General features: G+C 37.6%; 3 protein-coding genes across 9 annotated transcripts; 1 reads left to right on the top strand and 2 right to left on the bottom strand.

Moving 5' to 3' along the window:
• Nucleotides 1–176,845: 176,845 nt before the first annotated feature.
• TMTC2 (transmembrane O-mannosyltransferase targeting cadherins 2) lies at nt 176,846–431,058 on the bottom strand. 2 transcript variants are annotated; one of them, XM_055712368.1, is made up of 12 exons: nt 430,596–431,058; nt 330,223–330,793; nt 287,116–287,944; nt 268,032–268,146; nt 255,503–255,588; nt 254,482–254,666; nt 252,702–252,780; nt 241,355–241,476; nt 224,314–224,395; nt 210,407–210,521; nt 203,156–203,219; nt 176,846–179,525 (listed from the first exon to the last, which is right to left on the bottom strand). In XM_055712368.1, exons 1-12 carry the CDS (start codon nt 430,676–430,678, stop codon nt 179,346–179,348), a joined length of 2,511 nt encoding a protein of 836 aa, XP_055568343.1. In that variant the 5' UTR covers nt 430,679–431,058; the 3' UTR covers nt 176,846–179,345. The 2 variants fall into 2 exon arrangements, with proteins under 2 accessions (XP_055568343.1, XP_055568344.1); XM_055712369.1 differs by lacking the exon at nt 330,223–330,793 and having other exon boundaries at nt 430,596–430,700.
• A 39,409-nt stretch (nt 431,059–470,467) lies between these two features.
• METTL25 (methyltransferase like 25) lies at nt 470,468–560,322 on the bottom strand. 6 transcript variants are annotated; one of them, XM_055710623.1, is made up of 12 exons: nt 560,064–560,322; nt 552,108–552,269; nt 547,236–547,336; nt 541,003–541,632; nt 537,965–538,109; nt 518,765–518,859; nt 516,227–516,256; nt 515,033–515,106; nt 512,484–512,577; nt 498,021–498,095; nt 497,335–497,406; nt 495,548–495,817 (listed from the first exon to the last, which is right to left on the bottom strand). In XM_055710623.1, the coding sequence occupies exons 1-12, from the start codon at nt 560,320–560,322 to the stop codon at nt 495,719–495,721; spliced, it is 1,836 nt and encodes a 611-aa protein (XP_055566598.1). In that variant the 3' UTR covers nt 495,548–495,718. The 6 variants fall into 6 exon arrangements, with proteins under 6 accessions (XP_055566601.1, XP_055566598.1, XP_055566600.1 ...); XM_055710625.1 differs by lacking the exon at nt 498,021–498,095; XM_055710624.1 differs by lacking the exon at nt 516,227–516,256.
• Nucleotides 560,323–560,461: 139 nt separating this feature from the next.
• On the top strand, nt 560,462–567,622 carry CCDC59 (coiled-coil domain containing 59). The gene is made up of 4 exons (XM_055710629.1): nt 560,462–560,596; nt 561,965–562,184; nt 564,638–564,737; nt 567,372–567,622. Exons 1-4 carry the CDS (start codon nt 560,467–560,469, stop codon nt 567,531–567,533), a joined length of 612 nt encoding a protein of 203 aa, XP_055566604.1. The 5' UTR covers nt 560,462–560,466; the 3' UTR covers nt 567,534–567,622.
• The last annotated feature ends 9,094 nt before the right edge of the window (nt 567,623–576,716 follow it).

Raw genomic sequence — 576,716 nt, 5'->3', positions numbered from 1 at the left:
TATAAATGGGGCCTGTTGAGTTTCGTAGTTAAGGTACACAGCTCCAGAAAGAACATTTGATCAGAAAACTACTGTAGCTTCAACATTCTTATCTTGGCTTTCTCATTATTTGTCTCATCTGCACACCTATGCAACTGTTTTCTAAGAACAGGCTGACTAACATCACATTGGTCTCGTCAGTCTCATTACCCATTGGTATTGAGAGACAATGGGAAACAACAACAATGTAAACTCACTGAAGAATGTTTTGAAATTTCAGAGGCAGGTAGAAAGTGCGTTGTGTTGGAAACAGACAGTGTGTATCTGCACAGTAAGCAGAGGGAATCCAAGTACTTAAGACAAAAAGAAAAAAACAAAGACACTGGAAGTACCCTATATATCAAGTTAAGCATCGCATAGGGCTTTGCAGCTTCAGTGCTTAGAACATGAATGAGCAGAAACACATACCAGGGCTTAGCCAAATAATCCAGTCCACCTAGAGAAAGAAAAGTGACTGTATTGATCTTGAACGTAATAAAAGCTTGATTTTCCTTAGTTCTTTGGAAAATTGGACTGATGATACTCTCTGTTCTCACTAATGAAAGCAGAATCAGCTGCTAATATATTGTTCTCATTAGAACAAATAGCTTCACATAATTTCCATTTGTGCTTTGCAATGAAAGCTGGAGTAGGATAAATTTTAGTCTTGTGAAATTTTACACTTAAATATCATAGTTAAGAAAATTACTTGTGTGCCATGTGTCTCTGAGATGAATGCAGCAGTAGCCTCATTTACTTTTGTTTTTCTAGACTCATGACAGGATCTAGTTTGCCTGACCCAGCCCATTGAAAAGGATTTCCCCTTTTATCTGGAGTTCCAGTTCACCTTATGATCAAGTATGTGCATCTATTTGCTACAAAAAGTAGTTATTTCAGCAAACAGATTTGCCTTTTAAGGCTCCTATTCTTTAGATCCTTTTGCAGTCTCATGACATGGCATATTGTATGTGCCATGTCATTCATCCGAGTTGATCACTCATTATGTATAGGTGCTCTTTTGTTTATTTCAAAAGTAAGTTGGACTTTCTCATATAAACTACTGATAGTATATTACTGTCACATATGTACAATTCTGTGTAGTTTGATGCATGTGACCCATTTTAGTTCAGATAGGTGAGATGAATCAGCCCCTAAAAATGCAAACCTGACTATCTTAAATGTAGATACTTACATGGTAGACAGTTCGGTTAAGCAAGCTAAAGCTTTCTCATGATGCTTAGACATATATTCAACCCACTATAAATGGCTCATATCTAAAACTAGGAAAGAAATAACTAGATACAAGACAGAGCTCTACTATCTTGTAAAAACCAGTCCATTCTCTGTCATCTGCATAAGAATTCATTAGCATAACACATAATTGAATGATTATATAATTAGCCGTTTAGCTGTCTCGCTGAATTATTTCCTTTTGTACTTTTCCTACAAACAGTAATAACATTTAAAATTGTTTATTATTTACAAATATTCACATATGTAATGACCCATCAAATGCAGTAAGAATATCAGATTGTCAACTGTTGCCTAAATCTTATGGGGCCTGCCAAGACATTGACAACTATTAATATGCAGGCAAGGAAAGTTAAAATAATTATATTCACACAATAGAAAAAAGAAATAAAATTCACAGTAGCTGTTAGACATGGGCAAAAATTGAAATACTCATGTGCAAGAATGATATAAATTTTTTAGTGTGAAAAAATAATTAATTCTAAGGAACTAGTTTCTTCCTGTATGTGTTTCTAAAAAGCTCTCCACCATAAAGTCTTTTTCCTTCTTAAATAAAGTTTTTTCTGTGTAGTTAGATAACCCTGGCAATGTAGAATGATGTGCTTCTATGCCAAACATGCACAAACACTAGCTTGAAGATAACTGTGAAATGATCCTATTCATCTCCATGGAGTGTTAAATGTGAGGCCTAATGAGCTAAATCTGCTCACCATTTTACTGCTGATCACCCTCTTTTAAACATGCAACTAAAGCTATCCATTTTGATTAAATGGCAGTGTTAAGCTTACAGTCAGAGGAGCTACTGACACCATAAAAACAAAAGCATGCAGGGTGCAGAAACTTTTGTTATCATCTTGGCCTTTGAATCTACTTCCTTTTTTTTTGTGAGCTTAATTCTTTTACTTAGTTGATTGTTGTTATTATTTCTTTTTCCATGGTACAACTATATCAAACTATGAATTACTTGGTAAATAATCTCAAATTTTTTTCAGACACTCAATCTGTGATCATACTGAGATTTAAGCTAGTGGTGGCTTCCATTGTTACATTTTTCAATATTCAATATATTTACCACAGTTAAGAAGTTGCTAATATATGGGGTTTTTTCAAAATGCTACTTACATAAACAGCATGGAAAGAAAACTGTGGAGTGAAAATGAAGGACAGACTCAGAATGTTCCAAAGAAAAAAATAAGGCAAGCATAAGTTTAAATCCTGAGGAAACAAACTACATATGTTCACCACATGAACAGGAGACTTGATTATGGTGGGTGTGAAAGCTATTCTGTATCCTTAATGTAGACTTTGTAAGCTTCCTTTGAGCATCTGCTAACATTTTAAATTTTGAAGTAGAAATTTTAGAGATACTGACCAGGTGGCAGCAATATCTCAAAAGCTGTGAAATGGAGATGAATTAATAGGGAAATGGAAACTGGAATAACAAGAGATCTGAGACACCTATGTGTGCATTACTCTTGTGAGCAGTAGGTGTCTGGCTCTAAAAATCAAGAAGTAGCCTTCATGACCTTCTTATTTCAGTATGATTTTCAGTGTGCTAATGATTATGGGCAATGGATAGGGAGCATGACACCTCAAAGACAGAAAGCCAGGATGAAAAAAAATCAAACTGTCAGTCAGTCAGTCTGTCTGCGTAAGAGGCAGACAAAAACCTGCTGCATCCGTGAACATGGATCATCTTGGACATGTTCTACTTCAGATCTGAATAACAGCTCTGGTAGCCAGGGCTTGAAGATATTCTGCTTTTGAAATCTAGATCTACACCTGTCATGGCCAGTCCAACTCTTGCTTACAATAGTTTTCGCAGATATGAGACAGGGCTAATGCTACTGATCTAATCCAGAAGTCTTGCAAAATGATTAACAGGGTTAAACACTGAGTTTTTTATTTATGAGCTTTCAGTTAGTAGAAAATGCATCAGTTAAATAGCTACCTGAACAGTAAATCTGAACAACCCCTTATTTGAACACACTCAGAAATAGTTAACACAATCTAAACCTCATTTATGGTTGTGTAAATTTGATCCAGTACTTAATGTTACTGAGCAACAGAACATAATAAGTTTATATATAGTGGATAAGAGATAATAAAATATTTTTAAAAGATAATTTGAAGAGCTAAATTAATTTGAAAGTGATAAAACTTCTAGTTTTCAAAACCTACCTTATGGAAAATGGAAAATGTTTGTTTACAGAGATAAGTAATTAAATTCTTCTGGTAAGTTTTTACCAAGCAAGGACACTCTGACTGGAGGTCAACTATAACTTTATAGTGATGCAGTTCTCATCATCATTACCATGAATGTTTTCTACAGTAACAAAAGTGTTTTAAGAGAATAGTAAATCACAACATTTAGAAGATACATTTTTTGATGAGGAATTCACTGAATACTTTCTGTATCAGTCACAGTGCAGTTCTCTTAGTAACTGTCTCTGGTTTCACGTAAGTGGAAGTCTCATGCTGATCAAATCGATTCCAGAATACAACATATCGGTAAAGCCAGTTTCAGTTATCCCTCCCTTCTGTTTGCCTTTCATTTACATAATAACCTTTCAATTGAGGTAATAGCTGAGTGCTCTGAGAGACAGAATGGGTGTACCTTTATACAATATTTAATCAGTGATTGCCCACTTTGATTTAGATGAAACATGACCCCAGGTCCTTCTGCTCTCACTGTTACCCATTTCCTGAAAACAATATTCTCTTGATTGTAGAGTGGGTTTACTGGCTAGCAATTTATTCAGATTCATAAATCCTTTCCCAGAGATGTGTAGTTGTTAAGCCTTCTTTTTGAGATGGAAGGGGAGTGGAGGTAGTCAGATAATCATCTTTACCACTTCCAAAATACAGAACATTTTATTTTTCTACTCTGAAAACAAATGCATTCACAACTAGGTAGAATTAGTGTTATGGTTTCTACTTTTACAAAGTTGCATGACTTGATTAACCTGTGCTATTATAATCAAAACTATGTATCAGCTAAGACTGTTCTGCTGCACAAGCTGTCTGCATCACAGGTCAAATATGAAATGGTATAGCCAAAGATCTTCAAGGATCTTTAAAAATTATGTATACGATGTCTTCCTTGAAGCCATGGGTAGCACAGGAGAACAGCAGAATATTTTGTTTATCAATAAAAAGCTACGTTGCCTCAGGAAATTATTGAGGTTTAATAACGATATTCAACATACTTAAACACTAAAATATTGTTGGGGGTTTCGAGAGTTTCTGTGAACTTAAGAGATAGAATGGGAATGCTGTGCTCTAGGGATTAAATTCTAAGTGTCTGTTTAGTCAAGGTAAAGAAGAAAGTAAGCCATGATACTTTAAATAATTATCTAGTATAAACCTTTAGCAGTAAATTTTTGGCAAGCACATCGAAGCACCATTCAAAAGGGGTTTTAACAACAGGTGATTTTTTAGTCACATCTGTTTCACTGTGGTAACTATGCTGCAACTGTTATAGGTAAGCATTCTTGCATATTAAGACTGCCTTTTAGTGGTTTTCAGCTTTTCTCTGGAGTTGTGCAGAAAAACAGAAGAGATCATGGTGGATATCACACAAGACTTTTTAGCAAACATGCAGCAGTGAACAGCTGTAGACTTACAGTCTGGATCGTTCTGCCTTTGCACATCTGGGCCCACAATTAGCAGAAGAACCCTATGCTCAAATACTTGCCTACAGCTACTGTCATTTTCACAACCTAAACTGAAAAATCACAAGTCTGACTTGGATTTTTTTCAGATAAATAGTGTGTTTTGAATGTCTTTTGGCTTCCATTTTAGGAGTTCCTAGGGATATTTTTTTTCCTCAAAAACAGTAAAGACAGTCGGATCTTAAAGACAAAACTAAATGTCTTTGGTATATGAAAGGCTTCTTTCTAAACCTTAGGCTCAATTTAGTCAGCAATACAAGCAATTAAGAACCATCAATGACAATGGGTACAGGGCATGTAAATATCTTCGGATTTGGACCCTACCTTCTATGTACCTCAGCTTCCCAGCTGAAAATGGAGATCACCAAACACTGTGAGAAAAAATAATAAATATGTTAATCATTTGTAACTACCATAAAAAGATGTATCAATACCTATACTACCAGAAAAAGATGTATCAATACGTAGGATAACAGAATCATGGGTGACGAAATTTACTGACTGAAATTCTTATGTATTCACAAGACTCCGGAAGCATAAGACCTTAAAAAAAGAAAACTCTACATCATATCCCAAGATTCATGAAAAACTAGTAATAGTAATAGTAGGTAACACAGGCATTGCAACACACAGCTCAACACTTATGTTGAAGAAGTATTGGATTAATTTATAGTAGTAACTCCAGCATAAGCAGATCTGGAACTATTCAGCACATTCCATTTTCTCTCTTATTACAAAAATAAAAACAAAAATTAAATTGCCAGCAACTGATCACAGAAAATACCAGTCTCATAGAGTTACCTTTGTACTTTTTAAGTGTGCATAATATTACAGTGTCACCATGGTTATAGAAATATTTCTTTGCACGGTTCATTTTAGATACACAAATAACATGCAGAGAAAAACAACAGCACAAAGGAAATTCAGCAATGGAATGCAAAAAGAAGACTGAGTGATACCAAAGATACAGGCATAATAACATGCAAGATCCAATTACCAACAGCTGGCCTGTATCCAGGCTGGGTTTGTGAAGGAGGTATGAACGATACAGCCAATACTTTATCACACAGCATTATTTATGAAAGCCACTAAAATTGTAACTTCACATTAAGAAATATTTGACATAAAAATCTAAAAAGAATTGCCTGGGTTTATATACATAGTTTTAAGATCATGCACAGAACTGCTGTATTATAAATGGGGTGTCTTTCAAATGGAGTTCACATCTATGCTAAAGCTTTCAGGTATGTTTTTAAGAAGGGAGATTACAGCGAGTGTATCCATATGTGATAGTTTCAAATTGTGTTTTGTCATTCTGATCTTCTTCTTAATTTAGGTGGCAATAACACAACTGCTGTACCTTTTTGTGTGGTTTCTCCTAAACAGAAAATGAACTTGCAACTAACAAGCTGTGCATATTTGTTCTGTTTCAGTTGCCCCATGATATATTGGTAATAATAATTCAAGTAAGAAGCATCTGCAGCCTTTGTAGGTTTCTTCCACTAGCAAGAGCTTCTGCACTTCATTTGCTTTCCAGTAAGTTGAAGAAACGGTCAAAAATGAAAAATGCTGACCATGGCACTCTCAGTCTTTCACAAGGACGTGAAATCACTCATGAAAATCTTTTCATATAATAGCAAAGGTAGGATCTACAAATTGCTTTCTTCTTTTTCTTTTTCTTCTTTTTTTTTTTTTTTCAAAAATGGTCTCGCTTTTCTTTTTCTGAAGTTACGTTCGTTCTTAATAACCTAAGGAAAGTATTGTAACAGCCTTTCCCTTTCCAATGAGCTGTTGCTACTATGAATGTACTATTGTTTTTGTTATGGTCTACATATGAAACTTGTTTTATTTACGGTCTGCATACGAAATTGAGCTGGCATGTTTCAGTGTAATATTACAGCTTTGAGGAATAAGTTCTGGCTGTTTGAAAACCCTGAAAGAAGGTGAAAGAGTATATGAGGAATAAGTATCAGACTGAAGACTCCAACATTTCTTATTCTGGATATTGGGTTCAGAAATTTAATCTTTTTTTCCATTGGTTATGTCCACTTTGAACTATCCTTTGGATCACAGATGGCTCCACAAGTTCTCTGGCAACCTGTTCCAGTGCTTTACCACCCTCAAGGAGAAAGATTTTTCTCCCTTGTTTCCCTGCACATGTAATAAGCTCTGTCTCCCTGATTGTTTTGGTGGCTTTTCAAATAGTTTGCTCCAGTATACCCATGTCTTTCTTGTACAGGAAACCCAGAACAGGACATTACTCCAGATGTGTCACAATCGATGTCAAGTAGAGAGGAAGGATCACTTTCCTGGACCTCCTGGCAGCAGTCCTGCTAACACATCCCAGGAGGTGGCTGGTCTTTTTTTGCAGTGAGGACAGATGACCTAATCATGTTCAAATTCTTAGGCAGTAGGACCCTCAGATCATTTTCTGTAAAATTGCTTTCCTTCAGTTTCCAGTACAGGTGCATGGCATTATTCCTTACTAGATGCAGACTTTACATTTGTCTTTGTTAAACGTTGTGTTGTCTCTGCTAAGCCATTTCTCCAGCCTGTCAAGGTTTCTCTGAATAACATCCCTATCCTCTACAGCACTGATCTCTCCTCAGTTTGCTGGAGACAGCAAACTTGCTGGTCCCACTCTATCCCATCATCCAGGTCACTAATAGAAGTGTTAAACATTATTGCCCTAGCAGCCATCACTGAAGGACACCAGCTGCAGCCAGCCACTGACTGGATCACAACCCTCTGAGCACAATGCTCCAGGCCAGTTTTCCATCCAACCTGCCACTTCTCACTCCATATCTCACTAATTTGCCTGTAACAATATTATGTCAAACAGTGCCAAAGTCCTTGCTAAATCAAGGTACACACAACAGTCAATGCTCTTTCTTTAGCCTTGCAGCCAGTCATCTCATCAGGCAAGACAATCGGGTTTGTAAGGCATAATTTACCCTCGATAAATGGATTCTGCCTGTCCCCAGTCAATCTCTCATACTTCATGTGACTGGAAAACGTAAAGGCTATTTTTGAAATCTGTGTAGGCTTTTCCTGATTGCTCCCAAGGCCTGGATGTGGAGATACAGAAAAGGCTTTGTTCATTGTCTGGGTGCTAGGCTGCAGAGTGATTATGCCTTAAAATGTAGTGAGGGTCTCCGAGCTCACCTGCAAAGCAATTCTGTGTACACCTGTCTGCAATGAGGGGAATGCCCAAAGCCTCCCACAGCTTAAACCCTGATCTGGGAAGAAGAGATCTCCTCCAATGAGCATGGAGGAATTAAACAGCTTGGTGGAGTGTGAACTGGCTGCAAAGGTATTTTGCTGCACGTAGGCGCATTCCAGGGCAGAACTTGGATGGATAAGCAATTGTATATAACTAACACTTACGTATGCAGTAAAGGAAAGGATGTCACTTGGGGTCTGTGCCTTCATATGCCACAAGAAAAGATTTTGGGAGTTCTCAGTGACCAGGGTGAGATTGTCCAGCCTGTAGTTCCCTGGATTCTCTTTCTCACCCTTCCTGAAGATGGCTGTGATATCCATGCTGCAAGCAGTCACTTCATGAGAATATGACTGTAGATGGGAACCTTCAGTAGAAATGGATGAACAACAACCATGTCCCAAACAACCTTTATTCAGTGTATGAGTTTGTTTCATGCAACATAAAGTTTAGTTACTATTTGAAAGGGACACAGAAGACACTAGCAGTACTTAAACTTCACAGTCTTGGACAAAAAGAGAAAAAAGAGGTTTCTTCCCACCAAATTGCAGGTCTTAGTAGCAGTTAGACTAAAATGTTCACAAAGTATACAGAAGGGTAGGATTCCAATCCCTAAACAGTCACATGAAGACTTCAGATGATGAGAACATCAATTTTAACATGTTGCTTTAAAACAGTGAGAATAAAGAAATTTGTTATTACTTCTTTACAAAGTTATCATGAGCTTACAATGCAGCATGTCCTCAGCTTCTAGGCCTCATGTCTTGCATGAGTTATACCCACACATTTCACAGTTTTTCAAGGTAGCGTTCACAATATTCTTTTAAATGCTAACTGTTAATAGGATTAAATATTAAAAGGTCCTTTTTTTTTTTTTTCTTTTCAGTAAATTTAGATTGAATACAGACAAGTTGCAGGTAAAATCAAACATTTAATTTGAAATACGTGCTTTGATAACATCCTACAATATGTAGCGGAGTATGTTTAATGTTAGTATATTATCCAAATCTAACATTGTAGTCATTTCCAGTATTCTTTCATGACCCTAGCTGAGCTGCTGTCATGCAAGAATTAGCACTTTACCTCCAGGTTTTCAACTTTATTCCACATGTTTATCTCTCATATTTTTTTTCAAATATATTTTGGACTAAGTAACTATCCAAGGGTACTTTATGTACAGCAAAGACATGTACTTCCTTCTCGGTGTGCTCACTGATTTCTTATTAGTGCTAATGGAAGATAAGTGCATGCATATTACTCAGAAAGCAGCCCCTGATGAGAGAACAGAATGGCTGGATAGAGCAGGTTTCACTGTTGATATCACAGTCATCATTTGAAAAAACAGAAAATTGAATAAAGAGAGAAATACAATTTCTCTACTTACTCCACACCTATCTTCACTACCCGTGGGAGTTACGCTGCAGTTTAAGTGCTGTCTGAGAGCACAGATTGTGCACACACACTTTAAAGGTGCACTTCGATCTAATAATTCTAACAGAATTCAAATAGACACATTGTCTCAATGATAAAAATTTTGACCATTGATAAAAATGTATTACTTTTGTATGTGCAGTCCAAAAAATTTTCAAGAGGTCTGAGGAGTACTGTTGCCTCTTTCAGCAGATTTTCTCTATGGTTTTGAACAAGTCACTGAAGGATAGATGTGTGCTGCAGCACTCAGTGTTCATGCAGCTGAGGATCCGTTAAAGATTCATAATCCTGAACCTTCTCATAAATTGTTGAGCCCAAGAGTTTTCTGTTTTCAAAACATGAAAACATGCAATAGTACCAAATGGGATAAACAGAGCACCCACGACTGCTGGGTTCAGATTTGAAGGAATCCACACCTACCTTCCAGGACAGTGCTCTATCAGTAAGTAACCTTGTGAGAGGTTTCCATCATTCCTCACAACTATTGTTTTTTAACTAGGCTAACTAATTAGGCTGTCGTCCTTACCATAAGCTTGTAGCAACAACTTTAGGCTTTTTGCCTGAAGCAGTACAATCTCAGGTTTCATTCTCTTCCCCAAAGAATTCTATGGTATGATGCAGTAAAGATTACTGCAGCAGTAGTCTGAACATAGACAGCCCATCTTTTGGAAGGAAGTCTTACATCCAGCTCCTTAGAATCATTTTAACATTCTTCCTTGTCTTTGGAGAAGATACTCAAGCACAGGTGTTTTCCCTGTTTATACCCTGAGTATTATATAAAAAACAACTTGAGGTATATTCCTCCACTGTACTGTTATTCAAGGAAAAACACAAAATGCTAATCAGTATACCACTGTGTCTGTGGTCTTATTTTTACTTTCCTAATAATGGATAGTTACCTTCTATGCTTCGTAAAAAACATGATTTGTTTGGTATGCAAGTGTGAAAGAGCAATGTTTAGTTGGTGAGTTCTTGGGAGACAAGTGAACTACATATCAATCTGCTCAGAGCTGTTGAACCTGAAACTCTACTGAGCACGTCTTAAACCAGAAAGCTGTATGTGTACTCCAGACTCCATTTGGGCTTAAATAGCAGCCAATGGGTACATTCGAGACTAAACTGTCTTCAGATTCCTCCATATGTCTTATTGTGGATGATCGAATGCAGCAGTCAGTGTATGTGCCTATACCTACATAACTTTTATTGGTTGTGGCCAAATGTGGACTTATATTTACCTATCACATGATGGGGGTGCAGTAGGTGTGTCCATACTGATTAAAGGGAGAGTCTGTAGACGATTCAGCACTCCCTCTCTCAATAATTCTTCTTCCTTTTTGGCTTATTCTGAACTGCAACCATAATGACAGCTACTATGAAGCAATTTGACAATCAGAAAATTTTCAGTTGAGCTCTACAGCTAGAGCTCTAAAGTAACCTCACAGTGTTGCCATTGTTCTTGTGTTTGCTTCAACTGCCCTTAATGAGGAATAAATTAAATAACATCAAGACAATACAGCAATGTGTCAGTGGCAGAGTTGACTAAATATCATACAGGTAGTTTAGATAGATGGGGGCAACTTAAGTGTTGTGACAGTATCCTTCCTGACTTGGATATGAAAAAATTCCCTTGACAGAAGACAACTTGCTAAATGAAAAAAAGCAGAGAAAACCAGTTCCTGCCTTGCCACTCCCTTGTATACAAAAGAACCATGAAGGAATGGAGACATTATCTTGGTAGCAGGAAGAAACAAGATAAAAATCTTGGTTTGCCCATGACAACTGCAGACACACCAACAAAATCATGAAGAAGCATCTGAGAGTGTTTTGCCTACCTTGAGAAAACTTGAGAAGATAGCTGATTTAATAACTGTTTCACCCACTCTTCTTGGATCCAGTGTTAATCCTGGACCTAGACAATCATATTTATGGCCTTGTTATGTCTCCTAGTGTTTGAATTCTGGAATCATGCCTTTGTGCCATTGGCAGCTAGCATTAACAACACATCAAAGGCTGTAAATGGTTCTTTGTAAATCCCTATGTCTCTGCTGTTCCCTGAAATGCACTTTATTTGTACCATGCACCTTCAGGATCTGGGCTATTATCTTCAGGGGAAAAAACTTCTGCATCATATAAAAATGTCATAAGAAAAAAATTAATGTATTTCCTAAGGTTTGTAGAAGGAACACCAGATGTGCACTGAATCACAGGTCTCCATTTAGGATCTTAGTGATCTTTAGAAATACTCTTTTCAACTAATATATTGACCACCTTCCTACAAAATCTGCATAGAAGACTTACAGCTTGTAAAATATGCAGAAAACATGATGTTGCTATGTTTCCCATGGTTTTCTGTAAGACATACTTCAGAAGCAAAAAATGTTCTCAGAGGGATATTTAACAGCCATGGTATAGCCACAGCTCATATCACAATGAGTTGCTAGAATACTTCAAATGTGATTTACTTTACAGACCAAAATGGCAAAGTGAGGCGTTCTGTGAGGGGTTCTACCTTTACTAACTTACACTGACTCTTTTAATGAGTTTAGTTTAAAAGAGACATTTTTTTTCTAATTGTCAGTCGTACTTATTAGCCTGTGGATACCTGAAAATACCCTTCTCACTATCTGGAAGCCAAATGATGCTTTCAGTTTTAGTTGTTTAGTCTCATTTTCTTCACTTTATGCCCTCAATTATACACAGGGAAATCTGTAAATGATCAGGGGTGGACTCCTATGTTTGATGGTTTAAATGTCAGCATTTCCATTTTACAAGAAGTCCTGTCTACATGCTCCCAAATTATACCTCAGTTGTACACAAATATGGCATTGATTTAATTGCTTTTTGCTTTTCTGTTTAATGGAATAAGGAAAGCTAAAGAAAGCATTTTCATGAACACACTTGTCATAAGTCAGTAGACAACTAATTTCTGTATGTTCACAGAGTTTTACAGTGGTTTAATTAGACCAACACACTGGAGTTAAAATGGAACGCCTAGCCTTCAAATGACTAAAATATTGTGGCTAAGATCCCTTCCAAAATAGGAATATAATCCTGTTTTAATTTGTTGTGCAAAAGAACTTTGATATATCTACTTATCTGATCTCCATAACTGTGGAAACTAGGAGGCTACCAGTAACACATTTACCCTCTCTGAAGTGGGGAAATACTGTGATTGCCATTTCAGTAATGGAAAGGTAAGAGAGATATAAATTAAGAGCTAGCCCCATAAAGGGATTTTGGCATGCAGCCACCAGAGAGGAACTCAAAGCTCCAACTCAACTTTCTATGCTGTACCTGGAGGAAATCATCCATTCAAGAAAAGGATTCATAGCAGTCAGCATCCTGAACCAGGGATATGCTTAAAAAGGAGAATAGGAAATGACGGAGGAGTACATAATTTGACTCTCACAGCTCTTTTTGACATTGATATATCATCTCTGTAGACTGCAACAGAGTATGGAAGTATATGATCTAGCTCTGTACTGGAAGTATCTCAGTGTGAAAAACAAGCCAATGCTTAGCTCCCTTTGATGATGGTATAGTGCTTAATCTGAATAACTTAGGTCTTTATAAACTTTACATTAGAGTACATTATTTTAGGCTGGAATTTGAAGTCCTGAACCTTTCCCCTGAAGTAAAAAACTGGCTGCTTCCCTGGGAGAAAAGAAGCTAATTTTCCTTTAAAACATGGCCAGTGGTAAAGCTGCATTTCATTTAGAGTGCTTAAACCCAGGGCCTTCCTCAGCATTGGAATATTAAGTCTGATTTTCTCTGTCTCCTAGATATATGTCCTAACCGTAAGCTTAAAGGGCAAGCATTCTGCACCAAAATACAGAAACAACCCTAGAAAAAGCAACTGAAAACCAAGACTCATATTTTCATGGGAGAGCTGTAATCACTAGGCTAGTGTAATAGATCTGTAATTTTTGCTTCGTAGTGGCACCACGTTAACATAATAGGTAGAGTTTTGAGGCCTCATTACTAAACTGCATCCTTTCCTGCATCTGGCAACGTGTTATTTCTATAGTACATGTATATAGAGGGAGAACTTGTTTTTTAGTGTTTTACAGACATGGAGCTCAAAGGAAAATCCTGGCATATATTCCTCATATCTCTCTCTAGGTTTGTGGTAAAGTACTTGGGGTAAGAAAACATCACCAAAAAAACCCCACCAAAAAACCAACCAAACAAACAAAATTATAAAAGCTACCTGTGTTCAGCTTCCTGTATTTGTGATAAACAATATACACGCACATGTACACACACATATACACAGACATATATATAAAAAAATGTATGTTTAAAAACATATGTAGTATGATAACTATATATTATAGCATTCTTCTGTGTTCACATTATACTGGAACTTTGTTTTCAAGAACATGGGTAAAAAAATAAATATTTACTCCTTTTAAACACCCAGTACATACTTGCTGGTCAACAACAGCAATACAGTGAGAGCAACTGGACATAACTCGGGTTTTTATATTTTTCAGGAAGATGCTAAAGTCTGATGGAAACATACAGACTCACTTGCAGGCTTAAGGAAGAGTACTATCATACAGAATCCATAATTCTATTCTTCATAATTCCTAACTGGTTTATGAACTGTTGAGATGAATGCATGTCATTCAGACCTTTAGGTATTAAATTAGATGTGTATTTCCATATGTTTTTATATGCGCATTTGTGTGCTGAAAATATTTGTATACTGCAGTAGAAAATATCTATATTTGCTTCATAACTCTGATTGATTCTTTTAAAATTACACCAGGCAGAAGACATAATTTTATGTATAGGCAAGTACACATGAAAGTGTACAAGGATGACTGCACATCCTTTTCTTTTTTCTGTGGTTAGGGCTTTGAAATTCCCTTGTAAAAGATACAATCCATTCTATTGGTTACAAACATAGGAATGAAAGCAATTACATTTCAAAGTCAAAGACAACTTACAAAAATACATATCTGAATTATCTGTCATAGCATAGTGTATATTATGAATTTGTTATTCTCTGCTATTACAACACAGCTCTTGTATCAGGGACATGGTTATTGTTGATACATCTGTAAAACTATTCGCACAGAGAAATTTTAACCGATGGATAGTACAAATGTGTTTACAGTTTGCTGTTTCCTAATGTTACTGGATTTTTCACCTAGCCATACACAAATAGAAGTAAATTAATGTTTTGATATTTCTTTTTTATTTACTGCATGTAGCTATAATTCAAGTTCTGTTCTCTACTCTAAGGAAGAGGTTTTGATTGACAAAGGGCTTTTTACTGAAGAATGGTGATATCTGGGCTCCCAAAACTGTTGTGTTTCTCAAAGACAGATGGTAAATCTGTCAACAGTAGCATTCTATACAACAGCAGCCCAGATGCTTTTAAGCTTTCTGTGTGACGCCTCTCCGCCCCTCTAGAGTACCAATGGGCCACTTGCCAAAGAAAGGTCCCCAAAGCAATTAGCTGCCTCTGAATTCAAGTCCAGCTGTCTGAGAAGTCAAATGAAGGCAGCTTGTTTGGTCATACACCATTTAATGTGAAGAGTCTGCTTCTTTATAATTAAAGCAACCTTCTATATATCAGTCCAGCTGTGATCTGAAAAAAAAAAAATAATTCTGTGACCTTGATTGTCCACAATAGGAACTTTTGGTTTACAGTATCTTTTATTTTTTATTTAATGAAAATTATAGTCCTAACAATTATTGGGTTTTAATTTTTCTGCATGTATATTTTTGCCATCCACAGGGTCCTGTAACCACAGTACTTGTGAGTCATTTAGTGCAAACCAAAGGACAAAGAACACTGTGAAACCTCTTTCACAGCATCCTTCACAGCTGAAGGCTTTGCACTTCGGCTTTACTAGATCCCTGGATCCATCTTTAGTATGATTAGAACACATTGTAAATTATTAAAAAGTAGAAATTGATGCTAGCAATTAGAAATTAGATAAAGATTGCATTTTTGGTGAACCTAATTGTCAGACATACCAGAGAAATTGAATTACAGGCTAGATCCCATCTTTTATATGCTATCAGTACAGAATTATTAGATCTTTGCTATGCACCATCTTAAAGTCAACAAAGGAATGTTTCCTTTCAGTGATTGCAGTTTTAGGTTTACATGGCAAGGTTTTGATAGCAGGGGAGCTGCAGTAGTGGTTTCTGTGAGAAAACACTGGGACCTGCCCCCATGTCGGACAGAGCCAGTTCCAGCCAGCTCCAAGGCAGACCCACTGCTGGCAGAAGCTAGGCCCATCAATGAAGTTGGTAGCAGCTCTGTAGTAATGTATTTAAGAAGGGGTAAAAACTGCTGCACAACAAAGGGCAGGAGAGAAGAGTGAGAAAATGTGAGAAAAAAAACCTTGCAGACACCAAGTCTGTGTAGAAGAAGGGGGAGGAGGTGTTACAGGTGCCAGATCAGAGATTCCCCTGCATCCCATGGTGAAGACCATGGTGACACTTGTCCCCCTGAAGCCATGGAGGTCCATGGTGGACCAGATATCCATGCTGCAGCCTGTGGAGTTCCCCACACTGGAGCAGGTGGATGTGCCCTGAAGAAAGCTGTAGCCCATGGAGAGCATCCACAGGAGCAGTCTCTTGGCAGGAAGTGTGGTCTGTGGAGAGGATCCTACATTGGAGAAGGTTTTACGTCAGGACCTGTGACCCCATAGGGGACCCATGCTGGAACAGTCCATTCCTGAAGGACTGCACCCCGTGGAAAGGACCCACGCTGGAGCAGTTTGTGAAGAACTGTAGCCCATGGGAAAGACCCATGCTGGTGAAGGTATTGAAGAACTGTATACCATGGAAGGGACCTTACGCTGGAGTAGGGGAAGAGCATGAGGAGGAAGGAATGGCAAAGGCAAAACATTATGAACTGATCACAACCCCTATTCTCCATCCCTCTACACAGCTCTAAGGGAGGACACAGAAGAGCTGAGATTGAAGTTGAGCCTGGAAAGAAGGGAGGGGTACAGGGTAGGTGTTTTTAGATATCTTCTTATTTCTCATTAACTTACTTTGATTAATTGTCAATAAATTAAATTAATTTCCCTAAGTCAAATCTGTTTTGCCATGATAGTAATTGGTAAGTGATCTCCCTGTCCGTATCTCGAGCCATGTTTTTTTTGTCATATTTTCTCACCTTGTCCTCCTGAGAAGGGGAAGTGATAGAGTGGCTTGGTGGGCACCTGGCAGTCAGACAAGGTCAGCCTACTACAGTTAATGATACAAATGACTATACCAATGTTGTCCTTGAAATATGAATACTTTTATAGAGATATACTGATTTTAACATGCATAGAATAATGCTAATACTTAGACAAGCACTGTGCAGAGTCTCCATACAGTAACATCCTGAAGACATTTCATTGTTTCAAAAGAAATTAATTTGTTCAACCGTTGAGCAGCAGCCATTACTCAAGAAGCATGCTCTTGACTTCAATGACTACTCAAAAACAACAAAAGAAATCATTAATTTCATTGTCTAGTCAGTAGAAAATTTAACATTTTTAATAAAGTTGATGAGTTTAACTTTTCTTTGGTTCCTAAGTAGTGGAAATCTTGTATTTTCCCTCTAACGTATGTGGTTCTACAGCTTCCAGAAGGTGTGATTTCTATGTGAAGACAAACACAATTCAAGGGAACATAAACAAACATGAAAAATATAGAAAGCCTCTGTGCAGGAAACATTGTGCAGAAGCAATGCAGTTCATAAGGACATTTTATATATACATCTGCATATCTGTATCTATCTACATATATATGTATGGTTATACAGATATACATACTGACAACACCAAAAATTAGGATATTTGAATCTATGGGTCAGATCAATTCATTAGTTTGCTGATATTAAGGTATATGTCATTGTATTAATAAAGTATCAGGCAATTTACTTGAATAAAGGGATCCTGTATGGACACTATCTGCCTTACAGCTGGTTAAAGGAATCCCTCATTATGAAAATGCATATCTATATGCAAAAGTTTGATGCTTATCTCTCCTGTTACAGTAATACAACTTCCTAAAAAGGACTAGTCAAAATACCAATTCCATTCAAATAATAGTTATATAGTTTTTTATTCACATGAAAGAAACTAAAAATGTTGTAGAAACTAAAAATACCAGTCCTCTGCTCTCCTCAAATCAGTCATATCCTGCCTTCTCTTTCAAACCACAATGACCTGTAATCAGTTCATGGAAGAGAGAAAATCCATTGCAAGATTATGGAACAAATCCTACTCACATCAAAAATAGTATTAAAACTCTCCTAGTTTTAGAGTAGGGTCAGTACTTGAAAATTTCATCCACAAAATGAGGAGGTTGCTATATGCACAAGTGTAGATGCTACATAAGATCTTCCAAGATACAAACAAGAAGTAGCTAAATTATGGAGGAAACAGGACAATAATTCAATATATAAATTCAATTTAATTCCTTCAAAAACAATAGGAATGCTTTGATTTGATACCAGATGTTTCCACTGCCCAAGATTTTACACAGCTTAATGTCCCCAGAAAAATGTGACCGTTAAGAGAAATGATATTGTAGTTATTTTAAGAGAGTAAGTATTAGTGTTACAGAGAGGAAGAGTTTAAGATGATGAAAATGGTAATGAAGACTGGAAAAAAATGGTAATGCCAAAATCAATGAGCCAGAAGATGTCAAAAAGATCACAGCTAAGAAATAGGGAAGATAAATTATGCAAATAGGGGGCATTCATGAGAATGAATTTTTGGCAGGAAATAACCAGATAAGTAAGTATTCCCTTTCTAGGAATGGAAGGGAGGAAAATAATTCTTAAGGCTTATGAGATAATGGAGTGGCATCAGTCATGCAACAGTGATGTTATCAGGAGCAGAAACAGAAAGCAGAGAACCCCACTGAGCTCGCAGGCGCCCTTCTTTTCCTCTGTTCCTGTTAGGATCAGTACAGCAAAGGCACCGTTAACATGAGTTAGCTTGGCTGCAACCTAACACTTGGTGTGGAGGTAGCACTGAAATTATGGCCTTACGATATAAAAGCCAGTGCCTGAGGCCTGTGCTTCAAACACAGTGCAAGATCAGTCTGAGAACTCTAAAACTAATTTAAAAGAGTGACCACAAAAGTGGCACAAAGAGTAATAAAATGTTACAAAAGGAGCAGCCGCATTTTCTGGAATGTCTAAATCAAATCAACACTGTCACTAGAATTTTCTCCTTTGATTTCAATAAACCTTTGATTATCTTCAGTCCTATCTTGAACTTGCATATTATTTCATTCATCCAGCTACTAGTAGGGTCTGCTGCCCTCGTAACAGGAGACAAAAACAACTAGAAAATCAACTCACAATCACAATTCAATGTGCACTGATCTCAATGAAATATTGATTTTGGAAGCACAAGAAATTTCTGGTCCACAGCAGTCTGGCAAGATATACACCACAAGAAAGTCGGAACCATGCTTTCCAAAGTATTTTATGAAGCATCTTCTCCTTTTTTATGCCTTGCATTATGTGCTTTTGCCGAAATGGATTAGTAACTCAGAACGGTGGACATCCACACATACAAATAGATAACAAGTGAAAGAAAAGATTTTTAAAAAAATAAATCTACCTTCTATCCCATCTGTGTAAAGCAGTCAAATCCCATGTACTTCTCCTATGTGTTGACACTAATTCTGCTTTGTTACTGTAAATACAATTCAAACATCTCATCTTTTGTAGAAGATAGAAGGAATACAATGTAAGAGACCCTTATCCCTGTGTTACTGATCAGCTACACTGCAGACATCCATAATGCACTGATTTAACTGAAATCCCTCACTGGTCATGTCAAGGCTGCATGCCCCAGTCATTAGAACTTCCTCAGATGAAAGCTGTAGATTTAAATACTTTAATGGATGGCCATTGGGCTAGTTTAGTCTGTGATGAAAAGATGGAACATAACAGTGTCTTAAAGAATGATGCAACACAAGTGTAACAACACATGTGCTGTTACATACATCCTTCCTCTAACGAAGAACCAGTGCTGTAAAACCGACTCTGCACTCAGCCTTTCAGCAGACCATCAGCATTTATTGCTGGTTATCAAAGCTTCCACTACAACAGAGGATTCATGTCTGTGAAAGAGATGGTGGTAAGTTTGTAGATTTCAGTAGGGAGCTAAATGTGAATCCATGTTGTCAAAGCTGCCTGAACATATAATAAAGCTGATTGATTGCCATCACTCCCCAAAGAAAATCACCTCAGCAAGTCTGTGCAAGTAAGGGGGGGAGGAGGAGAGGAGAAGGCATGCTTCTGGTCAGCTGGATACAAGACAGTGTAAATACTAAAGTCAGCATTCAGATATCAGCAACTGTCACCTAGAATGAATTCTCAGCGCATATCAATACTATGATTTAATCCTTTAAATAAGGGATATTCTTTACAGAATGAAAAATAGGAGCATATTAGCAACTGACCTTAGTTCAAGTTCCATCTCTAGTAATCCCCACCTTCAGTAGGATTTTGCAGAGTATAACTCAGCACAGGATATGATACAATACTTAAGAAACTTGTAAAGCTTGAAGTAAAACAAAAACAAAAAAAACCAACCTAAAACACACACAAATAAAACCCCAACAAAACAAACCATGAAGTCATTAGAAGTCATGTGCCTAATTTCTTCTTTTTTAAACTCACCGACTATCTGCATTTTTATCAAAGGCAAAACTCTTCTTTGAGAGGAATTTAATTTACATATTATGAAAATTAACCAAATGTAGTATTAAAAGTAACTTTACAACAGGACCTGAAAGTTGAAGCAAGCTTGCGGCAAAGTAGAGAAAACTAAGGATCAAGTGAGGCTGGTAATTCTGCTTTGTGCAGAATTTCAAAATAACAAAATTTGTTTTCATTATGAATTAGAACAAAGACAATATTTTTTCATTGTCCTTGAAACCAACATCTAACCAGAAAGGAATTTGAGAACAAAAACTTTGTACTTTCTGTCAAAATGTAAGCAACCAAATAGAAATTGAATGTAGCCAGCTGGCTGCCACGCTGACTGCTAGGGATTCGGATTCCTTTTGTTCACCAGCTCTTTCTAACTCTAGCCTACCAGCTTAGCTGTTAGAAATCAGCATGTTTTTCTCATGAAATACATTTCTAAGAATTAACAAACACCAAAAAGCTATTTATTTCATCAGTGATGCTATTCAAACTCTTGGGAGAATTTGGCACTTTTCAGTGCATACCCTTATGTCACTAGGTATTGGCTAATTGGTTGGAAAAGTGTATGGGTCTTTCTGGTGATTAAGATGTATTACAAAGAAAATAGATAATAATTGGAAAAATTGAATGTGAGGACAGTTTTATTAAAAACAAGATAAGGAAGAAACTGATTAGACCAGCTATCCTGTAGTCCAGCCATGTACAGGTTGTTCGTTATGGTATTTGGTCAAATTTTCTTTGAAGAAGTCAATAGACACACTATTTTTAAAGGTGTTTGCGACGAGCGAGGGAAAGCAAGCAGCCGACTCAATGTGAGTGATAGAGCAAGCTTCGATTTATTACGGCACGATTATGTCTTATATACAGTTCCAGTTAATTATGCCTACAAATCATCTGCTGATTGGCTAAGCTCTAAAGGGTTACACTTTCATACGTCCTCCTACTTGCGGTTTCTGCGGATAGCTAGCTACATTTTTTTTTTTTTTTCTCTCTTGTCTAGGCAAATTCCTCGAAGTTATTTACAACATTAGGCACAAGGTCAGCATGACCTTATCTCTCTTCCCTTTTTAGCAAGCCTGGTAATTTTCCATTTTTAGCAAGCCTGGTAATTTCCCACTGCGGCCTAGCTTGGTTCACTCCAGACTTATGTCAAAAGCTGTATCACACAGTCCTTCTATGGAACCGTGGCCGTTCTCTTTCATCCATTCTGCAACAATTCCCCCTTTTTCTTTTTGGACAAGGAAAACTGGTCCAGTTACACGCTCAAATAATTTTCGAATACAAGAGAGAGCACAGCTTAAACATATAAATCCAATGATAACAATTATTACTATAAGCAACACACTTTGCAACAGTCTTTTTAACCAGCCTCCTATGCCAAGCCAATTTGTTAAGCCTTCAAGGCCAAAAAATCCAACATCTTGTTGAATTTTTGAGAATGTTCCATCAGTTGTTTGATTTCTTTATGTACGGAGATTGAATTATCTTCAAGGTCCATACAACACGTGCCTTCAAAATCTTCACAGCCATGTCCATGTGCTAAGAGTAAAAAGTCAATGGCCATGCGGTTTTGCAAAACAGCATGTTGAACAAAAGTTAAACTATCAGCTAGGTCTGATAAAACTCTGCTGGCGAGGTTGGCTTGTTTAACCACCCAACAAGACAGCGTTTCTAAATTTTTGTGGGCCCGAGCAGCGGCGGCACCTGGGATAAATAACGAAGCAAAAAATACCTCCCATTTGTTCCAAAGTTGAACGTTATCATCACAGGTGTTACCAAGGATCTGGGAAGTGTCTCTTCTCCATCTCACTGGATTTGATTTGTTAGGATGAAAATGTGGTAAGGCTAAACTCAGATGACCGATGGTACATGGACCACCTACAGGCATTGAGGGTATTCCATTCCATGCTCTATTACCACAAATAAAAAACAAACCAGGGGGTAATTTCCTAGGATATAATACTCCAGATGCAGGATTAGACAGATTTCGACGGGTATGGTTACACCAAACACTCCAATTAAACTGATTCTTAATTGGATATACGGGAGTGATAGCAGTTGTACTACAAGGCATGTTAGAGGCTTCACCAGCACAAGGGTACCGGGAAGAATTCAAATATACACAATAAGAGGCATTTAGTGAATCGACTAGTTCGATTTCTTGAGGGCTAGGACCAATAGGGAGTTTGTCATCCCAGTTATCAAATTTTTCAAAAAAGCTGCTCATATTATTACCTCGAGCCAATATGGTAACTTTTGGCATCTGGTTAAGAGACTGGTTAAGGGTGATCCAATCTGAGTCATTTAACGGCACACCTACTAAACAAGTTAAAAAGGGTACGCTAGGGGTTGACAAACTTGCACAAAACGTGGTTGTGTTAACAGCTCTACTTAAAGTTACCCATACATTTTCTCGCAAATCAAACAATGATTTAGGCACAAAAGCTACAACTACGACAACAAAATTAATTAACACAACAATTCTCAACATTATGCTTAAAATATAGCTAAAACAATATTAATAAATCAATCACGAGTTGACATTGGTTACTGGAGCATCAGTCACTGCTGCTTTGGTCCGTTTTGCTGGGATCCACTGCGGCCCCGTGGGGGTAAGTACACACATATAACCTCTTCCAGCATACTTTACTTCTGCTGGCCCTTTCCACAAACCAGTTGAAGGATCCCTATACATAACAAACATTGGAACATCATCTTTACATGTTTTAAGATACCCATGTAACCGTGCAGGTGATTCTTGCTGTTCTGCAAATACACATAGATGATTCAACACAAAACGAACTTTAGCAAGTGTCTCTTGTACATCTGTAATCTTCTCAAACTTTTGTAAATATTGCTTTAATGTCTGATGTGTTCTTTCAATGATTGCTTGTCCCGTGGGAGAGTGAGAAATACCTGTAATATGTCGCACTCCCCATGCTTGACAAAAACGTCTCATTTTTTCACTGACATAAGCAGGGCCATTATCAGTCTTTATTGTCTGTGGCACTCCCATGACAGCAAAACAACTTGTTAAATGCCATATTACATGGAGTGCTCGTTCCCCTGTTTGTGCTGTAGCCCATACAAATTTACTATATGTATCAATTGTAACGTGTACATATTTTAATCTGCCAAATTCAGCAACGTGAGTGACATCCATTTGCCACAACTCTCTGGCTTTAAGTCCTCTGGGGTTCACTCCGATACCTAGTCCTGGTCCATGATGACTGCACGTAGGACAAGCTCATACAATTCCTCTAGCTTCTTCCATTGTAATGTCAAATTGTCGATGCAGTCCCCGCGCGTTTTGGTGAAATGTGTTGTGTGATTCTCGTGCTTTAACAAACTCGCTTAGTGGAGCTGCTACAGACACGAGCTGGTCAGCGTGCGCATTCCCTTCCCCCAAACCTTCAGACCATTTATGACTTCTAACATGTATAACGCAGTAGGGTTGCGTGCGCTGCTGTATTGCTGACAACAGTTGCCTAAGGAGTTCAAACAGCCGTTGACTTTGCACTTCTTTAGGGCGAGCATCTTCAATTCGGCTTACGATTCCTGCAACATACATCGAGTCCGTTACAATGTTTAACCTCGCATGTATCCATTGGGTACATACCCATACAACAGCAGCTAGCTCTAAAGTTTGTAACGAATCTCCTGCTTTCGCAGGAAGGATTTGGTGGTGCCATTGATTGTTCTCGTGCCATGTTGCTGCTGCTTTTCTTGAGCGTTTCCCTGCATCCGTATAAACTGTGATAGCATCCGCTAAGGGTCGCTCACTTCATTTTGGAAGCTTTAACCAGTCATAATTACTAATCCATTTTAATATAGGTGCTTTTAAAGGCTCAACTTTAATCTCCAGAGCTTCACTTAATAAACTTAATTGTAAAGCTGATGAATTCTGCAACCACCACTCCAAGTCTTCTCTGCGTATTGGTAGATACACGACATTTGGCTCCATTCCGGTAATTTGTAAAATTCGCGTTCTTCCTTTTCGAATGATTTCTGCCAAATTTTGTGTTTTTTCTTGGATGGTAGTCTTTGGTTGCATTTTGGTAAAGATCTACTCTAATACTGTCACAGTCTCCCCCTTTTTCTTTTTGCATTGTGTAAGTGCACCAATAAAGCGTGAGGGACCGTTTAACACAGTGAGGTCTACAGGAAGATTAGGGTCAATTCGATCTACTGCACGCTCTACAACCCGCTCACTGAGTTGTTGAATCATAACTTGTTGATCCTTAGAAACAATAACAGGATTAGATGGATCTGTTCCTTTTAATAAAGGTCGTAACACGTCTAGTTCATCATTGGTGATGCCTGCTACTGGGCGTAGCTATTGGAGGTCACCTAATAACTTTTGAGCATCATTGAGGGTATGCAGATCTTTACAAATGGTTAATTTTTGTGGACTCACTTGTGACTGAGTAATATTCCAGCCAAGATATTTCCATGCGAGTGAACGCTGGACCTTTTCAGTTGCTATGACGAGATTTTGCGTCTCTAACTGTCGTAAAAAGGTCTCCTGTTGTTTAGTGAAAGGCTGTTTTTGAGCAAATAGAATATCATCCATATAATGGTAAATAATAACATGAGGCCATGCTTTTCGAATAGGTTGGAGAGCAGCATCAACAAATAGCTGACACAGGGTAGGGCTATTTTTCGTGCCTTGAGGTAACACAGTCCATTCAAATCGCTGGTCAGGTCCCTCTCTGTTAACCGATGGCAATGTAAATGCAAATCGTTGAGTGTCATTGGGGTGTAGCTGAATTGTAAAAAAGCAGTCTTTTAAGTCAATTATTAATAAATGCCATTCGGTGGGCAACATAGCAGGATTAGGAAGACCTGGTTGTAAGGCTCCCATTGCTTGCATTTGTTGATTCACCGCCCGTACATCATGTAAAAGCCGATATTTTCCTGATTTTTTCTGGATTACAAATATCGGTGTATTCCAAGGACTGGTTGACGGTTTAAGATGACCTTGTGTTAACTGGTCTTGAACTAGCAAATGTGCTTGTCGCAGACTTTCCTTTTTCAACGGCCACTGTCGGATCCAAACAGGCTCTTCTGTTAGCCATTTCAAAGGAATCGGGAAAGTCCAATTGACAGTGACCATTCCTAAAAAGGTGAATTTGTGGTAAGTATTACTCCTAATTGATTCAACACATCTCTTCTGATGAGTGCCTTCACTCCACTAGGTAAGGGCATAACAGTAACATGTAGTATCACTGTTTTTCCATCTATGATGATTTGTATTCTTTGTTGACTGCGCTGAACAGGCGCTATTCCCCCTACTCCTTCAACTCCTCCAGGGACGTGTTACAGTGGCCAATAAGAAGGCCACTGACCACGCACAATGATTGTGATATCGGCACCAGTGTCCAAAAGTGCAGTCATGTGTTTTTTATCAGTCCCATGTACAAGAATAATTTGGGCGAGTGGTCGTTGATTCATAGGTACAGTCAACATCGCTAAGCCTCCTGTGGACCCAAAACCATCTGTCCCGTGATCGTGATTGGAGATTGCAGACATTTGGTGAGTTAAGTGTTGGAGTGGTATTAATTGAGCAATGAGACTACCTTTAGGAATATATATAGGCAGAAAACTTGTTTGAACAATTATAAAAATTTCTCCTTTATAGTCACAATCAATAAGTCCTGGTAAAACAAAGAGTCCCTTAAGGCCACTGGAAGAACGACCCAGCAGCAAAGCTCCATGAAGTTGTCCGTTTATCATTATAGGTCCTTTGATTCCTGTGGCAACTTTCTGTGGACGGTTATCAAGTAGAGTAATATCTATTGCTGTTGCCAGATCCAATCCGAGGCTCCCTCGGGTTGCTGGTCGTAAATTTGTGGCTGGTTGGAGGCGGGAGGTGTTGGTTGTTGGTTGGGGAGCTGGTTGGGGACAGTCATCGGCATGCAGGTTGCTGGAGCCGCTATTGGGGTCGGCGCGCCGCGACTCCTGGCGCTCCGCTTCCCGTTTCCCGAACGCCGGCAAGCTGCGGTATTATGATTATTCATTTGACAGTTTCGGCACCATACTTGGCGTTCTTGACACTGCCGGCGCGTATGACCCGAACGTCCACAACGAAAACATGTATAGTCCCTTCGATGGTGTATTCTGTCTCTATGTTCATCCGGAGGTTTCAGTGGAGCGGGGGCTGCAAATGCTTGCTGCTGAGCCTTAACTAAATTGTCCCCTACCTCTCTAAGCGCTTCAACTAACAGAGCTTGGGCTCCTACAGGAACTCTGCTCATTTGCTCTACAATGGTTTCAATAGAGGCATCTAGAGGAAGAGTAACTAAAATGCCTTTTGTATAAGAGTTACAATTTTCCAGCACACATTGTCTTAACAAAGGTCCTTTCATAAACTCAGCCATATCTGCACGATTAATAGCATCTGTAACCCTATCTACAAAAGAGGCAAAAGATTCATCCCTTCCTTGTTTGACTGACATATATGAGGGCGTAGCTGGTGTAGTTTTGACTTTTTGTAAGGCTTCTCGTGCTAGCCTCATAGACTCTAATAAGACATCTGGGCCAGATTGCATCTGCATTTCTACAGAAGCAAAGGGCCCGGTTCCCATCAATTGTTCTACTGTTAAACCCGCTAAACGATCATTCGGTGCGCGAGGCATATGTACAGATAGTTCACAAAGTTTCTGCCAATGGGCTTGCCATAACAACTGTTGCGATTGTTTCAAAATGAGTCTCATTATATTTTTAATGTCTTCTGGACAAAGCATTCCGCTACTCCAAATATAGTTTAACATTTGTCTTGCAGGTTCGCCATGTAAACCTGACTCATTAACTGTACTCCGTAACTGATTTAATATTTTCCAGTCTAAAGTATGATGTTCTCCTGTCATTACTCCTGCATTATCAACAGTATAAATTACTGGATAGGCTTGATGATTAATTTGAGCTACGACATCAAAGTCTTTTTGTTCCATCGCTTCTCGGACTATTTTGTCCCAACCGACTCGAATTAGTCGTGGCTGCGGGTGAAGGCAAGGCGGTTTAAAAGTTTTATTAGCTGAATCAGTTTTTAATTTCCCATCGTCTGCCCTCTCATTTTTGTCACTTGTCTCCTCCTCAGTTTCACTTTCTTGTGATTCTCCCTGCACCTCCTCTTGAGGTGGTGCCAAGGGACAAGCTTTTTCCTCCGGAGGAGGAGGGGGAGGAGGATGGTCCAAGGGTCGGCGAACAACAGGAACAGGGATTCCCGAGGCAGGGGGGGTAAAATAATCACCTCCTGCCGTAAGACGCCCAGCAGCCGGGTCAGACCGTTCGAGTCGGCTGGAAGCAGCTGCTGCCATTTGTTTTTCAACTTTATATCTTTTTAAACAATTAATAACTTCTCTCCAAGGTTTCATTAATTTCTTAGCAGCTTTATCATCATCAATTACTGAATCCCATAAACAATCCCCATAATTACGCCATTCTTCTACTTCAAACATATGCTCAGGATCTGCAAAATATCCTTTTGCTTTACCTAATGCAATTAACCCGGCCAGATCTTTTAAAGGGCCTACTCCTCGCTTTTCTAAAAAGCGTTGTAAAAGTGCTAGCGCTACCTCTTTTTCCATTGCGCACTCGTTAAAGTCCTCTTTGTTGCAGCCTTTTCCCTTGGGTAGCAGCTCACGGACGGCGAACCCCTTCTTTAATTATCCTGGGCTCAAGCATGGATCGGGTACGATGCCAGCATCAGCCGATCTTCTGCTCTCAGGTCGCTGCTACCAGTGCTTCTCCATCCTCGCCGTCCGGTGAAGAACAGGGATTGGGGGTTCCTGTTCGGGTGCCACTTGCGACGAGCGAGGGAAAGCAAGCAGCCGACTCAATGTGAGTGATAGAGCAAGCTTCGATTTATTACGGCGCGATTATGTCTTATATACAGTTCCAGTTAATTATGCCTACAAATCATCTGCTGATTGGCTAAGCTCTAAAGGGTTACACTTTCATACGTCCTCCTACTTGCGGTTTCTGCGGATAGCTAGCTACATATTATTTTTTTTTTCTCTCTTGTCTAGGCAAATTCCTCGAAGTTATTTACAACATTAGGCACAAGGTCAGCATGACCTTATCTCTCTTCCCTTTTTAGCAAGCCTGGTAATTTTCCATTTTTAGCAAGCCTGGTAATTTCCCACTGCGGCCTAGCTTGGTTCACTCCAGACTTATGTCAAAAGCTGTATCACACAGTCCTTCTATGGAACCGTGGCCGTTCTCTTTCATCCATTCTGCAACAGGTGTTTTGGGGGTTTTTTCAGCTAAAGATGGCAACAAAGAGTGGCATGCATTTCCATCAGAATGCTGACCTGATCTGTTCATAGAATATTTTAATGACTGATTTATACAAATTAAACACACACATTGGATTTCCCCCAGCTCATTTGATTAAATAACATCATACTGTGGCATAATCAGAATAGTTCCAAAGGTTTCCAATGTACTTTTAGTTAAAGACCACCAGTGTTAATATAACAGTTAAAGATTATAGATTGTTAATAAATAATGTTTCTGCCTTGCATTGCATGCAATGGCAATCTGGAAATTGCCCTGTCATTACAATTCAACTTGTTAGTGGATAAATTGAGATTCGCAAATGACACAACTGAAAGAAACACGTGGTCAAGATATGTGGCTAAACTGCAAAGCTACCTTTGGAAATGTTTTAAATCATCTGTATTGATTAATTGGCCAGACCTTAGGTGGGGTAAATCAAAATAATGCTAATGACTGCAATGCAGCCATGTCTTCTAATAGAAAGAGGAACTTTTCCTTGAAAAGTTATGAAATTTTCACCCATCCCTCAAGGGGGGTACTCAGCTCAAATGTTTCATCCAAAGCAAAGGTGCTTTCCAGACAGTCATCCACCAGCATACTTGGTGGATGGCGTTGTTCCTCCCCAGGTGCAAGACTTTGTACTTCCCTTTATTGAATTTCATGAGGTTCCTGTCAGACTGTCAAGGTCCCTTTGGATGGCAGCATGACCCCCTGGTGTATCAGCCACTCCTCCCAGTTTTGTGTCATCAGCAAACTTGTTGAGGGTACACTCTGGCCCATCATCCAGATCGTTAATAAAGACATTGAATGAGACTGGACCCAGTGTTGGCCCCTAGGTTACATCATTAGCTGCAAGCCTCCAGGTAGACCTTGTTCCACTGATCAACACCCTCTGGGCCCATCCATTAGGCCACTTTGCAATCCACACCACTGTCTGTGCATCCAGCCCCATACATCAACAGCTTGTCTATGAGGAAAAACAGTGTCAAAGGCCTTACTCAAGCCCAGGTAGACAATATCTACTGCTTTTCCTTCATCTACTAGGCCAGTCATTTGTTACTATTTACACAGTAGTTTGCACTGTGTATAGTTTGCTGGCCTGCTGAGTCAAAAGAAACTTCCAAAGTTGCAACCACTCTTCATAAACCAAGTATACTTCTCATCTTACAAAACCTCCAAAGTACATTCATTTTTTCCTACACATCCTGTTTTGGATCTGTGCACGAAGGGAATAATCTGTACTCCATTTAGTGGAGAAATGGCAACCACATCTAAGCTACGTGAAAAGCTGTTAGCTTGTATGAGAGACATTTCATGATTTCGCAGCAGAGCTCTATGGTCTTGTTTCCATTCCTTGTGACTCCACATGCTTTATGATGCTGGCTGATCTTTGGCTGACCTACAGCTACCACAGTGTGTCACTGACACCACTGAATCAGATGATATTCAACCTACTGATGAAATGCATCTGGCATACAGGGTCATAGAGTGGAGCCAGAGGCTACAGCATGGCAGTAAGCTGGGGGCTGTGTAACTTACTGGGGTCACTGCAAGGCGCAGTCCCTGACCTTGACCCCCACTGCCACCCAGCCCTGGCACACAGCTCATGGTGCTGCCTTCCCTCCCCTCACACCAACACCTTTGCAGGTTTTGGCTAAGCGCAGCTCCTTGAGGAATCGTACCACTGAGAAGGCAGACCTTCCAAAAGTGCACATTAATCAGAAATAATGTGCTTAACATTCTATGAGTATCAGTGTTCTTATTTGTGATATGGTAATACCTAGGAGCTTCCCAGTCATTAACTAGAACTCTGCCATGCAGCAGATGATGGCCTTATTCTGTGTGGGGAAAAAAAAAAATAAAAAAAAAGCAAAAAAGGGAAGAGAAATAGGGAAAACAAAGTAAAAAATAGAAAATTAAAAAAGGAAAAAGAAAGAGGAAAAGAAAAGAGAAAAGGAAAAGAAACATTTAAAAAAAGAAAAAATAAAAAAAAAATTAAGGGCAGATTTCATTTAAAATTATAACTTCCAAATCAAACAATGTATTTTTTTCTTAAAGGAAAAAGTGTTCAGATGCAACACAAAATCAAACACCTTCTGAATTTTCTTCTGCACTGTCTTTGTGATAGCTGCCTTTACCCTAACACCAAAAAGAAAACCTCCATCTCAGTAGCAGTTACACAATATATAGCAGAGAATTAATTCTGTTTTAGTAAGTACCAACCTGGCATTCAGCCTTTGTAAATTGAAGTCTTTATGTTACATGCAAGAAGAAAAGATGTTCGCTACAGAAAGTAATGCACAGAGAAGACAGTTATTACTACAAGAGTGCTAGCTACAATTTACCTGTAGTTGTAGTACTGAGAGGGTAAAGAATTGGTCAGAATCATTACATCAATACCAAGGAGGCAAATCTGGATTTATTTCTTTGACTTCTTTGCTGCAGCTGTTGTAATCTATTGATTAATACAACCAACAGAAGATTGTGTCACTGAAATTCCAATCTGCATCAGGGGGAAAAAAACCAACAGACTGAGACTTTCATTCTCTCTGGATTAAGAAAAGTAGTTTCAAAACAAATATTTCTGTTGATGTTCATATTACTGTCACTTAATTAAATTCCCTGCTGGCCAGGAAGGACATCACACTCAGAGTTATGAAAAATTAGACCTTTTAAAAAGATAACATTTCATCCATTAATGTTAATCTCTAAGCACTGGAATTTAGTCTAAATCCTTCACAGACCAGATTATACCATCCCTGCCTTTCAGATATTTTGTCATTGTCTCCGGCACAGAAAACAGATATGGATTATATGAGCCCAAGATCTCATTCAGGATTGCAAGCACTTCATAAATATTTAAGTCACAGATGTGTTTCTTTAAACAGGTATAAACAAATTATCTGTAAGAAAGTTGACTATTTTCCTCTGGTCCAACCCAGATATGTGAAAGCTCCATTGCAGCCGGAGACTAGAAGGACTGGGGAACACACTTAGTGCAATGAAAGTTACACAGTGAGGCAGATACATCAGTAAACTGAATTCAAAGCCAGGTAATTATTTTATTTCCTTCATAAATGACTGACTTATAAGAAAGCATTTCTTTCCTATAGCACACAAGATTTTCCTTCCTTTTTTAAACTTGCAACTGTTTTACCCAAACTGTGTTTCTGTGGCACAAAATTTACCACAATTTCCCTCAGTCACAGGGCAGGTTTCTTTAAAATGCAATCCTACCTTGAAAGTGATTATTTAATTCTCTGTTCATTGTGCCTCAGTAATTCCAGTATTAAAACTGCTAGCAATGAATATGGAAAAAAATAACTACCAGCCACACAGACTCAACCTGAAAGCCAACCTACTTCCTTCCTTTAATAAAGTAATAAAAATTCTTCAAACCAAATTATACTTCAATTACAAATGTATGCCTTCATTGTCTTCTGATTATGTTTTGTGGCACCCCATTGCCATCAATGTTTTTATTCATGTATAATCTTAGGTAACTAACGAATCTGCTTAATCTTTCCCTGCCTGTTGCTCTAGAAGAGATTGCATCATGTTCCTCTTTTTTAATATTTCCTCAAGGTTAGTGTAGAGGAAAATAATTTTAGAAATCCTACACCTATTGTAACTACCTTTTGTGCTGGTTTTGGTTGCAGAAGGGTTAATTTTCTTCATAGTAGGTACTATGGGGCTGTGTTTTGGATTTGTGCTGAAAAGTGATGATAATCCAGGAATGTTGTAGTTATTGCTGAACAGCACTTGCACAGAGTCAAGGCCTTTTCTGCCTCTCACCCCACTGCTCACCAGCGGGCTGGGGGTGCACAAAAATTTGGAAGGAGACACAGCTGGGACAGCTGACCACAACTGACCAAAGGGGTGTGCCATGCCATATGATGTCATGCTCAGCGTATAAAGCTGAGGGAAGAAGAAGAAATGGGGGGACATTTGGGGTTATGGCATTTGTCTTCCCAAGTAATGGTTACCCATGATGGAGGAGCCCTGCTTTCTTGGAGGCAGCTGAACGCCTGCCTGCTGATGGGAAGCAGTGAATGAATTCCTGTTTCTTTCAGATAAGTAATCTAAAATAACATGCTATATTCCTATCAACATTAATGACATGAGGAATAAATATGGTAGTTCTTTAAGAAGAGTGAGTGTATAAAATGCAATAAATTTTGAGGATAAACATTTATTTTGAAAACCACTGTTTCAAATACTGTATATTTTTACTGTTGCTGATCAAAATTTCTCATAAAAACTTTTTTCTAACAAAGCAGTGAAAACAAGTTTGAGGCATGGCATTTTTTAAGTTTATTTTCCTACTGAAACAAGAAAGTTGAAATCATTGTTATTTTCAACAGAACAGTAATTTTTATTTATTTGTGTAGTATTTGTGATGATGTCTGTTCCAGTACTGCTAAGTGTGTGGAACCAGAACAAGATAAAATCCAAATATGCTCCGAATACAGATCATGAAATTTTTCTCCATTGGTAAGACATCTGCTGCTACTCAGGAGGAGGAGAATGACCAGATTGAATTAACTAAAAAATGCTTATAGCTATCCTGAAGAGCTGAAGAAAGTTATAACCTGAAAACTTAATTTAAGAAAAAAAAAATGTGCAAAAATGTTTTTTTAGTATAGAAAAAAACATGCATGTGTCTGTATTAATTTAAGGCTAATTATTTTCGATTGGGTTCTAAATGGTTTCCTATAAATAATTGATAGTATAAAGCATGTGGGAAATAATCTTTTTAAAAAAAACTTGTTTGAGGGATGGTTGAGAAACCTTCAATTATAATAATCATGATATTAAGTTAAAGTTTACAGTCTTAAGCAATCAAATCTGTTCTTCAGATTTCTTTGGAATACCTTCACTGTTATCATGTATCATTCCTTCTGCCAGCCTCTCAAAAAAAAAATATTAGGTTTTCTGCTTCATTAGGTCTTGAACTCATCACTTTAAATATCCTATCAGCTCTAAAGCCCTCTGAAAGTCTAATTTTCTGTCCAGGAATCTTTTTTGTCTCATGCCATAAAATCATCTATATCTTATATAATGAAACCTGAAGTGTAGCTGAGGGCAGCTATAAATGTAATGCAGTATAATCAGAATGAAAAAAAACTTCATTTAGAAAACCACTTTATTAAACTTGGTTTATACAAACAAAACAAATATAAATCAGGAAGAAATTCACATACAGGTATTTTACCCCTCTAAAAGATGAGTTATTGCATACATACAATCTCAGATCAACTCTAGTCCAAGCATCCAATGAATAATCCCCTTTCAAATATCCTAATCTGCACAAAATATTGAAAAAAAAGTGCTGCTGGGATGGGAGGAATTTATGTTAATGAGACATCTGCCAAAGGTTGAACTTGTATGTATGTTGCATTACTACACTTAAACTACTATATCTACTCTTCGTTTACATTGCCATTTGCCAGCTTTAAATGGTTGTCTTGTTGACCTACACTGTCGTTATCGAAAAAAAACTCTCACAGCTTTTTTGCTGTGCACTAACTGTGAATGAAACTTGAATACTCATTGAATTTGATTAAAAAAACCAACATTTTAAATTCATGTATAATAGATATAGGCATAAACTTTCTGTCTTTTAACTCTATTAAATAGCCTTTCACTTGCTACTGTTAAACTTTTTTGTCAGTAAACAAATCAAGTACTACTTCCTAACAATTTCCTAGTTCAATCTCCAAAATAAAGTTATTCAGGTGATCTTATCTGGAATGAACTACTAAGAAAAAATGAAAAGCTGAAACTAGAAAAGTAATGGTAGACTTAGTTGTTAACTCATGTACTTTAGAAGATTTTACCTAAACTTTATATAAATAAAGTGTCCCAAAATAAAAGTGGTCATCATAAGAAACACGAATGCTATTTGAAGATACCTGAGGAAATTAATTTTCTCTTGCTCACTCACTTGCCTCCCTACCACTCCCACCCCCCCACCCCCACCCCCCACCATAAGAATTACAAGGTGTTAAAATGTTATAGTGCTTGAAAGAAAAAAATGTTCACAAAACCATCTTCAGCTTCTGAGCACAAAGAGAAACTCAATTAACTTGCTGCAGCACTCGAAACTCCAAATAAAACAGTGATTCTCAACATTATACAAATAAGATAGCAGCAGGATGCTGTGAGGTAAAGAAGTGCTCCAAAGAAAGAAAAAAAAATTAGAGGTTTTTATATGAAAAACAGGTAGAAGTAATTTTGGAAAGGACTGTAGAAATCCCATACACATAATAGAAGACAACAAATGAAATACAGCAACCATCTTGATCCCTGGAAAAGTTGAGACAGACATTCTTGGAGTTTTAATCAAAGATTTCTGGAAAGCTACCAACTGCGGTACAGCCAGTTGGATACCTCTACAGCTGCAAAGAGGTGTTCAAAAGAAAATTCACACTTATACATCACAACCGTGTATTTCAAATTTGAAAAAACTCATACTTCAGCTTTTCCTCACATGTTTGGACATAATATACAGTGAATAAATAGCCAGTGATCAGTGGAGAAAACTAAGTTTATCAAAGCTGTTAAATAAAAGAATGGAAGTCTATTTACACTTGCGTATTCTGGCTTCGTTGTCTGATTGCTTTTGTTTTATCCTTTCATAAAATGTACTGTTCAACTGTGTGTAATCCTCTCCATGCTTCTAACAAAAGAAAATAAACCACCAGGAACCATTGCAAACTACTAATTTATGTTTTTCAGTGTATCTTTTCCTAGATGTTGTAAAAAATGGCCTCACTGTAAATTTTTTAAATTGTGTTTGAAACATTCAGTATGGTCCCCATTAGAAATGTTACACTTCCAGAGGAAATGAAAGGAAACGTTTCTTCCTGACCCTAATTACTGAACAAGTTGTGTTCTGAAACTTGATTGATAGACCTTAAAATATTATCCTAGAACTACTAGGAGAATGCTTTTCTCATTTATGTGGTGCTGGAATATGCTTTTTAAATTTACTAGGCTGCATACCTAATTCCTATCTTGCATTAATGAGCTCCACACAGCAATTACCTGTGTAAACGTTTTCTTTCCTCTGCATTTTAAAATTAACTGGTTTAACATTGAAAATCCTCTTATGCTTTCTAATGTGGATGGAAGTAAATAGGTGCAATTGACTAACATTTCTCTGTTATGTATCCTTGCTTTGTATATAGCCCTGGAGTGATTTATATATGAAATATTAAGTCAATATGCCTACAGTTCTTGAATCTGAGAACTGAACTCAAAGGAAGTCTGAATACTCAAAAGTGCTTAGTCATTCCTGATCTCTTTTGAAATTGGTTAGGGTTTCACCATTGATTCCTTGGGAGCATACTGAGTATTATTAAAATCCCAGGAACGACACTGTCCAATGGCACTACAAGTCAACGATGAACGCTGACATCAGGTTCTCTACCATGGGCTGTAATAAATAAAATAATTAATTAAATAAAAGTATTTTGTTTGTAGGTTAATTTACAAATTATTTGTATTAATATTTATTATTATTACTTCATCTTTTATGAAGAAATTACTGCCTTTATTACTGATTTTCTAGAGCATTTCAGTATAAACGTTCTGACTTTTTCTTTATGACGCATTTGCAAGAGAAATCAACATGTTTGGACCAGCACACTCACATACTGTAGTCTTTTTTGGTTGTTGTTGCTCAGGAGCACAATAGCTGCATTGTATCTCCCAGCTCACCTGATGCTGTTCATCAAAACAATAATCAGAAATCTTTTGTCTTCTTTCATGTCCTATCTGCAAAGAGACAAGTCCTTCTGCTGTAGTGATGACCACAGACCCAGCTGCAGGAATAGGCAAACGGTATTTGACTCAGAATAAGTAGGCTGTGACAGCACTGCAAAAAGTTCTTTTATTGCCTTACAAACTGAATAAATGGTATCTAAAGATAAGTAGCTAGTTCAATTTCCTTGCTTTTCATTCTCTGGAAACTTTAATCAGATTGCCAGCACTGTTTCTACGTAAAGCTGATGCTAATGCTAATATTTAGTCTACACCTGGGTGCTAGACTGACACAACCAGACGGTGGTATGCTTAATTATCAGAATGATATCTTTTCAGTAAGTGTTACTTAGGGTTTTCCTGTTAAGTCAATTATCTGATGTTTGTAACATGCCTAAATTTCTTAGCAAGAAACTAATACAGGTACAGATACTACATATGGATGTAAAAATTATGTTTATGGATAAGTTTCCCTGACCATTGTTGACATCTTTTTTTGTAAGACTTGTTGTTTGTTTACACATTTAAAACTACTCCAGATATAAATCATCCAAGCTGAAATACTTTCTGTTACACAATGTTTCTTAAAAGTTCAACAAATCCATGCTGCAAAGCCAGAGTACGGTTTCAAATTTCAGCAAGTGGATCAAAATAAGCCCAGGAATACTCCTTTGCCATTCACTTGATAATCCATCCACTGCAGCCTGGACAACATACCAAGGTACAATCTTCTGACTGTCATTGTCACATACTCCACATACACCTAGTTAAGCATTTTGACTCAGTGCAATAATATTGTTTTGAAGCAAATCATCCACTCTTACTATAGGTTGCTCAAGTGCAGATTAGTTTTCATACTCTTGAGGTAGATTCCTGCCAGGGTAAAATCAACCAGAAGCTCCAACACAGATGCACACCAATTGTGCTCAAACCTCTGATAGGTACGTAAGGGTCCAAGCCAAAACCTGGTTCTTTGAAATGGCTTCAAACAGCACACATATAGGCATTCAGTGGATGGAGATATTCCGTTTGAGATCAAACCTTACCTCAGCCTGTGCTGGTTATCTTGCTGTAAAGTCAGTTTAAGCACTGCTGCTTGCATCAGATGATCCTCCCACACCAAATTAGTTCCTAATGATATACCTATATACATAGGTACAACCATAAAATGTCCTAGACTTTGGGAACATAGTTCTAGAAACTTCTGGCATCTGTCTTTCCTTTATGTCTCTTGCTTTCATGAATTTTCTGGTTCACCTTATTTATAACTTACATGCAGGTGGAATAAAGCACTTAGTGTGTCAAAATATTTTTCTTGGTTTTCTTGATTAGTCATTCAAATTCCTCTACTCAAAATTTTGGTTACTTTTTTTTCTAAAAAGCATCATCTCCATTCTAATAATTTACATGCATATTATGAGTTTGGAGGATAACTGTAGGGCTTGTGAACAGTTACTAAAGAATCAAACTAGTAAAAGACAAAAAAGTTTGAGAAGTAGGTGAAAAAGTGAACTTTGAATTTTTTAAAAGAAAACAAGACACAATAATAAAATTAATCTAAACATGGTCTCCCTCATTAACCATGAACTGACCATACTCAATGAATTCCCTTAGACTTAAATAACATTTATGACTTATTATATTGTCCAGTGATTAGTAACAGTTGTGAAGCTTCTTTTTTAGACATCCTACTTCCAAAGTTGATAATTCAGGCATAACCAGAAAACATTGTAAATAAGTTTTGGGGAGTATGAGCAGGAGAATATAGTCTCCAAGGAACACTAAAGAGTTTTAGCTGCAAAAGTACAAGAGGAAAAATAGAAAAAAAACTGTCACATTTTTAGAAAATTAGGGCAACCCGAACTGATTGATTTGCTATATGAAACAAACCATAATAATAAAATAACATAAAGCAAATTCAGTAGGTGTGAGCCTGCTTAGTAAGCTGCTGTCCAACTGCTACTTAGATTTCATTTCTAATTTACAATGACAATTTGGGCTGGCAAGTATCTGCAGTATAATTGTCATATTTTTAAAAGCATTAATAGACAAGAGCTACCACAGTTTCTTACAGTTATGTATTGCAGCAGTAACTTGTAAGAAAATTTTGGCAATGAGCTGCATTATTTTATTACACTGGTATACATTTCTTAGTTACCTGCATCTATGGGTTTGATAAACTTAGCAAGAAGTGTCAAATGACAGGTTTCCTGGCAATCTATTTCTTTGGCTTTGATATAAGTCAAGTCATTAACGTAGTATTTGTAGTATACTTATGAAATGGGCTGGTAATTTGTATTTTTCCTTAACCTTCAGATCTGAGCACTCCAGATTGGTATGGAATCCTTGACATATAAATTATGTAGGATGCATGCTTTCCAAATATTTTTTGCACTGTTTATATAAAAATATGCTTTGAGTTGAATAGCAAATTGGATTTTCACAGAGACTCTTTCAATCACCATGTAGGTAATTATCTATTGTAATTTAAAAAAAATTAAGCAGAACTTTGTATGTAAATTTCTGTAGAATAATATTACTTCCAGTAGCAAAACTATTTTAATACTTAAACTGTTTTACAATTACACATTGCATTTCTGTTTACTGATGTACACAGCTGAACTATTTAGTGATGTCTATTGCATTAGAGTCACATGACTCTTTGAAGGTCACCGAATGTTATTAAGTGACATGGCATATTTTTCCAGCATACATATTTCTGTTCATACACACTTAATTCATCAAGCTGTAATGATGAGTGGAAGTGATACCTCTAAGTATTCATGTCAGGTTATTTTTCAGTATTCCAAACAGGAGTGCAAGCCAATCATCCTGAAAACCATCTGAATAATGTGGACCCTCTAGAGCAAGTCCTGGTACAAGTGGGTGAGTGTCATGTTTGTAGTTCTCCAGGCTGGTCAAGTGCAGCCTCCCTCAGAGCATCCACTGGCTTTGGGGGAGCTTAGCCAGCAACACCTCTATGTGCTCCAGTTTTGGGGAAAGAGAACCGAGTGCTGCAAATATAATTCCCCCAAATAAGTAATTGCTAGAACTAATAATTTAATATGCAATTCCCTTAAAGTTTGGGATTAAAGATCAATCTTATCTGCATGTCACATTTACATATCTGCTATCTCACTTAAGTCTGAGGCTGTTTTTTCTGTTTCCTATCAAGTTACTGTTCTATACTTCTTCACATTACTACACCGTCTGCCTTAATATTTTCCCCTGATGCTAAACTATTGTTTCAGTTTATAGCTGTTGTGGATGTCTTGTTCTCTCTTCTCAGTCAGTGGGCCTGTGAGCCAATTTCAGAAGTGATATGTAAGGTGCTGTAAGACAAATCACATAATATTCACTTGAATTCCCTCAGTATTTCATACACTACTCTTTGTAACGTGAAAGGCAATGTAACACTATGTAATTCTCATACAAAGTAGTTGAAAGGAGTTGGGTAAGCTAAAGCATCTCCTTCCATAAATTATCTTTTCCCCCAGCTGTTTATTATGTGAGTTAACTTTGATTTAAGTACAGGAGGTCTGAGGGAGAAAGTAAGGTAGTAGACACAAGCCTAAGGTAATTCTCTGTTAGTTCTGAGTGCACTGGCAAGTTTATAGATAAACCATGCAAAAAAATAGGCTCTGTGTGGGCTAGTTCAGCTCAAAGGCAGTTTAGCTATGTTAATTACAGATATTCCTGGCTTCATATATTTATGGAGACGTTATGTTCCTAAGTCAGCATAATCAGGCCATCCAAAACCCATTTTTTGTGGGAAACACAAATGAGACACCCACTGCCTCATGCTGACTCAAAGAAGGGAGGTTATATTGAAAAACTGTCTAGATTGTTTCCGTTATTTTCAGTATCTCATCTTCTGAGTCAATAAAATGGAGTTGACTATAAAATATGCTGTCTGCATTATTCCTTGTGTTTACCTCACGTACCATTTCTGAATTCAACTCTACTTCAGTTGAACTATGCACATATGTGTGAGAAACAAAATTAGTTTTATGCCAGTCCTACTTATTAGGTAAAATAAAATATCTGCTGTTTCTCTGCTAATTTTACTTAAAAAAAAAAAAAAAAAAAAGTTGCTTGTTTTTTAGTTTTTTCTGAAAGAGAAAAAAGGGCTTATTTTTTGTGATGATCTAAGCAAACCAGTCCAAATTCTCAGGACACAGAAGAGACTCTTCTACAGAGCAGCTGGTGACAGACTGAGAATAAAACATGCATCAGAGTGTCCAGAAGCTCTGGACAAAATGCAGAAATAAAGAAAAGTAAATATATGGGGGAGGGGCAGTGGAAACAGGTTGTGAGCATGAAGGCTGAAGAAAAAAAATGAGGCAGGTAGTTCCTCTGAAATATATTGTTATTACCTCTAATGAGAAAAAAAGTTAAAGCTCAGAGAAAACTGCTAGGTACCTCCTGTTTAAAAAGTTATTGGGGGAAGTGGCAGGAAGAAGAAATCTAATTTCAAAAAAAGAGAACAGGTTTGCCAGAGTGAGTTTCTGCACTAGTTTCTGCACTCTCCCTGCTCTAGTGGCTCAATCCTGTCTGCCTGTTTCCCCCAGGTATTCATTGCCTTTCATGACATTTCAGTCTGACAACCCACGTTACATTGCAGAGTAGCTTACAGGAAATGAAGTATACATTAATAGGCTTTCCATATTCATTTTTCACTAAAGGTGAATGTGTTTCCAATAGATCCCATGCATTTAATCTTTTCTGTCACAAGAAGACTGAAAATTGTGTCTTTATAAATTCTAACCCTGTTGTGGAATTTTTAACAAAAATTTCAGCATTGCTGATATGACCATATTATTAAGGAACACATATCAAAGAAAGAAATGGTGCTCTAGATCCCACACAGATTCTCTGTATCTGAGAACTTTGTACCATACATATATATATATATATATAGTCATAGTAATTAATAACAGCAATGCTTTATCATTTGTCTTTAATATAAAGGTATTTGAATGTAAAAGTTATTTGTATCTAAATTAATCTCCATTTTCTGTGCTAGTCAGTTTTCACTCTAGCAGTGTCCATGATAGAGAGCTCCTGCAATACCTGCTTTGTGCAAGCATCCTGTGGACATTGCCTAACTTGGAATTATTGCTAAAGGAGTGGTGGTATATGAATTTAACATGCAGTCTCACTGTTAGAAAACACGATTTTTTTCAAATTTTAAACTTGGATTGAATATAAAAAGGGTGAATATTTGCATCCTACTCAACTTCAGTGCAAGCATCAACATTAAGAATAGTTTTCATGAAGCTTCAGTTTTATATACATTATAGAAAAATGGTATATAGAAATATTTTTATTGTTTTTAAAGGAAAAAAGGAATCATCCAAGTATTTGGGTTTGGTTTTTGTTTGTTTGTTTGTTTTATAAAAGGCTACACTATTTGTTACCTTTAATAATTCCCAAATAGCCTCTTGTCTGAGAGTAAAAACGTACGAAGTACTAATCTGGAAGCAACATCAGACTAATGAGAGCTGACATTTTGTGTATATTGCAGGTTTAGAACTTTATGGAGTCAAGATGGTGAGAAATTCGATCTCCTTCACTGAATTGATCATGTTGATGTGAAGATTCTACTATCCACATAAATACATGTTTGATTTTAATAGTCCTATCAATATCACTTTTCCCTTGCATGTATATAATCCTTATTCCATAACAAAAAATTAAAGACACTTAATATTTTATGGGATATCCATGGGTATTTGAGGTCTTTAATTCTAGAAGTCCCCTTTCTCCTATGCGGTATTCCCTTAGTGTACCCCAGATTGGGGATTGGAAAAGCCCCATTATATGTTCCAGTTCCTATTCAGTCAATTAGTATATACTTAGGAGTTATTCTTCTGTGACAGACCTACCCATAACTGAATTTATGTCAGATAGGATGTTGTACTTATACATCCACTGGGAGCAGAAATGAAGACATCAGCCATAAAGCACACCAAGATTTCCCTATAATCTCAGTGAAACAGCTTCTGTTTGTTTTCAGACTGTTGTGCAGATGCCTAAATAACCCAGGGACTGATTTAGCTGACTCTTCTTAGAATGCTCAGTCATTGCTCCAGCTGAAAATATATGAGGTCAGGCTATCCCACTGCATGAAGATGATAGCTGGTAATGTTTTGCCAACCTATACCATTATCATTGTTGTAAGAACCACCTATGTACTATTTCAGAAGTGACAAATGTTGGGGTAATTTACAATGGGTTTGGGGCATTGTTAGTGAATTTACACACTTTCAGACTTGAAACTTTAATTAGTATATCTGTATCGGTTTTTCATCTCAGGAGAACTGATATGTTTGCAAAATTACAAGTAATTTTCCAATTCTAAACTGAGGAATATACAGCAGGAAAACAACTTTTTTAATGGTATGGTGTCATTTCTTCTTCTGGATGTAAATATCATTGTGAATATATTCAAAGGGGAAAAAAATTATTATTAATAAGTTTTATGAGTGCAAGACAGCATCTAATTGCAACATGTTCCATCCACAGGCCTTCCATCTCTAGGCCATACAGAAAATGAGGTCACCTGGACAAGTTGACACTGATTCATCCACATGGATTCAGACCAACTCAAGATTCCCTTGTGTCAAGAGGATCATCGCTTGTTTTTTGCTTTGTTTCTTTGCAACCTCTTTATACAACCCTTGTAGTGCAAAAAGGCAATGAACAATATTAGAAGCTTGTCTTTGTTTGTAAGATGATGTGCAACTGAAAGTGAAAAAACTGAAAAACAATCAACTCAGATAAATTAAATTAAATTGTAAGAAAGCTTCCATATCATTATAACAGGACATTCAGTTACTACCTAAACAGGTAAATGATTAACAGTTCCATGTTGTGGGTCAATTTTCTTGCATAAAGACAAAACAATGGAAAATGGCTATGTGCCTTTAATATTTTCAATTTTGAAGAGTTAAAAACTTCCATATTCTGAAGGATTTATTCAATTATGAGAAAAAAACTCGTTAAAATAAATACAGCATTTTAGTTCACCCTGTGAGAAACTCCTATTAAGGACAAATGTTTGAGACAGAAAATGTCTTAAGCTTCAAAAATAAACCATATGACTAAAGGAGATTCTTCAAAATGCACACTGAAAGTGTTTGACTCCTCTTCTGTTTTTACAGATGTAAATTGCATTTCGTTTAAACTGGTAAAAGAAAGCAGAGAATTTGGGCCACGCTGTCTAACCACACAGTACTCCTGTATGAAATTTATAGTGCTTTAGTTTTATATTTTTTTTCACTCAACAGAGGTAGCATTTACAATAAGGCACAGCAGTTAGAATCATAAGAAAATACCCTATAGTCAGTGATTGATTGTCCCTTGATTAGATTCTGCTCCAGACTGCATTTGTTCACATCACTTGTTTCTATTTTCAGGATCCACTATTGCAATCAGATCTCAGACATAAACAAATAATCACTGTCTACTTTAGCTGAAAGGAGAGTTCTCTTCACACAGCAGGGAGTCCTACTGTCTTTTCCAAAGCATAGAGAAGGGTTTTTTGCCACACACATAAAGAGTCTGAACCCTTCTTTTTCTTTCTGACTGAGTGCCACAAAGTCTGTAGGGGTATGTTAGATCAAGTGCAGACTGTAATACCCTGCCTTTAATATTACTCAGGGGTGGTCTCTTGGTATCTGACTGATCTGAACTCAGTCTTAGGAAGTATAAACTGCCTTGCCTTATCTAACAATACTACCCAAACCAAACACTCTAAAAGCTATCATGAAAATGATTTTCTTAAAGGAATTGCCTTTCAATTTTTAGTATGCTTCAAATTGCTCTAGACTAATACTAGTCCAAAATAAAAATAAAGGTGCTGACTGATTGTAAATTCTACAAATCCTTTTCCTCTGGCTACAGTATAATCTTAGTGCCTTTGCTTATGGGTAAAATAAAGTGTATTTTAGGATGTGATCATTTTACTTAATCAACACATTTTATTTTCCACATGTTCTGCAGTAACTGTCAAAAGCTGAGACTACTCACTTGCTATGGGATTAATCATGATTAAACACTAAACCATAAGAACATAAAGTAACTTGTCAAACATTAACAATCTCTATAGATTTAGCAGGCATTACCACAGAATCAGTGCGTAGGCCATCTTTAATGGCCACATGTCATTATAAATGTATTCAAATTTCTATGCCCAATCTATGATTGATTCATTTTACAAATGTATTAAATCCACTAAAGTAGCTTGCACAGGAGATTGCCAGAAATTAGATAGCTGAAAAATGAGTTAAGAATTAACTTGTTCATTGAATGTGCTCAAATAAATATGAAGTTGTCATGCTCATAAAATCCATTAACTTTAGTACATAACATAGTTATTCATGGAACACTTCCAAGATTGCTCATTGTGTGGGCCCTGTCCACAGAAAGAAAAAAGACAGAACATCTCTTCTTTCATCCACAGGTTTTCAGACCATGCCCACATTCTGAGGATGATAGATACTTCAGTAGCATGTATAGCATAGCCTACCAGCAAACATTAAAAATGAACTTTAAGGAAATTGCGTTACTTACCTACAGAGTACTGTTACATTTCCCAGGATGCCAATCATCCTTTCTTGTCAAACATACACTACAAGTCAGATTTTTAGCCAAGCTGAAGGCTCCATTTACAGCAGATGCTGAAATTAAATATGTCACATTCTTTCAAGGCCAAAAAAAGGTATGTCAATAGCAACTTATTTGATGAAAGTATCTTGGACAATGATTCCTTTACGGAATAGGGACTATGTGGTGGAAAATACAGAATTTTAGATACAGAACCAAAAATGTGTAACTTCAATGAATAAATTAATTGGAAGAAGACTTCTAGAGCCATAGAGGCAGACCACAAACAGTTTGCTCCCACAGGGAGCAGGGGCAGCCAAGACAATTAGCCACTGTGTGAGGGTGAATACTGACAACGAAAGTGGAAAAAGGACTCCACAATGTGCAGAAGCAAGACATGAACTGAAAGACTCTGGAGATTCAGAGGACATGGATCAAACTGCAATGCAGTGAGAAAAAATATAAGCATACTTTGCCTAGGCCAGTTTACCTCTGCATCTGTTTATCTATGTATAATACTAAAGAAAAAACAATTGGAATCACCAGTGCAAACGTTATGATTAGTATTCAATATTTGCTTCTGAAGAGTTAACCCATACAAGCCAAAATTCAGAGTCAAGGGGTTCATAAACTCCAGAAAGTATTGACAGTCCCAGGTGCCAGTAGCTGGGTTATGGGTTGTCAGCTCTCAGGAAAGTTGCCTCCAAGGTCCCTGACAAAGGGCTGTAGATGCAGGAAAACTTGGTTTGAGAGCAATCACAGTAGCCTCAAAAGTGTCCTGCCATGGAGCACTTGGCTATGGTTCTTGGAGGGTCCTAATAACCCCAGGTACCTTAACACATCACACTCAAGGAAGAAAACAAAGGCAAAGGCTAAGCCTTATATTACAGTAAGAATACAAGATAGCCACAGAGATTATCACAGTGGTGCCCTTTTAAATGTCATTAAATCAAATCTCCACAAATCAATTCTCATTGAAATTACATCCATCTGGCCTTCTGTTCATCCTACTCTGAGCAATAATCCTATTTGCTGCTATCCTCAGTGACCCCTGGGATAATAACATTTCCTTTGCTTGCTCCACACATCTCATGATAGTAATAAGTTGCCCTGTGCATGTGTACTTTTAAACCCAGGTTAATAGGGCAATCACTTGTTTATGAGAGACAATCACATTTGCTCCTCTCACTTGACGTCTTAATGTGGCATATTGCAAGAGACAAATTTTATTTTCTGGGAGTAGGTGGAATTTCAGTACGTTCAAAAGCTCTGAATCACATATATATTTCCCAGTTTTTATTCAAGACCACAGAGAAGGGGCCAAGTAGTATTTATTTTGTTTCCCCAGATCCAGAAGGCTATCTGGTGAAGGTAGTACTTTTTGGGTTAGCAAACAGAAAACTTCATTAAGAGAGAGAGAGAAAACACAGATTGATATTTTATTGGACGTGACAGATAATTTCTTTGTACTGCTGGTTTGTGGATGTGAGACATAAACATTTACATTACAGGTCATATGCATGTTGAGGACAACACATTAGCATTTGATATCAACAACTGTTATGTTAAAACAGGTCTCCTGCCCCATGAATCTTAAAGCTAAAGGACTTTCTGTGCTGCTTTATAATTGTGCCAATTTATTTTAAACTTACCATTTGTTTTCTGAGTTCCCTTTGATAATGATAATTATTTCATAGTCTCCTAGCTTAAGTTGTCAGTCTTATAAAACAGCCTTAGAAAACAAGTAATCATTAATGCAGAGTTCTTTACCTCAGAGTAACCTGAGAAATCAGAAGAGACAATCAACCACTTCCACTGCATGAAAGTTAGTTCCTTTCCATGTAAGCCAGTTTCTATTAAAGAAGAGGACACAATAGTAATACTTACTTTTAATAAATCACTTTTACTGATGTTCTAGCTCAGTTCAACTGGAGACTGTATTAGATGTGCAGAAACAGTTCCCAACGTCCCTAATCTTTGTTCTGAAAGGTAGAAAAAACATGCAAAATGTTCTTTATCCTATATACTTGGATCACAGATTAGGGCAAGTCTTGCTCAGAAGAGGGTTTCTTTACTGTCTTGTGTGGAACAGTCCAGAATTCAGTCCTTATTAATAGCTATAAAGCACTATATTCATACCTACAAATAATTAAATATTCATATATTTACTGATTTAAGGAGTTTACGTAATAGCAAGAATGTTTCTAACAGAGTTTAAATGCTATCTTATTTAAAATTTATCTATATATTTAAATATATATAGGTAAATGCCTAGAATCCCTAACCTTAAATGTTGCAAGTGTGCTTACTGCTTTAGTGGAAATATTAAGTAATTGGCCAGAGAAAATAAAATATTTGTTCTAAAAACATTTTTTTCCTCTGACTCATTTAAATAGCAAAATTAATTTTTTTTAATATTACAGAAACATACTCCCACACATCTATAAAGTATGTAGCAAAATACAATATTTTCCTGTATTTCAGTGATTAAAGGTGATTTTATTATAAGACTAATAATTTTACCATTGCTAAATTCATAACTAGCACTTCCTCCTACTTTTCCTCTGAAAGACACCACAGAAGAACTGAAATGGTCTTTCTGCAATGGGAATGTTGAAGCTATTACTCAAGCAAAATTCCATCTGAGATCATTTGGAGTTTTCCCTAAAATAAAAATTTAAACATCACCTTAGCTGAAAATCCTGAAAAGAAAATTAACAGATACTTCAGAGTTTTTGGCTTGTGCATTACATCTGTTCATACAATAGAAAACACCATGGAAATTTAAGTCCAAATCTATGCCCTAATGTACAAAATAACCCCATTAGTTTTGTCCTTTTTTTCCTCTTTTCACTAACTCTTGTATGGAGGCCAGTTAGGTTTAAAGGTCCATCTTTAAGGTTGTACTTTTGTAAATTATCTTGCAGTACCAGAACTGACATTCTGGTAAAAGGTTTTTCCCAATGTGTAGCAGACAGCACTTGTATTTCTTTTCCAACCAAAATATCCATCAGTGACAAAATAAGAGATTATTACTGTGCAGAAAGGAGAAGACATATTTTTTTACACTGAAATTTTAGGTGCTTAGTAATTTTGGCAACAGTTCTTTTCTTTATATAAGACTCACATTTATATAATTCACAAAATTCAGCAAATGCAATAGCACAGGTCTCTAAACCTATACAACTAAACGGTGTCATTTACAAAATTTTCACAGAAAATATTTTTTACTAATTCCAGAAGAAGTTTCAACACAAAACTCTCTATTCAGGGTGAGAGCTCAGAGAATATTGTATTGCATGTGGATCGTAAGGGATCATATCCCAGCATTCATTAGTACAGCCTAAAATAAATTTGTATACTACCTAAAATATCCACCCAAAATCAATAGAATTCAAGCCTAAATAATCATACCTTTCTTTATTTTATAACATTTTGTCAGTATTAAATTTTATTTGACTGCATAGCAGAACACAAGCTATATTGGTAACCCATCATAAACACTGTGAACCAGTTTCTTACATTGGCTTTATATAAATAAATTGCTATGCTGTTACTATGTGTTTACTGCTGCTTGACAATAAAGACTTCAGCCCGGCAGAGATAGTTTTAATACCTGATTTGTCTACAAACATCCATCAATCATTGGAAATCTGACCATAAAGAACAATGAAATAAATGAGAGTGAAATATCACCCCAAGTCAAGCTCTGACCTTCTTCCTCAGTTTTCACTCCGCCTTCAATTAGGCAAGCTTCTTCTGAAGACAGTGGAATCCAAAATTAATCACAACCTACAGCTCATAACATGGCTTAGTCTCCAGTATCTACCGGACAGTTTGACTTGCATTGCTGTCCTCCTCGCATTGGAGAGTGGTCAGTAGGACTTACAAGATTATGCACCCAGGATGTTTTTTTCGAGTTTTCTGTATTAAATAATGTTACCCCTGCTCAAGAATGTTACACATTTTAGTCTGAGATCTATCACATTATCAGCAAATGCATTGGCCCCATTAATCTATTCTGAAAATGGCGAGTGTACGTAAATTACCCACAAGGCCACTGCAGCCTCAATCCTGTGATGCAGGAGGGTCAGTCTCAATACTTCCCATAGCTTATATCACAGGATTTGATCCTCTAGGTCTACTGCCAGAATTGGGACAGATGTCTGCTAATAACAGCGGGCCCAAGAGCTAATTGAATGTGTTACCCACCAAGGACGTGATGTAGGATCGCTCGTGGCTTGCACGGTGTCTGTATGGGGATTCAAGGCATCAACAGACCAGGCTTCTGGAAAAACACAGCCAAATGAAACAGGCAGCAGTTATTGAAATAATGGTGAATTATTTTCCAAATCAGCAGACATGGGTATATGCCTCCAAGAATACTCCAGTTAACCTGCCCAAGTGAAATGCAGGAGACACATGGAAACACCTGCTGACTGCTAGATACTGAATGCAGACTGATGTCTGTGAACATCCCTGAGCTGGAGGTGGCACCTGAATGCAGATCTTCTTCATCGCATCTTGTTGGATGTTCTCAGGTGGATCTTCATCCTGGAATTGTCCCAACATGCAGAAATTATTTCAGGTGTACTGCAAGAAGGATCTGAGTCTCAGATTCCAGCACCCTATGTTCACAGCTGTGACCTACAGATTCACTCCCTTTGACCTCAACATTATTTAATTACTTGTGCAGCTCTAAAACCAGAGTTTTTAGAGACAGAAAGGAGAAAAACGGAAGAAGTTGTGAGACTTTCATAAAAATATCTGACTTTGGTGATTTATCAATGTAGGACTGTAAAAAATAGGTATAAATAGGAAATAATAAGGTTTTAAACTAGAATTACCTACAAGCAAACAAGAGATCTATTTTATTGACTGTTACGATGTGGCTTGCTTTTCTGTATGCTGTTTCTCTCCTTTTTGTCAAAACACCTGAGTTTCATGCTTTTTCTCCTTTATTCTCATTATATCTAGTTTGTTTTCTTCACTGAATACCTTGTTCTTTTGAATTCTGTCTTGCATACCTAATACCACCTGTGCACTGTGCAGTGATGGAGATGACCTCATTTAAGACAGGGGCTCCTACTAGACAACAAAGAAACTAGAAATAATAATGGCTGAGCATTCAAGCTCTACCCAGTTAAGCATCTCTCTAACAATGGTGCATAAACCATTAACTGCTGTAAAATGTTTGTATCTTTGGCTCTTTCTGACATCAGTGAGGGGTGCAGGACTCAGCCCTGTGCTAGATAAGATGTTGAATTCCTATTTGTTCAGAAACTGTACTTAATTTCTTCAGTCACCTTTAAGGTATTTGGAAAGGTACACACATTCTAAAGGTCCAAGATGGAGACCAGATCTAACCTCAGTACACAGTAGCTGTGGCACAATGATGGTTGAAAATAAGTTTGTGGGGGGTTTAGCTTCATTGTAGCTTTTTTTTAAAAAAAAAAAAGAAAAAAGAAAAAAAAAGCTACCAGATAACAAAACATTTTATAAGTATTGCTTCCACTACATCTTTCTTATACTACAAAAACATCCAACACAACAATCTGCTAAAAGTCCAAGCTACACTGTACCCTTTTCTTCTTTATTTCTTTCTGTTATTGCTCTCACTACTTAACAGGTCAGTTACAGATTTCATCTCACTGAACCACCTGCAAGATTGTTGAAATCTATAAAGCACCACTTGGCTCCATTTCTGTCAAAACTGCTAAGTCACATTTGCCCAAGTTCTAAAAGAGATTATTCATAACAAATGTATTGATCTGTTCATAACTATTTTAGCTGAAAGACTGCTCCATAAAAGGAACCTCCACTGTCTGCAGATTTATAACCCCACAGTAATGAGATGTTTGAACTGCCTTAAAGACAGCCAATGTTTTTTTATGAACCCATTATTTGAAGCTACTGTACTTTAATGCGGTATCCAGAATGGAATGGAATGGTTTAATTTTATTTGTCTTACTTAAAACTTTCCACTTATCTGTGCAACTGGGAGATTCAAATCATGGATTTCCTTACACATCCCACAAAGCAAAGCCACTAGCATAGCCAGCATCTTCCCTCTTTAGTTGAAAAAGCATATATATCATGTCTGTATGTTGCAAAGTCTATTTTCAGCTAAAGTATTTCAGCAAAATTTCATGCCAAGTTCAGTATCTTTATATATTTCTGTATAACTTGAATACCATTTCTTGGAATAGTCAGATGTTATTTTTTTAAATGTTATGACATGCATTTTGAAAACCCTGCATAAGACAAAGTGGTCCAGTCAGAAATCTTCCATTCCCTCTATTACTTTTTCCAAAGAAGAGAAGTGACCACCTGAACAACATGGGCAGCCTCTACAAAGAGTATCTCTTCATTTGCTGAGAGGGCATAGTTAAAGCCCCACACACTTCTGCCTAGCCCCTACGGGAGGATGGGGTGAACAGGAATCCTGCTGTATTAGCAGTTTCACCTCCAACCCACAGCACTGTCAACACCATCTGGGGCAAGGCCTCAAAAGCAGATCAGGTCCCAGTGGTTTATGAGGTTAAGATATGTATAAATGCTTGCGCTGATGCTAAAGAGTAAGAATCTGTTCTGTGCCAGCAGAAATAGTGCCTGGAGATGGAGGGGGGAAGGGCAGTTTTCTTAGAGGAATAGATCTGGAAACATCCCCCACAACTGCAACAAAACTTTGCGTGCCCTGATCTCCACAGGCATTTTAGAGATGTGTGACCATTTGGGGCTTAGCAGTTGAAATCTTTACCCCAATAACTGAGATTTCAATATATTACAGAATTGAATAGCTTCTCCTCTATTTGATTATGGGATGCCAGACTCAATCTGTATTAAACCTTATATGTATTGGATTTGACCTAATATATTTTAGACTAAGCACTTTTAGAAGAGAAATCACAGGCTGCCAATAGAAGACACTGCATCCAGTTGCAATGAGAGAACAAATGTTGTCACTTTAATCACATGTAATCTGGCAACCTAACAGCTGAAACTCTGCTGTAAACTAGAACTATGATTTAAATAAAGAAAAGATAGTTAGCAATTTCTGATATGGGAAGCATCCACAGCTGTTTCAGAGAAGGAATGAAGCATGAAGGACAGAAGGAAAAGAGAGAGAGGTGGCATTCGGTGGGGAATGGTTACAGTGCAGTCCTTCCTTCTACATCTGCTTTCTATGTTTCCCAGCTTGATATCTCCCAAAATGATTCCTGACAACACGGGATGGCGGACAATTTCTTAGATGTCACTAGGCTCAGATTCTACTTTGTTTGCTATGAAGGATATTATTTGGAAGTTCTATGGTTTAGCACTACACAGTGCACACAATATATATTTTGTGGGTTTCTATGGCTCTTGTGATATTCCCTTGTTGAAAGGTTCCATTTGCCTGAAGATTATTCCTCTTCTGTCATCATTTAGTGAACAAAACAAGGCAGAAACCACCCTTGAGTTAAAGGGAAATTTTTAATAGCCCCAGGATAGGTGATAATTGATTTTAATGTATTTTGCTTCAGTTATATACCCAACATACACTCTGTGTATATATAATGAAAAAACAGAAAGACAAGGAAATAAAGAGGAGTTAAGAGAAGGGAAAAAACCAACATCAAAACCAAAAACCCCCAACAACAACAACAAAACCCAAAATCAAAAACCAAAACCACAAACCAACAGGAATGATCCAAGAGTGCAACCATTTAAAAGAGAAATATAATTTCTTACTAATTTCTTTTGTTTACTCTTCCTTTTTCTTCTTCATTCTGCTTTATTTCATTGACCCTTTACTGACTGATCTTTAACTAACAAGCAAGATCAGATCCATCCCCTCTCTTGCATATTAGCTTTGCTAAAACAATCGTCTGCAAAACTGAATAACTGTACCACATTCAAAAGGGCTATTAAAGGATAAATCACTACTTCACATGCATAAACCTATCAGGAATTAGGTTTTCACATTTTGGGTTTAATCTACTCTTAGCCTCCAGGCTCTGAGATCCCTGAAAGAGCAAGAGCATGAAGGTTTTCCCACTGACGCCAGGATTTCCATGTAGCACCTCACCATTCTGCAGCTCCTGAGACAGTTCCACCATCAAGTCTGCCAGACAGACTTGAAATTCTGAATACAGCACATATCTTGCCTGCCAGAAATCAAGATTATACTTTAATCACAGCTGCTAGGCTCCTTCACTTTCTCCATTCTCCCCTCTTCCATGATATATTTCTTCACTGAGTCACTTTAAACATCTGATTACCATTTGTGAGGGTTCTGGTGCTGCAAACAGTTTATTCCACCACAACCAATCACTACTGGCATAGTCAGAAGGGAAACTACGTTGTTGCAGTTGTGCGTTATTATGTGTTAGCTGAAATGACTGCACCTCTTCTCCTCTGGTTTTATGACCTTGTAGGCACAATAGCTAGAAAAATTGACGTACTCACTCTGGAAAGGTGGCAATAGGATTCAATAACTTAATACAAAGAGTTGTTTTATCCTAAAAGGCACATGAGTGTGAATACTTCCAAGATGGAGTGTTACCAGCAACTCCAGTGACTAGTGGACCAAATTCCCGACATATCAACATGTGGGGAGCTCTAATGCTGCACTGACAGCTCCACAGCTGTCTACCTGATAGTCTGTGACTTATTGGAATGCTCCCGTCTCCACAGCCCCATCATCAACCCAATGACCACAGCTTTTTTTCTTGTGAATTTGGACTGAAATGGAAAAGAAGGAGAAAAGCAGACAAAGGTTATTGGCAAGCGTAGTCGGTAAAAATATAAGAAGGTTGGAGGGCTTTGTTGAGTTTGGTATTTTTTCTCTTCTGAATTATAAAAAAGTCTCAGAAAAGTTCTATTATTGCCAATTTGGATACATTTGCTGAAATGTTTATGAGATTTATGAATTGAGCTTCTGGCCTTTGACATTCATTTTTCAAAACAAAATCAAGTGGTATTTCACAGAAAGTAAGTGCAAAAGTGAAAAGGGTTGTCTTGTAAGGATTTCTCTTCTTTTTTCTTCCCCTTTTTAGCCAAAGCCTAGTTATGCTCTGAAACGGGAAACCAAGAAGAATACAGAAATGAGTCAGAAGTGGCTTGGCAAAAGGGTTTCTTTTCTACCTTTGATATAGCACAAATATTTATCAGACCCTATCACTATCTCCTCCTCTACAGAAAAGGGAAGTAAGAACTCACTGCCTTCTCCAGGAAGTAGCAGCCAAACTGATACATCATGGCTCCTTCCCAAGCACTGGAGTCCTACCTTCTCGTGGAGATGATCCTCATCATTCTTGCTGGATGATAAAGGAATCGGTCAGTCTGAATCCAGCACATAAATAATTTTTCCATCTTCTCTCAGCCTCTCATGGATGGCTAGCACATAGCCTGGATCTCCATAACTTCTAGAACTACCTAAATGCTCAGAAAGAAATTAGCTGTGTGACACCACCAGCAGATTTCCTCTTGAGTACAATCAGGAGACAAGGGTAACCCTGAATGACAGAGGTTTTCCTGTAGATGCAGCTGGTTTCCTTAGATACTTGGATATCAATGCAAACTGCTTGCTTAGATTTAAGATGATACAGTTCTGTAACCCATTACAAAGATGTTGTCATTGCTAGCAACAGGCCACAGGCTTGTTTTAGCTGTGCCAGGCCTCAGGGCTAGTTAGGGCTTGTTTTAGCTTTGTAATTTAAATGCAACAAATTGGTGGAGAATGCAGTCAAACCTGCCTGCACTGTCTTACAGGGCAATTGTGTGGGACTTTTCTGGTAATGCTTTTTGGGGGTACCAGCCCACCACCATCACAGAAGGCCAGAACATGTTCTTACTGCACTATCAAAAATCTAGGCTGTTAAAATTTATTGTAACAAACTGGTGGAGAATGTAGGCATTATGGGCTCTAATTTGGGTACAACAAAGAAGACTGAGTGTCAGGTTCATTAGCTTTTCCGAAAACTCTGCAATATTCATTAGCTTTTCCCAAAACTCTGCAATATTCTTTGTCTGCTACAGTATTCACATAAACCCAGACCCCAGAGTCCCGATATACCCTCAGAATGTAAAAAAACCTCTACTAATCATAAACTTTCTGTAGGAAGGCCTGGTAGCTTTCAAGACGCGCTCTCAGCACAGAGAGGGCTGCTCCATAGATGAAGGCAACCTGGGAGCCAGGAGTGGCAGCCAGGCAAGGCACTGCCCTCCCTGGTACTCCCACCCTGCCCAAAACAGCAGAGCAGACTCAGTCTGGTGACAATGTCCAAGGCCGGCCACAGCCCAGCCAGCCATGCAGGTCTACAGTGAGAATGCAGGTCCCAGGTAAAGCCAGGGAGCCTGTTCAGGAAGGTTAGGTTGGGCTGTTACCAAAAATAGTAACCAGGAAAACTCTCCAGACCAAATGATAGTTTAAAAAGCTGACAGTGGTTTGTTGCAGCAGTGGGTGTGTGTGTGATCTTTCCTCCTAACATGTGCACCAAGTTACTCAAGGATATGTGTACACAGCATGGTACTTGCATATTCATAGTATGTTACACATTCATTTCTATTCACTAACAGCACAGGATTGCTTACAAGTTTCTCTCTACTAACGCAAATTAGTGCACCTCCTCAGGTAGCACTACTGAAAGTTTTTACCCACTATGCATGCTCCCAAAGCAGGAGTTTATGCTCGTGGCAGCGGGGGGTGGGGGTGGGGGGGGGGTGGGGGGGCATTTGAGTTGGAGGCCACGATCTCCCATTACCACAGCTATCTTTGTCCTGCTTGCTACTAATTTTCTGAGGATTGCAACACCTTATCAGCTTATCAGCTGGTCTCCTCTTGGGGCCAGAACTTTTCCACTTGGAGACTTCCTTCTGCATAGTTTACATAATGGTGTTCTTAGCATTATCTGTTCTTTGATCAAGATTGACTCCCTTGATCAAAAGTGCTTTCACTGATCAGTTTTGACTACTTCAGGTGGTGGGTATTTGAGAAGGCAAGTAATTTAACTACTTGAGAGGGTGGGTCAACTTGACCTAAATTTTGTGCACATTCTTGTTTAATAGAATCAGAGCTTGATAACTGGGGACTTTAGGTAAGAAGGTCATGGAGGCAAAAGGCACAGGTGCAGGCACCAGCTGTGACATAGCTCAGGCAGGGACCAAGGATGTAAATCACCATCCAAGCAAGGGGAGGCTCCCCTCAGTTCTTTTCACTACCTCTGTGTTTTCCTAGTGGTTGGATACAAGGTTAACAGGGCTGCACCATAGCAAACCTGGTCTTGAGCACCAGCAACCAAACTCTTAGGAGGGGAATTAACTTCAGACATTGAAAAGCACTTTTTGTCCTCAGTAAGGACATCCACAAAGATAATCCTTCCAGGAACATGATGATAGCAAACATGACTTTGTTTTCCCAAGCATTTCTTATTTCTTTCATTCCTGAGACTCTCCATCTACGTAGGTATAAAACAGATCATAAATGAAAATGTGCCATCAATTAGCACATCTCACCTGTCTATACAAATGGATATGGAAGTACTGATTTCAATCAACACCTTTGAGAGCAAAAGCTAAGTAAAACACCCTGGAAACTTTGGTGATGCTATCAGTAGATTGACCAACATCTGTTGTCACAGAAACTTCAGCAGTAACAACCTGTTGGCATCTTTCTTGTAAGAAGTAATGTTTCTCGCTATACAGCAGAACTAATAACTATGAATTATTCATCAAAAGTTTGGAAGGTCACCCTTAGCTTGATTAACCCCTAAAATATGAATGTTTATCACAAGCTGATACAAAGCTCCAGTGTCAGCAAAATTTGGCAGAAAAATGCACAGTACAATTCTAATTCTGGCTGTTTCTCAGAATTGCAGAAATATGCGAAAATTATAAATTGGACATGCTAGGCAAGAAAGAAATTCTACACTTCAGAATCTGAAAACATCTAGCTTTAGAATTTGTAGAAATGCTTATGTAAAAGAGTGTTTTCATTTAAACCAGTTTCATCAGACAAGGTGTGTTTAAGTATTTACATATATGAAACTAGAAAGTAAGATTCAGTGTGTGAATACAAAAATGGAGAGAAAGCACTGCAGAAGTAATCTCAGTTGTGTATATGTTGTTAATTAAATAAGAAAAACTAAAATTATATAAAAAAATTGTCCTCAACAGCAGTTCTCCTGCCAATTTCAAGGTTTTTTTCAGAACTGTATTTCTTCCTAAATGTCCCAAAGGCTCCATGCTGAGGGAAGACAGGAACTTTTGAAAACACCCATTCCTCTCCTTTGAAATCAGAATTGCATCTGAAGTCCTCAAGTACCATTGCAAAATACTGGTTCATCTTTCCCTTATATCTAATCTCCTTTTGCATTTATTTAATAAACAGTCACTTGATAACATACTGTAAAATCATCCACATAAAGTCGCAAACTTGCATGTCTGCTCAACAGCATAGTCTGCTGAAGGTATGAATACTGTCTGTGAAACACAAACTTGACACTTCTCATAGGGCCAAGGAAAGTTCAAGATGCCTCTTATCTTCAGCATTCAAGGATAACCTGGCTACCCACCCGATGCACAATGCTAGACAATAACTGCAATTTGCACTTTCATTCATCTGGCAAATCAGACCTTTCAAACACTAGGGGAAAGTCTCTCTGAACAGGAGGTTGCCCTTTACAGAGCACTGGTTCAAGTCTGTCACATGAAGAAATGAAGGATTCTTATATCTGAAAAATCACACACATCTGGAGTTACTGAATTTTATTAATTTGCCCCTCCTTAGGAAAATTTGGCAAAAATTACATTTAACTCTGTCTCTCAGGAATCTTTCAGGAGGTGATAATATTTAGCAAAAGTTGCAGAACAGCACATGTAAAAAAGATGAGAAAAAAGCAAAAAGAGAACACAAAAGGGAAAAAATTTAGAAATCATTTAGAATACCCCTCTCAGCAACCTAAAGGAAAATCAAAGCAGCAAGCACAAAATACCCGTCTTTCATATTATTTTTTAAATGATGTAAAGAAAAACTCATAGCACTCTAATTTAAACCCTGGGGAACAAGACACAACTTTAAAAATTATAAAATTGTTCAAGGGGGTTATGTCTTTTTCTATTTTAACCTGCTCCAGACAGAGTGAAAAATAATCTGAAGCAAATTAGAGTAAAGAGATGTCTCTGGAGAGCAGTTGTCTTTTCTGTGTCTTGTTCATCTCATGGCCAGTACAATGAACCTTTGATTGAAGTTCTTATATGCTTCAATAGTGATAATAGACTGAAAATGCAGAGAAAATTAAAGTGTCCAATGTCATGTCCTCAGATAAAATTTGCCAATAAATTCAAACTCATAATTTATAAAAGTATATAATATTTCTGTGCTGTTTTTATAGTACAAGTAATAGGTTTGGGGATTTTGGGACATTTTTATTGTCTCAAGGATTTCCTTCTCCAATACTTTTGAATCTGTATGTTTGCTGGTAGTTCTACTATTTTCCAGGAAAGCCGTGAATCTTATCTCATTTTATGTGATTCTGGATTTTCCTTTTTTGTCTCACTGCCTTCTGAAGCCACCATTATCCTCAGGTTTTGTCAGTATTCCTAGTCTTAATGTAAGGATAGGGCTCACCCTTAAGAGTTATGACTAGCGTCAAGGTGATGCAAAAACATTGCCCCATCCTCTGGCAAGACCCCAAAACTAAGCCTCCACTGCAACCATACACAATTAAATCCACGCTGTATTCTCAAATGTGTTACCCTTTTCTCCTTTTTGTTTTAGCAGCCATAACACTGAGGCATCATGCCTCCCCTTACTTTTTATGACCTAGGGGGAAAATGTTCTGGAAGCCTCGGATACTCAAATCATCAGGCTATTTCACCCAGCTTTCTACCCTTGAACTTGGCCTCCTGTTTCCATCCAATTGTCCTGGATTTATAGGCTTTGGGCAGTTCAACCAAATCAGTCCCCAGGCTGCTCTGAAACCAGCCAAGCTCCAGGAATTCCATCTACATATTTAAGGTTTCCTACAACAAAGGGGGAAAGGAGGGCAGAGGGGACCCAACAGGTTAGCAGGGCTTCCCTTTATGATTCCTCAGGGGAAGAAAAATAACACTCTAATGATTTAAACAGCCTGATGTCTGTTGTCAAGGGCTGTAAGTCAGCACCAAAGAGTTATACGCAATATACCCCACAGCAGCTAAAAAATGCATTTGCCCTAAAACAATACTGTGTTATTCATCTAATATGCTCCACAAATCCAGCCCAGACCCTTTAGTAGGTGACCAATTTAAATAAGGTAAAGCTCTGGAGATTGGTTATTACTATACACTGTACCTTGCAGAACAACTCTGTACTAATGATCTGCCTGAGAAAAAGCCCCTTTGCATGTACTCCTTTTCTCTGGTCTCAGAAACCTAATTTCCACAGTATCAAGGTATTTTAGAATGTAGCTAATTTTCACTGTAAGCAAAGTAAATACTTCTAATCTGAGGAATCTCCACAGTGTTGAACCTGCAATGAATTTGAATAAAATACTTACCTCAGAGAAAACCGGCAATCAAAATAACAATAGTATTGTGTTTATTAGAATTTAAAAGCAATACAATATATGCACATTGTATTAAGCTTTCTTATCATCAGGAACATCATTGATCTGTTAGTAGAGAGAATTTCAGTGTATCTCCATCCATCTGAAGCTAGCATTTCTGTTCTTTCTGATGCACAACACGTGTTAAGGAGAGAGGAATTTTATTCTTACCCCTTTTTCATGACCTGGCATAAACACATTCCCAAACCTGGGAGTGCAGGTTAGTGTTCTTAGTGTTGCCCAGCAACATGCATCCATGCCAGCCCACCACATATCAGCAAGCTGTGTCTATCCCTCACTGCTGCTGCCTGCAGAAGGCACCTACTATGTCAGTGTGATATTTGCTCCCTGGCCAGCGATGCCTGCCACCACCCAGCACCTCCGCTGGTGCATTCCTCCATCAATCAGGTACCTTTCCCTACCAAAGACCTAGGCTGCTCAGAGTTTGCTGTAAAGTCCCACTGAATTTGGCTCTGATTTGAATGGGACTGCTCTTCATCCTCAAGTGAAGTACCATGTCAGAAGAGGATGTGAGCCAAGGAAGGGTTTGTCCCTAAGCATTTCAGGCTTTCTGAAATCAAATGTGAGCTAGCAGCAGATGCACATCAGTAATAATGCTTTCCATGTAACCAATTATTATTCCTGTTGCTTAGCCAAGCAGAGAAGTTGAGGGTCAGTACATTTTAATACAGGCTCTCTTAACTTTCAGTGTTGTTAAGGCCTTGTGAGTCACTCAAGGTAATAATTCCAAATGGGGGGAAAAAGTAAGGTAGATAATGGAACCTGCAGGCATAGAAGAGATTTTATTATTCCTGGGAGACACTACTCAGAAATGTCAGACTGGACACCTACTGAAAATTGCTGGAACCAGTGTCTTTCTGAAAAAGTGAGTAATGCTCAAAATAAATTAATTAAACTAACATTTATTTTAATAAAAGCCAGGCAGTTTGGCGGGGTGTGTGTGTAGGGGGTGGGGGCGTGAGGGTGGGGGATTATGTGTGGAGATTCTTAGATCTGATATTTACTCTGTTTATTATTTTTCTGTAGATTGAGCTGAATGAAAAGTAATTATATATTGCTTTTACTTTTTGGATCCTAAATCACTATAAAAGTACTATTCATTTAAACTTAGGTATGATGAAGTGCAGCAGCCCTTCTGGTGGAAACAGGTAACTACCATGCTACAGAAGCTCCCACTACCACCAGTCAGAGCCAAGTTTTTTACCCTATTTTGCCTCCTTCCCTATGAAAGCTCTTCCTTACAGTATCAGTTTTGGTTTGGTTTGGTTTGTCTTGTAAATATTAACCAAATTCTAAGAGACGTCATGCAATTTAGGTATCCCCGCCTGGAAAGAAACTCAGTTTCCAGAAGTAGAAAGCAAACCCTATTCTGCCTGCTTTTGTAAGGCAGGAAGTAGTAGCTTAAAACCCCATTAGATTCCTCAGTTTCAAAGACAAAATGCTTAATTAATAAGATATAATCAATATTACTTTTAGTAACAAATCAAAAGTCAGAATCACAGTGCTGAGACATAAGTTGCAGCTTCTTTGAAAGTGTGAGTATATTTGCATGTCCAGCAGAAACTACAATTAAGGACATAATCAGAAACACACTTGCCAGCTCAAGAGGTAATTTGTTAAAATAAAGAAAAGTCTGTTAGAAGTCTGTTAGGTTTAACATTAGAAATTGGAGGTGATGTGTCATAGTCATGGGCAAAGGCCCCAGGATACTTCTGGTAATCATTTGGTCTTTAGTCTTTCCTAGTCAGTGTTCCCTCTAACTGTGATTTGCATGTTAATATTTAGAAAACCTATTAGAAAATACTTTTTTTTTGTCTTTTTTTTTTTTGGTCAGAAGTCCCTTTAATATGCACAGAATAGATAGGACAAGAATTTTTCTGGTTATGATCATCAAGTTGGTTTTCTTTTTTATTTCAGAGACATCTAATTTCCTGTCTTCTACTGATCTATCCAGGGGTGACCTGAAGTTCCAAGAAATCCCCACTTCATCACATTTCATTACAGGTCAGGTTTGTGTTTCTAAACTTTATAGGAGACAATATTAGTCACACAGGTCCTTGTGACTGATTACTTAATATATTCATACTTGAGGATTGTACTTGAGCCAGTCCTGAACAACTGCTGGCAGTTCACTGCACCATTATTTAAAGACATGAACTGTGTCTCCAAAGTCCTGTCTTTACATTTCACGTCCAGTTTACTTTTTATTTATATAAAAGTAGGTAATCTGGCAAGTAGGTTACCAGACTGCTTGTAAAGTTTTTTCTGGTTGGGTTTTTTGTTGTTTTTTTTTTTTTTCCTGAATGTTCTCTTCAGGTTTCTGCTTCTTTCTCAGTCAATTTGAGATACCATATTCATGTGCATTAATGTTATTTCAGTAGAAACTACATCTAGTTGATGAACACATGCAATTAGGGTTCGGATTGTTCAGCCTGGTTTAGAATATAAGGATTTTTTTGCCTTATACTCCAATGCAAATTGTTGACAACAAGCCACCAGCTTCAAAAGGCACTTATTTCATTTAATGATGCTTCTTTTTTTTTTTTTAGAATAGGAGACTGTCATTATATATTAATTCACATATCTTCACCAATTCATATATAGCCTTCTCCTATTACTATAGAGCTGGATATCAAAAGTAATGAGAAGACTGTAGGTTTTAGCACTGTTTTCTTCTGTCCCCTCTGAACTGTCTGGGTGCTAAATGATAAACTCCAGTTAATCTCTATCTGCTAATTAAAAAAGTTATCACTTCCTGCTGTTCCCTCCTCCTTCTGCAGGAGGTCACTGTCTCCACAGTAATACAGCTAAAAAAGCACAATGTCCACACAGCCATGTTTTAGGTGGGAAGAAAACATGACCCTGTGGCACCTGTTCACAGAGGGACTAAGAAGAAAGAAAGGAAACACAAGTTTTAATCACTATGGTGTGGATCCCCAGACAGCTCTGTGGTGGTTCACCAGGAGCATCCAGAGCAGCACCAAGCCGCTCACAGAGGTGATGGGCAGAAAGATGACCCCAGGACTCTTTTCTGCTGTTTTGCAGGATATTTGCAGTTCCTCATTATCCAGACTTGTTGTTCATTGCTTTAACTTCACCATTTATATATACAGTTCCCAACATCCAAATAGATATTTGGTTATGTTATTTCTGCAGGTAGATTTCTAAACATCCTTCTCCTCCTCACACTCCTTCCTTTGTTCAGACAGTTGTATAATGTTTCTCTGTTCATTATTGTTATTTTATTTTTCAGTTACAGATTCACTTCTGTATCAAGTAATATTTTGACAAAGTGGACATATATTTCCAAAGCATGATGAGGATTCCGGTTTGGATAGAAGGAACTTCTGGGGTTTATGTCTTATGAGAAGAAGAGATTGAAAGCAATCACTCCCTCAAAGCATGGAGCATTTCCTGAAGAACTCCTATCTTTGTAAGTAGGAACAACCTGGTATGTACCTGATATACACCAAAGCAAAAGGTATAAAATGAGTTTTAACCTGATTAGTCTGGAAACAGAAACACAATGAAAAGCTTGTTGTAGGTACATGAAAGAGGTATTGATGCGTTATGAATCTTTGTAGCCCTCTGTGTACCCACTGTTTTGGGCAGGAGAGAGCATCTCTTTTCAGTTATGAAAAGAATGCAAACCCCTGAATCTGCCTGCCTGTCTTCCCATTTGGCACATGGACTTATCACACAATTGATGGAATTCAGAAAAGGAAGCTCAAAATACTAGTTAACATTTTTATTATTTGTTTACTTGGGAAAGCTGCATCTAACCACAAAGAAGTCTATTTCGACTAGGAACACCCAAAACCTGTGTATCCGAGGAATTTGCTGTTTGTATGACAATTTGCTTTCTACCACAAGGGTGAGCTTGTGCCAGAAACTTGTTATGATTTCCCAACATTTTGTAGCATTTGAGGTAAAAATATGCCCCTTTTCAGAAATTACGGTAAATGCATGTGTTATCTGTATTTGTTTTCTTAAATATGCAAAGTAAGATTAAAACTATTTTCCTTCATATCGATCAAACCCAATAAAGTATAAATAAATACAGAAGTTTCTCAGATAATAAGCACCATAAATCTACAGTTTACTTTTCTTTAAAATGTTCTGTTTACATGTAGAAACCTTACTGAAGGAAATGGTAGGAAATGTGGTATCTTTTCCATAAAAACACAGACATTGCAAAAAGCCATAGTGTCCAAGCGGACCTGAGGGTCAAAGTCAGGGATCACTTACACCTAAACAATGAAGTTCCATTCAATTCCGACTTTATAGTCAATTACAGCTTTCACATTCTCCTGCCACACTACCTTCAGAAATTCTGTAGACTTAAGCAAGCAGAAAAACACTTATGGGAATTGTTAGCGTCAGTGCTTACTTTTTAGTGTTAATAACACCATGAAAATGTTTGATAAATTTTTTAATGAGTATTTTTTGATCTAGTTAAAGACTAGCAATGACTAATACACCAGTTCCTCTGTTACTTGTTTTTCTAATTGCAGCAATAACATTGTATCTTCATGGCCTCCATCTAGTTATGCATTTTTGTACTGACAAGGCCATATTACATCACAGATTTGTTACACAAAAACATCAGGCAGTAATCATACCTATCTGCTTATTCTTAAGGCAAAGATTAACATTAATAAGATTAGTAACTCCCATGACCATTGTTCACATGTATGAAAAATATTGGTTTAGATTGTTGCAGATTCTGAGAAAATAGAATTCCTTAAAATTTTCTGGTGTTTTAGAGGTTTGTATAACAAGGGGAATTGCTAGAACCACAATTTTATTGAATGAATGCTTAGAATTTTGGAACAAAATACGACAGAAGTGAATTTCATTAATCCACTGAGTGTAAAAAAGTAATAAAGCAGTATCAGTAATGGTAAAAAAACCAAAAAGTCTTGTTTCACAATGCACAGTCATGTTACATTTGGAACTGAAATACCTTCCGAGTCATTTTTACAAAGATGGAAATTAATTGACTTTGAGGAAACACACTAACATTACATATAATTTGAGGCCATCAGATCTTCCATGTAGTATTGGACCAAGTTATGTACAAGAAAATAAGCAAGGAACTCTGTCAGAAAAGTACAAATGAAGGTGCTGTTTCAGTCAGAGTGGAGAGCTGTACACAGCGGCAATTTCTATTCACCTCTAGGCTGAGTTGTAGTTAGTTCAGAAAAAGACCTGACACAGGAAGGATCTGAACATATCTACTCTCAGGTCAGAAAAACTCTGAAGGGTTTTAAGGCTGCTACATTCATTTTTTGCATCAGATGCTCAAAAAGACAAATATCACAACTTTTTCTAGGTATTACCTCTATCCTCAAAGATGTCTCTGCATTTGCATCTAACTCATATGGAGAATATATTGCTATTAATCAGAGTACTTCCAGTTACATTTTAGTCTGACTCAAGGGACATGAATAGAAGATATCACATACATTGAGAAATATTCTTTATCCATCCACAAACCACAGAAAAAAAATAAAAAAAAAGGACATCACAAATCTGCAAGGATGTGATTCAAACTAAAATGGGATTCATTTAATATATTTCATTTTGCATTTTGTATTAAGTTGGAAGAAGGCATTACTCTATAACCCAGAGAATACTAAGAGGAGACATTATTGTATAGGAATAAAAACTGAAAATAAGTTTATAAAAAAACCAGAACAAATCTTTGTTTTGTGATAGAAAGTTCAATAAACGGCATGAATATGTATTTTGTAAATAAACATTACCATTGATTTTACAATAAAACACAAACAAAATGCTGAGAAATACCCTGAAGTCTGTGGATAAACAAAGGGATTTTCAGAGGACTGAAATAATGCATAATTTGGAAACACTTCTGTTTTTTAAGTAAAAGCTTACAACTTTTTTAAAATTCCCCTTTTAATAACACCAGTGTACCAGAATAGCCTCCAAAGTTCAAGAGGATGAAGGGATGGCTCACACATTTTTATAGAGATCTTGCTGAACCTACCTCAAGAAGGTTTTGTTTTGTGTGGGGATGTGCTGAGAATATGCGCACAGAAAAAATGAAGATAAAATGATGAGGGAAACAGAGCATCATCTTGCATGTGGTGTTATGTGCATGCCTCAGTTTTGCTGCTGTATAATATTTTCTCTGAATGCATAAGCTCAAGTATAATAGAATGTATTAGGGGGGGCAAGTAGGAAACCAATAGCTAAATGAGAATATCAAGTTCCTGTTCCTCAGTGGTCTGACCTACATGTTTTCAGAAAGACTGCAGGTTAATTTTGCCAAGGCCAGAGAAAAAGATAGAACAAAATGAATCATTCAAGTGCCCTACCATGAGGAAAAAAATGGGGGAAAAATAGTGGCTTATCAGAAAAAGAGACAAGCAGAATTTCCTTAGGATGCTTCTGAGACAGCTGTGCTCATTTAAACTCTGAGCAGGTGACAAGCTGCAGGCAATTGATCTAATAGTTTGAACCTTTTTTTCTCTGACTGCTGTATGCAATTGCTGGGTGAATAGAAAATAGGTCTGTTTGTTCCAAACTTAATCACAGATGCTTGAAAGGTAGAACCTGACAAGCCTTAATTGCAATTTTGCTTCCATGTTGATATGGAGGGAAGAGGTAGGAAGTCTCATTTTAGTGTTTGGTCTAAGAAGCTAAAAGAGATTTCTCTGACAGATGGATACATTTAAAGGGCATATATTCAACTAGCGGCAAGTTGGGGCTGTGGAGAAGGAGAATAAAGGCCTCTCCTGGATTTCTAGCAGGGTGGTAGATACTGGAGGTTTGTGATCTTTGTGGGACTACCTAGGGAATGGAGACCAGTAGACCTTTAGCAGAGAGAAAGGCAAGCAACAGTCTATCACTGGGAAGAACATCTACAGTGAAACACAGGAGAGGGAAAAAAATCACATTCTGCAATTACTGAAGTTTCACTGTGCTCTAAGGAAAACACAAAGATTTCTCTAGGGAAATATTCCTAAGATATATTTTGCCATGTAGAAATTTTGTCAAAAGAGACATTCATCAGAGGACTATCTCCTCTATCAAAAAAGTTAATTTATCATGGTATAACTTTGACAAATTTAAAAGTATGACCTTTATGAACTTCTAGGACTCCTTTGCACATATAGAGCAGATAGTTTATCTTGTACTGCAAATACCTGAGCATATTTTGGTGTTGATGTGAATCATAATTAATTGCATATTCCTAACAGCTTGATGGCACTGTAAGCAGATATTATTTGCTATTACTTTTTTTAAAAAGAGGATGCATTTACATGATTGCAAAACATAACATTCTAACAGGCATAGGATAAAGTCAGCAGGAAGGAAGAGCTGAGGCACATCTCAGTATGGGATTGCTGAGTAACACCACATTACTGCCCTTGCTGTGAGCTAGTGACCAGTGTGTTTAGGTGATCTGTTTAGATGGACCTGGCAGTAACAGATTCCCACTGTGTCTGAGTCAAATAGGGTGAAGATAAACTGCTCTGAACGTTGTTCCATGAATGAAGTGTTTGGCAGTTTGTGGACAAAAGAGATTTTGCTATATTAATGTACTAGATTCATTCCTTTTAATGCTGCTGGTATTTCAGTCCTGTTATCAATTCAGCAAAGGAATTAGTAGTAAAAGTGGACTTGTTTTTTTTTCACTAAAACCAAGAAATCTGCAGAAAGTGGGCAGAAGGGAAGGAAGCCTGAAATGGACATTTTCGAGGTGTTGACAAAACAAATACAAAAATCACTGGAAGTTTCTTTTCAGGGTGTCCTTGAATTATTTAGAGCTCTTTAAACCTCTTGTCTTCTTTTCTGATTTACACATGTAAGTCTGAAATGCCTGATATATCAATAAAAATTAAAATACCAATATTTAAATTTTTGATTATAGCTTAAATGCTTCTATACCTCCAAAGTGAAATATTTTAATGTAATAAAATAAAAAATAAATGTTTTTTTTCTTTATAAAAACTTCTCTTCTACTGTATCTGCTGATTTAAAACAAGCATGCAAACACAGATACTGAATCGATGCCTGATTTCAGTGTCCAGTTACAGCATTTTCCACCAAATGAACTCACTGCCATATAAAATTTTTTCCACTCTAAATGCAAGAGTAATTTTGATTGTCTTTCATGCTTCACTCCCCCTCTCTGAGGCATATCAGTGTTCATGGTTGTCACTTCTAGCCTTGGCTTGTACTGTGTAATGATAAGAGGGGACTATGCTGCAGTGGAAACCTGAATAGGGCAGAAATGTAAATTGGAATGGCAGGTTTGCCACCTGAAGAGGTGCAAAGTGCAGTCTTTTCCTGCACAGTAGTGAGGTGGTGTTAGCTTTTGTAGCACCTTCAGTTTCTGTATGTAGAGATGGTATTAATTCTGAGCAATTATCCCAAATTCGTTGTGGCTGTCTCTGTGTATAGAAGACACACACGTGCAAAAAGATATCTAGCCCTTTCTTTTGCCCCAGAGAGATTCCAGAACAATCTAGCTACAATCTTTGCCCATACAATTTTTGGTAAATTTAGAATTATTCCTCCCCTTTCTCATTAATGTTTTCAACACAGTGACCATCATAACTGCTGTGAGCAGTGCCAGCACAAAAGACAAGTTCTTTACTTTTACTGAGCCAGTAACAGAGAGCACAGGATGTCCAAATCCAGTATGCTGCATGCGAATCCAAATGAGAGCCATCTGTAGACGTACAGCAGGATGCATGTTATCCTGTAAGCCCTAGAGCACATATGAAGTTAATTGTTTCTCAGCACAAAAATACCAGTTTTATAAATGCAGTATTATTTGTTTTGAAGAGAAATGAAAAGAAGAAAACAATAGGTTGTGCAGAACAAAACAATTTAATTAGGAAATAGGCATCAGAAGAGTGAGATATGTGCCATATTGCAAAGCTCATTTACCAACAGGGTATTTGAAAAATTGCAATGAGTATTTCTTTAGTACATATGAGTCTTGAAATAAACAATAGCATCCTGAGGCAGAGGGGAAAGGAGAAATGCTGCCCCCTTCATCGAGGGGTGCATGACTTAGCCAAACCAAATACTCAGAGTGCCAGTTCCTGTACCATGATGCCCTGCCAAGTTCTGGCTATGGACTGGCTTACCTCTGTGGCTGTCTGCCTGCCTCAGCGTTTGTAAAATAATTTATTGAACCAAATACCAAACTGTTTTTTTTAACTTGTTGTAAAACAATGGAGTATTAACAACGCTATTACTTCCTGTGTATACTATCAGTCTGAATAGCTTACTCTGTGCCCTCTCTTAGCCTTTCTACAAGCAATGAGAAGGAAGGGCTTTGCAGATGAAGGAAATGGGGCTCAGATCTTTCCTTAAGAAAACTCCTTAATATTCTTCAGCTATATTTTGTAGGCTGTTAGTTTCCATTTTTCTCTTGACTCAGCTTACAGAAAAATTTACACTGCTGTTTCTCCATCATTAGTAACATTCTGATTTTTTAAGTTTCTCTGCACTATCCAGATGTGGCTGGACTCATAAGTAACAAGAACACAATTAATATAGAAGAAATCAGAATCGTACCTTGGCAACTGTCGTGGTTTAACTGCAGCCAGTAACTAAGTGCCACACAGCCTCTTGTGCGCTCCCTACCACCCAAGGGATGGGGAGAAAAATCAGGAAGGAATGTAAAACCCGAGGGTTGAGATAAAAACAATTAATAATTGAAATAAAATACAAATCATAACAACAATAACAACAACAACTATAATGAAAAGGAGGGTGGAATAAAATCCAAAGGGAAGGGAGAAAAGAAAACAAACGATGCACAATGTAAATTGCTCACCACCCGCTGACTGATGCCCAGCCAGTTCCCAAGCAGCAATTGGCAGAACCCAGCCAACTCCCTTCAGTTCATATACTGAGCATGACACCCTATGGTGTGGAATATCCCCTTGGCTAGTTCAGGTCAGCTGTCCTAGCTGTGTCCCCTCCCAATTTCTTTTGCCACTCCAGCCTTCTTACTGGCAAGGACTGAGAAACTAAAAAGTCCTTGACTTAGTATAAACATTACCTAGCAGCAACTAAAAACATCTGTTATCAACATTATTCTCACACCAAATCCAAAACACAGCACTGCACCAGCTACTAAGAAGAAAATTAACTCTGTCCCAGCTGAAACCAGGACCGCAACTTGCATGAAAATTGGGAGGAAAGCAGAAGCACAGGCTGCAAGAGAAAAGGGCTTTCAGAAGGCAGTAGGAAGTCATGCAAATTTAATGCAAATAAAATTGCTCCCAATTACCCACAGGCATCAAAGCTGGAAGAGATGGATTTTTGCCTGGTGATTAAGACGACTCCTAACCACACTTCCAGCTGCTATTCGCTCCTAAGAAGTTATTTACTGAAGAGCTAGGAAGACAGCCTAGCCTGAGGAGAACTGAAATGCTGTAATGTGATCTAAATTTTACAGGAAATTTAGAGAGCAGAAAGAAGAAAGAATTTGGAGGAATCTGCAAGAAGTAATTCTGGCTTACTTTTTTATTTCATGTTAGCAGGAGATGCAGGACCTACAGAAACATCTTTAAAAATGTCATTATTCTTCATCTTTATATATATACTTACAAACACATGCATACATACATCTTGCAATTATGTTGTTACCTCACATGTGGTGTCAGAAATAAAATTTAAGGTACCTAAGTGTCTTTGGAAGACCAAACACAGCAAAAGGATGATGGCTATATCAATTTGTTAAAAATAGTCTGTGGCAAATGTGTGGCATAACACAAGAGGAAGTAAATTTTTTTCATACAAAACACAGGAATGTTTCTATATATACTTAAATAATATCCTTAATATTTTCAGGCCATGCATAGATCATACAGTTCATCTATCATGAGAGTGGATTCACAAGAGCTTTGTTTAGCTGATGACTTGCAGGAAGAAAAAGCTGTCTGTTCCACACAGGTTCTGTATACCAATGCCAGACAAGAAATTAAATTCCCCAGTATGTGCTTAGTGTGAAGAGGAGGGACACAGAAGAGCTGCTTCACTCAGGTTTGGTACTTCAGATTGCAGGATTTCAAGGCTTCCACTGACTTGTAACAGCAGAGCAGCATCAGCCCTTTCTACATTTTTGCTTTAACTGTCCCCATCCTTCATCTTCCTTGAGTAATCAAGAATAACAATCTAACAGCACTGTGGTCCCTGCAATGCTCCATCCACATAATTTGATACAGATCTGTTCTGATGGCTCTGCTGTTCTGGAAGAACTTTGGATATTTCTAAACTTCTGTTCAGGACTTCTACTAATGACATACATGTGCAATAGGTTCTGCACACCATGGATGCATGAACCTATTAAGACTCTGTATTGCGAGCCCTGTAGCAGCTCTCACAGTGCTGTGCTTTGTAATGGAAGCTAGAAACTTGGTGATAACACACCAGTGTTTTGGCTACTGCTGAGCAGTGCTGGCACAGCATCAAGGCTCTGTCCAACATCCCATCCACCCCCTGCCACCCTCCTCCACCATCACCAGTAGGCTGGGGATGGGCAAGATCTGAGATCTTGGGAGAAGACACAGCCAGAACAGCTGACCCAAAGTGACCAGTGGGATATTCCATACCATATGACACCTGCTCAGATATAAAACTTAGGAGAAAGAAGAAGCATTCATTATTTATGATTTTTGCCTTCCAGAGCAACCATTACATGTACTAAAGCCCTGCTTCCCAGGAAGTGGCCAAACATCACCTGCTGGTGGGAAGCAAAATAACATCTTTTGTTTTCCTCTACTTCTACATGTGCAACTTTTGGCATGGCTTCATTAAACTGGCTTTATCTTGACTCACAAGAGTTTTTTCATCTTATTTCCCACCCCACACCCCCTGTTCTGCTGCAGAGGGAAGTGATAGAGTGGCTTGGTGGGCACCTGGGGTCCAGCCAAGGTCAACTCACCACAGACTCGGCTCTAAGACCCAGAAGTGGATCATTCCAGGCTTTCTAGATACTATACAGCTTGGTGAAAGCAGAAAAGATGCCAAGAAATCATGGGTGAACACATGAAGTCTTACAATACCATCAGCACATGACTTACAGATGGGGAAGGAGGCTTTGTTCCAGGAATAATAGACGTATACAAGCCCTGTATATACTACAAAGACTGTAATCTTCTGCATAATTTGTAAAATTTCAATAAAAGATTAGTCCATTCTTTCTATTTATTACCATTTTATGATAAATATATACAAGAGTATAAAATATGGTCAGTTATTTTGGCATTCTATGGCTAAATGAGAATCTATTCTGCTCATGTAACCCTTAAAAAAAAAATAATGAAATTGCTTTCTGTCTGAACACACAGAAAAGCACCTTATTTTTGGTCCCAACTGTGGCAATAAAATAGGAGAAAAATGCAATTATTGCATAACTGCTTCAGCATCCTCAGATCTCCAATTAGGCATTCTACCAGGTGCTAATCCTGTCAAAGACAGCCATTAATTTCTGTATATGCCCAAATACTTGAGCTGCTGGGTAGGTATGAGGTCTACCCGGTTATTATCACTACAGCACATCTTGAGATCTAAAGTTAGCACAGTGATTTCAGGAAAATGAAAGAAGTCACATTCATCATGCTTCTAATTTCTTTCTGTGAATTGCACGAAAAATTTTCAAGTAGCCACCATAGATTTTGGGAAACTTGTTATACTGCTGAGACATTGACCTTCACATTCATTCTGGCTGCTGCTTTAAACTTGGTTTGCTTTGACAAACTAAAGCAGATTGAAAACAAACAAGGAGTTGATACTTCCAGGTAGACTCCAGCCCTGTATTATAATAAAACAGCATTGTGATAGTGGCAAACCAAGACAGTGGTCAAGGTAGAGTACATACTCTATATCATTATGGCTGAAAATGTTCTGCTCAGTTTATCTAGTGAGACCTGAGCTAAGCTGGTTGTCAAAAAAAAAAAATATAACCCACCAAAAAAAAAAAACCCACCCCCCAAAAAAAAACCAACCCCCCCCCAAAAAAAAAAAAAAACAACAAACAACCCAGACAGGAAAAACGTAGTGCTTATCCTCAAAACTTCCCAGAGTGTCGGAGCACTGTGATTCTGTAGTACAGTCCCAACCACTGAACTACAACTCCTCAGCTTCCAAGACAATTTAAATGCCTATGTAGAAGCATTTCAGGAACAAGTGCAAAAGCAAAGACTGAAAAAAAATACTCTCCAGAGAAACAAAGTCCACAAAGTTATCAAATCAAGTCACAGATGGTTCATTATATAGACTTTTTTCCTAATCTTAAAAATATTTACACTCAGTTTACGGTGATTTCTGCAACCTCATCAAGCTCCCTGAAAGCTTCTAATTAGAAGCTTTGACTTCAGTTAATTATGAGTTTGACTTGCGTAACTTTGCTGACCCCATTACACATTTCCTTTCAATAACCATTATTCAAAACAAGTTTATAGATTAAAGTGACTTTTCTTTTACCTTTCACCTGCTTTGAATAATGTATTACTGCATAGTAAGATTCAAGATATCTCTTCCTCCTTCATTTATCATATGCACTGATTGATTTAATTTCAAATTAGGCTGCAGGTTATTCTGGGCAAGTGTCCTTTCCAGCAGGGTATTTGCAGAGCAATAACTGCAAATGGGTCTGCTACAATTGGGTGTTAGCAGAGTACAATAACAGATGTTACTAACAACAACAGCAGCTTTAGGTTCAAAGATCAGGTGAGGTGCCGTCTAAAAAACAAATGAGACAATTTCATTCTGCTGGCTTGTGAATAGTGATCGTTTCACAAAATGAATTCAGTGTTTGCAGCTTCTGCTGAGAATACCTGATTGATGGGAGTCTTGGCTGGTGCTGCTTGTCAGAGCTGTCAGAGCATAACCTTGATATGTACGTTTCAGAGCTGCCTGCTTCTCTTTGTCACTTTCACTATGTGCCAAGCTCTAATTTGTTGACTACAAATTGATGGTCATTTTGGCATTACTGATTTTCTCCATTCTTGATGCTGCTTCTCCACCTCGCTCTTTGTATAAGCACAAGAGAGGTAAAACATAAAAGCTAAGAAACTGCATAAAGAAGCTTCAGATTAATCTGGCATACTTGCAGAATGGTAACTTGAATTAATCTAGGATATGTTTCTTTGTTTTGCGTGCTGATTTTACTTTTTTTTTTTGACTAAGCAGTTTTCTAAATTGAAATAAATTGTTACGAATTCAACACACAATACAATACAAGTAACAAGGCCATTTAAATTTTTAAAGTCTAGAATGGCAGCATATTATCATTTTAAGCCTAATTTATAGTGAACATTAATGAAGAGCTATTTGTGTGAAGATTTTAAAAACATCATGTAATGTGTATGAAATTGCTATCTATAATAGCAGAAGCATGACAACTTATCGCAAATTTACATATTAGTCAGCAAAATGGGCAGTGCAAAATTGCTGGAGAAATTCAAATAATATGATGGGCAAAGTGAGGCAAAACAGATGGGATTATCCAAATGAAATACAACTAGAATTAATATATAAATTTTGTAACATAGTACAATATTGAAAAAGTGAAAATATGCCTTGAAGGTAGAATTCTTAATGCACAGTAATTCTCAGGAACCATAAAGATCTTTAATTCTTCTGATAATAGTATAAACATTTCATATAATTCAAAGAAAAAACTCCTAGGTGAATGGCATAGAAAAGCAGTTTCATAGAAGAAAAATCATAGAAAAGGATGTCATATCATATGTTAATTTTTACAAGCTGTGCATGTAAAGTCCAGTGTGTAAAGCAGTGAAACTTCACATCTTCTGGGAAACTCAGAAAGGTAGACACCTGGAAAGTGTTTCAAATGCCTAACTGTAGGGAATTCATGCTATTTTTGACCCTAGAATAATTGCATGTGTCTAGCTTATATGACTTGACCCACAAGAGACACCTTTATTATCCTTTGAAGAAGCTGCTAAATATCAGGCATGAGACCCTTGCACATCTAAAATGGTACTAGATGACTAAATTTAAGCATGTGAATCCTGTGTTCACCCCTGCTTAGCTGTCTTGCTCAAGCAGCTGACAGACATTGCTGTGACTCATAGCCCTCTGTTCTTCTCAAGCAACTTGCTCTTCAAACAAGTTGAAAGCAAGGGTCCCTCCTCCCTTTAAAACAGGCCAGGAAGAAGGACCTAGGGAACTACGGACCAGTCAGCCTCACCTTGACCCCTGAAAAGGTGATGAAACTACTAATCCTGGAAACCATTTCTGTTCATACAAAGGACTAGATGGTGAGTGGGAGTAGTCAGCATGGATCCACAAAGCAGAGGTCATTCTTTACCAACTTGATAGCCTTCTGTGCTGAAATGAGTGGCTTGGTAGATGAGGGGAGATCAGTGGATGTTTTCTGCCTTCAGGAAGGGTTTCATACAATGTCTCACAAGATCCTCATAGACGAACTGTTGATGTATGGGCTGGATGTAGACAGTGAGATGGATTGAAAACTGGCCAGACGGCTGGGCCCAGAAAGTGGTGATCAGTGCACAAGATCTAGCTGAAGAATAGTAGCTGGCAGCATAATCCAGGGGTCAATACTGGGTCCAGTCCTGTGTAACACCATCATTGATGATCTGGATAACAGGGCAGACTGTACCCTCAGCAAGTTTGCTGATGATACAAAACCAGGAGGAGTGGCTGGTATCCCAGGGGATTTTGCTGTCATCCAGAGGGACCTCAACAGGCTGCAGAAAAGGGATGACAAGAACCTCAGGATGAAGTGCAAAGTCCTGCACCTGGGGAGGAACAGCCCTATGGACAAATATATGCTGGGGGCTACCCATCTGGAAAGCAGCCTTGCTGAAACGGACCTGGGGATCATGGTGTCCCCAAGCTGAGCATAAGCCAGTGATGTGCTGTTGTGGCAAAGGTGGCTAATGGTGTCCTCAGTTGCACTAGGAGGAATATTACCAGCAACTCAAGAGGGATGATTCTTTCCCTCAACTCAGTGGTGGTGAGACTACATCTGGACGTACCGTGCCCAGTTGTGGGTTCCTCCATGCAAAACAGACATTGGAGAGAGTCCAATGAAGGGGCACAAAGATGATTATGGGACTGTAACATCTCTCCTACAAGGAAAGGCTGAGAGAAATCAGCTCTTCAGCTTAGAAAAGAGAAAGCTTGGGGGGAATCTCATAAATGTGAACAAATATCTGAAGGGAAGGTATAAAGAAGACAGAGCCAGGCCATTTTCAGCAGTGCTCAGTGACAGGACAAGAGGCAATGGATGCAAACTGAAACACATATAGCTGCCTCTGAACATGAGAAAATACTTCTTTTACTGTGAGGGTAGCTAAGCATCAGCACAGGTTGCCCAGAGCAGTTGTGGAGTCTCCCACCTTGGAGATATTCCAAAGTTGTCTGACCATGCTTCTGGGCAACTGGCTCTAAGTGACTACTCAAGCAGGAGGTTGGACCAGATCACATCCAGAGGTCCCTTCCAACCTCAACTATCCTGAAGTGTCTTGAAGGGAAATTAAAAGACCTTTTGATACTCCATTCAACCCACATCCCTACACACCTAACAAAAAGCAACACCAATCAAGTTCACAGGTTATGAACATCCTAGTATATGAATTCAGGAGTCTTTAACTCTGAAGTTATTCTCAGCATAGAAGACTGTGTGTAATTTTAAATTATAGAAGAACAACTTTGTGTGACTCCTGAAAATGTTCTCACACACTTGGAGAAACTCATGCATTGCTACAGATATGTACCCATCTATGATTCAGGCATACCTACATAGCAGTACATATATCAAGGACACAATTGCATAAACATGCAAAATACTCACCTGCATGCAGAAAATCAGATTCTTAGGATACAACAGATAGAACTTCTGTTTTGACATGCTTCAAATTGCTTTATGTTTAGGGCTGCTTTCCAGTTTAATAGAGTTCAATGGCTAGGTCCACAAATATTGCTTCAATTACTGTGGGAAAAGTTCCAATATTTTGTTATATATATATGAAGCTGAAAGGAAATTTATAGTATAAAATTCTTTAAATTTAAAAGTTATTGAAGGAAATAGATAAATTATTTTGAAATTTTCTTCAAAAGATTTTTGTTATTGTAGAAACAATCAAGGAAATAAGGTAAAAAAGTTTACTTGATCTGTAATATTTGCAGAAAAATTATAAGCATTTCACACTTCTCCATCAAGAATTTCTAAGAAGTAAAGTCCATGTGACATACCTAAAATTTCTTATCATGCTTCTTGGACTATCCATAAGGCACTATGCTGTCTATATGTCATATAGCAACACACCAGAAAGTTTCTCATTCATTCACTAAGATACGCTTGGTGATGTCTGAAAGTTCTGCCAAATCACTTCATCTGTTCCTGTGGAGCACTTTTCCTCTTCTGTGAGCCTCTAAGAAAGTTATTTTGCAATTAGAAGTGGTAAAACAGTATGTAATCCTATCTTATTTACTTGTGTGTGTGTGACCAAGATGGATTATTTTGCATGTTTTTGAGAAAGTATTCTATGATCACATATTATACCAGTAGGTTTCAGAGATAACTTGTGCAGGCTTCATGTGCTGATTCCAGGTTGGTTGCTTATAAATAGCTCTTTTGTATTTCCATACTGTCTTTTTTACACAAATTTCTTGTGATTTGTAGCTGTATAGTCAAATATATCAGACAATATATGGTATGTAAGTAATAGATAAAGAGGACAGCATAACACAAGCCAGCAAAATTAATCAAGAAAAATAAATGACAGCTGCTCTTATCTCCTGCCAGTGACATACTTTTTTTTTTGTTTTTTTTTTTCCTTAACTGAACTGTGAAGGAAGAATTTAACAGTAATTTATATGGGTGACGTTTATCCACACCACCATGAACATCTGAAAACTGAAATGTAGTGGGCTTTTTACTAGAACACTTTGCATTACTTGCTGTGTAAGGTATAGGAAAAATAGGACAAAAAATGCATGCTAATCAACTATGTGTTTCATATAAGCAAAATCCTGAATCTTGCACAAATTTCAAGTAAGGACTTGATCTACAGTATGCTTTTGATTAATGACACCTATTTCTAGAGGCTTCAGTGGGCTTTGGATTAGGCCCTAGAAGGGCAGAGCAGGATCTGAGGAACAGAATCAAGCTGTTAAAGCAATACAGCAATAAATGATCCACCAAATACCTCCAGGTAAACCCAGCACTACTGTTTCCTCAGCATCTGTATACTTTCTTGTACAGGATAATGTTTTCAAGGTGGATCCAAATAAACCATTACATTGACATACATATGTTGGTAATAACATGGCCAGGCTCTTCTGTACACAACTTCCATCCCAGAAAAGATGATATATTCTTAGAGCAATGATGTGTTTCATTAGGCTGTGGTAAAATATTCCTGAAGGTATAATAGCATGGATGCTGTACTTGGCTAAGCCAACTCTCAAAAGAAACAGTAGTGATGACAACTTAATTCAAGCCTTCCAACTTTGATATTAGGACAGCTGTAGAGTGCTGCTAGGAACATCTTAAATTTTAAAAGTAGTCTTCAGTGAAGTGACCCACAAATATAGCCCTGGAAATATTGGTGACATTACAGCCACTTTCCTTAGGAAAGCTTCATTAGCTTCTTTCAGACCCATTAAGATATCTTCAGATCCAGCTACAAGGTTTGCCACAGAACAAAAGGTTTAGCACAGCGTACCTGCCACAGAGATCCTGCCACAGCCTATTTCCAAAAGGTTTATAATTTCTATTTTCACATGACAACAAAGATGTGCCTTCTGATACTTGTATTTAACAGTAATAGATGAAAAACCCTAAGAAAAAAATTGATGTATATGCTGCACTACCCAAGGAGAAAGCCAAAAATAGAGGAGCTTGGAATCTAGACTGTTACTCACAGAAACATACAGCTGCCAGTGGAGATGAATAATGCTTATTATTTTGAAATTAAACTTTTGCTTCAGACTGAAAAGTTTGATCTGAATAAAATCTTTCCAAATCTTTGGGGGTTTTTGTCTCCAAAGGATTGGACTGCTTCACCCACTCTTTCTCTGGGCAGTGGATTCAGCATTATGAATTCATACTGAATTCATAATTCATCAGCTCATTTGTGCTGCTTCATGATGCAGAGTTGCAGCTTGAATCAATTAGGGTTAAAAGTAGTGGTTTGCATTTATTGCTTTTTTTTTTTTTTTTTCCCTCCTCATGTTAGGCCTGTTCACATGGCAGGTGGTTTTTGTAGTACTTACACTAATTTTTTACCTTGCTGTTATGCATCATGGTCTTCAGTTAAGAATGTCTCATCTATAAAACAGGAAATTAATACCTGGCCTAAAGACACCTTTACTTTTCTAATCACTTAATGATACTCCATTTAGAACATGGCTTTCTCGTCTCTTTAAGTTGATGTAAGTCAGCATTAAGGTCAGAAAAACTGTAATTCTCACTCCTGCCCTCTGTGCGCTAGCACAAGCAACTTTCCTGAATGCTGAATTTTTATTCATCAAGATGATTTTAATTCGGGTTATTTCCCCAAATCTGGTCTGTTATGTAGCTTTGTAAATGCTTATACCAACAGAAGGGAGGGGATAGTGGCAGGTAAGTAGGAAGCTGTGCAAGCAGCAGAATAACAGTACTACTCCCTTACTCATCCTGAAGGTACTGTGACTACAGACTGCAGTATGCAGCTTTTCCTTGGATGCTTTACAAAGGTGGTGTAGAAAGTAAAAGCTGGCAGAATATGTAGTTTTCTCCAAAAGTCTGGATTCTGATACTGACTTTCACATGCATATGGTATGAAAAGGGAGCACTTTGGCTCTTGACTAGGGTTGTGGCTACTTATTACAACTATACGGCAGATTTTCAACTATGGAGTTCAATTTCTACATGAGTTGAAGACTTTGTATACAGATGTAAATCAAATGAAGGAATTTCAGAGAGTTCAAGGGAAAATTCAGGTGTCTGTGTACACTTAGCCTTGCTTAGCTCTGTTCATCTTGGATGAATAGTTAGATCAAGTCATAATCAATTTTGGTCAGAAAGCAATTGTGTGTTCTTACAACCAGATGTGAATCAAAGCACCTAAGTTGAATAGGGCATCCATTACTATGGAAACTCAGTAGAAATGCTCATAACAAAATAATAATATTTTAAGGAAAATGTTTTACTGGCAGCATGAGATTCAATAATGTTTTCTCACATTTTCCCAGTGCTCTACCTTAGGTTTACTAGGATTCAGGCGGTCTCCTTTACAAGTTTTTGGTAATATTTCTGTGAAGGTAATATGAATGTTCAACTGCATATTGAAATAGTTTTGAAATGTTTTGAAGTATAGAGTTTAAAATGGAATTGTAAATAATAAATTTCGTAAAGTTTTTTTGAAAGGCATTTACTACACCCAGACAGAAGAGCTTACCTGCTAGACCTCCTTCTTATCACATAAGCTTAAAGTCAAGAAATATCAAAAGCTAGTATGGTTCTGAGCCTATTTTAATAGCAATATCTCAGTATTATTCTTTTCATAGACTTCAAAGTTATTCTGAGGATCAGTACAGTACAGAGAATGTTTTATTTCAAATACTTGAATTATACTGTCTTCCTAATTGTCTACCTAATTTTTATACAATTATACCTAATTTTATATGAACCAGTTTTAACAGTATGGTGAGAATGAAGATATGCTGCAACACCTTTCGAAAATGAACATGAAATGAAAAAGAAAAATACTGATGTATTTGCCCATGCCACTGACATTTTCACCAAGCACAGAAAGGGCAGAAATCAGAGGGGGTTTTTTGGCAAAATGAGAAGTTACTGTTCTGTTACTGTTTGGGTACCAGAAGTTTTCAAATCCCTTCTCAAACAATGCCTTTAGATGTTTTTTATGCTTGAAATATAACAAAACGAAAGGAGATCTTCATATTTAAAGCACACTAAGTACCTGTTTCAAACATGTGGTTGCACTTAGAAATAATAACGTTCGTATCTTTCATTAGTGGACTCAGACATCATTCAATGGATTCCAGCTCTTACTAAAATTGTACAGCTCCTTTGACCTCCAAGACACCTAGAAAATACCAGATGCCTTTTTAGAGGTTCTAAAAAAACCGTAATTTTGGTGCATAACCACTTTGTCAAATATAGTAATTAGGAATTTTTGTTTGTTTGTTTTAATAACTACTTGCAATAACCTAGCACTTTCATATTAAATCACCACTAACCTGGAAGCATATTATATGCTGTACACATCACCCATTGCACAAACGATCTGGCTTTTCTTGGTAAGAAATGTTTCTCCATACATCCTACCTGTGTTTGACAGATGGCAAGCAAATGATTCAGCTACATGAAAAAATATGCAAAATTACATTCAGCTGCTAATAGAGGGGTTCATTTACAAGAATTAACTGGGAGATTTGGAAATGTATTCAAGTAATTAACTATACAAATTACAAATATATGAGGGAACAGAAAATAACTAAGCTTTTTCAAGACTGTGAAAAATGGTAGATTGGTGACCTAAGTATGCCATTGCCAGATTACTTCAGAGTGTAACAGATCCTTGGGTGAAAATTCCAATACATATGTAATGTATTTGTTTTTCTAAAAGATCCAATACATATGTAATGTATTTGTTTTTCTAGTGGTCATGTTTTTGATCCATGTGTAAAAGAAAAGGAAGGTATATTTTATGACTTGAGATGGCAGAAGACTTGGATAACCCTGGCGTGATCCACAAGAAATGGAAACCATTAAATATATAGTAGCCATACTATTTCCCTCTAAAGTGTTTAGGACTTCTGTATAAACCTTTGAAGGTCAAAAGAAAGAACTGAAAGAAAGAAACCTCAGGATAACAGTCTTCAAGATTTATGGCAGGACTGTGTGAGGTTTCTCACTTGTCATACTTATTTTTATTTCATGGGGTATGTCTGGCAGACAGAAAGGAAACACTTACTTCAAAGAGAACTTTGAGGAACACAATGAAAAGACCAAACAATAATCTTTATCTATCAAATCCATCTTAATTTTTAATAAACCCCTCTGTCATTTTCTTCTTTAAAACATCTACAGCTGACTCAAAAATTTCAGCAGCTACTGCCAAATGGTTTTGATATGTCATCAGATTTGTATCCTGATTAAATGTCAGGTTAACACCCACGAATGAAAAGTCATCAGTTTTATCCTTAGTTCTAATAATTTTCAGACTGATTTCCAGCAAATGACTCATCTATATTTGCTTGAATGTAAAGAGGTCAAAATTATACACTTGGGTCCACAGATTCTCCACTTCGGAACTACTCATAGTGCTCAAAGGTGAGGTTCATGCTTCACCAACCTTTAGCATTGTACCAGAAAGCACATCAAAAAACCATCATGCTCACTGCTTATCCTGAGGGACCATGAACCAAGAGAAAATGTGTCTGGATAGGAAACTTAATCACCCAAAAATGTTTTAGGACTGGTTTAGTAACAAACATCTGAGGCATTTCCCAATACTATGGGATCTAAATTTTGAAAGCTAAACATATTTAAGAAACTGAAATTTTGTGGCTGAGTCCATCAAGACCTGCTCCTGTCTTGGCTGGGCAACTCCGTATCTATCTCATAAGCCTTTTGGAGTTTTAGTAGTTAGGTGTTCTTGCATGTAAATGCCTTGAAGATCCTAAACCCTTTGATATATTTTGCATACCTCTCTCTCTCAAAAAAAAAATAGGAACAATACCAAGCAGAAAAACATTTATTCAAAAATGTGTTGATGTCTGTGACAATAGGTGACTGCATTAAGTTGTGGGTTGTCACCCCAAGGCTTATTCCTTCTTCAGGGAGGTGCTACCTCATTGAAGACTTTACTCCTTATACTAGCATGTAACAATACCTCCCTTCAGAGTAATTTCATTTCTTTTACAGGCAAAAACACCCCAAGTTACAGGCATTCAGAAAGTTAGCTTTCTTACATTTCTGAATTTATTTTATCCAATGAAATAAATCCATTACAGACCGATGATCACCAGAGTTCACTTTAACATGCAATTATATTTAAATATATCTTCTTTTTTTAATAAATTTCAGCAAAATAAAGGTTTAATTCTGATAACAGAAAAATAAGAAAGGGAATAGCTGAAAAGCAAATATATCACTAACATGTGATTCCAAATACTATTAAGAATAAAGTTCATCCTTTGACATTGAAGGAGTGGAATAATTCAGGAATCTGGCTTTGCCTTTCTGAGTTCTGTTAGTCTGTATTTTCTCTGTCACTGTGCTCAAACACAATCCTCCTGTCTCTCATTTGTACAACTTTTGAAAATTTATTCTATTGAAATCACAGTTTTTCTATTTATACTGCCTTAAGCTATGATGTCTCACAATTTATCCATCTCCTGCTTTGTGTAATATGTCACATATCAGATAAGAGCATGAGACAGCATCTGTGCCACCCATACCTCATCTAATTCATCATAGAAACTCTTTCTTCTTATTGTGGAGACCACATATGACATTTTAACAATACAGTGGAAGGAAAAGTTGACATTCTGAAAGCCATCCTCTTCGGTTTCAAAAGTTCCTGTCATCATAAACATCTATTGGGTAGTTAGAATACTTCATGAGATTTTGTTGGGATCTGTGGTATTTTTACCTACATCACCAGTCTTTGAAAAAAATATCTAAATCAACAGACTACACAAAAGGCTAAGTAGGGCATGACACTTTGCAGGTCTCTTGTTTAAGCTGAGATACTGTGCAGCAATGCATGGAAAATGTAGAGGGAGAAGTGCAGACAGAAAGAGAGCAAAAATTTCAAGCAGCTTGATTTAATAACCTACTTATGAATTCACTCAGAATCTAATTATCAAGCTCACAGGATAGAGATTCAAGAATATTAAAAATCAGCCATCCTAATTAAGAAAAATAAGTTTGATTATTTATAATTTATAGATACAATTATGGAAGAATAAGAAAACGTACAAAAATATTACATTGCTGAAGAACAAGTTTGCTGGATAAGATCACAAGTCCATATAGACCTGTGTCTGTCCTTTCAGAGTAACTATTCAGGGATATCATGGAAGGAGTTTAGGTTAGGATATACAGAAAAAAATACACCCTCTACATCTAAAGAAATCACTTCCTTTAACAGTCTGTTCTGGGAAGTGCCAATGTGCTGTCATAATCCTTCCCTTGTAAAGAAAAGTGGTGGTGTCACAAACTGTCTTAATCTCTGTGTGAGACTTATAAGGTTCAGCCCAGAAAGGAAGTTCCAGGTTTGCAACTTAAATTTTGTGTATGTTTCCCTTTGGTCTATGTTGAGACCCACAAAAGCAACTCCAACTGAAGCCTCATAGCTGAAACCACGTCAGCAGAAGTGCTACAATAATGCTCTCTGTACATGAATCTTTGTGGGAACGTTCCAGGCTGAATGTGAAGTAGTATTCTCGCTACTCCACCCCTGGGTGGTTCATGGAATATTTTATTTATGAGACTTTCTGTGTTTGCTTACTGTGCTTTCATTTTTATTATTCAACTGTTTTGATCTGTTGGGATATATTGTCTTTTTTAATTAAACTCTATTTATTTATTATTGTTCGGAACTCATAGTTCTATTGAGAGAGATACACATTAATAAAAATATCTAAATATTATTCTTTCTAATACTGCCTATTATGTTGGTACATTATATATACTGCCCAAACAGCTTTTCTTTAATAGAAGTATGACCTACCAGAAATGGGGGAAAAAAGGCTGCTCAGTAAAGAGAATAAAAAAAAAAAAAAAAAAAAAAGAAGAAGAAGGAAATGAAAGAAATAATTCAAAGACAAAAGTTGTAGTATCTGCTAGGAACATGAGAGACAAAGAGCAAACTCCACTGGCGGCATGAAATCAGGAAGAGATATCCTGCGAGTGAGGAAAGATTTGTATTTTCTTTGACCTCAATTCATTGACACAGACAAAGTATGAGGAACAGAAAAAACACTAAGCAAAATGTTTCCATAGATTAAAGAAAGTGGCTTTAATGACTCTAATATTTTTATGCAGAAAGTTGTAATGCATAGCTATTGTTCATAAAAATAGGGGACATTAATCCTAATAAACAACAGAACTTTATTTAGTAATGCACCTTTCATAAAAATTATATTTAAGGCACGTCATACTGTTAAATAATACAGCAACATATCTGAATAATAAATGATACAGCAACTGAGGAAGAGAGAAATTAGACAGTATCAGCAAGTGGTGTGTTGCCTTTTTTTTCCTAAGACATATACAAACTAAAAATAATAAAGAACATAGGCACAGATAGACTGTTTTCTATGACAGGAACTGGACTGAAAGCAATTCCACCTGTGGCCAAGCTGTGCTATGGATAATTGTGTTTGGTGAGTGTTGCATAAAAACATAACATGGTAATATGAAATAAAATACTGCAAATTTCAGAGAATGACTGGGGAGAAGAAAACAGAGTCTGGGGGTTGGGGGTTTTGTTTGTAGCTTGGTATTTTTTTATTTTTATTCTGATACCTGATAAGCCATGTCTTCAGATTAGAACCATGTTACATATGATTTTGGCTGTTAGAGATAAAAAATTCACTTAAGGAATCAATAGTTTGTCACTCAAATCCCCAGTTTAGAGGTCTATCATCATTTAAACATTCAGAACTGGAAAACACCCAAGCTGGTATGAAAAGAGAAAATGGTATTATTACTTCTAGCTCAGATGCCCAGATATACATAAGCGCTCAATGCAGATGGAGATGAAAAATAAAAACTCACATCAGTGCATCCTGCCATCCCTTCCCCGACCTGAGTCCATGTTGGAAGTTGAAGCCAGACTTCCTTTGAATGGAAAACACAACCATGAAGTAATTTGTCATGATATGGAAATATTTTTGTAAAGAATTTATTCAATAAAATTTGTAAGCTGGACAATAGAAGATCCCAGTCACCTAAATGGACAATCATCCTCAGTAACCACTCCTTTGGCTTGCTGTCAGCTGGACTGAAAGAAGTTCCTTTGTGCAGCACTTCAAGTGAATCTGAAGCCATGTTTTTATTATTTTCTGTTTAGAGACATCTCTGCTCTTCTCTGAGTTTAGCAAATAATATATATTTTACAATTGATTTACCATCACATAAAACCTCCAAAACTTTTATTTGCCTGCAAAATCAATCTGATTTTATTTGTTTAATCCTACCAAAAAATATAATTTTTCAGTATTTATATTTTACACTCTGTGGGATGCAAACAACATCCATATAACTTTCAGAAGTTATATCTGTGTAATTCCTCTGCAATCACTTTAAATGGAATCCCCTCTGATTATGATCACTGCTTGTTCACTGTGATGAAACTTAGGCTGGGAATGTACATTATTAATTAGAAGCTATTAGATCTTCTTAACATAAGGGTTTCCAACAGAATATCAAAATAGGTTGTTCTTAGCAGGGATTATGTTGTGAACTATCACTATTTCAATAGTGATTTTATAACAATGTTCAACACTGGTATACTCTATTTTTGTGACAACTACAATTCCTTACACCAAAATTAATGTACTAAAATTAAGTAGATTTGTAAACCTCTAGAATATGCTTGGTCCTCCCTTTTACTGAACTTAAGAATGTATCAGTGTTTTCTTTGGATAAATTTATTAATTTTTACTTTTCAGAACTGAAATTCTTTTTCATTGTAGTGGAAAACAGAGAAATACTCATATTAGAAATGCAGTCCTGCCACAGGCTGCTTTTTATTTAACACTATTTGTCTAGCACTCACTTTTCAGAAATAATTGAGATTGTTTTGCTAAGGTACTTTAAGAGGGTCTCAAATTTGACCAACTGTAATTTTTTTCTTAAGTAGTTAGCTTAATTTCCATCTATTCCCTAAACTTCTTATCCTATAAGGTACAATTGTGTTTTCACTTACCCAGAGGAAAAGAGATGGGAATTTGTATTTACAGAACTATAATATTTTTTAAAAATAATTTTAAATAAAAACAGTAAAATTGATTGCTTTCTTTTTTTTCATTATTTTTAATTTTTTAAGTAAATTAAGTAGGCTTTGTAATTTCCACAGGCAGACTGTCCTAACCAGCTGTTCTTTGAGTGGATTGTTTTAGCTACATTAACCATACATATATGACTATTGTATTTTCAGTTCCAAGTTTCACGTGACCCTTGTATCAAAAATATACTCAAATATTTCACTTTCTTGCCCTTTATTATTTTAGTAAATTCAACCACCCTTAACAGGGAAGCACACTGTGCTTTGTGATCTTCTCTATATCTATCTTAAAAGCAGCAAACAAAATGGGAAGTGGTATCATGGACTTGCTCTGTCTGGATGATAGGATCACTTCAGCTATATGAAGAAGTTTCAGTTTTCCACTAGGAAAAGGCTAAGCATGACAAAACTCAGTAGTCTAAAGGTAGAGCTTTTTAAATGCATGGATGGGAATGCCTGACATGGCTGTTGTTTGGGGCTGTGTTGAGGGAGAATGGTCTCCAGTCCTAAACCCCCATTATGTCAGAAGGAAGTCTTCCCTAAGGAAATCTCCCCTTTTCCACATCAGCAGCCCCAAATTTAATTTCTGTGATATTTCTTTTCTGTGAAGTTCCTTTTAATTTCTGTGATACTCTTTTAGGTTTGGAGCAACTTGCCTCCCTTCCCAGATCATTTTTCTGGGCTTAGCAAGTATATGAAGCCTTGTATCGTTTGCTGGTTTTCCCAGCCATCACTGATTTGACTTATTCCCTCTCCAAGCACACAAACTAGCATTATCAGAGTTCTTCTCTGCAGTCCCACAAAGTACGTATTCCCTCTGGGCTTAGCATGGTCTCAACTTACTGAAGTTATCTGTGATTGCTATAAGTGCAAAACTGAAACCCATGTTTGCATCATAGGGGTAAAAAAGGTAAAGAGCAATTCAAAATAATCATTCTGTTACTAACCAGTCTAGCCAGCTGTGCCACTATTGGGGAATAATTTTTTTCATAACTTACCACAAAACTGTGTTTGCCCTATGTAGTGTCTGACTTGTATATTTTCTCAGCTCATGCATCATCTGCATTTGATAACAAATATCTAATCACATGGATGAAACAGTCAAGCATAGGGAAGGAAAAAAAACACCCTAAAAGATCAAGGAAAAAAACTCAAAGATATTAGGGAATTGTTTAAATGTCAGAGAGATGTATATGTTAGCATATTAGTATGCTGACCCATTCTTAAACCTGGTTCAGATAAAATTCCCCAAATATAGAATGTCTAATCTAATATGCACCAGATGTAGAAGGACACAGCACTCCCCAGTACACACATATTGGTTAATACAGTTGCATCAACTCATAGTACCAGCATCGTATATTGAATAGATCATAATCCACAGTAGAACTCGATACAACAGCACCATGAAGAACATTAAGACCATTCCTTCTTTCTGTGAGTGTTACAGACCTAATCATACAGTCATACCCAGGTCAAAATTGAAGAAATATGTAAGGTTTGATATGGTTTCATTTGGATATAAGTACACTGATCAGGAAACCAGGAAAAAGGAATCCTTTAGGATGAAAATATTAGAAACTTGCTAATAGATTCTACTTTAGAAGAATTTTCCTCAAAATCCTCTTTGACTTTGGAGCCAAGAATTGCCTTCTGGAAGAACACTGTATTTCCCATTGACAACACAAGTAGTCCAGATCCCTAACACAGGGACTTTTATGAAGTTTAATTTGAAATTCACTAATAGGTAATTCAGAAATTTTTGAAATTCAGAAAATAGGTAATATTCAGTTAATGAATTTCTTACCCATTCTTGAGAGTAATTTGTAGTGAGAAATGAAACTTTCCATAATTTGGGTTGCTAGCGTTGCTTATGAATATCTCGTATTTCAAAACAGGTAAATCCTCACAGGAGCAGAGGGAGAGAAAGCAGAATATGACACCCCAGGACTTGCCTTGGTTTTGCAACATCTGCCCCCTGTGCAATACCACTCAGTGGCAGTGATCAAAAGCCATCAATCTGAAATAATTTAGTTTAAGAAGAAGCAGCACGTGCTAATACAGTTCTCTGGACTCTGGAGATCAGTTTGCCTAGTCTGATTTTGTGATGCAAGAAAGGACTGAAAAATTCAGACTCGATATGATATTTTTGGCAATGATGGCTGGATTCAAGGACAATAAAGCATACATTTTATTTATTATGTGATTTATAAGATCGAGTTGGTTAACATTATTTCAGGCCAAAAGCTGTTTGTTCTTATTTTGGATCATGGTTTTGTCAGATAATTGCTAAACAGAATTTTTGGATGATAGGAGATAATTTTTTTCATGAATTAGAAAAATGTAATTTAAAAAAAAATGTTCTATCATCTGACAAACTGCTTGTCTTAGATGGATTTTGTACTTAGATGAGTTTTAAAATGTGATGCATGGTTTCACCAACCACTGCACATTCTGACCATTACGTATAGCAGTTCTGATGCAAATACAGACAGTAACATCTTCCCCAGTAATGGTGAATGCTGTACTGAAATTAAGATGGGAAGCTATTTTTCCACAGCACTTTAGATCCACATAGCATATCTCATGGAAAAATATTTTACCTAAGAGAAGTTCTAATGAGGTAGTGATTTTGGGAAAGACTAAGGACAATGTTATGTTTTAAATTCAGTTTTGTTAGCATTCGAGTCATTTTAAGGTGAAGGACAGAGGTATAAGAACTCTAAACACATTGCATTGTCTAAAATATGCTCACATATCAAGCATGAAAAAAAATGGTAATGAAAAAAGTCTCCTACATTGAACTGGGCCCTGATCCTGCCACAAACTTTACCCACACAATGTACCATCAATGTTAAAGTATAAGTGCAGGAGTTCATTCTTGTGGACCAGGTTATAGGATAAGACATTCAATTGTCCAAGACTCACTTGCAGCCCAGAAACCAGAAAATCGGATGTTGCTGCACCTCATGATAAACTTATTTTTTTCTTTGAATTTTGCAAGTTAATTTCTTAATGGAGATACAATAAGCTTAAAACATATCATTAAACAGTCTCTGTCCTTTACCAGCTATTCACCTTCATCCTCTTTTTATCTACCTATGTATCTTCATTGTTGCTCCTGAGAGCTGCCTTTAGCCTGTTTCTGTGGTTGGACAGGAAGTTGAGCAGGAACCTCAAGATGCTTTGATTTTGTAAGCATAAAGAAGAATGGAAAGAAAAAAAAAAAAAAAAAAGGAAAAAAAACCTGCAGAATTTGTGGGTTTGGTATGACAGCTGATGACTTAAGTGAAAACTTCCACAGGGATTTCCAGACTACCTCTTATCATGAATTCTAAACTGTATTATAGTGAGGTAATACAACACTTGTAACCTAGCTTTAACGGTTGCCACCTAAACTATGTACTCTCTCTCACATGCACATAAAGCTTAGAACTTTTATCTCAGTCTCTCTACAAGAAAATCAGCATAGGTCCCATATTCTCATGAGTAAGAAATAGTTATTTAAACAGCTTGACAATTTAGGCTTAATAGTCAGGTAAAACAGATATCTGAAATGGTGTATAAATCTCTGTAGTGGAGAGTTTATAATTTAATTTCTCTGAAACTGCTAGATGACAGTTCACTTACAGATAGTTATATTTCAGTTTGCTAGTGTTGATCCATCATCTATGCATAATTTTTAAGCATTTTAAATTAAATTTTAATAAACTTATTTAAACTGTTTGCAAATTCAGGACACTGGATACAGGAAATTATCTATATAATTACTTGTGTGTGTAATTGTATATGTATATGTATTTGTATACATTCTGTGTGCGCAGGCTGACTATGGATGGATAGGTATATAAGTCTGTACACATTTGGTAGATACCCAATACCTATGGACAGACTGACAGACACATGGATAAATGGATGGATGGATGGATGAATGAATGAATGAATTTCTTCCCTAGTAGTTTCTCCCAAGTGCAGTGGGAGAGTGTGAAATGTTTCTTTTAAAAAGAGTCATTTAAGTGTCTGCAATCCCTGCAGAGAGAAACAGTCCCCAAAGATTGCATTCTAACCATGCTGGGAACAACCTTTACAATTCTCCATTAATCTTAATTTTGCTTATCATATTAACAAGGAAACATTGTGATAAAGTTACTAAGCAAAGAAAAAGTCCCCCCTGAAGTACCTTACTCTCATTACAGGCTTTCAGAGAAGGAAGTAGTTTCCACTTACCAATTTCATGCCTGTCAGAAGCCCTGGAAAGTGTTTCCTTTTTCTGTTTTGGTTTGGGTTTTGGTTTTGGTTGTTTTTCTCCCCCTTGCTCTGTTATTCTCAACATTATTGAAATGATTTTATTTCTTTCATTCTCCCTAGGGTTTCCTGAAGGTTTGCTGATCCCTAGTATGATAAGGAACTGCTCCCCCACTCCAGCTTCTTCATCCCAGGAGTCCAAGATATGAATTGGTTCTCTTCTTTAGGACTTTGGGTGCCTTTTCAAAGCATTTTCTGATAGTGTTTGCAAATATGCAAAGTGAAATTAAATTGTCAGAAAGAATAAAGAATGCCTTAGAATAGCAGAATAAAACAGGTACTGGAAAAAGGATATTTTTGATATTTCCACTCTTTTCCACTTCCCCTTAGACCCCCTGCGGTAATACAAGGCTCTTCCTGTGAATCCTTACAGCAAGACCAACATTGGCCTTTGTCATATCAAACCCCTATTAATCTGAGCACTAGACAACAGCCAAGAAGTGATTAATATCTGCCTGAATCTAAGAGGGAAAACCTGAGGCAGGCCTGGACACAGTCACAGCTGCAATGTCAGGGTCAAGCATGCAAGAGTGCAGGGTTCTCCACTGCTGGAGGAGGCAGAACTCTACCAGGCAACACTAATGGAAGCAGAGTGATTTTCTTCCTCCGAGTACCTGGAGAGAGTATCTGAAGGTTCCTACCTCCAAATAAACATAGATAACCCCTTGTCATTTAAAACTAAAAATACATGTAAAATGTAATGCAGAAGAGACTTGCTTTGGAATAATGTAATAGACAACTTTACTCAAGCACTGCAGATGTCTTCACATTAATGTCTTGCCAGTAACAGATTTTTTCCATGGTCGCTAACAGAACCATCTGGTTTAACAGTCTTACTCTGTCTGTTTAGACACAGTTTCTTTTCTAACCTTCTTGTGAACCTAAGGGAAAGACACAATTGGCTGGCTTTAATTTACATTCTAAACACATCACATGACAATTCAAGGAGGAAAAGTTATTTCAGACTTATAACTAATATAAATATCTGCAAAATGTATGCATGTGTCTAATTTTCCATGTGTTTGGCTTTGATTGATAAATACATACATGTACATAATTATGTATATACTGAACATAGGTTATATACAAGTTTTTAAATTATTTAATAATTAAAATATTCTTAGGCTAATCACAATAGAAAAATCTCGTATCAAGGCATTCGTATTTCTCCATGGGATATTTTTTCTGCATTGTACCATATCACTGAACCCTTAAGGAATTTTGTAATTAAATGGGGAAAAAAATTTTGATTGAGAATTTGTTTTTCTTATGATTTGTGTATGTTTTCTTTCTCTTTAGAACTTCTGTCCTTGATAGATGAGGGATTTGAACAATTCTTTTTAGAATTATGCCACAGATTCTGAGGTCAAAAGTTTCCAGAGCTTCTGGATAGAAATAGATATCACAGAACAGCAAACGCATGCAAAAATATATAGAAAGTTTAGTGACTATGTACAAGAAAAAATTGGGAGTGCATACCACTTAGCTGTGAGAGCTCACAGAAATATGACATTCTGCTAAAACAATTTCAAGTAATCCAATATTAGAATTATAGTGCCAAGTAAGTATGGAATTTTAAAGGAAGATAACAAGGTTTTCGACACCCCTGTCATAATGTGCTAGGGCAGTATGTGCTATTTTGTCATAGGGCTGATTTATAGTTTCTCCCTTTAAAATTAAGATCAGCACTCTGCCCCAACCAAACCTATTTGCACATGTAGAGTATTGATTAAGACTGCTCTTTTTCTATTAGCAATCAGTAGAAGCAAATGCTTGCTTGTGAAAAAGTCTGGAGGGTACCAATAACTAGCCTTGATCTTCAAGATAGTCTAAACAATTCACATTAGAACACATAGAATATAAAGACATTTTTTCCTCTGGCCATGTCAGTGTGTTCCTGCACCATTTTGCCAAATTATGTAATCCAGGTTCATTGAGATTCATCATTTTGCATCAAGTTTCAGCTACCCAAATTAAAAGCCCTGAAAATAAAAACAAAAACAGCAAGAAGAAAGGGAAACTATGCTCTCATCATGGTGTGGACACCCATCTGCAAAGAAAAACCATGAAGATTAAAACCAGTTGAAAAAAGCTGTCTTCCCTTTTTTTCACCTGATGATATGTATCTCAGCTATAACAGTGGTGGTTAATGGTGGTCCAGCTTTTTAACATCTTGCTTTTTTCCTGGGTAAGAGCAACAATACCTGGCAATCAGTTAATCTGAACCAGGAAGTCCAGGATCCATAAGGATCACTGACTTATCCAAGTTTCATAACACACACACAGAATGACCAGGTTCTTCACTATTCAAAGGAGGCTTGGATGATGTTCAATGGAGTGCATAACTGTACACTTCAGAAAGCATATAAATAAGAAATTCAGCTATAAGCAGTGTTTTCTCTGAGCAATGTAATAAGTTAGAAGGTAGCTACCATGATCAGTATTCAATATCAGTTTTACATCTGTAAAAATTACTAGTTTAAATGTGTGTAATTTTTAAATACTTCCAGAAATATCTCCACCATTAATATTTCTCACATCATCAGTTTATAGCACCTATCTTGCTTCTACTTTGTCTACTAAATCACCCTGAAAAGTAAATATGATTTTAAGGTTGTCCCTGGAAGAACACATGGCATCTGCATTCATTACACTCATCCTTGCAAGTATTAAAAAGAGCAGTGGCTACTTAGTGTTCCAAACTAAGTTCTTCAGCTCACTGTGAGAATAAAACCCTTCAGCTCTGGAGAAAAGAAATTTAAATAATGTGATTTTGCTAAAGTGTGGCCTAATTACACATAATGTTAAATGGCAATTACAGAAGATGAAAAACAAGCTTAAAATTATATTTATCTATGAAGAAGTCCTTCCTTTCTTCCCTCAACTGTCTTCAGCAAATCATGTAAATTAATGATTTCTGAATTTTGGAAATGCTTTCAAGAAAAAAGACCTAAACAGATAAAAACAAGATACCATCTGCCAACTGTGTAACCATAACAACTCTACATCCAGATGCAAAATGGCTTTTCCCCCAGCAAACTTATTAGAAAGAAAGCTATTAGCTGTTTTTAACTTGTAGGTCCGTGGGAAATGAGGTAAAAAAGATAATTAGTACAGATCTATTTTGTTTCAGGAAGTGTTCTTCCTATGTTAGCCAGAGTCTGGTACAAAGTCGAATGGCACTAAACCACATGTAATAGCTAGCAGGTAATACAGATTTATTTCAGAGCCCATGATCCAGTCCAACAGTATTTGCAGAGATCAGAGGGAAATGAAAAAAAGTATGTTACAAGACAGAGTCGATACTGTGTTGAGGAAAAGCTTCTTTGGAAATCTTAAGAGTCTGGGAAGAGATTGCAGCTACACCTAAGTGCCAAGTTCTCCACTTTGGTTACAATAACCCCATGCAACACTACAGGCTGGGAAGGAGTAGCTGGAAAGCTGCCTGGCAGTGAAGGATGTCCAGGTGTTAGGCCAATGGCTGGCTGAGCATGAGCCAGAGGTGTGCCCAGATGTCCAAGAAGGCCAACAGCATCCTGGCTTATATAAAAAATAGTGTGGCCAGCAGGACTAAGGCAGTGATTGTCCCCCTGTACTGGGCACTAGTGAGGCTGCACTTCAAATATTGTGTTCAGTTTGGGGCCTTTCACTACAAGCGGGATGTAGAGGTGCTAGAGTGTGTCCAGAGAAGGGCAACAAAGCTAGTGAAGGATCTGGAGAACAAATCTTATGAGGAGCAGCTGACGGAACTGGGGTTGTTTAGCCTGGAGAAAAGGAGTAGGTTCTAACGAGGTGGGCGTCTGTCTCTTTTCCCAAGTAACAAGTGACAGGACAAGAGGAAATGTCCTCAGGTTGTGCCAGGAGAGGTTTAGATTGGCTATCAGGAAAAATTTCTTCGCTGAAAGGGTTGTCAAGCATTGGAACAGGCTGTCCAGGGATGGGGTAGAATCACCATCCCTGGAGGTGTTTAAAAAACGCATTCATGTGGTACTTAGGGACATGGTTTAGTCTGGTTTAGTCTTGGCAGTCCTGGGTAAATGGTTGGACTTGATCTTAGGGGTCTTTTCCAACCTACATAATGCTATGAGTCTATGATTCTACATTATTCTAAGTCTATATTAACCACAATATTACATATACTACTTCTTTTGATGTCACTTTCTTCTTTATTTTGCCCTCTGGACTCTGGAAACAAGCAGAAATAAGGCAGGATAAGAAAACTGAATGTGGATGCCTAAACTAGACATTGTGTAACATTATTGTAAAAGCAGATGGTCTCTTAGAAATGAATTGGTCTCCTACTGAGAACAAGAACCTACTGATCATGAATTTAGGATAGACAGTTTGGACCCATATGGATCTCTGTGTGCACTGAAGGTCTTAGCCTCTCTTCAGCCCCTGTATGTCAGCTAAATGGATTCTCTTTGGACTGCACACAGGCTAAGTAAAAAGTTCAAATATCTTTTCTTTTTACAAATCTTGTTCGGCCCTGAGAGATATACATGCACTATGGGAAAAGAATTGAAAGCTAAGAAAATAAGAAAATATCTTTTAACGTTCTGAGAAAGACTTTCTAATTTTTATTTAACTTTTGTACAAAGTGTTATCTGAAACTTCAGTGGAAACTTCTTTGTTTTGAGAATGTCAGTGACTAGTAGATATTTGTGAGATTTTACATTGCTTTCATATAAAGTTAGTATAAAATATAAAGAGTATAAATCTGAATTGCCTAAATGGAATTTACCCATAGCTATTGCTAGCAGATACTTATTCTGTCAAGCACAGTCAAGATCTTTCAAAATGTTACTCCAAAATACAATTCCCCTGACTCATCTACTCCATGGGCATTTAAACACCTATAGATGCTGATAAAAAATCTTGTAGCTTTGCATAGGGGCATATGAGAAATGCCTTCAGTTCACTGTGGGAATAACATTCTTCAGTTCTGGAGAAACAAAACTTAAAAAATGTCATTTTACCTCTTCTCTTTAAATTCAGGGTAAACAACTGTCTCATCCTTGACATATCAATATTAAGGTAGGCAACTATTTTATATTGTCTAACGTGTCCATGTAGTGACACTCCTTAGAAGACTCGCTTACTCTAAGCCTCATTTTGTACTTTGAAGATTCTTGACAATATTCTGTTATCAGGTTTCATTTGAAATGGAAAATATATTAAAATATGGAAAAACATTTATATATACATATATATACACATCATGCCAAGAAGTGAAATCTTATTTGTTCTTTCTTTCTGTTTAACAAACGTGTCCCTGATCAGCATTTGACTATGCTGGCAAATATTCTGCCCAGTGAGAACGGAGTACTGACAGACCACAGCAAGGATGCTGATTGACTGCTTCAGTTCAGATCTAGGCTGATTTAATTACTGACAAAGGTTTGTGTCCAGGAATCATGGGCTTGCTTTTTTATATCATCAAACTCTAATTCTTATTCCATTATGTTTAGGAAAATCCAAAGAGAAAACTAATGCAACTAGCAATGAATATATCTGAGGATAAATTTGATTACAATTTACGTATACTATTTATAACAGATCTGTAACAGGTATAAATAATCAGTTTCATGGGTTTTGAGAGTGATGCCTATTTACACAAAGCCAAGATGCCAGGCATCTATGTTCTCATATATGTTTGTGACATATTTGGGATTAAATCACAATTTACTGTTTCTTTGCAGAGACATATTCTGGATAGTTGTAGTGTTTTGACTCAGTGAAATTAATCTGTAATGGATGAGAAAGAAATAAAGCCGAGGGCAGGGGAAAGATGGTTTAATATAAATACCCATCTGCTGATGAAAGCCATTAGCAAATCATGCCAAATGATGATCATATTACCCTAATGAGGAATTAGAAGTATGCCTAATAAGGCACAGAAAGTAACAAAAAAACATCTGGCAGGATTTAAATACTTTGCCCAACAATACCAAAGTTCCTTGAATGAAATGGCTAAGGCATGATCTGATTCATGTGAGCAAAGACAGTGGACATGACATTCTGGATTTTGAGGCCAATGTTCAGTGCACATAACTACTCCTTCAACAGTTCTTCCTCTGAAAACTTTGTCCCTACTGCTGTACAGAAGTTACTTTTATTTTAAGAAGACAGTTTTTGTCACAATTAGTGTGTCACAGTTATAAAAGGGAAGAAATCTACATAACTAAATGCAGATGAATCTCACGAGTATCAGCCATTGATTTACATTGTTCTACAGTCCCAGTGCTCCTATATGAAGCAAGACATTTATGGAATTCCACCTAGGGGTAAGTGAAGAAGTCAGGCATGGTGACGACCAAGAGAATTCAGATAATATAGAGTTAATCCCATTTCTTTTGTGTATTTTTCTTAGCTTTACAAATGTATCTGCAAATAATCCTAGCCTAATTATTATTTCTTTTATATCAGAATACTTAAGAAGGCAGCAATCTCAAATTTCATTAAAATATAAACTAACTCCTGTCTGGGATCTTATTTTTATTTTTTTAATGTCAAAGTCTATTTGACAGTAATTTCTAAAACAGAACTGTGTTTCTGTTTTGATTCTGTTGTACTCCAAATTCTGCTTTAAGGACAGATCTGCATATTGTCACCATAGGGAGCAGAATATCCCTGAATGACATGTCCATTAAAAGAGACAAATCAAAACACAGGGGAATTAAATATTTTCTACACACACGCTGGAATTAACAGTGATTGTGAATTACCTTATCTTAATGAGAACCATCATTAAGATGGATATGGATGTTCTTGACGTTTTTCCTTGTAGTTCAGAGACTCAAAATACTAAGATTAAAATTAGCAACATGAAGTGAATGATGATCACAATAAGCAAACTATATTATTTACCTATAACAGATGGTATATGGAGAACATCATATAATTTAACTTAGCTGTGATAGGTGAATTTCGTTGACTGTGAGGTTCCTTCTGTCCCAGCCCTGTAGATGTGAGACTGTTGCAGTTCCTTGTCCCCAGGCCCAAGCGACTGTTGCAGTTCCTTGTCCCCAGGCCCAGCAGCAGGGAGGCCAAACACACACACACGTTAAAACCGGGATTTATGAAGAATATTAAATTTATTGTGGTGGAGAAGCTCGGGACTCAGAGTCGCGTATGAACAGCCAGTACCTGCATATATGTGGCCATGCACTTCTACTATTTTTCTCTCTATTTTCCCACTTTTGTCCCGCCCCAGTCTTGCTTGATCACTCCTTTTCGCTGCCTTCAAACTGTCTCCCAAACACCCCATAGTAATCTCCCATTTGTCATTGACCCTCTAATCCCAGTCTTTGTATGATTTGCTTAATCTTCATTCAGATAATAATAATATCTGAATTTAGTTTACAAAACAGCATTTACAGCATTTATTTTCATTAACTGTTTCCAGCTAACATGCTGGAGATGATACCGTAACACAAAAATTAGCTAATGAAAATTTACCTGGAAGTTTGGTATACTCTGTTTGGTACTTCAGAGCTCCTTACCAAGACAGAAATTCATGGGATTTTTACTTCATTAAAAGATGTACTGCCTTTTAGGAAATAGTACAAGCCTCCATGAAAACCCTGTATTAGGTAAAGAATTAGCTTTTAGGTTTATATTTTTGAACATGAGAAATTAGGATGTATCTCCGTGTTTATTTATGAAAAGAAAGACTGACGTATTTTCATTTGAATGCTAGTTACCGGCCTATTTGAAGCAACAGTAATGTTAGGCATTTGCAGGACTATTTAAATGACTCTTCTTAAGAAAGAAATTATAGAATATATATATTAGAAATCATGAATGTAATTTAAAACATAACTGAAGGTCAAGCCTTATGCAAGACCTCTCAACCATTGCCCAAATAAAATTTTGCTGTCAGCAAAATTTTCTTTCCATCTATTCTTTCCTTTGATGGTGCCTTTCCAGCTCCATGCCATCCACAGCTCTGTCCTTTTTTCCTTTGATCTAACTCTAGCCTTAAATGAAGCCTGAGCTTTACACAAGGACTACTACTCTTGTTATTTAGTTTAGAACTTCTCACAGTGATGTTCCCCTGAATCCCACATTTTCTTTCGGTAGTCTCTTTTCAGTTCTACTCCAACTTCATCCTTAGGTGCCTTCTTTCTATCAGCCCTAACCTCAACCTAACAGAGGAGAACAATCTTTACCATGCAACTGTAATGAAAATAATGTGATTTCATTTAGGAAATGGAGAGTCTTTATTTTTAAAAAGGAGCCCTCATATTTTTTTCTCAACAAAATCACATAATCACATAACTAGTCCAAGCCCTCAACTAGAACAGGTTGCTTAGGACTTGGTCAGTTGAGTTTTGACTGACTTCACAAGCTGTCTGGACAATCTGACTCCTCTCACAGGAAGTAAGTTGTTTCTATGTTCAAGTGGAGCTTCTTGCCTGCCAGTTTGTGCCCATCGCCTCTTGTCCTGTCACTGGGCACTACTAAGAAAAGTCTGCCTCCCTCTTCTTCAGTCAATCAAGTATTTATAGAGTATTCATGAGATCCCCCTGAGCCTTCTCTTCTCCACGCAGAAGAGCCCCATCTCTCTCAGCACCACCTCATATGAAAGATGTTCCACTCACAGGACCACTCATGTATTTTTGTAAATAAAACTATACCAACACAGAGCTAAAGTAAATTGATGCAGTAGCAGCAAAAATACCAAATATTTGCAATGAGCTGTTCAAACAGTGAAAGATTTTCCCAACAGCAGAAACTGGGCACAGGTCTCACCTGGAAAAGTCTGAGAGAACTAATGTGAGTTCCTGGGAAATGCTAACACCAAAGATTCCCTAGTGGAGAACAACTCTTTCCCTGTAAGCAGTAAAGAACCAGAGAATGGTGTGTGAAAAAAACAAGGTCCACTTGAACTCTGTTAAACTGTGCCCATGCAAAGCCAAAACCAGTTTGTTCTGGCTTTAAATTCAAAGATATTAGAAACACTTTACTGATGTCATATGAATTCTGAAGGAAAAAGCTTTTCCTAGTTTTGTACATAAATAATACAAATACTTAGTGAGTGTGATGCTCTAGGAATTAAATTTACTTGAAAACCAATTTTCCATACATGTTTAACACTTGACATACATGGTATAGATCTGGCTCCACACAGTGAAAGGAAGAATGAGGACCAAACCTCAATCTGTAACCAAAAGATGCTATTTACCATGTCCTTATTTTTTACCTTAATATAGCTGCAAACATTATTTCAGAAAAAAAAAGGAGCTGGTTATGATTATTTTCCATGAGGCTCATAACATCTCAGAACTTTTTATAGTGTTTCAGACTGAATTACAGCCTGAAGTTTTATGAGATTTTAATTACAGGTTATTCATAAAGATTGCGTTTAAGAATATATTTTTTTTTTAAAGCACCTCTTTAAGACTCTTTAGCCCTTGTTTAATATTTTTTGATCCCCAGTTTTGTTAAGAACCACAGATGGGTTTGGTTCCAATCCCTAACACCGAGCTTTCTGTAGGAGAAAGAAACCTAGTATTTGAACTTTGATCTTTCAGTCACATCATCCAACTTCAAAATACAATTAGTTATAAAACTATGTTGTTTATTCTAATTTTTCAATTTATCAAAATATCCATACATTTATTATATTCATTTTTTTCTTTCCTTTTTTTTTTTATTTGTCAAAAATCTATTGTCTAATACAAGCTTTCAGAAAAATGACCTTGAAAGTGATTAACTCCATGCTGTCTTAAAGCTAAGAAAGTGTATCACAATTTTCAGAGGATTAAGAAAATACTAATTTAATCCTTGGAAATGTTCCACAGTGTGCCCTGGCAGCCAAGAGGGCAAATCGCATCCCGGGGTGCATCACACACAGTGTAACCAGCTGGTCAAAAGAAGTGATTATCCTGCTGTACTTAGTGCGGTTGTCCTCACCTTGAATGCTGTGTGCAGTTCTGGTCCTCACTTTAAGAAGGATGTGAAGGTCCTTAAATTCATTTAGAGGAAGGCAACAAAACTGGTGAAAAGGCTGGAAGGGATGTCCTATGAGGAGCAGCTGAGGACTTTGGCTTTGTCTGGTTTGGAGAAAATAAGGCTGAGGGAAGACCTCATTGCTCTCTACAGCTTCCCGAGGGAGGGAATTGGAGAGGGGGTGCCAATCTCTTGTCCCTAATACCTAGAGACAGGACACATAAGCATGGTTCAAAGGTGCACCAGGGGAGGTTTAGACTGGATATTAGAAAGTATTTCCTTACCGAGAGGGTAGTCAAACACTAGAATATACTTGGTAGAGAGGTTGTTGATGCCCCAAACCTGTCAATGCTTAAAAGGCATTTGGACAATGCCCTTAACAACGTGCTTTAATTTTTGGTCAGCCTGGAACGGGACAGGCAGTTGGACTAGATGATTGCCGCAGTTCCCTTCCAACTGGAATAGTCTATTCTATTATATTCTGTTTGATTCACCAGAAGTGTTATGCCAAAAGCACTGGCTTGTAGTTTTGCCTGGGCTTCAGGTTCTAAGGAATCAACTGGACAGTTGACTATTCAGTGCAATGGCACTGCATCAGTCCCAGTCTCTTATGATCCTGATGCTGAGCTTGTTCTTTTTTTGTTTGTTTGTTTGGGTTTTTTTACTTTTCATTTAACCTGCAATAAAACTGTAAAATATTAGCCTGTATCCTCTTTTTTTTTTTTTTTTCTCAGAAATTAATACTTACCAGACAAATGGAATAGGGAATTTCTGTATGACAATCTGAAGTAGAGGAAAGTTAAAAGAAGTTAAAAGTCATATCTGAGAAAAGAAAGTTTTCAACAGCTCACCTGAAAGCTTCCCATCAGCTTCACACAAAGTACAAAGCAGAGGCAACCAGTAATTTGGTTCTAGAGCAACCCAGCTAGAACACATCAGCCAACAAGTAAATTGACTCTCCTATTTTGCTGTTGTTATTTTAATATAAGTGTCTGCTTTCTAATTATAAGAAATTCAAGTAAAAGTTGTGTCCAAGAAGCAGAATAAATGTCAGGATTGTAAACTGGTTGTTCAATTATAGTAGCTGAGAAGCACACAGAGATGGAATCTAATCATGGGTCAAAGACATGTATGAGAATAAGGGGTTTGGCCTTAACAATAAGGAGGAAAAAAAATTATAATTATTGAGAATATAGCCAGTCAACTTCGGTTTTGTTTCAATAAAGCATTTTTGGCTAAGATTTTGGGGGGTAAAAAAAAAAAAGAAAAGGAAAAAGAAGTTACTTTTTAGCTAATCAGTTTCTTAAAGTACAACACAGAAGAATCAGGCCAGAAAAACTTCAGACCTGGTAAATTTCAGTCTTTCTTTTCAATTGTTGCCTGTTTTATTAAATACCTAATTTACTCTTGAAAATGTACTTTTCAAATACCAAACGTTGCACTGAATTTCATCTAAATCAATATAGTTTCCAAAACATCTCACACCTACATAAGCATCTGGAACTCCATATGCGTTCCTGGAAAGTGTGCAATAAAATGTAAGCCAGTGGTAAATCTCATTTCCAATAAGCTATCAAATTTTTATGGAACTTCATTCTGGTGTCACAACCCTGAAGAAACATCCTTACTTAGTCAGTTTCATAAGTACTTCCATTGCAGATAGCACGTTTGTAACGTATTTGCCTTTACATATTACAAGCAATACTTCAGAAATCAGATTCAATAATTATTTTTACATTACATTATATTGATTTTTAGTTTTCCAAACCATAATACAGATACTCAAAAATACTTCAAGTGTTTGTTCTACAATTGTGCATGAAAATGAACACAGGAATGACTAGCAGCTTATTTTGTATTTGATATTATAAAATCTCCCATAGTACAAAATTAGGGTAAAGCCTCAACAACCCAGGAAAACTTGTACTTAAGAAATTCTTGAATACAGTTCCATAGATTCCATATTTTTGTCTTGTATTTGCCTAAAGAAATAGATTCCTTAGTCTTTTACAATAGACAGCTCATGAATATATATTATAGTCAGCCTGTCCACTCGTTCTGTTTCTTCACAAGACTGGAACACTTTTCCACTCATCACTTAATTATTTATATATATTTTTTTCCTAGTGTGTGGTAAGTCTCCCTGGACCTTCAGAATAAGGATCAGGGCTGTAGAAAACTTCAGCACTTCCTTTAGCTGTCTGGAGTCCACAGCTTGCAACCTTCTCATACTTTCTTGGATTTTTTCAAAAGTTCTGGTAGTTACAGTCCTAAGTCTTCCCATGTTAAGAGTAGGAAACCCAGTTCCTTATTAATTTATTGCCTCTTATTAACTGGGATATGAAACAGTAATGGCAGAGGCGTAAGCCATTTCCAGCTGTTAGCAGATCTGAGAAAGATCTGAGTTTCTCACTCTGCCATATCTGTCAGGAAATGCCTGACTCAGATGTCATTACTGCTGTTAAGAATTATGAAAATACAAAAAAAAAAAAAAACCCACCAAAAAAACCCAAACAACCAATAAAACAACAACCAAACCAAAAAAAACCAACCACACAACTGAATGTCTTAAAGCATTCATAGTTGCATTTCATGATGCCATAGATATAATACTCTGTTTACAATGTTTTATAATGAAGTTTTTGCCTTAGCCCTTTAATGGCAGACCGGAAAACCTTAACTCAAGGTCTCTTATAGCTATTATGAATAGTGATGGTAAGAGTTAAGATTTGTTCTGAGAGAGATTACCAAACTGGTCTTTAACTTTTCAGCAAAAGGTAGTCCCTCATAATGTGCAATTCAAACTTCTAAACACATAATAAAATATTTTAATTTCCTTTACAAGGCTTTTACTTGGACCTTTAATTCTCTTTGTCACTCATGAGATGCCAGGAACTGTCCTTTCCAGAAGCACTTATAATTTAAAGAGTTCAGCCTCGCAGAGCTATTATTTAATCTTGCCAGAGCCAGCAGCTGATATATCTTCTATGCAATGACAGTCTTCAGTGTATAATGTGAAGCTGGTGGATTCAAGTTTTGAAAAACATCCTCATTTGTTTGGCTTAGAAGATTGATAACAGGATAATCCTTCACCTCTGTTAGTTCTGGTGTTTGACTGAGAACAAATTCACAGAGGCAAGAAACTTTGAGTATGTATCGCTGTTCTTGGAATATCCAATTCTGACAACTGAGTTTTTCAATAGCTTGGTTTCCAGCATGTCTTGAAACTCCAGCTACTCAAAGAACTCTCATGAAAGAGAACCAAAGTAAATATCACGAACATGATCTTTTCAGGTCAGAAAAAGATTAATTACTTTCCATGTGGGACACATTAGCAGTACTTTGCTTTCTATATAGAAGACATTTTCTGTCAGTCTTGAATCTTTTACAAGCATTTGGATAGACAGGTGATGGTATTATAGTGGTTTGAGAAATTATGACAATTTTTAGCTCTCCACAGTAATACAATAATTTACATAATGTTTTTACCAATGTTTAGGAAAAGGTAGCATCAATAATAACTCTTTTCTATTTGAATTTATACAGTTTAAATAATACAACAACATCTGGGGATTCGTTTCATGTCTTTAATGTTTTGTAATTTATATAATTTAAACTTAAGTAACCAAAGAATGTTTTATTTGTAATATAAGGAAGAAACACACTATCAATTTTAAAAGGTCTTGGAATAAAATTCCTATGAATGTATTTAAAAATCTGTTAAATACCCGTACCACAAATTCTGTTTGGCCTCTGGGAAGAAAAGAATAATATTTACTGTAATTCAGAGGATCAAATTCTCCCTTGATTTGGACATATTATTTAAGGGAAGTACAGAGCCAAGACAAGAGAAGTGTTAGAACTAGCAGATATTATGCGTCACGTTTTCAGACCCTGATGCATTCACATATGTACTCGTTATAGATATCCACGGGTTTTTAATTTCTCTTCCAGCTTTTTCAGTTTATCAGGATTCAAATGTAATATGCAGTTCTATTTCTGCATAGTTTTTAATCAATGAAGAATAGGTGTGCTACTGGAAATCATAGCTAAGCCTTTTTTGCCAACCTATATTGATGGTTTTCTGTATCTGATTATATTTTCTGCTGTAATTCTGATACATTACTAGTAGTACAAATAACATTAAACACTATAATATCATATCATAATTCAAAAAGCTGTCTATGTAGACAGATTAATTATGCATGAGACTGTAGAATATGTCTGATATAATTATATATACTTATTAGCAAGCAGATATGAAGCCCTTATCAAAAGTCTTTGCTTTTAAGAAAGGGAAGAATACTGATATTTCCTGTTAGGCAATATTTCACTGCTGCACCAAGACATAGCTAGCTACCCTTGAGTCCACTGAGCCATCCACAGAACCATGACTCCAACACAGCATGACTGCATGATTCCAGCTCATACTTTTTCACTGAGTGTCATGGAGAAGGGATTTGTATCTCACCAACTCTGGGATCAGGCTGGTTGTAACTTCTGCAGAGAAGCTGGATTACTACAGACTGATCCCAGGATCAAAAACTGTCTGAATGGCTCACAGTCAACTTTGAATGCTACAAATTGAAATGGAATGCATAAGCTATAGTGCCACACACTTCACCAGCCAGAGCCTAGAACTCAAGCTTATACTTCAAAGCACATTAAAAACTTGTTTGATTAATTCCTAGAGGTTTATGAGGTTGGAAAAGATGAGCCTCAATTTAGAGATGGAAAAATAGCAAATTTTGTTCTTGTGTAAGAAAAATGGGCTCCCACTGATTTTATATTAATATCAGTTTCCAAAGCTATCATAATTAGCAGGAAGATAATAGTATAAAAGGGCTAGTGACCCTTTTTCTTCAAGACTCAAGTTGATCTTTTATTGCTAAAAGCAGAGTTAGATCCATCCATACATCCTATCACCCCCTGAAGGATCAAGGGATTAGCTTATACTACAATTAACAAAAAGCAGCTCAATAGGAAGAAACCTGTCTATTGAAATATTTAATAGTGAGGTTTTAAAATATTTCGGGGATTTTACCTTGTAGGATTGGTCTGGTCCCATAACTGAATAAATTAGCTGCCGAAATACTGCACACCTGGAACACATCTTCCAGTGTCATGTCATCAAAAGGAAACCCAGTTCGTGTCCCCTAGTTTCCTCAGTAGGTGTGTGAGAACAATAGACAGATTTCACACTTAAAACACAGTCCTCACCTAGTGTACATCATAAAAGTAGATAAATTCTTAGGTAGCACAGTAGGGTTGAACAACAATAGAGTGGCAAAAACAAGTCTATGATAAGTCAATGATAGCTATGAGATTTTACATCCTTGAAAGAAAGCATAATTCTAAGATTTAGGAAGAAAATTACTACTTTTAGTTATTACTGCAGGCTAACAGTCTAATCCTTATGGGGAAAAAAAAAAAAAAAGGAAAAAAAGCCCTTCATTCTAAAACACTGCTTTCATAACCTGGAATTTTGGGAAGGTCAGAAAAAGGATTAAATCTAAATCTTATACTTCTAAATATAAGCAGCAATGGCATTTCCTATGTGGAGAGAATAGTGTATCCAGAAAGTTACCAGATAGTAATGACTGGCAACAACAGGAAGACCTGAGTATATCTTATTAGCTGAACTCAGCAGAAGTGGAATGGATAAATTGATTGCTGAAGCCCTTTCTGGCCAGGGTCAGTGTTAAGCAAGAAATTAATATGTGTCAGCTATCCGTTAATGAAAAACATGCAGTAATAGAAGGAACTTTGCTAGCTATATAACTGAGGCCACATCTACTACTGATACAAAAAGTAACCACCATGCTGAATTTGTTATACAGTATGAAATTTTGGCATATGGTTACTTTGCAAATATTGAAGTAACCTGAAGCAACTCCATGTAAATCAACACCTGGAGTATGACTGCACCCTGAAACCTGATGAAGTATTCCATGATGAGAATATACCTGGGAATTGCATTCCAAGGTGTGCAGCAGGGATAAAATAAAGGTATGAAGGATCATTTGGACACAGTTAAGCTGAGAGACTTGTAAATCTTTAGAGCTCAATCTCATGATTCAATAATAAAATCAAAATTATTTTTTTAAGCAAGGCTAGTTTTCATATTGAAATTAAATGACTACAGAAAAAACCTATGAAAACAGAACTGGCTCTCTCCTTTATAAATTATGTGAATTTTTATTAATCGCATTGCTGATACCGAGTGTATATTATTGGGATATTCCTTCAGCACTCTGCACACAGTGCAAGCAATTTCATGGGAAAAGAAGGACGGATGACTGGGTAAAAATCCTCAAAAATCTGTATAAAACAAAGTTTTGAGTATGCTGCAGTAAGTGCAACAAGTATCCTACAGTGTGTTAAGGGGAAATGATGTGGCAGAGTCTGTAAAGCTATTCAGTAGATAGTAGCTCATTGTGATACAATTGACATCAGAATTCAGCCCCAGATTCACAAAATATGCATGCTCAGATGGGAAAGCTATCCACCTCCTAACACCTCTCTTTGCCTTTTTTTCCAACAAAGATTTCCTTCTGAGTCACAAAGTATACTTTCTTCTTAGGTTTTTTAAAAATGGCATTTTCTGTTTGATGTTCTTTTACACTCCATTCGACACAAGCCTTTAAACACATTGAGATCACTTAAAGGAAACTTGTTGAATAAGTCACTGTAGATGAGTTATAAAAACTGTCTATTAATTACTGATCTACACATTAGTGTCATGTCAGCTACGCAGAACTAAGAGCCCATTAAAACCTATGGAGCTATGATATTTTCCACCAGGTGACAAAGAAGATTACACATGCATCTCCACTGATATCTGGCCACAAGCAGATATCCTTACTAATCTTTGAGTTTTCAGAGTTAGGTGACAAGTAGCAGAGCTTTGATTTAACTACAGAACAATAGAACGTGATCTGTCCCTTGCTGTTTTTAAGATACTGTGAATAAACAAAACAAAACAAAACAAAACAAAACAAAACCCCCTAACAAATAGGAATTCAGCTTTCTCAATATCCACTAGTCAAGTTAAAAATAAATCTATTCTACAGCAGATCATGTGGCAGCACTGTTAGACAAATGATAAATAAATTATTTTTTTTGCTATATATTCAAAGAAAAAAAAAACGTTGGTATAAATATCCTTATAATATGCAATTTCAAAGAAACAGAAATGCAAATGTATATTAAATATAATTTAGTTATAGAAAAGCTTAATAATTCTCTACTGCTGCTATTTTTATACAGGTTTGTAGGGCTAATCTCTCAAGGGAATTTTTGCAAGTAGTGCTAGAATTTCCATATTACAAAAAGGAAACACTTCAAACTTAGCTCACGTTCTTAGAACATAATTTTATACAACACAACATTAACATTTACTCCTAGATTTATTCATAATGAAGAATGAGAAAACTTTCAAAAAGAAGTAATATTCTACTTGTGTGTTTAAAATGTTAATTCCAAAATTATTAAAGTAGCTCTTTGTAGATCTGACTTCACAAAAACAAGAAAAGCTTTTCTTTAGGTCTGTGCCATACTTAATCATCACAGGGACACTGGGCATTGTCTTCTAAATCAAGGCTTTTATGCTTGCCTTTGCTAGGTATTCATTCCAGTTCTTAAAATATAGTGCTATGGCTTCCAGATTTACAAGCCTGAGAAATAATGAAAGCTGCAAACCTTTAGGGCAGGAATATGACTTAGATCAAATTCAAACACACTAGTCAACTCAATGTAAAGCAGCCCTATCAGCTTAACATAGAGTTGATATGGCCCTATCAGCCATATGAACTTTCAGCATAAATTTGATCACAGCTCACAATGATTCAGATGTTTAAATCAGATTATTTTCCTCTGGTTTATAATACCTCAGCTGTGTTATGGATGTCTTCTCCATTTCCAAAATCATGATATGCTCCATCAACATGGTAAGACTGCTGTCACTGCACATTATTTTGACTGTGATATATCATACTGACATCATCACCTCCTTTTGATTTACACTGACAGGACTTAAAATACATAAGTGGAATATTTGCCAAGGCATATAATCAATAGCATCTGCTGCATTTCTGGTATTTCCTTTGCCCTGTTTATACCATTACTGTCTCTGCTGAAGCTATATTGCTATAAATGTTTCCAGGAACATATGTTGGCATCAGCTTACAGCACTGTTTCTAACAATTTAAAACTTGTGAGGAATCTCAGAAGTATTGCTACTTTATTGTTTGGATACTAAAGTTATTGAGATAAATAAGATGGTGAAATATACACACTGAAATCCTCTGTAGCATATTCTTGTTTTGTGCAATACAAGAAATAATGGCAAAGCATTTTCAAGAATAATCAAAGAGTTTTACTAGCTTTGAAAAAATTGTAATTAGGCACCTTTTTACTAGAAAAAAATATAGTATTCATATATTAAAACCAGCTGAATGGGGAAAATGTTGGCATAAAAATAAATATTCTCAAGAACTATTTAGAATAATATGACTAACAAGTGAAAAAATGCTCCCATTTTTAAGGAAATTTATATATGCATTAATTCAATCATATTTTCTGATATTTGTATTCACATGTGATTCAACAGCACAGCTGAAAATGAAAGAGTTACGCTAAAGACTGGAGGGTAGAAAGCAAGCTGTAAAAAATTTTCTGATGAGCTACAAGTCTGTAGCTGAACACTGGAGAGGAAAATCTATGCATAATTTAAATTACACAGCATGGTTTGATTTAGTTTTAATAAATGTATCAAACAGTATTCTAAAATATATTGATTTTGGTAATGTGCTAAGCTTAGACACATGATTTATGAAAATATTTCTGAAAAATATAATCTGTTTAACTATGGGTTAAACTTACAATTGCTCAAAATTATTATATTTTTTTTTAGAAAACTAACATTTAATGTGTTCAAGTGAAGCAAGAGAATAGTCAATGCAACTACTTTAGGCAGGCAAAGAAATACTTTGCTGAATCAATCTAAAAGGTTCTTTCAAGGTCAAATTCTAAGAAAAATTATTACATCTATAAAAGAGATCAAATTAGGATCTTGCTGAACTTTATCATTGGAAGTGGTATCAAGAGCAGTAAGACATAATGAAGAACTGAAGAGTTATTTCTGATCATTTATCAGCTGTGTGCAACTTGTTCATGATAGTACTGAACACGCCATAATCTCAGCTGTACCGTACACTGAAGTGTGTATGTATGGGGCCTGTGAAAGTTCAACACATTAAACCTGTTTTCCTGATTAAAGTACATAATTTGTATTTCTTAAAAATCAACTGTTTTTATAAAAATCTTTATAAAAAGACTGAGGATTTCTTTAGACTAAAAATAAGCCGGTATTAAACTTACTTCATATTAAATTTCAGAAATTATTTAAAAGTCACTTAAATGACAATTTAAACTTATCTTTAAAAGAGGAAAGAGAAAAAATATCATGTTATCACTGTATTAAAAAAGCAAGGATATCAGTATTTTCAAGGTGACAGAACATATTTCTTGAGTAAGAAAGGAAAACGAGCAACTTTTGGATTCAGTGCCTGAATCTGGTCCCTTTTATTGAACTCTTTATTGAGATTATGCTGTCAGTTGTGTCAAAATCGTATTTCTTGGCTGGTTTTAAGTTAATTTCTATGTAGGTAAGAGGGAACGGGCAATGGTCATAAAACAGCGATGATTCTGAAATCTGACATTACATATTTTCTAGGCCTGGTCTCACCATCTAAATGTGATGGACACTTTTGCTGGAAAAAAGTAGGTGCTCTGTGGACAGAGAAACATGTCTCAGAATTGAAGATGCATGGTTAATCACCAGCAGGTTAACTTAAAGGCAGACCTCATGCCCCACGGATGCCCAGCAGTGTCAGGGGGGGCCTGGCTGAAGGTGTACCATACTGCAGACAAAAGCAGAGAGTAGATGAAGGATTCACAAGTAGATGTAGAAGAAGATTAAAAAAAATTTCAACCTTGTAGCCTAGAGCATTAAAGGCAATAAATAGTTTGCCTAAGAACTCTGAAACCTGTTCTCATGCTTTAACTTCTGGCTTTTGTGTTTTATACTAAAGAGAAAAGGAGCAAAAACCTAAAGAGAGTGCTCCTCTCCACAGCTGCTACCTCTTGCTAAGAATGCAGGGCCAGGCATGGCTCATCTTATACTGCATCTCCTTCCCAACAAGATACACACTTTACTGGCCCATTTTCAGTGGAAAAGATGAAGAATATTGTCATCACAGAATACACTGAATCCTAGTGGTTAGGATGATCTCCTTGATGGTAGATCATGACAGAAGAAATGTCCAAAAATATGCAGATGTCATGACTTGTGTTTGGATAGCAGTCCCTAAACACTAGGGTCTTACATAGTAACAGCATCACCAACTGCTATTGCTCCAAGAGAAAGCAGTGAAGAGCTTGTTTTCAGCAAGTTCCCTGAAAGTCTCCTGGACTGCATCTACTCAGAAATGTGAACAAAAGAATACACTGGGTCTTTTAGTCTTTTTCAGATCTCAAGCATCACAAACATGCGATGAAAACTAAAATATTTCAAGGCATGTGGGTGATATACTGCAACAGAGACAAAAAGAAAGTGTCTAGAAACTTTGAGATGTTAAGAAGTGCCAAATGATCTGGTTAGGGAGTTATGTTTTGTCCTTGGGCAATTAGGTGTCACAGAAGTACTTATTGGCTTAAGATACCATTGCAGTGGAGGTATCTACCAATGTTTGGTTGATTGATGGTAAAGAACTGTTTTATACATTCATTTTTGGCAAAGCAATAAGCTAAAATAATCTCCTTTATTAAATCAGTTAAATTATACTCTACCTCTGAGTCAGTTATGTGGAAAGTCTCTTATTTATACACAAGTGGATTTTTTCCTTTGCGTGTTTTAACGATGCAAAATTCCAGCTGTTAACACTTCATGTTAGCAAATTCTAGGTACATATATCAGGTACAATATTCAATATACAATACATAAAAATGGTCTGGGCTTTTTCAAGATTAATTTTGGAATAATGTTTTAAGTCAAAAATACAGTAATTGTTTGGCCTTATCATGAGCAAGATTAGCTTCTTGCTTCAAATACATCGCAGCTTTTTAGATACAATAATGGCTAGATCTAAAATTTTAAAAATCAGAGGACTTTTCATTCCTAGCTCAGTTACACCAGTGAATGATGCCACATTTAATGCATCAGTTACTACAGTTAAATGGAGGCTCCCGCCTGAAGAGAAGCAGTGATCAAAGTAACTCACTCTGAAGAACATGTACATTCAGAATAGAGCTACCCCCTATGTCACCTTCGTTCATAACAGTGGAAGTATTGGTTAAGAGTTGTTAGTCCTGTTCTTCCTTAGAATTAACATTAGAGATAATTCAGAGTACCGTTCAGACTATAAATATATTCTTAAAGCTTACCTCAGACAAATAACTAATTGTCAAAAGATGGGCCTGCCCCCAGGAGGTAGAGTGATACAGGGACAAATCTGAAAATGAGTGCATAAACTCTATAAAAGCCAGATACTAGCAGCTTCTATGGGGCATTTATCTGTATGTCAGACAGCAATAGAGGTGAACCCATCTTCTATTCATAATATAATTCAGCTTCAGATTTCCATCTTCAATTGCTAATTTTTCAAGTGTTTATTTCTAGGGTTTGGGGTATGACTTACTTTTAAAATATGGACTACTTGTTTAAAATTCCTCAAAAGATATCATTCTTACAAACCTCAATGCTTTCATGTCAAATGTACACTGAAATGTAATTCAAATGTACATTGAAATGTAATTCAAATGTGGGTGGGTGCTGTAACAGAGTAACAAGAACATTTGGTCTATATGTTCCCTAGAATTTTAAGGAAAATTAAAAATACAGTAACATAGTGCAAGAACAGTAGATAAAGATGACATTTCCATATTACAAGAATCATGATTTTCCTTTGGAGGGCACACACTTTTCCTTAACTTCTAGAAGAACACAGGGTATTTTTGAGGTATCTCATGAAGTCAGCTTCTGCCACCTACTTTCATTGGCTGTCTGGAAACTAAGCTTTCCAGGTTTCAGGCAAATTACCTGCATTCAAAACCCTCCTTTAAGAAAAGAAATGCAGTCAGGGATGAATGAATTATAAATGCATCACAGGATCCACTAAATAGCAGCCTTACAGTAAAAAAAAAATCTTCCCAGCACATTGACAGCCACAAAGGGAAGCACAGTAGGTGGAGTATCTACTTACAAGCATTTCCCATACTTTCCATGCATTTCCTTTCCTCATTGTTACGAAATTATGAAAATAGATACTAGCTTTAAAATCATATTTCAAATAGGGAAATGTAAATTATTTGTCTATGATTTTCCCTACTTTTCATGCTATCAAATCGGATTTCATTTTATATTGTGCAAACATCAAGTTAAAATTCCTACAGTGGCTTTGCTGGCAGCTATGCATATTTCTGTATCTTGATTGTCAGGTCTATACTTACAACAATTAAGTAAAATTATGTTTTAAAGTGGTTATTAAACTTGCCACATAACTTGTCTAGTGTTCTGCAGATTTTTTGACATTATTAATATTCAGAAAATGATTTCTTGATGGGGGAATATCTTTTGAGAACTACCTGAGCACAATTTCTGCAAAAAGTAGAAACAGAATACAGATTATATACTTGAGCTAATAACAAAGAGTATTGAGATTGGCAGTCAGCTATGCATTGGGCATTATAGTATTCATAATGCTTAGCTGGTTCACCCTGGGTCTAGGAGAGTTAACTTTCAGTCCAGAACAAAGACAAATGGCCAGGAACATCTTGTTTTGACAATAAAAATGCAAAGCTGCTTTGAAAGAACCAGGGGGAGACAGATTTCACACAGCTTTATTAGCCACTTAAAGATAGTTATAGCAAGCCTTTTAAATGATGAATCTGAGCATTTCTCCTACATATCAAGTTTTTTAGTGAAATCGGTTGTAAGCCTAAAAGGCATCTCCAGTGGTCTGGATTCTTCTGTATATATATGAGCAGATAAGACCATAGGCTGGTACTCAGTGTCTCATTATAGGTGCTTTAAGGACCAGACAGCCATGATAACGTCCTGGATTGTTTTCTTTGATTTAGGTGCCTTTGATCTACCTAAGTCTAATTTTAAACACTGAAGTAGAAGGCTTATGACCATACTTTATCTTCATATATGACATATGTTAGTGCATCTTGCTATATAAAAAAGAGTTGAAATACAGGTTAAAATGAAAACAAAGTATTCAGTAGGTCTGTATTATACATTCTGTACCATTTTGTATTGGTTTTCGGAATGTCAACTTTTAATTCTAGTTCTGGAAAGGAATGATTTTCAACCCTTCCATGTCACCTTCCCAGTTCCCAGAAGGACAAGAAATCCAGTTTTCATTCCCTCCACCACAAGAATTAATTCAGTCTGAGATACCATTTGCAACCTATATGTTATTTCCTGTGTTTTGTGGTATTATCTTATTTTATTTTTCCTTCTTCTTTAGGCATTTACAGTTATACCAATGTTGAAATACTTTATTCTATTTACCTTTCTTAGGTATTGCTGTTAAGATGTTCTCCTGTCTCTTGGAAAAGTTTCTTGTAGATCAAATATGCACATAAGAAACAAGAAAATATAGTTGCAGGTGAAAGTGGTATAAGTTTAAGTCCTCAGAAAAAGTATGTAGACCACTCCAGGTCTGATTAACATGCAACCTGCCACAATTTATTGTATAAAACAGAGCTCTAGAACAGTGCTGAATCAGACATAGGTGTATTTTAATGACAAGTCTGACTGTAGAACAGAATTTCTTTTTACAAATACAGTTTAACTTCACAAGTTATCTGCCAGTTTATTTTTTCTTGAATATTTAAATGTCTAAAAACAACTTTTCAAGAAATTAGGGCCTCCAGATGAAGCATTAAAGTACAAGTAAATCGATTTTGAATTGAAAATGAGGAAGTTTCTACTGAACATGCTTTAGGCTGCTGAGCCTGGAGAGAGATGTAAAAAATAAAACAGAAAGTCAGCTCACCAGGCAGTTCTCCTAATCTCACAAACTATAAATCATGTCTTTTTTAATGAAAAAATTCTATTAACTATCACATTTTAAATGATGTGCAATGACATTGAAACAAGCTTATTTTAATACTATTTAATCTTCAAAATTTTTAATGGAACAATTAGATTCAATACAACATGACTTATAACTCATCGGTGTACAGAGTCCAGGCTCAGTATTTGGGTGACTGGATGTAGATTTGCACACGTATTTGGGCAGTCAGGTTCTGCATTTCTTTTCATTCATAAAGTGACTGTTTCCTTCCACTACATCTCTATTAATCAAACAATATTCTTACAGTTAAAATATTTTTGTACACTGGGAACATGCTCTGCAAAAGAACTGAGATAAATAGCCAGCCTAGGTCATTTATGTCTCAGGTATCCAATCTTTCAGCAACTGAAATCAGTTCCTGAATGGTATCTAAACTGCTATATTTACATTGCAACCAAAAATACAATCTAAATCAGAGTCTGGTCTTGCCACGTTTTAAGTACTTCATTAAATTCTTGGATTCTAAGTCCTTAACGAAACCAAACATATTTAATATTAGCCACTTAAGGTAATTGTGCTATATTATAATTTGTATTCCCCATCTAAATGATGTGAAGCTCTCAATTTTATTCAGGAGACAGAAGGAGCCCTCTGCTCCTCGCTTCCACACAGGATTCAGAAGGACCCTGATGTCTGACATCCCGCATCAAATCAGTTCTGCTAGCAGATACTAACTAGTAATTTCTCCCATTGAAAAGTACTGAAAGCAAAAGTGCAGGTATTGCAAGAAAAGACGTTCCCTGCACCCCCTTCAACAACTGGATGTATATATAGCTGAGTTGCATGTAGCTGACTTAGCCGATTTACAAAAAACTTTATGTGGAAACTTTATGTCTCCTTCCTCTCCTCAATACTGTACACCATTCAAACATCATAAAGCTTTTGGCAAAGGAAACTAGTAGGAAAAGATACTATAGTCATGTTTTGTTTGAGTATATTTCCCAGTCATTCCTTGCAATGCCATTTCTCTCTTTTCCACACGTGCAGAAACAAATTCAATGAACAGACAGCCTGTGAGTTGTGGCTCCTGCTTAAACAGTAAGAAATGCTTTGTGGTTGTCTCACTGAGAATAATCACTAGAATGAAACTGAAAAATCTCATTCAATAAATGTGTTTTAGTGGCTTTATTTAAAAAAAAAAAAATACACATCTTGTATATAATGCACTTTTTGTTTCATTTTTTTGTTTATGCTAAGCTTTTGATTGAGACACTATGAGAAACTTATAGTGCCATCTCAAATTAACGTTTCCAGTTATGACTTTAACAAGGCTGTTATTGGGCACTACAATCAGTAAATACTAACTGATTGTTAAATACAAATTCAGACATGATTAGCTGTGTAATAGACACATATATAATATTACTATAAAACCTCAGTTTTATAGTGTTTTACTAACCAACTGCTATTTCAAGTGCTTATAAAAACTAACTACTTTATTAAACCTGGTTCTTTAGCCTGAATGTGATGGGTTATGTACTATTCAGTTACTATTTGTGATTGCTATATGTTGACCTGGATGTTGAGATCTTTAGCATATGCCTGTGTTTTGCTACTTCCAGTTAGATGGGCAGTGTCATTCCTGCTGTGCATCAGTGAACACACACTCTGGTAAATAAAACCAGTAACTGAAAACACAGTGCGCAACAGCCCCTTTAGTCCTCATCACCCAATAAAGGCAACCCTTAGTCTTCTGAAAAGGAGAATTCAATGCCTAACAATCGTAGAATCATATAATGGTTTGGGTTGGAAAAAAAACCTTAAAGATAATCTGGTTCCAACCCCCCTGCCATGGACATGTGTAAGACAACTCATACCACCAGATTTAAGGTAACTGAAATGTAGGGTTTGACTCATGGTTTCAGGGAATTGTTGAGGTTGTAACGGACCTCTAGTGATTGTGCAGTCCAACCACTCTGCTGAAAGCAGTGTCAGCAGATGATGCCTTCTCCTAATACCAGCTACATCAAGGAGCTTACTTGACCATGCAGGGCTGGTTCTTTGAGTAAGACAGCCAGAAGGACCCCCCTGTCATTATAAAGTTGTGCCAAAAGAGGCCATTTAAAAGATGCTTTTCAGTTGTATATAGCCACATGTTTTCAGCCCCACCTAAGCTGTTACATTCTGACAAAAAACAAAGCACAGTTCTCCCTTCATACCCTGCTTGAACTTCAAAACCCATAAATTTCATTAGGAAGACTACCAAATTTCTGTTTTAAAGAAAGTTATCTGGCACATGATTGCATTATTACAACTTTGGGATTTATTCTGCCTGAACTGAACAACACTGGCTAACTGTATAGCTCCAACACAGTGTCAAACGTCAAAAGAACTTCAGTAAAAGAGGTTTAAGTTAACATGTTATAGTTCAAGCTGGAATACATGCTCAGTTAGTAACAAATGCTCAATTGGTTCTCAGTAGTGTGTTCATATTTAGTTTTATGTCTGAGCCATAAGAGACAAAGAAAATCCAGCACCCATTGCCACTGGAAGAAGTGTCTAATGGAATCTATGCTAAAAAAAGTTACTGACCCTTCAAAATATACCACATCACCAAAACATGTCCAGAGTTTCCAGATGCTTTTTTCTTTTCAGACTCAAAATGGTGATGACTTGAGACCATCCATATAAATGCTTACACACAGTTAAAAGTGTGTCTAGGGTGAATGCCTGCATAACAACTTGCTAGACTTGAGCTGTGAGTGTGAGGAAAATGCATGAACAATAACTGAATCTCACACATTTCCATTTTTAGTCTGGAACTCCCCATCTCAGTCTATTCAGAAAGGTTTCAAATTTTATTGCCCTGGTAGTAAAAACAATGACCCAATAGCAAGTCCCCATCCAGCCAGTGAAAATTCCAAAACTTAAAAGTCTGATCCAGTAAGATATTTAAACCCATGTGATTCCTTAGCACAGGAGTAGTCCCATTGAAGTCAATTAGAACTACTTCTTTGCTTAAAATAACGCATGGGATAAGTATTCTGCCAAACTGGGACCTAAGAGAAAGTGTGTCATAGAAAAGGAAACAGTTATAATTCCTATTTTCTGTTGGGGACTATCAATTATTTTTTTTCCCTAGGTTTTCACATCTGGGCTCAGACTTGCTTACTTAAATAATTAACTGGCATTAAGAATATGTAGACTTTCCCTTTTTTAAGGAAGGCTAAATTGGAGCAGAAACAAAAAAAAAAAAACTTTGATAATAAAACAACACAGCTAAGGAGGACCAGCAAGGAAGTTTTCCCTAACATTCTGAGGCAATTCTCGAAATTATTTGTGTTCCAGTATCACCCATATGCAACAGATCACCACAGTTATGGATAAACAAATTCAAAGACCTGGTGAGCTCAGATTGTTCAAAATAAATTAAACCCAAATTATTTAGCATAGAATCTGGGGGAGGCTTTCCTTGATGGTCTAACACATTCCCTCACTATACCTTCAGTATACACTGCTGTTCAGAGATTTCATATGCTATTTCATATGCTCAGATGGCATCCTTTTCAAACCTCGGTCCATGATGCTAAACACTTTAGCAGAAAGTAAACAACATCTTTCTAGTATTTTCTGTGTTCTTTCTTCAATCAAAAGTCAATTCACAAAAACAAGTCAGCATATAGACTTGCATGCTCCTTGTAACAGAATATACTGGAAATTTACTATCACATTTTGTAGAGAATGAAGCTGAGTTAATTAACATTGATAATATACAGCTGTGGGCTGGCTTCAGGGGCAGTGGCTTGGCTGATGTAGATAAGGTGCAGCTGTGGCTGATGAAGTGGTTGAGAGACAATGAAGAGAGAGTGGACAAGGAAGAAGCAAGAGGAGAGAGAGTGTGCCCTGGGTGAGGTGAGGAGAAGGCAGCAGAGGGACTGCATGAAGAGTATGCTGGTGTGAGGTAGTAAAAGACCTTGTTGCAGCTTGATAGTTTGGAGAGTGCTGCAACAACGTTTTTGGTAATCTATTACACAATTAGGTGATGGGCTTTGCTTTTTGCCCTATTTATAGTCTTCTGACAAACAAAATAATGAATGTCTAATTAATATTACACATTTTCAGAGAAAGTTTTATTACTTATTAAGACCATTACATCATTTCTATTAGAAGACTCATCCTATATTACTTTGTCAGAAAATACTCATTTATATATCACCTACTGAAATTCAGTTACTTCAATCTGCTTTTAGTTTTAGCACAAACAGGGAAATGCATTTTGTTTTTACATCCCACCCCACTAGTCATACTGGTCTAATACAAAAATATCCGTAATACCCCTGTACACAGCCTAGCATAAATACAATATTTGGGAACAAACATTGTCCTTATGATGCTGCAATGTGTTTATAACAAATGGATTTTGAAGAGCCTTGACCCTGAGAAGGTAATTATATATTTTGACGGGGTCTGCAGTAGCTGTAATCTAATTGGAGAAATGTTCAAAACCATGAATCTGTCAATATCTTCCTTTTTACTCACGGTGTTTATTTTAGTATAGCTAGATTATACTTTTAAAAAGATCTATTACAGTAATGTCAATCTGATTGTAATGTGTAAGTTAAGTATTTGTGTCACTAATGTCTTCCTAATGTGTTTGGGTTTTTTTCTTCTTATATTTGTTTGTTTTGATTTATTTGCTTGGCTCTTTCAATTTTTTTGAGCCTGGAGTGATGAGGGAGAGATACTATAAATGTTTTACACTCAAATTGTTGAAATGAAAAGTGAAATTAGGTGGAGTGTTGAAGTGTTATGGCACACTTCTTCATGAGAGAAAAATATAGGCTGTTTTTGAGAACTATGAAAGTCATTCTATGGAATAGCTGATTTAAGACGCCTTGAAATATTTATTAAATAGCATTACTAAAGAACTGTTTGTTTGTTCCTATATTCAAAAATCTGAATATGAAGGAATTTAAAAGTCTTTTGACCTTCTGTTTTTTACAGATGCACCCACAGAGGTCAATTAATTAACTATTAGCTATAGAACTTATCATCTAAAGTAAATATTCTACTCTCTAGAACATCTAGAACATCGTCTAGAACATTCACCTTGCTGTGTAAAACTTCCTTTGCCTCAAAAAGGCATTATTACTGTATGCATATATCTCCTTCTCAATAGTGTGTAAAATTAAAAATTCTCTAACACTTTAAAGTAAAAAAAAATGTAGGTCAGTTTAGTGAAGAAATCTATACAGAAGTTACATCTTTAACTGAGTGTGAGAATAATAAAAAAGTCACAATTTTTTATTTTATAACCTCCATAATATTGCATATGCAGAAATTTATGTTTGCACATAAAAACTATGCTGCTTGTGCAAAGCACAACATTGAAATGTACGATCAGTATGTACAAATACAGTTTGTGTGTTATTTCCATATTTTTCCCAAGCAAAGCCTTGACTTTGAAGACATATTCATTAATTGATTAATGTAAAATTATCAAGGTGCAGTTTGACAGACACTACAGATGCAAATATGGCTCTAACCTAAAAGTCAGCAAAGAAGTTGCCACATAAAGTAAGTGGGGGTTTTGCAGAGTTTCTACTGTGAACCTAGATACCCTGTAAGACATGCTGAATTCCTGTCAGCTTCAGGAAAACATGCTGTCATTTTCTGCCTAGAAAGTCAAAGCCATAAGCAGTTTGATGGGGAGTAGTTATTTTGGATGCACAACTCTAGAAACACTGAGTTCCTAATAGATGTTGATAAGAACCTGAAGGAGCCATGCAGTATATCAAATACATTTTCTTCCTTTTCAAGTAAAACACATGATGCGGTCCTTCTTATGTATCTTCAAGATCCACCTTAAAATTATATAGGCATTTTTGGCTTCCACTTCTACATGGTAGTTGTTTCCTCCAAAGCTCACTCATCTGACAGTTAAAAATGTTTCTACTAATTTCTGCCCTAGACTTATTCATGACCACTTTGCTTACCTTTGATCACACAACAAACAGTGGTTTTCAGCAAAAATAGTCATATTTTTACTCCTTGGTGCTTAACTTCATTAACTTTTTACAGAAAGGAAAAATATTTTCTGATCTTTTATTTTACTACCGTAATTAAGAAAAGCTGTTCTAGCCTCCTTTCGTAAAACTAGCTCTCCAAATGAGTTATCAGTCAACAGCTTTTTTCTATACTTGCGAGAGTTTGAATTTCTTCTAGACTATGGGGGAGCAGAACTACATGTTACTCCTCCGAGCTGAACCCAATATCTAGCACTACTTTCTGTAGTGGAAAAGCCTCTCTCTGCAATTTCTACTATTTCTATTTGCAGAGCTGCATTATGTTAATAGCTCACAGCAAACATTTCATAAATTAAAATACACATATTCTTTACATGCATGAATATGCACCTTATTTTATGGAATGTCATATTGTTTAAATTATTCCAGTCCACTTGGTCATCCAGTTCTCCTTTATGGAACTGCATTTGATTATGCCTTTTATCTTTGTTTTATTGTCACTTTTCTACTTTTTGTGACAAAGCGTTTCGTGAAATTTTGAATCCAGTCAATCGAAAGAATAAACACTGCAAAGCTTTCCAAAGCAGTGTATGTATGCAGGCTTCTTTTCCAGTGCCTTCTCCCCATTACCTTGTTCATCATCTTCTACACAATTTTTCTGAAATACAGTTTAAGTAAAAAGTCTTCAAGTGAAATTTTTACCGGTAAATATATGACATCTCCTTTGCTTAGAAAAAAACTGGAAAAGCTGCCTATGCAAGTACAAATATATCGTATCATTTTCAGATACATTTATTTCAATTTGAAATGTCTTTGACAGACCTTATTGAAATAAATGGAAGGTGGTTTTGTAACAAATCTAACTTAGTCTTTGAAAAGTACCAGTTTGTAGCAATGGAGAGCCTAGCACTTTAAGTCACATGTCCAACTTTTAATTAATTGCTTCACTGGAAAAACCTCATATTGGTTTCAACAGAAAAAAAGGCAGAGGATTAGCTAGAAGTATATGTATTCTTTGCATAATACAAGAGGAGAGGAAGAAATCAAAGATGAGGTAAGAAGTGTTCCCTGAAAATTTTTAAAACATATGTTAGTAATTTTGGTGAATATGACCAAATGATTAATATGTATAACTTAAATTGCTGAAAAGGTATTAAAAATAATTCAGCAACTGTTATTTAAATGCTACTGAAATTTCCTTCTTTCCTTAATGATTGATTTCACCTGTAATGTTTTTTACAATAGAGTACATGAACAACATAGGAAACAGACTGATTTATACTTTGAAAAGTATGTGTAGTATGAAAAGATGAAGCAGTAGCTAATGAGTTACAGGAAACTGAGTGTTCAGGCAGTGAATATATTAAAACTGGGAATAAAAAGCATTTAACTTTTATTATTGATCTTATTACTATATTGTGATTTTTATTTATTAAAAAATACTATATGAATGTGTTTTACATTATTTTTAATAAAATATACTAACAATATTTTTTCATAGTATCTTATAAAAAAAGTTCAAAAGATACCTTATGTCAACGTCTCTGGCTTGTTTATAATAAAAAAAAAAGACATCTAAAACTTTCCCTCTGGTAATATCACCTGCTAATTAACCACAAAAATTCCAGTGGTATGTCTGACGATGAAACATTGTTTAACTCTGTGTGACTTTCAGAGGCTTGTTAAAAACTGAACATTTAAAAATAAACATGTTAAAGCCACATCCTTAGTTTAGGGGGTTGAATTTGTCTTTCAAGGATTTTGTTTTCTCTAATTTTATCCCCTTGAGGGGAGAAGGTCCTTCCCTGGTCCCAACAAGCTGCTCTTTCTCCTGGCCTGGAACCCTGCTGGTTCTGGTCCCCTACGGTGATCCTTGTCTGTCTCATTCACCCTCTTCCACCCCCACCTCCCCATCTCCATAGCTGTTCCTTTTCTTAATATGTATTAATAAAGTCCTTCTGTGCACCATATTTACGTGCAAGCTGGATACATATTTATGACTAGTTCTGACTCTTACCACACCATAGCAAGAAATCTAATACAATAATAATTAAATTCTATTAAAAAGAGTGGTATTTTATAACAAGGCACCAAGTGGGCAATGAGTTATTCACTGTCTTCCTGAGACAGCAAAGGCATACTGTTAAGCCAAGTTAAAAGTTGCTTGTTTATTCAAGGATACCCCACATAGCATCTTATCCACGTTCAAAATAGAACAGAACAGCTCAGTCATCAGAACTGAAGTGAAAAGCTATGCAGTATATGTCTTACTGCTCTTGAAATTGGATGCTGATTTTTTTTCAGATTTTTTCTAATACTGTTTCCAAGACTCTTTTCCAGTGCGACATTTCCTTTGAAGACTTACATAGCTTTCAAGTGCCAAACTACACGCTCTTGCAAGGTGTCAGTGGCCTGCTTGTAAAAGATAAGGCAGGAGAGGCTGACACAGTCAATGTATTTTGTTTACAGAAATTTTACCTCAGTGATCAATAACTGTACGTAACGGAAAGACGGTTTCATTCTCCCTTTGACATGATGCTAGCTACATTGCCTAAAGACTTTTTTCACTGTCAAACGTGTTTTATTCTAATATCTATAGCCAGTTTAGCAGTGACATAATGTTTTATAGTCAGAGGTGCCAGCTATGCTTTCACATTTGATTTGTATTTATTCCATCAAAATGTTTATATTTTAATACACTGCAGAGCCTAGCTTTAAATCACTGTCAGCAAAGTAAACCTAAGCAACAAGCTCAGCCCCACAGAGGAGATTTCAGGCAGTGCAGGGTTTTGTTTTCTAGAACCTGATCTTCACAACAGAACCTCAAACATTGTGTCAAAGGTTATTATTATCCTCAATGTATTTAGTAAATACAGCTGCTTGTGGAAGCTAGACGTAAGACAATAAAAGGTGCACATTCTTTCTATTCTCAGTTTAGATTAAAATAAGACAGTGTGAATGTGGTTGTAGGCATGGCATAAAAAAGCCCACACTTTTCTGACTGACAGGCAAATGAGCAATCCATTCACTAATCCATATGTGAGGAAAATCTATTTCAGATTTAAGACTTTTAAAATACTAGAGTGTATTTATTTTCCTTTTGTAAAAGCACTTTATTTTCTCTATTTTCATAACTTAAGTTTATGGACTCACAATTAAATATTACCCTCTTACCCTGACTCAATTATTTGCAAGCTAACAGCTGAGCTGACATAACTGACCGGTTACGCATGCTTCCATCCTGCCCTGTTTGTGAGAGAAAATGCATTAGCTCAGCACTGAGGCATGCTAAAAGTGTGATGGTAGATGGGTAAAACATTTCATTTGTTCAGTAGCTCTAATTCAGTTACGCTCAACAATATTTCTGTGCTTGCAGACTACCAGACGTGGAGGTGTAGTTTTGGTAGTAGTAAGTAAGTTCATGCATAAAAATCTAAGTAGGCAAGAGTTTTTATGTAGAAGAATAATTCTATAGAAACAATAAGTTGTTATACTGAAATGGACATGTAGATGAAAGCTAAATTTCATGATTTAGATTTAACGTGAAGGTCTGAGTTTAAATTTTGGTTCATTAGGACAAAAGTCTTAGAATCCAGTCTACTGATGTTTTTTTTAAGAAACCAGAGCTAAAAAAATCCCGTCAGAAATGGTAATTATGTCTATACAGACATGCCTTTAACCAAATTAGTTCAGATATTTTTTCACGTGGGATCAAGCAGCAAACAGCCCGTTTATTGCTGTCCAGATCCTGATGTTAAGTCCTTATTTTCTTTTCTGTTTCTTTCCCTATTGTAAATTAATGACACTTTTCTTTAAATACAAACTATGTAAAATATGTATAAAATTTTAAAATACGAAGCCATTAAGAAGGGAGGAATTGCAACACAGTTTTTTCTACTTTATTTCCAGTAGAGTAAAACTGTGCCATTTTGAAGCACAGAAACTTACTGCCTGGACAAAATAGACTTTGGGACGTAGGGACCAAAATTTGTATTTTTACCCACTGCGTGGGTCAGTGCTGGAGCAAGAGTGCAGAGAAGAGTATTATTTATACACACCTTAATTCAGTCCACTTTGTTAAACCACTGTGTTAGGGATGAACTGTTACCAAGCAGTAGGAAGAAATAGATCAATCCCCAGCCCAGAATCCGTGGAAGACTGAACTGCAGTGAAAATGGCCTTATCCTGTGATCTTTTTTTACTTCTTTTTTCAGTTTGTTTATTCAGGCCCTTCCACTTCTCTGGTCAAGAAGCCCACCATAAATGCAGTCCAAGTTTCAGCTTTAGTTACTTAAAAACAGCAAACTTTTGGAAAAGAGACAGGAATTTCAGATGACTTAAAATTTTACTCAGTTTTTAAGGTATGTGGGGATTTGGAGATGGGCAAAGAACATGAGTGTCACAGCCTCTCAGGTTTTGAGAGATATATTCTTTTTTTGGACAAGCAAAAATCTCTTGCTGATCTTTTTACAGCATCTGCAGTGGAGAAAGAGTTTCAGTTTTGGATATGACTCAGAAGGAATGTCAGAAACCTTGAGCTGGAATTTCTTGTTTACCAGAGCTTCAAAAAGGTAAGGCAGTGAGATGCATAAGAAGAAGCTAGTTTGTGGTTTTGTTTTTTTCCTTATGCAACATAACAGAAGGAAATGTCAGGGCCTGCAAAAGGAAGAAGTTGATAGCCAGGTGCTTAACAAAAATTAAATAAATAATTAGAAATTGGCTTAGCAATTATAGCGTTGAAAGTGCACGTATGTGCATGAGCACATGGTTCTTTCATAAATTGTTTGGCATGTTTAGTGATTATTAAAAGACACTCAAAGGCAATCAAAGGTTTAATACAAATGAACACAAAACCCGATAAGATTATTTAGCAACTATGCAGTGTGGTTTTCTTTTAAAACAAAGTTAACTTATCTCTTGAAAAAGTGATATTGCAGGGTGTTGCACCTTATCTGGTTTAATTTTTATTATCCTGTTGACAAGGTAATGTTAATATTATGCTTGATAATAACAAGGGGATGTTTTCCAGGAAAAGCAGATTTTTTTTAAAAAAAATGTTTCATAAAATAATGCCTGAAAGCCACATCAGCTTTATTTCTGCTTATAATTACTTAGAGCTTAACATTTTTTAGAGATCTTCAGGGAGTTAAAATAGTCTGCTCACATTTTCTCAACAACAGTTTAATTCTGGGGTTTTGTTTATGTTTAATTATTGGAAAATCATCTTCATGCACTAAGAATGAACAGAAGAAATTGTGGGGTTTTTCCAAAGATGCACACAGCTAGGTATTTCCCCTGAGTGGTATTGTGTATGTGAAGTGTATTCCCTAGAAGCTTCTGCAGTTTTGCTTTGGTGTATTCTCTAGGGTGCGCAGAAAAATGTGAAAAGGTTTGTGTATATCCTAAACGCTGAAACTTTTCACAAAGGTGTCCTGATCACAGCAGTAGCTTTAAACCATTTTGCTATTATTTTTGAATGAGACTATGCCATAGAAGCAGTCTAGCTAGTTTATGCTATCTGTTCAAAGTTTTTCATTATGAAACACAATTACAGAGGTGATATGCAGGTCACTGTGAATCATCAATCTAATATTTTTCTCATTCTGATATAGGAGCTGTAATCAGCATGATCACTTTTCTACTTAGCTAGGAAATTATTTGGTTTTTATTACAAGTATTGATATAAACTAATATTAAAGTTACATATTGAACTAGAAAAAGTCTGATGTAAAAAGTTAGGAAGTGAGAGTTAAGGGTCCCAACCTATACATATGAAGCAAAAATACTAGAAAACCCTGTCCAACACACCTAGCTGAAAAGACATGAGTGCTTGGCTGAAAGCAGGTTTGTGATGAAAAAAACACATAGCATTTTTACTGGGATGTGTGTACTTCTGAATACTCTGGAAAATACAGAAGAATTTTCCAATATCCAATAGCCTTTAAACTTCACAAAAACCTTCTTACCTTCCTCACTTTTGTTGGTTTACTTCTCATTCCTCACCCCAAATGTATCAAAGAACTAAAAGCAGTTGTTTAGAGGAAGGACTTAAGCTTACAGGTATAATTTTATTTTTGATAGTTCTTAACCTTTATATTTTACAGTTTTCATATCTTTTTATCAAAGACTTTTGTTTTCCCCTATGACTAGTTTGCTAGGTTGAGAGTGGGAATTTTGTTTTGCTTTCTTCTGCTACTACAAGTTACCTTGTGTAACTGCTGTGATTTAATGTGTGCAACAGAGGAATAACTCTCACCTTGTTCTGTCTCTTTAGCCATAGAAATAATCTCTTCAGGGGTGAAGCCAGGTGCCATTTCCTGAATAACAGAATGAAGTTGTCTGGGACCAAGAACATACTTCAACATTTAAATATCAGTTTGGCAATACCTAAAAATATGGAAGATGGAACTTATCAGTCGCTAACAGTCTTTCTACGTATTCATGTGAATATACAGCTGGTGCAATTTAGATAAGCACAATGCAATTAGCAGAGCTGGAATTTGGATAGAACAATGAAGCTATCCCTCTTCCTCTTCAAAACATCATCAAGAGACTATTTTTAATCACCACAAGTAATGGATATCTTAATTATACTCTTCCACCAAAAAAATTAAATTCCAGCATCACGGGTCATTATGCAGGAACATTAATTTAAGTAATATTGGCTCACAGTGAAGAATATCATCTACTAAAATGCCACCATCACTTGTTTTAGAATCTGGAAATATCCTATTTGATCTAAGTATGTTTTGTACCACTGATGCTCAAGGGCTATTCTGTGATGTGTTTTTTTATAGGCCTGTAGAAAATAGAAGCCTTTTGTTGAAGGATAATTTATGGTTTCTTCCCTAACACTCATAGTTAAAGAAAAAAGGAACAAAAAAATTACAAACCCACATAAAATAAGAAGTATGTAATATACACACCTAAATTCAGAGCAGGAATACTATCTTGCTGCTTCCTTAACCGATAAATTACTCTTTTCATCTACTGTTGATACACTTCATGCAAAGCAGAATAGTTTCCAAAACAAGTTGTTCCTTTCAAAGAAAAAAAATCACTTTAGACCTGCCTGATCACAAGAACACATCCTGTCAACAGCTTTGCAATAAGGTCCAGTGCGATGGATGGTGTCCAAAGAATACTAATCAGATTTCTGTATAAACAAAGTGCGTTCTACACTTCAGTTTCTGGAAGCTTATTGTCCAAACATTTTACTAAAGTACTAAGTGCTTTTAAAAAAGTCTTTCTGCACAACATCAAGAACTATCAAAGTACCTGTGGTAAAAGACAAGATTGCACTTTAACTTCCATGATGTGTTTTTGCGAGTACTAACTCTGTCAAAATGCTATCAAGCAATGGCTCAATTTATGCAGCTTCAGTGTTTCCCCATTCAGGGCCTCTGACTGGGATTCTGCCCTTCTAGTATTTTAGCAGTGGAGGTAGTATGTCCATGTGGGTGGTTGTGGGGCAGAGGGAGAATCACTTCTGTGGTCTGTGTGTTGGCATTTAAAAAGTCAAGGTGGAGTCCAATAAAAATATTAGCAATGAAGGGCTACACACTTAACTCTTGCTCATCTCATTTCTCTAAAGCATAGGACAAAGGTTGCTGAACACATTTACAGCACAGTCCGCTCGCTGAATTGCTGAATACCTAATCTCAATCCAGCACTAGCAAATGCAGTAAATTCCTCTGAGGCAGCACTTCAGTGTATAGATTCAGCAGCAGGAGGTCCAGCGAGTCCGTTCTGACCTCTGAGCCTTCAGAATCTAAGAGGCATGAAGTCTAAAGCATACAAATTATAGATCAAAGCAGAGCTGTGAAGTTTCAAGGTTTTTGTTGTTTAAATATTGACCTACAGAAACAGATGGATGTTGGAGGCTGTTTGGTTTGTATTTCATCTGATTACTTCTCAAGCTATAAATTAGAGCCTGCAAGAGGAACAAGTTTTCTGCAAAACAGTTTGAGGCTGCTGTGTTTCAGAAAGCAGAGGGAGGAACAGGAAAGGGCAATAGTCCCACTTTCTCATTCCACTCACAAACTAAATGCTGTATGGATTCCCAGTCAGGGAAGGTCAAGCCAGAAGACCTCCAAATCCCAGAACCCTCCTCCAGAAGTTCTTAGCCCTGAACTTTCTCTATCTCCCCACACTTAAAAATTCATTCTGGGTTTTGATCTTTCTAATTCCTTCTAGCAGTAGTCTACAGAAAAGACTGGTAGGGAAGGAGAGAGGGAACCTGAAAGTCTTTGAGAATTTCTTGTCATGAAAACATAGGGATTATTCTCTATTTCTTATCCCCCCTTTTTTTACCATGAGCACCCTCTCTCATCCACTGTTGTCTGTTTTCTCAGTTCTTACAAAAGATCCAAGACCCTGTTTCTTTTCTCCCAGTGGATGACTCCTTAACCCCTGAGTGGTTTAGAATAACTCTAGAAAATCTCCTCTGACATTGCTGTGTCTTCAAAGCACCACACCATTGGATCCCTGGCATAACAAAGATCACCGTACCCTGACCCCTCCAAACACCCTTCCTACCACTATTTCCAGGGCTGAAAATGCCTCACCCTGCCACGATTCCCCACTTTTCTCTATCAGCAGTCCATCAAATAATCCTTCACTACTTTCCCATTTCTTCTTGAAGTTTCTTATTCCAGACCTAGGATTATTCGCAGCCTTATATAAACCACCTAAATTTAAGTGCAGTCATGAGCCTTCTGTTTCAAAGAACATGCTCAAGCAGCCAGATGTAAATTCTTATCTGTTTCCTTCAAATTTGGTCTGTCACACCACCGAATCCCCTAAAGAAAGCTGTAAATGCCTAACTCATCTGTCACCCATCGAATTTTCCACTTGGTTCAAAATCCTCTAAAGCCTCCTGAACCATCCTTACAGAGATTATTGTTCACTAAACCCCTATTCTCATCCAACTATTCACCTAGAACTAAAGTTGCCAACCCTATTTCTCCCAGGGAATTAAAAAATCCAGATATAAATACCGAATAGGGCAGGACCCCTAAAAGGGAAGAGACTATAAAGAACACACTTGAAAAAAAAATCCAGAATGGTCCTATTTTGTCTGCTTAGTCACTAGGGAAGAAATCAGATAGAAGGATGCAAGGTACAGAGGCTCAGGGTGTAGGGGTTTCCCTTCTCTTCCTGTAACATGGGAAACAGGCTCCAGGCAATCACAGCTGTGAGAAGCCTCTCGCTTTGTCTCTGACCTATTAATTTTGTCTCCATCTCAGGTTGCCTGCTGCACTACCTGCAGCTGACAAATCGGGCAGCTTTTTCTTTTGCCCTCTTCAGTCTGCCAATTACTTGCACATGACCTGTGGACTCCATCAGGGAGAAAGGCCAGGAACTGCAGAGCCATGAAAAGCTGTGCTCCTCACTGTGCCAAGCTCTCTCAGTATCCAGTCTAATGCATAAACCCCAGCAGGACCTGGGGGGCGGGGACAGGTGATGGTGGGGTCTGAGTGAGGTCTGACCCGGTAAACTGTGTCAAACACTGGAACAAAGTGAAGCTGGTGGTTTTTCACAAAACCCTGAGTGATTTCAGGCCACAAATACTACGGACTTTAAATAACCCTGCACCTTCACAAGATCCAGGAACACTTGCCAGCTGCTTACCTCAGGGGAAAATGAAGTACCCACCATTTTTCCACACATACTCTAATTGCCGTGACAGGAGACCCCACGGTGGGGCTGGAAGTCTGCCCCAGCCCACTCCAGCCACATGTGCCAACACACCAGCCCAGGGACCACAGTGCATGGCACAGAGCACTGCCTCGGTAGCAGGAGGCACCAGGATCATCTCTAGCTCAGTTTGTCACCCTGTGCCGAGTAGCATTGGTTAGGTATGTACTGTGGAAATGTGTGGAACAAAATTTTGTGCCAGTGAGGTGAAATGAGGAAGTCGGGAGTCTTGAACTGATAGCAATTTCCTTGCAGGAAGGCTGCCACTATCGGAAGATTGTTGACCTTTCACTCACCACTTCTCACTCAGGCACAATTCAAAGAGGTCCCTTCATGCAACTATGGGTTAAAACCCTATTTTCTTACACATCTCAATAAGATCATTTGGACAAAAGCATTGATTTCAGAGTCTTTACAAGTAACTCGTTCAGAATAGCTATTGTGCTTTAAATCCATACCAGTCAAATCCACAGTAACTTCCATATGGAGAAGCCTCCTTTGGCCAAGGACCCTCTAAATCTATATTGTCTTGCAGTAATCATAGAAACCTTGAAATAAACATCTGTTGAAGAGTCCAGATACGTTGTACATGCGGTGATTTGCTGCTGCATATCATTAGGTCAATCTTACCTTTAAATGGAAAGTAGGTGGTATTGAAAATATTTTTATCTTGCTGTAAGCTTTGGTCCCATTGATTTAATACTTTTCTGGCAACATGTTACTGGTCCAGGGTTATGTGACCTTCTCACACAGGCCTATGCAGTACCACATGTATGGTAATGCCAAGGTGGTAGCACCTTGAATTAACAGAGACTTGACAGCTTCTTTGGGAAAAATCTTTGCTTTTTTAAGCTTTATCAGAATTGCAATGCAAATAAACCACTTATAATGTCATTGACTTTATTGCAGTATAACTGCTGACAACATGTCTATTTTTCTCAAGACTATCTCCACAGAATTGACAAGAAGTTTTTTTCCCATTAAAAGCTCCATCAAAACCACATCATAATGCTAGTAGAAAATAGTTTTAAAATTACTAAGATAATTTCACAAGAATATTCATTAATGTGACAAAATTTCTTTTAAAGTTGTCATAAAACTCCTTTGTTAGAAATTTAAAAATAATACCTGCCGAATACATGTCTTGCTACAGTAGAACACCACTGCTTAAGAAAATAGTCATGCACATACTTTTAGAAGATTCTGTAGGCATCAGCTGGGCATTCTTCAATTATTTTATAAGTGGTATTTTGAACAGACAAGAATAAGATGTGCTTCTGTGATCTCCTGAATTTGATTTTCAACATTTTAAAATAACGTTAATGAGTGAATGTGTTGGCCCAGTTAAAAATTTATTTGTATTAAGGAAAAGTGGTTTTTAAATGCAATAGTGATCTTTGAAATGCATTTCACTTTCAACGTAAATAACTTTGCAATGTGTTCTCACATGGAATTATAAAAAAATAGCTAATTCCTTCTGCTATCAAGCTCTGATGATATTTCACAGCTCCTATAAGATGCAGGAAGTATGATCACCTTTGCACAGAGGGCAAATTTGAAGAAAAATGCCAAGGGAAAATGAAGCCATTGACATGACTTGAACCAGACCTCCAGACGCTCTTACACAGACATTTGTGATCAGCTGTTCATTTCTCTCCCTTATAGGTATATAATCTTCTGCAAGTGCTGAAACAAACTACAAAATTGTGTGATTGAAATTAACAGATTTCCTATCTGTAGAAAATTGTCATATGGTTATATCAAAATTAATCCTACCAAATTTATTTATTGCTGATTTGTAACTAAAAAGGCGTTTATATTTTAAATAAGTGTTGATTATAAGTAGAAAATTCCACAAAGCATAAAGATTCTGATTTTGATAATCAACCCATCATATACATTCCTGAGACAACAAACCAATAACAACTGTTAACATACATAGCTACATACTTTTACTACTTTAAAAATTAATAATCATGCCATAATCATGCTGTAGCTTGATGTAATAGCTTTCTCCCTTAGATCAGTATTTCCTATCTCCTTTTTGTTAACGTTATCTACATAGAATGAGTAATTGTAAATTATTAAAAAGCGTATTGCAAATGTTTTCCACATAGCAGGCTGCAATGCTATGGTAAATAAATTAAACCACTTACACAACTACAGGTTAACTTAGGTCAAAGAATATTAGAATAAACTGAGAGATTTACCTTAAACAAATGACATTATTAGAACAAAACAAAATATTATTACATACGAATCTCCCACTAGGATTAACAATTTAAAATCCATTTTCATTTCATAACTGAACAAATTCTTCATCCAAAACTCAGAAAATTACCACAAGTTTCTTCAACCCCATTGGTATTAAGATTGTTCTTTTACTTTTCGTTCCAATTAAATATAGATGTGGGTGTCCTCTTTCTTCAGATGACAGTTATTCAGTGTACTTGAGCAAAAGCAACTTCACCAGAGGGGGCACTACAGCAATTTCACTGGCACCATGCAAAACTCCAGCTGCTAAATCTGAAATTCTTTAAAACAGTGAATAACAAATGCAATTTGCATAATAAAATCCTTTTGTGTTCATTGAGATTGCTCATATCATTAAATGATTTCATGGGTGAATGAGGAGTTGAAAATCTGGCCTTGAGAAAAGAAGCCTCATTAAGTTTATTTCTCCTTTCTGAAAAGAGAATGGATGTGAAAATATAATGAAGTATCTCTGTCAATTGTGGAGCCGCAGTACATACACACAAACAAACATTAGCTTCCCTGTCTGCACAAACTGCGAGACATTCACATGTACTGTGGGAATTAATCCTATGCAATTCTTTCCGCAAAGAACATGGAGAAGATGTTCACTCTTGGCTTGAAATTGTATTATTACATGAATGGCAAATAATATTAAAAGATGTGAATGGAGTCACTGATTATGTAATTATATCTTGTTTCCTTGGGGAACTGAGGGGTTGAAGGTACTCTTTGGCACCAGCTATTAGTGGTCTAACTTTTCACCTCTGAAGACATGAATTCAAGTCATGCCAAGAGTAGTTTTTGTCCCTGTGCCCAAGGACACAGTCTGGCATGCATATTTATAAAACTTGATTAGAGCAGGACAAGGAATGCAAGCCTTGCCCTGAGGAAATGAATGGCAGCTCTCCTTTTGGCTTCCACCAGCCAGGCTTTCCCCTAAGGCTGAGAATGTAAAAGTGTCACAAGAGATCTCCCTAAACTTTAGCTTCCTCTTTGGCACCAGCTCATCTTGGCAACGTCTCCATTTTTCTTGGCCAGCTTTCCAAATTTCCAGTAAAGAGAAGACAAAAAAAGAAAAACAAAAAAATTCTCGCCTCTTGACTATTTCAGGATGCTGTTTTTCCCTTAAGTTGCATCTCATTTGTCTATTCTTTTTTGCACCAGCCAGAATAGTCCCTTTAGGACATTCCCCTGGCTCAAAAGCCCAGAACATTTTGGGTTCCTTTCCCTTCTGACCTGGCAAGTCCTCTACACCAAAGGGCCAGCAGTAAGTGGCCTCCATCCAGTAATACCATTGTTATGCCACCCAGAGGCTTACGTAATTAGAAAGAACAATGGTACAGGAGCATAGAAATGGAACTACAAGAGATATGGTCCTGCTAACCAGGACCATACTATACCTCTCACAGTTGTTTTTACAGAGGACTGAAAAAGAATACATCAGAAAGATTGTCATTTAATCTCAGGATGCATTTTCCTCATTAGATCTCAACCTAGTTGTTGGCACTTAGCTGTTGTCTTCAAATGGAAGTAAAATAAAACATCTGCAGACTTTGTCATATCCCATTTATTTGCCTATTCTTTAAGGTGAATATTCCTTATCTTTTCATTTCTCTCCCCTCCCCACCCAGGACTATGCATATCTTTTCATGGCCTGTCCAAACTATGCTAAATTTACATGTTATGCAAAAGCCCTTGAGCTCAGGCTGTGTGGACGGGTACACTGAGGCAGCAGAGCCCAGCATCATGCTGAGATATTGAGTTACTTCTAGAAACAGTGTAATTGCACTGGTGACATGCTACATCTAAGCCAATAAGCCCCTCTTCTCAGCTTGGGCTGAACAGAGCACAGCCTTGACATGACTGCTGTTACAAGCTGTGATTCATGCTATTTATGTGTCTCCATAACTGGTTGTTATTTTTCTTTACAACATTGTAGCTACTTCTAAAGACTTTATTTGATTTACTTATACACGTGGGGCTTGTTTTTACTAAACTCCTCCTTTAACTGAAATCTCCTTTTCTAACATATTTTCTGTTTGTGTCACTTGCTGTCTTTTTAGGTGTTGGACTTTATTATGGTGTTCAGTTGCTGCTATGGCTTGAATGAGCTTTTTGGTCAGTTACTTCAGACTAAGCAAGAATAGCCTCTGTCTCCATTCTCTGCAACTATCTATTCTAAGCAGAAACCACTTAAAGTTTCAAGAATTTTTCACAAACACTGTACATTCATACATGATGCGAGTGGGTAGCTGAAGCTCCCTGTTACTAGTCTTGTTAGATTGTTGTGGCCTCTCTGATCACAGTGCTGAGCACTCAAATTCTTCCTCGCTAACCCCCCTGCTTTTTGATTATTTTTTTTTCCCCCAGTAGTGGCTAATGAAGCCTTACCTGACATACGGAATTAGACTCTATTAACTCGAAAGTTATAAAGTAGGTATGTTTATTGTGCGCAGATGCACGGGGGATCGCTCCTCCACAAGCGTGCATACCCGAAGTGACGAACCATCTCACATTTATACAATAAAACAAATGAATATTCAATTAACGCCTATACATATTTGTTACCTAAACCCCGCTTTGTATGTTAATTAGCTTATCAGTCCTTTGCCTGGAATGTGGTGGTCTTGCAGGTTTGTAGGTGATTCATGTCCTTGTGACCATCCGATCTTCTCCAGCAAGGGGACTTAGCACTCCCTCCCTCTAGATAGCATTGGAATATCTCTCATCCTTTTCTCATTCTTTTTTAAATAGCCCCTTTGTTAGAGGAAGAAGGGCAGGCGTCTCCTCAAAACTGTAGTCGTCTCCTCAAAGCTGTGTGCCTATGTGACCAGACACCGCACCCATGACCAGTCACCATACCCGCATTCCTTGAGCAGAGCAGACATATACAATCACAATCGATGTCCATTGTCCCCATTTCACACTATTTCTCCATATCATACCAACAGAGACTATTACAGCTTAGGATTTCTAGTCATATAGATAAAACTTTGATAAGATATGGGAAATAAAATGCAAAAAAGAAATATTGAGGAAAGACATTTACATGACTGAAACAAACTTAGCAGTGTAACTAGATCCATGCTGTCAGGAACAGTAGTGGAGCATCAGGTACCAAACAGGTAGCAGTTACAGCTGAGAAGACATTCATTTGTGCTCACTCAGGGCTTGGGAGCTTTTTGCAGTGGGACAGAGCCGGAGAGGACCAGACCACAGCAGAGAGATTTGGCAACATAAACTTGGTCAGGAACACTTAGTCTTACTCTTAGCCTTATGATGCTCCTATCCTGAAACAGATCCCACAGAAAGAGAGCAAGAACTGAAGAAGTTTTTTTAAAGAAGATAGTACATTTTTTTAAATAAAGAGGGAGGAAACATTTCTAAAGAGACTGTACAAAAGAGGTGACAGCAAACCATCAACTTGTGCAAATTTTAGGACAAATTTCAAATTAGTGAAGTATAAAAGCTAATTTTATGTCAGACCATACATGAAAGAGTAAACCAATCATGTATGTCAAAATTTTACTTAGATTTGATCTAAAAAAATCTAAAAATAATACAAATTGTTATAACTGATCAGCCTAGAGCGCAGGGTGTGGGAAAATGTATAAAGAAGCTGTACTTTCATGGGAGAGATTCTGTTCTTATTTATATATGGCTGATGCCATTTATCCAGGAAGAATTGTATTTAAGGCTTTTAGAAATAAATAGAATTATAAGTGGATATGTATGAAACTGTGGGAGTGACTGATCTACAGATGGCAGTGATTTTCCTCTGCTTGAAGAATTTAGCATGCCAAACCAAGTAACCATTCTGGAAAATTGAGAGTCTGTTTGTTATTTGCCTACTTCTACAAGCATTACTTCTATCCAACTTGTTTTTAAAGAGCTGTCCATGTTGTTACATTTTTCTTTTTTCATGGGAAACTACAAAGATTCCTCTTCAGATCTTCTCTTCCTCTCAAAAGCAGATTTGTATTGCCAGGCACACATCACGCTCTTCTGAACTTCATTTCACTCCCTGAAGGATTTGGTTCTCTGGCCTGCAAGAAGTACTAAAGACTGACTGAAGGGGAATTCTCTGCTGCTGGTAGATTCTCTGTCTCTACACAAAGCCGATAGTGTTTCTAGAGTCAATGAAAGGTGCAGTGTTGTGTGATCTCAATTCATCTTCATCACAGTATGCAGCCAGGGACAAGATAAAGATATACTCTCAAAAATGGAGCAGAATATCAGAGGGAAAACTCTACCCTTGTTGAGCATGTGATTTGTGTGATTTGTATTAAAGAACACAACAGTACTTTTTCTTTGCATAAATAATTTAAATGCAGCAACTACTGTAGCAGCCACACAGAATATAAATTGCTAATTCCAGAGAATAAATCCTCTGATTTCAATATCAAACCATTAAGAAGTTATATTTGTCAGACCACAGCCAGTGCTTGCATGGCAGAACTCAGAGAAACTAATAACCTTTCTGTATTCAAATGGTAATTACACGAAGCAGAAACCCAACCCACCTTAAATCTTTAGCTATAAATGTTCACTTTTCTCATAAACAAATAAAACATCACCATTCTTAAAAGAGCACTTTTGAAGTGCCTGTACAATTAGTTCTAACCATTTTGCATGCACATTGAGAAATGTCCCTCACACTCTGCCAAATCCATTCTTTTGAGCAAACAGGTCACTGCAGTTTACAGGAGTCCACTTCCCCTGGAGAGCTACTTCTTCCTGCCCACAAAGACTGCTGATTGTTTGCCCTCACATGCATCTGATGTAATAAAGAAAGCCAAAACATGAAAAAAACCCCAACCAAACCCAACAACCAAACAAATTAAAAAAACCCACAGCAAAACTATTGGGTATTAGAGGAATAATGAAAATAAAATATCCACATCTGGAAGTCCACTTTTGTGGATAATTTGAAAAATTCTAAGTATTCCTGAAAATTGCAGATGCCAATGGCAGTACCAGCCCTTTTTCTTTTATTATGTACAGTAACTTTTGACAGGTTTTTTTTAAAGATCATTTCCTTTTAAAGTAAAACTTCCAAAAGCACTGTGTCTGCCTATTCAGCTGTTTGTCCATCCCCAGGTAATAACTGCCATGTAATTTTCATCCAAATTCAGCAGAAGAGGCTTGATTAGCTCCAGCGTTCACCATCCTATCCATTTATTTATTTATTTGATGCCATTTAGGAAAACTCAGTTTTCCACCAAAACATCCTTCCAATATCAACCCCTTACATACCCAAAGGGTTGTCTTTGAAACAGTCTTTTCATCTAGTAATTGGTCTTACTTATACTGAACAGTCTATAAGGAACAAATAAAAAAAAATCCTAAACCAACAAACAAGAACAACAAAAAATATCCAACTTCAAGCAATATTACTTCCACTTAAAAATTCCTTCTTTCTAAAGCTCTGGAAGGAATGTTTTTGTCATTCAGACACATGAGAACGCTGAGAAAGACTTTTCTTGAATCTAATTCTTCTTTTTTTTTTTTTCAGGAAGTCCAAGTATCTTCATGTTTTTGCATTTAACAAGAATGAGATGTAGAAATATTTTACATCCTCTGTAGGCACAGATTTTACTCTAAATCTTATCATTTCATAGTAACATTTCCAAGAGACTGCTTCATTGAGGAGACTTCCACAGATGATTATACAACTGTTTGTAAATAAGAAGTACCTGAAAATCTTCCTCTTGAATACTCCTGAAGACAGCTCAGCAAGGACCAAAAGTTGTTGATGTTCACAGACATCATGGCCTTGATTGCTTTAGTTTTGAAAAAAGGCAATAGTTCTATTCATTTAAAATTAATCTAAAAATTGTTTTTGTTTCTGGTTTAGGATTTTGGTTTTGGGGTATTTTTTTCCCCTAAAGGCTCTGATTTTTATGATATAGGAAAACCCAAACACTTATGCATGTCTATCTTGACACTTGGTACAGTGAGATGGGTGGCACATTGACATAGACTTGAGGAATCATGAACACTAGCTATGACAAAGTTCTCAGCTAAGAAACAGCTTCTCCACTGTGGTCTATAGAAAAAATAAATAGCTATAGCATAACAACATATTACATGGGAAGACAGTCTTTACGAGTTTGAGCAGTTTAATAGGCTTAGATAGTGTTTCTGTTGTATTTCTTATTATACAAACTCACTGTCCCTGATCAAGGAAATATTTTTTGGACCATACAAAGTAATAAAATTATTTTCCAGCTGGCAAATTAAGTAATCAAAAATAGAAGCGTTCCTAATACATCTACATGACATTCCAGGGAAAAGTTGAAAGAAGCAGTTCTTAATGGTTAGTGGGTGTAGCCTGTTTGCACTGGAACAACTCATCTTTTATAGAATGATAAACATTCCTTGACCACTTTGGCTTTTGCATCTGAAAGCTAATAACATGCTACTTCAAATGTATTTGGTCACTTTACAGCTGTACGTTTTTTATAATCTTTTATAGCCTTCTTAAAACCAAGGTAAAGAGGAGATAGAACAAGGAAAAAGATCCTGTGCTGAGAAAAACCCCAAACCAAAACAGAAAAAGCCACTGTATTATAAAGCAGCTTCTGTTATATCCATTTGCACTATTTCTTTTATGCATGTCTAGAGCCTACACTGCATGTCTTAACTGTTTTAGTTACTAATCCATGTTTTTTAAATACATTAAAAACTATTACTTTTGCAAGTTAAAACAAGTGAAGAAGATAGTTATCCCTGTGATGGGAATTCCATAGTTACTCTAAAGCTATATTCCCCTTATTTCTACGGTTTTCCTTGTCTCATCTTTCTTTTTATTTCTGTGATGAGATATATAGGGTAAACACAATAAAGAGTTCTGTGCTGTTATATTCAGGACAATTACAAATGCTTATTCATGTGTACTAAATGTTTTGAAAATAAGATCTACATTCATTTTTTTCCTTACAGCTAAAATTTAGTCTGTCAGTTTTACTGCCTGTTAATAAGAAAAGGTAAGAGAAACAAAACAGGAAAAATGCTATCATCTGCTCTCAACAGATTTTTTAGCATATTTCAACAATCTGAGTTGATATTTCTTTTTCATTTACTATAAGTAATGAAAACAGCTGAAATATTAATGCTGAAAATTCTTATACAGTAGGTTTTTCACTGTCGCAAAACCTATCAAAAAAAAGCCAAATTCTTAGGTGGAGAAGTCTGGAAATTGAGCAAGTGACTGGAGGAGAGAGGTAAATAAAAGTGGAATTCTTTGCAGTAAACACTGCATCAGTGGGATTCTGCTGCAGCAAATGCTGCATCCAGAATTTATTTACATGGGCAGATAAGGAAGATAGGGAAGTGAAGATGATGAACAAGGGAAAAAAGAAATACATAAGAAGAAAATCCAAAATGAGGATGCTATAAGAAACAAATTTTAGAAGAAGCAGTATCATAGTTTAAGCGCAGCAGGCAACTAAGCTCCACACAGCCACTGCTCCCTCGCTCCCCATCAGTGGGATGGAGGAGAGAACTGGAAGAGTAAAAATAAAAAAAACTCATGAGTTGACATAAAGACAATTTAATAGGTAAAGCAAAAGACACATACATAAGCAAATCAAAGCAAGGTCACTTGCTACTTCCCATCAGCATGCAGGTGTTCAGCCACCTCCAGGAAAGCAGGGCTCCATCATGCATAACAGTTACTTGAGAAGACAAACACCATCACTCTGAATGTTCCCCATTCCTTCCACTTCCCTCAGCTTTATATGTTAAATGTGACATCATATGGCATGGCACACCCCTTCGGTCAGTTAGGCATCAGCTGTCCCAGCTATGTCCCCTTCCAACTTCTTGTGCACCCCCAGCTTGCTCGCCAGTGGGGTGGTGTGAGAAGCATTGTGTGGGCACTGCTCAGCAAGAACTAAAACATCCCTGCATTATCAACACAAATTTGAGTTTCCAGCACAAATCCAAAACATAGCCGTATACTAGCCATTATGAAGAAAATTAATTCTACCTCAGCCAAAACCAGCACAAGCAGTCATGAAAGCACAAAGGGTAGTTATAGACTCCTTTTGCTTGTATTCAGGAAAAAAAAAAAAAAAGAAGCTACAAAAAAATCTCAATATCATGGCTAAATCAGAGCCTAAAATACGCAGTAATTTTTTAACTTTATATGCTGAGCATGACATTTCATGGTATGGCATATCCCTTTGACTAGTTTGGGTCAGCTATCCTGGTTATGATCCCTCCCAGCTTCTTGTGCATCTGCTCACCGGCAAAGCATGATCTCCAGCACCAGGCTGAGTAACTCTACAACTACAGTCATGGCTCAGCAGCATAAGCACATACTCTGTTATTGTCTGACATCTTGTTTTCACCTGACAGCTGACTAAACTGATTTCAGTGTTTTTTCCTGATCTGATATGAATATTAAGAAGGAAGGAACAACTCTGTTGACTTTCATCCTCTCTTCTTTATAAAAATTTTAAGTTTAACACACTATTGTGAACTTATAGTAAGGACGTTGTGAGGGCGTTCTGACAGTACCCACCTGTTTCCAACCTGAAAGATTAGGAAAGAAACTTTGCTGTTACTAGTGGCCAGCTATAGGAGACACCTGGAATGACTTAATAATTAATAATTAATACTAGCATAGTATGATTTTATTCAACAGTTTTTAAGATTTACTTAAGTTTAAAGCAGAAAAATAATTAAATGCTACTATCATAGTGTGTGAAGACCATTACATCCTAGATGTGTCCTGGCTGGGTCTGTATTTTCAAAACTGTTTATACTAGATTTGTGCACCCAAAAGTATAAATTAAACCTTGATACCACATCATATTTTCATAGAACTAACCAAAGTATATTTTGGCCAGTATCTCAGCCAGAATAGTGGAACAGACAGACAATACCACTGTTACGTCAAAGCTGATTTGTCAAAAAAATATGTTACAAAATTAGGTCCAGCACAAGTTTATCCTACACCAGCATTTTGAGTTGTGCATGTTTGATCCTGTGTAAACTGTCCCAAAGCTAGATTCACCAAATTTATATTGCAGAACCAGGGTTTTAGAGGTTGCATCAAACTTAACCTCATTTCCATCCACATATGAGATGGGCGTCAAGGAAAGATGTGCAGGAGAAGGACCCACTTGTCTCTTAGTAATGTTTGTAACTAAATGGAAACCAGGACTTAATTCTTTTTCAAAAGTGAAACTTCTCCATTTGTACACCTCAAGGTACAATTTTTGAAAAAGACTACTGTGACTTCCTAGAATTGCCCTTAAACATTGTGGTACTAACCAATAGTACAAATAATGGCAACTCTGCCATAATGTGGTTTCCAGCTTTGTTGCATGACAAAGTGGCTCAGAAGCAACACCACAGTGTCTACTACCAAATTCCTCTGGAGAAACTCTTTCCAAGTAAGACATGCTGTTTTTAAAAAGTGATACAGTAGGCATCTTTGTGGGGTAGATGAGCCTGTCTGCCTTCCAAAATTCATATAATGGCTAACTTCAGCCACATTTCAAGTGTGGAAGATGCTTCAGCAATGGCTTCCTAGAAGTTTCAAATAATTTGACTTTAATTTGAGGCAGAACATTAGCATCTTCAACGGACTCAAAAATCATCATAAATCTTTCAGCACCTAGGGAACTAGTGAACTTCAAAGCACGTTTGTACCTTCTCTGGGGCCTTGACAGTATCAGTAGCAACAGGACTCTGTGGTTCAGAAAAACTCTCAGGAAAACTGGAGTCTACTTGATTTAGTCCCCAATACTGCTAGTTCCAGCTGGAGTCTCCAAAAATGAAGTTCATTATTAAGATCTTTAAAGAGCGTAAAAGTCAGGGTAAATGTCACACTCATTAATCACCTTCCTAAATAGACAAAGCAAATAGCATGATTGTCTTAACTCTAATTTCCTGAGAAAACATCATAGATTATGAAGATCAACGCCACATCTGATAGTTTGCTAAACAAAAAAGAAATATGAATTCTTAAGAAATGCAGTGTGAGGCACAAGCAAGTTATTTGTTCGCACCTTTGATAACCCTGGTGAATCAAGTAATAAACCAAATGTTAGAAAGGCAAGTGACATTTCCTATTTTGCACAAAATGCTGAAAACATCTCTGCTTGGCGAAGGATGAAACTGGAGTTGTGTGTGACATGAAATAAGAAACCATCAGGTTTTCAAACAGGTTTAACCAAGTAAATACATACAAAAATAATCAAGGAAACATAGGCTGCTCCATGCATTTCAGGGAAGTATAAATAAACAGTGCTCTCAGCATAATCTAATCTCCAAAATTGTTGAAATTGCATGGGAAGGATGACTTGGCAGCAACTAGACCCAGTAGCTGGCATGGCATAGATATGGTTCTGATGTCCATTTAATGCATCCCTTTATATCATGCCTAAAGCCACTTAGAAAAAGCAATTTCTATATGAAAAATTGTGGTAGATCAATATAATCTGTTACATTTCACATCAGTAATGAGAAAAATCTGAATGCTCATGTAAGAACCTTCTAAGTATCGGGTTCAGTAGACCAAACTGATAGTACATGCTTCTCACATCATTGCTTTGATTGACAGAAATACAGATCTTTGTGCATATAAGCATGTACTGCACCTCCTGCACCTGTTCTGGTTTCGAAACAATAGCAAATTGGTGATGGATGCATAGCAGAATTTGAGATTTAATTGGAGTTTCTAGAAATATTCACTCATATTAGGAAGCTTCAAATATTTTTAATGCCACACAAATCCACAAACAAATCTTGGTCACTCAGACTCTTTCTCTAACATGAACTCTGAATGTGAAGAACAGAAAGAACCTCTTGTCCTTGCAAATAAAACTCATACATTATTACATGGAGTATATTAGTTCAATTCAGTTAAAGGACAAGAAAAATGTTAGCAGAAAGCCAGAGGGAGAGAAAGGTGAGGTGCTCAAGGTATGAATGACCAGAATATACTGGTGTCCATGGGCTTTCCAAGATCTTGAGTGGAATAATAATTTCTTGCACCCAGCATAGAAGCAATCATGTTAAGGTGAGTAAATTTAAAGTATGTCAGATGTGATATGACGAAGCAGCATTTATTTGGCCCAAGTAAATGTAACCCTAGAAGCCTTACAGTAAAGTAAATTGAGGAGTACTGGTGTCACTTCTGGTGTCATGATATTGACTATGTTAACACTAATTCTTGCAGTACAGATAAAGTAGTGCATATTACACAAATCAAAGTAGTCAGGGTAATGAATAGCATTCTTCAGGCCAATGCAATGTGATAAAGTAACCAGCAGACAAGATATTATCAACACACAGTGCTGTAAAATAGCTTATGTTACTAAAGAAAATATGTTGTCTCTTAGCGCTTCAAATTTTCTGCTTGGCCAAGACTACCAAGTCAAAGCAGAGGGGTTTGTGACTGTGCTGTCTACACAGACTACTTCACGCTAGGCTGCTTTGAATCAAAATTTTCCTCTCAGCTGGTAAATTCTCACAAACGATGTGTTTCAGTGCTTTGACTTTAGTCGTAGCTCATTTATCATAGCAGAGGATTGACTGAAGAATTCCAATCAAATGCCCGCCTGCTTTCTGTGCTGTGTGAAAATCTAAAGCTGCAGTTATATACTCAACACTTTTGTGGCAAGCTTGTAAGATCATCCAGAAAAGATGATCAGTGTGCGACTGAATGTGACCACTGCCAGCTTAGTGGCATGGAAGAATGTAGCCCCTTCCTTTCTCCTGGTGTGCGATATGCACACGTGGGATTGTTTTTACCAGTCCTGCTCTGTTTCGGCTTGCTTAACAGGGTTTGTAGTGCCATCTTCTCTAAATACATTCAATCCCCATTTTGCAAGTAATTTCTTCTAAAAACAAACCAAAAATTATTTTCCTATTATTTCAGATTTACCACCACAACCTCAGGCTGTAAAAGAAGGAATTACTTACAGGACTTAGAAAGCTGCAGCTGCTGAATCCAATGTTTTCTCTTCCATGATTTTCCTGGGTCATTTATCTTCTCATCCTCCTGCTATTGTTAAATATTCCAAGACTAACCTGAAACTGCTGATTGTTGATATCTATAATGTCCTTTTCAGCACTTTTCCCACACATTTCAATATATTAAGCTTTATTTCTCCTTTTTTCTCTCTCTTTCTCTCTCTCTGCCTCTCTTTCTCTCCCCCTCCCCCACCCCCATCCCCACCTTTTTTTTTTTTTTTTTCGGGTAGAAGAAAGTATAATAAATAAAATATATTAATTATACATCTAGAATCCCCACTGGGGCCTTCAAAGTACAAACAAATGCTATTTTCTACCCTGCACAAATAAACTTTCTATAGTGGAAATAGAAGATTTATTTTCCCAGAGAAATATTGATTTAAGCCGAAATAAGTTACAACAGTATTGGAAAAAAGAAATAACTTCTGGCTGCACTAACAGATGTATTCCTTGCCCAACTGAAACTTTACAAAAGTATTTTTAACTCTTTCTCATCCACAGTATTTTGTGACCTGTGAAGCAAAGCAATTTTAAAATAGATGACTGATGATACTCTCCTGACAAAGTTCTCCTTACTGCCCTGTTACATCCCATTTTTGGACACAGCAAAAATGTTTCATTCTAGTAATACCACACTGAAAGCTCTGAGTTAGAGGTTCAGTCCAGCATAGTTCCACTTAGACCTAGATCTCAGCCAGATAAAAAACAGAATTGGTTTTGCTTCTTATAAGGGCAAAACCTGCACATGATCTGCACTAAACCCCTTTTTTCCCCCACCTATAAATAGTCAGGAGACTGCCTTGTATGAAATCCAGGCTTTAGTCCTCAGTCTTAATTCAGTAACTCTACTTCACTTGTTTGAACTGTCCCACTTTCCATAAATAATTAAATCTTCTTTGGACTACAAAGAATAAAAACTAAAATAAGGATTTTAATCTATGTCTCCCACATCCTGCCTAACCACTGGACTATTCAAGAATTTTCCTTGACAAGAAACTTCAGGCAGCTTTGATTTTTTTTCTTCAAACATACAATTCCAGTAAAAATATTACTCTTGACAAATTATCATTTTTTAAGAGAAAGCATTTGCTCGAAGATGCCCGCCCAGCTTCTCTCAGAAAGGTGACTTCCTTCAACATCCATCATCTGCTGGTTTTCAGCCCTAAGTGCTGTCCCAAACTGTGTTGTGTGACCAGTGATCCGCCTGTGGGGACAGAACCCTCCGCTGGTGGCAGCCCCGGTCTGAGAACATCTGCCTTAGTGCCCCATGGGGAAGCCTCAGGGCTGTAAAAACCCAACATATTGATTTGGATTTAGCAAAACTCTTTATTTTACCTATAGAACTAACTCATTTGGGTCTGGAAGCTTGCTAGGTTTTCGTTTTTACTACTAGTTTTTAAACAAACAGAGTGTCATTTACTCTTGAAATACCATTCTGAAGTGGAAATGGATTCTGAAGCAAACTCCCAAACAATTCCTTTTTAAATTGACAAAATGAAACACTGTTATTTATTATTGGGGGAGGGGGGGCTTTTTTTTGTTTTTTACTAATATTATTCACCATGTTAAGCATAAATTCTCAAAGTTTTTTCCTTTGACCAACATCTACTTATTGATTCACAAATCTATCAGAGTACCTGCACATGGATAAACACAATAGCTTTGGATTTACATTTTCTGTCATGAAATATTATGGGAAACTGTTGACAATATTAAAAAATCTTAGCCATTTAAAGAAAAAATGTGGATAATTCTTCTTCCTATTGAAAAACCCCAAACATTTATCTTAAATGGTACAAGACTGCAGCTTTTAAATGTCCTTAAATTTGGACCACCCTCCCCTGCATCATTTAGGGCCTGACATTGATAGTCAAGCATTATTCCAGTAAAATATCTGCTAGGAACCCTTCAATTGTGCATTCTATGAGAAGGTGTGAGATGTGCTATATTTCATATAACAAATTTCTTGCTGGACTAAGTGTTTCAGAAGAACTCTAGTTTTATGGTCACAATCCTGCACTTGCAATAATTGTAAATATCAATTACATTTACACATTTTCAATGCTCAGACAGACATACAAATGCTGACTTTTGCCCTAACAGTTAGCTTGCAGAGATAAAAGTGTAATCACAGTACAAGAAGCTGGTTTACACTCACTTTAGCAATCAGCACCATTGCATCTTAAAAACTCCTTATTCTGGACAAGACCCTCTTTTCCCTCACAGACTTCTGAAAAGCACAGGAAGGTGATTTGTCCTCCTGCTTTTAGACTGCAAGAATTAATACTTCCTAAATGTCTGAATTGTTTCATTGCAATGTACACCTCAAACAATAATTGGGTTTATGCAATGCTTTTTTTGGCTTGCAGTTGTGTTACAGATGTAGAAGTAAGTATAAAGGGCCCATTTGGGGCTAATCTGGACTAGCCTTGCTCCTTAAAATGCCCCATGCAATGAGTAATCATTCAGTGAGCATCCCTTCAAAAGCTGTAGGAGTACACATGATCAGTGTTCTGCTTAACTCCATTCTGGGAAAAACCTCAGCCATCCCCTCTGACGGTGCTGTTTTCAGCATTCAGTAATGAGTAATATGCAATATTTCTGGCAAAAGCAAATCTGAAATGACAAGTTTATATGTAACTATATATTGTCTTTATTGACAAGTGATACACAGAGTATTAATTCCTAGAGTGTGAACCACAATCATATTAGGCACCTAGTAGAATTTAATTTAATTTAATGTGATTTGATTTAATTTAATTATTTTAGAGTTTTAGACCAAAGATTCTCTAGAAAGGGTTGCCTCACTCAGCGAGTAACTGTTTCATTCATTTTACTTTCATCAAAATGCATATTTACTATCTAAGAAAGCAGAGTATGATACTTAAAATACATTTGACTTTTAACTAAGCTTTTATTCATTTATGATTTAGTTGCATTTGTGACAGTTGCATTTTTTCTAAATCTTTGGTAGTTATTCTTCAGAATGAAAAGTTATAGTGAGAAGTACATAGAAACAGTTTAAAAGAAAAAAATAAAATTATACCAATATAGTTACAGCAGGGGAAACAACCATGCAGTATTGTTTACTATACATTGAAAAAGCAGTAAATTAAAAGCACATACAGAAAATAAACGGTCTTATTTTTTATGTAAATAATGTAAATAATGTATCTAGTTCAGAGGGATAACAGGGAGACTGTTAAGGCACTCTATCAGAGTCCTGCAGAGAGGTAGCAATGAACAGGAGGAAACTCAGATATATTTCAAGAATAAAAGAGGAAAGAAGGATAAGCTGTTACACAGAAATATCACAGAACCTCTCTTCTCCATTTAATTCTGGCAATATTGCCATTGCACATTGCAGACCTTTTTTTTTTGTACCAGACAGATGATTTTTTTTTCTACTTCAGCACCACCATTATTCAAACTCCAAGTCACTTCTGACACTGAAGTTATTTCTCATTTAATCTCATTACTTTGAACTGTAAAATCTATAAGCTATCTGAAATCATACGCTCCAGTCAAACTGTCTTCCTGAATCTGGGAGTTTATAAGAAGGCAGAGTGGTTACACTTTCTTTGTTGGACTGTTTCCACTATTCCAAACTGTGAATTCTCAACAACTCATAAAATATTCAGGAGTTATTAAGGGAAGAGTCTATTTTTTTAAATTAATTTATGGCGAACCACTGTTTAGGAGTATTTCTGTATCCTACAGCTCTGTAATGTCTCTTATTCTATCCTTTAAATAAAAAAGCAATAGAAAGTAAGAAAGTAAGAATAGTGTACTAGGTTAAATTGAAGTGCCGCCTAGGCCAGTACCCCTCAACAGTAGCCCTATCCATTATCTAGAGATGATTGTAAGAACAAATGAAAATAGTACTTCCCCATAACACTTACAAATTCCTGTCATCTTCAAGTTGGGGACATACTGATCTAGATGGAGTTCCTGTGTAGATAGTAACTATGAATTATTTTTTTTTTCTTTGAACTTATCCAGTCCTTCCTTGAGCACCAAGTAAAATTTAACTATCCACATTATACTTAGTAAGAGTCCTTTTGTTTTGAACCCATTGTCATCCGTTTTATTTCATTTGCACTTCCATCTTGTGATAAAGTTAAAGTGGTATGCAAGTTGAACCCTCGCATACCACTAAGGAATCTGTAAATCTGTATTACTTCCCTTGCCATCCATCAAGTATGTCTTTTCTAGATTGATGACTGCTGACTTTGTTGTTTTTCATGCAGGAGTTGTTTCATACACTTGATGGTCTTTGTTGCTCATTTGCTGTTTTCCAGATCGTGATCCAGATCAAAATGATCAAGTGGTTAATTCAGAAGCTTTCTGCAAACCTTCAGCACCATTGCTCGCATTTGCTCTCATCAATCATGTATACATACTGTGAAACAATAATTTAGAAAACACAGAAGATGTGTCGTTTTCATGACAGTCTAGAAAATAAATCATTTAAACGACCCACAAGTGTGAGGCGTTCAAGACTTAAGACAGGCAACTGGATTGCAATATTTTTGATCTGCAAGAATGAACAGTTGATTACTGGTCTATCATAAGAGCTGTGAAAGTATCCCCCGCTCCTGGAGGTCTCACTGCTGGGTCTCAGGGACATCATGGCAAGACCAGAGCCAAGAGCTGCCCCTTCCTGGCTGAGCCCTCCCATTCCATAGTTGGGGGTGAGCAGGGTAGGGTCTTGCCAGCCAGTGTTCATCCCACCACTCTTCAGGAACCTCCACCGATGCTGGCACTCCAAACATGGAAATCAAATGAATAAACAAGAGGTTAAGTAGATGTCTGTCCTGACAGCAAGATAGGGAGAGAGAGGAAGGGAAAAGGAGCTATCTGAAAGTGATCATAGAATCATAGAAACCTTTAGGTTGGAAAAGACCATTGAGATAATCAAGTCCAACCATCAATCTAGGACTGCAAATTCCACCACTAAACCATGTCCCTAAGTATCACATTAACATGTTTTTTAAACTCTTCCAGGGATGCGGATTCTACCACCCCCCTGGGCAGCCTGTTACAATGCTTAACCACCCTTTCAGTGAAGAAAGTTTTTCTAATCTCCAATCTAAACCTCCCCCGGCACAACTTGAGGCCATTTCCTCTTGTCCTGTCCCTGGTTACTTGGAAGAAGAAACCAACCCCCCACCTGGCTACAACCTCCTTTCAGGCAGCTGTAGAGAGCAATAAGGACCCCCTGAGCCTCCTCATCTCCAGGCTCAACAACCCCAGTTCCCTCAGCCACTCCTTGTAAGGCTTTTGCTCTGGACCCTTCACCAGCCTCGTTGCCCTTCTCTGGACATGCTCCAGCACCTCTACATCCCTCCTGAAGTGAAGGGTCCAAAACAGAACACAGAATTCAAGGTGTGGCCTCACCAGTGCCAAGTACAGGGGAGCAATCACTTCCCTTGTCCTGCTGGCCACACTGTTTTGGATACAAGCCAGGATGCTGTTGGCCTTCTTGGCCACCTGGGCACACTGCTGGCTCACGTTCACCCAGCTGTCAGCCAGCACCCCCAGGTCCTTTTCCTCCAGGCAGCTTTCCAGCCACTCTGCCCCAAGCCTGTAGTGTTGCCTGGGGTTGGTGTGACCCAAGTGCAGGACCCAGCACTTCTCCACACAGTTGGCCTCAGCCCATTGATCCAGTCTGTCCAGATCCCTTTGTAGATTCTTGCTACCCTCAAACAGATCAACACTCCCACCCAACATGGTGTCATCTGCAAACTTACTGAGGGTGCACTCAATCTCCTCATCCAGATCGCTGATAAGGGTATTACACAGAACTGGCCCCAGTACTGAGCCCTGGGGAACACCACCTGTGATCAGCCACCAGCTGGATGTAACTCCATTTACTGACACTCTTTGGGCTTGGCGATCCGGACAGATTTTAACCCAGTGTAAAATACACCCGTCCAAGGCATGAGCAGCCAGTTTCTCCAGAAGAATGCTGTAGGACAGTGTCAAAGGCTTTACTAACGTCCAGGCAGGCAACATCCACAGCCTTTCCCTCATCCATTAGGTGGGTCATCTTGTAGAAGGAGACTAGGTTTGCCAAGCAGGACTTGCCTTTCATGAACCCATGCTGGTTGGGCCTGATCCCCTGGTTGTCCTGAACATGCTGTGTGACAGTGATCAAGATGATCTGCTCCATTACTTTCCCTAGCACTGACGTCAGGCTGACAGGCCTTTAGGTCCCCACATGGGAGGGATTTGCCTCAAAGGAAAATTATTTTCATCCCATGGAAAAACAAGGTTTAAATTAAGTACTACTGGATCATAGAGAGGCTGGATGGAAAACATAATTATGTATACAAGAATAAGCTGGACTAAAAATTTAAGTTAGATGGTAATTTTTGTTTGTCTGGTTTCTCACTCAGCTTTTGCAGAGTCTACAACAGCCCATGACTTCATGTAGTGTGTTACACTTACAATAGAGATTGTATACAGAAACTACATGAAACACACAGGTTTACTAATCAATCATGGAACTGTGGTGACTGGCCAGAAGAGCAGATCGAGGAAACAGTTTAGCAGACAGAAAACCAACCACTGTTGTTTAGATTTGCAGCTTATACATGTGCTTCTGTTGTTTGTTTATTCAAAAACTCTGTCAGTACTCCTCTGGAAAACATTACATTTGTCTCGACCTACAGCTCTGTTTTGGAAGAAATTCATACTTGTCCTTAAACAAGTTTTAGGTATAGTCCTCAGCAGCAATAGGAGATGATGGGGTCCATCTTCACGTGAACTTTAAAGCCCCCTGAATCTCTAGGTGTCAATTCCCTGCTGTGCTGAGCATGGTGCCAGACTGGCAGCATTGAGCCTGGCACCACCGGGGATCTGCAGAACAGTCTGGATGCTGCAATAACCTGTGCTGAGGGCAGCGAGGGAGCCCAACCAGGCAAAAAGCTTTAGAGCTGTTCTGAAGATGTAGGTCTTGAATATACAACAGGAAAAGTTACTTTGTTGTCTTTGCCAGGGTCTTTTATCATCCATGTTGCTCACTTAAAACATTGAACTTACTGTTAAGGAAAAAGCAGATGAAATTTTAAGCGAGGGTCCAGACTCCTGCTTGTAAAAAAAAACCAAAACAAAACTTCCTCAGCAACTTCATTTTGGATCTGATACTGCTTTAAAAGCCTGCAGCTGAGCAGTGCCCAGCATTTCCCCTGCCCACACAATTCTCTCCCAAGAAAGGAATGAATTTGAAAGACTTTGCACCAGCATTACTTTCTTATCTTCCTTTACCCAAAAAGCATGAGCACCACCTAGCTCCTTGTAAGAAAGGGCACAAGACCAAACTTCAGGCTGCGGTTGAACAAAGAGAAAAGGAAAGATCTTCCCCACAGCACTGCAGAATGGATGCTCATTCACAAAGCTTTAGGTGTAGGCTGTTCTCTCTATCCTCCCATGTCACAATTCAGGTATTTGGCAGCTTCCCAGTGTCCATGCTGAGTGTTTTGTATGACACAAAGAACTGGACTCTTCCTGTGTGTTTGTTATGGAGACTGGGCACATGAAATGGGGTTCTTCAGTCTATTGCATTGATCAGTCATTTTTTTGTCTACATAGTTTGGCCTGTGCTAGATCTAGATACAGCGGCAAACATGCAAAATCGTACGTAGACATAAAGACCAGAGGGAAAAAAAAATCAAGTTTATCCAGAGCACAAAATCCAAAAAGAAAACCCCACAGCAATGAAAAATTGGCCTGGCTTTATGAAGTGACAGAATAATGCTGAGGCGCAAGCCAGTTACTATAACAGATGATTCAGATCTCCAAATTGGTGATATTCAGGATAATATTAATTTTGCTGGAAATTTAATAAAAAACAAAGTAGTCTAATGAAGAAATGGTAACTGATTAAAATTGAGAGTGAAGACAACATTCTGTAAAACCAAACTGTCCTAAAAATATGCAGAAAAGACATGTAGAAATAAGAAACAATGCAGGATTGTTAGGTAATCATAATACCTTCTCACTTCCTAATATGAAAGAGAATTTTTAAAAAAAACATACTAGAATGCAATCAAGAAGCATCAATGTGAATGATGTGCCTCCCTTTTTGTTTCACTGCCCATTAAATCAAGCTTAGTACTGTAAGCTGAAAAAAGAGAGAAGAGCAGTATAAAAAGGACAAACTGGGAATGTGTGACTTATCAATGAGAAGTAGATTCCACCACACTGTTGCCAAATATAGCATGCTTTTGTTAAATGAAGATGAATTCCTGGTTTCCTTTTGTGCTTTTTCTTCAACCTTCTATTCTGTCTGTAGGGCATGATTTGTTTTTCCTGACAGTTTGAGATTTCTGAGCTACTGCAATATAGTGCCAACACACACTGTGCACAGTAAGTGAAGAAGAAACAATCTGGCTGTTGTTTCTTGCTTTGCAAATAGCAATTTGCTTCTCATGACTGTATTTTAGATCCTGGTACCAGAGGCCTGATTTTAGAAAGCTTAATGTTTCTCTCCCACTTTTATGTGTCTATTTAAGGTGGTTATTCTGATGTGGAACAAAAATTGGTGTCCAGTTAAAATAATGAACTGTGCAAGTGTTTGGAATATGTTGCAATACAACTTCAGTAATTACACAAGCAAATTAAAGTGGTTGTTGTTTCTACTTACTACTGGCCTTGGTTTTCTTAGGAATTGGGCTTCCGATATTGAAAGGGTTCATCAGGAAGAACAGAGCATCAGCAGTTCATTCAACTAAATTTAAATCAAGAAGAAATTCAAAAGCATTTTTTAATAAATTGTATTTCATTATTACTAGCATTAAAATAATAGTACAACAAAAACTTTATATTTACTACAGATGAAGCAACAAAACTAACAGATTTGCTACTACCACTTACTTACCCTATTTAGACATCCATTGGCTATGGCTGATATGAAGCCAAATTTCCAACAATAAATTTTAGATCTTTTGCCAAATAGTAATGATATCGTGTCAAGAATTTAATAAAACATATAGTGCTATAAATCATATGCCATGTGCAATTAAATATACATTTCATTTAGATTTAATAGGCTACTTACTGCATGATCTTCTTATGTCATAAATTATCATGGCTCTATTGAAGTCAGTGGAGCCTGTTTATACCAGCTGAATCTCTTCTCCTTACTGTTGGACGATTAATGTTGCTTTTTAATGTTCAGTAGAAAAATGTGTTGTGATACTGAGAGACATCAAGAAGAGAACAAGCAAATAAACATTAGAACTGCTTTGGGACTTTCCAAGAGATGCTGAAAGCCAATATTTGGGTAGAAAAATAAAGGCATGAATCTCATGATAATTGGTTTACAAGTTATTCTGATTACTTTATTTGAAAACCTTTAAATTAACTCCCATGTTAAAAGGGGAGAGGGAAAAGAAGTAGTACTGAAAATGAGTCCTGCTTAAAACTAGCCATTAATCACACGTGAAGTAAAATGACTGATTGCCTAGTCTACAGATTATTGAAGATCAGACTGATTCTCCAGTAACAACCATTCTTAAACACTGGATTACATAAAACAATCCAGAACAAACCAGTTTAATTACTTGTACTTTTGTCTGCTCAAGAATGTGACAACTTGGTTTGTAAATGGTCGATCTAATGAAGAAAGTCAGCTGTTCACATATATCAGTATTGGTTGCTCAGTGCCATTTTATGCCTTAAAGTAACCTGTTCTTTTTCTTTTATTCTAATAGCCCGCTTGACTGTGTTTATATTTCTGAAAAAGACTGAAGACATAATGACCTTTACAAAATAATTAAATGTGATAATTCAGGATTATCCCTTAATTAAGCCACAGCTTTGAAACACCCTTTGTGATTCTATCAACAACTGATTGCAGATAATCTTGAGATAAAACAACTAATCTTCTTTCCTTTTTGATTACTTTCCTTGCTTCCTTACCTGAAAACAGTTAGTAACATTATTTGCCTTCATTATCATTCATCTGTGTATTTGGACTTTTAGTTTTATTTATAGGTTTTTGCTCATGTTTTCAAGGGATTTTGCCACAAAAATTCAGGACAAGGGGTTGGGCACCTCCGCTCTGTTTCTGCTATTCACCAATGGCTTTCACAGTAGTAGTGGCTCCACATCAGCCACATGGGGTTTTTCTTGTGTTAAACTCTTAGACTGGTTCCTGAGAACATTCAAAGGTCTGCTGTATAGATCCAGTAGTCTCAGTACTCAGTGTGACAATGTCCAAATAGCTCCTGTCAAGTTGCCAAGAGAGTAGTGGTGGGTTTGGAAAGGACAGAACATGTTAAGGAAACTGGAGCTGACGTGAAATGTAACTTCACAGGATTATTTTAATTGCCCTACTTAATTAATGGAAAACCACACAGAATGTCTTAAAACCCCCAGAGATCAATATAATCCCTGTTACATTCTATATGACCTCATTTTGGGAAACAGCATCTGCCATTGAAGTAGCTTTGCTGGACATAAAGGTTTTCACAATAGTTTAGAAAAACAAGATCTACTTAGACCTTTTCTGAAGAGGCTTACACATTTGTTAGTGGGCTATTTCTCTCTCATCCCTATTAATGCCTGTAACGGTTGTTCATAAAGGCCAACATTACCCTAATAAAGCTAATCTCTCCCTTTATATTCAATTAAAAAAGGCAGAGGGTCATTTAGAAGAGCTACGTCAGGTCTATCTTTCCCATTAAATTGTAGCAAGAGTCTAGGGAGATTTATATCATCACTTGTGAATATCCTTCTCCAAAATTTTCCCATGTAAAAATAACTCACAGTTTCAGGCTGTTTCCTGTAAACTATAAAATAATTACAACTGCCATTTGCCTTTCTTTTCATACATTTCATGTTATTCAGAAACATATTAACAGCAAAACAGCAGTTGATTATTAACAGACAGGTTGCAGAGCAGTTTATAATGAGCTGGAATGTACCGCCAAGGTGAAGACTAAGAAAGAGGAATAGATAGAAATTACAGCTCCAGCAGCAGGCATAGGTAGAAAGCAGTTGTGTTACAACTTTTCGTTAAAACATAGCTGTCAAATTGGTGCACAAATTTTCTTGATGGTAAAAGGAAATAGAATTTTTTTTTACATGATACAGATTTTATAATACCTACACACTGAAAACACCAATCTTTGAGGGGTCCCTGGACTTTAAAATAAATATCTATATTAAGTAATTTGTTAAGATGAGAGCAATATTTGAACCAGTATCTTAAAAATCTCTGAAATATATCTGCATTCTGATTATTATTACCAGGAATACAATAGAGAAATCATCATGTTCCAAATCAGATTTCTGCACATGAAATAATCAAGGAGTTTGTGGACTGCTGAGAAAAACTCAAATGCATAACAGCATTGCTAAGTAGATTTATTGTGCATTAAGTGTTATGTCACCACTGAAAATCAACCTATGATTTTAATGGTAAACTAAATTCATGCAAATATTAAATGCATTATTTCATTCCTATGCTTTATGAGCCATGAATGATACCGAGGAACTTTCCCAAGTTTTAAGAAGAAATTTTCGAAAGGTGTTTCCAAAACAAAGCCCATTTCTGCCATAATTTTTTTCACAACTGTGTTGTCATCTCACACACACATGCAGACACACACATATACCCTTATAATCACAGTAAAATAACAAAGGGATCAGAATTTTCCAACTCCATAAACTGCCAGCTGATGCTTAAAAAATAGCCTCAGATTATATATACAAACTTAGTAGATATTTTAGGTAACAAACACAAACTTACACCTGAAATACAGTGGATCTGCCAGCTGGAATATTCAACAGATCAGACTGGCAAACAGAAGCCATCTATCAAATAAATAGACACAGTTATAAAAATGGCATGAATTCAAATAACAATCCTCTGTGCTTTCAGGTTTGGTTTTTTGTTTGTTTGTTTTTTCAAGAGAAACCATTAGTAATGAGCTAGAAATGCAAGCTAAATTGTAAAGTAGTCACTATATCACAGTAAAAGAGACCTCCTGTATCTTGGACATAAAAGAAGGCAAGATGTTATCTCTCAACAGCTATGATTCCATGTGTGACAAGAAATAATATTATTTTGTGGTCAGCTATATAAAGTTTCAATAAAAAAGTCAATATTACATGACCCTTCAAGAAAACTAAACTGAGACTTATTAGAGAAGTGAGTTTTATGCCTGTGATGTTTTAATCATGATTTTGATATGTATATTGCTGTCTTCTAAAAACCCCATCAAACACAGAACATTATCAATAAACATCTAGACAGGCATAACTTAAACTACTGCATACTAATCAAATACTCTCAGGCTTAATTTTTTTGGTGGTTTCTTTTGTTTTTTGGGTTTGAGTGGGTTTGGGGTTTTTTTGGTCTTGTAACACATAGAGTTGGATTCTGCTGAAGGGTGAGCCCATAAATTGATAAGCTCCACCCAAGAAAGTCAGGTATGGCAGGATACTTTTTGGTTACCCATTGTGGCTTTGAACAATCTACCTGTGAAGGTGGGGTTTTCCTTTTTTCTCCTCCTTGTACATAACATAAAGTACTTTACAGGACTAGAATTTGCTACTGGTTCCACTTTTCCTTACTAAGTCTTCCCAAACCATTGACCGGGATTTCAGACTGGGATTTCTTCTGAATGGCTGAGAGGTGTTTGAACACTGCTGTCTCTTCTAGTTAGCTGTAAACTCCTTACAGAAGAGACTGTATCTTGTCTGTGTGTGAAGAGCACCATGTTACCCTTACTAAGTAACAAATGATGGCATTTTCCTTTGCCTGTCACTTTGCATAGCAACAGCCTGTCCTTCACTGTCTCTTTCTTGGGCTAGAGGATGAAAGCCAATGTAACTAGGAAATGGCACCAGGAGTATCTAGAAGGTGACCAATATGAAGACCTATTCAGATTCAAATTGTTACTCCATTGAGACTGTCCCAAACTGATGGCTGGTGACTCTTTTTTTTTCCCCTAAGCTATCAGTTGATTGGCTCATAAGAGCACAGTCCAACACCGCCGAAGTCAATGACAATACAATAATTTACTTCAGAAGGATGGAAATTGAACTCTGTGTGAGAGAAAATGGTTATCATGTTGCTTAGCTGTTCTTTTCCCAGCTCCCAAATAAATATTTTCTCCTTCATGGATTAAGAATATGGGTGTATGTTATAAGTCTAGTGTGTATACAAATTGTGAGGCTTTAAAAAGAAAGGAAACACAATGAGCCACAGGTGGTTCACAGCTCAAACCAGGTATCTGCAGATATAATACTTTCAAGGTATTCAGTCCCTGGCTCAGAAACTTATATCCAACCCTGCTGCAACTTCCACTCAACATGTATGCATATGTATACACACACAATTAGTGCTCTACTTGAAATATCTTCTATTATAAGCTTACTGTGATGTTCCTCTTTTCTCCACAGCCACAACAAAGCAAGTTGCTGAGCAGTACCCAAACTAGAATCAGAAAAGAATGAGAGAATGAATGCAAAAAATGGCTTTGCATTCTAACTTCAGACGGTAAGTAAAGTAGGCTGTGCCATCTGCTGAACAATTTGCCTCCACACTGTCTTGTCTGCCACTTGTTTAACATGGAATGTTATATGTCACTCTGACAAGAGTGCAACATTAACAGGCCCTAACAGGGTATGTCTCTCAATGGGATGACAGCTGACATCGACTCTGCCTCTGAAATACTGCCAGTTTCATTTCTATCCTTCAGACTAATTTCTCAAGATTATTGATGATAGTTGGAGACTGAGTTTGCAGCACGCTGAGTTTAGCTCCTGACAATTACTCCCTGTTCTTTCCAGAAGGGAGGCCTGTGGATGTTATGACAATATCATTTTATTCTTTTAGTTCACATCTTTTTTTCTCTGTTTTTATCACACTCATTCTGTCATCTTTCCTGCCTTTACAGTGATTTTTTTTTTTTTTTGGATTAATGCTGCCTCCTCATAAAGAAACCTCAAGCTCCTATGCTCAGTCTCTTCCTGCCTGCCATCCCTACCCTTGGTGCAGAGGTACTCAGAGGAATTGCTGTGGCAGGGTACAGAATTTTTGGACACTGGGTGGCTGCTCTGACATGCCTGCTGTTAACCCAGTGCACTAAAAGCAGCCATGTCATGCAATGTGCTACGATCCCTCCAGATACTTTAAACAGAAAACTATCTACTATCACTAGCTGTTTACTAGAACTGTCATGGCTGCTAGGTTTGTCTCACTTTTGTACACTCCTATCAGACCAGGCTCTTCCATTAAATTTTCCTTTTTTTTCTTCCACCTGTAGAACCAGAAGCTAATAAAACTTTCCAAATAATAATAACTACTGATCACTTTGCAGATCCAGCAGCATATAAAACATTTCATGCTTTCTCTCTTTGAGAATGTGATTTGTGGTCCTGTTAAAATAGAGTATTTTATATAGCAGTTGGAAAAAACCATGGGAGCAACTTCATTAAAAAAACAGTTATAGAGAGGTTACTGAAACAAAAGTAGCCTTAGCACTGGTAAGGCTTATGAGCTCCAGCACAGCGATGTATTAACATGTCTTTATGGCTTCCAGGCCTGAGCTGGCTTCCATTCAGACAGCTCAGTGTGCAAGCAGATCAAACACATGACTGTCTGCACCCGTCTGTGCAGACAAAGCCTCGGCTGCTTTTTTCTGACTCATCCTGCTTAGGCTGGTTTTGATGCTCCCCAATGAAAACACACTAAAGCCATTAAAAGTATTTATGCATGCTCTCCTAAGGCCCCCAAAGCTAAGTGCTGGTGGTCAGCAGGGCTTCCATCTCTTTTCTTGTTGGAAAGGCTCTGCTGAGTAATCAGACCCATAAGCTGTACTACACAGCACACACAATTAAAATAATACCAGCGACTAATAAAGACTCAGTATTAGCTTTACTAAAGACCAGCTCGTCCTACTGAATTTCATTTACAAATGGAGTTAACTACACTTTTTAGCTCAGTATACACATGGACCATCATAGCTTAGGTTTGATCTGGAAGCAGCAGTCAGAATTGAGCATATCATGAATCAGGCCCGTGACTGAAACACACTATCTAATAAAAGCAGTGCATTTTCTCCAGTTCCCAAACTGCAGGAAAACTCAAGGATCTTTATTTTATTAAAAAGGCTCATTGCCACATGCTGCTATCGTGCCACATCTGAACAGCAACATAATGTTCCTTTGTTCTTCTGTTGTGGAATCACCACCCCTTATGGAAATGTTTACTAATACTAAACATACATCATCTTCTAAGAGCTATAGACTAGCAAAAATATATCAAAGTTGTCCTTGGCTTTCTACATTCTTCTCAGTAGAGAGAGTCAAGTTGCAGATAGAGTCAAGTTGCAGGTCAAAGCAGACAGTATTTGCAAGTTTTCAGATATCTATGGCTAGCACATAAAATGTTTACATAAACCCCTTGATAAAAAACATTGTATACAGCTTTGCTTTACTGGCACAAAAGAGCACTTGAAAGTAAGGATAAATCTTGCCCAACCAATAGGTGCCATTTTTCCACAGACTGGTCTGAAACACTTTAACAGGCTTCCTCAGGAGCTGAGGTCCAGAGCCCTCACTGGCTTCCACGCTGAGTATAAGATGCTTTTTTACATCTTTTTTTTGTGGCAAAGATGTCCGGCATAAACACACAACAGGGTATTTGTTAATAATAATATTTTAAAACCTACTAGAACAATAACTATAAAGCAGAGTTTAACTCGAAATGTGAGTCATTCACATACATACATACTCCCTTACCCCCTGAGAAGAAAATAAAAATGAACTACAGGTCAGTTTTTCAGCCCGCAGTTTATGAACTACTGGAACATACTCAGATGCTACTGTGAACAAATTCATATTAAAAAAAAAATCACAGAGTAGCATTGCCAATGCTTAAAACTAGATATAATAAACATAATATTAAATAGCAAGGGTGCATGCTCCCACTGCATTTATGTTTTTGCATCTCCAAAGCAGCTCATAAAATAAGGAGATTCCCATTTTTTATGATTTTAAAGTTTGGGATACATTAAGATGAAAGATACAATGTCAAGGTACTGTATTACTGGGTGGCCAGTTCCTAGTTCACTGCTCTTGACATTTTGTTCCTTGATGTAAGCTTCAAAATACAGTTTCATTTATTGGAGGGTTGTTTTTTTTTTTTTTGTTACAGTACTTTACTCTGCTCCTATGACCTCCCTTGATCTCCAGGAATCCTATATTACAATAGGAAGTGGTAACTAACACTGAGCAAGCAAATATCGCATGGCATGTTGAACATAACACCATCAATCAGTAAACTTCATAGGGACTCTCTCTTTCCAAGAAGAAATAAGACAGAGGGTCTTCTCAGCTGTGGTTTCTAAAAACTTTGTGGATCTCTGGTAGAAGAATACGATGCTAACCTCATTATATTTTAAAATTTCTAGCCAGAGAATTGCATCTTCCTGGCCTATATTCCTCTGGCAGATGCAGTTGGGTTTAGTACCATTTCTCATTGACTATCATAAACTGCTTTTGAGAGTTGCTCTGAAGTGTTAAATATTGCTTTGTTTTGCTTCAAAGGCATTTCTGCCATGGGAAAATTATCGCTGTATGACCCTTTTGTATGTTGCAGCAGTGATGGGACATTAAAATATTCTGATAGCCTCAGGAATAGGTATTAAGGAATACACCAGTATAAATAAAAGAGTGAGTGGTGTTTTAAATCTCTCTTTACATCAGAGCTTCTAATGTGACATTGAAATCTATGGAACACACACTGCATGAGCAGACTGCCAGTATTTCCCAGCTTGTTGTACAAGGAATGGGAGTTTTAGAAATATCAAATGCACAACAATTTAACTCAGTGGAATTTTCCTTTGCTGCCGGAAATCAGGTCCAAAATACCTTATGTCACATACGCCAAAACTATGCACCCAGACTGAAAGTCTCAGAAAAAAAATTGCTTGCACAGCTGAGCCTCTTTACATTAGAAAAACAGTCCTGTGGGCTGCAGAACTAATGAGGCTTGGTTTCCTCTGGGTTGTGTCTAATGGTCAGATCCCCTGATATCTAAAAAGTGCAAGCTCCTGTTTTCCCACATTGAGGTTCTCACTCTCCAATATGGATTTGCTTTCAACATTTCTCTCTCAAAAGGACTGGGGGAGCGGGAGGAATGGGAAAAGCACAGTAATAGAGTCTTTTTCCTGTATGCAGCTGCCTGTTTTCAGGCTACCAACAGGACAGCTGTATGTATGTTGCTCTTGGTAGAATTTGGCCACAAAAGATCACAAGTTGGTACAAGTGAGACTCACAGAGAGACATCATGTAAGCCTCATCTCACTAAAAGAGAAGGCGAATTTCATCCGTATTCTTGTATTTTCAGACAATTCTTTCCAAAACCAGCTGGTTTATGCTGTTCTTCCTTAACTGCTCTTTCCATTTAGACCACTATTATTCATCTTGCTGATCACAACAGCATGTGATTCAGGTATGTCCAAGAAAACACCCACTTGAATATGTAAATATGTTTGCTTATGCTAAACTATTAATGAGATAAGAAAGCAGTTGCTAAACCGCATGCGGGACAGTTGACAAATCTGGTTTTCTACCCTGCTGTAGGTAACCTGTTTCATTTTCTGCAATTTGTAGAGGGTTTTCCTTGTTTGTTTTATATGCTTGTACATCATGTATTTTTTTCCCTTCTCTTTACTTTATATTTCTGTCAACATTTGATAGACTTTGTTTAGGTAAGTTCACTTGTTCTGGGGAAATGTAATTCTTTCAACTTTGTCACTTTAAAAACAAGGTAGCAACAACGAAAGATGTAATAAAACCGTTAAATGTGGAAGCTCAAAGACAGGTTAAGCACAAAGATAAAATAAAATCTACTCTGTCAAAACCATGATTTAGACTCTACTGTTAGAGGCTTCTGAAATAGTAGTAGGAGTAAATTGTTTTCTCAAATGTTTGAAATCAATTAACTTTAATGAAATGGAACAGCATAATGATTAGTAATCTTGGTACTTTAAAGTAATAGAAAGAACATAAACTTCCTAAAAAACCATATTTATTGAGCAATTTTAAATTGAGAATATTTTCAAAGCGTAATATCTCAGAAATGGATTGCCTCTCAACCAATTGAATAATTCAGTCAAAGTCAAGAGCACTTGGGAAAAAAATCTATCAAGTGAGCAAGAACAGTTTAATAATACACTAAACAGAAAGCATGACAAAATTTCTCAGTGATTTTAAAGACTAAATTAAACATTAAAAAATGAAGTGTCAGTATCTTATATGTGCCAAAAACCACCTAGACCATCTTGGACAAATGGGATCAGGAAAAATCTAGAATATTCAACTCACTTGACAAATCCTATCTGCATTAGAAAACACTGAGGTGTTGCATGCTTTGTCACGGGGACAGCAGTGCTTCATCTCAGCTCTCTTACTATTGAAAATGGCCTGCTTGATGTCCTCCAAGCTGGAGACAGAAGTGAGGTTGTGAAGTACCAGTGTTAGAGCTATTACTGAGACACAACCTTGTAAGTAGAAAAAAAAATTCCATTCTCAGTTCAGAAATAATGTTGATGCATTACCCTTAATCTGAATTGGTTATGTGGAAAGTATGAAGTACAAACAACTTTAAAAAAGAATTAAATCCAATGTTACTCCTCTGAATTGTGTGTTTCTATGTTTGTTTACGGAGAGTTGAAGTCAGGTACCATTAAACCACAGAAGAGGAGCAGACCTGTGGATGAAATCAGATCTGCTCTCACTGTGAAATAAGCACTTTCCTTTAAGGTTAATTTTGACAGACTCATCTTTGTCATAAAGCGCCAGCTCCAGAATGCATTTAGCTAGCAGCAAAGATACAGAGCACTCCAGCTCTGTAGTCTGAATGTCCAGCTTCAGTCAAAACTATCTTGAGTCCAAACATAAGGAAAAGAGGAACCCTCTTGCAACCTAAATGTGTTGCAAGATGCAGTGACTAGTAAAATTAGTGTCTCTAGCCTGCTGTAAGAAGGCAATTAAAGCTAATATTTTCCTTTTTCATCTCTGTGCAGAAATTATGAAACAAGGACTAGCAAGTACAGAATTAAACACAGAGCTGGTAGCTATTCGTATAATTTGGTGTGAGTTTGTCATCACCGATTAATCTGTAGTGAACAACAGATGCCATTAACTTTGTATGTTTTTTGTGAAGGTCTTATTGAAACAAAACCATAGCCTATTTACTAATAGGCTAACTTTAGCATGCTTTCCTTTTCAAGCTTGCTGTAACAAAAAATTAATTATTGCTCTTTGTAATTTTTTTTGTGAATAATAAATGACATGATAAATAACGAGTCTTAGGGCTTGATTGTATTTCTACATATCCTTATGCAACTCCATTTTACTTTGGTGAAATTTCTTTGGAATTACAGCAATGTGCCTGAGTTTGTAGTGGGGCCCTATGATTTTTCCAGTTATGAAAGTGTAGTATGTGGGCATTTTAATAGGATGGAAAGGGTGTGGGAGTTATTCTTTCCTGTAACAGACAGCTAGCTTTCAAAAAGCTTAGGCATCTAATCCTTATTACAGCACTTGGCTGAAAAACATATGGTAGAGGGGTCAATTTTCTTATGTTTCTTTAATATATTCTCATGTGACATTTTCTGTCCTTGATTTATTCCATTCCTCCTCTTCTTTGACCAGTTTCAAATGACCTCTGTATTTCAGTTAGTGTCCTGCTACCCTCTAGCCTTTCCCAGCCTAACTTCTACATGTCCTATTTGGTCTTGCCGGATTTCATTAAGTTCATCTAAAATGGGGATGTTTATTTTAAAATGTGTTTTTCCCAGTACTCTGCTGTATGCAAAAAAATATTTCTATGTTTCTCCCCTAAATATTACATTTTCAAAGGATTAGTGATTACATATTCTGGAGTGAGTACTGCAATCAATTACAATAAGGACCATGAAGGGCCTATCAATAGATCCAATCATTCTGGCTTATCAGATGGAATAATTGTCACCATTTGTGTGCTGTAAGCATGAAACACATCATCTGGTACAATTATAGAAGTTGCTTAGACAAAATGAACTTATGAATTTGTTTTGTTAACCCTCTCAAATATAATTCTAGGCCAGCCTAGGGTCAGGCTTTATCACTTCTACTCATGTTCACTTGCACTTCACCAAAAAGTAGATTTTTGCTTTTAGTGTGGATAATATTACACAAGTATATGTAAGCCAGCTGACATGTACTAAACATCCATGAAAAAAATGTCTAGTCAAACATGAAGTTACTAGCCTTACATTAAGCTTCTTGCATTCTTGCTTAATTAAATCAAATTAAATTAGCCCACGTTTGCAGTGACTACTGACAGTGACTGAGCCTCAGCTGACAAATATCCTGTAATAGCCACAGAATTTGAAGGCACATTTGGACACTGCTATTATCTACAAATTTTGTGTGGTTTTGTTGGTTTTGCATTTGTTTGGTATGTTCTTTTAGGAGATGCTCAAAATAATCCAGACATTGTTTTGCCTGTAAGGTGGTCCTGAAAGATAAGCTCTTCTGTGAGCTTCAAGCATCAAAAAGTCCATTCTAAGCCTAACAAGCAAGTTCGTAAACAAAAGGTTTGTCATCATTAATGGGTGTGAGATTTGGAGTGGGAAGTTTTTACGTTTCAGATGTACATGCTTAATCTTTTATACTGCCACAAGAAGGTTAAACCCCGATGCTTTAAACTCCATAAAAGCCCACTCCTGCTGTTGCACAGACCTGCACTGAAGGAAGGAAAAGCTACCGGACTGTGAGAGTCAGGTGCAAGTTAAGCCCCTAAGAAGCTGAGAAGTAATCTACACAAAAAACAATTATTAACCCTTCCAACAGTTATTTGAAAAGATAGACTTCATCAATATACAAGGAATATTAAAACTGAAGGGAAGGCAAGGTTAACAAATTGTATTTTATATTTTAAAAAACAAACCTACCTAATAATCAACATGACTCATGAATTTTTAAAAAACTAAGTTTCATGCTTCAGTCATTCCTCAACTGAATCTTTCAACTGAGCTGACAAATTATTTGCTTTGCTGTAGCCTGTAAAAGTGGAATCTGCCAGCTGAATGGTTAGTACTGTAGCAAAAAGTGCTTTGCAAAGAACCCTGAACCTATTAAGCAGAAGGGATGTAAACCTGTTAGAAAAATCAGGGAGGGAGATGATGCTTTTAGAAAAATTAAGTGAGCATGCAATAAATTGCACTTGTGATGTTGAAGGTGGAGTCGAACATAACTGTGAGAATCCAACCACTGAAAAAAATTAAATTAGGAAAGAAATAGACATCCATTACTGAAATTATTTTTGGACTTTCTTTGGTAAATAAATTGAGGTACAATATTTTTGTTAAAAGTTAACATCATGCAGCCCATTAAAGTATTATCATTTCAGAGGAAAAAGTTGTTTCATCAAGTCAGCGACAGAGAAAACTATATACTAATATACAAGAGCTACTGTAACTGGACTTTACAAAAGAAAAACAATAACAGATTAAGTGTACATTTTACCTTTAGCCTCATGAGATAGCATATGTAGAACTAGATTATTTGTTTTATACTAACTAGAATCTGCCCTTTTTAGTATGAACTCAAGGTAACAGAAACCCAAATAATTTCAAGAGGCTTGAGATTTATTAAGCGTGCTGGTGGTATTCTTATTTTTCTCTTTTTCTTTGAGTTTAAAACACCAGTAAAAAAAACCTCACCTAACTTTCAGAAATTACAGGGGTTTATTTCAGTTATATTTTGCTAGATCAAAACGAAATTTTAGGCTGAGATTCCTCCCCCCACCCCTTGATTCCTTGGCTTTGTCCTATCAATCACAATTATGATCCTGTTACAATAATTACATTTTTTAGTCAATTTTCAAACAACATTGCTCAGTGGACTGTGAAGTGCAGTTGAAGTCCATCATAAGAGATGTCATAACGAAAACGACCAGAAATAATGCTTTTTGCAAATTGGGAGGAGAAGTTATACATAGGAACGACAGAGAGATCATCTCTACCAGGCTTTAACAATCATTCATTACAGCACTGAAATAATTACAATTGTGCACTAGGCAAACAAACATGAATTCGTTTTCAGTTGGATACTCTAGTGGCCCTAGTAAGAAAAGCTTTCCAGGCATTTGGAGGGAATATGACTCGCAATAAATTGTCTTTTCCTAAACATCCAAGAAAAAAAAAACATTTTGCAAAGCATCTCTGTTATAATTTGATAATGTGACCTTGCATGGTAAAACAACTCACTGTTAGTGACCAGCACTCGCTCTGCTCCAGCACTGGTGTTTTAAAGCAGCTTCTGTCTTGATGCTCATAATAACATACCTTTACACTGCTCAAGTGAGACAGTAGACTCCAACAGAAAAATAAAGTGTACTTGAGGTGTTTTGCATGTAAAAGTTCCTGAACAGAGTAGATGTAAGAATCATTTTTATATAGCTAGGATAACAGAAAAATCATCAGAGGAGCCAATATATAAATGTAAACAAGTCCTTGTCCAAATAGTTTTCTACAGTGAAATTTTAGCCACTCAGGTCAATAGAAAAACTGTTATTATCTTCAAGTGGGATAGGATTTCTTCCTCACAAGCCAGGCACATTCTCTGAAAAGCAGCAGAAACTGTAGGACAAAAAGATCTGTCGGCTGGGAACAGGCTCTCTAGCGGAAGGACCCTTGAGAAGTTTCCTGATGGAAACAGTATGTTTGTTTATTTTTTCCAGGTTTGTCACATGTAGTACTATGTCATATTCTGTTTGGATTTTGTTAATAATCAAAACTTCTCTCTTCAAAAGTCTGATTTATTGCCCTTTCTGGTTTTCAAAGTACCACTAAGACCAAAATGGCTGGCAGGGGAGATTACTGCCAGAAAAGTGCTAACGTATTAAAGCATTTATTTAAAAGGCATAACTATCTGGACCTTTTCCAACATTTCAGTATTTCACACACAGGATAGACTGTATCTAATATAAAAGGATCAGAGTAAATTGTTGCTGTTGAACTTCACAGTTAGTGAGACTGCACTACCCCTGCCCCTCCCTTCAGTTCTTCTTTTTGGGTATCCAACTTTGTGAATCAAGCAGGCTTACAGGGCTTGACAATATGCACAGAATTATCATCCCACTTTTAGCAGGTCTGCTCTACATGTTCATAGTAATCATCGATGTTTAATTTAACAGATGGTTGGAACTTACACAATTCCTCTTAAGAGGTATACAGTACGGTTATATCATTCCCAATGTTGAATTAGAATAGAAATCCAACACCAAGTGATGCTGCTTATTCAGTATAAGTCAATCTATAATTTCTACAGATTTCTGAGTCTCTCTGATCTGAAATGTTTGAGGCAATTTTATGTTTTAAGTATTACTGCCTTTTCTTGAAATGTAAAAGGCAAAAAGAGATGCATATTAAATATCTATTAACCCTGCAAATAATTTATATAAAAGTTAGATTTGCATACCATGTTATTCTTACTTATAGTCCCCTGAATGAGGCAGAAAAACTAATTTACTTTTATTTATTTATACAGTCCCATTAGAGTACAGCACTTTACAGCCAACTAGAAGAAACAAATCACTGCTCTCAGGACCGTGCTGTCTGCAACGAATACAGCAGGGCAAGCAGGGACAAGAGCCAAAGGTAGAAGCAAGGGTATGGGAAGGCTACAGTTAGGGAAGCTCGAGAGATGATCTCTTCATCTTATCACTTCCAGAGGTTCTAAGCACGAAACAGTCAAGATGAGTGTGACAATTTGGGATTTGCCAAAAAATGTCATGTAGTCCCATTCAACCCAAATATCTGAGAGCCCAAATATCAGATTGTATTTTTACAATACGAAATAAAAATGGGCAAAGCAATCAGTTGCAGTGCAGTTTCCCACATCATCAGTCTGCCTGTTTTTTCCCCTGAGGTAGTAAGACTTGTCCCCAAGAATGTTAAAAAGATTAAAAAAAAAATAAATTCCTGTATCCTTTATTAAAAGCTGCTCTTCCCCTTGTTTTGCCATTGAATGCCTTCTTTTCTGCAGTTTATGTTGAATTAAATTTTAAAAGCCCACATTTCTCTATCATGACATTTTTGCTAGTTAAATCCATTTCTTACCAGAACTTGCATTAAAATTACTTCTGTTCTCACACCATATTTCATAGTCTTGCTTTCAGAAATGTTTTTGGGTTCTTTTGTTGTTTTGGTTTTTTTTCTTAGAGCTAAGACTGAAATGGGGATTCCCCTCCCTGCTTTCTGTTTAGTTGTTAGTGAGTTCTTATGGCTACATTTTAGGTGAAAATAACCCCCAGAAACGTGTCTTTGAACCCTCTAGCAAATGAGGACAGTACCCGTAAGTGTCTGATCTACTGCAGAGCTTTGCAAGTTAATAATACCTGATACAAAACAAGAGGCCTTTATAATTTGCACACTTTCCTTCTAAATGCTATCAGGATGCTTTGGGTCAGTTTTGTTATCGTTTTGCATTTTGTGTCCCTCAGGCCTACAATAAGGTCACTGGGGGTTCCACCCCTGCAAAGCATAAAATTCACATAATCAAGACAGGTGGTCTTTTTCATATTATAATTTTTAAATAAGGTTGATGGAACCTGTGCATGGTTGCCAACTTGTTTTTGCTTCTCCCTCCTGTCTCACTGACTATTCACTGTGGAATTATCAAGGTGCAGCCTGCTCCTCCCAGCTCGGCTTCTCCCTACGGTCAGTTAAGACTTGTCCAGTTTCTGAATGTATTCACAAAAGAAATCATGATTTTGCAGTCTCTTTATGCCCTTTCCAAGCATGCCTTGCATATGAAAGTTCAAATCACACACATGCAACAAGCTATCAGCCAAGGCAATCACAGAACCCAAGCATATCAGCCATTAGAAGGTGATCTTCACCCTTTGTATGCCAGAAAGCTGTAACAGTTTAAAAGATGCAAAAAAAAGAAAAATTTCTGACGCAATTCCTGCCAGTAGTCCTTTTTGAAACTTGGTGTATTGTATTCTAGGTGTTCCAGGTATGACCTTCATTTAGCTTATGCATTGCTTTCAGAAACAGACTCGATCCTGAGACTCAGATGGACTCACTTGATTTCAGGATTAGCAAAATTATGGTAAACGTCCTGACAAACTGTAGTTGGCATGTGTAGTTTGAAGATCCTGCCTGATATTTTTGTGCCTTTTCCAGGCAAACGTGAGATATGTTCCCACCACTTCGGTCGGAGCTGCCTGGGCCCAGGCACATGCATCATTTTTCTGTGGATCACTGTGGGGTTTGTACAGCTAATTATATGTTTATATGGGAACAAAGCTACAAAAGTAACTAAATACAACCACAAGATTTTTCCTTCCTTGTCCTTATTCCTAAGCTTCCTTCAGAATAAAAGGAGTACTAAGAAGATGGTCTGTTTGAGGATATCTTTTATTAGCAATTTGTGAATTAAATTTGAAAAACTATTTCAGATATACCATAGTTTATAAACACTAGATTAAAAAAATGCACTATAACTGAAATTATGATGAAAAACCCCAAGGTAAATAAACAGTAAAACATGATAAAACCTTAACAAGTATGATTACACTGATAAATATAAAAAGCATGTAAGGAAACTAATCTGTCTGTAAATCTAAATATTAACGATCCTATTTGCAGAGACTAGGATTCCTTCTCTTTTCAAAATCATGAGCTTCATTGAGTCAAACAAAAATTTACTTTTATTTGATCACCTCAAACTGACATTTATATATTGCTACTGAGAGACCACAAAAATCCAAAAATGAGTAAACATTTCACATATGCTGACCTCTTTTTCTTCTTCCCATGCCAAATAGAGCAAAGTTTTAATATCAATCAGAATAAACCTTACAATAAATAATTTATTCAGAATCAACTGGGTAAATATGTGCTGTGCTGACAATGAAGATGATCAAACCAGCTGTGATGGTGCCAACAGGACGTGCACGTGTACACGTATATAAAGCATGTATTTAGCATGTTGAAGTACAAAACCTGTCAACCTGATATCAAGTTACTCTTAGAGTATTGAAGCCAACTGTAAGTCAGACATAATCTCATGAGGTAAGCTTGCAAACAGCACTTGCAAGAAACTTAGAAGAGTTTATACCATCTTTTAGCTTTTCATTCAAGTAGTTTTGTTTGGGTTTTTAAACTTGAAAATCAGCAAGAAAATGTTTGGTGTTTTTTTTAGTCATAACACTGCATGCAGCAAAGCTTAACCCATCTGAAGAATTTGCTGTGTTCTATCTTTGCTTCACCTACCTGTACTTTGATTAAACAATGACAGGCAACAAAGGCAGAAGAGATCCAGATGGAAAGGTGCTCTCTTATTAGGTGAGCTGATATTAGGTGAGTTAGAAAAGGTGGACAAGACTTTCAATTCCTGAATCCATTAAGCATTAAAAAGACTTAAATCTTACATGAATGAGAGACTTAGTGTAGACCGAGATGATCCATAGTTTACGGTCTTTGCAAAAAAGGCAAAACAAGTTTTATTCCGTTTTAACATCTTTGGTTATAAGGCACAAAACAGATGTAGAAGCTCAGCTCACACCCAAAACTGTTCGCTGCCTTTAGTTTCAGGGAAAGCAGTTCCTCTTCTAATCTCTAAATCATTCATAAAGCTAACAAAGGAGAAGAGAGGGGGAAACAATTATTTGATTTTCAATTAATGGGGACAATCAGGACCATTATTCCATTAAATCAAAGAAAAAACCAAAACACACCCCCCCCCAAATTTCCAGAAACACAAGCACATTTACAGTTATTTATCTAAAAGATTAATTGCTACTGAAACTTCATAGAGAAATAGCATTTCAGAGGAAAGAACAGTAATTAAATAATGGATTTTTTATGACAGTGCTCTATCCATGAATTTCAAGGCATAAGTGCCATTCATAGAGCTGTTGTTATGAGTAGTATGTTTATTTTTTAAAATAAATCGTTAAAGATTTTCATTAAGGAGTAGCAAAGGACAAAAAATGCTATGAAATGATGGTGGTTGAGAAGAAAGAAAAGATCCTATTCTACAGCAAGAATAAGACATATTTTCTAATATCCTACATCTTCATGTTGTCATATAAAAATATTCACTGCCACAACAGGAAAATCAAGGCTGGATTCCAGAAACCAGTGGGTGTGCAAGTGACTCTTTGTTGCAGTGATTGGCTTTGCATATTGAATAGAAAACAGAAGAGGGAATTGATTTAATATAAGGAACAATAGACTGTATTATACACTCATGTACTGTAAAGAAAATTATGGTTGTGGTTGCAACAAACATGACAATATATAAATCAATTCTATGTGAATTTAATTTCTCATTGTAATAAAGAAAAATCCTGAGCATGCAGGAACATCTGTTTTAAGATAATTAGAGACAATATAAAATTTAATTTTCTCTAGAAAAGGACAAAAATTGCTTTGCTGACAGGAAAAAAATATCTAGAGAAGAAACAAAGGAAGCCTCTCAAATAATCTCTACTTTCTGGATTACTTGGTGCAGCAAACCACTGTATTATTGGGTTGAAAAATCTGTTCACCTGGGTTAAATCATTCCTGAAATCAAAACTGAACTCAAGTTTAGCCATCAAAGCCAATATCCATTTCTGCTTAGCTTGAAACAGAACCTGTGGCTTAAACTATTCAAACTCTGCAGAGATACTGCTTCATACAATCAGGTTCAGAGTTTCAGAAAAACAAAAATATCCAAACAAAAATAGAATGTCAGCAGCTAAGGGACCGGTGATTCAAGGAAAGGTAGGCTCATGCACAAGCTCTATCAAACAAAAAAAACCAAACCCACAACTGTTCTCACCGCATGTGGCTTCCACACCTGTTTCTTCAAAATGAAATCTTAAAGGTTTATAAAACATTAATTTGTGCTCAAATGCACACAAACTGACAGAAATTTGTGAATATAAACAATAATTTAAACTTCCAGCCTTGCACAGAAATATCTGTAAGCTAAAGAATTTCAGTAAGCAAATGTAATTACACTTTGTCACTGAAACTATATTCAAAATAAATGAATATACAGCAAGCATGCATGATTTAATCTATTTTACCTTACTCCTTTCTAGAAGATCCATTGTGATGTTTCTGCCCTTCTGAAATGCTTCCTCCTATGTAACCTTCAGAGCTGTCTGACTCTAGAACTGTGGCACCACCAGAGCCAGTGCACAAAAGGGTAAATATGATAAAGAATATATGGGGAAGGGAAAAACATCAATTTGAAATATGAACACAAATTCAACTGTAAAAGTTTTCTAACCAAGTGGTGTAACTTGAGGCACACACTCAAGACTTTCAAACCAACTGGCAACTAAGCCCCACACAGCTGCTTGCTCACTGCACCCCCCTGTGGGATGGAAGAGAGAATTGGAGGGGTGAAAGTAAGAAAACTTCTGGGTTGTAATAAGAACAGTATAATAATTTTGATTAAAAATCATAATAGTGATGAAAAGGAAAATAACAACAAAAAAGAGAATAATAAGCCCCAAGAAAAACAAGTGATGCAAAAGAAAAACAATTGCTCACCACCAACCAACTGATGCTCAACTTGTTCCCCCACAGCAGCTCCCCCCAGCCAGCTTTCCCCCTAGTTTATATGCTGAGCATGACATCATATGGTATGGAATATCCCTTTGGTCAGTCTGGATCAGCTGCCCTGGCTGTGTCCCAGCCCAACTTCCTGTGCACTCCAGCATCCTGGCTGGTAGAGCAGTGTGAGTAGCTGAAAAGTCCTTGACTTGGTGTAAGCACTGCTCAGCAACAACTAAAACATCAGTGTGTTATCAATATTATTTTCATACTAAATCCAAACCACAGCACTGTACCAGCTTCTAGGAAGACAATTAACTCTATCCCAGCCAAAACCAGGACAATGGAGAACATATTGTGTCTCCTGTACTCTATTACACTGTCTTCTGAGGCCAGCATTTCCAGTTCATAATGTTTGGTTTTGAATTATTATTATACCAAAAGAACTTAGAATTTTTTCAATTCTGTATTGCTTTTGGGTTGTTTGATTGTTTGTTTTTAATTTACTGATGCATACCCTTTCCCATAGCTGATCCTAGCATAACTTGATCTTGGGATTCCTTCTTTGTTGTCAGAATAAAGTCTGTCCCTCTAAAATTCTTACTCATTTTCATAAACACGACTGCATCTCCTCCCTGACACCTCCCTCCTCACCCACTGTATAACATTGGATGTATTCTATTCCTTTAAACACATTCTTCCAATGTCACACTACTGAATCCCAGGGAGATTAAATGTTCAGTGTCCATGTGAAGCAAGGCAGGGACTTTTCCAAATGCAGATTCAGCCCAGCTGAGAAAGCCTGTAGAATATCTGAGTGGGGTCTCTATTTTATTTATAAGGACCAGAAACAGAAGTTTCAAAAAGGTAAATGGTTATATAGGATTCCCTTTAGATTTCCCATCGCTTATTTCTAAATCTCCAGGTTCTCTCATTAAAATCTCTCCTTTGCAACCCTTGGGGATGCAGCAAAGTAAACATAGTAATTCCACTCTCAGTGACCGTTCTCACACTTGAACTGGAGGCAAAGTCTCGCTCATGCTGCCTGCGTTCAACCCTGCCAGGCAAAGCTGCTACGGGAATGTCTACAACAAAAAGTCCCAAGCGAGACCCAAGTGAGCTGGTATATTTACAGAGAATAGTTTAGTGCCTTACCTTTACACTAGTCTAAATCTCAGAAGTAATACAGCCATCTGTGCCAGCTACAGAGAGCAAGGTCAGATTGGCCTGTGTAAGATGGCAGGGCTAAAAAGCCACTGCAGAGCCATCGTGTGCCTCCATCAGAAATGGAGAGGTATCAGGTATCTGCTGCCTGAAAAGTGTGATGCTTACAAGAACAGAAACATCGGAAGCACAACACAAGGCAGTGTGGTGAAAATTTATTAAATTGATTCCTGCTTATGAAAAAGTCTTTGCCTTTAACTAGGAATCATTTAACTTGGACATTGAGCTCAAGGAGCTCAAGGACAAATTTAATGTGCAGGTGGTGTTTGTCTTGAGCCCCCAGAACAAGCCAGATGTGGGCAGGACCATCCAGACAATAAATACCGTGTGCAGCTGTGTCATGGCGGTAACTCCATCATGCTCAGGCATCTGTACAACATCCCTGGTGTGTGTGTGAGCCTTACGAACCATGAGATAGTGCATGACTGCACTTAGCATAAACTTAAAAGTTTGCACACACTAGGTCTGTAAACTGGTTTTGTTATTCACTGAGTACAAAGGTGGCAAGTTCCAGGACTGGGCCAGAAGCCTCACCTACAGGTGGACACACCACATAGGAATCTTCCCAGTTATGGAGAGACTCCTGGCGCCAGCTGCAATGGGGCTTCCCAGCCGAAGTGTGGGTCCCAATGATGTTAGGGTGGTAATTGATGATGTATCCTTTTCTTAGTCTCTGTAATGCTTTGAAGTAATGATTTGATGCTTTGCTCTTATTACTTTTTTATCATATTGTGCATAATAACTAGTACTGTTTCCTTTTATCATATTGCACGCTATTTTCCTTTATTGTATTGTAATATAATAAACTGCATTTATTCTTGCATTTGATTTGGAATTAATTTTTGCTTGGTATTAAGTCAATCGGCAAAACAGGCACGCAGAACAGGATCTTGCAGAGAAGGGTTTAGGGGGAAGATGCTAGAGCAGGCATTCAAGCACATGTTTAGACTATTTCCCTGAGAAAGGAGTGACACAGAACAGCTTATTCTTTGCATACTCTGTGTTCATCGTCTCCCATTTCATCAAAACCTATTTAGGCAAGGAATGACCACATCTGAAGGCAAAGCATGACCTTTGATAAAAATAAGGGATGACAGTTGAGTTTGGAAGTCAGTGACCCAAGCTTCTCTAGTGCTCTGCTCATGTCCATGAATGTTTTTCAGCTCTAGAGCAAACCTATCAATGCATAGGACCTGAATGCAACAGAACTAGAAAGGTATAAAAATATTAGTATTAGGTCCACTGAGCTAAGGCGGCTCTGTCCATAGAAGATTAAGAGGAAACTGAAAGGTCAAGTACTTCATGACATCTCCTGCACAGGAAGGCAGCAAATTTGAAACGGATCATGTGACATTGCAGCACAAGAGAAAGGTGATCTCAGACACTAAAAAGGCCACGTACGTAAGCGAAGTCTTCTTTCCAGCTTTTGTAGCCAATTAGACATTAGAAATGTTTTTACTGACATCATGTTTGTATGTCAATATAAAAATGATCTATTAATATATCTTATTCATCTGCTTTTATGCCCACAGATTTTAGAAACAAAGATCAAATATAATAGTTTCCATAGTCCTTTGGCTAGATTTAGTGAGCAGAAATATTAAAAAATGCTTCCAGAGAACACTTTCGAAAATATCAGCTGAAGTATAATTGCAATAGAGTACAGAAGAAAGCCAGCTGTGATAGGTTGTACTCTGCTTACAGTGTATAGTTCTCCCATATATAACACAGTCAATATAACTCATTAAATTAGAATAATTTTTTTTAGAAATTGTTGTTACAGTAACAGATAAAGGAATGCACAGTGTATTAGTTATCAATGCTTTATTATTGAAAACAAAATTGAAATTCTCTTATCTGGCACATAAACAATTATTTCTACAAAAAGGAAAGCCTACAAATCTGATAATTTATACAAATAACAGTTTTTCAAAAAATAAAATTTTAATTTAGTAAACTTGTCTTGTGCTCTTTAATTTTCTTTTTAGCACTGTCTGCAATAATCTGCCATAAATCCCTGAGCAGAGAGACATATTTTAAACATGTTTTAAATTTATCCCAAAAGAAGAAAGTTATCAAGCCCAGACCTATATTAAAAAAATGTGTTCAGGGACATTCTTGTTAAATTTGCGCTAGTCCTTTTTTCTTTCTTTTCTTTCTTTTTTTTTTTTTTTAAAGAAACAATAAAAACATTTATCAATGCAAGCTTGACACTGCATCACAGGAGTGCTCCCCCTTTTCCCCCCTTTGTGCAACGAATAAAAATTACTAAACAAGAATGAGTACAGGTTGAAGGAAACAAATAACATAGTGAATGGTTAAGACCAAGAAGCCATCAAAGCTTGATGGCTGTTGAGCAAATAAAGCTGCAGGGTACCACAGTTTTATACTGAATTCAGTTACATTTGCTATCTAATTAATTCTATATTTTTTCCAGAAAATCAGTAAAGCAGGAGAATACTTTCAAGCTACCATTGTATTCTAACACTGGTTTCAATGATAAAGTAGAAATTCAACTTTTGACCCTTCAATTTTGCTTTTCCAGCTATAACATTATTCGAGAAAAACTTGACACACTCCACAAAACCAAACGATCTTGCCCCTCTGGCCCTTCTGGCAGGCCAGTTGTAAACTTAGCAACTTACGGTATTTTAGCGAGCAAGAGGAAAGAAAAAGAAACACACACGACTACAATTTTTTACTATACTGACTTCAAAACAGCTACTCTCCAATCTACGTCAATACAGATTTAAAATCCAGGTGTAAGGGGAGAATGACCAATAAGGTACAGTATAACTCAAGCATCCCCTTTCCCATTAGGTACACACACTAACCACAAAAAATGCAAGGAAAAACAAATAAAAGAATAGTAACACTTACAGACTGTTGTGTTAATGGCAGGTAATGTTGCTGCAATCAAGTAATAAATAAATAAATACAGCAAAGTATTCTTCTCTACGCTTTTGCTGGAATGGTGCTCAACAGTTCAAAAGCAAAAGAAAACGAAAAGAAAAGAAAACAAAAAAAAACCCAAACACAAACCCTTTCTCAGTAATAAAGTTTTTAACAGAAGATCCTGAAGAAGCTTCAGTTCAAGGTGCTCTACCACTTAAACATTGTATCTATCATTATGAAAAGAACACTGAAGCAGATACCAACAGGTCATTAAATGAAATAGTAAATTTTCTTACAAGCAATAATACTTATTCCAAAGAAAGAAAGCTGTTAACAAATGGCCTGGAAAAAACTGACTAAAGCTTCAATACACTGCAATTTAAAATAAATTATTTTTACATTTAAAAACTGAAGACTAAAACAGTAAATAGGCCAAATCATTCTGAAACAAAAATAAATTGAATCTCACCAAAAGCATATTTAGATATTTGACAGCTCTGCTGCTAGCGCATGTCAGAATACAAACAGAATGCTAATATTTGGTTAGAATCTGAATAGGAAATATTTTTTAAAACACCATCACTGTGAAAAGTAACTGACAACCCCCTTTACAGATTTGTCTTGATCTACACTGTTTTAAGCATGATCTAATCAAGTCCCTTCAGTTATTTGCTAGCCTCACCAATGTGTAACATTCCCTTTTCTCAGAGTTGCTCATGAAGTCTCATTTGTAGCATATCCAAGCACTAATATTTTCGAATCTCACTTGGCTGAGTTATTGCAGAAATATTGTAGGCAGACAGTTCAAAGTTTTCAAAGTTGGTCTTATCTGACAGCAATGTAAAGAGAATCAAACACATCATTATATAATACTTGTTGGGGGGGGGGGTTGTGTTTTTTTTGGTTTTTTTTTTTTTCTGAAGACAGAAGTCTGACCACATCCATTTGATATCAGGGCAAATATCAGTCTTGCTTGTATTGCTAAATCACAACTCCAAACTTTTGGACTTTTTTTTTGTTGTTTTTTAACCGCTCTACATACACACCTGATGTAGAAGAATATGGGTGGTTCCTTGCTCATTCTGTCTAGCCCACAGCCATTTGACTGTGTATCTCAAGAACACTGCATTAAAACTTAACCAGCTGAAATAATATGCATATTCTCAAGTAAACAATTTTTAACGCTGTCATCTAATCACGTGACAGGTTTGAAAAAAAAAAAAAAAGGCTATATAAGCTGTGAAATTGGTAAGCAAGTGGTCCTAAAGTGAGATACAGCAGCATTAAGACAAACTGCAAACACACTGGATTTAGTATACATTTTAATGAGTTACAGTATCAGCAAAATACTTTAACCTACTATTACCACTTTTACTCCCATATGGTTTAATGTATACTGTACAATTTTCCCTTAGTATTTCTATGACAGTATACATTCCAAATACACACCTGAAAGTGAGCAATATGGGATTTGCAATTATCAAATATGCCAAAACACCTTCTCTCAAGTACTATGGTTCTAACTATTTTTTGTGGGGCAACAAGTCCTTCATGAATATCTCAAAGTCTCCCTTTTTCTATTTATCTAGCGAAAAAAACTTATGCCAAAAAAGCAGAATAGCTTCTCTTAGCAGCAATTAAGACCTCTGATCCTTGCAGTCAAGTCCAATGAGTTTTCTGATCGGGTAGCTCTGTGGAAATTCTAGTTCATAGTTTTAATCAACTTAAGAAAAAAAATGTTCAGAGTTTTTATCATCATGGTTTGGATGTCTTCAAACCTTGTTTCTCCATGATATTCCACAGTTTGCGAAGATTGGACTGAGTGATGACATCATCAGGTTTAAGTTGAAGAGCAAGGAGGTAGTTTTCTTCAGCCTCTTTCAGTTTACCATTCAGATGAAGAATGGCTCCAAGATTCATTAGGGCAGCTGGATACTGGTACAAAGAAAAAGGAAGGGGAAATATTAGGAGCATTTTCAGTTTTTCTTTTCAGACTATCTTCTTCCACTTAAGCAAATTATTCCCTTATGTTTGCAGACTTTTCATGGAAGCAATTTACCAATTTAAGCAAATAGAGATAACAAGAAAAAGTTGCTGAACAGCTGCTGTATACTTTATGCTTTAAACAGGGCAAGCTCTGGTGTCTACAGACATAGACTTCTCTATTTAATGAGAAAACACAGACCTCATAAAGCTTTACATGTGGTAATGTCAGCATAGCACAGTTTCCAAGAGAAAATTAAAGTAATCCAAGACTGGATTAAAGACAGGAATTTAGTTTTAATTCAACCCATTGCCAGTAAAGAGTTTATAATCGTTGGGAACAGTTAACACGTTGGAATTCATCCCCTTTTTCTCTTTGTCTTAATTATAACTAGTAGAAAATACAATCTGTTCCCAGATTCAGGGGTCTTACGATATCCATTTAAATTCAGGCCGTGGCAATTATTTCTTAATGAACAACTGAATAAAATTAACAGTGGTGGAAACACATGCTATTTTAATAACAAAGATGTGAAAATTTCATAACAAATATGTTGAAAAGCTTCTTATGTTACTAACAATTTTTCCATCTTTAGTGAAAGCAGACTGTTCCTTGTTTTTAATTTTTCATCTTTAGATTATTTTATTATGAAGTAATAGGTTGTTCATGATAATTAAATATGCCTAGTTACTGGAGTTAACAAATATTACAAGGGCAGAAAAGCAGGTTTATGAAGCTGAAGAGAACAGTCTAACCTACCTTTTTGCAAGTACCTAAGGTATTCACATGCTAGTAAGAGCACAGGAAAGGCATTTGCCAAACCAGTACCTTGCATTTCAAAGAAAAAGAGGGGGAAAGTTCTACACAAAGTTCACTATGGTTCTTCCCTTGGGTCACTATCAATTTCAATGAGCTTCAGGAACGCTCACTTTCCAAGACACATTAATTTTGCCTCAGAGGGTAAGTGTTTCAGGACACTACTCACCAGTGTTCGGATCAAGATGCATTATTCAAAATGTGAAGCCACATGGAAACTTGGCTTCAGACTACTATGTGGGGGCGCTGGTTTGCTTTAGAAGCCCTTCAGTGACAATAACTTCAGAAAAATATGGTAGGTAGAAGGCAAATAAAATACACACTAGAACTGGCCTCCCAGACTGATGTGGTAGTAGGAAGTCATTAGGATGAGGAAGAATTACCTATGTTCCAAGCCTCTCCAACTAGCAAGTTAAACTCATTACTCTTATCCTTCTGAATCAATCTTCAAACCCCCTCCTCCCCTCACAATGCTTGTGTCCAAAACCTAAATTTTGTGATGGAAATGTTGTTCAGAAAAAATATCAATTTTTATATCCTAAAAATATTTCTTTTTTTTTTTTTTCCAGCTTTCTTCCTGATTCTTTTCACCTATTAACACATGCATCACAAAAATTCAAGGAATTGTGACACATTAAATTTTCACAACTGGCTTCCAGACTTTCAAAATCAAGCAAAACAAAACAAGTTCAGCCCTCCCTATAGTAAACTTCATAATGTTAACACAGTGGAATCTGAATATGTTATTTTTAGATTTATTTTTTTCTTGCTTTTATCCTGACAGATTATTTCCACCACCCCTAAATCAGTCACTTCATTCTACTAAGAAATCAGATCAAAACAAAACCAGCTGGATTTTACAAAGTTTTCCCATTTACACACTCTCCAAAATTTCCTTTTCAGTAATATTCCATACAGAGAAGGAAAAACAAGGCCCTGAAAGGTAATCTTTGCTATGGACAACACATATCAGCAGCCACATTACCATAGCTCCACCTTGACAGTGCCAGTCTTGCATACTATATTATAATGGAATAATACACCCCTTAATTACGGATGTTCTGGGTTTTTTGCAGTGATGTAAGTGAAGAATGATCAGAAAACAGCCCCGCTGTATATGGATGGCTGTCTAAATATCCACATATGTTATTTATTCATTTATTTTTAGACATAAGATTGAGAGAATTTTCTCAAATCATGAGTAAGATGGTTCATTACCCAAATTTGTGCTCCTTATTTGTCTAATGAGAGTTTATGAATCAAACAGCTTTTTTCAAGAGCACAGTTACTGACAGAGAACTGTCTCCTCACTTGAAATATAAACATGTGCGTATTTTTGCATCCAGGCAAAGCTTACAATGATTAAGGACTGAAAAATGTTATACCTAGAATGACTCATACTAAATAAGACACACATTAAAATGTGCTCAGGGCTAATTCTACAGCATCCACAAACTTATTGTGTGGGAAGTAACACAGTTGTTTCATATGGCTTCCAGAATTCCTCTCCACTTCCTTCACACACCCCTGAAAATATGGTATGTGTATGGTACTAATCAAGTACTCTAGAGAACGTCATATATATAAGACTATATGCCTAGCTAAGAAAACTCTTCTGCCACCATGCCTTTAATGTGATATATCATTTCACTAGAGCAAGCAACAAAAACATCTAGAGAAAGAACTCGCTGCACACCTTTTAACCGAACTTGACATTTTCCAACTTCTACATGTCATTCCCGATTTCCTGGAGACTCAAGACATTTTAGGACATTAATGCTTTAAACAAATGTATCCGTGGAATGTGTGAACCGATAACTTATTTCAGGTAGTGCTGAAAGTTCCTTCCAACCCCTTCATGTTTCAAATGAGGAAGTGCACAGGATTTCAGAGACTGCTCTCTAACTTTCTAGGGTATTAGCCACCCCAGTATCTATGGTTTATTGTACCAGTTGCAAGAATTTTGGGTGACTGCAAGATTATATATCAGTGCCATCACTCTCTTGAAAGCTATAGATAATGGTCTGAGGACAAGAGAGCAAGAGACATTTACTACAGGTTTTTTTTTCCACATACATTGTCTTTTATTAAAGACAGCTGATAAAATTTTTCAGTACATTAACAAAGGCAGTCAGCAGCTACCAGCGCAATAACATGGGACTTGTCGCACTGTATAACAAATGACACCACCTACTACTTCAGAGACTTTAAAGGAGAAACAGGCCTGCTTTCATTTCCTGTTGGAGACAGATGCTTTACATCAAAAAAAGCTGACTGGCATTTCTATCGGGGTTACAGATGCTGTCTTTTAAGGTCCATTGGGAATTACTCCCTTTATTAGCATTTTTATTGTGGTGTGCTTATTTCCTTAGTGTTGGGGTTTGGTTTTTTGGTTGGTTTTGGGGTTGATTTTTTTTTTGGGGGGGGGGGGGGACGGGGGACGGACGACGACAACACAGGGGGATGGGTGCAGGTAGGTGGCCATGGGGAGGGGGGAGGCATAACAAGAGTAGTTAATGAACTACAAAATAGCAAAAGGCATGCATTTAGTTGCCTGAGGTGGTTTTGGTTTACACTGATGACAATTCTTTCAAACTTTCTCTTTACTATACTGCCAAAATAAAAGGAGGGCCTTGGGGCATGCAAAAATTTTAAGGTAAATTAAAGTGCTCTCTAAAATTAGAGAGCTATGGAATCTCCAAATAATTCAAAACAATTCTGAGCAGTATTTCAGGATTACACTAATGTAACCAAATATGGTTTTGAATCCACAAACAGAATGAATCTTAATGACACAGAAGATGAACTGATTCCTTGTTCATTGTCTCTGGCTCCACATATAGCAAATGTCATATCAAAAGAATAGTCCCAAACCAAAGACGACAAGTTTACTCCTATACATGCCTAAGAACTTATGGAGAGAGAAACAGATACACAAACACTTAACCTAGCTCAAAATGCCTCTTCTATGCAGACAAATATGACCAAACAACAGCCCAAACACAAACAATGAAATCCGAAATTGTTTCTCTCGAAGCTCTGCTTACAGATCACCTTCTCTACCCAACACCACAGAGGGCCAGGGCAGCAGGTTCTGAGACAAAAGTGCATTTTCTTGCTGCTTGGCTACTTACAAGGAAAACCATGCCAATTTTTACTCCAGCAGAATCACCAGTGAAAGTTACTTCCCACTTAGCCATTTTCAAAGGTCACTTGAAAAGATATTGCCAATTTTTCTCTTGTTCTTAATGAATTACTGTAGTGTGTGATCTTGAAGATGTTTCAAAACAACACCAGGATTCTTTAATGAATACTGTAATCGGCATGGCCAACCCATCAGAAACACAGAGGCTAAATGTTTTGTTTTAAAACAGTGCAATGAAGAAGTAGCTTGTTCTTTTAAGGGTTCCTGTTGAGTAAAGTCCATACTTAAAGAAGGACATGAAATTGCATTCACATGTGAATATTCCATCCCAGCACTTCTAGTTAAATATGGGTGAAGAATTCAGATACTTCTCTTTGATAAGTGAAGAGACATAGGAGGTACAATGACCGAGTAGTGAAGCAGCAGAGCATTATTGTAGAATGGCTCAATAAGCATGACAGCAAAACATGGTGACTGCTTCATTTTATCAGTGACCATCAGATAATGTACTGTCATACCTTTTTTATCCTCCTACAGTGATAGCAAGAATTTTCACTTGAACTTTTATTACTGGTGTTATTGCTGTAGCGCAGCATGGTATTTTCTGAAGCCATCAAAATGTCAACAGCTCCTTTTTTATCGCTAAAGACAACTGCGGGCAACAGAATAATTTCAGAGGTGGCACTTGCTTTTGACAGATCTCACAACTTTTGAGTAAAACCATGACCTAGGAGTTGCCCCAAGAGGTAAGGATACTACTTTAAAGCATGGGGGTGTGAAGAGAAGGTAAAAGGAGAGGCAGGGGAGGGACATGCAGTGAGATGGTTGCTGCCAACTGGATCTTACTCTCCAATGCAATACATTGACAACATCGTAAATTCAGTAGTGACACATGGAAGTAAACTTTTTTATAGGAGTGACCTAGTGTTGCCAGATAAGCCAAGTGCCAGTTATTCCTTCCAGAGACTCACATTTCTGCCTGGTTCTCTATGCTATGAGGCTTCTTAAGAACCGCAGTTTGCATATGCTAGGTCTGGTATTTTGTTCCAAACAGCACATGAATCACAACTAAGACGCTGATCTCCAGTAAGCTGGCTAAGATGACATGAGTAAATTGTCTAGGAACAGAAAACTGGGTGCAAAAAGCATGCTGGAACAAGATGACAGGAAGTATGGCAAAACAGTATGCGTCAGAGAGAATAAAAATGTATAAAATTCAGAGCTGAGAGGGATTTCCTGTGTCATCATCAGTCCAGGCAGCAAAGCATTCAGTTCTGCTGCAAAAACAGAAAAATCAGTATCTTTGCAAACTTTTAAAATGGAAGAATGCTCTGCCACTTTTCCTCTACAACAGTTAAGTACATTATTTAAATTGCAAGTCTGCTCATGAACAATTTCAGTAAGTATGCTTTTGTGTTGACAACAGCTTTCAGCTTAAATAGCGAAGAGGGAAATGGAGAGAAAAACATTCTCCCTGCAAGTGTTAATTTGAATAAACATTGCAAAGAGCAGTTTCCATGGTTGTATTAGTCAGAAATGGACCTAAATGCCTCTGCTGCAAAGGAAGATTGCATCCCTATCTAATTACCTTAAGACTGACTAACATACATAGCTATATAAATCTAATTAACAAGCCTAGGCTCTAGAGAGGAGTGGATCCTTGGGTTCAGTCACCACCTTTAAGAGTACTACACTGTTAACGCTGATGAAGAACAACCTACTAATATGTCACTAAACAGAAAAAGACTTCATTTAGTATGATCTTCATATTTTTTTTCACCAAGCTAGTATCTCTAGTGAAGATGAACACCTTCTAGAAGAAAAAGGATACCAAAAAAGAAACACATAAATAATACAGTAGATAGGAAAAAAATAGGTTGTATTGAAAACTATTTATTTAATAGTCTCCAGTTAGGATAATATATCAAGTTAATAAGGTTGAAGAACTGCACGAGTTAATGCCTGTTCACCTTAACAACTGATGATACTACAGTAGCGTTAGGTCATGTACATTTTTAATTTATATTTTTATTATTATTTTACATTTGGACACTCTCCTCTGGACATTCAAAACAGACGACACTTTAACCTGCCTGGTGAAAGGAGAATACACATGGAAATTGTTTATATGCATCTAATCTTGTGTGCTTTCAAACACTGGAGAGTACCCTGTCTAAAATTGCAAACTATAGGATATGTATATTTAAAACCAGGAATTAAAAAGTGAAGACAGGGTGTTTTACTTTTTTTTTTTTTTTTAATATTTTTTAAAAATTTATTTATGGGTAGCAGATATGGGAATTTTCATCCACAAGCATAATGTGAAGTTATTCAGTTTACCTGTGGATTCAGACGTGGGTTTCATTAAGGAAACCAACAGCCATGAGTCAGGGAGGAGTTCTTGACTTGGCATGGGAAGGAAGCATCAAGCAGTCTACTTTGTTTCTCAAATTATCACATCAATAGGGGACATTTTAGCATCGATGTTCTCCAGCCAATGGAGATTTTTTTCCTCAACATCTTTTTCATCTTAACCTTCAGAGACTGCTCAGAGTTTTAAAAACATAGTTATCCAAAACCAAACAAGTATGTATACATGTATATATCTTGCTGCTGAAAAGCTATCTACCATTGGCCTTTATATAAGTTCAAAGTACTCTTTTACACATCAGCAAGTTAACAAAAAAGCACGTGTTACAACTGGTAAAGCCTGCAGATCATAACAACAGTTGAAAAAGTCCCACAAAAATGTACTTACATTTGTAATTTCTGTGTATCTAGATTTTTTCCTCAATGACCATGCATCAATTGCTTTGATTTGTGCTTAAAAAACCTCCCAGTAACCACTCTCAGTTTATTTAGAAGCTATGATGGACATTTTTAGATAACATAGTTGTATTAACATAATAAAAGCTAAACAGGAACATACGTTATGCATATTAAATAATTACGGTTATACTATAAAAAATAAACCCCCCAAAAACATTTTCCAGGCCTCAAAGTGTTTTTAATTAAAATTCCTGCTTTCCAACTCAAACGTTGTCATCACTATAGGATATGATAATCTTATCCAATTTTCCTAGCATTTTAGGATTTTATTAAAAAAATCTTCAAATGACTTAATTTTTGTTTATAGAAATCCAACTGTGCTCTGATGTCTGTAATTTGATAATTTTAATACATAGCTATGATTATGGTATAAAACATTTAACAACTCTACCTTACCTAACACAAGTATGCTGCGTGCTAATTAGGAAGTCTGTACTCCCAGCAAGTGAGAAACTTGCTGAATAGAAATGTCATCTGTACTATCATACTGACAAACAGAAATTGTTCTAAATCTTTCAGAAACAAAATTTTGTCCTAGTAAGAAAGTTTTTAAAAAAATTCAATTTAGTTCTGCAAATGTATAATTATAATATATCAAAAATGTATTTTTGCATGCACTTTCTTTCTAAATCATGAAAACCAGAAAAATAAATGGCTTTGTGTTACTGCCTAAAGATAAACCCCACTTTTAAATTAAGAGAAATGTAAAGCATTAAAAAAAAAATAATATACTCTGTGTCACCCAGCAGCACACACACAGAGCTGATTAGAATAGATGTCCATATTAACACAATCAAAACGGGCTAATCTTCAGAGAAAACTCCAATTTACAGATCATCTGAGGTTATGACCATAATCATACTCAAAGTATGTACTACTAAAAAAGCTCACGTTTTTCAATCAAATTAAATGTCATTGGAAAACAAAAATGCCTGCTGAGAATCTGCCTGCTTTTGCCCAGATACTGATCAAATACATCAGTACCCACAGAAGGTTGTATAGTTTTTCAAGATGCTAGTCATAGGCATATGAAGTACTGCATTAGAGCTTCCATTTCTGAGTAGAATAGTCAACTACTGAAATTTCAGAAAGAAGTGTTCACTTCTGGCCTTGAAAATTTAGTGAAGTTCTAATTAAAGGAATCTCAAAATCCACATTTCCAGTATTTTGACTCAAGATGTTCAGATGAATGTTAACTGTGAAACAAGGCTTTGCACCTTTGGCTGACAAGTGTAGTCGGCTCAATTAAATGCTTGAGAACTAGATTAATATTGATATTGCTGTGTGCTTTTGAAAACCGTTTAGGTGTTTGCAGTTGTAAGGTATACCTTTCAGGCACATTGTGTAAACCATTATGCAACTTGACATACTTGCTCTGAGCACAAAGAATGAGAAAACTTGCTAATTTGATCAAGGCTTATATCACACACAATCACTATCAAGCCAACCCACAGAAAACATGTTGTGTTAAAGCTTTAAAGAAACAGGAAAAAAGAAAACACTAGAACATTATGAAGCATTGTAGGATGTATTAGGATGAATTTTAGCCTTCATTTCATCCCTCCATTAATACATTTTCTTTTGGCTAACCCTCCCTAGACAACAGAATCAATCATTATTCCTCTGTTGGTAATAATTTCACCGGCAGGAAAGTACAGTTGACATCTATCACATGAAGTAATAGATTTTCCATAGTAACACGGTTTATCAATAGTGTCTGAAGATATTTTCAAGTTGCTCAAAAAAATGCAAATTCAGGATGTGGAAACATTACCAAGGTAATTTTGCAAATACAAACTAACTCCATAACTTTGGAAATAAATAACAAAACTCTTGAGACAATGTGTTGTTCAAGGATCTACATTTTCATTTCAGAGTAGACACAACTGAAAATGCTTGAAAAAAATCTTGTTCATAAATATTTTCTTTTCTGAAATTTCTGCATGGAAAATCTTAAATTATTTGCATATCAATCTTTTTTTTCCTTCCCTTTTGTCCTTTTTCATCTATCACTGCCATGATCGTTGCACAGTGCAAAGTTTGTGCCCACACAGTGTCTTGATTTCAGTTTTACCCACAGGATGATGAGAGCAGCTGAGAAAAGAGGCACATACTATTGGTCCTTTGCAACGTGCTGAATTACAGTGCTCTGTGTAATTCATAAGAATTCATACCCTACTTTTTGGCAGCCAGCAACCTGCAGGTGTTCCCTATATAGTATTTAGCAATTAAATCTACAGTACATATTAAAATTATTAATTTCCAGAGTAAGCACAAGGATTTAATTTTGATTCTTGTAGCATAAAGATTTTAAGGCTGTAGTTTCTAAAATTTGGTCTTTTGGTCGCTAATAGTAAGACCACTGGGCACTAATTGTTCGCTAGGCTTTTACAATGTTGTGACCTGTAAAAAAATAAAATTACTTTCTGCTAGGGCAGCCTTCTTTACTACATCTGATCAGTGACATATATGTTTACTGAGCTTTGTAAGTAATATCAATAGCAATAAGACAGGTTCAGTGGTAGATCTACACATCCTACTCTGAAGGGTTGTACTTGACACTGCATGTGCTGCTTTTATCAAGCAGAAGCTTTCTGTATTCTGCAAACTACATTTTTAGGAAATGGACACATGAAGCAATGCTGTGAATAATATTTTCCTTTTTTAAAAGGTTTAATTAATTATTTCTAAAAGCAGAAGAAAACAACTAATATTTGCAGGATTAGCACCAAGAAATCAAAGTTCAATTCCTGCCTCTGAAATTCAATGTCAAAAATTACTCAATAAAACCAGATGCTTGCTCCAAATTGCCCCAGAAAAAAACCCTCTGTGATGGGGCAAACTATGATCCAGGGCCACCAGAATTGCTATTCAGTTCTGTAGTCAACAGCTCAAGTTAATTTGCCTTCTCATTAAATATTTTCACTATACATACCATACATTCTATATGAACACCACAGGATCCTACAGAAATTAACTTTGGGTCCTACCTACCAGCAATCTTTTCGTTAAAGCTCATTTTTTGACCCTAAATCAAAAGGTTTGCCTCCTATGCAATTTCCATAATCTCTGTTCAGAAAGAATTTTCTTCTTCTATCGTGGGTAAAACACCCAATTTGTGAACTAATCTGCAAAATAAAGTCCATCAATGCAGCTATCAGAACAGAATTTTTCAAACAGAACTAATGAAGGATCATGTATTGATCTTTCAAAAATAATAAAAAACAAGCTTGGTAATTTTAAGCGTATTTAAATGCAGTTAGAATGTGAAGAAATGAAGCAGAACTACTGAGTTACAATAAAACTCCAACAAATAACTCCGCCATGAATGTATCAATTATTTACACCATAGAATCTAAAGAGACATACAGCAAACCTTCATATGGAATTTAGTTTAGGGTTTTACTGTGGATTTTCATGTTTACTTTTGTTGCTATATTGCAAAAGATTTCTATTTTTTTTCACACAGCAATTGTTTTTAGTAAGTTTGAGTGAGCCAGATGCTGAGGCAACTGGCACTGTTACAAACCATAATGTCAGATTAAAGTTACTTACTGTTACAGAAAAACAATCTTTACTGGAGCACCTGAAGAATTAGTAAAACCGTCTCAGTAACAGAGCTGTTCATTATATGGAAGGCATGTTTCAAAAGTGTAGGTACACTTGAATGTATATTTGCTTTCCAGTATTTGCTTTCCAGATCTCTAGGCTGTAACTTTCCCAGGGAAAAATACATTCTAACTGGTACTGATGTTACACTTAAAGACAAATCCCAAGAAAATTACTTCAGCGAGACACTTGCTATGCATCCCCTTCCTAGCAGTCTGCAAACATAACAGTACTCAGGCAGATCTCAGACCAAAACCACCCTTATTTGTAGGGCATTTTCCGCCTATACAGTCACCTAGATACACACAGAGGTATGGGAGGGTGGGAGAGAATACCAGTAATATCAAAACCATCTTGTGAAACAGAAACCTAACTTCTCCAGAACTTGGGGGGTGGGGGGGTGGGGATTCAAATAGGACTGCCAACCCACAACTAAAAATCATTCCTAGACTGAGAAATACATCAGAACTATAGATTAGGAAGAAAATTAGGAAGTTACTTATTGCAAAACATCCTAATAAGAATGTAATTAGAATATACTGTTGCTGGGCTTATTTAATGCTGGGCTTATTTAACTTTCTTATCAATTCTAATTGCATAATAAATTAATTGCATTGTTTCTAGAATCAGCACTAGAATACTCTATTAGGAAAAACTTTGCTGGATTCTCTTTTAATTGAGTGCAAACGGATTAATTTCTGAAATGCTACTCTACTGCCGAGTTCTATATTTCATGGCACTTTATGTTTGATTGACACTGAGGGCTACATTTACAAGGCAAAGCCAATCTTGTACTCTCCAGGAACTGATGCAGGCAGCATAGTACCCCCTGCTATATTACTATCAGACTGTGAATCACAATCAAGTGCATAGGTCTATCCATACATAATAATACATCATCACTTCCATAATTTCAGCAAAGAGACTGCACCTTTACAAACTACTGCCTCCCATCATCTCAAAGCATGATTCCTTTTATTTGTCAGTAGTACAAATCCACACTGTGACTTCCTATTAATTAGTTTTGCAAAACTATTCTTTTAATTATTCAGTAAATGAAGATCATAGTTAAGTACAAGCACAACTGTTGCAGTTATATTCATACTGAAATGTAATCAGCAAAAAAAGTATGTGTCTACTAAGATGTGGACAAAACCCACTAGTATGCTAGATGAAACAAATCTGTGCTCCAAGAGCCAGACCTAGCTGACCTCACAACATTTTTTGTTCAAATAATTTTGATGGTGGACTGAACATATCCCTATACCAGATAAAGACTCCAGATATCAGAGTCATAGAATGGTTTGGGTTAGAAGGGACCTTAAAGATGATCTAGTTCCAACCCCCCTGCCGTGGGCAGGGACACCTTCCACTAGACCAGGCTGCTCAAAGCCTCATCCAGCCTGGCCTTGAACACTGTCAGGGATGGGGCATCCACAGCTGCTCTGGGCAACCTGTGCCAGTGCCTCACCACCCTCACAGCAGAGAATTTCTTCCTAATATCTAATCTAAATCTACCCTCTTTCAGTTTAAAAGCATTACTTCTTGCCCTATCACCACATGCCATGAAAAAAGTCCCTCTCCAGTTTTCCTGTATGCTCCCTTTAGATTCTGGAAAACTGCTATAAGGTGTGTCCCCCAGCTTCTTCCCCAGGCTGAACAACTGCAATTTTCTCAGCCTGTCTTCACGGGAGAGTTGCTCCCACCCTCTGATCATCTTTGTGGCCCTTCTCTGGACTCACTCCAACAGGCCCATGTCCTTCTTATGTTGGGGGCCCCAGAGCAGAACACAGTACTCCAGGTGGTGTCTCATGAAAGCTGAGTAGAGGAAGAGAATCACCTCTGTCAATCTGCTGGTCATACTTCTTTTGATGCAGCCCAGGATACAGTTGGCTTTGTGGGCTGCAAGCGTACACTGCTGGGTCATGTTGAGCTTCTCATCCACCAACACCCCCAATTCTTTCTCCTCAGGGCGGCTCTCAATCCATTCTCTGCTCAGCCTGTATCTGTGCTTGGGATTGCCCTGGCCCATGTGTGGGCCCTGGCACTTGGCTTTGCTGAACTTCATGAAGTTCGCACAGGCCCAGCTCTCAAGCCTGTCAGGGTCTCTCTGGATGGCATGCCCCCCCATCCAGTGTGTCAACTGCACCATACGTGTTGGTGTCATCCACAAACTTGCTGAGGGTGCACTCCATCCCCCCATCCATGTTGTCGACGAAGATGTTAAACAGTTCTGGTCCCAGTACCAATCCCTGAGGAATGCCACTTGTCACTGGTCTCCACTTGGACATCAAGCTGTTGCCCACAACTCTGAGTGCGACCATCCAGCCAGTTCCTTATCTACTGAGTGGTCCATTTGTCAAATCCATGTCTCTCCAGTTTAGAGATGAGGATGTTGTGTGGGACAGTGTCAAATGCTTTGCACAAGTTCAGGTAGATGACATCAGTTTGTCTTCCCTCATTCACTAACACTGTAACCCCGTTATAGAAGGCCACCAAATTTGCTAGGCATGATTTGCCCTTAGTGAGGCCATGTTGGCTGTCACCAATCACCTCCTGATTTTTCATGTGCCTTAAAACATAGTTTCCAGGAGGATCTACTCCATGATCTTGCCACGCACAGAGGTGACACTGAGTGGCCTGAATTTCCCCAGGTCTTCCTTTTTTCCCTTTTTAAAAGTGGGTTTATGTTTCTCCTTTACCAGTCAGTGGGAATTTCACCAGGCTTAGCCACTTCATCTGCCAGTTCCCTCAGGACCTGCAGATGCACCTCATCAGGTCCCACAGACTTGTACACCTTCAGATTCCTTGGTCTCAAACCTGATCTTCTCTCACAGTGGGTGCTTCTTCATTCTCCCAGTCCCTGCCTTTGCCTTTTGTGATTTGGGCAGTGTGGCCAGAGCACTTACCAGTAAAGACTGAGGTGAAAAAGCCATTCAGTACCTCAGCTTTCTCCATGTCCTGTGTAACCAGGTCTTCTGTTTCCTTCCAGAGAGGACTCACTTTTTCCCTAGTCTTCCTTTTTATCAGTGATGTACCTCCAGAAGCTTTTCTTGTTGCCGTTGATGTCCCTGGCCAGATTTAATTCTATCAGGGCTTTAGCTTTGCTAAACTGATCCCTGGCTGCTCAATTTCTCTGTATTCCTCCCAGGCTACCTGTCCTTGCTTCCACTCTCTGTAGGCTCCCTTTTGTGTTTTATTTTGTTCAGGAGCCTGTTGTTCATCCATGCGTGCCTCCTGGCATTTTTGCCTGACTTCCTCTTTTTGGGACACATTGCTCCTGAGCTTGGAGGAGGTGATCCTTGAATATTAAACAGCTTCCCTGAGCCCCTCTTCCCTCCAGGGCTTTATCCCATGGTATTCTACCAAGCAGATCCCTGAAGAAGCCAGTTTGCTCTCTTGAAGTCCAGGGTAGTGAGCTTGCTGTGCACTCCCCTTGCTGCTCCAAGGATCTTGAACTCCACCATTTCATGGTCACTGCAGCCAAGGCAGCCCTCGAGCTTCATATTCCCCACAAGCCACTCCTTGCTGGTGAGAACAAGGTCCAGCATAGGACCTCTCCTCGTTGGCTCCTCTGTCACTTGGAGAAGGAAACACATTCTAGGAACCTCCTGATTATACCCTGCTGTGTTGTCCCTCCAGCAAATGCTGGGGTGGTTGAAGTCTCCCACAAAGACTAGGGCTTGTGAACATGAGGCTGCTTCTATGCCCAGAGAGGGCCTCATCTTCCCAGTCTTCCTGGTCAGGTGGCCTGTAGCAGGCCCCCACTATAATGTCACCTGTCCCTGCCCTCCCTTTAATCTTGATCTATAAGCTCTTTGTTGCCTCCTCATCCACCCCCAGGCAGAGCTCCATGCGCTCCGGCTGGTCACCCTCTCCTTGTCTCCTCTGCCCACCCTTCCTAAAAAGTCTGTATTCTTCCATTCCAACACTCCAGTCTAGGAGCCATCCCACCACGTCTCCATAATGCCAATAAGATCATAGCCCTGCAGGCAGGCGCACATCTCTAACTCCCCTTGTTTATTCCACATATGAAAAACAGAAAAAGAAATGCGAGAACACTAAGATTTCCGCTCAAGTTAATTGAGGTACAGTCCTATACAATTTTTGAATCAAGGACTTGACAATAAAATAGCTCAAGTATTATTTGGTATGAGAATGTCTTCTCTTTATTTACAACTTATCCATTGATAATTACAATCACCTGATGGGATTGGAAGAACAGTGTTCTGTATCTAGGTAGGTGTCTGGAGAGAAACCAGAACCTATAGCTTAATACCAGGGTGAATATCTTCTTAGGAAACATCACTGAATCATAAGAAACATGCATGATTTTTGTGAAAACATGGTCTTTCACTTTTTAGAGTTTTAGTCACATAAACGTTTTTAACACTGAGGCAATACAGCCTACAATGGAAAATGGGTGCATAAAACAAAATAGTTCGGGGTATTTTTTTTGTGTGAATAAAAGACTTTATGAGGAGCTCCAGGCAGCACAAGGTGTTACCACCTGACATACTGAAAACCTTATATGACCTATGTCCTACGCAAATAGTGCATGAATTATTAGAAAGGTTTTTTTTCTCTCAAATTACATTAAGCATGAAATTACTGTTTCAACTGTTCTTGGTAGGAGTAATTGACAGTTTAATGATGATCTTAGGGTTATTTAAGTTAGAAAAGAGAAGTTAGTATATAGTTGCTTATTTCCAACATTTGTTCCCCCTGTTAAAGAAAAGCATGTCTATACATTTTGCAGTTCAGAAAGATGAATGATTCAGAAAATACATAATGCTAGTAATTAGACCATAGAAGGACTAATATTTATGGGAAATCTGTAAACATTTTCATACCTAAAAATGAAATGAAAAGCACTCCAAATTACTATGGCAATAAGTTTCTGGCTTACTTTGCTAAGTGTTTCTGGGTATGCAGCTTACTCTTTGAAAAACTCCGCTAAGAGTTCAGAGCTGCTTGCATAGTTTCACTTGAAGAAATCAGTAACTACAGAGCTCCATTGACCTCTCACACGCAGGAGAAACAGAAGCAGCTATAAAAAAAGTCAATGGTGTTACTGCAATGCAATATCTATGTAAGCAGAAGAAACTCAGATGTATTTTCTTTTCAGTAATTTAGAACTTGCACAGACAAAATACTTATGTATTGATTAGGATGTCAATGTACAACAAATTATTCTAGATGGGAAATAAACAGCAACTTAAAGGCATTTTAATTCTATTCCAAAGCTCACAAATTACACCAAGTGAGCCAATTGATCTCAGCTATTTGCATATTGAACTGCTTGGATAATCAGAAAAGTACAAATGAACTCCCCATATTCTAACCCTCACAAAACTGAAGCTGAGGACTGTAATGACATGATTTCCAGCTATCTCCTATGCACCTTACATGAAGATGGATCACAATAGAGAGACAGATTTAAGTATTTAATAATCACCCAGAAGCATGTTCAATCTTTGCTTTTACAGAGCTGCCACAGCTCTGTAACACATGTAGAGTTTTCTGGGGTAAAGCTATAAATATTCTCATATTTCCCAAAAGAAATTCAGTGTTTTCGATAGCTGAGTAAATTGGTTTTCAAATTACACAACTCATCCTGATATTGCACTTCAGTATTAGAGGTAAATATCCCCATTCTAATAGTCTGTGTTCTTTCTTTTTCCTCTGGTGGAGATCATAGGGATGCGAAATGCTATATGGGGAGTTTTGTTTGTTTTTCCTGTTGTTTTTTATAAGGTGGGAGGCACTAATCTCTGCTGAAGTAGGAATACTTTAAGATTCAGCACAACAGCCTGTACACCAGCAGGTCTTGAAGCTGACAATTGTGTATGACAAAAACCCTAAATGTGTCTTTAAAATATTTAGGAAGACCATGAACAAATATAATTGCAAATATAGAAAGATAACTTTTAGTTCAAAAGAAGACACAGTTTTCCCCAAATAGCTGGATAGAGAACATATCTGCCTTGCACTTAGCCCCAGACAGGAGAGAGAAACTGAGTGTAAGAACCTGGAAGGGGTGAAACAGCAACGACAACAAAAGAAAATTGAGCTGGGGGCCCAAATTAGATTTAAAAAGCTTTCCAGCTCAGGAGGGGAAGAGAAACTTCATGCATGGAATAAACTTTTCACATGGAGAAATGTTGCTATTTTTGTGCAGACACTGAAGAGCCTTTCTACCTGAAATGAAAGGCAGCTTGCATTTAGTTAATATTAATTTTCTTGAATTTCTCCATTCTGTACAACCTTTAGGCCAGGTCAGCCTTTTGCTAGGCAGGCTGAAAAATTTCACAGCTATTCTCATATCAAATCTCAAGAGTCAGTCCTCTATTGCCTGTCAATGGAGAAGTCTACCCAATTTACAGGAACTAAGAAAGTGCTCTCTCATCCTTTTGAAATCAGAGTGGTGTCCTCTTTTCTCTAAGGGTGTTCCACTATCTCCCCATCCAGTGGAGCAGATTCATGCCTAAGCCTCCCATCCCTGTGTCTGTCTGAAGTCAAACTATTAAAATAATGCCAACTGCAAATAAAGTTCACATCAGTAATGCCGACGTTCTCACTAGAAAGCCACAGTACCCTTTTTAGTACCTAAAAGTCCTGCATGCCCTGTAACAATTGGTTCAGTCTTTAGGATGCAACAGAGTAGGAAAAGAGGAAGAACTAGATCCAGGGAAGTCTTCTTATTCCTCACACCTTTACCAGCAGAGAAGAGAAGAGGCATTTTCAGGAGGCCAAGAGTGTTTCTGGGCTGGAAAGAAACCACAGCCATTCACATCATTGAGGCAGAAAGTTTGGCACACTTGAGAGGAAGCCTTCCACAATGTGAGGCTTAGCAGCAGCCGGTGCTAGTAGTGGGAAGCTGTACAGCCCTGGCATAGGGCAGAAGAATCTAGAAGCAGCTCAGAAGGCAGGCAGGCAATCAGTAGAAGCCCCACCTGCCTCACAAAGCCCACTTTTGTATTTTCTGCAAAGGTAGACACAAGCAATGGAAGACAACTTAACAGGTGAATCTGCTGAATGCTGACTACCTAAAAATAAAGTCCTGTGGTCCATGGCACCAACACATAAAGATAAAAGATTGCCATGTGTTCATTACTTTGAATAAACAGGTAAACAGGCAAAAGAACGTTTTAAAACAAGGATTCTCAGCTGGAAAGTGTCATGCTTTGCTGGCAACAATACATGGTGTAAAAATCACGTATGTACTGTTTCTTTAGAGGGCTACATCAGCTTTATTCATGTTATGCTCTGAAAACCAGGAGCATGATGGCAAGACATTCTAATTGGGTTTGGATAACAGGGACTAGGCAGACCTGCTCAAAGAGCTGCAAGAGCAATGGATTCATCACTGGTGAGGGATCTGCAGCATCCCTGGAGCAATGTGAGGATGACACTGGATCCAGTGAAGCATGGAACAATGCCAGGTTTTTGTCAATTGGGGATCAGCTGCAGACAGTTCAAGAATCATTGTAAACCCATTCATTACTGCCATCAGCAGCAGAACTAACATAGCAGGAGGTCTTAAAACTTTTATGAAAATTCTCCCTGGCAGTAACAGGACATGCCCTTAACAAAGCTGGCAAAATGGATTAAAGCTGTCTCCTTCACAATTACTCCCAGCCTGGTAAAGCTATATGAGAGAATTACTGAATGTTCAGGAGAAAGTCAAATAGGGAAATTTGGCATGGAAGCACCTAAGGAAAAAATACATAATAAAGCAGATCTTAGCTGCATATGTTTCAAGACAAAATCCAACATCTACTTTATTTTTTAAAGATGTATATACTATCGGAAGTATATTCATTTTTAGAGGTCCTGCTATGAATAAACCCCATATATTATGAACACTTCCCATAAGGAGGCACTGAAAGCATGTTATCTATAAGGTGGCTATAAAAATACAGTCAATTATCTGGAAACCACCAGCATTCTTCTTTCTACTGTTAGACAGCTCAAGGTAGAGAGCTTACTACAAGCCTGGAGACTTTGACATGAAATCTGTATTCCAGCATTGGGGAAAAAAATAAAAGCAGCACTTGTAGAAACTGCTTTTTAATATGATATTGTGTTAACTGATTACATAAACCCTTCAAGTCAAGAAATGGTTTAGTCCCCCACATCATGACTAAACCATCTAGTGGAAACTGTATTTATTTTACTTATAAGTACATTTCTCCTTTCCCCCTCATTCTATGTGTGTGTCTTTATATATGTTGTTACAGTAAGACATTTAATCAAGCCCTTTTGAAGTAGTAGAGTGGAAACAGCTGTTTCTGACAATGTGCCGATGACATGGGGCTTAAAGCTGTCATGAGCTCCAGATTGCAAGCAGCACTAATATGTGCTTGGGATGGCAGTGACTTGCAGGTCATGGCACCTCCTGTAGGAATGCTTCTAAGCCAATCAGCTCAAGGTGGTGGCTCAAAGTCTTAAGGCTCTGGTGAGCTCTCTTCCACTTAATACTCTTGAGGTCACACTTCAAAGTGCCCTTTCCTCTCAAAAGCCATTGGACATGTGGGGGTTCTAGAGCAGCTTTTCAAAGATTGGCTGCTTCAGGTTCAGACTTAAAAAATTAGAAATGCAGTTCTATACACAAATGATGTCTTAAAAAGTCGAATAAAAGCTGAAGCCAAAGTCAGTATCTCACATTCTTGTAAAGAATGCCAATTTAAAGAGAGTTTCTAGATGACCAGTTTTTCCACAACAAAGTGAGCTTAAAGCTCACATTTTAGACTGCCTAACAACTCGTTAAAACAATTTCCTGATTTGTGAACAGACATAGGGCACCTAGAAACTATCTCTGAATACAGATTTTCCTCAGCAATACTCCCACTCAGAATAATTACTGCATTGATGTCCTGCTGTCCAAGAAACTTACACTTTCATGTCTTCATGCAACTATATTTGTTAAAATTAGACTACATATAACATATATCCAAGCCAACATTGCTAGAACAAACACATATGTGCTTCTCACTGAGAAGGCTCTAAAATGATTTTGGTTTGATCATGATAAACACACAATGTGGGAATGCATTTTTTGGAAAGTATTCAAAAATATCCAGAGTCTAAGGAAGCTAATCTCTGTAGGTTACCTATGGAGTTGAAGGAGGAAAAGGGAGTCCTGTAAGAAACAATTTATAGCAAATAAAAGCAGAAACCCTCTCTGAACTGCTTCCTGGATTCCCCTCGCCCCCTTGGCTCTCCAGGGGAAAGTCAAGTCTGTGAAGCCTATTTGGGAATAAATAGACGTAATCTTGAGAATGCTTGTTTCTTCAGTGAAATTTAAGACAAAGGATTCCCATCTCCACAGCAGCACTATATTCTACAGAAAATACTGCTGTTCTGAAATTTGACGCAAAGTTACTTTCACAGAGGATAAAAACACCTACTGCAAATAAGGCCAATCATGAACATTATTAAGAAAACATTAAAGTTTAAAACTGGAATAATAATACTAGCCAGATCTGGTTTTTCTTTGCACCCAAACTGCATTTTAGCTGATGTTGCTATTGTACCAAAGTATTCTAATTTTTTTTGCACTCTGCAGAATGAAGGTGTGTATTCAAAAGCAAAGATGATGTTCAAGGTGTGGATATACATTTTAACACCCTGTACACACAAATGTGCTGTATTCAATTGTTCTTTTACTGGGTATATTTTTTTTGCAAATACTTTATTCATCTAACAAAGCTTTTCATGGACGAAACAAATGGCATTTTCCATAGTTTTCAGTCCTCTCAGAATCAGTTCAATGATGAATGAATCACCCCCAATACTAAAAAATTAAAATCTTTCTGTTTGCTTTCTTAAAACCAATGGCTTGCATGTTTCAGAGAAGTTACATCTCCCCTGTAACTGAACACTGTTTTTCTAGGGATGTTTTTAGCCTCCTTAGTCACAACTTTTATAAAAATGGATTAGTTGAATGAGAAAGTGACTCAGACATGAAGGCATATTGGTTGCTCACTGCTGCTCCCCCGTCTTGAGACACTGAAATAAAAGAAGGCTTGCATGGGAGACAAATGCAAGAGTGGAGAGTGCTGTCTGGAAAAAAACCTGAAATAGCCAAGTAGCTCTGAAAGTTAACTCAGCTGGCCATTTAAACTGGATTTGGGTTTAGAAGATCTCAGCAGAGCAGCTTCTGGATCCAAACGACTTATATACGGGGAAACAGGTGAGGAAGTATTGTGTATTCCAAAAGCAACAGGAACAGTTGAGAAACCAAAGGAAGGGATGCAAAAGGAAAACAAAGCAAAAATGCTGAAAACAAAATTGTGTCATGAAAGCTCACTGAGTATACAAATTCACTAACAATCAGTAAAAGATTGAGTTTGTAGCGTTACTAACATCTTATTGCTGCTAAGGATGGCATTTTATAGTAGTGATATTAGAGATATTACACAATATGTAATACTTGTAAAGAAATGGATGCAAGAGAGTGGAAATCTGAGTTTTGTTTCAGGCTGCATTAGCTGAAAACCTCTCAGGAGCCAGGCACAGGTCTAATTCTCAAGAATAACTGACAATTGTCTTGATATAGTTAATAGGAAAGAAGTTGGTAACAGAGAAATGGACCTTCAACTTGGGATCTGGAGGAGGGATTGGGGAACCACAGGAGAAAAAAACCACAACATACTGGAAAAAAAAGCAGAGAGACAGTTTACTTGGGATCCTGATCCATAATCAACTAATGTCAACAGGTATCATCTGAAGCACCAGAGGAAGGAAGGTTCCTGTTAAACAGATGCTTTTAGCACTTAATAGTTCTAGGAACAAGGCTGACCCACTGCACAGAACAAGACTTTAGTGCTGCCACTCAGTATTCTCATCGAGAGGGAATTTGGGAACAGACCTCTTAGCAACTAACATTAAACAAGTGCACACTAATATACATATAGGTATGTGTATATATATATACAGAACTGTATGTGTGCATGCATCTGTACATTATACCATGTTCATACACCTAGTATTTTCAATTTTCTGCAAAAAAATAAAATAAAAATCCTTCAGCACTGTATTTGGCTTAAGGATATTTCTTTAGTATCTTGACTCATACAATTTTGATGATCCTTCATATTCACAAGACAGTGAGAAGATATGAAGGCTATATTCAAAATAATAAATTAAATTATGGGCATTTTCAAGCTGTGAAGATGGTTCCTTCACAGCTGTGGATGGGGCCACTGCAGTCTCTCAGGCAGTACCTGGGTATGCTCTGAGGAGCTGGGTGGATCAACACAAAATAGTCCTGGGTGCATATAATTTACCATTACAGATGTAGCTATGTAGTACCAGGGTTTCCTAATTTGCATTCCATACCCCTTTGGAACGATTGGGATCTTCCGTCTTAACATGTCTGCATTATATTGCTTAGTACCTAGAAAATTTCCTCAAGTGGCTTCTTTTCCTTCAACTCTGAAACTATTATGCTAAATTTGAGAGTTAATAATAATAAGAAAGATATGTATGACTATTTCTGTTTTTATTTTCATACTTGAGAGACTGCCCTTGTAGAGTCATCAGACAGTTGATGTTGGCAGTGAAAATGGATACAACTTTCCCACTCTGCATCATTAAAATATTTTTTTAAATTCATGAACCATATGCATACTATGCTTAGCTAAAAAGTTAAACTTTATCATCTTGAATGTAAAAGTTAAATTATCTCTTAAAGAAAGCTGAACAGCAGTGCCTATTAGATTTTCATTTAAACTAATCAAAGTCAGAAGAAAGTTGCTATAATAAACTGTTCTGATGATCTTATCCTGCAAAAGGGATACTTTGGTCTTAACATGTAAAGCTTGTCAGCAATACCTAGAAATACCTAGCTTTAATAGTACCACTGCCATGAGCTAGAAGCCCTCAGCTACTTCCAAAGCTCTCTGAGAAACCTCATGCATATAATAATATTAATATGCGGTTATATATTTTTTTATAATCTGAGAAACATTTTGAAAATACAATTAATGGCAGAAAAGAGAAGAGGAACTGTACCAATATTCAGGCAACTGAGGGAATTCTTTCAAAATTAAGGTACCCATTCAAAAAAAAAAACCCAAGTCTTGCATCTGAAAGCATAAGGAATCACCAAATCTAAATTGCTGTCTCACAAAGTAAGAATTAAAGAAATACATAGATTTCAGAGAGTTCTTCTTAAAAGATTGTGTGAAAGTGTGCGATTTCATATGAATAAGGTATTTTTGTTTTTTTGAATTATATTTTGTTAGCTTGTTTTGAGTCTTAGCTGGTGTTGGTTTTGAATCTTAGGCCTCAAAAAAAATTGGTTTAAGCTTGTATTTTTTTTTTACTTGGGGTTTTTTTGGGTTTTTTTTGTTGTTGTTGTTGTTGTTTTTTGTTGGTTTTTTTTTTTTAACTTAAAATTGCTGACTTGTATCCTCATATTTGGCACTATAGACTTCTGTGACAGGAGCGTGTTCTAGATTTGATTTATTGCACAAAGTATTAGATATTTAAAACAAAATCTGTCCCATTTATTCATGATTTTTTTATTCCAAAATGTGAAGGTAACTGAAAAGAAATGTAACACTGAATAAAAAATGGTAAAAATAAACTATTTTATTTCTTTAGTTCTTGATGCAATAGGATTGGAAATGAGGTTTTCTTTTTAAAAACGGTCTGTCACATACTCCTCCATATCTCTGCTTCAAGGAATAAGCATTTCTTTGTCAACATACAACTTTAGAGGTAAAATAATCTTTAAATTTGTTGAACAATAATGTTTGTCAGAAGTTCATGGCAGAGGAAAAAGCATAAATGTATCATTTTAAATGCTCTGAACGGATCACAGAGTAGCCTTTCATCCTCTTTTATTAGCGAGAATAGATGGAATTAGGAAAGCTTTCCAAAGTTAACACATTTAAAGGTAAAGAAATCTAAATCTAGAAATCTTTTCCAAGTATGTTAGCCAAGTAAGATTTGTTGCTAGAACCTTCACTGAGGTAACTTGAATGTACAGTGATTGGTTTGACAAATTAACAGCTTTACCTATCCAATAATTAACCATTAAAATAACATATATAATATAGGCCAAGAGATCAAATGCTCCAGCAAGAAGTTTCTCCTCAGCAGAAAGGGTTCAGCACTGCAGCATGTTCATCAACTTCAGTAATGGATATCATTAAAGAAGGTACTTACATTAGGTCTTAATCCTGCTGCCATTTCATAATACTTCTCGGCTTCTTCATTGAGACTGGCTTGTCTATCAGGACAGAAAAACACAGTATACTTCATTTTCCTTGGGTTCAAAAAGAAACTATACCTAAAGAATAGCTAAAAACAAAACACCACAACTACTTCCCACTGTTTAGGGATATTGTCCTAATAAATGCACAAAATATGTCAATCTATAATACTTTTTATAGTTCAGAATGTTTATTATTATCATAAATCCTCTTTGCCTACCTTTATTTTCTGTTTAGTTCTGAAATTATATTAGTACACAACAGAGAGAAATGCAGAAGGTCAAACACTCATCTGAGGCAAAAACAGAGACATACCCGTCTTTCCCAGAGGAAAATCTGGCTTTTTTTTTTTTTTTATATATAATTAGCTATACTAACAGTAAATCATGAAGCTGTAGATTATACAATAATGCAGTTTTCTTTCTAAGAACACTGTATTCCAGAAAATATAAGTATCAAATACAAAGGTTTCTCAGAAATAGGTTTCCATGATTTGGGGTATTCATTCAGAAAACAGTTCTGATTCCAACATTTACTCACATCAAACTGATAGGGGATTTAAATTTAGATCTCATATCCCAAGGGAACAAGATGAGTTGCTGGGTACCTGAAGCATTATCAGCTAAACTCTTTTTCTTTTCCTTACTAATATAGATGGCATCTACATTCTTCTAGTAGTTTGATTTTTATTTCTTCTGAGTTTTCACTTTAAAGCTTTCAAATGAAAATGCAAAATATTGCCAAAGAAATCTAAACACATTTTTGTCTCAACGGGCCCTTTTTATCTCTTCTCTCAAACTCGTGTTTTCTCCTTTTGTTTCCACCTTCTTATTTCCCTTCAACTATTGCTTTTGGCTACTAGCCCAATGAATATCAGCTGATCACATACATGTCATGAGCAAGATGGTAAACATTTAAGAACAACAAGGACTATCAGGCAGGCTACATATCTGCTGCTAAAGATACTTTTTTTTTTTTCTATGAAAAGTTAGGTCCTTTCATAGAAGAATTAGGACAGATCTTCAGCATATTTGTGTTATGTGAATACAGATGCACTTCTGTGATACAGAATGGAAAAAATAGAAAATAAGCATAATGCTGAGTAGGGCTGGTTGGTGGGATTTTTTTGTTCTCTTTTCTGCTGCTTCTGAGAGCAGTTACTAGCTCAAAGAATATCAATCAACTGAGCACTTTATCTGGAGATTTAACCTTGTTCATTACATGAGCTTTTACATGCTTTTTTATTCAATGATCAAATTGTGTTCTAATTTTATGTTCCCATCCACCCAAATTTTAAATATTAACCACATAATAAATGATAGGCTTTTAATCCCAATCAACACATTTTGACAGTTATTAGTCTTGGGAGGCGAAAGGAAGGAAGGATAATCCCTTTGAAGTTTCTCACATAATTCACATGCAAGCTGAAACCACTTCCTGACTAATAATTTGCCAAGTAGAACCTGGTTTATACCTGTTAACTGTTCTAAATTACTTTGGACATGTATCATTGACTCAGTGGTTGCAGTGGTTAGAAACGACTGAATGTCTAAAAATATAAATTTAACCTGCTTCTGAATCACTCCTGCTGGGCATTAGTAGCACTTGAAACAACTCAGAAAAAAATGATCACATACTTCTGAATTTCAGGATTCACTACAAGGCACATAAAATGAAACATGTCACAGAGGTTCGTGGTTTGGTTTTTTTTCCACTTTACACAAAACTGTCAGGAAACAAAACATTTCTAAACATGGTGAAATTCTGTGCAATAAACAAGGTGCTTTATCCAAGAGGCAGATAGAGACAGTACACTTCACCTCCAGAAAGTGTTGGCATGTGAACATGGAACAAATTAAAATCTCGTCCCCTCTGAGCCTAGTGGTAATACATGGCTTGCTTTCCCCCCACATGTACATCTTGAAACATGGATCATTAATTCCTAAGTTGCAATCAGTTTGAATTTATAGTTCTCCATTAAAAATGGTTTATAGAAATGAATGCACACCACACTAATCTGATCAGGAATATGCCAGTTCCATTTCTGGGGCATTCAGCAGCAGTTCCTTCAGTTAAGATACAGCAGAATTCTGGTTCCCATTTTCACTGGAAATCTAAACTAGAAAATCGCTATGTTAAGCCCTGGAATGGCTTTCCCTCGAGAAAAATTAAAGGCACAGAGGTAGGAAATTGCAGTAACCCTATGCCATTGAGCAGGAAAGGGCCCTGGATCAATGTCAAATAATAGGAGGACACTACTAAAGGTAACAAAATTCACATTAGAGTAAAACATTAGATAAAATGTTTATAATAAAATAGGAAGGAAGAAAAGGAAGCAAAGAGAAGTTCAGAAGATAGTCCTTTCCTAGTTACAAGCTATATTTCAACCTCTATCTTAAATCTTTTCATGAGGACTGACCTTGAAAACGTATCTGATTTCCCCCATTAACACCTAGCATTCAATCTTATTTTAAGGGACAAAAATGCCTCATCTTTTTACTCTCTCATATCTCTTAACCTGAGCCTCCAGACCTACCAGTTCCCTGTATTTTGTTCCAGCTTACTGCCAGTGACACCTCATCGATGTGCTTCACAACACATAGCTCTTAGGTTCTCCTGACACACAGTTATATTCAGCTTGCATTCGTTTTGAATCTTTGTGTTGATCACTGCAAAAAATACTGCTTTAAGAGAGAAACACCACCAATTCTGACTGGTTTAGATACATAAACATGTGAATGGTGTAGGGTTATTTTTAACCTGTCAGTTGCTTGGTTGTTGTGGTTTTGGCTGGGACAGAATTAATTTTCTTCTTTGTAGCTTGTACAGTGCTGTGTTTTGGATTTAGTGTGAGAGTAATGTTGATAACACACTGATGTTTTAGCTGTTGCTAAGTAGTGTTTATCCTAAATCAAGAACTTCTTAGCTTCCCATACTCTGCCAGTGAACAGGTACACACGGAGCAAGGCGGAAGCAGAGCCAGGACAGCTGACCTGAACTAGCCAAACGGATATTCCATACCATGGGATGTCATGCTCAGTATATAAACTGGGGGCAGTTGGCTGGGGGCCACTGATCGCTGCTCGGGAACTGGCTGGGCATCATTCAGTGGGTGGTGAGCAGTTGGATTGTGCATCACTTGGGTTTTTTCCTTGGATTTTATTCCTCTCTCTCCCTCTCCTCTACATTACAATTATTATTGTTACTGTTGTTGTTGCTATTATTAATTATTTACTTTATTTCAACTATTAAACGGTTCTTTTCTCAACCCATGGGTTTTACCTTTTTCCAGTTCTCCTTCCCATCCCACCAGGGGTGGAGGGCAGTGAGTGAGAAGCTGTGTGGTACTGAATTTCTGGCTGGGGTTAAACCATATTGGTATAAGGCTTCAGAGTATCGACTTTTTTTTTTAAAGTAAAATCATGGATGTCAGCCCAGCTATAAAGCAGTTTTTTTTCAAAGAGATTGCTGTTTTAAAATACTGAATACTGATACTTGGCATTCTTAATGGACCTTTTTGTGTCACAACAAAATCATAATCAGATTCCTTACATTAACCATTCATTCACATTTTTTGTTTAAAAAAATTACATAGACTATATGCTTAGCCATACATACATATTTAAACACATGGACAGTAATTCTAGAATGAAGAAAATCTGTTTAGACAGTAACACAGAGTGAACTTGTGCCTATGAGACAGTGCCAGCAGCTATCTGTGGTCAGTCAATGTACTTTCAGGAGCCAAAATACTCTCACAGAAATTCATTGAAAAACAAAGACTATGTCATGTAGTATTGTTCTAATTTAGACTTCTGTTTTCAAATAGGCAACAGACATGCTATAACTTCATGTAATATGAGTATTTACCAGAACAACCCACTTATGGAAGTGTGAAAAAAAAACCCCAATTCTTCCTACAAAATGTGCTTTTATGCAAAGCTCTTCTTCCTATGCTTATTTTCATTTAGAAACAACATAAAGCACTTTTCCTGTTTCCAATTAGTACGGTGGTGTCATTCCTCATTCTAAAAGCAATCACCCCCTAGATCACAGGAAACCCATCTCATGGCAGCTCACCTCAGTACACACAAAGTGAAACTTAGCACTGTTAATACATGACTCAGTCACTGAAGCTACAGCAGCCATATGGCAGTACAAATATATGCTTCACTACATTCCATTAAAATGTACCTAGCTTTGCTGAAAGGCTTCAAACTCTTATAACCAAGAGCATAGCAAATACTACAAAAGTAAAACACATGACCAGTTACTGTTTTAAGAAGAACTATGCAAACAGCTACATGATCCTTGAATGAAGCTGTCTGGAAAACAAATTTCTTGAGAAAACAAATCTTACAGGCAAGTACTATGCAAGTTGAAAGTTACCAGACTGTTGCAAAGAAATTAATTACATTCATCCCACATCCCACTGCTATTACAGATGACTTGATTCATCTGGCACTGCATTATCAGGATCCTACAGAAGTTATCTAGGCAAAAGAATTAATAACTATGTTTGTGTAATTAGGAACAGGGAGGTCTCTCAAGACTGCAAACAGAACTAAATCAGGGTTTTTTTTCTTGATTTCAACTTCAGATTTAGTCACAAGGAGAGGAAGCAAACAGTGTTGGAATACCTGACAGAAGGAGTCTTTCTTGTGACTGCTGAACTGAGAACAGTCTATCTACAAATATTGCTACTACATTTGAACACAATTAACAATTCTGTTGCAAATTTAAGAAAAAAAAACAAAAAAACCCCACAGCATTCCAGTTAAAAATTTTCAAAACTTGGTATTTTTTATTTAGGTTGCATTTTAATTTAAATATTTTTCTCAGGGAGTAAAGGCATTAAGAAAAAGGGAAAAAAAATAGCACTAGAGTAGAAAAAAAAAAAATTGGACTTGGAGGGAATATTGTGATTTTTTTCTATCCAAAGCAGCTATATCCCAAGTTTGAAAGAATTTGCTGGCAATTATAAATAAATGTCTACACGTTTCTGAAACTCGTGACACCCCTTGGGCTCATGGTGGAAAAAGAAGTATGACTGGAGGGAAAGACGACTCCTTTCTAATTCAACAGTACATAACTGGGTAGAATATTTGGTCTGAAAAAAATATTAGAATTTACACAAAAATCTAAGTTGCTGTTATTACTTCCCAGTCATTTTGGAAACCTTACATCATCCACATTAATATCAATTCCTATCTCTTAGACCACAACACAACTTTCTCACAACAGTCAACTTGCTTCCATGCCCTGTGAACTTTTACAATTTATTTTCTACCTCACAGCTGTGTGGTCCATTCAAAACTCTTACACACTTACCAGGCAGATTTTATAGCTGTCTGCAGTGCCTAAAGAGCAGTTTGTCACCTACATGAAGCTACTATATTTAATAATATCAGCCTTTCATTTATGACTGTCTTTAGCATCCATAGTTTCTAGCTGTATCACTCTATACTAGTCTGAGTACTCCCTCCTTTCCTTCCTCCTTTGTATCTTGGTATCTGCTTTCTTCTTGGAATCACCTCAGCTCTCCATCATTTTAAATATCCTGAAGATCAGCCTCTTCTGAAGTCCCACAGACTCATGACGGATTTGTAGCTGCTCTCTCCTAATGTATGAATGTACATTCCCCTTGTGCAATGCCTATTATGTAAGCAATATACTGAATAAACTGCTAAGTAAAGCAGTGAACAAAGGCAGACAACAGAATCATAACCTTTTAGCAAAAATCAGTCAGATCATAACACATGCAGTTTAACGCAAATACTTGGAAGCACTGAATTTAACTTCGCCACCCTGACTTTTGCTAAATCCTCCAGACCACTTTAGACTCCCAGAGCATATTAGGAAGACATTATGATCTCCCACAAAGAAAGCTGAGTATTTAAGTGAAAAATTAGATCAACTGGGTATCCCAAAGGAGCACAGTTGGATTCCAGCTAAACTAAACCACCAAGCCTTTTTTTTATTTTTTAAACTTGCTATGCTTCTCATTGCTGTGAATTTGTTTCATTAATCTAAATGTTTCAAATTACTGAATTCTGTCTTGAGAGGTATCATTCACAAAATAATCAGGGGGAAGAGAAGGATCCTTAAAATAGCTAATACACCTGCAGCAGGACAAACTGTTGTTTACCGGTGAACCATTTGTCTTGCTTTCCTTTCTAATCTACAAGCAGTTAGGAGTTATTTCTCAAAGTGTGTTTTGGGGCTTATTTCAAAATCCTCTTACATTAAGTCTTCACTCTGAAAGACAGGTCACTTGGCTAGAAGCAGATTTAATCTCTGTAACACTATTTTTTTCCCCTTACATTTCAAATTCTAAATGTTAAAAGTATAAAAAGCCAAGTGAGATATCTTCATCAGAGAAATTATCTCAATAACTGTTTTGTGCTAATGAAGTATATTTTTTATTTCCTTTTTCATGCATTTTCTAAGCATACATATAATCTAAATGAAATCAAGTATCCTCATAGCTGTTAAGTGGACAATAGGCAATAACTAGATAGTTATTCTAGAAATAAGCATGGAGGATACCTATTACAGTAATGCGAGTTTAATGATAATGTTCAGGCAGAAGCTTAATTTTACTGAATATCCAGGTCTGACAGCTTTAAAAGGAAAAAAAAGATGTCTAAAATTTTATTCTATTCAGATAGGAGAACAGAATTAGATGTAAGACTACACTTTAAATCACAGATTCTGATAATATCACTAAGTGCTCCTATGAGTCTCAAAGTCATAATTAGCCTGGGAATATTTAGATTTCTAATTATTGTAGCATTCCCTACTGATATTAACAAAAAACTTAATATTCTCAGTATTCTCTAGTTATATCCAGATCAGAAATATGGTCTATATTTTCTGTTGCTATGCATGCTGTTTCTAAAAATCAGGGGAAAGGAAGTCCTGCAGAAGGAACACTTGTTCTTGCATGCAAGCAAAAAGATTACTTGCTTGTGAAAAACAGACTTTTCTAAAAGCAAGAAATTATGAGATAATGCACAGAAAATTAGAAAGTGCTAAATCCTAAAACATCGTCACTCCAATCCTCTTTATCTGATTAGCAATATTTAATTATTCAAAAGAGTTGTTGGGCTTTAAAAAGAATATTGTGTAAGCAAAGGCTGTAAAGACTTTTCCTCTAGAAGAAGGGAGGAAAATCAAGTAAGGTAGATGTAAAAGCACTAACCTGAGCATATGGGCTGCATTGAAAACAACATCAAATTCTGTTCTATCAAGTTCAGCTGCCTTTTTTGCCATCTCAGCTGCTTCTATCAGGCGGGATTCTTCTAGGAGGAACTGTCCTGCAATGAAGTGCATGAAAGTGAGCCCACAGAAAATAACTGATGGATAATACTTCAGACAGTTAGGAAAAGGAATTAAAAAAAAAATAGTCTCATGTATTATATTCAATGTTTAGTTATTTGTTGATCTGCTCTTATTTCAATATCTTTAAAATGTAGTCAATATAGAAAAAATGCAATGAATATGACAGGTAATATAACTGCAATATTTGCAGAACATATTTATGAATAGTGAGAAAGCTACAGTAAAACTCAGCCATCAAGAAACAATACTCCAAATCCCCAAGAAGCCTGCTACTTAAGAACTTTCCCTTCTGCCTGTACAGTGATCTTCACTTCCTAAGAACAAAATGAAATTAAATAAAATAGCATCTAATAATGGAATAAATTCCTATTTTAAAGGCATATCTCAAAATCACATTTTATATATATATATATACATGCAAACATATTTCTTCAGCTTTAGAATTATACATGATACTTTGCTTTAAAATTATTATATATGTGTATACCTTGATGAACTGTTATTTTATCAGGTATTTCAGTAACACTAAGAGAATCACAACAGGTAGCTTTTTACAAATGTACTACACGATACTTACACCTTTCACATAAAAAAAAAGACTGCTAAAATCATATGACTGAATTTTTACAAATGACATTATCATAATCAAGTCAAGCTAAAACTGAAAAGAATGAATACTTTAGCATTAACCAAACTTTAACTAAATTCCAGTAGTTTCAAAACAAAACACATAAGAATTAGTAGAACTCTATAAAAATGCGTTTTCCTTTGAAGAAAAGGAAAAAAAAATAATTTGGAAGGTACTCAAACCACTCTATTTCTACTCCTTATAATGATTTTTTCACACCTAATTTGTAAAATATGTTATTTTTGGATCAACAACTTTTCAAAGGGTTTCAGCTGTCTAGACTCTGTGTCTACATAACTTTATATTTGGAATGCTATCTTACAGTATGGCTATTATACATTCCAGCGTCCCATCCTTCCTGTTTTTTTCTTACTTGGTAAAGTAAGATTACTCAACAAAAAGTCCACCAAGCTATCAAAGGTCACAAGACTCTTCAGGAACAGTAAGCAATGAGCAAATGAATTCCTCTCATGGCAAGGGATTTTATTTTTTTCTTGCTTCCTTTCCTCATTCATTCCCTATTACTTTCATGCTCGTTATATGCTTATGCAGAAAACCCACTTAACCACAGCTAGCAAGGTCTGTAGGGGCACAGTGAATCCAGTGATGCTTTGGCACAATAAATACATTTGCAGAAAAAAATATCTCAATACAAAAAGTGATGAGAGACAGCTTTCCTAGCTTTTTGCTTTCTCTGTGGGTACATTTCAACTGGGCAAGAGATGGAAGATTATTTACGTAGTCAGTCACCTATATCTTAGTTATTCAGATCTGCAAAAATCTTGTAAAAACATTCAGGTGCCTTTCTGGATTCATAGCATACGGTTTACTTGCTTTAGTTACATCTGCACTCTAATATGCACCGTCCTTTCATGCGTTATGATGCTTTGTGTTTACCGTGTGCAGAAACACGATTTCCAAAAAAAGCTTTCTCACATAGAACATTAAGTAAGTAAACAAATAAATAAATAAATATAAAACCATCAAAAGAAAAAAATAGTTTGAGAAGAGTTTGGATCACAAGAAATTAATTAGCCTTCAGAATTAGAGATTGTCACTTGAGCCACTAATGCAAGTCTCCTATGAAGGGAAAAAAAACAATAAATGTTTACAAAAGCTACAAATTTGCTCTTTATTTTTCTTTTTGTTTTTCTTTTCTTTTGGGTACCACATTGGAGTATGCCTTATATGTAGCAGGACAAACTAAAAATATGAATCTGAAAAGTCTCAGACAAGTAGATCCACCAACTGCAATAATCAGTTCATATCTCTTGATTTCAGCTGAGTTACCATTTTCTTTAAAGAGAAATCTGTGAAACAAGCTTCACCAACTAGTATTCAAATTCTCTTTCACAAATTAACTAAAAGAGTATCTCTAATCTTTAGGTTCGTGCTAAAGTAAACCAGCCTCAAACTGTTAACATTAAGATTCTTTTGTTAATGAAAGCACTGGATTAGCAGAATGAGACACTAGTAAGTGCATGTCCTATTGATAATTCCAGCCAGGGGGAAGAAAAAGGACATCACTGTGTCTTGAAATTTAAAAGGTTAACATTCAAGATCATTCTCAACAAAATTCTATACCTAATTTAGGAAAAATATTTTACAGCTTAGAATTCAAAAATAATGTCAACTGGTCATAAGGAGAAAAAAACCTCTCATTATTGTTTTCAATGAAAATTACTCCAGGATTTTTAGAGTCAGATCTTTAGAAACATACTTTCGGTTTTCTGTATGAAACACTTAGCACTGAAGCTCAAGAGAGATACTAACTTATGTGTAACTACCCCAATGTAACAAAAAGTAATTGATATATTCTACTTCATGTGACAACAAATTTCTTGACTTTAGATTAATTTTATTAAACAGTAAAATTCTCGCGCTTTATCCATGTAATTTCTAAAAATATAACATTATTGGAAAATATTTCAAACCAATACTAATGATTTACTGGTGCTCTTAAGCAAGGTTAATTCTTTTAATAGGTCCCTACCAACATATACTGAAGATACTATGAAACTCATACATGCTTTAGATTTCTATAAGAAGTCTAATTTAAAACATGACAGCGTTATATATGTTTACTGAAAAGCAAATGTACTGTGCCTTAGCTAAAAGCTTGTTTTTATTAATTGTTTTTTCTGAGACTTTGGCTGCATACATTCCATTTGTTGCTAACATTTTTGGTGTGTCCATGTAGACTACTCTAAACTAATGTTTTAAATTGTTAAAAACAGAATTCACCCTCCATGTACTACTAGGTCTCTAAAAAGTGTCTCTATAATAGGATTATTCTTCTATATAACACATTAAAGCATTATCTTTATTACCAAAGTTAACTAAAACCAATTGCAAGTACTGTATGACACTGGTCCAGTATGAGTAAAACTTTCAGTTCTTCAGAAAAGAAAATTCTAGCACTGTGCATCACCATAAACAAGTCTCTCCCCTGTATGGAGTTGATAATAGCAGCAATAAGTCATGCTGAGTGGGTAGGTAGCAGATGATACACAGCACGCCCTCTTAAAGCCAACTATGGCATCCTTCACACCCAAACCTTTATAGAACACTGAAAGCAAACAGGAAAGGGGTACACCCCATAATGGACTTAACTCATTGCCTGAGTAGAGGCGATTTAAGCTGGCTGTTGGTTAAGCATTTCATTAATTGGATGGGATATAAATATAATTGACTGCTATCTTCCCAATCTAGTGGGAAGTCAATACCTGAGTGTACAGGTGTGTGGTGGGTTGTCCCCCACCAGCATCCAAGCACTCACACAGAGTCTCACTGCCCCCCACCCCAGCAGGGTGAGGGGAGAAAACAGGAAGAAGAAAAGCAAGAATACATGTGGGCCAAGATAAAGAATGTTTAATAGATGAAGGAAAGAAAAAAAGAAAAACAGTGAAGGAAATCGCTCACCATTTCCCACATGTAGACTGATGCCCATCCAGCCTTCAAACAAAGGCCACCTCAGAAGCCAAAACTGCTCTTATTCCTCTACCCTAATTTTTACTGCTGAACATGATGTAATATGATCTGGCATATCCCTTTGGCCAGCTTGGATCAGCTGTCCAAGCTGTGTCTTCTCCCAATCACCTGCCTATTCCCAGCCTACTGGCTGAGAGGACAGAAAGGGAAAAAGCCTTGACACTGTTCAAGCACTGTTCAGCAACAGCCAAAGACTGGTGTGTTACCAAGGCTGTTATAGCCCCAAATCCAAAACAGAGCATTATCCAGGCTGCCATGAAGAAATTTAACCCTATCCCAGCCAGACCCATTAGAAGGTGGAAACTTTCAGTTCAGAATTGATTTGCCAAGTTCTTCTGAAAGGCAGACTAATTTTATTCACACATCTAAATTTAATTTAAAGCACCTAAGTAGAGCTATCCTAATTTGAAGTGTTAACCACCATTCCTATTAATATGATATACTAAATTCATACAAGAATGAACTGGATTGGCAGTTTACTGCTGCACTTTCTTCATTAAAAAGCAAACTTCTGAACCTTTCCCTGTCAAAGCCATAAAGATGTGTTTTCCCAAGAGAAAAGCACTAGCAGGGCAGACTATTGCCAAGGTGTTGAAGGTGGATTGGAAGGTCTGATCCACAAGCCTCTGGATCCAGGAACCACTTGTGTGGGTCAAAATTTACATGCAGGATTTTCTACTCTAACAGGCAGCTGGCAAACAGCATGATTTATGAGACGCTGCTCAATATCACATACACGGCTTTCTTATTGCAGGTGTCATGACTCTGACTCTTGCCAACAACATAAATCATGGTAGCCCGATTTGTTTTTTGGAATCAGAACCAGCTTTTGAGAAAACAGCTTTCTAGAAGCTCTTATTCCCAGAGTTTCCTTCTTCTAGGAAAGCATATTTTTTCATTACTGTTCTTCTAAAACAGGAGTGGGAAATCCACAGTCCATGTTCAGGTGTGATCTTCAACACCACTATTCTTTGCCTGGAACAATGTTACTTTTTTAATAGAATTTTCCACATTTCTTGCTAGACAGCACAAAGCTGAGACTCAATGTGGAGTCAAGACTTTGTGAAGACCTTTGACAGCAGAGAACTGATTCAATGCTTCACTATCCTCTTAAGTCATTTTTCCATAAATTAGGCTATCTAAGCATCAAAAATGGCATAGAAGCTGACAAATTCTGTACCTACAGTCTTGTTCAAACACGCTTTTTCTTGCAAATTGTCAACAGTGGTTTTGAGTGTATATTTGGCAAAAAAAATGTGAGGCAATATATGCAATCTACTGAAAAGTAAAATAAAACTATATATGTAATATAAACAACAACAACAAATAATCCAGTTCCTAGGTAGGAGTTGAAAACCACAACTTTCTTTCATCTTCTGTCAAAATTTGTAACAAATATTTATCCACAGAGGCGGAAGCATACCGCTCTCTACTCTGTATAATTGTCTTTCTAAAATGATCATGAACATTTGCAAAGCTTTTTGTTAAGACATGTGCCAACACCAGTTTAAAAGCCATACATCTGAATTGGTAGTTCTGCTGCTTTATTGTAACATAAATGGTATTAATTGGTTGCAATATGCATGTGTGTGACAATATTTTATGTTTAGAGCACAAATGCATTAGTGCCTTCCTCTAGAATCGGCTCAACTACTCCTTACAGGCACTATACGTTTTTATTTTACTAGGTAAAAGTTAAAGTTGCACCAATCTTTCTTTAATTGAAATGTTCCCTCTCCTTTGTTCACTGGCAAACATTCAAAGATACTTTGTACCAGAACAGAGGTTTCTGAAATAGCTGGGTTTGCTACTGCTGCCTTTGAAATAAACCATTTGGAACGTTCTCAGCATGTGGTTGGTTCTGCACTTACTCAATCTTCAACAACTTATTATTTTGTCCTGATACCTTTAGTAATTCAAGCAAAACTGAGTAAATTACCTTCTGAATAAGAAGGGAAGAACTTCCATTCCCACCATAATAGGGAACAGTTAGCATTTGCTTGGTTTAATGTATGTTTGTCACCAAGTGTTCTGCACCTTATCCTCTTCAAAAAAGTTTTCTCCTTCCATTGCAGCAATGTAAACAACTATATTAACACGAAAAGAAGCTATATCAAGATCATAGACTCAACTGTCAAATATGTTTATAATAAAATTCACTAGAAGTTCTTTCAGCACATTCATCATTGAGAATGTGAAGCTGAATATTTGTTGGTGCTTTCAAAGCATTTCAAGTTTCAATAGAAACCAGAACAGAGATCAGGTTCTGGCTGACCCAATGCATTCTGTCTTGTCTCTGAAGCACACAGTAAAGCTGCAAGATTGTGACTTGAGAACTGAACTACATTCTCACTGGCATGAGCAGAACCACCACTGAAGTCACTATCAACTTTAACTTTGCTGTGGCAATGCAGAGCAAAAGAGCGGATGCAACCAGATTTCTGAATGGAAAATTTCAGTAGCACTCTGTGGAAGAAATAAGAGGAGGGACCTTGACTCCAGGTTGATTTCCAAAGCTTTGCAGGTGATGAATCAATGTTGCAAGATGCCCAGTCAACAGACATGACCTAATATTCTTAAAAATCCCACTTTCCAGTGTGTTTAGACAATTTCTTGGTGAATATGTAGGATGTGGCAGGGGAAGCAAAGAGAACTTACATGATGGTAGCAGCATTCCAGTTTGGTTTGTTGCTCCTTATATCCCATTCTACCTTTATCTAAAGCCGTTCTCTGGCTTTCCTGCTGGAAGAGCTTTTCAGGAGTTTATTTCCTCAGTTGGTTCCCATGGAGAAGATTATTCCGTTGCAAACAAAATATACAGAAAGACTACGCAAGGCAGTGGGTGCCGCAACAACAATATATGCACTGGCTTGGAAAAACCTTTTTTATTAGCTTTTTTTCTTTGTTAGAAATACTCCTCTGTTCCAATTGTGCTAAATATACCATTGGATGTCATCCAGGGAATGACCAGAGATAAGAAAAAAAAAATTAAAAAGCAAGCCTTTGGGACTTGATAACTGAACTTGTGACCACATCTGGATCACTGGAAGCTCTCACTAAACCAAAAGATTAATGATAAAAACATGTAATACAGAGTACCTCACATTTTACAAATAGTAAGAAAGATTCTGGGCCCTATGTCATTCCCCAGATACCTGGTGATGTATAAGGTTTGGAAAAGTGAAATTTGGATGAGAAAGAACTATCCAGTTGCACTTTTCTAGCACCTCCATGCTATCTCTTCAAAAAATCCCCATAATGAGCTGGCCCACATAGGTCAAAATGTGATCATTAACAAAGAAGTCTCCAAGGTTGTTCATGCCACAGACTTTTTTCAGTTCCTGCAGAACCTCCAAATTCTGGCAACATGAAAAAGCATAAAGCCACATTTTTAGCCCTGTCTCTAATCTGTAATTTCTATACCACATCTCTTGAGCAGTCTAGTATATTGTGCTGAGGAAGCAGAGTCAACCATGTATTCGGGATGTCAGAATGCTTAGATTTAAGGATAAACTCAAGGGAAGGGAAGAAACATCGAAATTCCACAGCGTTTAGGGTCAGTGACCTAGCTTGTTTGGAAATACTCCACTGCATTCCACTTAAGTGACTGGTTCTACAGGGAGTTTGGAATAAGTAGTTATTATAGTGGTTTGTAATAATCTTCTAATGTTGTGTGATAGCAACAGCCTAGGGAGCAACAAAAAGGACTTGACAATTTATGTACATACGCCTTTGTACACTCATTCACAGCTGCCAAGAAAACCAGAAAGATGACTTCAAATTGGTATATTCTTCGGAATAGCTCTGTTTCTGGTAGTAGCTAAAGATTTTCTTAAATCAAAGTTACTGGAGAGAGTCCTGCAAGCAGAAAGGTTGGAAGCTTAATGAAACCTTTCCGTGAGTCCGTTACATCTCTTCCTGTTTTGGGTCTAGGAACCATGTCTTCCTGGAATTGCATTCACTCATATTGTATAAGGAGGTATAAGCCATAGTCCAAAGTCAGGGTCTTAACCTGATGGTACTGTATGCTCAAGAAAGACCGACCATTCCTCCAAAGGGCACCTATATTCTATGAATATGAGTTACTTGAGTATCATAAACTTGCATTATAGTTTCCCTACAAAATCATTATAATGTTAGGATTTCCAAAAGATTTTAAATGGCAAAACCCCTTTTATTTGCTGAAATGTTCATGAGTGCATATTGGGAAGGCTGGCAAAGCGACTTAGTGATGGATATACTACATCTGGTTGGCTTTGACCTCATCTCATCAAGGAATTTAGTTTCTCAATACATAATCATCATGTAGCATCTGGTGTTCCCAATGGAGCAGATGCATGCACTCTGTTTTATTTATCATTTGGCATATACTGTATTTAGCTAAACTGTCAGTCAGAAAGGGACAATTCATTCACCAGAATTAGGGATTGTGAAGTAAGTTTTATTCATTTCATTGACAAAGATAAAACCTGACCTTCCTAAGGACTAAGGTGATATTTCTTCCATTGGCACAAAACTCTCTTGAGTAAGACTTCATTACTGGGTATTCGTTGTTATTTCTCTTACTTGTCAATATAACTTTGACATTTTTCATTATTACACTGTTTTCTTCAAAAGATCTTTTCCTTAAATATATGGGAGAAAAATAAAGCTTTCCTAGGCCGTTCTTCAGATAGTGAAGAACAAAGACACAAAGTTCCAGCACCGTGAACAATGTGACTACACGGAAATATTATAAATACATCATCACATCTAAGAATCTGAATGTATATCTGTAAACATATGTAAACTTTCACACTCACTAACACATGTAACTATGGCTTAAAAACAGGGGGAAAAATGGTACTTGAAAATCCACTGCTATCATGTTTCAGTGAAATTTATTTTGAAGCTTAAACCACAGTAGTTCCAATCCATTTTCAGGCTGAGACTTAGGAGTGGTAAAGCAGTCATCTTTGGAGGCAAGACAGATACAAAGTGCTCATAGACTCAGGTGAAAATTTAGGCATCAAAAAGGGCTAAAAGTCCTGTCCTGAAACAATGATTAGAAAGACTTAGGATGAAAGTGAAGGAAATAAAAACAGCACTTAACCAGTTAACCTTCTGTAAAAAACCCCACCCAGATAACATGAAGAAAATCTACAAAAACAAGTCCTAAATTATCAAAAATTCAAAAGTGAAATACAATAATAAAAAAGCAACCCACAACCAAAACCTTAGAATGTTTGGGAACATGTTAATTTATTCTTCCTTCAATGACAGTATAGCTAATATGATTCAGTTTTACCTAACCTGACAGCATGGTTTTCAATTTCTTTTATATCTGTAACTGGGAATACACTGAAAAAGGCAGCTGATCAATGTGGATTGCCTAATTAAGTGAATGCATAATTAATCTAATGAGGATAATCCTTTTTTCTAATGAAAAAGGAATCATTAAACAATTTAGAGTTATTAGAAACAATGTATTATTCAAAGGAAACTATTTTAAAAGGCGGTCTCAATGGTGATTAATAAAACAGAATTAATTTGAACATCCTGTTAGGTTCTAGATTTCCCCATTCCAATTAAGCCATTACAAATGTAAGGAAGGAGGGACCTCTGTACAGACATTTATCTGGAAACCTCACTCCTCTTTTCTCTCTCTCTTTATTCCCACTCAATTTTCATTACACTGGAGAAAGGCCACAATACACACTTCAAGAGACATGGTAGCAAAGACTGTTTTTAGCAAACAAGTAGAATAAAACTTGCTTTAGCAGTCATTTTTTGGTTTTGTTTTGAAACAGCAAATTATAAAGAAATAAGACAGTTTGGGAGGTAAAATGTTTGCACAACTTAAATTTCACAGTAGATTTATGGGGGTTTTTGTTTGTTTACTTGTTTAAGTGAAAGATGTTTCAAAAAGCCTTCCACAACACCAAACTCCTCAATTACACTGCATCCTACTAGCCATCTCAGTGAAAAGCGATTAAAGAATTCATTTTGGTTTCTTTTCTAATAGATGAGCACTTAAGTATTTCACTGTTTGCAATTCCTCTCATCTCTGTGCACTGACAAATTTTATACAGAACCTTTCTTCAACTTCTCCTGAGACAGGCTCAGTGCAGACAGAAACAGATCTTCACTTCCTTAGTGGGTGGTCAATACTCTATCCAAAACCAAATAATCTCTGAGCCATAAATGCACTGGTCTGGCCCAGCTGAACATTCCCATGTTTGGCACACTTATTAACAAATTTGACCTACTGACTATTTAGATGCCAAGATGTTCTTAAAATATTTATATGAAAATTCCTTTTGGACTTGATTAGTCCACAGGTATCTACCTGTGGTTTCAAAGATTGACACTCACATTCATCCCACCTAACCATATGCATAAATTGAGGCAACTAGGTTACAAAAAGAGTCCCCTCTCTGGCCAATGGAGACCATTTCAACTATGTCTTCTATCTTTTGAAGCTACCAAGGTCTTGCAGGACCCCAAATGGCATACTTGAATTAAATGCCTGAAGTAAAGTGGGATGCATGAGAGCCAATATCCTGAGTAGATGTGGGTAAGATACGATGAAGAAAGCCCTCCCAGAGAAAAAAAAAACAACAAACAAACAAGATGGAAATTAAAAAATAAATAAGCATTTATAAAGTTCAACTTTGTTTAGTCAAAACTATTTACTTTAAGTCTTCTTTCAAAAATGTGCATTAAAAATATAAAATTAAAAGCCTCAGACTTTATAGGAGAATTTAAATCTAGTATCTGAAATAATCTCCAGTGTTTTAGTTTAAAAACTTGGAGGTTGTGCCAAAAATAACATATTAATTGCCCGAGAATTAAAAAAAAATATTAAAATAATTTGCACTGGTACTTCTGCACTCTTTCCTCTACCATGTTTTCTTCTTTCTGATTCATATGCATTTTCTCTCTTTCATCTTTAGCTTAGGTGTTTCTGGTAGAGTACTGTGTACCTGAGTAGCTTGTACCAGATCACCCATCAAGACTCTCATATTCATAAGACAACGGTTTTACACAAAGTTCAGATGTTCAAATAACTGGTATAAGAGAAAAGAAAAAGAAGGGGAAAAGAAGTGGGAAAAGGGAAAAGAAATGGAAAATGTGGACAGGCTGAACAGCTGCCTGCATTTCAGCCTGAGAGGGGTCTGCCACCTTCTCTGGTCACTACAGTAAAAGCCACTCCCTCTTATGACCAATGAAATGGCATCATGTAAGCAGCATGCAGGGATTTATATCTCTTTAGCTTTTCCGCTAGTTCTCCCTTCAGACGTCTCTAAGCATGATGAATTTGAGAAACACTGTTTTAAACCTAAATCTACTGAAATCCTAAACCAGCAAATCACTACACAAAACTGATTAGAAACAATTAGAGAAATATGCTGTGGTGGTATTATCTAAGGAGCAACCATGAAACTGTTCACCTCTCCAAATTTTCATGTGATCAGATAAGCCAACTTCTGCACCAAGTCGTATCTGGGAATAGCTTTGGATTAAAGCTTGAAATAAAGCACATTATAATACAAACCTAAGTCTCTTAAAAGTTACAGTATATTGACAGTTTTCCTGATAGCTCCAAAAAAAAGTCCAAATGGTTAGAAGTTAAAAAGAACATCTGCACATCCTAGGAAAAGGAATTATAAGTGTGTGGATCCACATGCATTTGGAAGAAAATCTTGTGTCCATTTATTCCTGCTACTCCATAATGTTGTGTCCCAACTGACCATTCTTTTCATTTGGCTGTTCCATGAGGTATGTGGGTTTTTTAGGGCTGATGCCAACTATCTTATTCTCTGTTCCAACATCTTCATGCTGAGAAAAAAAGTAATCTCTAGATTTACATGTAAAATACAGACAGTTTTTCCCCATAGTTTAACTCTTGGCATATAGGATGTAGACTGTACCTGTGAGAAGGTGCTAAAACAAATTAAGAAAATGTAGAGATAAAGCTTAAAATATTCACTTGGGTTTCCTGTGTAACAGCTGGAACGTCACTGTTAACATACACTACAGAATCCTTATCAATACAAAAAATAGGTGGAAGGGAAAAGGGAAAGACAGCAAAAAAACAGAAGAAATGGAAAAGAGAAAGAAAGAAAAGCAAGGAAAATTTATTTCAATTTTTAAGAAGTCCTGTGCCCAAAATGACAACATTTTGAGAATATCTGTACTATATAGACACATAAGCCAAGCAGAAGTAAACAACATCTTTCTCACAGCTACTTTGATATTAACATGGAGTAACATCACTGAATTTGGTGAGGTGATTGGACGTTATACAATCAAAAGAAAAGGTTTCACCTGCATTCAGTAGACCTCTGTGTATAATACTCCATAACAGAGATCTAGGGACCGGTATAGGGAACTTCTTGTGCCTAGAGCCCTTCAGCAACACATTTTACTATGCCGCTATTCCCATCACTGACTAAATTTTGTCCTTCACTCCTAATCTGCTGAGCAAATCCTCTCTATGTTGCAATAGTGACCTCTGCACATGGACACAGAAACCACTTTTTGAACCTGTGACACAACAAAGGGGGAAAAAATGCTAAAGTTTTTAGGGAATAATCTTAATTAGGAAACAACACACCATTTTAATATTGTAGTCTGGTAATGAGGAAATCAATACATCAGAGGTGAATGATTATTTGAATAACCTTGGTTTTAGTTTATAGGGCACTTGAAAATGACACGGAGGGAATACTGCAGGAAAAGACAGGCAAGTTGATGAAGACTTTTGAGAGACAAAAAGAATAAAGACTAGACCTGTAATAAAATATACACAATCATAACTTCAATTGCCAGAGCAGACTGTTGAGAACTACTTTTGAATTTGAATGCAAATTATAATTCCAGATAACTAAGGATAGATTTCTTAATAACAAAGGATGGAAGGGGCTTGAGCAGGATTTCAGGAAACAATCTGTTCCAACTTTTCCTTATTGAGATATCAACTATGCTTATATCCAATTGAAATAATGGAGCTTATGTGCCCAAATACCCCTATTGGATTTACCTGTACAGGCTTAAGTAGAAGACAAGGTCACTAACTGCAATGACCCATAATGCAAAATAATGCAACACTAGGCTACATACACTGAAATATCATGACATGTTCTAAGTAACAGTGTATGCATTGATTTTGGGAGTCTAACATACAGAATTTTACAGTGCATAGGACCAGACAGAAATACAACGTGCAATTCAGACAAAGATATCACACAAAGTGAAAACATGGTTATGATATGAGATTAATTTTCCCTTTTGGCCACTCATTTTTATTTATTTTACATTTCCCAGTTAGAAGAGGAAATTAAAAAAAAAACCACACAACTAACAAACCAACAAAGAAATATATATATAGTATGTCTGTGGTTCCCTACCTTCTTCCTTAATAAAGATGAAGTTTATTAGTTCTTTCTGTATTTTCCAGTTGGGACTAAACAGCTTGCATTTTTAGATTTGTCTATTACCAGCTTTAAAATACAGTAAGAATTGTCCATAAAGTTAAATATTTTTGCTTCCTTGGGACTAATCACATCTGGAAATATTTTTTGCACATCTAGCAAAACCAAGCCAAAGTTATAAAGATACCTTCAAATTAACTGTGTGCTTTATGCACATGCATGACTTAGTATGACAAAGATATAGCCAACTTGTCAAAATCTCTTGCAATATTTATCCATTTCAAGCCATGAAGATGCAGGGAAGAAGACAGATGTAGAGCTGTAAGTCTTCAACAAAAAGCAGACACTTCAATACATAGAACTCAGACACACTACAGTATAACTTCTAGTTGCCCACCCACCGGCAGCCAGCAAAGTTAGGCCAAAACTGTTAATAATAATATTCCAGGCCATGAAACTTTGACATATGGCAATAGTCACCTTTTTTTCTTTCCCAGAGAGGCAGCAATACTGAAATTCCTCTCACAGGAGGAAGGCTATGCAAAATCTTCACCTCTCCCTCTGCAGTGATTAACAAATTGAAATGGGGATGAAGTTATACATAATAGATTAGTTTCTTTCCCAATATATTTTATATATGTATTTTGCCAGTAGCACTTTTCAAATCCTTAATCACTCAGAGAGATTAACAGCAAGCCTGGAATACGTGTGGAAACTTTATCTGAAACGTACCATAATGCATATAGCAGTTCCCTTTGGTAGGATCCAGGTGAATAGCCTTCATGAAGTACTTTTCTGCCTCACTCTTGCGTCCCTTAACAAAAAAAAATAAAGGGGGGTGAGAGGGAAATTATTTTAACAGTGTGTCACCATGGAGCAATCATGTGCAGTTACAATTCCCACATTCCGGGCACTAAAGAAAAGCAACTACTACTATCACTAGACTTAGCCTAAGTAAATATGAATGTTTAAGTGTTATGGTAAGCTTTATGGTCAGCTACTTTATACTGCAGACCTCCAGACTGAGGAAGAAATGTGTCCAACATCGTCAATGTCCAGGAAGTAAGTAAGGAAGGAAGTGGTAGAAATGTATTGCAAAAACTATTGTAAAGGGCTTTGGGTGAACATCAAGCTCCACTTTTCTGGACAGGCATCAGGATGAGCATTACACAGACCCAAGTTAAAACCAGAAAGGAAGGCAGGAGGGAGCTTCAGTCATGCTCTTAAAAAGATGGAGGAATGGGGAAAGGAAAAAAAAAAATGTTTTGGTCCTATGAAATCATAGAATATCACAAGCTGGAAGACCCATACAGACCATCAAGTCCAACTCCCTGCTCCTTGCAGGACTACTTAAAACTAAACCATATGACTAAAAGTGTCATCCAAATGCTCCTTGAGCTCTGAACAGGCTTGGTGCCATGACCGCTTCCTTGGGGATCTTGTTCCAGTGACTAACCACCCTCTCAGTATAGAACCTTTTCTGAATGTCCAGTCTGAACTTCCCCTGATGCAGCTTCATTCCATTTCTTGGTGTCCTAAATAACACTATATACACAGCCAACAGTAAAGTCACCACAAAGGTAGGTAAATAAATAGAAAATATTTCAGATTTCAATGTGGGAAGTAAGATTTCATCAGAAATCAATTCTGTCAACCATAAAACATAACTGAAATAGAAAAGGTAATTTTTAAAGACAATGGTCAATGGTATGACAAAATGGACAGAAAAAAACCAAAACAAAACAACAGAAATTATGGTAAAAAGAACCAGAGATTTTCTTATCACTGAAATTACCAAGCCACTGAAATTGCCTTATGGTATACAAGTGCCCGAGCAGATCCATTAGTGGTCATTACTCGTTTCATGAACAGAGTGATATTGGATTAGCTGAGTTTGATACTCAAACACAAATCACCATCAGTTATTCAGTAAGTTACTTGTGATGTGTTTATCCCTATCCCCATGAAATTAGTTTCTGTGGTTTGTGTTATAAAATAGAAGTCCTCCAGAATAAAGAACAGTTAAGCTTAACCACTGTGGAAGAAAGGCATTGTGGTCTGCACCTCTCCAGGTTGCCTTCAGTGTTATTTCACAGATATAAGTGTATAGGCTTTCTCAAGTTTTGTGGTCTGGAAACAGACATTGCATACATCCTGCACTATCCCACAAATTACCGTAGGAATAATACCAAGGTCTGTTCATGATTACAGCTGCTCCAGATTCTCAGTAGGGCCTTAGAAACAACAAAATAAAGAGGGAGAGAGAAGTTGTGCAGCACACCAAGAACTATATCAAGACCAGGTTTCATCAAAACCAACATAGAGGCCTTGTTTCCAAGAGATGATCCTGGCAGAGATACATGCAGGCTTACCATTTACAATATTCTAGTTTCATAAAATGAATGTTCATTGGAGGTAAGTGTTTATCCTTATTATTTAGTAAACTTTCTTTGGTAAACACATATACCTTTAAACCATATCCAGACGGCACAAGGGTCCTATCAACCAAACGGTGCCAATACATGATAAAGTACACTATCTTACACTGCAGTGCCTCTCATCCTGTTTTTTTTTTTAAAAAAAAACCAACAAAAAAAACCAAAAAACCAAAAAAAAACAACAAACAAAACCAAGAAAAACTCCAAACTCCAAACCAAAAAATCGTAAGTCATGTAGCCCAGACTGATTTTCCCTCATCTACTACTGCAGTAAAGACACATCTATAGATTATATGCAATGTCTTTATTTTAAATAGCATACAAACAGTGGAGGACAGGAAGTAAAGAAGAAAATGATCTCTATTTGAAAACACAATGTAAAATCGGGTCAATATAAAATAATTGTTCAAATTTAGCGGGGGTGGGCATGTGTATGAACACTACATTTGCACATTTAACTCCAAGGTTGGCATTCTTAGCCTGGCAAATGTTACCACGACATTTGTAAGTCCAGCCTTGAGGCTTCCAAATGACAGGCACCAAGCATATATATCACTAATACTGACAGAATTAACATCTACAGGTTTTGCATAATTGCTTTTTTTAACAGACTAACATCATTAGTTTTAACTGGTTGCACTCTGTGTCTACTTCTGGAACGTAAATGGACAGTTCATTGCATACAGTCACAAAATACATAGCTTCTGCCTACAGAACTATGACTATAAGGCCACAAACATTTGTCAAACATGATTAATTTTCATTTACTGGGATCACCAAAAACACATGACTGCTCTGCTCTTTTTGGCACTTTCTGAATGGCATATTGCACTCAAGTTCAGGCCAGTCAGGAGACCTGGAGTACATAATGATGACAGGTGCCAGCATACATAGCATCAAAGGAATGACTGTGCTATCAACAGGCTCAAACACTCATGAACAGATAAAGGGGAGAAAATCTTACATTATATGCCCCAAGACAAAAAATGGTCTGACTAAAAAATATTAGCACGGTTCCATTTGTTCATGTTGGCCATCATTTTCATATATCCAAATTTGTCAAAAAAAAATAATAATGATAATAAATAAAGCATTTTCTTGCAGAATGGCATTCTGAGAAACCTTGCATCACACCATCTAAACCATCCCTTTTGGTGCCACCTGTCTGCTGCTGTAATGTCAATACCTCTGCATAGATGTAATACACATTATTGTTGTGTCAAATGATATAAAATCAAATCACTTGACAGAATCAGGCTATTTCACAACTGAAATTTAGCATTTATCCAATTTTTTCAACTACTTAATGTATACCTTAACTACCCTAACAGAACATACACAACATGTAGTTAGATTAAGATGGCAGTTCTTCTCATTGTCCCTTCCCACAGTATATTTTCAGTGTTATAGAAAACACATGGCAGAAGGGAATAAAATTCTAACTTTTAAAGAAAATTCAAATAATTGTTTAAACAGCTGAAAAATACCAGTTTGGGGCAGGAAGGCATTTTGTGTGCATGTTCACTGTTACGTGTATTGACCCATACAAGTGTAGTCATTGACAGCCACTGGAAACCTCCCAACTTCTAGGAGCAGTGCGTGCAGTTGCATATTCATAATCACATGCTTTGGCAATTTTACAAAGCAAAAAATGTAAGTTTACAACTGCATGACAGCACACTTATTTGAAGGATAAAAAAGTTATTCGTAAGGTTTTAATGAATGACTTGATGGCTCTGAGGATTAATAATGGGATACAAAATACCTTTCACCTGTTGGTCACCAGTTCACATACAGTCCAGGTCGGTAGCTACTGAAAAGGTGCTATCTGGCAGCTACTGGTTTGCTCAGGAGAAATGAGTGGGTGGTCCTAGCCCAAGCCCTAATGGAGATCCTCTGCACAGATGCAATGGCTTTTCAGCATGGAGACCAATGAAACAGAATCATAAAATAACGAATTGCAATCTCATTGCTAGGAAAAAAAACCCAACATAATGAAGACACTTGAATAACTGATTTGGAAGATCGTGCTGATATTCACCTTACTGGATCTGGACCTTACTCCAAAGCCTACAATGAGGACAAACTTTCAGCAGTTTTCCATTAATAAGGAAAACTTAATTCCACGCACCCCGTGCCTACATAAAGATGAATTGTCTGTGATTACCACCTTCCAGCAACACCAGTGAATTTAAAAGGAAAAAAGTGAAGGTAACTGACACATGGTTCTTATAACCTAGCACACTGGTTGTTCTGGCTTTCAGAAACACTCCTCTCTCCACAAATCATGCAGACTTCAAATCAGAACGTCTGGTTGCTTGCAGTTTTGGAAGCCAAACAGTTAACTAATCAAACAGCAAAACTGTTAACTTTTGTTTGAAATGAATTCAGGAGCTTGATTTTTAAGACTGTGAGGGTTTTTTTGTTCGGTTGATTGCTTCTTTCCTACAGACCAGGACAATGGATCTGACCTTGCTAATATGGTCAGACATATTGCTCAGCTGGGCCTTCCGACAAAAGACAGTTAAGATCACCACGAAAACCAAAAAAGAGCTAGCTAAGCACAGCTGATACATTCGTAGCAGACACTGTATTTACCCTTAAAACATTAAAAAAAACTGAGGACAAAACTACTGTTTTTAAATCCATCTCAACTTTTTTCCTCTCTCTGCTGGCAAGCTGTGCCAAATTCATGTTGAGGCAGCTGTTGTACTTCAGGCTGCTGGAGGCCCAAGGACCCTGTGATGCTAGTAAAATTGGAAAAGATTAATACAGCTGAGCAGCTCTGAATAACCCTCTTGTGGAAACTATGATGACACAGTGGCAACCAGTAAGGTGGTTCAGCAAATTAGGTGGTCTCTGTAATTTAAACCAACTTTATATTTTGTAAATATTTATCATTCTTCGAAGCAGGTGAGGGTTTAACCATCAGAGCAGAGACTTCACTCTTCAATATAGTTTTACCAGCTTTAATTGGTAATAATGCATTGCATAAGGAATATTTGTGTCACAAATGCAGTTGACTGTCATTCCCCACATCTGCTCTATTTCTTTCGCAAGCATTCACATTTTTAATAAAACTAATTGAATTATGAAAAGATTTCCTAATGGAAGATGGATTAAACTGCTGACACTGAATACAGAAAAAACTATTATTTTACATATTGCCTTCTTACTCTCCAGGATATGTTAAAGTCACAGAGAGGCTATGCAAGGATATAAAAAGGTCTAAACTGAACTTATGCCTTCCTTGCATATTCCTTTGTTATCACAGACCTGCATACATGTTTCACATCCAGTTTCTCTTGCCTTACAAAACTTGTGACAGGACACACAAAACACAATTTAAATGGTGTGACACTGAGTCAATTAGTGACAAAGTCTTAAAAAGTTTTTACTTAGCTGGACTAAGGGAACAGGAACTAGAGTTGCATCTTACAATGAGGTCACTGACACACAGAAGCTCCCCATCCCTCCTGTAAATATTAATACTTAAGAAAAAAACTTTAATATCTAATCTTTAGTAGCTAAATGGATTCTTCTTTTCCCCTCATTTTGCTGTTATTTCTACAGCTCTTCCTTCTTCAGTATGAATTACAATATGAATATCTTGCACGATAATTTGTACATGGAATACTAGTCCCACTGATATACAGGGGACTATTGTTATTAACATCAATGGTCCAAAATTTATCTCAGTCTTTATACTTCCTGCATAGTAAAGAGGTAAATCTTGCCTGTTCATCTCATCTTTATTATAATAAAATAAAATCAACTGAACATGGTAGAACAGCAATGACTTCTAAAGGTTAACATCTGGCCCAGAAAAACACACACAGGAGGAAAGACTTGTAACAAGAAATGATTTGCAATGAGAAGCTCTATGTATTTAGTTAGAAAAACAAATAGCTTGGGGCAGCGGGAGGAGTTTACAGTCATGCAAAGTCCTTCTTTGCCAACTAACATTTGAGAGCTTGTGAAAGATGCTATCTTTTCAAACAAAGCTTTTCTTCTCATATCCTTAGACGATCACAGTGAGAAACAATACTGTTACTAGTACTGTTCCTCTCAGGGTCTGGCTCTCTAATAACTTCATGTACACGAGAATATTATTTCTCTTTAGTGTAATATATTAATCTCAGTGTATGGGAGCAAGAATTGGATAATTCTGGAGGAAATTAAGGTATAAATCTGTATGTAATAATCCATGATAATTTACCATATACTAATCTTTACCTTATCATAAACGTGAAGCAACTTTCTCATTATTGTCCAGTGTGACACAATCACACACCCTTGGCCCTGAGACCATGAGCGATGCTCACCTTCCCAGTCATTTCACTGGACCAACATCCTCACATGCACAAGTATGTACCACTTGTGTAATCCAGTAAATTACTTTCAGAAATAAGCCTTGACAGGATAAATAAAATGCAATGACTTGTTTTACTTTAACCCTCTATTTGCACCTTAAGTTGTTTGCTTCCATTACTTAAATATCACATTAGTCCTCCTTCAACCACAGATGGATTTTTGTTGACTAAAAATCCGTCTGCTAGCCTGACTGATTCTACTGAAGTCAGCGTAATTTTTCTATGAGCCACAGTTATTTTAGTGAGCAATAACATCAACTGGGTTCTTGAGTTTACATCTACAGAGATAATTAATGGCATGATAACCAGAGACCTAAGTTTTAAGCACTGCCCATTGACTTTGGTGGGAATCCACTGGAGCTCAAGCATTTTTAATGTGACACCACAGCTTATATATAGGCTAAGGAATCTAAAGCGCAGCTCTTAACTTTTCTGGCTTGTGGCATATTTCAGAGCCTACTAAAGATATTTTCTTCAAGTAAAGCAATATGTATCTGATTAATCAATATAATATTAGAGCTATTTGACACCTCTTTTCTTGTTTTCTGGGTCTCGTATCAAAAAAAGCATTCTTGTTTCATTACAGCATTTAAAATGATATAGGAAAGAAATATAGGCATAGGAATTTTTTTTTCCCTGAAGGTTTTTTGATTGTTTCGGGTTTGGTGTGTTGCGTTTTTTTAAGATATACAAATTTTTTAGTCTTTCTTTTGGGGCAACTTGAAGTCTAAAAGGAATTTACCTCATGTTGCATCATTGTTAACACCAAGAAAGACTGTGTACAGTCTTAAGTAAACTTTTGAAGAATAGATTTCATTCCACACCTTGTGAATTATTTACTGTCTAGACCTATATTGAAATGTTCACTGTGGTCACCAAGCTTCATATTATTTTATATCAAAAATATATAATGAAACATTAAGTAAATTTCCATGTTAGGAGTTTCTTTTCCATTCAGTCTGAAGACACATTTTATATTTTCTGATAAAGTAGTGTGTTAATATCTACTGGTATTTCACTGGCCAGTCAATAGAATATAAATTCACTACCTCCACATACTGTTTTCACTGAGTCCTATGGATTTCTTCTAAGCTAAATGTGGCCTGTATCATGCAGTTTTCTATGATTACTGACAAAATTACTACACAGAGTAATTAAAGGTGACTGGCAGCTATATTCAATCATGCAGCAAAACAAAAAGATCTGTTTCTTTCATGAAAGGAGTTCATCCTGTGTCAGTGATATTTTCTATAACATCTTTAAATTTTTGTATAAGCTTTTAATTTTTGTTGAGTAAAGTGAGAAGGCTAGGGCTCCTCTTTTCCTGTCTACAGGATGTTAGAAACAAGATACAGAAGATGAGATCCCTAAAGGAGGTTAGTGAGGGGTTATGTGCCTAAATACCTGTTCCAGAGTAATTTGCCAACTAGTTAGATGGATGTTATATTTAAATAAAAACACTCTGTTTTACAATTAATTCTGTCACATTTGGCATGCAGCCAAACATATGTCCCTAAGGGGGCTGAAAAGTATATCTATGGATGCAATACTTATGGCATGCAGCCAACCTCAAAAGAAATACAAGCTTAATAGATGTCAGCTATTTAATTTTCTGTAGTTCGGAAATCCTGACATTCAGCCTGGAGGTGTTAATGCTCCAGATTCACCAGATAACCAAACCCTAAAAAAATAGGGCTCATGGTTCTGAAGTCAGTAAACATGACTTTCCACAATGAAGAGGGAAACTCATCGCTACCAATCCCTACAAGCAAATTGCTTATAAATTAGAAACAAAAATGAAAAAAACTTCTGACATTTTGCAAATATCAGAATGAAAACCAAATTCATGCTTGGATCAGTTTTAACCCTTAGAGGGATTTCAAGTGGCAAGTAAAATCGTAGTGTCTGTGTCAGACTCCAAAGGCAAATGGAATATATGACAGAAAAGTACCAGTGGCTATTGCTTTGCCTATCTTGCTTTCTTGGGGAGGGCCTTCTTGAGGATTCAGGGTCATTTTCACACTGTTATGATAGGAGTTTAACTGAAATATCTGATTTTCATTCAAAAATTCTCTTTAGAAGCAGTACTAACAGCCAAGGGATTTAGCCTCCCAAAATGGAATATCTAACAGCTTTGCTATCTAATGAAATTGACCCACTCAGAAAATGTCTTTTCATAAATTAAAAATTTCTGTATGTGTAGGCATTTCTTTATCATTCCTAAAAGAGCTACTACTAGAATTATTTTTTGTTTCTTTTAAAGGAATTGATTAGTAAAAGAAGGGATAAACTGTTCTAGGAAATCATACCTAAATTTAACACATAGCATTTCAAATGTTATATCTTAAAAACAGTCATGATTCTTTTGACATCATGACTGTTCTACCTCGTCCCTGCTTTCTTCCAATTTGTTTAAATCTAAAGAGACAGAAAAAGAGTAGCAATCAACCAGTGACCTAAAAAATGACAATGACAGAGATGTCCAACAGAAATGCAAATTTCTATTCTGTGCTGGAACATCATCAGCGAGTAATTACAGAAACAGTAAATGTCAGATTAGTCTACTCATTATTGCACTGTGTTCCCCTTTTCCGCTGCTGTCCCATTTCTTTCTGTTCTACCTACCTTCCATTTATTTCTATGTTGTCATTTATTTATATTTATTTTGAGATGACTTTCAAGGACTACACCAGTTATGAATACAGTAGGGTATTTGATTGTGCCACTCTGAGTAATTTCACAACTAACCAGTCATGGCAGGATATCTCTCTGGCCTTCTGTTTGTCAGGAAAAAAAGCAACAAACAACTGCAGGCAAAAACATGGCCACCCACTGAGGAGGGAGTATTTTGAAACTTAAAGTATTTAACTTCAGTGTTGATACTTGAATGTCACAATCGTGTTTTTTATTTTAATCCAAAACACTGCCAGTCTCTATCATGTCTATTTCTGCTCTCTTCCCATCCCCTTTTGGAGAAAACACATTAAAATAGAATCTTTTTGATTTTAGGGTATCTTCTAGGGTAATTGTTGCTGAATTTAATATGGTTTGGAGCTGTAACACAGAAATTTTACAAGGCAAAGTAAGTTTTTCTTACAGCACTTTGGGTGATTTTCCAAGCCAGTAAAAAATAGGAGATTAACAGCACTGTGTGGTGCCGTGTAAAATGCAAGAAAACAGTGTGCAATTTTTTCCAAAGAAATACAGCAAAGCCTGTAATTCCTAGACGCAACATGCTAAATGTTACAATATGGAGCTGTCCCCAAGTATTTTAGCAATTACAGGCACTACTGGAAGCTATAAGAGGTGGCTTGTGGGCTCAATTTCACTCAAAACAGACACCAAAAAAAAAGCTTCAAAACAGATTTATTTATAATTGAAATAAAGCTTCTCAGACTAGCATGCTACTATAACAACCATCCACTGCCTGATGGCAGGGAGGCCAGCCATTAGGAGGAAGGGTTTGTTAGTCTTCTCTTTAAGACTAAAGTGAGAGGAGAAAAAAATTTTAAAGCCTTACATATAAATGATTTTTTTTTAGCATGATAGCCAACTGTTTCTCTTCTAGAAGGTCTGCTCATAAAATGGAAAATGAATTACAGCACATGCTCAAGGCCTCAGCTGGCACTGTCATTTTTGACAGACTCATTTTTATCTTAGAACTGGGAGCCTTGCAATTTTAAAGCTTTTTACAAAAAATATGCTTTCTTTGTGATATAGAAATAAATTACCTAAGCAAGCGATGAGGCTAAGATGCTGCGGTACCTAACTCCTCTGCTACCAGAAGATTGGCTAGGTCAAGTAACATGTCATATTGACAAGTAAATTTTTCAAGTAATTTACGCAGCTTAACAAGTTAAAGATAGGAAAAGCACATAATGCTAAAGCATTGCAGTCCTAAACAGATACACGTTGTTTCTGAAAAATAATTGAAAAAAGAAAAGCATAAACTTAAGCCCCAGACTGGCTATTTTCCAATTATTCTACTAGCTAAGCTACTAATCATTCTTTTCAACCACTAAATTCTGCTTTTCTAATATATTTTCAGGAAAATTGTAGCTTACTGAGTTGTAATTTTTAGATATGAACATACAACATTATCCAATATAGGGGTGATGTGACTTATGATATTAGGTAGGAAGACTGTAAATTCATTAGCTATTCCTTTGGAGCTCTTAAGTTGGTCTGTTTTTTTCTGCATACCTAGCAGTATGCCCATATCCACCTGGCATTTCTTCCCAAAGGAGCTAACAAGCCTCTAGACAGATATTTGCATTAAAATAAGAGTGAACAGGTTTAGTACTAATAAATAGGCTTTTACTCCAAAGGTTTTATTGCAAGCAAATTAGAACTTGACCAGTTATGTATTTCAAGAATCAATGACAAATTAACAGCTATTTTTTGGTTTGTTTTCGTTTGATCGGTTTGTTGATTTGGGTCAATGCAAATTACAGTTATTACAAGATGAAAAACCTATTCTGAGCTTTACAAATGTATCTTTAAAGTTCTTCAGGAAGTACACCTTACTGAGAATGATTTTGTGTAGAAATGCGATGTTTAGTATTTAGAATTATTATTGATGGATAAGAGTGTGTCACGAGCAGGTTTTCAGAAGCAGGGAAGTGAAGCTTGTTTTATCTTGGTTTTTATTCCACTTTTTACTTTATGGCGTTACTCTAGTTTTTCATCTTTCCATATTTCCATATACACACATGCAAAAATTTTTGTAGACTTTGGAGAAGAAAATATTATTTCTTCAGGTTTGTCTAATCACCTGTCAGAGACTGGGCTTGTAACACTCTATACTCTCAATTTTCACATATTTCTAAACTCAGAAAAAATAAAATCCTCTCTCAGGAATTCTCTTGTCATTGAATACATACATTTTTAACTGTTCATTAAAGCATTTCTAGAAGTAGACAAACAAACTACTTATTAACACCCCCAAAGGTTGTCAGTGATGTACATCTCAGAAAAGAATGTTGTACAGAAATAACGAAACTTTGTGCTATCTTTTGAAGGCATTTTCTGGAACATGTTAACTTATGAATTAAATAATTTACAAATTGTATGTGCTTTCATTGAGCATATTTTGTTCAGCATTGGTGTGGCCTCACCTTGAATACTGTGTGCAGCTCTAAGCCCCACAATTTAAGATGGTTGCTAAGGCATCCAGAGGAGGGCAACAAAGCTGCTGAAAGGGCTGGAAGGCATGTCCCATGAAGAGCAGCTGAGGACTTTGGCTTTGTCTGGTTTGGAGAAAATGAGGCTGAGGGGTGACCTCACTTCTCTCTACAGCTTCCCGAGGGAGGGAATTGGAGAGGGGGTGCCAATCTCTTGTCCCTGGTATCTAGAGATAGGACATGTAGGGATGGTTCAAAGCTACACTAGGGGAGGTTTAGACTGGACATTAGGAAGTATTTCTTTACTGAGAGGGTACTCAAACACTGGAATATACTTTCTAGAGAGGTTTTTGATGCCCCAAACCTGTCAATGCTTAAGAGGCATTTGGACAATGCCCTTAACAACGTGCCTTAACTTTTGGTCAACTCTGAACTGGTCAGGCAGTTGGACTAGATGATTGCCGCAGTTCCCTTCCAACTGAAATATTCTGCTCTATTCTGCATACAAACTCAAAAGAATTAGCACAACTGAATAGCATAGATTATGCTTTTGCTTACTATTGTTCATTTAATCTCTTACAAGATGCAATTTTAAAATTTAAATTGCCCTTTGGAACAGTAGTGACATTAGCTATGTGCAATTGAGAAACTAGTAAAGCCAACCTGAGATTATGACACGAATTAGTATTTTTCACTTACAGCATGACTGCAATAATTTTAAATTTATTACAGTAGATGAATTGTGATTTACCTTCTTTACAGTTTTACATGCCACTCATGACTTTGCAAAAGGTAACCCATTCTGGTAGAAGCTAATCCTCCTCTAAAATGCCTTTTCAGTAAGGAAGTATAATAGGTATTAATATTAAAAACATGTCTGTACCTTTATTTTGATTCAAGACATTGTGTTTCAGTAAACTGGAACTAGCTTCAGCATGAAAATAAAGAAAGGTATGTAGAATCCTAGAATGATTCATGTTGGGAGACCTTGAGATAGCATCCTGTCCAATCCCCTGCTCAAAGTATAGTTAACATTTCATTTTGATCAGATTGCTCATGCAGGTTATTGTTCAAGTTAAAAAGAAAACAAACTAAAACCAAAACATTTTTCATTGCTAAGCTAATAAACCTCACCTAGTATATGGTGCCTTTATTTTAGGCATGCTGTAGAACTCAGCAATAAAATAACAAAGAAAAAGACAGGTCACTGTGGATTTAGAAAACATGCAGAGTTCCTAGTTTGTGTTTGACAAAACCAAGGCCAGACAACACGAACAAAATAAACAGTTTATATGCTAGAACACTAATTTGTCTCTACGTCCCTGTTTATGAAACTCTGAAAAGCTTTTGCTGAAAGCTGGGCAAGGATAGCCTGCTGTAACAAGCAAGCAATTCTGCAAATGTCCAGTCTACGCACTGGGCATAGGTCATCCTCACTGTTCCTTAAGGGAAGGCAAAGAAAACAGAAGGTACAAGGAGGTGGTCCACGTATCCAGATTGGCACTAAGGGATTAAATGAAACATGGTAAAAGGAGTTAAACTCAGTTGGCCACCAGTCACAAGTGGTGTTCCCCAGGGCTCAGTCTTGGGGCCAGTTCTGTTTAACAGCTTTATCAATGACCTGGACAAAGGAATCCTATCCACCCTCATTAAGTTTGCAGATGACACCAGGTTGGGTGGGAGTGTTGATCTGCTTGAGGGTAGGAAGGCTCTGCAAAGGGGTCTGGGCAGGCTGGATCAGCAAGCCTAGGCCAATAGTATGAGGTTCAATGAGGAAAAGTGCCGGGTCCTTCCTGCACTTGTGTCACCAACCCCACACAGCACTACAGACCTGGGGCAGAGTGGCTGTAAAGCTGCCTTGGGGAAAGGACCTGGGGGTGCTGGCTGACAGCTGGGTGAACGTGAGCCAGCAGTGTGCCCAGGTGGCCAAGAAGGGCAACAGCATCCCGGCTTGTATCCAAAACAGTGTGGCCAGCAGGACAAGGGCAGTGATTGTCCCCTGTACTTGGCACTGGTGAGGCCCCACCTCGAATATTGTGTTCAGTTTGAGCCCCTCACTGCAAGAAAATCACTGAGGCGCTGGAGTGTGTCCAGAGAAGGGTAATGAAGCTGGTGAATGATCTGGAGAACAAGTCTTATGAGGAGCAGCTGAGGGAACTGGGGTTTTTAGTCTGCAGAAAAGGAGGCTTAGGAGAGGCCTTATCATTCTCTACAGCTGCCTGAAAGGTGGTTGTAGGCAGGTGGGGGTTGGTCTCTTCTCCCAAGTGACAAGGGACAAGACAAGGGGAAATGGCCTCAAGTTGTGCCGGGGGAGGTTTAGATTGGAGATTAGGAAAACTTTCTTCACTGAAAGGGTTGTCAGGCATTGGAACAGGCTGCCCAGGGACGTGGTTCAGTCACCATCCCTAGAGGTATTTAAAAAATGCATTGATGTGGCACTTAGGGACACGGTTTAGTGACATGCTTGGCAGCGTTAGATTTATTGTTGGACTTGATGACCTTAAAGGTCCTTTCCAACTTAAATGATTTTGTGATTCTATGTCAAGCTGCTTTTAGCAAGCAGCAATACCAGTAGAAGGCTTTAGGAGGCAGAAAATCTGGGGTTAACACCAAGCCACTTTATTGGAATTTAAATCATGATGTAAAACATAGCTGGATTTGTTAACTTTAAAGGTTTGACACTACTGCTAGGAGGTTTTATACTAGAATTGCCTTTGGCTGGAACTTAGGAACTTGCCTGAAACCTTCTTCCTCTCCCCTCTTCCCTCCCCCCCCCTCCCCGATTTCACAGACAGAAAAAAATTCTATCTATATTAGCACCAGCTTCCATTTTTCACTTCATCAACCATCTCACATTTCTCTCCTGGAAAAGAGATGCAGAGGAGTGCTATCAGTAGTTTTGTCTCAGCACTTACATTCAGAAACAGGATTTCAAAAAGTCTGAAGGTTTGGTTCCAATAGATGAAGGGAAAGAAGCCTCTAAAAACATCTCTCCCCTAATATTTGAAAAATAACTGTAGTTAGCTTTTCTCTCTCTTAAATATACAGGCTGTGAGAAAATGATCATGAGCCCAGGTAGCAAAACAGAAGAATAAATCACAGTGGTACCTTAAGTTAGGTATAGGCTCAAACAATGATGCCAAAGGGAGCAGCTCTAATGCTACTGAACACCTAGGAAGTACATACAGACTTCCAAGAAACATGTCAGTTACAGCAATCATATGTTTGTGATGGGAACTAATGCTGGTGCAGTTCAGTATACTGAAAACCAGACAAAATTCATTTAATGTGAATCATTGAACAGATGGTGGGCTGTGCTACTGATTAAGGGTAAGTGACCAACATGGAGACAAAACCCATATTCTCCTGCCAAATCTCTTCAGCCTCCATTTTCATGTTGAATGTCTTTTCAGACTTTGTAGCTGAAATAATTAAATGAAATAAATGCCAAATTTCAATAGATCAAAGATAGGTGAATTTTTTTTTTTAATGAATGAAATAACCACCCGAAATATTTTCTCTACTTTGTCATCAACATGTGTCTTATTATGTGTTTATAAAGTCCTACCTATGTCATTACCAGCCATATCTTTCAGCTTATGCTGATGTTAATAGAATGGACATGAACCTTCTCTGTACATATTGCCATGAATATGAGATGAAGCAACAGTAATAAAATACTTTTGTATGAAGAGATGATAAAAAAACTTTACGAGAACAGACTACAATTATGGCACAAAGCAAGCATAAGTAAGCAAGTGTGCATTGAGAAAGGATAGGTAGAGTATCTTACTGCCTAACACAGTGCAGTATTCAGTGTTCAAAGTTGTAGGCAGCTCCTGTCTTTTTTGCTAATGAGACACATTCTTCCACAAATATAGTTCAGATCCTCAAGGCACAATCCACCCCACCTGTATCTTACATTTATACCCCTGGAGAAACGTAAACAGTTAAATTCTACTACGAGTATTCACATACATTTTTCATTGCTTTCTTCCCAAAGTTGGGGTATCCCACTGGTGTTTAATCCTGTACCTGAACTTTCATAATGAGGGAACAAAATTTAAAAAAATTATTTTCAGTGGCTCAGAATGTTCGTACAGAGCTATGGGATTTGGAGATGTTGTAATTTTGAAGAAAACTGTGAGACCATGTTTCCCAGAACAACTGCAATACTTTCCCTAGCAGACCTCATATTTCATATACTCAGCAGTTCAGAAAATGTACAAAAATTAACCAGAGGAATACTGGGGAGTGTGTGTGGAATAGGGTGAAATAGAAAAGAAGAAAATAAGAAAAGAAAAAAGACATTGGGATTCTAATGGAGAAAACTCTTTCTTTACCCACAGCAATTCTAATAAATTAGAACTTTCACGTCAAAGATCTGCTAAGAAGAAAGCAATAACATTGACTTTGCCCTGTTATTCTTGGGTGCAAGATATGAAGATATCTGCCAGAAAAGCAAGGTAATTTTGGAAATTTTGCTGTATAACCTACTTGCAGTTCTATCCCAGAGGAAGGTAATCAGTGAGTGCATGTATTTGTCAATATCCAAGAAACTTTAACTGTAACTGTAACTGGAAATTGTAGCTAAAAACCTGCCTTTCCAGGCCTGGAACTGACAGGGAGTGGGGATATAACACTACCATCTTGCTTTCCAGTACAAGCTAAAAATTCCCATTTTTAATACAGAGTTTTTAATCAAATTGTATTTGACATTACATGATAACATGGAAAAAAATTTTCTTTCTGTGTTGCCACTTCTTACTCATATAGAAAACTTCTGTTCTAATTTTGCCCCCTTTTCCAAACTCAGATATTTCTAACAGCAATGGATCTGCTGAAATTAATTATGAGCTATTTTTATTCACTGGATCTCTACCCTGTGTCCAAGGACATTTTCTGCTTGAAGACTGGACAGGGCATAAGCAAGGTCAGAGTGAAAGCTTATAGACAGGTGAAAAGTTAAGAAAGATATTCAGTTTGAGGCACAATGATTGAAGAGCCTTACAAAGGTGTATCAGTAGAGCATAGAAAGGAAATATGAAACCACTGGAGGAACTATGAGAACAGATGTAGAAGAGATACACAAGCAAGAGGATATGGTCAGAAAAACGAGAATGAGAAACGGAAAAGAAGTGAAAGGAAGTTTTAAAACAGAAATTTTTTTAGCAAATAAATAGAAATCCATTTCCATCTTCAAAATGTGTGAAAAACAAGGACGGACTGGCACTCTGCTATAACCATCATATGGACCTAATTTATCTGGAGCTACAAGCTCATCTATACTAAAAAGGCAAAGTGAATTTTGAAGACATGAGAAAGTCGAACTCTTCTGATTATTTTTAGAACTAGCTCTTAGCTGCTGAGAGTTCTCGTCACACGCTCAAAGAGATACTCCGAATGAAGTGTAAATTGAAACCATGAGACATGTAATTCATAAAGCATAGGTGACACCCCTAGCTCTGCCATAGGCTGCTACATCCCTGGGTCAAACACTGAATATCTTTTTGTATTGGTATCATTACTTGCGATCTCAAGTACTTACAATAAAGGCTTTTTCAACCAGACACTGCTGTTAAGAACTATCTCTTTTAAAGTTTCTGTGCTATTATAATTGTTCTCTTCTGGCACAGAGGGTGATATTTCAGGAATGGATACAATGTTTCACAAAGAAACGAACGGCACTGTCAAAATCCTTCATAGAAGGTATAAATGAAATAGCGTGACTAACAGGGCAATAAGCAATTTTCAAGACAAACTCTTCCCATCCCCTTACCTCAAAGGTAACTAGTCAAAGGGCCATGGACCAACATCCAGGACCTGCTAATTAACTCACCGTCAGAGCCAGCAGTTTTCCGTAGGTGAGATGAGCTGGAATGTGGTCATTCTTGGATCGCAGCGACTCCACGTACCAGCGCTCTGCTTCTGGCAGCCGGTTCATTCTCATGTAGGCTTCTCCTACAGGGTGAAAGAAATGCTAGTGAGAATGCCCAGAATTTCTCAAGGTTTCCATAATTTACTATCTCATTTATAATTTGCTTTATATTAAATGGGCAGAGATCTTGAAACAGGTGAAACGCTTTGAACACCTGCAATGACACACACACACAAGTCTTACAGACACTAGAGGAGACTGAGTTATGGCCTTATTAGGCTGAAAGAACATAGTTAAGATGAAAGCCCTGTTAGAACAAAATTGCAAGGGAGTGTTCCACCTGCTTAGTTTCACTCAAAAGTCTCAAAGTAACAGAAATCTTATAAATCTACTGTAGAAAAGTTACTTCTTTTCCACCAGTCTACACAATCTACAGCATGAAATGGCAGGAAGGATATGGAAAGTGTTTGCATTTAATCATAATACATCAAGAGCCTAGATATTTTTTTTTATAACTGGGAAAGGTTAAGAAAACAGTCCTGAAACTATATTGGAGCGACGGACAAGACATTAAAAAAAATTATCTCTGAATGTAGCTAAATTAGATCATCTGCCACAATTAGTCTAAATTAGAATATAGTATCCATAATTTTAAAATTGCTGGTCTTAAGAAGTCATGTACAAAATGACCAAAATTGGACATATTTCAAAGTGAAATCCTTTACTGTAAGAGACTGAGGCAGGTGATGCTGAAGAACAACAGATGAATGCAATGTCAGAAAGCCATATATTGCGGTAGAGAGAATAGTAGTCTTGACGTTTCTGAGAAAGAATTTAGCATACAGAGAAAGACAAGTGCTTTCTCCAAGAAGCAAACAACCAAATTTCTCAAGGGCTGGAAATAAGCAATATCAAACAAGCATGTAACGGTGAAGAACAGCAGCTTTCAGATTAATACCCTGGATTTCCACAGATCTTTCATGGGGGCTCTAGATATAAATGTGCCCTTGCCCTACCAATGGCAGACTGAAAATGCCTACAGGAGAGTCAGGATTTCATCACCTCGCAAGTTGATTCATTTCAAATAAATGGCTAAGTATCTTCCCAAAAACATGAAGTCACAGTTTACCCAGTGCCACCACAAGAGGATCAAGAGAGGACTACAGCTGACCCAGGTAGAGGTTGGCTAAGGCTGTCTCCAGGTGAGTCACTGCCCACAGTTCCGAATTACATGGGAATTAATAGCTGTGAGGGCATTCAGGAGAGAGAGATAGACTGATGTTCTTTATTCAAGCTTGAAGCCAACTACCACACCCCCAAAACTCAGACAAAAATGTGCCACCTACATGTTCAAAGAAGTAGAAAAGAAGTAACTCTTACCGTGGGAGCTACTCCATTTTAAGTATTTACAGAAGCTATGGAGGATTTTCTTGATCCAAAAAATTGGACAAGGCCCTGTTTGGTTTGTTTGTTTATTTATTTAGCTTTTTTTTTTTTTCTTGGTGTTTTTTGAGGTTTTTTGTCATCAGAGATTAGGGATCCCAGGCAAATGTGGCACATAAGTTTGAGTTTCAGGACTTAGGGTGCAGTACATGCAAAATGATCAAACCACAGCCCACAGACAAAATGAGTGTGATGGAGTCAGAAGTCAAGCTGAGCCATGGCTAAGGGAAGCCAACATGATTTTTATGAGCAAATAAGAGTTTTTCCAAAAAGGGATGCAAGCCTGTAAATATAGCGGATCAAGACTTCTAATTCAAGGATCTACGAGTATTCTGTACTCATGTGCTGGTTTGGGATATCTGATTGCATACACAGAAGTAGATGATGTTTCAGCATCAGAAGTACTCAAGTCATTCTAACCGCTGGTTAGGGCCAAACTAAAGGAACAATTTTAAAAAAAACTCAGGCCAAATAAAAAAAAAAAATCCAAACAGGAAAGAAAACCCAAAAGAACATGAACATTCCCCAAAACCCATGATCAAATTCAGGGTTATCAATGTCACATGCATTTTTTTCCACTATGTCAGCACTCAGAAATAAGTGACGTAACATCATGCCTTGTTATGCACAAAAAAAAAGCCATGAAGTCAAGTGTGGAAAGGATTGAAGAAGCCAAAAGTCAAGCTATATGTTACCCCCAAGTCCTCTCCCTAGCTGTATACTTTATGGCAGAATGTTTAATTACTTGATTGCATACTGTTTTTCCCACAGGCACCTGCTTCATTCAGCATACAGGAAATGAAGAATCCATATTGCCCTTTTCTTTAAGTGGAAAATTCCAGCCCAACCTGCTACAGCTTGGCAATTTTTCAAGCAATTAACAACAAGATCCTTTAAAAAGTAATGTAAGCAGCCATAAGACATGGAGTTATTATCTGTTGGTAGTATATGCTAAATGCACTGCCAAATTTCAAAAAGATCCAAGGTTCTCATTTATTTTCCATGATGGATTCTGATATAAAAAGAGATTAACAACTTCAGAGTACTGGCAAATTCAATTTTTGATAGGTTTTAAGAGCTCAACTACTTTACAAGCTAGCCTCCTAAAACTTTGAGAGTATTACTGAGTGGCACATCTAGAAATGAAGCTACAATATGTCAATCTAAATGTCAAACTGCAGAGAAAGGAATTTTATTCCCCTAAAGACTTTACCAGGAATTCTCTACAGCTGAACATTTTTTTTTTCTGAAGAGCCTGTTTTCTGCTCATAAGCCCCATATTGTCAAGAATTGCTATATTATACGAAATTAGAACATGTCATTACTATAGAAGGATGAATAGGGAGTCGTATTAATTTCATCTTCTAAACAACTTACAATGACATTCCTATCTAAAAAGAAATGAAAGTAAGTTGAAAACTGCCATGGCCATACTCAAAGACTGGAATAAAATCAAGCAACCATTAACTGAATAATTAATTCAATCAAGTGATTTTATGTGTTAGATGCAATTTTAATAAAAGTTATTCCGGCCTAAGATAGTTTTCAACAAAATGACAGAGAAAACATGTATGGATTGACTTCTGTCATTCAGGATGTATTTGTCTGTCTGAGATTAAAATAAGAAAATAATGTTTGTCATTTACAATCATGTATTTTTATAAATTTGCAACATAAATTATTTAGTCATTAGGAAAACAATAGTGTGTGCACTAGCAGCAAATATGCAAAGCAGTGGTACATGTGCACAGGTTTCTGTATTTACTTTAACAATTCCTTAATTTGTAAAATCTTTCAAAACTCATGCTAAAAATCTGAAAGATCACAGACACACTATTTGCTAATGAAACTTGCCAGACCTATAATATTCAATACAGGTAACAACAACAGAGAAAGAAATTCATTGCAGTGGAAACCTTGAGACATAAATTGACAGTTATTTCAGTTCCCTAATCTGTATCAACACACAGCCAGGCACAGCATTGCCACACAGTGAATGGTGGTAAGGAATTCAATAGCCAACTGGAGTAAAAGGGCACAAATCAGTAATTCCGAGCTCCTTCCATTTTTACAGGGGTTAGTTCAACTAATATTCCTGGGGTTTGTGCACCCATTTCTTTGCTTATTCTACAAGAACATAAGATTATTAAACTGTAACTCTCATTTACTAATGTAGTGCAAGCAAAAAAATATGCAACTGAAACACTATTTAAAGGAGTGCATATATCATTCATTAACACCTCTATTAATGTTTTATGACAAAGAAATGAGTAACGGGCTACCTTTTAACTAGCTTTACACCACTATAATTAAAACCCTGGTACTCAAGTGGATTTTCTTTGCCATAGAGATAGATCAGTTGCAAGATTACCGTTCTCCAAACAATATTGTTCTATATTTCCCCAGAATCCTCAGAATTGAAAAACAACCTTTCAAAATAAACAAAACAAAAAACCCCCAACAAACTAAAACACCACTGAAAAAATCCCCACTAAAATGATGCCAGGACAAATTAATTAAAAATAATTAAAGAACACTAAAAATCATTAAATATTTACATTATATATATTACATTAAATATAATATATAACATTAAATATTTACATTAAATAATAATACTAAGGATCAGCTTGCTCACAGCTATTTCCCCTGAAAGGCTAACTTTATAATTGAAAATAAAGTGAAATGTGAACTTTTAGAAATCCTTAAAGAAAAAAAAAACAGGCAGACATTAAGATTTTCTAATATATATACAAAACATTGTTAAAAAGCAAAATTAGGTAGCATTTAGATGAATATATGTTACATGGTTCTAGATTAACCTTTCATCTGCTAATTTCATATTTGTTCTGTTTCAGATGCACGTTGTCATACCAAGCAAAGGCTGTCTCCTTGCAGGGAGCATGTTTTATCAATGAGCAAGTACAATGAAACTATGGATGTAATAGCACTGTTCCTCTATAGGTGTCATGTACCCATACCTTCAGACTAAGAACATATGTCTCTCCTGTGGTCCTTCTCTTAGGACCCCAAAAGATGCTACTGAAAAACTATATCCGTAAAGGATACAATGCAGGGTAAAGCTGCCTTGCATCATGCTTGTATATGTTAATTATCTGCCACTTAAATTTATGGGTGGTAAAAATGTAATATAGAAAATATAGAACTTGGCATTGACAAGAGCAGACATAAAAACAGAAAGAAAGATGGAGATGCACTTTGAAAAGGAAAATCATTAACATACATTCAGTCAGAATTAAAATTTCATTTTTCCATCATTTCTTTGAATTGGGAGGTTGCCTTAGAAAATGATGGACAGGTCTGCATCCTTGCATACCATAATGCCACAAGGGTTTTGTGTCTTTCATAATGCAACCATGAAGCTTCCTTGTGCAAATCAAGGCTGCAGGTGTGCTTACCATAAATGCACCTCCCAGGATATATAACTTCCTTCTCTTTTTCCCTTAGGTACCAGTACATGCAATAAAAATAAATCTAGAAGCATAGTTTGAAATTATACTACACTGATGTTTAAGATATACTGCAAAAGATTAACAGTCTTGGTGATAAATATGCAGTGCATGCACATCTCTGAAACAGCTGAAGCATGTGAACTTAATGAGCATGAAGTTCTGCACAGACTATGCATATTTTGTTTGCTTTTTTTCTTTTACACAACAATCTTCTTGAAGATTTCAAGGAATGTGTTGTATTTTAAGAGGGCTTTTGACAGATGGGAGTCAATCCATATTTGGTTGAGTAGATTCTTACAGGCCTCAGTTAGCCACAGCAAAGCCTTCGATCTGATTTAATTGGACCACTAAGCTATTTTTGAAGGAACATACCTAAAGTGGAAAACAGATATAAATGAAGGGCAAAACAAAATCAGTTCCAGCATGGAACTGCATGGACTTTGCACAGCTCTTCTCTGTTGTACAAAGACTTCCAGTGAAAGAAGTGTATTGACATAAATAAAGGCAGTGAACTCACCTGAGATACGTAATTTCATTTTCTTTTTCCAGCAGATGTGCAACCAGCACTAAATCATAAGGGCAAAACCTAGAAATTCATAACTGGCAAATGTTTGTACTCTTTTCTTTCCTTTTACTTTATTTACACATATTTTAAAGATGTTGGGGTTTTTTTTTGTCAGTAATACATAGCCATTATGCTAGTATACGTTTCTTTAAAACACTCTTAATAGATGCACTTTCCATTAGAATCATGCCTAACTGGGATCCCTGTAGTCCAATTTCAGTATTGGAATACATTTTTGGTTTACAAATGTAACTATTATACTTACTTTCATACAAAACCCCATATGTTTAAAATGCAAATGCATTTCAGGCTTAGACTCTTAGCTTTTTCAGACTATCACCTAAAAAACCTCAAGAATTTCATGTGAAATTATAGATCAATAGTCTAAATAATTTAAACTAAGAAAACCTGAGAAGTTTTAAAAAGAAAAATCCTGGTCCCTAACATCGCACCCATTACCCCTCAGTAATCCATTGCTGTAACCTTTTTAACCAGCTTGAATCCTTCAAATAAAATGAACAAAGTGAAAAAACAGGACACATTGCATTCAGTCCAGAGATTTATACTCAGCTTAGTAAAGCAGATATAAAGTACCATAGTCTGCAAAGTCTCAACGGGGTAAGGGTTAAAGGAGGAGGGTGGGGAAAGAAGGAAGCACAGCATTTTGCTCCCATCACCACTAGACTGGACTCCATTATTTCCCTAGCACATGTAACAAAATGTAAATATGAAAGAAAAAAAAAAAATCCCTTGTTTTCAACCAAGCTAGTTTTGAAAGAAAAAAAGTTTTTAATGTACATTTAGTAAGAAATTACCAGTAAAGCTTCATGAGATGCATAGGAAGCACACCGATGACTGGAGCTCAGACAAGCGCAAGTATCATGCTCTGTACAAGTTATGATATGGGATATGTATTTCACAGCTTAATCATCTGTGGCTCTTAAAAAGTAAGTCTTGCACAGCATGAACTGTAAAACTATACCAGCAAAAGTGTTTCTTGGAGTTCTAAACAATATTTTAAAGTAATTCAATAAAAAAGCATTTAATGGGAGCAAGGGGCAAATGGGATAGGAGCCTTAACAATATTAACAGATTTGTACAAACAGCCACATCCTCACAAAAGCATAATCAAATAAAGTGATAGTTATGTTATAATCATCAATAGATAAAGTCTCTCTGCATGCTAAGCCTTTGTATTTACGATACAAACCTCTGCACCAGATATAAAATCTGTCTCCCCTTTCCCGTCTTGTACCTGGCTGCCACTTGCATATGATTTGTTTTCTGTCCATGTGCAATGTAGCAGATTAGGAAGGAGAAATCCAAACTCTAATTTGTGCATCATTAACTGTACTAACTCCTGCAAAGTTAGCTTCTTTTTTAACTTGCATTTCTCATTAAAAATGTTTGGTTTGCATTAACTGTATCTGAAAATAGCCATTCATATATTAGCTGGCAAGGGCAGATGAAGTACAATCAAGACATTTGTCTTTATGACAGTATCTTGCCAATCTAAACCTGAACAATGCCACCCCAACATCTTTCTTGTTACTGCTTGGTACTAAAATAAAGCCTCCATGGTCCACCTCACACCACTTAACTGGCAGGAGTATGAATTACTGTAGCAGGTGGGCCAGTGTGGTTTTAAAAGCAATGTAATACAATCAACTGTATAATATCAGATTTCAAGGAACGCAAAAGACATCTAGAGCAGAGGCTGATCGTTAAGCAATCCTAATATTGGCATTAAAGTGTTCAAGATCCCACAGGGACCATTTTATCTTTTTGACCCTAGGCTTTAATTGAAACTTTAAACAAAATATATTACCTATTTAATGCAGCTGAGCTGGACTCTGGCCTTTGTAGTGCATGTTGCCATGCCAAGCAAATTAATCTGAGTAACCTTAGCACGTACTTTTTAATTTACATCAAAGAAATATGACAGAGAAAATAAATACCAAGCCAATCCTATACAGTTTGTTGAATAATTGTTTTGATTCTAGTTTTAAAGTTTTAATTTTTAGCTGTTTTGTGCTCTTTTGAGAAAAAAATTAAAAAAAATAAAAGGTTTTACTTCTTGGTACAAAGCCAGAGGAACATATGGTTTCCTTAGCTGAGTTGTTGCACACCTGGCAAAATAAATCACAGCAACAGGAGACCAAAATCAACCCTGCAACTTTTCATACGCACAAACTTACAACATCTGATGCTGGTATAGTGGCCCTGCCTTTTGTACCATGAATAAATGCCAAGTCAAATGGATGGCTTGCTTCTTGAGCCCAAATACTTCTTGTTGCTTTAAAAGGCAAGTTACTTAGGATGAGAGTCATCAGGGCAGGCTGGCACACCAGAGGAATGAGTCACTGGGCCTGTCAGAGTGAAAGGCCAATAGAAGCATGCACAGGAAAAGATGCATAACGCATACAGGGAAAGCAGGTGGTGTAAAGGCTTAACACTGCTGGAGCGTTAATGCTACCACACTCGGAGTGCTGGAGTTCAAACCTAATTCAGTTTAAATAGTTCATCTCCTGTTTATTCTCTTTCTAGTATGTCAGGTACTCCACAGAGGGGAAAAAAAGCCTCCATAAAATCTTCAGTGACATGATTGGATAATTATTAAAAATTAGAGGAAGCACTGTTTCTTACATCACATGCCAATATCTGGCAATACATGTACCACTGAACCAAGCAGAGTCATCGCCAGAGACTCTGAATACATTAATTACAATAACGGCAGCAGACAGTCCTCAAACTGTAACTATTCCTGGATTTCATGATAAGCTGTGGAGACCTTTTCCACCTGCAGAGAGACAGGGAAGGACCCCTCCTTCCCAAGCAGATGGGGAGCACTCCCCAGTTTCCACCCCCCACACCCTTCTTCCCCAGCAATGAGCATCCAGTGAGTGGGCACAGCTCAGTGTCAGGTCCATACAGTTCCAGGCATATGAGACAGGACTGGCCTATTTCAGTTCCTCTAGTCTCTCTTTTAAAGGCAAAAAGTAGGCAGACAAGTTTATGCAATGCTGTTTATCAAAGAAAGTGTTAGAGTGAACATGTTTGTAATTTTATCTTGAACATCAAAACAGAAATAAACAATCGATGCCCAATGACACAGTATGAGCTGCTGATGGGATGCACTCCCGATAATGGATGCGGTTGCCCTGTTCTCCTGCCACACCCAATGCAAAGAGATGACTAAATAGGTGTTTTGGATTTACCTCACAAACTTGAGCTAGTAAGTCTAAGCTAGTCATCTCAGTTCCTTTTACAGGAGAAGTATGCTTGCAGGGGATCATTTTTATAATCTAAAATAGATGTCAAAGTCAGAAGGGCTCAATTACTCCCCAGAGGTATCTTTTTCTCTCCACACTATACAGTGATGCTCACCTAGCTCTGGCTTGTCATCTAACCTTTACACTGTTACAGGTAGGAAAGACTAACCAAAGTAACTGCAGTCAGGTACACTCACATGGACACATCCAGGACAGCTTTAAACAAATTTGTCTGAGTCCTGCTGTTAATATAGCTGCACTGCATTCAATTCACTTCCCTACCCTTTATATAGGCTCTTGGGTTGCCTTTGCAGCACAGCCAACAACTCATACCTCAGCAACTAGTGCGAAGCAAGTTCTGATAACCATGCAACAGCTGCCATCACAACATCACCAAAATACAAATATATGCTATGTTAATGATAAGGTGGACTTTACAGAGCTCTGTAATAGCCGGTTGCTCTTCGCAATAGGCTGAAAGGGGCTAAGGTAAGCTCAGTTGACCCTAACTTGTTACACCACTAGGACCTTCATTTGTGAAGTGCTGATGGTTGCCTAAAGGAAACAGAAGCCAGAGTATGGGTTAAGCAGTGGAGGGGGGAAGTGTAGCAGCAGCCAAGCCCAGGCAAAGGACTGAGCTGGTCTTTGTGTTCACTATCGCTTTGTGAATTAATAAATGCAAATCCCAGGAACAGAGTGAACTTGGACGTCATGGACTGTGCTTATAAAGAAAGCTGAGAAAGGCCTCCTGAACCTAAAAAGTAACTAACGGGCAAAAAAGTAAAAAACTGAAGAATTTTATAGGTCATGGTTGTTCTAAAGGGAGCATCTATTCACAGAAAAAGAAAAAAGGTGGCACAGGCCTGCTTTGTGATGGAGCAACCATCATGCTACAAACAGGGTTGGTTTACTTTTCCAATTTCTGTACTTCTGAAGAGCACTTTTATCAGAATTATGAAATATACAGCTGTACTAAAAAGGGCAGTCAAACTTCAGAGGATCACTGGAGCACTGCAGTACTTCAGCAGTCACTAAAGGACACCAATAGTAAGCACAGGTTTAATTCACAGAGGGTGGTGACCGTTGATAACCCCACCAAATTTATCAGCAAATGTTGATAAATAAAACTGACAAAACAATAGTTCCGCCAATACTCTCTATGAAGAAAAGAACATGCAATAATCAACTTGCATATTTTAGTGATTTTTGCCACTTGCATTAATCTGATAAAGCTCAGCAACCAGGGAGAAGTAACTCTCCACTGAAATGTATGAAGTGTTAAGGAAATGTTTATACTATTATTGGCATTAGATGCTTTGTCACTGTGACAAGAGGAGTACTTAATTTAGCATTTACAGAGATTTGCAAACATGTAGTATCAGTTACAACTACAATTTTACAGTATTTTTTTCCTATGCCTTAGTACTTCTAGGGAGCTAATAAAAGATGCCTTTCCTGTATAAGTAGAGTGAGTGACGCTTGCTTTCAACAATGTGTCAAACCAACGGGTACAACCAATGCATTCCCTCATATATTAGGCATTGGGGGGCGAGGGTACGGATGACAACACACACCACAAAACCCCACATGCTTCCTGTTGATCCTGATTGTTTCCACATATATTTTTAATTGCTCTACTTCAAACTACTTAAAGTATCTTACATCCTTTTCTGTTCCAGATAGGAAATCAGTGTCTACTGGGCCAGACACTGAGTTTGCTTAGCAGAAATACATGCCCTTTCAGAGAAAAATCCAGTTAAAAGCATCTCTGAAATAATGAGGAACCTGCCCCTTCGTTTACAGATCTGAATATTATAAATAATAATTCATATTATCTTCTTCCTTTTATCTGTTTAGTATATGTTCTATAAAGATGTGATGAAGAATATGAGGAGCTGAAGTTAAAGTGTAAAACCAAAAAAACCATCTCAGCTAAATTAATGTTTCTTGCAGTACTCAAAGCACTCTGCTAAAATTTTGAAGACTTCTATCATTGTAGATGTCTTAACTAACAGTACATCATCTGGGAAATAAGCTTTTGGCACAACCTAAAAAAAAATAAAAAAATCCGATGATCTCTGTGGTCCTGTTTGGACATTTTGTTGTTTCAGAAGGAAACTTAACATTCAAAACCCACGCTAAGTCTTATGTTATAATCAATCTCAGTCCACATTCTATGAAGTTTCGAAGATGACTAAATGGGAGATTTTTTAAAAAAATAATTATTAATTGCACATGAGTTCTCCAGGATAGTGGATGAGAGACTGTGGAGGCAGAGAAAAACCCTAATCCACGCATTCTAAACTTAAAAGTGCTGTATGGACACTCTTAAAGGTATCTAGTATCTAACTGTCTCATCATTTATTGTGCCCTATCCAGCACTGAAGTTACTGACAATTTAAGCTCTGAACCTGGTTTGCTTGTATCTACTGAAGGCATTTTTTTGTTTGTTTTATTACCTAAATCATTTGAGCACCAGTTGCTTGGCTAAGTTTTTTTGTTTCACCCTGCCTGACTCCTCAAGTATCTTTCTGAAACACTAACAATGCACTTACCCATCATGTTGTATAAGCTCTGTGGTGCAAACTGCCTTGGCATTTTCTGTATTGCTTCTTTGTAAACCATAAGGGCATCCTGAAGAGAGACACACAAGTGGGACAAATAACTAGTAAAGCATTGATTTCAAAAGTAGTCTTTCACAGAGAAAGCAAAGCCAGACTATCTTCCTTCCCCAAGTGAAAGGTGCAGAGAGAGAAAACACATCGGCATCATAAATATCATGGAAAATTCAGATTTCTCATTTACAAATATTTTATCAAATTCAGTGAAGCTTATTGACAAGAGATCAAATTAGTTCCAATATTGCAACTTTTTTACCAATCAGAAGTAAAAGGAACATTTTTTTAAACCCCTCAATGACGCATGAGCTTATAAACATATACAAAATTATACAGGATGTCAGAGAATATCAAACTGCAGACAAAGGACCTTCTGATGACTAAGCTACTATAAGTGACCTAAAAATAAAGAAATCATTGTCTACTGTCAAGTAATAACAAAACATAATCCTTACAACTCAAGTCTGCTCCACACAAAGAATGAGATGTACTACAGTGTCAAGAATGCCAAAACTGGATTCCATTTGCAAATGTGCTGTGCCTTGAGTTACTCGAGCACATATACTTATGATTCATTCTGCACTTTGGATGCTTACTGGCCAGTCTGTTAGCTCTGCATCATTTTCTACATCATCCCATCTAACAGTCATAGCTTGTGAAGGCTGAAATATGCTTGACAAAAAAAATATCTTAAGTGTGTGACCCAATCAGGGCTGGCTCAGACTGCAATGACTACCAGGCAGAAACCTGATGGTTCATATTCTTAAAATCCCTTGCACCTCCCAGGCATTGAACTCCAACTCTATACTCTATCAGCCATGCAGACAACATGCTGCTGTTCTCTTACATTCATGGATGTATTAGCTGTCTGTGTTTTAAGCAATTAGTAGCTGCCATCTGACAGAACTCGATTCAGCAGACAGATGCCAGAAAATCCATAAGGCTTGTACGCCTAATCTTAAACAGCTGAGGTAACTGCCGTGGTCAAGAAGAGCTATATGAATCAAAACCATGCATAACTCCTATTCTGAAGTATGCCTGGCAATGCAAAGAAAGAATGACTTTCTTTCAAATACGGCTACAGGTCAAAACTCAAACAAATGTCCAGTTTTAGTAATTTCATCAGGGAGAAGGGAGAGGAATCACAGAAGTCACATTTGTACAAGTAAATGAGATGGGATGGGTTGGGTGCTGTGTACAGTTACATTAAAAATTATCCAACCCACTTCAGCACTTAGGTTAAGTTATCTGAAGAGAGCACACAAGTGGGATGTTTTTAATCACTGAAGTTTTGAATTGTTTCAACTAGGTCTTGATTTTGGAGATGCAGAAACAAACATAATTGCACGTTTTCAGCTGAAGATGGGCTTTATTTTGAATTAAAAAGCCAGTACACTTTAGGTTGGCTGGTCTGTAATCAGGCTATATCCTTTGCATATCAGTGACGGGGACAAAGCCAAGAAGAATGAACTAACACATATCAGATGTGACCACTGCTAATGCTGACTCTGACATCAGAACATCACACTGCTAATTAACATTGTCACACCTGTGGCTGTGGAGAATAAATATTCTCTGTAGAGAATGCTAATCTTGATTAAGTGTAATTCAATCAATTTGTGCCTGTGATGTCTTTTGAAAGTCTGGCTGGAAGCAATAGGTATTATTTATGAATGAAGGTTTTATAATGATATTGTAGACAAATCTGGAGTCTTACCTCATAGTGTCCTTGTTCATGAAAAAGTTTTCCTAAGTTATAAAGACAGCTAGTAACAGAGCTTTTATGAGCATGAGGATCTTTCAGATTTTCATCAGGGATCTCTGAACACTTCAGGAAAGTCCTCCTGGCTTCTTCTGTCTTCCCTTGGTTCATCAGGATGATGCCAGTATTTAAATAGGCAGCTGTGAAGAGGGAAATAATGTTATCTTTAAATGGGGCTCCATGATGTTTTATCTAATCTTTGTTTTACTTCAAATTGATATCTGAAGGAGATCCCATGGTTATCTAATTTGCCTTTTGTATAATACAGATCACTCACTGACATAAAGAGGAACATATAACAGCTAAAAGTTCAGAGATAAGGAAAGCAGAAAGTGGGTATAAAGGTTAAGGAAGGAGGGAAGAGGACACTGGTTAGGCAGGGTGCTCTAATTAGGACTGTATCGAGTATATAGTGCCATTGTTTGAAATGTTACAAAAATATATACATCTATATTTATATATACATATATAAGACTTAATACTGAAGCTAGAAAGAAGTCAGCAATCTTAAAAAGCACCCACTTAATTTTGGAACCATCCGATTTGGCAACATCCTATGGATTATTCCCCATTTCTCCCAAGTAAGAAAGGAAAAATGAAAGGACTTCAAAAATATTTGTATTATTCACTCACACCACATACCATAAAAATCAGGGACCAGCTCTAAGAAACAGCAAACAGAAGCCTGAAAATTTTGGGTAGTAGCATATATGGCTCACCACCCCAGATCAGATACATTTTAGGTTCTAGCAGTGCCGCCCAATGCTAATTCATCAGCTGCTTCTTCCCTGCACCACAATAAATGTAGTTGTTGACTAATAAACGCTTGCTTTCAACTGAGAAGTGCACAATTTCACCTTTTGCTTTCAGAATGAAAAACTTCTGAAAAAAAAATAAAGTGTTATTGAAGAGCAGGAAGATTTCCTTAAAAAGCTATAGTCAGTATTATGCAAGCTTGTACAGTTGAAATACTTACAAGCTAGTGTGGGTCTGCTACCAATTGCCAGTTTATAGTAATGCAATGCCTCTGAAAACCTGCTGTTTTCCTGAAGTAGTAATCCTCTGCATAAGGACAAAAAAAAAAAGAAAGAAAAAAAAAGAAAAAAAAAGAAAAAGAAAAAAGAGAGAGGGAGGTTACTGCAAAGAGTAACTTCAAGATAAATATTGAAAACAAAACTAAAGTAAAGAAAAATATGCTGACTGGTATTTCAGAAGTATATCAACTCTGCATGTTACTATCAAATTAGTGGCAAAATTATTTTGTGTGAAAACAGGATTAGTTCAGAGACATCAGGTGCATCCATATGGCTTTAACAAAGCAGATGTTAAATGCAATAGTTTTGGCTTTCTTGGAAACCAAGAAATTCATTTACTCAGTTAAGAAAATGGTAAATTGTGAGTTTTTAAAGCAGATGGAGTATGGTGGAGGTATTTGTAACTAAGACATTCATGTTTAGCCTGTCATCTTTTCTTGACTTGAAAAACCAGATATTTTTGAAACACACAATAAAATTAACCACTTAACACTTCACATGTATCACCTTAACGAGCCCCCTTTGGTTGAGCAATTTCACTACATTATTCACTGTATGGCTAAGCACCTACATTAGTTTAATTTTTTCTGGCCTGAACAAATTTAATAACTGAAGAGATATCAAAAATTATACCAAATACTTCCAGTTCTCAGTTAGTTTCATAATCCATGGGCTTTAATTAAAGCTTTTAAGACAAGCATCTTTGGGAATTACAATTACATCTTTGTGCATTACAAAAGCCACCAATAAAAATGCCTGAAAATCAGTGCTCTGGACATCATTGACATTAATTTAGAATTGCACGCTTAAATGAAAACTCAAAGCGTTATAGCGTTCCCAAAGTTTTAGAAGACTGAAAAAAAAGCATATGTAAATGTATTAAGATCCAAAGGATTTAAAATCCTTAAAAATTAGTCATTTCAGAGTGGAGCCTCAGGCCCTGTTATCCAGGGGTAGATGTCCCTCTTCTTATACCTCAAAGTAACCAGGAAAAAATAAATGTAGCTATTTGTTTTAGGTCAGAAGGTTATCATATCTATTTGTAGTTCCACTAACCTACAGCAATTTTCTCTTCTTCCTCTATGCCTTTATCTGCTGATAGCTTTTTGAATGGTAGAGGAGCTTGGACTTTTTCCATCTCCAGTCTCCAATCAGAAAAGATTTTTTTCCCTCCAAAGTCTCAGGAAAACTTTGTGAATTAAACCAGTAGACTTCAGGAGAAGAAAAGAATAGGGCAGTTAGCTAAAGAAATAACCACCATCTAAGTTGTTTGCTTCCTATCACTGAGTCAGGATTTAAGAGTGGAGGAATATATCCTCTTTTTTCTGTACAGTCTATCAGTCCCACACAGCCTCACTTTTGAAACTGTCCCTCAAGTAACTTCAATTAGGTAGTAAATCACTTAATATTAACAAAAATTACATGTAGTTGGTACTTCCAGTAATGTGAGCAATCAGGAAATAAAATTCAGGATACTTCTTGGCATGGCACGAAGTTTTTTAACTACTGTCAAGTGTCTTGCAGGTGGCAAGGGGTATGATGGTCAGGATACTAACGATGTTTTCTAAATTTTCCAGAACATGAATTTTGTTTACTCTAAAAACTTTTATAGACTGTAATTAGTCCAAGGGAAATTACTATTGTTACGGTATTTTGATCCAGTATCCTATTGATGGCAGTAGAATTAACAAAAAAATGACTTGCATGGTCTGACATTTAAGCTGCTTCTTATTTCTTTTTAAAAAATAATATTCTTACAATTTTTGGACAAATTTGTCAAAGAAATTTGATTCTTATTTTAGTTCTAGAATAAATAATTCATATATTAAGTAATACAGTAATTCCTCAACTTGAACAAAATAAATTACTTTGTAAACTGTAAAACACTTGTGCTTTTTGGATTATAAGAACGTTAAGATCTAATTATTACCAAATCTTCTGTATTCACGACATGCTCTAGTACTGGCACTCTTGATTAATTACTTGATCATTTAAGGTCTTTTTTTCCCCCACTACTCTTCCAGAAGACTTTTTTTTCTTTTAAAAGTTGTTCCATTAGCAGACATATTCTCTCTCTGCCCCCTCTCTTCTTCCTTTGCCTAAAAGCCCAGGCTGCTCAGATGCAAGATTTGAGTGCTGAATTCCAGCAAATAATTAGTGTTTTATTTGTACTTATGAGGTTTTGTAAAATAAAAAGAAGAAAAAGATATAATCAAAAATTCTTGATAAGGCATGAAACTGCTTCTCTCCTTGTGAAACTGGTTCTGATTGATTGCTGGTTTTCCCTGTGGCTTCTGGCAGTACAAAAATGACTAGATTTATGAATGTCTAGGTCTAGTTTCAGATTAAACAAAGTCAAGAAAAGGCTTAAAGGAAAATTAAAAAATAATATTTTTAGTTGAATAAAATTAACACTTAGGAAAGTATGCTTCTGAAAGAGAACTACTTTGGATGTTCACCTATGAAGGGATAAACAGTTTTTTAAATAGATAAAAAGTTAAGATGATGAACATTGCATTAAACTTGCAAAGCATTCCTGAATTTACAGTGAATATTAGAAGACTTTAAGGAGCAGTTATTTCACTTCCAAGATTAAAAAAAAAAAAAAATAATCAGATTCTCTTTAGCATTAATCTCAGAAAAATGTAGTCATAAAAACATGCTCACCAACCTCTGATTACTCACAACATGCAACTGAAACTACACCCAAACACTTCAAATTTAGTTTCCGCCAAAATTAATACTGTCTATGAAATGTCCTACTACTTTTTTTAAAGCAAGTATTATAATCCCAGTTTCTAACTTCATTACTCCTCACTGTTACTTCCAGAGGTCTGCTGTCTCATTCTCCACACAGAAGGAATATAAATGAGCAATAGTTCAATATTTGCTTCGGTCTCCAGTTTCTACAAGTAAAACACCACTACCTTCTTATAAATATTTACCTTTTGAGCAAAGAAAAAAATAAGCCCCAGGATCAAATGACAAAACTACTGTTTATTTCAAAATTAGTTCAAGAAAACCTGCAAGTCCTCAGGTCCTATATTCTCCTTTCCATTACTACATTTCACAGCAACTAAGCCATTTCCAAGACAAAAATCATGCTGATTTTCAGCTAGGCACCACATTTGAGAGGCAGACCTGAGGTTCTGAGGAACAGCACAGTTCAGCCTTGATACCACATTGCTAAACCAGTGGACCTGATCAGCAGAGACAGCAGGGCCAGTGAAGGAACAGCAGCCCAAGGCCAGGGCCCTGGGAGCAGAGCAGGGATCTTGTTCTCCAGGCTCTCTGCCAGCTGCTCCAACAACTCCAAGTTGAGGCAACAAGTCCCAGGGTTGCCTCTGAAAGCATCTGACCTTTAAAATTTTTCACTGTTGTCAAGATGAACGTGAAGCAAAGAGATGGGCTCAAGTGAGGAAAATCTGAAGGAAGCATGTCCTTCCTTCATTACATGATTGCAAAGAGGTCATTAGAGAAAATACTAATGAAAGGGTCCATTCAACACTTAAAGCTTTTTTTCCAGAGAAGCTTAGAGGCTGAAAACAATTACCTTTGCAGTCTGCTAAGTTATTATTAACAACTCTTCAACAAGCTTCAGCTGGAAGTTTGATGATATATTCTTTCCTTCTCCTTCAGAAATTGGTGAAGTATGGGTTATTTTGTCACAGAAATGCTTCCTTTTTCATGGGAGTTGACTTTGTAGTCTCCTTCACTTCTTAACAGAGGCCAGTCATGAGAGTAAAGTTTAATAGGTCTCCTATGTCTTATTTTCACATGCTTTAGTATTCACTACATTCCAGCCAGAAAATTTTCATCAAGATACTCAGAATTACTTTAAAATCACTAAAAATAAAACTGAAGTGTCTTTATAAAGATACATAGAGGGCAAAATTTGAAATATTTTTTTTTCTATGCCAATTCACCTAGAGAATTGCAAAATATCCTTCAAGCAAACTGACCATGGTTGAACAGAAAGAAGTTGTGGTATCAAAAGCTGGGAGCTAATAGGTGCATAACTACCATAGTAAGCTAAACCTGCAAGAAACAAGCTGACTTGCTACAGAATAGAGAAACAACAACAGAGGCAGATGAAGTGAAACCCACAGGCTGTAACAATGAAAGTCAGGGACCTCCTTGAAGATCTTAGCATCTGTTTGTTCAGCCACATTTTTATAATCCAAATTCCTTCTTCCTTATACAACCCATCATCTGCCAGCTGACTGCTGGGGTTGAAAAACTGGCAGTGGCTGATTGAATCTGTGGTACCTCATCTACTGACTCTCAAAACTTTTACACAAAAATTAGTTAATTAGTTACTTTCCAATCACCTGGTAAGGAGTGATAATGGATTGATGGTCTGGAAAAAATGGCAAACTCCTAAAAAAGGTTTGGTCTATGCATAATTCCATCTTTTTTTTTTTTTTTTTTTTTGGTGGGGGGAAGACTAGATGTTTAGCCAATACTTCCCAAAACTAGTAAACTTATCTAAATGCACAATCAAACAATCTAAAGTTTGCTTGTCATTCTTATTACTATCCTTTATTACATTGACAACATCTTTTAAAAGCTCAGGGTGCATTTGTAAAGCTCAACAAATATATAGTTCTACTCCTTTTTCTGTCAAAGGAGACAGTTTATTTTTATCTCATACCACCACTTCCTTTGGCTATAGTAAATGGGGGGGGGGGGGTGGGGTGGAGTTTGCTCTGAATAACCAATTTCTACATGCAGAAGAACGTCCCTTAGCTGGAGTTCACAACTTGCAGGCACTGCTGAGTCTCCAGTAGCTCACCCCTTGCAGTGGCTGGGGCAGACAGCAACATAAAGCTTCTCCCATAGCCAGGAGTGGATCTGTTCTTCCTCTTCTTTGTTTACACTTTGAAATAATAACTGCTCTTTGCAGGTTGCTGGCAGAGGGGAGAAGGAGCAGAGGGAAAGAACACAAAAGCAGCAGTACAGCACAAACATTGAACATAAGCCACTGGGTGGAGAGAAGCAACTGGCACACATTGAGTAAGTACCCATCTTTTGTGGTTATACAGACCTAAAGCCTTCCTTCTTCCTTACACAATGATGAACAAAGGAAAGCACATTCTTGAAATAAGGATGCTTGATACAGAAGAGTAAGCTCGAGTGATAAACTTGGATGAAGAACTTAAAGTCTTCTGGTACTTTTTAATAAACTTTCTACAGTTGCTAATATACCAAGGTCAATAAATAAAAAAAGCATAACCCCAAAATGCCCCCCAAAAAAACAAAACACAGGAGCAGTTGCTTTAAGTTTGAAGTTCCAAAACTCTTTTTTTTTTTTCCTCCAGTCCAGCTCCCACCTGCCAGTAAGGCACATAAAACATTAATTGAAAGATGGAACTTCAGTTCAAAGAAAGTTTACTGACATAACTGGAAAAAACTGAATTCTAGCAGATGGAGAGATGGTGAGCAGGAACTCAGTGGCTCCTCTAGCCTAGTAAGACTAGTACTGTGGAAGAATATAGTTTATCCCCAGAAACACAGAGGGATGAAATTAATTAGAAAAGAAAAAGCTACGTAAACCATAGAATACAAAGTAAACAGGTATAAATTGTCCATTAATTAATTTGGGATTAATTAGGAGTCAAGTTCTAACTATCACAGCAGTAAGATTCTGGAACCTTACAACAGGACTTTTTGCCTGCATTGCTTCCACGTAATTTTACAGTGAAGTGTGAATCATTTATAAAATGGAGGATACGTGCCAACTACTTGCAAGAGTAGCAGACTTCACCCAGTGACTTAGAAAGTGTCTCAGAATCCTCTCTAATGGGAAGAAAAATAAAAAGAAGAAAAAAATGAGAAGCAAGCTCTGGCTATCTAGAAATAACGCACGTCTCTTCTATAGATAGACTTGCTTATTTAAATATATGCAGGAAAACATTTCCCTGAAATGAGTTCTTTGCAACCATTCCGAGTTCTTTAAACTGCCAACATTTACTCATCTTGCTTGACCATCAACTTGAAAAATCTCCCTGCCTTCTTTCTCTGCCTTGGTTTTGACCTAAAGTCACTGAATACTAATGCACAAAACCGTTTTTGGGAACTGGAAAGCAGTCACAAAATATAAACAGGGAGTAGACAGTCTACTGTTTTCATCAAGTTACAAACTATTTTCTTCCTGCTGTAGTCCTATTAAAGCCAGCTGGTCTACTTACAAAGCAGACACCTCAGTGACTAAAGCTGGCATAAACTGACCAAGCTCAATCCACATGAAACTGTCATCAATTTTAAAACGTATGTTAGTGAAATATTTATAAAATTTTCAAGCCAGGTACAATATTGAAATAAATTAATCTAATAGTTTAACCAATGTTGTTTACTGGTTGATAACAGCTAATACAGGGCCTGTTACCCATTTTGCCATGACTGCAGTTCATCTATGCCTCAAGCTACATTCATCCCATTGATTTCAGGTGGGATTATCTACAAAGAATTATGTTTACCTGAATGCTATGCTGGCAAAGAAAGAAATGGAAGAAAATCCTCTTTTATTCCTCACACAGATGTATCTCCAACCACGCAGCAATAGAAGATGTGCTTTGCCTAAGGCGAGTCTTTTGCTGTCATTTGCAAGACTAGTGGGTAGAAAGCCAGGTACGAATGCTACAGCAGCCCAGTACATGAAACTGTTAAGTTGGGTCATTAATCAAGGCTTTTTTTGTTGGGTTTTGTTTTGGTTGGGTGGGTTTTTCAAGTCAGCCAGCCATTTAGCTACTCAATCAAATGAGTGCTAACATTTTGTAAGAGTCTACAACTAGGTTTTATTAACAAGAAAGCCAATCATTAAGGAACAGTACGAACAAGGAAGATGTTTAATGTTTTCCAGTAACATCTTGTTAGCAAGAATGTAAATGGAAGAAAAATCCTTTTTTAATCAATAAGAACCCAAATATACCCAGTACGCACTAACGCAGAATGAACATTCCCTTTGCAGAACTCACCAAGCGCAGTCATCCATAACCCTATTAGTGTAAAAAAAAAAAAAAAAAAAAAATCAAAACAAACCACCCCCCCCCCAAAACAACCTCTAATCTTTCAGATAGTGCAGTCAAAACTTTGTCATGTTCTTCCATTTGTAGGGAAGAGCTTTCTAATGCAAGCAAATTGGTTGGCAAATCTATTTCTGGTCTTTTCTTTGTTACTGGGGCAGTTTGCTTGACATTACTACCATTTCAGCACTGCATCACCTGACAACCCCCCTTTCCTTGAAAGTGGGAGGGCTGCCATAGGGATGAGGAGTAGCATTGCTCCAGTCTTTCTCCCTCCTCTGGACACCAGGCAGCGGTGTGCGGTGACAGCAAACAAGATCTCTATTCCCCGTCATGTGCCCTGGAAGTCAACATAGGTTGAGAACTGGAGAGAACTTACAAGAGCGGCCTTTTATGAAATTGAATGGCAGAGTCCACAATCATTTTCCTAATTTTATAAAATGCATAACATTTCCCTAAGGACTACGAACCACCACAATTTCCAATATCAAGGAATGTAAATGAATAGCTGGGTCACTGAGTTAATTCTAGCTCTCAATCTTACTTACAAAAATATCTGTTCTTCATACAGGCCCTACAAAGAGTCCCAGTGCAGAGTTCTACATTGCAGGATACCAGCAGTCACCCAAGTGACCTTTGGGTTCTACCTCAAGAGCTGGTCTCACAATACAGCAAGATTTTACCAAGACAGCTTCGGTCACAGGAAGACATGGATTTCAGCTACTGTCTTCAATAGAGGAAGAACTAGCTGGCAAAGCAGAGATTAACTCCAAACAGGTTTGTAACAAGTTTGCATTCACAGCTGAGGAAAAAATAATCAAGTACTTAGACAGCAGAGGACACATCCTCTGCTTTTTAACTCAGCATCCTGCATTATAAAAACTATCTGGGCTATCAAGGAAGAGGAACCATAACCTTGACTCATTTCCTACCACAAGAACTGATGCAGCAAACTTGTCTGGGGCAGGTTCAAACACAGTTTAACATAGGTTTGTAGGCTAGTCTGCTTTTAGTGCTTTTCATCTCTGATAGCTCAGAAAAGGAGATTTTTATGCCAGCGCCCTTAAAAGGCAAAAGGAGAGGGAACACAATTTCAGATGTTGTATAGGCTAACAATTACAGACAAGAAAAAACTTTGTTCATATTGATTTTTGCCCAAGGATGCAGAGTTAACTTTGTATATTAAACACTCCGGCAATACCAGACTTCACAGAATTAAAATTTCAGCTACTATTGAAGACTTTACCTAACAGAAATCTAAGAAACCCACATTTATTGACATAAAACCCAAAGTAAATTTTATGGAAATTCATGCTTTGAACTTATTCAAAGGAATTATTTTCATAACAAACTTGTATACACAGCCCTATATCACTAAAGGCAAAATGAGAGATTTTGGGAGAGAAGCAAGGGGATAGCTCTTTGGTAGAAATTATCTTTTATAGGGCATTATATACTCCAAAAATACACTATTTAAAGTAATTAGTATCATGTTAAAGGACTATTCAATATTTATGTGAGATAGCAAACATCCCTAAAATCAGCTGAGAAAGTCAAGGAATGAAGACTACTAATATGGATGACAAGAGAATACTTGAAGCACAGCAAAGCCTAAATAAAAGTGAAATAATGTATGCAAAACTGTCTCTTGACTGATAAGCAATTTTACTTCAGGCATTAATTAGAAGCAATTTGAAACAATACAAAAAAACCCATGAGCTTTAAGTAACAGTCATAAAGAAAAAAAAATAATGAAAAGACAAACCAAACTAAAAATAGTTTGGGTTTAATCTGCTGAATGTTGCCTGGTTTGGAAGAACAAAGTACTGGTTTTCTACAGCTCTGTCCTTGGTACCTCACAGTATTAAAATCATGGATTCCCCTGTTCACAGCCAAACAAACAAACAAACAAAAAACACACACACAAAAAAACCAAGCCACCAATCAAAAAAACTTAGAAGAAAATCTCAGTTTATGCTGATTTACTACCCGATGAAATCTAGCTGAAATCAGCAGTACTACGTAGCTTTCAGAGGTTGGCTTTGGGATTTATTTGTAAAAATTACCTGCAATGCAGTGTCAAGATGTCAGAGAAGCTATTTATAGGAAGCCGCTTTATATGTATATTTGAAGTACAAACTACCTTATTAAAGTCATATCATAACACAACACAATCTCCATTTACAGTATAAAACAACAACTTAAATTCTTTCTGCACTTAAGCTGCTACAAAAATCTCAAATTATTTTGGAGTTGCCAGGCATTTAGCCTCTGATTTTTTCATGAGACATTCAGAAAACCAGGTTCCAAAGAAGAATTCAAGTCCTTGGCCTGAGCTCAGGTTTTTTCCATTCCAGGCCACAGATCCTATCTTCAAGACAAGCCAGCTTACAAGCTATCCTGAGGTAAAAGCTATGCATAAGTTTCACTTACACTTATTTGGACCTGAAAAAACAACAGAATACACCCATTTTAACCCACATCTACAGAACCTACCCTATATCAATGTTAGCAAGAGCTTCCCCCTCCCCTCTTTTGTTTTGTATAAATAAAATTAATAATAAAAGCATTCTTCTTATCTCTAAAAGTTTAGGAAAATATTTAAGGTTACAGAATTGACACATTTGAACACTATGGGAAATGACATGTTCAGAATCAGATAAACCATCAAATGGAGATTATATAATTATGTAATCCAAATTACTGCAGTTTAAATTGTCTTAAATGGCAAAAGAAGCTGTAACTCAGAGCCATGAGGTGTAACAAACATTAAATAAAAATATAATGCTGAAGTCAGCCATTCATCTAATCTTAAATTCTCTATATTTTAATGCATTAACAGGCAACTGCTAAGCCAATCTCCCATTTTAGTTTCTTGAAAAAGAAGGGAAGAGAGATCATCAGATGCTTCTGTTTATGTAGTTTCTCTCTTTGATTGTTACCCATTAAAACCTGTGAGTTAATCCTTAATAATTTGTTCCTCAATCAGATAGCACTTTGATTTGTTATTGCTGTGTGTGAACACTGTGCTGCATGTGCCAACTGATCGGTATCAAATACTGAGGCATAAGGTCTAAGAAACAATAAAGAGCATGTGAGATTACAATATACTTATGATAATATTATGGCCAAAATATAGTAATTAGAACTGACTTTAAGGGTGGTTTTTTTCTAAATTTCTTTTAAATGACTGTTTCAGTTTCAAATGCACAGACTAAAAACCAGAAACAGAAAATCTAACTGGCCTCTTGTAAGCATGCATAAGACGTCTATGTTCATTACAGTAAAAGGCTTCCATAGTACTGCATGCCAAGGATGGGGATGGGCTGAACGTGCAAGGGAGCCCTTCAGAGTTTAAGCTTAAAATAATAAGATTTGTCTGCGGTCTTGTAATATGCACTCCATTCACTACCTAGTTTTCATGCTGGATGTGGAAGTAGCCAACACAGGGAAAGAATACAAAACCAAAAAAAAATATATATGCAATTTTTCAGTTTCTATTGAATAACTAACAGGTTTGTGAACCTTTAAAAAAAAAAAAAAGAAAAGATAAAAGGATTCTATTGCATTCAAGATAATACTAGAAAGGTTAAGAATTAGAGATCCTTTTTTGCATATGCATAAACATACACATAATACAGAGCAAACACTTCCTCTGAATACACCTCCTTTATTTCACAGGTATATGTAAGATAACTTCATACCCTATATATTCCAACTAGCATTTCAGTTAAATTCCTTTTATACAAATTTAACAGAATTCCAAGAAATTTTCTGTTCAACAGAAATTATATACAACATATATGCCTACAAACCTTCAAGCTGAACCATTATCATCTTGTTCTGAGAACAGCAAAATAACTGAAATCTGATTTCTTTTATATCCCTGTCTTTATTGTTCAACCCCCTTTCATCTTCTTACCCTGGTATTAACTTGTTTCCCTCTATGACACAGCGAGTAAGCGACAAAAGTACTGTATAGGCATACAAAAATTTTAACAGTTATAATTTTCATCCCCAAAATGAATGGCATATGAGAAATTTAGGAGTTTCAATCTTGTCATTTTTTTCCCTACAATCTTCTGCTGGGTTCAGAAGTTATTTTAAAAATGTGAGTAGAAGGAATTTCTTCTTAAAAATATGCTTTTCACACTCTACACTGCCCAACAGAGACAAAAAAAGTTATGTGAATATTTATATAATTGTATACTTATTAAAAATATACATATTTTGAGATATGAATTTGAATTTGGAAGAGAAACTCTATCATTAAAATATTTTGAGTTTCCAGTATGTTTAACGATAAGGCATATTAATGAAATGGGCTACTTATTCCTTGTTAAATAAGGAAAAAAGTAGAAAAAGTCTATATGGCAAACTTCAGTTTCAGATATTACAAATGACTATTTTAAACTGCACCCACAAGCAGAACATTAATTGTTTATTTATTTATTTAAACAGGCTTACTATTTGCATTTCGGTTTTGCACACATTGTTTCACTCACATACTTTTCTACTGCACACAGGGTATTATTTTCAAACTATTACATAATAAACAGCAGCCAACTGGTTTTTTTTCTCTGCACACTTCATGAAACAACAGCATATGGCTACTGGGGGTGATGAGCCTGCCTCGCAGCAGAGCCCCGCGCCGGGGGTCGGGCTGGGTAGGTGATGGCAAGAGGGGAAGGGTGGGTGAGCACCAGCACAACAAGCAGTGCTGAGTGGGGAGCAGGAGAGATGCCCAGCCAGGACACGCAGAGAATCAGCCCTCTCCACGCTGGGGTGCAAGGCATGACCCTGCCTCTGTGAGAAGATCAGCATGATGCTAGTTTCCATGTCCATGATTTGGTCTGTTAATGAGTTGGAAAATCTTTTGCCTTGCTGTGTAACTACCTTGATGTTCATGGTATTGATTCACTCACCCACCTACAACAGGATTCTAGTAACAAAACTTTCTTGAACCTATGCTGCTCTGAAGTCAGTCACAGGAGAAAAGTGACTTGCTATTTTAACATTTCAGACCTCTGGAGCTAACTGAGGGGTACTGGTTTATGCTACGAAATGCTTATACCCACTCTACATACCAAGTGTTCCTCAGACTTAAAAAAGTAGTCTAAATAACACCTTTATATTTTAGCTGAGTCAGAAACAGATGGAATGCTAATGTTGCCAGCTCATTTATGTGTACTTCGTTCATTGTGGGTTTTTTTTTTCCTTCTTTTAAAGCAAGCAGGTCCGTAAGTTTACTTTCTCCATACCCAATACATGAATATGCAATAATGTTGACTAAGGAAAGGTCCTGTCCACCCTATAGTTTAAGGAGCATGATTAATGAAATGACTATTACAAAGCAACAGCTAACATCACCTCCATTTCCTGCAAGTTAATCAATAGCTCCATTCACAACAGCTTTCACAGATGATCCAACCCCACGCATACTTACAAATTGTAAAGCATATCAGCCATGTTGCTGCGGTAGTACAAGGCATTTCTATAGGCGCTTTCAGCTTCAGAAATCTTGCTCTGGCTCTTCAGAACATTTCCAAGGTTACCCCATGCTGTCAAGAGGAGAAAACAGTATTCAGAAAGAGCTACAATCCAATTACACGTGACAGAGTATCCGACTATCAGGAAGTTCCTCAAGGAGACAAACAACAAAGAAACTATTTTCATGGAAGGGGAGGTTGGTTGGGTTTTTTCCCCTCAGTTCTCTGGATCTCTTAATCTTACTGTGAGACTCATGTTTCGTAGTGGTGTTTTGCATATATTCTGTATACATAGCTTTTAGGTGGGAAAAGGAACTTTTAAAAAAAGTGTGTCTATGCTTTGGAAACTACTATAGCAAAAGGAAAGGGCCATTTTATTCTGTATCACCTCCAAATAAAATTCCCCAGAGTGAAATATGGAACTGGGACATCTTCATATTTTTTGCCCCCCCCCCCCCCCCCCTTTTTTTTTTTTAAGCCTATCTACTCTAAAGAGCAAGAAATCTTCCTAGAGTAGACACAGCACTCACTGAAGTATGAACATGTGACAAATGATGCAGGAGTTGAAAGAACAGTTAGGTAAGTAACCAGGATTAGAAATACGCCATATGGATATAAACACACTACACAGAATACTAAAATGCAGTTTTTCTACTTGGAAAACATGTGGTTCCTCTCCATACAATTTATTATGTTATACAACGTGCTTTTATATCCCATCTATAAAGGACTTGAGGTAAAAAAATATGTAAGGCTCCACATGTGTTCCCTTTGCAGTTTTGTTGAGTGGCACAAAAACTGTACTTACAAAAGAAACGGGAACTAACATTTTATAGAAAACACAGCCCATGTTATTCACAATTTAGGAAGCTAATTTAACCGGCATTATAATCACAGTCTACATGTATACATGAAAAAACCCACATTATACTTATAAATACATCAAAGTTGTTTCATAAAAAAATTCTAATTTCACAATTATTTTTTTTATGAGCAAGAATAATGGAAAGATGATGCATGTCCTTTCCATCAAACATACAATATATGGTAAACTATTCGTCCCTCCAGATGCACTAACCATAAACATTAGCTCAAGTAGCAGTCAAACTCTGCTGCTTCAGTTACTCAAGCCATTTTTTTTACAGGAACTTATATCGATCCTGAGTAATGCAAACCTTCAATGTAGTTTTAACATAACACTGCTAAATAATAATTATTTCAGATATGTGGGTTTTTTCCTTAGAAAGGGCATTGTTTTCAAACTGCTGTGGTTTGCTGCAGAAGCATCCTGCCACAGGGACGGGAACAGCAACAAATAGAGCATTTTCCTCTGAGCAGAATAAACTAAAAATTACTGGGAAAACAACTGATAGAAACCTTTTAGGATTCACAAAAATAATGTCATCTAACTGTGTACAATGTATTCTGTGAAGACAAATAAAAAAATAAATTTAATATTTCCATGAGAAAAGAAGCGATCACTACTGTGAGTCACTTCACTTTAGCACTGTATTTGATAAGATGAGAAATAATTCAAGTTATTTATCACTAAATCGACAAAAGTCACAAAAATATTCCATCATCTCTGGTTTAATGAAATAAAGCTGCTAAAGATATTCTCAGATTCACTCAATATTTATACTCTTTGCTAGCATATATGCAGGATTCTGAATTTATTTCCCCATTACCGGCTACTATTCTTTTTCACATGTAGAAAACATTTCAGAAGTAGCAACTAAGGTGACAAGCCAGCGTGTAAGCATTAACGCTTGTAAGAAAAACACAGATTTAATATTTTTTAAAAAACTCATTTGTGAAAACACATTCTGATGTTGCTTCTGCAGTACATGACCATCCAATTTCCCATAGCTGTATGTTCCATATAATCTGTAGCTACTTTTCCTTCCACTCTAATCTGCTGTAACCGAGCATTACATAAAATGACCATTTGGACTACTGATAACCATTTCCTGATATATAGTTATTTGCTGTCAACTACTTCGAAGCTCAGTAAATGAAAGTATGTATAGAAGAATGATACAGTTCATCTTTTTATCTGTTAAAAAACCCTATTAACCATTAACTGTAACAGTTTCTCCTCTAAATTTCATTTCATGCTGTATGCTTTATTATTTATTGGAATTAATACAATTTTTAAGGCAATACTTTATTTACATTCTGCAAAATAATCTGTGTTAAGTTTTTAATATCAATCAATATTTAATCTGCGTTATTTCAGTTGAAATGTATTCCACTTAAGCTTCGTCTAAACTTGTAAAACTGCGAATGATTTGCAATGATTAGTGTGATACACTAGATGTAGTGATAGTAGCAGAAAATAGCAAGCATAAAAAACTATAATCTCACAATTTATCATTAAAAGAAACATGAAAACCATGGTCTCTTTACTACCCCAAACTATAAAAGCTTCGTACAAATTTTCACACCTATTTAAACACAGACTTAGTTAGACAAATGACCTAGTGCTGTCTGGAAACTACGCTACACAGAACGGTTTATTAGAACAAATGCTTATTTTTAGAGATCATACTCATAGCCCTAGAAGTTACAGACACCTATTATCTCCAGCAAACACATCCTCTTGCTTGTGGGTGTATGAGAGGGAGAAGACAGAGGATGGTCTACATGGAAAAGAGGCTACATCAGCTACTCAAGGAACTTCACTCCTTTTCTGTCTTAAGTAGTGCAACTAACCTTAGGAAAAACAAAGATTTTAAATTATTAACATCATCTCTGGCATCCAGTTTCTCAATCTATATCTCAAGACAAATTTGTCCTGCAAAATGGTAACAACACTGGTTCAACTATGTGTACATTCAGAAACAGAAACAAAACTATACCTGAATGTAGCCACAACCCTATTAAAAACATACCCTGTGACTCCAACTGAATTTCAGCACACAAGTTTTCCATCTGTACATGCTACAAAATTAAAAACTAATATTCTCAAAAGAAAAAGAAACTAGGTCAGTAATTCTGGAATTTAAAATAGATTTCTATGTCACTTATTTTTATGTATTTTTTTTTCATATAAAAACTGTAATACCTGAAAATGCAAAAGGGAACACTTAATATTAAGAAGATACTAAGGTATATGTATACCACAATTTAATGGTATTCAATGTTTCCTCTATCAAAGACCCTATGCAGCACAAGAGAAAAAACAAGCTGCAAATGAAACAGCTTTGTAATATATACTTTTTGCCTGCTGCTTAATTCCCTGTGCACCAACAAGGAGACCAAAACAGTCCCAGGTCTTTTAGAAATAATACTCCATCTTAACATGGGAACAAAGGTAACATTCACATATCTCACACACCTACAAAACAGTCAATCCATTCAAATATTAGTTCATTGCCTACTTTTCCATACTCAATGTAAATGAATATATTATCCATACTCAATATACATGTATATATTAAAAACTAATCTTGTTTCCTAAGCCAATTATAAACTGAAAAATTTCCTAATGCTTGAGAATTTCTATGCTAGGTACATTTCTTTGCAGGAGAATGGAATGTTTTAAAGGGGTTTTGTTGCTGTGCTTTTAAATAAATAGCAGGAAAATTACATAGCACTAATTAGGAAAATAAACAATTGTGTTATCATTTTGGCCATATCAAACTAGACGTCTAGTAAACTTTAAAGATTACATTTATGCCACCTTGTAGTGGCACAGCAGGTCAAGTTCTCAGGCATTTAATTGCTTTCAAAATGAAAATGAATATGACAAATTTCAACTTCAAATTTAACATGATTAATTTCTCAACTATTGAATTCTCAATCATTGAAACTGAGGATTAAGATTTAACAAGCCTGAAAAATACCAGGTTGGCATATTAAACCTTCTCTAAGAACTTTCATACAGGAAGAGAGCAAGACAAACAGCAGCAAAGCAGGAACAATGTCCAATCTAATCTGCCTGGATTTAAGAAACACATGTTAATAAAGAGAACAGTTGAGCTTTCAGATTGCAATTGAATTATGAAAACAAACGAGAAATGGAAATGAATGTGTGCAAATATCTTCATTTAAATAAATCTTTCCCTTTCTACTGAATCAAGGATCACGCTATGCCATTCAGTGAAATGGCAATAACAAAGCAACAAAGTAAAGTTTCAGACAAAAGCACTCACGTGGTGTAAAAGCATGTATATTGATTACTTGATCCAAGTTTGCTTTAAAAAAAAAATTTAAAAATAATCACAAATCATTAACAAAGATAACCCAAAGTACTAAAGGAGGATTCTCCTTCCTACCAATCACCCACATATAATCCATAAAATATGGGATAATAATCAAATCTATTTTGAAACTCACAACCTATTAACACATCTGTTCTCAAACACCTCTGCTGGAACACTGAGAGGAAAAGAGGGAAAAAACCCAACTAAAATCCCTTATTAAATCACTGAAATGTAACCCTCTAAAATTAAAAAAACAATATAATAAAGAAAAGGAAAATGCTGTCTTTCCCAGTATGTTATGCCAGGGGGCAAACGCTGCCTTTTTTAAACCTTACTAGGAGCAGACATGCTTGAAAACTGATGAAATACAATTTAGGACTCAGAGTTAAATAAATTGATATATGACATTCATAGTTCACATCAACAAATTACTGAAGTTTTGTAATACTGTTCTCACCTTAAACTATCAGATTTATTCACAAAATAGAAGTTAAAATATAAATTGATGAATGCATTAGAAAATGTGAACTAGATTATTACTTGAGTGAAACAAACCACTTGAACAAAGACTGAAGTATTTAGGGAACAGCCAAGTCATTTGTAATCAACTTGTCAACAGTTCCAAAGTAACAACTTTTGTTCACAGAAAAATGTACATCAAGCCAAGAAAACTTCTATGGAGCTTTTGTGATATTTGTGTATTATTTATTATTCTTTAGCTTGTGAAATTAACAACAGCAGTTTCAGGCTACATTCCCTTTCTTTACAATCCTTCTGCATTTCTCCTGACTCATCTATGAAAAAGAAGAGAATGCATAACAATTCTCATCTCTATTTTTTCATAAACAGAGTTTAGAGATGAAGAGATGCTGGTCCAGAAAAAAAATAATTCATCAGTTTTGATTATTATTATTCCGATGACATCTGGTTTTTGGAAGTTCTGGAAGAGGTCTGTTGTTCTCTATTTTCACAACTGCATTTATGCTCCCATGTAACAGCCGTAAAATAGATGCTCCTGGGCAGCATTTATGATAAGGAACACTACCACAGGAATCTCAAAACAGTCGAAGTTCTCAGAAACTAAATCCCCAATTGTAAAAAAAAAACCTCTAGCAGAGATCTGAATCTGGTATTTGAACAAATAACTCATTTCAGAGCTGTAACAATTTCTTTAGCAATGTAAATATTCGCATGTTACCATTACAGAGGGGGGACAGCAAAAGTAATTAAAAAAAAAAAAATCTGTCCTACTTCAAAGTATAAAAAAGTTGTAAATGCCTTTAATGTTCAACTTCAATAGAGAAACAGCATTTGCCTTTTTTTTGTTAATTCCAAGTAGTACTGATCTCTGTCTTCCCTCTTGGAAAGGAAGCCTACCTGCCGTGTATGGCAAAGGACAAGAGAGGGGAGCAAGTATTACCAAGGACATATCAGCCATGGGAGGAGGGGGATATCATTGCACCCTTGCTAAAAATGGAGTGGAAGGAGAACTTCGGTGCTTATCAACATAGTTATCAACACTTTAGAGGTGTTTTTACTTTTACTTTGTGAAAGTAATGTTGATTCGTATCACAACCCTCATCAGGTTGAGGAACAGTGCAGCTCCTCCATATTCCCCTACTATTTTACACCTAAACCATCAGTACTCCAGAATTCGTGAAAAAGTTGGTTCTGCTCTCCTGTTTACTTTGCAGAGATTTGATTTCAAGAGTCATCAAAGATGATTAAACATGTGGGTCCAACAGATGCCATAAAGCTCCAAAGAAGCATGCTTCTCAAAACCTGCTGAAATTCCTAGCCATTATCACTGGTAAGACACTTATTTGGATGACTGCATATAACATAACATACATAAAATGGAACTGAAAATAAATAAAATAAAATAAATATTACATAAATATAAAAGAAAATAAAGTGTTCTTGCAATACAGAAGAGAGATGTAAGGAACATTTCCCCATATTATAAGTATTCTCACAAAATGAGGGCCAAGAAAACCAAGTTACTCAGTTTAAACACTGTGGTTATATTGACATTTGTGTTAGCATTTTATATTTTAATCTTAATATTTTGACATTGTTGAAGGCTCACCCTTCCTAAAACACATTTGGGAGCAGACAAAGCTTGCATTTGGTTAAAAAAAAATAAAAATTCATTTTTTTAAAAAAACACCTGTAATATCTGACATCCCTTTGAGTCTTGAGGAATTTTGAGCATGGTCTACGTCATGAGAAATACACAAGAAATAAGTTGAAACATTAAGAAACATCAATATTTCTATTGTAAATAGAAAATTCATCCTACTGAAAAAATAAAAGGAAAAAAAAAAAAGGCTGAGACTTGCAACAGAGGTCAACAAGTTTCCAATACCCAATATCCACATATTCCAAATTACCTTTGGTGGGTAGCACATGAAGAAAGAGCACAGCACTGGTTCACGTCACACAGCACAGCACATCATTCACATTTGAAAGGTTATAAACATAGCTATAAAGAACAACACCTTTTCCTCCTTGTCGAAAGGTTAGATTCATCAGCAGCTTACAGCTTTTTCTTTTCAAGGATACTACTTGATAAAGCAGAGTGGTGCTCCAGTCTTTAGCATTCACATTTCATCAGGCAATCACTTTGTTATAGAGGGGGAAAGAGTTTCACGAATGGAGGCATGATAGGTTTCCCCAGTAAAAATTCTGAAAGCTCAGCTGCACACTCAGAAAAAGGCAATGAAGAGAGCTCAATATTTTGAATAGTTTTTCTACAGCACAGACACACACTCTCTCATAAAGATATTCAGAAAATCAATCAGAACATGTTTCTTAAGTGGTCCGAGGACAAAACAGTTCATATAAATGATAAAGGTTACTACTTTGAATGTGGAACATGTTTTGCATAAGTTCTGCATTACAGTTTGTACAAGATATTTGTATTTTTCCTATTATTCCAAAGAAATAACGATTCTTTTCAAAATGTTGCAAATTCATTCATATCATTTTTTTCTTGTTTCCCAAAGGGATAAATGGTTTCTATATGCCCATAATTTATTAATCTACTTTACATATTTATTTCCATATATATATATATATCAGTGGGTATGCAGTAATGTTAAGACAGACCGTATTAGAGATTCACCACCTCCTTTTATATATTATTATTATTTTCATTAAGAGTGTTATTTATATTGTTTGTTCAACACTTAATTTGTTGATCAATTCCAGGACTTTTGGAATGACAGCAAGTGAAAGAAAAACATAATTGAAAACTATGTAGATTTCCGAAAGCTATCCAACACCATGTCAGCATGGGTACTGAACCAACTGACTTTTGGCAGGCAGTGCTTCAGTTCTGCTTCTTAGTTTTGAAACCCTGATGCAAATGGGTATGAATGCATGACACAATCTACTATGCTCACCATCACTGCCTGATATACCCACTCCCTTTGCTACATTACAGAAAATTAACTGTTCCTCCTCAAAAGATAGCACAGTGTCTCTGTCAGCTCAATGAACGTGAGGGATGAGACTGCGCAGCTGGTAAAGTGTTCTTAGGCTTCACCATTATACCCTGTTTAGTCTAGAGTATGGACTCCTTGTTCTGCCTAGGACATACTTGCAGATTTTTATAATCCCATTATCTTTAATGAACCTAATTTCAAATGTGTGAGCGCTCCACAATCTGGCTGAATATTAAACGTCACATTAACAGAGTCTTTAGTGAGCACTCAGAATAAAACAAGACGTCAAAGTAAAATGATATGTATGCTCACATACTCCTGCTTCTCCCAGACACCCTGATTCACCACATGACAGACTACTGTATGAAGAAGTTCTTGCCGCTACCTTTGTTTGAGGTGCCACAGGATTGGATAATGCTTCCTTACTGTTTTTAGTTATATACCAACAATGTAGAACACTTTCAAGGTAACATTCTAGAAACTCTGAACAGCATAGCCCTCACTCAGTATTCATCAACAGACAAGTTCAGGAAGAACCAAGCTTTCCAACCACTCATCTCTCAGATGGAAGTACCATCTCACATCTCCCAGGAGCTGCCTCAGCGCAGCCAGTGTGCTATATGGACAATCCTTCTACTTCTCCCACAAAAGACAGATAATACTCCAGGCAAAGCTGTCGTGTAAACCACACAGCCCATAAAGTCAGTGCTCATACTGCAGAACCTCTAAAAAGATTCAAACCAGAAATCACAAGCTCACTGCAACTTTGGAGGTGTTCTTTACAAATAAACTCACACCAAAACAACACCCACATTGTTCTGGATACATCCTCCCATTTACTAATCTTTGTACAATTCAGTTTTGTTTAATGTTGCAACTCTGCCAAAGATATTCTGATTAAGCTAAAACTGCAAGATTACAGACACGTCGACAATGCAGCAGTTTTCTGCTTTCCAAGCTGCGCTGGAAATCACAACACATCAGGAAACAGCTTTTCACCTGACAGAAAGGTAGCAACAAAAGACTGATAAACATAGATTATATTTTATTTCAGTGGAAATCCTGTTGTCAAAGTAGATAACTGTCGGAGATTACTTCGAGGCAGTGTTTCATGACACAGCAGCTCTGGTGGAATTACCATTTTAAGGAATTCCTGCACCTGTCACCCTCCAGGCTATTCAGTTTGGCCACCTTGCCACTCACGCTAAAAAGATTTTTGGGAAGGCTATGGTATGAATCAGACAAACTGATCCAGGTTACGAAAAAAAAAGGAAAAAAAAAAAAAGGAGGAAAGGTAGACCATAGTACCTGTAACATCTAACCTAGTCACTGTTCTCACAGCAGGACCCCATCACACCTTTGCTGCACAGCTTTGTTAGCTATACCTGCACTGCAAGTGTGTGAACACAATAAGCCATTACTGCCATGAAGTTCCCATATCATGAAACTTCACAAGGGTCAGGAACAAAGCAGTGAACAGAGCTGACCTGAAACTCTCATGATAAAAAGTAGTGTACTTTGTAGAGGCAATGGACTCAAGTCATGCCAGAAAGTGAGAGGAGGCCAAGGGAGCAGAAAAACACAAGTGGAAGAGAGGAGACCTCGGGGCACCCCAGACACTGCAGAATTAACCCTGAGGATCTCTTCAGAGCATCAAACTGACTCAGGCAAGCAGGTGACCATGTACTCAATCTGTCAAATTATGTAACTTTTTAAACAGCAGTTATCACTTTAAGAAACAACGTATCTATGATACATTTCAAAATTATCAGGCACATCCTGAGTGGTGACCTGGTGAACTGTGAGCTAGCCCCCTGCAGAAATGGAAAGGTGCACTTAACTGACTGAAATGACAGCCCTGGTCCTCAAAGCTGAAAGTAGATGGAACCTGTTGGCTCCTTTCCAGGAAAAGGGGAACAGAGAGGACAGTCTCCTGGAAATATGCCAGCAGAGCCACGGGGAGGGGGGTGGAAATCAGTACTAGGGTTTGTCAAACCAAGGGAATCGTCAGAGTACTCAAACAACGTATGTCAGACTTGGAAAAGGCAAATTAGTGCATATCCAGGAAGCAGACCTTTAGTGACACTTCAAGTTGTATGGTTTTGTTTGTTTTGTTTTAAATCACTTCTTAAGACAAGACAGAGCCTGTGAAGCTTTGCCAGCCAATACATAACCACACTGCTACGGAAACAGAGGTGACAGGGAAGAAGGTGTGTCATAAAATGACCTCCTTCATTTTTTGCCAGTAGTGAAACTGATTAAAGACACTAGAGTTATTAACTAGCATTTTTAATACTCCATATTATAAACATCTTCTGTGCTTTAAGAACTGAAAGAACAGTTCAGTGTGCTGGAGCATGCAAGAAAAGAGAAGGAAATGACACTGAGCATTCAGTCCCTCTATTTTGTTATCCTTTCTGTAATTTAAAACAAAACTACATGCAAAACTTTTGCGCATACTACAATTACATCAGTCCTCATTTAACTTTTGCATGCATGAGGGCTGGCAATGATGACAGTCCAAACATAAGTGTTAATAAAACTCCCTGTTACAAAGGAAGGGTATCGGAAATCTTAATAAAATACTTGTATTTGTCATTATACCTCTTCTGGCTGTGTAGAAAGAGGCATGTATGTAAATATCTGTCTTGTCCACACTAAAAGTTAGTTTCTCTACCATAGTTATGCAATAGAACCTCAGTGTGTACCGGTATGAAACCCATTATAGATAGGAAATTAAAGACTTGTAACCCATCATAAAAATAATTATGTAAAGAAAAATTTTTCACAGTTCACATATTTTGAAAAAAGGTAAAACCATGAAACACTCGGATGACTATCTAATGCATTTGAACAAACATGCTCAGCTTGAGAATCAACATGAATAATCTCATTTTCTTCTAATTAATAATAACACTTTCCCTCAAAAAAAAAACAAACCCCACCAAAAACCCCAAAAAACAAAACAGACTAGTTCCACAGAACACACAATATGGACTGAAGGCCTGATATTTAATTGAGCTGGAAAATAAAATCTACCATTTTCTGGCAAAGAAAATACCAAAGATAATCCATTTCATTTGATATGCTATCAAAAAAATAATTTAAAAAAATCTTGCCAAAACGAATCCCTCCTTGACTAAGGGTGGTGGGTTTTTTGCACTGTAGTTTTTAGCATAGATTAGTTTGTTGAGTAATTTTGCAGATCACTTCAGGAAAGGCAGAGGAAGAAATAACAGTGTGATGAGTCCATGTCTCAAAACAGAGTAATAAAGTCCATGTCTCAAATTTGTTTATTTCTTTAAATTCTTAGTATACACAAGGGGGGGGGGGGGGTGGGGGGGGGGGGTGTGTGGAAATCTAGGTAGTAGTTAGTAAGAGATTCTCTTCCTATCCCCCTGCTATTTAGGATTCACAGATTAGAGACGCTATTGGAATACACTCATGGAAAAAAAAAATATTAGTATCCTTGTTTCTGGTTATATATATATGTGTGTGTGTGTAGGTAAAAAAGAAGAATATGAGGTTTTCTGATATCCTGCTGAAGGAGAAGCAGATATCCTACAGTGACTTGGGTTTCAGAGGAAATTACAGCACGACTGAAGAACTGAGAGAACACTGTCACTGGAGAATAAATTCAGACTTTGAACTGAAGGGTAAAACACTTTCCTTCAGCTCTCCAACACATTTAGCATAACCAGACAGTTTTGCTGAGGCTGCGCTGCCTGTTGATACCCATTCCTTCAACACTTTCTAATCATCCAGGGCAGCAGTACCACTCCTCATTCAGACAGCCCTACACTATTGTCAGAGAGTAGAATTACTTGAAAGTTAAATAAAAAGACTATGTGGTTCACTTACTAGTTGAGCTTTCTCTTTTAAAGGTGTTACAAGTGGCATATAGAAAAAGTATGTCCTATTTATTTCAAGAACGCTGAAGCATCCTGTACAACATTTATCTTTTGAATTCTGCCATATTTGTCGTGAACGAAGACGCCAATTTTTTTCATGGTATATCCTACATAATTTATATACAGCAATAACAGACTTATATAGCCATATACATTTATATCATCAATTATTTTTAATATACAAGTAAAAAATTTCAAGGTTATAATAAGATAATGTCATTATTGGGTCCATTTCCCTATACAGTAGCTGTTACAAGGGCTATTACTGATGGATGGAAACATTTCATACCACTGACAGAAGGTATACTACGATATTTTCTTCACTTTACAGTAATTTCTTCTTCAAAAAACAGCCAAACTTCAGTTTCTGACCAAAGTTGAAAACTGCAATAGAATTCAAGGGAAACACCCACATAACTTTTAATCAAAAGATTAAATTCTGGAAAGTTCTGGTGAAGGTGTTGGGAAAATTTATATTAGTTGGTGCTATATTTCTTTGACAATTACATCTAAAAAAGTTGACTAAAAACTATGCCAAAAATCACCATAATGACTATGTATCCTGATATTTATTTAGCAACTAGTTTCATAGGGGCATTACACTGTCATAAATGTGGAGAGGTTTTAATACGACAATGAATCACCAAAATTTTTTACAAATGATCCACTGCCCAATAGAAGTAGGTAGTATGAGTTCCATTCCAGAGGGAGAAATTAAGATCGAAGGTGCTTGTTCAAAGGCTAAAGAAGAGTCCATTAGCAAAATTAAAACAAACTCATGAATACCTAATTCCAGATGCTAGGCTTATATCACTTATTTATTAACAGTGATAATTAGGGTTATTTATCAACAGTGACAATAGGCAAAACTTCTATGCATAACTATTAGCAGGTTTTATAGTTTTAAAATCTGCTGGTTTATAACAATCTGTGCACTGAAACTGCTTTCCCTCTTAAGCCTTGTTTTTTGAAAACAGCATCTTCCATTCGCTGCAATGTTATTTGAGTCAGACCTTTACCACTTTTAGAGTGATTTTATTACTGTTGAAGTTAAATGAGCCAAAAGAGCAAGAAATAATTACTGTGCAGAGTAATATTTTGGCCTATTGGCCTAAAGATTAGTTGGAGTTTTACTGCCAAATTGCATATTTAAAAAAAAAGAATATATGCACCAAAACATTGAAATGCAATCCCAAATGCTCAAAGTACTTTTAAATGCCCAATGTGGTGTTTGTTAAAACACACACTATTTAGGAGGCATAAAAGAGTGTGGTGAGCAAGCTGTGTGCCAGAGCAATAGCTATGGAAAATAAAGCTCTAAAGGTATTACAAAAGAACCCAGCTTCTTGTCAATGTATTTTGTTATGTATACTGTATTATATATGATGTGTATATATATGTAATATACACTGTATATATACATTAATAATAATGTAAGCTCCATAATAATAAGCATATTTGAAGAATGTCATACTTTAAAATATTTCTTCTCCTTTTGTCTCCAGTCACTACTAGTGATACAAAAATATTAATAATCATGAAAAATACTGGTTTACTGCATCCTTTTTGAGGGAAGTACAGTTTCTTTACCTAGTTTACTACAAGTATTATAACTGCTTTTCCTCACTGCACTATTAGTTGGTATTTTCATTGTCTGCTGAAGAAGGGACCTCCTACTGACAGCAACTGTTAGCAAAAAATCATTTTCTAAGAGTAGATAAGTTTAACAGCAACAAGCTGTCAAATCAGATGGAAACAGCTTCTAGAATTTACTTCTACCCTGGTACGCAGAACTACAGCATACAATCTCTACAATGACAGAGCCTGAGTTTTTTTTTTTTTTTTTTTTTTTTTAATCAGAGGAGCAACTCCTGGGTGAGAACAAATTTGGGTGCCTTTTTAACAATAACAAATCTATGTAAATGGAACAAAACTAAGTCACGTGATTTTTCCTCCCCCTACACTAACACTTAAAACAGTTTGTATAGCAAATATATTTGCTTGGTGCATTAGCAATGGTAAAATAAAAAGGAAATAAACACTAAAAACTATTCAACAAGGATAACAAAATGAAATTTGGTGTTTAAAAAAATACTAAAAAAAGTAATTTTTTTTGCAGTTCAGTTCAAAAAGCAAGTATTCACTACATAGATGAGCTTAAATAAGCTAAATTCTAAGTTCAGCTTTAAGGATTCCTTCAATTTTATTTAGCAGATAGTATTAGCAAACTAAACAGTACAGTAACTAAATAAAATTGCATTAGAATAAAATGAAACAAAAATGCAATTGCCACTTTCTTATGACTACTCTGATAAGTTACAGGTACTCTGTACATTATTGTTCAACTAAGACTTCACAATTGAACTTCCTATTTGTATTCTGACATTCACATGTTCACAAAGAAGCAGTCTTTACCAAACCTGTGCTAAACTCATGATAAGGGGGAGGGGATAGAAAAAAAATAAAGAAAAAAAAGAAAAAATTAATAAACCATGACGTTCCAGAGAATAAAACTAATAAAGGCTGAATGCTATGCCAAAGGTGCCAAAAAAGCAAAGAGAAGTTCTTCAAATCTTCTACGGGCATAAATACAGCAGAATGAAGCAGGAAGATCTCACAACCCTGTTGCGAAGGAAAAAAAAAAAAAAGAGAGAAAAGTACGACAGGGAAAAGGAACATTGTAGTCCAGAAGAGCATTTCAGTATTAGAATATCTTCTGAAAATATTAAGCAAAATTGAATGATTAATACTCGTAAGAACAGGGAGTAGGAGAAAGACTGGAAAGAGAAGGAAAGCAGTTTTCCATATTCATATGAAGCAACTTCTGTATTCTTCTCCGTCAGCACCGTACCTTCGTCTTATTTCTGCCCACTGAGAACAACAGGGTAATCAGCGTTAAGAGACAAGACGCTATGAACAGGGCTTTTAACTCAGCTGGGACTATAACATTTAAAACACAGATGATCTGAATGATTTTCTTAGAAAGAAAAAAATTTTTTTTTTAAGTCTTTGTGTCAATCAACTATCAGAAACATCTAAGTAATTTGACTCCAATAATAGAGTTTCTTTGAAACAAGAAACTCAACCCTCTCACTCCAACTTTGTCTTCATGTAATAGACATTAAAGATTACATTTTTTTATTATTATTTTTTTTCCCCTGCAGAACTGGTTCAGGAAAGGACTAAAGCACATCTCAAGTCCCACTGACCTACCCAAGATGTAATCATGTGATATTTCATTAACACTAATATGTGATGGACAAGGACAAATATCTGAGCAACATGCAGAACTGGTTCTGAAGCCAAAAGCTGTAAGGCCACCTTAAGTCAGTGCCAGGTGCAAGACAGAGCTTATCAGACTGGGTGTAGCACCACAATAATGTGGTAATACTGCTTTTGGAAGCAGCCTAGGTAACTATTTCCTGCTGTACATTCCATTGCGAAAACAGTAGCCACATATATAAATTTAGCGAGACTAGAATGCACGGTTAAAGTTAAGCACCCACTTGATGTAGCAGGTCAACTATTTCCAGGAAGGATCTTCAAAGCTTACTTACAAATGTCACAGCAAACACCAGGAGACTAAAATTTCATCAGTAAATATGACCAAGCAACTAATACTTCTGCAGCAGTCTAACAGTCTAAGCCTCTCCGTGTTATTTTCTACTTCTTTAATCAGTGTCTGTAACAGTACAGCAAATATATGATAATGATCTTTGATGTTCAGATGGGGACTGCAAGGTAGAAAATGTCCTGGAGGAAAAACATTATGCTTCTTGAAGCCTACCTTTAGTACTACAGAGAAAACTAGAGATAACAAGGCATAACAAGAACAATTACTTTGTGTGTCATTATAATTTTACATTAAACTAAGTTAGTAATCCCCACAGAATGACTCTCAGTCTAATTGAGAAAGATACAACAGCTACCACCCATTTTAACTTTGTTTGTTTTTACATTTCAGGAGGCTTCCTCCACTATAAAAAAACCACTCAAATGTGAGCTGTTTTATATCAGTTGGGCTGCTCATTAAATTGAAGGCAGCACAGGGAAACACTTGCGCCTTTCCTCCCTGGTGTCAAAACATGTATATGGCCACTTCAGGATGCATAAACTACCATAATCAATCTTGGCAATTTTTCCCTCAAGTGCTGACAAACTGTAATGAGGCAATATTCAGATCACTTTAAAGATATTTGAAATGCTAGCCATAACCAAAACAGCAGAAGAACAAGCCAGTACCAGATGAAGGTAAGGCATCCCAAGTCCTCATTATGACTCCACCAGGCAAGGGCTGGCAGCTGCCTGTCACACAGTGGGGCAGTCAGGAAAGCTGGGATGTGCATAGTGGCTCAGAGGCAGCACCACCAACTTCTACTCACTTGACTCTCCTGCATTGTACTTCGGGGTTTTTTGAGAGATGAGCCATAGACCATGCTTTTGAGTATTTTTTCCACATTGTTAGCGATTGGCAAGAACAGCCTGGAGAAATCGAAATTGCAGAAAGGCTGTGGTTGCCTGCAGGGGTACGGGTTTTCTCACCTGAGGCAGAACATTACTTCTCTGCCTGCACTGCCTGCAAGGTGTCCATGAGAGGGGGAGAAGAAAGTGCTGGTGAGATGCTTATCGCCCATTTCTTCACTGAGGATTGAGGATGGAGAAGCCACTGAATGAGTTTGCCTGGAAGTTCCACAGCAGCAGAGGAGATTATATTTTTACATGTACTACAATGCAGAGGACCTGACCTACATGTGACAACTCCACTTCTGAAGCAGTTTAGCTACATTAGTACACAAATGCACCCATGCGAATAGCTTGCCTCTCAAATGACCTTGTTAGTCCAGCGCATCAGCTCAATGTTGCCACACAGCATCCAGCCACAGAGTGGCTTTCCTCCTGCTAGGCCAGAATGCAGATGGGTCTGGAACAAAGCACTCCATTCCTTGCTTTAGCAAAGCCGGTCTTCACAGATTTCTACTTCCTTACTGGGTCCCACACAGGCAGTTTTTAAAGGGATGCCTCTTTGGGTTTTAGCCTAGAGCAGAAGCAGCTACTGTTCAGAAGCTCTTTGCAGGAGAACCATCAGGGAAAATGGTCCTGTTGCTCAAAAATGATCAGAAGTAAGAAAATACTCATGAAGAGAAATGGCTGCAAGTTGAGGAAAACAGAGAAATGAGGAGTGGCAGACTCTTTTTAGCAGCCTAAAAGGAAGGAAAACACTTCTTCACTCTGCCGTTTGACTGAACAGTTCATTGTCTCGCTGTCTGAATAGCCTATTTATCACTAGCATTCATAAAACTAAAAAAAAAAAAAAAAGGGCAAACAAAAATAAATTGTTTTTCCTACATCAACCTCATTTAATTACTGAAGAGCAGTTTGAATTGTTGATCTTCTAATGCTCTGGTGGGATTAGCAGCCAGTCTAGTCCAGTCAGGCTTGCCTGATTGTATGAGAAATAGAAAATAAAATTAGCATAGTCAAAGCCACGGATAATCTAGGAAGCATTCACAATAGTGTTGGGTGACAGGTCGCTTTAGCTGGGAGTTTCTGATACCCAGCCTTGTTACAATGTGTGTGGGCCAGTAAATATTCAGCAGAAGTTTAACAGGATATTTTAGGGAGATTTACAGTCATCTCAGTCATGTCTATATCACCACACTGACATGCTGGTTTTGCTTTTGCATATCTTACAAGAAACTTGGTATCAGCTTATATGGCAAGAAACCAGACAATCATATGTATGTAAGTCTGTGCATGCTGAGATGTGTATGATGAAAATAGCTTGCCTTGTCTCCTGGGAGCATAATACCCAGTAGTCTAATTTCCAGACAACATTGCAGCCAATCCTACTATTGCACAAAAATCAGAATTTTTGGGGTTGCTTTTTTTATTTAAGCACAAAAACTGGCTCAAAGCAAGCAGGCAACTAACTGTTAATACAGTCCGAGATATCTGTGGATCTCCACCAAGGACAAAAAATGGAACATACGTTAACTATTTAATCAAGTGCATGCACACTCTTTTCTTTCCAAGGAATGCCAATATTTTAATTCAAGCTTTCTATCATCACTAAACTGGTCTCACAGCACCATATAATTACTTTGGTATACTGTCTCGCTGCTCAGTTACTTCATTTCTTCTCCTCTTGTACCACTTTTGAAAAAAAGAAATGGAATGTGCTTGTTCACTGTTAACAAAAAGTCACTTACTGCAGCAAAAAGTTTAATAAGTTTACCTAGGGCAACAAAGCATGTGAGGAAGAGTTAAAAAAAACCAGCCTGATGATTGACAAGCTATTATAATGCTGCTTTGCAAGGCATCTTATCTGCCAAATCTACTTTGCTCCCTATCAGCTCACAGTAACACCTGCATTTGCCTCCTACTTTCACAGCTTTCAGACTACAGTATGATGTAACTGTCTAACCAAGAAGCGCACCTCTGCCAGCATATGACTCTGTATCGTATAATGGGCTTCTGAGCGCAGAACCTGAAAAACTCACATGCAATATGTTCAAGCACTGACTGTCAATTTTTTCTTTCACAAAGAGGCGAAGCAATCAAGTGATCCCTTCTCACTTCTGATGAACTGTGAGTAACGAAGGCTTAGTCAATGCCTACACTGCACTCACAGGTGGCATTCTGACCATTCTCATATACACTTGCTCATGTGCCAAGAGCAGTACAGCCAGGCAGCGTGGAGTTCAGGTTCCCAGCTGGATCTGCCATATATGCTGAAACCACAGAGCCACAGCTACACATTGTTACTGATCCCTACACTAGCTGGTTTACTGCCTGTTTGAATGTGTTTACACTAGCTGTAGTCACATTTTACAACAGCATAGATACAACCTTTGAGAGAGGTAGCTGGACAATGTTACGAAGAGCTGACATTTATACATTAACAGGAAGGCATAAGTATTTGACAATAACTCTTTACAGTACTTGTATGCAGGAGGAACTACAGTAATTTCCTAGGCTGAATAATATGACCTCATTTCCTCATTTTTATTATGTAGTATTGACGTTATTTGCATCAGATGAAATAAAAAAATCCAGCACCTCCCTGGTGCTGTCCTTTACTATTTCTTATATTTTCTAGTCACAGAGAACAGAACATTCGGTGAACATATGAAAAAACTTCACTAACATGATAGATACCAGATTCCAAATTGAGAATTACCGGAGTGGGGTCTGTAATACTAATAATGCATCTTTAATTCCAAAATACAGAACTAAGATCAACAAAAAATAAATGTATCCTCTTACCTTAGGGTCTCATTTTCTCCACGTTAATGCCAAACCTGTAATACCTAATCAAAACACATTCCTGCTTTTCCTCATTTTTTACTGATGTACACACTACTGCAACTTATCCTAAAGTATCCTCTTTAGATATAGCTGATACAATCAACAATTCAAAGGCAAAGACAGATAGGAACAAATAAAGCATTCAACATAAACAGAAAAAATTACCTTTAGCAGGGTTTACTTTTATCCCTGACCTATACAGCATCTCCTCATTCTGCCAGTCCCCATTCCTGACAACAGTCTTGAGTCCATAGAAAACAATTAATGCAGCAGTGGAACAAAAAACCAAGTTCTTCAGAAAGCGCTTTTGAGCTTTGACGTAAAGGGCCCTGACACCTACTGTAACCAGCAGGCAGAAGCCCATACTAGGAACATACAGCACACGCTCTGCTATTACAAAGCCAACATAGAAAAATAGGTTTGTGGCAGGAACAAAGGGCACTATTAACAAAGACAGAGACAGAATGACAATGTTCTCAGTTGAAGGAAGCTGCAGTTTCTGCATTTCATGCTTTTTTATACCATTCTCTTCTTTTGATGCAAAGCTTGACTTCACCTCCAGTGTCTTGTACTCCGTCTCTGAGTGGCAGCTATGCCCATTAGCATTCTGCTTGCCATTCATTACAGTTTTCCCATTGCATTCGCTCTCATTGCTGGAGCCCTTCAAGCTAAAGTAGGCAAGGAGGAGGAGTCCAGCATAGAAGGCCACAGTGTGTAGATTCCTCCAGTCACTGACTGCTTTCAGAAGAGGCACGGCATCCATAGACCAATCAAAGCTGAGGGTATCTGGGCACAGCAACAGCCAGAGGTTCTTGGTTGGCAGGTAAAAGAAGGTCAGCGTACGTGTGAGAAGACTGTCCGAGTCAGCTGCTGGATTATCAGAATTAGAAAAACTTGGGGGCTTGTTTCCCATCCAGTATAAGCGGACACCCAGCAGTGCAGTCCCCCAGGAGGTCAATAAACCAATGCTGTAAAACAGAGTCAAATTCCTTCTCTGGAGAAAAAAAAAAAAAAAAAAAAAAAGAAGAAAAAAAAAGAAAATTATCAGCATAAAACCAAGTGTTTATTTCTGTAAATTATAAAACAAAAGGAACTGAGAAATATCTCATACAACTTTTTTTTTGTAATGGACAAAAGCATTATGGATCTCAGTCTCTGGCATTTGGATCACAAAATGTTGTGTTATGCTGTTGACCATAGACTAAAATAATGGGCTCTTTCATTTAAGTTTTATGAAGCCTGTATCAGTCAAGCCTTTAGAAATCTTAGGGCTGTCAGTTCTTGCCTAAGTTTTAGTTCTGTGACCATTTGAAAACTCTTTATTTTAGAGGAATTTATGGAATATTACAATGATTCCTACATAACCTCCCAAACCCTTTCTTTGCTACTGGCTGTGACCAAAACACCAGTTTGCCTTAACTAGATTTAAACTTTAAAGAAAGTTGCAATTCAGTTTTCCCTAATGAAAGTCTCTCCTAAGGCATCTCACCCAAGAACTAAAATAAACTTTCCAAGAAGGCAAGAGAGGAAAACAGACACAGATTCCATGTTTAGGTCTTCCAGCTCCTACCTATTAGCTACAGTAATCACTTGGAGCCTTCAGATCTGCCTACAACTGAAAGCCCCACTTCATTTTGCATCTCACAGACAAACAATATGTTGGATTTTTTTCCTTAAAGTACATCATATTAAATAAGCACGCTAAAACCTTTCACATCTTCATACACATCTAAATAATATTATGTGATGCATGCAATTGCCTCCACTTAACCATGCTAGCAACTTGAAGAACCTCCACTTATTTATGGAATAATAAGGCAGCATTTGCCAGCTGGAGCTGCTTGTTGGGCCCCCTGCCTCCCCGGGCCCTGCCGCATCCAAAAGCACGCACTTACTCAAATGCTTGCAGAAATGTACCACTTCTGCCCTAACGAGAATCAGCAAGCAAGATTTTCTCACCTATTTCTAGGACTGATCTTAAGTTCTGCTCTCAGTTACATGGGCGCCTTAAATGAAAGTGGTTTTGATTACTTTCTCTTTGCAGAAGAATCTGTAAAAGCTAAAAATATGTGTATTTTTGTATTTCAATTTCTCAGATGACTCCTATAAGAAAAGGAAACCTATTTGCCAAATTGTTCCAGATACAGTATAAGCACTTTGATAATAATTCTTTTAAAGATGGGGGAAGGATTTGTCAATCATTTTTTCATTTTATTAGGTCTGTTTTTTCCATTTTACACTACACATTCCTGGGATGGTTATTTGATGTTTCCTCAGCTATTCAGAAGCAGGACCTCACACAAAGTTTTGTCTTACTTCTTTCAAACAGCTCATTTTTCTCCCTTGTGAGGGGATCTTCCCTTGATATCATGAAATACAGATTATTGAGCTGCTCCTTTTTATGTCAATTATTCATAGGTTTCTACCATCAGGTTACAAGAGGTAACTAGTGGTCTAGTCTCAATTAATTTATCTACTTATCTCATGAAGAAATTTACTCTTTTTCATATTTCCATAGCATTTTTCCTTGTGAGGCAGATTAATTCATTCAATTTTGAGGCAATATGGAAGCATTAATATATAATAAATTTATAATGAGAATATTTACCTATTTGTATCAGAATCACCTAAAAAATGCTGGTATTTTTTATACGTGACGTAAAGCCTAAGTCCACATATTTCATTTGTCATATTAATTCTGGTTTGATTTATTGGCTTTTGTATATTTCTATATCCTGATAAATCAACATTTTTTTAATAAATCAATCAAAACCCACATCTACACTTTATGATTAATATATTCCCTGGAAAGTTTACTGCAACAACTTACTTTTATTTGTAAGCTGGATAATACTTCGCAACTCATCTCAAATAATGTTTCATCCCTGACTGCCAGTAATGTTTAAAAACTTTTAACGTTACAAAGCTGTGTAAACTGGTTATCACTGAAACTCCCAACCAAGTTTATATTTGGAATGAAAAGATTATTCAGATTTCATGGATTTGCATAGTAAAACCTTATGTTCCTCGTTCAACTTGTCCTTTTATTCCCATGGTATTTTGCTACATGAAAATGTTTCTGCCCGCCCCTTTGGCTCAATTATCTTCAAACTTGTTTCCTTCAAACATGCATATAGACAACCCTCACTTGTTAAATGTGACCTTTTTTGCTTTTTTTATTCACCCTTCTACAGTCTTTTAAGAGAAGGCTGCTTAGATGGAGAGAGACTGGGAAGTGGAAGAAGGTATTTTTTGTTCATGTGTGTGTGTGTGTTTCAATAAAAAATTCAGAGCAGGTCTTTGCTGGAAGGCTATATACCACTGAAAGATTAAGACATCCCAAATACTAAGCAAGTGAAACTTGATTAACAGAAGGGAGCTTTCATGGATTGTTTAGACTGCTTTTTTATTTTGTTATTACTTAACAATTGGAAGAAAATCTCCCTTTCCAAAAGATCTAACTATTGTGCTTTTCAATTAAATGCTGAGAAATTTCACGTCACTAAGTTCTTTGACAAAACTATGCTAAAGCAGGTATGATTTTCCTTGTGGATAATAGCAAAATGTGCTTAAAACTTTCAGATCTTCCTCATACATCATAAAACAGCAAGAATGAAAAGTCTGCTTCTAGCTCCTAGCCCTAGAAATGCAAACAGTCTGTACCCAGCCTGGAGCTAATCCATCCTCCCTGCTGGAGTAACTATTTGCAGCCTCCTTTTTAACCATAAGATCTGCAAGATCTGGATCCTCACACTTCCTCGTTCTGCAAAGAACACAACTTACCTATATGCAGTATTGTGTTTCATGCTTTAACAATATTTAAAAAAAAAAACAACCAAAAAAACATTTTACACCAGTGTCAAATGAAATATCTATGCATTCACTCCTGGAGCTCAGAGATACCCAAGCAGGTGTTTTTCCACACCGTCATATCAATTTATTATACTGTAAAATATTAAGTTATCTAGATAAGGAGCTCTGGTGGACTCTTTAGCTTAATTAATGGACTACAGGAGTGGAGTGCAAATACCCTCTTCTCTCAGACACGAATGGCTTGCATCCTTCCCCAGAAACTATTTCAGACATGGACCTTCTCGAAAGCCAGTAGCTTTACATTGTTGTATTGGTTTAATACTTGCTGGCCACAATGTTCTCTTAGATCTCAAAGTTGCTGCTTATGATCTCAGGGTTGTTATGTACTGTACTTCCAGTACATATCTGGGGGATGTATCTGTATTTTGAAACTAACTACATCTTAACTAGTTACCAATAACCTGTGTAACACTGACATGCCATTGTGAATGTTCAATTTCAGAGGGGATCCTCTGGAATCAGTCTGAAATCAAGACTAAAACTGTCCTTAACAAACTTCTGTCACAACAATTTTAAGTAGGATACCGCGCTTTTTTTTTCCCTTTTTTTTTTTCTGTTCTTTTAAATCACATATAGATAGCATTGGCTGAGAAAGGGAATGAGCAACTCATTTCCCTTCTTCCTCTATCAACATTTATGACTTGTGCACAGCTTTTATCACTCTGTACTAATAGAGTCAGAGATAATTAGAAAGGTTTAGCTCACATTTTGGCTTTACATTCTTCCAGGTTTTGTATAGCAAACCAAAGGGAAAAAAAAACTGGTTACAGCATTTATTAAAATATATAAACAGCTCCCCAGTAGACTTTTGCCTGTGAAGAAAGTGCTTTCAAGATGAACTCTGCTCAGACAAGCACTTTCACTAGCAACTCTTCCTCTGAGCCTCCTGACAGTCTGTGCTCTTTCGACTGTATACATTTAGTGTAGCCCAGCAGCAGGAAGAGATCCTCTGTAATACTTGGCAGAAAGGATTTGGATTACTATACTCATGAGTCCTAAACCAGCCCATCTGCTGTGTGTTTTGACACTCCCATAAATCCTCTAACCTTTCATAAGTAGTCATTTTCATCTGGGGAAAAAATGAGCACTGATTTAGATCAGATTCAACATCTCTCCTGCTGGCTAACAGTCAAGTACCACCAGTGCAATTTTAGCGTTTGTGACTGCAGAAACCTTTTTCATCTCCTACCAAAATCCATCTGCATGACCCACCCACATAGCATATTTCCCTTGCATTAAATTCTAATTTCTCAGTCCATTATACTGCTCTTAAATAAGGCACTGCAGCAGATCTCTTGATTGGGCAACCCCTGCCAAAGCTCAGTCATCACCTAAGCGGTATCCAAAGCATTTTCAAATGACACTATTCTTTTAAACTCACCTTGTCCTTTTCACAAAGAAGCATTAAATATGGCACATGATCAAGACAGTCCAGATATCAAAATCACTGGGGCTAACCACACACAAAATGTTATTTTTAGAATTCAGGAAATGCAGAAAATAAAGTGGGTATGTCACCAGGCATCACACACAGGAGTTTCTTTTCCAACTGAGAGCTTCTTGAAAATATGTTGGCTTGAGAATGGGGACTTCCCAAAGTAGTAGAACGCTGCCAAATCACTAGACTGACAGTATCTTGTTTCCATGGTATGCAGAGTCTCCTGGATCACAGCTCAGCCAAGTTTGAGCTGAATTAGAATTCAGAATGTATCCCCACCAGAGACAAAGCTATTTGCCACAAGCCCTGCTGGGTCGTAGTACTGAGCTGGAAGTGGCCATTACTGCACCATCTCCACCTGTCCAGTTTGCTCCTGCTTGCATGACCCACTAAATGAGGTTCACTCATCTACACTGGTGAAACAACAACTGGCCTGAAGGTTGGCTCTTCCTCTGAGTTAGAACTCTGTCTATAGCTTATCCAATATTGTGACCAACTGTACATATTTAATGACATTGACTTCTAGTGTTATGAACCCACACAATTCTTCCTCAAGAAGGTGATCAGTGCGTTCATAAAACAGCTGAAGATCACATGTACATATTTTTATTATTAGCAAATAGCACAAACTAAGCAGTCCTTATTGTTGTTGACTTGCCTTACTAAAATTTAAATTTGAGTTATAAATACTGGCATTTAAAAATCACCCAAAGTCTTCCTCTAAAATCTTTAATTCTTTAATAAGAATTGTTAAATTAAACAAAACAACAACAAAAAAAGCCCACAACAAAAAACCCTCTAACTTCTCAACTGAAAAAGGTTATAAAGACTACAGGGGAAAAGATAAATTGTATTAAGAGCAGAAACTGTATGAATGACTCAAGGTAGTAGAAAAGCAGAAGAGATTACATTAGCTTCATAAATCTGCGCGCATGATCAGTGCAACAGAGAAGGCTCTTTCTGAGGATAAGTCTACACAGGGAAATGCAGCGTGACAATGGTGACAGTACGGATAGCATCCCAGGGTTAATCCATCTATCTGCAAGAGCACAAAATAAACAGACGAAGTTAGAAACGCACTGGGAGCAAGAGATATTCCTGAACTGCCAGACTGCTCAGCAGTGCTGTCCAGCACTACTGTTACCACTGCACAGGTAGATATGTGGGCCAACAGTCATAGCTGCCTTTCATTTAACAAGCATTGTCTCTTTCAAGAGGTTTTGCAATGAAGGAAGGGCGCTGCACTTTCTGCACTAGCCAAAATGCTGTGAGCTCACTGAATGTGCAAGTATCTTGGAAGGCAGAACTGGAATTCAAAATGATCTTGAAAAAAACAGAAATGCTTAGAAAAATAAACCTATATAAAAGGCAGGGGCAACTCTGCTTAAAGATACACAAGTGCGAGATGTGGAACAAGTACTTGCCTCATCTTCAGAGAACCATCAGGGATTATCACAGATCACAAGCAACTCTTTCAAACCACTGCTAAAGAGGTAAACACTGTACTGAGACTACAGATGAAAGCACACCCTTCAAGATATGTAAAGTAATCCTTCCACTCTTCACCATACTAGTAAATCCTAAATGTGCCTGGTTCCAGCACAGAACTTTCAGAAATAAATGAGGGAACTACACAGAGGAATGTGACAGAGCTATTCATATAAGTTCAAAGGGAACCAAGGAAAATTCCAGCTGTGAAACAGCACCAGTTTACCTCTGCCATTGGGACTACAAGGAAGCAGGATGGTCTCATCCTGCAACTTGATGAGTAGGCCTGCAGAGCCCCAAAAAGAAAGGAAGCTTTGCTCCAGTCCTACTGGAAAGGCAAAGGCTGTACTTGCTGTGTAGCCAGGCTGTCCTCTTGAGTAACAAACACACCTGAAAATGAGTATACAAGGCTGAGTCCCTGTGTTCCCTACTAAATCTGATCTGGCAGTACTTTTGAACTAATCATCCTGTACAAAGTACTGGCAACTTACTAAAGCCCTGCTCATTTGAATGGATAGACATGCATTTTTTTCTTCTAAAGGAAGTTTGTTCTGCTGTCCTGTACAACACACAGGCATTGTTAAGAAAAAGAAAAGCAAAGCATTAAACAGCTCTCTTAAGAGTACATACTGCAATCCCACCTATAAACCCACCACCAAAAATTATGGCAGCACATTTCACGTGTTTCCTAAATTAGTAAGATACAAATCAGGGAAAATTAAAACCTAAGAGCTAGTTTAATATGCAGTGGGAGGAAAACACACGCTGTAAGAACGGAATAGATACACACTTTTTAACTGACTAATGCAAATAGAAATGGATTTTATGAGCAAAAATGTAATTTAATCCCAGATTAAGCCTCTGGCAATGACAAAGCAACTTTATCAATCCAGTAGAAGTCAGTCATCAATAATCGAATTCTGTACAAATAGCAAGCTGGCTCCAGTTTTGACAGAACCTATCTAGGCGTAATAGAAATCCATCAGCTGGAACCCCATCAAGCTACAAAGCCAGTTTCTACAGTGGATAACAAACAGCATTCTATGTGGTTTTTTGTTTTTCCCTTTGCCATCTGAAAAATTGAGGTGCTTTGTTTGTTTTATTTGTACCTCTAAAATATAACAAAAGGACAAGCAGCAAGGTTATCTTGAAGTTATAACAAAGAAAATATCTTATGAATTTAAACACTTAATTGTAAATCTTCTAGTAAAGCTTAAACACCTACAACATTTTCAAAGAGAAACACAGATAATATCAAAAGTCGTGTGAAATACAAAATCTGCTTATCAACTCAGAGGGTGCTGTATATTACCAAGATTCATTTAAGATCATATAAGTAGTCACTTATTTTGTTTGAAAAAAAAATTGAAGCTGCTTTTGGTGCAGATATTTTCAGACCTACTGGTTCAGCAAGACAGGGAAAAGAATTTTTAAGTGATTCAGAACCTATTTGTGTGACAAACTGAACACAGGCTATGTTGTGACTAAAAAAATTATTTAAACAACCCCACACCCTCCTTCTACACCCACCCACAAAATACGTTTATTTATGAGGTGGTACTAGAGGATGGCCAAAAGACACTCACAAGTAGCATGACTGTTATTCTTGAAGTCAGTACCTTTAGAAGCCAGAATATATTTCACAGTATCAGCCACTTATTAGTCATTTACTTCAGATGCAGTGTTTATTATAAATAACAGCCTAAAGGACATCTCCTGTGGTCTGGATGCAATCTGTGTATCATTTCTACTTATTCTATGTTACACTAGCATCACATTTCAAACAGTGGGAACCACAAAGAACTGGAGAAGCTAAAGGCAACACAGCAATGACTACCAGGCACAGAAAGCCTTCAGGAAAGTGACTCAGATTGAGAAATACATACCTTCCAGATTCCAAGTCACTGCCAACAGCAGACAAAAGTTACGAAGAGATTGTTAACAAATAGTAGGTCACCGTGATTGATGAAAAGTTTGGTTTCCAAGCATACTGACAGGAACTCCTCTCATACTCCTAGTCAAAACAAATAGTCTGAAGCACATCTACATATCTGTCATCTAACCTAGTCTTGCCTCCCATGTAGTTAATCGGGTAGCTATGAAACATTGGCAGTAAAACTCTGGAGATATATGCTTGGATGTTTGAAGACTAACACATTGGAGGGGAAATAAAAACCCAACTTATAAAACAAATTAAATTAACAACCTTCGTAAAACCTGACCGGTAAGTACTGCAATGTCAGAGAAGAAAGATTGAGAAAATTAACATTTTAATAACAATTTCATTTGTTCCTGTTTTTTATTAGGCCAAGTTAGCCTCTTATAGAATCAGCTACGCTAAAAGACTAATTTGAAGAAGAGAAAGCTTGCTATGTCCTATGTTAAGTACTGAGGAAGCTTTTGAATTCAATAAATAGAAATGAGAATGAATACCTATTGGAAAATTAAGTGAGAGAACAAATTAAACTTTTTGCAGCAAATAGCACTAGCTACCTACATAAGTAATCACTACCCAATGATAGCAAAGAGTGCTGTAAAGATATTACAGGAGTGGAAATATAAGAACATTTAGCCAATAATAAAAACTGCGAACACTTCAACAGAGAATTGCCACAAAAGTACATTCAATAAAAGTAACAGAATACCTTGAATATAATGTCCTCTATCTTACTTCCCTACACATGAAATATGAATAAAATAATTTTAAAAACAATTTTTTAATTTTTTTCTACCCTTGGTCTGGGTACCTTTTTAAGGGGTAATTAAAAGGATATTTAAGCACAGCCCTTTTAAAAACATGAACTGCATTACTAGGGTCTGAATCAGAGACAGAGAGAGTTAAAGGTAAAGAAATTACTGACCTCAGTAATGCAAAACCAAATACTTAATAATTGAAATAAAGAGAGATGAAAAATGGTGAAGCAGCATATGGATGACAAAACTAACTTCAGATCACAAGATGTCATTACTCTCCATTAAGCTAATGTGAAGAAATGTGGTAGTTAGCAATCTCCTGTGAACCAATACCAAGATACCACTCAACCAAACTATTAGGGGGTGAAGTAGTTAAAAGAGGTCAATTACTGGTACTGTAAGAGTTATGCTGAAGCCCCTTAAACGATTACATTAAACATATTTGAAAGCCTGCACAGTTGTCTTGTTTAGCTTACAATAAGATCTTTAATATTTCCCGCTACGTAATGGTCTCTGATCAAATCCATTTAGCTGTAAAACAATTCAGCTTCTCTGAAGGAAATTAAAAAGTATATATTCTTTCAGAAGAAACTAAGAAATTTATTTTTGGTTAAATACATTCAGTACCATTATCAAAACATTTTTCTCAGCTTTTTGGACAAAACAGAGGGGGAAGAAATAAAAATTGTGCAAATGGAAATGCACACACTCATCCATATTCACACACACACACACACACAGCCTTCCTTAGCAATTCCTGGTTTGTAGGTCCAATGCATTGCAAGCTTGTTCAGGGCATCAAAGAAGTAAACGCAACAGTCTTTCCTTAGCATGGTCCCAGTGCCAACAGCCAGCCATTATGAAATTCATTCCAGTCTCCTTAACGAGTGAAGTTTGGAACCACAGTGTTTTGGAGCCATAAAGAAATGATTTATAAGGAGACTTCACTCAGTGGGAAGGGCGAAGTACGGCAGTTCTCTCTCCAAGTTATCATAATAGAAAGCTATTTAATGAGTGTGGGATTTCTTCAAGAATTTAAAAAAGGCAGGATTTGGAAGAGGATGTGTTACATTATGCAGACACCCACATCACTGAACGTTTCTGCTACAGTAAAACCATCAAAATAAAAATCCTCAAAGTTGTTCCTATTTTGAACTTTTGGCTTGTTTTTAATAAGCGTTTTCAAATGTAAACCACAGATTTCTAGAGATTATAAGATAGACATAATTCAGTATAAACAAGTTAGAAAGATTTAGTGAACTAAACTAGGTTGCCTAAGGTCAAGCACTCCATACTGCAAACAAGAAAAAAATCGTGCCCTGAAGCAAGACACTGTCTGGCAAAACAGCAACAAAAGAGCAGAGAGGTAACTTTCCTCAACAAATTCAGCAGAAGCCTGTGGCAGTTACCTGCCTCCTTAAAGCACTCTCCCCTTCAGGGCACCACGATGTGTGCTGATGACTCAAATTCAATTACACACAAACTTGAGTCCTCCCCATAATCCAAGTGCAGATCAAAGCTAAATCCAGCCCCCAGTAACGATTTACAAATAAAAAAATTTCAGTAACCCATATGACAATCTTCATGCATGATACAGGGACATATGGGCCTTGCGTGGCAGAAATTAATCACCTTGCTTTCAGATTACGCTGGTGTTTGCTAATGAAGGACGGCAGTGGGAAGGTGAGAAGACTACACCGGACCAGTGTATGCCAGAATTCTTTAAGTCAAAATGCAGGCATAAGTGACTCAAATCACATTTGTTTTCTATTTCTAAATTCTGTAAATTTAGACTGTGGCTTCTTCATAGTATGAGAACTGAGATAGCAATGATGCTTTAGGAATTTTTTTATTGATTTATTTTCTGTTCTTTTCAGTGTTACCAGGTTTTTTTGCACAAAATGACACTGTGTAAGCCCAATGGAGAGAACAACGTATGGGGGTGGAAAGCTGAAGGAAGTGTTGTGACTTTGTTAAACCATGACTGCTACCAAAAATGCCTATCAAACCATGGCTCCCAAGCATATCATTAGGACAGCTGTGCTCTTGCCATGCATTGCAGCAAAACACACACAGAGCCCTGCTTCTTCAGCAAACAGACTTGTAATGGCAATGCGTATGTAACAGCAGTTACAACTATTATACCTTAAGTAGCAAGTTTTCATTTTTTTAAGTCTTGGGAAAAAAAAAAACCCACACAACGTTCCACTAAACATAAGATACATAGCTTCCATTAAAACAAGAAGTCTTTGAGCTGTCATGCACAGTGGATTATATGACCACAAAATGCCCTCCTACCTGGCAGTCTTAAGAACGTCCACTCTACACAAGCTGCTTGTTTTCAAGGTCAGTACATAAATTACCTAGATGTCATGCTAGTAAAGGCCCAAACTCCCTATTCCTGCAGAAAGCTGTGTGACATATTTCCTTGTCCCTTGGAAGGATGCACATCTTCAGCTCCTGGACAGTCTTCAGATAGTAAGATGAACTTCACTGCCAGTGTTTTGTCTGTGCTTCAAACCATCTGCCCAACCCACAGATTCATCACCCACAGCTCATTGCTCTCCTGTCAAAAGCACCTTAAGACTCCCTCTGAAATCTTCTACATCTCTCCCTCATGGATGAAATAGCTATCTTCAAATCACTCCAAAAAATTTTCCTACAAGTAGTATAATGAAATGCACCTGATAGCAGATCAAGATGCTTCTTCTGACACAAATATGCTGAATTACATCAAGCAGATAGCTTAACCACCTTCTGTCTCCTTTTGTTCTAATCCTTCCCTACTGCCTCTAAATTCAGATGCTATATTTGTAAAAGTACCAGGAGTTTGTAATGATGTTCTCTATGGTGCACGTGAAGGTTCTGCTCCCTCATGTCAATTATACAAATAATTAAGCACTACAGACTGTAGTGACCTCTTTTACTAAGCAATCTGGAAACTTTCTTCTAACATGCTTCTGCTGCACATATATCCAACCTAAGTAACAACTTTTGATTATTTTAATCTTTCTTCACCAGTAACTCTTTTTACTATTTGCACTTGGTCCTGTTGAACCTCATGAGGTTCACATGGGCCTACTTTTCAAGCTTGCCCAGGTCCCTCTGGATGGCATCTCAACCCATACTGCCTACCACTTACTCTTCAAGAGTATTATCGTTTAAGTATTCAGGTAGACAGATACAGAGCAAGTCCAGACAAACTGGGCTTGAAGCCCTTAGATGACAAATCCAGCTACTACTTTGCTACAAAAATAACCAAACCAAAAAAAATTAATTAGTTTTGAACCATCACCAGTGAACTTCTCTGCCAGAATCTCACTAAGAAAAAAAGACAAGACTTATTGTTCTTACATATGAGGGAGGCAAGGTATGGAGGAAGAGCTCGCAATGTTTTATTAGAGCAATCAGCATAGCCAGAAAAACACACAAGCTACAATTGGAAAAAAATAGGCCAAAAATGGACAGCTAGTCTGATAAAAGATATTACACCCTTCCAATCAAGTTTGTTTTATTTTTTACCATCACAATGACAATTACACTAGTGCTTTTTGCTATTAAGGAAGAAAAAAGCGTGGAGAAGTGAAGGCAATTCTAGCTATGAAAAAAGTCTCTTCATTGTTGCATCGTTTTCAGCTGAAGTGTGCAAAGCAGAAATGAGGTTTTTAGCACAATACAACTGAAGGACATGAGGAATTTCCTCTCTTTTTAATACACAGCACTTCTAACAAATTCTTGCCTCACACAGAAATGGCCTAAATAATACCAGAATTCTCTCCTTTAACGTAAAATAATGCTGAATTGAGAACTTTTGGCAACTAGTTTTTCTTTAGCGAGGGGAAGATATGGGGTAAAAAGCTATAAATGTAATGGGAATGGAAGGAAATCTCACAAGCAAGAGAAATTAGTAATTTAAAAGAGAAAAACAAAGATCATAAACCAAGAGAAGAGCACACAGGCATAAAGGAGAACAGTAATGGGTTAAAGTAAGCAGACATTCAAGTTTTGCCTTTATTTTCCCAAAGAGGAAGGTATGGATTTCAAAAAGAAAAAGGAAAAGAAAGGGCGGGGGGTGGGGGTGTAGCAGAAGGATGCACAACAGTCTTCAATTGTAGAGCTATTCAAAATGAATCACAAAGTAAAGGAAGAGAGACTGAAATATATTTGAATACGGGAACAAAACCAGAAAAACAACTTTCTTGGTTTGAGAATCTCTTCCATGACTCCTCTTCCTTCTGTCTTCTCCTTTCTCCTTGTCTTTGAACTTGCAAATACCTGCTCTCAGAGTGGTTGCCAGCAATTGCAGTTTGGCTAGCTCTGACTCTTTTAACATAGACCCAAACTCTGCTTATCCTGAGTGAGTACAACAGAAGTTACTGCAGCACTTAACATGTTCAGATCCTCCTACTGCCAGTCCTCTCCACCTACAAAGCTGTAAACCTGCACAGTCACTAAAACAGTGGTTCCAGAAGACACTAAAGAGGATCTAGGGGTAAAAAAGTAAGACTTGAGGACTACTACAATTTGTACTAAAATGCCAAGACTCCTAGTGAAGACTGCACTACATACACACAAACACACATACATATACACACACCTCCCTCTGTGAGTGGGGCAGATGCAGTGCCACTTACATCACTTGGCATGTCAAGGGTTTTTATTCTGTTCTTTTTTTCCCCAATTGCCTAATCAGGACATAACTAATTTCCACGTAACAAATTTCAAACCTCCTTCTCTGCATAGAATTCTGGCTCAGGAGGAATCAGCGTGGCAGGCTACCTGGGATTTTTTTATCATTACCCACCCTGGGTTGTCACAGAAAGGGTCTGACCACACTTAATTGATTTCCAAGATAGTAAATACACTGCAAAAAAGTCAGAAGTTGTTAGTCATTTATGTACTTCTCAACTTTGCCAATCAATGCAGCAAATATGTTTCCTGACCTTGCTTAGAGAAAAAATGAGGATAACCTTTAAAGAGTAGGAATAGTCATGCATTATGGATTTATCTATCTGGCTAACAATATTCATTTCAGTGATGAAAAAATTTAACTGAAAAGGCTAACAGTTTTAATTACATACCTCCAAATTATATTATTTCTTATCTGCACAAGAACATAAAAATAATTAACCAAAATACATGCAGGGACAGAAATAACTGCTAAATTTTTCAGGAGTCCCTCTGAAGGGACCTTGACAATTTTCCAGTTTTTAAAAATTACATCTTCCACAATTCACATATTTAGATAGGAACTAAGCTGTAAAGACTACTCTGTAGTTGTATTTGTACTTCTCTGAAACAAACTGTTTCAGTATTGCTGGGTTGTTTGTCTGAGGTGGTTCCTGAGATTAATGTTTCTAACATTAAACGATGAGAATTCTAAAAATAGCACAATGCTGAAAACTCCAATGACTCCATTTTTCAGCATCAACATCTTAAATACTTGAAAGTTAAATGCCTTAAAGCATGGGCTCCACAGAAACCAGCACTTTGGGTGAAGTTACATCTAGGCTAGTCTCCAAGTTCCTTAGAAAACTTACTCCACCCTCAACACAAATGGAAGAATTAGGCAATTGGACCTTTTTTTTTTTATAAGGCAATATATTTTCCTTCCTTTTGTTCACTGACTTTCCAGAAACATGGAAAAGCCCTCCTTTTCAAAAGAAAACTAGAATTTCCACATTTCAGTCCGTATCTGTCATCTATGACAGACCCCAGACTACACAGACATTCTCTTCCTAAGACTGTCCTTTTCTTCTCTCAAAGTTGATTGATTCTGCATGCAATCCACTGATTAAGTTCCCAGTTGACAACAACGAGCATGACTAAGCATGACTTGAGTCCTTTGTTTTGCAGGAGCCCGGAGCTCTGGTATCTCATTGAATAAGTATTTAATTTAATATCTATTTGAGCACATACTCATTGCTCAGACCTCACAGTGCATATGGTAGCCCTAGTGTGCTAAAGCACAAGCGCGACGAAGCACTCCGAAATCCCGATGGCACAAAAGCATAGGTATATGCAGACCTGGATAGGCTTTACAAGTGCTCTGCATACTGTTGTCAGCGTATGCCTAAAAGCAGCTGCTGAAGGACTTACAGATGGTGTCTAGAGACCCTGTTCAACTGCACACAACAGATGAACAGGACCTGAAGACCCACCTTTCGGACTTGGTCAAACATGACAGTTTAGAATCAGCTGTGCCCCTGCCTCCTTCTTTGCATCTTGGCCCAAGTGCTCCTGTGAAAGGTTTACATACTTTCCACATACTGCAAGTATAAATGAAGTGGGGTTTAAACCAAGTGAAGTTATGAAGAACAGCTACTGTCTGCAACAGACCTCCCTCAGGCAAGAACGTTAACAGCTGGGACTGACCTCACTCCTGTTAAAACCCACACTCAGCCTTTGAATCTTATCACAGAAATAACTGGAAGACAAGAAAATCCACTTCATTTCATTTTTTGTTATTTGCTTTCTGAAATCCCAGATTAAAAAGGTTTACATTCTTAAGCACTGGCCAAAACCATGAGGACCATGTGTATTGGTTTGGGTTGGTTTTTTTTCTGTGAAAGCTGAGATCCTCACTGGGACAGATGTAAGAAGTGTATAATTCATTGCTCACAGTTTAAAGTATGCATATGCTTTGTTAAAGGGCTGCGGCTTGTCAGAAGAGCATTGAGATGACCGCTTGTCTTACCAGGCAGCTGTGCAGTGGTTCAAGAGGAGCAAGGAGATCTCTCTCAGAGAGCACCTAAGTGGGAAATGCTGCTGCAGTGCAGGGGACAACAGGGAAAGCTGTGGGAAGCAACAAGCCATGAGGATGAGAACAGGAGGCTTGAGAAAAGTAGAGAACCAGCTCTCAGAGACAACAGGAAGACTTTTCTGGAGACCTATGAGAGACCACAAAGATCCATCTAAACAAGGGAAAAATAAGATGCCTTGCCCTTGCAAGGACAAAAGTAGGCAAGGCCAAAACCTACTTTGAAACACAACTATCTGAGTATATGTCGCCCAGCAAATCTGTTCTCTCTCTCTTTCATGAGATTGTTTTATTTTAGCATTTGTATTAAAAAAAACATAGAAGTTTTAATGATTCTTGGCGTATTCTCTTTAAGGAAAAGGTCCAAACAGGACTTACCTCAGAGCTCTGTCTCTGTCAGAGACAACCTCACCTGCCTAAGACATAAGACTTAAAATGCTGAGAAAACTGATACACCAATTGGAACTATATGAGATGCCTTCTTGAAAGTACTGTCTTTGCATATAGAGGTTCATCTTTGCTCTAGAAAATGTCACTGATCCTGACAGAAAGAAAGAAAAGGGCAACTTCTCTTTGCATTAACTTTGATTTTCCAAATGGAAAAGATCAACCAACAAACATTTTGCAACGAACAGCAAAAATCTAGCATTTCTCTAAGGTCAGCAGCAAAATCAACCTAGGAGGAAATTTGGCTCCAAACGGAGTAGAGAAAAGATTAAAAAGCATCCCCATAAAGCTGGGCTGTCTTGGCCAGGGATCTAAGCTAGGGTACAGTCCAGGAGGGGTTTACTCCTGCCCAGGGCTGCAACGTGAGCATATAGGGTGTGAAGTACACTTGCTCATGACCTGCCACTTCCCCACCAGATTCAATTATTGCTTTTTAATCAGTTCCTTTCAGGACAGGAACCTGATAAACAATTTGGCTGTGTAGAATCCAACTTCAATTAAAAAATAATTCTAAAAAAGTACAACTAGAAAGATCTTTAAGTAAATATCTGTTTACAAATGGTTCAGCATATCAGAGGATTAGTTCAAAAAATGCAAGAGTGACTACAGTGGCAGCTTGACAAGGTGGTAAGTGGTGAGACAGCAGAAATGGGCATTAAGGTCCTTTAAGTCACTGTGGATGAGTACAGAATAATGCAGGATGTCTAAGGATTTTGCAGAAATAGAAGTTATTTCCTGAAAAGAAACACAAACAAGGAAAATGTGGTTTAACTTTGCTTTTTGAATGCTATAATTTGTTCAATTTTACCATGAAGCCACCCAAAAGCAGTATTTTATATCAGTTCACCTGCCCTGAGTATTTTTTAACCATTTACAAAGCTAGACAGCAGTGGACTCCCAGCAGGGTAGTATCTGACCATTTCTGATGATGCAGCTAGCATTGCTGGAACATCTGCTCTCAGAAAGTATTTTTTCTCTTTTATCCCACAATTGCAATTCATGCAGAATTTGTATTTTAAAATGTCGTTAATACTAAGCATGATGACCTTCTATAGCTGTAAGCCTGGAAAAGGTAATTTTACAATCAGTGAGAAAGAAAAAAGGTATCCCTTTTTATGTTAAAATATGGACTTTCAAATCCTGACGAGAAATAAAAATCAAAAAATATAATATAGCTTGCAAAAATTCCAGCATTGTTTATCTCATTTTGTCTTTCTGTGACAACATAATTAGTTGATATGAAAAGGCTTGTGAAATCGGGAATATGCTTTAAAGAAAAATACATACAGATGAAGACTTATAGATATACATGTATGGTGAGAAAAGGAGAAGCAGCTAAGAGATACTTGATTCCTGAAATTTCATTTAACAAAGACTGTGCTCCAAACAAGTCACTTTAATACAGCAGCACAAGCATGTTTCAGTGCCATCTAGCTAACACTCAAGGTAACTTGCATCACTACAGAGAAATTTTTCCCTGCAAATATCCTTTGTTCAATAAAAAACAAATGGAGAAGTGGCACATTGGTTTTGCTTCAGACCCATCAGTGTGTTAAAGCATAAAAAATTTGGGTTGTTCTTGGAATACTTGTGCTTTGATGTATTATATGAGGAATGTTAAAAACGTCACCCCAAAACCCTTTATGCTGCGACTGAGTTCTTGATCTGGACAGATCCACATGACTGAATACTTTAAATACTATTCTTTCAAGTATTAACATATTAGGTGTCATTATGCAACCATTCTGCTCAATTCTTTTGTGCCATACATTAACGGAAGGGTTGAGACAAATTAAAAAAGAAGAGTAAAGAAGGAAGACCATTTCAGCTTGTTTTAATAAATGGAAAGTGTATTGCTTTCTAAAGAAATCTGTACAAGCAAGTGAAGAACACATTTTCAAGAATGGAACACTACGCTTTAAATCTTCTGAAACTTCATTTTGCCTCCTTCATAGAATAGGTTTCCAGATAATAAAAGACATTCGCAGTCCTGACCATGTCACTGTGACTGTGTTAACACCAACTAAAAATGTGCAAGCTCTTTCTGAACTTTAATCAAAATTCTCCAGATTAAAATAATTTGACACACTAACACTTCTGCCTCCAGCCCAAAATAGATGGGAGGAAAAATGGTTTCTTTTGACTCAGCAATGTGATTTTATATCCTCTAAAACCCATAACTGAATCATAATGGCCCAGCTTTAAATCTTTCTGGCTTGAAAATGTACCATTCAACTCTCTTCAGAACTACCTGAATAGCCAACATATACCTGCTATGTCATGCCATTGAAAATCTCAGAAAATACACAACTAAAATCATGCTAATTGTCCCCTACACAGTAACTGCATTTTAGATTGCAGATTGTAAGAGCATGCAAAACGAATACTGTTACTAAAAAACCCAGCAATCCCAAAACTCAGCTAGTCAAGCAAAGAAAAAAAAAAAAAAGAAAACCCAACAACCCCCCAAAAAATCAAGTAGCAGCAAAAAAAGTAGAAAGTTGCAGAACACTGTACCAAGGCCAAATGTAGATACTAGATAATTCTGCAGTAAAGTTACCCTTTACTTCTCCTGCTACATAACCTTTTGCATTTTAATACTTTTGTTCCTATGTTCTTTTTTGCTAACATTTAACTAATTCCCCTCCAAATACCTAGTAAAACTTTTCACCAGTAGTTTAATAGTCAGGTTCCTCAAAGGGCATTGCAAAATGTTTCAGGAAGGGTGTTCTGAAGAAATGTCACTGAACAAAGCATGGGTGGGATTAAGACATCATACAGGAACTTCTCCTGAGACCCATTGCATTTGCTCCAGCTGAGCAGAAGCAGCAGCTAAAAGCTTGCTCCAGCAAACTCCCTGACCTCCCACATCAGCCCCAGCTCTTCCTCCCATGCCCACCTTGAATCTCAGTGCAATACAGACCCCTTTTCTCTCCTCACCCTTCCCACCAGCTGCCCCACCTGAAAACTCCCTCTTTAGCAGCTGGCTGGGATAACTCTTCTGGTTGCAGATCAATAGGGAGTAAGGGAAGAGCAGAGCAGGGCAGCTGTAAGCAAGACAAGGCAGGAGGAGCTTTGCAAGGCACCTGTGTGACAGTGAAGCAACACTGCCTAAAGCAAGGCTGATGAAAAATGAGCCGGTAAGTGGAGTAAAGGTGAGGTGTTTAGAGCAGTGACATTTGTGATAGATTATATCCTTGTTCAGACTGGAGAAAAATTTCAGATACTGAAGGCAGAGAAAGCACACTCATACAATGCATTGGCAAGAACTTGGCTGGAAGTGCTGCTAGAAAAACTATTTAAACACTATCCCATCCTGCTAGACATAGAGACAGTCTCTGTAACACAAAGAGAATGCATCTTTTTTTGTAATTTGAGAGGTTTGGTATTTTTCTTCGGTTTTGTTTTTTTCTTCCCCCCCCCTTTTAACATTACAATGATAAATTTACTTGGCTGAATACATCAACTGTTCTTCAGACAATCATGATGCTTTCCAGCTGACAATAACCACCAGCTTACACAAACTGATCTCCTTTTGTGAATTAGCTACCTTCATTGTTTCATTAACTACTTAGGGATAAGCCTGAAAGTTTCTAGTAGAGTCTAAAGATAGTTAAAACAGCTTTGAGAAATCCAAGCTTATTTTTTTGGGGTGGATAAACAAATGAAGAATGAAGGAAGCTACTTTGAGGTATTTTTGGTTGGCTAATCGTCTTTATGTTATCCAAAGTCAAAAACTTCCCCCTAAGCCTTCACTGGTTTGTGTCTGAACTGTAAACAGACAGATAAATGAAAAGTATTACTGAATATGCCTAACTGCTGTTTTCACAGCCATAATCACATGTCTTTTCAACAGTGTCACCCATAAAAAAAGCAGATACTGGCGAATATGAGCAACTGGAAAACCAGAGCAGTCTAAATAATTCACCCACACATATAACTGATTTCAAATTCCCCCCCCCCACATTCCTCCACTGCATCTAGAAGAAACTGGACAGTGAACATGAAGAGCAAAATGTGTACAGTTAATGTGTGTTTGATCCATAAACATTGAAAGTTACTGAATGTCTACAAGAGTTCCACTTTGTAAGGCAGCATCTCTCTTCTCCATGTAAGCTGTTGATACAGGCCAAGACCTCTGGGACAGCAGTGGGTCCACCTTTATACCAAGACAGAGATGTGGACATTCTGCTTGGTCATGAAGCAATGTTCAAAGGCAACTTATACAGTGCTTTATCCTGGAAGCAAAGTTCAAATAGGAATATGAGCCTGAAAAAAGTTACATATACATCTCTGGGAATGTAAAGCCTATGTTAGGAATTAGCTTAGTTTTTCTTACCTTCTTATGTCAGTCTTGGATGCTACTTTGTACAGCCATGGGGCTACTAGAAATAGCTTGTACAAGAAGTTGCTACCTTCCAAAAATTGATCCTAACAGTCTGCTATCAATGATGAGTAACTTAAAGCAATGGTATACGTGTTTGTTTCTACATCATGTAAAAAGCACTTTATATAGGCTAAACAAGGTATTGTACAAAAGCCTAAAAATTATTAACAAATAATTTTCAGAAATTTAGAAAGTGATCTCCTGCCCTCACACAATTTTTCCACAATGATTGCAAATCATCAATTTGTGTTAATTGCACTGCCAATGCTGACACTCATACAGACAACCTGTTCAATGGACTAGTCTAATTGTATTAATGCCTAGATAAATACATCTAGTGGGAATTTTGCCTGGTTTGGCCATCGTGGTCCAGCTGAGGCACTTCCATCAAGCTGTCAATCATCTACTAATGGGCTTTCAGCACTCATGACCCTGCTGAGAAATGCCGGGTGGTGCTTTATCAGGTGTAGCACTCATACAGACAGCAGGAGGAGGGAAGCAGCAGGGGAGGAGCCGGTCAAACCTGTGGAATCTGACCTTTTGCTTTGGGTACCTCCTCAGATTTTTAGCCTTGTCCCAGGAGGCCAACAGTCATGCTATTTTATGGAAGTTTTTTAAGTAAGTGTGAAGCATTCAGTGCAACTTCCTAACAGATTGCACATCTGGCGTAACAGGCAAACAAGAGCCACGTGAGGCCACAAATGTGCAGGCCAGCAAGGAAGCCTATACAGGTGGGAAATGTCCACCTCTAAGAGAAGATGTCCATTGCACCTAACTAACTTAGCTGCAGTGAACCGTTGAACTTGCAGTGAACGGCATGACTGAGCAATACTGAGATAGAGCAGGTTTTCATACTGCTACAGTAGCCAGTGCAGCAGACAAAGCACGAATGAAGAAACTTGCCACTTTAACAGCATAGATTATCTCCTCCATAAACTTTAAGAACTGTAATCACCTTTCTCTAACGACTAAAGGTATTTCAAATCTTTATACTGCCACGTTCACAGCCATTGTAGATCATACAACTTTGCAGAACTGATTAGAGTCTGATAAAGTTACCATGCTTAAGGGGAAGATCCACCACTTAACTGGCATTCCTCCTAAGGTAGATAAGAAAAGTTACTGAATATCTCTACTGATGGAGTTCAATTCAGGATGTAAAATTACAAATTGAAGAACTGCAATTTTACCACTAGACAAAATGATCATATTCTGAAAAATCTTCTAACACCAGGCATTTTCTTGACACAAATTAATCTTCAAAATTTTAAGACTATATTCCATACATCTTTGTTCTGATCAAGACTTATTTTGGAAGGTTTCTCAGTGAAAGAATCTCACAGACAAAAAAGATTATCTTCCAAAATTGCTGGTCTCTTAGAAACTTTATAAAAGGATCCCATTCACAGTTAAAACCTGAAACCACAAATAGAGTGTGTCTTTCGAAGAGGAAGAATTTACAACAAATATAATTTACAGACAATCCCATTATTCCTTTATACTTCTCATTTGAAATCTTCTGAGCTAAGTGCACTACTTACAAAAATTGATCATTAAAGTTATAGCAAACCAGCCTATAAAAATTAAGCTTTTTAGAGGACAGTTGCACATGGAAATAAAGGGAACTGTCTAATACTATTATTCTTAATCCATAGAAAAAGAATTTAGAATAATGAACTTGTCTATGGTAATACTGGCTCAATGGTAGAGCCTGCCAGTCCCCAAGATACTTAAGCTCCTCCTTGTCTTGCCACACCAGGAACTTAATAAATGTTGGTAGACATAGCACATAGGAACTCCTTTAGGAGAGAATACTAACTAATAGCAAAAAACCAAAACCAAATATTGTCAGATTTCTGGGGACAAAATCTGGACATTGAGGCATTGTCCTGTAAGATAATATTTTATTCCTTGTTCTGACATATGTCTGAATAACCAGTTACAAGAATAGTAATCACATTATATTGTCCTTTCCTAGTCACATTTTGCAGGTGATACGAAACCTTCTGTAACTACTGAGGAAGAAAACAAAATGAAATATTTTTATTTGTAAATATTAAAGCATTTAAATTGTTGCAGACCATTTTCAAGAATCATTTTCTGCAACTACAACCACTGATTTTATTTTTTAAAAAAATAAGAAATAAACATTCTTCAAAAGGTCTGAAGTAGCTTTAGAAAACCTGTAAGGGATTGAGGGCTTTGATCAAGTAGCCACAGAGAATATAATCTCTTAAGTATTATGAATAGGGGAAGAAAAAGAGGAAAAAAACCCAGTTGCCATTATCATCTTGGCAACATTTTTAAAGAGACAGGCAAAACCAAATGGTTAAGCAACTCAGTGTCAAACAAAAGATGCAGTATCACTCCTTTAGAAAAGCTAAGGAATATTTTTTGAACAGCTACTCTGGCCACAAACTGGAGAATCTTTCAGCTAATTGAAGAGCATTTCTCTACATACTGCATTAAAATGAACTTTTTTGTACATGCATACCATCCAGACTCTCCTAAAAACTGTACACAGTATTGTTTTGGAATCCCCACTGCAAAAGCAAGGGAAATTAAAATGACAAGAGAAAATAACATGACATGCATCACAGTGGACACAGTTCTATATGGAGAGGACTAGACTGGTAGCAATCCTTTTCCAGTGTCGCTTTATAATAAATAAATAAATAAAATCACACTGAAAACACACCTTCTGACAAATCCTATTCTACTATTTGTTTCCGAATATGAGAAGGGTTTTCATATCAGCTGATACTGTGCTACATAAGAACTGCTCCCACATAAGTGATGAGAAGATGGAAAGAAAATTTTGTTTTGAATGTAGATGTTCCTACAGAATACCTTCCTACTTCTGCCTGATAGAACATAGCGGGTAGGAATATATATCAGTATTATAAGAAGTTTAAAGCTTATCTATTTCTGGAGGACTGAGAAAGAAAGAACACAAAAAAAGATTTTAAGCCATCCACATATAATCAGCTTGCAAGCATTAGCACTAACGAAGCCTACTTTCCACTGAATGCACACTCCACAACCAGATTCTTTGTGCCTGAAACAACGCAATTTTTCAGAACTCATTATGTTCCTGCTACTTGGATTTTTGGTATATAACAAGGTGCTACTGAGGTATTTCTCTTTGAGGGCAACTTGAAGTCTCTTCTCTATTCTGAGTCCAATTTTAATGAACCTTATGAGACTCCACCTTTGCAAACATTTTTCCTCTGTCAATTTCCCTTCTCCTTGACTGATGGACTCTAAAGTAAATGAGTAGAAAGGTGAGCAGAAATACCAAGCATGGTAATATAAGCTGTGTGTCTCAAAACAAGCCTACACTAAAACACCGCTACTAATTTCTGGCACAACACCATCTAAAGACTGTTGATTTGCTAAAAGCATCAGCTAAAATGTGCTGATTTTATACCTACAATGTTAAGAATACCAAACCTGTTTTTCGACACTTTCCAAAGAATCATAGTTTATGCTCTGTGCTGAATTTTGATGTAGGCAAATTTTTATAGTTGGGTTATAAATTCTAGAAATAAGATTAGAAGTAGCATGTGCTTGCTGAAGCCACTTTAGAATGATACTGTGAGGAAAGCATCAACAATGTTATTTTGTTGAAAGAGTGGGGAGAATTTAATGCTAAGATGGTCAAAAATGCTGAGGTTCATGTATTATCAGGAAGAGTTCTGAAATTTAATTCCCTCTGGAGTACAAAATAGAACTTGAAGAATTAGAAAAGGAATATACACAGAAAAAAAAACCAGTTGCACTAATTACCTGTAACTGTCAGGCATGGGTTTCAGTGTATTTCTACTTCTCTGATTCACAACAATCTACCTCCAAGTACCTGGCATCAGGTCTTTGTCTCTGAACAACCCCCAAAATGTGTTGTCCCCTTGCCCCTCTACAGAAGGGACAATGCTGCCGAACCAGCCCATTCCCTTGGTTCCTGCAGCCCCTTATGCCATGGTTGTGACAGATAGCTTGGTACCCCCTACAACATTGGGCTGATGAGATTGTACTTCCATGGTTCATGCCTGGAATGTGCTACTAGCAGTCATCTGTGCAGTTACGGATTAAATGCAAAAACTGTCAGCTTAAGACTTATCTGTTCCCAATGGCTTTTTCCTAAGCCATCGCAGTGATCCGGATCTCAATAAGCTTTATTCTTGCTTAATAATTAAGAAGCACCCTGGGGTCTGAAGATTATAAATATACTGACTGATCAACTTTCATTAGTGATGTTACCTTCAGACTGACAAGTTTGGCTTTAAGTGGCATCATACATAAAGCAGTTCATAAAATAGAAGGCAAGGGACTTTAGCTTTCTGTAAAAATGTATCATAACGTTCACTAATTTGGAGAAAAGGTGTTTTCCCTTTTAGGTTTGATGGGTGGAGGAAGTGAGGACCCCCTTGTGCTTCACACACATTTTTACTACCATTTACTTGACAGGGGAGAGACATGACAGCATAACCTTCTGAGAGGTTGGTATTTTCCAGAGACACACAATAAAATTTTGAAATACACTAAAATCTCTTCTGCTTATACCATGAAATCATAATATCTGCTGTCACTCAGATGTCTTGGCTTTCTAATCAGTATAACACTTACCTAAACAATAGTTGACAACAAAAAGTAAGTTTGGTCAAATGCATTTTCAATTCTTACTTCATAATAAAGATTTCTACTAGACCTAGACACCCTCATGCACACCACTCAATCTCACTGGCAAAGTATCTCCTCAACATGGTTGATAGAGATTCATGGAAAATTAGCAAGTCTTTCATGCTCAGTGATTTTTTGCTACTTTATTTTCATGCTGTAATATTGAAAATTATATATTTATATAAGACTGAAGTTTTCACCTTTAGGTTATTATTGATCACATTAACACAACAATAAACAGTTGTGTCCTTGGGACAGCACATAGCTTAGATGAGAGCATTTATTTTTTTTTTGCTAAAAAAACATTCTAAGACAAATTTACTGTCTTGGTATGCATAAATGAATTATGTCTAGATTCAGTGCGTATGACATTATTCTTCTAAAGCAGAGGGCTATTTCACAGAAACACAGGTGAAAAAAAGTCTTGTTCAGGCCTTGGCCCGATCTGTTGTGTGGTTATGGCAGAGTCTGGGCTGACCTGTCTTGCCAATGAGCTTATACAGCCAACTTGTGTTTTCCCTTCTCTCTTTTTAAGAATTACATTTTCATAGTATATGTTTCTTCTGACAAAGCATGAAGGTAAAGAGAAGATTTTAAGATACCAGACAATTCACTGTGAATTACTGACACATTCCGCTTCCATAATTTATGTACCTTTTCCCTCCTGTTTATAATCTTTTCCAATCTGGCTCTTTTCATACCATATAATAGGCTTCCATCTCTAACTTGAAGGAGTATTCCTACAATTTGGTATAAGAAAGGCTCAGTCTTTGCTAGAGGACAAAAAAAAAATCCTTCATGCAATATATTTTTATTATTCAATTATTTTTAAATTAACAGTCAACTCAGTCATCACTATGTTGAACTTGTACACTTTCTTTTCGGGCTTCCCTTATTAAAATAAAAAATAAAGATCAAAGCATCTAGCCCCTGACTTCCTGTTGTTCTTGTCAGGTTTCTAACTTTTCTTACCCATAATTATCTCAAGTGGAGAAAATTCTGGTAAAGTTTTGGCTTTCAAATATTAAAACATTACAAACAGGGATTAACTATATTCTTGTATTATAGAAGAATGACATAGTCTACAGAATCTATTTCAGTGATTGTTTCTCTCCTACCGCAACACACAAACATTCAGGTTGAATTAACTGAAGATACAGTAGAATGCTCTTTCAGAATTATTATCTTCAGATTATTTCTCTCCTAAAAACTGATTTGTCTTTTGTAATACCACCACCCACAATTTATTTACACAGCTGGCTTTTTTTCAAACAAATCCACTGCATTAAGTACTACTTTTTCAAACAAATGTTCATATTTTCTAATCCATTCTTGGCAGTAATTCCTAAATGGTTAAATTACAGGACTACAAAGCCTCTCTAATTCAGTCCCAAAGGCACTCTTCTGAAGTAATAGTTAACAGAATGAATTAGCAATATTTTGAAATAAGTGGAAGATAGGAAGGGCAAAGATGTATCCTAACTTTAGGTATGTTAATTATTTCTTTTACCTGAGTGAACACCAGTGATCATTATTTTTAGATTATCATTTCTTACAAGCAAATGCATTCTAATCTCTTAAAGCCACTTTGAAACTTCACATCGTTAAGTCTAGGTGTCCCCCTCCAGTTCCAAACATACACTTGAGCACAAGAGAGTACCTATTATAGAAACACTTGCTAACAAAAATCTCAGCAGATGGGCAAGGTGCAAAAAGGCACCTGGGGTTGACTTTAGTAGGCCAAAACCAAAATAAAAGCACCCTTTTCAGATCCTCTGTTGTAATAAATGGGCAACATACATAAAAGAGATATCTGGAACAGTCATCTGGAAATGTTTAACGTTACCTCAAAAGCTTACCTCAGAGAGCTTGAGAGCTGTCATTTGTGTTACCTCCCCTCACTTGTGGTATACTTCAGTCCCTTAATTTCAAAATCTGCTACAGATTTCCTTAGTGTATTTTAAGGACTCTTACAAAATATTTACAAAGACATAGTATAGTACGGACCCAAACATAAGCCTCTAACATCCTAGTTATTTGTGGCAAAGTCATTTATCCCTCTGGTTTGTCTGCCAGCTACCTAGGTTTTCATTCATGTGGTAATAGCCTTAAAAAAAAACAATATGAATTATTTCTAAAGTAAAACTGTGAAGGAAAATAAGTATACTCAAGTGCAGGATTCAAAATTCTGACAACAAATTTTTGAAACCACTGGAAAGAATTCATGTATTTTTTTAAGTGAATAATTTACATTTTAAATTCAGAACTTCCAGATAAGATGAACCACCATCCCTTCAGAACTTTATTATTAGCATAGTGTATGATCTACCTACTAAATGAATGCATATCAAAATACAAATGCACACACATTTCTCTGTACTATGATTTCTGCCGAGTGTGAAACTAAAACATTAAAGCCTGAGCTGTAATTTAAACTATGAACTCGATTCAATGACATGATGAAATCTTATTTCTTTTATTACATTCCATTATATTAATAATCTTGGTTTACTTTACAATCTTTATTTAAAAAATTAAATAAATTAAGGGGTTTTTTTGTTCAGGTTTTGGGGTTATTTCACCCCCTCCTCATTATCACAGTTATTCTCTTTTGCTATTGCTAACAGTCTCTCTTACTTCACCCTCTTTTGCAACCATTAAATTGTACTGGTGGTCACTGACCTTGGGTTTCTTTTGAAAGACTTATCTGTTCATTTACTCTTTCATTTCTCTTTTACAAAAGTAATGTTGTTTGCTATTAAAACCTTTGTTAACTTTATGAGAAAAAGTTACTTGGGCACAAAATCATGTCTCACGATCCTGGTCGTTCCAACCACTTGCCCACAACTTTCATATTTAAGCAGCCCCATGAATATCTTGTATTCTTTTCTGCAACATATCAAATCTGTAGGCCCTTGATACGCAGTTCAAATAGGCTAAAGATTAGTTGTGATTCAGCAATAGGAATTCTTCATCAAGCATCTGAATGTGATCTTTATCCAAATAATTGTTTGTATGTTTTGAAAAAATACCACAACTTGTTGTAGATAGGGATAAACCTTGAAAAACAAATCTAAACTCCCAGATTAAGGCATATGTACAATCACCCCACACTTGGATATCAGAGAAGTCTTCTAGTAAAGCAATAATCCTTTGCAGTTCATTGCTGCTGTTAATTTCAGATGGCAAGTCCTTAGTGTCCAGTGGGGTCCTAAAGACTATGCTTAATGGGGAAATTGATTAACCAGACTTCAGTGGCAGCCATAGCTGCATTAACATTTCCTATCTGAAGTAGCTGTGGGTAAACATTTAGGACTTAATTTACCAGTATTACCCACTGTTGAATTTTTACTATCCAAAAGGACACAACTGTTTCCAACAAATGAAAGATTTTCTTTCTGCATGATAAATAGTCCTCTCTCCTTCTCCTGCCTTTTCTCCAGTAACCCAAGATATATCAAGAGAACTTTGTTGCAGATGGACTTTGAAAACCATGTATTACCTTTTCAGAAAACAAAACGCCTTTTTACCCATGCCTTGACAGTTTAGACCTTGTTTAATCGGACTCTCAGTCTGGGGGGAGTATCTCTAGATATTCCCCCTTCAGGCCCAGTCCTTTGTGGCCTACACACTGAGAAAATATGGTCAAATAGTGACCAAACCAAGATTTGTGGAGCAAATCTTAACTAAGAAATTTCCTGATCTTGCAAACAAGTTTGTTAAAAAAAAATAATTCAGCATTAGATACATCAGAACTAGATTTTGAACTATTTTCACAGTGAGGAAGAACATTACTATTTCCTACATACAAGTCGAGTTGCACCCATGATGGCTTGAGAGTATCATAAAGGCACCTTCTACAAGATGATCAAATATCTCAAAGAAAAAAAACAAAAAAAAACACAAAACCAAAATTTGAACAAGCAGCCCTTCTTCAGGGTTCCATAAGGTCTTCACAGGACACTGCACCCAGAAAAAGCCAACAGTCCCATGCTAAAAATATGTGGCCTTCACTCCTAAGAACATCACATAGAATAAAGGATATGACATTCAAGTGCAGAACTGCTGAAGTTGTAGTAATTTTAACTGAACATTTAAATTTAATTAAGCTTTCATGAGGAGTCTATGTTTCTGCAAACAGCCTATGTAATTCACAATTGGCTGTACCTGCCAGCTAATGGTAGAATAGCAGATTATGAAAAAACTATATATAGACAACATGATGTCCTTAGAGTTCCACAGCCCCTGACATTATCAACAAGGGGAAGAAGACTGAAAACAATTTACTTCTTTCCTTTATTGCACTGGAAATTTAGCTTCCTGAAGGATTCAATAAAAACTTAAGCTATATTATGATTCAAGATGCCAATGCATATTATTTTAAAAAAGCCACTCTAAGATTTTTAGTAAGAAAATTTCTAAGCCATTTTGCTGCATCTCTATGTTGACAGCGCTTTGAAGAAGTCTGCTGATGCCGAGCAGCATGGTTTTGGAACTCACAAAAAGGTTAAGTCTGCAGTGAGTTTTTAGACATGTATGTTTGGGGGTATTTTAAATACCGTTTTTTAAAGCAAACCTTGAGTATTTCAAATTGTTTGTGAATCACAGTAATGTAACATTTAATCAAATTACTGTAACCAAGCCCAGAGAAAGAAACAGCAAAGCTGACCGTCTGACAGACAGGCTTAAAAAACTCGCCCTGAGGGTTTAAAGCTGTCCGCTACACTACAAGTAAAACAAATAACCATAGTAAAACATGAATTTATTACCCCAGTGAGGCAGTATGTTGGTTGCTAACCACCAAGTATGATAGAATGCAAGGTCACATATCAAATAAGACTTTATAAAATTTCACTTTCCATTAGTCCACCAAAAACCTATAAGAAAACATCAACTGCCTACAATAAGGATAAAAGGACAGGTGCTGTACCCTCTGCTGATAAGATCAGCTCTCCTGATTAATATAGGAATAGTTAGCTTGCATAGATTCCCAAATTTTGGCTTCTATATCATACGCTTAGCTTTTCAATCAGTTCTTCAGGTTATGTCATCATTACTGATTTCTCCCTTTCTTCCTTACACTTTAGGCAGCTAACCCATAAAGTTGAACTTCAGCAGGCACTGCAATTCTTTCATTCAAATACAGGGGTGGGGTGGGGGGAAGTACTTAAATCAGGATTGGTATAGACCTGAAGCTAAAAACACTGCACATTAAGGACTATGTCAAAGACCACTGTCTTCATTAATAAGCCTACTAAATCACTGCTGCTTCAGAATAAGGGTATCATTTCAGACTAAATTTATTTCTAGTAGGAAACCAGAGTATAACTGAAAGAGAGATCTATTCCATGTAGCTGTTACATGAATATATCACTTCCTTACTGGATGTAGATTTGCAGATATGAATAAGGCAGATGTTAGTGAAGAGCCGCACTTGACACCTGTATCTTCATTATTTCACCTGATGATGGCAGAGGTTATTATCAGATTATCAGAGCACAGAGGAGCCATCTGGGTACAGCAGAGCCTTGGAGACCAACCAGAGAGCACAAGGACACATCAACCTTTTTACTACTGTGCAATCACAGACTGCTGACAACACACCAAATCATGAGCAGGGCAGTGCCAAGGTAGAAATGTATTTGCAAGGATACAGAGCTAATATAGTACCGTATATATCATGGTCTATGATGGAGTGAAAACAATCTTACAGACTGAAAACTGATAGATGTGAAAGAGGCATGTTTTTTTTACAGTTGTGGTTAGAAACTATACATCTTCAAAATACATCAACACAGACTACTAAAACAATAATTAAAATATGAACAGAGATTAATTGTGCAGCATTGTTTTCTGTTGTGTTGGGGTTTCTTGTTTTGTTTTTTTTGTTGTTGTTGTTTTTTTTTAACTTGCATTACATATAATACGTAAAGTGTAACTGCAGGTAAAAAGTGGGACTGTTTAGAGTAATCTGATAACTGCAGCCAGCTCAGTTTTGTCATGGAGTACCCTAACATCAAGTAAGAAGCACAATTCTCATTATGTAAGGAATTTTTCTTCCCTTTTTTCAAACTTCTTGGATTACAGATTAAATCCTGAAAAGATTTACTCTACAGATTTGCAAAGCAGAAAGCAAATGAAAACTTTCCAGAGTTAATGTTTATTCTCTCAATTATTAACACTTCCTTCTGATTGTGGAAGGCCTGAGATGATGACAACACTAACTTATTTTGACTACTGAGTGTCCTGATAAACACAGAGCTCATAAATACTCAGGTCAAATAAACAGTAGGTATGTATCTGCCTGGCCACCTTCAAACTTTGTGCACTAATACCAATCTAGTATCAGGCAGCTAAGGAACCCATCTACTTACCTTGCCTTTTGACCCATTTTTGCAGTGCGTAACAAGGTCTCTTAAATTAGCTAGCTTGGATACTTTCACATTATACCATTACCCCTAACTGCGTAAGTAAAGTAGAGGTTTACCTTGAGATAAGCATTTCTTACCACTAAGATCTTTTACAGAAGTTGATTGAAATAATCAATTGAATTCCTCTTCCAAGGAGAGATATCACTGACAGAACAAAGATGCATGAAGAGAAGGCAGGGTGGGTTGTGGGTGGGTTTGTTTGGTTTTTGTTTTGGGTTTTTTTGTTTGGTTTTTGTTTTGGGTTTTTTTGTTTGGTTGTTTTTTTGGGTTTTGGGGTGGTGGGTTTTTTTTGACAGGGATTTTTTGATTTTGGTTTTGTTTGGGCAGGTTTTTTGTTTGGGTGGTTTTGTTTGTTTCTGTTGAGGGGGAGTGTTTAGCTTGTTTGGTTGGTTGGGTTGGTTGGTTTGGGTTGGTTTCCACATAGGTATGTTGACTTAGTAAGAGATCAAAGAAGGTGCAAAGGAAGCAAGGTAAAAATATGTATTATGCAGGTCACCTCTCCCTGAATAAGATGCAAGAGGGAGCTCCACAACGCTAGCTGAAAGGGATTTAGAACTGGGATAAAGATATATAGTTTGATACTTTTTGTTCTGGAAAAAATTATACTTGGGACTCTTTGTAAATAAACAGGATTGCAGAATCATGGAACTAGGTATATTTTTAATCCATATTCTCAAGCAGAATTTCACAAAATAAGTCAAGTTCTTGTTTAACAGCTCAGGTCAGAGGAGAGATAAAAATATGTAATGATTAAAAAAAAAATAAAAAAATTCACCCTGCAAAATTGCTAATGCTGACTTTCCACAGATTTCAAATTACAAGAAGCCAAAAATGCTGTATATGAAGTGGTCCAAAGAGGCAAGAACTAAAGTTTAAAAAATTGGCATTGCTTCTACCTTAAAACTCATGAGAGCTATTTTGTGGTGGAGTTGTGCCACTTCTAATAATGTCTTTTCAGGACAAGTCTCCAAGTAAGAGATAGAACTACAATAAACATATATTTAAAAAATAAACTGTAATCTCACAATCCCAACTAAATAAACACCGCTGTTGATGCAAGCTTCATTGTGCTCTACAGCAGTACAAGCTGCCCAGGATACTTTTAAAATGTGCAGACTAAAACATGCAAAAAATTTATCCATAACCCCCAAAGTCCTGTTTTCTGGGAGAGAAAGAATTTACAGAGACTCAGTACAATTCTACCCTCTCTCTTCCCCAGCTCCCTCATTGCCTTTATTAACTCAATATGCCCCTATACTCACTTTAAAGACTTCATTGCTATGGGAATTTATTTCCATATTTTATTGTCAAGCAGAAAAACAAGATTTTGATGATTAAATATCATAGAAGCTCCGACTTTTGCACAACTTAATCAAATCTGCAGCCTTAGAAGCAATCTCTGTGTGTGTGTCTGAAAGTCTTAACATTCTGATCGTAAAAAGGTACCTTAGGAGCCAGGTACACAAATTCTCCCCTCAAAAGCTTCTGGATAATTTTAACGTCATTTCCTCATATGCACTTTCAATTAGTTTCCTAGAAACTTAGGAACAAGAAATATTTTGTGTTCCCCCTGCTCCCAATGTGGACTATCCACAGCATCAAGGGACTCTTTTCTAAGAGACATTCAACATTAGTGAGGCTAGAAATTTACCTCCTAACAACTGACCCATAAAGTCAGCTGCAGAAGCGCAAGCCTGGGTTCCTTCCCTCACCATACCTAATCTGCACTGCACTGGAAAAAGAAGTACAGACATATGTACAAACATCGTTCAGTTCCTCCAGTAAATATGCTAGAAAATGTCTGCTGCCTTCTATCACAACTGGCTGTTTCCACTGTAAATCTCACACACCTGTATTTTCCCCCTTTTTAATATTATAACTGTCTACATAGGTTAGTGTTCAGAATCACTATAGCTTGGAAAAATCATGCATATAAACATTAAATCATTAGGATGTAAATTAAAACGAGCATAAACAAGGAAATTCAAAAAGAGAAAAAAAAGTCTCCCTCGCAGCTCAGGGTTTGCATATGTTCCCGCTCCTTCAAAATATATTCTCCCAGGTCTGGAACCAGAGCTCATGCTCGTGTACCAGGAATGGCTCGCTCTTGAGTAGGACTCTAGAAAGACAACTGTCTTTGAGAATACAGTTCTATCAAACAGACTCAGGCAATGCTTTCTGAGCACTACAGTTCTGAAACTTAGGTGACTGCAGTGAAGATGCTCAAAAAATCAGGAGCCTGATCTTCAAACACTCTCAGCAGTGTTACCTTTCCCAAAGGTACTGCAACGCACTGCTAGGAGTCAGAACTCACAGCATCCACAAGCTGCACCTGCTCCTTAATGTATTTGATTCTGACTGGGGACATACGAGTTTTTCTCTTCTGACACTATTATTGTGTGCCCTGACTCCAGGGAGCAGAGTCTAGCTTGCTATTTAGCTGTGATCAACCAAGTGCAACAGGTTCATTCAGTAAAACTCACCAGGAGCTGCAAGCATTCAGCACTTCAACAAATCAGGACATTTAGGTGCCTACCCATGACATTAGGAGGCTAATGTAAAGTACTCATGATTGAACACTTGTGCACAAAGCACAGGTATAAACTTTCTGTACGGCATTTAACAAACACAAGGAATACATACCTGATGAATACAATCATGAATGCATGCATTTTAACCAAGACACCAAACAGGTTTAAGCAGAAAGGCTAACTTCTACAGCAAATCTACAGGAAACACGAAACTAATTACACCAGGAGACATTAACTCTTGAAGGCACTGCTTTGCTTTAACACTGTATGTTGGTTTTCCCATTTTGTGGCCAGTATCCAAACAACTGACTCATGGGAGAAGCAGAGCTAGAGGGGAAAGGCTTTCTAGCTCATAAACAAACAGATAATTGAAAATGGATAAAAGCTGCATGTATTTTCTTATCCCTCAAATTTCACAGGTACCCAAGTCCCCTTATCTCAGCATAAAATATTTAATATGTTTGACCATCCCTACCAAAAAGCATGAAATTTAACTCTTCTTTAATACTGATATTTTAAACAGGAAAATTGCCAGTTGTTAGAAAAACATTTTTATAAAGCTTCTTCAATTAGGGAGCTAAAGTAATCACTAAGATGAAGAAAAAAACACCACCTGTAAATATTCCTAATGTTCTGAAACACAGTTGTTACACACTATGGTAAGTCTGGTGCTTTCACTTGATTTGTTAAATATTTTTAAAACCTTAAAAGCTAAGTGAGTTACCATTGTCAGATTGATATTATTTGCAAAGGTTTTGTAAACTGGAACATAGCAAGCCCACCAATGCCCTGTAATTAAACAGCACAATGAAAAAGTTACGCTTGATGTTATTAATTGGCATATAACCTCAGAACAAAAAATAAGTGCTAACACCAGCCATGCAAAGCTCTTTTCCATCCTGTGCCTCAAAAAAGATCCCTTTTAAGCCCGGGGGGAGAATGGAAGAGCTCTGCATATTTTGCATGCTATCATGCAGTATCAAACTTACGCGTCTGAAGACAGTGACAAATTTTCTCTAGCAAACTAACATCTCTTGTATAAACTGAAGGTACTTCATGTCTTCACAGACTCTGCAAATAAGAAAAGCCTTCTCTTTTTCTTCACTTACTTATTTACTAAAGAATCATATGCCTTCTCCACCTTTCCAGAGAGGTGTTCTCAACTATATGCTCCAAGATACCACTGTAGACTTCAAGTGGGCAGAATAAAGTAATGCAGATTTTAGTAGCAATTCCAATTTACTATTAAAATATAATCCACTTTAAGCCAGTGACTTCAGCAAGCTAGCTTCTGATTCCTCATTTAAAAAAAAAAAAAAAATTACAAAATTTGCCTTTGGATGCTCTATTTCTGTCCTATGTGATCCATTTCAGTGGTTCAAATCACCCCACAAAAATATTTTCATGAAATAACAGCTATTTATACATATTGATGTTCAGTTCAGCGCCACTCCACTGACACCACAGGGATCTGCAGGAGATCACCATCTCTGAGAAGAAAGATAGCAGCAGCCAATCTTGCTTTTCTTATTTCAGGATCAAAAGGAAAAGCAGCAAGGAGCTGTGGGTACTACAGGAGTATTAGCTACTTGAAATTGTCAAGAAAGAAGTAAATTGCAAAAAGCTTCTTTTGTCTATAAAATATCTGCTGAAGGGAGGGGGAGCAACGGTCTTGACCGTACAGGCCTCATGCTGCTGCCATCCAGCAGAGTGAAAAGCACCAGACTGGCTCATCCACAAACATGAGCAATGTATGTGCAGGCACATTTGTCTCAGCATTTCCACAACTTTGTACAGGCTTAAAGCTGCTAGGAAAATTAACCCCCAGCTGACCATCACATAATGAGAGATCACAGCCAGGGAAGAAACTGGGCCCCAGCTGGCAAGAGAGCTCCCAATCTTTTCCACAGCTCTTGAAATGCTAAAGGTTACCTGGCCCACAAATACAACATTTAACAGCTTAGTGCATTTGAATATGCAGCTTTTGTTAGGCAAAATGAACCTGCAAGAGGCATGTCATGTTTTGAAGATGTAAGCTATTGATTACTTTTAATTGGAACAAAAGTAGTCTCAAGGAAGAGTATGTTTACTAAATATCTGACTTCGAGGATGAAGTCCGTCCTGTGAGGGAGCAGCTACTGCCCTAACAGTCTAAACACTGCATTACAAAGACACTGGACTAAGGGCTGGACCATACCCACACAAGTGTTTGAGAGAAACAGCTTACAAAATAACAGCTTACTGATCAGACCTGCCAAAATATGCAGCCCTCTGGGTAAATTCAAGCGTAACAGAACTCCTCAGATTGTAGAAAATGAGCAGAAAATAAACTATGAAGCTAGATTTTTAAATAGTGATAAAACACTACTGCAAAATGGCATAACTTGTAGATGCGGAAGGAGTAAAAAACCAGCAAGACTGACTACTGCATTGCTAAGGCTTTAGAACTCCCTTAGATGAGAAGAATAAAACTGTAAATTTAAATCAAGAGCACCATTTTATTTTAAAATTGCTTTCCAAAGCATGACGGTTCTAAAAGTAGTTGACTTCAAAGAGTAAAGAATGTAGAAAGTGGCTTATTTCAAGTTAAGAGCGTTCCTAAAAATCAGTAGCTTTACCTAATACCCAGCAGGAATCATATATATTACCCACAACTAAGGCTGATCCAAGACCATAAAAGAAAGCAGTGTTTTATAAAACTTGGTTTGGTGGTTGACCATGTCATCCATGGAGGCCCCAGGTTTACATCATTGCCTTAAGTAAAATATAGGCCTCCAATAAAATCACTTTTTATAAAACCAATACTGTTTAATAGCACGGAAGGTTAGATAATGCATCCTGAAATCCAATTTGTGGTTCATGTTAAGCTATTGATACCAATACCTAATTCCATATGTGAGACAGACCTCCCGGAGGGAGATTTTAATCAAATAAGTGATGGGAAAAGAGAGGTTTCCTTATTTTAGTATAACAAACCCCCTGTACTAACAATATGTTGATCTGGTAAAATGTTACCATACTGCAGCAGTTGAATATTAGTAGAACATACATCTGGTTTAGTTATTTCTGTAAAGGAGTTTGTATACAAAAATCACAGAGCAATAAATATTTTATCATTACCATTATATTAAAAATGAGCTTTAAATGTATTTGCCCCATCTTTTTAACTTCTAGTGCTCTCCAGCTCCATTACCACTATAAAAAAAATAAAAAAAGAAAAAGAAAAAAAAGAGGAAAAAAAGGAAAAAAGGCAGCACAGTAGGGTACATATTCGCTTTGTACTACTAATTGGACAGAAGACTATGTACGGCAATGTTGATTAACGGTTCTGCTCTCAAGCAGGAGATTGCAAGTACAAAAGAATTAGGCCTCTGCATTTGCATATTTTCTATAACTACAAACTTAATCACAGCTCTCTCCCGTATTCAGGTTCCCCCCCTCCCACCCCTACACTTTTGGTGGTTTAACTTGCACAAGTCTAGCTGCTGACAGGTACAATCATCTGATACCTGATACATGACAACTCAATCAATCTGCATACCTGCTATGCAACTTACACTGGAAATGATTCAAGGTGTAAAATGCTGAAAAAAATCAAACAAAAGCCTAACTTTCTTCCATAAGGAATGCTTTGCCCCGGTAGAGCACCCACTTTTTTTTTTTTTAATTCCTCCTTATTTCAGACAACTCATTTATGACCACAATAAGTACACTTCCATCAAAAAGTCCTGACAAGACAGCGAATACACTCTTGTCAGCCAGTCAGACAGAATAAAATAGAGCTAACCAAATGAAATGGGGTCCAGACTGACAACTTCACCAGCCAGAGAGAGCGCATCACAGGCTGATGGGAATAAAAAGTCTTGGCAAAAGAAAAAAAATCAGCAGCCAAGTTCTACTGAATAACCAATATGCGGATGACAGGGAAAAGAACTGGATAGTTTAATAAGTAGCTACGATGTACAATTTTAAAGTGCATTAAGAATAGCTTCTAAATAAGGGGTAATACTCATCTGCTCTGCTGGTGGTCCTGCTCTGCAGCTGCCTTGTTCAGAAGTCCTGCCAGTCCACTCAGATTGCACTGGGACAATGTCATGTACTTGATCTGACAAACTGGGACTCACATGATAAAAGGCATGAGCCCAGTAAACAGCTACTGGCCTTGTGCAGTAGCCACCATTTTGTATTTATTGGACACTCAGACCAAAGATAAAATGGGGAAAAAAACCAGGGTTGTCACTCCAATGCCATCTCCTGGAGCATTTTTAAAGCTGCTTTTACCAGCTCATCCTGCAGTGACCATCCCGAAGAAGGTCAGTGGTTTTACTGTTCTTTAAACAATTAATTGTGTCTCAGTTTCCCCCGTGTATATTCTGAAAAAGGTTACAGAAGCCAAAAGACATATAGTCTGGGAGAAAGCCAGCCTAGGTCCTTAACCACCCACTCCCCCAAACCCCTTGCTCTCCACTCCTTGTTTCTGCTGCTGCACCTCTGCTTTCCTCTCAGTATTTGCCAGTACAGCTGTTTGTAGGGCAATGATGAAGAGTAGATATAACTGATTTGATTCAGGTTTAAAATAACTCCTAAAGATATACCTGGAATACTGGGGGTAGTGATGGTGGTTAAGGGGTATTTTTAACCTGCATTTCCTCTCAGTTCCAGTTTGCAGCACAGCCCAGGAAACAGTTGTGTCAGCTCAGCTGGACAGCATTTAGCTTAAGGTAGGTAGCCTGAAAGGCATAGCTCCTTTCTACCAGTCCATTACAAAGCATTCTGTTTCATATCATTATTGCTTACCTATTTAATATAGATTTGAGCTAACCACTTCTTAAAATGATTTTCCTTTCTTCCTTGACACCATTCTACACTTTCCCCCTCCAACACACTACAGAAGACCATAACATTTTCCTAAACTGCCCCTTTCAATGTCTTTTTTCCCCCCTTTCTACTGCAGATGCCCTCTCCCAGTATTTACACTGGGAAAACACAAAGGAGAAATTCCTGAACAGGTAAATAGACACAATTATTTCTAATTACCCAGACATTCTAATAGGGAGTTCTTTGATGAGAAGGAGTTTGGTGGGAGTTTTTTTGTTTTGGCTTAAACCATACTCCAGTTTTTTAAATGCTCAAGCCAATTAGCTAACGTATCTGTAGATGGCTACTTTGGTCTCATGCAATTTGCAATGCAGGAATGCCTTTTCAAGCAAGAAAAAGTGTAGGCAACAATATTTAAAAAAATAGTAATCCAAAAATTGATTTTGTTTGCTTAAGGAGATTTTACTGATTGTTCTAGGAAAAACTAATTTGTCAGTTCTTAATAAGGATATATTTCATTTAAGGCCAAAGCAGCAGCAAAAAAAAGGCAACACCCAAATGATCCCAGAGAAATGCAGACCTGAAAGCTTTCTTAATTTTTATTTGAGTCTGTGCTTTAATTCTGTATAATGCAAAAATGAATCTGTTGGCTACATACTTTGGGGGGTTACTTTGTTTATTTTAAAAACAAAGCATATGAAAAGCAAAGCAAAAGCCTCACCTATCTTTATCATTCCATGTATAAACATACAGAACCAAAAATCAAAGCTTTTAGTAAGAAAACTTAGCTCTGTTCTTATTAATGATTTCTGAAGAGCCAGGTTATCAATTTAAAATGGCAATCTTACACCATAATAATCTTGCAATTCTTTGAAAATACATCTAAAACGTAATTTCAAATCAGCAGGACAGGACAGCATCTAACATACCTTCATGGTCAGGAGTTGTCAAACATTGGTCAGACATGCTACAGTCAAAATCCAGATTTCTCAACTCCATGTGCATTGGCCATTCTCAAATTCTCCATTGATATCAGCTAAATAGCATTCTCCAAAATGAATTTGCAGTCTTTGGATGGAGCAGGCCAGTGACAGTCTCACTATCCTGAACACTCTCTAAACAGTGTTTTAAGTGAAAGGGTAAAACTCAAAGAAAGTGCTTCGGAAAATACTGACTGAAAAAGGCGGCAATGCACTAGAATAATTATTTTCAGTTTCTTTTTTAGTAAATTGCAGTGGTTTTATTGCCCTAGAACATTTCTATCATACAGTGTAAAGCTCTCCAGAAGACTGAAGCATTTGCTTTAATTTGCTTTTAAGGTGCTACCTTTGTTTCTCTGTAACACACCTATCTTTACTTATTTTGTAATTACAGTGATTATCCTTACAAAAGGTTTGTATTTCACAGTGTTACTTCCCATGCTTAGGAGCAGGAAACTGCAATGCTAAAGGTAGAGGCTATGCAAAGTTGGACTACAAAGGAGTATACAGACAAGCCACTCAAAAAGAAACACTTCTCATAACAAGCTAGGCCAATGAAGATATTTCCTGGCATCTCAAGCCCTATAGAATGATACATTCTTACAAAACATTATGTAATTTGTGAATGATTTTTCAAAAACTTCAGTAAGAAAGAAGCCTTACTTAAAATAGTTTGTAACTGAAGCTTCCAGCTGAGTTCCTCATCACTGTAAATGAATGAACAGAGGCATCCCTAGTATTGAAGAAAAACTTGGACAGCAGTGCTGACCAAGGAAAAAGGTAGCCTTGTAAGTTAGTGAATTAGGAAATGCATTTCTGGCAGATTAATAAAAATGCTCATGTTTTGTTTACTGTGGTCTCTCCCCATAAAATTCCCTCCAGCTAAAATCCAATCTCCATGAAGATCTGTAATCTACAAAGCACAGAATTATTATTTCTATTGTTACAGATGGGAAAAAATATTGAGGCTTTGACAAGAGTTTGCTGTCCAAGAGAAGTCCAGTACTGGGTGAAAAACCACGCACAAGCCAGGCGTCCCATCTAGGAAGACAGGCATTCTAGGATGTGGAAGCTCAGACTTCACCTGTGTCACTTAGGTCTTTTCTGGAACAACTTCACCCTGGCCCTGAAGCACAAAAGGAGGGGAAAAAAAAAAAGGGGGGGGGGGCGGGGATCACAAATGTTTGCAAATGTTTTGGTTTTGAGCAAGGAGTGTTCTGCAACAAAAAAATTCCTAGCTCCATGACTGCATCTTCGTCATTAGAGGTTGCAATGAGGAGAGGCTGTGCAGAACACAGTTTAGATTTGTGTAAAGTCATGCACAAGGTCTTCAGAATTTCATATATGCCAGATAAATGTTTTTACCACTGTTTAATTCTGTAGGATAGTACTTGAATTATGAACCAAACTGCTTGAAGCACTTTACAGAATCTCACCCTATATCTTTCAGAACAAACCTTGCTGGTACAGATGCACTTCAAAAAAAAAACCCACCCAAACTTAATTAGCTTACTGTTTGCTTCTGCTTAATATTAGGTGCAAAATGTAACATACAATATTTGGCTACTGACAACAAGAGGTCTTACATACGTCAATATACATAAGTAATATATACACACACAAGAAATTATTCTTTCCTTTCCAGTTTTGTCAGAAAACAGCATAACTAAGCCAACATGTCACAGCAGTTTAAGAGGACACTATCAGAAACCACTTAATTTTTGTTTTACTCTTACTGTTTTCCTTGTATAGTCTATACATCTGTAGTGTACAAGCAGAAATTATCGCTTTACCAAAATCTACATTTTTTTTCTCAATTCATGTGAGTGAGAAATCAAAATTTTAAAATCACAGTGTTTGAGATAGATTGCACAACTGTATTTTGTATTATTGCTTTATTTTGGTTATGTCTCACTGAAAAATGTGATATAACATGTCCCTATGAAACACACTCCTTTTGTTATGTCAGTATTTTTCTGAAAGAAATCCATTTCACTGAAAATAAAATTAGAAATACTTAGCTTACTCATTTGTACAGCAACTGATTTAAATGAGTCTTGATTTTGGCTGGCGTTTCTGGGTACCACTAAAATACATGTAGTTTTGGGAGAGGGAGGTTAGGGGGTTTTGGTCAGCATGTTTGTTTGCTTATTTTATGTGTTTGTTCTTGGGCAAGAAGTTAAAAAATGATAAATATTTATTTTGTTAAGGCAATAATACATTGGAGTCAGTTCCTACCAGGGGGGAGAAAAAATACCTGCCAAAGGCATGCACCCTGTTCCTATGCATCTCTGTAAAACTAGACCAATAAGAGCTCTATTTTTGCCTCAGGGAGCCTGTAGATGATATCAGCTGCCACACTTGCACGCCCAACCAAACTAAGCTGACTTTGCAAGATACAAGAGGATAAGAGCATGAATGAATTCTTTGCAAAATGCAGCCAGCAATCCAGTGCTAGACAGTAAACAGAATCTAAGGAGAGCACTGCTGGAAGCAAGGAAAGTAATTGAAAAAAATACATCCCCAGCGTCAAGTAATGGCAATGGATAACAACACATTGTTTAAACAAAATGCAAAACCCCCATACTAAACTGCTTTAAATGTTCTTTCAGCATTAGACATCTGTGCTTATTTTGGGGAGTTGACTAAACTACTAAGAATTATTGTGTACTTAAACTCATTTAGCACCTGTTTAACAGTGATTGGTGCCTTATGAACAAATAGCTTACAAGAAAGAAGACTCACCTTATATAAAGCAGGAATGATCTGATGCATTTTCAGTCGATGAAATACAAAGATATCATACACCGCTGAAATGGCCAGAACAGTCACTCCTTGCTCCTTCCACAGCATGCTGCATCCTGCACACAGCCCTGCTCCCAAGATCCAGCCCCAAGTACTCAGTGAGGAACCTCTAGTAGAGCAGTGCTTCATGTAACACATCAGGGAAAGCAGAAAGAAGAGGCAAGCTCCGATGTCTGCCCTCCCTACAATCCCTGCTACGGCTTCTGTGTGGATCGGGTGAGATGCAAACAGGAGGCCTGCTATCAAGGTCCAGTACCCATCCCCAAACAGGATCCTGGAGAAGTTTGTGAAAAGGCCTGTGACTGCAGCATGTAACAGGACATTTACAAGGTGGTAGCCCCATGGGTCCATCCCTCCAACGGCATGGTTAATGCGGAAGGAGAGCGTGCAGAGAGGTCTGTAGGACTTGTGGCTCCCACTGTGAGTAAGCAGTGTCCCCCAAAAGTCATTGTAGAAGATATGGGTCCACGGCGTCTCAGGCAGAAGGTCCTGGTTTGTCTTGATAGCTCGACTACAAAAGACAAATAAAAACCTCATTTCAACAGATGGAAAAGGGTACAAATGAAAGGCTGTCAAAATGCAATCATATTGCTACCACAAAAAAGAATGGCATTGCTTTGGTGCTGCTTTAATTCAAGTTTTGAATTTTTACATGTGATGTTAGAAAGCTACGTATCTATTGACTTCCCACTAAAGCAAAATTTCCATATAAATTGGCTTTTAAAACATTAGAAACAGATGTTACGTTGCTTCCATTAAATTAAAACACCCTTCAGTGACATTCTTCAGAGTCTAACCCAGGAATAATCGGTTAAGATTTGATGAGTTTTAATTAAAATGGAAAAGAAATATGAAAAACTGACAAATATTATTGTTGAAACAACAGATCCTCCAGTAATTCAGAACTAAAACCCCAACCGGCCTTTTATACTGAAATTTTAATTTAGATGTTGGAATGAATCTCACTGACATGGATGAACAATAAATACAGGAGTTCGTAGGAGCATGCAAATCTCTGGTGCTGTACGGAGCACTCCCACAACTGTCTCATACATATTTTGACTGACAACATTTTCTGCTAACGCCTTGCTGGAGGCAGACAGCAGAATATTTTACAGGTGAAAATATACCTTCTCTTTAAATTTCTTAGATTTACAACTGAAGAAAAAACATTTTTGTGTTGTATTAGCTTATGAATTCAAATCTGTGTCAGCTTGGTTGGAAAAAAAAACAATGCTGCAGCTTTCAGCATTTATGTTTCCAACCACCCCAGCAAGGACTGGTGCCAGCCATTAGCAGTCTCCATGTCTAATTTGGTACTGTAAAAATCTGTCCCCTATAGTGTTCGTACAAATGCAATCATTTGCATTTAAAATTTATGCTGTGGGAGAAGGTGTGAGACCTGCTTAGTGCAAAAAGATGACTAGAATTTAATTAGTTACTTGCCTTCGTAGCCAAAGCGTATTTAAGCAATTATTTAAAGATGCATTGCTGTTACTACTGAGCTTAACTTAGCATTTATTTTACCAGCGTAATTAAGGCTCCAGCCAGCTCAAGACTCTTCTATTAAAAATACTAAAGAGGTATGATTTATATTTAATTCTTTACTCATTCTCTCTTTCTGCTTTTCCAATAAATATCTTCCCATGATTAACAATTCTTCAATTCAGATGACGAATAAAAAAAAATGGTGTGAAACTAAGGCCTGCATTTCAAATGCACTACTCTCATTCATCCTCCAAGACTCCCTTCATATTCTCCATTCCCTTGGAACCTATATCCAAAACCCATTTTTTATGGTATTAGTTTCAGGAATGTTGTCTTGTTCTGTAAAGAAAACTGCTCAAAGGCTGATACACTATGCCACAGAATCTCCATGCAAATACCACGCAGATCAGCAATTCCATTGTCCAGAGCACATTGCTGTAATGCTTTCAGACAGGCTTCCTCTCAGCATGTCCTTTTGTCTCTGAGCATATGGAGGTTATGGAGAGGTCAGCTTAAATCCTTTAAAGATCTGATGATGCTTTCTAGTACATTTGAAAATTTTAATTTTGACTTCCGCTTATGCAGTGGATCAGGTTGCTTGTATTTGTTTTCCCAACCCCACACACATTTTTCTCATTTTAGTCCAGTCACAAAAGAACATTGGAAGAAAACAAGATCTTTGTTTTCACTTTATCTTGTCCTTCTGTGTAGTCCTTTCCTGAAATCCAGTTCCTCTGTGATTCCAGTTTGTAGTATCACTCTCAGAAGTACTATCAGAAAAACTAGGAATTCAGCAAGAATAAAGCAGGTGTTAATCTAGAAAGAGTCCAGTCCTTTCTCTGAGAAAAAAAAATTTTAGACTACAGGCTCCCAAATGCTAAGAATGTTTATCAAATGTCAGGGTTTAGAGTTGAGAACTTGAACCGCAAGCCTGCTTTTTTCTTGGGGAAATACTGAGAAAATAAGTGGTGGTAATATTGCCAGCACAGTTACCTTCTCCTGAGGCAGAGAGTTCTGCTGCAGCCTAGATGGTGCACAGGTTGTTCCCAGGAAATGGTAGCTTTTCATGTATCTTTTGCAAACGTCACCATTTCCAATACTTGAAGCCATGTAACCAATTTAAAAAAAAGACGGAACTACAGCTATCAGTACATATGTATAAAACAACTCCACACTATGCTGCTACACTCGTTAAAAAGAGACCAGCCTTCTCCCTCTAAGCCTATCATTTTCATGCAGTATAGTCAAATACGAGTATTCCACACAAAAGTAAACTGCTTTTCTCCATATCCTACAGAAACTTGTTGTACATTCTGAAGGCATTAATTCAGCTAAATTTTATTTACAGCCTTAGCAACAAATTTGATGCAACCCTGATCCTTTCCTGTTCAGTCTACGTGAAATTTTTTTTTAAAAAAAAAAAAACAAAAAAAAAAAACACCAAAAAAAAAAACCACCCCACACCACCACCACAACAAAAAATATCTAAAGGAAGCCCTGAAGACACAGTATTGATCACTAAGTATGTGGGTACAGAATTCAGCAGGCAATTCTGAAATACTCCTAGCTTCTCATGTGTGTAAAGGCAACAGATTCTAGTCCCTGCCAGTCAGCATGAAAAATACAGAAGCTGCCAGTTCCAGCTTTCTCAGTGGTTCAGTCAGGTCAAATGTTGCATTCTCTATGAGTTAAAATTTTAAATAAAGTTAACAGTTCTTTCCATATGTTTTCTTTTTCTTTTTCCCTAAACATTTAAAAGTAAAAGAAAAAAGAAATCTAGCTAATGCTTTGGGATATTAGAAAAGCCTAATACAAGAGCAAAGGTAGACGTCCTACAGCAAAGAAGCAAGTCTCGGGTAGGTTGCTTGCTAATTGTATAAAAAAACCACACTCAGACAACATTAGACTTGACTGTGCAGGAGGATGCAGGAATACAAGCACCTGAGATACTGGTGCCAGGCAGTTCTGTGTCATTTTGCCCTCAAAAGTTAAAGTGAGCAAGGTCTCATAACACTGAGGACAACACCCCGAGCACCTCTGCTGCAGGTCAGACAGATACAGCCCGTGGGCAGCCCACACATAACCATGGCTGTGTCCACCCACACCCCCAGACTGGCTGGCAAGAAAAACATTAAGTGAAATGTCTACCTTTGTGAAGGGGAGAGAAATAGAAGTTCTGTACCTAATAAAATAAAAGAATAAATACAAATAGTACTAAATTGCTCTTCAGGGCCCTGAGAGTAGTAACAAGCCTTGACAGGCCTGAACTCCCTCCCAAGGCTCCCCCACCCTGCCCATGGCCCAGGACCCCATGGCAGCCCCCCGGGGCCATCAGCCCCTGCCCCAGCGATGCCCCAGCAGGGCCGGTCTCCAGCTCCCACAGCCCGGCCTGGCCATGGGCCCACTGAGCCAGGGCCACCCGTGGGCCCCTGTCCCGGCCTGGCTTCAGCCCCAAAAAGGTGCCCAATTCCCCTGGACTGCTGCTCCCTGCCCCTGGCTGCCCTGCTCCCAGATGGAACAAGGCCCTGATTTTCTTTAATTACTGAATTAACATGCTGTTAACTCTGCTGCAGCATTGATGCTCAGTCGCCAATTTCAATGGTGACTTTGAAAGCAGTCCCTCTTCGCAGCCTGGCAGGTAGTGCTGATGTCTCCTTTGTAAAGCCTCCTGCGCTGGCAGCTACCCGGGCTCTCCGCAGACAGAAAATAATATTAATTGCTGGCTCTGGGAAAGACTCTAGGATAAAGGAAACTACAAAATGCCTTATTAGCCTTGTCTTCTCCTTCACTCACAGTTTACCTTTAGGTTACATCCCACAGATTAGTCCAATCTTGCTAATGGGCATAACAAGAGAAACTCTGCAACTGCACTCACCACTCTTCAACAGAGCTGTAAACTCTGCTCTCACTAAAAGGCAGCGGGTCACCAGGGAAAGCCATTTTTCAAAGCTCCAACAGGATTGGCATTTTTACTTTCAAGCAGCCTCAGATAACAGTTGCAGACTCAGCCAGGGAACTTGCTTTCTTCAATTTTTAATGCCTGCCCATTTCACGCATACCAGAGAGCAGAGTATCTTACAAATGGATGGGTTTGAGAGGGGGAGGAAAAAGGAATCAGAGTCACCTATCAGTTCTTCAGAAATGGAGTCTGGAGAAAGACAAAAGCTGTAAAGGCACAATCACAATTTCTATTCCATTTGAAAGAATCTTTCTGCCTCCTGCCATAAACCACTTGGTTGCCTAGGTCAGTACACATCTTGAGTGCAATTCAGTAAGATTTTTTTTCATCAAACTCAATAATACCAGAGATCCAGCAGTTCACGCATGCACATATAGATGCATACACACACAAAAAATCCCAGATGTTTTTAAAATTAACAGCTATATATGTCCTAAACTTCTGCACTAGTGCTAAACTGATCCAGGTGTTAACAATAGGAAAAAAAAAAAAAAACAGATGCAACATTCTAAAGTGATTTAACACGTTAAGCCTTGTGTCCAGCTTCAGTATTGCTAATGGTCCCCATATGCTGAAAATGAACATCAGCATTTGAAGTAGAGAACATATTTTAAAGAAAAAGGAGAACTCCCAAATGTGTATACAGGAAGCCATTGACCAGCCCCATCTCACACAAAATAGACAGGCAGTGATGGACTGGCAAGTCTCTACTTGGAGGTTCTTTGTTGTTTCTCTCAAGATCATTTTTGAATACTACCCATTTACTCCTTTTTCATAAATAGCAATGGGAAAGCACTCTAGAATATTTTTACCATGGATCTTAGTGAGTCATCCTAAGGATGCTTTGAAGATTATATGTTACTTGTAGGGACAACAAGCCTAAAAACATAGACAGAGCCTAATTTTGAAGTACAAACGTCCCCAAAATGTACAGCAGCTGAGTCAGCCCTCCAAACAAATTACAAGCTATCTTTTAGGCAGGTGTGTGGTCAGAAAGCAGGCAAGTAGAGTTTGTCATACTGTGGACAACTCTCATACTTGCCCACACACTGCAATGTACATGTAGTCTGTATTGATAGGATAAGGAAAAAATCAGAAAATACTATCTAGTGCATAGAGATGTCTTCAGAAAGTAATAAGCTTAAGTACATGAGAACACATTCATTTAAATGTTTAATTATAGACTCAAGGGAACTATTAGCCATTTTAGTAGATTTCTGGTGGCAATTATGTCTTACATGTTCTGTATTAAAGTTCACTCGTCTCAACTGTTATGAAAGTGGAATTTATCTACAAATCTAGCAGGCAGTAGTTTTATTCATGCCACTTCTCAAAAAAAAAAAAAAGATCTCTATATTGTATATCAACTAGGGACACCTGCAGGAGACCAAATTCTGCACATCCTCTGGGTTTCAAGTTGCAGCTTTCAGTTTTCTCTCAAGAACAAATTGTCTTAGGTGAATCTCTAAGGAATAGCTAATAACTCAGCTGTCTTCAGATAGGAAATACTGGGTAATAACTAGCTAAATGATACATGGGATCTTGAGTTGCTAGCTAGGCTCTGAGAACAGAACTATATGCATCAGATTGAATCAAAAACCTAGGTTCAAATCGTATTTTAAATTAATGACAGGTAAGCCTAATACTACATAAGGCAAATAAAGATCTAGTAAACTAGTGCCTAGTTAATTTCTGCCAGTAGTATGGTCCTTTTCAAACTGTATAGAAATACCTGAATGCATCAAACTCAGAGCTCAAACATTGAAGACAATATGTATTTTTAATATGATATTCCTAGCCTATGTAACTGCTAGTGAAAGCTTTTAACTGAATACGTAGTTAGTACAGCGCCTCAGGAAAATATATTAACAAATGATAATATTTATAGCTTTCAGACTATTACTGTCCTATAGCAGTAATTTCATAATCAACTTCAATTTATTACCAGAACAAACAGGAACCATAAGGAACAGAAGTGTAAGTAGCATTTTACTCATAAAACTTTCTTGGGTGATACTTTCATTAATTAAGTACAAGCAGAGTGAAAAGATGGATGAGTGAGACAATAGTAACTATACCCTCACATGACTGCAACCATTGCCAAAAATGAAGAGACAAAGAAATAAACAACAATAAAAAAACCTCCAGAAAACAAACAACAACAAAAAACCTCTAGAAAACAAACAACAAAATCACAGAGAAAGGTTATGGTCTTGTACCACAGTATAAAGATACACTGACTTTCTCAGATTTTCTAAGCTGCACAATTTCTTTAAAAGGAATTAAAAAAAAAAGCAACAAATTTGCAGAATGGAAGGGGGGGGGGGGGGGGGGGGAGATATATAAGCAAGGTAACTTGTTTCTTTTTTGTTTCCATGCATGACTATAAGCTGTGGTTTGACTTCCTCCATCAGTAGGCTATGATCCAGAAGCCCATCAGCTACAGACTTCTACACTTCACACCTTTATAACTGAAGATGCACAGTGTTATTTGAAATAAGGAAGCAGTGGCAGTAGTTACATAAAACACTGAATGCTGTTGAGCATTGCCTTAACCACAATGAAGTATGCTGTATGTATTGATTTTCTTATTGACTAAAAGAGCTTTGAAAACTTTAAGTAACTAAAGGTTCAAAACATTTTGGTTGCAAGAAGGTTGAGATGGCCTGAAAAATCTTTTCCACCTGGAACATAAATATTTGAACAGCTAACTATAAAAGCTTTCAACTGTATCTTTCTCTTTAGTATAAGCCTTTTTCATTTCGAAGTATGTCCTCACACGCAGAAAGAATCTGGCCTTAATATTAACCCTAAGTGTACCTCACCCCCTCTCAGTTTAAGCTTTACCCTGATACAAACACAACTAAAAGATGGACTACCTGAAATTTGAAACCCTAATTAAGAGCAACTGCCTGGCATAGTACTATTTGATTATTCATGCACAGGTGAAAAAATGCACCCTGGAGGGAAGTGAGAGAAATAATTAATATTTTCTGATGCTGAACAATGGGATACCATCAGTTTCCTCTCAGGAGGGAGCAGATAAAAACAAGAGGGAGAAAGGCTCCTGTGTTTCTGTCTGCTCCTTAAGTTTCTTCACCACAGCATGTACAGTAAGCCTGTGAAAAAAAAAAATTTTGTGAAAAAAATACTTAAATACCTAAACCAGAAAATGCTTTCTGCTATTCTCACAGCTGTTTCATAAGCTAGCTTCTCTCCTGACTACACTAGACAACATAAAATTGCTAATTCTGTTCCTTTAAGACTTCAAAATACTTCATATTTACCTGATAAAATATTCTTTCAATTACCTATTCAAAGTTATTCTTTAAAATGTTCTTCAGTGCCGAACTACTGCCTGCCAAAAATACACAATTTTTTTATTTTATATGTATGTGTGTGTATATTATATATCTACACACATAATACCAGCTTCTGAAGCATGGTCAGAACTCATAGTCAGAACCTCTGCTGCCCTTTTCAAATCTATTTTTGATTATAAAAGTAGGCCCAGCAGGCCTTATTAGATTTACTGTTCTGCAGTAGAATGCTATTTCTCTTCCCCACTCTCCTTTGAATAAATAAAAAAAATAATTTTTGCCATTTCAACATAAAGCATCCTACAACAGTACAAGGACAGAAATTTTAAGGCTAAGAATACAGTAGTTAGACAAGTTGAGTTTCTTAACCAGATTAATAGTGTGGATATTAAACCTTTTTTGACAAGTCACCTTCTGAATATACATAAAGCCTTTCCAAGGCACACACATATTAAGCCATTATCTGCAAATGGAGGCAACGCATACTGTACCACTATAAAACAGGGTTTATCAGTCATATATCAGTCCCATGACTATCCACTTCTCTGTTCTTTTTAGCATGTGACAAACTATACTGAGGAAAAAAAGCTGAATAGTTAAAAAAATAGCCTTTTTTTCCTCTCCATTCAATCTGTTCTTTGACAGAATTTTCAGAAAGTTCAAGGAGATTATACATAATTATGCCTAAACTCATGTCTCTTGTGCATTCTAAATTTAAAAGCCTGAAAGAATTTTTAGGTGGCACTCTGGCTTTTATTTTTGGTGAAGCATCGAAGAGAATATGCAGTAACACATACACATACAAATATAGAAATAATGCATAGAGGAGAAACTACTGAACCACAGCATAACATGCAAACACTTTTTTTTTTTGGGGGGGGGGGGTAGTGGGGGAGGATAAAGAAAAGCATTGAGTTATTTTGTGTAAGTTCCTTTCTTCAAGCCTTCTATTTAAGCACCAAAAAAACCCTTCATTAAAAAAGGTCTGGCTAAATTTAAAAGTTTTACTGGTTTAACTGAATGGTGTTATTCAAAATCTATTTAGTGCAAACAATTTGGTATATGCATATCCACAGAGGTCAACTTAACCATTATACTTGCTTTAGAACTCGTATCAAATGTCCTTCTGGGGGAGAAAGGAAAAAACCCTGACAACCCTGCACACCCCACCCACCTCACCCCAAAAAAAACAAACAAAAAAACAACAAACCATAAACCAAAAACAATCCCACACCCAGCTATCATTGATCATGTTCAAGTGATTCAGAAAGCAGACCCCACCCTGGATTTCGTGATCCACAGAACTACCAAGCACAGACCCCATCGCACTACAAACTGGAATTTCTGCCCACTCAAAATTCTCCTGTCTCAAATCTCCTCTCCCCTTCCTTCAGCCCCACCATAAGATGCATAAATGCATAAAAATAATGTTCTGATACACACCAATTTTACAAGCCTCATTGGTTTTCTAAACCAAAGGATATCACACTAGTAGATTTGTGGGGTGGGCTTTTATTTAAGACAATATTGTACAGAAAAAGAATTTTCCATTTAGGTTAAGTGTATTTTGATATTTTACAAATATTGATGCTGAGGCCTTAAAAGACTATTTTGTATGGCAAAAAACTAGAACTCTTGGGTATTTCTTTCTTGTAGTATTGCCCATTTTTAGTATACCTGCCTTCAAACATTGCCCAGTTATGTACATGCAAGATTGCCCACAAACACAGTAACAGACTACAAAAGGTACCATTTTCAAACAGCAACTTCCAAATAAAGTGGTAAGTGAAAATACAGTGCTTAAAATTTTTCTTTCCTGAAATCAGTCTGGTCTAAGGAACCAGACAGATGCCACTGGTGTTCAAAGTCATTACTATCTTCCTAGTCCAGTTTACCAATTTCTCTAATACGTAGTCACAGGTGATTGTGGTCATAGCCCTGTTTATAGTCAGATACTAAATAATATTAGCAGGGCAAGGGAATCCTCCCTGAGGATTAAAAAAAACTAATTTATTCTGAGTCAGCTCCAAAGTCCAACTACACGATTAAGAACCAAAGATGATGTACTGCCATTGCAGTGAAATGGTCTGAGAAAACACAAACCAAAGCAAGCTTAACATGATGAGAAAAGCAGCAAGAAACGTCAACATACACTTGAGATAAAACTCAAGGCTTGCATTTCTCTGTGGTGATCTTTTACTCACCAGTGGATCAACAAAATATTTAAAGTATCTTTTCAGAGGACTTGAAATTTAAAAATACTGCAGCACTTATCCTTCTCAGATTCTTAAAAAGCAAAATTCCTACAGAATATATAGAGGGTCTAAGATCTGGCTACAAAGCATTTGTGATGGACAGTCAGACTTTATCCTCAGGCCTTGCCATAAGCATGTCAGACAAATTCCTGGAAGCATTTTTATAATCTGAATTTTTTTCTCACAGAGAAAAAAGGTGGGTTTTTTTTTAAAAAAAAAACCAGAAAAAAAAACAAAAAAACACACACAAGAGGAGCTTGCTAAGACTTATGCCAAAACCAATTTTTATGAAAACTAAATTCTACCAAAAAGTAAAACAACTCAAAATAATTAAAAGCAGTATTTGGCCCCCACAGTGTGTCACCATTTCTAGTGAATAGAGTGACTGTTCAGCATAGTCCTGGATGAATGAACTATGCCCTTTCCAGCTCTTCAACTTCACAGGAGCACTGTGGGATGCCCATCATAAACATACTTTAATAGAGCAGACTAGCACTCACCCATTTGGAAGGTGTTGATACTACTGAAAAAGGTTGAAACAAGTTTTATTGATTTGTTTCATTCATCTTTGTGCCTCGGTAGCTTATTCAGATGCAGAGACCTACTAGAATAAACCAAGTTTTGTGACATGCCGAAGCAACTGTGAAACATTCAAAATTTGAGACCACAGCAGTATTTAAAATATTTTTTTTCTCTTAATTCCTTGGTTAAGAGCATCTGGTTAGTAGGCAACAGTTTGGGTTTGACATTGAAAGGACTGATCACAGTTGTTTTGAAAAAAAATAATGGGCTTTACAGTTGCCATTATATGCAAGTCCACACCAAGCATACTCTCAAGGATTTTACTGGATGCTGTCAAAGATTAAACTAAAAAGCCAGGAAATGACAAATTAGTTGAATTATATTATCAGAACACACAGGATCAAATTCTGATTTCTGCTATATTAACATTAGTCCACAGTAGTATCGGAATAACCTCCAATTTATGTCACTGAAACCAGCAGGGTTTTATAAACAACTGCAATTGGCATAAGCTTTTATAGCCTTTCAGTAGACTTTTTAGACATCCAAGCATAAAAGCAAAACAAACAGAAACCGTTCCTTTCTATGTTTTAGAGCAGCTGTTGGGAGACAGGCAGTAAGTAAAAACGATCTCAGACAGCAATTCAGGTCAACTGAAGCCATTACCAGAATCACATACCTGATCACCCTTCCTGACAATACCATTACAGCTAAGACCAGTCAAGATGAAGTACACTGAACCAAAACTGCCAGACTTGCAAGTCTCTCCAATTCTAAGCTAGCCAACCGCATGCTCTTTTCTCCACTAGTCATTTGCATGGCATTATGGTTCTTTTAATTTTTTTAAGCAGCTTTAACTTTCCTAAGTACCATCATGAAGGTCTGAAGATCTACAGGAAGATCAAACCAATATTTAACTGCTAGGCTTAACTTTCCTACTGTAACATTTAAGTCCAACCATCCCTGACAGCAGCACAACAGAGGACTGCATTTTTCCTGGTAGCTGAGAAACTTGAGTGCCACAAAAGGTTATGGTATTTCATAACTCTGGCCTTTAGACAATGACAGCTGTAACTTCTGCCTAAAAAGACCTGCAGAGGAAAGCTGTTTAAACACAAAGCTTTAAAAAAGTTGTTTGCTTCTTTCAGCAGTTACGTCAAACACAAAAATGGTCTGTGGGCAAACAATTCATGAGTATTTTTATTAAGACAGAAATTGTAAGTCATCTCTCAAAATTCCAGCACTGCTAATGGACAGTGCTAACTTTGCCTTCTCTATTCAACGGAGGACTGGTTGAGGTCACAGTAGGAAGAAACTTCAAGCATATGGGGGGGGGGGGGAATCACGGGTAGATTAAGAGAAACAGCTGCAACTCAGTGCAATGAAGGTGACCCAATTGAACCAGAGAACAGACTGACTGGAGAGGTCAGTCAGCACTTTCAGACTGAAAGAAAGACTAAAAAAAGGAGAAAAACAGCAGGTATTTGTGTGTTGCATTCATTGGCAAGGCAAATGTATTATCTTCAAATATCTCAGCTTCTCAAATAAGGATAGAAGAAAAATGCACCTTGGAGAGAAGAAGCTTCAACTTCATGTGGCTGAGCCTGAACCAAGCCTGTTTTCTACTATGCATCTGTATGTATTTTTTATATGTCATTTAAGAAAGAGCAGTATAATGCCTTTTTTTTTCCCCACCAAAGAGCAACAGTCCATCTGAGTCTTCACATAAACTACAGTGCATACCTATTACCTACAAAGCTGGGGAAGGTTACTTCTTCAGAGCTCAGGCTCCCTCTTTGCTGTCTCCCATGGCATTACAAGCCACTGAAAGTTTAATGAAGAAAATTATAGTTTGCCAGACCATATAAAACAGCAGGATGTATTTATTTCTGCATAATAAAATGAACCTAGGGTAACATAAGGAATAAGCAGTTTCTGCTCTGTAAGACGTGCTTCTTTTTCTACAGGTCTACACTGATCTTGCTACAAAGTAATTGGGAATTTAAGATTTATTTCTTGCCACAGGAAATTAGTTGTTTAGAATAATACAGTGCTGTATATGCATCATAAATTTCCCAAGTTGCTAAAATGGTGTAGTACACAGAAAGACACTGAGAAATGAATTATGACATATAGCAAATAAGTAATACAGCTATCCAGCTTGCACATCCCATCCACTAAGACAATGTAGCACCAAAGGTGTATGAAGATTCCAATGTAGACTGCCATGCTATTTTAATGAAATCTGAAGAAATACTGAGCTAGTAAGATATTGCTATCCAACTATTCTAGAAAAACTTACCCAGATGTTATATGTAATCAGTCATACATACCTCATTCAAATCAACTTCAGCACCCCCTCTAGTTCCTTCTCAATTCTAAGCTTGTAGGATAAAAGTCTGTAGAAATCAGTGTGGAACAGAGGCAGCTCCTGGCTCATGAGAGGCACTGTGAGTCTACAGCAGGGGTCCTCAAACTACAGCCCGCGGGCCGGATACAGCCCCCCAGGGTCCTCAATCCGGCCCCCGGTATTTACAGAACCCCCTCGCCAGGGGTTGGGGGGGAAACCAAGCAGCCGCAGATGACTGGCTGCCACTGCATCCGCGCGCCGCCCCCCTGGTTAAAAAGTTTGAGGACCCCTGGTCTACAGAAACTCAAAAACTTACTATCATGTTTTCAAACTCACTGGAAGTCCCACCCCTGGAAACTGGACTGAGTCGAACTGCAGCCGTGCTGAATATGAGGATCATTTCACATGAAGACATTCAACTTGAATCCCAAACTTACTCTTAATGCTTAATCACCAACTACTGAGAAAAATAAAATAGTATTTCTAGAGACACAAGCTGCTGATATTTTAATATGACAGGCCAACAAAACAGATGAAAGTTTTAAGTTAAAGGTCATTTCTGTGGGCTGATATTCTACAGTTTTATGTATAAATCAAGCCAGGTGACTTATTTCCAATAGCTATGAAAATAATAAAATTGGTTTCAATGACCTCAGAGATATATATGCTTATTTGTGGTTGTGGCCCCAGGCAACCCTGAAATCAGCCATTCCATTAAGTCAGAAGCATGGCACACAGCCAAGCTCCTGTAAGAGTTAAAGGTCTTGCACATACTTTCTTTGTGTGTTTATTTGAACAGAATAGTGACTTTGGGTTTTGGGCCACCCATCAGTTATAGACCTCCCATAACATTTAAAGGAACTGTTCAGACAAATCTTAGCATACACCAGTCAGCCTTGGGATATTAACTCTTTAAACAAGATGTAAGAACATAAAAAATTGAAGTAATGGGGGGAAAACATCAAAACAGAGTTTATCTAGAGATATTTTAAAGTGTATTTTCCTCCACAGATGAGTCATGCAACATTTTGGGTGCAGTTTAAGTACAATAATAAGATAAAGAACCTAAATGTTGTTACAAAGCCAAAAGAAATACACACTAAAACACAAACTGTCCAATATAATAAAACAAGAAATAACGGTGACAATTATTGGAAAACAAAGAAAGTACTTCAGGTCACCATACTATAAAATAATGTAAAAAAAAAATAAAAACTTTTTTTTTTTGTCCTTACTTCTCCAAGATCACAAAAAGAAGCTGTAACAGCCAACTCATACAATCAGGAATACCACAATGATGTGGGGACATTAGAAACAAATTATTTTTTGAATGTTCAAATCAGAACTGGCATTTGCCAGTAGTCCCAAGGACAATCAGTTTCTCAATCTGGACTCCAGAGCTGCAAAAGTAATCACGAATTACACATTCACTCAGAAGCATCAAACTTTGTTTGTTTGGTTTGTTTTAAATTGTGGGAGGTTTCCATAGGACGAGAAAACATCAATGTGTCCTATTTCTACCTGTATAGCTGAGCTCTCTCAAATAAGACGCATTCACAAGGAAAAAATGCTATGCCTAATGATGAGCAGGGTAAAATAGGAGTCAAACTTGCTACCATACATAACACAAAAGCTATGCTTACTGCTCTATTTTCTTGCTGGTGGTACTGCTCTTTACCATAAAAGGTTGCCCTCAAAGACAGCAAGTGTTAAATTGATACAGGTAAAGAGAACAAAGTTTTTAGAACTTGCTAATAGCTGTCAACCAGATCTATTCTGGAATCCATGGCCTCATCTCTATATTTTAGACTGTAAACATTCAACAAAAGTAAGTAGCAAGGAAAGTGTTCTACAATAGGGACTGAATTTGGATCATTTTTTATTTAACCACGTACCATGATAAAGGCTGGCAGGCCAATTCCAGCACTACCAGTTTCAGCCTGGCCAGCTACCACTTTCAACAGTCATAAATTACACAAGTGCGTATATACGTATACTGCAGTTTAGGAGCTGCTGCTTTAGAAAGTTGATTAAGTGCTAACAATCTAAAGCTTTAAATTTGGCTCCTGCAGCAGAAAAGGGTACAAAAGCATGACTGCTCACTAAATGTCAAGGAAGAAATCCAGTGGACCTCTCAGCAATAATAAAAATCAATTAATAGAACAGAATTATTGTTTATTTATTGGTAAAAAAATTTTAAGTGCTCATTTCTTTATGGTCTTAAAGAAAGAAAGCAAAGCATTGCCAAGAACAGCAGGAACTCTGAGTTCTGCCACTCCACCTTTCCTGCACCCAAACGATTGCTAAAAGAAGATAACAGTTGCTCTAAACTGATTTTCACCCAGCTCTTATTACTAAATGGACTAACTCAGAAAGGACAGTTGTTCATTAAACACAGGATAAAGGCAACACATCCAACCAGTTGGAACCTGTGATTTGAAAGACTGCATCTGAATTAATCCTGAAAAGTAAAAGCAGATAGAAATATACAAAAATGTTTAGGTTGCATACATAAATCAATGTTTTAATGGCAAGCTCAGTTTAAACTCTTTAAAAAAAAAAAAAAGAAGAAAAAAAACCACCATCAACAAACCAAACCTGCAGTAGGGTACCTACTACCTAAGGTAGAGTGGTAAATACTGCAGCTTACAGCATACCTGCCAGTTTGTCATGTTCCTTTCTTGACACTAGCACAAGAACTGTTTGCAGATACCTCACTCCACTATGACACCTCACTGTGCAGGCAACACAAGGCTTCCTCCCCACCAGGCATGTTTTGTCTTTGTGGAATTAACTTAAAGCCAGGAACAACAATCCACCCTTCCTCTTGGTATTTATTACATGGCTTCTTACTGTCTGAAGGATGCTAATGTCTCTTGGATACATTTTTGTAATTCTTCAGAACTTCTTTTAGATGCTGTGTAATTACTTTTAAACTGAAGTTTCATGGTGATGTTTTTCAAGCTCAACTGATTAAAGCTTGTTTAATGGATCTTGAAGAAAGTATATTATTCACCTTAATGAGAATTTATGCAAATCACTGCCACTAGCTTCTGCAGAAAACCTTTTCAATTAATTATAATTAGGCTTTTTAGTTTTACACTTTAGATTTTTTTCTCTACTAGGAAATTATAAGCATCGTTGTTGGTGTGGGTTGGTAGGGTGTTTGTTGGTTTTTTTTCAATTCTGGGAGGTGAACTTCATTGGTATGATCTACAAAGTCCTATACAAATGGACTTGTAAGTGCAGAGCCCTTTTCATCCCTGCCATTCAGATCAGGTCTAAGTATATACTTCCAGACAACCATGACTGGAAAGAAGACAAAGGTGATCATTGGTGTTGAAATACACATAAATTAGTCCTTGGCTTTAGGAGAATTATTTTATAGGAAAAAAACAGTATTCAAATATTGTCATGTTCCCCCCAGCACTTCTGAAACTCACAAATACAGAAAGAGCTCTAAACATAATACTGTACAAGTATTTTCTGTACATATTTCATGGGCATTTCAGTGGCTTGCCTGCTTAGCATTAATATAAAAAAACCTTGCTTAAGTGGATAAGCTGTTGTTTGAATATAGCCGGAAACGTTCCAGTAGAGAAGTTGCAACAACTCAGAAAGAACAATGCACTCGCCAATAATAACATTTGAACTACTTTTACAATGAAGATGGTGCAAAGCTCTATTATTGCAGAGATAAAGAAGTTAGAGGTTATTGTATTTAATTAGATCGTATATGAAGAAGTTCCTCACACAAAAGTGAAAATCTCACTGTATTAGAACTGATTTCCTAAAACCAGGTGCTTTTAGCTCTCCTGAACAAAGAGCTATGTAGCACCAGTTCGGTATTCATTTTATCAGCTGAGGCCAGGAAGGGAAAGCGGGAGATTTTTCTTAGGAGTCTTTCTAATGGAGAGTCTTAATTTTGGAGAACAGCACAAGTGCAATGAATCTTGCACGTTCCCATCAGGCTGGACCAGGGCAGAACCCAGCCACTGGTTAGTTTCCACACTCTTACTTGAAATCCCATCCCTGATCCCAGAACTAATCCTGAATCACTCAAATGTCATCTATTCCCTTCATCGAATACATGATTAATTTGTGAGGAAAACGAAACACAAAATGGGAAGGGATTGTGAGGTTGTTACCTAAAATTACAGTTCAGGGAAACCACTTTCTGTCTGCCCCTGTTTGTCTCGTGGAGCTGCTGGATCCCAGTCCTAGAACATCTGTGTTATGACAGCATCTCTCTTCAAAAGCAGTCTAACATACTTTTCATTGTTCTTGCCTTTCCGTTAAGATTTCCCATGCTGCAGCCCAATAGAGACAGAAATTAGGTGAAAAACAAATGACTGCCTCAAGCAATCCATGTTCTACAAACACAGCCACCCACTGATGGCAACTCCCTCCATGTCCCTTTCTCAGGTCCTTGGCCATGGCCTGTTTTCTGCTACAGAATGCAAGTTCTAATCTATACTGATGGCTGCAATCATAGCTCCTATTCATGAAACAGAGGAATTCATAATTGGACATAGATATATTCCCTCATATGTAACAACTGTTAATTACGTGCCAGTTAACCAGCATTGAAAGAGTGCTTTCTCTTGGAAAATCAAATGTGAAAACGACTCATTCTAGGTTTATAGTCTTCTAATCTAGATCAAATGTGCTCACAAAACAAACAAACAAAAAAAAAGGTTACCACTCTCCAGCTGTTAGCTTCACAAAGTCAACCAGGGATCTGCAAATCAAGCTATTCACCTTTGAAGCCTGTATCACCATGACTTAGGAGCAAAAGTTAGGTAGGCTAATTTCCAACTGCAGTGACATTTTATATAAGGAAGTGCTAAACATTACAGATCTCAACAAGATATGCATAGGAGTACATCTACTGTGCTCAAAACACTAACACTCAAAATTAATGTACAGGACAACCATCTTGAGTCAAACATAAAAACAAGAGTGAAGCTTTGAAGCAGCAGTCATTAGAAATTAAGAAGGCAAAGCAGAATATTAAATAGCCACATAAACAAGGCGAAACCATGCTATGCTTTCAATTTGCAGGCCGAATTTAGCAGCTGGAACTTCATTAGCAATTCTCTACGTGATGTATGAACCAGTTCAGCCTCCCATGACTGTACCTGTTCTGCAGGGCTAGCAGTAGTAAAACTGACATAATATCTAGAATCATAAAGACAGAGAACACTTTTCAACACCCTCAAAGTGACACGGTTTATTTTTTTAAGCAGCCACTTAGCCCTTTTGGAAGTGTGGTTACGGTCAGATGACAGAAGTCATCTTTTGAACTTCAATATGCACTGCCAAGGGGATATTATGATGCAAACTCACATCTCCCTGTTTTGCCAATAACACTGTCTAATGTGTCAAGCCCTCTCTAAGAGTAAGAGAGATCTTGTCTTACAGAAAAATAACTTAGATGCATCTGCTGGGGATTTGTTGGTGGTTGGGGCTTTTTGTTTGTTTGTTTGTTCATTTGTTGTTTTTTTTTTAATCCAAACAACAATATTTACCAATAGCCTAGTTCTGATTTCTAGGGAAAGGTACAATAACATAAAAGCCACTAGAAACTAATGTTCAGGAGAAAAAGGCCAACTGATTAGGTTTCTGGGGCATCTTCAGCTCATGGGATAAAGTGTTAAGTATAAATAAAATCTCAGGCATTCCAAGACAAATATCCCTATGAATAATTTGTTTCATATGAATGATGTTTTATTGGCTGGTTTTCTTCTTTTAAGAGTCATCTAGCCAAACAAAAATTATCTAAAAAGATAATTACAGCAGCAGGAGGAATCTAACATTCAGTAACATTTTTCTCTTATAACTGACGCTTTCATGCACAAAAACATTCAATACTATAATGGCACAGATTGGCTTTCAGCACCGTAATTTCAAGAATTACAGTTGCAGAGCCTCAAGTATTTCGTAGCTGTAAGTTTTCAGATTTGTTCTGCTTTAAGTAGCCAAACCTTTTAGCATTTCTCCAGTTCTGTATCAGATTAGAAGACATTTTTCCTTCCTCCAGTTTTTCTAGTTGCAATTTTTTTCCCCTCCTGGCTTTTGTGTTCTCCTATTTCCATCTAAGTATGCAGGATTACAAAACCATATTGGAGAAAATAAAAATCACACAGTAACTAATAGAATTACTTCTCTCTGCTAAAGAAATGAAATTTCAATACAAATTTGTTAATTTGTCCAAATATAAGATGGTCCTTGTCAGAAACATCAACTCCATCGGATAAATGTTTTGGATTTACTTTTTTTCAATTTACTTTTAAAAGAAAGTTTCCACGTCCCTTTTTCAGCTTTGATTACCTTACTTAGTGGAATTAGCTGGTCTAAGAGAAAAGCCACACACATGTATGTAGCCACAGATCCACAGATTTCTTCCCCTGAGCACGATTTCCCAGTTTAGCCATTCTGCATAAGCCCTTAGGTTCTGATGGCTCTCATAAAGCTAAAGCTTTCTCTTAAAATGAGCAAAATTAAGTAGAGGAAGATGCCTTTATTCCATTTTCTTCCCTTGCAAAACCATTCAGAAATAACTATGTATAAACTTCCTTTTAGTCAACAAAATGATGTTACAGTTCATGGCTTTCCTGTGCACTTTTAGAAACAGAGGAGGAAGTGGCTCCAAACGTCACAAGACTAGCTCAGAAGGAAAAGAAATTACATGTCAGAAAACCTTTCCCTGATAAATTACATAGTGACTTCCTCAGCCCAAGAGGTTGGGCAATCTAAACAAAAATACCAGTACCTAACAGTCTTTGATATTCACTACTATTATCACCTTGCTCTGCAGAGAGTTAACAGGTATAATAACTTTTTAATATTTATAGGAAGTCTTCATTTTAGAAAGAGTGTAGTTTAAGAAGAGTAAGGGCCTGACTAGTTCAAACTAAATGTTGAACAGTTTTTCCTTTCCACTCCTAAAACAGAGGAATATTTTGCCCCATGTTTCCTTAATAGCAACAACAACAACAAAAAAATTTAGTATAACTAAAAGGAATAGGACTTTTTAAAATTTTATTCATTTTTTTCTTTTTACCCTGCTTTGTGCTAGTGGTGGGTTTATGGACAACTGAAGGTGGTGTAAGGATTGGTTGTTTTTTAACAGATGCCATAATAATTTAGAAATTAATCCATCTACAGGAAAACAATGTTTTTTCCTTGTTGACAGTTGAAGTGAGTGATAAAGGTTCTGCCCTCTCTCACCAAGTCTTGATTTACAATGCAGCATTGACTGCTAGAAACTTAATCACTCTCTTAAGCAAGCAATCAAAATTTCAAATGATCTGTCCTTTTGGGTGATGTCAGCTTTTAATGGTCTGACTAAGAATTTCTTCATGCCAAGTCCTGAAATCTTGCTCCTAAATGCAGATCAGTAAACTTCTAAATCTGACTGTGAGCTGTTGTGTTTTTCTCCAATTACATCAACAGGTCTATCACCAAGTACGTTGTTGTTTTATGCTTTTTAATGTATGTATGAACTTCACACTTTCTAATGTACCTCTCTAAACACCACACACCCATTAAATATATTTGTGAAAAAAAAAAAGGGGGGGAGGGGGACGGGGGAGCAAAGAAACGTAGAATTGTTTCTTTCATATTACTGTCCCGTTATGCCCAGGAGGGCCAGGAGTCTTACAGGCAAACACAGTCATCTACTGTTCTGCATGAACAAAATTTAGAGGTAGTGAATTAGGTTAAAGTAAATCAAGCTTATTTTTAATTTAGAACATCCTCGTTCAGTCATTTTGTTATACCCTTGTGGGGACATTCTCACTACTGCTGATAGGTATTTAGCCACAAAGTTTCCCACCTACAGTACTGTACAGGGGTGTTTTGAAAATTAATTAATGTTAGTACAGCACTTCAAAAATATAAAATACAATGTAAATACTAAAGGCATTCAGTTAATGTTAGTAAGAGTAGATTAGCTAAATCCCCATTCACCACACTGAATGTAAGCATTTTATATTTTTAAATCCTGACAAACACTTAATAGGCACTAAATAGCGCACTAAATGGCACACTAAAAGCACAGACAGCCTCGACTTGTTCCTGTAATCGATTTTGAATGAAGTCAACTCAGAGCAATCATCTCACAGGAACAGGAAGCCCACATGAAATCAAAGCTCCTAAATGAAAGGGCAAAGAGTCTGAGTGCCTTTTCTGCTGCTGTGATCCCAAAAGCCGGAGAGGACAGTGAGATTGCTTTAACTACTGTGTACTTCAAAATCATATTGTAAAGGTCAGTAATTATCATTTGAGTAACAAAAAACCCAAAAACCAAACCAGCTAGCATCTTCATTACCCGAAAAATTCATTGCAATAGAAAAAGCAGTTCCTGTCACAGCTCCTCAGTACTTCTTCCTTTCTATCCCCAGTCTCTGTACATCATGATGTTGTTTTATTTTCATACTGTGCTGTAAAAAAAGTCTAGGTTCTAAAGTGTGAAAGGCCACGTGGAAAAAGTAGAAGTGGTGTTGTACCTACTCTGATATACGCAACTCACATAACCATTACCAATGTGAAAAATAGATACCTGTATCCATAACCAAATCAAGAACAGAATTAAGATTATCAACCTTTCATTAAACGGTACAGTTAGAGAACAATATAACTTCTAGGTGGCACTGCCAATCCTTTAACAGAAGAAATTGTTCTGGCCAATAGGACCAACACTGGGTGTTATACACACTGTCCCGTTTTCTTGTCAATGGCCCTCCACATGGCCATGTTTCCCAACAGAGACAGGTTAAAAACCAACACTCCGCTCCGCACTATTTACACATGGGGATTTTTAACCCTCTGGCAGGGTAATTTATTCCATTCCAATAGAAAATAGTCTCCATTAAAATCTACATGGTCTACTAAAACCAGGTGAACATAAGAGTAGATATCTGAATCTAACTACTTTGCTGGAGCAATGAAGGGGGAGATTCATACTAATACCTGTGGAACCAAAAAGGCCTAAAATTATTTATTTTGTCTTATAGATACATATATAGAAGTTAGAGGTTTTATGGGTCTTTGCCATTGTATTTCCTAAAGAAATCAGTAAATGTATTTGTAGTCTGCACAGAAACATACCCAAATTTAAACCTCTCAGAGCTGTGTATTAATCAGCTTCATTAAACAAGCTGGTCTGAAGCTATGCTAAACAGTTCACATTTTCAAATCAGCATTAAAAAAAAAAGAAAAAATCTTACCTTGCATATGCATTCCTAAGATCAGTAGGAAATCAGCACAATTCTCTTTGCTACCACTTCCAGACTACACAAATAGGCCCTTTTACACTCTGCAGTTGATACATTTCAGAGTTCAAGTGTCTGGTACTACCTACAGTAATGTCAAAGTTTGGTGCAACATGCACGAGACAAGGGTTCCTGGCATTCACGTTTCACTTAAATCTCTAGTTCCAGATGCTTGGCTTCAACAGCAATACTAAGAGTCGTCATGACTTCATTTCAGACCATCATTTCTGTTCTTAAGACTTTAGTAGCAACTTTCACCACTACCGAGTTTTATATTCCTAAGAGGCAACAGTGGCCTATCAGATGTTGGTTTAGGGGCCCGTACCTAAAAAGACATCTGAATACACACTGGAGTGCTGCCATCACTACTCAGATAACCCATGCACACCACTACCTGTTCCCAATAGCAATGTTACTTATGCACCTGATTTGTACAGCCCAAATAAGTCCACTACTTCTGATGGGTCCCATTTTATTGGCACCTCCAAGTCTCCAGGGACATTTAAGTCCAAATCAGTCTGTCAAAAGGAACTCTGCTAACTATAGCCAGGATAGAGCACCAAAAATGGCAAATAACAGCACTGAATATAGCCAAATTAATTTTCAGAGTAAAATTTCCCTCAAAAAAGGATGAATAGAGTAAATTGCCAATCTAAAAAATTTGAGAATGCAGAGTGGTTACCGTATTCCAATGGCAATTAGACTACTCGTAGAATACTACAGCTAGAATACTCCTCACAATACTCAATTGCTTTCCATCGTCATTCCACACACGTATAATTTAAAAAATATAAAATACTTGAAAAATTGAAGATATTTGAACCCAAAAAGCTAGCTGTTCACTGATGAGGCTTTTCTTTTATGCTATTAAGCTAAAAATAAGTTTACTTTACAACGTCATTTAAAGAAACCCACATTTTAAAATCTCTACAGAGTCCCTGCATTTTAATGTAAATTTTTCTTTTAACTAAAATTGATTGAGTAATGCTACTGTTCTGACAGTAGCAATAGTGTAGCGCATCAGCCCCAGGCTTTTTGCAAGGCCTGCCCCAAAGAGACAAGTCAAAAAGCTTCAGACCCTTTCATTGAAGCAGTTTATCTCTCTTCAGTCAATGCTTACTTTACCGTCAGTCTCCTTTTAAAAATAACAACAGGCATGGAATAAAGCAGCAAGCAACCAGAGGGGATAAATAAAACCGCTATGAGTTGCAGACAGAAAGAACAATGTGGACAACACTTTAGAACACAATAATACAGTATTTCTTCCTTCCTCTGTAAGTTTTCACTGTAAGTTTTCAGACTCTCAGGATTCTTGAAAGCAAGAACAAAATCCCAGGACCAAAAACATAATAATCATAGTAACAACAACATATGAAAAAAGTTACCATCATTCTTTCAAATATCTAATCACAATGATGTGCCTAGGGGCAGGCTTGCTCACTTTGAGTCAGATTTTATTAATTAAGGTTCCGTGACAAATGGTACAACTATTCAATTTGCTGCTGGTTCACTGCTCAGCTAACATGTGCTGTACATTTTGTTAGAGAGATGGGTAATAAGGTTGTCTTAACATCAGCTGATTGCTGCAGCTCCAGGTCACATTGAAACATCTAGAAAAGCAGGAAATTATGCCTCACAAACTGGAGGAATTTTTGGAACTGGCTTTGCCAAAGACTAACTCTATGGTCTAAAGAAACACAGATTACAGGATCAGTACCCATCAGTACTGTTTGTCTCACCTCAAGCAAAGAAGATGCAGCTCTAGCCTTGGTGGTGTCACGTAACTCAGATTACCAGTATTATAACACCTACTGAAATCACTGAAATACACAGAGAAATTATTTAGGCGGTTTAACTTTAAAAAACTTCTTGTTCCATAATTCCTTGTCTGTAGAAGATAAACTAAAAAAAAAAAGTTATTTACCTTGCTGTAAGGATGAATACTGCAAAGACTGTGAGGAGCTCCAATAATAGAGTCATGTGGATACACATACACCGTTAATGGAGAACTCTGTTTCAAGCACAATAATAAAGGACAAACAGGCACTAAATTGCTTGACAAATGAAAATAATTACAAACAGTCCTACCTCCTCCCTTTTTCCTTTATATATTTTCTTAGAAAGACATTAGTTTGATGGAATGGAGAGGGATTACATCACTAGTGGGAAGTGTACAAGTAATATCACTAAGACATTATATGTTTTTCTCCAGCTGAAAAGAAAAATAGCAGCACAGTGTTTGGGCCTCCACTTGAGCTCTGTGCTGAAGGCACTCATCACCATAGAGGATCCCATTTGGGTATTTTCTTTTTTCCATTGTATGTGGAAGGGAATAAAATTCTACTTATTACCTAAGTAAACATAATAGTCCTTGAAGAAAAATATTAGGTGTTAATATTTTCTTTGAGCAACCTTTCGGGGCAGAAAAACTGAAAAGAGATGCAAAAGAGCTTTTAAGATTTAAGTGGAAACTCATATCTGGATCTTGCTTCACTGACAGAAATGGGACTTTGACAATGAATTAGCTTCAGAAAGATCTAGATTTATCTGAACAGCCTAGCAGTATGAAAAATTAAAGATCAGCAATGAATCAGTTAGCTTTGCAAACAATCACATTTCACGCCAAATTTTCCTTTTAGACTCTTTGCATCCTCCTAGCTCATGAAGTAGGTTATAGGCTTTAAAAATACCATATATAATACAAGACCAAGACTTCCTGCTCTATGATTATGGCTAATACAGTAACAAAATATCAGTCAGTATGTTACACACAAATTTCTTCAAACTCTGGTTTACTTGATAAAAGTTTGGAAGTGGTTGGTACTAAGCAAATACGTCCAGTGCCTGTCTGTATGTACACAAGCCCTATATGTACAGAAGAATTCTTTATTCCCACATATACACCTCATTTGTAAATATTGGACTGTAAATTACTTAGAATACCAAAATGTCACCACTATTGTTAGAAAAACAAATCTTGTTTGCCCCTCTCCATGCCAACTATCTGAAACGTTCACATTTCATCACTTAAATTGAAGTCTTCATTTATTTCAAGTATCAAGATGCTAACATTTTTATGGCAGTCCAAGTGAGATGGCATGCAAAAATCTTTTTAAGCATGGAACAAGACACCTGCATTTTTCATGATGTTTAAGACTGTCTGTAAAAAGCAGGAAGTGGTGGAATGCAAAAGCTCTCCAGTCATCAAAATTAAATGTACTGAAAGCAATTCAGAGTGGGTGCAGACAGCACCTATCCTAATGATCTGCAATTGTAAGCAGAAGCTATAGGTACTAGCTCTCAATTTCTCAAATTATTTTTTTAGCTAATCCACTTGAATTATGCTTGTAACTTCCAAAAATTCCTGCTTTGTTTTCTCAGACTTTCTCTAAAGTTTATTCCCTACCTTTCTATTCAGACTATGAAATGAGTTGCAGCTCAGTACTTTCTGAATAAGCAGCAAATACACCTCTGTTCAACTCCTTCAGAGATTATTAGCTCCAAAGGACTTTTACTCAAATTTTGTACAAAAGTAAGTGTCTCCAGTTTTTAAAAGTCTGACATATAAGTCTTAACACATCATTCCATGGAAGCAGCATCCAGGGAAAAAGGCATCTATTCACATGACAAACAAGCACTTACGCATGGGTTCACAACACAACTAATGCAGAGGGTTGTGAGGCTGTTCTGCCAAAGGCAAATTAGACTCTATGAAAGGGAATGCCTATTTTATAAAGCTGGTAATGAGAATCTGTTCCTTATAACACATATTCCAAAGCATAACAGAGCTCCTCTGTCCCTCCCACACTTCTGGACTACGCACCAGCAGATCAGTGAAAGGTCACAGATCTGTGAATCAGCTGTGTTTGATACGAGGCGGAAGCAGGGCTGTGTAGCCAGCATATGAAACATTTGGACCACAGCAGGAGAGCACATAGCCAGGGCCAAAAGAGTAAGCTTATGCTGAGCACATAAGACATAACAGGTCTGTAAAAGTAATGACTTCCAGCCTTCAAGAAATACTCTGTGGCATTCCAAATCAATATAGCAGCAGCAGCTCTTTTCCTGGCCTGACCTCTAAAATGTCATCCTCTAACAAATGACCCAGAGGACCTCTTTTTTTTTTTTTTTTTTTTATTATGAGGATGCAGAATTACTTTTTGGACAGAAAGATGGGATGATTTAGGTGTGAACGAGCAACCCCTACTGAGAACTTCCAGCAGAAACAGAAGTATGAAGCACATTTTACAGCAACAGAAGGTGAACAACAGCAGACAAAGGCTTTGCAGAAAGCACGTCCATCATGGAAGCTTTTAACAGCTGAGCAAATGAAGCACTGTGCCACCTCCCAACACACCTCACCACATCCAGATAAGTCACCACTTAGTTGGAGCTACATGTGCCCAATTATCTTCCTTCAACAAGGACTACCCCGACAATCGGAAAGACCCGCACAGCCACGTTTCCTTGCTACCAAAGCCACAGAAGGTGAGGAAGGGAAAAAAATCAGAAACTATGAACAGGTCTTAAATAAAGGAAGAAGGGAGAGAAATAGATTTGTTTGTAATTGTGATGAAGGAAGAACATAAGCTAAAATCCCCTTCATGTCTTAAGCAGTGCAAACGGGCCTGTCTGGAAGGACAGGGTGACCCAGGCTGATCGTTCACAGGTTACAGCTCAGCAGCCACAGGCCTACAGGGATTCTCAAACCTATTGTTAAGCTCCCACTAAAGAGGGAACAAAACCTCTCATGACCCTTCTCTAGCTTACCTCTGGGGTCTTCTGAAGGAGCGTTTGAAAGAATCGATGCTTACACCTAACATTCACATCTTCCATGCACACCTACCTAACTGAAGGACATGCTCACGCACCAGCTCCCCTGCAAGGTGAGCCCCTTTCCTGACTGCCCCCAGAGGGTGAAGATGGCAGCCTGTCATCTCTGAATGCTGGGGAATAGCACTGTGTTCCGGAGGGGGGGGGGGAGGGGGGGGCGGGGAAGGAATTTGGTTTGCCCTAATCTCTTTGTCTATTAGGATAATGTCTTCAGCACAAGGTCTCTCTCTCCTGTGTGACCACACAAGATGTTACACAACAAAGCCTGCTCTCAACTGCTCAACTGGAACCCCTCACAACTCCACAGCAAGAACTAGTGACATAAGACCCACCACCTATTTTCATCTTAACTAGTGATAAAATCAGATGTTTTCAGGCTGGAACATGGTACCTCACTTGAGAGGAAGCAAGGAAGGGTAACATTCTCCTGTAAAGGAACAAGCTACATATCTCTGTCCATCTCACTGCTGAAGCAGATCATGATAAAAAGCGGTAGCACTCTATCAGTCAAAGCAGTCTGCTATGAATTGCTTACTTTGTTACCTCCAACACCCTAAATAAATGGTATCACCTAAGTATTCCCCAATGAACAGTCTTTATGAAGAATTAAGCAAATGTGGCCAAAAGAGAAGATCTTTGGCTTCCCAGCAGCCTTCTAACATTTAAATTTATTATCAGGTTAACAGAACTAGACACCCCCCTCCTCAAAGCTGTTTTTCTCCTCACACTCTTCAGGGAGGAATTCATCATAATGGTTAGTATACAATCATTTTTCTTCTGCTTTTGAAGTAGTTTTCTAAATAAAAGCAAGCTCTGAGTGATCCACACACTTGTATCCCCATATATACCCATGTAATTAGTGCAACAATGCACTTAAATACTAAAACACAAATACACCAGTACATGATTTTGCTGCACCTAATCTTCCTTTCATCCACATTAAATTTTTCTTACTTCAAAAAGTTTATAATCTAAATAACATCAGTTGAGAAAATAAAGTATGTAACACATGCATCATGCTTTAAAATATCCACAGACTGCCCCAAAATAATCCAAATTTCCAAATATTAAACCAGTAAGGGGTTTCCATATGGCAACATTTGGTCTATGCATACACAAATCCTGTGACAGCAGAGCTCCCACCCATGATCTCTGAAATACTAATGTGACAGATGTCATTGTAATTTTATTTTTTGTAAAACAAAGTTTACATTAAATTAGAACAGATTGAAGACAGAATTTTGATTATTTTTTTTTAATTTAAAGTGACAGTGGCAATGCCCTGAAATGTTTTAGACAATGGTAAACCCAGCTTTGCTTTTCTACACACCAGCTACAGAACTTACTACATCTACGCCTGCAGCTAAATAAAAAGCTTTTCCTTTTATAAATGGCAATGCAGCTAAAACAAACACCCCACTTAGCTCTCATATTTCAGAGAATCAGGAGCAAGTGTGAAATGGGGCAATGAAACCAAAATTAAAAAAAAACCAAAACCCAACAAAACACCTATGTTAACTGTTGAAAGAAGTGAAAAGCAGAGAAGGTAAACTGGAAGCCAAAAGGATGATACCATTCAAGAGTTAATACTACATAAAAGAAACATTGAAATAACATCAAATTAAAAATAAACTATTTTACAGTTCCTAATATGCTGAATTAATTATGGTATATAGGAAGAAGGAGGCTTTTTTATTCAGTAAGAATAAAATCCTGTAAATTACCTTCAGGATACAATTGCAGTCTTATTTCAAGTAATCAAATCTATATGCTTTACAGAGAAGGTAACTAAAAAAAACCTTCATACTATGTAGATAAAATTCCACTATCTTTGCTAGTAGGCATCAGAATAAAGGGACAGAGTGCTACACATTCACTGGAAAACATCTAGCTGCATCATTCATAACCACACACCATCAACTTGAATTACGATTTTCTGCTTACTCTCTTTTACTGAAGGGTAAGCTGTTGCATACTCAGAAGTGAAAAATAACTGGATTTTGAGGACCATGAGGTCGAATCTACATGGAGATATAAAGCATTTTGATGAGCATTACAGGGATGAAAAGAAGTACAGCCCTTACAAGTGAAATATTGCCTCTCTCCGCTGTTAGAACTCTTTGGGAGAGTTAAGAAAACAGCGGATAAGGAAGAAGCACTGAATGTAGGCTACATGTCCTACATCAGAAGCTGTTTAAAAAAGACAGAACAAAACACAACCTTGGTAACCACAGAGTGAGTAGTAAAGTCCTGTCACGGCCTGAAAGCTGGCCAACAGGTAGGAAGCAAAGGAGTATTAATAAATGGCCAACTCTCAGCACAGAAAGAAGTTAACAGTGGTGTGCCCTGGGGACCTGTGCTGAGAGTTACACTGTTCCATGTATTTATTAATGACCTAGACGAGATGGAAAAAAATGCTGATGGCAGGAAATTATGTAGGTTAGCCAGGACGAAACAGCACTGTGAGAAGTTCCCCAGCAGCCTAGCAAAACTAAGTTGGAGGTAAATCTTCCTGCATGCTTAAATAAAGCACATGTAACTTAATGAAGGATAAACCGCCTGTACTTTTCTCTGCTTTATATCACAAAAATCTGTTCACTACATGTCTGGTGCAACCAAGATGCTGAGTCTTCTCATTTTAATTTGTATAAAATGGGAGCAGCCATTTATGTTGGTGAGATTTCTGATACAAAAATTCAACAAAACAAGAATCAGATCTTCTCATACTTTCAAATGGAGCTAAATGCAGTAGAATTAAGATTAAAATACAAAACCAGATGTAAAATAGTGCTACTACGTAAATCAAAGGTTTGCTTTCATCCTAGCAGATTCAATTTTCTTGATTTCTTCTAAAAAGACAAGTGTATTTCCACCACCTTTCACTGGTTTTGATAAAAAGCTTTAAAGCTCAATGCTGACACGTAAGGCTGGAATTGAAAGAAAATAGTGTTTTCATTTAAAACATGGCAGCTAGAACAAACATGTAAACCAAAGGCCCAGAATAAATTCTTAACACTCATTACAAACTCTTCAGAAAGATCCAGAAATGACCTCTGCTGTTCTCCATACTAATTACTGAAAATTTGAAGTAGGCGAAGAAAGGAGTAATGAAACTACAGTTTACTGTTATTAACCCAATAGTAAAAATCAATGCCAACTTTGAAGAGCTGCAGAAACCCTAATGATACTTGGCAATCAGGCAATAAATTACATTACAAAATTCAATATTAGTAAATCTTAATATATTCTATAGATGTGCATATAGTCAGGCAGAACATATCCTCAGTACACCTACGCAGAAAGTAATGGACTTTGATTCAGCTATTGTACATGAAGAAACAAATCTCAGGAGTTATAAAGCAGTCTTAAACCTGAGTTTTAATGTTCATTTGTTTTAACGTTCAAGTAGAATATAAGGATTTTTAAAACAAAAAAAATAATCAGACTCATGCTATATACTTACGGGTACACCCATTTATTTATTTATTCTGAGGCCCCATGCTCAGCTTTGTTTTCCTTTACTTAAAAAGGGAACTAGAAATCCTACAGATAGGAAAAAGCCGAACATATTCCACACAAGGAGCAACAAAACAGAATGGGATCCTTCAGACTGGAAAAAAGGATCACAAGAAAAGCCACAAGACAGAGAAGTATAAACACTCAATGGTATGTGGAAAGTGAAATACAAAGTGAGATTTTTTGCTTTTTTTAGAGCATGTTTTTAACACATGCTCTAATGGGTATTCAGTGCAGATCCAACACACAGATTTTTGATATTAAGGTTCCAGGGAGGTATCACAGTGTTTTCCTGTCCTCTCATACACACTGCTACTCACCTGCTATTCACACCTGTGAACAAAATAGTAAGCTAGACGGATAAGCAATTTGATCTACTAGGACCACTCACACATTTTTATTAGAGAGAAAAAAATGTTATAATCAAAGAACACTGGGAAAATTAAAGAAACAACTTCAGAGTTAGAATCTGTATGAGCTAGAATTAAAAAACTATAAACTACCACATGCAAGAGCCTTTCTGTTTTTTAAGTGCCATAAAGTGAAAATCAGTGTCAACATGGGAAACGTTTAAAAGTAAAACTGACAGAACTTGCTGTCCTTAACTTAAAAGGTTTATTGATAATTTTAAACACAGCCATAAAAAAGGCATCACCTACAACAACTTGAAGACACAGACACTGTAGCAAGAGATGCACATCTAGAAATTTAATATTAAAGAAAAGGTTCTGTTATACCTTGAGTTTGATTCTTCTTTGCCTTCCATAATACAGACATTTATACCAATAGCAGAAGTGTCTGTAGAAAAGGCAACAGAGAAATTCTAAAATACTGCCAAATTTGAATGTAGTCGTTTATACCTACTCTGCAATAGCCTGAATAGCTGCAGAGTAATTGAGCATTAAGACCTGATTTACTGTGAGAAAAAGGGGATGGAAAATGCCCAATTATTTAATGACCTTTTCCAACCCCACTCCACTGGAGAAATACATAAATAAATAAAACATTCAGAATGCAGCAGGAATAATGAAACAATGCTCTTACACAAAACTAGTGGGGGAAGACAGCTCTCTAATTGAGAAGGGAAAAAAAAAGCATTCACAGTAGAAGCAAGAAAGTGGAGTAGGTGGAATTAACACTTGACTCAATTAGTGCAGTAAGACTATAAAACATCATGAACATAGATAAGAACAACATCCACAGTTGCAGTAAAATAAAATAAAATGACAAAGGCTATCAGTACTCAAGCTCCAGTTGTTTTTTTAAAAAACTCTAGGCAGGCTATCTTTATATTTAGCTCATAAAACCAGAGATTTTCACGCCAGTCTTCACATAGCTTTGCTCATTTTTAGAGGGAAAAATATTTGAGTACATTTCCCCCATAAGTAGAACATTAACTTTTAAAATTAATTATTAAGCTAGCCCTTACATCTAATGGTACAAGCATACTAGTTTTGAAACCAACATTTAAAGGTATTTTATGTTTTATAAAAATGTTCAGGTAATAGAAAACAAAACCAAGTTCAGCGAGTCATGGGTTCTAAGCAGAGAGGAGTCTAGCTCTGCTTTTTGATTTAATAGAGGAAAAATGAAGCTGTTTGGAAGCAAAGTACATTCAGGAAGCTATCTGTAAACCAGAGTACTGAAGGGGTAAAGCACTCCATACAGCTTTAGAAAGAGGAAAGCAGTGCTGTGATTAAAAACACCTGAAGAGACCTTGTGTGTCATGACATTTTTCAATATTACAGTTCTTCCTCTTGTTCACTTAATAATATCTTATAACTATAGTCACAGACAAGGTACATGCCAAATACATCAGCCAAAGCACTCTTTTTTTAAAAAACAATCAGACAAAGTTTCCTGTTTAAGAGCAATTTGGGGCTGTGATAGGATCACAGAGAGCTCAACAGTAATCACTCACAGCGAAGATACTGGAAACAAAATGCACACATATGAAATCCACGTTCCTATACTACAAACCACAGATACAGGCACTAAAAAGCTTTTGCTCCTGTAATTTTTCTTCTAGGTAGAGATTTTTCAATCTGATGAACAAACAAGATGACTCAAGACCAGGACATGGTGGCTTTTTTTCCCCTCCCATTGGCAATCTACTTGTTACAGTACTTCACTAAATATTCAAACACACCAACAAACTTTTGACACAATAATGATGACCCTTAGCCTGCTGCATTCTAGGTTGCTACCTGCAATCTTTAAAAATATACAGTCAGAAAGTCTTCCATCTTAGCTGGCTGTCTAATCAGTTCTAAATAAGGCCCACAGCTCCCAATTAAGAAGTGACTGTGCACAGTCCTCTTTGCTCACAATCTTCACTCAAAAAAGCACTGAGGACTCGCTAACAAAAATTTCTGTAAGTAAAACTTGTAACATTTTTCAAGTTTTTGCAGACTCTTATTTCCTTGACCAAGTAAACTTCACACACCTGTAAATACACATATAAAACCCTGTTTCAGCTGGTTTTGAGTATAAGTATTCTGAAAAGTAGCTTGGATTTTACAAACGGTTCTCAATTTATAATGGACTAATAAGCAAATTTTATCACATCATTCCTCGTACTACTGACCATTAACTATAAAAGAACAACAAAAAAAACACAGGGGGGGAAGGGGGGGGAGGGGAAAGAAAGCATCTGCAGTTTCTGAACACCACCATCATCAACCCTCCTCAAATTATTATGAAATCATGACACTGCAAAAAAGCCAGAAAACTATATGCAGAAGTTTTAGTTCGTATGTTTTCCAAGCCACCCTAGCTATGTCAGGACATACTTATAAAGACTATACTTTTCTTCCTGAGATGGACTTGCGCAAATCTGTTTTCTACCAAACTATTTGACAATATAGTGACAGGATAATCTAGCGGATTGGTGCAACACATCAATGTTATAGTAATTATTCATAAATCAAAAATTCTATTGGCATTAGTTTTAACCAAGTCCACCACAGCGAAGAAAGAACAAAAACAGATCATCAAGGCTAATTCATACATTAGTTTTGGCTCTATTCATCAGTTGCTGCAAAATATTCCATTTGTTCTGTGAAGCCCTGACACCAAATGCCTATTAGTTCCTCTGTACTACTTTTGGGAGGAATGCAAAGACAGCCCAGCACACACAAAGTCTTGCACTATTTGAATCTCCAGTATAACAGTCTTTTATCTAGCACCCTCAGTGTTTTGAATCAACAGCTACATTTAGAAGAAATTAAACCAGAATTTGACTGCAAAGAGGCAAGACACCAGCATACTCCTTTGTGAATATGTTTTATCTTGCCAGTCAGGGAGCACACCAATACTACAGGGTTTGAGCACTTGGTATCTTAACCTCATTGCTTAATAACGACATAATGTGTCTTGTATGGTAAATGCTGAGAGTGCAGGCAGTTAGGGCAACTGGGAAAATGCATTGCATCACTCTGCTTGGGACCACCAATGCAGTCTTTGGACAAGATCCTGCTTTCAGGAGGACACAGCTGAAAACAGCTCTCTAATTAGCATCAGACAGGCACAAGCTTGAGCAGAAAGACAAGGGTCAACAGACTGAAGAGCAGGTCAAGCTACCAAAACTCTATGGGACAATACACAAGCTACAGGGCAGCAAAGCTTCTCATCTGTATAGACAATAAGCTATGCTAAAAACCTCAAAACCCCTCCTCTTCCTTCTCACTCCCCCTTCCAAAGAGGGAGAACAAAATTAAATGGCTCTGTTGTCAGTGTGACATGATCACTAATTAGCAGTTACAATTTTCTGAATAAACACAAATAAACAGAGGCCAAGTCCACATCACTTGCAGCCAAAAATGTTTAAGTTTTATATAAAGGCCCAATTATCCAAGCCTTATTAAAGCACAAACATTCCCTCACAAAATTTCATACTTCCTATCACATACAGGACAGAAAATATACAGAAATAATTCTGGAAAAGAAACAATTGTACCTATTTGACCACTCTAACTTACTTTATTACAAGGTCTGATGCTTAAAAAAAAAAAAGAAAAAAAAGCAGTAATTAGAGATCAGAAGGTTTGTTTCTCAAAAACAAAATTACCATTGATTGTTGCTCCAGAGAAAATGCTCAGCATCCCTGAAGGGATTCTTCAGTGAGATAACACACTCCAAACTTTAGATGTCTACCTTTGAGAAATAAGCACTCATCTGATCATTTCTGACACTGGCTTTAAATGAGTCATGCCCAGGGTGCCTGTTTTCATCCACTGGCTTTGAAGGGAGCCAGAACACTAGCTTATACATATATGGTGGACTTGGTGGTGGTAGATTTCTTTCTCCTTTTCAAATTTCATCTAAGAGTGGGGTAAACACACCACTGTCTGTTTTTACTAAGTTGTTACTATCAGGGCATTGTATAAACTTCACGTCTTCCTTTAACTTTGACAACATGTTTGTCCTTTCTCAAAAATATCCACTTTCCCAACAAAAAAAAAAAAAAAAGAAAGAAAGAAAAAAAAAGGGGGGGGGGGTGCTCTCATCAGAGAGCCAAATTCACCTGCAGGTGCTTCGCTCAGGAACAAGCTGTCAGCAGCCAGCAGGACCATTGCTTCTCATGGCTTCCCTGGCATCACGCCAAACTACATTAAGCCCAGTGGGCCAAACCTTGATATACTGCATAGCACAGGCAGGAAATGGCAGTAGGAAATAAGCGTACACTGGGGAGATCTGGAGGGCAAAAACCAGGTTTACACATAGGAGAGGAGAAGGGAGCTGAGGCAGTAGCAGACCAAGGGGAGAGCTGGACCAGTGAAGGGCAGAGGAATGCAAGGCAGCAAAAAAAAAAGAAAGAAAAAGTGGATGGGAAACCAAATGACATCCAAAAGAGGTTATGAGTCCTGTCATATTCAGTGTTTCATATTGATTATAAAATAAGTCAGTATAAAAATTATCATCCTTTTATTAAAAGAAGAAAGAAAATACTTCCCAGGACTCAAATCTTCCTAATAGGTTCAGGAACTTTGCTTAAATGCAATGACTAACTAGCAAGCCATCACATAATTATTTTATTTAAGGAGGTATACGTTACATTGCTAATCCTGTAAGCCACGCATTTGTAAACAAACGGGTAAACATGATTTTAGGTTAAAAAGAATTAAAATGATGCTTTTAAAAAAATATTTCCACATTTTTGGAGACTTCAAGAGTTACCACTCAGCATGTTTTTCAAAATATCCATGTAACTGAATGATGAGACTCCTGAAAATACAATGAGAGCACCACTAAGAGTAAACAGGTAATCACTGTTTCAAAGACAGTAGAAGGATACACAGGAACAGAGCCAGAGCTGAGTGACCAAGAGGAACAGGCCAAAACACTGAGATAATTCTGAAACTCTGAATTCTCAAGGGGAGGTGGGAAATGGACTGAAACCTTGGGACAATAAAAGACAGACTTGTTTTAAGAGTCAAATCTGAAGTCATCATGGAAGAAAAATGAACGTGAAAAAGGAATTTCAGACAAACTCAATACAAGACCTGACTATACTGTAGGCTTCAGACTACTTCAAAACCTAAACATTTAGGGCAACAGATGTTCCAGAATAATACAGGTCAGGAACAGCAGTTCAGCATGTTAAAATAAATCAGTGCTTTCATATCTGAGCGTTGTTTACAGATAGATGAATTGGAAAGGGAATAACCTTGCCAAAGGAACAATGCAATGGGGCCTCTTCTAAAATAACACCTGTACATTAACTGTTTATTAACTGGCATATTTCACATATTACTTATTTTAACTTAACTACAATGAATGCTCTGAAGATTGTAACATTTAAATGCAGATCTACATTCCTATTGGTTCAAGTTAAGAATTTAAGAAATACCTCATACAATGTCTAAGAGTGATTACTAATATAGTGTGTTGAATCTTTCAGGAAATTTTCTCCCAAGGAGGAGAAAAAAATCCAACTTGCTCTCACAGTACTATATATGCCTAATACATGCCATATGTATAATATATTAAACATGCATTCAGTCCTCATTTCAGTCATAGATAAGAATTAAGAAAAAATACAAATGTCGCTAAGATTTCAGATTTTGGAGCACAGTCTTTTGTCTTGGAAAACAAAGTTGTTTTTCTTAAATGCATTTTTTTTAATAGCTTCTCCTCAAGGAGCAGTTTTGAATGTAATGGGGCAAAAAGATATGCTTTTTCTGGTTGCTTACATGCAACATCATACTATTCTGCTTAAAGGATGGAGCAGATTTTAAAATTCAGGGAAAGCCCATTTAAGTCCCTTTCTTAAAGTCTATCATTAAAGTCAAAAAAATATTTTGAAGCTTCAGGAGAGATTTACTTGCATGAAAGTTAAGCAAAGGTGAGGTGGGAGGAAAGTCAAAGTACAGAGGTGGCAATTAATTGCAACATTATCTATGATAAGCAAGGAGCAAGTTGTGTTAAATATTTCAATTAAAAAATTAAGGAACAAACATTATAACAACAAAATAGCCATTCTGTGGTTTTAGCAATTCATCAGCACCTTTCAAACAGTAGTTTGGAATATGATTGAAAAGGAAGACCATAGATTTTAAAATTAATTTCAGAAACAAGCTTATCAATATGAAGGAAAACAATTTTTCCTCGTTTTCTTTATAGCAGTTTTTCCTATTTTCCATTACTTGACATAAGAAGTGACCGTCTTTATAATTAAGCATAATTTATAAACTTACAAACTTGCTCTATTTTTGTTGATGAACTCAGTCAGTTCAGTCAGTTACACCACCTTCATACTAAAACACTACAGAACATCCAAATTCTGATCTGCAGTTCCATCTTTTTTAGTTTTTTGCATTTGGAGAAATTCATACCAATGTATTATTTTATGCTGAGCTAAAGTTTCACTACACAGCACCTACATTTAATATGTCTAACCAAACTTCAGTATTTTAGAAAAAAAAAAACGTTTGTTAAACATTTTTGAGATAACATAAAGACCTTAATGCAATTCATTGTTTTTTTGAGAAGGATTCATTTAGAACAAGTCTTTTCTCTACCTAAGGGATTCCTCACCTAATCACACAAAATAAAATGCAACCTTTCTGCTTTCTAAGTTACATACAAAAACTTATTTGCTATATTACTGCACAAGGGCACAGACTGTACAAGAGTTCAGAGTATTGCTAAACTAGCTTTGATTACTTCAGTATTCACACACAAAAATCATAGGTAGTGCTGTACCCCAACTTCAACAACAGCTTGACCCCATAAGGCCATTCCTCACTGGCTTCAGTGTAGAAAAGCTCTGAGGCACTAAGGAATAAGTGGCCAAAATTATTCCACACCTGTAGAGTTACAGGATCCCTGCTTTTTTATGAAATTGCAAAATATGGATTTATTCATCTCCTTTTCCTTCCTCCTTCCCAAATGAGACAGTTAATCGTGACCTGGCACATCACAACCAGCTGGAAATTTGATGCTATTCCCAGCACTGATCAATCAGGACCTCGAAGTTAGATGGATGCATTAAGGCCCAGAAGATTTTAAAGCGCAGGCTTCAGTTTGTATGGAGCTGGCAATGGTTTCATTCCCCCCTATTGTTCAGCAATCCACAGAGAATTCTTACAGATGCTGAAAGTTATACTGCAGTGAAACCAAACCTTTAAAAGAGCAAAACCAGAATGTGATTGAATGAAGCTGCAAACCAGAGTGAAGACAGCCTTTAGCAAGATTCTCTAAAAAGGAAAACCAGGCTTAGTATTTTGCAATAACATAAAAAACCCTCTGCAAGTCTGACACTTTTCTTCCAAAAGACTTCATGAATCTGGACAGAAGTCTGCTTTGCACAAGCAAATTAAGTATCAGAATACTGATCATAGCACTACTTTACCCCTCACTCGCTAGTTTGCTGACTACCAATATCAAAAGTTCTCCTGAAACATAGCTCTGGTTGCAAAACACAATTCTAATTACCATTTACTGCAAGGGCTGCCTGTCTTTCAGAGAAGTTGTCACATACTGTAATAGCTATCTACGCTGGCCTCTACAATACTATTTCATTAGCATTGACATATTAAGGTAAGGGGGAAATGGATTCCTAGATGCCACTTAGAAACTTAATCAGACTATCTGCTTGACTGTGCTGTTCAAGCTATCCTTACAGTGTTTTCATCAGGGCACTCACACTGCACGTTAGGTGCCTAGAGATTTAACTCTGGAAGTCACCAGCGGAGCTTTGTAGCTGAGTTTAAAAGCACTATGCAATAATTACTCAGTTCTCTCCTCCCTCACGCGAAGCAGAGTGTGAATTTGGTTCCTATACTGCTCTTGTGATTAAGGGCCTGGGACAGATCAAAGCACAGTAAAGGCAGGTGCTGCATTAGCATGAGAAAGCTTTGCCAATTTTCCTCACTCCTGATCTATGATTACCCACTGGCTCCAGTGCTGACCTGCAGAAGACAGGCAGCCAATGCTGCGACAATGTGTGATGCTTCTCTGATGCAGACAAACGTCCCTGAAGGAACAGAATGAATCCCATGAACTCTATCTCACTTGTGAGTCATGCCAGAATGCACATGTAAGAATGAACAAATAATAATAAATTTTAAAGCAGCTATTCAATGTTAAAAACTGTAATAACAAGAATATTTCTTTTCCTTCTCCTCCTGCACTGCTCCAGAAACCAGAGAGAAGCCAAACTGGAGGGAGAAGAAAGGACTTCCCTCTTCTCACTCTTTTTTTTGAACTACCCAAACAACTTCTAGCCAGTAGGGGTACAAGAAGCTAAATCACACAGTCAAAAGTCAAAAATATCTACACTTCAAAGACAACACAAGCCATTAATATAAAAAAAAAATAATAAAGTTCTTATACTTTCAAGAAAAGATTAGTCCTGTACCAGAGTCATATGCGGTTAGGGATATTAAAAATTTGTTTTTCAGAGAATCCCTAGGGGAACAAGCAAGCACTCCAACAGCTAGCAGTATTTGCTGTCTTCCCCCCAAGAAGAAATTGGCCTTCCACAGAAAATGTTGCATCACACTATTTTTGCCCATACCTGGGGGAAATACACATTACCCCCCTCCTTTTCAATCCTTATCCCACAAGGCTACTTCAAGCTACTGAGCAGTTCCAACATAAGCACTGTCTTAAGTGCTTCAGTTGCTCAACAACTTCAGTTTAAAAAGAAAACAAATACATGAGGCAAAACTCTTGTTAAGGCTCCTGAGAAAAAGAAATTTTGTTTCACTTCAAGGAGGAATCATCAAAATACAAAAATTTTACTTTGAGTCTCAGATGCCAAGGTATACAAGGAAGACCATAGCTTAGCATCCTCACGTCCAGATAAAAATTTCCTTTTCTTCCTGCTCTAGTTCTTGGGTCTCCCCAGGTACCTCAGCTTGAGCTCTCAGTTTTACACAAAGAACAGAAATGATGATGTACTTCTTCAGCACCATGAATCTTTAAGGTGGTTATCGTAACACCATCTTCTCCGGCCTGGATGAGCACAGCTTCCAAAAGCAAGAGACTTTGGAAACAACACTCAACTTTGCTCAAACTCCAGCTTTTCCTCAAACGAGCAAGACAGGGCTGGTGCTGGCTACTGCAATGGCAGATAAGTGGGAAATGTTGACACTACCAGTGTACATTTTAATGAGTATATTACAGAGGGGTTTTAACTTTCTGGGAGGTCTACGCCTCAAACCTGGAAACAGAGATCCAGAGCTGAAATACTGAAGAACTGTAGGACCATTCTGTCAGGCTCTTCTCCATCTGACAAGCCCTCCCCTTTCCTCCCCTCCTCTCTTAGGAGACTAACATGCACCACAAGTATCTGAAGTTCACTTACATGAGTAGTTTCAGGAGGAACTCTCTCCCATTTTACTCAAACAATCATCTTAGTGCAGTGAGAGAACTGATCATTTTCAACTTTCCATTCTGTAAGTAGCTTCAGAAAACTCGGGCAAACATTACTCTCTCCTTGCTCTCATAATTAAGTGGCACACAATAGCAACAGCAGTGCTATATATAGCTTCAGCTATATGATGCTTTTTACACTTAGAATCATAATTTCTATGGATCAGTTCAATAGAGTAGAAAAATCAATAAGCATTCGTACATTAGAAAAAGTTTCTACAAAGTTTTTTTTAATATGTTAGCATCAATTTTCCTTTATCTCCCATTCCCCAGAATGCCACTTCTCACAGGAAAAAAATTAGAACATTAGTTGCACATGACATCACTGAACAACTAAGACATAGTAACTATCAAAACAAAATAATGAATGTCTTCAGTAGTACATCATGAGACAGACAATAGGATGACAGATGTTTTATTTCTGGAATATGGATTTTTTTTTTTATAAACTTTGGAGTTTGGTTCATATTTTCCAAGCAAATTCTTACATTTGCACATCGCCTGAGCTAGGGAGACCAACCAAACAAGACAACAAGGAACACATCCAGTGATACTGTGAAAGTGGGCAATTTTGCAGGTAACACCACAGCTAAGAGACTATTGACCACACAGAACAAGTATGCATGTGAAGTCCCACCAAGACACTGTCAAACTTGCAAGTGTTGAAATGCCAGAGGTGGAGCAAAAAGCAAGAGCACGCTATCAGCCGATTAAAAGTTAAAGCCACTGCTGTGGCAGAAAATGCAGGGGCTCAACTTTTGAGAGCAGCTTGAGAAGCGCTTCCACTGCTAAAAAAAAAAGTCAACAATTAGAATTTGGAAACACTTAATATCCTGTGCAATTGGCAGATGGTATATCATCAGGGGGTGGGGGGGTTTATTTAATTTGTATTAACATGTTTCTCTTAGTTAAGTTAAATTTTCCCTAGAGGTCTACACAGGAAAAATAGCACACAACATTCAGTTAATGAAGAGCACTCAAAATTATGAGAGGCAAATAAGCTGGAGGTGAATCACGTTTTGAGTGCTCCTCTTGAAAATGTTTCCTCTAATCTTAAGTAGTAGGTAGTCCTTACTGTTCTTCAATTCAGCGCGCACAAAGAAGAAAAATGCATCTACAGCAATGGCTGTGAGGCACAAGAAAGCAACAATATTAAGTATGAAGCTGCAGACCTGCCCGGATCTGTTCTTGATCTCCATCGCAGTAACAGCACCAGCACAAGGTGCCAGGATTCACTCTCTGGGGTAATGGGTTTGAATCAGGCTCTGGTTACAGTTGAAACAAATCTGTTGGCCACTGCTCAGGTACTGTAAAACAACATGTTCTACACCACAAAACCACCAAGCATTTCTGCAAAAGCCAGCGGCGTAACAGACCCACCAGTACAAATCACACAGATGACAAATGTTAAGCCACTAGCACTGCTGGACACCAAGGTTATCTGTTATTTTGGGAGAGGAAGGTGCAGGAAAAGCATGTAAGACAGGAGATTAGGGATACAGACGATCATGATGCGTAATATTACCTTGCATGGTTTCTACTTTACATTATGAATTATCCTTACTCTTCAAGTACCCCTAGTAAATGAGACAGCTCCACTGCTGGCACACAAACACAACCCCCATGCGAAAGAGTTCATAGCTCATCACACTGCAAATATGTCTTGCAACACACTGAAGCCTCTCCAAAAACTTCTTAAATATGCAGTTCTGCCCATTTCACCCAAATAGCTACTAAGAACAGAGTACGTCTGAATTTGCTGTGTGTGTCTATAGCAATTCAGGCAATAAATATACACACCAAACCCATCACAAGTGGGGGAAAAAAAGAGTACCAAAACAACTTTTATCTGAAAAAAGGCAATTCTGTATATTTTCTTGGAAACACAACTTTACGTGGTTTGAGAAGCTGAAATGTTTCACCGCTTTCTAGAAGAACTCAAGTTCAGCTACAGCTGGACTTTGAGGGAATTTTACTAACTGGCCAATTAACACAGTATTGTAAAATCCCTTTCTATTTTTGAAGTGCTTTATACTTATTATCAAAACAATTTATATACTGGTAGCTACAGAAAGCAACTGTTAGATAGCACTACATCTTTAGGTCCTAAATTGTCTTGCTTTATTATGTATGATTATACATTCACTCCAATATGACAAGATTACTGCCTGGGACCACAGAATATCATACTGGAGGAGTTACTTCCAGAGGTTCGGCAATGCCTTTCCTTTACGCAGTACAAATTCTGCATTAGTCCCACCCAGCCACTTAATGGGAGAAAATGGACAATTTATTTTTTCTAGTGTGCCAGGACTGAGAGCTGCGATGGACAGTGCTGAGCAGTGAGGGATCTTCATCAGAGGTGCAACACGACCCTGCTCTACCTCCAACTTACCTGCAAGGAAATGCTTGTGTCTACTTCTTTGAACAAGCGATTTTGCTTGCAGTTGGCAGAGCTTTCTCAACACATTCCTTTCTTAAAGAAACTGGATTACAAAAGAACATCCATAAACAGAATTTAATTAACCTATTTAACAAACATGACCTCCTGACTGCTCACAACCCACCTCCGCCTTTTGCTGAACCCATATTTAGCATCTTATGGCCCACAAACAGACAGAACACAGTCTAGGGTTTCACTCATGTTTTCCTTCTGGACAATGTAGGGTCCACTTCTGAAATCACAGTATTTGCTTAAATTCCTGAGGCCTGATTTTGATTAAGCAAAATCAGCCTCACTGTATGGGAAGTCTCTAGGGAGGAAGTAAATAGTTTCAATTCTCTGTCCTTGTAAATTAAATTCAGACTAGGTGAGTGTGATCACAAGGAAGTCTGAAAGACAAACTGCAATCCTGAGAAGGAAAATTAATTGGCAAGTTTCTTATGCATCCAGGTAGCCCAGGTCCATAAGAAAGCTATAAAATAAGAAATGTTTGCATGACCAGATTACAGACCATATCCAGAATTCCCAAGATATCTTGAAAAACAGATTATATCAAGGTAAGGCATAAGAAGGTTTTGGTTTTGTTGAGTTTGGGGGTTTGTTTGGTTTTGTGGGTTGTTTTTTTTCCCTTTTTTGCAAGTAGGCAAGATTTTTATTTTCTTTCACCGAAAGTCCTAAGTGTATTTGCAGCTGCTTATATTTCATTACACCATCCTCAAAGAGAGGAAAAAGACCCCACCACTATACCAATATGTTCAGTTTTTGATTTAACTGATAGCTCTTCTGCATACAGGAAGAAGTTTTGATTCATATTGTTTATGCAAAGCAGTTCCTCTGGACAGATGAATTTAGACTGAAGACATGAAGATGCTAATTGCTTTTATGTTCATTCCTTCTTATTAGTTTAGTAACAGCAAGGAGTGTAACATTTCTATTCGAAGTTTCAGATACTCTGTATATAGATCAAAAGACATCCCTGTAACATGCAATATGCATTGAAGTTTAAGTATCAGCATAAATTTTATTTATTTCCCTAAACAAGAGAGACTGTGCCAACTTGTAGGGAATTCCGCATCATCAACATCAGGCTTCAAAATTTTTATTTCCTCTACCATCAAAATCATTATCATAAATTTCTCCTTTTCCAGGTATTACCAGTGTTTCTGACCCTTACCTCCTCTTCAAGGTCTGACATTTCTTTTAACCTTGTGAGCCCTAATGAGGTTGATCTAAGCAATTTACAGACCAAGGAAGAGTGGTGAATACAGCCAGCTCACAATTCTCCATGGCACCTGCCCTTTTGTTTGAGTTTTTTTAACCAACAAAACAAAGGGAAAAGGTTACCACTCAGTCTAGAAATATTGACAAGACACAGAAACTCCTTCTCTCTCTGCTTTACTCAAAGTCAAGCCACAAGGAGGCAACAACATGAGTCTTTCAGGCAGCCTGGCCTGGCCCAACCTGGCCTGAAGGACATCTACCTCTCAGAAAGCTCATTCAACACTCACCCCTCTCTGCAAAGTGCACGCAATGAAGACTCAAAACCTTTGGACTTGCACCCAAGCTCTGCTGAGATCCTCCCAGACAATATGATATTACTCTTCATCCGACTAAAATAACATAATTGTTCAGATGTATAACAAATAGCAGTTGTGACACACTCCAGATCATTACTGCAACAAACTTAAACTTGAAATGAGCTACCTCTGCTGGAGCAATCTTCCTCTGGAATATGACTGCTCCCTCTGTTTACAATATTTTAACATCAATTCTGAGCCCTGCAAGACTTTTTCCCTGAAACAAATTCAAAAAAGTTTAACCCATTTTTTCTGATATCTAACATAATTCATGAGGTCAACAGGCATTTAACCTGTTTCTTGGACTTACATGAAAGTTTAACACATTTAATAAAGTATAATACAATACAGATTAGTATTTAATCATGACAAGCAGCAAAGAAATGAGAACTCTTTTCTCTGTCTGAATGAGGTTACAAAAAAGCAAATTTAAACTTTTTTTTAAGAAATTGTACCATCCCCAGAGGGAAAACATTCTGCACACTCATTACATTATCTGTTCCCACCGTATCTTTTTTCCATTACAATTCATTATATATTCTTTTAAAACCTACTGTACACAAGCACCTCATTATAGCATGCAAATTCTTTGGCTGCCAACTTCATTAGCACGAGTAAGCTGTATTAAGTAATGCTACTTTCCTTACTTGCTAAATGAAAAGTATTAAAATAATCCATAGAAAGAGAGAAAGCAGGAATCTTAAACTAAACAACTTGACTCTCCTTTTGCAATACATAAATTTAGCATCACCTCTCAACCATCTAACTGCTAATAAGGCAGGTTTGCATACCTGGACACAGCAATAAAATTAAAATTGTTCCAAATACTACATAAGTTTTAATGGCTTTGTAAAAGTACACATACAGGAATGTATGTGCACCCATGCACGTGTACATGCATTTTAATTATTCTGCCCTAATTTGCACACATGTAGTTTGAAAAAGACAAGCATAAAGGCTTGCAAGGTTTGCAAAGGCTAGGATTGAACTGCACACATAAGAAACCTGCGCACGCATGCTCCAGCAGTGTCTGCAGGATTAATTATTTCCTAGCCTCTTACTCCTGGATCCTAAAATCCTGTGGAGAGCCTGTTCACACAATGTACACCAGAAGCTGACCAAACTAAGTTTAAGCCTCAAAACTTCTGCATCTGCCTATTGGGTGTTCACATAATAAATGCGAATTTTTCCCCCGATCTTAAATACAAAGCTAAAATTGCTACATGATTTAACATAGACAGCTAATGGTAACAAGACCTGTACATTCAAATCAATTTTCAACTTTAAATACATTTTTAACTTGGAGAAGATCGTATTTTCCTATTTTTCATTTAACAGATTTTGCTTTCACTCTCAGGCATGGCCATTATCAAGGGTAGTGGGTTTGGGGGGGGGGGGGGGGGGGGAGTGGGGATAGGGGGTTACAAGCATGCTTGCAGATCTTTCTTTACAACAGAAAAGAACAGCTTAATCTGTGGACTCTTGGCATCAGCAGGCCAACAGCTGTAGAAAACTAATTTCATTTGAAACCCTATAGGCAAATATTCCTGCAGTCTCCAAAAGCTACATCAATTCATGCAAACTATGAGCAAGCTGTTGCAGACAAAGGAAACCTGCTTATACTCACAAAAGCTCAATGCATGTGATTCAAGTCACGTGTCAAAGTGAAACAATCCAATTAATATTCCATTCAATATTTTCAGGAAGAATTAGTATACACAAATTTTTGAAGTAATTACTTAACAAAGCTGTTTATGCAATTCATGCAAAATGAAGAGGAATTACAGGAAGCTCAGACCTCTGGTTAGTTCAGAACATTATTAGAATACATTACATGATAGCATGGAATATAGCATGAAACTTTTAGGAAGTCAAGCACTGTAGGAATCCATGATTTGCTTCTATTTTTTCCATTTAAAAAAAACAAAATACTACAGGTATCTTACTGCAGAAACATGCTATAAGAAGACATAGCAAAGTCTACTAGCTTGATCTAGAGGAATAGCTTCAGTCCATCAGGAGGCACATCGCGGTTAGTTACATTTTAGGGGTGATTACACAGATTCTGTGACCTGAAGAAACAGGAGATAGGGCATTTGATTTTTTTAAGCATTGAGATTAGCTTACTTGAGTATATAAATCTTATATATATACTTGAGTATACATATAATATATATATTATCTTACTTACTAGAGTATATAAAAATGAAAAGTTGTTGAGTTAGGAAGTCAGCGACTCTTGCACAGTTTCTACTAAATAAATTAATTATTCTGGAAAAAAATTACCTCAATGGGTAACCAAATCACCATCATTTTACTGAAAAAAATTAATGACATTTTATGAGAATAGCAAATTTTAAAATACTGTATTGTCACCTCTGGCGTGAAAATACCCTTTAGTATTCTGAGGCAAGTAAAAATGTGTATTTCTGTATTTCAGAAGACAAAGTATATACTAGGCAAATTTTATGCTTGCACCTGCAATTAGAAAAATCTTAAACTAAGATGGCAAGTCAAGGGGAAAATAGGAGCATCTGTAAGACAGGAACTGATTGTCAGGGTAGCAATGACAGCCTTGAATAACAGACCGATGCTTTGTGTACTTACCCTCTGGTAAACTAAAATAGGTTTTCACTGAAAAGTGTCTAAATACAATACATTGCTTACCTAATTAAATAACAAATTATATTTTACCAACAAAATGCAGCCGACTGGTCAAACCTCCATTCGTAACAGTACCTTTTTAGTAAGGCAGATTTTTCAAAACTGCCTGAGACTTGCCAAGTTTTAATATACTGAAGCTCAACACTTACATTCTGAAATGGTTTAGTGTTCAAGAATCTTCAAAAAAAAAGTCTCTTCCAAGCCCACTTATACTGATTAAAAATCTGGCAGTATAAAAGATTAATTCATAAACTGCACTGCCAAAAATGGTCACTTTTATGGTCTGTTGTGCTGTTATCTCTCAGAACCCCGGATTCAAACAAAGCCTGCACAGCTCTTCACCAGCCACTCAGCTCCAGCAATCCCCCAGCTTTCATTGTCTCTTTTGGTTGAGACAATGTAAAAACACATTCCTTCCTCACTTCTAGAAATCACATTAAAAAACAGCAACCGCTTCCAGAAGAGTTACAAATGTATTACTCAGGAGACAACAGCTATCAGCACCTGTTTACATATAATGAGTATGCTTTCAGTTCTTCAAAATTTTAAAATTAAGCTGTGATTTTAGCATCCATTAAACATAATTTAAGGACTCCAAGTATTTTACTGTATTAACAAACTTTAAGCTCATCTCCCCAACCTTTCATTCTCCTTGCCACCCCTTTTAAGAACTACTTTCACAGATTAGCTTATTTTAAAACCTCTAGCCCAATGAGTAGTACTGATAGGCATTCACACAGGCTACTGCTTTCCATTGTCAGCTTTGGGTCAAATGCTTATTTTATTGCTCATCTTCAAATATCTACAAAATACCAAGAATCAGTAGCCCTAGCTTGCTACAGATATCAGATTGCAACCTCTAATATTTGTTTCCTGCAGTCATTCCATCCAGGTGTTTTTTCCTGGATTTATCTGACAGTCATTTACAAATCTTGACACATTATCAGTGACCATGTTGACAAAGTCTGATAATCACAATGACATTACATTTTACACAGAAGCAGGATTTTGAAGTCAAAAAACAAGAATAGATATTCCCACAGAACAACAAAGGTAATTCAGTCTTGGTCCAGGGTAACCAATAGCATATACTGTGAGCATTTGAGAAAGGAACAAAAGAAGTTAAATATCCTGGGTTTGCACAGTAACAGGAAAAGGCTGATTGAGCACAAGAACTCTCAGCTATTTTTGTTCCATCTATATTTAATTTTATCAAATTATGTATGCTACTAGGCCACCCCATTCTGATGTTGAATGGGGGGGGGGGGGGGGGGGAACAGAAGCCTCTAATCGTTCTTCCTTCTGCCCCATGCTGAGCGCAAATCTGCAAAATTATGCCAGGAAGAGTTTAGGCCAGGAACAGTAAGGTGCAACACTTGTACAATTCAGAGACAGGTTTCATTCACCATGAGGCAGACCATAATCTGGCCCTATGAAGACAAACCTTTCACTTCTCTGCCATCTGTCAAGGCTTTGTTTTTACCAGTAGGTTTGTCTGACAGCTGACCCTGAGGTACAATTTTGTCTGTAAGTTCTTTTTTTAATACAACTGTATATCTATGCCTTACTGCACCTGTGAACTACAGATCACATTCAAAAATATTTAAATGGGTGAAGTCACATCTATTTTTCTCTCTTCCACACAGGCCAAGCTACTCCGCTGACCACCAGGAAGACTAAGGAAGATACTAGGAGAAGTTCAGACCACTTCCTCTGAAGGGTATCTCTTGCTATATGGAGCCCTTTTTGCCTCTCCTAAGCTGTACAGTAAAGAAAAGAGCAGCTCACCTGTCCTGGACTTACTAGCAGGTTTAATAATGGGAACGAAGGAGGATTTTGGGGTATACACAGCAATATGAGCCCCAAGCAGCCAGCACACAAGAGAGGGGATAATTAGAGAAGGAGCAAATCAGAATTTAAAGGCAATGAAAACTGCTAACCATGACATTAAAGAAGGTGGCAACCTTCCACACTCCACTATTCCTCTTACTAACAGGCCAGGAAGATTAATTAATTTAGGTTAATGGGGACAGGGGAGATTCTAACTTCTTCTGAATCATCAGCAATCTATCACAACTATAGAGAGGATGCCTTAATGTTTCTACTTAAAATAAATTTTCAGGCTGATGTGGCCTGCTCAAACAATATCTGACCAAATCACCATGGCTGAGTCATGATAAAACTCTTCCCCAAGTCAGACTAGCAGTAAGCCATTGAGATTTATAGGTACATATTTTCCCACATCCTTATTTAACATGGTATGAATGCTTACTAAGCAAAACCTCCTGATGAAGCAGACAATTGCAGAGACATTTGCCCCCCAGCTCTGACTCATTTTTTGAGGCTAACAATTCCTTCCCAACTCCCAAAACCCATAAGACATGTACTGAACAACTAAGAGCATATGGCTTGTGGTTGCACACTGGTACGCAAAGCAGAATAATACCTTTAAACCAGCCATGTACCACGCACTGTTGTAGTAAACATGATTCTACCCCAACATTTCCAGCAAGAAAAAGAGAGTCATGAACAGTGGAGGTCATTTCACTGCAACTGCAAATTGAATGGCTCGGCTTGTAAGACTCAGCTGCTCTGGCCTCTGCGGGCTTTAATCAGCCCTGCTTCTTCCTCTTTTGGAGGATGCATTGTCCAGCTCACATTGAATCAGAGTGCTTCCATGCCACATTGCAACCTCACAGCATATATCAGCTATGGACTAAAAGTTACTGTCAACTGAAAAATAAATCCATCACTAAAGCATTTTGAAGGTACTCGGCAAGTTGCTGCAGCCGGTAGCCACATATTGATCCATCCAACCAAGTTATAAAGCGAGAAGGAAACCTGGCAGCAGCTACTTACTCACTGCCATGTGGGAAAATAATAATAATTCTTAAAAAACAAATAAATCATGGGATGAATTTAAGCACATTTTCTTAATTAAGGATTAAAAATAGGAACTCATTTCAGAACTTTATTTTTTAAGAGTACTACTCAGAAACATTATTTTTATCATATTTTCCAGTGTTCCTGTGTCCAAAGACTGAGATAAATTATGTGGTAGAATGTTTAGGACAGCATAATGGTCAAAAAGCCTTCAGTAACACTACTGATACTGGAAGTTATGCTTGATAGTTGAGTGGCATCTTAACCAGCCCTGTTAGCAAACTGCACAGCAAAGGGTAACAACATACTCCATCACTGACTTCTAACAGTCCTTCACTCTTGTTTGTTACCACTTTGCAAACCTCTAAAATGCAGTAAGTTACAGAAGCGTTTCAGAGGTTTGCTACAATGTATTTTTTAGAAGAACTAAATGTTTCCTATGCTTGTTTTCATCTCAGCCACTACAGAATTTCTGCACCCAGACTACAGTATCATGTTTAAGAGCTGATTTAGGATTGATGATGATTTAAGAGTAATTCCCAGGCTTTATCCTGTCATCCTCTAAGTGCTACCCTTCAGAGGGCCACAGTTTCCAAGGCAAATACCTCTAAACCACACTTTAAAGCAAAGCTCCTAAACAAGCTCTGAGCAGGCATCCTTCACAAGAAGAAATGTCAACCAAACTAGCCAAAGGTCACCGAGGGGGCATCTCAAATTAGACGGGTGAAATATCACACAAGAAGGTAACCAGGAATTTCTGCCTGGTCTTGCAGCGACCACATACTTAAGCATACCTACAGAACACTGCAAATATTCAAAACCAAAGGAGTAGTACATAGGCTATATGAGGGTAGCAAGGGTAGATATCAACAAACCAAAGACCCTGCCCACTCTAAAATCGATTTTGATTGATTCAGTCTCACCCACCCAAGGCTTCTCTATACCCTCCTGAATAGCAGCACAACATCTATTTTTACAGCTCTTGTTGTCACAGATCTTGTTAAGGGTACAAGAGTACATGAAAAAGAAACTTGAAACCAGTAAGTCCCATGAATCAATTCCAGCAAGTGGTTCAGGCAGAGTTGTTCTGCTCGTTAGTGATTCGTTCTAGAAAAGCTCTCTGGCAGCTAAACTCCCTCTAAACATACCAACCGAAGTCATCTGCTACAAAGAGCTGTATTCGCTTTTTCTTTTTTCATCTGCTTAAACAAACAGTAGAAGCTGAGAAAGGAAATGATCACATTGTGATTCCGTGCTAATTTGAAGGAGGAAAGGCTTTCAGTGCTACAGAGAGAACTTGGACTGAAATGGGGAGTGGATGAATAAAAGGCTTATTCACCTTTGTGTTGTTTTTTTTTTTTAACTAAAAAGATTTTATACCAGAAGTTCTGTTCTGTTCATATCATGTGAAGTGTCACAGAGGTACAAACTAGTGAACTAGGAAGTGCCAAACAGATTTTTCAGGATGTTAGACAAATCCTGTCTAAATGATCTCACAAATACCCAAGAAACCCATTCCTAAGTCCCTGCTTTTTCTTTTCTGTTTACAGAAATCTTTTCAGAGACTGGTTGCTATTAGCTGTCTTGAATTCCTTTCTTGGTATACGTATTTTAATGAAATATTTTTCATTCCATTCTGTACTAAATCAAACTACAAGTCAGATACATTGAGCAGTTTTAAGTTCCTTGACCAGCCAAAACAAATGAAGAATTTGCTCTAAACAGCCAGTACTGACTTGCAACCACTGCCATGATTTGCACCATTTCAACTACCATCAGTGGAAAGATGCTTTGAATGTAGGTAGTCTTAATGGTGTTTTCATTTGTTCTTCCCAGCTTGGAGGTTAAGAATACCATTTATGTTTACAACCAAGAAGCCAAATGTCTTAAGTGATTAGCAGTACTTCATAATGGGACTACCTTCTATATAAACTTACTAAGTAGAATAACACTGGACTCTAAAGAAACTTCAGAATATGGTTTAACATTGAATTCTATGCAAGAATAAATTTTAAAGAATCACCACATCATCTTTACAACTCAAAGTTTCCTGAAGTATAAAAAAAAGCTCCATTAAAAATTCTGATCTCACACCACAGATATATGGATCGCAGTTTGGCTACTGACAGCTTCCACTTCAGAAATGAATTGCAAAGAACCAGAAGTATTTTCATCCACAATGAACAGAGATGATAAGGTATTGCTCTCAGGTAACAGGCATTCCAATGCCAAGAAAAAATATAAAATGTTATTTTAAATTCTTTGTAACTGTAGGCACTTTTATGCACTTGCTGTCATATACAACCAATACTTCAGCGCGTACATGCAAGTTTTGTTATTTAGGTTTAAACTAAGAATAGATTTTCAAGATAAGAAATGCCAAAGCTAAAGGATTTGTACTTGCTAAAACACCAGAGCAAAAATAGCAGTCCGTCCTCACTTCTCCCACAAGGAGTTTTGCAAAAACACTTTCAAACTCAGTTCTTTAACTGTTATCCTGCCTACTCTACTTTACCTCTGGAAATATTTATTACAAAAATTGTAGGTTGCAAGACTGATTTTCTCTAAGTGATTCCCACCCCCGTCCTGAAGGATACCTCTCTCATCTGGTCTCTTCCTATCCTAAGGCCCCAGCCATAGGAAATTCATTTCCTTCCCACACTGGTTATTTTTCTTCCTAATAGATGCAAAGACTGATCTCTGATAAGACATTTAGTCATTGGGAATGGGAGGGGGGCAGAGGGGAACAGAATCCCTTTAAGTTGAGAGATTAAAGGAAAATGCTGATTCAGGCCAGGCCAGCTGTCACACAATTTGATTGAGCAGGAATTTTAACATTCTTTACGTCATCTCATTGATACTCTCTACAATCACTACATATTCTCTTATATGAGAAAGAAAATACCTGTTATATTAAGTTATAATCATGGAAAATACTCCAAAATCATAAATTTCATTGGCCAATATTAAGTACTTTATTAACTTGGTATTTCCTCTGTATTTTGTCAAGATAGCCTTTTAAGTAAGGCAACTGAACATCTCCATGAACATCATTCACCACATGGTAGAGCTGAAAAATGCACTTTTGCACAGGTTTCTTAAAAGCTATCAATGTGTTTATCGCCATCGATTTGCTGCATCCAATAATATTAGCCAACGCATGACTGATACAAAGTATCGAAGGAGAAGCATTTCACTGCGAGACAGTTAATAACACTGCATGAAGCCTGGGGATGCCTGCTCAATGCAGGTGTCACTTTTCTCCCACCCCTGGCAGAGGGAGAAGAACTGCAAAGGGAACAGAAGATGCAGCCTAACATCAAAGCTAGATGTTGCCTATGCTGTACCTACACACAGTAACTCCAAGGAACTACAAGCACCTTAGAAATTCTTCATAAAAAGGGATGGGCCTTTCTCCCCCTATACATACGATTTTTAAATAATTCATTAGATCCCCAACGTTCCTGCACAATGCCGACACAATCCTGTTTTTCAAAGTTACAGCAGAAAATGTAATTGGCTTTAAGCTTTCAAGAAATGAAGCAATTTTATTTAAAGATGAAGAGCACCATGTATGGTCAGACTCACTGACTGCATCTTTGAACTTATTTTGCCAGTTTTGCATCATTTCTGCACCACAAAAACATTACTCCCATTTTCCAGATGAGGCTGGAACAAAGCCAGATTTGCCATCCATTCATATTACACAATATAATGAAATCTATTTAACCTCAGGGCTAAACAACAGCAACACATACTGAAAAGTATTATTACCACCATTTCAGTTTCATATGGAAGACAAAAATACTGTTCACCTTTGCTTGAGAAGGATTTTGAACACCACAGTATCAAAAATAGGTCAAAGCAGCTTCTCAATAATCTAAAAATCGGCTACAAGTCGTATCAACACTTAGTAACTTTTTACCTACTATTTCCAATGTCACCATGTAGGAATGGAAGTTTCACTTAATGTTGACAGTGCAAAAGCAGGTCTTCTTATTTCAAATATGTTCAAGGGTTCCCTAAGCTTTTTAAGATAAACCAGCAAGGCAGTCCATTTCAGTTTTATCCTCCTTTGCCAAAGGAAGTCACAGTATCCTTGGCTACAACCTGCACTCCTGTAGACTATGCAGAAGATTTCCTACAACAGATCTTATCTAAACTTCTTTGATGTAGCCCAAAGAAATATGTCATTAGATGATGCACAGCATTTCTTGTTTCTACTAATCCAAGGTTACACAGTCCACAGCTTAAGGGATCAAAGAGATGAAAAGGTCACACGTTACAACAAAGGAAAAAAATGTTAAGTTTCTAAAACTGCTATCTATAGCCCTTTCTAATGATTATATGGTACTGCATCAAGGCTATTGTCCAAACTTACAGAGCAAAATGAAAAACAGGTATTTTTTTTTCTTTCCTCTTCCCTCATATGTACAGCAAACAGCCATAAAGAACAGAGTAATTATGATATGTGTGCGTGTTAATACACAAAATCAAAATATTGATAACGAAAGCTATTGACAATCCTTATGTATTATCATCAGCTTTGGACAAAAAGCTCAGCAGTAATTATGAGGCAGTAAAATAGGAGACCAGCAAAGATGATCAATACAAATCACCTCAAAAGCACTACTCTGCATCTGGTGCCATCATTTTAGCCATTATGGGATAAAAATGACTTTTGATTAAACTAACATTTCCAGCAGATTGCATCTTTCTCAGCTGACCTTCAGCTACAACATTATCCCCCACCCCCATCATCACTGCCTAAGAAAGGAAGACTTAACAGTGGTGGAGCTAGAGACAAATCTCACAACACCACAGCTGCACCTGCCACCACTGCTGGCCCCTAAAGCCAGAACAGAGGCCAATGAAATTAACTTCATATCCCACAGACACCTGCAAAGGCCAATAAAACATACCTTGTTTCTAACCCATTTCTTGCTACAGAATAGCATTGGCTTGATTTCACTTGTAAACGACATACATTGAAGCATCTGAAATACATAATTGTAGTTGTGATGATTCCCATTTTGCTGTGAAGCTACATACTGAAAAAACACTATTACTAATGCATTAAATTGTTTATACGCTTTATAACCTAAATTGCATTGCTTCTGAGCTTGTGGTCTGATCTTTCCCTAGAAATACAGTTTATTTTCCTTCACAAGAAAAGAACAATCCTGTGAATCTGTTTCAGAAGCAGATAAAACAAAACAGAACTCTATTCCTAATTATATTAAGAGGAAATAGGACAGATTGTCTGAGACAAAAAAACGTTACGTAAGATCTTGCTAAAGCAGTGCTGGGTGAAATGGCTGGCCTGTCCTCTCCTTAAGATGTTTCATCCACATTTAAGCCTTACCTTCTAACAGTAAAGAGTATTTCTGACCAACAGCCCTGAACAAATCACTGGGTAGGAACAGAGGGCAAAACATGCTGCTGAAACAGTCCACAACATACATGCATAGCTGGGAGGAGTGTGACCACACACATCAGTACATAGCCAAACCCTTCCTCCTACACACTCTTCTCAACAGACTGTGAACCCTCTGGACATGCACAATATGACTACTCAGAGGTTTGGTGTTGGGCTTTTTGTTTGGGGTTTCTAGAAGGTTTGGTGGAGTTTGAGATTTTGTTGTGGTTTTTTGGGGGGTTGGTTTGGGGGTTTTTCCTCCCAATAAAGCACAGTAGCTGAAGGGTACATATGGCAATAGCCTGACTAGAAAGAAATGAGATAGGGCTTTATGATATTGCCCAGTGTTCTCTATCCATGTTAAGACAGAAAGGAGTGATTCTTACATTTCTACTAGGTACACCCCAATGCTTCTAAAGACCCATCTTACACTCCATGTAAGAAAGTGGCACAGCGAGGGCTGCTGTTTGCACCAGCTCTCCCCAAATTCGATCCCTGAAACACATAAGGTGCAAATGGAATAAGGAAGAAAAATAAACCAATGAATACTCATTCCTGAGGAACTATTTCCCACTATGCATGCCTCAATTTCCACCACCCGTGGAAACTGCATGTAATGAGGAATGGATGTTTAAGCCATAGTATATAGTTTGAGCTACATACAAAGTCTATGATTAGCATTTCAGAGAAAGACAGTGACTCAGACCCAGGAGAGGTAAGAAGAAGGTGGAAGATGGAAATGAAAGGACATTAAGCCCTAGTTTGGGACAATCAGAGACACCAGCAGGGATGCCAGGTAAAAGACAAGAGAGAAAAACTTGGGGAACGGAGATGACACTAAAATAATTAATGAGGTTGTTTTTTTTCTCCAGTCCTATCCCTCACTCCCCTCCACACAGCCCAAAAAGAGTCCCATTTCTTTCCTTAATATTCTGTATTCCTGCCAGGGAGTTGTGAAAAGGTAAGATTTGGGATAGATGAAAACAATCCCAATTACAAACAGTTAATTTGAGATGATGTTCAGCCCTATCGGTTTTCAAAGGTGATGTGCTGCTGAACAAATGCTGTCCCAGGGCATTTCCCAGCTTTGTTTCTCTACATTTAGTTAGCAGTCAACTGAAAAACAAAACAGCTCTATCGATGCGGCACAACTTCACTTGAGCAACTTCAACTTTGCTTGTGTCACTCACTTAAAACTTTCCCTCCATGTCAGCAAACATTCAACCCAAAAGCGAAGAGCTACACAGAGAGAACAACATAATAATAATAATACAGGAAAACAGCCCAAGTTAAATAGTTTACAGGCCGACTACACTAGCTGCTAGAAATTTTCAGAAAAAAGAATCCTGTATTTGAAGCTCCTTTTCCTCTGAAGAGTCCTTTCCACCCTTTTTATTCTTTATACTTCTGTTCTACATACATAGAGCACCTGGTCTGCCTGGCAAAGAGGTAAGACCAAGACAGATGAATTTTTATGCATGCAAAAATGTACTAACACTCTCAAGAGCATTCTCTGCATGGTGATGCAAGAGTGCAAACTTTATACTGAGCTCTTAAAAAACCCACATAATATGTTTGTCTGTCTAAGCATGCGTAGTTCGTTAAAGAGATAAACCAGCTTTGACAGCTATAGCATGTTCTATGAATACAGCAGGGCTATATATATATATTTTTTTAAGCATGGTTCATGCAAATAGCTCCATTCAGTTACTAATTTATTCAAAACTGATGAATCCACAGGGAGCTGCAGGAACAGGAGAGCTTATTTTCCAGTCCATCTGTAAAATGAAGGTGTGATCTCTTCTAGTACCACAAACGTATCTGGAGGGACGTGGGTAAGCAAAATCAATTAGATCCAGTCCCTTCACTAAAAATACCTCCTTTGGTAAGTAGACTTTAGGAGCAAAGTTCTGATAAATGTATTTTTTCTTAGTTATTCAGTATATACAAGCCAACTGGAACTCAAAAAATAAATTCCATCATTCATATGGATATTCACTGAATCATCAAGTACTCTAGGTTGGAAGAGACCTTTGGAGGCCGTCTTGTCCAAGTTAATTTCAAAGAAAGATCAGTTTGCTCCCTACCTTTATCAGCATACTTATTAAAGACTCCAAGAACAGAGGAACTGGGAAGCCTCTTCCAGTGCTGCCTTTTTGTGCTATTTTTCTTCATATTAGCTGCACTAGATACACCCACATCCCCAAAACAGACAGAGGATTAAGCTTTCAAAGAGACCGCCTGACCACCCAGAGCAACAGCACCCGTGGAACCAATGTCCTGTCAGCCAAACAGGCTTCGCTCTGAAAGGCAACACAGCTGTGGTCTCCATTCATGAGTCTGAGGATCAGCAGTGAAACCCTCCTGACAAACATCACAAAAAAGCTAATTATATTCTTACAGACCCACGAAGCACAGCAAACTCAAACATCACAAGACACAAAATATTTCTGACAAGGCATTTCCTTATGGACTCTTTGAGAAGACTTAGTCATCTGCTTACTCAAAAATCAATCCAAATGAGATTACATGAAATGGAACAGTATTGCATGAGATTACAAGAATAGCACTTAGGTGTTGTAGAGCAGTGTTTTGCCAATGGTTGAGCTCAGGATGATAGAATTCACTACAAAAATTATGCATTTATCACCATCAATGAGAAGTTGAGATCATAATTTAGAATACTGTCCCAGGAGAGAAAGCAGATGAAAAGAAGTGGAGAAATCCTTTAAAGCGGCTTTTTAGCAAGTGACAGAAAGCATCTCTGCTAGTTTTACAGAAAATACTTATCTGGCAAGATAATAAAGCAGTCTGTTTACTCATCTGCAAATCACATGAGTATGTACCAGTGGACTAGCTTGGGGTTTGATAAAGACAATGCAACACCTCAGTGATTTTCTGGAATCTCAGCACATCAAAACAAATATGTTTATCCACAATCAAACTTATATTCTAAGCATTATCAGTAAAATCCAAGTGTTGTAAAATCTCAGTGTTGTGCTACAGCAACATTTATTCAACAACTCAGACAAAAAAAGATTTACAATGTCTTTCTGACAACAAACGTTTCTAGACATTTTTTTGGTATTGCTCATTGTACAAAAAAAATAACATTTCTACCCCTTAGATGTAAATTATTTTGGACATTTGGGAGGATAAGACACTGGACTATGTGACAGTTGCAAATGCTGCCTTCGACATTTTGAAAGATCTGTATGCTCTCATTCAATATTTCTCAAATATTTTTTTTCATGAAACATGAAGTATCAAGCACTGATTCTGTTCTGTGGCTGCTTCCGGCCAAAACCCTGTTAAAATAGATATTCTAGTTCTCACCTAAAATTACAAGTGATTTTAACAGACTCTTGTTTCAGAACAGAGAGATGAGAGGCAGTATCAGGTCAGTGTCTTTGACAAGCTGCATTGTCAAGAACTAAAAACGTATCTTGTAACAAAAAGCTCTATACAGAATTACATGGCAAAACAGCATAGGAAGCTCCCTCCCTGCTTCATACGTGTCTTCAACTTTAGTTCTTCTGTTTTATTTTCCCTTACCTATTGCATATTATTTGATGTGCCCTTATTTCTGTGTGATTAAAAGTGAAGGCTAGTCAGTAACCACAGAGAAATGTACTTTACTCAAAACCAAGCAAAAAACCCCACTGCAGTGCCTGCTTACGCAGCAATGCTGGATCTCATCACTGAGAGATTCCCTTCAACTTCTAAAAAGGCATACTGATTTTAAAACCCAGTTAAAAAAAAAATATATATATGTAAAACAAGCTAGAAATTAGTTCAGCTGGTAACACCTGCCTTTGATTTCCTCCACCAATTTGTGTAGTTCAACACATATCTATTTTCCCAGTCCTTCGAAGGCTCCTCATCTTTATTCCCAAGAAACACCCTAGTGAGGAAGCTGACCAGAGGTCTCCTGACCAGCCTCACCCACCGGGTGCCCATGTGCCCTGACAGAGCCAGGACACATCCCGTAGGCCCACAGACCCCCCTCAGGCATACGCTCACTGCTCTGCCCTCCAGCAGCAAAAGCTGAGAAGGACCCAGGCAGGAGGTCACGAACACTGTCCTCTACAGCTGACCTGGAAACAGCCTTGAGAGCAGCACTGACAAAAGCCACTAAGCTTCCCACTCTATGGCTGTATATTTAAAAAAAAAAAAATTAGTAACTAAATGCAAATAAAATACTACATTTTTCCTTCTCAAGATTCAGTAGATTATTGCATTTTGCAACACCATGGAAGTCTAGAAATAGTCTGAAGTCAAAAACTCCTATGGCGACAAGACACTGCAAGCACAGAGGCAACAAAACTACACAAGAGCTCTGCTTTGCGAGTCTGACACTTTTATGGAAACCAGACTTAGGCTTGGGTTTTGGCCATAAATAAACTGCAAGTGTCATTAGGACTTTTAATAATCTGATGCACAGATTGTTTGTTACCTGTGATTGGTTTGTTACCTGATGTACTTATTCTCCCCTATAGAGTCAGAATGTGAAATTTTGCCCTAATTGTATTGTTTAGCTTCAGCTATTATTGTTAATGAATTACTTGTGCTATAGATATTGCAACTCTAACGTCAACTAAATAGAAATTTGCTGGACTTATTAGGCAATCTAACTCCCCTGCTCCCCCTCCCCTAAGAAAGCTGATGAAGTGAACACCGAGTAGCTCTTCAAGAGAAGTAGAGGAAAGACAATTTGGTCTTCACCTTTTTGCATGGCACAAGCTGATCCTTCTCTCTGGAACAAAATTTGACCTTCCTCTGGAGGACAGAATGGTAGGGAGAGCCCTCATAAGCATAACCCACCACCTCCTAAACTCACTTCACACTCTCTCAAGACACTTCCCTGACCACCACTGTCCCTTAGCATGGGTGTAGAGCTCATCTAAAACCCCAAGAAACAGAAAAATGTTCAAGAAACCAACTCCCCTCTTTTATACTCTATAGGAAGGAAGATGAAGAGTGAGATGGGTGTAAAGGGTCGTAACTGCAGAAATAATGCATTAGGTGAGGTAGTGAATGTTTCTGTCTTCAGCTTTCTAGCAGTCAGATGCACAGACTGCAAATCTTGATTAAAAATACTGGGAAAAATAGCAAAGTACTCAAGCAGCAGTGTTGTATAAACCAAGATCACATTTTTATCCAGAAATTTAATGTCTTACAAAAGGGATAATTGAGTGAAAGTTAATAGTGTTTAATATACTTCAGATCATAGGACATCCTAAAAATCCTTTCTTGCCTTACACTGTGAATTTATGTGAAAATATATCTGTATTCTGATTTTACTCAGATAGTCCTTCTTGGCTTTGAGAGTGCTTCAGTTTAATATTTTCTAGCAGAACATGCAGGCTACAACATACCTGCCTCCCCTTTTCTTTATATACACTAGATCTCCATAACATTTTTTTGTCATACAACCTTTTGCAGCTGGTAGTCCGAGAAGAGTTCTCCTGTATCTGTGTATCACCTTCTTCCAGAAAATATCATCTGGGGACTTACAGAATGACAAAAGCTTTTCCCCCTGGGGGCTAGATTTCGGCACTAAAAAGCAATTGCTGAGCCAGAAGTTTCCCTTCACTAACACAAATTCAAATTCAACTCTGCCACCCCTCAAAATAAACTTAATTTACAGCAGTAGAACTCAACGTCAGAACCAGACCATCTATCACCAGCTAACTAGTGACCCTGTGTTTAAATGCACTCAGCATCCCTACATGCTCAAATGCAGAAAGGTGACCTTTTCCATCTCAAATACACAAATTTGTGGCTGCTCCCACACACTCCCATTTTTATGCAGCTTTGAACTGATGCCACTGTGAAAGCATAACCAGCCTTATAGTCCCCTTTATTTGACTTACATTGCTACAGAAGCATCTGCCTCTTTTTTCTATGTAGGTTAAGATGAGGTTTTTGGTTTACTTTTAAGGAAATAATAGCACAGCCATTTTTGAAGACTAGAGTTTCTCAGCACAGTTTTTTTAATTGAGTGTGGGTTCAAACCAACTTCAAAACAGTGTTTCAGAAAGACTTTAATTATTAATACTACTCTTATATTAGCATCAGTTTTGTATGAACGAATGTATTTTAAGTGTTAGTTGTCATGCCTACCAGGATTATTGTGTTACCTGCACAGGATTCCCTGTACAGCTAAATCAATGAAATGTCACTTTGACTTGTTCAGAGTTGAAGAGGAAGAAGCAGGGGAACCAACACAGGCAAACAGACAAGATTATGTGAAATACCAGGTGGAAGCGGAATCACCTCATGCACACCCCCGAACAGAGAAGAATGCTTGCTCAGTAAAAAGCCTTTGTTAGTCATTTTATTTCTAAATATTCACCTGACCTGTTTCTTGTTTCCATTCTGTGCAAGAGACTTCAAAGGTATCAGAAGACAGAGTTACAAGTATAGCACTGCTATCAAAAGCTTTTAAAACCTATTATTCCAAAGGAGCTCAAGTTTTTTCAAAGAATGGGACAGAGGCCCTATCATACCTCAAGTCCAACAGCAGAGCCATACTGAAAATGAAGAACAGATTATTTTTGCCCGCCTTCTCCAATTTTATTTTAAGTTAGCATAAACTGGATGCCTCCTCCACGCTTTTGATAAATGTAAATTGGGGGCTAAATAGAATACTGTGTCTCACTCCTTCAGTTCATGCAAAAAGTAATCCTTTCAGAGAACCACCAGTGGCTTCCTAGCCCACGGAGGCTGAGACATGCAAGGGAGGATGTGGTATCACAGGGCTGCATATTATTTGATGTACCCTTACTTCTGTGTGATTAAAAGTGTGATCTTCCCAGATCATAGCTGGACTCCAGCCCCCTTTTTTCAGTTTTGAAATATGACCTCTCACCTTTCAGCGAAGAGCTCTAACTACCAGCTTCGAAGGCTTCCCAGGGGTCAGCAGGGGATAGACTCTTTCCTAGTGTGTTTTGGCAACAGTTTCAGAAAAATGCAGAGTCAGAGGAGAGAAAGAAAAGGAGGAAAGAGAGCCAGGAAGGCTCCCTGGGAGAGCTGTATCCTTGCCCACAGGACAGGCACCTTTGCTCTGAAAATACAAATAATTTTGTTAATCATTTTAGATAGCTGTGTTTCCAAGCAGTATTACAGGACTAAAATATGCAGTCCAGACCTGCAAATTCTGTTATAGTTAAAAATCATGTTACATTACAACTGCACAGACATTAATAAGGGTAATGCAATTGTATAGCTGAATTTCTGAAGTTAAATACATCTTTCACAAGAAAAAATTAAAATAGTTCAAAAGGGTTAAATAAGAAATATGTAAGATGTCAGAGCCAAAGACACTGTAAACAGCACACATTTATATCTTACTACCAGGCCTTCCCCACAGCCCCAGAGAGTAACATCTGCACACAAAAGAAACAACATAAATGTCAACAGACCACTTCAGGAAAGAAATAAACAGCAACACTAGGTCCTAAATTCTTGCTACCTGAGTTACGAAGTACCATTATTTCTGCTGGATTTCACTGTGGATCAGATGCCTTGGGATGCTGAAGCCTATCTGACAGGCTATGGCTTTCTCTGGTGTCTCCCAGGGCCAGTTATTCTCATATCCTCCACACTGCTTTGCCTAAAGCCTGGAGGCATTATCCCCTGTAAACAGTCATGCTGTTACCAGGCTTAGTAACTATTCCAAAGACAACAATGTACTTCTGTCCTTTAGAATGCACTCTGTTTCCTATCAGGTGTAAATCCTTAGAACATAAGGCTCAGAGCCCAGTTTCTGCCTGCTAGTATAAAAAGCCAGGGTAAAAAAAAGCCCATCAAGGCCTTCTTTTGTATTTTTGTTCTTCTGCATGTTTGTATTCTGAACACATATCAAAAAATTTTGATACTGTTTTGTGAACATTACAGAGAAAAAAAATTGCTACTTCTACTTCTTCTGTTTATGAAAAAAACAATCCTCTTCCCAACATCATGTTTTTAAACCACTTAACCACTTCAGAGGATTTTACAAGAAATACTACAGTTGCAGAGAGCAACTTTATTTCAAAAACATGGTAGAAAGTTAGGCAATAGGTGAGCACGGAGTAAACTCAGTCAAGAAATCAGGGGCAAGATTTTCAAGAACTACTGACCTGCTAAAACTGCCTTTGAAAAGCGTAAAATAAACAGGTCTACTTTGAAAGAGTGCCAAACTATCAAAATGTTTTCTAATAAGCAATACAATAGAATTTCAAAGCCATAAATGATGACCTAAATACTGATTATAAATTTGTTTTCAAAAATTTATCATTAAGTACATGAATTCACTTTTTTTTTGTGTGTATGGCAATAGCAAGCTAAAGACCAGATTAATTATGTGAGACCATGAGAAAGCAGGGAAAGATTTGTTTTTTCTTATCTGAACAGGCTGCAAGACCGCCATGAAAGGTTTCTCAATTAGTAAAGCAGGACTGAACCAACCATAGTATGATTATATAAAATGAAATATTTCATTTACATAATTCTGTCACATGACTGACCCTCATAACCCTTACATGGGCAAAACTTAACAACTCAAGTAATGCCACCACTTCAAAGCCCCCAAAATGTATTCAGAAACAGCCTTTGACCCTCACTCAAGCAAAACCAGCCAGAAGGGCAGGTTCATGTCACCCATGGGACACACTATAATCCCTCCCTTCACTTTCTGGTCACAGGCAGCTGAAGACATTTAGCAAAATCTTTCTGAACATCTTGATAAATGTTGCCCGCCCTTGTCAGAAACTCAACTGTTTATTTAAATATAAGCAGGACCCTGCTGAAGCCACATCTGCATCTCCCATCAACCCCAGGAGGAACCAAGCTAGTTACAACTACTTATAGACAGATGCTGACAGCCTAAATGCTAGTAGCTGGGAACAAGGAGCGATCAGGGTGGAATCACGGTGTTTTAGGAGATTGTCCCAGCTGATAGTTGCATATTAATGTAACTGCATCTGCTCTTTCTAATGGAGAAATGTGGCTTGTACAAGCTCTACCACCTCTGTTTCCCTCATGCTGTAGTCACAGGTTCAAATGGGAAAAACATCCTCCATAGGAGGAAAACACCTTTTACTAGCATCCCTCCTCTTTCCTCCACCAACTCTAAAAACAATATAGTAACAAAAAAGTCATAGTTCCTGCTCGGTTATCATCTCCGGTGTAAATGTGCTCTCCATAACCTTAAGTGCCAGAGGACTCTGGGAACAAAGGGTTTCTTCCGGAGCGTCTCCTCTCCACCTGCCCTCTTTAACCCGCAGAAAGTAAACATCACCAGAAGTGGCCACAAGCCATCACCTCCGACACATCAGAAAAAAAAACAGATAGCTTTCAGATTCATCCTTCAGTGATCACCACCCTCCCACTTATAGGACTGCCATTAAGGCTGTGCTAGCTATTATTGTTGTTTTTAAATGGTGACTATGGCACTGATCCCTTTCTTGAGTGCTGGGAAGCACCTGCTGTTTCACAAAACATGAAAGATGCCCCCACCTTCCACACTGGAGTTCAAGGACTGCAGGAGAAGACTCAGATTACACTGTGCTAGAAGATGTCAAGTACTCAGTCCAAATACAATTTTAAAGACAGTTTCCTGACAAATATGGAGTGCCAACCACTAAAAACAAACATGTGCAAGAAAACGTCTGGTATAGCAAAGATATAAATTTCTGATCAAATAAAGATGAGAGAGATTTGAACGGAGGCCAAATGGGGCTCCTGACAAAATCTGAAGCCAGCTCTTCTAAGTGGATGCCCGTGAAGGGGAAAAAAAGCCCCCCACAAAAAAAAAACCCACCATAAAATGCTTGGCAAACAGCTCCCAAGCTTGAGTTGTATCTGCACCTCCATCCATCCCCATCCATTACCACCTGAAGCTGAGAAGACTGCTGCTTTAGGGGGGGACCTTAGCTACACCAGGATAACCTTTATTATTAAAGAATCTGAGCTGCATGACCAGGAGGGAAGAACACACCATGACTTTCTGCCCCCCACCCCCAATTGTTATAAAAAGCTAAAAAATGACAATTCTTTCAGCTGGGCACCTCTCCTGACTCTGTAAGTGAATCAACACTTCCTAATTCAACTGTAGTTGTAGGCAGACCTCCATTACGTTGTCATTGCAAGCTCCAAATGGAAGCACTTTAACTCAAAACAGCCCGGAAGAGCTGGAAGCACCACGAAATTAAAAAGTATTTGGGGAATCATAAGAGGAGGAGGGGGAAAATCAGTTTTCATAAATTTTTAGATACATTTTTAGTGAACTTTTAAAGCCAGACCTGTTCAATCTCCTTCTGTTTTTTATTTACTACCTGTGTTAAGAAGCTGAAATGTAGAATAGCCAGCTGTTGGATACACAAAAGCAAACTGCAATTATCCCAAGTATTTTTTAAATCACTATTTTAAGTACAAATTTTGAATAGAAGATTCCTTTAAACCAAAAGAAGCTTTTAATTTTCTTAGCTACATATTGTAGAAAAGAAAAATTTTTTTTTAAAAAAAACACTCCTTCATGGGCAATGACTGCAACAATAGTGACAATTCTAAAGAAAAAAGGTAAATAGGGTCAAATTTATTATGCATATTCTCAACATTGGATTGTTTACTATGCCTCTCAAATTTTATTGCAACAAAATCAGCACTCATACTTACATCTTTACCACGAAAGAAAACATTATACCCTCCTATTCAAGGTCAGGAAACTTTTTATTAGCCCCAGACTTTTACTCCCAGAAGGAGAGAAGAAAAATGCAGCATATGTTAATCAGATTGTAAGCACCTCCATATTATCAAAACATCAGCGCAATCACAAACGCCTCAACCAAGTTTGCAGTAATTCAGATACAGAACCTATTACAGAGGGAATATTAGAGACTTGATCAGTCCTCACTTCGCTTGTTTAACTGATACAGGAAAAATTATGGTACAAGAGGACTTAGACAACCCACAGTCTCATATCATTCTAATGCTGAAATCTTAAAATAAGAGGCAGAAGGAGAATGCAGGAAGAATACCACTCCTCTGGATTAATTTTTCATTTCATTTGACAGTTTAAAGTTCTACATTCTTTTCCCTTCAATATAATTTGCTTTCTATTATCACCAAAACCAGATTCAGTGAGCAGTAACATTTCCACCACCACTCCCCGCCCTCTCCCCCCCCGCCCCCCCCCCCCCCCCCCCCGTTAATTTTCAGACAGACATTGCCCCAGGTGGGATAAAGTATGGGGATATAGATTTATACACAGCCAGAGGCTCAGTGCTTCATGAAAAAGGTTACTGGCTAAATAAATTCTCTTCCATAAGGTGTGCTGCTTGCTGGAAACCCACAGAATATACTGACCATGGATGAGAACAGAGGTTAAGGAGAACAAAGACAACATAACTGTCTCTTCCTAAAGTCTGGGAACACAGAAGGACTTCACAGCTTACTTCAGAGCGAACTCTAGTTTGGACTATTTCACATTGGTCAAATGGAAGAAGACATTAAGTAAATTCCAAAGTGAAAAAAACCTCAAACAGCCTGATCAAAAATAAAATAAAAATAAAAAATAAAATTAAAAAAACCAAACCCAAAACCACCCAATCAAAACCCCCTTGCAAGCAGACTGATTTTTAGGTGCTTCTCCTGGAGACATGCTCAATGTAACAGCTAGCAGAAGACACCTGCTTCTGAGAATCGATTTCCAGATTCTCTTGCAGACACACACAAGCTATTTTTTGCACTCACACATAGTGGTAGGGACCACCTAACAACGGTAAGGAATACTGTTAACAAATAAATCACTCTATACTTGTAGTAACTCCATTCTTTCAAGGGATTTAAGGAGTTACTGTACTGTTGTACTGAGTCACACAGAGGTCAAGACCAAATTCTAGATCTTGATTAAACTTGATGACCAAAACATGAAGTGCAGCTGAAAGGTCACCAATCAAAAGCAAAGGCCATAACTCCCTAACCCAAAGCAAAGGAAAAGAAAATACATAACCACAGCTACTTCTCTTTGCTGTTCTCAGCGTAGCTTGGAAAACCAGTTAACTATCCATCCATACTTTTGATGTGCTTTTTCTTATTTCCAAACTCTACCAGAGAAGTGTCTTAATCTGTTATGTTCCAAGCATACACCAGACAAGTTAATCAGACTTTTTCTTAGCCAATACAAAATTAAAAGGAAAAAAAAACAGGGGGGAAAGGGGTGGGGGGATATCAATCTAGAGACAGCACTGTACTCTACTCTTAATATTTCTATGCACTGGCCATTAATAGTGAAAATTCCACACTAGTTTCATAATGTAATTTCAAATTGGAACAGTAAATAAAATGTTATAAACAAACAAATATGATTTGAAACTTGAAGATTCAGCATGGAACCCATGCCAACTGAAGGGGTAGGCATATAATCCTCCAGGGGAAGTATGCTGTTATCCTTTGCAGATTAGGCACTAAGGGGTGCAGCACACTTCACTTCTGCTTTACATTCTACTTATCTACTTATATGATTTATACATACGATAGCTATTCATTCTTTTAATGCCTTTGATAAAAGCCTACCCTAAGAATGTTAAACCCTACATGAACCATGATATAGTTATTCATTATGTACTTTAATGCAATGTGTACTGGAGCAGTCAGATAAATGAGTCTATAATCATTTTTGTACATTTTTAAGTACAACCTTATCTCCTCATTTGTTGGCTTCCTTCATAGGAACTTCTAACTGTGACTAACATGTGGAGTACACAGTACCTTAAGTACCATGTCCATGATAGGTAAGATCTTACGTTCATCAGCTGAGAGGCAACAGCAAGAGTTGTTACTTTACAAAATGGGACAAAATATTTAACAGTTTTTGAGAAGCAGTGTTTCTTTTCCCTCTTGGAGGGAAAAAAAACCCCAAAAAAACCCAGTTTGGTCCTTTACAGTCTTAAACAGAAACATTCCTAAATTTCTTGCCAAGAATTTCCCTCTCTCTACAATTTGTATATGGTATACTATACACTTTGCTTCAGTTATTTCCTGATAGCATGTTATTTCTCCTCACCAAGAACATTATTGTACTTAGTAAACACAATTTCCAGAGGATGACTGAGACACAACACCACACCAACTAATTCCTAGTGAGAGACTTCCCAATTTTTCCACACGGAACAGCTGCATTGTTACAGATACGCTGGCAAGGACTTGGCTTGCCTATCAATGCAAAATGCTGATAAAGGTTAACTTTTAAATCACTTTCAAGGACTTATCCCCAAACATCAGATTTTAGCAATTACAAGATTTCTTTAAGCACATAAACCTTTAATGTACCTACCTTAACTAAAACTTGCCACTTAATTTGCAAGTTACCTTTGAAGCAATCGTGAAACTATCCATTTCCAAAGCTGATCCCTGTGCTTGCAGCTCAGAACAATTCCCGGAAGCCTAGCTTGATGGACAGTGTGATATAAATCTCTTTGCTAAAGAACTATGCAAGGCTTCCTGTATCAAGGAGGTTAACACATTTTTTTCTGATTAAATCTGCATAATTATTAAGCTGTGTTCAAGCAGCTCTGCAAAGTATTTTAAAGGTAATTAACATTCTAGGAGATCATGTCTTCTTTCAGAAAAGGCTGTATTTTCCCTGTGTTCAGAACAAAAATGGATTAGCTCCTCACATTCAAATTGGATCCACTACCCACTGACATAGTACAGATGTAATTTCAAATCAAACTCACATTCCTGGTGGTGACAATACTGTCAAAATAGCAGAAGCCTATAAAAACATAATATGCAACAGATCTATGCCTAGCATTTCACAAAGCATGAATGCATCAATTAACAGTCTTGTAAAACAAAATGAAATTGGGGGAAAAATGCTACTATCATTTACCAAGGACACCAAGTCTTATGTGCTAAAGATGAAATTATCTTCAGATAACTAAGCTGGGAACACAGTCCCTCTAGAAATGTTCTCTTTGTCTTTGGTCTTTAAGCATTCTTCTATACCAACAAGACCTGAATGAAGCATACCTGGAGGTCACCTGGAAGTACAAATTAGTATTTACAGACAAGTTTTTCAATTAAGCAATATTCTTACTGAAGAAGGAACGATTCTTTAAATACTAGAAGCTGCTTTCACTGAGAAAGAGGTTCTGATGTCAGGTAAAATAAAGGTTTTAACTCTAAAGTGCTAAGAGTACTCAAGGGAGCATAGAAAATTGGCGATTTATGTGGAACAAGAAACACAGATGGAAATCACATTTAACTTGTTTATCCATGAATCCAACTCAATTACATCCCCTAAAAAAATCTTTCACTATCAAATATTAAACATAAATGTCATATAATATTTAAAACCAGCCTCTCTCACTGTGAGGCAAGAAATCCATTTGATTTACACATGTTAATGTAATTATGCAAATGTTGAAACTTTCATCATGTCCTGCAAATAGTTTCACTCTTTGGGGAGTTTTATCTACTCAGTTGATTTTTAAAAGTGCTTTTCATGTCTTAATTGATCCTATTCTGTCCCACCTCACCTCCAGGAGGCAGCAAGTAGGAATCGGGCTGATACCTTCTCTGCTACCCAAGCACACCTCTACTGACAACAGAGGGTACAGATTGCAGCTGTAATAAAGGATGCCTTCAGTCACCAAAAGCAAAGACAAGGCAGGAGGAGAAAACAAAAAGCCAGCCTGGCCTTCTAATCTCTAGTTTGGTTTCCTGATGCTGTGATGAAGATGAAGAGAACAGAGTCACCACTTCTGATAACCTGGGCATCCACACAACACATGTAACACAGATGCTATAGACAAGCTGAAGCCCAGCCTTGACGTTTGAGACAGGTAAGAGCATCCTTCAGGCTGTCACTCACTGTTAGTGCTCAACAATAAATCAAGGATAGAAGTCGCAATTACATTCTCTGCTAATTAAGCAGCCACATGCAGCTTCCTCTTTTTCCCCCCAGCTTTCAAGAGAAAGATGCTTACATCAAAAAGGGCATCTTTGCCTTACTCTGTAACAACACAAGCACCATGAAGGTCAAGTGCTCTCTCCCTGCTATACACTGCAACCTTTCATTTCCTTCACCACAGAACACAAACACTTAAGGGCCTTTGCCTATCCTCATCTCTTCTGCAGCACACATCCTCATCCCGTCTTCCCACAGCAGAAAGGCAGAGGCCTCACCACAAAACCCATTGCCTCATTACATCTTTGTTCTCCAGGAGAGGACAACCTTTACCTGCTTTCACCTAGTAAGAGATACAAGGCCACCTTCTTTAAAAGAAATCATTTCCAGGAAAAAAAAAAGATCAAAGACCATATGGCCACACTGTACCCTACAGGAATTCCCTCACAGAAAACCATTCCATAGCATACTCAGAGAATGCTGGAACTGTTGTACATCCACCTCAGCTGCTAAAACCACCGTGCTTCTGATCCACTGTCAACAAGGATTTATGGTAAGACTTGTTATCTGAATGAATAATAAAATTGCTTTAGGAGTCTCAGTTTTATGTTATCATACACAATTATATGAGAGTAATGGCAAAATAGATGTTATCTAATTCGTAGAGGGGTTCCCAAATCCTTTGAAGACAGACTGTCCATAAACCATAAAATTAAGTAGGCCATGCAATTGCACAGCTACACAGAACAGCAATGAATTGGAAACAAAAAGATCACATTTATAGAGGAGATTGGTTAAATTACTAACCAAGAATATTAGATATGGAAGTATGGTTTTAGAAAAATTACTGGAGGCAACAGTATCACAATACAGAAATACACGCACAGCATGGCAATGCATTCAAAAAGATTGCTCAGCTGCTAGTGACATACAGTTGTTCATGGAGGGATCAGACCAAAGGCTATTCAAATTCAGGAAACTGATATACTGCAGGTGAAATGTTATCACCATTTAAAAGGAAACATTTTAGATAGTGCTCAAATGTGTGTTTCCAAAGCATTTTTAATGTTTCCCTTATCTTTTAGCTTAGCCAACACATCCTTTAAATAGCAATGATGATATCTTTAAAAATTATTGAATTATCTCTGAATTGTTAAAAAAAGTCACTAGGAGTGTTTTTGTTAACACTACAAGCACACTGACAAAGTTACTTCAAGCTTTTGCACCAAGTATCAAACCAAGTGATTACAACAGCATCTGCGGACTGAGCACTGCATTATACCTCTGAACTCAGTTTTTTATATGCACAAGCACAAACACATGCAACGGCATACTGGAACTGCATCTGCACAGAACAGACTAGTCCAGCAACACCATCTTTGAAAGTGGTCTTTGCATATTAAATATTTTTTTTCCTCAGACCACTAATGTTGCAGAATAAAAAAAACTAATACACCCAAAAGGCAGTAAGTGCAAGTCAAGCTGTACTTCAGCTTCTTTGAAGATGGGTGTTCTCTTAGATTTTATTCCTCTTTTGAATAGTGATTAAGTGATAATTCTTTCATTCCCATGCAGCACTACTGAGGCTTGTAGCTGCTGTGATAACACATGCTTGAGAAACAGCTGTGTCTCAGGCACAGAGACTTCAGCAACAACTCACTTAACGTCTGGTTGTTCTGATGCAATTTGATTTCTGCCACCGTGGTGTAAGAGACATGCCAGGCTTCTTATATTGTATAGCAAAAGCCAAGCCCAATGACATACATGCATACAGTTGAAAGCTCTGGAGATGGGAAACTTGTCATTCAAAAACAAACTGTTAAGGGCAATTAGCAGTTGCTAACCACTTCAATAGACTAGAAACAGAATCTATAACTGTCCCAACAATATTAACTGTAAGGCACAAATTCCTTTTTCATTATAGCTCAAAGACTTAGCTTCCTACTCCACTACTTGAAATAAAGAGAAAAGCTCTGCAACTGTAGTGCTTACTTGGCACTACTTACTCTCCAATTTCCTTTTTTTTTTTTTTTTCATCTGGCAAGTATTTCAAAATTTAGCATGCAAGTTACACAGCCTCAATTAAATTCCTAGATTAGATCATGAACATGAGTTGTATGGCACACTTTCAATCCAGGCTCAAATATGAGGGATTTATGCACCTTGCACGACTTTGGCCCTTGCTGATTTCAAGAAATGCAGGGTCAAATCTGAAAAACTAGGATCTTGCCCCTTCTCCTAAAAGGCCGGCATTCCCTCCCCCCTCCTCCTTCCCACCCACTGACCCTTCATGTATCTTTTCTCTGGGGCAGGGCTATGTTGTCTTGGTATGCCCCCAGGGAGGCAGAGGAAGAGCCTGAAGAGGCCAGAAATGCCATGAAAAAAGCTTTTGAAAAAAGCTTGCCCATTATCTCCAGCTGATTATATAATGGTACCACTGGATAATTGTTTCAAAAGGTTTTCTGGGTCCCCTACAATCATGCAAATTCAGTTCAAAATGATTCACAAAGGAGTTACTAAATGAGCACTGACAGTCTTGTTTGCTAGATTTCATCCAAGCATCTTTCTCTCAATCTCACAAGAATGATAATTGCTGAAGCCCCTGGTATTTCCCCATGAAAAAAAAAAAAAAATTGGCTTTAATGAAAAACACCATCTCATTCCAACGTACTGAGGCAGATTTGCCCCTGCTTAATATTCCACAACTAACACCAGGCAGCTCCTGGAAGCCGGCAGAGCCTGGCCTGATGATGCTTCCCCAGCAGTACATGTTCGTCCGCCTCCTGCTCCATGTCGGGGATGGTCAGCACGCATGTGAACACGTGTGTTCAACTGCAGCAAGGCAACCTGTCTAGCACAAGCCGTGGGCTGTCAGTAACCCATGTAATTGCACTTACTAATAGGGCTGGAGAGTCAAAAGCCTCATCGCTGCTATGTTTTTAATCACTGTCATTTAATTCTGAATTTTTGATTCCTGAGCTCATCAACAAATATAACAAAGTATTAATTAGGCTACAGTACCACAATTTCAGAGAAATGAAATGAGACTGTGAAACTACAATAGGTGTAAATAGGCAGTCTGCAATAATCCTGTAAACTTGCCTTGAAACACTAAATTTCAGTTGACTCCTGATGAAAGCTTATCCCGTTTCACTTCTTCTAAGTCCTCCAGACTTTGAAGGCAGAAATCAAGCACACTTTTAAAGAGGCATAGATTACAAAAGGAGAGACTTTCGTACTTTAGCCTTCAGCTACTAAAACTGGACTGAATTTCTAAGCAATTCCACAAGCTGCATTAGATGAGACAAGCTGATTTCCAAAGACTGAGTGCTAGCATTAGAATTGATTATGATTTTTTTCAAGATAGGCCAGTGGTATCACTTCACATGCATGCCCCCTCCCTTCCTCTTTTTTCTCTTAGGCAAGGTAAATGCATAAAACTGATGTATTCATCTCCTTCCCAACAGCTAAATTAAGAGTATAAGAAAGAACTCCTTACTTCATTTGTCTTCTATTAAGGCAGCACAATCCTAAACAACTTCTGGATGCATTTTTCTAAAACAATGAAGTCACGATGCTTTAACAGGTTGATGTGACACTTCATATTTTCATAACTGACCTCTGAAATCACACCATGGTTCTTGCAGTAGCAGAAACAGCAACACAAAAACCCGAGAAAAGTGTCTCCCAAGTAAGACTGCAGTGGGAAAGCATGTATTCCTGTAGAAGAATGCTGCTATATCGCATTTCCAAACAGCTTTGTAAAACGAAGCCAGACAGAATTAGCTATTATCCAAACACTACTTACTCCCAAAGCACTGTATATTTCTCATTCAGAGTGCTGCCCAAAGGGGCAGAGGGGTCCCTGGTCTGACAATAGCCTGCTACCAGGTGGAAACAATTAAGGAAGGAAGCTCTCCTCCACTGTGCAAATTATTTACTAGCAATCCCCACTGAAGCTCATGCCATGACCTAATTTAACCACATCACTTGCATCATGTCTCTCTCTTCCTGCACGCCTAGGACAAGACAACCCCATGAATTCTCCATGTTTCTACAAAATATTTTGATTTCTCTAATTTTTCATGATTGTAGTTTTTTTTTTAAAAAAGTCAGTCTGCCTTCTTTCTGCATCTAAAGCTGAAATAAGGAATATCTTTCTTTTCTGTGAGTCAGCCTAATTCTGTTTACTAGCTATATATTAACTTACGTCAGCTGAAACTCTAGCTCAAAGCTAACAGCACTGGGGTTTGGGGTTTTTGTTGTTTTAGGGGGGGAGGGGGTGGGGTGTTGTTTTTTTAAAAAAAAAACAAAAACCGGGAGAAAGTAAGTAGGATAAAAGATGTGTCTCATTTGATGATATTTTTTCTAGTAATCCTGCTTAAAAAGAGACTGGTATTTGTATATACAGTCAATCAGCAATAATGCTAGCCTCTCTATCATCTTTCTACATGATAGTCTTCTAATGAAATATTAGAGGCAAAGGAAGATTTTTTTAAAAAAACCCTAAAGGTTAACTTGATATATTCTGCATATTTTAGCCACAGTATTTCATCATCTTTGATATCTTGTTCGTCTACACCAAGAAGTCAGTATCCACTCCTTTACCACAAGATGATTATTTCCAAAGGTTATTAATAACAGCTATGCTCAAGATAAAGGAGGGAATCCTATTATATACGTAGGAGAAGTAAACCTTTTAGACATTTGATTTAAATTGATACTTAACCATTATAAATGGAGACAAAGAAGGAGAGAAGTTTTTCTTGGAAGGAAATTCACTGGGACTGCAGGAGCTGCCTGTCTTTGCTCTCCCTGAGCAACGTTCTCACAACGATAACTACCTTCAACTAGACCTTAAATATTTTAAGAAAAAGTTAAGCAAAATAAATCTTGCTCATATGACTAGTATGTCATCCAGGCTCAATTTCTTAAATCAGAAATGGGCTACACAGCAAGACAATGCAGTTGGTGGTAGCTTCAAAAGCAGCATTGTGGTACAGCCTGGCATCATCCATAATGAAACAAAGGCTCCCTCTTGCCTCGCACAGCCACAGATAACATGCTTTGCTGAGATAGTTTCATACCTTTGAAACTTTTTTTTTCCATTAACCTCAAAAGCTCCTGGAATTTGATACCACTGAGGACCACCTGCCCAAACGCGCACCAAGAACAAGCACAGCAGGAAAAAACTAGAATTCAGACTGCCTCCACTTGGGCTTCCTCTTTATTCAATAAAATAGCCATCACTAACTTTGCCAACTTCAAAAGCAAGGAAAAATATCACTTCCTCTCTTTCTCAGAAGCAGCTGGAGGAAGAGGATGCTCACTCCCGAGTCTTACACTGATGTTCTGAATTAGAATAGGGAGGAAAAGGGACCAATATATGAGTCAACATCATTTTGCCATGAATGCAGATACCCATTTGCTTCCTCCTCTTCCCCAGTCCACGTAGTAAAACTAAGTCCAATGCCCTTAAAAAATCATCAGTAACTGCAACAGAGAGAAAATAGTCTCTGTACCTTATTTCCTAAGTACATGGACCAATGGAAAAGAGAGAGGGATGAAAATAACACCTCCCACTATGAAGAGATAAAGTAGGAACAAGATGGTTATGTATGGGGCATGAGTAACAGCTCCTCCTACCAGCAAAGACCTACAACACTGAAGGAACAGTAAAAAGCAGCAGCAGGGAGAATCCCCAACGCACTTAATCCTCAGTAAAGGCAGCCCAGCTTAGAGTCTGTGGAGCTCTTTCCATCACCGGGGGGGGGGGGGGGGGGGGCGGGGGGGGGAGAGGGGGCGGGGGGGGTGTGCACAGAGGGAGCCTAATTACTTGCTACAATTACCAAAATCCATAAAATAGGGGGGACCTTCCTTCTATCCCCTTGAGAAATGGGTTGGGGGGGGAGGGGAATTTATAGTTCAGTCCCATCAAAAACCTTAATAGGAGTCCTTGAATTTTACATCATCCTCAACAGTTTAACAACATTAGCCTTGTGCTGGGAATATGAATCATTAGCCCTATAACATAATCATTGCTTTATTTCCTTGGCAACAAAGGAAACTTCTAATGGAAAGAGATTTAAAGTACAGAGTGGACATTCCTCTCCAGACTGTAACCTTTTCCAACAGAGTCTAGTTACAATACATCTGCCGAATATCTCTTCTAGAAGGGATTTGAAAGACCAAATAGATCATACACAGTTTAAGAGCTTACAACAACACTCAGTTCAAAGTACAACATCACTCTGAAACCAGTAGTTCACCTCCTGGTTCTTCTACACACCTATTTGGGAAAGAAACACCACAGTTAGAAAGAAGGCCTTTAAATAGAAGCAGAATTTGAAACAAAGCTCCAACTAAGCAAATGGAAACGTGACTTCTACTTACACACATCTGTACTGGGGGAACACCCGCCCTGAAGCAGCAGGCACACAATAGTTTTTCTCCATCCATGCATTCAGCTGGCACTGGTTTAAAGCTGACCATGCGCTTAGCCTGTTGTCTTGGTAGGTAAAACAAATAAATACAGAAACGGAGGTGCTCTGCAAAAGGCTGATCTGCAAATACATAGTCAACTATTACAAAAATACTTCAAAACCTAAGCAGAACTCTTCAGGCATTGCATTGTCAGTAACAACGCTCAGCAATCCAAAATTACGACCACTACAAAGAAGAAATATCTGAATAAATATCAAAACTAGAAAACACCTGGAGAAAAAAACCCAACAAAACAACATATAGTCCTTGAAGCATTTGCCAGCAGATTTGCCTCCATTAAAGCCAGCAGTGCCCAGCCCCACCAATGCAAAGACTCAGGTAAAGCTGCCTGACCAACAGCACATTTTCATCATTTGTGTCATTTGTTCCAGGGTAATTTTCAAAACTGTTGTAGAAAAGAGGGAATTACCAGTTAGTTTTTCCACAATAAAGGAGAAAAATCTGAGGAAGGTAAAAAAACAAAATGCAATGCAATTGAAAAATCTGGATGAACTCAACACCCACATCAGGAAAACAAAACAAAACCCCCAAAAGCCCAACAACCAGACATCAAAAACTATGGAATATCAGATGGGAACCAGAAAGTAAAGCTTCTGAGAAACTGCTTTTTACTGAGGCTAAACAGACCTTCTTCCCCACTGTACATTATCTCCCCAGACAGAAGGAATATAAAAATCTAACATTTCGGTAACAGACTTTTTTTTTTTTTTCCTTTTTAAGGGAATACCACAACTGGAACTCCTGAAACTTGCTCTGGATTAGGGGCTTTAACTCTGAAAGACCTGCAGAGAGCCACTGGCACAGCGGAGTAAAGCTTCACTAAGGCTGAGTAAAGAATGGTCAAAGGAGGATTTGATTTGAGCCCCCATCCAGCACTCCCACAGTCACTGTATGGTACCCTATAAGTTACACACACAACATCCTTTTTCAAAGCACAAACTACAGCCAATAGGTAAGAAAAGCCTTTTTCAAAAACAGCAAAAGTGAATTCAAATACTGCATTTGAATTTCCTTCTTTCCAACCATTTTCGGAGATGAAAAAGGAAAGGAATAAGAGACAGACTGCTCTTTCCAATGTATAAATCCACATTTCTGACTGCTTATTTAAAAGCAGAAAGAACAGACACATTAAGGGCCTTTTTTATTAGGAAGCCATGAGGCACGTGAAGGACCGACACAATCACGAAGGGCTCTGTTTCACACCAGTACAATGGTATTCATAACACTTTGTGCAAAAAGCACTTGGGTACTAACCTTTCTGGGGTGCACCAGCAGCTCAGGTACCTCTAAGCAGATTCCCACGCCCACCGCTGGGTTGTGGATCGGCCTCGGGCAACCCGAGTGGAAGGGAGCGGGGCTGCCCAAAGGCCCCAGCCACACTGTGAACCGGGACCCTCTGGCTGCTGCCTTCACCCACAGCTTGTCAGATCAGCACTGCCAGCATCGGACCACGAAACGCTTCAGAGCTCAAAACATTTTCAGAAAGGAATTTGTGACACCTCGCGGAAGGGTCGCAGCCAAGCTTGCACCACCCGCATAGTAACAAAGCCACAACCTTGACATTTTGATAGTGGCAAAAAAAATGGGGAGAAATATACATTTTTAATCTCATGACATCACGAGTCTGCAAGTAAATACATTTTTAAGTCTTTTACACATACTCTTCAGCAGTTATGCTGGAATTAATATTGCATGTTAGCAGGTTAGAAGTGCTGTAGGGTGGGGGGGGGGTTATTGCAACGTTCAGCTTCTCAAAGAACAGTGTTTGTAGGTTGAAATAATAAGAGATAACCTTTGTATCACCTTTCTATGTTTCCAGGCATTACAAAACATTATTATTAAACAGTGACAAGGAAGCTCTAGGAAGGCAAATCAGCAATACCTATACACTTCAAAAGGTCTCACGCACCAGGTTCAAATGTTGAAACCTGATTTGAAACATGAGTTGAACATGATGTTAAAACAAAAGTAGACTGGGCTAATAAAAAGTAATCCAAATAAATTTAGAATTAGAACATTATTTTTTTTTACCTTTAGGAAAACGAATTATTGTAACAGATAATCAGGTACATGTATAAAGTAGAGGCAGTTACTTCAAGCTGTATATGTTCAAACTTTCTATCACTGTTTAGGGAATGATTTAATCACCTGAAATGACCCTTACCCTTCCCACTACCAACCTCCTCACATTGCAGATTCTACACTAAACCATTTCCAAAGCAGTTATTGGGGTTGCTTTATAGGAAAAGAACTGAATCAACTGCAGAGCAACCTTCCTAAGCACTGGTAGTTTGCAAATCCATGCCGAATCTAAAAAGAAGAAAAGTTAAGAGACATATTTACTTCAAGGACAGTGAGACGCCATCTAAAATAAAGGATGTTTGTTCCACTGGGCTTGATAAAACAGCCCCAAATAACACACGACCAACTTGGCAGCTCTGTGTTTTTGATCTTGTTGCTGACTAGCCCCCATCTCCCCCACAGAGATCCACGAACACCACTTTTTACAGTAGATCACAACACAGGTTCCAATCAAATTTGAGCATAATCTGATCTACAAACACCCACTTTCCTCCTTCCAGCTCTCCCAAGAAGGAATGCAATGACACAGAACTGCTGACAGCGCATCACTAATCCACACCCCACCCATGGGGACACTGAGGATGGGGTACATGCAGCTGGCATCACTGGGTCCAGCAGCGCAAGGGAAAGGAGTGCCTGTCACTCATCCTTGGAAAACAAATCCCTAGCGTTCACTTAGTTTAAAAGGCACATAGGTTTCACTGGGGATGATGTTGCTCTTATCGCTATCAGCTCAGCAGGGGTCAGGGCCAGGTTTCTAGTGTTCCTGCAGCTTTGCTGAAGCCAGAGGAATCAAAGGTAAACTCCGACAGCTGCTGCAGGATTATCTGAGCAAAGCAGCCAGAGGAGGAAAAGCCAGGGGCCCTCAGAGAGGCATCGTGCCCACCCTGCAGCAACTGCTCTCACGAAACAAGCTTGTCCTCAGGGCTGCTGTGATGATGCTCCAAATCCAAAGGTGGCCCTGACCCCTGAGAAAAGGAAGGCCCACAGATTTGCCCTGCTGGCAAAGGTATCCTTTGAGTGTACTGCAGCTCATAAGCAAAATTAATGATAGCATGTATTTTATATAAATGCTATTTCTTCCCATTATTGTTCTGTCTTACGCTCTTTTAGTGTAAAAGAAGCATAGGTATGATGTGCAAGAACTTCACATAATATATAGAAGAGACATTGTTACCGGCATTCACCAACGTAAAATCCTGACACTCAACCTTACCAAATACTAATTACATGAATTATGAGACTCAACAAGACATAATAAAACAAAATAAAAAGATCAGGTTCAGAGAACAATGTAACAACATTTAAAAAATCCAACCCATCGGTGAATACATCTTCCTGCAAGGCACTGCACCAGCTCCAAGCAGGTTTTTCCTCAGCCCACAGGAGGTGCTATCTCAGGGCGAGGCAGAAAAGAATAAGATATAGACAAAGCAAACAGCAACAAAAAAACCCAACAAACCAACAGTAGACAGAACAAATTTAATATTGACATGCAAGAAGATTAGTTGAGCTTGCACCACTTTCACAGTTCATGGTCTGTGATGATATGAAACTGCTTTTTTTCCCAACATTTTTTCCTGGTAGGGTTTGTGTTTTGTTTGATATTGAAAACAACAATTTTCCTAATACTAGATGCACGGGACTGAAGATTTAAAAAAAAAAAAAAAGAGAGAGAAAAAAAGAGAAAAAACTCAACACAGAAAAACGTAATGTTAACACAATTAAAAAATACTTTGTAAAATATCAATTCAAAACATGCATTAAATTATCTAGCTAGCCTAGACTATAGGCAAGTCTTTGTTAAAGGTGCAAATTTTATTCACTAAATCAACAAATGAGTGCAACTTCAAATATATCATTCTGAAGGCTCACAACATCATCTCAGGCAAATCCACAGATTAGCCTGTGGCACTGCTGATCATTCCAAGCTTAAAACCAAAGTAAATATTTATTAGCGTTAACCATTGCATTTTGGTTCAGTGATTTAAGAAATATAACTACCTTCAGAGAGTACTGAATCCCCTTTTCTCCTAGAGACGAGCATGCTGAAGAAACAAAATACAATTTTCCAACAGCTTTCTGAAACACGAAGGGGAAGCTATGAGAGTGTGATTTGGATATCTTACCAAAAAAAAGCAAGGAATCCTTTATTAAATGCAATTAATTTTGATTGTAACAGTCATTCCTTTAATTAGGGTTGATGAAAAACATTGAATGTAATTTGTTTGCCCCACACCAACATTCCAGATACAGATTTCCATTACCTCATCAATACCCACAGCATGAAGTAATCAGAAATAAAACACAAGCAAAATCTCTAAGATTTTTATGTTCTTAAAAAAATAAGACAGCCATACCAATGTTTAGGTTTATACAAGCAAACGTACTGAGTAAAACAAAAAATGGGCAGGAGTAGATATGAAGTATGTTGGTTTTGGGTGGGATTTTTTTGTTCCAGAAAAAAGGGCTGAACAACAAGCACTTCAGGACTGAGACAGTTTCTATTTGTATAGTCTCTCAGATAGTGAAGACCCAACTCCAGAAAGATCTGACTACTTCAAAAGTTATGTTATGTTATGGTAATAAATTAGAAAGGATATAATTGATACTTTTGAACCGCCCATATTACAGATAAGCCATTTACTAAGTCAGTACTGGTCTCCATCTCAGTTTTCTGGCTACATCTGCCCTGAAGACAGAGCCACAACTCTAGCATATGCCAGAAATATCTAAATCCAAGTAACTCGGATTAACATTGAGGCAAAAATAAAATGATGCTTCAGCTCAGACTCTGCAAGTACATTTAGACCTCAGAGGAACTCAAGAGAATGTGCTGCCCATATGTCAGCCCTTAGATGATTTCCTGCTTTTGGTCCTGTTACATTGGACAGAGATTGCAGTTGCCCCTCGTTTTCAGGACTGTCAAAACTCCAATTAAATCCCCTTGAAAATCCCCTTTTTGCCACATGGACTTAACATAGTTAACCAAAGCAAGCAATGAAATCGTACTATGAAAAGTATCAGCATCCCTGAATGCTCACAATATATTTTTTCACTTTTGCATATAACAGGTCTTATTATTGCCTTCTGAATGTTACCATTATATACCTACAACTTGAATAGGCTTTGTAGTATCACCCTGACGGATAGCTATGCTGAGAGCAGTACTGCCAAGGCGCAAGGCAACCTTCTCTGTAGTTGTTACCAGCTCACCTGTGTGCGCAGGCTGCTCTCACCCCTGTCAGACCAGTCCCGCCACTGCACACAGAGCCCAACCTCACCATGCACAGAACATGGATGTGTTATAAGAAATGCCGTAACACAGGCCACAGCCATTAGCACTTCTAAAGCATTTCTCCTGTCTAAGAAAAAGGTATATTAAAAAAAAAAAAGCGCTAACATGAAAAATCTCAGAGTATTTTCTTCCTGTTACAGGATGAGAGAGGGAGATGTATGAACCAGCAAGTGGGGATGGGGAGAACTATTGCTATTCTGTTTTTCATGATAAATTGATAGCAGTCTAATTAAATAATGCATTTCTACCAAGCTCATGCCAGCAACAAAAGTCAGGCAATATGTAGGGAAATGCAGCAAACCTTTTAAAGCTTCATTCAACATTCTTGAGAGCATCCACCAAACACTTCAATAAAAGCCCACATTGAGCTGGTCTCAGAATACGTTAGTTGTGGGTACATTTCCAGTTTCGGCCCACAAGTGACCTGGGAGTATAATGAGTCTTTACAAATTATTTCTTCTTTAATGTAAAAATTAACTTTTCCTTTGTCCTTTAAGACAAGGCATGGTAGAAAAGAAGTCGTCCAAAATTAAAAGAGAAAAGCCTATTTACTCGGAATTAAAGACGTATGCTTGTCTTCTATAACAATAACCTAAGCAAACACAGGGAAAAGAATACTTGTTTAATTCATAACATTTAATCTAATAATGGGGTAATAAATGAATGCCACATGCTGTGCAAAGCTATGTTTGAAACTCACAGTCAGTTCTCATGTTGAGCAGGATTTGAAAACTTCTTCAGAGTGAAGTATTCAAAGCACAAGGCACAGTGCCACTTCCCAAGAGTTTCTATAGCTTTATATCATCAACTATTTCTTCACATACACAGTCCTAAAAATAGTATTGTCTCTGCTGATACTTCAGCTTGGCCTTCCACCCGAACTGCTAAAGCCAAGACTAGGTTAAAAATCTAGCGCTTCTTTAGCCACGCAGCAGCCTTGGCAAGGACCAGCTTGGAGCAGCAGTGCTTCGCATAGCGCCGTCTGTCCCAAACTAGGGCTCAGTGTGAGGAACAGCCAAACAAGGCAGCCACAAAGCTGTAGCTCCCGCAGCGATCTAGTTTATGCACAGCAACAGCTAAGCCCCTGTCTTCAAGCCACATTGTTTTATCCCTTTTCCTTTCCCACACAATTTATCTCTTTTTTTAGTGCACATGGTGTCTTTCTCCTTGAATGGGCCTAACACTGTTAACTAAGCCATTGCTCATTTTTCCTACTTTGGTTCCAGTGCCTGTTTTCTGTATATGTCTTATTAGCTTTCCATTGTAGGAAACATGAGGAGAAAACCACCCAGGGAGATGGAGAGAACAGGTTGGAAGAACAAGCTGAAAATTTGTGAAAGGCAGGAGTGGAATCCACAGAGCCCTGCCTGGATAGGCTTCCCAGGTACCCTCTGACCAGATCACCACCACTGACTGCTTATCCCCACTGACACTACCAGCAGTTACCCCTTTCGGACCCGTTGGCCATGCCGATGGTGCAACTGATTTCAGGTTTGTTTTCAGTGAGGCTTTCCTGGGCTTAAGGAGTTTGACCCAGCCTGGCTCGCTACAACAGAAACAGTTGAGACTGCCAAAGTCTAGGGCTAATGTCTCTTCCAGTGAACGCAGTAGCAGCATTCACACGCTGAGAGCAATTTTTCTCCCATTTTGTGTACTGGGTATGGATCCTCTGCATCCCATACACCTAAGAACCATCATGGGCTATATCTCATTTTACCCTTCTCTATTATGTCTTCTGTCTTGCCTTCTCCTTTCTCTAAACCTTTCCTTACCGTCACCATAACATTTAGATAGTGCTCGTACCTGCAAACACAACACAGTCTCTAACACACAGGACTACTATGCACACACTGACTTTTCCATGCACTGCTCTTCTCATACCTTTCACTCCTGAGCTCCTTGGGGCAGAAAATCCCTTCTCAAGTGCTCCTGAAAACCGCCTAAGGTACCCCTCCCTACCCCCTGGGATAATGTAACAAGTGAAAGGAACTGCATCAGCATCTTATCAGACTGAAACAAAAACCCCTTAAACCTTAAAAATTACAAACACTGAGTGAGAAGCAAGGACCCATTTGCCCCAGACATTTGTGCACGAAACAGCTGAAGAGATCTGTACCAGTGCTGAACCTCCTACTGCCTTGCTGCTTTACTTTTTTTCCTACTTGACCACTTACGCCAAGTCTTCCCTGTCTATTCCCCAATAACTGGACTGCACAACCAGCAGATGACGGAGCTGGTATGTTTGCCTTCATTCTCAAAGCACCCAGGCAATATTAGTCGCCAATCTGGAGAGGAGACACGGTTCTGAACCCACCCGTAAGGAGACAGAATAAAGACAAGGAAAGTTTGCAGTCTGAATCTAACTTCACTGAGGAGGTCATGTTCCTCCCATCACTGGCATTTAAAGCCACGCACAAAAGAAAAAATAGCCTCAACAGCATGCCAAACTGAAGTCTTTAAAAGAACAAGCAGTAGGTATTATTAAGACTTCAATGCTTCTCTCTTTACACAAGTTCATTGTACAATAGAGTAGGTTGAGTTTAAGTGAGAATTAGGCTGCGGCTTTTTCATATGCTCCAGGTAAAACAGGCGAGCACACACAAAGGGCATCTGATAATATTATTTGCACATGCAATATCATGTAACTGTTTCCATAGGCACAAAGGACTGTCAGGCTGCCATAAGACTTCATGCTAATTGCTTGGTTGCATGTGTTATAAAACATAAATTAGGACTCCATCAAAAACCTGGAAAACCACACTTAGCTAAATCTCACAGGATTAAGGGGGCAATCGTTCAAATAATATTTCTCACCAAGAAACATGAAACTATGCTCTGCAAAACGTTCTGCACAAAGAGAGAGACAGATACCTGCTAGTGTATGAAAAGATGTTCTGCACAAAGAGACACCGAGTCCTGCTAGTGTACATGACAGTCATTTTGCTGCACATGCAACTCCAAATCAAATTTGCAAACCAGTGAAACATCTGGAGGGGATAGCCTCAGACGACGAGAACCATCACAGTTATGATAACACCCACAGTGTTTCTTTACCAGGCGTAATATGAAACTAAGTAGTTAATATACACTATGATTACAATAGTTGACAATTATCAAACATTGCGTGACTCCTATGATTGAGTAGTAGACTGAGGGGGCAGGGGGGGTTGGCCTGTAACTGCTATTTTACCTCCGCCTTCCAAAAGAAAGTATCTCTCACTACTAAGTTCTTCTGAATAACAAAAAATAATAATGATACCAATGCCTTACATGCGTTTGTGCCAAAAAATATAAAATAAAAATATATTACAAGAACAAGCACAGCCCATAAACATTTTCACTGCTTCATTATTTAGGACCAACCAAGCGTTTTATGAATTGTAGTTATTTATGATGTTTTACATACTCTGTGTTTGTTTATGCCCAAAAGGTTCACCTACTTCCTCACCGTAGCTCTCCATCGTGCAACGGCAAGACAGGTCAGACTCCAAACTGCCTCGCAAGGGTCTTATTCTCGTACCCTTGCAGGCCCTCCATCCTGCAAACACTTCGCCATGTGTTCAACTTTATGTATACAAGTAGTCTCACTGAACTCATTCATGAAATTCTAGCCTTATTTAAATTGCCACAGGTTTTACCATTGACTCCAGTTGGACCCAGATTTCATCTAATGGGACTATTTACATCTGAAAAGCTGAACACATGTCCAAGTGTTTGTGAAACTGAAGTCTTAGCTGCAAAGCCAAGGCATATGCTGCCATTTTATCTCTTACTGGCATGTAGGACCTACAAAATAATTTACTTTTATCTTGACCTTAACTAAGTTAGGACACAATAAACAGATCATCACTAAAGCATATTATTAGGTTGTCGTTTTCATTTTTTTTTGGACATTATTAAGCAGGCTATTCATCCTTTCCAATCTGTTCACCCTTTCCATTCCAGTAAGCATGAAATAGTTAATGCATAATCATCTAGGCACAAACACTGACTTTGCTTAGCTAGAGAGTTCATGTGCTCGTTTCTGCTTCAAGAAAGAATAGATTTCAGCCAGGTACAACAGACATGCAGAAACACAGATTAGTAAACTGCAGTCTTCTTTCTTTAATTACAACAGCAGTAATATTCAACCAATCTAAATTGAATTCAATTAAATCAAGGTTTAGTCAGTTCCTGAAGCAATAGCTGAAATACAATCTCTGCACTTGCTTCCTCATTTAGTTTTATTTAGTATGTATAGTGCAAGGTGACTCAAGTACCTAACTTCTAACCTTCAGCAGGGAAAAAACAATTAAAAAAAAAAGGAAACCCCAAAATTGCAAAGTCAACAGAGATCCTCTGCTGCAGAAAGTAAAACCATACCAGCTCCTGCTGTACAAGAGCTCCTGCTGAAATTCAGAGCAATGACTAAAGAAATAAAGACCCTCGGAGTACAACAAACAACTTGCTTTTTCTGATTACCATACTGCTTATATTTATGAGCTTAGAAATTCCCAAGGGCATAATTTGATACTAATTTAATCACTCTGTTGGAAGATTCCCTGATTGCAGGGTCCATCCCTTCACTCCCTCCCTGATCTGCATTGCTGGTGCAGACACAAGATAACATTGCAAGAACAGATAAAATGCAAAATTATGTCTGTTATTATATACATATATATACAATTAAATATGCATATTAAATGCAACTGTCCTGTTATGAAGAGTTCTGCATTTTACAATACCAAACACAGCAGGGTAAGCAGTATACCTTGAGCAGCTTATTGTGCAAGTGTGCTCACTTACTCTTGGCGAAGGACTAACTGTACGATTTCAGGTTCATGCTAAAAATTATCGCAATATCTGCTCTTCCTTAACAGGACTGTGCTCTGCTACCTCACACATTTTATATAGGATTTCAGTCCACAAAAAAATGAGGATGGAAAACAAATACTCTCCACTCACTAGTATCTTTTCAGCAGTACAGCAGCATATAATGTGCATTTTCATACCTTACACGCAGATGTTTCCCCACCACTTCTTATCTTGAAAGAGGTACGCAAAATAAAGTGCTCTCAGTGCCCTTGTTCAAGCAAACACATTCAACCATCACCCCCATTGTGCTACACAATGAACAGATGCCACTACACCCTTGCCCACACTCAGATCCAGAACAATTTAAACTTTTAAGCAGAATTGTTTAAATACACTAGACCAGAAGGAAATAAAATTTCAATAAACCGATTTTAATCCCACCCATTACTGAACATTCTCATCCACATAATTCAGATTTTTCCTTGAATATTTACAGAAAAAATGAGGCATAGACATTAATAAACCACTCTCTACTCTGGAATCCTGTAATCTTTTCCGTATTTACATTTACCTGTCTTAATTCTTTATTTTCATACTTCAGAGCCATTTTACTTGTTCAGAAAAAAACCATACTATAATGTTAGGATTCAGTAGTAGGAAACTGAGTTTTAAACCTTTTAGCTGTAAAGTAAGCTCATATACTTTCTCACATCATTAAGAATTAGCATAGTGCAAACATAAACTGAAACTCCTTGACTATAATAAGCTACAATACAGGGAGCCTCAACAAATTCTACAAATTTCAGTCTGCAAGACGTTCAGAACAAGCCAAGCACAGAGCCAAGTTGGTAGATTTAAATATCACACACAGCATGTGATTTCTGAAAACTGTGCACAACAGGGTGGTACCTTGCTTCAAGCTACTGCTTCAGAGCCTTTCAAGATATGTGTATCATACTCATCACCATGGTACCTGCAGACCTGTATTATCCAATTTTCCTGCTTAGACAAGACCCCTTTTCCAACACTATCCCCAAGGAGCACCAAGATCTAGAGCTGTGAACCTTCTCTTTCCATGCAAAACTAGCCGATTTCCATACACATCAAGCCAGCAGCTCAGAATTACAAAAGGTTGAGCATGTGTCTTAAACATCAGATAGATAGAACGTTACAGATATTCTATAAAATCTGTATTTTATCATTTTTCAAAAGAGTAAAATACCAATTATTAATACCTAATTTGCTGGCTTGAAATACTAAGTATGCAGCACACAACCAGGTGAGAGCCAATATTCCTTAAGGACTTTCTTCTTTGTGGGATCCTTTCTTCACCTCACCAGACACTCTCCCAGCCCCTGAAGGAGGTGGCTTTAAATGGGTTTTGTAAAGGATTGCACACTGATTGAAACTGGAGCATTTAGAAAAAAAAATGAAAGAGCTGACTGTCCCCAAGAGGAGAATTCCCTGTGAAATCTCTGACAGGTTTACTGTTTCTCAGCAGATCAGTTTTGTTTGCTTATAAATATCAACTTTTTTATTCATATCCTCGCATTATTTTCTTTGTCAAGTGCCAGAAGCAGGCTCTAAATTCCAGAGGACCAACTAGTTTCCTGCTCCCTGGACATTCAATCCTTCCGTTTGCTTTTAACACTGTATCAGCCAGGCTTGAAGCTCCAAGTACCTAAGTCCATCATAAATCAGGGTAATTCAGGGTTCTGCTTTGAACGTATACAAACCTACCCATTCAACATTAACCAAAACCGAATTAGTGACACTTTTTTTAAAAAAACAAATACACTGCTACAGGAGATCACACACAAGAGAAACCACGGCCAACGTGCTTTAGCTAAGCAGCATCTTGACATCTAGCAATTCAATGGAAAGGGGAAAGTATATAAAGCAACTGTCATTAAACTTCCCCTCTGTAAGCCCAAGCCACCTTTTCAAAATAGATGCCCACAGCCAGATGCCTTTATCAAGGCTTGAGCCACGCTGAACCAGCCAGTGCAACAGACCTTTTAAAGATGCTGTTTTGGCTGCCAAGAGCTTGCAATCACATTACGAGCAGGAACAGGGAGAGAGGAAGCAGAAGCAGTAAGAGATGCAATGACGTGCACAGTGGCTCAGGGCACAACCAGGCACAGAGCCTGAGGCCCATTCAGGTGGAGAAGGCTTTCATCTCAGACTCCACCTGCCAGCAATACTCCAGAAGCCACACCACCACAGCCATCTCCACAAAGATAGCTGAAGCTACGCGGCACTGATGCAGAGCTGCTTTCAGCAGTCATTTCAAAGCCCAGGAAGAGCATGAACATGTCTGGCAGCAAAGAGCAGCATCAACTGTACTCTGGGGTGATCCAACTTGGGGTTTGCTTTTTTAGCATGAGGCCAACAATGTGAGAAACCATTTTCTTTGTGGCTTTTCCCCATACTTAAGTCTTTCATCTTCTAAAAAAAGTGCATCCTGAGAATTCTGCAGAAATACGATGTTTATTAAAGAAAAATACTAACATTTTTAACAAGCCAAGTGATTTACATACAAGAGATGAGTAATGTACTGTGAAATGGAATAGAACATACAGCTATGTCTTTTCACACAAACAGAAAATTTATTCAAGTATACTGGTGTTACAAAGAAGCTATAAAGAACTGTTTGTGCTACAAAATGAAAGCTGCTACATATAAAAATGCTATTTGACATGATTAAATTTTTTCATCATTCTCTTAGTACTTTTTATTTCAGCAAGTTTTATTTATACAGTCATGCAGCACTTAAATTATTTTTTTGGCGCTGGAACCTTAATTCAGATCAAAGTGCTTTTGAAAAGCCTAAGTTTTCTTCTGCTTTAATTATAAAAATGTAAAAGATCAGAAGTTTAATTACAAATAATTAAATTAAAAAAGGAAAGCTTTCTTCTGCAAGTAGCATTAATTTTGCAAGACCAATCCTCCTTTTCCTCCTGAAAAAAAATCAAACCAAAAAACTCACCAAAAAAGCCCTTTAAAAGCTTCCTCAAGTACAACTGAAATTGTTTGAAGAAAATGAAGCACATACACTAAAGCTTCATGGAATTTATTACAAGGAAATTCTTGTTAAAATTCAAGATTTTTGCAGCAAGAAAATGCACAGATAGATGCATACCATATCTAGAAGTATCTTCCCAAGAACCATACGGTATTTCTTTTTGGCGTGGGAACTGGGATGAGGCATGGAAGTCTAAAGAAAGGACAGCAGAATGAGCGAGACCTTGCTAGAGAATCACAAACCAAACTCCCAAACAAAGCTGCACAAATCATTTCAGAGAATTGCCCAAGGTGATTCACTGATGAAATTCTGGCACCAACAAGGACAGCCAGGCCAATACAGAAAGGCTTAACTGAAGAAACAAATATTTTTCTTATTTTAGTGGTACCTAGAGGACTGATGTATAACACACAGAATAAGGCTTCTTAAGATCCTGCCTCACTTCTGAGCCTTATTTCTTTATCTTCTTATTAAAATAATTAAAACACTGTTGTCACGCTAAGCAGTCAAATCAAATAAATACAGCATCAAGCACAAGAGGAGGCATGACAGCACCTTCATTTTCACATAACTGTTGGAAATGAGAGGATGTGACAAGGCAGTGTTCCTTCAAATGTATTTTTATTTGAAAAGAAAAAAATATCTATTTTTAAAAAGTATATGAAGCATGAACAAACTCTATAGCAGAAGGCTCATAACCTACAGAGTAACAGCTACAAGTGGATTCTTCCACCCACAGTCACACTCAAGGCAGCGTGTGCTCCCTCCACATTAGTAAGAAAAATCCCCAGTGTTATTTGGGGTTAGGTAAGCTACTCTTACAGCCAGAGGTGACTGCAGGCATCTCATCTGGATTTCCAACTGGACCTAAAACCCTTCTCAAAGTAGCCCAGTACAAGTCCACTCAAACAAAGGAGCCAGCCAAATACAACGGATCCTGACCCAGGAATGTTGTCAGTCTGAAAAACAAAACCAAGAACATTCCTGCCTTACTGTAGTGCTACAGTATCATATAAAGGCTAAAAGCACCAACAGGATCAGCCTGCAGAAGAGAAATGACAGTATTAAACAACCCATAAAGGCACAGGCATCATGTGCTTTAAAAAGCAGATTTTTAAGTGTATCACTTACACTGCTTTGCACATTGGGCAGCAAGATCCTCCAGTGCCCTCTGAAAGGCCTATCACCAAAAACACACTCTGTAAATGACAAAAATCAATATACACACACACACACCACTTCAAGACACAGCATCAAAGTCCCAGAAGCAGCTATTTTCAAAATGAACTCCCACTTCAAGGTTTCACGTTAGAAACCTGGAACAAATTAGTCATTTGCAGAAAATAAATTTATTCTGGATTAGGAGTTCTAGTTCTCCCCATGCTGCCCTATTACTTTATAATCCAACAAACTGCATCTTTCATTTCAAAGTGACTACTAAATGCCTGTCAAACGTATAAAGAACTGGACAACTCACGTCCTTACTTACAGCAGCTTGAAGTCTCAGCATGCTAAAACACACCCCAGAGAAACACCGCAGGGCTGGAAGGCAGGCACGGGAATCACCACCAGACACATGGGTCCAAAACAGCGACCAGCCACACACTGAATATTTAGAGTTTAAATGACAGGGCAGACCACCTCTGCCTACCTTCTAGATGCAACTTCAGCACACTAATTTTTTAATTGTTCTTTTTTTGTTTGGTTTGGGTTTTGTTTGTTTTTGTTGGGTTTTTTTGTTTGGTTGGTTGTTGTTTTTTTTTTTACACAGGTGCTTGTCTCCTCCTGAAGTCTTACAGCTCCTATTGGAACCTGGATGAAGCCATATCTAGGCTCTTTGATAAAACCGAACAGTTTGGTGCTGGTTGAGCAGACTTGGGGGTTTAGTTTTAAATGTGATACTCCACAAGAAGGAGCTTGGCTGACCCCTATGTACAGGCAGGTTTATTTTCCTGATACCAGTGTTAATTCTTAAAGATCTTTATAATGGACAACATCCAGTGCCTTGGGGTTTTTTTCCCCACTAAGTAATTCTATCACATTAAAACCACTGTAAACATCAACTTAAGGAGACTATTTTCAGTGGAAGAGTATTTCTTAGTGCTTTACTCATACACTGGAACTCATACGTGCTGGGTTTTTTAATACCAAAGTAAATAACCATTACCAGCTTCAGTAGTTCCTGAGCAAAACCTAAGAGCTATTTTAAACAGCATTGACTGAGAAATACTCCTGCATAGAAGTTGGCAGCTAGATGCTGTAAAGGCACTCCTGATGCACCACGATGTTGGGAGCCTATGCACTTATCAGCCAGGCATTGCCTCCTAAAGAAAAGTATCTGATTCACAGCAAGCCATCCAACTCTGTGCTACATTCCCTTGCATCAGAAAGAAAGAAAATTCTCAGAAAAAACAACTAAAAAACGAAAGTTGCACTTACTCAGAGCCAGTAGCCAAGCAACTGGAAACACTACGTACAGAAATGAAATGCTATCTCTAAGTTGGGAACTGCAGACAAACACTTGTGTATCTGCCTTTCATTAAGGTATTTGAGAGGGTTCAAAGACTGGTTTCCCACTAGAAGGGTACCTAAGCACAGGGTGCAGGTCAGCCCGCAGCGATGATTGGTGATGTGGCACACTGGAGCGTGGGTCTAGCACCAGTTATTATTTGTTACATGTAAAAAGCCACAGAGGTGAGAAGACAGGACAAAGATCTAGGAATGGTTTAGGCTGCTGCTGAGCAGGTTTGTTTCCATGACAATTTTGGTCACTGAATCATGACCCTATTTCAAATGTTTAGGTCCTTTTTTTAACATTTAAGTATGCAAATTACCAAGCTGCATGAAAATAGCATCCAGACACTGGCAGAGACTTTACAGCAATAGTTCTGCTATCAATTACTGTGTTGTTCCTCTGAACTAATATACTGGACTAGCCGCCTAAAACACATGGGAGTTAAAATCATACAATCCTCTCATCAGCAAAATAGCCTAGAGTAATGCTAAGTTCAGAAAAACCTGTCCTCCCTTGAACCACAGGCCAGAGGGCAGGGCAGGATTTTTGGGGGTCTACTAACAGGCTGGTGAATAATAGGGAATGCCATAGACCAGTTCAGTCATCTAGCAGTAATGGTTTGTACCATCATGTGGAAAATCCTCGTTCAATTACCTGTCAGTCTCTGGCTTCTCGGGCCAGCTGGGACCAGAAGCACTGTGAAGGCCAATGTGCTTAAGTCCTGGAGAGAAGGAAGTGCTCCAAGGCAGTCAGCAGTGACCCCCACAAATAAATTAAGCCTTTGTGGCAGACTAATGGGAAGCCTGTCCAGCTCTCTGCTGGAAGACAGATGCCAAAAAAGACTTGGTCTCAAGTTTTAGACATACAATAAAAATCTGCTATCCTATTTACTGTAGCGATGGTATACACCTACATGTTTTTTTAGAGGTTACCCTGATTTTTAACAGCTTTTGAAGAATGAATATGGGCCATTTGAATAAACCACTGGAAAAAATTATCAAAAGAATTACAGACAAAACGGCTTATGCTGAAAGCATAGTATTTCAAATAAAACAAACGGCAATTAAAAAGTTGAAGAGATGAAGGAAAAAAAGAGATATGAAGACAGTAAATAAGTACTATTTACCTCCAATTGAAACCTCCTGCTATTCTTGAAAAATGTCCTCATGAAGCCAATAAGACAACGAAGACTAGCAGAGTAATTCACAGTGTCCTAGGGAACGCAAGGATTAGTATTCAAGGAAGCCACTTGTACTTTCCCCCCCCCCCTTGAAGCTTAACAAGGCCAGAAATGGCTGGGGTGGCAGAGCACTAGAGCACATCGACTAGCCACCCCTGATTACAGAAGCAGGGTGGCCAAGTTTCATCAGCTTCAAATGGTCTGATTTTCTGGGATTATTTTTTCCTTGAAGTAAAACAGAGATTGACACATTACTTGATCCTTAGCTGCTGCCCCAGTGATCCAGGATGTTTCTTTGTTTCACAATCAGCTGTCATATACGAACAAAAACAACCCTGTGCCAGGCTGAAGCATCCTCCAAAAACAGAGCCAAAGGCATACCACTGCCTTTGCAGATGCCTGTTATGAGCCATTCACAGGTCCACGAGATATTTCAACTGTCCTGAAGCAGCAAACTGAGTAGTAGAGTCGACATGTTAAGTGATATTTAGGGTGCAATTCCAAAGAAACAATTTCCTCTGGCTCTTTGAGTTTCATTCCAATGGGCTGGCCCTTCAGGGAAAAACGGTTTAGTATGGAGTTCTGCAGAGGGTGAAACTGGGAAAGGAATTACAGTATTTATACCCTCTCCCTCCTACTGGGGAGGGACTGCCTGTGCAAGCAAAACCACAAGTATCTCAAGTCTAAAGGACTATACAGAGACTGCAGGAATACAACCTAAGAACCTGATCTAGCAGAAGTGAAATGAAATCTTACTGCCATCCTGACTTAACCTATCCACAGAACAAGCTCCCACTTCAAAGGAAGATAAGGAGAATCTATATGATCAGTCATTCCAAGCAGGAAAGCACAGGGAGTTCAAAGGTTGCCAAAGCTCAAAGGCAAACAATAGGCTTCCACAATCAAGAAAAATTCCAGAATTAGTTTAAAACCTGAGGGCTGAATTATTGGAGAACAAAGAACTTTCAGCATAAGGTTTGGGTCTCCAGATAAAATGCTTCCATCTTTCAAACAAACATTTCAGACAATAATCAGTGATGAAAAAAGTACTGAGTGAAATGGACAGTTTAAAAAGGTTTCTTTCCCAAAAAAAAGACAATTAGCCCAAGAGCTGTGTAAAGCCTGTAAAATATTTAGAAATAAAGATGAAAAAAATCCAACCTAAAACACTGGCCCAAAGAACAGATTCACTTTTACGTCAGTTAAGAATAAGTATCTCGCCTTCAGATATAGTCTGTTTCTCCAACTGTATATTTGGAGCAGCTTTCACTGCAGGTTGCCAGCAGACTTGCATCTACAGCTCAGCATCAAATATTTCAGCTAAAGAAAGAAATTCCATAAACAAACAGTAAGGTCTGCTTCAGTCAACTTCACAGAAAGAAAGAAAAAAAAAAATTCCTAGCAGCCAATGAGGGAAAGGCAAACTTCCAGATGAGGGAGGCAAAGGAGCACTAATTCATCGCTCTTGCAGCTATCAGATGGTTAACAAATTGAGATGAGACACTTCTGAGCAACTTTCACTCTGGCAAACTTAAAGGATTCAGAAGTGCAGCTGGAATACATATGGGAGACTCTGGAGAAAGTGGATCATCTGAATTTGTAACTCCATTGTGTGCTGGAAGAACTTCCTGCAAATGAGGCGCATCCCGTCACTGACTCAGGGAGACTCTCCGTCTGCTAACAGTCATGAATTTATTCTCCCAACCAGCTACCAGAAGTGACATGGTTTATGTTAGCGTTATATATGCAACAAGAATCTTAAAATAAAACCTGCAGGGACATGTTTTCTTTTTTGCTTCCAAAAATCTCTCTACTACAGCATCTCCACCGCAAAAAAAAAAAAAAAAACCAAAACAAAAAAAAACTATTTTGATGAAACTAAGATTTCACATTTTGATTAAAGTGTTTCATTCAACACAACTTTTTATGCAAAAATGCTTTTTAAAAATCAAAAAACAAATATATTTTTAGGTGACATTCAGCATTTAAAAATGGAACCAGTATCGTATTAATAGAAAGCTATCATGCCAGATTCATCCCATTAGATAACCAGTTACTGATTCCCTAGGTTGATACTCAGCTACAGTACCTGAAAACTACACAGCCTCCATCACTCAGGCATCTTCTCCCAGTTACATTGTTCCTTAACAACATGTTAAAATCCCTGTTTCATATATATATATTATCTTTATGGTGATTTGAGTATCACACAGAAGACACAACAGGAGGGACAAAGGGAAAACACTACAGAGAAAGCATACAAGTCCCCATTCTCCCCACCCTTCCCCACCACCAGCCTCACTGCTGGAATTCAGAAGACTGCAGCCACCTGCAAACTGGAGCTACCGAAAGCTACTGGAGTACAAGAAAGCACTTGGATCTCAGAATTGAGAGAGATGACAAAAAGGGGCCATAAAAATCATAGATGTAAATTAATAATCAAATATACAGACACACAACAAGGAGACAGATGGCAAGCAATTTTCCCCAGTGTATTTATACTTGTTCTTCTAGTGCACGTATTTGGGTCACTTGCTAGATTAAATCTCATGTGGCAGACCCAACAGAGGTACCATCAAATGTTTATGGGCTCGGCCTATTCTTAAATGATGCAAGTCTGACACTACCAGGTGAACGCATTTATCAGGATTTCTTCAATGCAGTTTGCAATATTGCCCTGCAACTTTGCAACAAGGCTGTTGGATATTTTCCACCACCAGTAAGGCTGCCCCACTCAGGACTGCTAAAATATAACGCAGCACAAACTAGAGAAAGCCGGTCAGTGCTCCTAAATCTCACAGAAGAGTCCTGCACAGAGACAAACAAATCCATACATATTTTCCAGAGCACCAATTTTATCCATGTGCCACAGAGAAAATACATCACCCAAGGTTAAAGATCCCTACTAATACTGTCCTTAAAATACACCTTTCTTCTGACACTTGGGAAGAGAAAAGAACACCTCAATGGGTAAGTTGCTTTTGACATGTTCGCTGTAGTAACACATGACCTCAGATACACAGACCACTAAATCTTCCACACCCGAGCTACAGTGACCCATCTTTCTTAGCACAGGTCACATGAAGGACTACAACTTCAATGCAAGGTACTCACAGGTCAAATTGCCTGCTTTTGGTGGGGCTAAATGGCAGGGAAAAATAATTACACAGATGTGTAAGCCTAACTGCCGCAGTGGGTCTCCCTCCTGTCATACTGGGAGATATTAGCGTGAAACACAAACTGCATGTGCAGATTAGCCCCCTTTAGTCTGGCAAGAAGCTGGATTTAACACAGCGCAACAAGCAAGACCTTCAATACATCCACAGGAACAGACACTGCATTTCTCCCTACCCCTTGCTATGAGTTCCAAGATGATCTTGCTCAGCAATAAATAAACCTTTATTAACAAGCAATGTAAGCTCACTGTGGCATTAGGCCAAGACCTGAATATTTCCCCCTCCCCTTCCCACATTCATCTCTTCTTTTGGGCTTCTGCATGACACAACCAGCTTCAAATAAAACAAGCAAAAAGAGGGTAAAAATATATATTTATTTGTTCCTAGATGAACAAGGAGGTTTTGAGTTGGGGAGGAGAATTTCCCCCTAATAATCTACAGGTGTAACTAGGAAATATCACAGCTGCCTGTGATAACTACAGTAGCAGGGAACAGAGTGGCAAAAGCTTGTGTTTTCTAGGCCTACAGAAAAATAAAAATGAAGTATCATTTCTTCTTTATACTGGCTCTTGGGTTTAGAGGCTGTTACTTTCCCTTAAAGTAATCAATAAGCTAATTGATCAAAAAGATTACGTTTGCACTATGTGCGTGCCACGTATCTGTCAAGCCTGAAAGAAACAAGTTAGGCAGACTAATGATGAAAGTAAGAATGTATACATTTGCTTGCTCAACTTCCTCAGGCTTTAAGTTCCTTCAATTTCAGTTTAATTGGGTGAAGGGTGGGAAATAAAATATTGAATCCTTTGATATAGAGTCATAAAGCCCAGACTACAAGCAAGTTTGTTATATCACTGTCCATACAGTCTTTGGTTTGGTGCCGTGCTGCTGCTAAAATATTAAGTTTTACCATTGGGAAATTGATTTTGCTATAAGAACTTTTTATGATGCCACTTAATCTTACCCAACCTACATAAAAAAAATACAGAAAGCAATTACACACACCCTTTATATAGTAAGCTTGATCACTATATTAAAAAAAGAACAGTCTGATGTAATTTCAATATAATGGCAAAGGAAGCAGAAAAAGCTATGGCAATATGCTGCCCTCCTGAAACAAAACATTGCAGGTTCCAAGCTTAAATGCACAATCTTGATTCACTTAAAGTTAGTAGCATGATCCATCTCCCACATGGAGGGCTGTGTCCTGCAGCTCCAGCATCGACCTCCTTTTCTAGTGTTACATTTCAAGCCAGCTCCTGCAGGGCAGCAAGATTCTGTGATTACAGTTAAAAGAATACTTTAGGTCTGGGAGCCTGCCTTTTTGAATAGATAACCCTTTCTAGTTCAGCAATTACTAGCATGCAACAACCATTTCTGCCTTGCCCCTTCCAGTGCTGCAGTTGAAAAACATCCTAATTAGATGACCCTGCATACAGAAATCCCATTAACTGGCTTTCAGAGCACTGTAGTGAATGTCTAAATCTTGGCTACAATGATGAGAAGTACGTTGTTTAGTTGGGAGGTAAACACACAAACAAAGCGGTATTTTAGAACACTTTTTAAATAGTCTGGGATTAGTACTAGCAAAGAGAGCATGCGACCATCTCCTCTACCCCTTCTGAGATGACACTCAAATATCACTATTTTCTAACTGCATTAAAGCACATGAAGGCAAAAACCAAAAGTAACCTCAACTTCCACATCAGTAACACCAGGTAGTACCTCAGATTGCTTTCTGTGCCTAGCCACTCTGAACTGGCCTGCAGGACAGGCTTATAAGCATGTCCTTAAACAACCCAGTTCTGCCTAAATACTGCAACATATGCTACTTACGATTATGTAAATATTCCACAACTCCTGCAGTTCTTAACCATAACAAGTGGGTTTAAAACAGTGTCAGTGTATCAAAATATTCACTGCTTTCTATCGATCCACCTCAGACCTTACATTTCAGAGTAACAACATATTTTTTTTTTCTTTTACTCTTTGTGAATGAAGTTGCGAAATGTTCAAATAGGTTCAAGAAAAATCATTGTAGGTAACTGGAAGACTCACAGAAACCTTAGAACACTGAACTGTTTCAGAGGGCTTCAAGTGCATGTAAATGACCCAAAGGACTGAAGCCTGGATCTCCACATTCTGCAGCCGACACTGTTCCCAGCAGGAGACCCAGACCAGGACTAACACTTGGCATTTGCTTCCAGTATAATAGGTTTACTAGTAGCAGCCCTTGGGAATAAAAAAAATAAAAAAAATAAAAAAAGGAGGGGGGCGTGTTCTGGAAGTGGTGACAGCTCCTTAAACACGGCAGGTGCACAGTGATACAGCTTAAGGGAGGCAAATTCCGGGCTGAGTAACTGACTGCCTGCAGGACAGCCAGGCTACTTCCCAAGGCAAACGCCTGATCCAAGACATCACCGACCCCTTCGCACCCCATCCGCCCGCCGGGAAGTTCAGCGGGAAGTTCGGGTCACATCCCCGGCCGCCCCCCGCCGCGCCCCCGCCCCCCGCTCACGCAGGGCGCCCCCCGGCACTAACGCCGCCTGACAGCCGCTGGGAGAGTCTGCTCCTGCGGCGAAGCCCGGCCACCAAGCGGGGACCCGCAGCTCGCACGCAGGGTCACCTACCCCTCCGCCCCCCGCCGGGCCGCGCAGGCGGCAGGGCCGGCCGCTGCCACCGGAGGATGAGGCCGGCGCCGCCCGGCAGATGGAGCCGCGCCGCGGGCAGCGGCCCGCCCGCACCCGGGGCAGCCGGCGGCTCGCCGGAGAGAGGAGCGAGAGGCTGATGACTGATGAAAAGCTGTCAAAGTCAATCCGTGCTCACTTTTTGGATGGTTTAATTCCAATGGAGCATGAAACACTCCAGGACGGTTAATAAGTTTAGCCAGCCGTGCTGCTCTCCATAATACATTTTAATTATGCATCTGTTTTAATTGTGATCCGATTAAGTCACCGGAAAAGGCACAAAGGGGAATTTTCCCCGACCGCTAACAGCGCCCGTCGGCAGCTTCCCGAGGCAGGTACGCTCGGGAGGGCAGGGAGCCGCTCGGGAGCCCAGCCCAGCGACGGCTGCTCCCCTCCCCGTCGGCGGAGCTCCGGTCCCCGCGGCCACCCGGAGGTGCCCGACAGCGCACGGCAACTTCCCGCACGGGGCTCGGTCCCGGCGGAGCGGGAGGCGGCCGGGCTCGCCGCCGCCACCGCGCATCTGGGATCAGCCCGGGACACGCCAAGTTGAGGCAGCGGGTCCCTTCCCGCCGGGAAGGGCTGGGGGGGACCGAGCCCGCGTGGAAGCTGTCAAAGCCCCGGGAGCGGCCGGCGCCGCGGCGGCCACCCGGTGCCAAGGAGCCGCCGGGACCCTCCGGCGCCGCCCCGGATACCCCGAGGGGGTCGGCCACCGCCCCGCTCCCGGCAGGTGGGCAGCCCCCCGCCCGGCCCCGCCGCTCCCGCCCTACCTGTCATCGTAGCAGAAGTCGGCGCCCAGGGTGTTGAGGTACAGGGCGAGCCCCAGGGCGCTGCTCAACAACTCCGCGATCATCGCTCCGCCTGCCGCCGCCGCCGCCGCCGCCGCGCTCGCACCGGGGCAGCCCCCGCTGCCCGGCCTCCCGCGCCAGCCCCGCCGCGGCTGCCCCCCGCGCCCCCCGGCACCGCGGGGCGCCGCTCCGCGTTCCGCCGGCGGCCGCAGCCTGACGGCGTTCCCCCGCGCCTCCGCCGCCCCCTACCCCATGGCAGCGGGGCGAGCGGCGGAGAGAGCGGAGCGGGGCGCGGCGGCTGCCGCCCTCCTCCCGCGGCGCCTCGGCGCTGCCGCTGCTGCCGCCGCTGCCGCGGGTCCGGCTCCCGCCCGCCCCGGCCCGCGCCCCCCTCGCTGCCGAGCCGGGCGCCGCCGCCGAGGCTCTGGGAGCGCCCGCGTGGGGCGCCCCGGGCTCCCACCGCGCCTGCGTGCGGGCCCGCCCCGCGCCCGCCCCTCCGCAACCGCCCCGCCCCGCCCCGCGCCCCCGCCCCGCGCCCCCCGCCCCGGGCCGTGTGCGCCGGCGGCGGCGGCGGCGCGGGGAGATCGGGCGCTGGGCAGGGCTTGCCCCGACGCTGCCGTTGGCCTGGCGCAACCATCTTCTTCAGGGCCTTTTTCTCTTTCTCCTTTTCCCTTCCTCCGCGCTCCTCTTTCCCTCCTTTTCCTTTCTGACTTCTCTCTTTCCGTTTTCTGGCTGTTTTCTTTCTTTTCACTTTCCTTTTCTCTCTTTTCAGTTTTTAACGGTCTTTTCTTTTCCTCTTCCCCGTTTCCCTGTTCCTCTTTTCTTCCCTCTCCCATCTCTCTTCTCCTTCTCCTGTTACCTTCCCCCTCCCCCCCCTTTTCTTCTTTTTACCCCAGCCTAGGGCAGATGGAAGCTCAGTAGGAAAGAAGGGGCCCGGACCGCTGCGGGTGGGATGCCTGAGCAGGGGGCTCCAGGCTCCCACTTGCTCTGAGCTCTGCATTTCCCTCACGGCCGGTGTGGACATCCACGGGGAGCCCCTAGCTCAGCTTCCCCTTAAGCAAAACCAAACCAAAACCACTGAAACCTGGCAGAGAGGGGCTGAAACCAACGCACCCCAGGGCAGGCGGCGCTGCCAGCTGGGGCTCCCCCGGGGCAGCCCCTCAGCGGGGTGCTGCCGGCAAGAGGCGAGGTGGGCACAGTCTGCACTGCGCTCCGAGTGGGGCAAACAAACGGCCCAGGCAGAAACCCCAGCTGGGGGGTATAATGTGCTGAAACCATCTTCCAGAATTCACGGGATATAGAGGCACGAAGTTAAGGGAAGGGTTTGGGTCCATCAAGCTGATTGTTTCCTTTCTTAAGAGAGTTTTTAAAATGTTGCCTCCCTTTTTCTGCTAGCCAGCCCATTATCTAACTGTTTCCTCATGATTTCCATCAAGTGGCACAACATGCTGTCCCAGAAGAATGGGAATCTGTACATCAAGCTGTGTCTAATAAATTGGGGAGCTTTTAACAAGTTTCTTTCTCCCCTATGTGATTATTTAATGCTGCTCTTTGTAACCTCAAAGTATATTAAATGCATTAAGACCTCTTTTAAGCGATGCTTGAAGTGCCTCTGTGAAGTCCGCCCCAAGTGTCACAAACATCTCAGCTGCTTTCACTTAGGTTCAGGGGGTGTGTTATCACCATCAGTGGCAGTAATTGCAGACATGGGGGGAGGGTGCATTTTGTTCAGAATATTAAAGCTTTCAGGGGCCTTATTGAACCCATTAGTGATCACATTGATCTGGCACTAAACTTTTCAGCCTGAAGCACAGAACACAGTAACCTCGATTTTAAAGAGTTGGTACACTTTGTCAGAAGAACCGTGACCCTTGCTTTCGAACACAGATTCTCAACATGTTTCTGGACCTACTGCCAAGATCCCAATCAACATGACTTAGTCCTTGATGCAGTGGGATTGCTGAGCTTACACATTAGGTTTGCACAGCTCCTTCTCTGGAACATCCTAATAAACTCTGTATAAAAGGCAGTATAATTGCTGCTGAGTCACGGTGGCAGAAGTCTCTCATTCTCCATCAAAAGTCTATGGATTTTTTTCTTCAAAGAGGCAGAACTACTGGTTGGGGTAGATGAGGGCTGGCAGAAATGCTTTAGAAACAAAACAAATCCTCCAGGTAAAAAAATTAACAAAGCCTGACCTTGGCTGATAAAACCGAATGTCAAGAAAGAGTGGGATGAAGCGTGGAGACTGTGCAGAGAATGCCTACTCTGCTGGGCATCCCCAGTGCTCCAGGGTGTCTGGAGGTAGCATTAGGGCTCTGCCAGCCTGTCCAAGCGAATTTAGCTACACTCACAAGAGCCTACAAACCCTGCATCTTGCAGAAATGTTTCTTTGTATAAACAAAGGATGTGTCCTCCCAACAGCAAAAGCTTTCTCTGATGGAGAAACCCTGCTTTGTAGAAAGAAATAGATGGCAATGTATGCATGTACCACCCCACCTGTCAGCTCTGGGACCCCACACACCAGGCTAAGCTGGGGACAGCAGGTGGAAAGAGCCAGTGCAGAAAGCTGGAGACAAGTTCAACGTAAAAAGTATTGTCCTTGTTAAGCAAACAACACTGCAGGAGAAAACAAGAGGGTAGAAATCAAAGCGTGGTAAGAGAATTCCTTCTCTTCCTTGGTTAGTTAAAAGCAATAAATGCACTAGAGTTATGAACAACATTCTCTTTTACTATATCATCCAGAGATGTCAGATAACATTCTGACTCATAGCAGATTAACAGTGTGACGTACAATAATCACAAGGTATCAAAGAGGTGATTTAGAAGTTCACTAAGCAGACATTTCCAAAATAACCTTCACTTCCAGAAGGTCATTGTCACAGACTCTGGTATCAGGAAAAAGGGAAGAGGTGGAGGGTTGTAACAACACATAATAATAACAGTAATCTTAAAGATAACTAGCATTATGCAGTCTAACAGCTGATCTATTTTTTGTGTACAGCTTAGTAGACAAATTCACATGCTTTATTGTGAGTATGGCAATCAAAAGTGATCTGTTTTAATACCAGTCTGGAAATTTCCTCATTAAAGACATTATAGATTCCAAGTCACTGTGCTATAGCATTCTTCACTTAAACTGTGCCTAAAAGATTAAGTTGTGGCGCAGCATGTAGAAATGCATGCCAGCCACAGTGACAGATTTGGTTAAAAGATCACTGGCTATGAGACCTTAAGTGTCAGGGTAATGCATGTGGTACAGATCCCTCAACAGATTAGATGAGACACTTTAATTTCTATACACGGGGTTCATTTGCTGGAACTTGTAGAAAGTATTTGTGCTGACTTCCTCAAAGCATCTGAGAAGAGAAAGGCTAACCCCCTGAAAGCTGCTGGGATTTTTTATTAGAATGAGGTAACTGGATATTAAATGTTACTATAGGAATAATCAAGTGGGATTTATTGATTTTTTGCCAGTTCTCACACTCAGATACCATCAAATGTATGTATTAACATACTGTGCCTATTTTTGAGCAACCTAAATTACATCCAAAGATGTGACTTAATGAGCCTCAGAAATGTTAACTTTGGTGCATCGCAAAACACCCACACAGTTGCTGTTGTTAGCAGTCAAGGATAAGCTGGTGTTATCTAAGGAGGGAAATCAAGTTAGTTAAATACATGCATGAACAAGTGACCTTACTTTATCAAAAGTGGAGAAAGTGGAGTAGAGAAGAATGTATTAGCCAAGTGCCTCTCTCAGAATTACTCACTGATTCGTAAAGGTTGAGTTGTTTGGTTCTGTGGGCTAGGATCTAAGTTGTTTTCCTGTCATGCTGACCAGATCATATTAATTCTCATAGAGACCAGTATTTCTGCTTTGTCTAAGAAATTGCTTGGGCTTTGTTTGTTTCTTTCTTTCGCTGGTGCTATGATAATATCAGCAATGACAACCAAAGTAAAAATAAGTTGCAACTGCAAAACAGTAAAATCTCATGGAAATCAGCACAAAATAGGACAGTAAAAACTAAACACATGCAGAAAAACCAAGCACATGCAGGACTTGCATCAGTACTTGGAAGAGATTTTAACTGAACAGATTTCCTAAGGAACTACATTTCCAGGAGGCACCAGTTCCTGCTTTAGATCAGTCAGTGGAGCTAGAGTATTGCTGCAGAGCTGGAGAGAGAGAGAGAGAAACCAATGCATTTTTAGCTTGACCTGATTTAATTATGCAGACTCTCTCTAGGAAGAAAAAAGATAATTATAGGCAAGTTTTTTGTACACAGAAAACATACAAGAGCATTTGTGTAACGCACAGGTGAGCGTATCTCAAGAAAGATGATACTCCAAATGGCTGTGATTAAAAATTGTAACACATTTCATGGAAAATTTTAGGACTAAAACCTAAAGCTGTGAAGGGACTTGGTCATCTCATTCTTCATAAAATTCTTCTATGCCTTAGATGTAGGTGCCAGTGTGTTTTTTGTCTTCAGCTGACATCAAACAACCTAAAGTTTCAAAGTACCTAATTCTACACAAAGTCCCTATGCATCTAGATTGTCACTTGATGTTTTCAGAACCACCCAAAAAAAGGCACTGTCAAGTCACTTAAAGCTTTAACACATGCTGTAGCTGTATCATAGTTACCAAAGCAATCCTTTTCTTGCCTCTCAGCGCCTGTGAGATCTGAGACAGGCATGTGCAAAACGACAGGCATGATTTTCTTTCAACTGGAGCCTGAACAGGACACAGGAGACACAAGGTATCTTTGCCTAATCTGGAAGGCGGATTTGAGCTGTAATGTTGAACTCTGAAGTTCCTGCGTCAACACCAGGCAGTCTATTACTGGACAGTTTCCCATCCAAACTATTCCATTTTAATACAATATTCATTTATTCATTGCAAGAGTGATTGCTTCTACACTGGCAATTAGAACATTCATGTAGCATTTGTCCAATCTGGAATCAGATGACTACTCCAAATCAAGAAGAAAAGGACAGACTGTGAACCCTGACAGCTCTGGTAAAGAGCTTCAAATTATAAAGTATTTGTAATGAGGGTTAAGGGAGCTCCCTCCTAGCTGGTTATTTTTACAAAAACAAATTTATTTAAGTCACCTGCCTCCAAAATATGTTGACTGATAAAAATTGTAAGGAAAAGGGGTTAGTTCCTTGGAGCTGAATTCTTGGATGAGAACTAACATATATTTCCACCATTTTTGTGAAGATTTTGGTTTAAGATGAAAACGATCAGGTTAGGTTCTGCTCCCCTGTGATTAAAAACCTCCAAATATTTAATGGAAGAACTGGATTATTTTTTTCCTACCCAGTACTCCAGGTGTCTCCATACCAGACTTGCTGTCCTCTGCCAATTCAATCCTCAGGTGCTTGAGCCTTCCCATTTAGGAATACCTACTAAACTGGCTATTTGTGTCCTCTTCACTCATGTGCAGCAGGGAACAATGATGCATCTCACATCTCAGAAAGATGCTCCCATTTTCTGTACTGTACCAAAAGTCAATTAAATTGCTGCAGGATACTGTTGACTCATTTGCCGATTTCTGGTGGTATGCTCATTACCACTTGAAGTAAAAGAACAATGGCATAGCAGAAAGTAGGATTTAGTCTCTTCTGAAGTTTCAAGGATGATTTTCTTAATGTTACTCCATTCTAGACTAATCCTAGTCTGCTTTACATATTTATCTCCCTTGTCTTTTGAGATAGCTCAAAGTGAGATCAAAAAGAGGTTTTAATCCTTCTTGTTCAGAGTAAGTTGACAGTGCAAACTTACTAATTGCAGATATGTCAACTTGTCATCTCCCAGAATATGAGCCTCTTTACTGTTTGTTTTTTCATACTTTATAAAAATAGCAATATACCAGTTTTCTTTTTTTGTAGTCTCTTTTATCAAAACAGCTCAAAGAAATGCACATCCTTAAAAGATGGCTCTGAAAGTAAATTACAATTAACCTCATTTTATGCAGATAAAACTTGAGGCAACTGGCATTTTGGAGGGTTTATCCAGACCATATGGGAACTCTACAGCAGCATAGAAATCTATCTGAGATCCCAGCCATGATTCCCAGTCATTCATTTGCTTTCATCATGAGATCATCCTTCCATTCACAGTAATTGATACTTTCTTAGACAAAACACAATGGAATAATCCCAGGGATTAATTTGGCCTAAGACATTAATTCTGAGAAAAGTCCTACTTGACAGATGGATGCTTGCAACAGAACCAAGAAGTCTGTGGAGCACAGCCTGGATTTTGTGCAGGTGGAGGATAGGGAGTACAAGTGGTATATCATATCCTGCCTCTCATCATTTCTTGGCAGTTGTATTGCCCAGTAGATGGAAAAGCTTCATCAACAGCTGAAAATCTGTTTCTTGTCATCTTCCTTCCCATAGAAAGAAGTGAGTCATCGTGCTGTCCATCAGCCCCCTATTTTTCAGGGTACTGACATTTCCCCTGTGAAGCAGATGTTGAAAGACAGTTTAATTTTAGTCTAGATCTGTCTACTTCTACTTCATTTGTCCTTCAAATGTACAACCTGGGACATGGGCTGTGAAAACTGGACAAAAAATGATACGTCTCTATGGCAGCAACATCAGACCTTTGTCCCACAGCAGAGCAAAACCAGCCAAAGATGCAAGTGTAATTTCCACCTCAATCCCTGCAGATTTTCTATGGAATAACCTAATTTACTTCTTTACTTCAGTACAATCTTGGCTTCCTGCTGTACAAGCATGAAGTAAAGCCAGGAAAACCATGATTTCTCTTATTTTAGAGAGAACGTGTCAACATTACCAAAACATATGTAACACTAACACAAGCACAATTCTCAGGAGTTAAATAAACAAGGGAAAATTATTATAAGGAGTAAACCTTTGAATCGCTCTTAACAGAGTCAGTTTGATTTTTCATAATAATGTTGGAACAAAATGATATTTTGTACTGTAATGTAGACAAGTCCAGAGAGGATAGTCAAGGAGTTCTAGGTTCTTAATGAACAATAAAGCAGAAACAGCAACTAAATTAGCAGGAACTAAATTGTTTCATCTCCTCTGCTTGCTCAGTTTGAGAAATATCTTCTCTGTGTACATGAAATCCTGAATGGAAATCTCAGATGGCCTCTGTCTCCATACTTTAAAATATAATTAACATATGCCAGCAATAAAGTCACATTAAATTTAATTTTTAATGGATTAAAGACATTACTACTTTTTTTTAGCAGGTTAGAGACATTGCTACTTTGATTTAGAGCTAAGACAATTGCTTCTCTTATTTGCAAATGTAGAAAAATACAAAACACAAACAGGGGTTTTTTGTGCACAAGGTTTGTAGCAGAAGTTTGATCAGTTCAGTGGAGCATTCACAGCTTTTAACTGACTGCAGTGACTCAGGATATGCAGGTGACCCAGTTTTCTCTCCTGCTGTGTCACACAAACAGACAGATGAAGAAATGTATACTTTATGCGATCAGTGAGTCAACCGGTTGGCTACAGGCTATTATGTATAGATACTGGATTCCAGTTACATTGGTGTGTGCCATAGGATGCAATGAAGTAGAGGGTTATAATCTCCAGTGTGCACACCAAAACCAAAATTCTTTGGAGACCCTACTCAGGCAATTTTTTTCTCCTATCTACACTGGCACAGGGGAGAGAATTCCCTGTGTTTTGCCAAGTAGCAGCATTCTAATTTGTTTATTCTTTCCTTAATTGTTTTTCTAGTTATGTTTGCTTACTTTGTTTGCTTGGGAAAATATATCTAGCTTTAAGACCCATAAACTTTACCATCACCAAACTGGCCCATATATACCAAAGTCTTTGTCCACTGATAACAGAAAGCTTGGGCTTTGATCAGTCCGTAATGATGTTTAGGAGAATTTAGCATTGTGAGGTTGTTTTCCATTATAGTTTATAGATAAAGTTGGCAAACAGAATGTTGTGCTTTCCATTTCCATTAGGAATTTTTGGAAAATTAAGATATCTTTCTGAATACATCCCAAGGAAAATACTGACTTTCTGTGTTAAACCTTTAAACTGGTTTCCTGAATCTGCTAACAAGTGAAAGATGCAACCTGCTCAGTCAACAAAAGGGTTTTTCCATATGCTAGCTACCATGTGGTTAAAACCGTATTTTCTAGCGTAGGTACATTGTCAGAGATTTTGGATTATATTTGCAGCTGGTATAACTTGTCAGAGCTCCAGCAGAACTGTCACAGTTTCTATCATCTAGTGTCTATTCCTGTACTTAATACAGAGGGAGGCATGAAAAGAGATAAACAGGTCTAGGGAATGTTGATATTTTAAATTCCTTCCGACCCTATTTTACACAAGAAAGAGCATTACATTTGGCTATGTAAATAGATCCCAGATTTTAAAATAGCCAGGTTCTTTTCTGCCTCAAGGAGAGAGAAAGATATAAACCAGAATTATTGGCTTTCTGTAATATTTTATATTCAATTTTCTCTTGTTACGTTCATGCCATGTAATTGTGTGCACATGTGTACATGCGTGGTCCTTGTTGTACAGGGTTACAGATTCTTGTCCACGTGCCAGAGCTCTACCGGGGGTTCAGGGAGTTGCTGCACACTCTCCTTTTTTCTGTGTACAACAATGAATACTCCATCCTAGATCTGCCAAACGCATGGTTTGATCCCATTGATATCCATTTGGCATCAGGCTGTTATTCACTAACCCTTCACCACAGCTATTAATCACATGCACATGCAAAGTGCTGTTTGCAAGGGGTGTGTCCCCATGCCTGCTCTGCTGTCTCGTGTTATTCAAGGCTCTAATACCCCTGCTCTGGCCTAGTATTTCTCACCAGTCCATCACTGAAATACATATCCCCAAGTGATTCCTGACTCTCCACCCAGTTCCCAGCACCCACCACATACAGACCCATCCAAAGCACAGGGCATATTCCAACTGTTTCCAGGAAACTGCCTTTTCCATTACCTCGCAGTTATCCCTCTGTCCCTGGACTCACCCTCAACACTGCACTGTTGTACGTTGCGTCATATTTTAGCGGGGGTCTTTGGAGAAAACCAGCCATTTTAGAATGACATTTTGAACATTTAACTGGCTGCAAATTCTTCATTCTTCATCTGGTTTGGTCTCAGCAACTTGCCTAATTTGGGCTGATTTGGACAGTTTCCATTAGCAGCAGCAGATGGTAGTTGGCTGAAACGTTCCTGTGACACAATCCTCTATGTGTACAAATAACCCACAAACAACCCACAAAGTACTTTTTTTTCCCCCTCTAGTCACAGCTGAAATCAGATAAGAAAAGGTTTCTTCATTTGCAATTCCAGCCCTCCTTCAATAAAAATTTCTCTTTAACTTTGAAAGAGTCCTGACAAAAGTGTAGCATGAATTCTGCCAGATAAGCAGTGCCCCAGGGCTATAAAGCAGCACCAGCCAGGCAAAAGAGCTACCAAAGGAGACTCCAAAAAAGTTGATAGCAACCCAAGAGCTTTACCAGCAAAAAGGAACTGAGTCATGAGCCTGAGTTTGTGAACATGGGATCAAATCCATTGTTCTCTTAAGACAGCATTGCTTTCGTACAAAGGCACAGCAATTAGGCCAGCTGAGTGTCTCACATAGGATGTCTGTAAATGTATCTCTTTCCATCTTTACCATACACTCTATGGGGAAACTGCTATAATGCTGTTTACACAAAAAAAAAAAAAAAAAGATAAATGTCTCATTTTTGCATATATTCGAACTCAGATTCAGAGAAAATTTCTGATAGTCTCTATAATGTCCATTCTAAAAGCAAACCTTCAGTGGCAAAACATATAAATAATAAATTATTTTTCACTAGAAAAAAATAAACTCTTGTCACAGGGACATATTTATCTGATTCATATTCTCCAGTGATCACTTTTATTGCAACTTTTTAAGCCAAATGGTTTAGTTGGAGTTTTTAAGTTTTCTGATGTTCAAAGTTTGGCAATGGATAGACAAAAAATACACACAGAGCAGATGAAGTGATGGAAAAAAAAAGGGAGCACAGGGCTGGAGTGGGCTTCCTGAGACACTGCGATCAAGGACCTTCAGCTGCAGGCAACTGTGGATGGGGCCAGTACCCATTATTCCCAGTACCCAGTTTCCCAATTATATTCCTCTTGGGGTACTTCTGGTGTTCCTATCACAGAACCTAGTGCTTCTGGATGCTTTTGAGAGCATTTAGGGAGCTCAGAATTACAGAAATAGATGTCAAACATCCCTAATTTGCTGTGTAACTATTAGAAATCATGTTTTCTTAATCCCGTTGTCAAAACGGAGCCAGGAAGATCTTTGCCACATCTAGTGTCTAGCATTTTCCTCCCATCCTATTTTCCTTATGAGGTGAAGTGGTGGAGTGTTTGAGAAGGCCTGCAAAGCTGAGCAGCAGGATCAGCTATTCATCCCTAGATATGCACTCACCACCACCAAAAAAAGGAGTTACTTGCTGCTGTACTTCTAGAAGACCTTAAATGCCCATAGCACTGCACTGCAACAACAACCTTTTTCTCCTTTACATGAGAAATAAGTATGTGTGGCTGCACAACTTTAGAAAGGAGGAAAACTTAGCTAGGTTTGTTAGAAAGAGTTTGAGGAACTTAAAAATAACACAGAAAAATAATAATATAAAAATCCATTGGTATTGCTGTCAAAACTAACCTTTATTCTAAATGAAGAGAAGTGACTACACAGAGGTGAGAGCATGGCTGCCTACCCTTTGCATTAATCACTTCTGCTGGAAAGGTGCAGAGGGGAGAATACAGTGATTAATCCAAAAGCAGTGGGAGGATTGCATTCTAGGAAGGGCACAAAAGTCTCGGGTCCAGAAGTCCCTGGTATACAATGGAGGACGATATCACTTCAGTAGAGAGTTGCAGTTCAATGACGCATTGTCAAATCTTATTCTGTAAGTATATAATACAACAGATCAAGAAAGAAGCCTGTTATTCTTTCTAAATCACAGGGATTGAAAGGTAATAATTTCCTCTGTCTGTCTGTCTTTCTTTCTTTCTGATTGCAGCATTCTCTCTCCTCAAATCCTAAATAAAGCCACAATAAAGCCAATGGTTTAGAGAGACTTCCAAAACGCCTTTGAAGAATTTGTGATGAATTGATGAAGGAGTTTACGTTCAGGCAGTATTTTAAGTTCGAGACATTTCATAACAAAAAGGGTCTGTGTTTGTTAGCAGGTGCAGAGGATAACTGTCTCTTTTCACTTAGAGACACCCCATCTATTTTCAATTGGCTTTCAAGTTTGTTTGAGATTATTTTACCTGTGCAGAGACTTAGGAGGCTTTAGAAAGTCTGTGTTCCTGCACTTTAGAATATATGCTCTTGGTTTTGGGTTTGGTTTCAGTGGAATTTGCAGTTGTATTTCTTCCCTTTTGCTGTTTATCCTGTTCTTAATCTGCATTGATTTTCCCCCTATAAAGCAGAAAAAAATCAATTTTCCATTATGTTTTTTAATCAGTCATAGTAAGAGTTAAACAGTCCTGGGCATTGCAGGTAAAACAGCTGATAATCAGTTGTGGAGTTATCTCATTTATTACTCTGAGTTGACAGGGGGTTAAATCCTTCCCTTAGCATCATGGCTAAGGCAAGCAGAGAAGTGGTGCCTTGCATCCAGGTACAGTGCTTGCCAGAGGCTGTGCCAGGTCATGTTAGAGACAGTTCTGCCATCCTGGGAGCACCTGGGGTAGCTCGTACTGATGACTGCAACATCTAGAAAGAAAGAAACAGCTAGAAAGAGGCGGCAGCCTGCTGTCAGCAGACTTTAGGGTCGGGAAGTGATTCTCCAATCTTAGCATTTGTTAGCCACTGGCTGGGAGACCTTGATCTGCTGCCACATTACAGAGGCAAGACAAGAAGTGCTGAGATCGGAGCTGCCCATGCAGTGACTCACCCAGGGCCTGAAGCAGCTTTCCTTAGAAATCAACGGGAGCCTTTCAATTGGTTTTACAGCAGGAGTTTTTTCAACAGTCACCATCTCATGCTGGGAATTATTTGTCCAGTGGAAAGTGCAATGAAAAAAAATAATTTTCCCATATTCATCATCCTCGATTGACAAGAAATGAAAGGACCTTGGTAAAATAATGTGGTTTCAACCTGAAAAAGACACTTCAGGAGTCTGAAGACTGGGATAAGTAGATCTTTCCCTTCCCTCATTATTAAAGTGCAGGGTCGGGAGACTGCTCTATGTAATAACTCTCTGTGGTCACAGCTTCAGTTTCACTACTATGACTCACCCTTGATTGCTGTTAGGTAAGTGCCAGATGCCTTCTTATTGCTCTCAAGCTTCAGTTCAGCAAAACATATATGCACACGCCTAAACACTTTTCTGAATAACAATGGTCTTCACACATAATTAAAATTCAGCACACACTTCAATGCATTGCTGAATCAGGGCCTTAATGCTCAATATGGGTGATTAAAGGATCAGAATCTAATATTTTTGGCTGACAATATGACAATTTTTCACCGTACCTCTGTAAAATTGGGATAAAAGCTCAAAATGAAATTAAGGAGTACCTTTAAACTAGCTAAACGTTATGGTACTGAAAAAAAACCCCTGAAAACGCAGAGACCTGAACCAAGGGAATTTAATTGCCTCATTAATCACACTTTTACACTTCATCACATTTAAGTATAAAATATTGATCAGTGGTACTCTCCATTGCTCGAACTTCACAGTGTTGGTTGCGGCACTTAATCTTCTCCAGACTGTGACTTCTTCATTGTGTCCTACCCCAAGAGAAGAGACCACTACTGAGCACTCCCATGTTGACTGGCATCTACATACCCTCAGGGCCATTTTCACAACTGCCACTTTACTTTCAGATATCTGAATGGTAATGTAGGAATGGTAGGGCAGCAGTTCTTAGAAACAACATGGCAAAACTATTAGGAAAATGCTGCCCCTTGGTGGTCACTCCTTCCTTTTCACTGCTGGCTGGCACGGGACTGGATACAAGTGCCTGTCTCCATTTCCACCTTGTTTTTTTCAGCCAAATCCAGCCAGCTTCCACCACTTTTCAGTGTCAGTCTCCTCTATGACTCACATACAGATTTTGCTTTTGCCTCCATGGCACTCTGGGTACATTGTCGAGGTATGCATGAACCACAGAGAGAGGTAAATTCTTCCAAGCAGTTTGGGTATAACACCCCTTCCTTTTTGGTTTGGCAAAATACCAAATGCTTCTGCTGTGCATGGTTTCAGGCAAGCCTAAATTGATAGTGACAACCAAAAAAAGCAATGCTTCTCTGTAGGGATGTTCTAAAAGATCCCACTCTACACTCAGAGAAGATGACTAGAAGTTATACCATTAGATTAGCTGCATGTACCACATATACCAGGAACAGCAGGATTCTCTAAGACTGTACAACAAGGTAACGTGTTCCTCAACTTTGCAATATGTCAGTTTTTACCAAAAAAGCACACAACACTCATATGTGCTATAAGTTTGTCTTGTGCTGGTCCACCTAACGATTCCTTCCATTCAGCCCTGAGCAGCTGTTAGATGGCTCCAGTCTGTGGACATCTTGGGAAGGGTCACTCTTTCCTCAGGCATTGGGTCCTCAGGCTCACCTGAAGTCATGTGCAGTTGGACCACTCTGGCTCACAGCCAGCGTGACCCCCGGATTTTCCTCTTCATCATTGGGTGAAGGTGCTCCAGGGGTGAACATCTACAGACTCGACACTTTTTGTCATAATTCCAAGGACTACTGTTTTCCTTAACTGACAGAGATCCCTTAGCCAGCTGTTCTCCTTCATAAGGTTATTTGCAGGACAAGCTGTTTTCAGTCCCCAATTGATCTTACAGACCATTTTGTGTGATGGGAGCTGGGTATGGATATTTGTGTCTAGTTCCGACTTTCCCTTCTGCCACTCTGCTTTTCCCCTCTCATACACTCCTCCAGGGATGCTGCTTTCACTGCTGGCACCTTTCCTGATCCATCCTTGAGCACACAGAGCCAGGGTCGCCCACACAATTCTTGGTGCTATGTGAGGAAGTGTCTGAGTACCTCCTGGATAAGGCTTGGCTGTCACAGCCAGTTCCCACTCTCAGGCACTTCTTCCTCTCTGCCAGCTTCTGCTCGAGCAAGCAAACATTGCGGTTTCCTATATTTGGCCATTGGTCTAGACCACATGAACTCTTGCTATTGTTTCTTGCCTGTTTTAAGACCTTCTGCTTGGATGAACTTTCACCACACCCAGATTTTGTTGACGCTTTTTCAAGTCTTCTCATATGATCCTAAACCATAATAAATCATCCCCCCAGGCTTTGTTCGTGGTTCTTACCTCATGCTTCCTGCTCTTGCACTGCTCTGCCTTCATAAGGAACATAAAATGACCAGCTATGAAACTATCTTTATTTCTATTACTTGAATCCATCTTTGTAACTCTGCAGCTCAGCACCTGCTACTGGGTAGGCTGGGGGTGCCACAGGCATAGACTAAACTGTCACTGTGAGATAGCAATCCAAACTGTCAGAACTTCTTTTTTCAGGCCAGAATTAATTTCCCTGTTCCATGGGCAGTTTTCCTAAGGAGAACCACATGACTCATGGTTTGTTTCCAGCATAGTTCAGAGAATACCCATAGTCTCAGACAGTCCAGTGAAATTCGGTCCTTCTTAATTTACATGTCCTGTCTGACTTGCAGGCTAAATGTCTTCTTCAGCTACACTAGACAGAGGGACCTTATCTTGAAACACTCTAAGAACTGATAGACAGAGGTATTCCAGCTTCCAGACTTTGCTGGTGGAATGGCTAAATCGTGCAAGCTTCTTGGTCCTGGCCCGTCTACAGTAGATTTTCACCTACTGTGACACCTCACCTCCCACTGCATGCTGGTCCTGTCCTACCCAGTCTGGGTCATCCTTGCACAAGACTGCAAGAACTTCTCTCAGGTAATCATCACACCAGCACTGTAAAACAGGGGGAGAAGATGATGGTGATGTAGGCAGAGAAAAATTACTTACTTCAGTGCCAACTGTCACAGGTCAGTAGTTCCAATGGGATATACCTGGGCATCCCTCGCTGCTCGGCACAGTGCAGCATTGTTCCCTTTTATCTCCTTCCAGGCCCTTTAGCTGATTCATCCAAATATCACTATCTTCCAGAGTGGGCTGGTCATGTAAAAGTTATAGTTACTTTAATATTAATTTAGTCACATGCACTCACAAAAAAGCTTCTGCCATCTCTCCTGGATTGAATTCCCTGAACACTTTTTATTTCCTCATACTAATAATGCAGAAAAAAAAAAAAAAAGTGTGTTTTTTTAAATTGACAGCCAAGAAAAGCAAACACCAGCTCCCAGGTCTGTTCTTCCACAGTGAGGTCTGATAGACAGCAGCCCTTTTGAGTTTTAGCCACTGAGTTGTTCGGCTGTCAGCTAGAGAGGAGAAGTTTAACCCAGATCTGTTTTCTCCATGTTCAGATTTCTTCTGGGTAAGCATAAGCATGGGCACAACAACTAACTGAAAGTGGTTCTTAGGAGATGTGGATACTGTGAGAGCTGGGCTCTCCCTTTTTTAGGAGACATCTTTTCTGATGTGTATGGCTTGCACACATCTCCTTACATCTAAAACACCACAGACTTAGTATGTATGCATTTAATATGTGAGGACTGACAAAAAAACCAACCTGGACCAACTGTCCAGGGTTGCTTTCTCCACGAGGATTATCAAGGCAAGAAACAAGAAACAAGGAGTTGAATATTGAAGTGTGGTTGTAGAGGCTTTATGGACCTCTGAAACATGGCTAGTTCTGCATTTCCTGAGGTTAGTCCATATCTAGCAAAACTGTACTGTGAAGTGTACAGCCTGGCAACTCACTGTCTCTATTAAAAAGCAAGTAGCTAGAGTATTTCCTCCTGCACACCCAGATCTGCTGGCAGTAATGAAAGATACCATGTTTCCAAAGACTTGTGCAATGTAGTAGTAGCAGTAATAGTAGTGGTATCATTATTATAATTTTTATTGTATTTTCTACCATATACTATATCTAAAATATCAGATATAATAATTTGCACTTACATATCATTTTTCAGCTAATATCGTCAAGATTTTACTGCATTGGTTCAAAGGCAGTTATTAGTAATACACTATTTTATAGACTGACAAGTGGAAAAGCAGATCAATTAAATGACTTGTGCAAAAATTCTCATAATTTCTCAGTCTTAACTCTAATATTGATTTAACTTAACAGAACAAACCACATGCTATGCCGTATTAAAATCTTTCAAACTTAGCTGCACTGTGAGAGGGGAAGACGGCACCCTCTAAAAGTCCAAATCTTGTCTATTTTACACTGCCTATTTCAATTAGAAAGATCAAATTCCCACATTTCCAAAGGTAATAAAATGCATATCAAAGCCCTATCATCAGTGTTTATCAGTAAATCTATAGCTTTATAATTTACATGAAAATAAAATACGCAGTTTATGAAGTTATAATATCTGTAGTATCCCTTATATTCTTGTATGATAAACTTTATCTCAATTGTTTTCTCATGGGATGATTACATGGGCAGAGGAATTACAGCGTATTCTATAAAAAGTTGAATGAAACTCTAGCAATAACATTCTGAAAGTGGTGAGGAAATGTAAGAATACGGTGATTTTACTGAATTTATGTAACATAAATTCCAGATGCTTGTCATATGAACAGTCTTTTATGTTGAACACACACATAGTACATTATCCCTGATTCAAATAGAGATTCCACACTCTAGCTTGCACTTTAGGTTTTAAAATCAAAGAAACTATTTAGTGTGATGATGAATTAAATTAATAATTACTACTAGACTTGTTAAGTGAACAAATGTGTTAATAATAGGTCTGCCATGCATAAACGTATGTCATTTTGTCAGTTACTGTAAGAGTTATTTATGATAAAACAAAAGCCAATTCCTGCTAAAAGATTTGACAACTGATTAAGTACACACACAAGAAAAGCCTGGAAGAAGCTCTATACTGTATATTTCCCAACAGAAAATTTATCTTTCCTTTGGACTTGTCTGCCAGTTACACTTGCCCACCAATTTGGTTCTGCTATAGGAAACCTCATCTCCATCCATTGTATTAGGAACAACTGTATTCTTACAGTACAGAATCCCATTTTTATGATCATGGAGTCAAATCTGAAGTTGCTGTTAACAGAAGAGAAGTCTTGTCTGAGCAGGACCTCAGTAAGGCCAGGATTTTGGATATGGCCCAGTTTCTTTTAGCAATTAATAAAGTACTATAGCTACAGTACTTATTTACAAAAGAGTCAGCAGGCGTCAGCAGGCAGCTGTGTGGAAAAGAGGATGGGGAGAATCAGTACTGGCAGTACTCATTTTCCATCTCTCTGGCCCTGATTCAGCAAAGCACTTAACCACATGTTTAATTTTAGGCGCATGAGTAATCCCATCTCTGCAGAGCAAAGCGTGTGTTTCGTTCTCATTGACTTTAATGGGGCTACTCATAGACCTGTCAAATCTTGCGTGCCGTGCGTGACACTTTCACAACTGCTTCCACCTCGCTCACACCTGCAGCATGGCCTTTGGTCTGAATCTTTGCAAAATGCCAGAGCTTCTTTTGCTCTGCGACCCCATGAGCCTTATGATCTTGTTCCACCTAATCATGTTCTGGTAGCTGTATGTGGCATCTGAGAAAACGGATTGGGAGTAACTGGGAACCATGTTACATATTCAGAGCATTCCCAGACCAACACCAACCTCATTTTATTCTCCAACTTGTGGAGTCATGCTCAAGTAGTCTGCTGAGTCAGGCTTTATCATCCTAATCAGATGAGATGTCTAGTAAGGATATTCCTTGATCCATTAACTAGCCCAAAGCTCAATAGGTATATATTGCTGATGGACAGGACATCCTCCACTCAGGAAGGATGCTTAGAGCAAAATAGATGAACTACTAAGGCCCAGGTCCACGGTTCTGCAAGTCCAGTTTAAGGGTCTAATTCTGCAGTCATGGAAGTCAGTGGATGTATCCAATAAAAATGGGATCAAGGCAGTAGGCCCTCATTCAGCTAAACATTTAAGCAGATGCTTACTTTAAGAACAAGATTAAGTCTCTTTGAACTCACTGGGAACGAAACACATGCTTAAGTACTTCAATGAATCAGGGACCTATTCCAGCTTTGGATCTACAACACTGGAAGGTATCTACGGAGGCAGTCCAGCAATTTCCTGTTGCTGCCTACGTCTCTGGCTGCAGCTATACTCTGCTTATTTTGATAAATTCAATATTCTTCCCACTTCAGTAATTATTTTTTGCTTTAATATGCAGGGCCTAGAAGTATGTAATTGTTTCTGGACTGATGTTTTGAATTGATTGTGCACAGAACCTGAAGCTGTTTTATTCTGCTGCAGTCTTTCTTTAGATTTCTGTTCTGACCCATTGATTGAATCATGACAAATGATTTCTTGAGCATGCTGACTGCATTCAACTCTGGTGACATTTCCAAAAGCCTGCTTGTGATGGCTGATTTCATTTTCAAAACTTGCAGGGGTTATTTATGGGAAAACAAAAGCCCTTTAACAGATACCTAACAATACATTTGGCTAGTTGGTTCATTTACTGTGCAAGAGGGGAAAACACTCAGCAGCTCTTCCTGCATATGTTCTCTTATGAAATACCACATCTGGTTTTAAGTCATCTGCTTATCAATCTTTCATGCCAAATTGGCTTTAGAGGTAAAGACTAAAATCTTTACCACCCTTATTATGCAGTGCCAGTCAGGAAAGAGCCAGCATGGGATGCATAATTTGGCAGTCTGCTGCCACAGAAGGAAGTGCTTTTCTCCCACCAGAATCAAAAGTAGATTTTTTGACTAGAGCCTGGGGGGCCCTTGAAATGTCCAGAATCAACAGTCACAAAAGCCACTTTTTGTTGGATCAAGGCCAGTGTGCATTATTCTAATGTCAGATGTATAGGAGTGCAAAACTGTACCTAGTACATTGAAAAACTCTTCCTGCATAGTTGGACAATAGCTTGACATTGAAATTAGATCTCCTGATGAACATAAAAAATACTTGACATTTTGTTTGGAAAGTTATTGTGTATGGACATACACAAGAGGCAATTTCTTAAAGTAAATACAAGTGACTTAAAGTCAATAAGTAGTATTTTCAAGGCTGACAAGGACTCAAGTTTTATAAAAGTAAAGCTGTCTAGTAGGCATAGAAAAGGCACTAAAAATTAGGGATGGATGAGATCATTCTGTTTCACTTTAAGCACTGCATTTTTGGTTTGAAAGTTCCTTCACAGGATCTCTCTTTCAGCTTATTAAAGTTTGTGGGTACAAAAGGAGCAGAGACTGGGAGAGATTAAGAAAATTACCAAAATCAATACCTTGTGTACTCTATGGGCAGCCATACACACATTCATGCCAGCCTAGCCAGGGCATAAGGCCTCCTTCTAACAAAACTGAAGTACATTTCATATAAAGAAAAGGAGTTTTTCAGCAGTAACATTCTTCTCCTGTCAGAAGATGTTTCAGCTATGTGAGAAAAGATTATAAATGTAAACAAATTCTGCAATCCGTTTGTGAGATTAGTTACACTGCAGACAAACAAACTGTTCAAAATACTTAAACATTAAAAAAGCTAACCACTGGCAGACAAATTTTTGGTAAAGACAGGCAGCCTGTGAATAAAAGTACACAACAACAAAACCACAAGCTGAAGCTCCGTTTTCAGAGCTAATACAAATTTGAGAACTTACGCACTTTGTGTGCCTCATAGCCTGTGACATTAAAGGGAATCAGGAACCTGAACACTTCTAAAATATTGTACAGCATTCAAAGATATTTAAATGGCATTTAAATTACATTATATGGACACTTCCAAATAAGAATTTCAGGTTCCTCTGTTATTCATTCAGGTACCTTTTAAAACAGTGTCTGATTAGTAATTTTTTCCAAGGTGTGTATTCTTACATAGATTTTATTCACATAAACCAATTCATATATTCAATAAATACTGATTTTATCCATTCTAAAGACGTGCAAATGTCACATTTGTCCTTATCAAGTCCAGGGCTAGCTTTTGATACAAACAAAAAAGGCAGCTCCCTACCGCATCAGAACCACTATTGTATTTTTACTAGAGGGCAATGCATTGGCTGTTCCAGAGCCAGATGCAGCTCAAGCCACCACCTCATGGAGAATCAGTTTCTGCTTTTGCTTCCTCACCCCATTTCTGTGTGGCAGCAGGAACAGGAAACCTTGAAGTTCAAGTATTTTGTTTCAGTGTTTTATATGGGGTCTGTGAATGCTGATAGTCTAAGGGTGAAAGTGCATTGCCAAAATGAATGGAGAAGGAAGAAAGATCCTTGAAGGAGAGCCAGCTGGAAGACAGGGAGAGATCCACAATTCTCCCCGAAGTGTCCTAGGATATCCCAGATTACCATAACTGCTCCTTTCCTGTTGGCATGTCTATGCCAATACACGTCATGCATATGCTGAGCTCATTCTTAGCTCATGGGCTTTGTTTAGAGAAAGCTGGCAGGACTCAGAATATCTTATTTTAAATTGTCTTCTGGTGGAGGATGATACAGTATGAATACCAGAGGAGAGGACTTTCCAAAAGTGCACTGAGTCAAGAGACACAGAAATTGTCAAATGCAAAGTTTTATACTGTCTCCTTACAAAAAAAAGCTGTTTGTAATATGCAATCTCTGAAAGCCGGACCAAAAATAACTATAATACATAGACCCTCTGGCCACAGAATACTCTCGGAAATATAGAGAACATAAATACTAACATTCCTGCTTGGGCTAGGCAAAATGCTGAAAGATATACTGAGACCGTAAAGACTGCCCCTTTCCTCTTACTCTTTAAAGTAATGTGATGAATAAAAAGTGCGCTTAAAACAATAGGATTTTTTTGGAAACAAAGCAAGGCTTGGTAAGTGACTCTAGTCCACTGTGTCCTCCAGGGTAGGAATGAAGATTCAGGAATGAGGGCTGCACACCTCCTAAAATTGAACCTTCAAAATTTAGGGCTTCAGCTTGCAATCTTCAGGTAATGGATATTTCCACACTTACCCCATTTCTGTATTGTGTCCCCCTCAGTTTAGACATGTTTGCAGCAGTGCAATATGTATGGCTGCTCACTCAGCATCTGTAGGTGCAGGATGGTGAGAATCTAGGGAGACGAGAAGACAGGTGAAGAGTACCCCAGTGGCATGTGGAGTTGCAGGCAGTGGGGGAAGGACAGAAAAATGTGGACGTAAAGATGCAAATATTTTCACAGTTTTAGTTGTTTGTTAACCTTTTGTGACAGGAACACCTGATCGTCCTTGGTGAAACATATAGTACACCAGCCTTGCACCTCCATCATGAAGAGGGCCTATGTGCCACGGTGAAAGTTCTCAGAGCTTGTCCTCACTGCAGAACCTGATATTTTTGTTCCTTCTTCACAGTCCTCTGTCTGAGGCATGGAGATAGGTCAATAGCTGTAGAAGAATTGCAGAGGAATGAAGCTGGGTTAATTAACATTGATAATATACAGCTGTGGGCTGGCTTCAGGGGCAGTGGGTTGGCTGATGTGGATAATGTGCAGCTGTGGCTGGTTCCTGCTAAGTAGTTAAATAGCTCTAAGGGGTATGAAAGAGGAGTCCTAGATGAAGAGAGACCTGGAAGAAGCAGAGGGAGGAGAGAGAGTGGACCCTGGATGTAGGATAGACAAGAATGAAGCAGAGGGACTAACTTGAAGAGTATGAAGAAACCACATGAACAGTAGTAGATGAGCTGTTGAAACCTTGTGGGGGATTGGTAGCTGTGTTGGGGCAAGGTGTGCTAACTACTTATTGAGGTTAACCTGGTATGGGATGGTAAAATGCCTTGTTGCAGCCAGCTAGTTTTGAGAGTGCTGTAATAATTGGTTCCCTGTGTGAGGAGAGATGAGGAGAAGGCAACAGAGGGACTGGCATGAAGAGTATGCTGGTATGAGATGGTAAAAGACCTTGTTGCAGCTTGATAGTTTGGAGAGTGCTGTGTCACAGAGCAAGCCTAAGAGGGGAGCCCATGTGGAGCAGACTCTGAGCAGAAAATAAGTAACACAAGTCTAGATTTGTAGACACTTTGGACCTCCTAGTCTTTATAGAAGAGTCTTCTTATCCGCTACCCTTGAAATTGTTCTTGTGGACCAGTCCTGTGAACTGATATCCATATTCTGAACACATTCATCCAGGAAGCAGCATCTGAAAGAAACATTTAATTATTGTGCTGATCTCTGCATATATTGAAAAGGAGAGTGATCAGGTCTGATAAGAGGGGGCATGGACTTGGATCACAGGGAATGATCTGTAGACTTTAGTAGCTTGTCTGATGAAGGTGGTGGTGGGGATTGATGGAAGGGGGAGAAGACAGAAATATTTGTGCATAAGGAGATAGCCATTGGCATGCTACTGCCTGCTTATGGCCTCCATCGTACTTCTCTCTCCCCAGAGTGGGCAGCCAAGCAGGGCTTCGCCAGGGTTCTTAATTGTTGTGATGCCAGAATGATTGTGGGACTTGGTTTTCCAGGCAAGGCTTGGTGTACCTTCCTCATTCACAGTAAAGTTGCTCTGGCATTTTATGCCCTTGCTTGAGCTCCCATGGAGTGAGAGCTGGGTGTGTTTTAATGAGTCTCAGCCTCATTACAAGCTTTCAGGAATGTGCAGGAACCGCTAAAGTTCCTGCTACACGAAACATTTTCCTATGTCCCTGCCCAGGAGTGGGCGAACATCTGGATAGTGACAGTTTGTTCAACCAGGGTGTTGGGCTCTTGGGCCCTGTAATGGAGGGTGGAGAAAAAGAAGCCTTCTGGCTTTGGCATGGAGCAATGATGGGAACTAACATTTCAGGGCATTGGTATACTCAGTAAAGACTCTTCCTGCCTGTTTTAGGTGGCTCCTTGTCAGGACTTTTTCCTTAGCTGGGTTGTCAGCTTCTCATAGACGATACTAGCCCCTGTGCACCATTCTCCCATGGGAGCAACCTTCCTATGGAGTAAGAGACATAGAAGAAGCCAGTTAGGATAGGCCCATGAGGGAACTAAGCAGGTGGACAGGTATGAGAGTCTGTCCTGGAGTCTGCGGATGGATATCTGCAGGTCCAAGTCCTGTCAGAGCCGAGGGCAGAGGATAACAGGACTGCTCTCGGTACTGGGTGTTGTGTTATGGACCGAAAGTGTGCAAGCGGCTGCCTCAACACATCACTTCTGCCTTGCCACTGCAGCTACTCCAGCATGGCCCTAGCAAGAGTGGTGAAAGATGAACTAGAGCTTTGGAGACAAGGATCCTTATGGCAGTTTGGTTAGAGATTGTTCTAAAAACATACTTAAAAAAAATAATCTACAGTAAATTAAAAAACTTACCAGTTATTCCTATACTGACAATCCTGACTGGTAAGAGAAGAATATCACTGGCTCTTCCAGTGGGATTCTTGCAGAGCTGGGACACGGGATGACCCTGGTAGCCCTGACAGAGAATGGTTGTATGTGATGATAGAAGAAAATTCCTGTTTGCTGCAGCTGGAGAGTGACAATAATGGGTCAGGGACATCCCAGGTTCATCTGCAGGTGATCCCTGGGCAGATATTTTGCATCCAATAAATACAAATGATTGCTCAGAAGGTGAATGCACCTTGGGAGCTCACAGAAAGAGGGGAGGGGAGTCTGTGACTGTGCAAAAAATACTGAGGCCTAATCACTGTAAGGCACTTCAGCCTGTACCCTTGCCCAAAGAGGTCTGCAATGAAGACCCCACAGCAGAAATTTCTGTAAAAACTAATGGTGGATATCAGGGGTAGGAGCAATGAATCAGAAGTATTTTATTGCCAGATTAAGCCTTTATATAAGGCAAACCAAGACAGCTGTCAATCAAATAAGAATGTTATTCGTTTATTATATTTCATGATATAATGATAAGGTGTTAGTGGTGTGACTTCAGAAGGCTGCAAGTGAGAAATGCAGCCTAAAGCCAGTAATGTGCAAACTAAGGTATATAAAGGAATCCATTCAAAATGCTAATCAGAGGGCTTTGAGAACTGGGGACAAGGAAGAAAAGTAAAATGAAAAAGAGGCAGGATAATCCTTTGCAATCTCTTGGTGTGCCCTACAGTCTAATTATAAGAAATACAAAAGCCAGGTCTTGAGAGGGATGTATCAAAAGTGCCTGCCAGGTACAGAAACAACCAAAGAGCTGCAGGTCATCTGGAAGAGAACTGCATCTAGAAGAAAAGTTATTTGCCCTCCTAGAGTGAAACTGGCTGAAACAGCTCCCCACTAATCTGCACAGAGTCCACAATGGTCGCAGGTGGTCACATAGTGTTTTTTTTGTCCAAACTGGTTTTGAGACAGTTTTGATGGCAGCTCCAATACTCCCTAGCAGTAAGCCTGAAGGCATGATCCACAAATCCCTGTTAGGCTTTGAGTACACAGTTGGTTTCCTGATGATCATGCCCTTAACTGGCCAAAGTCAGTAGATGGACAAAACCAGTACTTAACAGCAGTGCAGGTGGACACTTGCCCTCCCCTTCCCCCCAGACAAAGATGGTCAAGTCACTGAAAAAGGAAGGAGTGCAGAAGTCCACCAAGAGCAAAACCACTTTAAGCTGGAGCAGAATCAGGGCTAGAACTACTAATATGGCTACAAGACATGCACCAAACAGGACCTGATATGCTTAAATTCATTCTCAAGTTCTGCAGTTTTGATACAGATTATGATTCTGGGACTCTGTCCTTCCTGAATAGCCTGGACAGGTACTCAGTGAATAATAATACGGTTTCTTTGCAGAGGTGTAACTTTGGCTTTGCAATACCTGGATAACGCAGAGTTTTTTGCAATTTCTCTGTGAAGCACTGACTTTCTGATGCTCTTTGAGGTTGCAGAGCTCTCCAATACCTCTCACAGTAATTCTTTTCTCAATAGAATAGTATTATTCTGTACTGTGTGAATTGCCTGAGGCTATGCAGACTGAAAATACAAGACTGCCCTTTGTGCGAGGAAAAACAGAAATGAAAGAAGGAATTTTTAAGACAGTTCTTTCACTGCAAATTCTCTTATAACAATTTCTTGACAAACCATAACTGACCATGAACATTGGAGACCTGAGATGTGTACGTACATCTACACTGGCGTTACAGATGAGGCTGCAATGTAATGTTGAGGTAGGCAAGCTAACTTTAAATTAAACAGCTCAGATACTGCAGTAGCATTGAAAGCAAAGCATCACCAGCTTCTGAACGAATCCTTAGTCAAGAACCACCAGACTCAGAGAAGGCTGGAATAAAATTAAAATAACGGACCAGTTTTGCATATCAGTTGCTTCACTAATTTACACTCATAGAGGTGCAACCCAGTTTTCTAACCTCTATTTCTCAACAGTCAGTGGAGCTACTTCAGTGTAGATGAAGGATTGATTTTCAGGGGGGACCAATGGGTCTATCCCTCCTCCTCCATGGCCCCATTTCCTGCTTCTTTGCATGGGATTCTCACTGGGCCCTTAAAGCTGCTTTCTGTAGTCCTAAATATGTACCAGGCCAGGCCTGTGCCTAGGGAAATCTGGTGATCTGTGGCTGGCATAACCCAGCCGTGACTGGTACTGCAGTGTGAAATCACAGTATCAGGTTATGCCATCCACATCAGGTCAGTGTACATTGTTCTGTGTCAGCCCTTGTCACTTTGTGGTTACTCCTATAACTAAGGCTTTTAATTGAGAACACAGGACAGGCTTGAACACTGAGAACAAAGCACATTTGTTTCATTATATATAAATAGTGTCATGTAATAATCAGATAAGGGGTATAATAATGACATTAATATCATTTGAGAAACTAATTTTTCAGCACAGCTGTGCACTTTAGCTCAGTTGCTTTACTGGACTTTGCTAGAGTTATCATTAATTTGTCATTTCTTAAGATGACTGCAATGACGCAGGAGTGGATAGCTAGGTCAGGCCCAGGTCAGAGGAAATTGGTTCCCTAGAGACTATGAGAAAGTGACTGTGGAGTCACACTTAGCAACTAACGCAGCTCATGGCTTCCAGACTGTAATAGCTTCACCGGGGAAGATGTGAATTAATGCCTCACACTAGTCTCCACATGTTCAGAAAAGGATCATTCATGCAACTTATCTAAGTTTGGCTCCTTGCTCTCCAGGATCACTATTGCATGTGGAAAGGGACACACGGTCATAAATGCCATTCCACATATACTTCCCTGCCATTGTTCGAAACACATTGCTGTGTTCTGCTTCTCAGCTGGAAAAGGCTTGCCTCAGGAAATGTCTGAATATAGCCAAACAGAAACCAAAAGGGGGGTGGAAGTCAGGTCTATGTCAAGGAACTTTTCAACTACCTTTCCTATAGCTCATCAGCCTGACAACCAAAACTTTAGAATAAAGACTAAGATAATCACAGAAACTTTATAAGGTCTATTAACACAGCAACTCAGTCAGATCTGCTGACATGAAACAGCTGGAGGTGCTGAAGCCCTTAATAAATGGACCCTCCTGATGAGATTTACAAGAGCTCTTGATCTGTCATCATGCTGGTTGCATCTGTCACTTGCAGCTGGTATGAATATCTTAGTTAGCTATCACATATCACTTTCATGTGGTCCAGCATGACAGCTGGAATTATTTCACCTTTGTGTCAAGGCCTTTAACAGTAAAATGTGTTTTATAAGATTCATTTGTGCCATTGCTAGCATTGTTTAGTGCTGGAGTCTCCTAAAACAACAGTAGGTCTACAGTGGTTTCATCTGCTGGTGATGCTCAGCTCACAACGAGCATTGTAAAAATCCTCATGTGTTTCTTTTCTCCCTTTTACGGGTTGTCACATTCAGAGTTGGTTCTAGGAAAGCGGATCCTCTGGGGACCTATTTCAGCCATTATCTGAACCCTGTATTTTGATTTAAGCATTTTATATGCATCTCTTTGTGGACCACCGGCTTTTCACAGGAGGCTATTGCTTTACAGGTGTTAGGCTAGATCAGCATGTGACCTGAGATTTCCATTCTATGTTCTCTCTTTATTCTGATGCTACTGTCACTACAAATGTGTGATTGCTGAGGTGCTTTTTATCACATATCAGTACCCTGAAGCAACACCACCTCTTTGTTTCAAAACCATAGCTCAGCCTGTGTCAGCTTGGTCCCCTTCCTCAGCAACAGCTCTGTCTCCTAAAGGCTATCAATGTCTGTATGAAAGTCAGGAGATTGATGAGGTGCCTCTCACTCAGACATGATCCAAAGGAGAGCAGTACAGACAGGAGCAGTTGCATAACTTAATGAAGACCAGTAATTAGCATTATTGGGGCAGCTTTCTGTAAATGGAACAGCACACAGTTGTCAACATGGCCCAAGATTTGGACCTCTCCGTTCAAGGCTTTTATACATTGTTTTGGAGATTCTCTACAAGCACAGTCAGGCTGTCGAGCTTGTAACACAGAACAATACTGTGTACTGCCCACATTAGTTTAAGCAGATTTAAATGGAAGAGCTTTCATTTCCACATGAAAAGTAAAGGTATTCACCTGTAAATCATAACTTCTCACTGAAGTTATTTGCTGCAATGTATGATCAACCCATTTTTAATATTTGATGCAGACCCTCAAAAAAGCAACTTTTACAGATTTTTAGCAAGTTTCCCAGTCTATGATTTTGGGACAGTGACATTACCATGACTCACTCCCCCAATTCATGAAGCACAGTTTAAGATAACAAAACTACCAGGCATGTCACTTGCAATTGAGTAATAAATACAATTATCTATAAAGTGCAAAAGATGGATGTAAATCACAAGCAGATTTCTTCACTTCCCTTTGAAAGCTGTATTTCAGATATAACATTTACAACCTTGCAAAAAGGCTATTGAAACTCTTTGTCTAGAAATATTCTCAGAGAAATAATTTTCCTGTAATGTGTTTCCTGTAATGTTCAGGTCAGAGTCTAATGGCAGAAGATTAAAGGCATTATTCTTCCAGGTGAATAATGCCCTTATCATGTCCCCTTTTCCCATATACATATGCCCTTAATAATATTCCTTTACTTTTACATTCCCTCAACATAAATTCCTGGTTCAGTCCACTACTCTGTGACAATGAAGTGCTGAAATTTTCCCCTCACATTGAGCTTTTTCTCCTATTGCTCCCCAGTTTGAATTATTTCACTGTCTCCTGTCTTCCTCCACACTAGCTTTGTGAAGTCAGAAGGAGGATTTAGAGAGTAGTTTTGCTTCTGTCATGCCTTGTTCTAGCTTTCCTTGTCCTTTACTTGTCTCTTTCTCCTCTCACTGTGTCTCATGTACATGCATTCAGGTATTCATTTTTATTCACACAGTGAATCCTTTATTTTGCCAGGGGAAATGTAAAGAAGAGTTTGTGTCAATGAGAATTACAACTGGTGAAAACAAATCACAGGGCAAACAGAATGGGAGGAAGAAGCAACTGAAGAAAGGGGCACCCTGAAGCAAAGGGTGAGCTGTGCAGGGAGGCAGCACTCCACAGGGGTGATGGTGCACGTGGGCCAAGGCAGAGTGAGGACAACCAGAAGGGCAAACACGCCTAAGGCTTGCTGGCTTCTGCTGCTTGAGAAAAAGGTGGTAGTGGCTGGAAAGAGCCCAAGGAAAAAGGGATAGCAGGAGGAGGTTGGGAGAGGGAAGAGTGATGACAGTGGGCGTGAAAATCTCCCACTAAAGATCTTGGCTGTGGAAGGGACTGACTAACCCCTTCCATCTTCCCACTCGCATGGGCTAATCCTGGCTCTCTCTTCCAGCTGGCCCTTTGCATTGGCCAGAAGTTTCACTGAGATGAGTAGTCTGAAGCTTAAGCCTTTTCATGAGTAATTTAAATTTAATTTTCAAGATATGTTCCCCTTATCTCTCTAAAGAACATCCGTGAGTGAATGAACTCTTTGATGTACATTTCATTAGGAACCCTACTCATCTCACAGTCATCATCAAAGGAAAACATCCATAAAATACAAATGTCAGTGTAATGAGGCCAAACAAAAGTGCATCAAATTGAGCCACAGGTGAACTAAAGGAGGAAAAAGGAAGAGAAGGAAATGCAATAAAGCACTTTAGCATCCATAGAAAACATGTCCAGCTTGAGAACCTGCGTCCAGTAAGTCTTCGAAAAAGGGATATTGTGCAGCTTTACTGAGTGCTTCCAAAACATTTGGAAATGCTACATGATAAAATAGAAAGGAGGAAGAGGCATCCATGCTCAAAATGGTTATAAAGCTGACAGTGTTAGATCACTACACTGTTGAGAACAGGAGGAAAAGAAAGAAAAAAAAATTTTTCAAAGAAGATATACCGACTACTCTTAAACTACCCATGCCCAGTTTGCAAAAGTGGAGAAAATGAAAGAACCAGGACTATTTTCATGTTTAGGATTCAAGCAGGATATTGCAGTAACCTGCAAGTTTATCTCATAACTAACAAGAATTGTAGGAAAAGAGGAAACACATGACCCTAGAAAACCTAATGAAAAAACATTAACAATGGACAGTTAGAAAAATTAGCATGACAACATGCTTCATTTGAATAAAATAAGAGATATTCACATACTGGAAACACTAATAAAATACCATTAAACAATCACCTGTATTTTTGGCATGTCATACTGAAATTCTCCAGAATGCATATATAGCAATTTTTATATCCTTTTCTCGAAAAGATGAAAAATTCCTAACAGGGTCACTTCTAAAATGTAGCTATAAGATATCAGTTTGTGGGGATCAAGCAAGTGGAACAGAAGCATAGTTACTGACGAATTGAAAGTATTTTGAGTAAGGCTGTATTTGAAAATACATAAAAACTGTTGTTACATGAGCAAATTAACCCTTAAATTGTATCGACTGCATAAATCAGGAAAAGTATATCAGTCTCCTTGCCTTTGACCATGTTTGTCTGTCACATCCCTTTTCCTCTGGCTCTTCGTCACTCAAAGTACTGTAGGTATCTCAATTGACAGCAGTTTTGCACACTATAAATTTCTATAGTGTATAAGTTATCTATATAGCCAGTGTAAATAATAGTCACAACAAGCAAGGGTAATAATAATTATAATAAATTAATTAAGCTTTTAAACTTAGATGGAATTTTGCCTTTGAAAGACAGAGGATAAACGGAGAAATAATGACTTTTTTACTGAGCTGAGTGGGAGTGGTCACTTATTAAAGCAACATGTTCAACAGCTCTTGCTGAACTGGTAAGCCTGGCAAACTTTAAGCAAAGCATATTTTCCCCAGCCCTCACAAATCTAGTTAACTTGTTAAAAATGCTTTCTATAAAACACGTATAGCTTCTTATCAAAATTATTTCAAAATGAATACAATCTCCAGAGCTTTGCTTAGTATCTAAGTAGAAGAATACTTATGGTCCTAAGAGATTCCAGTTTAAGCTCCTTTATCCATGATTTCAGCTAGCGGATAAGAGCTCTTCTATATGCTGTTTTCCTGCCATAGAAACTCAATGATGAAATGTGATGGCAGGGAGGGTGGTTCTGTTGTGTCGGAAAAGATTAAAATGTGGAAAGCATAACTATCCTGAAGTCTTTTGAAATCTAGGTCTCTCTCAGATTTCTTTTTACTATTGCCAGGAGATACTTCCTCTCTGCGTAGCTGGCTTTGACATGGGATTTACGTGATATTTTGGCTCATGCTTTTTAGGGCTTACACTTAATGCAGCATACCTTCTCTTAGAGCGATACTGTGGGAAATTAGCATAAAAATCTGATACCTGTAAAGTATTGTATTCCAGCATTAGAACATTGCTGACAGGTTTGCTCACGGTCTACAAGGAAAGTATTTTTTACAAAATGCTGGCATTATGGAGAGCCAGGCTTCTGGATGGTGGAGTTACCTTTTTTTCAGCCACATCTTGTGGGCTGCTAAAAGGGAAAAGGCACCTTCCATGCCCAGTGAAGAGGTTTGTTCTTTTTAATGACCTCTCTCCAAAGTGCTGTAAGGGGATTGGGTTCACAGGATTTCAGAAAGGAAACTCCAGCACTATCTAGTGAAGTCTCCCTTGGATCTTACATTTCATGTGCTTATCCCTGGTCAAACCAAGTAACTGCAGCTTAACACAAGCCTAACTCACAGACACCACTTTCTCTTGTGTTTACTACTTCAGTTTTCCTGTGTCTTGCTTCAGACCAGAAGAACCACAAGTAAAAGTAGATTTCCATATGACTCTTGCCTCCCTTTCCTAACTAGAAAATGTCATAAAATGACAGCCATGTTGAAAACCACAGATGAAGAGATGATAATTTTTAAAGTGTGGTTTAAGGAAGTATCTCTCTTCTAATTCTACTCACAGACTTGCCTAGCACTAAACCTACCCATGTGAATCTGAATTAAAGCAGACTAAGTCCAGGGACTTCATAGAGTTCTTCCATAATACAAGTGATTTGTTTTCTATTTAATTTTGCAGAACTGTTTTATAGTACCAATCAAAAAGGGAGTAAGTGTGAAAGAGAGGAGCACTGTAATGCATGCAAACAGCACAAATGGAGCAAACACGAATTATTATTTTTGTGATTCTATTCTAGACAGGACTAGAGAGAGGACCTAAGTATGTCCCATAGAAATGGACGTGGAAGAAATTGCCAACAAAATCAAAATCAAGTCACTACAGGGCTGCAATTAAAAGACACAATCAAGAAACTGTTGAATAAATAACCACTGTTTCTAAACAAGTGAACACAGATAAATAAGCCCTTTTTCTGTCTAGTGCACATATTTGGTGTTGTCAAGAATACCGTTTTTATTTCCAAGGTCTAATGAACTGCAAGGGTTACGAGACTAGGTTCACACTGTTATTCTGTTTGCCCTGAGTAGTTAATATAGAGGATTCTCTGGGATATTTTCACTAGAAAAACAAACTCATGATGGAACCAGACATTTTTTTATAAACAGTAGCTAGTAGCAAGGAACATGCTGTCACCCAGGTTTGCTCAAAAGGCTTTTTTTCTCTCTTCTCTTCCAGTTTTTCCTCAAAGCTCTGCACTTGAGCCTATTTCATCTTCAGATTTGACCCTCGACTGACTCTTTGGTATTTATTGTGCTTCTTTCTTCCTTTTTCCTCTCTCTCATTACAAAGACACAGGCAGACCAACACATGACAAACAGGTACACAGGGTGGTAATCTGTCCTGTGTCTCTCCATTCTCTCCCTCCCCTTCTTGCACTTCTTAAATTTGTGGTCTCCTGGACTTGCCCAAATAGTTTCTCATTGTTTCTTTGCTAAAGGAAAAAAAGAGGCAGCTGTTGCACCTCTCATTTACTCAGAAGAGGACACAGTTTTCCTTCCTGAGGGTCTCAGTACAGCAATGTGCTGTGTGCTGCCCAGCATCCCTCAGTGCTGAATGCCATTGCTTCACTTCTGCAAGGTAGCTGTAACCTGAGGAATCTTAACTGGACTGCAGTTTCTTGTCTGCTGCTAATTTATTAAAATCATTAAGAAATAGGGTTTTTTAAATAAACCTTGTTATATATTTAAAAAGAATACATTTAATCTTACAGAATAAGCTGATTTAAGATAATGTGATAATATTAAGATAACTTTATTTCAGTTAGAAAGAACCAGAAGCCACCATGTCCTTATCTTATGTAAATGCTACATTGTGAAAATCCTCTCAGGCTTAGTCTGACTTAGCCTGTGTAACATTTCAGCTGTTATATTTCAACTGTAATAACAAGCAAAATGTAATCTTAACAGATCTTATCAAATCACCACAATCCTTCCACACTCAAGGACAAAATAACTCCTCATCAGTGTTAATGTACTCTATACGTAAGGGGTTCTTTTGGGGTTTGGGACTTCTGTCTTCTCTTTCCGAAGAAACAAGAAGAATATTTGCTAAAAAATAGCCCAGTCTATGTTCCTAGGAGCCTAAGAACACTGTCTCCTTGTGGATTACAGCTGGCAGCTGAAAGGTGTAAAGTTTTACAATTTACAGTTCTGGGATTTCTTCTTCTTTTTAATCTCTGCTACTCAAAAACCTTTTGTTTTCTTGGCGAGCTGTGAAACTTTAGATTGCTAGTTAAATAGAATGTTCTGCCTGCAAATATTATAAAGTCTATATGGGCTAGATGGAATGTATAGTAAATGAATACAGAATGCATTAATATTGTCTAGTTTGGGGAGAAAGGGTGAAACTATAGGAAATTTTAAGCAGTACAAGAACTGTCATAAGGATGAAGGATAATTTGTGAATTAGCCTTTTTTCTCTATTTACAGAAAAGTCCTGCTATAGTCAGTACGGAATTAGCATACATTTTTAGCAGAATGGGCATATTTCTCCATTAAATTCTTTAGACTGATTTTAGGTACCTTTACAATTAATTCTATAATTTTTTAAAATATTGATTTTATCAGAAAGATTAATTTAATTTCTGTGGCATTCCACTGCATTTGTCCCATCAGATTAGTTATCAATATTTTTTTATTATTATGTTTTACAACAGCTGGACCACATCATCCCCTTCCATGCTACAGTCCTCAAAAGAGAGTTCTAGAAGAAGACTTGATGAGGACCTCTGTAGAGATGCAGCCTCTCCCACTGGAGGGCCAGGGTTTTCCTCAGTCCAAAAAGGGCACTGCACTATTAATTTGTTCAAATCCTTAAGAAGCTGACTGTGTCTATTCCTGCTTGCTTTGGCCTCAGGCAAGCTTTCTGGCTTATTGGCAACGTTGCTGTATTGTACCTGCACTGTATGGGATTTCCTCTGGCTCTGCGTGACCTTAATAAAAGCCCAAAGAGGCAGAGCAGAAATAATAATACCAGAACCCTAAAGCAATTGTGGCTGGAATGGATGCTTGCCATTTCCCTAAGCCCCATCCAATTCACTTCTCCTTTAGCTTGTCCTATCTTTCTTTAATCCCCTTCTAGGAACCATGTCTCCTCCTGTCAACCCTGTCAGCAAATGAGCGTGTAGGACAGCCTATCACTTAAAGAAGAGAACCTCTGTGTGGAGATCCCATGTGCATATAGCAGATATCCAATCAGAGTTTTTCAGTGGAAAAATAGATGTGTTCTCCCTCACCTTTCTTTTTTAGGAGAGAGATCCCACTAGCTAATTTCTACAAGTTTAAACTGATTGTTAACAGACTTTGTGCTGATCCCAGCTTTACCTTCATTTAAAGGAATGTTTCAGCAGTGTGCAACCTGGGGTTGCTGCTATGGCCAAAGGAAAACCACTGGAGACAGGAGTTCAGAGAGGGTGGAACCAAACTGTTACCAGCCATTAGGTGTTGCATCCTTCTGCTCTCAGCCACAGAACAGATATGAAGCAGTCACTCTCTTTCTTAAAACGCCTCACATGCAAATAGTTTTTAAAAATAACTTTCATAAATTAGCTACAAATCTCAAAGTTAATCTCCGCATCTCTGCAACTACTCCCTCAAGGCTCCTCACTGCTTGGTCAGTGCTTGGTCACTCCCTCTCCTTCAGCCTGACTGCTGTGCTTCTGTGCCAGTGGCAAAACACAACATAGCCTAAGGACAGAATTGCAGCTGCACTTGCAATTTCATCATGTTTATGAGATGAAGCCACACCTTGACTTCAGTCAAGCTTGATCTTTCATCTTATGTCTGTTTAAAAAAACACAGAAAAGCCTCTTCAATCAAAAGAATTAGAAGAGATTACATACAAAATGCTTCAGTATTTTCAGAAAACATAAGACCTGGACAACTTAGTGTTAACAACATTTTCATGGCTATTGCATTTAAATCATTGAGTTCCCCCCTTTAAACAAAACATAATGAAAACAGTATATTGGACACTATACTTTGAAACTGGCATAATATCAAAATCAGGAATTATTTTCTAACATAACACTAAGGGAAATAAAGTGCAACTACAGTGATTTAACCTTCCTTTTCTACTCACAGTTTCTTAAAATTGCCAAGCTCATTTTACCTAATTTTATGGGGCAAATTCTCTCTATGCTCAAACTGGCTCAAAGTTACTCAAAATTGAGTATGTGTTTCAGTCCATTTACATGGTACCACAAAAAAATGTTCTAATGTTGAAATAATGACTTTAAAAAGGGAATAATAAAGGTTTAATACAAATGTATCATCCATGGAAAGAATAAGGTAGAAACTGCAGTTCTGTTAAGTCAATATAGCTTCTATTGGCTTCAGAGGAATTCCAGATGCCATCCTATCCATTTTATAAATAAAACTACATGCTTTTGCCATTGTTATGGATGTAACAGCATCAAAACACAATTTATAGTGGAAGATATGAAGGCATGAATTTTCCATATAATATGTAGATATATTAAAGTCCTATGGTCGCTGTTGTCCTTAGCCTGAGAACAATTGTTCTACAAACACTCCATGGAAATATCCAAACAAGGCTGAGTACATCATGGTATGAGCAGGAAGTTGTACACTGTTCAGAAGGCAAGATACAATAGAATTCATAGGTTTTCAACTTTGTGAGTGTATGTGCTAGTAAACATAGTTTACCCTCTTCTTCACCAGCTGGACATCTGTGCTTAACATCATGCTAGTTCACATATTTGTAATCCCACTCAGCATGGAGCTTGAGCTCTACTTCAGAGCTAAAATGAACACATTTGGATTTCACTTCATTATTAATGAGTTTTAAAGGGTGTGGATCAGTCACTTTACAATTTCTTTCAGAGGCACTGGAGAAATTACATGGACTAGTATAGGATGATTAGTTAAGCAAGTACTTTTAAAAAAAAGTTTTAAATTCATGGCAAGCATCCTGAAATGATCGTTAATTGCAATCACTTTAATGTTTGTATTCTTTTTCCTGAAGTCATTTATTGCTGCAGCACTTAAAATGTTCCTCCCACCATACGAGGCCATTTGCTGTCTATAACTCTTGGAGGTTTGGATTAATTTGAGCCAACGTTAGGGGCTCAGCTCCTAGCTGAAGGCTTGGAGGCTGGTGGAGCTCGGTGCGCGGTGACCCCTGCTGCCTGTTCAGCGCTACAGACGCAGCAAGCTAGCAAAAGCAGGGCACCACAACAACCGCATGTGTGTTGTTGCAGAAACATAGAATACTTTTTCTGCAATGATAGCTTGGACTACTTCAGGGCAGTCTCAGATAACTAGCTGTACAATAAGCGACTTGAGTCCAGAAAAAACAGTGTATCAAAGCGTATGTGTGTCTTTCACAGATTTATAATGGCGCTGTATAATTTCAGCTGAAATGTTATGTAACTCCAGATGTTTGGCTGCATCTACTCTTTACCAGGATGAACATTGTGCATATTAATTGAAATATACTATCTGTCATTTAATTTCATGCAAAAAATATTATTAATTTCTGAATTATAAATGCCAGGACTTAACATGCAACAAGATACAGAAGCATGCTAGAAAGTATTTTCTCTATGCAAAATGCTATCAACACCTTAGCAGCAACCCACAGATCCTCCATACAACCCTCCCTCTCACTTCACAATCTTACCATGGATTGAAAACTGTATTGGTACAATATTAGAACACCAAGGACTAATGCAAAGTTTGACATAAAGTAAGATGATGCTTGCTAGATTCATGATTTGCACTCACATATTTTGCAACTTTCAGACTTTTTTAGTTTTTATAAAAAACTGAAATGACAGTTGTATTAGGTGATGGGAGTACTCTAGTCAATATAAACAGTAATATCATTTTCACCCTCTTACTGGACAAAAGACTTTTCCCAAGCTACCTTTCTTTTTTCTTGTCCAATCAGTAAAGTTATTTATATCCTTTCCCAGAAGGTATGACACCACCCAATGGTGAGCCAGATTCAGTAGCTGGGACTGTGACATTTGTCTAGGATCCTTTGATAGACTCAAGATTAAAAACATCTTCTCATATGCTGTACATTTTCCAGGCACATTTTATGTCATGCAAGGTCTGGGTAATGTTATTTGGTGTTGGTAGAGCCCCAGGAATAAAAAGAATTAAATAAAATTTTGTTCAAATCAAAATATTGTGAAGAATTGATGTTCCCTTTACATTCCTAGCTCTGACATTTGCCAGCTTTCTTCTCCTGCCTGTTCCTTTCCCCTTTCTAAGTGACAAAACAGAAAATCAAGGGAGCCAGGGAAAGAAGGGGGGAAAAGCAAGCCCATTTCTAAATCCTGAAACTCCCAGCCCATCTAAGAGCTTGAGGTGCATGAATGTTTCCATAGCTTGGCTGCAGGTTAGCCCTTCAACTGTGCTTTACCTCCAACCCCATTTCATTCAGTATAAAATAATCCTCAAAGATTACAACAAGGACACCTCCTCAAGATTCTTGTAAGACCTCAAAGGAGATTTCAAATATGCAGCACTTCTAAAGAGCTAATAAATGTTGTCTGGGACAAAGCTGCATCCACATGATTCCAGGCTGCACCATGGTTCATGAGAAAGACTGGCCCAGGAGCCCTGGCCCTGTGTGCGCTGTGACGTGGCCTACTCAAACTGTGTGCTCTATGGCATAACGGAGTGTTGACAGCACAAAAAGACAAAATTTCAAGGTTTGTGCTGTACATAGAGTTTGCTTGTGCATTTGTCTGTTTTGTTTTCTTTTCTTAAAAAGAGAATGTTCACAATAAGGGAGAGATAAGGAAATATTTCCTTTAAAGAACCAGAAAGCAGGCTTTAGTGAAAGAAAGGAGTGTTTTTACAGCACTTCTTTCTGTCCACAGATTGGGCATGCACTGGGTATATCACATTGTAAGAGGTACAGAGGGAAAAAAAGGCATGTTGTGTTGGTACAAAGGTATAACTAGGAAGACACCACTCACATCAAAATACTGCCTGAGCAACAACTGAAAATGAAAACTAACCAAAAAAACTTGTAGTCAAACTTACTACAAACATTCCATACCACTACTAGAGGACAGTTTAACCAGGATAGTAAGCAAAATTATGTATGACTGTTATTACCTCTGTCTTTCAGAATACAACTCAAAGTTCTTCAGGGCTTTCCATGAAATGTTGTACAAGTTAGTGCAAAAGCACTGCCCTAAGATACTGCAGTTACTTTTTATTAATAGTCTGCACTTAAATAAGGAAAAAACCTCAATAACATCCAATAATTAAAAAAAATAATAAAAGTGTTCACAGTTAAACTCAACAAAGACATTTTCTTAAGGAAAATTTTAAGTCACTTTTAAAATAATAATTAAAATAAAATTATAGCAAGACTGTTCCTGTTAAGCTTCCCGTTCAGACTTCCTCCTGCCTGCTACTGTTTAGGCAATGAATATTCATGAACATAAACATGATTTGTAACATCTGTATACCAGTGGTAGAGAATTAGCAAGACATTTACACACCTTTGTTTGGGATATGTACATGTATACAAAAAGAGAAACTTTCCCTTATGATCTTTTCCAGAGATATTTCATGGTCCAGAGTCTGGCCTTAAAACACTATAATGTCTATCATATGATTCTGCAAGAACAGAAATAGAAGCAGCGTCTCTCAGCCCACAGCCAAATCCTTCTACCTTTCAAGAAAACAGAAGTAAAAGTTTAAAAGTTTAGTCTGTGAATCCCTTCCATAGCCTTTACTCCTTTATAAATAAAAAAAATAAAAAAAAAAAAAGGAAAAAAGTAGACTGCATCTCTGTTTGTCGGCATATACAAAACCCCATCTTCTGAGCTAAAATTCCCCTTCTATATGGCATTTCTTTATTCCAGTTAACCCGGCTGAGTTAGGTGAGGCAGCAGTGCTTGTCACATGAGAAAGTCACACTTGATTTGCTCACCCATTTTTCCTTCAACAACCACTTGTAACCCATGCAAAGTCTATTATGTCAGCTTCCCATTCCTTGTTTTGGTTCATCTTAAATTAACTCAAAATTGTGAAATTCATTCACCATTTTAAATTAAGACCAATCTTTTTGTGACAGGTCCCACAGGTTAAAATTTTGTACTTTCAGTTAAACTAAGAGTTTATCTAAATGGAATGTTCATCGAGGTAGAAATCTAATCTAAACCAATTAGTTAACAATAGCTAGGAGTGGTGGAATAACACTTCAAGTTGAGAGGTGTGTTTGGTGATGAGCACTTCTAATAAAGACTAAGAAAACAACCATCTGTGACCTGACCACAGTATCTTTTTGGGGATCTGGTTCCCAGCTAAACCTTTCAGAAAGTTTTATCAGCTAGACAATATCCTTCCCAAATGTAGGTGTGCATACACATACCTGAACATCTCATCTGCTGATGAGTTATCTAAAGCTACCTGTCTTGAACAACAGAACAGCATCTCAGTGGCTTCAACACACTTTCTTACCTTCTGATTACTTTTTTCCTCAGCACTGTTTGCATGCAAAAACATAAATACTCTTGATAATTCTTTTCCTTCAGTTTACCACCTCCCAATTTTTCTTTTCTGGGCTATAATAGAAAGCAAACAATTGCATATTCATGCAACACCCAAGTTTCATAACTGGAAGTTAAACTGGTCCTGAATAAGCTGCATGTCTCAGGTTCCTAGCCTTTATGGAATTCTTTACATGTAGGTCACCCAGCAGTTCAAAAGAAGCTCTAATTTGTCTATTGACTTTTAGCAGTTCAGTTGCTAACGTGAAGTGAGTCCGTAATTAAAGGTCAGTCACTCAGCTGGCAACCTTTCCTGACTCAGAAGTGAGAGAGAACTCAGAAATTCAGGATTCATGGAAACTGAAATGTACGGTAATAAAACACTGATGGCAGAAGGCACAGTATTACAGAATAGTGAAACACTTTTTATCACTTGCCTGTGTAGAATGAAATATAGTCTGTGATACGCCAAAAGGCTTCCATGAGCAATTTGAAGTTTTACAGCATATGTATGTCCACGAGATAAAAAGCAGCCTTCCTGTATTGTTTTTTTATTTTTTAAAACCAAACTGTGCCTTGTGTTACTGTGGTCTATTACGTGTTTCTGCAGACAGCATATCCAATGGTCTATCCAATTTCCTTGGAAAGAGAATTTTTATTGAGCATTAATCTTTAATTGGTATCTGAAGCATTCCTCTTCTGGGATGAGGGCTGTTGCCAGTGTGCTGAAAAATGCCATTAAAAATGTCATCTGTCATATTCCTAAATCTTAATCTGAGAAACTGTCACATTCAGATTTCTCAGTCAGCATGAAAACAGTCCATCTCAGCCTCTGCATAGATAAGGTAGGCTCGAGTGGAACATTACATCTTTTTCTGGTCCTTAAGTGTTGCTACATACAAAATACAGATTCCTTGCTAGGTATAACTACATGCTATGAACAGTCAAATGGCTCCAGTTATCCCACTGTGTCCACATTTCAGATTGACTCAGACCTCTTCTTCTGGAAAGTCTGTAAAAGAAAGATTAATGACAAATAAAAAGCTTTAGAAAACACAGACATCTGGAAGTAAAGATATCATAGTGGTGTAAGCCACAGTAGAATAAAACATTTGTTTAATTCAACCTTTAGTCTCTAAAGCCAGTCAATAGGGAAAGAGAGCCAACAATTTAGTGGCACACAACTCTTTATATAAGGTCTGCTGTGCAGTAGAGCCATCCAATTTAGTTTGCAAACTCTCCAAAACAGCAGGTGCAGGGTGTGCTGACCTGTCAGAGCACCCAGTTCCCATGGGCAAATACATGTTGTCACCGACATAATCCTTAAACCTCTTCTGTCTAGCTGATAATCTTCGTCACCTGCATGAGACCCTTCTTGTTCAGCCTTTTGCAGCAGTGCAGAGCCAGAGAGGGGCTGGGAGGAAACCAGCAGCACCGATTCCATAGGGATGGCCCACATCTACTCTCCACTCCTGCCCAACACAAATCCTACAGCATATCTCATCCAGATGTGCAGCTGCTGCACTATGGGAATAGTTGGCATAGATTGTTGCAAAAATTCAATTGCAGATATGCAATAGTGTTAATATAAAAAGTTAATAGTTTTGAATATTGTGATCTATTTTGCTGGTGATGTTTACATTGTGCTGATTTTAATTTCCCACTCAGCAGGTTGAAATATTTTCTTCAAGACTGTCTTTCTCCTTAATGATGTAGGTCTGTTTCTAATTGAAACTGATAGTAAAATAAAGCTACTTTTTCCCTTAATGTCATTTCATGCAGCGCATCAGTATTCTCAAACATCTTTGCCTGTGTAGTAGCATTGTCAATAGGTAATAGAACAGTTACAAGCACAATATTTCTTAGTATGCTGGTTTGTAACCAACACTGCAACATGAGAAGAATCTCCAAATTCATTTACACTGTGTGATCCTTGAGTGAAGAGAGGTTCAGCTCAGTATTTTGTAAAATCTTTCTAAAAATGAAAAGACTTTATCTAGTAGATGACTTGGTGGTAGAAAGTACATTAGAATATCAATAAATCAGACTGATGGATGGAACCTTGTCAGCTACTGAATTTAACTTGTGTTAAAGTTAAATCCAATTTAACTGTGTGCATAGGCAAGGTTTGGGAGACCAACTGTGAATTACCAAATATTGGTCACAATTCTGTAATGCAGTGAGTCACTTCCATTTTCATTCAAGTCAGTATAAGTCAAGAGTATTTAGCTCTTTGCAGAACGAAGTGATAAAAGGAAGGATATTCTATGAGGAAAGAAAATTAACTGTTGTATAATAAACATATAACGAGTTTCAGGGGTTCAAAACTTATGAGTCTTTTCAAGAATACGCAAGACTACCTTGCATCTTCACTTTGATAACCCCTTTGATTAGGACATATTCCTAAAAAAAATAAAGTCTTTATTTACTGTTAGAGAAATAGAAATACTCTTTCCTAATTCCAAGTCAAGAGTGAGAACAGCAACTCTTTTAGCCATTGCTACTGGGTACTATAAGACTATGGATCAAAATATTATGGCCATTCTGTCAGCCTTATATAAAGAAATAGAGAAGTAACTGTGGAGTATGGTGCAATAAATGAACCAAAAAATCTCTTTGCAAGGCATCTTTTACATACGTCCAAGAACCACAACAGAGTCTATTTCTTTTTGAGATGAAGGCTGAGGAACTAGAATTATCCAAGGTTTCCTCTTGCAAAAGGTGTGTCACACAATCAAGCATTTGTATTTGTATGAAATCCTACAGCATTCAGGGAGTCATAAAGCTAATTGCAAACTCGTGATTAATTAAGCTAAACTGTAATGTGTATATTCAGGTTGGGAGGGAGAGAGGGTACAAATATGCAAAAAGAGCAAGGATGCAACAAAACTGCATGGGGGGAATACTGGATAGGCAGCAATTTTCTAGCCTGAAGCTTGCAACAGAAGTTAACGTATTTCCCATGTAAAGCGTAAGAGTGCAATGTAGACATAAAATCTCATTTCCTTTGTTCAAAATCTTCGCATGTGATCTGACAGCTTTCCTCTTGTTAATTTAATAAGAAGGAAAAAAAAATTAGACTATTAATAGCAATTAAACAATTTAGCATCCTAAACAAGTTCTACTTTATCTCAAAGCATGATTTTTTTTTGTTTGAGAATAATATTTCGTTTCAGAATATGACAGAAGCAGCAAGTGGCAAAAAACAAAGTTCAAAATGTATTAGGATGGACTGTAAAAGTTTTGTTATTTTACATTGAGCAATGACAGGTTTCTCAAAAGCATTGAGAAACGCCTAGCAATAAAAGCCAAATATCATGCACACTGAAACAAATGTTTCATATCTTGCACCTCTTGGTCAGCATGTTTTAAACCATGCATTGAGCCAATTTAGTAGAATTTCTGAAAGACTGAAACAACCTCTTCCTGACACTTCATGTACACTGCACATTTCTAGGGTAGCACATGGTTAAGCTATGTCTCAGTGTTTTCCATTTCTTTGAGAAACATTGCTAGAAGGGATGTGATATATATTCATTTTAAATCTCTTTGGTTTTTACTTTTCTGAAAGGACAGTTCTTACCCTCACAGTGAGACTGTGAGACCCAGCCTGCAAGGAATGAGTTGCTTTCCCTTCTAGTGTTAAGCAGTCAGAAATATTCTCTTGGAAGGAAGTCAAAAGTGAAATTGCTAAACAGATAATTTCATGATAAAGCAGGATCTCAGCAGAAATGTTATCACTGTCTTCTCTGCTGAGGAAAAAGTCCTCTTGTACCTCATTACACAAAGACATAGTAAGTAGATTCTCCCCCCCCCCCCCAACACTTTTGTTACAGAAGTGCAGCTAAGACTGCTGTAAACTAGAAAATGTAGGGAATACATTTAGACATTATTTTTAAACTTCCTTTTGCTTCATTCCCCTTCTTTCTCTAGCATTTCTATCTGCATGAAAGTCTTCCACCATCTCTTGAGAGCTATTCTTGGGCTTTATCTTTCCAGAAGTGCTTATATCACATGCTAATTGGCTTAATTAACTACAAGTCATAGCTCCAACAAAAGTATTTCCTATCTAGTCAATGTGACCATTAAAAAGAGATTTGCATTACATTTGGAACAGCAGACACTTAGCTTGTGAAAGGGCTAATGAAGCATGTGTTCTGGGCACACAAATCAGGTGCTAGAGGTATAGAAAGCAATACACAATTCCTTTGCAGAAGCAATTTAAAATATTTTAACTAGTGGTTTTCCAATAAAGACTGACATATTCTTTTGTAATGATAAAATAATTAGGAGAAATTGAGAACTTCATCCTCAAGCAATTTGACAATTATAAGAAAACCTGAAGTCTTTATTTGTAGTAATTCACAGAAGGGATTCAACGTTTCAATTTCAAATCAGAAAGATATTCTGTAAATTATGTTTTGAAAACAGAAATTGGAAGGGCAAGTGCAGCATTCGAGTGTTGCTAATGACCTGCAGAGACAAACCTGCACAAACACAGGGCTCTGCTCTTAAATTTAGTAACAATGCAGCACCGCAGGCACCAAAAAAGGGCACAATTTTAAGTGAAATTTAGGACATACATAAGTGCCAATATACAAAAATATAATCCTGTAAATCTCTGCACAGCTGCTAACAGACCTTGCACTTGCTTAAGCTCCATAGGCACTCTTGTTTTCAACACAGACTTACATCAATAACTGTAGCTCTTATTCTTGGCATGTGCATATGTATCTCCTGTTGGCAGGGTTTGGCAGCACTGTCTGTGCCTGGTGCTAGATCTAAATTAGGATTAGAGGGATGGGCTTCAGACCCTCTGCCCTAGGCTCTGGCACTGGTCTGGGAGGCATTCTCAGAGCACATAAGAAATGCCTGCATTCCACACAGCACACAGACGAAGCAGGAAACTTCTTCAGAATACGGCCAGGAGAAAGAAGTGTTTGATTGTCTCCCTCTCCTCTTCTTTTGCCACTGTTTGGTGGTTGCTGCAGCCTCGCAGATATGAGGAAGGCTAGACTGAATTCCCAGAACCCCCTGTGGGACTTAAGCATTCTGGCTACTCACTCACTTTATAAATGGAGACTGCTGCGTCTTCTTCATCTTTTGTCTAACTTTGGAGCTTTGGGGGCTGACCTCCAGAGGTCCCTTCCAGCCTAAATTATTATGCGACTGTATCATCTGCTACTTGAATTTTAAAAGATGGCAGTAGTACTTGCTAATTTTCTGCAAGAAAAACTGCAGACCTATTTTGGGAACTCCAGAATGAATAAGGGGTAAGTATGGATAAAGAATAAGAAAGTAAGGAAAGTAAACCCTGCCTGCACGGTTTTCACACTGGCGAGCTGTAGATGGTTCACTGTGATATGGGTGTATGATCCTGGCATCCCTTAACTTTCTCAGGGCACCCAGACCTCCTAAATTTGCTCACAAGCCAAAAATTTCAGTCCCTAAAACTTAGATGTGACACCAAAGGATTGCCTCTGGGGAAAGGGAACTCCACCTGCTCTGCTACTAGCTAATGCAGCTCAGTTTCTCACAGAGAACCATTATTGAGCAACTTTTTTCCTGATTTTGCAGTGGACAAGTCTGGCAGTGAGCTCTTTCACCCCTGCCCAACTTTGAGCCAAGCAACAAGCCATGAACCAAGTCCCCATGCCCAGAGGTTATGGCTCAGGTTATAAAAGGACTTCTTGAAGTTTCAAAACCTCACCTCTTCCCCAGCTGAACGTAAACTGAAATTCAATAACTGAAAATCATGTTAATGCAGTAGAAAATTTAAAATTATTGTCGAATCTATCTGTAAGCTACCAGCAGAGTGCAACTAGGCCTGAGGCCATGTTTGTATTCATAGGCAGCAATAAGAGGACATAGGTTCAAGCTAAACTCTTAATGAAGCAGCCCAGGAGCAGTGTCTGCGTCAGCTGTCCTGGTTTCAGATGCTGCTCAGGGTGTGAGGGTGCAGTGGGGCCTGGGACTCCTGGGGGCTGCAGGGCAGGGCCTGGCACCAGGCCCCATCCTTCTGCCACAGCCAGGAACAGCCCCAGCCCCAGGCATCAGGCTCTGGTCGGGACAGGGGCCCACGGGTGGCCCTGGCTCAGTGGGCCCATGGCCGGGCCGGGCTGTGGGAGCTGGAGACCGGCCCTGCTGGGGCATCGCTGGGGCAGGGGCTGATGGCCCCGGGGGGCTGCCATGGGGTCCTGGGCCATGGGCGGGGGGGGGGGGGCAGTGTTGGGGAGGGGGTCAGGACCCTGAGGACCCTGGTGCTCTCAGGACTCTGAGGCAGGGCTGTGGACCATTCCAAATAGGAAAGGATGCATAAGGCCATCTCTTTTGCTTCCTGGCTACAGGCCTGGCAAACCACCTTCCCCCCAGGTCTGAGCTCTCCCTTTTCAGTAGAATGAACAATAAACAGTCATAGTTTGAGGTATCAGGTGGACGCGTCCCATTACAACAGCTGTTGTCTGTTGTAAGTTTATCTCTCATACATATAAACAAATGACCTTCTCTTAATCATCTATGGGAAATCCAAAGGTTTTTGCCCCGAGTCTCACAGCATCTTAGGCTGGGGACTTCAACAGTTTTTCTTAACTCATTACTCTTAGACAGCCACCTCAAACACCGTGCTTTTAATCGCTGCTGCTGAAGGGATCAGATTTTTGCTTGGCCTTCGAGTGGTGTGGCACAGCTGCACCCTCAGCTGCTGGCTCCGGGTGGCTGAGCAGGAACAGCCTCCTCCTTCCATCCCTGCAGGACTCTGGGAGCTACAGGAGACCATGGTGCCTCACAAGGCCTTGCAAGGGGCTGCCCGTGTGCTTCACTGCTTTCGTTCCTGGCTTCTGTTCCTTATACTCAATTTAAATTGGGAGGGTTTAGATCAGTATCTTTGGTACTGTCTGGAATAATACGAAGCTTCTGGTCTTGCTCACATGTTTATTTCTGCCAGCTAAGATGTCTTGTGTGGATCCCTAATAGTAAGCAGAATTTTGCTGGAGGTGTGAACTGTCAGTTCTGTCAGTCCTTACATCTGTATACCTTTCAGAAATATGTTATCTCCTGGAAAGCATCCTTAAACTCTTCCTGAGTATTTTGTTTTGCTAAACAGTGCATCTTCTCAAGAAGATGACTTAAAAAAAGGAAAAAAATATTCCCTCCCCCAGAAATTGTGAAGTTTCCAAGTTATTTTTACCTACATACTTAGGTTTTTTTCCTTTCTTAATAGGGGAAAGATCACTCCTGTAAAACCCTGAATCTAATATTTATCTTCCACTAACTGTGGCTTTCCTTTCAGTGATAATATCATGGTTTCTGGCAGCACACAGGCTTGTGCACCTGCGTCCAACTGAAAATGAATAAATGTTTCATTTGCTTTTGGATGGTTGTTAATTCATCTTATGTTGCAATAGTGTCCAAAAATTCCTGTTTCTTCATTCTCTCTTCAGACTCTCCTGGCACCAGTAAACTCTTAGAAAGTGATGTAATTACTTACAGTTTTTGCATTTTCTTCTGAAGGCCAGGCATTGCGTTGTTTATTACAATGCATGGAACCGTTTCGTGTACGCTGATTTTCATCTCCACATGCTTTCCTTATTTCCTTATTGCAGTAATTCATCTTCTTTTGCATCTTCCATGTCAAAATTGTCTTCACTTCTTCGAAGTAACAATCTAAGTACATTTTTATAGAGTTGAAAATGGATCTCCTATTAATTACTGTCTTCTAATTTAGATTTCAAACATCATTTGCTATTCAGAAACTTAGCCTCCAAGATTTCAGGTGTTTCAACCCTCTGTAAGTCAGAAAGTTTTGTACCTTCTCTTTTTATTCTGTGGTTAAGAACACCTCTCTCTCATTTAATATAACATGAAATAGAGTATTCCTCCATTTCTGTGAGAGCTTCAGAGCCTGCATTCTCTGTCCTGGTGTTTATGAAGACAATCGAGTTTTGCTCAAAGTACTCCACTTCTCTCTAGGATTCCAGGCATTTTTAAATCATTTTGTTTATTATTAAGCATATTTTTTTTTTAGTTTGCTTCCCTCCCAGCATCCTGCATTGATTAGGGGTATTGTAAATATCAAAGTGCTTGACAAATGTCTGGTTTAGGAATATCCCAGTCATTAACACTTGATTGATGCATTTCCAGATCACCCAGTAATAATAAATTTTTGGTCCAGATCAGGTGTGGTCATGCAAACACTATTTCATAAAATTAAGAGCATGCAACATGGTGTTAATGCTGTCTTTACACTGCGGGATTTTTGATCTTGCACTGTAGGGTTAAACCTGACTTTAAAGTGTAGTCAGAGCATGACCTCAGCACCTGAGTTGTAAGCTAACAGCACGGTGTAATGTGAGCCGCAGCAGAACACAATGCACTCCCTGTGGCTTTTGCAAGGGCATCTGAAGTGTGCTACTCCCCAATAGCTTAGGTGAGTTACACAAAGGAACCATGGTCAAAGATGAAGATGTGTAATAGTAGAGTTTTGTCCATACATAATGATACAGGACTTCTTGATACTAATTTTAACCCTTTTAAAAATGTTTGCACTTTCTACTATTTGACATTAGTCTGTCAATTTTTTCCCTGCCTGCATGTTTCAGAGTCCAGAACTGCATATTGCAATAGCTTTTGGTCTCAATGCCAATTTAAATATACATTTAATTAATATCAGTATATATTTAAATTGACTTTCAAACCCAAATAATTAAAATGGTCTTTGTATATTACTGATTTACTCTTTCCTGTGAGGTATGCCTTTAACTAACATTGTAGTTTTAATCCATGAATTCACTGCTGTAGATGGGGAGAAGGTTGCATATTAAAAAAAGAATATTTTACCTCAGAAATCCTGTCATGAAAAGGTGAACACAATTGTTCTCAAAGTGAGCAAGCTGACATGCAAGAGGAGAGCCTCTCTTTCCACTTTGTCTCTTCTGCAGAACACAGTTTATTTGTCTTCATTCTCTCATTTACAAAATAGGTGTGGAGATGTATTTGAATATGTTTAGGGTCAGAAACTGGGAAGAAACACCTATGAACATATTCTTTATGTGACTATGAATTCTAGTAGTAACCTTATTTCATAATTTGCAAACATTCTCAGTGGTTGACTAAACAATTAGTAAGATTTGAAACCTGACATTGTGGAAATTGCCATTTCCAGCTTTGACAAGGAAAGTAAAACTTTTGGAAGGTGATACACTGGGATACAGGCATAAAAACATGGGTCTGGAAAGGCTCTCAAGGTCATCATTTAGCTTATTTGTTTCTAGTGGATGAAGGTCACCTATTAGACTGATTATCAAGATTTCCAAGAGTTGTATTGGCTCTGTGCCAACTTATCACCTTCTGTGCCATCATGTTTGCATAAAAGCATCCTAATGCAGTGAAGCCTGAGTTCCCTTGGATGCATAGGCAATGAATTCAGTTCAGGGACTAAGGATGAAGGGGTGGTAGTCTCATGAGTGGATATAAAGTGGCAAGCAGGATGCAGAAACAATGCTGAACTGGGATAAGCTGAAGTGCACACTCATCCTATATTAATGCTCATCTTCCCACCAACTTCATGCTCATTACTATATTTGTTGAAAGGCTGTATGCTGTGAGTTAGTGTGGACATGGCTGGAAGACAAACTTATAAAATATGGGATGGGAAGTGTGGAACCCTGTGCCTTTGGAGCCAGATTGTAAATACAGACATGGGAGGCCTAGGGGTTAGGATAGAAAAAATCTGAATACATATGATGATCAATGATCTACTGCACACATCACTATAAAAACAATTATTTACATCCCTTGTTAGATGGTCCTGTAACATCTCCCTCACTCTCAGAGGAAAGCTCTTCAGATTTTCTCTGAACCTTCACAAGTATTCTGCCTGGATTTGGTGGAGACAATTTGTGGATTTTCAACAGGAAACTTTCAGTTGTGAACTAAATCCATGTGCAAATGCTAAAATTTATATTCTGTGGGGAGCTAAATGGATTTCCAAGGTCTGCAAGCTTAGAAGACTGGAAAATTGCCAGAAACCTGGCAAGGTGATGTTGTCATCATTCTGCAATTACTGTGGTATAACATAAGCTAAGTTTTCTTGAGGGGAAAACAATCCATACTGAGCTTGTACAATAAGCCTCTGTCAAGCACTTCCATTTTTGAGAAGCAACAGTTTAGACAGTGCTTTGAACTGGAGTAAGTCATGGGGTTAACAGAGGGCTCCGTGGAACATGAGACCATAGTTGAACAAATTCCAGTGGACCAAGAGCAACCTCTAGTTCAACACTTTGAATTCATAGTTTTCCTTTTCAGTAATACTTTTAAGGTCCAGGTAGGACTTTAAAAATACATAATAATACACATACATAGGCACAAATGTGAAGTCTGAAAGAAGGGAAACCTAGCAGACAGAATCTAAACTTCTTTTCTTGGCATATGTAAGGATTTTACTTCTAAGATAAGTGTAACATTCCTTAGTTAATGTGGGGTGGTGACTTTAAAAGTTGATGCCTTGAAGGCTTGATACTCTGACATTCAGAATTTGTTTTATATGGTGAAAAAGATATTGTGCCAATGGGTTGATTTTCTAGATTTTTATGCTTATTACTACAATAAAAGAAGCATTTGTATTAAATATATATATATATATATTCTTAATTTAACTTCCTGGGAAAAAAGTATGAGAACTAGACTAGAAGGCTGATATTTGTAATAGAAAATGTACTGGTGTTCTTGCTACATGCCATATAAAAGGAATTGAGATCAGGAAAATTCCTTATATTTTCCACTGACTAAAGGAGATTTTATTTATAGGTCACACTGAGAAGAACTATGTCCTCATCAATTAACTTTTTCCTTTGGCTGCACAAAAAATCCTAGACTGGTAGGAATACAGGTAGGAATGCTAATTATTTGGCTGGTGATCAATTATTATCCTAACAAGGGGAAATCTGAAAATATTTCAAGAAAACTAAGAAATTCTTGAAGAAGAACATGCACACAAAACTACATTAAATTAACATCTTTCATAAGGTTCAGAAAATCTCCTTTCAGTAGTTATCTAACTTCAGGAAGAACCTCAGCTAAGGAATTCAACCACTTCTCTCTATTTCCTCAAAAATTACAAAAATCTTTGTAACTAGTCAAAACTTTGAAACTAACTTGCATCCTTCATGTATCCTTGGTGGAAGTGGTTATAAGATAATTACCACAAACATTTTTGTCTACAAGTTGCTAACATGCAACACTTCATCCATCAGGAAAATAAAGGTGAGGCGACTTTCCTGGTGCACGGAAGTTGTTTAGGAGAAGATAGAGCCATAGACCTTACAAACTCCAACCTTTTCTTCCTCTGTCAGTGTTTTCTGCATTAAGATACAGCATTATGAAATCACGTTTGGAAGGTTTCCTTGAAACACCAGTACTTGGAGTCAAGCAATTAGAAAATATCTTCTACTTTTTTAAAAAGTATTACCCTACTTAAGCAGTCACTGAGGTGAACCATGCCATCAAGAGAGCAGAAGGTACATTAAAATAAACAATGCTGACTTCTGAATGCCTGATAGAAAGAGAGGATAGGATAAAGCAACCTTTGCTCAGATGTAAGTAGGAACAATTCCTCTGTAGATGTTCCACACTGTTAGTGCAGGAGGGCAACTTTCTCATGCCCAATAAGTAGAAAAAAGTGTGTTCAGACACTAGCCCTGGATTTGTCACAGGAGTTATAAGGAAAAACAGCAGACAGAAAATACAGTCTAAGAAAACCCAACAAGAATTTTCAATACTGCTCCTTCTCTGAACATTCCAGTATTAAAATAGGCTTGCATAAGGGAATGGGAAATGGGAACAAAACAGCTCTTGGGGTTACTATGTAATGACTTTTAGATTCATATTAATGATTGATATAATGGATTGAAATTGAGAAGATATTCCTTGCATGGCAGTATTACCTCATCTCATATTCAATAGAGAGCAGTGGGAATGTTTACTAAAGAAAATACAAAAAGACAAGGTGACTTTCTTTTCCAGAAATGAAAAAATGAAATTGAAGATTAAAATAGAGAAACATGGGAAAACTTAATGGAAACATTACTATGGCTTTGCCTAAACTGCAAATTTCATCAAATCCTGACATATTTGTAAAAACTGTGAAATATACATCTAGACACAGTAGAATCAATGACAGAAATTCATTACTTTGTGCTATTCAAATCACCACACCGCAAGGTATATGTTTATACACCATGACAGTACAAGCACAATAAATTTTGTAAATCAAATAGAATCAGAGAATCAGAGAATCATTTAGGTTGGAAAAAACCTTTAAGTTCATTGAGCCCAACCGCAAACCTAACACTGCCAAGTCCACCGCTAAACCATGTCCCTAAAATGCACAGTTATATTCAAGCAGATCTGAGTCAAACATGTTGCCTTGTATCGTTAACGCCCACTGAGCTGGCTTAGAATTTTCCTATTAGAGATAATTATTTATAAAACTTTGTGTGTGTTGAGCATACAATGTGTAAAAATAGATACACTAACTGGAAACAAATCTCCTTTCCGTTCCGCTCAATTATTTTGGTTTACATTTGCTGTGTTCCAAATGGTCAACATCTTTTTTTCATTAATTAATTAAATTGGTCTTGCTTTTGTTTTCTGTTCTGGTTTAACAAAGTTTAAAAAGTTTCCATTGTTGCCGTTGCTGTGTTTCCAAAACATCCTGTGGTATGTCCGATTCACTATATATTTGGCTATTTTTCATGCGCTTGCTTTGAATGTTCAGTCTGCATATCGTGCAGTGTTCTTTCTGGCATCAAATCTCTGAATTTCCTTCCTAGACTTGGTTCATGGCATACTAATTTGATCATTATATGAATATAAATATTAAATGTGTATATCATGCATACCAAATTTATCTTGCAGAGAAGTCTGGGATAAATATGTTTCAGAAATGTTTACTTTAACTATCCATTTGATTTTTAAAACATATTTATTTGGCTTTGTTTGTGCCTATTTTCTGTATATGTTCCATAAATACTTTCATAGAAGATCTTCATTAAATAAGTAATTACAAGTGCTAATTTTGATCAGATGCCCTAATAGGTGCCAGAAATATCATTCATAATTTATATTCCATCATTAATCCCCTCCTTCAATTTACCATTCTTGCTGTTTTAGCTCATGATCCTCTAAGATATTCCCCACCTATTTTTACTACAATGAAGTGCCTCATGACCTAAACAGGACTAGAGTGGTGAGCCTAAGCAGATGAACCAATGTCTGTAGAAACAGATCTTGCTTTGCTGCAGAAATTACCCAGTCAGAAAACAAAGCAATGAAAGATGTAAATAATAATTCTACCATTTGTGAACCATCTGCAGGCCAACAGTTATTCCCTGAAGATATTAATGTATATTTCAAGGCAACAAATATGAGAGATAAATATGATCTGCAAGTACGAGTCATGTCTAGGGGAATTCAGCAGCAAGTAATGAGACAGAATCAAGCAGGTATCTTGCAGGTTGATTTTTAGGTTTAAATTACATATAGATAGTTCATGTATTTTACACTCAGGAGCAGAATTCACATAAGTATTCACTAAGTAAAAAGTCTCAATCAAAAAGAATCAATTAATGTCACATCTTTCTGTTCTTCTGTGTAGCACATACACACTCAATGAAAAATACTCTTTTTACAAAGAAAGATTACATTCAGTCCAGAAAATGGAAATGCTTTGTAGTATTCTTTTGGTAGTGTTTACTGAAGCATGCTTGTTTTGTTATGGGAAGTAATTTATTACCTGTGTGCATTTTGGGGCATTTTCTTAGCAACAAATTGCAGAGGTAAAAAACCCTGGCATTTTAAGACCACAGACAAATACAGATTTTTTCGGGAACTGAATGTAAACACTTCTAAGATCACTTTCAACAGAAGATACATTGATTATACACAAAAAGAATGAAAGAGAACTTTAAAATATTAATAGGGCTGTAGCTAACTTTCATAACAAACATTAGGGATTTCAGGTTTTCATTGATGAGTTGTGTCTTAGATAAAAATACCTGTCTAGAACAATTTGCCTTGTTTTGGGGAGTGCAGACCACTGGAGTACATGTTGCTTAGTACGTCACTGTTTTGTTTTCATAAGCCATTCAGACTGAAGGAAGTGACTGCATGTTGTCATTGGAACTTTGTAAGTCTAAAACTGTTTGTAATAGGCACAGACATTCTCATCATCTACAAAACACAGTCCGGTTTTCTTCTTTGTATGAAAACTTATTTAGATTACTTGAAAATATATGTTGCAAACTTTTACTTCAATGGTAAAATGGTACTTCTCTTTAACACTCCATTATTACACAACTGAAGAAAACAAACCAGCAAGAACAGGTGAAAAAGTCCATAGAATTTAAATATTAAAGATAAAAATTACATTTCTGACACAAAAGGATAGTTTCCCTGAGGAGATGTTTCAAGACTGAAGGTCAATTTTTGAAAAGCACTTTAAAGAACATTTCATTTTGAAGAGGACTGTCAGAATGCAAATGTAGTGATAATGTAGGTAGTGTACATTCAAGGTGCTTTTCTGCCAACAAAGGGGGATGTTTATGATTTATCACACATAATAATCCTCACCTGTCTGAACAAAAATTGGGTTGGTGGGGGTTTTTTTTGTTGTTGTTGTTCATTTTAATAATGTCCTCTAGGCAACCTGGGAATGAAAATATGCATTGCAATGTTCAATGGCAAGCCTGTGAATACCTGCTCAAGGGAAGCACTCTAGTTCAATAAAAAAAAACGTTCAGAACAACCTGGAATAGTACACCCCACCATGTTGTAAAGCACTGTGTCACTTCTCCTCGAAGAGAAAGTAAGTCCTGCAACAATATTCTTGGGAAGGAAAAAGACAATTAGGGAAAATGAAAATCATCCGTTCTTTGCAGTGAAAACTTAGCAGATTTTAGACAGTATTCTGATTTCACTCCTAGAAGAGGTCACATAGTTTTGATAATACATGATACATGTTCCTTTCCAGAAAACATCACTGTATTTTGCATACTGAGCTCTGGCTGTCACTGCTGATACACAGTAGTGCTCACATCCTTCCCCAGTCTTTCATGAAGGCACAAGAACAAAGTAGAATAAATATGAAGGAAGCAAGAAGAGGAGAATAAATGAGAAGTCATTTCCAAAATGAAAACTGGAATTAAGATTTCTCAGACCCTTATTTTTAGATGGATACACTGAAACATGTATATTCAGTCTGAATTCCACCCACTTATTCCAAGAACAGGATTGTTTTCTGATATAACACTTTGTTTTACTTCTAGTGATAGAAAATAGATCTGATACTCTGATCTGGAAAGTGTTCTAATTGAAGGTATTTGAGTAAGACAAGGAGCCTTTACATCACCAGATTTTTTGATTATGCTGTAATTGTGTTTCTGTCTACAGTGTTTAACTATTCTTTCACCAGCTGGACCCAATCCCTTGCATGCATAAAAAGAAAATACAGAAAAAAATATTAGCAGGTGAGTATGTGAGGGCCTCAGTCTTCAGGATCTTAACAACTGCATGCCAACACTTTCCTGGAGCTGATACACACAAAACCAAAAACATCCTTGGCATGATCTGAGGACAGGTGTAGCCTGGAGAAGTTCACTGTAGAAGAGAATAGTTCCCTAATTGACTAAGCACTCCACTGCATTAATAAGGCTACTCACTGCAATGACTGAATATGTCAGGTACAAACCAGGCTGACTTCCACAACTGGAATTAGCCAGTATTTGGTGGCAGCATGTCCCTGGCACTAATTTCATGAAACAGCTCTACAGGAGCCGTGCTTGACCTGCTCATCAGCTACAAGCGTCGTGCAAGCTGTTCATTGCTACCCTTAGATGGTAAGAGAAAACTCTTAACCCAAAGTGCTTGAAGGCGTAGCAAAAGCAGTGGGGGGCAGAACAGAAATAATAACGTTCTCCCTTATATATTCCTCTAGACCACACTCCTGTCTCAAACTCTGACTTGATCCTCAGAGGATACACCTGCTCCTCCCCTGAACTATGCAGAAGTACAGCCATATCAGGGCATCACTTCACCACAGTCAACTGGCGATGTTGCAAAGCATAGAATTAATTTGGGGTAATACCACACTAACAGGCTGATGTGGCCTCTAGGACATAATGTAATAACATTGGTTTTACATGGTGAAAAGCAGATCTGTCTTTCCTTTCCTGAACTGGAGAATCAGAATGTAAAGCTGGTCTCAAATCTTAACTGACTAAAAAGCAGTGAATTAAGTTGCCATTAACTTCTGATGAAAAACTGGTAAAGAAACTAAGTGCTTACTGTAAACTGTAATCTTCTCTTGCATGTATTCAGATTTGTTTTGGCAGCTGTTTTAATGGAGAAACACTACATTATTTACCATACCACAACACTCCTATTTCATTCAATAAAACTGTAAAACACTAATGCATAAAAACACGAATGTTCCTAGATTTGCCTTTCCAGAAACTTAGGTACAGTCTGCCAAGGAAAAATAAATTAGCAACATATGAAACTGCAATATTTCAATAATAAACAAGAAGTGAATGAATAATTGTGACACATTAGACAATTAATTAATGTCATCTTAAAGCTAAATGCTAAATCATAACAAACAGCAAAATTTAAAAAAATATGATTCTCACTGACATAACTAAGTAATAACTAAGTTATTAATTAGCATTAACACATAGTTCATGATAAGGGATGCACTGCCTGCAAAGTGCTGACTCAGGTGGCTAATTAGGGAAACATACCATTTATATAAATTCAGTTCTTTGTTTTACAGTGTTCTATAAAATTTCTGTACAGAGGAAGGGAAAGAAGAGAAATACAGTTTTATAGTGAAATCTTGCTATGAAGATATTCTGTTAGAGTATTGTAACAAATGTTGCTTTTTGAAGAATTAAGGTTAAATCTTGCTTTCCTTATTCATATAAACAGTTATAATAGAGTTCACGGGAACTTTACCATTGGCTTCAGTGACACTGGAGTTCTTCTTAGGAACAGTAAGTGCCATTTAACTCTGTATTACTGTAATCAGTGCTCTCATTGTTAAAGGACCAGTGAGCGGAGAAAAGAAAATCCTGAGAGTTTTAATGCATTAAAATAATGTTAACTGAAATAAAAAATAATAATTAAAAAAAACCAACACAAAAAGCCATTTGAACCTTCTCTTACTGTCAGGAAGAGATGAACCAGTGTTCACAATCATTTCTATACTGTTCAATATGTATAGATAAAGGACTCTTTGCCTTCACAAATGTAAATTTGGAACTGTCTTTGTACAAAAGATATTTGATCATCCACACTGTTTGTCTTCATGCTTTTGTATCCAAGCCTGCTCCCATGGAAATCAATGGAAAGCTGCCAGTGACTCAGATGAAGACGACCCAGATCTTCACTACATAACTGTATGTAACATTGTTTCGTATTAATATCTGTTAATGTTTTATCTATTGACTTTTTGTATAAACTGAATGCTTGGATTTGTCCTTTTCTATATAGACAAATTACAATTATTCAAAGGATGTGCATATCTTTTGAAAAGTGATTATTTCGATTTCAATGCTATTTAAATGTCTGATTTAGGAAATTAAATTTTCTCCATAAGTCATTATTTCAATAACTCATGTTTAGATGGATGGCATTAAACTTGATTCAAGTGATTAACTAGTGCAAATGGAATAGTTATCAAAAAAATCACCTCTTAACGCTTATTACATTTTCTCTCACATCTGCAGCACTGTGGATAAGCACAGAAACAAAGTAGCACTTCTCAGAAACAAAGTAGCACTTCTCAATGTGTTTTGTTTGAATACCTTCCTTTTGTAAATAAACTCAATCTAATCTTATTAAAAAAAAAAAAAAAGTTCAGCATCACTACAGAACTGTGATTTTAGAAAGAAGTGTGACTTTTAAAAAAAGTAAATGAGCACTTCTCTAAAGCCCTTGTTGGGCAGACTTTGTTTTACTTAAAAGAAGAATATGACTAGGAGTAATCTTAATTATATGCATTTTTATCGCATGACTCTATACCATTATTCCTGTTCCCAAATTAAAACTAAAATTTCTGGGAAAGTAAGGGTTTCAAATTTTTTTATTTGCTTTTTAAAAAAATTCTTAATCATAAACAGCAGAGCAACGATTTTGCTGAAATCACCCTTATAACTCTTGTTAGCTAATAATAACCTACCAATAAATAATGAAGACCTTACAATTGATAAAACTTGGTTTATATGCTGTCCATTGAGTATTTTGTGAGTTGTGTTCTTTGAATTGATACCCATGCCTTAGAGTATAAAAAGGTTAGCAAACAGCACATTTATCCAAGTAATGTACAGCTCATTCTACACTTTTTAACATCTGTGTGTCCTCTTGATGACTTCAGCCTTTCTAAGACTAACAAGTGAGTTTAGGATTTATAGTTGAGAAACAGCATGGCTACTTCTGCTGTCAGTCTTTATTCATTACTCTAATAATAGGAGGTGTAATAAACAACACAGATTTACAACTGTACATTTTAATTATTGTTTCTGAAGGTTTACATAATCAGGAGAGGTGATCACTGCTCCTTCTTATTTAGAATTTTCTCTTTTGGTGCCAGACACTACAGAGTTATTCAGTAAGCTGACAGCTTTGCTCTTTTCATCAGTGATTCATGAAAGAGTTGACAGTTGGTGTGTTAAAGCAATCTGAGCTTCAGTCTAGCAATCTGATTTGTTGGCTCAGTAGATTTACTGCATCTGCATCTTGATTTTCTTGATAAATTCCATGTGAAACCCAATACTAGCTGCCCTGACAACATCTTCATCTACATGAATAAATTCATATTGGTCCAGCTGCAAGGAGAAAGAGATTACATAAACCTGAAAATTTCGTAATGAAAAGTTAAAAGCTTGCACAGGTTTCACATGCAGAATTTTTTAATCCAGAGATAAACTATATTAAATTTATATTAATTAATATATTATATTATATAATATATTATATATATTAATAATATATATATAATATATAATAATAATATATAATATATTATATATATTAAATTTAAAAGTGATATTTTGCTTTTGGACAGTCTTTGTTAATTTTAAACAAAGATATTAAAAAACTGTACCTTGTTGGCATGTGTTACATACAAGAGGAAATGGGAACTCCTTTCTTACTGAACATAGCCACTGTGACTGCAATTGTGAAAGACTGAAAAGAGATATTTTATTGATAATGTATTATTAAAAAAAAAACCAAGCACCACCACCCCCCCCCCAAACAAAACAAACAAACAAACAAACAAAAAACCCCAAGCACCATAGACCAAAACTATGGATTATACAACAGCTACAGCTTGATTTCCTGGGGTGAACAGAGTATCAGATGTTGCCCTACATTTTTTTTTAGCTAATTCCTAGATTGTTAAGCAAGTTTAAAATCTGAATCTCCTGTTTGCTTGCTGAAAGTTCATGTTTTCCTGTATTTTCATTGAGTAATTACATTTTTTCCTACAGTTTATAAAGAATAATAATATACTTTACAGTAACTGCAAATCTTTGAGATATTTTGCCCATATAATCTTGCCTGTGTGCTTTGTAATTTGAGTTTAACAGGGTGCCTTATGATGTAGCCTGTACATACGCTGTGCTTTACTACCCAAATACACACTTATGCAGTACAATTTCAATTTCTTCTAAATTTCATTAGTAATATAGAAACCATTTTCTGATTTCCTCCGAATCCACACTTCTGAGGAAATGATAGTATGTAGTAGGATTCCACTTGGATAAAACAACTTAGAATTACTGTAAAATCAATAAATAAATACATCTAGAAGAAGCTCCCACTCATAGCAATTAGTTGAAGTCATGACCTGTAGCAATTAGTTGAAGTCATGACCTTTTTTGATGAATAACAAAACTGTATTATGAGAAAGGTCCACTCGTGGAACTAAAACCATGTGGAACTAAAACTACTAAATTTTGTAGACCTATTAACAAGTCAGTGCTGACTGAAGTAACTAACAGACTGGACTGACTGAAGAAGTCTGTTAAATGGATTTCAATAATGACATCTAAAGAAATCTTTGGATGTTGGAAATACATACCCATTCTAAGAGTTCTGTTGCCTTTATACACAAAGCAGAGAGTAGTGTCATTCTCTTGCAGATTTCATGAACAGCATCACTGGGATGGTGAGACAAGTGTCTATTCTTCTCCAGTTTGACACAGACATTACAGACAGCTTTGAGGAAGATGCAGGCGTATACCAGGAACACTGGTGTGCAGCAGCATGTTCTAACAGTTTGAGGCAGTTGGTGGGTTTCCTTGGACTTTTTAGTCTAATGATAATGTGCGCTGAAATTTCTGTGAAGAAAATGCCTCAGAGCTCTTGAATCAAAAAAGGCTCCTGGAGATGTCCTTGCATCTGAAGAGAGAGAGCCTATGACTCTCAGGCTGTCTGGTGCTTATTAATCTGTCTGACCATCAGGAATTAATTTCAAGGCTTTAAGGAAGAAAGCAATAAGAAGCATAACAGTGGTGCAACTTCTCCGAGGCATCCCAAGTCTCAGAAGGATTTTACTCCTTTTCTTACAGTATGCTGAATACAATGTTGACAAAGATAACAACCAGGGATAAGCAAATTCAGGGAAACAAATTTATTCAGCAGTTGCCTGGAGATACAGACTATAGAACCACTAAACTAAATTGGTTATTTCAGACGGTGAGGGAATTGCAGCTAGATCTCAGAGAATTAGGCCATGTACCCATCTGGCAGGAAGTATGGGAATTTTGGAAGATACAAAATTTGAATGGATCTCAGAAACTAAGGAAGCTAAAATTGCAGTTCTAAGGGTTAGGTGGCCAATTTAAATGTCTATTTAAGCAACTATACTTCAGTTCTTATTTGATTACAGACAATGAAAATTCTTCATGGCTCACAGCCTAGCATGGGTTTCTCTCACAGCACTAGGATATATATCAGCAAGAAGGACATACATCAGAAAGACTTATAAGACACACAGGATAAAGAGATTTAAAGAAGCTAACAAAAATTGGGTATTCAGCTACTTCCCAGAGAAAAGTCTGAAACACCATGCTAAGTTGGCTATTTTGCACACAAGCAGGGAAGACTTTCTTGGTGCTGGTCCTATTTTACCACTTGTCCTTTGTATCAGTGATCTCTGGCAATAGAATCACAGAATCATTTAGGTTGGAAAAGACCCTTAAGATCATTGAGTCCAACTGTTAACCCAGGACTGCCAAGTCCATCACTAAACCATGTCCCTAAGCATGACATCTATGCATTTTTTCAACACCTCCAGGGTTGGTAATTCCAGCACATCTCTGGGCAGCCTGTTCCAATGCTTGACAACCCTTTCAGTGAAGAAATTTTTCCTAATATTCAATTTAAACCTCCCCTGGTGTAACTTGAGGCCATTTCGTCTTGTCCTGTCTCTTGTTACTTGGGAGAACAGACCAACCCCCACCTGCCTACAACCTCCTTTCAGACAGTTGTAGAGAGTGATAAGGTCCCCCCTGAGCCTCCTGCTCTCCAAGCTAAACAACCCCAGTTCCCTCAGATGTTTCTCATCAGATTTGTGCTCCAGACCCTTCACCAGCTCCATTGCCCTTCTCTGGACACGCTCCAGCACCTCAGGACCTTTCTTGCAGCGAGGGGCCCCAAAACAGAACACAGTATTCAAGGTGGGGCCTCACCAGTGCCAAGTACAGGGGACAATCACTGCCCTTGTCCTGCTGGCCACACTGTTTTGGATACAAGCCGGGATGCTGTTGCCCTTCTTGGCCACCTGGGCACACTGCTGGCTCACGTTCACCCAGCTGTCAGCCAGCACCCCCAGGTCCTTTCCCCAAGGCAGCTTTCCAGCCACTCTGCCCCAGGTCTGTAGTGCTGTGTGGGGCTGGTGACACAAGTGCAGGAAGGACCCGGCACTTTTCCTCATTGAACCTCATACTATTGGCCTAGGCTTGCTGATCCAGCCTGTCCAGACCCCTTTGCAGAGCCTTCCTACCCTCAAGCAGATCAACACTCCCACCCAACCTGGTGTCATCTGCAAACTTAATGAGGGTGGATAGGATTCCTTTGTCCAGGTCATTGATAAAGCTGTTAAACAGAGCTGGCCCCAAGACTGAGCCCTGGGGAACACCACCTGTGACCAGCCACCAGCTGGATGTAACCCCATTTACTACCACTCTTTGAGCTGAGCCATCCAGGCAGCTTTTAACTCAGAGTACAACCCTCCAAGCCACGAGCAGCCAGTTTCTCCAGAAGAATGCTGTGAGAGATGGTGCCAAAGGCTTTACTAAGGTCCGGGTAGACAACATCCTCAGCCTCTCCCTCATCCACTATGTGGGAATGACATACTTAGGATGGTTTTTAGGAAAAAAGCAGATCTGAACCAATAAGTACTGATAGGAAAGAACACTCCAATCATAAAAAAACATATAGCTGCCACCAAGCCAAATACATTTTACAGAATCCCAGAATCACAGAATGGTCGGGGTTGGAAGGGACCTCTGGAGATCATCTAGTCCAACCCCCTGCTAAAGCAGGTTCACCTACAGCAGGTCACACAGAGTCATGTCCAGGCGAGTTGTCAATGTCCAGAGAACAACCTCTCAGGGTAATTGGCATGATTTACCTGTGTAGCTTTTACACCATCATAGGACGTACAGATTTTGAGTCTCAAGATTTTTAAGTCCATCATGACATAGCAAAAGCATTTTAACTCGAAGCAGACAGTTGTTATTTTAACAGCAAATTAAAGAATAATGTCAATGAAGAAGGTAATTTGTATCAAAAAATACTTAATATTTTATCAGAAAAAAACTTTAAATTCCAGAAACTAAAACAGTGCAATTTTTCTTTTGTGGTGTGATGTTCTAAGGAATGAATTAGAACTGCATAATTAAAGTTTATTGTCACAAAAGCAGGCTTGGAGATCTTAGAGCTACAACGTACTCCTGGATACTCAGGCTGTGCACATATCCTGCATATACTCTTGTTCCTCTGTTGAAGAACAGGTTTCAGCCCCAAGAAAAATAAACAAACCACTCCAAATCTGCTACAGAATGCATAGGTGTTCCATGAACAGAATCAGACAAACACCTGAGGGAAAGCAGATATATCCACTATTCCTTAGGGAGCGTAACAAGAAAGATAGCTTTCTGTTACACTGAAAGAAAGTGGAGATTCTTTTCTATCAGAAGTCTTCATTATATTTAGGATATGGTTTACATTATGGAAGAACTTCTGGCAATAACCATGAAGAAAAATTATTTTATTAATCTTGATTAGTTACCGATTTTTCCATTATATAAACAATAGCTCACAGGTATTCAGGCATCAAAAGCATCGAAACAGCTTTGAGAGCAGACAGAAACTGACTTTGCTGAATGCAAACTCGTCATATAAACCTCTTGATAGTTATTATTCCAAGAGGCACATCGCCTCTGTCTTTGCCTGCAAAGACTACAAAGTACGTGAAAAGTACTGAAAGAGCCTGAGAAGTTGCTGGGGGGACATGCAAATCTATTCAGACATTTTTGAATCGGTGGAAAAGCACTTGGGCTAATCCTAGAAATATGCTTGTTATTCTAAACTGTTGCAAACGACCTCATTAGATAGTAATAAGAATTTAACTTTGAATTCAGATAGCATTTCACACGTTGAAATACCACATAAAATCAGCACTAGTCTGATTAACCTATGACATTTCAACTGTGTTCAAATTAAACCAGGTGGGGCTTGCTGAAACTGATATTTTGGGACCAGAACAGGGTACTTTTAAGCACTTGCTCATGGTGAGAAACTGTGCTTTCTTTGTTTGTACATCATATATGCCCAGTTTTTAGTATTTGATCTGAAAAAGAAGAATCAATTCATAACACAAAAAAGCCCATTTCATCCCCAAGTAAATTTTTCCAACAGCGCATAAGATTGGAATGACAACACTCTAAAACTTCACTAATAATAAGTTATCATGTCTTAGAAGAACATAATATAATAACCCAAATTTTTGTAAGATTTTTGTTCATCTTTTTTCTTTTTAACGTCAGATACTTTAGATTGCCTCTTTATTTGTATCAGATATTACTGGGTTTTTTTTCTTCCAGATGCTTAGAGGTTAGGAAATGATTTTATTTCTTTTGATTCCTCTCCTGGGAATAGAATTTACCTGCTTGTTAGTTTCTGCAGTATTCCCTGTATAACAAAAAGTTATGGACGGCCTCATTTTCTCTTCTTAGCTCTACTGCAAAGATGCTGTGAGCACCTGCAACTTTTATTAATTTCCTTGGGTACTGCAAGTGTTCAGTAGCTCTAAGGACTGGAATGTACTGGGACCAAACAAATGTGAGAAGCTCATACTGGATCCGTGGAGCTAATAAGGACTGTGAGTCCTGAAGTAGACAGCAGTGAACTTACAGCACCAAAAAAAGTATTTCTTCCAAGTGAACACATCAAGAGTGATGTGACCTGTTAGAAAAATACTTTACTTTTCTTTTCTTGAATGGCCATGTTCACAAGCTCTCATTATATTTTGCAGACTGAAACAGAGTAAGATTTGTTCCTACTCACATCTGAAACTCAGTCTTATTGCCATGACTATTACTGTCACTATACAATTAATATAAAAATATTTTGTTATTCTCATCTTCTCCCCACCAACGTTGTATTCTCCCTTTTTCTTCTTTAATGTTGAATTATTTATTTGTTGTACTTTTTTCTGTGCACTGGTAGTTAATTATGTTTTATATATGCTGGAAAATTCTAATAAAAAGCACTAGGACTTAGAATAGAAACTTTTCTCTTTTTTAATTGATGGAAAATCTGCAAGTTTAATTAGGCAACCCACTGAGATAAATGCATCAACAAATAAATTTCCCACTCATGAATGCAGTATAGCCAACAAGAAACTGCCTAGCAAGTTTCAATTCACTTGGGTACCAAAGTATTTATACCCAACACATTTGGGCCAGATAATAGCTTTCTGATACAACCCAAGGATTACAGAGTGAATCCCAGCAGGGCAGCTGATTCTCAAGCACTGGGAAATCTCCCACTAGATTAGAGCACACACATTTTTTTCTTTCAGAGCGAAAGGCAAACAAGTGCATGCCAGGAACATGCCTGAAGGAAGAAGGGGTTAATACAAAACTGCTCTTTGCAGGTAGTCACTGCCTAGGCTTTTCTAGATTGCTCTATAAATAAGCTGGTCCTGATGACCTGAGAACAGAGAAGTATAAAGATCCTACTCAGTCCATGAAGCTCTCGTTTACAGTGCAGGTTATTTTTCTGTTTATACTGTGCACCATCTGAATTAAAAAAAAAAAAAAAAAAAAAGGCAAGGCCAGTCTGAGACTGCTGATGCCAGGCACTGGTGAAAACTGAGAAGGTATGAGCTTGTGATTAGAAATACCAAGAGAAGGAGTATTGACACATAGTGTAATGTCTTAAAAAGAAGAATCATCAAGATTATTTAAAAATAATAATCACATAATATGGGTCATAAATTTTATAATAAAGTCAGATGATCAACATTTTAAAATAACTGACATAAGGAAGCAATGGTAGTTTTAAAGGAGGTGTTTATTTCTTATGATTCCAAGAGGCACTGCACTTTTTACTTTTGTAGCTGAAAAGCAAACGGTATACTTGAGGATCAGTTAAAAATAACAGAATGAAAGGAGGAAACAGCAGTATCAGTTCAGAGTTTTCAAGCTATCTGCAATTTGCTTCCACTTAAAAACGTGACTGTTTCTTCAGAGCAATAACTGCATAGCATCTGGGGGATTTCACAGGATCAAATAACTTCACAAGTCCAGACCAGGCAATGTTGTCCTGTAAAATGATATATGATTGAAGTACGTAAGAATGTGTTTGACTTAAAAGCTAAGATATGGTAATAGGTCCACATTTTGAAATACAAAATTGAAAAAAAAGATTACCCTTAATGCAAAGCAGGGAAAACACTTATCTAACAAGAAAACGGAAAGTTTGTGTGAGAAAAAGGACACCCAAACCAGGATATATTTTAAAGTCATTAAATTATTTCTTGCATTACCAAATGATAGCTTACCACCCCCTTCCTCAAGTCCTACTCATTTTATGCAGCGCATTCTACTATTGAAGCTAATTAACTGAGTTTTCAAATGAATCAGACCAGCTGGATCTGGTCTTCAAGTTGCATATGGCTTTTATCATTTCTATTTTTTCTTCCTAAACACATTTTGTGAATCAACCAGTACAAGATTAAATCAATGCGTATATTACATTTAGAAAAGGTAAATTAGTGCTAAATGCAGCAAGTCTGATCTCCTGTCTTGGAAATCATACAGATCTCTAAATGATTTACAACTGGTTGGCATTTAGGAAAATACATCATTATTTAAATATTTCAAATTGCCTCTCTGTAAAAATACCAGTTAGAACAAAAGCATACATTACTACAACTCAGTTGTTCCAAGTGCACTGTGGCAGAGAATAAAGTGAATTTTACTTATGATAAAATGGAACTGTTAAAATGGAAGGTTTATGGTGGAAAAACAGAGCTATTCACATGAATGTCTTCAAACCTTATTTTAAAATCTTATTTTGACTGTGGCCCAGAGCAGAAGCTGGAAGATGCTACCATTTCCTCCTAGTAAATTATTATTTGTCTGAAAAATGTTTACTGGTGCAGAGAAAAGTATGACTGCTGCTTCTGAGTTAATCAGGCCAAGCTCAAAATTAGTGTTAGAAGAAATACTGTAATATAAATCATTATGGAGTAAATGTAGTAGCATTTGCTTATTATATCCCAGGTCTATACTTGTAAAATATATCCAGGCTGCATGTTAGTCAAACGTACCTCAGCTGACCCATACAGTTGGAAAAAGTACACCCTCCCTCATCATTAATCTTAATTAAGGAAGAATAAAAGGAAATCATAAACATTTTGGATCTAAATAAAAATTTCTTGAATTATACATTTTAAAACACAGTCATTGGAAGCTCTAGCATGTACAGCACAGTATTTGTTTAGCATTTCCAAAATTCTCATTAATTATTAAATATCTCAGTATGTTGTATAAAATGAGATTTGTTGCATATTTAATTAATTTTTCACTGTCTATTGACTAGCAATTACCATACAATTAAAGGAACATAAACTTTACTGTTGCTGCTCTGCTGAAAATAAAAACATCTGCTGGGCATATGTTTATACTAAATGGAATGAATGCTTATACTTTTGCAAATATGATGAGAATAATAATTCTGCAACAGAGACTTTTGGCCTGCACAGTAATAAATTGGCTGAAATAGTCTTATTTTACTGATGTAGCCTTTAGGTATCATAAAATATAATACAAAAATACCTGCTCCTTGAGGTAGCAAAGACGATCCAGAAGTATCAAAACTTCTATGCAGGGAGCCAGAACAACCTTCAACTGAAAGAAAGATTAGCTACTATAATGATTTTGGGAAAGAGAGGCAATACACTTCCAAATGGCTACACTTCCACAGAACAGTTCCAGGAAGGTCAATCATTTTGTAGTTGTTCTCTTGTACAAATGTCACCTTGCCAATTTTCCCCGTGGGACGGACATCTTCAAAACAGATTATTTTAAAGATCAAAAATACATGGAATAAAGCTAGGAAACTATGTTATTTAGTTGGTTTCAAGACATTGTCCAACAAGAAAATGATATTATATGAAGCAGAACAATTTTAAAGAGGGAAATAATGAATTTCAATAAAAAGAATTTTTATGAAATAACTGCACGGAGACCAGTCTAGGTTTAAAAGGAGACTGACATTTCATTTTCCAGGGTAATAGTCCCTCTTGAAAAAGAATCTTCCATGTGTTCACTTTATTATTTTACTGACACCTAATATAGTTTTGGAATAGAATATGCTCCAAAGTTTGGAAGGGGGAGCTGCTTTGTTTTTGAGATTGCATACCACAGCATAGGACAGTCCACCTCCACATAAAACTTAACAGGGCTTTGTTCTACACTAGCACATATATACAAGGTAATAGTATTAATCCTATAGCTTTTACCATATTAAATGCTTCAAGCTCACTCATTCTGTGCTTGTATTTTTCATAGTAATCCATTATACAGCTGTCTGGGAGCTGCAAGGGATCAAAAAAAAAAAAAAAAGATATGAGAGTTATTCTAGTTACTTTTTCAAGAGAACTTTAAAATGAAATACTTTTTTCCTAATTGAAAGTCACACTACAAAATGAAATCCGTGTTTTGTTTTTGAAATTAGCACTTTCCTAAGGTTTATAATAATTTTCCAATAGCACTTTCTCAGTTCTCATTTACAATAACTGTTCTTCAGACAGCATTTTGCACTGACATGAAATACTGAGATACATTCATTATTCAGAAAGCTCTAGACATTCTTAAATGAGTATTATGCAGTAAAGTGGAGATAACATTCTCATTTCCTTTCCCATATATCTTATCCCCTCCTCACCCCCATCCCCAAGAGGTTTATTTAAATAGCTGAGTAGATGCTCGTGTAAGACTAACATGCTTCAGTCAGGACTCCTGGATGGTATTTCATGTTACTACTATCAGATTCTAGAAATAATACTTTGTTTCTCTGTGCCTCAAGCTACCCAACTTTAAAATAAAACTTTTTCTAGTTACTTTGAATTGCTAAATATTCCCCTCTTCTTTTCCCAGTCACCTGATGTAAACACGGCCAGCACTGCCACTGTGACTGTAAATGTTGCAGTTTGGCGCTGAATTTGATACAAAGACAGCTCAAGAACTTGACTCAACCAAATACCCCTTCCCTTTTTAGCCCTTAGCAGGCAGTACACCAGAGCCGGTAGCTAAAGTTATGACCGTAAGTGCTCTTCACAAAGCATGTTCTCTATAGGGCAGCCAGACCACAACATTTTCCAGTTTTTGAAGGTCGTGATGTCGCTGTTCTGTAGAGTAGACCGTCCACAGTCCTGGACACTAAAGACAGTTGAGCTGGCCACTTACGGAATCTGTCAGAGCAGTGGGAAGTAGGTTTGCAAGGGTATTGCTATAAGGTGATGGAGGCTGCTGGGAAGAGCAGAGCTGAAAGAGCCTGATGTACTTCTCCCATATCGGGAGTCTGCAGTATGGCTACTCTGTTGTGGCTATGGCAACAGCTAGACCACAACCTAGCAGAAAAGTAATGGTACTGATAGACATGTAGATGTGGCACTCGGGGACATGGTTTAGCGATGGACTTGGCAGTGTCAGGTTTACAGTGGACTTGATGATCTTAAAAGTCTTTTCCAACCTTAATGATTCTACGCCAAAAGACTAGGAAAGCTGAAGTGTTTAATATTAGTTTTTGCACACTTTCATTAGAAGAGTCATCTAAGAGCATGTGGTTAATCTAGTTGCAAAGAAGTAAAATCGCAATCTAAAATAGGGAAATAAACCAGAGAATATTTCCAGAAATTTTAAGTTTTCAAAATCATGTATGCATTATGAACTTCATCCTCAGACAGCCAAGAAGGGAATGAAGTGACCTCAGAACTGTTATTCATTGTCACTGAGAAGTTCTCAAAGATGGCATGTCAGATGGCTAGTAGATGTGTGTCTTTAATTATAGAGCAGTCCGTTCGATTTCAAGGCACTGAAAAAAATGGACCAAATAAAGAATTTTAAAACACTGAAAGATAAGCAGATGTGTAATAGACAAAATGAATTCGTCAAGAACAAATCACAAGTCAGCCTACTTTGCTTGTAAGGAGGGCGAGCGGATTCACAACAGCGAAAAACAACTGGTCATTATATATTTTGATTTCAGCAAGTTTTCTGATTTCAAAATTTCACAAGAAAATTTATGAAACGATGCTTAGATTTAAGCAAATGAAAACTGTTTGAATGACCATAACCATAGAGTAGTTATTAATGAGTCTCTGAATAACTGCAAAGACCTGCAGACTGAAGGTCCATTACAAAATGCAATGTTTTCCTTAAGAACCCAGACAACAGAACAGAAACTGCATTAACTAGGTCTGTAAATGTGCAACAGGAAGGCATTGCTTGAACCTAAAATAATTTTCAGCAATTGGAGCATTGGTTAGAAAAGAAGTTTGAAATGCTGTACGGAAAAGCAGAAAGGCCTACATTCAGGCAGCAATAATCAGCTGTTCAGGATGAGGAATACAAAATGACAGTCTGGGAGATATAGCAGATCACAAGCTGAGCAAGAATCACAGTTATGCTACTGCAAAAAAAAAAGCAATCACCATTCTGCGACATGTATGGGAGAGCAGCCTGCAAAGTGCAGGAAGTAATCCTTCAACTCTGCTTGGCAGCAGCAAAGCTGTAGCTGGAATACTGCATCCATTTCTGGGCATCAGATCTCAAAGATAGACATGAACAGTCTGAAAAAGCCCTCGGTGAGAAAAGAGATCAGAGATCTAGAAAACATGACCTATGAAGAAAGACCAAGAGAACTGGAACTGATCAGGCTAAATTAGAGAAAATTGAGAGTGGGCATAATAACAGTTTTTACAAGGCTATCACCAAGAAACAGGGAACAGTTTGTTCACTCTGTCTACAGCGGATAGGATAAGAACTAATGGGCTTGCATTACAGCAAAAAATTTCAGCCAAAAACTTGAAGAAACTTTCTCTCTTTGAGGCTGATTAAGGACCAGGGAGGTTGTCATTCTGCATCACAGGAATCTTGGAGAAGATTTGACAAGTATTTTTCAGGAATGATGCAAAATTCTAACTCTCCCTTAAAACAAGGAGATGGGTTAGAAAAACTTTGCAGTCTTTCAGTCATATTTTTTTAATTCAGAAAGCACTTTTTCCCAACTACAGAGGCAAGGTTAAGTAGCAGATCTGGCAGTACTAATGTGGACTAACAGGAGTTTTTTGGTCTTGTGCAATTTCGTTTTCAGTAAAACTGTGCAAATATCTGAGGGTTTTTTTCTTCTCTCTCCCCGCTAAAGAGTCAAACCGACTAAAAAATATCAGTCAGGAGATAAAAACCCCACCAGTTTAGTTAACCCCTGCCCTATAAGGTTTTAATTCAACTGAGACTTAAAAGGGCTTTAGTGTAATGGGGTTTTGAAATTACAGGCTATTTGGAATTAAAACACAAAGATCTGTGTTTGTAAAAATGTGAACATGAAATCTTTCTGCTTTTGCTTCCTTTATGTTCTTGATTGTTCAACAAGCAATCAATTAACAAGCTGTGAAGTGTCTGGCAAATAAAAAGCTGGGTCACACGTGTCTCTTGGATGTTGCCATACCTGAGTACTGAGCCCAAATGCTTTTCCACTCCCTTCTTGCTAACTGCACATTCCAACTGAATGCATCCTGCTGCCATGGATAAATTAGGTACTATTTAAAACTGTGCCTCAGTTAAAAGTTTGGTGAGTTAACTGATTCAGTGCAACAGCCCAGCTGGAAAAGAAAGAACGCATCCAACAAAAAGCATTGATAGAAAAGGCCATGAAAAGGTTAACTGGTAGCTAGCTATGTGTCCAATTTACTAGAAGAAGACTAAAACCCAGATACCACTGGCTTTGTCTGAAACTGCAACAGCTTGCCACCTGGCCTCAGTTCTTAGAAAGTACCGAACACAATCTTCAGCTGTCCTTCCAAAGTGAAGCAGGAGTAAATCATTGATTGCATCTTCAGGAACAGAATTGTACTTACACATGCAAAGCAAGCCCCATTTAGCCACTGGAGTTGTCCACACAACTGTTCTCTACACAGGGTTGCCACAGATTTGTGTATCCCCCAAAATTTCTTTAAATGTATGCACCGAACTTTTTTCTTACGTTATGATGTTGATACCATGAACTTACGGCCTGAGTGAAAATGCATGAAAAAACCCAAATATGTATATCATGCACTTGTCTTAATAATGATTCTACACTCAAAGATCTAGCTTATGGTACTGAAACTCAAGTAACCTTGAATACATACAGAAAGGTTTTGGCCAGAATTTCTTTGCTGATTTAGCTACAATGTCTCTTGGTCTTTGCACTGTGATGGTGGTGCAGGCTTTCTTTTAAACTAATTTCTTTGTGGACTGGTGTGGTCACTCAAATAGCTGAAACAACCAAGAGGAACTAGAGGGCAGCAAGGTCTCTACTGACATAGTTACAATTATACCATATGCTGGAGGTGATACTAAAACTATACCAAAGGCCAGGTTCATCTGTTGTGAACACATGAGATACCACACACCCAAGCACACCCAAGTTAGACTGTGATCCAACAAACATGCTGATTGAGCATGGACAGAAAAGAAAACATTCAGGCACAAGGTGTGTGACAATTAGTGATACCACACTTATCATTTCTCCAGAGAGTATTCTGTATTTTTTCAGAACTGTGTCTTTCCCTAGACTAAGAGTATTTTGATTGAATGAAAGTCTCTTTTACTGTCTAATGCTGCACACGCCCTACAAAGGAGAGACAGAGCCTAAGGATGCTGTTTCACAGTCTGTTTAAACAGATGTAATTCCTCTTTGCTGCCTCAAAGGGACTGCTTTCCCTGGCACTGACTGCACATTTCCATGTTTCCTCTCTCTTCTTGTACCAGCGTTATTATGAACGTTAGCAAGAGTACAAGAAAGCAGTAAGGCAGCCCTTTTAGCAGAGCAGTGTCTTAGACCAGTTCAAAACACTTGGGAGACCATAACATATAGCAACTTTTTACAATTTTTCCCATGACTAAGGTAGTTAATATTAATGCCATATAATTTAACACAGTGTAAAATATGTAAAACAGATAATGAAATTACTGAGAGAAATAAGTTTATTTAGAACTTGGTTTAAAATGCATTTCAAATGAAAGCAATCTATATTATTTATAATTGAAGTAAAAGTCCCATCTCTTTAAGATTCCTTGTCAGACTAAAATCTTATGCTATCATAACTGGAATAGCATTTTGTCTGTTTGAAAAACAATTATACTTGAAAACAGCATTATGTGCATATACTTTATAGGCTGTAATACTAGTGTTACCTGAGCCTTAATTCAGTATTCCCCTAACAAAGGAATCAGGAAATCTGTGAGCCGAAATTCCTTCTGTCCAAAAAAACAGTTGAGAAAGTCAACCTTTCAACAATTGTAAAATGCATTAAGTGTGTAAACTCACTTAGTGCCTTCATTTTCTGACTGTTTAGACTCCATTCATTACCATGTTAGAGTTCATGGGAAAGTGGAAAATATAGTTTTGGCTTTGGCTCCATGTTTGCCCAATGGCTGTACACAATAAAAAGCATAAAAATTAGAAATAAATTTAGCAAAGACAAACCAGTTTGAGGTATTCCCTGTCATTTAAAGGTATCAACACTAAATTTGATGCGGATCAAGATCACAACAAATCTCAGGGTAAGAGTCCCTCTCCCAATTTCTGCAAAAATTCTCCTTTTTAGTTCCCAGTATAGTTGTATATATTCAGGCTAGTTCATGTCTTAACATATTACACAATACCACAACTGACAGTTCCTCAGTATTAAGTATGTGGTTTTTCAACACTTTTTAAAACAACAGTAAAATTAAGCCACACGGAAAGATTCTTCCTTTTATTTCCCTTCATTCACAAACTGCGTTTTATGACATTCCACTAGTCATTGCTGAGGAGACACTCTATGGTAAGCTAAGAGAGGCACATGTCCATTTGCCCAATGTCCTCTTCTCTGTCTTATTAAAATAAGTTGTAAAAAATTGTCCTGTATGAAAATGACCAAACTGATGGCTCCTTTTTTTCTCATTCAGCATATTGATCATTGGCTCACATTATATCAGTATTCAAATTTTCAGGCAAGCATGGAAATAGGATGCACTACATGACCTACATAAGCTCAGAAAGGTCCAGTGCAGATCCTACAGGACACACGGCACAGTCTTACTACATCACCAGTTACCAGATGTATCTTTTTCTCTTTCAGTATGACCTTGGGATGACTTTCTATAAGCATGGTAGTTTGGGAGGATTAAAGAGGTGAGGGTTGCAACATATTAAGTCAAAATGGGCATTTTATTAACTTCATAAGAGAACAGAGTGCAATGACGTTCTTAAAAGTCACTGACAAATGCCAAAGAAAGGGAGAAGGTGCTCTTGAGTGTTTTGTCATAGCGAAAGAGCCAGCCAGTCACATCCTTTCCACAGCAGCAACAGTGTTGTCTACTTTAATAATATTAAACTTCCAAGCAAGTAGCTTCTTTAAATGCAATTTAGCTGACAGAAATGGAGGGGAAAAAAAAAAAAAAAAAAAAAAAAAGAGAGAGACTGTAACAAAACCCACCAAGTTCTCAGAAAACATTGTGGTGGCACTTAATATTCTTCCATGAAAACTATTTGAAAACAAAACTGGTTTAGCCCGCTGGTGTCTCAAATAGCACAACACACTAAAACTTAAATTATGAATGTGCCAGTAGTAATTCTCTAGTTAAGACTCAATTTTCGGAACAGATGAGAAATGAATAACATATTAAGCCATTTGAATTTAGGAAGTAAAAGAAATCCATTTGGTTAAAGAGTTCGTATCGGTGCTGAATATAAGCTTAGAAATTCTTCACTCAACTAATCCCTTGGGATAGGTTAAGAGAACGGCATACTGCTTTTGTCAAAATCTTGTAAGATCAGTAAATCAGAAATTCTTATGAAAAACTACTTTTGCCTGCAGAAATTTAAACATATCACCTGTACTAGATGTGGAAGAAGTAAAGACCAGTCTATTACTTTAGAATGTTCTCACATGGCCATGAAAACCTCATTACACATTTTCTAGGAAGGATGGAACTGCTCAAACCCTCATTTTTTAAAAACATGCTGCTTTCTAAATACTGTAATGCGGCTTATCCTGACAAGCTCCATAAGGACAGAGGCTTTTTATCTTGTCCCAGGCTCACCTGCTCATTTAACCACAATATTGCCTGTCAATGATCTGTATAGAGCAGTGTCCCTTCATTATATGGTTTAAAATTATGAAAAAACACGTGAAATGTTCCATTCAACACATTTTGACATAGTTTTGTTCAATGAATCAGATGAACATTAGAACATCTGAAGCGCAGCTGGTGTAGGACCAACCTAGGAAATATATGTGATTAAATTGCAAATAGTATTGTACAAGAAGCACAGATGTGGAAATAGGAATGAATATCTCCAAGTCTACCCACCATTACATGAGTAGAACATGATTAGAGACTAAAACCAGGGCAGCTCATGACACAGGTTGGACTGAGACCCAACATGGCAGGGGGGGGACAGGGCTTCCACTTGCACGTTCCTCAGAGGGACTACAAAGTTTGTAAAGGCTTGTCAGATGGCTCCTGGTTTGGTCTGGAAAAGGGGAAAACATGATCTTAGGGATGGATCCCAAGAAACTTGAGGTGTTTCCAAACGTTTCCCCAGCCACATACTGTGAAGTTATCTGAAATGTACATTTACCACTGCATTGTCACAAAGCATTTATGGAATCAGGACATCTGAGTCCCTTAGCAGGAGTCTTTGAAAGCCCCATCTTTAACTTCTTAGCTTTGCAGTGCTTTAACTAAAGTGTTTTTATCCAATACTACAGGAATCTGTACAAAGTAAATTGGAACTATTTTTTGTATTAATTTCAAAAAGAGCAATATTATAATATAAATAAATGCAAGCAAGCACAGCATATTTTTTCTGCTGAATATATAAAATATAAGCACAATATATTAAATATAGATTTAGCTAACATGAATAACTATCTCATCTTAAAATAAGAGAAGACACCTTCTTAATCCGTGTTCACTCTGCCATCTGAGCAATTATAAAAGGAAATACATATTAAAGCTGCGGTTCTAAAATAGTGATAAATCACTGAAACCTGTAACACAACTGTCCTAGTTTTGGCTGGGATAGAGTTAATTTCCTTCTCAGTAGCTGGAACAGTGCTGTGTTTTCAATTGAGTATGAGAAAAATGTTGGTAACACCTTGATGTTTTAGCTGTTGCTAAGTAGTGCCTACTCTAAATCAAGGCATTTGCAAGGTCCCCATGCTCTGCCGGTGAGCAGGGGCACATGGAGCCGGGAGGGAGCAGAGCCAGGACAGCTGACCCGATCTAGCCAGAGGGATATTCCATAGCATAGAACATCATGCTCAGCATACAAATGGGGGGACTTGACTGGGACATCAGGGACTGGCTGGGCATCTGTCAGCAGGTGGTGAGCAATTGTATTGTGCATCACTTGGTTTTTTTTTTTTTTCCCCTTGGATTTTATTCCTCTGTCTCCCTCTCCTCCTAATTACAATTATTGTTGGTTTTGGGGTGGAGGTTTTTTGGTGGTTTTTTTTTGTTGTTTTGTTTTGTTTTAATTTTATTTCAATTATTAAACTGCTTTATTCTCAACCCATGGGTTTTACGTTTCCCCAGTTCTCCTCCCCATCCCCCTGGAGTGGTGGTGAGGGAGGGGAGTGAGCAAGCAGCCATGTGGTACTTAGTTGCTGGCTGGGGTTAAACCACGACACCACTTCACCAGCTTCTCTGCCCTTCTCTGGACATGCTCTAGCACCTCAGGACCTTTCTTGCAGCGAGGGGCCCCAAAACAGAACACAATATTCGAGATGTGGCCTCACCACTGCCAAGTACAAAGGGATAACCACTTCCCAAGTCCTGCTGGCCACACTGTTTTGGATACAAGCCGGGATGCTGTTGCCCTTCTTGGCCACCTGGGCACACTGCTGGCTCACGTTCACCCAGCTGTCAGCCAGCACCCCCAGGTCCTTTTCCTCCATGCAGCTTTCCAGCCACTCTGCCCCAGGTCTGTAGTGTTGCCTGGGGTTGGTGTGACCCAAGTGCAGGACCCAGTGCTTTGCCTTGTTGAATATCATGCAATTGGCATCAGACCACTGATGAAACATATATCAGCTTTTCACATTAACTATATAAAAAGTGTCCAAAGACAAAAAAAATTCTGACAAAAATCAACGAAGTAGTGAAAAAAAATTATATTTCTACACAAATTCTGATTTCAGTATTATCTACTGGTTTTACCACTCAAAATTAGTCTGGAGTTTGCAAAAACACAAAGTAAATGCACCAAAGGGAAGTAATTGAGGAATACCAGTAAAACTGAACTAGTAGGCCCAATGTATATCAGATACTTTTGGATTTATTTAGTGATATTAAAAATGCAAGCATAATTAATATAGGAAAAGGATTATTTATAAATGAATTATATGTAATATTTTCAGAGATTCTTATAAAAATAAGGTAAAATTACAGAAAATTAATTATTAATTATAAGCAAACCTAAAAGTTTTGGTTATTGTAGAGAAGGAAAGCACGAATATGCTTATTTAAATATACTTTTAAATACATAACATTTGCAGAATATACAGATATGCAGAACAAGCACAATATGACTTGTACCTAAGTTTAGCTACATAGCTACATCAAGGCCTTGAAATATTTTGAGTCTACCATTGACAGACAAAATATATCAAGACCAAAGTTGTTTAGATTACTTAAGATGATAAATGAACTTTGTACAGGACATGAGTTTCTCTTACTGTGTTATTAAGTTAAATGCTACTGTGATGGGTACTATGCCTCACAGAAGGCTCTGGTGCCCTTTACTGACCTGCCAGTTGAGACTTGACAGCTCTAAACCTTTTTGGGATGTACCTGAAGCATAGGATCAGAGAAAGACAAATGAGCAGCAGCTGTTTTTAAGAGGTCTGGTCAGAGTTAGAGCAAAGTGGGATGGTGGAAATCCAGCATTACCCACCTGTCTGTTGCAGATCTCATCTCAGGTTAGATGGGGCACCCACCAAGTAAATTAATTTTTCCAGGGGAACAGCCCTAGAAATTTCAGGTTATGTGCAGATATTAGACTGTTTGTTGTTGAAATACATCAGCCAGGGGGAACCTGGAAGCTCAGTTAAACAAAACCAAGTAAATCTGCAACAACACACCTGTTGACAGGCACATAAACTCCTCCTTGTGTGTGAAAGCTTAAGGTGACCCAGCCTCTGAAACTGCTATTGTATCTTTCCAGCATGTGTCTGAATCCGAAAGGGTTAAGTGATTTGTGAAGCATTTTGACTAAGACAACGTAACTACCTTACATGCTATTAGCCCATAGCTGTAACTATAGTGTGACTATAGTAAGAGATGAAATCAAAGTGACTAATAGCTTTCCTTTGCAGATGTGTCAGGAGTGTTTCCAGCTCTGTATATCTTCCTGCAATCAGATATGGCATTAAATAGCATTTTCTCTTTATTCCCAGACCTGCACTTTACATGAATCCTGGCCAGCTTCTCTTTGTTAAACAGCTCCACCCACTGAGGCTCTCACCAGCAGAAATGGATCTTAGCTGGGTCATAGATCACAAAGTCTGCCAGACACACATCCAAGCCTTAGCCTTGTAAGCACTTTCTCCCTTTAATCACCTTAAAGCTAGGCCCTATGAAAGATCTTTTGCTAATCTACCCCAATAAGTACAGGACACCAGGCAATTTTAAAAAGTTTTGGGTTTTTTTCTTCAAAGATTCTAGAAATACATAAAAACTTATACAAGGATTTTTTGCTGTTACAATGCCATTTGTAGCACTTGTCTGAAGCAGCACTCAAAAGTATTAAAAAAGTAATAAAAGTAATAAAGAGGCTTTGTTTTAAATCCATCTGCAAGGTGGCTACAAACAGCAGAAACGTGCTGCTGAAGAGGAAGGAGCAATTGCTCTTGCTGTTTGAAAGAAGCAAGGCTAACAAGTGTAAGAGCAGCCAGCTACCCTAAGAGAAAGAACAGGGATGAATGCTTCATTCTCTGAAGTGGGAGTCATACAATCATGTCAAATTAGGTAAAACAGTGAATAAAAGGGAAAAGAAATCTGATAGAAACAATTTTTCCTATCTGTGTGACAGTGAACGCTCTGGCCATACAACATGGAGTGTATAGGAACAGAGTGAGCTATGACAAAGAAAACAATCAGGAATTAAATACTGCTTCAGTGTTTATCCAGACCAATTATTGAAGCCCTCTGCAGGGATCCATGGCCCACAAAGCAGTTCCATCTGTTCTTAAGCTAGAAGCAATATAACCATACCTGTGAAATATCAAGCTCACACTAAAAGATCTCTCTGCCCTCACAAAATGAGACTATTTTGTCAGACATTCAGTAGTCATGGAGTAAATCTCAGCTTTACTACCGAGGTGGAGAGATGTGTGAAAGGAATGGTCCTGTACCAAAAGGCAGAAAAAAAAATAGTTCATTTGCATCTGTTTAATTTGGACTTGACAGGCTCTTCCCCACTGAAAAGAAACACAAGAGAGGAAACCATTTTGGCTAAGGTAATACGAAACTTCAGTCCCTGAACAGTAATTTGTCACAATGAATGGCTCTAGGTGATTGATAAATGCTACTTTTTTTGGTAGAAAAACTATTTTACTATGTTGTCTCACTCTCACTTCTGGTTGACAATTTTTTCATAAAGGGTCTGGCTCTTACTTCAAATAAGCAAAGATGTTCACATTATTTCACAAATGAAAGAGGCAGAGGGGCTTGTTCACATGAATAATTGGCAGGATTGAAGAACTTACCTTCACTGAAAAACAACAGCAAAAATGAACTCATTGTTTGGATATATATACCTGATAAAGGTCTTCACCAGTTCTATATTTAGCAAAAGGCGTACACTTACAAAAATGAGTATCAAAGCAAGTTAGGTGTTTCATGCACTTTCGCTCTTTATCCTGCCTCCACATTTGTCCACAGTGGAAAATAACTGGACTGCACCAGGGCTACCCCTTAACCAGGAGCAGAATGTGTAAAGGAAGCAGCTGTGATGCTCATCATGAACCACAAGTTTGGAAGGATGTTTATGTCCCACAGTCCAGATTCAGCCACAGTGATCAACATCCATGACTTTACTATACCTGTCCAACTATCAAAAACAGGCGGTGACTCCTAAAAAATTGGTGCTGTTACCGCACTACTTCCCAGTACATCTATTATCATGCAGAGATTAAACTCTCTTCAGGTTTCTGATAAGCATAGTAAAAGACCTGAGACTGGCAGTTTTCTGACTTCTTTTCTTTAGAAAATATTTTTGCACATGTAAAACAGAGACTCGTATGCAAACAATTTTTTTCTCTCGCAGTTCCTGGTTGTATTACACAGCATTACTAAGTTTTAGCTGGTTTTCTAACATCACTTAAATTTATGCATGAAGACAATGATTGCCTCCTTTTTTTGTGAATGGCAGGTACGTTTTGGATTATTCTGCAAGTATCATCCTTCATATATGCTTACTCTTGCCTTATATTCTTCCCAAGGCATCAGTTTTGGCCACTGCCAGAGACAGACTAGATATTTGGTCTACGCAGTACAGCTGCTCTTTTGTTCATTTTTAAAAACAGAGCTAGAAAATTCTGCATAAATTTCTCTTTGATTTTTGTTGTCTTTGACAGCAAGTGTTTAAGCTTCATCACATTTTAGCTATGTAAGTATTTTTTTTCTGAAGAGAGGAATTTAACACATTCTCCAATATTGTGTAGTTATAGTGCTGACTCCACTGTGAAAACTGCAGTGTCAGAACCACTGTTGAGGGAGCAGTAGCAACTTTCCCCTCAGTAGTATCAAAATAGCACTGTTCTTGTGCTGCTGCAGATTTCAACATAGCTGGGAAATAAAAAATAATACTGTTTACATCAGCATAAAATTCAGTCTTCAGTATGCAGCCAGCTGTACATAAAAATGAGGAGAATTATAAGCGAAAATGAACATTTACTTGAATCAGGTCTTTAGCAACCACACAAACACGCACAGCCTGAAGTAGTGTTGACACAGACACCCTTTCAGTGCAACCCGCATTTGTTCAGACCCTTTCTAGCAAAAGGCAGCTAGTCTAAAATCAGACATACCGACACAAAGTTTCTGTGCTGACTGGTTTTAAAGAAAAGAACATATAACTCTATACCAGCAGAGTTTAATCATTGATTTAGTAAACTGATTACTGCACAAACTACCCACTATTGCTTTTGGGTGATTATATGCATACTGAGGAAGACGCCATTTTACTTTCAGCTGGGGTAAATGCATAATGTTAGTGCCTATTTATACAGAAAAGCAAATAGGCAACTCGATTTATGAACAAAATTAAATATAATACTTTTAAAACACAGTGAACTTCAGGCATAAGTGTTTTTCTTATTCCAATGTCTTCATTCCAAAGTAATTTGCATTTTCTTGCTTATTGCTTTTGCTCTTTTCCCTTAGTTTATGGTTTGATGTACCCAGAAAATTTTAAGTGATTTGACATTTTGACTACAGATTTTAAGCGTTGCTTTACCAAAGACTAAAACAACATTTAACTGAAATATTTTACCTACTTGCAACTCCTACTTTTTCTTTGATTTATACTAAATTTGCTAATAATTTGTCTAATACTCTTTAGGTTCTCCATCATACATACAACTTGCTCTCACAGCACGGTTGGATCTTTACCTAGTCACATTCCATGCCTAATGCTATATTGCCATCTGTTGACCAATTTAGCAGTTGTAGTACTAAGACAAGACACTCAAGAACATAAAAAAAAAAGCTCCTGAAGATTTCGTAAGTTTAAATCTCAATTTTGTCATTTTGTCTTTACTTCTTTTTCTCTATCAAGGAAAAATATTTTTAAATCTTAATATTTATCCTCAACATTTATTAATTTAAAGAAAGAAAAGCATTAGGCCTTCAAAGATCTTCAAAAGGCTACTTAAGGAGACTGTTTGAAATAAATTGGAAATAGTTTGGGAATTAAATTGCAAGAGAAACATACTACTACAATGTCACATTTTTCAGTTTCAAAAGGTGTCCAAAGGGATCAAGAAAATATTGCTGCAGAAAAAATGAAAATAAAAAGAGGTCAAAGTGTTTACTATGTGATTCATTATTCATGTGTTTTTGGATCACTTTCAGTTTAAACTTAAGTACAGATGAAAAAGCAACATGTTTGTATAGGATAGTATTTCAGCTGGATTTAAAAGGGTGCAAGAGTTACTTTTATCAAAATGTACAATATCGGCACAGGCAATAAGTCCTTCATGCCTGCTTCACTGGGCATCTGAAAAGTGTATTTACCTCTAAATGACAGCATGTATAAAATAGAGTACGTATTACATTTTTATGCCTCAAAGGAGATCTGTAGGATTAACCTCAGAAATAGTGGAAAGCCTTGAAAAAATCGTGATCATGAGCACCATATATGAAAAAGGATTATACGAAGTCCTTAGAATAAAGTAATTTAAAACCAAAACTATTTAAAGAATTTATACGTGGAAGTCTATTTCCGAAAAACATGAAAAAAACAACTTTGATATAGCTTATTTTTTAATATACAAGAAAAGTATGCATGGTCTCTATTAATATAAATAAAAGTGAGAATACTTTATATTTTATACAGCAATATACAAACTAAATGAACTCAGTGGCTTAAATATTGCATTGTGGTGCTGACTTCAAGAACTTACATGGATATAAGGGTTTCACACAGTCTCTGTTTAGTGACTCACCTTTGAATCATCCAGTTCCAGCTTTTTCAGAGACTTTCTGACATAATCTATGAAGGAGGACGATTTGGAAAAAGTTTTTCCAACATGTCGATCACTGCAAATACAGCATTGACATGCAGGCTTTTATACATCGAACAACAGAAATTTACACATTTTTAATTTAATATTTTATTCAGGAGAAATAAATCAGCTAGATGGCTACTACTGCTAAGTTAGTGACAATTTTCCTTTTTTCCCCTTCTACTTAAACCAAAACAAGCAGGCTAATACTTGAGGAAATTTCCAGATACAGCAACTGTACGATTATGGTTATAGTATGATTATTATTTTACCTAAATATTTAAGACTTAGTTGAAGGCTGCTTTTAATTTCTTCCCTAGTATTTTTACTTCCCTATATGAATAACAGAATTCTTATTTCTGCTGACAGATATTTCCTTCTATAGTACTTCTATAATTTTCTATAATACTGCAGTAATTTATTTACCACCAACCACTGGACTGAGCAAATGCCAAGTTGGAGTAAAATTTCACATTTGCTTGTTACTTTATGTTCTTACCCTCACAATTTTTTTGTCACTAAATGATGCCAGAATTTTCTCCTGTTTACAGCTCAGTTGCTTGCTTTTGAAGCCAGCCAAAAATGCGGATAGTTCCAGAAAATACGTTAAAATAATGCACAAAAACTTAGAAAAAACATATAGGAAGACTGAATCTTAACAGACTACTTACATTTGTTCTCTTCTTTGTGTTTAAAATATCTTGGCGAAAAAGCACGCGATTTTTTTGTTAGTTTGAATTTGCTTTCTTGACTGTGTCCTAACGTAATTCCTCTTCCAGCCATGCAGCAGGGGAGTTAAATTTTCAGCTACAGAATTTTCAGGTACTGAATTACTTGAGAAGAAATACACTCCCCCCTTATCAGTGGAATACTGAATAGAAATACCTTAGTTTAAAACTTTTTCCCCTCTCTATTTTTAGCAAACCCCCTTTCTCCTTATTTAAAGATCAGAATTAACAACTCCAAGTCAACAGAAAGACGCCACTCAGTGTGCAGTTCTAACGCTGTTTAACTGGCAAGGACCCCAGGGGGACACATCAAGAATCATTTCTAGCGTTGTATTTAATAATTTAATAAACAAAATTAATATGTAATTAAAATGTACTTACCCATTTGGGCTGATGGAGTCTGAAAATCAGTTAACGATTACGCTATTCAGATAACAATTATGTTATTCTTTGGAAGATGGGCATCTGCCTCATAATCACAAGTCACCGGGATAAAGATACTGTCTGGGTCTGGCTGGGATGGAGCTACTTCAGAGCCCATATAGTGCTGTGCTTTGGATTTGTGACTAAAACAGTGCTGGTAGCACACCAGTTTCAGGTATTGCCCAACAGTGACTGCACAGCATCAAGACCTTCTCTTTCTTCCTCTGCCCCCAGGAAGTAAGCTGAGGGTGCAAAAGAAGTGTGGGAGGACACGGCCAGAACAGCTGACCCAAATGGTCCACAGGGATATTCCACACCACACAACATCATGCTCTGCAATAAAACTGTGTGTGTTTGTGTGTGTCCTTCCATTGCTTTTATTTCAAAAGTATAACTTTAATTACTTCCTCCAAATTACACTTCCTTTAACAAATGAAACATATTATCATCTATCTCACACTTTTTTTTTCCTTCACAGTTTAGTAGACATGATTTTATGTGTGGTATTTTATATAATTTTAAAATAAATAAGCATTTCTTTCAGGAGTTTGACCTTCCAAAGGGTCAGCTGTCTGACTCTACATTTAGCAAAAGATTTGGGGATATCTGCATTAGCACTTATTTTAGATTAGAAGAGTACTTCTGAAGTGAATTTTCTGGGTTTCCCCACCTCTCATGCTTTGGTTCACACCGTGGAATAGCATCAGAGCTCAAAAAATGGGTTATTTTCAAATTAAACTGGAATGTGTGCTTCTGGATATGATCCAAGTGCTAACAGGCAGACATCCCACAGAATTAGACAAAATCTAACCCAACTGCAACTCCAGAAAAAGAGTACAGTGCACATGTCAGGTCCTCAGCACCAGCTCCCCAGATCCCATCCTACAAGGGCACAGTACTTGCCTGCGCAGGTATAGAGGCAGTAAGTTCTTTACAGCCGTGATGGCCATTGAGCTTTCAGCAGTTTTTCTCAGGACAAACAGAAATGTATTTTTGTCCTCTGCAGTATTAAAGCTGCCAGGACCTCTGCATAACAGGGTAGCCCGGGATTGTGTTGACTTTTTAGTAAATTTGCTGTCACTTCTCTGGTGAAGATACGTTTTACCCAGGTATCCAGTACCAAAGAGGACCAGCTCTGGGTTAAAGGAAAGGCAATACCCTTGTGCTGTGAATTTAGGACGAAGAAATCTATCCTGCGTATTAATACCAATACGTACATAAGTCTGATGAGACTGACTCTTACACCCTTCTGCTTTCTAAGAAATGGTTTCTCTACAGAATAGAGGTGGAAGAGAATCAAATCTTTGGTTCATATGCTATGAATTCAGAGCTTCCTACCTTTTGATGACACCATAAATTTCTTCTATAATAACCTGAAGAACAGCTCGATAAAACAATGATTCTGTAGGTAGCTGCAAAAAAATTTACAACAGCAAGGATTTAAAATTGGCATTGAAATTAAGATCAGAATAACAAAACCGGCATTGGCTTCCTTAACAACTTATTGGCTTGCATGCTTTACGACCAGTCATAACAGGTTTAAAAGGACAATTTATTAATGTTCTTGCATCCAGTTAAAATTACTTTTTTGGGTCAGACTCTAACATAACCATGAATGCAAGAAAAGAAAAGAAACCCAAACTCTAAAGTAATAGTTCAAAGGTTGGCAGAGGGAAAAAGAACAGAGGAAAAATGTAATGATCATGATCCAAATTCTACTACGCAAAATAAATATAACAATTTACCTAAGCTGTTTTAAAGACAAAAGAAGTAATTCCCTAACTGACTCACCATACACTGTAGTCTAAACCATGCAGAAAGTACTGTGCTCATAAAACCAGAACACACTGAAAACTTCGTACCTTTGTGTATGAAAAATATGTTTGTTTAAAAATAGTTAATGCTTGCCAATTAAAAATTCACAGCAAAATGCATTTCCAGTAAAAGACTACTAGGGTCAGTGGGTTTATATATGGAAAGAGGAGGTCTCAGCCTTGCCTTTTAAATATTTGCACAGTCGGTGTCCACCATACCCAAAAAGATAACTTGCACAACAGTAAGTCAAAGTATTCACAGGGAAAAAATACACAGGGATTAAAAATGAGAATGATGATGTTTCTAACAGGTTCAAGCTTTTGTCATAACAATTTCTATTTTTACATTAGCTGATAAAACACTAGGATAGAGTGATCCAAACCAGGGATATCTGAAGGACATTTCTACTGAATTTATGTATTAGCTGAAAGACAGTGAAAGAAGTTAGGAAGGGTAGTTTAATGCCTTAAATTTTAAGCGGTGCCTTTTTTCCAGACTCTTAATTGCCAAAAGAAAACAGATTCACTATGTACAATCAAAGCGATAAAAATGTGATTTCATGATGACACATGCTATCTATCAGGATTTGATGTTGTGTATGCTAGTATTTTAGACTCCAGAAATGCACAAGTTCAATAAAAGGTCATGGATTAAGAGCATTCAAGGGGGAAAAACATATTTTATCTTAGAATGGCTAAAATAAACAATATTACTTACCATTTGGCCAACTGCAACTCGCTCCAAAGCCTTTAAGAGTGAAGGAATTAAATTGCTGATATGTTTATTCTTTATCAGAATATTTTACAAAACACATTGTATAAAAGTCAGAGGAGACGACATTTTAAAAGATTAATGGTGTGACATAACATGAGCTTGCACACTTTAAAGTGATAAAGGGACTTATAATCAGCTCGCTCCTGTTATTTTAGTTTATTTATAGCAGAAACATGACAACTGACTGTATAGAAATAGATGCATGCAAAATTTTCTTGTTCTTCTTAGTATTGCAAAAGAATTTCAGAGGTTTACTTTCTGTGAAAGTGCTAAAAAGAAATGCATTTTTCTTGAGTCTGTTCCTACCAAAATACAAATAATTCACTTTGCATATTCAACTATTTTAAAGTAAATATTAGTTCAACAAACAATATCTTTAAATATTTAGTCCTTAGTACTCAGACAAATTGACCTACTGTATGTAAAGTTAAATAAAATAAAAACTTCAGAGAGACTGCCGTTTAAGATACTGCACATTATCTTTCACTAGATTCTTCATACCATAAATCCTGATGTAGGTGTGAGAGTACTTGATTTTTATGATCCACAGTGACAAAGAATGACAAATAATTAAAAGCATGGAATATTTTTCCACAGTTGAAAAGATACTTTTGAAAAGTGCCTACAAAAATTTCAACCACATATTAAAGACTGCAGTAGAAAGGAAGATAAAAATTCAGTAAATTATCTGACACTATCACAAATCAGACAGCAAACCAAAAATGCCACACCACTTACAAGTCATTGTCACCTTTAGTCCCCAAACTCCACTACAATAAGTAAGACTGCTTGTCTCTCAATCACTCACTTCTTCTCTAGTTTTAGAACTGATCCTCTATTTCAGACTGTTCTTCAAACATGGTCCAGGTAGCCGCAGTTCCTCTGTTCATGGCTTTGGCCGACTATGAGGTTTGGCTTCTGCTGTATAAGCTATAGCTCTCATTCCAGCACATATCTGCTGCTGCTTAGAAGATGGATGTGTGTTCTAACATGTATTATAAGGGTCTGAAACTGAAAGTCTTGTCCGGAACCTTTGGCCCTTGGCACTTCAACCAATTTGAATGACAAGTAATAATAAGCATCAGCAATAATGCTGAGTGTCATTGTTCAGCAGACTCAGTTTCTCTTAGCCAGCCATTACCCCTAGGAAGATGGGCACCTAGCTGCATTGTGCTGTCTCCCTTATATCTCCTAGAACGCAGGGAAAATCCTAGTCATAAAAAATGCACAGAGAGAATTACAAACATAATAACAGTATAAATGCTTGGTGACACAGAAGAACTCTTTGCCTTCTGTGACTGTTTAAACAACAAAAAAAAATTAATTGCCAAATCTCTGTGATTTCTGAGAAATCTAAAGTAGATATATATGGCACGATCAGTACTGTCTCTTAGGGGTCATTTGCTCACAAAATTTATCTTGCAACCATTGTTGAAAAACAGCCCAAGATTTTTCTTTCTATAAGAAATGGAATGGGAAAGGAAATAGCTAATGTGTCAGCTGAGGAAGAATCAGTATTGCATGACACTGACAAGAAAAAGACAAAAAGCAAATCCCTTTTAGAAAGCACTTTTTATAATACATTTTGCAGCAACGTCTCTAAAATGAACAATTTTTTTCTTGTACCTTGCCAGGGTAATACATTTAAGCCTTACAAATACTAAACTGTCCTCCTATACTTTCTCCTGATAGCATTAAATTATCATGTTAGTTCAAGTTTACATAACCTTGATACATTAGCCTATACTGAGTCTTTCATCTATACTGTTTTCCATAACACAGGTACAGAGCTAGCAGCAGAGGTTAGCCAGAACCTGATGTGATTCATCTTGGTATCAGAAATTAAAAGTTAATAGAGGGAAGGGATAGTGGTCTTCTGACTGAAAAACTGGTTGAAATTTTCAGTACCTATGTGGGTTTTTTTTTTGAATTGGACAACAGTTCATTGTCCTGTCTTGATGTTAGGTCTTTAAAAGCACTTAATCTCTTGGTGCAATGTTAAAAAGATGTTTCTAGTCTCTTAAGCCATATAGATTTTACAGCTCTTCTAGTTTTTGGAATAGGCAGGTTTGTTTAGGTATTAAACAGTCAGAACATTCAATATTATGAATCATGAAGGCATTGGGGGAGTTACTGATTGCAATCCTTCTACAGTTACCTTGTTCCCCTCTAAGTCCTTGGCCAGGAACTATTACCCTGAGGTTTTTGTTTCAACAAAGGTTTGGCCTTTCTGTCCACTCTTAAAATACATTTCTGTCAATACTCATTTTTTCATGCCTTCAGCAGGTATAAAATATATAAAGCTGGAAGGTCACTACTATTTTTTTCAGATATAATTCATCATGCTTACAACATTAGTGATGTTATTCTGTAAAGTCTTGGATTAAAGTCATGGCTTTAAGATTAGAAGCCAAAAACAATGAAACCTATAACATCTGGATAAAGCTCTCAGCAGGAAAAAGAAAAGAAGGTGAATCATACCAAGCATGCTGACATTCTAGCATTGCGACCACAGCACCAGCCCTCCTCCTTCAAGTACTGACACATGGGAAATCCCCACACTTCATCGGGGCATTCTGCAAAACAGAGGGGAAAAATATCCCAAAAATCACAGCTTTCATAGGCTATTTTTCTCCTACTTTCAGAATAAACAATGTATTGAGCAAGATGAACAGTAGGTAATGGTAACAAAAACACTTAACTGTCCTAGTCCAGTACCAAAACTCATGGTCATGCTATAAAACATGTATTTTCCCCATAACAGATGTTTTTGGTTTATGCTGGATTTCTGATAATTTCACATTTTCCAAAATGATTTTAAGTGAGTGTCTTTTACAAAAATCCACACAAAAAAAAGTGCCAAGGGACAAGATAAGATTTTGCAAATACTCATGGCACCCCATCCCACCCCATGAGTCACAAGCTGTAAGCTGGGAAGTCATTCAGTGTAGCAGGACTTCAGTATCTCTTCTCACTGGGTTCTTCTTTTATCATAAACAGCTTTTAGGCATCACACAGAACAATATGTATTTGTTTATTTCAGTTCTGAAGGCCCACGCTTTGCTGCGAGGCAGAATGTTTGTTTTCCAGAAAAGAGCAGCTGCAAAGGCTCTTGTTTCTTCAAAAACACAGAGAAGCATTTGCATCACAATCTGTGCTCAGTTTGTTTCAGTATCATTTATATTTTGAATAACAATGCAATTCCTCATGTTCAAAACTAATGCAAATGTGGGAAAACTGAAGTACAGAGATTACTTTATAGATGTTCACAATACCCATTTTTAAGTGTAGACAAACCCTACAATGTTTCGAACTTTCATTAGCACATTTATCAGCTGATATTTTAGAATGCTGAATAAGAATTACTACTTTCTGTAAAAAAACAAAACCCCAAATTGGCTAGGATCCTGGCTTTTTTAGCATAGAAAGATGACTGGCGCATACTTAAAGATAAATCATGTAACAGGGTTAAAAAAAGGACAGCAGAAATACAACTCTTCAAATTTACCAACAGTCTAAGATACATACATGTAAGCAAAATTCATTTCATGAAAGTTAAGCAAAGAAAAAGGGAAATAGGAATCTAACTATAAAGATGACCGTCCTTCCCACAGGAAAAACCATCGGTTTTCTAGCAGTAGTCTCCAGTCTTTGCTGATCTCTAGAGAGTAACAGCAAGCAGGTAATCTTCTACATGCAGCCTCACACTCTGCTCTTTTACCCTTAGAAATGTCAGATGCTCTTAGGGGATGAATACTGGTTTTAGGACCATGATTTTTAAAATAGGTTTTTAATTCTGGATAATCAGCAAAAGGAGAAAGGAAATTCCTTTAGATATAAAGATGAAATTTGACAAAACAGACTGCAACTCATTTCAGCACTAGCTACGTACTAAGAATTTGTAAGTTCCTCATGACAAGCTATAAAACATTAATTAACTTCAAGTCTAATTATTAAGTACATGGAATAAACCTTAGTATTCACACTGCAGGGATGGTAACAAGAACTTACTACATACATTTTTTGCAAAGGAAAGAGTGACTGCCATGGTTCCACTGTATGATTCACACACTTATAAGTCTTTCCAATACCTGTGTTACATTATTTCAAAATAAAACTTTTCAAACTGAATTAGAAAGATTAAATAATTTATGTTTTCAAGTAATCCCTTCTACTTTACACCCTGTCCTCTAGGCAAACTAATCATCCATGCAAGTTAAAGTGGCTACCCGCTGAGCTACAATCTCAATATTAGTGCACTGTACTCATGCATAATTCCGAAGATTTTATGACACCTGTGAAAAAGGTAATCAGACAAAGCACCATCTTCATTTAAATTACTGAAACTAAAGTAGGAGAAAAAGAGAGGGAAAACAATGCCCTAACTTAGATTTTTTTGTGTATATCCAAAGTTGACCACATATCTACAGTATTGTCTTGAATTCTATTTATTTTTCCACATTCAGGCCACTCTCAAGCACACTGCTAATTAAAAAAAAAAGCAAACAAAACCGAATTAATATATTGCTAAAAAGTTCATATATTTATCAGCTACATTTTAAATATCTGGAATTTCTTTTAATATCTGCAACTATTTTCAGATATACTTAATATTATATAGCTCACTAATTACCATATTGTGCTTCTATCTGAAAATACAGCAGCTGTTCTAAACTGTATAAATCTCCAAAACCATTCAAGCAACATTTTAAGTAGGGGTATTCTATGGAAGGTGTCACAGCAAACAGTTCAAGTGTTCAACAGCGCATATTCAGCATAGAGGAGTCAATCAGACAGAATTCCTTCCACAAAAAGCAAACAAAAAGGGGAATTCCAGGAAATCATTTGATGAGCTGAACTGAAGCTATGATAGGATATAATCCTAGAACCTATCAATTAAAAAACTATGACTTTACCACTAAGCTAACTTCTTAAAAAGACTAAATTACACATTTAATAAAACAAATTGCTACCAATATTGCACCAAAATAAATCATTGGAAAAAATATTCTGTTACATTCTAGAACAAATCTATAAACCAAACTATAATTTTAATGTGAATCACAGAGGAAGAGAACGTAGGATAATGTTACAGCAGTAGCATGAACAACATGCAAAGTTCCACCCTAGTTCAGCTTTGTGAAACAGGATGGTTCTTTGGAAAACCTACACATAAAATACTAATTAAGGTAGCTTGAGGATACTTGCTGTCCCCATAAATTTGATACATCTGGTAGAAGAAAACATTCTCATCCAAAGCACCCAGTTACACACAGCAGGGTAAGACAAAGTGCAGATTACACAAAAATATATAATGCTGACTAAAACAGAAAAGAACAATTCCAGCCATTAGCCAAGGCACAAATTCCTATTATTTCTCTCTGACTGAATTTAGTAACATTCATAGTTTCATGGAAGAGTTGCTTAAAAAAAATAAATATTTTATATATATATATATATATATAAAAAATATACACACACATACACTAATCCTGTTCTTACCATTCTTTTTTGATAGTAAAGAACATTTTTCTGGTAGCCATAACACCCCCTCTCCTTGAAAAGTATTTTAATAGGAACTTTCCAAATTTTCACCACCTATTACCATTACAATTTTTTCATCTCTTTTGAAAAACAAAGGAACTTTATGGATTTTGAAAAACAGGTGGGACAATCTTCTTAAATATCCTCATAGGTTAAGCAATCCTTCAATGGATTTACTGACTCTTCATAAGACCACACAGATGTCTCATGATTAACTCTTCAGCAGCTAATTTCTCACACACCTCTAACAGGCAGAAATGTTATACCCTTTGAAGAGAACATGAAGAATCTGTTTTTGGTTTACTACATACTTGAAATCCTGTGGAGGAGATTAACATTTTGGGAAACAAGTGCAAATACATCCAGAAGCCATCCACAACTGAAAACTATTCATAGAATTTTTCACTCAACACTGTCTAGCAAAGAATACAAAGCTTCAGGTCTACATTGGTCAAAAAGTTTAAATTTAAGTAAAATGTAGTGTCTCATACTTTATCATCAACTGAACAAGACTAAATTTTCTCTAAAGTATGTCAGATTACCTTTCCACTTCTGGGAACACAATACTACTATTGGTTTTAATATTTTGGCAGAATTAAATTCTTAATTCTTACCTTAGTCCTGGAAGTCATGTGTTATTTCCTGTCCTCTATTTATTTAGACCTTTTTGTAAGACCTTCAGTGAATTGCTCTTAAGTTCTGTAGAGGAATTGGATTTCCATTTTGTGTAATTTTTTTAACACTGCAATAGTAGTGGCATATACCATTTGGAGCACTGGTACGACTTTGAACTTTGTTTGTATAGGATTTTTTTCCCTCTCTATTCAACTTCCAAATGAAAAAAATGGCAATACATATGGACATTTGGTACACGGAAAACATTATACTGAGTAGTAAAAAAAGTATAAATTACAGCAAATATATATTTATAATTAGATCAAGTACAAATTCTCTCGTTGTGATTCAATTCTGACTGGATACGGAGAAAAGCTTCAGGCGAGCCTTATTGTTGTTACTGTCCTATTCACAGACGCATTAAGACTCTTACTGGCTCAGCGGCATTTCAAAGAATTTTTTTTAAGAGTTGTTTAACTAACAAAACAATTAAGTGCCACTAGGAAACAGGATTTTCAAAGTATAGAACACTGAATGTTTTCTATTTATGTTTCCTTTTTTTGGTAGTTACAGAAAAAATATCTGGCAGCAGAAGTAAGATGAAAGGATTTTACTAGCTAATCCTTCTGTATGTGCACAGAGGTTTCCAAGGAAGTTCAAGAGAACAGGACAAGCTCTCCACTATTGTTAATATTAGGTCTTCCATAGTTCTTCATCTCTAAGTAAGATACTACAGTTACCAGTGTGTCAACATTTAAAATTCACTTTGCACAGCTTTACAGCACTATACAGTTTCTATGAAACAAGAGGATTGACAGGTTTTATTCTTACTAGACAAATAAGCTTAACTAGGGTTCCACGTGGTCTTGCAGTTTCTGGTTTATCTTCCTTTGCTAACATTTCATGAAAACATATTTGCATTTATGCTTCTCATCTTTTTACTTTCTTGCAACTCCCAACTGTTATGAACTGCAGTTCCCAATAATACAATTTAAGTTTTCTGCTTTACCTCCTGGAAGAGATAGTTTTATTGAAATAATATATTGAACACTATTTGTTAAACTCATCCTGGCAGAAACAATCCAAATTTTGTCATGAAACAATGCCTATCCCAATGGTTAATGGGTAATTTATGAAAAAGAAGAAAAATGAAATCAGGGATTTGTTTCACTTCCGTGGTACAGTATAAATGACTATAACGTTTGTTTTGAAATTCTTAATCTGCTCTTTAAAAAAAAAAGTAACACAAATAAGTTATGAAAAATGGCAAAGTACTACAAAATAGAGGATTCTGACTTTCTTGAAATGCAATTTATCTTCCTATTCTATTTTTAAGATTTTAAGATATTCTAGTATATACATAACAACAATAGAAGATACTTATTTTCTAGTAATAAAGGTCATCAGATTGTAAATAGCATGTGGCAAAGAGAAGGCAGAAATATCCTTTTAGTGCACAGGCTGAAGTTCCTCCTCTTCTCATTGTATTTTGTTTAAGAAATCACATTCTCCTTCAAAAAACAAACATTGCTTATTTCATTCTTAAACTTTATCTTAGGCAATTTATTATTGAAATGTTGTGAAACACCAGACTCTTGATTTTTTCAGTGTGAGAACATAATTCAAGAGAAAAAAAGCTTATTCTAACTTAGCACAGTTATGCTGACAGTACACCCACAGCTAGTGCTGTAAGAAACCACTCACATGGTAGTTTTTAGTGGCAGGTATCTTACAACTTCCTTTAAAAATTGCCATTAAGACTGAAATCAGTTTCTGTACTGAACTTCACCTATCATTTTTTGTTGTTTGCTTTAATACAGAAATATATTAATGATTTGAGATGATAATATAAAAATGTTTAAGAATTTGGAATGTATTTCAAAATGCTGTAAGCATTATCAGTAGTTCCTAAGAATACCATTCGATGAGTTGTCATTGCAATATAATCTTGTCAATGCTAAAAGCTTAAATATATCTTTGTCTCTTACAACTTAAAAACTGCATTAGATAAAAACAACTACCTCTACATTTATTTATGAAGTGTGATCAGTATCAGACCATATTCCAGGTAGCAATATAATCACTCAGTGTAGAAGTAGTCTTAAGAGAACTTAAATTTCCTTTCTATATATATATTTTTTTTTTTTTTTACTACATTAAAAGTCATATCTCCTACTCATTTGCTATTATTTTGATATTAACATGTATCTCAGCCGATTCCTTCCTGATGTCTTAGGGTCTCAACTTTGTCCATCCTCCCAGTCTATACCCCCCAGTTTCCAGATTCCACTACAGTTATAAAGTATAATTCCTCAATTTGCCTCTCTACTTCAGTGTATGGTTTAGGTATTTAAGATGGTAATTCCCACAGCTTTCAAAGGTTTTATTGGTTTGGGGTTTTTTGGGTTGGGTTGGTTTTTTTGGTTTGTTTGGGTTTGGGTTTTTTTTTTTTCCCCCCTCCCATTTTCTCAGTTTTAAAGCATGAGAAACCTGTAGTTCAGACAGTTAACTTCAATTAATTTCCAATTAATTTTAATTAACTTCAGTTGCCTTTTTGCACTTCACATCCAGTGCACTTCAGTGTCTATGATTTCCTTATGTGACAGTGAAAGAAAAAGAAATAAGTAAAAGAAATGCAAGACTATGTGAAGGATCCATTTTAAACCACTCCTGAGCAGTTAGAGAATACTCAAGGCAAAAATAATAAGAGAGCAAATTGTACAAAAAAGCCACAACTGAAGATCAGGCACAGCTGTTAGTGTGAGGTACTTGTGCAAGGACTGCCAAGCACATTGAAAAATCACTGTATTAATCATATACCAGTTGCCCCACAATGATTTGGGATTCTCGCCAAAGACAAGTGGATAAGGGTAACGTGACACGGCACCTAAAACCTGTACAGGCCTGAATCCGCAAGGCGGGCACTCAGATCTGCTCTTCAGCTATCTACTTCAAAAAGCAACACTTGACAGATAACCATAGGAATCATGTCCTTGCTTGGGTAGTTCCTGGCATATTGATGGCCAGATTAAAGAAAAAAGCTGTAATAGACAGGACTAAATTACTCCCTTTCCCCTTGTTCCTATTTATTCTCTGTCCCATCATTCCTATTTTAGTATTTGAAGTTAGAAAATCAATGTATCTTTGAGTGTATGGTAAATGTCTAAAATGCATCTTTACCCATATAAAAAGCTGTGATCTAATAAGTGTTGGGAGGATCTCCCTTCTGTCTAACTAGAGCCTTCCTTCTTCCAAGGAATATAGCCAGCATGCCTAGAAATGTAAAACTAAAGGGGGGGGGGGGGGGGGGGGGGGGGGGGGAGAAGCAGGGCATGTGAGAACTGTAAATGGCATTAAAAAATGTAAATTCATTTCCTTTCCTCTCTTCGATTTTTTTATTTCAGATTCATCATAGAATCACAGAGTCATTTAAGTTGGAAAGGACCTTTAAGGTCATCGAGTCCAACCATTAACCTAGCACTGCCAAGCACATGTCCCTAAGCACCATATCTACAAGCCTTTTAAATACCTTCAGGGATGGTGACTCAACCACTTCCCTGGGCAGCCTGTTCCGGTGCTTAATAACCCTTTCAGTGAAGAACTTTTACCTAATATACAATCTAAACCTCCCCTGGCACAACTTGAGGCCGTTTCCTCTTGTCCTGTCTCTTGTTACTTGGGAGAACAGACCAACCCCCACCTGCCTACAACCTCCTTTCAGACAGTTGTAGAGAGCGATAAGGTCCCCCCTGAGCCTCCTGCTCTCCAGACTAAACAACCCCAGTTCTCTCAACTGCTCTTCACAGAACTTTTGCTCCAGACCCTTCACCAGCTCCGTTGCCCTTCTCTGGATATGCTCCAGCACCTCAGTGTCTGTCTTGCTGCGAGGGGCCCCAAAACTGAACACAGTATTTGAGGTGCAGCCTCACCAGTGCTGAGTACAGGGGTACAATCACTGCCCTTGTCCTGCTGGCCACACTGTTCCTTTATGTTCTTCATTTTTTTAATGAATCAGATTCTTTAAAAATATTCGTACTAAAACGTTCTTTGTAGAGAGAGGGATATTCGCATCTATTACGTTGAACACAGTAACACATGATTAATAACAGAAATACATTACTGAAAACTAAAGGAAAACTTGAAGGGCAACACCAAGTACAAGATGAACAAATGGTTACCGACAGCTTTATGTCGGTACTGGCATCTCAGCATGGGCCACAGCAAGGTAGGGAGGGACCCCCATCCTTCCTGACTTGTTACTTCTTGAAAGGCCCTGCATGCCTCCTAATCTAGGCAGATCACAGAACCAGCGCGAGGATGGAGACAAAGAGCTAAGGCTCAGAACTGGCTCAGTGAAGAAGCGGCCTGGTCTCCCCAGAGAAAACATAGTTCATGCTAGTACTACCAACGGACCCAGGAATTGCTGTAGAAGTTGAGAGTAGTAGCTGTGACAGGAAATTAGAGTAAGTTCTTTGCTAACGCTATCTTAAAATATTGCTTTTTAGACCTATTGCTTAATTCTAGGAACTTAGCACTAGTTATACTAAAAATCAACACGGAAACATGAAACTCCATTTCAAACACCCAGTGAATAAGAAATAAACATGGCCTTTGATTTAGATATATAGTGTATTAAATATGATGCCATTTCCATTTATATGATGATTCAAGAGACAGTAGCAATTTTTCAAAATGCACAAACCAAAATATTTACTACTAAAAAGAACACTATATTCTGCTACTCAAAAATTTAACTTTTAAAATAATTTATTTAATCATATTAAAAATTCTACATTTTAGCAAAGTGCTGATTACAACTGTATCAACTGGAAGGGAAAACAACCCCTAATTTTTAAGTTAAATTACCTGGAAAGAATCTCATATTTACTGGTAAACATGGTAAATTTATAAAGTCTTTTTAGCACAAAAATAAAATGAAATTACAGGATACAGAATCCATAAACTGCCCTAAAAATGTATAAGCTAAAGGAAGAGTATTTTTATATTTAAATTCTTTATACTGTGATCGAATATTTTTCTCAACTTCTTATGTATAAAAATCTATTTTCTCAAACTAGAAAATGGAATATCCTGCAGTTGCCTTTAATAAACTCCAAACAAAAGGGAGATGAATTTCAACACTGGCAAAGTCTGTTTTAGACACTAGACTCGTCTACCTTTTTCACTTAGAGAAAACTCCCACTGAAGCCAATTACCACTTTCTCATACTACTGGACATCTCTCATAGCACTCAGGTAGCAATGCCTGACACAAATTTAAAAAAGCAAAAGAACTGATATCCTAAATCAGACAAATCCCATTTGCAAAGTAGGAGAAAGAGATATAATATATGCACAGACACAGTATGTAGCTATCCTTATATATCTTTTAATGTAACCAGTAACATTAACAGAAGTATATTTTTTACCATCTACTTCTAATTCTCCTCATCCCAGTCATCATTAACTGCCAAATTTATGTATTATCTTAGTGGAAATAAGTCTTCTGTAACAAACACGAGATGTGCCCATGTAAGAACTGTAGGAGTGGATTACCATTATTATAATACATCACAAGTCTTCTGCACAACAAACTCTGTAACGTCCAAGTTGGAATTAACACTCAAAGGTCACACCAGACATTAGATTTTTCTCACCGAGGCCTTGAAATTGCAATACTCAGTGCAGAATATTATGCTTAAAAGGAACCCTGCTGAAGTAATTCAAATACTACGAATTGTATAGCCTACTTAGATGCTATAGACTGAAGGATTCGAACATGCACAATTGTGTATTTACACTGACATTATGCTACAAAGACGTGTAAAAAGGCAGTATCCTAAAGTGTATAAAAAATCAGTAATCTTCACTAAAACTGGAAGACATATCAAATAACTTTGCAGAAACTGTATTTCAAGATGGACAAAGTTCTCTGAAGTTCTGTATTTGAAAATGGCTTGTACTTTCAAAAGCAAACTTTTTTCTGTCTTATTTCAGTTTGAAAGATCTTTTCTATTTGCTCTCCCTTGTCAAATAAGACAATGTGTTTATTTGCCTAGTTCGGTATAAAATGCAGAACGTAAGAGATTTTATGTTGAAACAATCCATTTTTTTCTGTTTCAAAAAAGGTAAATAGACAATTGTCTGATACTTTTTTTTTTTCAGAATACTATTATTACATTCCTATAGATGTTACTGAAATAAGTGGTATATTGAACATATGTAGTTCATCATCTTCATGATATTTTGTTTCCAGAGGATTCATGTTAGAGTCCTTAATAACTGCTGGAGAAACAGGCATTAGTTCACATACCATAAGCTCTCTGCTCTTGACAAACAAAGGCTGTCACTATGCACAGACTCTGTTCTTACAGAAGTCAGGGAAGGAATTACCTTGTTCACACCAGCAGAAAATATACACTGACATTATGCCTCCACAATGTTATAAATACTACCATCCAAACAGGAGATTAATCTTGTTTACCAAGGATTTATAGCTTTAGTAATCCTTCTGCTCTCAGGATAATTAGTCTTTTTGCACTTGATCTCAATAATAGTCATTATAAAAAAACCAAACCTGTCTCTTTTCTTTCAGCTATGTAATTTTAATTACGTTCTAACATTGTGACTCCATTCCAGAGCATGAAAATGTTAAGGTATTTATATACATTATTCCTCCTTGAGAAAGCACAAGCTTTCTCAACTGTGTTCTGCATGGTGACAGAAGAAAAAAGGTTATTAACAGATAACTTTCTTAGATCCATAGTGTAACTGGCACAGGCAAACAAAATGTTTTTCTTTCAATGTTTATAAAAGTAAAAATAATTCTGAATGTTTTTTGATAATAATTTGCATAGACCTCAATTTTTCTTTTATCTCAAATCTCTTTGACCTCTTGCAGATATCTCAGTGTCTACAGTATTTCTTATAAATAGATAGTAGTTATAGGACTATCATTGTGATAAAGCTATAAAGGATTGCTCAAGGAGACAAAGCATGGAAGGAAAGCTAAATGGAGTTCTAAAGCCACAGTCCTGTTTCATAAAAGAAACTCATCAGATGAAATACCTAAAAGTGAAGGATGCCTAGCAGTTATAGAAAAAGACGTTGTAAACAGCAAAAAATTGCCAAGGCCATATGGCATTCATCCAAAACCTAAAATCAGGTTCAAATTGCCAAACTGCAGTGTGTAACTTCTTGATTATAACTCTTCGGTTCTAAAGATCTGAAAAGCAGGTAATGTGCCATTAATGCTTAAGAAGACTTCAAAGGAAGGTCCAGGGAGCTTCCAAACAGGAAGCCTCACATTTATATGAAAATATTTTAAAGAATAGAGTCATTTGATATATAAGCAAATATAACGTTTGGGACAAGTCAACGTGAGTTTCTTACGGGAAGTCGTATCTCACAAACATATTGGATTTTTTTTTGAAGGCTTCAAGTAACGCTTAGACAAGAAAGACAGAGTGGGTTTCCAAATGGCATTCACCAAGACCATTAGGGAAACTATCAAAGCACAGAACAAGATAAAAAGTATTCCTATGGGTAAGTAATTGACAGAAACAAAGGATGGGAATAAAATACCATTTTTCACACAGGACAGAGATCACCAGCAGAGGCTTAAAGAGACTTGTGCTGGAACAGGTTGTTGATCAAATTCACAAATGACCTGAAAAAGTTAATGAAGCGTAGGACAAAATTTGCTGATGATACTAAGGGTAATAAAAATTAAAGCCACTTCTAATAAAAATTAGAGATGAATTGGCATACAAAATTGAAGCTAGATGAAAGTGATTCAAATTGGGGGAAACAGTACCTTTAAATATACAATGAATGGCTTTGAACTGAGAACTGACAGTTTGATGAAAAGATCATCCCAGGACTTAGACAAGGAAAAAGAAAGCCATTAAAATTATTAAGAAAAAAAACAAACCAGAAAACACTATTATGCTACCATATAAATCCATGCTGCACCTGAATCTTGAATTCTGTGTTTGGATTTGTTTTTCTCACCTCAGATAATAAGTAACACCACCCAAAAAGGTTCAGAGAACAGACACAGAATAGTCCTAAGTAAAGGAACATTTTAATAACAGGACTAAGTAATTAAAAAAAATTAAAGCTGTAGAACAGATAAAAGGGGAATGAAAAGTCTGCAAAATCATGAATGGGCTGGAGAAAATAAATAGGGACAGAAGTATACTGGCTTTTAAACCAGAAATTAAGGGGCATATAAGAACTCCATGCAGTAAAGCAGCATTAAGACAATTAAAAGGAAATGCTTCTTCATAAAACATGCAGTTGATTCCTTACTGTAGCATGCTATAGATACTAAAAGTTCACGTATGTTCAAAAGCAACCTGAAGGATTCAAGGAATAAAAATCCATCAAGGGTTATTTAATGCAAATATATCACTTTGTTCCAAGAAGTTCATGAGCCAAAACACGCTGGAAGCAAAGAGAATATTTGGGGGAAGTATTGGTATGTACTCCCTATGGTTTTATACTCTTCTCTGTATGCCTGCTATTGACCTCTATGGAAGACAGATAATGAAACAGAGGAACCTTTTTGTTAATGGATTGCATGATTTCCATATCTCTGTTACGGATACTGAAGCCAGGCTGCATGTTTATTTTGCAGCTTCATTCTACTTTGTTATCAAAATATTATTTTCTATAAAAATATATTAATCTTCTTTCATATACTGATGCCACATATTTAAAAAAAAAGGCCTGACAATGTGATATAAGTAATACAGATTTTAAAACTATATTCTCAGGTCTAACAACGTAGTAGATGGTGTGAAAGCAAGCTAATTCATTAACATATGTAATCATACTTTAATAGCAAAATGAAGAATTATAGATATTAATTACCTGTAGAAGTGGAGACAGAAGTCTGCAAAATTCTCAGCAATTTCAGGTATTCAAGTACCTTGAATAAATCAGCTAAAGACATTTCTAAGATAACATCATGAATATGATGAAAGTTTGGTGCTTATTTTAAAGTTGGGACCATCTCCGTAGATTTAATCCAACTTAGATGAACTGTTTCAATCACAGAAATAAAACAGAAATTATGTCACTAAACTTTTGTTTCTTCATTAATATTAATGAAAATACAGCAAATCTGTATTCACAAATGTTAAGCCTGGATCATAACCAAGGGACAATTATTTATCTTTAGTGATTCTGGAATCCTAAAGGATTCATATTAAAAAGTGATAGCAAAGTCTTGCATGTACTTTTCAGTACTAGGAAAAAGACAGAATTATTCTTGAGTGAAGATCATTTAAGATGAATAAGTAATTCCAAATACTGATACAAAATTCTTGACAGCATCTTCTGAGATCATAATTAAATGGAATTAAATGTCATTTTTCCCTCAGCTGACATTTTTCAGTGGAAAGTAATCTTCATTATCCTCATCAAAATCCTTCATGCACAGCCTACTTTGTATCTTTGTATACACTGCCAGACTCAGTGAAGGCAGTACTGAAACACAAATAACCCAACTCGTTTCAGGTCTTCCACAGCATCTATCTTCCATGACTTCATAGTATCTCAGTCTATTGGTAGGACTCCAAACAAAGGAGAGGAACTACTTAAACTGCCTTTTTTCTTCATGGGAAAGACTAAATCTTCCTTGACTAAAGACTTCACCTTGAGTTTTTATTTTTCCTAAAAATTCCATCACTAAACAGGATTTTGCCAGGGGGAGCAGAGGGCAGGTGGGAAGAAAAGTTTTCCTCCATTTCGGGAAATAAATCAAAATAATTTTCAAACCCCAAATCTAAGATATGCTTTAGTTACTGTGCATTATAGAAACCTTGGCTTTCTCAATTATAATCTGTTACTGTGTTCATAAACACAAAATTATAAATTTAAGATAGTTTCAGGTTTTAATATATTTTTGCTGCATTTATTAACGAAAAATACTTCAATAAACTGTCATTTAACATCTGTAAAACTTACCTAGTTAATATTCTTTTCAAGTTTTGTATTTTTTTCAGGATAAATTTTGATAGAAAACATCTGGGTTTTAGTGACTAGTTAGCTCTGTCACAAATTCATGGAACTGTGCCCTATGTAGCAATATCTAAAGATGCCTTGGAAAGGAAATCAAGCTTTTTGATCTTTTGCTTGGAAGTGTTTTCCTGTGTTGCCATGGTATCAGTGATAGCTATTTTAAGACATTGGCTGTGGAATATCTTCGAAAATATACTTAGGCAACACATAAATCATCTGTACTCTAATGCTTCTAAAACACTGACTAATCTTTCCTTATTTCAGTGAAACAGAGTGACATGAAGCCATTATGTTCATGTAAGGAATCATTTAGAAAATCCAGTTTTGAAGTTTTTGTCAGCTGATTCCACTTTATTCAAGGCCTTTTCAGTTTCCACAAATCTGATAAAATTCTATATGTGAATTTTTACTGTTTTGCATCTCTTTTGATTCCCTTAATTATGTTCACTAGCTTCTAAAAGTTAGAACTTAACAATTGTAGCCAAAGTTTATATTTATGTAGCTTGAGAGTCCAAGGCTCTTACTCTTGCGCAAAAGGTTTGCTGACTTCTTTCAGAGTGCCTTATTGAGAAGCTGTTCTCCACAGCTTCCAGGATGTCTCTAGAACTCCTCCACTCAGCATGTATCTTCTTCCTCGAGCAGTGCCCTGACACTGGAAATCCTTACAGAAGCTGGAGTTCATGATTTGTAGTACTCAAGCTAACCTCAAAAAGAGTTTCTATACGACAGCTATCACTGAAACAACCTATACAACTACTTATGTATAAGTAGCTCCTTAGTGATAGCAATGTTTTTTCCTCAAAGCAGAGGATATCATATTGAAGAATTTCACTGGCTCCTCGACTAGTACTGATGTGTTTAGCTGTATGGAGGATGGAAGGAAGAGAACTAGAATACAGAAACACATCAAAACCTTCTTAAGGAAAGTCAAGTCTTTTGGAAATATCTTACACTTGCAGTTACCATCTGTTAAGGGATAATCATAGTCCAGCTGTTACATTGCCCCAGAAATGTATTAGCTGAATGTAAGATAAAACGGCTCCCCAAAATCCTAAGAATAGCTCCTCAACAAAGGCACAGGGTTTGTTTTAACCTAAAAATCATTAGCAAACTATTTTTTTCCAGAAAATCTGCCATAATGGCTCATTATGTAAATAGGTTCATGTAAAAAGTCTGTAATAAACAGTGAAATCCTTACTACTGTGATGTAATTGACTATTTGATGCAGTAACAGTAAAGAAAAACCCCAAAGGAATCAATTATACTAATGGCTAAGTGTGTTTTATCCATAGAAGAATCTCTGTATAAACAATCAATTCTCATTAGAGGAAGTCAAAGTAAAACTACTTAGAATTTTTCAAGAGCTGTCATAATATTCCTTACTAACTGAAATTTAGTATTTGGTACTGCTTAAAACAGCACTGAAATTTAAAGACAGGTGCTAAAAGTTACTGGCTTAAACTTTTTTTAATTGAAAAGAAAATTGACATTACACAGCACTTCTTGGTTGTTGTAGTTACTAAAAATCAAAACAAAGGCTTTCATGATCTTAAGAGTTCAAAGTTATTCCCAGCATAACTGGAAATGTGGTCCCATGACAAAAAATTCCAGATGAATTTAGGTTATTTATAGACACATAGACAATGTATACTGATTGCAATACGCGAGACCGTGACTACTGGCACCTACTTTCATCAGAAATCAGCATTCACAGCAGGTCCAATGGCAAACTGAATCAGGCAATCTTGCAATATCTTTACTATTTTTAGAATATATGAGAAATGTTAAGGCATTATTCTCTGTAGTTAGCAACTCAGAGACAAAAAAACCCAAACTGCGATGACCAAGGTAATTCAATAGCCTGCCAAAACCAGCACAGTAACATTTTGTTATTTTCTCAACTCACCACCTCAGGCTTAGCAACACTACATTAAGCATCAAAACAGGTAAAACTTCTTCCCCTGAATATCACCTAATTCCAGTTAATATGAAGTGAAAAAGCAGATTTTCACTGGCCTCAAACAACACTGATCTAAAACTTAACTGCCGAACACACGGCCCGGCCATCTCACATTATGACAACCATCAGGCCACAGCAGCTTTTTTTGTGAGTTGCCACATCTGCTTCAACTAGGCTTATGAGAACAACCATCTGCATTTACATTAAAGTAGCAAAGATGGCAAATGGGGGAAAGAGCTTTGAGATGGACTTGCCTCAACCTTGTCCTTAAAGGTACGCACATCAAGAAAATAAAAAAGCTTTTAAACTGGGGAAAAAAAATAAATAAAATAGAGCAATGAAAAAAAAATAAAAAAAGAAATTAAAACATTTTTAAAAACTTCAGAGCCTTGAAGTTACTAAGTCAAGAAAATAAGTATAAAATCCTTTATAAAAGAACTTCCCGCTGCATCCTTGCAGGCAAGCCCTTGCTTACTGGACTGATTTTAAACAGATGAAAGATTTCCTGTGTTGCAGCAAATTCTGCCCAGTTCTCCCTGCTGCTTAGGAAGATCTCCTATACATCACCACAGAGATCTAGCTCTAAGTCTGTATCCTAATACTCAAAGTAGTCTTTCCCTGTAAGGTTTCTACAGGTCTCTGCAATCTCTGCTTGATGCCTAGATTAGCCACTAGCTTCCTTGAGTTTAGTGTCAGAGCCCGAGCAAGTGAAGGACTACCTACAGTAGAGATTATATTGGCTTGGAGCACACAAGCAAACTGGAAATACACCCATGCATGTGGACAGATAACACGCATTTCAGGAAGCTGAGGCAACTGGCTGATGTCACACAAAAGCCACACTCTTATCACCTTTGAAAGGTCACCTCCATCAAGAGAAGCTCCTGATGACAGGAAAAAGGCAAACAACACACCCATCTTCAGTCTAACCTCAGTTCTCAATAAGTTTCTGGAGCAACATTTTCCTGGAAACCATGCCCAGGCCCATGAAGAGCAAGAAAGAGACTGAGAATTTACCAGGGACTAACAAACTGTATTGACTTCTGTGATGCAGTGACTGACTTCATGAACTAGGGGAGAGCACAGTAATAGTTTACCTTGACTTTAGCAAGGCTTTCAGCAAGGTTTCCTTAGTATCTATACAGACAAATTGGAACGATATGACTCAGACAGGAGGACTCTAAGGTGGGTAGAAAATGGATAGGATTCTGAAGCTTAACTAAAGCCTGCAAGATAAGGGACGTGATTATTCCTTGTTTTTAGCACTTGTGAGAGTAAGAGTACCTAAAGTGCTTCTTTGGGCTCTCTAGCCCACCACACTGACTTAATGGAATGAGTTCAGTGATTGCAAGAGGACTACAGGGCTGCAAAGAAGGTCAAGGAGAGATCTAACTGCTGTCTTCACCTAAAGGAAAAGGAACAGAAAAGATTAAGCCAGGCTCTTGGAGGTGCACAATGAAAAAACAATAGATAATGCACAAGAGCTGCAAATTCTGAATGGATACGTGAGAAAAAATTTCCTGTTGAAGGCAAACATTGGAATGGGCTGTTGAATCGCTGGCCTTGGGGATATTCAAAACATCACTGGACATGGCCCAGAACAATTTGCTGTAAGCTAGCCCTGCCGTGCACCGTGATCTCGACCAGATGACCTTCAGAAGGCACTTTAAAATTAAAATATTTCATCACGATTCTATGATTTGGCCCATTTTGGAAGCAGTACCAAAATTCATTTGCCTCAGACAGCTGCAAGAATTAGTTTACTTCTTGTACAACGGAATTGTTGGAGCCATACCATTTGTTTAGTTACAGAGTGCTCTAGCATCCTCTAGAATGCTTTGTTAGGTTGAAATCCATGCATAGGAAGTGCAGACACAAGCTGTGGTCCTAATTCTTTCCCCTTTTCCCTTTAAAGAAATTTTAGCTTTTAGATATTGTTGGTCCTTGCGCTCTTATGAAGAAGCCATATAGTAGATCACTCTTCCAGGGGAATACAACAGCACGATTGATTTTAGAATATATACCCTCATAGTAATAGTAAAAAAAAAAATAATCAATTTTTTGAGCATCACTGGAACTACTTATGTGTTCTTTCCCCAAAAAAGAATATTGTCATTTCCTTTTGTTCTGCTTAAAGGTTCTTCTTTGAGAATAATTTTTAGCCTTCAAGCTGAGAAAAATCAAACTGCTAGAAATTCCAACATGCAATTTGGCTTCATTTCCATACTGCTATGAAACTGCAGTATCTCTTACCACCATGCATGTACATGTTTGCTGGAACTCAGAATACGTTATCATACCTGATCCTTTGGTGGTGTGTGAATAACAACATTTTAGTAAAACCTTATGCACTGGTCTGGAAAAAATAATCCTACAGCTAGAACAGGAAGTCGTGTCCTTTTTGCAAAAATAAGAAACAATGAAATTTTTCAGACACACAAACTTAATGACAAATGCCTGAAATTTTTTTTTTTTTTTAAAATCTGTTGTAATAGGAATTGCATCTTTTTTACTAATTGCATTTCTATAACTCAAGAAATTTTTATTGTATTTTCTTTCTCTTTGTTTTTTTCAGGCAACCTGAACTATTGCAAAATAACTGAAAATAATCTACAGCAAAAACTCTTGAAATTGTTCCAGAGGAAGATAAAAACAACATGAAAAGATCATTAAAGCAAGAAAGAGCTAGCATGTGTCATGGTCAGTCTGGAGCTGTGCCTTAGCTGCATGAGCAGCCAAACTGTTAAAGAACAGCAGCTGGGTTCCACCTGCCTTTCTGTCCATAAAGTTCCCTGAAAGAGCTGAAATAAACTTTGCCAGTCCACTCCTCTCTCAAATTTGGTTGATACAATGATCAGATTCTAGGACTCTGGCAGACAGCATCTAGACAGCTCAGCTACATAGCACTTGTCTCAGTAAATTCAGCTACTTAATGTTTTTCATTATGCAGAATTTACCTTTCAAGTAAAGATACCAACTTTTTATCAAAACTGAAAAAAACCACATATGAAGGAAAATTTGCCTACAGAAAAACTGTTATATATGTACTGTTCCATAATGTTCTAAACATTATGGCCCACAGCACAGCACTCAGATGAATGTTTTTTTGAGTAACAACTTACATTACAAGGACTTAATTCTGCTCATAGTTGTATATGTACAACTCAGCATAAATGGATGTTGCATGCAGACAGCCAAGAGCAAAATCTGGTGCAAAATATTTCAAAAGGATGAAAACATATTGGAACAAAAAAGCCTCCACATTTTACAAGTGAAGTAAAGGCAGAAAACCAGCTGTATTCATAACTACATAAAAACATTCTACATTAATGTCCCTAATTTCAGTAAGAATATTAGGAATATTGGCATAATAGGAAAGCTACAGGACTTCCAGAAGTGAATGACCCACATAACATAATCAAAATCAGTACTAAATAAGCCACTGGAAAGGAACAAACACAAGGAGGTTATTAATGAAAAGATATACTCTCAACATGCAAGCTGGCAGCCACAAGTTAAGCTCAGAAGAATTACCTTCTTGGTTTTCAAACTGTTCTGACAATAGATGGTAGCAGCAGCCTACACTGCAAACTGCTTTGATTTCAGGCTTGGCAGTAAAAATTCGTAGAGTATTTGCAGCAAGATCACCACATGTATGTAGACCCACCATCACACAGTCCTAAGAAAAAGGAAAAAAAGCAACAATAAAACATCTTTCTCTTCAACTGAAAGAGCAAAAATAACAACGAACACCAGAACTCAGACATGCTGCAAATGGTTATGGAGCTGTAAGGTTTAAATACACAACTCCATGAGGACTCCTGCTGTTCCACTCTAGAATTTCTCAATATAATAAAAGCTCTTCAGTGCTAAGAGAACGTGGTGCTTTCCCTCTGTGGAGGGACTGCTCATCACTTTATTCAGGGAGGAAACTGTCCATCTCTGCACTCCACCTTCACTGGCCCTAAGGAAACAGAAGTTCAAGACTACGAATAGCAACTCATTTACCTGCCTAGAAGAGAACATGGGGTATTTTCTCTTGCCTTTCCTAGCTTTCCTGTTTTCATTATTACTACCACTGCTACTTCCTTTTCTTTAGATTTGCAGCTGTAAGTCTGGCTGGACTGACCTATAGCATTTCTGCTACTTTAAATTGCTGAAATCAAACCCACTTCCTAATGACAGCTATAATGTGAAGAGCAGGCTTTGTTATTTCCAAAACTGTAGCACTGCCACAGTTTTGCAGTGTGCCTACTACTATTCAACAACAAATGGGCATTTTATTCCACAGGACAAGGTCAGAACTTCAGCTTCAGATACTCTTTTGTTCTGTGCATTCTATTTCCTGCTTTACTTCTTCCTCAATGTCCCTTTTCTCTCTATTTCTCCATCCAAATTATCCCTCTTCTCACCATTCACAACAATGTATTTCCTTCTGGCATTATTAGTTGGAATCTACATGGTAAACATAGTGTGACTTTGAATTTCAGCCTTATTCATTAACAGGGTTATCAACAAGAAATTAGCTCAGAGACATGCAACTGGGATACCTTTCTATAATCATTCTGACTTTATAAGCACATCTATTTTTGCTGCTTCATATCTGATTTTCTCACCCATGTGTACTATATAGTATATGTACATGCAAAACAGTAAAACGTCCCCTTTCCTCTTTTAATTCTTCCTGTCTCTCTTCTCACCTTCCACTTTGTGCTGCTTGTCTGTGCTTGCCCTCTCCTTGTCTTAAGATCCAAAACTTAAGCAGCAAAAGTTTAGTTTCAGTCCAGCTTAATTTTTGAAGACTTTTTTCCTATCAGTCAGCTTCAGCTCACCATTCCACAAAGCCTTTTTTCCAGTTTGGAAAAGTATGGAAGCTAAGGGAAGATGTGCACTTCCAAGGGCAGCATTTAAACCCCAGGACAGAAAAAGTTAGAGAGATTCTTTGAGGAGGAGGCTAGTGGTAGATGGCTACCACATGCAAGACAGAGGAAACATATTACAGTGCTCAAAACTTCTGAAAAATCCAAGGGCAGTCCGTCTGTGTCAGGTACACTTTTGGACCATCATTGACTTCAGTGAGGTTGCCTGCGTGTAACAGAAAGTACTTTTTGGATCATTGGCTTAAGTGTACCAAAATTTCATATCTCAGTATTAGTCCTGGGCTATATACAAACATGCAACCCTATACCCATATTTCATCAGCTGATTACATTCAGACCTTAGGACATAAATCAGTAAATACTAACTTTACACATTTGTCCCACATTTCAGAAAAAAAATAATCAATTTATGGTTACAATAAAAATTGTAAATATTTGTAAAACTATTTCTAAAAACTCTCAAAGTACTTTTAAAACATGTAAATGATAGTACATTTTAAAGTTTTATAATTTCACACATACACATAATGTGCAGTTTGGTTATTACTATTTTTTAATACAATGAAGCTTTTACCCTTTCTGAAGCTTTTTTTTTAATAAAAAAAGGCAGTGATAGAGCATTTCTTCCACCTTTTACACCATACAAATTACATGCTAAGATAATACAGAATCCAACTATACAAATGTAAAGGCATATGCTTCATAAACAAACCCTGCTGCTCAGGCTGTCTTTCACAGATAGAAATGAGCTTGCTCCACATATTGTCAGATATTCAGTAGGATTCATTACCTCAAGTTACAGGGCCGTCAGCCCAAACCTATGGTCTTGCATCAGAGATGAATTATACCCTTGAATATAATTGTTCAGTTACTACTGAATGCAGACAAGTTTTTATCTTTCCATAAAAGGCTGAATGTATCTACCCAATCAATGTACATTAGCTCAGGCATAGGAATTAACAGCCATACAGCTTCAAGACTTCTGTCACTGTATTTGGGCAGCTGAATTTGGGTTTGTTTGTGTAGACACAATCCCTGCCAGCTGGTAAATTACTAAAGAAACTTAAAGTAACTCTGAAAAGTCAAAATATAAAAACATTATTTGCAAATAGGGCTCTTTACAAACTCTTTATGTTGAGTACTATACACAATATATTATCCTATGCTGTCAAAGTTTAAATGAAATTGCAAAAATATAAAACTTTAAAAATAAAACATTTCAGGAAAATTGAAATTCCAGTGCTTAACACATCCCTCTACCTGGTAAATATAACTCTTTTCATAATAATTAGTTGTTATCTATCACCACACTTGTAAAACATCCAAATGTGCTAATATGTAAGCTGTTACCTTTGACAACTGATTAGTACCTACCCCATAAATTCTAAAATTTATATTTTAAATATATTATATTTATATATACATGTATTATAAAAATATAATATATATTCTCTCTATATATAATATGCTGCTTTACATATTCAAAATAATCCCAACTCATACATTAAAATATAAAAAGAATCAGTATCTGCTAGACATACTTCTGCTAACTGGCTGACAAACATTACTGAGCTAGAATATTCTTTTACACCACTGACAGCACTTGATGTGCACTAAGTAAGCATTATGCATGTATGGAAATAGCAATATAAAGACAACAGACAAACTACTTCAAGTTATTAGTAATATAACCTCCAGATCTGTTATGATGTCACTGAGTTCTGTTTCTGCAGTGATGCAAGAGGTCACTGGAAAATACAGGTTTGATTCACTTGACTTGCTCGCTTTAGCCTTGAGAGATGCCATCTTTCTTTGTGCTTTTTCCTCTTCACAGAGTTCCCCATAGTTACACTCAGATGAAGAAAAAACTTCTACAGCATCAGCAGGCAGAAAATTTAGAATAGCAAGAACCTCTTCAGAAAGTTTGCTCTCATCAGATTGTGTCTGAGCCACCATATCAACTTCAGTTTGTTTGCTGGTTTCAGATGTAGCTATTTCTGTGAAACCACAAGGAACTAAATCTTGGATAGTCATTTGGTCCTGACTTTGAAGACTACTGTAATCATTTAAGGGCTGTTCATTGATTGCTTTACATTTAATTTCACTTTCCGCTGGCCTGTCATTTGCTTTTTCCAACCTCTGGCTTTTGAGGTTTTCTCGTCCTCGACTCTGATACGCTCTCCAGTGTTTCTTCAATTTTCTGTTCCTTTCATGAGCACCATCAGTGTTGCTGTTTGAAGAGTCAATTCCATAAACTTTTAAGTTATATTGCATGGACAAAAATGAACTCAGGTAGCCTTTTCCAGAGCCTATATCAATCACCTAGATAATGGGGAAAAAAAGAAAATAAAATTTACTCTATTAATGAGCAACAAGACACACTTCAATCAAATGAAAAACAATTCTCTAAAAATTTAAGCATGGATTTAATAGCTACCTTATCAGTATCATCCCTCCTAATACACTTAGTTCTTTTGCTTTGTTGGTCCACCTTCTCACTTTAAAACACAGAATTAAGTCTTAACTGATTTGCTCCAGAAAACAGCCATCACAATGCTTATGCAATGCACATAAGTCCTGACTCTTCTGGGAAAGACTTCACAACATATTTTTTGACACAGAACTTCCTTCTGCTAAAGAAAATAACCATAAACCACCAACAACACTCCCTGCCCTTGCTGACCTGGCTTAGGATATACAGGTAGCAAAGAAAATGTTCACAGTATTTAGCTTTAGGCACCTAACTCCCATACTGAGGAGCCTACTACCACTAGGTGTACAGAAATAAGCATCTTCAGATTTGGTGCCTAAATTAATCACTTCAGATGTGACCTAAAGACAGGTGATATTGATACCTGCTTTTAAGTCAGAACGCTTATTTATATTGCTTTCCCATTCTGCGGAAATGTTCCATACAGCTTTGATTAACATGACGATGCTTGTGTAATGAAACAAAGGGACCCCTGTGCTTTCCACTGCCTGTTCTGGAGGAAGGAGTGAATAGAAAGGGTAACTTTAGCTGATAGTTTAGTTTGTCTCATAGTTGATAGCATGTGCTAGTTCAGTGACTGATACAGCACAGAAAGGAAAACAGTATACAGAGTAGTAGCAGAAGCAAGGGTAACCTAAGACCTTTAAGTACATAACCACAGCTTTTTATCATGTGGGTTTTTAATTTGTAATAAATAAATAACAGAAAATTTTGCAAGAATAGGCAGAGTGACTTTAAGGGAAGAGAATGATAACTTTCACTTCTGTTCAGGTATCCACTAAAAATTATATTGATCAGATATAATGACTTTGTAGATGTTCCTGAAAGTGTTTGATTCAAGAACATCTATGTGTTGCTGGTCTGTACAGATTCATAAGAAAACTTACACTGATATTGTAAAGTCCAAATAGGAGCATAAACTATGTGGATCCATTTTAAACTCAACTGCATAGTTTTTTAGCAAGTAGGAAAATTCAGTACAGCAATACTCTTACTGAAATGAAAAAGAAAGATTTATTCCTTGTTCTAAGAAATTTAAAGATTTGTACAGCCGTGGAATTAGAAAGAAAAAAAATGAACCAATGTCACTAAAGACTACGTAAAGCAGTGAGGAATACACACTACTAGGTAAAAGTTGTTTACCTAGACTGCATGTGGCTTTCTCATCTGCACTTGTCATGTGATATTGTTGCATATTTGCCATCTAGGTATGCTCAAATTTCTTGAATGAAATCAGTACAGGAGTGGATTTAGTGAAATAGAATTGATATAATCTAAGGATACTTTTTGAAAATGGCATTTGTCACATTTATCACCAATATTCTCCTAGACTATTTAGAAGTGAAGGAAAGAAAAGTGTTCAAGGAATAATTTTACCCACTATTTTATGTAACAGATACTACTATTATGCAGAATACGCACACCTCCACTTCTACAAGGTTTTAAATTGTTTCTGTGAAAGGCAGCATCTGGACACAAGAGTCAGTCGGTGTGAATAGTTAGGAATAATTATTAGAATAATTATTAATTAGAATTATAATTATTAGAATAATTATTCCTGACTCCTATGTGTGACCTCTAGTGGCTGTAAAGACAAGCTGATGTTTGGGTAAGGTTTTAGTTGTTTCCAAGTAAAAAGAAAACAGTAATACATTGTTAAATTAGCACTGGGAGAATAGTTTTAAAACTAAAGGAAAATTTGACTAAAAATAAGCAGTCAATGATCTTGTGCTAAACAAATAGACTGCATTAAATTAATCCCTGCCTTACCTTCCCTTGATTACATAAGGAAAGGTAATCAGCAATCCATAGCATATCTGCCAAGCATGAACTTTTAAAATGAAATTTCCATGATATCATGAACTCCAAAGGCCTTGTCCACAGTGATTTGGGTACTATGTTTAAACACAGTTTCTGGCACAGTGCAATCAAGAACTCAATTTCCAGAAGTATTCCAACATTTCCCAGCACCAAATCACAAATTTAATGGATGCTGAATGCAGGATTATATCATACTTACATTACACATTGCAACTCTTGCTGCACAGGCTGCAATTTCCAAGGAAAACTTTCACATATACATTAAAGAAAACAAATGTGCGTTTAAGCAAAGAGGAATCATCACTGGCTTCTTTTCAGAGCTGTATCAAGAACTTATAAAATAAATTTATAAAATAAAGTTCCACTTGTACAATAAGAACAATGTTTAAAAGGGGCAGTAAACAACTGAAAAAAAACCTTTAGCTGGTTTGCTTTAATGTTTTAATTCAAATCATTAACCTAGAAGTGATTACACTCATAATAAATTTTTTGCTTTTATTCTTATTTTACCATTTATTATATTACATTATAAAATAACACAAGAGAGCAATATCCTCTACCACCCATTATACCTCATGGGCATGGAGGTGAATTGGAGGGCATTTTTCAAGCCGTCAGTGATCTATAATATCTGACAGAAACACCCTGAGGACATGTGCTGTTATAAAACATGTGTTGTGTTTTCATAGCTCTAGATTTTTTAATTAAATGCTGCATATATTTTGTTTTGCGAGAAGGACAGAAAAAATCAATAAGGAAAAACTCTCCTAAAACTTTACAATTCCTATGTTTTTTTAAAGTTGAAAGGTAACCAAAACATAAGGACTTGCTTTTTAATAACTGAGAAGGAGGCTTTTGTTTTCTTTTTTTTCCCATTGTAACCGGAAAGCTCTTTTCATATATTAGGGATTTGTAACTTTGCACAAATAAATTTTTCAGTATATGACTAAAATGGAAAAAAGTTAATATAGAGCGGTTGTCATTTCATATTCAGTGATATACTGCAATAATATTTTTCATTAAATGTTACAATTTTTTCAAAAAATAAACAGAAAATAATACTTTGTATAAAGATACTCCAAGCCATCTGATAAAAGTGCATAAACATTGGATGAAATTGCAGCATATTGACAGATACTTAATCATGATTGGTTTGAGATTTTATTAGTAACCAGCTACATCAGGACTTAGGTTAGGTCATTAAAGTGGCTCTAATTTTTACCCTCCTTTCCTTTTATTCCTGAATCTCACAGGAACTATTTAAAATATAAATGAAAGGGCTATATGAAACACCACCTTCCAGAAAACACAGAGAACATTTAGTATTGCATTATAAGCAAACTACAGCTTTTTCAGTACGTGAAAGTCTTCAACACTTGAACCACTTACACTTGCCTTGAGCAAAAGGTAATTAAGGCAAAAGACATGCTAATGATAGAACAAATTACTTTCACAAATCTGCTGCTACTGCATTTCTATTCTTTAAAGAGTGTATCCACTTTATAGCTGTTGAGGGCACCTACACTTGTCACTGTGGCTGGCTCTTGAAAGAGCTGCTGGAGAGATTGCTTTCCATTGCTGTAAGCAATCGCAGATGCCTACAAATTGAATGTGTCTCATCCAGTAACATTTGGCCTTAACTGCAGCCCTTTATTTACTTGGTAATCCCAGCTGTAAGGAGAAGACTACCTAAAACGTTGCCTTCGTCAATTGTTCCTCACAAAACAGATGGTCAGGATTCAGTTTTAACTTCTGTTTCCAAGGTCACCACAGCACTGACCCAAACCTATCAAGAGCACTGCATCATTTACGGTATCTAAATTAAACTTTGTCTGAGCCAAATAACTTCCTAATCAAAGTTCAGCTTCAGCAACCCAGAGCTGAATCCAAGTTTTGGGTCTTGCCCTTCAGTCTATGGCAGCAGTAGCAGCAGCACCTCAGGATGCTGCAGTTACAGCTCTACCACAAAACTGAACAGAGCATGGCTGTAAGGACTCTACCCCCAGCACCACTCATTTTTAGCCACACCATTCATTTTTAGCAACCCCCCTGGTGCAGGTATGAAGCAGGTCAACTAGCACTTTCCCATTACAAAGGCCAGGCACAATATGGGGGTCAAGATATGCCAGAGACCAGAGTAATACAGACTCAGACTGCCCAACTGCAGCTGTCCCGTCCCCCTTACCCACACCTGACACATTAATTTAAAATTATCCTCAGAGATATTTACTTAGGAATAAAAATAAAGGCTCAGAGGGAATATGTTCAGCATAAAATCTGGTCAGATACTTTATTAATCTTTGATTTTAAACAAATAGAGTTTGTTTTCCACAAATCTTTGTGGGAATGAATATTAGGCTGGAGGAAATTAGTCTCCACTTACACTTCCAGCCCCTTTCACAGAAAGCAAGTGCACCTCAGATGTAAAAAGCAATCAAATACAGTGTCCAGAGACACTAGACATCTACAGTTTAAAGCGAGGATGAAGCTACATTAGCCAGTTACTAGCACCACAGAGATTAAAATGATTAAACCAACTCAGTTTACCCAGATACTTAAAAATTTAGTGTTGCCACAACAAAGGTCTAAGATGTGGAATCTAACAGAAAGTTTAGCATTGAAAAAGCTTACAGAAGAATTACATGTACGTAACCAAGGCAATGGTATTGATGTACTTTTGTCTAACAGAATGTGAAATACACTACTCAAAAAATGTCAGGTATTCAGGTATTGTTGTGATGCTTGTGTTTTGTCAACAGATCCATAAGTAAACATGTATGAGGTTTTAATGCAACAGTGATCTAGTGCACTGTGCAATCATCATTACATGTAAAAAAAAAAGGTAAGTTACAATCAAATTTGAGAAAGGAATCCTGCAATTCTTCTCCATCCAAGGATGAACTTGCCATATGATGTATGAAACAGCCAATTCATAGCGTAATCACTGCGTGATAATGGTATTTGGTGTCCAGATCTCATACACATTCTACTAAATGTACTTCATGTACACTCTGTTACATAAATCTCTGCTTAATCTTGTCTGTCTTCAAACTAAAAACATCATAACTAAATTCCTAATTGATAGATCTCAATCCATGTTAATTAAATGTGAACAGCACTAAACAATAGGAAACAATTTAAATTCCTTGTGCCAGAATAAGATGAGCTTTCAAAATGTCTCAGATTTTCTGCTTTGGTCTCTATGTGGCACTCCTGCGTGCCTGACAGAAGAAGACTGAAGTTTTGCTCTCCTACCATAAGCATCATTATGGTAAATTGCCAGCAATATACTGATAAACAAGGCAGTACCCACGTATAGCAAAAAGCAGCACAACTTTTAGCTGCTCAACATATAGAGGACAATTATAATTTCTTAAAATTTTTCATGAGTCATAAAATGATTATGAATCACTGAAAGGCAGCTCCTTTGGAATGATACATTTGTAATCAAAATCGTCCTCAACTTGGCCCTAAAGGGTCTTCTTTACCTACAATTATTTCCGGAAAAACTAGAATAGCAGTGACAGACATACATCAAAATTATGTATTTGAACACAATAAGAGAACAATTTGGAAGATACGTGGTAATATATAACAAGAAATGCTTTCTTACCTGCTTTATACCACAATAGTTCGCCATGTGGACTACCAGCTCTGACATCACCTGCACTTCATGTGATTTCTTATTATTCATAAACTCATCAGTTTTGATACCTGTATCAGATTAAGAAATACACATTAACACTACCCATAATAATAAAGATTTGTGATCAATCAGAAAAAATACCTACCTAAAAATATGCTACAGTATTTTTATATTTTAAGGATAGCAATTTTTAACTAAAAACTCACTAATTACAAGATTAAACTACTGAATTACAGATGAGTTAGTAAAATACAACAGTGTAAAACTTAGTAGTTGGTGTAGTTTTTTTAAGATGTAGCATATGTAATACCTGACCAGATATTAGACAATAGTTACTACTATAAAACTACTATTTCTTCCTAGTCATAAAAAATATTTATTTTTGTGTCATTTATCACATTTACATATGTGAAATATAAGGGCAGGGACAATCAATAATCACACAGTACAGCTTCTTAATTCTGCAGATTTGCTCACAATCTCAAGTGGCAGATTATCTCAAAAAATTTTTATGAGTGATACTAGGGAAATTCAAAGGCAGAGCACTTTAATTTTCTTTTTTTACCCTATGGATGGGTTATAGAACTGTTACATCTTTATGGTAGAAGATCACTCATTTCGGTGTTGCTGGAGGGTGTGTTAATGAGATGGAGTCAATCTCTATCACAGATTTACTGGTTGTGGAGAATACCAAGCACCCACTTGCTAATCTTTACATCCCCCAACCAAAGGAGGAGCTCAGAACTCGCTGCTTTGGGAGAAACCCACACATTTCTCTCAGGGGGCCAACACTACAATACACTTGGCTCCAGTTAAATTGATGGAAATTTTTGTAAGTCTGAGTGATGGTAGAAGAAACCAGATCATTATTGATGAGCATGTTCCTAGAAAACAAACCTTTTCTACATGACTAGGCAGATTAATATACTTTCCCATTCTCTGTTTTCTGCACAGTATTCTGTTCATCTGTCCAGAAACTGATCATTAAGCAAAAAGCTATGTTCATTCCTTGATCAGATCATGCTGGGAACAGAGCCAAGAGTGTTACTTCTTTAAAAGAGAGTGGGGAATTGAACTGAGCTCATGAGAAACCCAGTGTTTTCTCTATTTTTCCCCAAACCCACAGGATTTCTCTATTCCTTAAACATCTGTTTTTTTATAATAAACTGTTATGACAATACTTAAAATCTAATATAATGTCTATGACCTGACAAAAGAAAAAATAGACTAAAATACTTTTAAGCAAAACAAACAGCAGAAACAAGTGTTTGTCATTTCACTAAAGACTCTTCTTAACTTTAAAATTGTGAAGATCCACATAGTGTTTCTAAAAACTCTTAATTTGTAAACATTCCAAATGAAAGAAAAAAAGACAGAAAAAGTCTTTTTGTTTATATTTGAACATTTTTGCGTCTAGATAGGCTCATGAGTCAAAGAAGCAGAACAGGAACAGGAAGAAACAGACATTTAACTTCTTGACAGAAATAAAAGCTGTTTGACTTCTCCAAAGCAGCACTGTCACTTTGAACTATCACCACATATTGCACCTTTTACTCTTTGCTATATTATCAAGTCAAAAGACTGAATTGGGTAATCCTGTGTGAAGCACCATTTCAGACAGTACTTGAGCCAAATTAAGTATTTCAAACATGGAAGAAATCAAGAAATCCAGACACAAGACCCAACATACAAAAGTTGAGGTTCCAGGTAGAAAAACCATAGTTTTCTTATACCTACATATAAAAAGTATTTATCACCTTAGCTACTAAAGTTTCTTAACCATTTTTATACTACTTTTCCTGCTTTTTGCAGAATCAACACTGAGCTTATATTTCAGCTCAGGGAAAACGATACTGTTCACAGAAAATTATGGATTTTTAATAAATTTTACTGTTGCTACATTTTCTGCAGAACTCTGATAGATTTTTTTACGTTATTTTGAAAACCAAGACATATTACAACCTAAGAGAAAAACTGTATTTGGAGACTGTTTTATATTGCCAAGACAACGGCAAATTTGAAAAAAATATGTATACTACTTTTAAACAAACTGTAAGTTCACTGTTACCACAAAACTACTTTCTTAAAACATGTAATTATACACGTAGATCTCCTTACTATGTGTACAACTGATGCAAGCAGAACAAATACTAACTTCAAAAACTGCAAGAAATTTAAAGATCTATCTCCTTTTGTGATGAAAAGAGAAACTGGGGTTTGAATACTTCACAGAAGTACCCTGGATATGATACAGTAACAGAAAGCTTAATGTTGCTAGTTTTAGCTGGTACCAAAATGTTGTTTGTTTTCCATTGTGAACCCCTAGCACAGGTAGCTGTCTTCCATTTGAAAAACTGCTTCAACTTTATGCCATTTACAGCTACATCTTTAATTGTGAAGCTGAACAAATTGAGGAAAGACTGTCTTATACAGGGCTAATGCAGATCTTCCTAAGATCTCCTATGGCAGGATGCAGGAGTTTTATACCCCAGTTACCTGTGGAAATTCAGATACACCAAGTAAAAAAAGAAGCCATTCAAAGTCCACACCAGTCAACACCAGCTATACAGAAGTTACACTACTATGATTTAATTCCATAAACCAGAGTGAGGGACTGGGATAACCCTATACTAAAAAAAGACTGAGGCACAGCGATATTCCAGTACATGGAATTTAAAGATGGATTCATTAACAGTCACTGCACGACTACTACCTTGGCCATAAACACATTGAAAAGGTAGAGAGTACTCTTAATCCAGTACCCCAGCAACCCTCACTTTTTATATCAGGTATGTGTAAGAGAAATACTCCCTGATGACTTTCTCCCCTTGGGCCAGGCTCTTCTGGACCCTATGTGCTCAGTGCAAGCAACCTGACGGTGCAGTAAGGAGCACAGTGACCTTCCTCAGGAAGCAATAAAGCCCTTTAGACTCAGAACTTCATTCTGAGTAGCTGTGTCCACAATACGCTTAAAATGTTTCTGCTTACCAGTTATTCCAAGGAAGGATAGCAATATGTCTAAGTTAAGATGGTGCAGAAGTTAGAGAACTATGCAAGTATGCAAACTGTGGGAATAGGCTCCTAAGCATGTTTGTCTTAGAAAAAGAAAATATATTAAAAACATCTGAAACATAAATGGAATTATCCTGATACATACTTTTCAGAATATGAGCAAGGCCATCATAAAGTTGCCAGTTTTCTCAGACTTACACTTCTCTTAACTTGCAAGCTTTAGTATGTCAGGAAATGAATATATTTTCTGAACTACAGAATTAAGTCCAAAATATCTAAAATAGCTTAAAGTTAAAAGATCACAACTTTCATTTGGCAACTTGCATGTTACAGTTCGATAATTTGGTGTTTTGTTTCTGCCAAATGATTACCAGGAACTTCAATTAAGTTAATTTAACTGATATGTACTGCCAACTCAACACAAAGGTTTTGAATTATAATACTATTCTATACATTTGGAACATGTTTTATTTTTTCTGTGAAGTACAGTTTAGAATTACTGCATCACAAACCCAGGCCCCAGTTACCCAACTGAGCAACAACACACAGAACAAAATATTCAGCGAATGCCTTATTCCTGATGCTCCATTCTGCATGACAAGAAGATGACAGAATCCTTGTAGTTTTGCCTATAAAAGCTAACCCAGGTATGAACTCAAGTATGAGTATAACAAGGTAGAAGTAGAGAATTACAGAAAATTAAGCAGAGCACAGGGAATGAGGGCATAATAAAAATGAAAAGAGCTAAAATGCAGAGAGAGGAAAGGCAGCATACAGTTATCAAACAAGAAAGAAGGGTTTCAGATGAACAAAGAGCAGAAGGAAAGAAGTCAGAAAGTAAGCCCAAAGCACAACAAACCATTAAGACTATCTCAGCTACAGCATTTTAGTATTTCTGAAGAAATTAAAAACTGGGGAGCCAGCTATGAAAAATGGCAACACTGGAAGATCACTGTCGAAAATGGGAGAAATGCCCAAACTACACATAATAGTGCTATCACTTAAGATAACAAACATCAGAATTTTAACATCTTATAGAGAGAAAACATGCTAGAAGGCAAAGGCAGAGAGCTGCTGAGTCTGTCCCTGAAATACTAATGAGAAATCTAGAAGACAGTGACAAATCTGTAAAGACTAAGGACTCCATGAAGAGCACATTTTCAGTGAAAACAACAGCAGTCCAAGTAAACGTAACTGCCTGTTTATCATCTGATACAAAAAATATAATCAGGAGTAGGACTTCCAGTGTCCAACTTGATGCCAACTTGAGAGTGTTTTAATTTAATTTCTTTAACTACAGAAAATGAAATTACTCTAGTTTTATGACATATAATCAGTACTGGTCCAAAATATACATAATTAATAAAATCTTTTTTTCTGAGACATCACACACTTATCAGGCCATATTCAGCTAAATGCCAAAGCACGTATTTAATACCAAACACAAGATGGAACAAGAAAACCCATTTGCCAGATTTTATAAAAACCGCAAGAATAATGGCCATGATTCCTGCCGCTGAGGAAGAAGACAAAGGGAATTAACAAGGTATCTCCAACAGTGATGTACCTGCTTGTCTATCTCACCTCATCCCCTTCACAACTGAATCTCAGGAAAGGTCTATAGGTACTGAATTCTGTGACCCCTTTGCTCAAATTTTAGCAAGATAACCCATTTCCTCAACGAAGGCAATGAAGAAACTATCTAGGAACAAATGAAAATCAAAATGAGAATGTAGGAAAAAAACTCCAACAAACCACCCCCCAAAAACAAAACTCTGCAAGTCCTGTAGTGAGTAAGTAAAAATCTAAATACAAATGTAAATATACCTGTTGTTCCTTGACTGTCTCCCCTCAGTGCTTCAAGTACATCTTTTAATGGGGTACATACTCCAAGGTTGGATAAAGAATAGTATTTAGCAGCCAGGGCAAACAAATGTACATTGATAAGCTTCTTGGAGTTTTCACAAAACACATTGGAAAACATGTCATCTGCGGTACAGAAAAGAAAAAGAAAATATTTATTTAAACAGTGCTTATTATCTCTGTAATAGGGCTGACAGAGAACTACAAGCAATAAATACTTAGTATCAAGCAGAAGTAACCATTTATTTTGCTTTCATTAAGTGGGCAAACTTTATTTTTCTTCAGCTGTATTCCCCCTTCAGAACTGAGGTCAAATTTTGCTCTTAGCTGAATTAGTGTAAATGTGGAAAAATCCATTGTTTTAGCAAAGCTACTTCAGTATAATTGACAAGAGAATTCAGTCAACATTATCACTTTTCTTTTGTTTACAAATTTGCTCATTATACATTTCCTAGTCACCCCATCTAACAATACATACTACCAGATTTTTTCAGAAATGCAGCTGTTCAATATATGAAATGTTTTGATTTACAGGCACTATATTCACATACTTTCCAAGCTGCTTTGTAACTCCTGAATCTGCTGGGAGAATTACATTAATTTTTATTACCAATCAGGTGTGAGCCAAAGTTAGATTCCAATGCCTATTTTGTTTGACTCAGGATGAAATGCTTCAGTTTGTTATTACTTAATTCTTAGTTTCAAAAATGTATGTTTGTTTTTAAGTGAAACATATTGGTATGAACCATTTAGTAATTTTGCAATTGTTGTGTATTGTCTAATTCCTCTCTATTTTAGCTAAAACTATTTGTGAATTCTACATAGTTTTGCTAATAATTTTAAAATATCTATAATTTGTAAAACTGTTAATAAAGATTTAGAAAATATCTGCTGATTTGCCTTTTGTCTCACGGGTAGATATTGAACAAGTACATATCTAGGACGGCAGCTTTCCTGAATCTGGACTACCCACCTGCATAACAGATACAGCTGTTTTTATTGACCTCACTCTAATGCTCTTAATTTGCCTCCATGACCACAATTAAAAGTCATCCATATATTACAACAGTGTCAAAATATCAATTTTAATGATATTACAGTATTACAGTATAATATTACAGATATTAGCATGAGTCCAGGAAACAAACCTTGGACTAAGAAAGGATAAATATTGTCTAAGCTATGACCAGCTTTAGTAATATTTCAGTATCTGCATGGCGCCTCTTACTCCACTTCTCTCTACTACAGCATAAAAAAAGCAAGCCACGTTCTCTATCATCTATGTTGTTACTTGAACTTCTGAAGATCCAGTAACTTCTAGTTAGCGAACCCTCATGGATAAGGGTGTAATAGGATACTAGAGAACAGAAATAAAGAGAAACAACAAACCGGAATGAAGACTGCGATTTTTAGGGAGAAGGGATAATTTTGCTTTCCAATGTCTCTGTAAGATATGTTACAGAAAGACGAGAAATTAGACGTGTGCATTTTGAAATGACTAAAGAAAAATACATTTCCTTTCTCAATGCCTTCAAATCAAGCAAATAATGGAAGAGATTAATATAATGGGATAAGATAATCAAATGCTTTTGGACAATGTACAGAATTACCCTTTTTTTCCTCCCCCCAAAAAGTTTCAACAACCATAAAAGGAGGTGAGTATCTACACATAAAGAGAATTTTTGCTTTCTGACAGGTAATGTTATACAAGGAGTTATTACAAGAAACTGTCACAGTTTCAGTTACTGCTGAAGAAGAAAAAATTCATTTTCTTTTTAAGAGAGGTTCACTCATTTAACATTTTCTGGGAATGAACAGCATTCCAGAAAATTTATAGACATTCACAAAATGAATGTAGTATGAATCAGTAAAAATGCACAGAAATTTCTAGGTATGATGCAGTGGGAAGAAATCACTAGTCTGTCAAGAAAGAGAACAATGCCTAAGAGACTCAACAAGCAATTATATGCCAACAATTACTGAGAAAGCAATAGACACGAGACATTAAGTCAAAAGGTGCAGAGGGATATTTTGACCAGCCAGCTGTTCAGCAGTTTTGCCAGGTGAAGAAGAAATCTAATTTTCTTGATGAGAAGTGGGTGTTCCACTTTGTTTCACACACGTTATGACCTCTTTGAATTAGTATAGTATTTAGTATCTCATACTGGGGAAAAGTGCAGCCCATTCTAATATACATTTATGTTGTTCTTAACCTCCAAATTTGATTTCCTCAATGACCAGCATGGTTTGGCTTTTTTTTTTTTTTTTTTTTTTTTGTTAGAAAACAATGGAACATACAATCTTTTTATCAACTGGCACACATTTTTAAATACATTGGCCAATCTTGTATGACAAGACAAAACAAAAATCGGTAAAGCAAAAACATTTTCCCCAAAATCTACTTCTTTTCTTCATGAAATAACAGAGATTTGAGAATACATTGGAATGTCACCCTGTTACAAAATATTTAACATATGTGAGATGAGAAACATCTGAATAAAATTTGATTTTTGTAATTTCCATTTGCATACATGTATATTACATATCTATCAAAATATTTTGGTTTATAAGCAGTATTTTTTCAAAACGTCTGGCTAGATATTGGGTGTTTTTAATTGACTTTTGTATTTTAAATACACTTAACTGTATTGTTAGTGGGGAAAAAAAGTGCTTTCTATCATTACAGTAGCATCAGACACTTGGGGGCGCAAGAAGAAATACTGCCATTCTACCTCCATAGTAAAGTATAGCAATAAAACTCATGAAAACAACTCATTTTCACATAACAAGTCTATTAGAAGATGATTTTCTTGACTCCAAGTGTACCAATATAGGCACTCTTTCAGTAATATTAAGCAGCTTAGAATTGTTCTTAATGTAAGCTTTCTAGTGGTATTAGCAGAAATAAACAGAAAAAACCCCTGAAATACTCTATAGGTGTCATAAACATTACACTTCTATATTTGCTTCAGATCAAAAGGCAGAAATTAATGCAAATGTTCCTGAAAAATTGGGTACCTATATGTTGTTTATAAACATGATCTATTTCGATATTTGAGACATGCTTATTTCACTACAATGGGCAGGATCTTTAAGTACATTTGTTTCCTTTATTGAAAACAAACTCAGTATGCCAATGTTAATACATGGTACAGAACAGATACTGGAAAACATTTATTTCAACATTAAAATATTTTGTTTAGCTAATTACATCAATGCTGTACTGAAGCTAAATCCGGAGTGAAAGCTAGTGCGCTCTCATCAGTTTCTACTGCAAGGTCTACAGTCACCTTTTTTCAAACTGGATCAACATCAACTTCTTGGATACTGTAATAGCCATAGCGTTAAATCTACCTATCACTAAACGCAAGAATGCCATTGACCTAAGACACTTTGCTTCTACACCACCAGCCATTACCCAAAACACAGCAAAACCAGCATCTTACCTCCTCTGTAAAGCATATATATTATATACCTCATTGGCAATTTTCACCCAACAATCACTGTGGAAATAAACATCATGTGAATTACATATACAAACTTGCCACAACACAAAAGGTGGGATACATCAACCATGCATATACCCATCTCACACCACGCTACCCTGATGCTGATACAGAAAAGCATTTAACTTTCAAATAGCTCACCAAGATCAACAGCATAAGCAAATACTCTGCAGATTAGAGTTCGCAGTATTTAGCAACCTGTAAGGGCCCTTTCTGAGAAAAGGCTTTGTTCATTGTCCGGGTACCAGGTTGTAGAGTTATTATGTCCTAAAATGTAGTGAGGAAGCACCTAACATTAAACCTGGCTCTCTGAGCTCACCTGCAAAGCAATTCTGTGCACACCTGTCTGCAATGAGGGGAATGCCCAAAGCCTCCCACAGCTTAAATCCTGATCTGGGAAGAAGAGGTCTCCTCAGATGAGCATAGGGGGAGTAAACAACTTAGTGGAGTATGAACTAGCTGCAAAAGTGTTTTCCTGCATGTAGGTATGTTCCAGGGCAGAACTCGGGTGGTTAAGTGATTGTATATAGCCAGCACTTATGTATGCAATGGGGGATCTCACTTGGGGTCTATGCTTTCATATACCACAGCAACCCAATCTTACTTTCACCTTATTTCCTGCTGATCTCACTGTATTACACAAATACAATTTACCTTGAAACTTTGTAACTTTCCTAGGTTAAAGACTGATTGTTGAAACCTGGAATTTTCTGCTTCTTTGTCAGAACTGGTGAAAAGCTTGTAAACTTGCTGCTTACCTGCTTTTGCTTTTCTACCACCTGACATAAAATACATTAACTCTCCTTACAAATCTCACTCAACTGAAATTAAATGCGGTAATACCCCTGTTCCATAACTTCCCTGAATTTTGTCATATGATGGAAGAACATGAACAGAACCAGTAGGATGTCATACAAGATCACTAGTATACCATCTGTAATAGCATTCCTACCAAATTTAAATTGTTGTCCCAGCTTGCCAACTAGAAGAAAAAGAACCCCAACTATATTAAGGTATCTGAAGCATGACTTCAAGCAATGGAAGGGCATTTGTTGTACTAAGTGTTATTTATGAATACTAAAAATATTAGGTTTCTCAAATGTTTCTACTGTGGCTGCGCAGATGAAACCTAGTATGTCTTTTAACTAGTCAGTCTATACAATTGCAAATAAATCTTCAGAAGATAGAAACATATGCCAAAAAAGTGGAATTATAGTACAAACAGTAATTTACAGTAAAATATGAAAATACTTAAACCAGATTTTTCTATGCCTGTGTCCAATTTACAGCAATGACGTGATAAACAAGATGCAATACGGCAAATGTCAGTTTTTTGATGTATAAAAATACAAACCAGTTTTCTATAATCTAAAAATGGAGCTGAAATTTTCCTGTGGGGTACAACTGAAAAGAAGGGTTCCACCCTTCATATGGTCATTATAATGAAATATCTTCTGATGAGTATCTGGAAATATTCTTTGAAACTGATTTACAGAACATGTAATGTAATGTTCTGTAACATGATTATCTTGCATATAGTACTGTGCAACAGAATTATAATTTCTTGCTTGCTGGCTTCTAAAACTACAATTCGGCACATGTATTTGTCAAAATCCCTATAGCAGCATAAAATATTGTGCAGAACAACATTTTTTTGCCAATCTGCAATAATGTTACTTTTTAGTTTGCAGAGCTATGCGAGTATGAACAGACAACTTCACATTTTCAGATCAATTCTGTCAAATGGAGCTTGTGTTTCCCTATAATTTAATTTGGGATCCCTATCAGAACAGACTCTAGAAAACTTTTCATAATAGTTTGGCGATTGTGAATGTATAGATGTAAAACTTCTCAAACTCTTAGGAAGCAAAGGTTTTACCACGTGAAATCAAACTTAATTTTACCCATATTTTGAGTAAGGTGTTAGGGGTACATGATGCTATCATTTGAGCATGCAAAATAAATCTATTCTCATAGTCACACTCCAAAAAAAGGCAGTCCTATGAATGACAGCATGTTCTGAGAGCTTTTTAGTACTCACTTCAACGCAAATATAAATAACTAACACTTAAATACCTGATAATTTTGAAGAAAACCATACATAGAGTTACTATTCTAGAGGAATATAAGGATGAGTCATTTCTGTTTATGTTGGGTTTCAACATCTCTAATGGTTGGTTTCTGATTTCTAATGTTATTAAGTTGTAATAATGCACTCAAATAAGCTATGATATTCAGTTTCTCAATCCTAATTTTAATACAGGCTAACAGTGCATTCATTTTCAGATATAGGTAGAAGTTTGAAGGTATATTCACTGAGAAAGTCATATTCTACTATGACGTATTTTCATCATTTGCCTGGAAGGACAGATATCATGCAGTCAAACCAGCCAGGCATGAACCACTAAATCAAATCAGCAAGCACATGCCCGTTCCATTACAGTGCCTCCAGTTTTGTCACGATACTAGAGAACCGTTGAGTCTCTCAAAACCTTCCAAATGTTAAACAGCGTATTATAATTTTGATGCTAGAAAAAAAGAGCAATTCTCTCTCTTTTTTTTTTTTTTTTTTTTTTTTTTAACGAGCAGAAATAATCCTTGCAGAAACCAAAGAAGAAATATTTTAGCCACAGCATGAGGGCTTCATACCTTTCTAAAACGCGTGTTTCATTTTACCCATTTTGTTCCATTGATTTCTGTATAAGATTCTGTAACATATATTTTGAATACAGATCATTAAATGATTTTCCAATTTTTAAATCTGCAAAACAATATTCTGCCTTCCCGATTGTCTTTCTGTTCTATGGGCCACCACTTCGATGTCTGAATCATTTTGTGGGCTTTCCCATGAAAACAATAAGATCAGGGTAAAATTTCCTTTAATGGTTTTTTTTTTTTTGATGACTTCACCTAATAATTAGTCTTGTTCCAGCCTCTATTTACATTTAATTTTATGTCCCATTGCTCAAAGTCAATTTTGACTCTGACATCATATGTCAAAAACATTGAAAGTTTTTCCTCACTGCTTCCCAGCACATTTGCTTGCTGACTGGACCACTCTCTTGTTTCCATCTGGCGCTCGAAGTTAATTCATTATCCAGTGTCTTTTTCATGCACAAATAAATTCTGTGGGTTTTTTTTCCCAGATATCTCAACCTTCTAAAAATGAGTCTTACAGTTAATATTTTGAAGGTCTTTAGATCCAAGAGAGAAATGTTACACATGATGTAGCAATTCATAGTTCTTCAATTTCTTTCCAAATCCAAATCATTATCTTAGCTTGTTTTCTATGCCAAAAAGTATACAGCTCCACACGCTACTTTCTGTGGACCCTTTCATGACACTCAACATGCTTTCCTGTCTCACATGTAATTTAATGTAGCATTTCAGAGCTAACACTATGAGAGTTATCTGTGCCCCATAAGCTTTGGCATGATGCAGGTCTTTCTTGGCTAAGTGCTTTGTCAGAAATTTTACCTCAGTTTTGAAACTGATCTCTTTGCTTCGACTCAGCCCCCCAAACACCATACCTTTCAGATGCTTTATCTTAATTTCTGTGCTTTGCCTTAAAGTGTATTACTGGTATGTTTCCCTTCTACTTGGACTGCAGTAAATTCTGTAACAGTTTCATCACTGGCTTCTTATTGAGTTACTTGAAAATTACTAAAAATATGAAGTGCTTCTTAAATAGGTCTTGTCAGAAATAAAACTGCTCTCTGTCTTCCTCTGCCAGGCACTCGTTATTACAGATACATAGGAAAGCAGTGTTTAAGCCTTTTCCAGCTGTCCTCCACATTTCCAGAGGTTCAACATTTGGCGGACTTTTAACTGTTACATCTTTCCACTCATGTGGAAAAGGGAATTTTTTGGTTCATTTTACTTATGTTCTTCGGAACTTTGTCAGTGAAGGCATCTGACAGGAGCTTCATCTCATCTCTCTATGGACAGGATGAAATTTGTAAGACGAGCCCGTCACCACAACTGCCGCTACCCAGAGCCCCCCGCCCACCCCAAGCGCGGCGGTCCCCGGGCGCCGGGGGAAGGTGACGGAGCGGGAGGGGCTGCGGCCGGAGGCGGCGACCAGACGGGAGCGGAGGCCCGAGGGCGGCGGGTGGAGACGCAGGGGAAAGAAAGGCAGCTCGGCAGAGTGCTGTGAAACGCTCCCGGTTTATTACTGGAAGGAAAATGATTCCGGACGCAGACAGGAGGCCCATGGGGGGGGGGCTTCAGAGGGACACCGGTGCCACCTGCGGGGCGAGAGGCGGCCTAACGGGGCCGCGTGCCTCACCGGTGTCCCGGCAGCCCGCGCACGAGCGAGGCCGCCGCGCTGCCACCTCCCCTTCGCGAGCCGCCGCCCCGCCCCGCCGGCACCCGCCCTTACGGGTGCGCCCCCCCGCCCCCCGCCCCGACTCACCCCACGGCGCTGCCGCGGCGCCGGAGGCCTCCCCCAGGGGGCGCCGCAGCGCCAGCGGCCCGGCGGAGCCCAGCGCCTCCAGCACGGCGACGGGGCGCGGCGCCACCAGCCGGTCCCACAGCCCGCGCGTGTAGAACTCCACCGTGTGGGCGCGGCACAGCGGCAGCGCGCGCTCCAGGAACTGCGCCACGCGCCGCAGCGTCCCCGCCGCCTCCGCCGGCGACAGCTGGGGCGGCAGCGCGCCGGGCGGCCGCGACATGGTACAGCGCGCGGCCCGGGCCTGCGCTCGGCTCGCCGGGGCTCAGCCGCCGCCGCCGGCGGCTACGCAGGCGAGAGAGTCGAGCGCCGAGAGGCGGCGGTGCAGCTCGGTGACGTCGTCTCGCTGCGCGGCGCCGCGGGCGCGATGGCGGGGGCACGGCGCGGCGGGCCCGGGCCGGCGGCGCAAAATGCGGGCGGCGCGGCCCGCGGCTCCCGCCGAAAGCGGGTGTGGAGGCCCGTGTTGCTGCGCGACGTCGTGGGTAGCGTCCGGGAGGGTGAGTCGGGGGGCGGGGCAGCCGTGACTGGCCCCCGTGGGGCCTGGGGAGGCGGCGCGCAGGGGGTCCCGGCCCAGCCCGGCCCCGACGGTCGCGGCCCTCGGCCTCCCGCCGCGCGTCCGAGCTGGTTCGGCCCCGGCGGAGGCCAGCCCTGCCTGCCGTAGTGAGGGGCTGCGCCCCGCCGAGCCCCAGGCCCCGTCCTCGCCCGCTGCCCGGGGGGTGGCTGAGCGCACGTTCCGCGGAGGGCCCGGCGGGGGCGCGGGGGCTGCGTGGCGGCTCGGGGCCGGCGGCCGCAGGGCGGGCTGGGGGCGGCCCGGGTGCGCTGGAGCTCCCGGGCCCCGGGACTGCAGAGTCTGTTTGGGTGATGCACTTAGACCGGGTAGTGATGGGTCTCTGTCGTAGGACTCGTTTTACTGTGGAGCTGTATATTTAAAGTAGACGTATACTTGGAAACGGGTTCCGACTATTGACAGGTTAGTTATGCAAATGTAAAAATGAATAGGGAGAAGAGCATCGGCTTTTGCAGCACTTCTCTGAAATTTCAGCTTTGGAAAATGATTCACAAGAGAAGCTGGGACTAATTTGCACTTGCTGCCTTCAGAAACTATTTTGTTAATGTTACAAAAGTCAGTAGCTTTTAAAACTAATGCAATAAAGGGTAAAATTAGCATATTGGAGATTAATGAGCAGTTATGTAATGACTGACACTGAAACAAGCATTATCAGATGTTTCCTGCCTTCCATCATTTAATGATGTAGCATACCTTTGAAGTTGTAGAAAAGCTCTTCGTGGACAGCTGTAGAAAGAAAGCAGCAATAAAAAAAAAAAAACTATTTGCTTGAAAAGATATGATGGAATATTAATATAGTATAATACAGTGACAGTGATTCTCTCTTTCCTATGGCATTGCAGCTGCAGACTGCTTAAGGAGCTGGTATTACTATTACCAGTGTCTTCGTGAGACTGTCTTTAGCAGTCTGTCTTGAAATCTATTTTGATGTTGTTTATGAAGCTGTCAAAGGTAGAAGTGAAACATTAACGTTTCTTTTCACTGGATTTGAAAAGCATTAGCAAAGGTGTGTAACGCCAAGTGTGCATTAAGTAGTATGTTGACAATGGCATGTTTTCTCAAGGTTTTAGGTGATAATTTTCAGTAAATCTGTACCAGCTGCAGGTCTAAAGTAGGGAGCAGATTTATAACGGTGTTTTTTCCTTGAATTTTTGACTGCTCCTTATTAAAATTAACACAAGCCGTGGCCTTTTCTGGTTTGGAAAGAAAATGGATTGAAGTGGTCCTGGCAACAATTGAATGGTTTGGTATTACTTCAGTGCATGTGTATTTAAATGCTTTTTTCTTATGTTTTCAGGACGAGGATTTGCATTTCGGAGAAAACAAGTGATCGAAAGACAATACAGGAAATATCTGAAGAGAAGAAAGGTCCATTCGCAACAGGATGATCAGTTTACTGATACTTATCCAGAGCACTTGAAACATCTGTACCTAGCTGAGGAAGAAATGCTCAAGAAAAGGCGTAGGGCTCCAGATGATTCAGTTTTATCAGAAGAAAGACTTAATAAAGCAGTAGAGTAAGTTTTGTAAAATATATCTCTAAAAACAAGTAATTGTTTCCATCATTAAAGAAGTATTTTAGATTTTACACTTTATATGGACTTCAGTATGGTGATTTGCTTGACAAAAAAAGTACCATTAGGTCTGAAATATTTTTTCTAATTGTTAGAAAATGTAAATGTACAGGTTTGTGGTGTTTGCATCAGAATCAGAAAGCAAAATTGGTGATGTTTAGGGCTTGATTCCACAGAAATAATGTGACAGTTACTGTTGTACTTTAAGGAGAAAGTTCAGTCCATGAGCAGTTAAATTTTTGGCCGATTTCTTACTGTATCTACGAAGATAAGAGCCTGCTTTCCAGGTAGTGTGCTTTCGAGTCTACAGAATTTTCCTTTGAATTGATTTTAAGTATTTTTTAATTAATGCCACTTTTCAGAAACGTTTTTTGCATTATCTTTCTTTTCCAAGTTTGAGAAGTTGTTGTTGTGATATTGCACTGTTTTTCTGCTAGAATGAGCAATATTGTGTGCAGTTATCCTTTTGTGGTATGGTTAGTTTTGAGGGGATTTTAACGATGAACTTAAAAAAATAATGGAGGATTTAGTAAAACCTTAGGGCAGTAAAGCGTTTGTGATCAAAGGAATAAATTTAAATAATAGAGATGGAATAGCAGTTTGCCAGTGGTGTTTGGATTTTTGGGGGTTTTGGTTTATTTTAAAGTTACATATAATAACTGGGAGAAGTCAAATTGAGTTTCTCATTTGCAGTCTAATAAATGTCAGACAACTCTTTTTTTCCTGACAGTAATTCCCCCTGAAATCTTGGTTAGGTATGTCAGTAAAATGGGAAGTATAGTCATTCAGGTCTAATACTGTCATAGCAGTGTTTTTAAACAGCATTCAAATATGATTATTAAGATAATGCCCTTTTGTCCTCAGTACAAGGAGTGTCCTAAGTCTTTGAATTCCAAGGTGTATCTACATTAGACTTCCCTAGGAGGAATGCTCAAGAGAGGGGGGAAAGGTATTCAGGTCTGAGCCCAGCAGTGGGAGAAAGGTTGTAATTTTGTCCAAAATAGGCAGCTGATTTTTGGGGATGTCTGAAATATGACTGATGTTTTTCTTTAAACTAGAGTATTTTTAAATGTTGTTTAAACTGTGGTCATTGTGATTCTAAACCAGAATTAATAACTCTGAAAAAATGTGACTGCTAATCTGTGAGGAGGTGTGATGTGTAAGGTCTATTAGATAGAATTCAGTGTTCTATGGGAGTATAAAATAAGATTTTGGTTAGCTAATTCTATTTTTAGCATATATTGCAGTTGATAAATAGTTTTGTACTGGAGACAATGAGGTGTCATTACACAGTATTGCCACAAGATGGAGATGAGAATGAGGCAAAGTTGGGGTTTTTTTCCCCTCCAGAAGAGAATTGTGTTTCTAGATGAAAGTATGAGCAAATAGCTTCTCTTTCCTTCTTGATCAAATGTCTGAAATCTCCTAAATGATGATGGCTAGTTTTTAACTTTTTGTAGTGTAATAGAGTAATCAAAACTTACTTTGTGAACAGTTGTTAAATATTTGGCAAGGCTTATATTTTTCAAGTGTGAAATGTCTTTGCTACCACGCTCTGTATGTGTGTAATGGCTTTATTGTGACCCAGAAAAAAAAATAATTTAGAACTAACCAGAAACATCCACTCAAAGTAGTGTGACAGGAAATGCCAGACAAATGGCACTGGTTTTCTTGTACTGTTTCCTCTGGTGAAAGATACCTGGACAGTTTCTTAAATTGAAATTTGGAAGGAAGATAATTTGGGTTCCTAATTTCAGAACATTAAGGACAATAATATGCCGCCATCTTCAAGAAGAAACTTGTAGAAAGGCATTTTTACTACTGTGCTTTTTCACCTTGCAATGTCAGCCTGATTTCTCTGGCAGGCAGTCTGCTAACAGCTGGCTGTCCTCTTACCTCTGCAGTTGCATCCATATGTCGGAAGTAGAAATAGATAATAGGTCTTTAAGATAGTACATTCAATTTTTCTAGCTCTGAGGAGCTCATATGATGGGGGAAAAAAACCCGGCTTTTAGGCACTCTTTAAACTTCATGAAACAACAATCATGTGAAGATCCAGCAGAGAAGGTATATTTGTTACTAAAAGTTGTGTGCGGTCCAGTCTTTGGTACAGTCGGCATTGAAGGAGTTTAGTTTGCTGTGTTGTCATGCCAGCTGCTCATTACGTGACTTGTAATAGTGTTGGGTATCATGTAAGAGTGGTGCAAATAGGTAGTCCATTCAGGGTAGAAGGATGAGCCTTCTGAAATCTGTATTTCTAATTAGCTTCCCCAGATATGCAAAAAGCAGTAGAAGAGTGGAAAACCATGTTCTGATTCTGCAGTGGCTATGAGATATATGATTATGTCTGCTTTGTGGATAGTCTGTACCAGAAGTACATGTACTTTTTCTTACAGGCCAGTTATGACTGAAGGGAAGTTTAAGAAGAAGACATCCAGTCAGAAGGCAAAAGAAGAGTATGAGAAAATACTGACTGAGCGTGCTAGAAAGAAAGAGGTAAATCTTAAAGAGATCTTTTTGACTGTAGACAAGGACTAGATTAATACCGTTTCTACGGTCAGTCTTCCATATAGACCCAAATAGGACCATAGCAGAGGAACACAGGTATTGGTATTCTTTCAGTCTTTTTCAACTTGACAGTAATATTCAGGCATTCAAGTGTTCAAAGTTATCATTCTCTTTGTTCTTACTGTTTTTGTCTTCCAGTTGCCATTAGCAAGATTTTATTTTGTCAGTTGGTACATCAAGACAAATTTAGAGCATGATTTGCATATCCCAGTGGATTATACTAGACCTCTTAAATATTGTAGAATGGGAAGTAATAACCACCATCATCTTGTGATGAAAAATGAAATATCCATCCTATTTCTTATGGTGTCACCATAATGCATTCTTCATTTTACCTTTTTATGTGGTTTGCCCAACAGTGGAACAATTAACAGTAATAATATCCACAGCCAAAATCTTTAGTAATTTTTTCCCTTGCTCTAATTTAATGGGACCTATTCTTATAGGGCATATCTTAATATTACCATTGTTGAATAACTCAGCCGAGTTACTAATTTGAGATGTACTTATTTAACTGCTTTTGTTCTCCCAGTACATTGTTCATTGCACTGTAAAATGGCACATACCGTAACATTGTAGAAGTTGTGTAACCTCCTGCTGACTAAATTTCAGTAACTACTGTAAATATTACTTAAATGTACAGCTGGAATAAACATTATTTCTTCAGTTTAGCTGTGTTGAAAACTGGAGTAGTTTTATGGAAGCTAATCCCTGATTCTGGATGAGTTACATGGTTGTTCAGCTGAGAGCTGCTTTTTTGAATATTAGGTACGGATCATGCTGAAAGAAATGCATGTTATGACCAGCTTATTTAGAGGAAATAGGAACAAAGAAAAACCCAGCAAGACTGCAAGAAATTTTCCTTGAGCAGCATACAAGAGTTGCTTGAGGGGATATATAAGCATTTTTAGTTATCTTCAACATATTTAGGCAAAACAAACAGTAGCCAAGTACCACAGTAACAGTAATCACTTCTGTGGAATACTGGTGTGATGGTCACATACTTTACCCTTGCTATGTTAGCAAACACTGGATTTGCTGTTATCTATTTGGGGGAAAAAATAAGCTTAAAGGCACAGTTTTGGCCACCACACTCTATAGAAAAGGTGCAATTTAGTAGAGATCAGAAAATGTACAAACATAAGTAACAACTACCTACCTAAGATGAATGTTCTTATTCTGAGTAAGCTTTGGGTTGGTAGCTTAAATGGATGTTGTTTACAACAGTGCTAAAGAGTAGTAAAATTACTATCCAGGGAGTGAGTTACAGGTAAGTTAGTGTTGATGCTACTCTGGTTTTAAAAAAAAATAAAAATAAAGGAAATATATTAATCACTGTTACAATAAAATAAGTGAACCATTCTGAATGGAGAGACATTACCTTTGCAAGTTGTTGTCCAACCCCCCAGCCCCCCAAGCCTCATACATTTATTTATAAATATTTTCTTGGGTTATTTCTGGTTAATTTTATATTCTGCATCACAGAGCATTCTTACTAATTTTTGTACATCACAGAAGCTATCTGTGCCATGGAAAACAAAACCATAATAAATCATCATCTGTTTGGGCATTCTGCAGAAGCACCTGCCTTTGTGGTCAGCATGGCAGCGCATTTCAAAGAATAAGCTTTATGAGAAGAAATCATCCAAATGAACTGCAGTAGTCCTTCAGTCTGATTTGTGATGTCTTGCATTTTTTGGTAGGGCACGATAGAAGTGAAGAAGCTAGTTAACTTGCTTGATATGGATGTTTGCCGGAATTACTTACTAAAATTACAGCACTAGAGAAGGGGGTGTAAGCTGTTTGATAAATACTGAACATAATATGATAATTATCCATATAGTGTCCCTCTATTAGTGTTTTGGTTGCATTTGTGCAGTCCCTTCAACACAGAAAGTTTGCACAGTTGAAAATTTCGTTTGTTTTGTTTTTCCTCCCCTCTCTCTTAGTAAAGACGGCAGTCTGTGTTGCTTCAAAGAGGACAGGTCACTAATATTTTGGTCTTGATTAAGGTGCCCTAGGTAATGCTGCTTGTGGTGCCATCCTAGTATCACAAACCTGCCCCAACTCCCAGGCCCAGGTATGTCCCATATCCTATATGCCAGTTCCATGCAGATGCGTCCAGTATCCTAGCACATCTGGATTGGCAAGACATTTACACGGGCACCGCTGGATCAGACTCTTTCCTTCTTGCACTCAAGAGGAGAAAGTGGGAAATTTTTGCCACTTTGTCATTTAAGGACAAAAGTGAGGAGCTCATGTCACAGAAAGGAAGTATAGTACATATTTTAGCGACAAGCCTTATCATAGGATGTTCTGCTGAAGGAAATTTGGCAATTCTCTTGTCTCTTGAAGCTTTAGGCAGTATAATACATTTTGATTGCAGTATGCACTGAAAAAGCGTCTTCATTAAGCATTTAAGAGTAATGGTGCTTCTACTGTCAGTACAATACCTAATTGCCAGTATCTTTACAAAAAGACGTTTTCCTGCTTATGGATAGCTTCATAGTTATAGAAGTTGTAATTATTTTATAATTATTTTAAAAAATTATTTAATTTCAGGAAGCAGAAAAAAGAAAACAACAAAGAGAAGAAGCTCAACGGTTGTACAAGCAAAAGAAAATGGAAGCTTATAAAATATTGAGTAAGAGGACAAAAAGAGGACAGCCAAATCTCAACTTGCAAATGGAGTTTCTTCTTCAGAAAATACAGCAAAAAACATAAACCTCTGCATATATCTGAATTGCAGGTTTTGAGTTACCTGTGGATGTTTTATTAAATTACTTGTAATAAAGAATGTCTTTTTGCTTCTATGCGACTTCTGTTATTGGCTTGATTTATCTCATCAGTCCAATAGTGGAGGATACTCATCCTGAAAATATGTATTCTATGCCGAGAGAGAGATCTGGTACCTCAAAAATAAATGGCCTGTATTTCTAAGCTGTAATTTTGTTAGCTATGTAATATCCTGAATTCCAAATCATTAGAGCTGAGTACCATCTGAACATGAATTTGCATAGTGTAAGGCATTTGTTTTCTAGCTCTAACACTTCCTGCAATTGTGACTACTAAAATTTTGTTTACTTGAGAGGAGTATAGTGATACACATGATATAGATATCTCATGAACTGCCAAGGCTAGGAGTGTGTTTTGTGTGCAGTTGGGATAAGGTTTGGCACGTGAAAGCAAAGAACATGAACTATACTTGGATGGCTATTATTTACCATTCTTCACAAAGACTAAAACTTGCCAAAGGTCCAGTATGGTTTGAATGTAATGATCTTATAGACTTAAATCGCCAAGCATAAAGTGTATGTTATCCTTCAGTGATTTATTTTGTTCATATACTTAAGTAAGACTTTCTAACTATGATGTATCAGGTAGGTGGGTTGAGGCTTTGGTATGCCGAGTGTATCAAGTTTCTAATCTTTGTTCTTTGGAACATCTTTTGAAAAAGAATTCTTTTAAACCTTGATTTTGAGATGCAGTTAGTGGTCTTTGGCCTAATAAAATGAAAGCAGTCTTAGTAAGACTAAGAAGTTTACAACAAAACAATTCAACTATTTTCGTTACGTTTATACAGGAGACTACTATTATACTTTTACCCTTATGTCCGTCTACTTTGGCAGTCAAATAGTACTGGGGTTTTCTGCATATAATGAAGACTAGTGAGACATTAAAGGAATGTCTTGGAAAAGATTCTCAGGACATGCTTCATAAGATTTACAGTACCCCTACACTATTATAGTACTAAATTATTTACAGCTTTAAATTATTTAGAAGTTGATGTCAATTGCAAAAATTTCTTATTTAAAATACATGTGAAAAAGAAATAGTTTTGAATTGTATGACAAGCCCTGTTAAATGAGGAATAGTTTAGTAGTTCAGTTTGTTAAAATGTTTCTTCTATCAGTATCCTGGGGCTTTTTTCACCCATCGTGTTATTTGTGAGGCTTTGAGTCCTTGTGCTGTGATGTCATTCAGGAAAAAATGAACACAAGTCATAAGGTAGTACACCCACAGAAAGTATCAGAGCTTTTAATGAAGTGGGAGTGTAAGTTAGGCAAGCTTATTCTTAGAATTGCCGTAATTGCCATTTTTGAATGATTTTGAGGTGAAAAATTAAAGAGCAGAAATCTGCAAAGTGCCTAAAAAGTGGGAAAAGCAAGTTTTGGCATACAGAGTTTATTTTGATTCTTGTCATTCTAGGCTGTTAAGCTTTTGTTTGAAGAATGCAAATATTTGCAATTTTTATGGTTTTTCATAAGTGGTGTGAAAGAGTTAAACACTAGTTTCATGTAACTTGTAAGTAACGGAAACATCTTCCACGTGAATTCATGGTTGAAGTTACTTCCATTTTTTGTTTGCATGTGTCTGTTACCCTATATGAACTTTTATCATTCTTTGGCCAAGGAAATGTTAAAACAGAAGTATTCTGAATTGGCATCTTAAAAAGCCCTCTTCTGGGTTTGCCATCATTTCACTTACTTACCTCCTGGGCAGATATTTGCCATGATGTCAGCTGTCTGGAAAGGTTTCAGAAAACTAAGTCTTAGACCAGTAATTCCATTGGTCAGTGGGCATCCTGAATTACTGGTATCAGTTATAGATACTGCTATACAGTGTAAATACCAGTGCATTTTTAGATAGGCTGCTTAAAAGCATTTGGATAAAGTTTGATGCATTTGAAATCCAGATTTTTTTCTCGTGTTGAGTGAAAGCTCTACTATCAAAATACTCCACATGCTTGATTCTTCCTGGAGAACAGACTAGATAATATGAGCTAGTAAGTGAATTTTTAAATTTTATTTTAGGATTTGTGATACAAGTTTCCTGTATAAACTGTTTTGCAAATAAACTTAATGTACATCATGTAACTCGTTTGCATTCTTAGTCCACTCAAGTCATTTAATGGCTTCATATCAATCCTCATTAGCAACAAGAAGTCTCAGTTATTGATCAGTGGAAAAAAACAGTTCTGCTCTGAAAAGAAATCTCCATAATTTAATTTTTTTATCTTGTGTTATTCTCTGGTTTTGTGTAAGAATTAGGAATTCAGGATTCATAATACCTGTTCTACAGTTGGTCATTAAAATGTAATCTTACCTCATTCTAACTTTTAATTGTTGCCCATCTCTCTAGTCTTGTTATTCCGTGTTCTTGGTGATGGTTGATATGAAACAGACCAGGTTTATCTGATTTTTCTGAAAAGGCATCTGAAAATGCTTCTTTTTCCCCAGTGCTTCGGATAACTTGATCAGGCAGAGCACTTAATCAATAACCAGTGCGGTATCTGACCTTAGCACCAGCATTGCTGGTTTTGAGGAGGAGAGGGAGTTTCTGTCATTTACCCCTATCACTTTCTTCCATAGCTTTATTTGATTTGGAGATAAAAAGGGGCTATTACTAATCCGAGCTTCTCACAGATTCTCATATGAGAGCACTTCTCTCCCCCAAAGTTAATTTTTGATGTAACAGTTCTAAAAGGAAGAAGTTCAAATTCATGTTTTTCCTCATAACTGTCCTTTGCTCATTACTGTGAAATAGCCCCGGATAGTTGTCACGAGAGGCTAGTGCAGTCCAGTGTCTTAGCTGCTCCCTGAGCCTGGGTTTCTGCACTGTCAAGCCTCTTAAATTATTTAATTTGGCACCCCTGGAAGGCAGCGACACAGCAGTGATGGTGCTGGGTGGCTCAAGGTCAGACAGGCAGAGAAGGGAATTGAACCTTTGAGTTCATATAGAGAGTAGCGCTGTAACAACTGACCCAGCATCTCTTCATGGAGAAAAGTGTGGAGAATGGAGGGAAGGAATGTTTTGAGGAAGGAAATAAAAACCTAATTACTGGTTTTGGTCTGGTGATCATCAGGAAAATAGTCCAATAGCAATTATATGAGTTTATGGAGACTGCCTGTAAAAGCTGCTGCTTTCAGCTGTGTCTTTTAATTTGAAAAATATGAGAAGTTAGTCCAAAGGGTTATTAAACTTGTACTGTCTTTTGTTAAACTTTGCTGTGAATATGTATTGAAGATGTTGGAATGTGAAAAGAGAAGTCCTGTTGCCGTGTTTTTTTTTCCTAGTCACACAACTTCTCTAGCAGTTTGTTTTCTGTTCTCTGAAAGCCTGCAGATCTTAAGTAGTTACGTCTTTCCAGGGCATCATCTGAGTAAGATGAAGTGGAAGGGATAGAGCTGCACAGTAGAAATTTTATTCTTTAAGTTGCAAAGTCGGTGAATGCTGAATGCAGGCAACTTCAGACATCTCTTTTTTTTTTTTTTTTTTTCCTCTCATTATAGACCAGTGCAGCTGGGAATCAGAAATAAGGGAGGCAAGAAAGCATCAGGTACAATACATTCATTTTCTCTTTTGGCTCTGAGGAACAGAATGTGAAGCTTCTCTTGCTCCTTTGCAGGTGACTTCTTGGGAAATCATAATACTAATTTAAATGGATTATCTGATCAAGCTGGCTTTGGCAGTACAGGGACGTTCTCACCTCCTACCCATCTCAAAATATTTTTTTTTCTTGCCACTACTAGGAAAAACAAAACAAAAGCTTCCATCTCTTAAGATACTAAGGCTTTGGAAATGTCAGACAATGTAGACTCTGGGTTTTTTTTTAATCTTTACAGTCTGATAAATTATGCCTGCACTAAGGATTAGGTAACGAACATGAAGTTAAAAACCTGATTATAATTTTAGTGTCTATTTCTGCTTTCACAAAGTAATATTTTAAATCATTAAAGAGTTTAGAAGCTGTTCTAAATGGATTAATGGACAGAAGTGGCATAAGCATAAGAAATGTAGAAGTGTACGTTATTTAATAAAATCAGTAAGGACAGGTCAGAGCTCTGAAATATCAATTTTCCATAGAATTTTTATTAACTCATGCATGCCTTCTGGAAATTGCTGAGTGGGTAGTTAACAATGAACTAAAAGCCTTGCAGCTAGTTTGCTGACTTTCCTCCAAAGAAAACTATGGGATGTGAAAAAGAAAAAAAAGTCTACAGTAATTCATTCTGACCTCTTGGTAAAATAATTATTGGTCTGTTCATAAAGTTGCTGTGTAACTGGACCTACAACATGCTGATTGCTCTACCTTTTGTGTATAGCTTTGCCATGAACTTTGTGGTCTTCTGTGTATCTTTTAATTAATAGAAATTTGGATCATTATTTTCAAGCCTAGATTTATCTATATATTTTCCCAAAAGAGATTATCCCCACATTTGTATCTATTTTTTTAAATATCTTGATATCAACCTGGTTGAAGAAACACGTATGCTTGTTGAGAAACTATATTTGAGGATCCCACTTTGGAAATTAAAAAATAAAATAAAAAATATAAACATTAACTAAGCCAGGTTAATGTTTTACTAACAGATTCAGTCCATGTTTGCTCAGCAGATAAGTGGCACGTAGATTTAAACTATATATATATATATGCAAAAATGCTGACTTTCATTTTGTTTTCTAACTGCCATGAGACAATTGGTGTTACAAAACCTCAAGTACTAAAAGCAGAAAGACTGTTTCCATGAGCAGAGTCTCTATTTTCTGGTCGTGGTGGGTGCTCTGGTGCTGGAATCCAGGATCTGTAGATTAAATGGTTATGGCTGTGCTGCACCAATGTGCTTATGGGGTATCAGAGTGGGCTGAACTCCCTGTTGATGTGTTCCATGCTGCATAAATGCTGTTCTTTGCACCTGAATGAGAAACAAATACCTCTGGTTTTGATGCTCAGTAGTTACCAGGTTATGAAAGCTGATACTGTGTGTTTAGACTATCCCTTTAATCTAAGAAACAATTTATTTTGAAACAAAAAAAAAAAAGAAAAAAGAAGGAAGGAAGGTGCCCATTGTTACATATATACACAGCATTAAACATCAATATCTAGCTACAAGGACAGAAGGACAGTGCCAAGAGAAGTGATAAGTTCATCTAGATAAAGTTATTAACTCATGTAGTTTGTTTTCCTCTGCATTAATGGAAACCTGTAGTCAAAAGTAACAGGAGGCTACAGCTGACTGGTTATTTTACATACTTTTTAGCATGGTGTTTGCTTTTCTCAATCATGTTTGGATATTTTAGGGATTAAGGAAAATTCTAGAGATTAGTAGTTGGAGTCTGACCTTTTAATTTACAACCTGTGCTTATATTTATTGTAGCCATAGTGACTAAATCCTTTTCTTCCTGAGAGCTATGCAGTAGCTAGAAATTTTTAGTGGTAAATGTGCCCTGTGTCATGAAATCATACAGAAGTGCACAGAAAGGGAATAATTTGTTTAATCCAAAGTGACTTCAGACAATACTGAAGATGATAGAAACTAAAAATGGGTATGAATAAGAGTAGTGGTTCAGTAGCTACCTGCAGGATTTCACTTAGAAGTAGCTGTCACTAATAATTTGGGAAGCAGTGAACAAACAAAAACATTATGGAAATAAATGCAGGTATGTGCATTCAGGAACTATAATTGCTAATTCTGTAATGCCCATAAACAGTACAAGTGTTGAGACATAACAACATACAGGGGTGACAGCAAATAATAGTTTCATGCATTGAGGATTTAACTCCATGGGAGGTCTCAAAAACAAGCGTGTGGTGCAGTATGGGCTTAGGTTGCCCGATGACGCTGGTGTACTTTTTTGTTGTTCTTGTGTGTTACTTGAAAAAAAACCCTAACAAACCACCCAACCCCCCTCAAAAAAACCCCAACACATAAGGGAGCTACAAGAGTGTTGTTTATTATTTTTGTGTATTTTAGAGATCGCAGTTTTACACCTGATGACCTTGCTGTGTAGTGAAAGGTGTTCTGAGACACAAAAAGTAGTAAACAAAAACAACAGTTAGGGTATTCCTGAAATATTTTTTGAAAAACTGAAGGTAGTTTTATTTTTCCTGTTTTAAGAATATATATGTAACATTGTAACTCTAATGTTCTTGAAGTTTTTCTGTAATCAGTGAATATATCATCAATGGGAAAATAACCTCATCTGAATGTAAATCTCTGGTCTCACTCCCAGAGATACATACCTATCCATAGGGAGTTTGTGGTGACTAGTTCTAGGTGAGATGAACCCTCTCTTGTGTCTTGAAGAAGCCTTTGCAAGGGTCATTTGGCAACAACGCTTAATTCAAGTCCATCATTCACAGTGCAGTTCTGTTGAGATTTAGACACAGTGAAAAAAGTTTTGTGGCAATAGAACAGTAAAACAGTCCTTAACGTTTCACATGCTGCTGACCAGACAAGGGCAGCAGGGTACTGCCTTCTGCAGCTCCTTGGAGTAGCAAAGAGATGTTAATTCTGTTATGATAGTTTTTCAATTTTCAATTTGTTCCTAGGCTTTTTTTTTTTTTTTTTTTTAAGTTAAACAGTAATACAGTAATGATTTTCTACAAGGTAGGTTTGGGATTTTTTTTCCTTTTTTTTTTTTTCGTTCCTTATGTGATATAATAAAGTATTAGGGCTTGAATTAGCTGCCAATAGCAGATGGAAAGTACATGTCCTACAACTGTTTTAAATTTAAACTGTATTGTAATATATAGTATGTTTTAAGTCAATGGCCAACATAAACCAGTTACACATATGGCTTAGATTGCTTTAAGGAGACCCAGGTGGTGAAACATGTACAGTAGCAAGATAATGCCAGATTATGGTGAGCCTTTCATGTTTTACCATTCAGTTGTTAATATTTATGTTCAACTTCTTTTATTGTCCAGTTAAGTTAGATCAAATTTAAGGTGAAATACACTTTTTTTCAGACTCCTAAGTTGGCTACGTAACAATTAATTTTTTTAATTTGTTCTTATTTTCAAGGACCAGTTGTAGTTTCTTAGGTAGAAGTATCCACCAGACTAGTCAGGCTGGTGTTGATGCTGTTGAGTATTCTTTCCCCAAGAGCTGCATATACCAGTTGAGTGTTTATAATTAAAACAGCCTTCAGGCTGATAAAATTTGTTTCCTACCTACACCAGTTTTAGGTTTACTCCTTGGTGACAAGACTGCTGCATTTTTGTTGAGGATTTTCCAGGGAGGAATGGAAATAGCTGCCCTCCACAGATGGCTGTCTCATTGGCAGGAAATTCATCTGGTCTCAGGATTTAGGATTTACTGTGCACATACAAACTCTGCATTCAGTGCACACACAGTATGTCTGATCTGGCCCAGACTCATCAGAATTATGGCAGGAAGCTTTACAGCTGATCTGTACAGATATTGAGCATCTGAAGCTTCTAGAGACTTTACTGCATGTTTACATACATGGTACAAAACTAGCTTGTTCAGCATCCCTGACAGCTGGCAACACACTGTTCAAGTCTGCATCCATGGCACTGGGTATTTCAAAGTTATGTGAAAATGTTAGGTCATTAGACTTCATCAGATAACATTACTGGATACAAAAACTCCACTGACACCAAATATTTCATAAGTCTGTTAATAAATTAAAGACAAGCTTATTTTTCATAAATGCAGTTTCTTGTGTCCTTTTTCAGTTTGCATCTTATTTTCTGATGATAGCTGAAAAACTGCAACATTCTGCACTTAGGGTCATGGAGCATATATCTGCTGGAGGTGGGATGTCTCTTTTCAGATATAAAGCTGTAATATATGAGATTTTCTATTCCACTGTTATCATTAATGTGTTTTTTTGTCATCTGAGATAAATGTGCTATAATATAATTTCTGCTTTTGAATATAGCACATACATTTCATTCTCCAAAGGCAATGCAGTAAAAGCTTCTTCGTATGCTGTTTTGTTCTCCAAATAATGGTCTATCTGTAGAAATTATAGGTATAAAAAGCATGAATTCATGCTGTGTCACAATTCCTACTGATATTTATGATTTTTTTATCTACTTATTTAATTTTGGGGTTCTTTTTCTATTTTTTCCCCCATATAGATAGTATAAATAAAACTGGTACCTTAGGTGGAAAGTGATATTTGGGTTTAATGAGCTAGACAGAGTTCCTTTTAAAATGATCTGGTATGCATTAAAATACATTTAGTGGTTGATAATCAAATACACATTATAATACAAATGTATTCAAAGTATGATTTTTGTAATTGTTGTATAGGTGTCAACATGTTGAATTGCACTGCGGATCTGAAAACCAATAATAGTATTTCATATACACTAGGGGTCCTCAAACTACGGCCCGCGGGCTGGATACAGCCCCCCAGGGTCCTCAATCCAGCCCCCAGTATTTACAGACCCCACCAGCCCCCCCCTCCCTGCTGGGGGTTGGGGGGAAACCAAGCAGCCTCAGATGACTGCCTGCCACTGCATCTGCACCGGCCCCCTGTTTAAAAAGTTTGAGGACCCCTGAATACACTGTGCTCAAGATTAAAGCAAAGGAAAGGGGATATAAATTACATATCCATACCCACACGTAAGTATTTGTAAACACTAGTCTGATTTTCGGGCAATTGCTTAAGATGGTATTTTTTTATTTTAAAAGGTTGTCTTATTGTCCAGGTAGCTATTGCTGTTGTCAGTGTTATTTTAAAACCCATTATATATATAATTTTTTTGATAATTTCTCTTTCTGAACCTGCAAGTATATGAACCCTTACTCCTCGATCCTTTTTTACAGTATTGTGCTCTGAAGGCAGTGGAGGCACACTGATAAATTGCCTTTCCACTAAGAGCAATAAATCATGCCAAAAATGGCACAAATATTTTCATTGGGAGCCCACAAAGGGACAAAACACAGCCATACCACACACAGGAGCACCGTCCACTTCTGCATCGTACTGAGTAGTAGAACAAGTTGTCAAATTTTCAGCTGCATACGTGGGGGCACGACAGCTTTTCCATCCAGTGCACTGACTTCCCACCTCTGCTCGCAACGAGCGCACACAGGAGTGGGTTTCATCTTAAATTGGTGGGGCTTAAGCCCATGCTTGAAGTTA

This window comes from Falco cherrug, chromosome 5, assembly GCF_023634085.1.
Source record: "Falco cherrug isolate bFalChe1 chromosome 5, bFalChe1.pri, whole genome shotgun sequence".
NCBI classification, from domain to species: Eukaryota; Metazoa; Chordata; class Aves; order Falconiformes; family Falconidae; genus Falco; species Falco cherrug.
The sequence above is the reverse complement of the archived record's forward strand: the minus strand, read 5'-3'. Positions and strand labels throughout refer to the sequence as shown.

Bases quoted from the DNA above. Each gene is read 5' to 3' on its own strand.
- TMTC2 (XM_055712368.1), bottom strand. From the start codon at position 430,678: ATGATCGCGGAGTTGTTGAGCAGCGCCCTGGGGCTCGCCCTGTACCTC. The intron at 287,945-330,222 runs GTGAGTCTTCTT...TTTTTTCTCCAG, and splicing joins TCATTCCTGCTTTATATAAG to AGAAGGAATTTGACTCTGTT. The intron at 268,147-287,115 runs GTAATTTTTTCT...TCCTCTTGACAG, and splicing joins AAAAGTAAACCCTGCTAAAG to CATGGGGTAACCTTGGAAAT.
- METTL25 (XM_055710623.1), bottom strand. From the start codon at position 560,322: ATGTCGCGGCCGCCCGGCGCGCTGCCGCCCCAGCTGTCGCCGGCGGAG. The intron at 497,407-498,020 runs GTAAAAGCTATA...TCTTTCTTTCAG, and splicing joins AGCTTGAAGCATTTAATATG to TTGAAGGTTGTTCTGGCTCC. The intron at 495,818-497,334 runs GTATTTTTGTAT...ATCATTTTACAG, and splicing joins TTTGCTACCTCAAGGAGCAG to GACAACATTGCCTGGTCTGG.
- CCDC59 (XM_055710629.1), top strand. From the start codon at position 560,467: ATGGCGGGGGCACGGCGCGGCGGGCCCGGGCCGGCGGCGCAAAATGCG. The intron at 560,597-561,964 runs GTGAGTCGGGGG...TTATGTTTTCAG, and splicing joins CGTGGGTAGCGTCCGGGAGG to GACGAGGATTTGCATTTCGG. The intron at 564,738-567,371 runs GTAAATCTTAAA...ATTTAATTTCAG, and splicing joins AGCGTGCTAGAAAGAAAGAG to GAAGCAGAAAAAAGAAAACA.